General features: G+C 40.6%; 3 protein-coding genes and 1 long non-coding RNA gene across 32 annotated transcripts in view; 3 read left to right on the top strand and 1 right to left on the bottom strand.

The window, feature by feature from the left end:
• ptprf (protein tyrosine phosphatase receptor type F) overlaps positions 1-132800 on the top strand; it is a 654269-nt gene extending 521469 nt beyond the window's left edge. For 2 of the 17 annotated variants that reach the window (XM_062979663.1, XM_062979662.1), the window contains exons 6-36: positions 3236-3424; positions 9853-9870; positions 16944-17054; positions 33767-34036; positions 35525-36106; positions 36493-36626; positions 38232-38376; positions 47753-48058; positions 50828-51021; positions 62417-62443; positions 64074-64191; positions 67981-68559; positions 69162-69259; positions 73307-73560; positions 78400-78490; positions 79933-80145; positions 82037-82188; positions 86675-86790; positions 88996-89028; positions 90526-90623; positions 103103-103226; positions 106131-106306; positions 119817-119936; positions 120640-120794; positions 122099-122384; positions 124480-124658; positions 127353-127479; positions 128043-128168; positions 128641-128795; positions 129117-129252; positions 131253-132800. In XM_062979663.1, coding sequence (XP_062835733.1) covers positions 3236-3424; positions 9853-9870; positions 16944-17054; positions 33767-34036; positions 35525-36106; positions 36493-36626; positions 38232-38376; positions 47753-48058; positions 50828-51021; positions 62417-62443; positions 64074-64191; positions 67981-68559; positions 69162-69259; positions 73307-73560; positions 78400-78490; positions 79933-80145; positions 82037-82188; positions 86675-86790; positions 88996-89028; positions 90526-90623; positions 103103-103226; positions 106131-106306; positions 119817-119936; positions 120640-120794; positions 122099-122384; positions 124480-124658; positions 127353-127479; positions 128043-128168; positions 128641-128795; positions 129117-129252; positions 131253-131321 — 5381 coding nt within the window. In that variant the 3' untranslated portion in view covers positions 131322-132800. The remainder of the gene's footprint in view (positions 1-3235; positions 3425-9852; positions 9871-16943; positions 17055-33766; positions 34037-35524; positions 36107-36492; positions 36627-38231; positions 38377-47752; positions 48059-50827; positions 51022-62416; positions 62444-64073; positions 64192-67980; positions 68560-69161; positions 69260-73306; positions 73561-78399; positions 78491-79932; positions 80146-82036; positions 82189-86674; positions 86791-88995; positions 89029-90525; positions 90624-103102; positions 103227-106130; positions 106307-119816; positions 119937-120639; positions 120795-122098; positions 122385-124479; positions 124659-127352; positions 127480-128042; positions 128169-128640; positions 128796-129116; positions 129253-131252) is intronic. The other 15 variants (XM_062979673.1, XM_062979664.1, XM_062979666.1 and 12 more) reach the window with 15 other exon arrangements.
• Positions 132801-178172: 45372 nt separating this feature from the next.
• On the top strand, positions 178173-216256 carry kdm4a (lysine demethylase 4A). Of its 3 annotated transcripts, none has more exons than XM_008109485.3 (22): positions 178173-178330; positions 181843-182032; positions 184406-184581; positions 185623-185737; positions 186699-186892; positions 187167-187216; positions 188390-188493; positions 189966-190103; positions 191590-191837; positions 192744-192934; positions 194654-195003; positions 196009-196129; positions 197679-197857; positions 198609-198804; positions 200324-200400; positions 201873-201928; positions 202419-202527; positions 205823-206011; positions 206754-206915; positions 209918-210037; positions 210163-210255; positions 213132-216256. In XM_008109485.3, exons 2-22 carry the CDS (start codon positions 181895-181897, stop codon positions 213270-213272), a joined length of 3147 nt encoding a protein of 1048 aa, XP_008107692.2. In that variant the 5' UTR covers positions 178173-178330; positions 181843-181894; the 3' UTR covers positions 213273-216256. The 3 variants fall into 3 exon arrangements, with proteins under 3 accessions (XP_008107692.2, XP_008107693.2, XP_008107694.2); XM_008109486.3 differs by lacking the exon at positions 178173-178330 and adding an exon at positions 178346-178483; XM_008109487.3 differs by lacking the exon at positions 178173-178330 and adding an exon at positions 178522-178814.
• A 38557-nt stretch (positions 216257-254813) lies between these two features.
• Positions 254814-558450, top strand: st3gal3 (ST3 beta-galactoside alpha-2,3-sialyltransferase 3). 11 transcript variants are annotated; one of them, XM_008109490.3, is made up of 14 exons: positions 254830-254988; positions 271401-271546; positions 338961-339008; positions 341542-341661; positions 341897-341965; positions 352113-352155; positions 377180-377272; positions 454019-454113; positions 467761-467824; positions 473771-473866; positions 477981-478167; positions 514475-514621; positions 531735-531881; positions 551833-558450. In XM_008109490.3, exons 2-14 carry the CDS (start codon positions 271432-271434, stop codon positions 551920-551922), a joined length of 1314 nt encoding a protein of 437 aa, XP_008107697.1. In that variant the 5' UTR covers positions 254830-254988; positions 271401-271431; the 3' UTR covers positions 551923-558450. The 11 variants fall into 11 exon arrangements, with proteins under 11 accessions (XP_062835723.1, XP_062835724.1, XP_062835725.1 ...); XM_062979653.1 differs by lacking the exons at positions 341897-341965; positions 551833-558450 and adding an exon at positions 536976-538955 and having other exon boundaries at positions 254814-254988; XM_062979654.1 differs by lacking the exons at positions 341542-341661; positions 551833-558450 and adding an exon at positions 536976-538955 and having other exon boundaries at positions 254815-254988.
• Positions 539037-567357, bottom strand: LOC134298671 (uncharacterized). The gene is made up of 4 exons (XR_010005778.1): positions 566252-567357; positions 564920-565010; positions 563563-563707; positions 539037-539912 (listed from the first exon to the last, which is right to left on the bottom strand). It is a non-coding gene; the product is annotated as an uncharacterized LOC134298671 (long non-coding RNA).
• Positions 567358-576716: the final 9359 nt, after the last annotated feature.

The following is a 576716-nucleotide window of genomic DNA, read 5'->3' as shown; positions in this document are numbered from 1 at the left end:
TTTTGTTACTCAATGCTAGGCTCTGGTGTCTTTCCAGTTAAGCTCTGTGTACCTTTTGTCTTTGAAAATCAATAGAGACCAAACAAAATTTTAAGTAGTTTTTGGTTGTACCTTCTACACAAAAAGCCTTTTATGCTTCCTGGTGAAGAGGAGGTTTCTGGGGAGGCCAGATTGGGAGACACAAAATGGCTAAGGCTCTTATTAAAGCTCTAGTTGCTTTTTTGGGCTTCTTTAAAAATTTCTGTAGAAAATTGTTGATTTTCCACCATAGCCTCTTACTTTTTGAACGCAGAAAGCCAGATTCCAGCCCACTGTATTGTCCCATGCTGTTGAATTCTAAGGTAGAAATGAGGAGTCTGTGTTGCACATGATATCAGGGAAAGATGTTTAGCTCCAATATCTGTACAGTCCAGTTTTGTTTTGTACATGGGCTGGTCATTCATAGATAGGCAAATGAGAGGACAAGAGCGGTGCGAGAATCATGCAGGGTCCGATAGGATTATGCAAATCATGACCACATAAACTGAATATGGAAAATTAATATGGATTAAACATTTATTTTGATAGCTTGAAGGCAGTGATATTGTGTCATAACTTAAATTGCTAACATCAGCTTGAAAGAAATGGAGATATAAGAAATGGTGTGCTGGATGGGGAAAGGGGGAATTTGGATGGTGAATTATAGAACTGACATTATAAATAATGTTTGTTCCTGACACTGATGCTATGAGCTTATTATGCGTTAAAATCTACCGTTCTACTGTGACACCTTTCTATATGTGCTTTGTGCCATGATAGCTGCAAAGAATAAGCCTTCTCGAAAGCAACATTTCTGGTCTCAAATGCTTGAAGGAAAAGTTGGTTATTCAGTGGCATATGGCTCTACATATGCTTAGAGATGCTCTTTTTTGCTAGTTAAAAAGTCGTGTCTTATCTTTAGGGGAAAATATAAGGCAGCTTACAATAATACCAGTATATATGATAGTATAAGGTAAAGGTAAAGGTTTTCCCCTGACGTTAAGTCCAGTCGTGACTGACTCTGGGGGTTGGTGCTCAACTCTAAGTCAAAGAGCCGGTGTTGTCCGTAGACACCTCCAAGGTCATGTGGCTGGCATGACTGCATGGAGCGCCGTTACCTTCCCGCCAGAGCGGTACCTATTTATCTACTCACATTTGCATGTTTTCGAACTGCTAGGTTGGCAGGAGCTGGGGCTAACAGCGGGTGCTCATTCCGCTCCCGGGATTTGAACCTGGGACCTTTCGGTCTGCAAGGTCAGCAGCTCAGCGCTTTAACACACTGTGCCACCACCAGGGGCCCATATGATAGTATAGGTAACCTTTTTGTCTTTTGGTTCTCAGCTGGCCCGAAACAGTGAATAGTCCCGTACCTTCTAAAACACCCAACCTGGTCCCAACCCTTTTCTTGGATTGCAACTTCCATTTTTACAACCAAACTTACCATTGAGTAGACCAACAGATCTAGACGCTGCAGATTGGAAGGTTATTCATAAAGGATATTGGGTAGAGGGGATGAAAAGGTTTCTTCTACAAAAGAAGGAAATTGCATCCTAACTAGGTATTCCTGTTTTTTAAAATTGGTAAGGGCTGCATAGTGACTGAATTTTCAGAAGAATGGAGACAGACACAGATGAGTGTATATCAAGTTTCCTAAGATACAGAGGGCTGCTTATGCTTCTTCTGAGCTGCAACATCTCCTATCTTCCCTCCAGGATAAGACATACAGATTAACAAATTTTGTTAATTGTTGGAATGTAATAAAATTTCAATTTTTTTAAAAAAAGACGTACAGATGCTTTCTGAAGTGTATGCAGTCAGACCCCATTTTTAAGAATTCATGGCAAAGTTCATAAGTTGGATGAATGTAGCTGGTGGGGGTTTTTTTGTACTAGTTTCCATATTGACAAGGGTATTAATTTTCCTATGCTGAATAGTCAGATCTTCCTCACCCAACCTATGAACTTTATTGATGTACACTCAACTGTGTCTGTCTCCATTAGCTGAAGGGACATGTGAAAACTTTCTGTGCATTTCCTTTGTGTACCACATCTGTTGTTATCTGTGCATCATCACTGAGGCTGTACTTTTGTAGCATCAATTGCTTCGTTTTATTTCATCAAATCCCCCAATCTCGTTTAGTTGGGAGCTGAGTAGGTGAGGCCACTCAACATATTACAGGCTTTCTGAAGACTCCCATTTTGGTGCTGTGAACTATGTTGCCTAACTATATACTTTAAAAGCACAAGTTTACCTTGCTCATCTGGAATAATGTTCTCCATCACATAAATATCCAGGTTAAAAGGCCAATTAAAGCTGGACTATTTGGCAAGGAGATATCCATAGTTTTTTATTTTGTTTAAACATCTGCAAACCAAGACTATGTGAGAACAAATTAAGTCCTGAATGTTGTAAGAAACCTTTAAATTGTGTTCTGGTTCTTTTGCTATATATTTGTCTGTTTGATTTCTGTTCACATTTAAAAATAGTAGATCTTCCTTTAGATTTTGAGAAAATGAGTTCAGCTTGGTTTTGATTTGCTGAAAGACTGTTGGAGAGCATTCCGGGTTTTTCTACAATGCAAACTTCTTAGGCATACTTGTCTGTGAGAGTAATACAGCTATTGTAGATAAAATTACTCTCTCTCTCTCTATTGCAGAATACATTTTGTTTTCTTTTTTCTTTCTTTTTTTAAAAACTCCTGTTCATCACAGTGACACTTCCATCTCATAATAGCACAATAAGCCATGGCAGGATGTACATTGATCATTTTCTGCATGCCTCAGGTACCTTCAACTGCCTGGGAACATTTCTGGCAGCTTTCTAATGTGCACCCTGGCATGGATTGGTGTAATTACTCTGGCTTGTTAATTTTATATTCATTTGTTCCTTGTAGTCTTTTAATAATCATATCTGCTGTTGGAAGAGCAGAACAACATGGGGACATGTGCAACTAAAATACTTGCCAAATATTTGAACTGTCTTCATTGTTAAAGGGCACATGCAGAAATACACTGGATAACTGTTGCATTATATACAGATATACAGCTCCCTGTCCAGGATCGAGATGGGGAAGCTAGCTTTGGCAAATCACCAGATGAAAAATCTGTGCTTTGTGCTGAATGGCTGGAGTTTTCACCATGGCAAACTGGCTTTCTGTTGCTGGAATGTTTCAGAATTATCTCTCAATAACATGATTCTTTGTTGTACTTTCTTGCAGAGAATCAGATCCCCTCTGGCTTTCCAACCATAGACATGGGCCCGCAACTCAAGGTGGTAGAAAAGGCCCGCACCGCTACAATGCTCTGTGCTGCCAGTGGCAACCCTGACCCTGAGATTTCCTGGTTCAAAGACTTCCTTCCCGTGGACACAGCTGCTAGCAATGGGAGAATTAAACAGCTCCGTTCAGGTAAAAGGCTTCTCATTTTCTGACCGCTCAGTCTTTCTCAACTATATAAGATATCACTTCAACTCCGCTATGGGTTTTCTGGCTCTTTGAAACTGGAATGCAGGGGGCCTAAGGCAGCCAAACCTCCTTCTCTGTCCCAAACACTTTGCTAGTTGCGCTACTTAGAAAAACAGGTTAAAGAAAATCAAGGTTGCAATTCATGAATACTCAGTTGGTTCATGGACAACAATAACATATAACTGTTTCAGAGACATTCTCAATTTCTTTTTAGCCAGAATCAAATACCAGAAACCTTTCAAATGAACTGCCAGGGTACATTGATACCAACTTTCCATTCTGAAGCTGAAGTTTCATGTGCTGCCCCCCCCCCCCCCCCCGCCATCCTGCCACCTCAATGATGTGATGGTACAAGGAATTTGATAACCTGTTGGACACGAATAATGGGAAATGAAGATGAAATTCCATTGAAATCCCATACCCGCCATGGACCAAAGTTATTTCAAGGATGAGTAATGTTAGGATTCTACAGCACTTAGCCAGTTAAAATACAGAGTCTATAAATCATTAATAATTTAAATATATTAGTCTGGCTTCTTATTACTCGAAGGGGAATTAAACATTTCAAGGATTCCATTATGTTCAACTCAAGTGCATCCCCTTAGTAATAAAAGCTTCTTGATGTAAAACTGCTGTTTCTACAGGGTTATGGAGTCCTGCTGTGAATGATTGATATTTTGACTGGAGTATATGCCTCATTCAAAAGAGCATATATACCTATAAACCAGCTTGCAATCACGACTAGCATCCAAAACCACTGCTTCATATGCTTTGCAAGCAATGTAAAATGTGTGTAGTTAGTGTTCTGGCTCCTAGGTTAGTCTGTAGCAGGCTTTGCTTGAGTTTATAACTAGCCCCATACTGACATCTGTTAGACCTCAATCTTGCACTTGGCTCTCCCCATATAAAGCAGTGAAGGCTAATTGCATGGATACATTTACAGTGCATGTAATTTCACAGTAACCTTTAGCTTAATCTCGAGATGCTTACACTGAAAGAAAATATCGCCCTTGATAATTTGACATGAAAGGCACTAAGCATGCAGCAGTAACAAAGTAACAAAGTGCATTTGTGGATGCTTGCTCTCCATACTTATTAAATCAGCATCTGCATCTAGCAGGATTGCAGGTGAGCAGGGAAAGCCTTAAGCAAATGCTCAACAACATTCACATCATGTGCACTTGGCTGCCGTTGAGCAAGCTTTGGGGTGAAATCTAAGATTAAAAACAAAATGTGTTCAGCACTACCTTTACGGCCAATGTTTACATTTCTCTCTGTTTTTTTTCATCATTGCAAACAGTATCTCAAACCTCTGTTGTAGAGCTCCTTACTTGTAGAATATATGTGAGTTTTCAAGGTTAGAAATCAATGTGTAACAAATCTTCTGCAGTCCTGAGAGATAACTGATTAGACTATGCAGTAAATGAGGTTTATAGACTTCCATATATACTATGCTCAGAGCTGCAGGGTTATTATTTGTAGAGGTGGTGGTGAAGTCATTTTAATGATGAACTAAGTCTCATTAATTTTGAGGAAAGTAACTTTCAGACAGATGTGAATAGGAGCACAGACAAAGAATCTAACATTGTTTTCTTATCCAAAGTGGAGTCTGAATTACAGCTGTTGATCTCTGCATGAAATAGGCAATATTACTACTGCTGAGCTGTGTTAGACTTCAATTTTTTCAGACCCCTTTTATTTGTTTGTTTCTATAAATAGTCCCAGAGGAAAGGTGGGATAAGAAAGAAAGCAAGAAAGTTTGCTTCCTCAAAACTCAAGCCATCTCTAGAATAGATGGAATTCCTATATAGCTTGTTGAATGAATAATATTTGCAATGCTGTATAAAATGGAAATGCCAAGAGCACTTGGTAGATAGCGCCTGTGATGCAACTGGAAAATACTTTGCCTGGCCTGGTTGCTTTTATGTGGCATCTTATAAAACCAGCTGTTTATTCTATTAAAATATAATATAATGTAAAATTATTTAGAAGCTAAGCAACTATGCACCATATTACTCAAGGTCTAGAACAGTGATTCTCAACCTGTGGGTCTCCAGATGTTTTGTCCTACAACTCCCAGAAATCCTAGCCAGTTTACCAGCTGTTAGGATTTCTGGGAATTGATGGCCAAAACATCTGGTGACCCACAGGTTGAGAACCACTGGTCTAAAACAATCATGTTGATCTTTAACATGGAAAGGATCCTTGGCCATCCTCAAAATTTTGTACACTTTCATGAAAATAGGAAGGGAAATCAAAGTTATGTACTCTTCCTGTCTAGTGTTAACAACAAACCCAACTCATTGCAGACTCTATATTGTTATAAAGAAAAGTAACAAATACATTACTTTATAATAATAACAAATCTGTCCATTTCCTAATCTCACATGTGAACAGAATAACAAATAGCTACTACTATACTGTGTTCAGGGGCAAATCCAGGTTTTAAATATTTTATTTAATTATATGTCTTGCTTTAATGAAATGTCTTGCACTCACTTTAATAAAAAAAATACTTAAAAGAGCTATTGTGGCTCCCATCTCTTCCTCTGTAGTCCTGTATTGATTTTATGAGGCGGGACAGGACAATTTGTAGACAATTCCAGCTGCTTTCCAGAATAAAATTGTTATAAACGCTTTATCATAAAATACCAAACTGCCTTCAGACAAGCCAAGATGAGTGAGATTAAATACTTGGGACCTTTGAAAGCATGTATGTATGACACTGTGTTAAGTTTTCTAAATGGTGTTAGGCATTCATTTTAAAATATAACACAGTTGTGGTAGGATTATGTTAGGTTCATGGTATTCCACTCCATAATATACTTTATTGCCTGTTCTTCAAGACAAGGCAAAAAATAACTAGCAATAGAGAATTGTAAGAGTTTTGGCAATATTGTCCCTCTGTTTCCATTTTATTGGTGTCGTAAAGCTTTAGGGTTGTTAATTGTTTTTATTTCTGTGATGCCAGTACCCTGCTTGATGTGCAAGCTACTGTTCATAAAACAATGCTGTCAAATACAATAAAAGCTTATCAAAGTTTAACTGATGAAACTGTTTGTGGAGGAAGATGTGGCAGTGCCTACATCAATATAACAATGTTAGTCAACTTCCAAGATATGGAGGAGGCAGTTACGCAGAGTTGAAAAGTTAATATCAAATCAGAGTACATACACACACCGACGTTGAAAGAGTGTACAATGAGACCATTTATTTCATTAAAACCAGAAAAGTGGGGTTGAGACTATTTTTTAAAATTAGTAGTTAGGCTTTTGATCATTATAAACTGAGATACAAATTATTTTTTCCAGTATCTTCAGTTCTCTTTTTTTTCAAGTTAAAAAACTTATAAGCAAGGACTCGTATAAGCAAGTCAGAATATTAAATCAAGGTTAGGACAAAGCAGGAAATCATGGTTAATTACTGGTTGTATATTCATTCATTTTCTGGATTGCCACAGCAGAGACGACCCTCTTACATATCTTCTCACTGTCTATTGCCCCACTGGGTAGACATAAAGGAGGATCCATAAAACAGAGCTCAATCCTTAAGGGAAAGGGACTCCTCTAACCTATCGAGGTCCCAAGCCATGTAGTGTCTTCAGTGTTATCGGGAGCACCTTCAACATAAGCTAGAAATACTGTATATTGATACCCAGCATAGTTCCTTTAAAAGTGACATTATGTGGGTTCTATGCAATGTTGCTGTCAGCAGGCTAGCTACTGTGTTTTGCACTAGCTGCAGCTTCCAGGTTGTCTTTCAGGGTAGCCCCATGCAAAGCATATTGAAATAATCCAGTTGAGAGGTTATCAATACATGAATCACAGTAGCTAGGGTATTGCTATGCAGGAAGGGTTGTAGTCTTGTGGACCAGTTGATCCAATTGTGTCCTGTGTGCTGCAAACAAAAGAATCAATTTCATCCTCCAGTTACAGAGATGGGTCTAGGAGTCCTCCTAGGTTACTTGCTTTCTTAGGGATCATTTTCTTAGCCCTCACTAGAGATGCTGGAGTTTAAACTGGAGAACTTCTGAATGCAAAGCATATTCTCCTCTTAATAAGTCTGTTGCTAAATAGAACGCCAAATGAACTTGTCTCTAAATCAAGACAAAGTTTGGTCTTCTGAACTCTGGTCTATATTGCAAGTATAATCCTTTAGAATTATGACCTGGGGAAATGTCATAAACTTTGCTTTAGTGACATATAGCAAACAGGGATTCTGATCACCATCGTGGCAGTCTTCTGGAAAATTCCATTTTAATTATCTTAGTGCCACATTCTCTGCAAATGTCTGTGTATGCCAGCTTTTCTAAGTAAACCTTATTTCCTTACTTCAGCGCTCTGACTGTGGCAAGAGTTATCTTAATACTGTCAGATCTAAAGATTGAGTTTTAATGCAAAAGAAAATGAGTCAGCTATACTTTAGGGAATCCATTCTTTGTGTGTGCTGTATTTTTAGCTTTATGTAGACATTTTCATATAGAGTTTTCAGTTGCTCCATGGATACACTTAGGATTCGCTTCAGATCTGCTTGGGAATAGTAAAAAAAAAAAGTGCTGTTTTCCCTAGCCAAGAAGCTAGCAGGATTCCTGGGCTCTATGGTAGAGTTTATTGTCAATTAGCTAAAAGGATGGGAGTGAGCATGTTAGTCAGGATTGCAAATTTTTAATTATAGTAATAATTGGGAGACTGGGTAGAAAAGTGAGCACTCAGCAAATTTTTCTATTGGGCATGAAGCAATAACCTTCTTGTGAGTATAGCCTGCAAGCCATGCAGGCCTCTGTGATGAGAATTGTTCTATCAAGGGGAAGGGAATGGGTCGTTAGAAAAACAGATAAATAGGAAACAGATTTATTGTGGCAGAGATTACCCACAACTGTAGCAATGGCGTGAGCCTTCCTGAAGCTTCAGTCATCTGTGGAGCAAAGCATCAGCAAATATAAACCAACCATAAAGCAAAAATGGAGTAATATCATCTTGGCTGTGAAGAATGTTAAATGAAGCAGCTGGAACGGCTTCTTCTGATTAAAAGCTAGGGCTACTGCCTGAAGGAACGGCAGGAGGAGAGAGTGGAAGAGATAACAAGTGTAAATATTTTAATTACTCTTTAAGAGGCAAGTTAAACATGCTTAAAATCTGCCTTCTTTGTATTTACAGAAACTCTTTGAGTGTCTTTCTTTGTTTCCCATTGGGTGATCAGTGCTGTGGATAATGGAATGTGGGGAGCAGTTAATCTCAGATACACAGCACTCGTATGCTTACTGGTATTTATTGATCAATACACGGAACATGATTTGACGCTCTGTGTCCTGTTTAACCCTCTCTTTCTGTCTGTTTAAACTCCCCAGTTTTCTTTGGTAAGTGCTTGGTGTTCAGATGTGCAAAATCTGCATCAAACCAACACATACCATGAAATGCCTACAAATTAGGTCTGCATGAATATCCCTGCCCTTACTAACAGCCTTCATTTGCACAAAATAAGACCAAGGGGACCAAACTGGGGATCAAAACGGTTTGCTGTCAGATTACATTTGCAGGTCTCATTCTGTATATCTGGACAATGCTAACAATAATCTCCAGACTGAGCAAACCTTTGTGTGTAACAGTGATTCCACTTGATGCTTTGGAGCCATTAGCTTCATTATCGAGCCCTCCTTATAAGATGCTCTCATAGCATGTGAAAATATTTCCAGCTCCCTTATAAAGAGGGTAAAAATTGCTTCCTCTTGACCATTACGCAAATTATGCAGAGCATGCCTGGTTCTCCATTGTACAAAATGAAAGCTAGAAGAAAGTTCTTTACATTTTTATTTGAAAATTCAATGCTGCAGGACAACAGTTTCTGGCCAAGGGGAAACCTGATCTAGGATATATCCAAGTTACCCCTCCATTTTTCTCTCTATTTTGAGGTTTATGCCCCAAAAGGTCCATGTAATCTGAAACTAAGAATGTGTCTCTCACCTACCACTGTATGCTAAGGGTTTTATTTTCTTCCCTACACACACACACACACACTTTACTCTCAGTGTGATACTCCCATGGCGCCCATCTCCCAGTGGCTCCTCCATCTCAGCTGTGGCAGTGAATGCCAGTGGTTTTGTCCAGGAGCCAGCTTGAGCAGGACAAGTAACATCTTGGGGAAAAATGGGGCCAGACTCTTGTGTTCTTGGTAGCAAAGAGCTTTACTAACCACCTGAGGACATCACTCTGACTTATTACTGCACATCCTTTTCTTTTTTAAATTATTATTCCTGTTTGCTAATACAGATTCTAGCTTTGAAAAACTTTCTACTTTTTGTTACAATTTTCTTCCTTTCCTGTTTGTACTAACGCTTCTCTCTAATCTTATTTGCATTCAAATTACCTCACCAGGTGGTACACCAATCAGAGGTAAGAATGCTGAACTGTGCCTCCAGTTATCATCTCACTCCATTTCCGTTCTGCCATGTTGCCTCTCCAGCAGTATGTCATCTCCAGCTATTCTTTCACACCAGACTCAATCAGCACACTCACTCACCTTTCTGTCCCTTCCCATGTGTCCTTGTTCGTGGTTTATTTTTTAGTGTGGCACCTTGTAGAATCATCCATTGCAGGCGTGCACAGGTTAAAGGGGGTTATTCAACGGGAGGTCTGCAGAGTGGAAAATGATGTCTTTGTCAGTGCCGCAGACTGTTCTGAGGTCTTCCATCTTCAGATTCAGTCACCTTCTGGGACACCGAGTCCAGGCAGGATTGAGACAGCCACAGTTTTGAAGAATGTCCCAAGAGAAAAGACATGTTTTTTTTTAACTCTACCATCTTTAACAAGAACTAAAATAATAAAAAGGGGGGAAATTGGAAATTCAAGCAATGAAAAGTGATGATGTGAGAGCTGAAAGTATACTGTTCCCATTTATTGGCTCTTCTATTTTGAAGGTTGAGGGAGGAGATGTAAGAAGCCAGCTCCACCCCTTTCAAAGCCTTATGTGGACTCATGGTGCACCTTGGCATAAAGATTTGTTGTGAGTAAATGAATCAGACACACATCTGGCTGCCTTAAATCTTCACTTGTTCAACCCATCTCCAGTCTGACAGCTCTGCGTTCCCAGGCCTGCTAGTTTCAATGCTGTAGATATGCTAGCCGTTTTTCGACTCTAAACACTCAAAGTGGCCCTGGGAATTAATTTTAAAGGTTGTAATGAGTACTATGTAGTGTGACTCTGATCTCTTGTGATTTCAGTTACTGCTGTTGACTGACCCCTGAATTTCCTGATGAAGTTATTATCACCACTAAATTACACTCTCTCATTTGTCCAATACTCCCCCTTCTTTCCTTCTCTCTCCCTCTTCACTGAATCACTGCTGGAAGTTAATAATCCAACTCTTTGGAACTGGTTCTGTTGCTGGGGGTTAATGTTTTCAGTTCCGATTAAGTGACTTTGGAGCAAATGTGAGCTGCTGTTTCTAGTATATTTGCATCAGTTGCTTGGGTGGAAAATCTGGGTCAGGGAAAAATTGTAGACCTCTTTCTGATACAAATGGTTTTCTTAACTGTCTTTTCTCTTTGGAGTACTAAAAGACTGACACCTGTGATGTTACTAGTTTTTTAAAATTATTTTCCACTTCTGTCACAGTTTTCATAGCAAGATTATGAACTGAATTATAAATAGTTAAGCATGTCAGGAGCAGATTGGACATATTCCCTGCATATAAACTGTCATGTGTTTCCTCCTGTCAACAAGTGAGGACATTAATGGCTCAGCATCAGAACCACCAACATGTTCTACACATCTTTTCTGGGAAGTGGACACATCTGTGTAATGAGAATCTTCCATCTCATAAAACATAAATCTCTTTTTTCCAGTCCTAATGAGGTATTTTAAAATGTGCTTGACATTATTTAAAATATGTGTCCCATTTGAATGTCAAAGATGACATCTCTGCACGGGCCGATGTTCACCTCTTGACCCCTAGTACAGGATTTCTGTCAGAAAGATGCCTTTTGTTAAATACACTAGCTATTGAATCTCTTAACAGTAACAACCATGGTAGATAAAGACAGTTTTATGAAAAGGGAATGTATGCTCACATAGTGGCCTGCAATGTCTTCAATAAGGTAAGTTTGTTCCATTTCTGGGATGTATTTATTTAATCTGGAAATATATGAAGCTAACAATATTTTGAGGTTTTGAACAGTTAGTTGGATGTTTGTGTTTATTAATTCTTGATTGATGATCTACATGGATGTAAAATCTACATGAATATTTTGAAAACTAAATAGACTGCCTATAGAACAAATGAACATGTAATGGGATGTCAGAACATGGGAGGTCTCCTGGAGAAGCAGGAGTGAGATGTCTTTCTTCTGAGGCTAACTTTTCCTTTGAGCCTTGCAGCCATACGCAGGAATGCTGTCCAGAGATGCTGTCATTTTTCTGAGAGCTTGTGTTCTCAAGGCATGTTATCACTTTTAACGTTCCCCCTTTGCCTTTCAGGTGAGACCCAGGCTGAAAGGTCAGGGTGAGTTTTGATAGACTGTTCAGAGATGCATGGGTCTCGCTGGTGACTGGCAGGTTAGAGAAGAGGATGAATGAATTGATTTTATCTTTTGAAGGATGAGTTAGTAGGCTACAGTGAATTATTCTTTAGGGGAAGTGACACACATTCCCCTTAGCAAAGTTAATATCAAATTTTTCTGTGTCACCATGGAATAAACAGGAATAAATATAATGGAAAATAACCTGCCTCGAGGTGCTCTTCTCATGGAACTAGGAATGCTAGTATGTCGTTGAAACTCTGACACTATAGATTTGCCATAGCAGGTAACACAGGAAGCAACAGAGATATTAAGGGAGAAACGGCACTTTAAAATAACCATTTTCTTGGAACTAGCTCCTCTGTGCCTAAGAAATTCACAAAAGAAATTGGAAGCTAAAGAAAATAATTACATTTGCCTGGATTTCACACTCACCCTTCCATATGAATTTCAGACAGCAAAACAGAAAGAAAATTATTTTTAAAAAGGAAAGCCTAAAAATCAGCAGAATGGTGCTGAAAAATCTTTTATCAAATATATTTTGAAGCTGCCCATTTCCAACTGGGTTTTTCCCCAAAGCATCCTTATAGGAGATTGCTACTCTAGGAGTCTTGCAATGCTACCTCTGAAGAGACTTGCAAATCTCCATCTCTTCTTTTCATTTCTGGAGCAGAATAGAGTAGTATGTAGAAACAAGATGCATGAGGTACGAAAAGGGAGGCAAATCTGTGGGGAGATGGATTCCTGCATTTTGTCTTTGTAGAATGTTCAGTTCCATAGCTTTGTTAGCAACTGCCTTGTATATATCACAGAAGCTCTGCCTTTTTGCAGGTTCCAGCCATGGCAGTCACTAAGTCCAGGGAGGAGACATCACAAGAAAAATTGTTATGGTGGTTTGCATAGTTGGTAATAGAGGTGATTAGACTGGTCTGTTGCCATTCTGTGCACCAACTAAATAATTAGAAAACTTGGTTGGTACACTGCATATTTACTCAAAAATTGTTCTCACTTTTGTTCAGTGAAATTTACATCCATATATCTATGAGTAGATTGAACTTTTAACATGCATGGGCTTTTTTGAGAATTTTACCAGAAATGAAAGGTTAAAATCTATTTGTGGTGTCATATGCTCTTATAGGAAACACAGTTCAGAAAAATTTCTGAAACACAATTTATATGCCAACACCTTGCTCCTTTTGTCTGGTAGACTTCTCCACTGTCCTTACATGGCAGGTCACAACTTGCCAAACCAGGACATGTTATGTTGTGTAGACAGGTCCTACACAATAGTAATGCAGATCAAGAAGGAGACTGAAGAATATTTTTCATCCAATCTTTCCACCTTCATGTCTTCCCAAACAGTTTTTAGTTCTACTTTATGCATTGTCATGGAACATATACACATGTAGGAGTAGTGTAGATGTTTGAGAGTATACACATGAACAAAGTGTTCTGAAATGCCTTGGGCCAAGGAAAAAGAGGTCCCTGAGGGTTTTTCTTCATCTCACACCAGCCCCAGGTCATGTCTTTGCTACTTACTGTACTTATTATTTTATATGTAAGCATTTACATTCCATCGTAGTTGAAAATGGCAAGGTCTATATAATTTTTTTAAACCCTACTGTTGCATCTTGTTTGAACAGCTAAACAGGCATGATTCCTGCCAGAACATATGAAAGTATCATAGGTAGAGACAGGGAGCAGCCTTCTCTGTCTGAAATCTCTTTTACCCTCCTCCAACCTGCCTACTAATGTAACAACAGGGAGGGCTCTCTACATCATTTTTATTACATAGCCGAACTCAGTGAAGTTCATTTTTTCCTCCCTGACATGTAGACTTAGGCTACAGTCTCAATTTATCCTTTAAATAATGTAGGTGGCGTCAGTTGATTCACATTAGTTTTCCTTCTGTTTCAATGATATGAAAACTGAATTTGACCTCCGTGACTTGAAGTGGGAAGAGCAGAGACAGCAATTTCAGTTTCTGTTCTCATAGTGCTGTTTTCTCTGGCAAACGGAAATGGGTTCAGACTCTGACAAGCAGGCAGGTTAATTCTTTTCTCTCTTGGTTCAGGGGTGGGTGTGTGCTTCTGTGTGTTTGATTTGTGACCAAACTCCTCTTCTACCACTTCTGGAATCTCAACTTCTGGAAGCAACAAAGAAGACTTTTTACCTTTAAAGTATGGAGTTCTGCTTCAGGCAAAGAAGTATCAAGTCTACTTTAAATTGATCCTAGATATTTATTTTTTTTGTATTTTGCCTTCATCACTGCTGTGCTTATATTCTCCATACCTTGGATGCCTCCCATATCAATGAAACTAGGAGGAAGAGAAGTGAATGATCATAGGAATCATTCATATTCGTCAAGATAAGGAAGAAGAATCTGATAATGCCATTTTGGGCATAAATGCCCTTAATGTGGGCTGGACTGGACATAACATTTAATTTGGTTGCATAGATTTAACACAAGTTGTGACATTATAGTGGTACTTGCTTATATTGCCCCCTCTTTAAATCAGGATTAGGCAACTAGTGGTTCTATAAGAGCTAGGGGTCCTGGGATTTGTAGCTAGACAGTATTTGGAAAGCTGCTCCTCTGTATTAGAGCCACAGGCATCTCTCAACCTAAAATTCAGTCTCAATTGAGTCAATAGCAATTTTTCCTTCTCCTGGAAGACACTAGGCAGAAAGAAAAACAGTGTGGTAAAGGATTGCTAGATCAGGATTGTTCTAGGCTCTGAAGTTCTAGTCCAAACCTGAGCCCTAGGGAAGACACATTGTGAAATCACCGGGTGCATTTGTAATATACAAAGGTGATATTACAAGAGGTAGCACCCATTATCTTTTTAAGCATGATAAATTCATCAGACACAGTTACACAGAATATGTCATTCAAATAAGAATACCAGGTACAGCAAAATGAGGATAATACCATATATGGGCACATTTTTCACTGCTCTTGCCATGAGATTTCATCACCTTGCCCAAAGCACTGGAGAAGAACAACCAGATCCTGAGATATGGAAACTCTAGTATGGTGGAGAGACAATAAAGGGGGGAAATGAGAAGAAAGAAAACATGGTAGAAAAAGAGTGATAAAGGGGGAATGCTATCTTCTCCTTTTCTCCCACACATACTCGCTTCAGCCACATGCAACATTGATAAGTAGTCGCTGACAAATTTCTCCAGATGGAATGCAACCCTCAGTAGAAGAAGGTGCCCATTGGGGTACTTATATTGTCAATCATCACCTTCAGTGATGCACCTAGCACTTTACCCCACTCGGGTTCGATTATTCATGTTGCATAAGTCTGCCCCTCCCATGTAATCCTAAACATCCCCACTCCCTTGCCTAACTACTTTGATATGTGGTTATTTGAGTTTTTAAAATTGTTTGGCTTTTGCTATGTATTTTAATGTTGTAACTTGTACTATTTTATGTATATGTCAATTGTTGTTTTTAGGGCTTTGTCCCCATGTGAGCCACCCCGATTCCCCTCGGGGAGATGGAGGTGGCATATAAAAAATATATTATTATTATTATTATTATTATTATTATTATTATTATTATCATCTCATCTCAGCATCTCCGCACTCTTCTTAAAAGTATGCTGCCAACAGGCTCTTCATTGGATCCAGTTCCTCTCAGGCTTGTATATGGCGGTTCCTTTTATAATGAGTACTCTTTCAACATTTAAGCTCTAAACTCTACATTCAGGCTCTTTTGGTTTCCCAAGCACTTTTTGATTCTAACAGTAAGCATCATTATGTTCAATAGATAATATGAATTTACTACACATAGTTTTGTTAGTTTACACATAGTTGGTTTTGTTAGAAACTCTATATCTATATTATATCATATAATCTTAAAGTATTACACGATCACATTTTCAGCATCCATCACTCGTCCTCTTTTGGTCTTTATTCAAACACTAATATATCTATCAAACTTACCTCATCTTAACAGCATTTCACCCTCGCACTCTTCCATAAATCACCATCATATGTAGGGTCATTCAGTGTTCACTTCCTCTCTTTTAATCTTCCTCATAAACATATTACTATGAAACATAATGCAGCACAAAATTTAAAAAATGCCTCAAAGTAACTTTAGTAATATAATGACTTCCCTCAATTTACATGTATGGGAAAGTTGATTTTTACTCTGGTGTCTAAATTATGTTTAATTATATTATGGTCACTATTTTAATTTATTATATTAATGTGTTTAATTTTGTACTTTTATTTTGATGTGTTTTTATCCTCTGTTTATTGTAATTACCCGGGCTTGGCCCCATGTAAGCTGCCTCGAGTCCCTTCGGGGAGATGGAGGCGGGATACCAAAATAAAGTTATTATTATTATTATTATTATTATTATTATTATTATTATTATTAAGTTTGTTTTTAGAGAGAAAGTGATTTCTTTGGCTCTGAAACAGTGTAAATTTGGTGATCGTTTCAGTTTTTAAGTTTGATTACTTATGAATTGTTGGGGAGTGTAAGTGTAATTCTCACAGTGGAACTGATAATTGAAGGAAGGGGAATCATGGTCAGAGAAGAGAATTGGCAATATTGTTTAATTGTTGCTTAAAATGTTTAGATGTTACAGTGTAATTTTACCTTAAAAGACCTATTCAGTATTCTTTTGAAAGTTTCTGTCCTTAGCAGAAATTATTGTTTAACATAGGTAGTGATTAGAGGTATAAGTAACTAATTTTCCTATGCAGCTATACAGACTGGAAACTTCAGTTGACTTTTAGCAGAAAGACATGGATACCTTGTTGTAAGTGATGTTTGGTGGACTCTGTGAGAAGTGTTGTGCTACATATTAGTTGAAAACATTTTATTTTTGTGGTCTTGATAGAGAAGAAGCACTCAGCCAACAACTTACATGTTATTTTAAAGATTTTATCATAACCCCTATTGTCTGTGTCTTGTTTCTGTATAGGGGCCCTGCAAATTGAGAACAGTGAGGAGTCGGACCAAGGCAAATATGAATGTGTCGCCACGAACAGTGCAGGGACCCGCTACTCCGCTCCAGCCAATCTTTATGTGCGAGGTAAAGTTTGAGAAGGCAAGCCTCTATCCCTTTCTCCCTTCTTTTCCATGGCTCTTGCCTCTCAAATGACCCATGGGGCATTGTAGCAAGAGGGTATCTTAACAATACTTTCTGAATGATTTATCCTGAATCCCATTTTGGTCCATGAGATCAATTCCTGAAGCATTCTCTTTTGCAGGGGTGGGATCTCTGTGATCAAGCCAAGAGGACCAGTATACAGCTCTGTAATGAGCATGGAAGAGGAGGGGCTGTCATATTTAGCCCTTTATTTGTGTTTTGTTTTGTTTTAAATACATAAAAGCTTCTATATGGGTTTGTGTGAAATTAGTGGGTCTTTTCTTCTAAGCCTGATATGTTCTCTTGCAGGTGAGCAAATACATCATCTTGGCTTTGGAATAGAGTCTTTGTTTTCATGGGTTGTCTCAGTCAACTCCTCCTCAGCAACAAGGATAATTGCTGCTGCTATTACAATGTCTATTCCTGCTGAGAATCAACTGCAGTTTGTCGCACAAAAAGCCACTTTGTCAGACTATTTTTTATCTCTCTGTTATTCCTATATCTTAAAATATTTCTACATTAAATCTGATATTGAATTGGATGTTTGGAGGGCAAAACATACAGTACTTCATTGAAAGCTGGCAAATTTTCTGTTGTGTTTTGAAAGGGACAATATGTATTCCCATTGGTGAGACCTTGCATACACACAGGGCAGTGAGGTGAGGCATCCCTGGGAATTGTGGCTTGGGGCTTGCATCAAAGTACAGAAGCATTTAAGTGTGGTCCCTTTGACTGGTTGGCAGTTAAACTCATCTTTTATTTCTTCTTAGGACCTGGATCCCAACAACTGCCAGTTTAGAAATAATGTTTTCATCATTATCCTCTCCCCCTCTCTTTTTCCATCTAATTCTCCTCCTCTTCCTCCTCCTCTTCTCCCCCATGTCTTCCCAGCCCTGCTTCCAAACAATTCTATGAAAGAAAGCTGCCTTAACCAAACTGAGGAATAGTTTTTCTTGAAAAGGCCAAGATGACTTGCTGTGTGATTGTTTCTCAGTCTCTCGGTTGCTGTCATTGTATTCAGCGCTCATTTTCTGCAGGTGCCTTTTCATTTTGCTGAACAATTTTGACATATAAGTCTGTAAGAAGCTGAAGTTTCAAATATTCTCAGAACTCTTTATCTGTGCAGTAGAAACACCAATTTCACACTCTGAATGTGATTATGATTGACCTCACATTTCCTGTATTCTTACAAATAATATTCAAGCTACTTCTGGTAAAACTAATATAATTTACTCTCAAAGTAAGGGAGATGTATATTTGAATATACCTTATATTCAATTGTTGTGTAGACTTTTGTACACGCACTGCTTCCATTCTGTTTCAAGTAGCATTCCCTATGTCTAGCCTTTGCAAACAGGCTTGGGAAGACTAATGTTTCACCTGAATGAACAACTTGCTAAGGCAAAGAAACTTCACCTTTAAGCCTGTCTGATTCCCTGTTTGCTGAGTCTTTCTGTATTTAGTTATAGAACTCCCCTTGGACTCTAAGAAGTACAGTAAGCTGTAACCCCAGTCTTGATGGAAAGAGAAGGCTGTTCAGCAAGTGGCTGGTTGGCTGGCTCTGGAGATAAGGTGACATTAGCCAAGTTTCTGATAGGGAGATGATTCTAGCCCTATGTGTATGGTTCAGTTTCTATTAACCATCGTATTTCTAAGGCATACATTTCACAACAAGCTTCCTTTTTATTGCATATCATCTTTACAAGGTTGGACTTCAAGCTGCAGGATTGAGATAAAGACCCCTAGTATATAAAAGACAGGTTACTGCATAAATTGTCTTCTGTTGAGTTTTGCGATATGTAACATTTCCCAAGCAATATTTATGCGGGTGGCATTGCTTTACAAAACAAAATAAGTACCTTAACCAGCCCAGTGAAGGACTTTCTCAATCCCTTAAACTAGAAATGTGTTTTCCTGAGAAAACAACAGGCAACATATGTGATTATTAGCAATGTAGACATACATGCTGCATGCTAGTACATGGGCGCAAAATTGTACTACACACACAACACAGGAAGGATTGCTTTGCATTGGAGAAAGGAATCTTAAACCTTCTGACAGCTACTTTCCTGCTCCAAATACCCCAGCTCATCTCTCTCAAAATACCCCCCTGCCTTTATCCATATTGCATTGCATCAGGAAAGAGGTGGGAAGGAAATGCTTTAGTCTTTTCCTGATGATCGCTTTTCTACTACAACTCCCAGCCTTTCTCACATGCATATGCCTTCACCCCTTAAGATTTGCTCCTCCATATAAGGATTTTACATAGTAAATTTCATCAAAGTCCAGTTTGAATAACTTTGAGAGATTTTTGTGTGTTTTCTGAGCTGTATGGCCATGTTTGAAGTGTTCTCTCCTGATGTTTCGCCCACATCTATGGCAAGCATCCTCAGAGGTTGTGAAATATATTATACCTCTGCGGATGCCTGCCATAGATGTGGGCGAAACGTCAGGAGAGAATACTTCTGGAACATGGCCATACAGCCCGGAAAACACACAACAACCCTGTGATTCCAGCCATGAAACCTTCAACAACACTTTGAGAGATTATTTGGTCTACATCCAAAGTAGAGAGGTTTCTTCTGGTGCTATAACCCTAGTTAGTGACTGCAAGAAACCTTTGAATCTTCCCAGACCTAAATAAAGAGAAATCAAAAAACCCAAGAAAGCAACATAAGAAATTATACTAGTTGAGATAAAATTTTATTTATATCTTCTAGTTAAATACTACCTGCCTTGACTGGCTGCAGCTTTCCAGGGACTCAGTCTGTTGATGTCTTCTGCTTTACCTGCAGTCATAATCTTCCAATTGGAGATGCCAGGAACCTTGGACCGTTTCCACTCAAAGCAGTGGTTTCCAAACTTTTTTTAACCAGGGGCCACTCTCCAACATTAGTACCAAAAGGGTTACAAATCAGCTTTTGGTCAACATTAAATTTGGTTTGGTTATTTGGGGTGCCAATTCAGAAAAATTGCATTGGATAGACCACGTCAGCTCTAGTTTCTAATACAGAACATATGCCATCCAGTAGCTACCATCTGCTTACCCACAGAAAACCATATTTAATAATATAGAGCAGATGTGGTCTAGCCAATGCAATGGTCAGCTCTGCAGAAAGGAGCAGAAATAAAATAAATACAATGAATAAATAAAGAGAAAGGAGATTTGCAAACCAGATTTTCATTCTTGCAGCCCACTGCTGGGCCGTAGCCCACAGGTTGAGAACCACTGACTTAAAGCAATGTTACTGATTCACATTATTTCCCCCTACAATTATTCTTTATGTAAACCTATGATACAACCTATGGGTAAGTTAAAATAGCATCGCTAGTGAAGCTTAAGAATGACCCTCTGCTTGCTAGTATTTAACATTGTTTGGAAATTTCTGACTCAAAAGTAAAACTACTCTATGGAAGCATGCATTCCCTTAAGGAAGTTTGTGCAGGACAAATGTCTCCTTTCTGAGTTGGTTGTTTTCCAGAAGCATCACTGAACACATTTGCACATCAGCCAGGAAGCTCCTTCAGGGACACATAATTAAGAATTGACATAATAAGCTTAAAAAGGTTGTTTAGTAATACCACAAATACATTATTAGGTCACGAACCTGCCGTGGTCAATACCAGATCTACTCTCCAAAGTGAGCAACTAAGCTGCAATAGAAAATAATAGGATTCATGTACCATTGAAAAGAAGACCAGTGTGGAGCCATTTCAGTTTTCACTTTCTTTATGTGGGTATTAAGCTTTCAGGGTCCATCTTGGAGGCCGTTTTTGCTGATATCAAGTGTTTGGAAATTCAGTCAAGCCAATCATGCCTCCTTTCCTTTTCCTGTTACTAACCATCCCTTAATTTATTTATTTTACTCCTGCTTTATTTATTTTCTCCCAATATGGGGCCCATATGTGATTAAGTGCATAAATTCTGAAAAATGTACAGTGAGGGTGCATTCAGTCATAGTATCTTACCTTTGGAACTCCTTCTTTAGAGAGACTTGCCCACATTTTTCATCCTTCACAATATAATTTTTATAAGTGGTTCAGGGCAGTCATTTATTATGTAGAATAAGCTCAACCTCTTTGATTACCATATATGCTCATGTATAAGGTAATATCAGGTATATGTCGAAGGCAGTTTTTTGGGCTATAATTATGGATTGGGATACAACCTGTGGATGATTCAAGGGCAATTCTATGGAGAGGTGAAAGCACCAGTGTCATCCAGCTGCCCCTAGCTGCGCTGCCGCCTTTTTCTCACAATTTTTGGGATGATGTTTTGACTAAAACTTCTAGACTTATACGTGAGCACATATAGTATTTCTGTTTCCAACTGAAAGCATCACAATACCTTGTGATTGCTTCTTCCGTGTTACCTTTGCCGCTGTGATTCTATCAGCCCTCATTAAGCAAGGTAGACTAGAAGTTTCTGTCAGGCAGATGGTGTCCCTGAAACATGGAACACTCACAGCCTGCCCCAACTCCTGTAGGCGATGGCAGGACTTGTGTTTATAGGTATCAGGACATGTTTTGCATCTTAAGATTGTTCTTCCCATGGTAGACAAAAGCCATTGCGCTGCTCGCTGTCAAACTTTTAAGTCTTCGTGTTCTGAAAAGAGCAGGAAGAGTTGCCTCCTCCTGTGCCAGAGATAAGGGATGAAGCGAAGGGCTTCGGGGAATACATGAGCATTCCAATTCAGTCAGTGTCAGCATATTGCTGATAAAGAAGGAGCAGTTTCAGCCTTAGATATGAGGGAATGCAGCTTTTCCTATCCAGGGTCTTTCCTTTCCAGAATGGAATCGGCTGCAAATGTTTATTTCGTATAATCCATTAGTGTAAGAAGAGATTAACAGATAATCCAGCAATTAGCAACAAATTACAGGCACCAAGCTCATTTTGACTGATAGGCTAGAAAGTTATCTGTTTGTATTACTGTGTTTAGTAAGTGCACCTTGCTTACTCTAATCTAAAGTACAAACACATGTGGGTAAATCACTGCAGTATGCCTATCTTACCATTTGCAAGCAGCCCATGTACTGAAGAGCTGTATTATAACATTTCTGTGGACATAGGGACAGCATAGTCTTTTTTTCCTAATTCACATTTCACTGTTAGTGCACCTTTAAGGAGCGTTGGTCATTCTGTAAAGAATATTCTCTTAAGATTGAATGGAATACCTAATCTTTACTGAGTGTTAAAAACACTTCTGAGCTATGCCAAATAAGTGGATAGTGCTCACATGATTGAATGTTCCTCCATATAAAATACTGCTTTTGCACAGAAAACTCCTGTCAACAAAAGGGTGCTATCCTAGCTTTAAATACAGCAGTGATAGTTTACTATTCACAGGGTATTTTGTTTTCTTATAATATGGGAGAACATTCAACCAAGAAAACTCCACCTGTGCTCTTAAGTGGTATTGCCCAGACACTGAACAGACTAAAATTCAAGTCCCATCCAGATGTTTGAATCTTTCCTTAGCAATAATTTCCAACACAATCACTTCCTGTGATTCTGTTAAAACGATAGAATCTTATCCTCAATTCTTTGAGTACATCCCTCAAGAATAAACTTTTAACTCGTTATGATAATACACTGAAAGCACCTAAGGAATTACAGAAGTAGTATCAACCTCCAATCTGGTAGCCTTGTCTGTCTGTCTGTCACACGCCCCCTCGCTTTCACACTCACTCTCTCTCTCTCACACACACACAACAGAAAAGCAAATTATTTCCATCTAGTACATGATGAAAGCCAAGCCAAAGCTATATTTCCACTATCTGTCCTTAATTGCTGTATTGATTATAGCTTTTATAGAAGTGAACTCAACAAAGAGGGAAATGCACACCTGTCCTTTCACCCCAGTTCCAGAGTATATAAAAGCTGACAAGTGTCTTCTGTATGCTATTGGTTAGGTTCTTTGCTTCTTTTTGATGTATGATCTTGAAAGACCAAATTGGATCTGTGCATCAGAAAAACTAGTTAAAATTTTATCTTCTGTTACCCTTGGAAATAATTTACGGATGGTACAGTTCACAGTATATAGCACACCATTAAAGGTTTTAATTGATGGTGTGTTTTGCTATCAGACTAGCTTTCTCTCCCCTTCTCCCTCTCCTTTAAAATGTGACTCATAAGCAGTTTCTAACCACCAAAGTTCGGTTCTCTTATCAAGGGTTCAGTTTCAGGCAATGAAACACAGAAATCTAACTACTATAAAGTCATTTGTGCAAAAGAAACAAGATCTTCTCTACCCTTCAGGAAAACATAACTAACCTCTTACTGTCTCTCCTGCAGGAACAAAACCAGAGAATGTGCTGGATTGCCCTACCAATATTGGGTGACTCACTTTTTTTCCTTTCCCAACTTTCTTTTGCAGTTGAGTGCATCAAGGGTCCTGACGCAGCAAATAAGTTCATGCTACAGTTTCTCTGCTGCCTTTAGCCCTTTTTGGAAAAAGGGAGGAAGAGCCTCTCTGTGCTAGAAGACTTTCTTTCCACTAGGACTATTTCCTCTGTTTTGTGCAGTGATGGGGCATGTGTGCTCACAATGAGCCTTCAACTCATTGATAGATGGGCTTAAAGTCTCTTGTACTATCAGAACAGAGCTTGGCCCTTGATTTGGAACTCCTGTGGTGCCTACAATGCAGTGGGCATGTAAGTGCGTTGAATATGTGTGTTTCTGTTCTTGTCTATGTATTGCCAGAGTGGAGCTGCCTACTAACATCTCCTAAGCCTTGGTGTGTTTGGTACTTATGCTCCTACATACTGAAGGTTGGGTCACATGAATCTGGATAAGGAAAGAGAAGCTGAATCCACTGTTCAGTGACAAAAATGAGAGTTTTGTGTACGTGTGTGTGCGTGCGTATGTGTGTATGCATACGTGTGCATTTGCACAATGGGTAGCCCTGGCCGGTCTCAGCCATCATGTCTTGTTGTTTCAGTGCTGTGCAGACACATGCAGCTTGGCCTGTTTTTACTCTCTGTGTTTTTCCTTGTCTTTTTTTATTCCCTTTTCATCTTCATCGCACAATGTCATCAAACAAAACAAACTTTCATCTCTCAGATCAGCGAGAAGGTTGGTCCTTTTCACTTCTTATCCATCTACAGTATGCCACCTCTGATGGGACTTTTCCAGTAGGGGATGGAAAGCCAGCCTGAGAAAGGGAGGGTCTGATGGCCCCTGGCTCCCTGTCAGGCTCTGCCCAACAAGCCTAGTGGAATCTGCTTCCTGTTTGCTATGTCCTTGCTGATAGCATTGACCACACTGCTTGCATGCCTTTGCCGCTTGATGTTTAAAATGCACAGACCCTTATCTGCATGCAGCCCACCAGAAAAATATCCTTATTTGAGTTGGGCCCGGGGAGCATGTATTTAAAAACCAGGTAGCTTAGAGAGCGTGTTTTGCCTTACTCTGTCCCTTCAGTGCATCTTCTTTTTCTTTTGTGGGATGCAAAGCACTGATTTGAAGCTATATAAAGTTGGAGGACATGGGAGTTAAACAAAGTATGTGGGACAACAGAATGGAATGACCCCAATAAGAGTAGTCTTTTCCAATCCCTGAATTCTTTTCTGAATGAAACAAAGTACTTCCATTTGACCTCCTCCCTTTATAACAGGGGTATCAAACTCATTCTCACAGAGGGCTAGATCAGCTTTATGGTTGCCTTCCAAGGGCCAGTTGTAATTGTAAGACTGTGCAAGTGTAACTATGTTGTCCTGGCATTGAAAACCTCACAGGCCACATAAAATCATGTGGCAGGCCAAATTCTGCCCACGGGCCTTACATTTGACATGTGTACTTTAGAACAAAGGTTGACAAACTCAACCTCCTAATGATGTTTCATGGCAATTCATGTGTTCCCTAATCAGGAAAGCAAATTATGGGAAATGCTGGAAGTTACAATTCAGCAAGATCTAGAGCAATCTGTGGGTGCCCAGGTGTTTTGGCCTACAATTCCCCAAAATCCCAGCCAGTTTACCAGCTGATAGGATTTCTGGGAGTTGAAGGCCAAAACATCTGAGGATCCACAGGTTGAGAACCACTGATCTAGAGGATTGAATTGTAATAATAATAACAACAACAACAACAACAACAACAATTTTATTTATAGCCCACCCTCTCTCCCCAATGGGACTCAGAGCAACTTACATACAAAAAGGCAAACATTCTATGCCGTAATCAACAGAGACTACTTGTCCTTACCTTAGATGCTATACTTACATACACATAAAGTACAGGGTGTTTGAAAAAGAACTCCCTAGTTTTTATGTGTTTATACTTAAAACTAGGGAGTTCTTTTTCAAACACCCGGTACAGCTGATATTATTAGAGTAACAGAACTTCCATATGTTAGGTCGTTTTCTTTAGAGGAGTATAGTCTGCAAGCCTGAATCTCACAATGACTCTCTGCTCTAGACAAAACCTTAGCAAGAGTAAGCACTGTACTAGAGAAAGTGAGGTTTGCCACTGTCTTGCCTCTTTCTCTTATTACAAGTGCTGTTGTGTCAAATGGAATGTGATTAGTTGACCATAGTTTTGGTGGTAAACAAGAGTAGTTCCAATATTTTTCCTCAAAGGGAACTCCAGTCCTCAACTAACAAATTGTAAAAGCCATTTGGCATTGGGATTAAGAAAAAAAATGCTTGGTGGAGTTCATCAGTTCCACAGCCTGAACAGATTCCCACATATAACCACTTTTTAAAATTCCTGATAACATTCCTTTTGTGAGAGAAAAATCACTCATGGCATTATCTACACAATAAAAACAAAATACGATAAGAGCTAATAATACTGGGAGTTATGTGTATATCTACACAGCAGTTTTTGAAAAAAGGCTTAGGGCTTGTTTATACTTGCAAATAAACCCAAATGGAAGGCTGGCTGTCCCCATAACATACAGTGACGTTTGGTGATGATCATAGGATTTTTTGGTGTGTGCTTTAAATTGACTTTACCCTGCTTTGGACAAAGCCCAGGAATACTCTGGAGTTTGCTAGAAATCCAGGAGTATCCCATAGCTTCAGATAAGTTTGGACAGTAGGACTGGGTATGAAATGCTGTCCAGACTAGACACTATCACCTTTCCCTGCTTTCATCAGCAGGTGCAATGTTCTGACATCAGCAGGGGCATCCGTGCAACCAGGAAGAAGGAGAGAAGTGCTTCCCTCCTTCTTGCTGGTCATACAGGCGCTCTGTTTTGATGTCAGTAGAGGAATCCATGATGGCCAGGAACTTGGATGGAGCTCTGTGTCCAGCTAGAAGTAGCAACAGCAGCAACAGAGGATGTGAAATGCTGGCCATACTTGAGGAGCAAATGAGGTCCTGGACCACCAAAGAGCAACCCCAAAACATTTAGACCAGACTAAACTGCAGTTGTACCTTTCTATTGGTAGTGATTGCAGGGCTAATGGATAGAGCTTTCTGCATGCCAGGACTTGTGGTTGGTGTCTGCATTAAAAAGCACTTGCTTTTATAAAGTGTTTGCACTCTTGTGCTTCTGGTTTAATACAGTAGTACTAAAATGCTGTTCAGAAGCATCTGTTTGGCCTTGCCCTTAAACAGAGACCTCCCTTCATCCTACTGACAACTATACTTCATTAGGATTGTAATTAGAGCATGTTTAATGAGCTGCTATTGCAGTTGTCCCAGAGCAGTAGCTTTTGTTCTCATTATCCATCTCTAAATATGTTCCCCTTAGAGAGCAGTGGGGTGAGAAAGTTTTCTTGTGTCCAGTCTAAACTGAATAAGGGCTTGTTGAGGACAAAATCACATGCAGTTGAGCAGAGAAGGAAGCTGGAAAATTGTGAAAATAACCTAAAGCTGCATAGATTCTCCATGCCTGGTGCTTTTACAAGGTCAATAATGCAAAGAAATTAAATTCCTTATTTCAGTGGGATTCTCAGGCATGTATCAGCATTATCAGGCTTGGCTGACAGACGGTCACTTAGGGCTACTTCACTTTTTAACAAAATTCCAGATTTAGGATAAAAGTTTATGCCTTCACACATGGAAATCATGCAACTGTCTTTTCTTTTACTTTGAAACCACAGCAGCTTCTAGATTTGCAAACATTTTGCAAAAAAAAAAACCCAAGCTGATTTGTTTTTCAAAGAGACTCCCAAATATACATGTTGTCCAACAGCCTTGTACAAAATTGCCATATGTGAAATAGTCTTGGCCAGACAAAAATAGGTGTCATTTAGCACCATATATGCCCCCAGGCAGAAGGCATAATGAAAAGAAATACATAAGGTATTAACCATTCCAGTAGGATATTTAAGGAATTATCATTTGTTTGGCACTTATAATTATATCTTAGATTTTTTTCCACCCTAGCTTTACTTACAACTATGTACTGTTCATCTGTGCATTTAATTATTACTCTATAATTGCTACTAGGTTATTTATTAAAGAATCTTGATACAGCATTTTTTTCCTTCCCCCTCCCCTAACTGCTGTGTTTTTCAGAAGTAAATGAATGCAAATTTCAGAGTGGCACAGTGCCTCTCCCTTGCTTTGCTATTAGTGTGTCACCATGTCGAACTGTGATGGCTCGTTGGCACTCTGCTGATGCAATGATAGATCCTTTTTTGTATAGGGTTGTCAGTACAAATAATTAGTCCTAAAAGTTATAGCTGAAATATAATCCAAAGTGGCTAAACCCTGTTTTGGAAATTGTCTATAAAATGTCAGCATTCAGGAATGCACTGAGAACATAAATAGTGCAGCATTGTTTGAGGAGGAGATTAGACTCCAAATGCATTTTCCTTCTTCCAGTCATTTCCCTCCTGCTGGTGATTCTGTCAATAGATTATGAAGCTCCATGAGCAATCTTTCCATCAAGAGATTTAGTTCAAGAGGATAGTGATAAGCAGGAAAAAAGGGGTGGAGGAGTTATCCAAATATGCCTGATTCTATTTTCAATTTGTGTCACCTCCACCCTCCAAAAGTATGTGATGTTGGCAGGATAAACTAAGAACACTGGACATTGGACAATATAAGGGAAATGACCAATCACCAGTGCTTTAGCCCAGCTTTCCTGCAAATCCAAAACCATGGATGCAAGCTGGCCCAGATGGCAAAGTTATATAGTTGTGCAGCATGTCAGAGCCTGATTCATGCCATTTATAAAACGGCTGGGGAAAAAGGTAAGTATTTTTGGCATGGAGAGCAAAGGAGACAGCTGTTGCTAAACAAAGAAGTGGTTATGTTTCCATGGATTGTCCCTCAAAATCAAAATTAGAGTAATAATTCAGTAAAATCATACTTTGGCCTAAAATATGATTTGTGCCAAACACATGAGATTTCCGTTTGGATAATAATTATTATTTCACAAAACCATGGAATAATAGTGTTGGAAGAAACCACATCTAGTCCAACTCCCTGTCATGCGGGGAAAGCACAATCAAAGTACCTCTGCCAGATGACTATCCAGCCTCTGTTTAAAAGCCTCCAAGGAAGGAGCTTCCACCACACTCCGAGGCAGAGAGTCCCACTGCTTAATAGCTCTTACAGTCAGAAAGTTCTTCCTAGTGTTCAGGTGGAATCTCCTTTCCTGTAATATGAACCCATTGCTCCTAGTCCTAGTTTCCAGGGCAGCAGAAAACAAGCCTGCACCCTCATCCTTATGGCATCCTTTTACATATTTATACATGGCTATCATGTCTCCTCTCAACCTTCTCTTCTGCAAGCTAAACATACTCAGTTCTTTAAGACGTTTCTCATATGGCATGGTCTCCAGAACTTCGATCATTTTAGTTGACCTCCTCTGGACACCTTCCAGCTTGTCAATATCTGTTTTGAACTGTGGTGCCCAGATTTGGACACAGCAGAATAGAGAGGAACCATGACTTCTCTCGATCTAGACACTATATTTCTTTTGATGCAGCTCAAAATCCCATTGGCTTTTTAAAGTGCTGCATCACACCTAACTCATGTTCAACTTTTTGATGACTCATGTTCAACTTTTTGTCCACAAAGACACCAAGATTTCAGAACTGTTGAAGGGAACTGAACTTTAATCAACCATGAAGATCCCTAAAATAGCATATGACTGGAAGATGTAGCAAAATAAGGCAAATGTAATGCCTGTAGGAGATGAAGTGGGATTTGTATGTGGGATCTTGCCGTCAAACTATGTGAAGAGCTCAAAGTCTGAGAGCTAAAATTTATCCAAGAAGTATGCCACAATGTCACCAGTTGGTTTTTAAAGCTGTTTAACATGATCTAACATCAATCCTAATGTTGAGTAAGGAGCGAAAACAGCAACAACTACAATAGCACTCCATGTAACATGAAAATTGGTTGTCTGAATTCACACTTCACTTCAAGAAATGTTGACTGACTGATGGCCTTCACTTTCAATTTGAATCTGTGCCTCTCTGTTCATCTTTTCCAGTAACACTGCTTCTTTCTAACCTCACTGCAATAATTTAATAGATAGTATAACTCTCTGGCTTTAAGCAATGGCTTAGTGCCCATATCCCAAAATGGAAGCAGAAATGCAGCAGCAGGAGGACTTTTAATGAGATGACCTCAGTGTTTGATGAAATTCAAGAAGCAGCTGCTCAAATATGAGAGGAGTAGGGTGATTGATCTGTGCCCATTTGCTCTGGATGCAGGGAGGGTGCACACTAATGCATGCTAAATTATTAACACTTTTCTACGCAGTATTGCCTACTTCTCTCCTCCCCACCTCCTAAAATGTAGATCTGGTCTCTGTTGGTGTGCTCTTCCCATGTCCACTGCTGTGTGATGATTCAGGATATGCTTTATCACTTACTTTCCACTTTAAGTGCCAAATGATTGCCCAAACTGCATGCTTTCTTCTCAGTGGGAAGGTTTCTTGGATTGTTCATTTTTTGCAAGCCATGCGTTGTTTCATTCCTAAGGATAAATGGCAGTGAACTGGATGCTATGTAATCTGCTAAAAGAAACCTTGGACATCATTGGCCATAGACATTCATGATTCAAGTTGCCTGCTTCTGTTTTTACTCAAGAAGAATGAATCTCCTGACCCCCAAACATGTGTGGCATGATTTGTGAAAATATTGATAAAATTAGGGTGCATCTCAGTCAATTTGGCCTTCTATTTTACTTTGTAAATCAGGAAAGGATTCCAGCAGGTTCCTGAAACAGGCAAATGTATAGCTCCTAATGTGATAAGATCCTCATGGAAGCCAGATCCACATGCTTGCCTGTGGATACAATGTGCTCTACCCTCGCCAAATTGGAGCAATCTAACATTGACTGAAAGACCCATTCCATATCCCATGGAGTTCAGCATACAAAGAAAGTGCCAGTTACCATAGAGTGATATGGTGATGTTGGGCTGGAATCTACCTCATTTATCAGTTTTCCAGGCAGTCATTTTAGATTATAATCTAGCCTGGATTGACAGTAGTATCTCTGTGCTCACCCTTCCAACTATTATTTATGTATTACAAGTGTTTGGTTTAATGGAAGAAGAAAGAACAGAAGAGAACTGCTTTACTTCTGAGCCTCCAGTTCCTGGACCCTGTTCCACCCACTTCCACCTCATCCCCGCCTACTGCAGTTTTATTTAAGTATTTGCAATAACATTGGAAGACAACAAGGAGGTGCCAGGGAGAGAGGAAAAGCTTCAGATTAGCAGTTGTTGAAACCTGTACCCATCATTCCTCTGCCTGTCAGTGAGAAAGGAGATCCTTTCCACCTTCTGGGCAACAGAATCAGCTTCTTTTGGCTGTACTACACAATTTTTATCTTATTTAGAGTGATTGGACATCAGTCTGTCGAGTCACAGTTATTTGCCTAAACTATTAGTGGAGCAATGCCATGACGGAGAACATTTATAGAGAATGCAGAGCTCAAAAATTAACGAGGTATGACAACCTCATCCGGCCACCTTTTTTTCTGTCACCAATCTAGAAATGTTGCTACAATACGAGGGTGCTGGTAGAAAAAAGGGGACATCAGCTTAGTGTCAGTGCTGGCTATTGGGAGATGTCTGTCAGTGCTTAGTCGTAAGATTGGCATTTGGCTGAATTGTCTGATCGAATGTTATTTTCCCCCTCCATCCCCAGATCCTATCTCTGGGTAACCAAACCTTGGAGACAGGGCTCGCCTGCAGCCTGTCTTCAAATGTGCTTAGTTTTGTACAGGAATTGGGGCAGGAAGACAGATTTTCATTGCCATTCATCCCATGGCTGGGCTAGAAAGGACCCATATCTGATACATTGTCAAAATAACCTTTTCTCTTCCCTTGCCGCTAGAATAATAAACAGGAGCTTTCAAAAAGGGCAAGAGGTTTTCTCGATAGCACTTTGCTGAATGAACTAAAAAGCTTATCGGCAGATTCACAAGCTGTGTTCTTTCTTTCCAAGCATGGTCCTGACAGGTTCTTTTACTCCCACAGAGGAGACAGCTGGGGACTAATGTCTGAGAGATATGTCAGGCAGTGTTGTTTGGGTGGGGACTAATTCTAATTCTAACTTCTGTTTTTGCATGCCTTTAAGGGTGGCTTCGGTAAACACAGGTGTTTGTAGGAACTAATTTGCCTGATTCTCACTGGAGTGGATGACAAACACAGCCCTTGCATGCCACAGACTCCTTTGGGTCCTTCTGCATGGATTCCTGTCAGTCTCATTCCTCTGTCCAGTGCCTGCATATCTGTGCATTTTCACCTGCCCCCACTCAGTTCTTTTTTTAAATAGCTGCTTTTTCCCATACCTGGCCTCTTGCCTGACTGGTGCATGTCAAATCAATGAATGTTTTCCACACACAGGTCGGTAGCATTATTCCTGAACTTGCGCTTTTTTGAGACCAGTTTTGTTAGCGGGTGGGAAGTTGATTGGTTTCTCCGGATTGAGATCCAACATGCGAACAGTCTCTTCCTGTGCTGGCTTAGTACCATGTCCATTATGTTAGCAGAAGAGTCTCTTGCCAGTCATAACCAGGCTTCGTTGGACAACCACCTCATCATGTTGACCCATTGTCATGTCCATCTAGTACCTGGGTATCCTCATAACTGTGTCAGATCACTGGTTTGCTTTAATTTGTCTTTTTGGGGAGGGCGTTTCTGCCAGCCAGATATCAAACCTCTCACTGGTAACTATTGATCTGAGATTAAATAATTGCTTAATAGAAACAAATGGCAAAACTATAAATGGAGACAATTGAAAACATGCACATTGTCATCTCCCCCTCTCAAAAAAAAAAAGCTGGTAAGGCAGCTAATGAGCCCCATTTTGTCTCAGCAGCAGTGTGTAGTAGGCACACACTGTTGATAGTACTGTAGAAATGGTCCCCAAACCCCTCACTCTGTTGTACATGTTACTGCAGGGGTTTCTGTGTTCAGTCTGTTTTGTGAGTCTGCTGGTTTGGGAATGAATCATCAAAGAGAGCTCATGCAAAATTTGATTAAGGGAAGTGTCAGCTTGTCAGCCTGAGCTGAGTCTTGTCAGCACGTCTGTCAGCAGCTGCCCTGTTTCTAACAAGTTTTTGTTGTGCTCGAGATGGCACAGGAGGAAGCCCAACATGATGTGCTCCCAGTGGGCTCTGGCCCCTGAGCAAGTATCTCCCATCTCTCTAACAAAATTGTCTGCCTCACTAACTCTCAATAGACCCCACCCTCGTCATCCAGCTTTGATTGTGTGAAATGGAGACGCTGTGTGGTATTAGAGAGGAGCAGAAGGCTTTCTACAGATGCTCTCTGATGTATCTATTGGAGAGAAACAGGCTTCTCCGAAGATACACATTACAGTGTTTCCCCCCTTTTAAATAAAACCTGAAATGAGTTTGCTCAGAGAAGTCAAAGATTTATAGTCCTCTGTTGTGTTTCTCTATTCCACCTTAAATTGGCCCACAACACTAGCCGTAGATAAGAAGTCTCATTTCTCAATGTCAATTCCTTGACTGAAGTACATGCAGCAGCTACAGCCAGGGAGCTTTAGTGGATCTGAAGGTTTGCCTACAACCAAGCTGAATGCAATACAAGGAAGTGTTGCATGGTGAAATGAGGAGTGATTTGTCTCCTGGAGTACGGTCCCCAAAGATGGGGAGGTGGCCCATCAGCCAGGCACTCTGCTGCCAGCTTGGATCTGCTCTTCTATCTGTTAAGACAAAGTCCTACTTAGTAAAATGGTATTATCTGGCTGTGAGGGTGCCCACGTTTACTGCTGCATCACCATAGGAAAGCTGTTTTGGCAAGTGGGAACGCATGCAGTAATTTAAAAAGGAAAGCCTCTGCGAAATAGGTTTGGCTTGCTGATTGCTTTGCTGTGAAAACTAAGCAATTGAGCAGGTGGCTCCATCTAGAAGAGATTCACTGCACTGTGTTCACAAGAAGTGAACCTGTTTTCTAATTAGTAGGATGTCACTGAAAGAGAGATATCTTTAAGGGTCAGATATCAGGCTTGGTGAAAGAAAGGTGGAAACATTGCCAGCTCTACTGTTGGATACCTCATAGAACTGCCAGTGGCTCAAAGAGGAGAATCATGAGCATCAAGTCTGGCAGAAAAGTAAACAGCTTTCACAGGATTATGTTTTTCTTGATTTCTTTGCTACCTCTTAAGAAAAATGTTGATCCTCCCCCCCCCCTTCCCCCCAGATGTGAAGCTAATGAATGCCAACAACCTAGGCTGTGACCCTACTAGTTGTCTGTTCCTTGTTTCAGTGCGACGTGTGCCACCTCGATTTTCAATCCCTCCAAGCAACCATGAGGTGATGCCTGGAGGGAGCGTGAATCTCACATGTGTAGCAGTGGGGTCCCCAATGCCCTATGTGAAGTGGATTGCTGGGGATGTGGAGCTGACAAAAGAAGATGACATGCCATTGGGCAGGAATGTTCTAGAGCTGACCAATATCACTCAATCAGCCAACTATACCTGCGAAGCAATGTCTTCACTGGGTGTAATTCATGCAACAGCTCAGATCACTGTAAAAGGTAAGAAGCTCTGTGCTTAAACATCCCTCAGTGCCACATGGTAGCTTGAAATGTGGCTGTGACTAAATTTTTGGTTGTGATATAGCTACAGAGTTCCATCAATCTGTTCTTACCCTTACCTAAATTATATTCACTTGTTTATTGTTGACAGTCACCAAACAATACAGTAGCTAAACTACTGTAGAATTTTCTTTTATTTTCAGATTAAGAATGAATACTGACTCAGACACTGGTCATGAGACTTTTAGAAAGCATGCCCACATTTGTTCTTTGTTTATATGACCTAACATTTGTCTCCTATCCTTCTCATGTTGTTTCTTGTAAAATACAGACACCTTTCATTCTGTGCTAGGTAAAATACCCATATGTCAAAGTAATAAAGGAAGTCTCATGGAGACATACCTGGCAGTGATCTCTCCATTAGCATCTCCATGGAGAGAGATGGTAATTAATCGCGTCTGTTATTTGGTTTTCAGCTTTGTATGGGTGGTATATCAGTGTTGGCTCACTTAATAGACCCTGAACGGGTGCCATTTTTTCATTTCTGTTGGCCAGGCTAGCATCTACATAACTAATGTGATTCAATATTTACGCTAATTCAACTCCAAGGGATAATCAGTATGGAAGATAGAGAGACTCCGTCAGATGCTGGGAGAAAGAATTTAGTTTCGTAATCATAAGTGTTTGTCTGGCACTTAGCTGTGACCCAGTTAAACAGCCAACACACAGAAATACCTTAGTGTATGTCTGTATGTGATTGTGAAATCTGACAGTGAAGAAAACCGATAGGAAGACAATCAACTCATTTGAAATGTGGTGCTGGAGAAGAGTTCTACAGATAATGTGGTCAGGATGATTAAATAGTCATATTTTGGCCATATCATGAAAAGTCATGATCCACTAGAAAATAAAATAATTATTGGCAAGATAGAAGACAGTAGGAGAAGCGGAAGACCACATTACATGTGGATGCACTCTTATTCTCTGGCTATATAGCAGTTGTGCTGGAGTAGTTATGCCTTTCTCTCAATACTTGAAGTTGACATTGCCTGGGATTCTTTAAAATATTAGCAGCCAGATGCTCCTGCAGCTCAAACTCCTGTTGCTTTTATAACAGGATTACAGATGGAGCTACAATTGTCCTTGATGTTGATCCTGAACATGGTTTCCTCAAATGTGCCCCAACTAAAGAACCCCTTTCCCCTTGGAGAACCTGAACAGATCTTCCTTAAATTACCTTTATTTAACCAGCTGCTAGCAAGTGCTTTGAGCACATCTAATGACATGATTGCTATGTTTACTCTTCCATTAAGAAGCACTTCAAGCAATATATGTTAATATGTAATATAAAAATGTACGTTGCTGACTATGAAATGATTTCTGCTTTTAAATAAAAATATTAGTAAGAGTTTGAACCTACTTTATAGCTCTGCATATTGTAGCACATACATCAATCAAATAACTAACAGCTTCCCCTTTTATTTCCAGCCCTGCCAAAGCCACCAATAGACACATTAGTGACTGAGACTACTGCCACTAGTGTGACTCTCACCTGGGACTCAGGAAATGCTGATCCTATCTCCTACTATGTCATTCAGTATAAGCCCAAGTCTTTGGAAGGGACTTTCCAAGAAGTGGATAGTGTGGCAACCACCCGTTACAGCATTGGTGGACTAAGCCCCTTCTCAGAGTATGAGTTTCGTATTATTTCTGTAAACAACATTGGCAGAAGTCCTCCAAGTGAACTGGTTGAGGCAAGAACAGGAGAGCAGGCTCCGTCAAGTGCACCCCTGAAAGTGCAGGCACGGATGCTGAGTGCCAGCACCATGCTGGTGCAGTGGGAACAGCCTGAAGAACCCAATGGTCTGATTCGTGGCTATCGAGTGTATTACACCATTGACTCACACCTGCCACTCAGTATGTGGCAAAAGCATAACACCGATGACAGTCATCTCACCACTGTGGGCAGCTTAATAACTGGGACTACGTATAGTATCCGTGTCTTGGCTTTCACCTCCGTTGGTGATGGGCCTCCATCTGAAATCATCCAAGTCAAAACCCAGCAAGGTGGTGAGTATATATGCATGCATGTTGGTTTGAATAGTATGCCCTCTGAGCTCTATTCTACTCTGATATCTCCAGGATCCAATGTTATGAACTCAAAATCATGAATGTGGTGTTATTCAGAGACAGACTGAGCGCCCAATGGGGAGATTGATGGACAGCTTTTGATCACTTAGTTTACTAATTCTGTCATTAGCATTGTGAATTCATAAACATGTTATTTATAAGAAAGGGATGTCTGCATAGCTCACAAGTGATATAGGCATAAATCATTAGTCTAAAAAGAACATAGCTGTCTTTTCTTGAACTTGGAGCTGAGGAGAAATAAAATTTCCCAAATCTTTCAGAGAATCCCTTCCTCTCCCCTTCACTCTTGCTTTATTGATCTCCAGTTCCAGCCCAACCAGCTGACTTCCAAGCTGAGGCAGAGTCTGACACACGAATTATGCTGACTTGGCTGCCAGCCTCTCAGGAGCGCATCAGCAAGTATGAGCTGGTATACTGGGAAGCAGCTGATGGGGTACAGGTGAGAGCCATCTTCATACATAGTTAATTAAAGACCCATGTCAAAGTTGATTCTGGGTACAGGACACATCTTATAACATCACCTTGTGTTGTACATGGGTCTAATTTCATGGAGAAATGTTATGTTCATGCAGAAGTAATTTTCATTCGAACTCAATTCAACTTAACACCAGTATAGTCTTCCAATGTGAGAAGACAGAGGCCAAATGAATCCCTGACCATGTCAAAATAGCAAAACCATATTTCTGTATGAATATTTCAGACATCAAAGGTTATCAATCAGATGGCTGGTCCTTATGCCTCTTACATTGTATCTCCAAAATTAAGACCAGTCACAGTTTAATTTCAATGCTGTCTCAATAGAATTTGTTTTAATCCACCTCATTCATCCAATGGTTTTTTTTTTAATTGATTGAAAGAACCAATTTATATCCTCTCACTGGGCAGGGGTTGTTGATCTGCATTTTATTTTCGCTTCCAGAAGTGGCCACTGGATAGAAGTGGATTCTGTGGTCAGTGTTGCTTGTTTCTAAGTGTTTGTTGAAATTGGTTGAAAGTTGAAACGTACGTATACCATTCTGTCCAGGACCACTTGCCCTGAGGAATCTATATTAGATCCTGGAATAAGCCAGATGCAGTAACTTAATACAAGGCAAATCCCACTGACTGCTATTACAATCATAGATTTACGTCTGTGTTTTAACTTTATCCGTTTTGTATTATGGCTATATAGAGTCCCCTTCTGAGTGAGAAAAGCTCTGCATAAATACAGTAAATAAACTACAGTAGAGTCTCACTTATCCAACATAAATGGGCCGGCAGAACGTTGGATAAGCGAATATGTTGGATAATAAGGAGGGATTAAGGAAAAGCCTATTAAACATCAAATTACATTATGATTTTACAAATTAAGCACCAAAACATCATGTTTAACGACAAATTTGAAAGAAAAAGCAGTTCAATACACAGCAATGTTATGTAGTAATTACTGTATTTACGAATTTAGCACCAAAACATCACAATGTATTGAAAAATTTGACTACAAAAACATTGACTACTAAAAGGCAGACTGCGTTGGATAATCCAGAATGTTGGATAAGCGGGTGTTGGATAAGTGAGACTTTACTGTACATAGAATTGCAGATTACAGCATGTTGTAGTGGGAGGAACAGTATTTTAGCTTGAGGGAAGAGGAATAATAATAATAATAATAATAATAATAATTAATAATAATAATAATAATAATAGTAATAATAATAATAATAATTGCCATATTACGTCTTTATGTCAATAATAATACTTTATTTATATCCCGCTCCATGTCCCTGTAGGGACTTAGGGTGGTTGGGAAGAACTTTTTTTACCATTTCCTTATTGCCTATTGAACATACTCTAGCATTGAATAGGTGTAAAAGTGGACGTTTTCCCACAGAAATGCAGTGCCCTGGGCGTTTGTTCAGTACACACATGTTTAGAATTGTATAATCTCATGACTACAACACTGGTCCAGGGCTGTAATGGGAGTGAGATGAAATAACACCAAAGGCCATACTCTTTCTTAATTTCAACTCATATAAAAAGAAAACATGTCTCTTGCCTTTTCTAGCATAAAGTGGAGTTTGATCAGACTTCATCATATGCAGTTGAAGGACTCAAGCCAGACACACTCTACAAGTTCCAACTGGGAGCCCGTTCTGAGCTGGGCCTGGGAGTGTATACCCCAGTTTTGGAAGCCCGGACAGCACAGTCCAGTAAGTGTCTCTGATTGCATATAAACAAAAGTGCCATATGGCTCTCACTTCAGTATGAGAGGGAGAATTGGGAGATTCAAACAAATAGCTAGAGACACGTGGAATGAAAGGACAACTGTGGCTCTATAGCAGGGGCCGCTAGACCAGGGTAAGTCTCACATTTGTATCTTTTAGGCCATATTTCACCATTTCAACAGGTGCAGTCACAAATATGCTGGGGAAAGGAGTAGGTTTGATATATTCCCTGCCTCTCTAAGTTTATCGGCACACCCTTTTTCCCTGCCGTTCATTCGTGAGCAGGTGTAGGCCGTCTGATGTTGGCACCTTGTGCATGCACACCCTTGCTCTGCATGTGCTCATATCCTAGTTGGACATGGTTGTTCACCTCTTTCCAAGCATATCCAGCCATCTCTGTATAAAAGGAGTGCTGCACCCACCGCATTATACTCACTATATTGCAGACATTGCAAACCTAAAAGGATTTGGGAGTGCGGGGAATGATGTTCATAAGTCGATGAAACTTCTTTGGGGAATTTATGCTGAGAAATGTGATGTAGTGTGGATCATGTGGTTGCCTGACTTTTGTGGAGTGAAAAATGTAAGGAGACTGCTTGTGTGGCTTTTGCCTCTAGGTTTTGAAGGCTCGAAGAAAACAGCATTAGTCTACTGTGGGGTTAGTCAGAAGGCCAGATAAAGAAGTGACCCAAACTAGATTGCTTCCATTTTCTTCACAGCCTATGTGGAGGTGAAAACCAGTGCACCCTTATTGACAGCACAAAGTGTTGCACATAAACAGATTAAAGCTCCGAGATAAGCTTGTTTTCACTAACGATTTTGGGGAGTTGATTTTATGCAAAAAGCATTCAAGGGAGGAAGAGAGACATTCCTGTTTGTGCCATCTGTCAAGGATCTCATTGACTGTGGGGCAAGCAGCTATGGAGGCAACAGCAGTTCCTCTCTGTGTGGAGCCAGAGGGTAGCAGGGCTGAAACAGGGAGGGAGAACTGCTCCACTCATGATTGGAATGACCTTTCTTCCTTTCATTAGCATATCAATCACAAGTACTCCAACAGCCCTGTTTAACTTGCACTTCAGCTAATGGGATCTTAGTGCCAGCAGGATGGATAGGACGAAAGATATGCAACAATGCTCAGATAGAGGCATTATAAATATTTGACATTGGATTCTCCACTGAATGTGGAGGCTGGTAATTGTTCTGTTAGCCACTGTTTAATTCCATGTGTATTGATAGGCAGCAAGTAAGTACTTCCCTAAAACATAAGGCTAACAAAATGCAGTAGAATCTCGCTTATCCATCATAAACTGGCAGGCAGAATGACAGATAAGCGAAACTGACAGATAACAGGGTGGGTGCTCACTCGCCCACTCTCCCTCGCTCACTTACCAGGCCGGGTCCCAGCAGTGCCGACGGCAGCACCAGGACCTGGCGGGGTGAGTGAGCAAGTGAGCAAGGAAGGAAGGGCCTTTGCTGCCCTTCTTCACTCGCCCACCCTCCGTCCCTCAGCTCCTTTACCAGGCTGTGTCCCGGAAGCACCAGGACCCAGCCTGGTGAAGGAGTGAGTGAGTGAGGGAGGGCCTTTGCTGCCCTCCTTCGCTCGCCTGCCCTCCGTCCCTCATTCACTCACCCGGCTGGGTTTCGGCAGCACCAGGACCCAGTGGGGTGAGTGAGTGAGAGAGAGCAAGCAAGGGAGGACATTCGCCGTCGGATAATACGGAGTGTCGGATAAGCAGAAGTCAGATAAGCGGAGCTCTACTGTAGCACAAATATCTATGGCAAAGCAGAGATCTCCAAGCTTTGGCTTAGGCATGATAGCTCTTTGTAACTTGATAATATTAGGAGCTTGTACAAGCAGAAAATTACCTAGGAATAAGGTTAGTTAATCCTAACATAAGTTGTTTTCACCATTCCTGAATCAAATCTACTACTACCACTGGGGCGTACAACCTATGGACACCCCTGTTCCTCACCATTTTGTAGCCTCCAAACGTCCTTCCAGTAATTCCCATCACATTGTAAACAAATTTTCTCTTTCCCTCAGCAAACTCAAAGTAACTGGCATTACTGCTTCAGGACCACTAAAGGTCAAGCTTAGCGGCAGAGGCAAAGTGGCCTTCTACACACATGCACACAGTTATCTTTGGGAATTGGAACACTTACACCCTAGTATCAGATTGTAGCACTTTAGACTGTAAAGGTATTAACACCTCTTTGTTAAAGGAAAGACTTTACATCTCAGGAGATGGAAATGTGAATGGAGTTAAACAATTTATTTTCCCTTTCTTTGACATCTGCTCTATAAGAAGAAGCTTTCATAGCAGATATTAATCTAACACAAACATTAAGTCAGAAGCCAAGTCTCAGAACTATTCTGTTTTAGCAAATCTGGTTTAAAGTGAGAATCCTAAGAAATTTTGGAATGTCAAAGGAATTATATCCCTCAAGGTGAATTCTTTAAAAGCATTTCTTCCTATTCTTGTTTGATTTTCTTGCCTTCCCAGATTGGTTTAAAGAGAATGAAATACCTAAGGTTATCATATGTCCATATGCTGATTTAGTACACTGTCAAGTCATCATAGTGGCATGCTGTCATGGCATCTCAGGGCAGAAGCAGAGCATTCTCTGAGAACCACCCTGATTCCATTTTTTGATGTAGTGCTTCATGTCAGAGAGATGCCATGGCTTCATCCTGTCTAGAATCCTAACCATGAGTGGAGGTAAAATTCCAATTTGAATAGCATCTTGGAGACTGAATTCTAGGAGTGAGCAGGGTTGGGGCCAATACAAAGTGAATAGGACCATATACAATTCTTATCAATTTGGAGACTTCCCCCACAAAACAGAGTGCTTAGCATGACTACTCAGATGTAAGCCTATGTGCAACAGCATTCCTGCCTACATATCACACCTTAGGTCCACAGAACAGTTTCCCAGTGCATGCACGTCAACTCAGTGCCATCCAACAACTGCCCTGCTTTCAAACCACACCTTAAATCTGTGCCTGCTAATCTTAGTTCAGTTCTATTCAGGGTATGTATCATATATCTGATCACTGATTGGAAATAACAGCAGAATCTACTTCCAGGGTTTAGCCCTGTCCCTCCATAGTGTGTATGGTGTGTAGTAATAGAGAAGGTGACTGCAAGTATTGGGCTATGCTACATATTACATTGCAGCCATGAGAAACATTAACTAAATGGCCTTTCCTATATGATATATCTCCCTAAAGGAGGTATGCTTTGCCATGGAAAAAAAAACCAGGAGATGAGAATGCTTTACTATTCCCCTACTAGCTGCTTCACCCATCCCATGGAGCCCCAAGGTCAAAATATTCAGTGTAAACACATGGTGGCAGGATAAAAGTAGAGGGTGGAAGATGTTTCAAAACCAAAATAGCTTAAAAAGCAAGGATTCAGCACCTCCAGTTAAGGTACAATTTTAGAGAAAGGGTTTCAAGACAAAAATAGCTAAAGAAGAAAGAATTCAGCATCTCCAGTTAAGGCACAATTTTAGAAAAGTGGGATTTCAAGCTCAGATGAAAGACGAAAGCTGGGTTTTTCTGTTTAAGAAGACTGTCTCTAGAAATATTTGTAAAGACAGGTGTGGGATCTCTTGATCTTACTACTAAATATTCTGACTAATGAATCAAACTTGCTATAGTGCTGCCATTCCTACCAAATATCAGAATCAGGTTATGGGAGCCAAGGTGCTCATCATGCAATCAGCTTTTCATGTGGGCATGAACTACAGGCCCTTTCACATCCATCTGAGCCATTACCTAAACATATCAAATTTATTCATGCTGCCTCTCAGAATATTTGTGCTATAGTGTCCATATTCAAAATATGTGGATTGTGTGTGTGCACATGCATGTTGGTGTTTACTCCTGATTCCTGTACTTTCCTTATGTATTGTGCTTGTTTTGCTAGATTTTATTTTGAACCCTTCTGATGTTAAACAGAAGCTAGTATGTTGGAATTGTGCAAGTGTGACTCTTACCTAGCCATCAGCAAGCATGAGAAAGGCCCACCTATCACTTGTTGCTCCATTAATTACATATTCTAATAATTCTTCTTCCACTTCATAGGAGGTTTGTCAAACAATGATTAAGTAACAAATCTGTCTTAATGAGGCCTTGTTTCCAAAAATTATGTTAAAGAGTAACTGAAGGAAGGGATTACTTTAAATTCCCTTCTTATTAAACTTTAATGCAAATTCATTATCAATTTGTAGCAGTCCATGTCTCTTTCATGGTCTAGAGTGACCTCTTTTACCTCTGGCTTCCTCTTCCACTCCTTTCTTTACTGTCTAACTCTCTTATCTTCCTTAGCAATGTTGTTTGTTAGTCTTTCTCATTATTTTAAAACTATTTCATGTAGAGCAAAAGAACTGAAGGATATCGCAACAAATAGAAAACCTCACAAGTCAAAACCACCTTACATCAGCACCATACAAAAATTATCTGAGCAGAGGACAAGATCTATGGATGTAGCATTTAACAATGTAAAGATGCACATCAAAACCTTCAAATAGTACAGGTTGCGTACCTCTAATCTGAAATGCTTGGGCCCAGAAATGTTTTGGATATCAGATATTTTTGGATTTTGGAATAATACATTTGCATATACATACATAATGAGTTATCTTGAAAATGGGACCCAAATGAAGCAAAATTCGTTTACAGTATATTTCATATACATGTATAAATCTGGCCTGAACATAATTTTATACAATATTTTAAATACTTTTGTGAATGAAACAGTGTACCTTGAGGCATCAGACACAAAGGTTTCATTATCTCAGCCATCCATATAGAGAATTCAGATTTTGAGGTATTTCATATTTCAGAATTGACTGTGTGGCTATAAAGAGCTCTCTCTGGTTTTTTATTTACACAAAAATAAAGCGTTTTCTAGACAGCATTGCAGATATCTGCATTTAAAATTTCTCTAGCAAAGTGGACATGGTGCATTTGATCTAATGACAGCACCTCATGCTGTTTCCACCCCTTCATATTGTTTCTCCAGCAGCCATACCCACATAGATCCTTAAATCTTGGAACAAAAGTTTCCTGTTAAGAACATTCAGCAGTCTAAGCAACCCAAGGCACTGTGGGCTCTAATATTTTGGTTGTTAGTGATTTCTATATATTTACTCTTCATTGGTGTCTAGTGCCAGTTTGTGTGTGTTCCAAAAGGTTTCCACTTCTGGTGGCTTGATGCATGATAGCTCAACAACAGTCAGGTACTACTGATGGATTACTTAGATGACATTGCCTCTACTCTTAGCAGTCACTAGTCACAGAGGCTTCTTTCACCGTATTACCTCCCATTCTCCCTCTTTTTTCTGCACTTTATCCTTTGCCAGGATATCTTAGAGAAGCACTTAGAGAAGTCTCAGTCAGTATTTGATAGATATCTGATATGAAAACTTCTAAGTGTTACCTGTAATTCAAGAAAAGTGAATTTATCTCCAGCCATCTCATCCGTTCAGCAAATTAGAAGCAAAGTGTGAAATTTGCGGGATCTGCATTACTTTAAACTGAGTGTTACACTATTTGTCTTTTAGTTGTATATTTATTGTTGGTCTCTCTCTTTTAGACAAAAGGATAGAAATATCCATATTCTCAAGAAGCTCTTGACATGAAAAAAATCCAAAAAGTATTTATTAAAAAAGAACTACCCTATTCTTTCGGTTTACTCAGAGATTAAAAATTGTCAAACTCTCAATATAACAGTAATTTCAGAATCCCAGTATTTTGACCAACACCTAAGTCTTGCACTTTTTTTTTTGCTTTTTAAAAATGTTTTCCCAAGTTATCTATAATAATGTTCCAGTTTAACAAAAGCAGGACAATCAAAACACAAAATGAGGAAAAATAGTTTTCTATGAAAGCTGATGAAATATTCAAATGTTTGTCCATTTGTCAATTTATCTTTATCATTCTGTCAGATGTTGCCAGGATTATTAGCTCTTCTATCTTACAATCAACATAACAAGTAGAGAAAAGTCGTATTTCCAGTAAAGAAATATAAATAATTTAGCTATCAAAAGGTTGTGAAAATATTTGCTTCCATTTACCATTTCTAAAGTTTTCAAGAAACTTTCCAAAATTAAATTTACTTGTGTAATTCTTCCCAAAATGTATCTAATGTGGGACAACTCCAAAATATATGGGTTATTTATAGGCCAAAACATGTTGGGCTTAAAAAATAAAAATAAAGGCCATCTGCTGAATGGTTGAAAAGGTATATTCCCCACCTTTCCAGTGGATTTGTTGGCTGCTCCCTAGGATCTGCCTCTTCTTTCTGGAAGATTTATTTATTTATTTATTTATTTATTTATTTATTTATTTATTTATTTGCAACATTTCTACCCTGCCTTTCTCTACCCCTAAGGGGATTCAAGGTGGCTTTACACATAGCCAACTGTTTGATGCCTTAAAAACAATTTACAATTAAAATGAACATTTAAATAGAATAATAAAATAAATTAAAACAATTATAAACATTTAAAACAATACAATCACAATTAATCACATAATCCACGAGTGTTTCTATGGCGTAATTAAGTATGGCGTAATTCCAAGAGAATGTCCCCATGTAACACATATTCAAAAGGGAGAATAAACATAATGTTAACTGTGTGGTAAATGTTTTATAACGATCCCTATAGATCCTGCCCTGTACCAAATGAGTTTCAGTTTTTCAGTTTATAGTTTATCATTTTGGTTTGTTTTTCTGAAATAACTTGATGCAGGAACTCTTTATGGCAATTATCAATTGGACCAATTCAGGCATTTCAGCAGTGAGTATCTATAATGTATAGTGGAAGATTACTGGAGATACTTGGTTCTAAATAATAAATAAAAAGGCATAGACTTGCACCTTCTATTTTATGTCTTTTTCTCTTTTGTTATTTTTGATAGCGACTATAATTTTTCTCACTTTTCCTAATTCCAATGAGCAGTATAGCAGTTGCATTTTGCATTAGCTACAGTTTCTAAATAATATTTAAAGGCAACCTCACATTGCATGAGTGTATCACAGTAGTCTAATTGGGGAGTTATCAATGCATTGACTACTGGTACTAAATTATCCCTGCCCACTGTAACTGGCAGAATAATTGAAGCTGGCCTTAAGCACTCTAAACCACCAACTCTATTTGGGTGGCAAAGATTGATTTAGGAGTCCTCCCAGACTGCACATCTGTTCCTTCAGGTAAGTGCAATGTCATCCAAAACAGGCAACCCACTTTTTTTAAAAAACTGTTTTCTAAACCTTTTAATGACTGCCTCTCCAGGGAACTGTGTTTCCCCATCCCAGGGTGTTTGTGTCCATCTCTGTGCTAGTCATGGACTGTAATAAAGTCTTGTTCATGTTCAAAACAGGCAGCTCACCTAATTCCTGAAGTTGAGAACCACCAATCCACAGAATCTCTGTCTTATTGGGATTCTGCTTCAGTTTATTCACCTTCATCCAGCCTATGCAAATCCAGGCACTATCCCAACACCTCCACAGCCCCAGCCAACTCTAATGACAAGGAGTAGAGCTGATAGTACCCCCCCCCAAACTCTTAATTGTCTTTCCCAATGGTATCATATAGGTGTTGAACAGCATGGGAGACAAGATTGTATCCTGTGGCATCCTCACAACAGAAGGGTCATTAAGTTGAACAGGAAACTCTCAATGCCATTTAGCATTGTAAAACTGTATAAAAAGAGCCTCCTACACACATCTGCCACAGCCAGTCCAGTAATCTGTATCTGTTGATAGATCCAGGAGGATTGACAGGGTAGTATTCCCCCTGCCTTTCACCCAGAATATATTGTTAGAGCAACCAAGACTGTACACCTGCCTGAAATGAAATTAACGCTGGTCTAATCTTGTTCCTCCAAGAATATCTGATAGGGCAGTAGTTATCACATACCTCTGGGTGCTGCAGTCTCTTTTAAGGTAGGGGGCACCTCTTCCTGATGTAGTGAGGCAATTACCACCCTTTGAACTCATCCAGTCAGTCCATATCTGCTGGATCTTAAGAGCCGATATGGCAGTGGTTCTCAACCTGAGGTCCCCAGAAGTTTTTGGCCTTCAACTCCCAGAAAGCCTAACAGTTGGTAAACTGGCTGGGATTTCTGGGAATTGTAGGCCAGAAACATCTGGGGACCCCAGGTTGAGAACCACTATGATATGGGCTCTTCGCATCACCAGGTCACAGCCACTGAAACTGACCAGACACTGGACATTCCTCTAGGCTGCAAAATTGCAATGCACACTTACTGAACAGATATGAACCACTATCTGATAAATGTATCATAGCAGTCTTAGAATAACAAACATTTATAGACACAAATGCACATACACATTCCTTTTTACATGCACATATTTCCCTTCTATCATCTCTAATGTTTTCTTCTGCTGTGAAGGTAAATAAGGTTAAAATAATGCAGTCCCATGTGTCTTAAATGAGCACTGTGGAAGAAAACCCCAACTTAGTATGAACCCGCAACCTTATCCTGCCTTCCAATTTGGATTTTCTATATGAAGGCTATGCCTGGCTTTCCCTTCCTAATAAAAAAAGAAAGACCTCCATCAGTTAATTGAGTTGCCCAGGCCCCTCATTTTGAGAAATGTACTTTCAGATCTCCCACAATTCCTAAAAGTGCTGTGCATTTGCCATTTACTGCCTGTGTGTCAATTACTCCTTATAGCAGGAGATCTCTTCTTCTTCTAGTATAAAATTCAGACTTGCCTCCCCACATCCCCATCCATGTTGGTGGGCTGGAGGACTATCTTTATGAGTTCTCATCATCATTTGATGGCATCAGCATCCTGGTAAATCTTGTCCTACCTCTGTATACATTCTCTTTGTTGCCTCAGGAGTCTGTTTCTTTTATACAGTACTCAGTAGTGTCACAGGTGCTGAGCTGGTTGTTTGTGCCCTTACTGTACTCTGAAGCCTTCCTCCAATAGGGCATCACTGAATTATTCAAGAAGCAAAGAACGGTATTTGTACTAATGTCTTTGTTTCCATTATTTTCAGCTCTCTTGTCCCTTTTTGACACTATTTTCTTTACTTATCCTATTGCTATCCCATCTCTTTTGGTCTTGGGCTTTCCAGTTCTCTCTTCTCTTGGGGACACTCTATGCTAAGCTAAATGCTACTGTCGTTGTAGATTCTTTGAGTAAATTAACTCCTTCTCAGAGGCTTAATTCCACATCTCCCCAAATGGAAGACAAGTAGATTTGGTCAGTGCCAGGAGCAATTCTGTTGGCTGGGTAAGATCTCCATGTAGATTGTGCTTTTCATCCAACCATTTCCCTTCATCTCCCCACTTCCTTCATTTATTTATCCCTAGCCCCTTCTGCCCCACCCCAAGAGGTCGTATGTGTAAGCACCAGCTCCACTGCTATCCGGGTAAGTTGGGTACCACCACCGGCTCAGAGCCGCAATGGAGTCATCACACAGTATTCCATCGCATACCAGGCCGTGGAAGGAGAGGACAACACCAAGCATGTGGTTGAGGGCATTGGACATGAACATTCCAGCTGGGAGATCAGCGACCTGGAGAAATGGACCGAGTATAAAGTGTGGGTGAGGGCTCACACAGATGTGGGTCCTGGGCCAGAGAGCATCCCTGTCTGGGTTCGCACTGATGAAGATGGTAGGTTCCTTTATCATGACTGAAGGTAACACGGACTCTATTTTGGTTCTGTTCCTGATATAGCATTTGCAGTTCTGATACATTTCTTCTTCCTGCTCTCAGAACAGCTCACCTGGGATATTCCTCCAAATCACTCACATATAAACACACAACTTTAACAAACATGTACGGCAGCTTTTTGTTTATATACTTTAGAATTTATTTGGGCTCTTTAATACAATCAAAAAGAAAGACAAGGTCTCTTGCATATGAGGCTCATAGGTAGGAAATTATAATTCCCGTTCCTGGTGAGTAGAACATCTGCTGCTTCTGCATATCTGTTTTCCTTCTGTTTCATGTGGGCAAAATGCCTTTCTTATCATGGGCATTCTGAAGGAAAATATGCTATTAAATTAACTAGCCTGTCAATTATGTCATCTCATTTTAAGCCTCTTCTTCAAAAAAGTGCCAGTACTCCTGGTACAGAAGGTACTTTCTGGGCAGTGTCCTAGCCTCAGAAGTCAAAGAGAACATAGCACTTGAGGAGGGAACGGCTCTCAAAGTGATAGGCAGACTACAGCATGGGTGATAAAGCTGAAGAATGCACCATTGCAGTCCTTGGAAGTGGTGTATCACAATTTTCATTGACTACTTGCTGAGGTCGCTGGCACATCTGTATGTCCTGCTGCCTGAATTGTTTGCATCAGTTCTAATTTAGCAAGGCCTTAACCGGAGGGAATCTGCTAGCCCAGAAATGTCGCAGCAAGCTCTCTGCATTAGTTTGAAGGCCGCACTATTGGTCTTCCCAGCTAAGCTCTCTGTCATGAGTGGTTTTGGAACCTTTTGATGCATTGGTTATTTTTTTCATAAATAGAAGCATAAGAGGGGGGAATCATTTTTTGCAACTTGGAATATTATCCCTATATTTCCCTATAATGGGGATGACCTCTCATGACTCAAGAGAACCCGTTCCCTAGGCAGCTGCTCCTAGCACAAGGCTCTGCCTTCTAATACTAGCTATAGGTAAGCCTCATCATAACACTATCATGACAGAAATGTCACAAGCATTGTCGCAGCCACATCTAAGGCTGGGGAGAAGGGAGGATGATAACTGGTTACCTCATTGCTGTCAACTCTGCTTTTGATTTATTCTTGAGAAAGAATGAAAAACCAGCCAATCAGCAAAGACACCCTATCTCCAAGAGTGTGCAACAAATGAGATTAAGGCCCACAAACCTTTTCTAATTACCCATTTGCCCTATCTCTTCCTCCGACTAATGTATGTATCTTTCCCCTCTGCACTCTTCTTCAAGCAATTATCCACAATTAAGAGTGAGATCTGTGGAAAATAACCAGTTGCCTGAGGCTGAGCAAATGCCTGCCTGCCCGCCTGCCGTGTGTCTGTGTAAAACAATCCTTGCAGGTTCCACCCGGTTCTCTGTCCCTAATTAACCTCACACTGCAATAGCAACTCAGGCACAGTGTGCTGTTTGTGCACCATAGATATATCCTGCAGTACCAGGTTGCTGCTCAGTGCTTTGAAGCTAATACTGAATAACTGAATGGAAAAGGTATTTTCTGTAGAGAAAACATTTTTTGCCCCTCACATGCATAAGCCATGTCACAGTCGGTATAAGAACACAAAATAATACATGTGTAACTTTTCCAAATGTTTGACAAGGTATAAACTGATTTGTGGGGATGTTTCCTCTTGCAAAGAAACTGAAAGTTTTCAGAAAACTGTCTTTAAAAAACCTTTACTATAAAAAAGAACACTTCAAACTGAATGCACAGTCAAGAACCATGTTCTCCAAAGATGTTGCCTCCCTACAAGCCTCTTGTGTTAGTCAAAGGAGCATCCAAACATACAGCAATCAGATTATAAACTAATTCCCATTCTGAGAGAAAAGCAGGATATAAATCTAATTGACAGATATTTTTGATGTGGCTGTATTGTAGTGATTTAAAGTATTTAAAGTAAGTTTCTTACTTTGCATCTTCTTATATGAGTTCAGTACAGTGTATACAGTAATAAAGGTAAAGGTTTCCCCTGACGTTAAGTCCAGTCATGTCTGACTCTGGGGGTTGGTGCTCATCCCCATTTCTAAGCCGAAGAGCCAGCGTTATCCGTAGACACCTCCAAGGTCATGTGGCCGGCATGACTGCATGGAGTGCTGTTACCTTCCTGCCGGAGCAGTACCTATTGATCTACTCACATTGGCATGTTTTCGAACTGCTAGGTTGGCAGAAGCTGGAGCTAATAGCGGATGCTCACTCCGCTCCCGGGATTTGAACGTGCGACCTTTTGGTCTGCAAGTTCAGCAGCTCAACACTTTAACACACTTTGCCACCGGGGCTCCCCCATACAGTAATAGCAAACCCTATTTAACACAAAACTTTCAGCAGAAGCATACAGTAGAGTCATTCTGGGGGACCTAGAAAATGCCTAGAGAGGATCGCTCTCTAACATCACTAGGTTCTTCAGTATGACTGTTGTCAACATCTGTTGGAAGCTTATCTTATAATTGTTTAGAAAACCCTGCTAATGCCTAGAGGAGGTGTATTTTGTCAGTAAATGAAACTGTGAGAACTGGTCCCAGGGATATAAGTGTCACACCTGTTTTATGCACCCATGTGTACACATGTACTTCCTCCTTTTATACAAATAATGTTATCTTTCTATGAAAATTAGTTTGAGAATAAGAATTAAGATGAAGAATCAGTTTGTGACACAGGGTTCTGTTTAATAGGATGCTTGTCCTTGACTGGATTTCTCCGCCTGCATTTCAGTGCCTGGTGCTCCCCCACGGAAAGTGGAGGTTGAATCAGCAAACTCAACAGCCATTCGTGTCTCCTGGAAATCACCCATCTCCAACAAGCAACATGGTCAAATCCGAGGCTACCAAGTCACATATGTGAAGATGGAGAACAATGAGCCAGTTGGACCACATCTCATTAAAGATGTTGTGGTAGCAGAATCCCAGGTAAAGCCTGTTGTGGATGAAGATATAAATGCATATATTTGCAGGCTCATACTGAGGATTGTCTGTTATGCTCTTTCTCATTTTATAAAGCTAATTAAAAGTCTAAATTAGAGGTTCCTTCCAGAGGATATTGGAGTCCTGTTCCTATAAGCTACTGGTTGGGGATGATGACAGTTGTAGTTTAGCAACATTGGGAAGGAACAATTTCTTCAGCCTTCATTTAAACAAAGAAGTTGAGGAACCATGAGCAAATAGAATAATGCACAGAACACTTTGTAACTGGGGGCTACATGTATATTCTTAGGTACCAACGAATGAATTACCAGATGAGATTACTTGAAAGAGAAGGTTGCTGGAGGATTTTTCTGCTGAAAATATAGCAATTTGGATCATTGCTGTCACCCATTATCTAGAAGACTTTGACAAAGACAAATGTGCACTTGTAGCAATTGTTGCTGTTTCTGCCAAAACACACTAGAGATGGACTAAATGATCTTTTTACTGTTGCCTTCTAATAATCAAAGTGATCATGCCCTAAGGAATTTATGATGTTACCCAGAAAGTGTTGACAAGATTGTGTATTGTGCAACATGATGGGTGATTTGCCAAATTAGAGGGCTTGAAAAACACTTTCTATGAGAGAAGGCAGTATGGAAGCGGCTGGGTTGGAGTGAACTGATCAACTGAGCTTATGTTATCCAGCATATCAAGGAGAAGCATTACATAATATCTTACTGGGAGTCATGGGTACTCTTGACTTATCATAGTTTTCCCTGTACCTGTAACTGTCACAGGAACGAAGAGGAAAGCAACAGGCCAGGAATTACTTTCAGGCTGTCTGCTGCCATTTTTCCATTTGCTAAGACAGAAGACATCTTTGCAAGAAGGCTTATGCTCAAAAGACGTGCAGTTCCTAGGGCTTCTATAGTTGCAGTATAGGGGTGATCAGTGGTGAAAGAAAGCACTTGAATGGCACCCAATAGGATTACTGGAGAGCTGCATCGATTAATCGATCTACTTCTTGAATGCAACACTTGAATTATTTATCACTTTCTCAGCAGGGAGCAAAGCACAGCAAAAAAATAAAACACCCCCTTCATACTTTGGAAAATAAAGACTAATCGTAAAGAAATCAAGGGAAGAAATTTTTGAGACAAAGGCTAGAAATATACTAGACTAGAAATATACTGCCTGAATCACATCATCATTGTTGCTATGAACTTGATGATGATAAAGCATTTTCTCACTTCCGGTGTTGCTTCTATATTTCCTTCCAATAACCAAAAACTTAGAAATGTTGCTTTTTAAAAAAGCACTGCAGATCTCAAAATCATTCATCCAGCATGGCCGGTTCTGGGAGATGTAATCCAAAAATTTCAAAACTCTGCTATAGCTACAGTGCTAAATACTTTTATAATGGACATTTTGATCCTGAAGTGCTGTGTGGGAAGTATAGGTCCAGATATCATTTAAAGCCATTTGATCATATTATGTTTCTGAGATTAACAAGTTTGTCTGGTTCCTTATTCCACACTACCAGCCACTTCAACTTTTGTAACTTCAACATTTGCACCTTACTTTTAGTAGTCAACTTTAACATTTGGTTGAAGTAGACTACTTAAAGTAAGGTGCATTTTTGTGATGATCCTCAGACTACAACTTCCCTTCCTTTTAGGTTAGAAATGTAGAGGCCAACCTTGTAATCCCTATGTCTGCATGGGGCATCAGATTCTGAGCTGCATTCACACAGACAAATTGTGTCTGTGTGAATGCATAACCTGTATAAATCTCGCTTCTCTGCCCACTGAGACTACAGTTTGCCCACTAGAATTGCAAGCAAGAAAACAGCACCCTTGGCTACATGAGCAGGATATGTGTGCATTAATGTTTCCCCAACCACCACAGGAATCATGATCACGATTCTTGTTTCCCACCTACTACTAGTAGCAGGGAAACAGAAACCTTAAGTGCATCAAGATCAAAGCTAAAGTTTGTGATATTAAAGCCTCTTCCACCCCAACTGGTCTCAATCAGTACTGTGTGTCAGTACTGCTAGTGCAACGCCAGCAGTAACTGGTACCCAGTTAATGGCTGATTGGAAACAAGTGAGGCTTTGTAAGCTGTTCAAAGAGCAGCTACAGGCCACAAGCAAAGAGTAGGTGCCTACCTGTGAATTAAACTGGTACAAGTGTCTAAGTTCCTTATAATTGACTGATGGTCCATCAGTCAATCCCTTATTGCCTAAAGGGGTGTTTGTTGTCTGTTGCCTGGTCTTATTGCAACTGTTCTTCAAGCCAGTAAAGCAGAATCGTTTGACCTTTTGCAATACGTTTTTCCACTTCACTGGTGTATATTACTGTTTGTTTTCTTTGTCTTTCTGTTCCACTTCTCTCCATCATCACAGTACCCATTGCTCAAGAATATTTGTTGTGAGCTGCCCCGAGTCCTTTCGGGGAGATGGGGCAGGATATAAATAAATATGATTATTATAGTATTATTAGGCAGGTAAGAAGGACCATCTTACTGTATATGTAACCTCATGCTTCCTGGGTTTAGATGAGTACAACGAAGAATTAAAAACTGTATCATGTAACCCTCCTATTGCTTCCAGCTAACGATAGATCACTTTACACTAAAGTACATTTCCCCCCTGTACCATTGCCTCTAGCTGACAAATGGACAGCAAGATGGTGTCAACCCATGTCTGTATAAAAGCATGCAAATATAACGTTGTTCAAGGGATTGCTTGGTTGTATTACCTTAAAAGGAATCAGAAACAGGCACTGATGACCTATGCTGGGGCTTCCAACTCCAAGTATCCTATTCTTAGTTTGTTTTTGTTTTTTAGCAGCTAGCAGAGGGCAGAGAGATTACCAGTGCCTGTCTAGTCCTTGAGTATAGTAATCATTCATGCAGTGACTTTAAGGTTCCTAAAGAAATGCCATAGAAATCCAAAGGCATTGATCTACATAGGCTACACATCCTGTTGAGATGTTGTTCAAGTTTTGAACCTTGGCCTTTTCTAGTAAGCATGGTCTCTCTTCTTCAGCATTACATGGATATTTTTTACGGAGCTGTAATGTTTGAGGACTCAATCTGAGTAGTGGGATGTGTGGCCAGCTTCCAGAAAGTTAAACAATATGCACATTTTAATCTTCAAATACCTATGAAGAACATAAAGGATTCGCTAGAGTTATCCACAAAGCTGATACTCGCTGGCACATGATAATGGGTTCACCTTTCACACAAGGGTGCTTAATTAGCTGGCCCCATAAATCGCTCCTTTTCTTTTTATATTTATTTGCTTCCCAATTCCTTTTTCAGTGCCAACAATTTCAATAAGTCATTTAATGGTCTCTCCAGCATTACTCAATTTCATAACTTTTGGGTATAGGCTGCCAGGGATTTCAAACCCAATATTTAGGAGACTCTCTGTGCCACTATAGCAAATTAAGGATGAGGAAGTTACTGACTTTCCCTCTGCTGTGTGGTAGCAGCATTACTGCAGATGGATACATGGCATAGCAATTAACAACTCAGTAGGCTTTACATAATAATAAGCTATCAATAGTGCTCCACCTTGTCCTGTAAATTTTCCAACTCTTGCCTGATTCCTCAGTCTGACTAATGCATTATTCAGGTGCAGACCAACTTGACTATTCTTGCTCCCCTGCTTGCCTTCAAACTCCTCGTCCAGACATTGTTTCCGTCTGATTTACTTCCTAGTGCTGTGCTTCAGTCGTTTCCTATTTGATCATCCAGTTCCCGTTTCTCTCCTGAGATACTTTGCAGAACTCATGCCTTAGGCCAGGTCAGTTCAGTTCATCCTAGGGTTATATCTGGTCTTTGTCCACCACATATTGTTAGAAAAGTTGTCTAAGAAAATATTTTCTTACTGTTTAAGCTTTCTCAAACTGTCTCATTTGCAACCACAGCCTTTTATCCTTATTGAAATGATAACATTCAGATAGGCATAGAAACAGTTTACAGCACAGATCATACAAATAAACTTTCTCAGTTTATTCTGAATTGCCCTAAATCCAGGTACTAGTTCCCATGAGACAATAAAATCAATGGGATTTTTATTGGTGGCTCTACTGTGGTTGGTACTAGTAAGTAGATTTAGGCTATATATCTCATCTTTCAAATCACATGTTAAACTTACACATGTGAGTTTGATGGAAACAATGTTCAATTAAGAGAATCATTATGAATAAATATTCTTAATTGGTTATCTTACGGTTCAGAAAGAAGTATATATGTCTTGTATAAATCATTTTTTTCAGTAAACCAGAATTCCTGAATTGGGAGAAGCTTCTTCCTAAACAGTTTTGATAAAGCCTTTCAGTATCAAGTTCAATTTAGCAAAAAAGAACAGTAATTTTGTTTTTCCTTCAGAGTATCCATGTCAAGTGATAACTAAATTTTTATATATAATATAATATGAATACTTGGCAAATACAAAATGAAAAATTAATGCGCAACTGGTTTTTAATTAAATGCCCTTGTTTATATTCAGTTTGTGATCTGCAAAATAATCAATTGTTATTAGATCCTAGTTTATTAACTGTTATACGGCTTGTATATATCCATGCATGAGCTGACAAATTGCAAAATCTGGAATGGAACTTCGAAACCTAAGTGTCCCAACCTTCTTTTTATTGAAAAAGGAATTTCTAGCCATCATAAATTTGAAAAAAGCACAGTTGTTTATGGAAAATATCTACAAATAATCAGAATCCAGAAGAAAGCTTCATTTGGCTTCTAGTGCACATAATTTGAGTTTTAAATCCATATGCACTTCCTAGCCTATGGTGCTTTTGACTCACAGTTGATGTAAACTGCAATCTCTCATAGCCCATATTCAACAATCATAAAAAATGCATTTGTGTACCAGTAAACTGGATTCTGAATTTGAATTCCTGTGACATAGAATTGTGATACTTTTTAGTGTAGAGCAGTGGTTCTCAACCTGAGGTCTCCTGATGTTTTTAGCTTACAACTCCCAGAAATCCCAGCCAGTTTACCAGCTGTTAGGATTTCTGGGAGTTGAAGACCAAAAACATCTGGGGACCCCAGGTTGAGAAGCACTGATGTAGAACATATTTGAACACATACCTTTATCCAACTCTGTACTTGGAGAAGGGACCTGTTCAACTAGGTAAGATAGCAGTGTAGGAAACGTTCTGAGATTCAAATAATTGATGATCTATTTCAGAATCCTGAGTGGCAGCAATTTGTGATAAGGCAAGATACCATCCCACATTACAAACTTATAGTGCTATGATTCCCCTTTTAACTATCCTGTGGAGTCCTAGTATTTGCAGTTTAGGAATATTTTGAATTCTCAGCCAGAGAACTCTATTTTCTCACCAAGCTACAAACACCAGGATAACATACCAGAAGATGTTGTCATGGCAGTTAAAGTAGGATCATAGAGCTATAATTATAGTCAATGTGAAAGAGACTATGGTCAGAAATGCTACTTGGGAACTAGTCTTCGTTACCCCTAAGAATAGGAAGGAATCCTACATGGCAATTTATCCTCTTGCAAGAAGATTTTGTAACCACTGGATGGGGTTTCATTAGTGAGATTCACATGAAAAACTGCAGCCTGGCAGCCATAGTGAAGAATGATTGTGTTTTCATCAGGCATATATGGGCTTCTAGCCGCAACCATTTGGATGGGGGGGGGGGGACTGTCAGAGCAAAGGCAGTCCCACTAAACCTTCTCACAGCACTCTCACCCGAACTGCAAACATGATCAGAGAGGCAGTGGCTACAGAGAGCTATGATGAAACCTAAAATGAAATGTTACAAAGCCGTAGCAGCCAACATAAATACAAGCCGCCAGCACAAGTTCTGTCTACATCGGTTCTACTGCTCCAAAGCAGAGGCCTCGACTGAATCTTTTTTATTAAGGCCAGTGGCTTCCTGAAATCCATTCATCTTGCTCAGCCACACTAAATACTTAAAAAGCAATTGGGCTGGTTTAGCAGAGGAATATTTTTTTATCTGCAGGTGATGGTTTCATAAATTTAAACACTTAACTGGAACAGATTTCAGAACGATCTAAGTACAGTAGAGGTTTTTCTGATCTGAGAAGAGGCTTTAGTGTGCTGAGTTCTTCAATTACAGCCCCTTTTTAAAAATACCTATTCAAGATTAAATTGGCTCACTGTATATGCTGACCTTCACATAATTCGGCCTCATTTCTTCAATAAATAATTTTGTTATTGTGTTATTTTTTTAATTGTGGAACACAGTGTACTCATTCACACAATAGGCTTATTTCTACATTTGTGTGTATGTGCCAGTAACTTTGCTGCAGATTTTTTTTTAAATAGTTCTCTGGATTTCTGTCTTTTCATTTCGTTCAGACACAGGTCAAAAGATGAAAGACTCAAGTGTTGACTTAATTGTATGGGTGCATGTACACTGTAGAATGAATACAGTTTGACACCACTGGAACTGTCATGGCTCAATGTTACGGAATCATGGGAGTTATATGGGATGTTTCAAAATGATAGACCCAATTTCAAAGCAGCATATTTCATGATCCCAACATATTACAATTACACAAAAAGTTACAAATGGTTTAATGACTTATCAAGTTATATTAATCATTTTATAAATGCCTTCCACCTGTTGTACGGACAGATTGAGAGAGTCTTGCTGAATCACAGAACATAAACACCTTCTGTTACAACGTTGCCATCTTGCAAATGACTGAGTCTAGGGCCTGTTTGTGTGCTGGGAAAGATATCTAGTGATAATCATTTGAAACTCTATGCTCCACCTTTTCAAGTGGTAAGAGTTTCTTTCATGGGCGATTCATGGTTGCAGAGATATAGTGATTTCAAATCAGATCCATTGTTTTGAAACACCAAGGTCTTTAGACTTCTCTGTCAAAGTGTTTTGGTGCCTCAGCAAACTTCAGTTCCCAGGATTCCATAGCATTGAGCTATGGCAGTTAAAGTGGTGTCAAACTACATTACTGTCACAATGTAGATATACCCTAAATCTCTAGCTTGGGCTATGTTTTTCTTTCATAACATTTTAAGGGGAATACTTAAGATGTTCAGATTTCCACCACAGAGTCCCAGTGGGGTAGATAAATAGTACTGGTGAAGAAATGGCATCAATTCTCATGTGTTATGTAGCCCCATTTTCAAATGAGAGAGAATGCATCTGAGTTAGTGGGAGGTGGTTACATAAAATTTGTCCTGAGAGCACCACTACTCTGGTGCAAAATATTAGTCAGAAACATTATTATGAAATCATTGCTTCCATCCCAACTAAGAGACACAGCTAAAATACTATCTTACTTAGTCAAGATTACTGAGATAATCTATCGAGGGGATTGTCACCTTGCCGTGGTGAGGGGGCTTGCGTGTTCTGATGAACATGTGGTCACAACCACTGAAGTCATGCATTCCCAGAAGTGGCCACAGGGGAGGATCCGAAGAACAATCTGAAGACCCAAAGACCTCAATGGCGGAGCAGGCGGAGGATAACATGATACATGTTACAATGGCTGTGAAGGCAGAAGAAGGCTGCAACAGACTGAGAAGCCATTCTCGTTGTGTTAACCACACTACTGCTGGGACCTCATTCTGTGAAGACTGTGTGTTGACTGGCCGTGCACCGATCTCCACACATTAAAAAAAAAAAATCACGCACAGGTGTCTTCTAAGTCTTCAGCCATCTACGGATCTATCCCCAAGATAGCAAAGACGGAGGACCATCATCCTCGAACTACGAGGGATCCCCTAAGTAAGTAACTGAGATAATATGTGCAAAGTTGTTTGAGCACTTAAAAATATATCACATAAATATTTATGACTAATATTAATAACATATTCTACCACCTTATCCATTCATGAGAATCTCCAAACTTACCAATCAACGGTAAGTGACACAATTCTGCTTCCCTGGCATATTAGTCACATCTAAGGGATTGAGACAAAACTAGTCAAGACCAAGGTGAGACTTTAGACTAAGAGAAGAAAATCAACAAGATGTACCACCCAGTTCTTGTGCAAAGGGCCATGTTTATATGCTATCATAACTCTGAATGCTGGTGTTATAGGATGTGAGGCTACCCTGGCCTCTCTTGAAATTGCTCTTGACATAGTTTATAAGAACAATTCCAGGTAGTTGTTTCAGATGGGTAATAGAATGAAATGCTTGGTGGAATTGTTTTGTCCCTCTGTCTGTAAAACACATATCACAAAGTGGGATACATCAGAGTTGATGATCGTCTGCATCAGGTTCAGGAGGTAGAACCATGGTCTGTGCTATAGATAATAAGTTGAAACACAGGGCAAATGGATGTGGACACCCTATATGTCTTTCTGTCTCATGGGTACTGCTATCATGGTGGCTTGCATAAAAATGCAGATAGCAGTTTTAAATTAAATTAGGTAGCCAGAATGGTGGGAAGTTTGTTTTTTGTATTCCTTCTGAGATGTTTCAGGCAGAGACAGTCTGGGCATGGAGCAAAATAGGGCTTCTGTTGACATCTCTGAATTGCATCTGCAGTCCCACTTCTCTTACCATTGCCTTCCCTGAGAACTAGAGATGCCATTGTGTGGAGTGTAATGAATAGCCTCCTATATTGAGCTAAGCAAAATATTTCTCTCCAGATACCATTGAATTGCAACTCTTAGCATTCCTCAGTCCAGACTTAAGCCTGAAGGGAGTTGTGGTCTAACAAAACACCCAGCAGGGCTGTGATTAGTCTGTTCCATTCTATAATACAACTCGCGCACCCCCCCCCCAAAAAAAAAAACAATTTGAGGAGAAATAGTTATATTGGCATGAGCACACTTCCATTCACGAATCTTCATGAATAAAGCAACTCCTCATATATAAATTTACTGCAATTTTGAGCATGTCAGTATAAATCATATTCTAGGAGAAGTTTTGTAGTTCCATGATTAAAGTAACCACAATCAGGTGTAGAGCAATTTCATAAAAAAATGTTGCCACATGGGACGGGGTCCTGTGCTATTCAATTTCACAGCAGCTACCAGCATGCAAGCATAACTTTAAAAATGTTGTCCCCAATCTCAATTTTGCAAAGTTAAAGCTAGATGCTGTAACTTTTATTTCTTGGACAAATCAAACAAAGATCACACTGCTGTGCATGAATCTGTTTTTGTTAAGAACATCAAAATCCTTTTTAGGCTGAGTGTCCTGACCCCTGAAATCTGAATCACCCTTCCTTTCTGTTTTCTGTACTTTGCCATCATATTTCAAGTCTGTCTTCTAAGTCATAGGAACAAAAAATTGTTTTTATAGAACAAAACAAAAAAGAATAAAAGCTTGAGATGTTTAGAAGTTCCTAGTGCCTCATTCTGCATGACTTCTGTACTGATCTAATACCCAAAACTGTGGTTTGAAATAAAATACATGCCCTAATTCCCCCTTGGTTTATTAAATTCCCATGCTCTCTTCTCCTTTTCCCATAGTTATTGGGTAGAATTTTTTGTCAATTTTGTAATTAAAAAAAAAAGTTAACTAAATCCATTGCAGTGCACATTTTAAACAATAACTACTGTTAGGAATTAAGATGGATAACAAGAAGCATGTTTTGCTGAGATGGGCATAGCAGAAGGAATCAATGACTTACAAAGCAGGTCTGCATCCAAGGGATGCTTTCAGAATACAGAATCTTAATGCTACCATTCAGAAGGCATTGCACAACAATGGTTCCTTTTTGAAATTAAAAAAGACAGATTCGGGAAACACATGATAACTAAAAGTTGAAGGCAGTGGCATGTGTTCTTTTGGTAGTCCTACATATAATAGGCCCAATACTGTGAATCAATACTTATAGAAGCCCAATCGCTTCAATAGAATTACTCTAGTTGGGACTACCAATAAAATGCAGGGCAATATCATTTGGACAAACACATATTATATATTCCCTAAATGACACAGGATGAGATTGCATGATAAAAGTCTTTTCTGAAATATAAGATGTTCAGAAACCAGCTTAATGCCATATGTGGGTAAACATACTCTCTTGTCAGCTTTGTTTCTTTCCCCCTAACACACCCACACGAATGCAGTCTACATTAGTCCTTCCTACTGGCAGATAGTCCTGTATCCCTGGTCCTCACATGATTTTGAGAGCTTGGCCTTGAGTTTTGCTAGTTGGAAAACCATCTGTATCATTGGCAGATCTTCATTTACTACTGAGCAAGTAACACCAAAACAAGAGTCAGATAGTTCAGCTACATGAGTCCATTAGTTTGCTAGGGTGGGATCAATGTGAATACTGTTCTCCTTCTGTTCGAATGTCGGCATGTTTCTTTGGAAAGCTAAGAGATGAGTAAATGTTGAGTGCCAGAAATCTGCTTGCTTTATAGCATTATTTTAGGTGAATGCACTCTTAGCAGAAATTTCTGAAACTCAGCTGATGCGACAGACGTGGAAATTTATTACAGTGATGAGCAAGCTGTTTCTCTGGCTGGTTCCCAAGGAAGTTTATCTTGTCATAATTGAAGCTCTTACATGTATTAACCAGAGAATTCAGTCTGGGAATTCTGCTTGGGAATTCAACAACAGGGGTGGACAATATGATCATCCTGAAGTTTACGCCAGCCATTTCTTCTGCTTCATTTTGTGCCCAGCTACAGAATATAATGGTCCTAAGTTTTCTTTCCACTAAGATCATATTGGTTTTCTAAAACAGCAGTGTAGATTATTATGCTCAAATAAGAATCTTCTGGTTTGTGTTCATCTATGTGTGGCACCACGAGATGCAGAACCAACCTTAAGAAATGGGGCTACAAAGTAGAGTCCATAACATGTGAGTGTGGAGAAGAGCAAACCACAGACCACCTATTACAATGCAGCCCGGGCCCTGTCACATGCACAATGGAGGATCTTCTTACAGCAACACCAGAAGCACTCCCAAGTGGCCAGCTACTGGTCAAAGGGCATTTAGCATAATGCCAAGTTTTTTTAACTTCATGTTCTCAAATACTTTACAACTTGTACCCTTGGTTTGCTTCTGACACGATAAATAAATCCATGTATTGCCAACAACAGCAATACACCCTTTCTGAAGCTGGCCTCCAGAACCAGCCTAGGGAATTCATTGAGTATAGCCGATACCCTGAGCAATGTTTACTCCTATGTTTGCATAACTTCATAGCCTTCAATGCTCTGCAGAGTTTTGGGAAAACCAAAGAAGAAAGAAAGCTTGGTAACTAGGTGTGGTATTTTGTGTGACTTTTCTAGAGCTGCTTACAGAAGAAAGCCATACATACACTTGGATCGAGCTAGAGACAAATTTTGTGTGTGTATGATAATCCAAGCTTTGTTGTCGTCATTCCCTTATTCTGTCTCCATTTTCTCTCCTCCTTCCTTTCCCCATCAGCTGAGGTTTAAGGACTCTGCTGACCACGTAAGTACAATTTGTGAGTGTGTTCGCTTGGATCAGAAGGGTCTGAGAATCATCTTTTGAAATCTGTGCGCATAGTGCTGTCAAAACATTCCTGTCAATCCTCAGATTGTTCTGGGAGTTGCTCTGTGGAGCTTCCACCAGCCGCAAATCCTGAGCAAATTGGCATTTAGATTGCTGCTAAATGCAGAAAAGCAATTGACATTTTCCATAATCTTTATTTCCAGCTTGTTGCGATGCAATTTCAGGCAGATGTGGAGAGATCAGTCTGCTCTCTACAGCCGTTGGCCCAGCTTGTTACATGGCAAAGTCAGATCTATAATCTTTAAACCTCATTGATCCCAGTCATGAAAAATACCCTGCTCTCTCATCTGTGACCTTTAGTTGAAACAGAGGCTCAAATAATACAACAATCACATTTAAACAGTTAAGATTCAATTTTGAAGCAATTTGGAAATATAAATTTGGAAAAAACAAGCTTGAAAATTACCTTTAGAGAGAAAAAGATTCAATTATATACCTTGTTGTGGCCTCCAGTCCTTAACAGACAGATGGACTTTGTTAAAAGGTATTTGCAGCGACAGCCCTATGTCTGTTATATCATCTCCCCTTTTCCCAGGTTTTCTTTCTTTCTTTCTGTCCTTCCTTCTTTTTTCTTTCTTCCTTCTTCCTTGCTTCATTCCGATGGCATGCTCTTTTCCTAGCTGTGAATTTCTCTTGTGTGGACTGTGGTGATGAGTATCTCTTTTACAGGTGTTTGTAACCTAGTGAGTTGTATGTTTGGGTATCTTGCTTCATATCAATTCATTGCCATTGATTGATTTTACTCACTCTCGCAAACTCTGGGGGGAAAGGAGGTCTAATTTATACTCTGATTTTGGTGTTATTTTCATTTGTGTTTGATCACCTACTTTGTTAATTTGGGATTGCAAATGAAAACAATGAAAAAATGTTCAGAATTCTATGACAACTAAGGAAAACTCCAACAACTCAAGGAAGAAAACGTTATCAATTACTGTACCTATTTCTTCACAGTTCTGGTTTATATCATAGTTTCGCTTCTGTGAATGGGTAATCAGTTGTACCAGTTTGACAATCAAATGTTGACGTTTTTATCCTTCATAGTCAGGAGGATCACACCATTAAGGAGGAAAAACTAGTATTTGCTGTCCATTATTTTTTGCTTGCGTAGAATATTTTGCTAGATCTCTGTTGCTCTTTCAGAATGTTGGCTGATGTCTAGATGGTTTGTTAATTTACCTCCAAGAAATAAGACCTTATGGAATACTTTGGCTAATAACAATGTTATGACAAGTTTCAAACCGATAGCAGTGTTAGCCTGTTTCAGGAGCATCTTACAATACTTTTAAGATTAACATGTTTTAGCATGGGCTTTTGTGGACAAAAATCATGCTAAAATGCACAAATAAAACATGTTAAAATTCATAAATAAATTGGTTACTATTACTGCAAAAGGAATGTGTTAAAGTGGACATCAAATTAATTTCTTGGATATTTTGAAGCTACATAAATAAGTCATAAATATCTGAAAGACTTAAGTATTTGGATACTTCACCCTTCTTTGTGCTTATAAATACATAAAAACCTAAAAGGGTATGTAATTTTCTCACAGGAAACTGTCATAGGAGGCCTTTCACCTGAAACAACCTATTCTGTCAGCATTGCCGCCTATACTACGAAAGGGGATGGGGCCCGCAGCAAGGCCAAGGTGATTACCACAACCGGAGCAGGTGAGCCATTTCTGCTCTATTTGGTGGACAAGTCTGTTTTGACATTTTGAGCCCTAGAATGGTTAACACAACTGTGCAGTTATTGACTCTGCAGAAATGTTGATTTTCAGAGGGGTCAGGAAATCTACAACCTTTACCTTGTTTCATAACTTGCAGAAATGTCTCCATGCAATGGAGAAAGCAACTAGGCTACTCTGTAGAAGAGCAAAGCAGAAACTCACCCTTTTTTTGAAAGCCGCAAATAACAGTTTTATGGCATGGAGATAATCTCCCATGTCATCTAGCATTCTGCATCTACTTGCTGCCCTCAAGGTTCCTCTCTAGACTGAACAATCAGAAGGAGCATAAGCGCTAGAAACTGTACCTAAGAGTTTCATACAATTATTATGCTGTTAATTTTTGGGATATATATTTTTCATGAACTGGTAAAATACTTTTTTAAACCACTTCCATAAAAGGAGTGGTCAACAAACCAGTTACAGGCTGTATTTAGCCTACTGGCCATTTTTGTAGTGCACCTCTCCTTCTCACTTCAAGGTCTTGCTGCTGCCATTGCTACAAAATTTGGCCAAAATGTGGCAAGACACTAACTTTTTATAGTTGCCATTTCACCATATTGCATCAGCAGCAAAGCTGCTTTGAAATGTACCTTGTTTTGAAGTCAAATAGTGCTCCTGAGAGCATGTTTTAAGGCATATATGCATGTGTATCTGTGTGTAAATGTATAGATACCACTTAACAACAGACATTGCCTACCAAAATCTTACGGTAATAAATGCCATGAATAAAATTTGGGTTCTGTAATTGTCTTTGTATGTCTGGATCACATCTCCAGTCAATTTCATTGCATTGCTCCAAATTCTAATATTAAGAATGAGGAAAGGAAAAATATCTCTATCCATTTACAATCCATATAATTGTGATAAATATGTTTTTTTCCTAGATAGAGAGGTTCTGCATGTACAAAACTTGTCAATGATAAACTGTTTCATAACAGCTTCCTGGTGCTGCAGTCACCCTATAAACTGTTGTGGATGTAAAATTGTGAGTGTGTGTATTTTTGGAATATGAAAATATTGCAATCCTGGATGTAGACGTCTGTGCCTTGAACAGAAACATTGTTTGTTTACTTCTTCTACTTCATGCTTGTTTAAACAAACAGTAGCAGGCAAATAGAGAAAATGGCATCAGGGTGGCACATTGTTCAGTATAAGAGGCAGAGCCCTGCCCATTTTAATCAGGATTTGGAGCTGAAGCCTTTTCTTATTCCATGGTCCTAATAGGATAATTGAGAGATTTTGTAGGAAGGCTTTCAATAGTGTCCCCTTTTGCTTTGGAGTGTTGCCTGGATTTTTACAGTATGTTGGCGAAGTATCATCCTGCTGGCTCTAGACAGTGTGCAGGTTTGGACCGTGTGTATGTGCATATAAACCCGGGAAACCAAATGTCTTTGGCTGAAACAACTGGCCTCCCCTGCCCTTAATTTGCCAAATTCCACTTTGGTAGGTTCTGAGTCTGCACTCACAATAGATAAGGTATAGTGACTCCAGAAATTTAAATATCTTAGTATTTAAACATTGGGGGTGTTAGTTTGAGGGATTTCGAGGGGTTGTTCTCAACTGGAATTTGCTAGCGTCTGATCCTTTTTCATATTTTATAGCTGAGTCCTGGATGAATTTTACATTAGTCCCTGTGGACTAATCTTTCTGAAGGAATATTAGTGGTGTTAACTGTCCACTGATACCTGTACTGCAGTTGCCAAAAAACCACTTCAAGGCTGCTACTCTTGTTGGCTTCTCCTTTTCATCGTCTTCACTCTTTATTGTCTCCACCTCTTCTGTTCATCCCGACATTAAAATTTCCACCTAACCAAATGAAAACTATTAGATCTTTCAAAACTATATAAAACTCACGCCACAATTTCATTACAAATTAGCCAAATTCATACCTAAAATAATAGTTTACTATTGGAAATTGACTCTTAGTGCAACATTCAGTTCAGAGTAATGGTAATCTTGGTACTTGACTGACAAGGAATAGTTTTGCCATTGATGGATTTGCATGCCAATCTTATGTGATTTCGGGAAAGGATGTGTGTCTGTTGTGGGTGGAACTGGGATATGAAACTATCCATTTTATACAGCAGGTGTTATGTTTTGAAGGGAGCAGCCATTAATTTGTACAACACATAGACAATTTGGAATCCTTCTGCTGCTCAGCCATCACATCAGCATTCCTAGCAGGAGTCAGTTCATCAGCTCAAACACAGCACATTTTGATTGCAAACAGCATGCCACGCTCTCTCAACAGCTCACACAGGTGGTGAAATTATTACGATTGCTATGAAAATTGCCTGCATCAAGGTAGCAGGGATCCCAGATATAAGCTTGGGCATATCCTTATCACTTTCTGCTAGCACCCAGATTACTTTCACTTATGGCAGTATCTTTTACCTTCTTCCTCATTGGGTCCAAATTTTCTCTTTGTGTACCTTCTTCTGCAAACACTAGAGCTGAAGGAGTGTTTGGGCAAATGCATTAAAATTTGTGAGACAACTCAAAGGAGGTTTTGAAGGCAATATCCAATAGGATATTGATTTTAGTTATCATGTCAGGAAGTGCTGTCTCTAGATTAATTAACAGGTTATTTGTAGCTGCTAATATAAAAAAGAGAAGGAGTCTTGTGGCTCCTTTAGGACTAATTTATTTTAGCCCATGTTTTATGGACTCCAGTCCATTTCTTCAGATGCATAGGATGAAGCTTCAGTTGACAGACATGTGTGCAAGCACAGGACAAGGAAGGAGTAGGAAATGTAACAAAAAAGAAAATATATATTGGTATGGTGGTTGGGTGACAATTTCAGAGTAGCTAAAAGAAGAAAGGCATTTATAGACACGTCTGTGTGCTGAGGCTCCATTCCAAATATCTGAAAAAGTGGACTTACACTGAAACAAATTGGTCTGTCTTAATGGTGCCACAAAATGCCTTTCTTTTTATACTGAGACTAACTAATATAGTTGTCTTTCTGAAAAGAGTTACTAATAATGTTCCAATAATCTTTCCTATTTCATTTTTAATTTCAACACATCAGCTGTTGACATGCTGCATTAGCAGTCTCTGTGAATTCAATAATTTTGCTATCACGAAAGTTTTTACAAAGTATAGCATTTCAAAGAATTCAAAAGCAAGATATAAACTCAGTCATCACTAACTAGAACTGTGGGGTTTGTTTTCTGACCGTTTCCAATCCTAGAGCTGCCACCACAAAAAATTTAAATTGCATGACCAAATGGGCCAAGTTGTGTGACCAAAATTATATTAATTAAGCGTATTTTGTTTAATTGGACCATAAAATTGTCCATAAAATTTATATTTTTGTTCACTTGTTTTGTTTTAATTATGAAATGTAAAAGCCTATAAAGGTAAAGGCTAAGCTAAGGTAATCAGAACCTTCCTGGACTGAACCACTTCAAACTGTAGGCAATGACTTGCATTTTTTGAATGTTACTCATATCAGAAATACTCCTCATGTTTTAACCTAGTGTGTAATGGAAAAGCCTTTTAGCTTAGCCTTCTGTTGCATGTACCACCTTTATGTATGTAATAATGTTTTTAATGTGACTTAACGTTCAAGAATGGAATTGTTCATCTGTGGTCTGATGTGTTGCAGTCCAGGAATGATCATACCATTTGTAATTAAGCTGTAAACCTGCTTGGGTGAGAGACGCCAAATAGTCAGTTTGCTGTCCTACCCTCCTACAGCATGTCACCCCTGTTTTTGTCCCACAGTCCCAGGCAAACCTGCCATGATGATCAGCACCACATCCATGAATACAGCCCTAATCAATTGGCACCCACCCAAAGAGATGATTGGGGAGCTCCTGGGCTACAGGCTACAGTACAAACGTGCTGATGAGGAGACGATGACAGTAATTCAGTTGGGGAAGAATGATGATCACCACACTGTGACCGGCCTTTACAAGGGTGCCACCTACATCTTCAAGTTGGCTGCCAAGAATAGGGCTGGTCCTGGGGAGGAGTTTGAGAAGGAAATCACTACTGCAGAGGAGGTGCCAAGTGGCTTCCCCCAGAACCTGCGTGTGGTGGGCCTTACCACTTCTACCACTAAAGTGACCTGGAATCCACCACTCCTGTCTGAGAGGAATGGGAAAATTACCAACTATACGCTTGTATACAGAGACATTAACAGCCAGCAGAACCTGACTAATGTTACTAAGGAAACGAGCATCACTCTTGCCAACCTCAAACCTGACACAACTTATGACATCAAAGTTAGAGCCCATACTAGCAAGGGAGCTGGCCCTCTCAGCCCCAGCATTCAGTCTAGGACGATGCCAATGGAACAAGGTAGGCACCTCCTGCTGTATTCAGATACTAACACCCGCTTCCCATGCAATAGGTCAGAGATGGCCTGGGCATAGGTCAGAGATTACCTGATCAGTCTGACTTACCTGGGCTTATAACCAAGGATGGGATGGGTTGTCATGAGCATGAAGGTTGTAGAACTGCTTTAAAATAATAATAATAATAATAATAATAATAATAATAATAATAATAATAATAATAATAATATCAGACACACATATCACTTTCTCTTTGCACGTAAGAACTGTGGCACAATTGCATTGGTATGCTTTAAAATAGCTTTTTTGACAAACCAGGACCTAATAACATCTACCTTTTGATCATGATGAAGAAACAAAGGGGAGAATGAAAGGTCACAACTCAGGATTAACCTCCCATCTGTGTGTTTAGAAAAGTACACAGTATTTGCACTGGGAGACTGATTGAGAAACCCAGGTGTTCTTCTGTAATGTGAAAGAGCTTTATTGTAACTATCACTAACTTTTGTTGCTTATTAGGAAGGTGGAAGGGCAGGGATTGGGATTGGTGTGTAGCCCACTGTTGCCTCAACAGGATGTGCTTAAAAGGATTCTTTCTAATTGCAGTGTTTGCAAAGAACTTCCGTGTCAGTGCTGTGATGAAAACATCAGTGCTGCTGAGCTGGGAGGTGCCAGAGACTTACAACTCTGTAGTACCTTTCAAGGTAAGTTAATATCAGCCATGGAAGACTGCCTGATCTAAGCATAATATTAATAATCCCCTTGTGGGCAGATTCAAATCTGTCTGTGCCTTGATAAAAGTTAATAGGAAAAGATGAGAGGAGCTCTCCCTCAAGGATTCTTAAGGCAGGCAGTTTACTGCCATTAGCCTAGTATTTGTCTGAACATGCTGTATAAGCAAACAATCTCAGTGTTTGGTGTCAGGATACAAGTGCAACTCCAACAAGTGCTTGGAGTCCAAGGTTGCACTTTTTCCCTTAGACCTCTTTTACTTTGGCTCACTGAAGGAGCCCTTAATGAGCCATTAACTTTTGCATTCCTAGGCAAAAAATGTCTTGGTTCTCTTGTTGATCTTGAGGGATCCCTTTCAATTTGACTTCGCTGCTTGAGAACCCTCCCATCTATGCCCAAATTTTAATTTGTACCAAAATGCTTCATAATCAGCAAGAGGACCAAGAGTTCTGCTCCTCAAATGTAAACTCTTGTAAGGAGCCCAAAACTTGAGTGAGAGCTGTGTTTTCTGAAGTATCAATTGATTGAGGAGATATTTTTTCAATATAACCATATGGGCAGGAGCCATTCATGCTGTCCATGAAATCCTAACTCAGTCATTTGAGAGTACCAGTTGAAAAGGCAGCTCTGTCCATGTCTGCTTTTTCTTACTGGTGACATAATAAACAGAAGTAACCATTCTTCTTAGCAATGGTATTCTATAAGGCAAGTTTTATCTTAAAAGGTCCTTCCCACTGCTGTATGACCAAACTACTCTTTATCCAGGGGATGAATAATCAATTCTGTTAACTGGTGTGGGTTTTATAAGGTCTAGTGTGGCTGCCTTAGTTGAGGTTGCTAAAATGATTGGAGTACTGACAGTAATTCCTACGGTAGGTTAGTCTTGATGAAGCACCAGATGGTGTGGGTGGCCTGCTAGCTGAGAAGCAGCCATGCAAACACAAGGCATGTCAAGGAGCTTACTTCTCATTGACAATCCTAGATGTACAGGTCATGCCCAAGTACCAACAGAGTAGTTAGCCCAGTAGCAGCTGTGATCTCTGGAAACTGGAACTTTGCAAACAGGACTCCCCTCTGTGTTTGGCTGTTTAATTCGGGCATGCAGAATGCCAGGCCAAAGCTTCATAATCTAACAAGCAACACTGATAAATCTCCATGGGAACAATTAGCATTATCTACACTTGATAAACAGTCTCACACTATATCTACATCCCAAAGGGTGTCATCTTTCTCTTTAACAGATTTAATTAAAGCAGATATTGTTCTGATTTATGAATACTGAGGTGCAGGCTAACCCTCATGGTATTTTTATTGGGGATGAACCTCTGAATCTTTTTGCACTAAAAATCAATAATGAGATTTTTCAGTTCTCCTTAGGGAAGAATCATTGCTTCATCTGGTCTAGGAGATAAAACTCCCTGCAAAGGGATGGTTGGTCTTTTGCAGTGAGTGTGAGAGGATGTTATGCCAAGATTGTTATTACAATTTGAAACTAACACTTTACCTTATCTAAAAGTGAAGCTGTTCTATTTGTTTGATGCTGAAATGCATTTGGGGTTTATATCTTGTTTGGTAATAAGAATAGGGTTTTTGGACCTTTTCATGGAAATATACATGAAATATTCTGTTTCCATCCCATAATCCCAAACCAACCTTTCCCCTAGAAAGTGGGCAGAGACAACCAACACTATGCTAGATCACCCACATCTCCTAGTCCTGTTAAATTGGTGGCACAAGAGTAAAAGGCCATGAAAGGAAAGAGTATTCCATAGCCTCTCCCTGTGTTTGCAGAGGAAATTCCCATTGCCCAGCTCAATGTAACTTTGCCACAGTAATAGTTGTTTCTGCATGAGGCTTGGGATAAGGCACACATGTGCTCAGAATTGACCAATCTTCATACAGGTGTTGCAAACTTTGATCAAATTTATTTCTTTGCTTGGGTAATTATTCTTTAGATTGGGCTTCAGATTGGACAAAGGGCATTATTTTTTCTAATAAGTGTTGTCACTTAATTTATTTATTTATTGTAATAAATAAACAAAATAATTTTTTAAATAACTGATTTAATGACATATGTGATTTAAAAAAATTCTAAGTACAAAAAATGAACGTTTGCAGAAATTCCCTTCATATGAGGGTTCTCATATAGAACTGAAGCTGCACAGCAGATATGGATAGAGTACCTTTGGGACACATGCCCCTCACATTCAGAGCTCCTTCAAAATAAATTCCAATGTAATCATCCATGCTTGCAATTTAAAAAATACTCAAAAGGACCACTGAAAATTGTAGAGCCAGGAAGCCAATTTGCTACATACCTCTAGCTGTTTTAAGTTTGAGAAGACAATAAAAAAATAGGAAGGGATGCTAGAGGGCCTCAAGGGGTGGCTGTGGCCCTCCGTCGGGAAGCATGAACAATCTCCAAAACTTAAGAGATCATCTAGCCTTTCAATACCTACAAGTAGTCAATACTTGGTGAACTGGTAACAAACTTGTAAAACATATCTGGCAATCTTTTTGTCCCCTGAAAAATCTACAGATGCAGGATTTGAAAGTATTTGAAAGAGCCGGTTTATTACTTTTTTGCAGCAAATATGAGGGCACAGGAACAAAATCTCTTTCTGATGCTAGACTGAAATCCCACAAATCCATTATGAATTATTTTTCAACTACCACCACTGCAATAATACCATAGGGAGCACATCTTCAAAGCTTTTAGTTTTCCCTTCTTGAGAGCTATACCTGTAAAAAAATAGAGGGAGAAGAAGCACAATATTGTAACCCCAAGACTTCCAGGAATAAAATAAAGTTGTTGAAGCAGCTGGCACCTTGGCAACTTGAATAAATTTATGATCTAAAATGTACAAGTAGGAGCTGGAGCAAAGTCTATAAAGAATGCATGGAGGGAGCAGGAACATGACAGCGTTCTGATTGACAAGGCTGCATTATTCAACCTACATATTAGTGGCAGTGTTGGACTCAAGCAAAACCCCAAACTAAACACCTGTTTTTTTTAGAAGGGGAGCACCCTTTTCAAACCAAATTAAGTACTACTAAACTAGGCAGATAATCATACATCAGCATTACCACCATCATATTGGGATAAAATTTCAGTTCATTGACCTCCATCCAGTGTGTTTTCTCACAGGAGTTCAGAACTAGAACTCATATGGACCAGCTGATAATGAGAAATAGACCAGAATGTCACCACTGGTCACATCTTATTCCATATGCCCAAAGAGTTTCTCCTAATAGTGTAACAGCAGCAAAGATAAAATACAACCCCATAACAAAACTGTGTATGGAGCAATAGCAATCACGATCTTCTGAAATAGGAAGATATCCAAATAGGAATTGAATCACTGTGTTGTAGGATTTCCAAGGCCCTACCCAAACAGTATACCTAGAAGGAAACTTCTGTTCAGGGTCAAGGTACCTGAGCCTTCACTTGAATTCCCAGAATTCCTCACAATTGGCTATAGTTGCTGTGAGTTGCCATCCATTAACTCTTCTGGAAGATCACACAATTCTTATCCCTGTTTATGTCAACATTTGCCAACCTTGTACCCTTCTAAATTGTTGGAATTGAATTTCCTTCAGCCCCCAACCAGCATAATCAACAGTCAAGTATGTTTGGAGTTGTTGCCAAGAGCATGTGGAGGGGCACCAAGTGGAGAAAAAGTCAGATTATGGCAGTAAGCAGCTCAGCAAAGTCTCAGCATATCCCCCCCCCCCACGCTCTCTCACCACAGCGAAGGCAGGTTCTGTTCAAAATTAACCTTGACTGAAATGGATCTTGTATCTAAGTGGGCCAGGAGTGTTTGGCAATCATGATTATGCGGTTGTGATCATTCAGGTTAGTTATATTCACAGGTAAAAACAATTCATCTTATGCAGTGAGAAGATTGTGAGGAATGCCCAGTTAAGCCAGAACTGAAAAACAGGAAGGGACTTCATCAATCTTTTTCTTGGGGAGGCTTATTAACTTGGAGTGTGTGACTTTTTTCCTACATTTACAGATTCTGTACAATGGTCAGACTGTGGAGGTGGATGGCCACTCCATGAAGAAGTTGATCAATGACCTGCAGCCCGACACAAATTACTCTTTTGCACTCACAAATCGAGGGAGCAGTGCAGGAGCATTGCAGCATCGGGTCTTCATCCGGACAGCACCTGATGTCCTCCAGAACAAGCCTGTCTCGACATACAAATATATCCATAATGGACAGTTCACTCTCACGCTCCCAGGAGTGAAGACCTCTGTGCCAGTCAGGTATATTTCTTTCTATTTCTTTCTTTATTATTTGAAATTTTAACAACAGCAAAAAAAAAAAGCAAGAAAACAATTCCTATACATACATAAACATATTTGAATAACATTTATATAATTAATTAATTAGTTTTTCTCACTAACTTACACCTCTAACTAAACATAAATTTGAAATACAAACATATGTACATAAAGTAGTTTTTTAAAATAATTTCCTGTTTCCCTTCGTCAATTTCTCTATAGTTTAATACTTTTTCTACTACTTTATATCCAGCAATTTACTTCTGCTTGTTTTCACATTAACAAATGAATATCCCAACAGTTTCTATCTTTCTACTTCTGTGCTTCTCCTCAGTGCACACTTGTTTCTTGCTTTCTTCTTCCAAAATCAAAACAGTAAAAAAAGTCAATGGTGTATGTTCTTGTTTGGGAGATTTCTCCTGAGTCCCTAAAGAAACATGTTGTTTTTGTCTCTGGCCATGCAGACTAGTGACTTCCAGCTTTTGTAATCCAAAAAAAGTAATTTCTTAAATCCCTAGCCATAATCTATATAGAGAAAAAGATACAGAAAGAATGTGGCATAGAGCTGCACAGTTTTTTTTAATCGGCTGTGAAAAACATTGTTGGATTACATCTCCAATCATTCCTTACCATTGGCCATGCTTCCAAAGACTGGTGAGAGTAAGAATCAAATTGCACATATAGAACCATAGGTTCCTCACCCCTGCTTTGAAAAATGTACAGAAACCTCTAGAGGTTTCTCTTAATTTTATTGTGTTATTGACAAGGTGACATAGTGGTGTAACAACCATATTTTACAGAATAAGCATGAAATAATGGAGGCTTTACACATGAAAATCTCGTGTTGAAAATTGAAATAGATATATAGCAACTGGCTCAGTCTTCCAAAATTGGCCCTGCAACTTCATTGAAATAATAATAATAATAATAATAATAATAATAATAATAATAATAATAATAATAATAACAACAACAACAACAATAATAACAACAACAACAACAATAAGTATTATTATTATTATTGACACAACGACGTTGTATGACACAGCAAACAAGATAGGTATGCTGGATTTCGTTTCACAAAATCACAAGTCGAACACTTCCCAAGTGTCTAGGACTGTGTGATGTATTTTCGGATGATGCGTGCAGATCCCAGTAAGGTGACCTTTTGCAGTTGGCAGATCGTAATTTTGTCAATGTCTATTGTTTCCAAATGCCGGCTGAGATCTTTTGGCATGGCACCCAGTGTGCCCATCACCACCGGGACCACCTGCACTGGTTTCTGCCAGAGTCTTTGAAGTTCAATCTTGAGGTCCTGATAGCGGCTGATTTTTTCCTGTTGTTTTTCGTCAATGCGACTGTCACCTGGGATGGCAACATCAATGATCCAAACCTTGTTCTTTTCCACAACTGTGATGTCTGCTGTGTTGTGTTCCAGAACTTTGTCAGTCTGGATTCGGAAGTCCCACAGTATCTTTGCGTGTTCATTTTCCACAACCTTTGCAGGTTTGTGATCCCACCAGTTCTTTACTGCAGGGAGGTGGTACTTGAGGCATAAGTTCCAATGAATCATTTGGGCCACATAGTTGTGCCTCTGTTTGTAGTCTGTCTGTGCAATTTTCTTACAGCAGCTGAGGATATGATCAATGGTTTCATCGGTTTCCTTGCACAGTCTGCATTTTGGGTCATCAGCTGATTTTTCGATCTTGGCCTTGATTGCATTTGTTCTGATGGCTTGCTCCTGGGCTGCAAGGATCAGGCCTTCTGTCTCCTTCTTCAGGGTCCCATTCGTGAGCCAGAGCCAGGTCTTCTCCTTGTCAGCTTTTCCTTCAATTTTGTCAAGGAACTTTCCATGCAGTGTTTTGTTGTGCCAGCTGTCAGCTCTAGTTTGTAGTGCGGTTTTCTTGTACTGGTTTTTTGTCTGCTGCGCTTTGAGGAGTTTCTGATTTTTGACTTCAATTAAAGCAGGTTCTTCACTTTGCTTTACATATTCTGCCAGGGCATGTTCTTCTTCTTTGACTGCTTGTTTTACTTGTAGGAGTCCTCTGCCCCCTGATCTTCTAGGCAGATATAGCCGGTCAACATCACTGCGAGGGTGCAGTGAATGATGAATGGTCATGAGTTTTCTTGTTTTTCTGTCCAAATTGTCCAGTTCCGCCTGTGTCCAATTTATAATGCCAGCAGTATATCTTATGACAGGTATGGCCCAGGTGTTTATGGCCTTGATGGTGTTGCCTCCATTGAGCTTGCTTTTGAGAATTTTTCTGACCCTTTGTGTGTATTCTTTGCTGACCACAGTTTTCACATGTTCATGCTTGATGTTGTCCAGCTGTAATATGCCCAGATATTTGTAGGCCTCTGGCTGGTGACACCTTATTGTTTGGCCATTGGGCATATTGATGCCCTCACTTTCAATGATTTTTCCCTTCTTCAATGCCACTGTCGAACATTTGTCCAAACCAAACTCCATGTCCAATCCAAACTCCACAAGGTGCCACCTTGACGTGGTGGGCGGGCTTAACTGCTCCAATGATGACTGAGGGCTGTGCTGGCGGTAGTGTAACTACCGGCAGGTCCAACCAAGCCAGAGAGGCCTCAGCTGAGGAGCAGAACCAAGAGCACCTAACCCATTAGCATTATGGAGAATCAAACCCAAACGAAGTCTATACTGGCTCGGTCGTCGCCCAGGATAAAAAGGACCGCGGTGGATGCTGCTGATTCTGGACATCCATCGACAAGTGGGCTACGGAATCATCAAAACCCAAATGAACAGTCACAGAAGCGGCAGAAATACACAATGCCAGAAAACCGCACAATTATGAAATGCTACTACAAATCTGAACCTCAAAGGCGTGGCTACCAAAAAAGGATGCATCAACTGTGGAAACAAGAGTACCCTGACTCACAGATAACAGAACCCCGACTGGCTGACCAACGAAGATTCATAATCAGAAACAAAGTGTTCAGTGAAGTTGAACTCGAAGAAATCCAGAAAATTTGCAAAGTAAATTACCATCAGACCACAGCACACACAGCAGCAGAGACTCCAGCAACACTTGGAATGGTGGAACAGATTGAACCAGAAGAAAGTGTGGAGCTTTTGCAAGAATTTGAAAAACCAGCACTTGAAACATCTGCTGAACCACCAGGAACCTTGACAGCAAGACAACATGAGATCAAGGATAAGATCATGGCTCATGCTGCAGCAAATGCAATAAGAAAGCGGCTCCCAACTCTAAAAACAGTGCCCAAGAGACACCTGGCGCCTCTCATGAAAGATGTGAATGCAGTACTCTCCACTGTCCAAATAACATCAATTGAACAAACAAACCAGTATGCCTACAGTGCAGCAGTGATAGTAACAGAAGAGCTTGGGCTCCTACAACCAAGGCAGCCCCAAAGAAAATCAACAGAATAAGTATTATTATTATTATTATTATTATTATTATTATTATTATTTTCTAACCCGCCTCTCTTGGTTACAGAATAATTAAAACACACAAACATTCTAAGAATACCACAAATATACATAGGTAAAGGTAAAGGTTTCCCCTGATGGTAAGTCTAGTTGTATCCGACTCCGGGGATTGGTGCTCATCTTACATATTTGTAATATGTATACAAATATACATATTAAAATGTATTTCTATAAAAAACTGTACGTATTAAAATACCCAAAATGGAGATTAAACAAAGGACACATGTTTAAAATTCATGCTTAAAAACTGGCTGGGTAGGCCTGCCAAAAATGATAGGTCTTTAGGTGGTTTTAAAATTCCTACAGCCAATTTAGCTGTCGGAGCTCTTCCGGCAGGCCATTCCACAGTCTTGGGGCAACCGACGAAAAGGTCCTCTGGGTGGTGGTTGCCAATCAAGTTTTGGCTGGTTGGAGTAACCGCCCCCCAGAGGACCTAAGTGTTTGGGGCGGATTGTACGAAAGAAAGCAAACCTGTAGGTAACCTGGACCCAAACCATGCAGGGCTTTAAAGGTCAAAACCAATACCTTGTACTTTGCCTGGAAACTAATTGGTAGTCAGTGGAGTGACTTTAGGATAAGTGTAATATGCTCACTCTTAGATGTTCCTATAACCAATCTGGCTGCCGTATTTTGAGCCAACTGAAGTTTCCGAACTTGGTACAAAGATAGCCCAATGTAAAACGCAGTGCAGAAGTCCAACTTTGAGGTTACGAGTGCGTGCGTGCACTACCATGTTCAGGTCCTCCAAATCTAGGAAGTGGCGCAGCTGGCGAATCAGCCAAAGCTGGTAGTAAGCACTCCTGACTGTTGCATCTACCTGGGCTAACATTTTGGAGAGACAGATCCAGGAGCACTCCCAAGCTGTGAACAGTCTTTCAGGGGCAGTGTAACTACATCCAGAACTGGTTGACACACCTCCAGATTAGGACCCTTGATGGCTAACACCTTTGTTTTGTCTGGATTCAGTTTCAGTTGGTTTTTCCTCATCCAGCCCATTACCTCCTCCAGGCATTCATTCAGAGGAGACACACTATTCTTGGTTGAAGCTGTTTTTGAAGGCATGGAGAAATATATTTGGGTGTCATCAGCATACTCAAAACACCCTGCTCCATGCCTATGGATGATCTCTCCCAGTGGCTTCATGTAAATATTAAATAGCATTGGGAATAGAATGGCACCTTTTAGGATACCACGTAACAGCTCCTTTATAAACATTGTCAAGCTGCAGCTCTCAGTTTCTGGGAAGTGCTAATAAAATGGGAGTAGCAAGTAGGAGTTGCAGGGATTTCATTGCAGGGATTTCATGTTGCAAGGCTCACTCTTTCCTTGTTCTTATTTTCTAGATGGTATTACATTGTAGTTGTGCCAATGGACCCTACAAGTAACATACTTTCCTCCAGATGGCAGACCCCAGATGAAGTAGAACTGGACCAGGTAGGAAACAGGACATACTTGCTAGTGTCAAACTTGCTTCCACTGACTGTTTGGAGAGTATAAGAAAGATGGTCCAGGAAGTTAGCCTACTGCACATTTGAATGGATCTGAGAAAGTTACAATGTGTTTTTAGCCTTTTGGTGCTCAGGATAGCTGAAATTGGTTATCATTTTCTATAGGACAGCAGGATTAGATGCCTTCGCCTGTCATCCTGAAAGCAAAGTTCCTCAAATACCCATGCACATTTCTAGTCAACTGATAAAATTGCTTCCATGACTTTCAGCTACTTAACCTGAAAGAGACCACTAAAGTGTACCTTCCTGAACACTTGTTGCATTTATGTATTTCTTTTTCTTTCTTTCCTTTGTCCTTTTGCACTGTATTTTTGCAAAGCATGTATGGGAAATAAAGATTGAGATATGGTTGTGTGTATGTACACTGATATTCATACACAGACAAGTATACATATTTGTGCCATTTCCCCAGTTAGAAATCATCTCATGGATGGTGGGCAAGCCAGCAACCTCTTTCTCTGACATATGGCACAGTTGTTCTCTTTTGCCTCTTTTTTTCAGGCTTCACACTCTCTCTGATGCTCTGTGCTTGCCCTTGCACATTTTTGTGTGAAATGTATTTCATGCCTTTTCCTTCATTTTAAATTAGAATTTCTGTTCAGAGCCGAGCATTCATTTTTATTCATTAGACAAAACATCTTTAAACATCTGAAAGCTTTCTGGGGAATGTAATTGAATTTGTGTGTGTTTATATCCTTTTTCTAAAATTTGTGGATGACTATGAAATTTGTCATTTTTTCTCTCAATGTCCCATGAAATCTGTTAGCAGCATGTGTGATTTACACAAAGACTGACTGCAGCCCAGCAGGATATGGAGTGAGGAAAAAAAAAGAGAAACGCCTATAAATGCTTAGATACCTAGAAATTTCAGTGCACAATACAGACTATTTTTCTGTTTTAAAGCCTGCTGGACTCTTCCCTATTTCTGAAAATTGAATTCCTGAACACATGAATGGGTTGTGATGCACAGAACTTTGTTGCCTTCATTGGACTACTCTGAAAAATTGCAAAGTCATCACTATTCCTGATTCGCTAACTAAGATCAATGCATACTTTAGAATTAATTATCCTGTAGTGTTGAGTGCTGGAAAGTTTTATAATATTCTCTTTTGCAAGAACTTTGTCTGAAGAAAATTATGAAAAAAAAGATGTCTAAAAATATCAGACATTCAAACGTTCCAACCCAGATAGCCTATGCTGACAAATGAACAAATACACTGTACGTTTGTGGAATTCTGTGAAAGTTGTAAGTAATTGACATGGAATATCAGTTTGCAAAGTTTTCCTCATGGAAATGTTGTGGTCAATGAAACTCCAGTAGTACATGGCACAGCCCTTCCTCACACTTGGTTTTCTTCTGCCACCCAGCTGCTTGAAGCCATAAATGAAGGGGCAACCGAGAGGCGTCAGCGCCGGCAGGCAGAACACCTCAAGCCTTACATTGCTGCCCAAGTGGAGGATCTGCCAGAGACATTTGTCTTGGGCGATGAGAAGATGTATAATGGCTTTCACAATAAGCCACTTCGAGAGGACTTGACCTACCGGTGCTTTGTGCTGGCTTCACTGGAGGATGGTGATACGGTAAGGGCCACAAAAGTAAAAGGACCTTGGCATTGCCTGAAAGGGCCAGTCTAGGGGTGGCATGAGGGCAGCACTGAGACAGTAAAGCCTATGGAGGTTTGCAGTGCAAAGTTAAGCTGTAATATCTGATTTATAAAATAGATAATATATTCTTATTTCTTTTTCTGTCTCTGTCTTTTTTGTGTATGCATATAAAGGCCTGCCAGACCAGAAAGAGATTATTTGTCTCATTCGTTGTGCCTTTCTATTCACTTTCCCCACTAATGTAATGTTTGAAGTTAGGCATTGCTAGTGTGGTGATGGGGAGGAGGAGGACATGAGTAACACTTACATTAGCTGGGAATATGTAAGTAATGTCCAGCCATAATGAAGATGCTCAGACCTTTCTGCTCTGCCCTGTGCTGGGACTTTCAGCCTCATTTACTTGTAATGGTTCATCAGAGCTAGTCAAATGCTTCATTAGTCATCCAGTCCGAGCTCTTGGGTGGCAGACACAACAAACGTGCAGCCAAAAGACAGGAAGAGTAGAGGCCTCTGATCCACCAGCAAGGAAAACCACCCTTGTGCCACAGGATTGGGTCCTTTGTGTACTAGAAGGGAAGTATACAAGAACACCATGACCAGCAAAGCAACTTTTTTAGGCATCTCCTTTTGTTTTATTTTTTCCCTGCAGCTAAAGCTGTTCTTGTTGGTCTGTTATTGTCTCTTCATCAGAGTTACCCCAATAATTTTTCTTTATACTAAGGCTTCCACTTTTCAATGCTGTTCTGAATAGGAATGAAGTTACATTATGAAGTAGATGGGAGCTTCTGAAATAACTATTGCAGAGACACAGATATATGTGCTATTGAGCTTGCTAAAGAAAGCTCTGGGGACTTAAGGGTCTCTAGAATCACTTCCCATTCATTCTAAAACTTCAGGACTATGTTTTCATTCCTCACTAGTGTGCAAAAGGACTGCAGTTTCTTATTTATTACTGTTGAACATTTCAAGACTGAACGCTGACAGTGAATCAGGTTCCAGAGTCGAGCCGTGGCTCATATTAAACTTTTGGTGAACTTTATGATTGACATTGATAAGAAAATACTGGCTTTATATGTCTTCTGCAAAACAAAACAAAAACAAAACACCCAGTGCTTGACATTAAGGGGGTGTTTAAAATTTCTGCCTCCACTGGTAGACTTCACGACAAGAGTCTGCAAAAGGTGCCCTACAAAAGAATAGCGGACATGTGTCTTTCCTGACCTGCAAGACAAATCAGAAGCAGAAATGGGTACAAATACTTCCTCCTTTGACATCAGCATAGTGTAACTAAGGACTGTTTTCCAAGTTAAATGCCAAGCAAGAACCATTCCTTCTCTGTGAGTTGCAACTTGAATCAGAAGCCTTTGTGTGTAAGGAGCCCCATACGAGGATTTAGGCTGTTGCCTCAAGGACAGCCATGAGTTGGTCTGCTGCGTAATGTGCAGCCTTTTGCCCAGCGGGTGTTCCCTGACATAACAGCCCCATGGTGATGGGTTTATATCTGTATAATAGGTATTATAAACCACTTACTCCCTCCTGCCAACCCCAGTGCTCAATTGGCTGCAACACCAAAGCCTGTAATTTGGCTCTTCATGCATCTGAGACTGGCAACTTGCTCTCAGCTGGACCATTCCACTCTGACATCAAGGGAGGCCACTTTCTGGCAGCTGTCATTTAGACTATCCCATTAACACATAGACGAGGTTGGTTTTCATACTTCTTGTTTAATGCATTGTTATTCTTTGTGAAAGACTGCCATTGGGAAGCTTGAGGCTATAGTGTTGTGTGGGGGCGTGGGGGGACACAGGGTGTAAAAAGAGGTGGATTCAGGAGTCACCCATTGTTCCATTTCTCTACTGCTTATTAGAAGAAGTATGCAGCCAGTCCCTATTCAGATGAGATTGTGATGGAAGTATCAGCAAGACAGCAGGATGAACCAGAGATGCTGTGGGTGATGGGACCTGTCCTTGCTGTCATCTTAATCATCATCATTGTCATCGCGATTCTACTCTTCAAAAGGTGAGTGCTAGCCAAGGTCACTGCATTGCGATTGGTTGGGTCCATAGTAGAATACTGTGCCAGTTTCAACAAAAAAGATTTCCTATACAGTTAAGCTCATAAGCAGAAAAACTCCTTGCCCAAAGCTTTGGGGCAAGTAATTTGACCTTACTACCCAAAGGCCTTGCTCTCATGGAGCTGCAGACAGGGCTTATAAAGGCACCAGGATAGACCCTGATGGATGGGTAGGTACAAAGTCATTGATTGGTGGGTGGAGAGTGTGAGATTGCATTTATTAGACATGTTAGGGCTGATAAATAATCACCCTCCCTTGTTATATAAAATTATAGGCTCTCGGTTAATCAGAAATCTCAAGCAACCAGCAATAAATCAAAAGAAATAGTACTTTAAAATTAAAATACATGTGTGATACAGTAAAACTGTGATACATTAAGTTTGTCTTTATTTGCTTTTAATTACTGTATTTCAGTATTAATATCAAATCAATACAGAGTTTATTGTATAGTATAGTATGGGGTATAATATTAGTTAGTAATATTTTAATAGTAACTCTCAAGCTAACAGAAACTACCTTTATCTGTCATCAATCAATCCCCATGGGTCTTGTGCCACAGGGTGAGAAACTACCTTATATCTTTCTGTAAATGAGTAGTATATGGTGAATTTCAGCATCAGAGGAACCATTTGGAGTGCCAAAGAAGAAAGACTTCCTTTTAACCATAACAGTTTGATTACCTCGGTTTCTATGGCTTATATTCTATAGTAGATATTGGACAGGAAATACCTACTTCTCCCACTGTATTCAAAATGTTTGCTGAGTGGGTGCTTCATGCAGGTACTTTTGGTGTAAGGATCTGTCCCCAAACATAGTCAAGAGTGTTCTGTTTCTAGTTGTAAGGCAAGGATATAAAATATGAACTAGTCATGTTTTTAAAAAGGAGCTGGTTGTTAAGTGGAAGAGAATGTGCCATCTCCCACTTCAGCTCCAGGCAAGCTGCCATCATTCTTCTGCAGCAAAGTGTGCATCGTCCCAGGAGGGGAAGAGAATTGGGGTTTTTTGCATCAATGATTAGTATGTTTATATAACCCTGGTTTCTGCTTCTGTTTTGCTGTCCCTGGATCTAGCAAACAAGAAAGGTAGACATCCTTTTTCTCTCTCTTTGTTTTGTCTGTTTCAGATGCATTGTTTTATCTGGTTAAGAGCAGTAAACATGGGGCTTGTGGCTGAGACCAAACTATCTCCTGGATGGGTTGTTGTATGTTTTCCGGGCTGTATAACCATGTTCCAGAAGTATTCTCGCCTGACGTTTCGCCCACATCTATGGCAGGCATCCTCTGAGGTTGTGAGGTAATTACCTCACAACCTCTGAGGATGCCTGCCATAGATGTGGGTGAAACATCAGGAGAGAATACTTCTGGAACATGGCCATACAGCCCGGAAAACATACAACAACCCTGTGATCCCAGCCATGAAAGCCTTCGAGAACATATCTCCTGGATGTCACTTTCCCTGTCTAACAGTTTAGCATGTTGAACTCTTTCAACCTTTTCACTGTTGCCTTTAAATAAAGAACAACACTATAGAAATGTGAGCAGGTTTCTGGGTGCTTGGTGACTTTCACAGCATTCGATGTCCTGGAGTTGGTAGGGTTATTTTCCACTAATGGCGCCCCTGCATTTGCCAAGGATATGACATTGCCAGAAGCAATCTTGAGTTCCTTGGCATAATGAGTGTGTTCTATAAATCATGTCAGTAAGGCCTTGCTCTGAGCTGTTCTCTTTTCATTGTCACCATGTGCCCTATAAAGGTCCCCCACTGTTTGCTGACTTTGGTGCTTAGCTGATCATTAATAGATCTGATAGTAATGTAATTATAAGAGAGTGCTGCTAACTTTCAGCAGAAGCTAGCACTCAAAGCTGCTGACTATTTTGTGCATCAGTCTCCTTAAATGGGTGATGCAGGGCTCCTACCACCAATTCCTATAATGATATAATCACTTTATAAGCTGTCACCATACTCCATGGATATATATGCACACAGCTAAATTGATGTGTTAGCAGACCTTGTTCATACACAGACTCTGGACCCCATGTACTGTATTTGCACTAAACAGGTTATCTGGTAGAATGCCCTCAAGGGACATAAGTTATTGTAGGGTTTAATCCATTTTGAGTGATGAGTTTCATTGTCTTCAGCTTGGTGATTAAGACATGTTCCTTAGAGGGCTGCGGCCACCCTCTTTTTCCTGGCACTTACATCCATTCTGGTTGATTAGAGCTGCCAGAGGAGGGTTAGACAATGACAGTTGTAAGGACTTCTCTGAAAGAGGATTGTGTGACAGTCCCTCTAAAGTAGAAATGGGAACACGCAAGCTAAGCTGCATGTGGTCCACTGCCTAGTGTTATTTTTTTATTCTCTTATTTTATTTTTTAAGAAAGAGAGAAAACTGAGGGAGTGAGATGAGTTATTGTTTCTAGAAGCCTTCAAGAGCCTCAACTCTCTTTTTAAAGGGGAACTAGAAATTCCTGCTCCAAAAAGCTTTCTGCAGATTAAAAATAGACTTCTAAAAACTTCCATTTTTAGGCTTGGATCAAGAAAACAATATTGTCCCCATGACCTACCAAATTTGCTAGCCCCTCTGCTGTATATGGGGCTGCCCTTGAAAAATGCCATTACTCTAGTAATGTTGCATGGCTTACACTTTGAGGGCCATATGCCACTGGTCTTGATTGAGTTGCACTGCCTTCCCTCTGTCTCTGAGTTCAATACAAGGTACTAATTTTGATTTTTAAGTTCAGAAATCCTTGTGGCCAGGATAGCCTCCTGTGCGAGTCTGCCCATAATTTAAGACCTTTAGTGGGGGCCCAATACACTGAGAGGCAAGATTACTGTGATTTCAACCTTTATTGTTGAACTTCTTCCCGAAGGAAGTAAGGTAGCTTCATTCTTACTAAATTTTGACAGATATTCAAAAATGTATTATTTTGTCAGAACTTTGACTTTAAAATCATTTTAAATCTGTTTTTAAAAAGTTGTTTTTCCCTCTTTTTTCTATATGATGATTTTATTGTATAGAGCTTTGCAGGTCTTGATGGGCAGAAAAATGATGTATAAATAGTTTCCCTATAGAAGAATTAACTGTATAGCTTTTTTGGCACTGTCTTCCGGTTGACAAATAGATGTGTGTAGAATCAGACAAATTGCCATCTTTTTGAGATCCCTCGGCCATTCTCCGGTACTTCTCAGTGCTGTGGGCTTTTGAATTGTTTCAAAGTTCACCAGAATGCCTTCACTTGTTTACATTTATGCAGATCCATGCATGCATGTAAGCACGCACAAACAATACACACAGAGTGCAGTTGCATGACGCAAAATGCCAGGATCTTTGGGAACCCTGGTTACTCATGAATGAGCAGCATACTGGAGTTTTTTCACTCCTTAACCCCATAGCTTTCCTCTACAGTTGCTTTATTGTCTCATCTGGCAGCAAGCAGCTTCTCTTCTCTACTTTGTCCTCTCCTAACAGACAAGAGGAAGAGTCCAAGGTTTTTTCTTGCTTCTTTCTCTCCTTTGTTGAGAGGCCACAAGTTAAAGAAAGGAGGTTGCCTACAGCTGGGTAACAATGTAAACCAATAGCAAAGCCTACCTCCAAGCTTGAGGCACTCTTGAAGCAGGCAGGACCCATTGAGCAGTGTGCATTCGTAAGTTTCTATTTCTCAACCCAGGTTGCCCTGAGATCCCGAACCTGTCAGGTTATGGGAACACAGAGACACAGGCCTACACTGAATTGCCTGTAGACTACTACACAATGCTGCCAAGTACCAGGTTGAGTCATTGTAGTTTTTGTTGAAATTCTTGCTAAAACATCAGCATCCGACCTCTTTATAGATTCCAGAAACACCTGGCATTAGGCACTGGGGTGAGCAAGAAGGGCACTGTATGAAGTAAAGAAACTATGGGTTTAAACTAATTGGTTTAAGTATTGCCTGTGATCATCACTAATAACTCTTCTTGCCATCTCAAAATTTCCTGTAAGGGTCTTCCATTTAATTATTGGACGGTTTCATCTCTGCTTAGTTTGTGAGATCTACCAGGAGAAGAGCCTAGGGTGGTGGAACTGTAGGCATAAATATAGCACTAAGAGACAACAGTGTGTTTTATTGTTCTATTAACACTCGCCTGGGGGGTCTTCAGCCATTCAAGACAAGTATTAATGGACCAATAAAACTCACCCAGAAGAGCTCTTACCCTGTTATATTACAACTCTTCACATTTTAAATATTTTTTAATACTTGAAAAAATCTTAAGTGTATTCTTCCACCATATCAAGTAGTCCCAAATACATAATTTTGGGGCGGGAGGTAAGCGGGATGGAAGTTTTTCTTATTCCGTGACCAACTTCTTGGCAGGGCATCCTGATGATGTCCTCTGCCGTCTGAAAAATGCCCAGATTCTCTTTATCAGCTGTGCCTTTTCTGCCATTAGGAAAAGGGCCAATTCACCTTCCTCCAAGGATGATCATTCCATTGGCCTGAAGGACTCTTTGCTGGCCCATTCTTCAGACCCAGTTGAAATGAGACGACTCAACTACCAAACACCAGGTAGAGTATAGCTGAAGTGCTTCACATCCCTGTAGAGCTCTGTGCCCTTTCTTGTTGACAGATGTTTATGACAAGAAACTCTTGCTTCCTCTTCCCCTTCTGATTTCGTGAACCCCATCTGGCTATGCTCAGTGGCTCAATATGCTTTGAAAGTAGGAATTCCAGACATCCTGCTTACATCGATGGTTAAACAAGCAAGTGCCATAAGAGAGCAGTAGGCGCAGCATGACAAAGAACTTCATTCTGTTAGATCTTGGCAGGATTTGCAGTATGTTCCAAAGATCTCATTTAGTCTTGGCTAGATTCCACTCTAGATTCCACCTAAAATTGGGCAGCAAAGATCCAACATGCTGATAAGGCCAAATAGCACGGCAGGCAGATGCTATCTCAATAGGTTACTTGTGATTCAGACCCTGAAGTGCCTCCTATCAGCCAACACATATGGCATCTTACAGTTATGGTAGATGCAGCTGGCTGTGTCAACGGAACAGCAGTTTTTCAGCAGGGATCATTTCCCTGGTCGACGTCTTTCTGGAAGCTTGGCTTTGCATGCTTTCTAGCTAGAGCCAAAGCCAGATTGTCACCCTGCCTTCTTAGCTTGTAGGAGTTATAAAGATGCTAGAGCAACCTTAGTCATAAATCAAGACACCCTTAATTTCCAGATTTTCTAGCAAGATGTGGCCTGTATTTCTGTCCATCTGTTGCTTCTTAGAGATTTTGGAAAGTGAGTCTGTGGCTAGCTAGCTACCCTCTTTTTCTCGAAGCCAAATTTGGCTTCTCCATATCCATACCATATAAACAGGGCAATGCACCAAGATGTACAAGTTTTTGTTGTTGTTTTTCGTGTCAGGAGCAACCAGAGTTGCTTCTGGAGTGAGAGAATTGGCCGTCTGCAAGGACGTTGCCCAGGCGACACCTGGATGTTTTGATGTTTTACCATCCTTGTGGGAGGCTTCTCTCATGTCCCCGCATGGAGATGGAGCTGATAGAGGGAGCTCATCCGCGCTCTCCCCGGGTGGGATTCGAACCTGGCAGCCTTCAGGTCAGCAACCCAACCTTCAAGTCACAAGACTTTTATCCCCTAGGCCACCGGAGGCTCTGATGTACAAGTTACACGTATGTAGGTTATGGAGTTGCAGAATGGGGAACAGCCATCATTTGACCAGATAATTTGCATAGCCTAGCATTATGAAAAAGTTGGAAGTGCAATCCAGCATGTACACAAAAATGAGGCCTAGATATAGCACCACGTTATATGCAGGTACAAATTATTCTGCACAAAGAAGGAAGCTTGACAGGCACAACTTGATCAAGATAAGCCAACTTTATAAGTCATATATGAGTCTATTCTCAGTCTTGACCAGAACTGCTGCCCTTTTTATTGTGGACTTTGTATCCTTTTATCTTCTTGGGTGGTTAGCAGAGAACAATCTGCTTGGAGAAGAAAGCTCCAGCACTACATTTGCAGCCTGAGACACTTGCCTCCACCTGGCTTCACCTACATGCTGAGATGGATGGGTGCCTTCTGTGAGCAGACAGCAGCAACTAAAGCCTGAGCAGGCTGGCAGTTGATATCTGTGCTGGAAAATGTAAAGGCAGAAAGGGGCTTGAGCTGTACATAATTAATCAGGCTGTTGTTATTAAATATTAAGCTTATCGCTTTAATACTTTCTACTTGAGACCCAGGTTTCTTGCATGAATTGTCAGCTCCTTTGTACTCATGTTCCATTTTGCTGAGTTGTGGCAGGTCAGGCAGGGAGAAGTTGCTCTTAAGTGATTGGGTGAATTACGAAATGGGAACTGGGTTTCCAGGCAAATGGGCCAAACAGTTATAATTTCTGTTGTGGGAGAACTTTTAACTACTTTTTCTGGGAGTGAAAGACTCCCGTTTATAAGAAGCGCTTGTGTTAGTACATCACTCACCATGCTGCCACATATGAGAAAATCTCATTTTGCAATGTCTTCTCCCAAACAAAAGTTTCTGAAGGCTTCCTTCTACAGACCATAGAAAAAAGGCTGGTTTTGGGGGTTTTTTGGACTGCAAATCCCCAGATCTCCCTAGTCAGCATGGTCCAGTAGCCATGCTATTCGGGAATTCTAGTAATCCAAAAAGGTAGCTTTTTCAAGCTCTGGCCCTTTGACCCTCCTATGCCGCACCCTTGACTTTGCCCTTGGCAATATCTAATGGGATTTCTGTTCTTGCAGGTGCCAGTGGCCCCAGTTGCCCGAATATCTCAAGTTAGTTTTCTCTCCTTTCACTTCTTCCTCGCTCTCTCTTCCCCACCTTTTCTTTCTCATACTTTTTGTTCAATGTCATGACAGTCAGCCTCACACTTCATAGACTTAGTGTTAATGCCTTCACTTGTCAGTGAACCGGACTGCTTCTTGTAGACTAGGTTCTGCATAAGATGATCCAACCTACATGGGAGGAAAGGAAAAAGGGTTACCCATGCAATGCCATTGAAAACTCAGCCTACAAAGTTATAATTTGGCTTGAGCACACAGCCCCAATATGAGGAGAGATAAGCATTGCAATTGCAAAGGTGCATTTGTTGTCCAATTATATGGAGATTATATAGCATACCTCCCAAATGAAATGTAAATTATTACTATCCAGACCTAGTCCAATAAGCTCATATTTGTTCATCTTCTAGCTGTGCTTCTCAAATGCTGCTTTGTTGCCAGTATCTAATTGAAATGCCTTTAGCCGAAGTGAAGTGGCTTGTCTTCTTTCTCTCCCCAATTTTAATACATATAAAATTAGATGTGCCACCTGCATGTATTTTTTTTAAAAAAAATACAGTTCTCATGTTTGGTGGGCAAGGGAGGAAACAGGGCTTGATTGTCCCACAGGCTTACTCAAGCCTCTGTGGAAGAGAGGAAAATGACAAGTGGGAGCTCTTTCATACATTTAGCTTTATGTTGATGCTTTGAGAATGGCAGAGGATCAAAAACAAGGCTTGGTTGCCAGGAGGAAACCCACTCTGGTAGTTTATCACTTTGTGAAACTGTATATCAGGCATGGGCAAACTTCCGCCCTCCATGTAATTTGGGCTTCAGTTTCCACATTGCCTACCAGCTGGTAAGCAGGGATTTCTGGGAGTTGAAGTCCAGAACACCTGTATATTATTGCACAGTCAGCATACCCAAAAAAGTCTCGACCTTCCACTTTTCCCACCCATGGATAGGCAAAATATTATAGCAGGTATTAGAATGACTTTTCAGTGTCTTTCAAGTGTAAGTGCTATTAATGCCTACGGCCTTTCTGCTGTCTTGGTCATTGAGGTATGAGTGGGCTTTCAAGAGATGCAGAACTGGCCCCAAGGCCAAGCAAGCAAAGTAGCCTTTCATTCAAAATTTGCTTCTGTACCATCATGTGCTCTGTCAATGTGAAAGTGGAGGCCTGTTGTGCAAGAGCTTTTGATTATATTGGCACCTCAAACTCAAAACTGATCTCAGCCTCTGCAGCAGCATCTTTCCAAGCCCCTTCACCCTTCCCAGCCTGGAATTATATGTGAAAGCCACCTGGTTGGTCACTGTTTCATCTAAGCATGCACACATACATTGTGCCATTGCGTGGGCACTGCATGCCATGTTATCTCACTCATGTACCATCCATCCTGCCAGTGTTACACATCACCACCTGCTATGCAACTGTGGAAAAACAACTCTCTTTGTAGCTAAATGATAATTTTGCCCTTGCTACTTCCCCCTCCTTTCTATTTGGTCTGGCAGGCATGCGTGACCACCCTCCCATTCCAGTGACAGATCTCTCTGACAATATTGATCGACTGAAGGCGAACGATGGGCTGAAGTTCTCCCAGGAATATGAGGTAAGCAAGCTTACGGGTAATTTGGGTCAGTTGTGTCATAAATCCAGGCAGTCTCCAAGTTATAAACAAGATAGGTTCTGTAGGTTTGTTCTTGAGTTGAATTTGTATGTAAGTCAGAACAGGTATATTGTTTAAGTGTAACTTCAGCCAAAAAGAGATTGTCTTTAGCTTTGGATAGCATAGGGAAGGGGTAACACCCCTGTGGCATTTGTTTTGATATCTGTGCCCCTGTTCAGAAGATTTCACCTCTTTTTCTATCCCTGTGATTTTGAAAAAAAAATTGGCTTGTTGTGGAAACAAGGATTGGTGAGAAACTTCATTGGAGACACCTTTTCCCCATGATCATTCTTTCAGGAGTGAATGTTTCTTCCTAGGGGTAGATTTCTCTTGCTTCCTGTTCTCTCACTCCCATTCTTAACTATGAGTCATTTGTAAGTTGGATATTTGTAACAGAGGGACTGCCTGTATAGTCACTTCTTCTGCAGTGTTTCAGCTCTACCTTGTTAAACTAACCAGAAATCCGAGCCTGGACTGCACTGTGCATTCATGAAATTCACTGCCCCCATTGGGTTTAGTTGTTACCTTCAATTAAGACGATGTCATTGTTACGCTTTCTGGCACTATCATAACTTGCTATAGCCTAAAAGTACAAAATTTAATATGGGGATAGCTTCGTTCCTAATGTATACATGGATTTCACAACGTATATGTTGTAGTGGGTGTAATTTAGATACAAATATGGACATTTTCACATTACATTTTACACAATTTATTATAGTTATTAACTGTGTTGGGGAAATGTAACATGCAGTAGCCATCAGAGTGCCGTTTGTGCTGAGATGGAGGCTGAAATAGTGATATTGAGAGCCCAAGAATTGCCACAGCGCTTGCTTTCAAGCTCCTTCTTCCCACTTTGAACTATTTGCTAGGCAGATGATTAATTTGAAAAATTGTTACGTTGGAAAAAGTTCCCTTGTAGCTATTAGAGTCACAGTGGCAGGATAAATGTTTTTCTGTGCTTGCAGCAAGCCCTGCAGGGCCCACTCTGGCTCTGAGGGGTTTAAATCATAAATACAACTATTGCATATGGGGTGAGAGGGAGAGCATGAATTGAGGTAGTGTCCTTTACACACACGTTATTGGCCTTGCTTGAATTGTTCTTTTCCTTTGCCCCTCGCCTCCCTTTGCTGCACCATATCTTTCTTGATTCAGGAGATATGCTTAAATCACAAGGTGAAATTATACGGGCTGGAAGGCAAGAACAATTGTTGCCTCATTAAAGAGAATGTGAGTTCAATGCTTAGGAAGGGTTGGAGTAATTGTCAAATCCATTGGAGATATCGGACACAGATAGTCCCCAAGTTACGAATATCCAACTTACGAACAACTCGTAGATACAAATGGGGCAGCCATCTGGGGAGTGGTGGTGCTAGTTTGCCCTTCCTCCCCAACCAAGCTTCCTGGCAAAGGAGGCTGGCAATAAGCTCTTCCGCCTCTTACCTCCAGCCATGCCTGGGGAGCCTTAGCTGGGGAGGAATGACCAGGAAGCTTGTGGCCAGTTTCCCTCACCCTTCCTCTGCAGTGAAGGCTGGAGGCCAGAGGCAAAGGATACTCCTGCCAGCCTCCCTCGCCCTTCACCTTGATTGAGGCGAGGGAGATTATCTTCTCAACAGGGGCACAGACAGCAAAACAAACATTATGCTATCCAAAACCTTTTTTAAAAAGTTGACTTGAGTTACTTTAAAATGTACCTGCTCCAACTTACAAACAAATTCAACTTAAGAACTACTTAAGAACAAACTACAGAACCTATTTTATATAGAATTTGGGGACTGGCTGTAGTCCAGTATGATTCTGACTTCCGAGCAGGGCTTCGAAGTAGGTGAGCGCACGTGGCATGATCTGCTTAGGGATCTGGTGGCCTGGACATCCTACTTGCAAATCCATTTGTCCCTGGACACTTAGTTTTACAGGCCATTTGGACAACATCTCTTTCTTCTGAAATGTGACATGCCAAAAAAATGACCAGCAACCTCAGATGGAGGAGCATCACAAGGGAAGGCGGGTAGAGAACAGTATAGATTGCATAGTAGCACTTGAAGAATCCATTAGATATGTTTATCACCCACATATACATTTTGCAAATCTGTCTAGTTTTCTCATTCTAGTTTCAGAAAAACCCTTATATATATTTCCCAGCCTAAGTACTTTCTAAGGGGGGGGGGGTGATTGGTATTGATATTTTATTTCAGAAACTGTGTTGCTTTGTAACCCAGTTTAAGCCATTTGTCTATTTTTCCAAACCAGGGTGAGCTGAGTACCAGCAGGGGATTTTTTCATTTGCACAAAACAGTCCTTAGCAATAGGGACCCTCCCTGAAATTGAACAAAATGCAAACAAAATATTCTTATCTTTTTCCTTGGTGCCATTGGAGAAAATTGAAATTTCTAGGCCTAGCAAGCATACTGATACCACTGACACACTATTAAGGGAAATAGCAGATGCTGCAGAGCAAAAATATAGCAGCATGATGTAAGAGGAGAAGTCTAGAAAAATAGGTGGATGATTCAAGAGCAATCTTGTATATCAAATCTGAGTAATGTAGAGTAATCCAGCAGTGGGAGATGGAGGTGTATTTCCAAACAGGGTTGGGGAGTGTGCACTCCTTTACAAAGATATTTATCACAGCCCACATCCACTCCCCAAAAGCTCAGATTCCACTCAGTCTGTGAGCCGTAGCATCTAGCATACAATCATTCCTTGCACTGGATTTACATCTTGTGCCACTAACTTGGTCCAAGCAGCAAAAAGGGAAGGGAGACCAATCATGCTGTCATTAATTTTGGGAAGAATTATATTTCAGTGTGCTCATCCAAACCTAGGAGCAAAACATTCCCCAAACAAGTCTACAAATGATGCACTTGGATTCACAGGCCATTCAGAGACCTAAATGCTTACCTACATTTAGCCACAGAACAGGCGTGAGCAAACTTTTTTGCCTTGGGGCCACCTTGCAGGCCCAACCAGGAGGGTCCTGGCCAGGAGGGAGGGGGTCCAGGCACACTCTGGACGAGGAGGGTCCTGGCCAGGAGAGAGAGCGGGCAGGGTGGGGTCTGGGTCATCCTCAGGTTGTCCTCCCAGCATACCGTGTTTCCCCGAAAATAAGACAGTGTCTTATATTAATTTTTGCTCCCAAAGATGCGCTAGGTCTTATTTTCAGGGGATGTCTTATTTTTCCATGAAGAAAAATGCACATTTATTGTTGAACAAAAAAATGAACATTTATTATATACTGTACAGTAGTTGTCATCACAAATCAGCATAACCAGACAAACTGACTCCTATCAAGAATTTCTTGTTACTATCAATATTTCCATGTACAACACTATGGTACGTACACTTACCGATCCTGCATGCTCTGGTTTTCTGTTTGGCAGGCATGCTTCCAAACAAAAACTTTGTTAGGTCTTACTTTTGGGGGAGGCCTTATATTTAGCAATTCAGCAAAACCTCTACTAGGTCTTATATTCTGGGGATGTCTTATTTTAGGGGAAACAGGGTAGGACTGGGCTACTTGCTCCATCCTTATGCCAGGAGGAAGGCGGAACATGCAGTGACTATCCCGATCCTCCTCCCCTGATCCTTGGACTATCCTCTTGGCATTATGCCAGGAATAGGGCAAGACAGGTAGTTACTGAGAGTGCTCTGGAGGGCTGTATGTCAGCACGTGCCTTCCTCAAGCCATCCTCCTGGCATAAGGATGGGGCCACTTGCACCCTCCTTATGCCAAGAGGAGGGCGAGACACATGGTGGCTGAGAGTGCTCCAGAGGGCTCTCAGCTACTATGTGCCTTCCTCCCCCATCTTTTTGGCATAAGGACACGGCAGGGCGCTGTGTCCTCCTACAAGAGGACAGGGAAAATGAAGAGATCCTGAGGTAAGCACCCAGAGAGCCACATCCGAGCCATAGTTTGCCCATGCCTGATTTAGAAGCATCTATAAATTAAGCCAAACTATCTTATTACTGGAAAAAAGCACAGAACTGGCAAAAGTTACTTTTTTGGACAACAGTTCCCATGAGTCCCTTAAACAATGTCTCCACAATGGATTGGGTGGACTGTGATGTAAAAACTTCTCCAAGCTCTGGAGGAGAGACACTACGTTTTGCACCGCAGGGACAATAGCAGAGAAAATGGGTCAAGCTTTGTGTCAAGATCTTACATTTGTGATGCAGAGGCATGGACAAAAGGCTACCTGATGGCGGTCGTGAACCATTACTAACCTAGAGTCAAAGTGTCATTCTCCATTCTTGGGCACATGATGGGGGCTAGGAGTGGCTCTTGATTGGACTTGATGGGGTGGGCAAGCCAGGGCACAAGGTGATTCTCTCCAGATACAGTAAACCTCAAGAGAGAATTTACAGCCAGGGATTAGTAGAATTAGCGCAATCACACAAGCATATTAATCATTTATCTACACTTGTAATGCTAGAAAAATGGTTGTACTTGAGCTCCCCCTGTTGGATGACTCTCTGTATTGCAGGCAGGCTTTGCCTGCAGGATGCCCAAAGCAGGTGGTCTGCCAGACTGTTGGCAAACATTAGCCATTTTGGAGGTGGGACGCTTCCTCTTCTTCTTCCTCTTCTTGTTGAATAAGCAAGTAAAACTGGCTTCTGTCACTGACTAGAGAGAGAGAGAGACTATTTTACCTGTGCTGATAGAAAATAGATGCTGCTTGCTCGCTTGACTCAGGTTCTGTTCTTGTATCTCTCATTCAGGCAGAAAGAGTAGTGGTGCTATTGATCACAGCCAGGACCAGCCCCAGACATTTCACTGCCTGAGGCAGAGCAGAAAATGTTATGCTTGTGCACCTTCCCCTGCCCCTCAGTCAAGGCACGTTGTATCATAACTTGGACAAATTATTCCACCGCCAGAGGCAAAACAATTTTTACTGCGAGTAGCAGTAAAAATACAATAATGGTTAACTATTTGCTGCCTTTTTGTTTCAACCAAAAAGTAGCTCACTAAATCAGTAATTTCACTTTGTGTTATGGTATGATAGAGTCAACCCTGGACATAGGCCTTTATAGGTGTCTGTTGTTCTTCCACCTGAGCACACATTTTTCCATATGTGAATGGGGTACTTTTGAGCTCCCCTCCCTTTCCATTGAGATGCAGAGCTAGTACCACCTAGACCAGGCATGCACATCCTGCGGCTTTCCAGGTGTTTTAGGCTTCAGCCCCAAGAGTTCCTGACCATTGGACAAGCTGGCTGGGGCTTCTAGGAGTTGGAGTCCCAAATACCTGGAGGGCCACACATTGTGCAGGCCTGACCTAGACGTATGAGGCCTTTCCGATCCAAACCCAGGTTGCATCAAGCATACCAAGATCATAAGTGCAAAGTTGTGTTAAATCTTCTAATGCCCTTTCCCTGAGACCTTTTTGTCTTTGGAGGAACATCACTCAACTGCCCACTGACTACCTGATGGCTATTCAGCTGGGCTGTGAATGTGATTTCCTGCTTCTTGGCAGGGGGTTGGAATGGATGTCCCATAAGGTCTGTTCCAATTCTGTGATTCTCTGTGAGTAAAAGTTATATAAAGGTTCAGCTGTACAGGCAACATCAACAGTGGACAAATTCCATCCATCCCCTTTGACAAATTATTCTGAAACCAGTAGTTGAAGAAGCTCTGCAGAATCTGCTTAGCATCACCTGCTGAGACAATATGTTTGTAGATGCTCCTTGAGTGATCACAAAATGTTATCAGAATGCTCCCATGCATTTGAGCTGTATTTTTCCCCCAGCAATTTGCTTTTAGCCACCTGCTACATAGTTAAAACTCACCAGGAGCAGAATTAAGGTGTAGATATGTAGTTGCGAGATGACAGGTACAGCTTAAAAAGAGTCATGGGGCTTATATGGCATTACACCTTTCTACCAGTCCCAAAATAGCTTGCCAGGCCTCCTGCTTCCAGAGTTGCCATAGTCCGTATTCACACTTGACAGCAGAAGAACTCCACTGGGGATCCCTCGTGCCACTCCAGAGACACTGCTTGTCACTTCAAGAATGTGAAACAAGTCCAGCATAAATTTCGCAGTAACAGTTCCTACCCTGCTACTCCCAACAATCCTTTTGCTCATTCTTTGCTTCTGTCAGATGCAAGGGGCAGCCCACAGCAGAAGGGGGAAAGATCTTTGGTGAAGAAGGAGAAGGAGGTATACCACTGCATATTTCTCAGTACTACCTTATTCCTATGGCAAGGCAGTATTGGGTTCTAGTAACTCAACTAGCCACTTTTGCCTCTCGGCTTGTAAATGTCATTGTTTGTTTTCTTCAGTGCCTTTGTTTTAGTATTTGTTAGGCCCACATCAACGAGGTAGAAGTTCGCTGATCCCTAGCTGCTCAGCCTACTATAATTTATCATAGGTACTGTGTGTTTTCATCCCCAGTGGTAGACATGATGCTTCCAATTCAACACATTGCTAATGACTAATTCAAGACTTATTGCTTGCTCATTTGAGAAACTTTGTGGCTGGCTGTGAACCAAGGCAGTCTTGTGGTCCACAGATTATGTCAGGGGCAGGTAACCTAATGATCACCAGATATTTTGGACTATGATTTTCTTCAGCCTCATCTGGCATGGAAATTGGGTAGGAACCATGAGAATCAGTCAAAAAGACCCAGAAAGATACAGCATTCCCATGCTTTTGGTTAGCATAAGTTGTTTAGGCTTAACTGTGTTTTCATGTTTGTTTGATTGTATTGAAACACTTTCTCAGTCTCTGGGCTCAGGAGAGATAACTGCTTGACATCACATCCCTGCCCCCAAACTGTATAGCTAATGATGTATGATCCCAGACTTTACAAAAAGCTGTACGTTAGAAATAAAATCAGGTGAATTTCCACAGTCATTGAACCTGTATGCTAAAAAAACATAATTCATTAAATTTCTGCTATGCATAGAGATATAAATGCACAGAAACCCAGCTGGGAAAAAGCTGACAACCATAGATTGGATATCCCACCCACCAAAAAAATCACACATACTGCTGATGCTGGCTAAAGTAATATGGATAGGGTGATATGCTGATAGGGCTCAAAACACGAGACTAAACTTGCATGTTCCAGCGAGAGAGACAGGAGAGACAGAGGAGATAGGTGATGGAAAAGATAAACTTCACGATCTGACCCATCTGAAGAAATGTGTGTAATGGGCTTCAGGTACCTTGTGACCTCCCTTCCTTCACTGCCTTATTTACTCATTTGCTCAACATTAAGGAAGAAACAGGTGCACATTAATTCATCACTGAAGTTTAAATTAAATCATTTTGCTTCTAAACGAGTCACTCATTTACAGGCATATTTAATTGGCAGCTTTTCACACAGCCAGGTGGATTCCTTTTTCTGCCTTTCTCACCTGTTTGCCCTCTTAGGGGGTTATTAGTGATACACCAGTGGACAAGTTTGCACCTCCTCATTGTGAAGTGAGGCAACTGCCTTAATGGGAATGCTAAGGCCATACTGTGGGGGAGAAAAGGGACGGTACAGCACCGCTGCCCTTCCAAGACCTTCAGGTGTTTCACTGAATCTCTAGGCAGAAGTGTGCATTGTGCAGAAATATGGGTTGTGCCTCCCTTCTGCCTTTCAACAAGACCCATGGGAGGGTCCGAGAGTGTCTGCATAGTTGAAAATATTGAATACTGCACCACTGAAGTTCTTGCTACGTATTAGCTGCTCTACTTTTGTATGAGAGAGAGAAATTCCTAATGCTGTAGTTTGCAAAGTGACTTTTCTGATCTCAGGCAACATGATTGTTCAGTCTAGTATATTATCACTTTTCATGCTGTTATCAAATCCCATGAAATGTGATCTGCAGTATTTTTATTTTAATATATCTATGTGATCCTTCATAATGTCAGATCTTGAATGGACTCTACTGTCCATGGTTATTTTGATATGTGAATAACTGCCCAGGGCAAGACTTTCTATCACAAATCTGTTGGAAAGAGCAGTAGATATAGTTCATTAAAAATCCAGGTCTCATAGAGCATCCAAAGTCTCTCAGGACCTTGAAGAAGACACTGACAGGTTGTTGAGTTACAGAGACAGGGTTTTGGATATGAAGTAGAATGGAGAACTACCTGTGATATTAGGAGAACCTATAGCAGAAATAATCTGTGCTTATTTTCTTTTACTATTTTGTCAATGAATATATTGTTGTCGTCTTAAACCTATCTCTGGCTGCCTGCTGAACTTGAAGTAGAGTCAGGTCATGCATACCAAAACTAAAGAACATATCAACACAGCCACAAGCCCACATTTATAGGACTCAATCTGACCCAGTGACATAACCCAGCAAGGAACTAAATGAGGAAACAAGGGTAAAATGAGTAGCAGCTAGAGTTTGAGGACCAGCCTGGGTAAAGCAATATGTCACATATACTTGGGTTGTGGTTCTTAGCACTGTCAAACATTGCTCTTTGGTATGATTCCTTTTATAATAATAGAATCTTAGAGTTGGAAGAAACCGCATGGGCCATCCAGTCCAACCCCTTGCCATACCTGCCAAGATAGCCTCACATTCTTTCGCCTGACAATGTGAAGTTGGTGCTCCTCAGCCCTAACTATGCCGTTTGTATGCAGGTGGGAATAATTTTAACAGAACTTGAAGCACAAGACAAATGTATTGGACACTGATATCTAAGTATATGTAGTAGTGTTCTAGACTTTTTATAAAAGTAACCAGAAAAAGTAAATTAAATCCTAGCAAAAATCAGTTATCAATCCTTCCCTGTTCCCTCTCCCATTTCCTGTACATTTGAATAGGCTTTTTTGCTTTGTCCAAGTTCTGCTTTTTCATTCATAGGGACAATGAGATGTAGAAAATGACATGATATTGTGTCATGTTCACTACAGTCTGTTTTTAAAATACACAAACAGACAGAAAGAAGCAACTCACATACATTTTCAGAGTGCCTCTTTGCCGGCATAATGACATTTTATTTTTTAAGGCAGTCAATTGACATTAAGAGGATTACAGACTTACAGCCAGATCTTACAGATGTTTAGTCCAAAATAAGGACCACTATGTTCAGTAGTATCTCTTCCTGCTTTGTAAATTTTAAGAAGCTTTGAAAGGAAAGTTTATGCTTTGCAGGGCACAAGCTGGTTCAGCATCTGGAAAGGCACAGTACAGAAAAGAAGCGCTTCCCAAGCAGGTCGTTCACTCTCCCCAGGAACAACTTTTCCTCTCCCTGCCCCATTGCAAATTTTCTTGTCCAAAAGTACTGAAAATTGTTATTCTCCGTGTTAGATTGTAGCAGTTGGGTGGGAGAAATTGAAACCAGGAGCACCTGGAGATAAACACAGGCGTTTTACAAATGTATTAGTGCCTTATAGTCTCTCTGCAAAATTCCAGAAAGGAGGAATAAAATCACGGTCACATCTGGAAGCATCTTGAGTTGGCCTATTTGTAACATTTGCGATGTATGTTTCTTTCAAGTGATGGGAAAGTCAGTCATGAGCTGCAGAAAGCTGGGTTGCTTCTGCTCCTGCTACTTTGCACTGCGCTGCCTGCTTATTACTCTGATAATAGAAGATTATAGGGTTCCTGTTGGAAATGTCTATTTACATCCTGCATTTCCCAAACCACCTATTAACAGCACTGTGATGTCATATCCTCCCCATGGAGGCTGTGAAAATCCTTTTTATGATCTGCTTTGCTCTTCTTTGAATCAGAGATTGTCTGCTATTGAACCTAACATGAAGATTCCCTGTTTTGCCAATGAACTTGGGTGTCACGTTTCCTTCAAATACTGGTTTCACGGATGGATAGCAGGTTTAGTACATCGCTCAAAGAAATGCAGAGAGATAGTTGTTGTTCACAGTTTGGGCAAAGTACAGTATATTTTCAGGAATGGCAGGGAGGAGGCAAAGCAAAGAAAACGTCATTGTTAACTATATTGAGCTATCTTTGCTTTTCTACACATATTGCATCCTGTTTTGGTGCAATTATAAAGGTTTGCTGAAAGATGGCAATCTTCCTTTGATGTGCCTGTTGACCACTGGAAAAATCAGGCTTTGCTCTGGTTTCCATTATGAAACTTGAGGCCTTTGGAAAAAAGGACTATAGTCTAGGATGTTGGCTCTTTTTTGGGAGAAATACAAAGACTGGATCTGTTAGGAAACAGCCTTCAGCAGAAATTAGCAAAAGTAATATGCCTCAATTTTCAGTATCTCAATGTCTGGATTAATGTGAGTAAATACAAAGAGGAAGCAACAGTTGCAAACTAACAAAATTTGCTAATCACTCTTGGAATATACATCACTTGAAATCCTACATCTTAACTAATACAAGGACTTGGTAAACGTGAGAGCTTAAAACCTTAACACAACATTTCAGCACTAAAAATCCAGGAAGAGAAAAAAGAGAAAGTGGGTAAAGAAGAGGGAGCTGTTATATGACCACCACCCCTTGAAGTTTCTCAAGTCACCTGCTCTGGTTGCTTAGAAACACAAAGTATTTTTGACCATGCATAACAATAGGTAAGTGAGCAAATGAAACCAGAGCTAAAGAACGCAGAATAAGTATAGACATGAGGTGAGCCATATAGTATTTAAACTCCCAATTTGCTCTAACAGTTATGAAGAAGGACACAGTGCTTGATTTTCCAACAGCATCCAACAAGTATCAGGTGTTAATAGATGAAGGTATCAAGTATTAGATATCAGGTGTTAATTAGTCATATCAAGACTACAGACAACAAAATTGTAGATAAAACAGGCACACTGTTTGGTCAATTAGATAGAGAATCCTTACCGCCTCTTTATTGAAGATGCCAGTGGAAGTTCATTGTGCAATATTATCTAGCTGAGTATGTGGTGAAGGAACATGCTGCTAGATGTAACGCTCTGGCTAATATTGCTTCTGCTATATATTACTCAATTTGATGAGAATGAAGCATTATCTGCGTGCTTCCACTTGGGTGCTTCATCTTAACCTTGGCATGTCTCCCCAGCTCACTCCTTGCCATCATTTGCTTTTTTGCTTCATAGTTCCTGGCATAAGCGTATTTGACTTTCTAGATAAATGACTCACGGACCTCTTTTGACAGTAGTTCTAGCAAATCTGGTAAGCAGAGCAACCTTAAGTGATGAGGGATTTTGATGGGGTGTAAGTGTTGAGAAGCAAATATTGGTCTGAGTATCTGGTTGCCTGCCAAACTGGGGAAGCAGGAATTTGCAGGGAAGAAGGAGCGATTGAGAGAGAGTATTAAGCTTTAACCCTAGGTGTTTTTTCCCCAGGCGACTATTTGCTGCATTAAGTGGAGGGAAGCGGTGGAGAGAGATAAAAGATTCATTGTATTTTTACATATGCACATACCCACACCCACATACAAATCACTTTTCCCTTGAAAATCATACCTGAGGTTGTGCAGTAGAAAAAAGTACCTATGTTCTCAAAATAGCCCTCTACACAAGAGCCAATGTGGTCAGGTGGTGGAGTAATGGTCAAAAAGCCTAGGAGGGCAGGGTTCAACCCCATTCAGCCTTGGAAATCCACCAAGTGATCACAAGCAAGGTACACTTCAGAGGACGACAGTGGCAAACATCCTCTGCATAAGTATTGTCAAGAAACCCCTAGGATGGGGTCACCATAAGTCGGAGTTGACCTAAAAGCACCTGACAACACTAATACAGTAGAGTCTCACTTATCCAAGCCAAACGGGCCAGCAGAAGCTTGGATAAGGGAATATCTTGGATAATAAGGAGGGATTAAGGAAAAACCTATTAAACATCAAATTAGGTTATGATTTTACAAATTAAGCACCAAAAAATCATGTTATACAACAAATTGGACAGAAAAAGTAGTTCAATATGCAGTAATGTTATGTTGTAATTACTATATTTACGAATTTACCACCAAAATATCATGATATATTGAAACATTGACTACAAAAATGGCTTGGATAATCCAGAAGCTTGGATAAGCGAGGCTTGCATAAGTGAGACTCTACTGTAGCTACACAAATATCAAGGTTGCTTTGGGAGTTGGTTGTTGCTTTCAAACTTCAACTAGAAATACTGTTTTTTTCTATGTGAGAATGGATTTTCCAATATGCTGCATATCAGAAAATGTAGTAATATATGAAAACTCCATTCAACACATTATGAATCATTATTTTTGGAGAGTTTCCACAGCATGAAAACTAATTACTGCATTGATTGCAAAGGGTGAATTCATAAGGTTACTTTGGAGAGTTTAGGCATCAATATAGACAGAGCCTTTTTATTTGTCCGTATTGAACATGTTCATGTCAAATACATTTTGTGAATCAGCCTTCAGATTACCAATATGAAACTTGGACTTTGCATTCTGTTTCATTTCACATTCTGCTAATGGGTTTCTCTTTATGTCAGAATTAAGAAGGGATATGATAACTTGAACAGTTATATATACTGTCTCTTCTTCCTTGCAGTCCATTGATCCTGGGCAGCAGTTCACATGGGAGAATTCCAACCTGGAAGTGAACAAACCAAAGAACCGCTATGCAAATGTGATAGCCTACGATCATTCTCGTGTCATCCTGACCTCCATTGATGGTGAGTCTATTAGCAACCCCAACGCTAACAAAATGTCCTATACCAGACAGTAGGGCCAGAAGCACCATAACATACCAGTTTCAATTAATTAGAATCATAGTGTTGGAAGACTACAAGGGCCATCCAGTCCAATCCCCTGCCATGCAGGAAAACACAATCAGAACACTGCCAACAGCTATTTAGCCTCTATTTCAAAACATCCAAAGAAGGAGACTTGACCACACTGAGGCAGATATTCAAGTGTTGAACAGTTCTTACTGTCAGGAAGTTCTTCCTAATATTCAGATGAAATTTCTTTTTTTTCTGCAATTTGAAACCAGTGCTTTAATCCTAGTCTCTAAAGCAGCAGAAAACAAGCTTGCCGTCTCCTCAATATGACATCCTTTCAAATATTTAAACATGGCTATCATGTCACCTCTTAGCCTTTTCTTCTCCAAGCTAAATATACCCAGCTTCCTAAGCCACTTCTCATATGGCTTGGCTTCCAGACCTTTTACCATTTTGGGTGGCTTTTCTAGATACATTCTAACTTGTCAATATCCCTCTTGAATTGTGGTGTCCAGAACTGGACACAGTATTCCAGCTGAGGTCTGCTCAAACCAGAAAACAGTGGGACTATAACTCCCTTGATCTACAGCAGTTATGGGCAAACTTCGGCCCTCCAGATGTTTTTGACTTCAACTCCCAGAAATCCAAGCTAGCCTACCAGCTGTCGGGAATTGTGAGAGTTGAAGTCCAAAACACCTGGAGGGCCGAAGCTTACTCATGCCTGATCTACACATTATACTCTTATGATGCAACCTAAAATCACATTGGCTTTTTAAACTGCCACATCACACTGTTAAGTTTAGCTTCTGATCTACTGACCTCATCACATTGAGATGGGAAAGCATGGGTGACCGTCCTTTTAGCATAGAGAATCGCCACTCTTACATCCTCAGCAGTGCTCCATATTAAAACAATTTCTTTCCATGGGATAATATTGTTCTGCCCCAAACCTCATATGATACAAGAGACTACTGATGTTTGGGCAGTGAAACAGAATGGGAAAATTTGATGGTTCCCATCCCACCTGTTTTTCAGTTGAAACCATGATAAGAGATAGGAGCTCTGAATACAACTACTGGCTCATGTTCAGAGTTAACTCCTTTCACAGCATTTCTGCCTCTTTTCAGCTCAAGGACATATGATAAGCTTTGTGCCTCTCCATGCTTGAAAAAAGGCTGAAGTTTCCTATGAGGGCGAAATGTCTCAATGTTGATTGCAAGAGTTCCCTCCTTTCAGGACACTTCTGCCTCTTTTCAACCAAGGAAGGCTATGCATGATGGCCGGAAGTAGTTTAACTCACGTGATGAGCTCAGTGTCTCTCCATGTTTGAAAATAGGCTGAAGTTTCCTATGATGGGGACATTTCTCAATGTGATAAGGTGGTAAGACTCTAGATCCCTTTCACATGTTTTCAGGCCAGGTGTCAACTATATTATATCTGTGCATTTCATTTTTTCTGCCTAAATGTATTACAGTAGAGTCTCACTTATCCAAACCTCGCTTATCCAAGCCTCTGGATAATCCAAGCCATTTTTGTAGTCAATGTTTTCAATATATTGTGATATTTTGGTGCTAAATTCGTAAATACAGTAATTACAACATAACATTACTGCGTATTGAACTAGGTTTTCTGTCAAATTTGTTGTATAACATGATGTTTTGGTGCTTGATTTGTGAAATCATAACCTAATTTGATGTTTTATAGATTTTTCCTTAATCCCTCCTTATTATCCAAGATATTCGCTTATCCAAGCTTCTGCTGGCCCATTTAGCTTGGATAAGTGAGACTCTACTGTACTTTACTTTTTTCCCTGTTGAAATTAATTTTGTTAGTTCTTATAAGTGAACAGAGCTGTGATAAAGTGCTAAGAGATGGGAGAAGAAGACACCAAAGGACCCAAGCAGTAATTTGTAGTTTTCTTACTAAGCCATTCATGCACATTCTGGGAAATCTCGCAATCAGCCTTTTAGCCCATTTCTTGAGTCTCATGATTCTTAATTTGATTATTGCTTGTACACTAAGGTTGGGCATTTTGGGCATGCCATGTGGGTTGCCTTCTGTAGTTATGATGGAGTATCAAACCTTCCTCTAATCAAGGCTGCAATCTTTTACTAACTGCGTATTTGTCTTTGTGTTGCTGTCTCTTGTGCACCATGCCTTAGCCTTGTATCTTCTCTGACATGAGTCAAAAATATGGAGTTTAAATTTCTCTAGGGTGTCTACTTAATCACAGAATAAGTTTTGGCCTGAGTGTTTGGGCATGTGGTTTTATGTGGAGCCCATCCTGTTGTTTTGCCCTGGGGAACTATTGTTCGAGTAAAACAACCATTAGTGACAGCAAATGTGTGGCTCATTGGGGCAGCCAATATCTTATTAGTTGTATACCCTGCAGTGTGACTAACAGCCCTTATATTCTAACCCAGTGTGTGACAGTGATTCCAAAATGCATGTCAGGTTATTGGACTAGCTAGCAGGCTTTCAGCTGCTCTCTTCAAGGAGTGTGTGCCCCACAAGCAACTGTGCCTTCTTCCCATGAGGGGAAATTGGTGGTAAATCACTGCCGAAGAGTAAAGGCTGCAGGATTGTCTTTCCTGGGACCCCAAACTTTGGAGAGACATCATGTTGCTGCAGTAGCAAGGGGGGAAAAGATTCACTAGTAAAGGGCAATCTCCTGCAAAGTAATTCTGGTTTTACTGAGCTGTGATTAGATTGATTGGGGACTGTTTGAGTAGTGTGAAATAATACAATTTCTGCTAGTTTAAATTCTCTCTTTCTCTCTCTCACTTATTTCCATCCTGCCAGAGATCTGCATGGCAACAGTGTCACTAGATGTTGTTCTTTTTCTCTGTCACTCAGGGGTGCCTGGAAGTGACTACATCAATGCCAACTATATTGATGGCTACCGCAAGCAGAATGCCTACATTGCTACACAGGGGCCTCTGCCAGAAACACTCAGCGACTTCTGGAGGATGGTGTGGGAACAACGCACGGCAACCATTGTCATGATGACCCGGTTGGAAGAGAAGTCTCGGGTATGTACAGGCATTTCCTCTGCACAAGAATACACTAAGAAAGTTACAGTCCATTGTTGAATCTATGTGTCCAGTGCAGCAGTAATTACTAGACACTTTATAAAGTAACAGGACATGAACAAGTCCTAACAGCAGTCCTTGGGGGAAATTAGTGCTGCACAGCATTGCAGACACTGATAGGAAAATGTACTGATGCTAGCCTACACGCAGGCCTACACATTCAATTTCTTTTTCATGTGGTATTTTGTTTGTTTTAAATTTGTACATTCATCAAAAGAACTCTCTCTCTCTCTCTCTCTATATATATATATATATATATATAGAGAGAGAGAGAGAGAGAGAGAGAGAGAGAGAGATTATTTTGATGAATGTGCAAATTTAAAATAAACATGAATAAACTAGTGAAATAGTTCATAACATTAATACAATGATTGTATTTGACTGCACCATTCCCTTGTCCCACCCCTCCTGTTGTAGTGACATCCCACCCTTTGGGTTAGAGACAGTCATGTACATTCTGGTCTTCCTTCCTGTTACAATATTTTTCCATTTTTCCTTCTAGCATGATAGTTATTATAAATTCCATACAAAGATCCTGACAGATTAAATTATGAAGCCTTTTATAACAACTTTTCTCTCTTTCTTTTCTTTTTTTTTTTTTTTACAAAATTTAACTTGCTTTTTACTGCTGTTGGTCTTGTGTGTATTTTGTTATATGCATTTTAATAGTGTTGTGTTTTACTTGTCTGTTTTAACCATGTTGTACCCAACTTCAAGCCACAAAGAGACAGGTAACAAATATATTATTATCATTATCATTAACAGCAGCAGTAGAAACAGCACCAGCAGCATATCTTTGCCACCAAAGCATTTTTAAAAATCCTTAATACATACATGAATGAGAATAATACCATCTTTTAAGCCTGTTTTATATCCCAATAGTATTCTTGTTTTATCAGTGAGTTATCATGAGGATACTGTCCAATAGGTCAGAATGTTTCTCTGTGGGAAATAGCTAGACATTCATGCCCATCTCACACCTTGTGAAAATGTTCAAAAGCATTCAAAGTGGGAGGGAGTATAATCAAGGTGGTAAGACCAACTACTTTCGCCTGTCCAAACTCCATGCATTTGGTGATGATTTTCGAGCTCTGGGAACAAAGCTAAAACTGTATAATGTACATGTGATCTTTTCATCCCTCCTCCCCGTTGTAGGACACGGCTCTACAAGGGCCGGAAAAATAGTACAGGTCAATAACTGGCTCAGAAAATGGTGTCAAGAGGAGCATTTTGGCTTCCTTGACCATGGTATACTCTTCCAAGAGGATGGACTACTGGCAAGCGATGGGGTGCATCTCACACAAGTAGGAAAACATCTTTTTGCACACAGACTCACAAACCTCATCAGGCGCACTTTAAACTAGATCCACTGGGGGAGGGGAACAACAGCCTGGCGAACACTATATTACCCACAACCACAGGGAACCGCCAAAAGGCTAAACGGAGGGCTGCACAAACACAGCAAGGACCAAGTACAGAGAGCACAATAATCCCAAATAAACAGCTCAAGGGGAGGTCACAGGGGCTTACATGTCTTTACACTAATGCTCAGAGCATGGGAAATAAGCAAGACGAACTCCAACTCCTAGCACAGCACCACACATACGATGTCATAGGCATCACTGAAACCTGGTGGGATGACTCCCATCACTGGAATTTAACCATTGAAGGCTATAACCTCTTTCACAGAAATAGAACAAAGGGGAGAGGAGGGGGAGTAGCTTTATATGTCAAAAACAGTTACGTTGCAGAAGAAATGCAAGACTGTAATCCGGGAAACCAGCTTGAAAGCATCTGGATAAGAATCAAGGGAACCAGGACTCAAAAAGATCTTGTCGTGGGTGTCTACTACAGACCTCCGAGTCAGGATGAAGGACTTGATGAAGCCTTCTGTCAACAGCTGACCAAACAGGCACAAAGAAGAGATATAGTAGTCATGGGCGATTTCAATTATCCCGATATCTGCTGGAAAACAAACTCAGCCAAGAGTACAAAGTCCAACAAATTCCTCACTTGCCTTGCAGATAATTTTATGGTCCAGAAGGTAGAAGAGGCAACAAGGGGATCAGCAACTCTTGATCTAATCTTAACAAATGTGGAAGACCTGATCAATACAGTTGAAGTGGTTGGATCCTTAGGGGCAAGTGACCATGTGCTCCTGCAGTTTGCAATACAAAGGAATGCTGAAACTAAGACAAGTCAAACATGCATTCTGGACTTTAAGAGAGCTGACTTCCAAAAAATGAAGGAATTACTGAGCGGCATTCCATGGACGCCGATATTAAAAAACAAGGGAGTTAAGGATGGATGGGAGTTTTTCAAAAGTGAAATACTCAAGGCGCAAATGCAAACAGTGCCAACAAAGAAGAAAAATAAGACAAGTGCAAAGAAGCCAGAATGGATGTCCAAAGAACTTCTAACTGAGCTAAAGCTCAAAAGTGACATGCACAAGAAGTGGAAAAGGGGAGAAATCACCAAAGAAGAATTCAAACGTATAGCCAACACCTGTAGGGAAAAGGTTCGCAAGGCTAAAGCGCAAAATGAGCTCAGGCTTGCCAGGGACATAAAAAACAACAAAAAAGGCTTTTTTGCTTACGTTGGTAGAAAAAGGAAGAAAAAGGAGGCGATAGGGCCATTGCAAGGAGAAGATGGGGTGATGGCGACAGGGGACAGGGAAAAGGCAGAACTACTTAATGCCTTCTTTGCCTAGGTCTTCTCACAAAAAGAAAGCCATCTTCAACCTCAGCAACACGGAATGGACGAAGGATTGGGGGAAATCCAACCCCAAATAGGGAAACAAGTTGTCCAGGAACACCTGGCCGCTCTAAACGAATTCAAGTCCCCAGGGCCAGATCAGCTACATCCAAGAGTACTGAAGGAACTAGCGGAAGTTATTTCAGAACCACTGGCAATTATCTTCGAGAGTTCTTGGAGAACGGGAGAAGTCCCAGCAGATTGGAGGAGGGCGAATGTGGTCCCTATCTTCAAGAAGGGAAAAAAGGACGACCCAAACAATTACCGTCCGGTCAGCCTCACATCAATGCCAGGCAAAATTCTGGAAAAGATCATTAAGGAAGTGGTCTGTGAACACTTAGAAACAAATGCGGTCATTGCTAATAGTCAACACGGATTTACCAAAAACAAGTCATGCCAGACTAATCTGATCTCTTTTTTCGATAGAGTTACGAGTTGGGTCGATACAGGGAATGCTGTGGATGTAGCCTACCTGGATTTCAGTAAGGCCTTCGACAAAGTCCCCCACGACCTTCTGGCAAACAAACTAGTAAAATGTGGGCTAGACAAAACTACGGTTAGGTGGATCTGTAATTGGCTAAGCGAACGAACCCAAAGGGTGCTCACCAATGCGTCGTCTTCATCATGGAAAGAAGTGACAAGTGGAGTGCCGCAGGGCTCCGTCCTGGGCCCGGTTCTGTTCAACATCTTTATTAACGACTTAGACGAAGGGTTAGAAGGCACGATCATCAAGTTTGCAGACAAAACTGGGAGGGATAGCTAACACTCCAGAAGACAGGAGCAGAATTCAAAACGATCTTGACAGACTAGAGAGATGGGCCAAAACTAACAAAATGAAGTTCAACAGGGACAAATGCAAGATACTTCACTTCGGCAGAAAAAATGGAAATCAAAGATACAGAATGGGGGACGCCTGGCTTGACAGCAGTGTGTGCGAAAAAGACCTTGGAGTCCTTGTGGACAACAAGTTAAACATGAGCCAACAATGTGATGCGGCTGCTAAAAAAGCCAATGGGATTCTGGCCTGCATCAATAGGGGAATAGTGTCTAGATCCAGGGAAGTCCTGCTCCCCCTCTATTCTGCCTTGGTCAGACCACACCTGGAATACTGTGTCCAATTTTGGGCACCACAGTTGAAGGGAGATGTGGACAAGCTGGAAAGCGTCCAGAGGAGGGCGACTAAAATGATTAAGGGTCTGGAGAACAAGCCCTATGAGGAGCGGCTTAAAGAGCTGGGCATGTTTAGCCTGCAGAAGAGAAGGCTGAGAGGAGACATGATAGCCATGTACAAATACGTGAAGGGAAGTCATAGGGAGGAGGGAGCAAGCTTGTTTTCTGCTGCCCTGCAGACTAGAACACGGAACAATGGCTTCAAACTACAGGAAAGGAGATTCCACCTGAACATCAGGAAGAACTTCCTCACTGTGAGAGCTGTTCGACAGTGGAACTCTCTCCCCGGGGCCGTGGTGGAGGCTCCTTCTTTGGAGGCTTTTAAGCAGAGGCTGGATGGCCATCTGTCGGGGGTGCTTTGAATGCGATTTCCTGCTTCTTAGCAGGGGGTTGGACTGGATGGCCCATGTGGTCTCTTCCAACTCTACTATTCTATGATTCTATGATTCTATGATGTAGCTTCATAGGGCACACATACCAGCTGTTTTCTGTAACTAGAAAAGGATGGAGCTCTCATCATGCATTTCTGGAGTAACAGCTTGTGGTCTGTGTAAAGTGGAGTGTGTGTCATTTCAGGTAAGGTACACCCCCCTCCCCCTCAGTAGGACCCTAGACCATCCTATATTTGCTACTGTTTAGTTCTGACCTTCATTAGCATAGTAAATGCAGCCATAGGCAGTCCCTGTTCCCTTGTATACATTTTCAACGTGTGAAAATGGCTTTTAGGGGGATCCTATCTATGAACTCCCATGTAGCCAAACCCTCCCTCCTTGCCAGGGGTGACTCCGCTGAACATGCCTGTATCTACATTTCAGAGACTTGGAGCACAGTTTGAAAGAGTCTTGGGCAGAGGATTCTCCAGAAAGCAGCATCCTCTGTAGTGAGATTTCTGCTCAAAGAATATTTTATGTTTCCATGACAACCACAGGGCAGGGAGATGTTCATTTGGACTGTGCTGATTTTTAAAGAAGTAGCTGTGTTAGTCTCTGGCAGCATAAAAAGAAGGAAGGAAAACTGTTTTTGTTTTGGATAAGCTTTTGGGGATATAAACCCACTTCTTTGGATGCAGCACAGAATAAATGCTGAGATAGAAAGCATATTTAGACAGCCAAACTGGTGTAAAGGATTTGAGCATTGGACTGTGACTCTGGAGACGAGGGTTTGAATCCCCACTCAGCCGTGAAGCTCACTGGGTGACCTTGGGCAAGTCATACTCTCTCAGCTTCAGAGGAAGACAATGGCAAACATATTCTGACTAATTGTTGCCAAGAAAACCCTGTGATGGGTTCACCCAAGTGTCACCAGAAGTCAGATATTACTTGAAAGCACATATCAATGGCAGCATAAGACATCTCTACACAATCATGGGAATGAGACGCGGTTTAATAGGATTTAGAAACATGCAAATCATGACCCAGAGGCTAGCCTGTATTTCCACCCCAAGTAAAAGGAAATTGCCCCAATATGCTCACACAAATAGCTTTTTAGTATTTTTGGGTAGGAAAAAAAATACAAACAGGAAAATCTATCTGCTCCTGCCAGTCATTCATGCAAGTCTCTCATCATCTGAATGTCCACATCTGTCACTGAGCCCAAGCCAAAGCCCAGAAAGAACTGCAATGTTAGATTAATCCAATGGTCTCTAACTTTGACTTTCTGACACCAAACAGCCAGATATCATAGAAGAGTTTTCAGACCAGCAAAAAGACTGCTAAGCAAGTTTTCCCTAGCATCTAAGACTATAGCCTTTTCTCTTTCTTTTGTTTTACCTTTTTACAAAGTTGTGCCAGTGGCATCTCAATGTCGCATAGCAAAGTGTTTCTTTCAGATAAATGCATACATAGTATGTGGGGTTTTGTTTAACTTCTTCTGCATGTTTTTTTTTTATTTAGTGGTTGACCTCCAAGTTTTTGACAGTTTTCCTAGTTGTTCTTCCTGTACCATCTCATACACCTTTATTAAGTAATCTTTTGTTCAAAAACACCAATTTATTGTTAAAACTATTCCTGAAGGATGATTGAATTGTATTGCTGTTTTGTGTTGTAATTTTGATCCATTCTTTTCTGCAATTGCTCCTAAGAAATGTGCTTTTATTTATTTCGTGTCAAAAGCATTGTACAACAAATACATTTCAAATAATGGAAATAAAAAAAAAGAAATCACAAGCAACTAAGTAGTTTTGGACCAAAAGCGGGCAACAGCAACCGCATTGTCTGTAGCTTTAAACAACTCCTCCTCCGTACATGAGGCAGGGCATTGTGGGCAAGCATACATGTGCTGAGTTGTTTGTTCTGCTCCACAGTCACACAAGGTGGAGGATTCCTCCAGGTAGTGCCACCTTGCCAAGTTGTCTTTTGATCTGCCCACTCCACTTCTGAGTCTGTTCAGGGACTTGCAAGTTGCCCATTCTTGGTTTGCCCCTGGAGGAAGACCCTCTTGGGGGGCCATCCAGTTAGAATTACCAGGTTTAGCTGCCCAGAGGGACACCCTTGCTGTTGCTGGGGGGACATCAAGAGGAGTGGTGGTTCTCAGGAAGCCCTTCCTTGATTTGAGTCTGGTGGGAGGAGGGTGATAGCCATGCAGTGGGTGGCTTTCACAATGTTCGACCTCTTTTCTCTCACCGTTAGCAGCAACTTCCCGTCGCACGTCAGGAGGGGCAATGCCAGCTAACTTGTAGAGTTTATCAACAGGTGTAGGTTTAAGGCATCCCGTGATGATTCTGCATGTTTCATTCAGTGCTATGTCCACCTGCTTTGCATGGGCAGACTTGTGCCAAACAGGACAGGCGTACTCTGCAGTTGAGAAAGACAAGGCCAGGGCTGATGTTCTTATTACTTGTGGGTCTGCTCCCCATGCACTGCCAGTCAGTTTCCGCAGGATGGTATTGCGTGCAGCTACTTTGTGCTTGGTGTTCATGCAGTGTTTCCTATATGTTAGTGTTCGGTCTAAGGTGACACCAAGGTATTTAGGATGGAAACAGTGTTCGAGCTCTTGGCCTTCCCAAGTAACTTTCAGTTTCCTGTTGGCTTCGCGGTTACGTAGGTGGAAAGCACACACTTGTGTCTTGGCAGGGTTAGGCTTCAGGTGGTTCTCTTTGTAGTAGCTGGAGAGATCTTTCAAGGCATTGGTGAGTTGCTTTTCAACTGTTTCAAAATCTTTTGCTTGTGTTGTAAGGCCAAGGTCATCAGCATATATAAAGCTCTTTGTGAGTGGTGGTTGTGGCTGATCGTTCGTGAAGATATTAAATAAGGTCGGTGCAAGAACGCTGCCTTGGGGTAAACCATTCTTTTGCCTCCTCCATCTGCTTTTCTGGCCCTGAAACTCCACATAGAGGCTGCGGTTTTCTAAGAGGGTCTGGACAGTTTTTGTAAAGTCAAAGTCCCGGGTGATATGGTAGACTTTATGCAGCATTTTTCTATGTTGCACCGTGTCATAGGCTGCCGTAAGGTCCACAAAAACTGTTCCCGTAATGCAGCCTTTCTCGTAGCCTTCCTCGATATGCTCAGTCAGATGAAGAATTTGACCTGTACAGTTTTTCCCTGGTCTGAAACCTGCTTGTTGTGCAATAAGCTTGGGTTCGATAACAGGTCCTAGTCGATTTAATAGCATCTCTCATAGACTTTATATAGATGACATAAGAGGGAGATTGGTCGATAGTTCCTGGCATTGGAGGCATCTTTACCAGGTTTTAAGATGGCAATTATCTTAGTTTTCCTCCATGCTCTGGGAATCTGTTTGTGTGCCAGGCATTGATTGTAGAGTTCAAAAGCCAGTTTTCAGCTTTGGGGCCCAAGTGTTTGATATGCTCCATCATCAGGTCATCTAGGCCAGGTGCTTTACCAGTCTTACATCGCTTTATGGCTTCTCTGAGTTCTTTCATGTTTAGAGGAGAAGACAACTGGTGGGTTTCAAGTTCTGGCACCCTGTTGATTTTCATCTTTATTCTGCTGCAGTTGGTTTTCCCATTCTGAATTAGCTGGTGAGCTATCTGATCTGGTGTCACGTTCGCGTGTCCAGGGTTGACCAGAGGGTCACTATCCAGGCATCTCAACAATTGCCAGGCTTTTCCGCTACTCTTGGACATGTCAAGGTTCTCAGGCAGCTCTATCCAACGGTCTTTCTTAGCATTAGCTAAGGCTGTAGATAGTTTTTGGCCTGCTGCTATAGTCCCATCACTGTATGGGTTCTCTTGAAATAATCTGAGATATTCTTGTAGCTGATTTAGTGATTCTTCATTTAGGCCTGGTAGGTAGCTTGTGCGACAGCCTCTAGGGATTGAGAGCCTTGAGGATCTTTTCACAGCTTCTACGAACAGGTCATAATTTACTATAGAAGGTTCTATATCAGAAATAGCAGCTTCCAAGGTCTCTGTAAACTTTGTCCAGTTAGCTTTATTGAAGTTATATCTTCTGCGGAATGGGACACTTTTTGGTCTTACAGCTGCATATGCTACGCAGCATATTGGTCTGTGTTGTGTGTTAGGTATTGGGTTTAATACCCTTTTGACGCATTGGTGGCTTATGCTTTCCTTTACAAAAATCAGATCAGGGTTATAACCACGCTTCCATCGGCCGCTATTAAATGATGGTGGTAATTTACTGTCATGAAGGAGGCTCATTCTACTATTGTCGGCCCACGTTAGAACTGCTTCGCCATTTCTATCATCTTCGTCATAGCCCCAGACACAGCTGTGGCTATTGAAATCTCCCACAACAAAATGGGCTTCATGATTGTGGCAACTGGTTGGGGGTGTAAAATAGAAATCAGCCCCAGGCGGTTTATAGAGTGATGATACGGTGCAACTATCAAGTTCCACAGATAAGATTTCAATGTTGTTCACTTCTGTGAGGGAAGTTGCAGAGATTGCTACACCAGATCGTACAAAAATGGCACTGCCATATTGTCTGTGAGGTCGTTCCACTGCCAGCTGCATTCCAAGAATTTTTGGTCTTCTCATTGTAATGTCTCAGTGTGTTTCCTGTATACATAGGATGTCACACGAGATGTCCTCAGACATTTTGGCTAATAGTTCTTCCTTAGCAAGTGACAAACCTTCTATATTAATAGACATAATCGTTAGCAATGGTCTTGATAAAGACCTTTGGTATTCATCCATTCATCCAATGCTTTTTGGGTGGAAAGATCGGCCGCTTACAAGAAACGTTGCTCAGGGGACGCCCGACTGAATTCACTCAATCTTCGGGGAGGCTCTTTCCGTGTCCCCCAAGAAATGTGCTAAGGACGTTGGAGCCCTATAGCTATATTAGCAAAGGAAGGACAGAGGATGGTTGGTTCTCAAATTACTTAGAAGTTTAAACCTAAGGTCCAGTTTACTTAATTAAGTAGAGCTGGAACTCGTGCTTCTAACATCAAAGTGCAGAGAGTGTAATGTTGCATGCAATTCTGAGTGAAGTAATTGTTGAAACAGCTCCAACAATTTTAGCAATCCAGTGGAACCCCTCTCTTTCACAAGTTGTAATGAGAAGACATGATCACCATGTTTAAATATTTGAAAAGATGCCATAAGGAAGAGGGAGCAAGCTTGTTTTTTGCTGCCATGGAGTTTAGGGCTCAGGTTACAGGAAAAGAGATTTCACCTGAACATTAGGAAGAACTTTCAGACTGTAAGAGCTGTTCAGCAGTGGAACTCTCTGCCCTGGAGTGTGGTGGAAGCTTCTTCCTTGGAGGCTTTTAAACAGAGGCAGGATGGCCATCTGACAGGGGTATTCTGTACTTTTCCTGCATGGCAATGGATTGGACTGGATGGTCAATGTGGTTACTTCCAGCTTTATGATTCTGTGATGCTAGGAGTACAGTTGCATAAATAGCTAGATATGGAGCTACTTTGCACTAGCAGTCTTCCACGTGGACCTGTCTCCACATCATTGCATTTCATTCATATCCATATATTTTGTTTGCACTTACTAACTGGACCTTGAGTTAACAGAACACCGGAACAGGCACTTTTAGCATTGTGTTTGTAGTGAAGTAAGAGAGAAATGACCTCCTTTAGTGTCAGAAGAAATGAATATCTGAAGTCCAGTTTATTTTTGCTTTGGGGCCATCCAGCTATCAGAAGATGCTCCACGGAGTGTGTTTCTCCAAGATAACATGTTTGCTTAGGCCCTTTGGGCACCTACTTCTGTCTCCTGCCTTGCTGCTGTTGAATTGCACATTATCTCCTGGTAGCACACTTCCCATTCTTCCATCTACTAATTACATCCTAGGAAAAGAGGAAACAGTATCATTCTTGAGGTGCCATACTTCAGTGAAACAGTCTGCTATCCAGCCAGGTCAGGGATGACGGGCAGATGCACTTACCCACTTGTTCCTCTACAGGGAGCTGCATTCATACTTGCTGCTTTAAGAGACTAACCTGCCTCTGTTAATAGATATAATACAGTAACATTCCCAGAGAAGCAGGCACAGGCACCAAGTAAACCCATTCACTTAAGGAATCAAAAGTTGCTTCATAATAAAGATAGGAAACGGGCTACTAAAGAAGGCAGGAGTCAAAGTCTGGTCCAAAGATAGATTCTGCATTTGAGTACACTCCCAAATGCAAGGGAGCCCTGTAAAACTTTGCTGTCAGCACCATACTCACTCCAGCTTGCCTCTTTTCAAGCACAGGGATTGTCTCCCAGCTCAGGAGCTTCAAAGGCATAGTAGCAGGTGGCAGTCACTTTCTCAGCTCCAGCAATGCTTTGTGTAGATATCATGGCCTTAGACTTTAGCTTCTGGGACCAGGGAGGTTCAGTGCTTCAAAAGCTTTCTCAATTGTGTTAAGGGGGAGCAGTCTGCAGGAAAAAATCTGCTAGGTACTTTGGTGTTTGTAGCCTATAGATTCTGCCAGCTTGATGGCTCAAATAATCCTCACCTTTCATTTTTGTGCACTACCTAAAAGCTACATGTAGCAGCTTCGTTCATTGCCTTCAGAGTGTTTGCAATTGGCAACCAAACCAGCAATCTGCACTGAACCTCTGGAGTCCTGCTCATGCGGAGGACTTGTCCAAATTTCCTGGCTTGTATCCTTTTTCAAAAGAAACTTCGTTTGCCCTCTCCCTACTTTCTGCATTGCTGAATAGAAAGTACCTCTAGGCCTAGGTATAACAAAGACTTCCATTTCTAGTCTTGCAGGCTTTAGGTCTGGCATAACTATTTTCTAAAACAGCTTTTCTCCCTTTGTAGTACCTGTATGAAGGGAAAGCCTCCTCATTCTCCCAGCAGTTGAGGCAGCCACTGGGCACTGCCAGCAGTAAATGAATTTCCAGGTTGTGAGCGTGTTACTGACATTAATGAGAAGCGAGCAATGCCAGAAGAAAGACTCTCTTATCTGGTTTAGTGCCATCGTGCATCAGCTTCAGCATAAAATTTACAGAGCTTGAAAATGGGGCATAAACATTATGGGTAAATTTGGCAGAAAATGTGAGTGACTCTTATCTGGTCATGAATAAATAATTTTCAATTACCAGCTAGGACTCTGCTATTAAACCTGGGAATAGGTTACTTTTAAGTTTGTTCTGTGTTTGCACATATAGAGCTATGCAGTTCTCACAATTTGGCAGAAAATAGGAGACTCTTGTAGAGAAGACCACTGGATTGATGTAGGCCTCCACTCTGGTCCTCCTGATGTTATATGATTGTAAACAGAACTCAATACCTAGGCATTCAATTAATGCACCAATTGAGTACATAACTTTGTGGCTCCAGGAAACTATAGTTCCAGGTAGCCATGGGTTCTCCCAGTTTTATATCACATTATATCCAACTAAATTCAAGCACTGGGGGAAAGCTAAGTTTTGGAATTAACTCTTAGAAAGCAAAGGAAATTGCATCGTAGTGTAATGATTCTAAGCTCTTAAGATTATCCTTCCATTTCTTATCCAGAAGTAGCTAAAAGCCCACCCATTAGAATATCCCCAATTAAAAGACAGAATGCAATTGATTTCTAATTAGAGTGTTCTCTATGTTCTTTGCACTCCCTGTAAGTCCACACTACTAATAATTAAGTGTACTATATCTCGGGAGGCCCAAATGATCCCCATTCATTCTTCCTTGTAGAGGGCAAAAAAACATCCCCCTCCTTTAGCCAAGCAGTCACAGGCTTCACTGGGCATAAATTGAGCCGCATATACAAAAAGGAGCAGAGGGCATGGTGAAAAGTTGTTAATAGGGTGGGAGTAGCAGCAAAGAGAAATGAAATTTTGTTTTGAAAACATTGAGAGATTATTATGGAAGACAAATAACCTTCAGTTGAAGGAACTGCATTCGTACAGTACAAGACTAGAAATTCAAAACATGTTTGTGTGTGCTACTTCTCTGTAGAAGGCAAGTAGAAGTTTTTAGTCCCACCTGAGTGGACTGTGCATAGCAGAATCAAAGACAGGAAGCATATTCTCAGTTGCAGGGCCTGCTGTTTGACCCAACTCAGAGTTATCTCAAGGCTGGGGGAGTTGAGAGAGAAACTGGAGCAAGGACATGGGCATCCTAGCCTTACATACCTTCTGCTTTGTTAGTAGCTTTCCAACCATAATTAAACATGGAGCAGCAACTCAGTTACCCCCCTGAGGAGGCTTCTCCCAGTGGATTTGTGTATTTCCTAGCTTGGGGAAAGATGCAGGATATAAATAAAGATGATGGTAAGGGTGGAAGTGCTAGCAGTGATTATGATGATGTGTGCTCTATCTTCCACACATTTATATCCCAGTCATGTGTACAAAAATGCACATCTGCCAAGGCATGGAGACCTGAATTTCTTCAGGCTCCTTTTGCTCCTCTGGAAGCTTTCTGAATATTCCCAGGATAGAAAAGACTCCTGAGCGTATAGCTGTGACTCAGCCAGGGTTTCTGTATTTTCCCAGGCTTCCTTTGACTCAGACTGCTTGTCAATCTCTCTTGAGGAACCTACTGTTTCATGCCCATATATAGCACACACATGCACACACCCGTTAGCTGATTTGAGGGGATGGCAAAGCAAGTGACCCGCATGGCAGGGGCCCTAGCAGATATACAAGCGGAGGATTATAGGCTGCAGACAGTCTTCCCACATTCACCACTGAAGGGGAGGGGAGGAGAAGGGAGATGTGTATGCTCATACACAGACACCAATCTTCCCAAAGAGCAGGGAAAGGACAGAAAATTACAGGGAAAGAAATTGCTTTTGAATTGACCATTTCTCTCAGTTTCTTTGCCTCTTACCCATTAGCATCCTTGCTTCTTATTCCTCTCTTTGAGCACCAAGAATCTTATCTTTCTTTGTTTCCTCCCTGGAATTATTTTTGTTGGTGCTTTTGTTTTGCGGATTTGTTTTTGTTGCCATTTTTGTTTTGTGAAATGAGTTAAAAGAGGAAACAAAAAATCTGCTTATTCTGTAAATTGTCAACAAATTCAATATGAGCATTAGGAATTTAAACCCGGGATCAATGAAGAATAGCCTCTAAAGGTCAGGGTCTGAACAGGGATATATGCAGAGTAGCAAAAGCTGCATCCCACGTACTGACCCATTCTCTCCTGTGTTTCATTGCAGGTGAAGTGTGACCAGTATTGGCCAGGCCGTGGTACAGAAACCTATGGCTTGATCCAGGTGACACTGCTGGACACTGTCGAACTTGCAACGTACACAGTTCGGACATTTGCCCTATATAAGGTATGAGAGGAAAGGGAAAAGGAAGCAGTTGAAATGTTGTGAAAACACCTAAGGGTCTATTAGCTAGACTGATGCTGGAGTTGAAGGCATCTTTAGGAGGAGTACAGTGAGCCATATTGGCTCTTTCAGAGATGCTCGGAACAAGAGAACATATCATTCATAGCGTAGTAAAGTAGAAATTTCAGCTGCATTCACTCACTGATAGCACAGTCCTCTTTTCTCTGCCAGGGAAGGCCAAATATCTTGTGTTCCATCATAGTTTCATGCACAAGACATTCAGCTTTGAGATTTGGGACTATAGCCCAGTTCCACAAGCATCCTGTATAATGAAGCTGTTCCATTTTCTCACATACCTGACATATATAACTGTTAGATATGATCATTTGTGAGATCTTTCTGCCTCCCAGCTTCACAGTGAAGGTCAAACCTAATATCACTGTGCAGGTATACTTAGGTAAAGCTTAAAGACTGAGGAATTGTTGTTTGAACATATGTTTATTCTTCTCCAGCCACAACTCTCAAGAGCCACCATACAAAATAAAAATACAACAAAACTTAGCACATACAACAAATAGCAGCTAGTTATGATATATACAAAAGAAAGCAAAAGTAGAATTAAGAATATGTGTGTACTTGAGTACTAATGTAGATAATTAAGCCATGACCCACCACAACATGTAGCTATTGTATTTTTCCCCCACAGAATGGGTCCAGTGAAAAGAGAGAGCTGCGGCAGTTCCAATTTATGGCTTGGCCTGACCATGGTGTGCCAGAGTATCCTACCCCTATTTTGGCTTTCCTGAGACGAGTAAAAGCCTGCAACCCTCCTGATGCTGGCCCAGTGGTTGTACACTGCAGGTAAGATTGGCTCCTGACACTGGAGAACGTGAGTATTTGGGGGTTTCAGAAGCAAAGAGATGGGGAGACTCTGCCAGACTGTATTTTGGCACAGTGGTTCACCTATTGGAATTTGAACATTGCTTGCAACTGCTGAATCAATGGATTCAGCATTATAGTCCCTGAGTTCCCATAAGCAGCACTTTGTAGTAAATGCCAATCACGACAACTCTTAATTCAGTGTTTTCCCTGAGAAAGAGCATATATATATATATATATATATATATATATATATATATATATAATGTAAGAAGCAAATTTTCAAAGAAAATCTTCACATAAGCATCTAGTGACAAGAATATTCATGACTCAATATTCCTCACAGAACATATGCACACTTTGGCACCCACAGATATGCGATTACTGCTCTGTTATTGACTTTTTCTGTTTCCCACCTGAACCTGAAAACTTAAGTCTTGTTGCAACATATTAAAATGAAATGTGAGAGCAAAATCTGAGCCTATCGGTTTTCAAGATTGAAAATCCGAACCACATTAAAGGAATACCTCAGGCAAATGTATATGCAATTCAGAACACTGTCATGCATAATCTAAACATAGCGCTGAAACCAATACCTGCACAGACAGAATAAATATATAAGTGCATTACTCTGCACACATAAGAAGTGCCAGTCTGCACATACCATCTACCTCCACAGCAAAACTGTTTGCAGTCTCTTGGTGCAGTTTGAAATGAAAGAAAAAACTGCTTAACCACAAACATTAGTTCACTAGGAATCAGCATCTTATCTGGCCAGTGATTTATCTCTCATAGCTGAGTGGGAACTATTACTGAACAAACCACTTCATCACTGCAGTTCTCACAAATTTCTTAGAAACGGTATTTAATGCTCTCCTTTCATGCTCTGGTACAGATGGGAGTGGTGTATAATTAACACACTCTTCCCATTAAAACCCTGTTAAGAATTTGATTTGAGCAGCAGCACAGCAATGTCCTACTGCAGAGCCCGTAGCTGTCCGATATCACATCTGTTTCTTTTTGGTGCATGGTTGGTTGTGCTGGTTTTTGCACTGGGAATAAGAATAAATTGTTCATATCCCAGTCATGCCTCTACTAAGATCAGTGACTGCATAAGAGAAGGCATGGTAAAGGAAGCTGTGTCATTGGGAGTCGTATAAAGTCATTTCACGAACAGGATAACTATGAGGATTATTTCTCCCTGTAAAACATGGCAGAAAATGGTAAAGCTTTAGATTTGTCTTAGAAGATAGCCTAATTTCCTGTTTTGGGCTCTGTATTTACAGTGCTGGTGTGGGCAGGACAGGCTGCTTCATTGTAATTGATGCCATGCTGGAGAGGATGAAGCATGAGAAGACAGTGGACATCTATGGGCATGTGACATGCATGCGCTCACAGAGGAACTACATGGTGCAGACTGAGGACCAGTACATCTTCATCCATGAGGCCTTGCTTGAAGCAGCCACCTGCGGGAACACAGAGGTGCCTGCGCGGAACCTCTTTGCCCACATCCAGAAACTGAATCAGGTACCTCCAGGCGAGAGTGTCACAGCAATGGAGCTAGAGTTTAAGGTGAGTGGAAGCTCCTCTGCAGTACATCTGCATGCACGTTTTCTAAGGATAATGATTCTTTTGTAAATTTCTTGTCAGGTAGGAAGTGAGTAAAATGTATTTGAATTGCAGAGTGGGTGTGTCCACTACATTCCCCTCCTGGATTAGCAGTTTCTGGGAAAGGATATAAAAAAGCAAATTGATGTGAAGTTCTCAGCAGCATTCTTTGCAGAACAACTGGAGCAGCATCCAAAATCAAATGTAGATTGCGCATTAGTGATAATTGATGTCAGTATGACCAACTTCTGTAGAAAAGCTGCCAATTTAAATACTTGAAATGTCAACAGCTTGCTGCCCCCTGCCTTGTGCCACTCTAACTTGTCCCTAATACAGAGGAGGAAAAGGAGGGCCAGTGTCAGATTTTGTTCATATTTTGATTGTTGAGGTTTAAGGAAGTGAAGGCTGCTGGTTTTTCGCAAGTGTATGTATTTGCCAGCACTACCACATAGCATTTGTGACAGCTCTACACCAATATTTCTTAAAGCAAGTTGCAAATTTTGCTAATGTCTACATACTTCAATATTGTGCATTTGTAGAGTAAAGGCATGTGGGGGAAGAGAATTCCCTTGAGGAAGGAGTAGCAGACATACACTGAAACAGACTGCAAAAGGCCCACTACACCCTGGGAATAGCCTCTAGAAACACACCCGCCAGAGACTTAAAATATTTACTTGTTTAACAGACAACAGAAGGCAAAACGGAACTGCCTCTGAGTTCTGAACAATGGCAAATTTTGACATCCCTTTTGGGAATAACACCTTTCATCAGGTCCTATTCCTCTTCACTGTGGTTGCTTCCATTCACTTACACCCTACTCACACTCTCTATCTGGGTCCAGCCCCCCACCCCCTTTCCAGTGTTTTAATCTCTATATGGCTTTTAAATTTATGTTTTAATGTATATGTTTATTTTATATTTGATGTTGATATGCCATCAAATTGTTGCCTTTTGTAAGTCCGCTTTGAGTTCCCTTCAGGGTGAGAAGGGTGGGTTATAAATGCTGTAAATAAATAAATAGTAGCTAGCTCCTCCTCCCTTCCTCCTCATACCTCATGGATGACAGCCTGATAAGAGTTGCAAGGAATTAGAGGGGTTGCCACTATTTCTTGAATAGTGATCCTACAGCTGCTCTTCTTGGTAACTTACTTGCCTGATCTTCTCTGTTTGATAGTGCAAATTGACCCCAGCCTGGTTTCAGTTCTCTCTGCCAAACATAGAGGACAGGTAAACAAGTCAGCAGCTGGTAGCCTTTGCTTCTTCTCACTGCTTTGACTGTTGGAGTTTGGAATAGAATAGGCAAGTAGAGTGATAACAGCCAGAAAGAACAACAGGACTAGGCAGACAGCAATAAACCTTAGCACATGCTAGGCAGTTTGAACACAGCCTGAGATCCAAGAGGGAGATGGTGGAAGGTAGAGCCACACCCAGAATAGGTGTCCTGACAAGAGAAAGTTGAGCCACAAGTTTTGAGTCCTCATGGGCAGGATATTTTCTAGGAAAATTGTCTCTAGTTATGCTTCACAGAACATATAGTGTCCATAGGATCTTGCCCCCCTTTCTTCTCTTCAGGGTGTGCGTGTGCGTCTTGTTAGTGGTGAGTTTGAATGCGGAGATGAGCCCTGATTGAGATACCTACATCTCCTTTCTCATACACATTTACATTGAGTGCAGTCTCCTGGCCTGAACAGGTGTCTAAGCACATCATAGCTCAAGACTGTCTCGCTAACAAATAATCTGGGGTAAATAAGTAATTTAAGTATCTGGATGTCCATGTGCATCTCTCTCTCTAAAGAAACAGACCACAAAAGGTCAATTGTCACAGCCTTCTTTCTGATAGTGAACTTATCTTGATTTTTACCTCTGCAAGGTCTACCTTCAGGGCCAATTTTCTACACAAAGCCTTATCAGCCTGAAGGAATCTAACACAGCTTACATGATAAAGTGGTAGAATAGAAATCTCTGATAAAAATATGTGGTTGCAGTTTATAATTTCATGCCACGTGGATCCAGCATACCTCTGTCCTTCTCTGATTTATTGCTTATCTTCCTCTCACAGCTCCTCGCCAACTCTAAAGCACATACCTCACGATTCATCAGTGCCAATCTCCCGTGCAACAAATTTAAAAATCGTTTGGTGAATATCATGCCGTATGAGTTGACACGGGTTTGTCTGCAGCCAATCCGGGGTGTCGAGGGCTCAGATTACATCAATGCCAGCTTCGTAGATGGCTACAGGTAAAACAATCATTCCAAACAAAGTCTAAACTGTTCTACTGTGACATTGCATTCTGTCCTCTCTTGATAGTTGAATTGGATGTTTCTGTCAAGTAGTGTATAATCAGTAAGTGAGAATTAGTTGCTCTTGATTTGGGCTCACTAGGATTATTTGCTTTTCCTGCAGCAGTAGAAGGCTAATGTGCAGGCCACATACACCCCTTCCCAGCCTTTCTTGTGCATTCTCCCTCGCAGGTCCCTGCCGGTGATAGATTTGCCATTGCAACAAGGGCAAGACTATGAAAATGGCATTAAAACAAATGTATGGACCTTCTCTATAAAGCGTATCACAATCCAGAAATGTAATTTGCCTTGTGAAAAAGCTGTGTACATTGTTATAAAACGGAAAAATAATTTAAAGAGGAAACAAGGAATCCCAGGAGTATTTCTCTTGATTTTCTTTTTTCTATTGCTGCCAAACAGATTCTGTAGCAGCAGGTGATGTGCCCTCTGGTGGCTGAGAGGAATGCAGCTCCTCAGCCACCCAAATGTGCATCTTGAATCTTGTGGTTTTCCCTCTCTCATGGTCTTTATTAGCAGTAAATTGTAGGTTGCAGATAGTGGCTACAGCATCCTTCATTTTTTCCAAGTAAGCCACTGTTGGCAATCCACTCTGTAATTCACCTCTCTGATCTTTGCACTTACAATAGGGCTGTCATACAAGGCTGATTCCAAATCCACAATCAGTAATAACTTTATGGAGCCAACTGAAATGCACAGAGTATGTCATGTAAGCTTTGAAAGCTTCACCACCTGAAGTCCTGGGAACTTTGAAAGCCTGCATGATGTATTTTGAGCATTTTAGTTGATCCTATAAAAGTATAACTCTTTTGTAGATATGAGATTGTGTTATATTTTGCTGCATGGGCAACAAACCTATCCATGAATAGTTTCCAAGACTGATTTTAGTATTAGCAGGAGAGATTCGTCTTCCCCATGAAACCACAAATACAGATCAAACTTGCACAAGAAAGGAACCAGTTAGTCTCTAGTGTGGCTTGCATAATGGATTTGGGGATCATTGAGGAGAATGTCACTCTGTATGGGGTGAAGCATTGCTCTATGTCAGTGGTTCTCAACCAGTGGGTCCCCCAGATGTTTTGGCATTCAGCTGCCAAAATCCTAGCAGCTGGTAAACTGGCTGGGATTTCTGGAAGTTGTAGGCCAAAACACCTGGGGACCCACAGGTTGAGAACCACTGCTCTGCATCTTCCTAATTCCCAAAACATCTCATGGGTTTGCAAAAGCAGCAGTGAGTTGGCAGTGTGAAAGATGGCATGTCAATGGCAGGGATCCAGCAAGACCGGGAGGTCTTTTACTAGAAAGGTCTTGGCCCAGTGCCAGAACAGATTGGCAGCTGACCATTTTCTTGCTTCAGATCTCAACTACCTAAGGTGTTTTAGATCTGCCACCTTCATGTTTCTGGTGCTGTGACAGAGCTACTGTTGTTGGGAAAAGATGATGGTGAAAATGTTTGCCAAGCAGCAGGTGGTAGCATTTCATGTCCTACCTAAACCATCCCTATAGGCCACTGTTTATCTCTTTCCATCCTTCCCTTTGAAGTCAGTAATCATTCTCTACTTTATCTAAAGAGATCAATTGGCCCAAGGTACTATAGATAGCTCTGAAGCTGCATTTTTATTGGTGCCTCTGATTCTCCCCCCTTCACCCCTACTTTTTATGATGTCTTATAAATCCACCTTAGAGCAGCTTCCATCTCTGTCCTGCACATTACCGCTGTCCTACAACAGATTCATTAATTTTTAGTACCAGGGGAGAGATTTAATGAGAATGGATCATGCTAAGAGCCTAGAACTATATTCAAGTCTATAGTGCCTCACAGTGGTAACATTAAGATTTCACAGCTATTTTGACATCTGTGAGATGGATTTTATATGCCTTAATATCACTGTGAAAACTGGGTATCTACCACTTGCCTACTATTAGGGGATACAGATTTGACTGAGGAGAGCATTTTGCTTTTATTTATTTGATGCTTTCTGAACCTTGTGAAATCAGTAGTGCAAGTAGATTTTGTGATGATACTGATGCCTCGCTTTGGGGTGATATGCAGTCATCTAGGGGGAAAGGCATTCTTCAAAATGCAAGCCAGTACTTCTAACAAGCTTGTAACTGCTGCTAATATTAGCCTGGCAAGACATCCCAGCCCATTTTAGAAAACACGATTAGCATTTCTTATAGTATTAGTCATTCCCATTTTTTCACACACCTTTTATCAATTAAGTAGCATTGGCATTAGATTATTAACCTGCTTCTTGGGAAACTCAACTTCTTTGCCTGGCATCAGGTGATTGTGGAACAAACACTGCAGAGGTAAGGGATTGCATCTGTCCCTATGAGCACAACTAATCATATTTTCCCCTAACCCTTGGTCTAAATCAGTGCTGGCCAAAAATATACACGTACCAAATAGGGGAGCCGGGTGGCATTTTGCCATGCTTTTGGACCTTTAAGAGGCATTTTTGAAAGCAGGAAATTTGCAGAAATGACTGTCTGTTATTTTAAAAAAAATCCTCTTCTGGGCACAAGATAACCTAAAAACATGGTGAGGCCTGGTCCATTTAGCCTTTCACAGTTGCCCATCCCAAAGTGCCAAAATAAATCACTACCCTGATTTTTTTTTATTTATTGCAGGCAGCAAAAGGCCTACGTTGCTACACAAGGTCCTCTGGCTGAGACCACAGAAGACTTCTGGCGGATGCTGTGGGAGCACAACTCCACAATTGTGGTGATGCTGACCAAGCTGCGAGAGATGGGGAGGGTAAGCAGGCACTTTAGGATAAGTGTCCAATCTAATCTGGGACTTTTGCCTCAATCGGATTCCAGACGTGTAGCCAACCTTTGCTTCCCTTCCCACAAAGCTTGGTCAGTGAAGAAGGTGAAGTTCATTGTAACAAATCCTGGTCTGAGAAGCCTAATGAGCAAACCAAGCTTCTTCTAGAACCATCAGAGTGTGTTTTCCTACAAGCTTTAAGATGTGGCATCAGTTTATCTCCCCAAATCCAGCAAAAAAGAAAGAAAGAAATAGGCCATCTGGTTAGAACTGAACCTTCCTATTAACTTGGTATGGAAGAGCAGGCTGATTGTTCATCACAAAAAAGGGGTGTGAAAAGGAGTGTGGTAGACCCAATCAATCACATCATGCTGGGAGGGAGGGACAAACCAGTGATTTGCTGTTTCAATTAGAGCTTGGCACTGCAGGGGCTGAGAGTAGCCTTGCACTGCCACTCTAGAATGTCCCAGCTTTAGTCATTTCATAATCTTCACATTCAGAATGCCACTCATTTTGACTATCGCGATCCTGGCTCTTTCTTTCCTTTCCAGGAGAAATGCCATCAGTACTGGCCAGCAGAGCGTTCTGCCCGGTACCAGTACTTTGTGGTGGATCCCATGGCTGAATACAACATGCCTCAGTACATTTTGCGAGAGTTCAAAGTCACAGATGCCAGGGTGAGTTACCAGCATTGTTTTTTCAATGTTGAACAAAGAGAAAGCTTTATTTAGGAAAAAAAAACTATATAAAATGGCACATCTCAACGCTGTTTCCGTAGCTACTCAAAAAGGCATCTTGTCTCCGAGGATATGGTCACCAACCCTTTATTATCCTTAATGTACTTTGTCACAGAGCTGAGCCATTTAGAATACAGTAGTATCCATTATATATGTGCTCCCCAATACCACTGCAATTTCTCAAGTCGCTCCTGACACACACACAAAAACCACACTGAGATAAAACCATGTCACTCGTGAGAGGCGACTTGCCCTATGTTCTCAATTCGCTTCTGACACAGTTAAAAAAAATTATGAATGGTGGCCATGGCCTCCTTTCCTCCAGTCACACATAGTCAGAATCTGAGTATGAAAGTTGTCATATACCTGGGAGGCAGGATACAGTTACCTTACCTCTTCTTCCCACCCACAGGATGGACAGTCAAGAACCATCCGGCAGTTCCAGTTCACTGACTGGCCTGAGCAGGGAGTACCAAAAACGGGTGAGGGCTTCATTGACTTCATTGGCCAAGTCCATAAAACCAAGGAACAGTTTGGCCAGGATGGGCCCATCACTGTGCACTGCAGGTGAGTTGAGAATACTGGGCTGTCCATAGAAGTCAGCATCTTAATACCAAGTATACATGGTGAGGCATTTGCCGCTGCCAAAGTAAGCTAGTGTACAGGTAGCCTTACCAAACCTGTGCATGGAAAGTGTACTTTAGGGTGGGGGAGATAAGAGGGATTTCTCTGTGTTGTGATTTTAAGCATACAGGAGCTTGATGGGACTTGCACATGCAGGACTTCAGCATATGGGCAATGCACTGGTTTGTGATGTTTTGGGTCTTCAGCTCCTTGCTGAACTCAAGCTAGGCCTGCCATTTATCTTTCTGTGTTTTTTGTTTGTAGTGCGGGGGTTGGACGCACTGGAGTGTTCATCACATTAAGCATTGTACTGGAGCGTATGCGCTACGAAGGTGTAGTTGACATGTTCCAGACTGTGAAGACCCTGAGGACACAGCGACCAGCCATGGTGCAAACAGAGGTACATTCATACAATATGCTGCTTGCTTCATGGATGACTGGGATAGGGCTTTGTATTTGAGCACTAGTATTATTAGTCACTAGACTGGATCCAAGATCTGCCTTCACTTGCTTTCAATTTCCCCATAACTAGGGCAATATAACAAATGTTTGGACCTGTTAGTCTTGTCCCCATTTTTATGCTGACTTGGAGTACCATGTGAGACATAAGAGTACATCATTTTAAAAGCATGTAAAATTTAATGATCAAAAATAGATGCATTGGTTAAAATTGATGAAGCTATGTTATCCCACCTAAGAAAGGCTTTCCTCCTTTTTCAGTATGGCCCCAAAGAGTAGCCATTTTGTGTGTAGGAATATATTGTGCAGCTGCTGCACTCTTTCTTTCCTGCAGGGCCATTTCAAGGACTTCAGATGTTAGTTTAAAGCATTGCCTGGAGGTTTGCATGTTTCCTGGACAAAATCTCCCTGGGAGAATGGTAGGGAATGTAAGCAAATAGCCCTGGGATAAAGAACTGTTTTTAACCCTACCAAGTTTAACTAATAGTGAGAGACTATGGGAGTTGCGGTTTAACAACATCTGTTCCCTGTCCAAACAGTAGGCCTTCAAACCCCTCCCCATTTGTGGAAGTATTAGGAGAATCATAGAATCATAGTGTTGGAAGAGACACCGTGGGCCCCCAGCCAAGAAGCAGGAAAGAAAAATTTAGCATTTCCAAAAAAAAAAGTGGAGCAGCAACCATTTTAAAAGATACATAGGTATGGCCCATCCTTGTTTGGGCTTTGCAGTTGCCTGATCTAACTGAATACAGCTTGGGTGCTATCAGTAATAATATAATGATTTAGAAACTTCCTTTCTAGCCAGCTGGCATCTAGTTGGAGAGACATGGCAGCACAATGCTACTGTGTGACTTTTTTAGTGCAATCCATAACCCTTCCAATACAATGCAGAATTTGCCTGTCTCATGTCCCCCTCCTTTATTATAACAATGTATTGCCTGCTGCAGGGTGGAATGGATAGCAGAGGGGCACCTGACAAAGTTCCTACAGCTGGATGCACAAGGTCACCCTCCAGGACCATCCTGATGCCCCTCCCAAGCCCCAGGGGATGCCTTCATCATCATGCATCTGGCTATGGGGCATAGCAGGACACTTACCACCATTCTCTGTTTTCCATTACTCACTATATGGCCATGTTGGGGAAGGGAGGAGCAAAAGATAGGTTACTCCTGCAAGAGGGAAAATGGCATTGTGCAGCCAACCAGATGTTGGACTGCAGGGCCCAGCAGTCTAAGGTAGCATAGCCAGTAAGGAAGAATGTTGTGAGCTGAAACCAAACAGTCACTGACAGACCTCATCATTACAACTTTCTCTACAGTAGGGATCAGGAAAATACAGCACTCCAAGTCCCAAATCCTCCCTCACCAAAAGATTTGATTTTCAAGGAAAGGCTCCAAACAATTTAAAGCAATTTGGTTCCCAGAACCCCCACGTCACTTTTAAAACCCCAGAGCTCTCCACAAAAACCAATCTGGAAGTGACATTATATCACTCCCTGATAAATTGGGAGCACTGGCGTGGCCTTTGGGGTTGTGGGCTGAAAAAACGCTTCTCCCCTCTGCAGTTGTCCACTTCTTTTGCCTAGCAAATGCTTTACTCCCATGGTGTTTTGTAATATAGAAATAAGATACAGTCAAGAAACATAACTATTTTTTCTCTTAACTGTTAGCCCTGCTTAGAATTGACTGCTGACTTGGCCATCTTGCTTGGCAGTTTGGAAGTCGGTAGCATAAACAAATCCTCTTTATTATTGGGATGCAGGGTCTGGTGCCTGGTCCCATACAGCCTAACAGCCTCATTTCAGGGTGAAAAAAGAAGTACAAAGGACAGCCTCCTTGCCCCAGTTGTGGAGTGTGTCCCTTTTAATCTTTGCACACTAAGTTGGAAGTGGCAGCCTCCTTGACAGCTTTCTGATGATGCCTTCTGTATTTCATTCTCTAGGACCAGTACCAGTTGTGCTACCGAGCTGCGCTGGAGTACCTTGGCAGCTTTGATCACTATGCAACGTAACTAGTGCTTTCAGCCAGTTGCAGCGGGAATGTCGAAGAGCAGAGACGGGTTCTTCCCAGCCAGCCGCCCACTTGTTAGTACTTCTGTGCAGATGCTGCTGCTGTTGCGACGCGGCAACAGCCTCCCCATGACCAACCAGTTTTGACCACAGTATTTAGGTACATTGCCACAGCGCCAAATGTGGGACCATTTCTAGCATTTCCAAACTCCAGATGATTTTCTGTTAATCCCCCCACTCCTCCTCCTGCCCTTGATAGCATTTCATGGTGAGAGTCACTGGGTGGATGGAATGGGATCTTTTATATATGTAAAATAGTTAACTAGCCTTTTATATCTTTTTTTTCTTTTAAATTCTTTTGCAAGTCTTAATGTTTTGCTCAGGCAAAACAAGAGAATGAAGGTGGTGGGGCCTGAATTTCCTTTTGCTTTCCCCCCCTTACTCTTTTGTTGTCTCAACCTTAGTGGTGCTGCCCATTTTCGGGCAGCCCCAGGTTATAATATTCATGGCTGGCTCACAGCTCTGGGGCCCTTTCACCCCCTCTTCGTTCCTTTGTAGAATATTCAATTTCACAGAGCTGGAGCCAACCTAACGATTATTTCTAAAGCCTTTTTTTCCCGTAGGCCTGTCTGTCAGTTGGGACTCCAGCAACTATCCAATGCTCGGTCCTATTGACATGTGTCCAGTGACCTCATGTTTGTCAGTAGATCCCATACGGACTTTGCATTATAGAGAGGCCTTCTCCTGTTAAGATAGGGAGGGAAATCCGGCGTTGCTGCGTGCACACAACCGATTTCCCAAAAGGGACCTGACCTGATACGCATTTATTGAGTCCTCTCTGTGCCAGTAGCATCCTGAAGTGCTGTTGCCTAGGCAACTGTGGCCAACCAAATGCATTAGAGCATCTTCCAAGATGAAAGAGCACAACTCTGGGAAGTCCAGCCTTCCTGCACAAAACCACCCCAGGCTGGGGGTGCCTTGGGTTTTGGGGAGGGAGGGGGGATTGGGGTTCTTCAGGTAAGGGCATCAGTTCTCAGATTCTGGGAGTGGCTATGATTTCTTCTATCCTATAAACATTTAAAAGTCATTAGAATGCTGTATTTTTCACTATGACAGGATGGTCTAATTAACCAATGTGGCAAGACTACTGGACTTAATTTAATGGTACTATATATTAATACTCCTTATTATCTCAAAATTGCACTAAAGGCAGGGAGATTACAGCCTTCTCCCAGGTGCATAGCTCTATAAATAAGGTGGTGGAAAGGACTCTAACTGTATTATCCAATGTATCCAAACTGCATTGAAATCAACAATCCTGGGTGGTGCCGTTGGAGAGAACATTCATTTTTAACTTGTGAAAGCATAGTGCTGTAGGGGTCACTGTTGTATACAGTCTGTTTTCTATTTGTTAATAAAAATCTACAGCATCATTGCATAATTCTTGATGTTAATAAATTTGAATAATCGGGTTTCCTACATACTTGTTTCGCTGTCTTGTTTTATTTGATCGTCAGTAAATAAACCTGTTGCCCTCAGGTGAAGCTGTAAAAGACCACAATTGAGAAGGAATGAATTCTGCATCTCCTGGAAATGGAAAGCAGAACTGAAACAAATCATAGGGTGCTGGGAAAGAAAAACACTCTTATCAAGCTTCACTGAAACACAAGAAGAGGGAAATGGGTGCAACTGATTATCCTTTAGTGGAACAGGGATATGCTTTGGATCATACTTCAATGGCCAGTTCTTTTGAAACAGTTTTCACTATATTAGAATTATGAATGCTGCACTGCTACGTAGGACTGTATGGAAACCTTACTATTTGTTATAAAAATGGCTAGGAACCTCAAGGCTAGAATCCTCTTGAGCAGTGGTTCCCAATCTTTTTTTGACCAGGGACCACTCTTCAACAGTAGTGCCAAAAGGGCTACAAATCAGTTTTTGGTCAACTTTAGATCTAGTTTGGTTATCTGGGGTGCCGATTCAGACTGCTCACCCACAGAAAACTATATTTAATAATCTAGAGCTGATGTGGTCTATCCAATGCAATTTTCTGAATCAGCACTCCAAATAACTCCAGGAATAGGCCTAAAAACAAAGACATCAAGGCGCCCCCGCTTCCAGGTGCCATATGGAACGGCTCCACTCCAGAGCGGGGGGGGGGGGGGGGGGAGAGAAGCAGCAGTCAGGAGGCTTGTTGCCACACCTTTCGTGGGTAGTTAGCCTCTCCCCTCCTAACATCCCCATTACCTTGGCACTATAGAGGGCTTTGTGAAACCACTCTCGTTGCAACGGTGAGGCCGCAGACCATATTTTAGTGCTTGAGGGACCACTGGCAGTCCATGGACCACAAGTTGGGAACCACTGCTCTTGAGGGTTATGCCAGTATAAATACTCCAGCTCTCCATGCTGGGACATGAGAGAAGCCTCTCATAATGTTAGTAAAACATCAAAATATCCAGGTGTCCCCTGGGTAACATCCTTGCAGACGGCCAATTCTCTCCCACCAGAAGCAACATGCAGTTTCTCAAGTCACTCCTGACACAAAAAAGTTGTTAAACTACAAGATATCCTGAAACATCGTGTGCAATGTCTTTTCCTAAAACAGGTCCAGGAAAGTCACATCTTTTTCTTCTTCACTACAACACAACAGCAACTGGGTGGTCTTGGACTGCATCTCCAGACACCCCAGACAGTGATTGACTGAGGAGGGTGTACCATTTGGCTGCCATTGCACATCTGGGATGAAAGAGAGCAGTTGTCATCCTTTGCACCATCACAATATATCTTATACAGGCAGTTCCCGAGTTACAAACATCTCACTTAAACTACTCATAGTTACAAACAGGGATGAGACAACAGGAAGTGAGAGAAACTTCCCTAGGAATGGAAATTCAGTTATTGGGGGGGGGGGGTATCTCTACTGAAGCTTTATCACAATTCCTTTTTCCCACAACAAGCCAAATTTTTCAAGATCCAATCACAGAGACAAAGCACAGAGAAATCTTCTGAGCAGGAGTACAGATAGGTGGAGTTACAGTCTAAAGATGTATTTGTTCCGACTTTTAAAGAAATTCAACTTAAGAACAAACCTATAGAACCTATCTTGTTTATAACTTTGAGACTGCCTGTATACTCATGTATAAATTAAACATTTTAGTAAAAAAAATCAGGCCGAAAACCAAGGAATCAATGTGAATTTTGAACCTTGACTCTTATCAAAATGAGTACAATTTCCTCCTCTGAGTAGAATGGGGAAAGGTAAGAGCTTAGCCCAGTAGTTCTCAACCTGGGGTCCTCAGATGTTTTTGGCCTTCAACTCCCAAAAAATCCTAACAGCTGGTAAACTGGCTGGGATTTCTGGGAGTTGTAGGCCAAAACACCTGGAGGACCCACAGGTTGAGAACCACTGAATTAGTCCATTCCTGGAGAACCTAAAATGAACACAATTCTCTGCCACAGCCCAGCTTCTAACCTTTTTGAATACCTGCATGGGGAAATCCCAGAAGGGGTCCCCCGAGGTACTATTGGTGCTTTTCCCTCTCTGTGGAATGATCCTTGACTTGTCCATGGGTCATATCAAAATCCATGTTTTTGGCCTCAAAACCTTCCCTCAACTTATACATGAGGTTGAACTATACATGAGTACATATGGTATATGTTGATGAAGCTTTATACACCAGTAGCATCAAATAAGATTTTGAGCCTAACATGCATTTCTGTCATTGGGATGGAAGAGATTCAGTACTTGCATCCTTTACCTTTGATTGGCTGGTGCCTGGATCAAACCACGTGGCCTTCCAAAAACCGTTGGATTGCAACTCCCAACACTTCTAGAGCTGCAGCCCAACATTCCTTTGTGAGGCATAGGATTCCCACCCCTGGTAACACTGGATATTCACTTAAAATAATACAAAGTAAGTTCAGGCAGGAGCCTCCGGTGGCTCAGCGGATTAAACCACTAAGCGGCTGAACTTGCTGACCGAAAAGTTGGCGGTTCGAATCTGGAGAACACAGTGAGCTCCCACTGTTTACCCTTGCTTCTGCCAACCTAGCAGTTCGAAAACATGCAAATGTGAGTAGATCAATAGGTACCGCTTCTGCGGGAAGGTTACGGCGCTCCATGCAGTCATGCTGGCTACATGATCTAGGAGGTGTCTATGGACAACGCCGGCTCTGCAGCTTAGAAATGGAGATGAGCACCAGCTTCCAGAGTCAGACACGACTAGACTTAACTTTACCTTTACTTTACCTTAAGTTTAGGCATCTGGAGATCACCAGGTCTCAGATATCCTAGGGCAGTATATTTCATATACGTATGTATCAGTGTACAGTCTGGAAGATTCATGTGTACAAGTGCCCTGTTAAATTGATAGCTGTGTCTTTTCTTGCACTCATATTATAAAATTACATTCTTTTGGAAACTTCCCCCCCCCCCTCTCTCTCTCTCTCCCCCCCCCCCCTTTTACATATATATAAGTGTGTGTGTGTGTATCATATATACATGAATGCTTCAAGTGAAATAATGAGGAGGAAAGGCCAGCTTCCTCCTTACGGTAGAACCTTCCAGGTTACAATTAAGCAGTGCTTTTCAGCCTATTTTTTAGTCAGCCAGCTGAACAGATCAGGCTCCTTCAGCAACTCACGTAAAAGAGTTTGCATTCCTTTAGAGCTTCCACTTGTTTGCAGTTTTGCTGCATTGAAATTCATCATTGCTGAACAAAATAGGTGCAATATTTTAAGAGTGACTTCACTTACATTATATATGAATGGTTATTTTTCTCCTTTCTTGATGCATCACATTGAAGGCTGTAAGCAACCAATCAATTCATATCCCATAGCAAGAGTATTTCTCATTAACCCCTGTTAAGATTTGCAACTTAACTCCTGCTAAAACAATCTAACATGCATGTGCTTTAAGAAATGGTGTTATACTGGTGTAGTGACGTGAAAACATCATCCATTTTTATTTCCATTGAAGCAAATATTTTACTGCAATTAAACCTTCCTTTCCTTTCCTTTCCTTACCAAAAACAAGTCATGCCAGACTAATCTGATCTCTTTTTTAGATAGAGTTACGAGTTGGGTCGATACAGGGAATGCCGTGGATGTAGCGTACCTGGATTTCAGTAAGGCCTTCGATAAAGTCCCTCATGACCATCTGGCAAACAAACTAGTAAAATGTGGGCTAGACAAAACTACGGTTAGGTGGATCTATAATTGGCTAAGCGAACGAACCCAAAGGGTGCTCACCAATGCGTCGTCTTCATCTTGGAAAGAAGTCACGAGTGGAGTGCCGCAGGGTTCCGTCCTGGGCCCAGTTCTCTTTAACATATTTATTAACGACTTAGACGAAGGGTTAGAAGGCACGATCATCAAGTTTGCAGATGACACCAAACTGGGAGGGATAGCCAACACTCCAGAAGAAAGGAGCAGAATTCAAAACAATCTTGACAGACTAGAGAGATGGGCCGAAACTAACAAAATGAAGTTCAACAGGGATAAATGTAAGATACTCCACTTCGGCAGAAAAAATGGAATGCAAAGATACAGAATGGGGGACGATGCCTGGCTCGACAGCAGTATGTGTGAAAAAGACCTTGGAGTCCTTGTGGACAAGTTAAACATGAGCCAGCAATGTGATGCGGCTGCCAAGAAAGCCAATGGGATTCTGACCTGCATCAATAGAGGAATAGCATCTAGATCCAGGGAAGTCCTGCTCCCCCTCTATTCTGCCTTGGTCAGACCACACCTGGAATACTGTGTCCAATTCTGGGCACCACAGTTGAAGGGAGATGTTGACAAGCTGGAAAGCGTCCAGAGGAGGGCGACTAGAATGATCAAAGGTCTGGAGAACAAGCCCTATGAGGAGAGGTTTAAAGAACTGGGCATGTTTAGCCTGCAGAAGAGAAGGCTGAGAGGAGACATGATAGCCATGTACAAATATGTGAGGGGAAGTCATAGGGAGGAGGGAGCAAGCTTGTTTTCTGCTGCCCTGCAGACTAGGACGCGGAACAATGCCTTCAAACTACAGGAAAGGAGATTCCACCTGAACACTAGGAAGAACTTTCTGACTGTAAGAGCTATTAAGCAGTGGGACTCTCTGCCTCGGAGTGTGGTGGAAGCTCCTTCCTTGGAGGCTTTTAAACAGAGGCTGGATAGTCATCTGGCAGAGGTACTTTGATTGTGCTTTCCCCGCATGACAGGGAGTTGGACTAGATGTGGTTTCTTCCAACTCTATTATTCCATGGTTTTGTGAAATAATAATTATTATCCAAACGGAAATCTCATGTGTTTGGCACAAATCATGTTTTAGGCCAAAGTATGATTTTACTGAATTATTACTCTAATTTTGATTTTGAGGGACAATCCATGGAAACATAACCACTTCTTTGTTTAGCAACAGCTGTCTCCTTTGCTCTCCATGCCAAAAATACTTACCTTTTCCCCCAGCTGTTTTATAAATGTGGACTGTGGTGGAGGCTCCTTCTTTGTAAGCTATTAAACAGAGGCTGGATGGCCATCTGTCGGGGGTGCTTTGAATGCAATTTCCTGCTTCTCGGCAGGGGGTTGGACTGGATGGCCCATGAGGTCTCTTCCAACTCTACTATTCTATGATTCTATGATTTTCAAGAGGTCACTAAATATAGAACTCAGGCTCTTACTCTAACCAGTGACTTTTATGGTTTAGAAATTGAAAACCAAATGTTTTTTATTTGAACAGCTTAAAGAAAAATATGTTCCACATCTTGTGGTTTTAGAACTACAACATCAACTGTTTTTATCACCGATGTCCTTGGATGTCACTGCACACACCACAGAAGGAACTTGTCGCAGGAGGTTTATAACCTAAAGATCACAGAATCAAGTCAGAGAAAAGGGAAGTGGAGAATTAATTTGTAGTAACAGGATAGCTGCTCTTGTGACTCTGCACATCCCCATTCAGAATCAAATATCAAGCATTGGTGATGAAGAAAAGCTGAAGAATCTCTCGTGAGGCCTCAATGAAAACCATCAGTGCATGTCATAATTTGTGTGTGCTTATTTTGCATGATGTCCTGTAGAGTTTAACTTATGTGAATATATGACATATCTAATCGTTGGCTTTAAACTCAAAATTCTTTGACCCTTTTGGCCACAGTGGACTTTCCTGTCAAACAGACCTCCGAATCTTGTTGGGCTTCAGCCCTAGCCAAGTGAATAATGTTGGGAGCTACAGTCCAGCACCATCTTCACCATTCAAAATCTACCAAAGAATCTCACACAACAACACCAACATGATAGCTACAAGTGAAACCAATATTTAGCAAGCAGAAGTGCAAAGGTTTATTAACTGACCAAGCAGAGGAATGAGGAAAGTGTTGTTGAAGGCTTTCATGGCCACTAAGTTGCTGTGAGTTTTCCGGGCTGTATGGCCATGTGGGAAGTGTTTAGCAATAGAGATAGCAGAACCACAATGACATAGCCTTGTAGTCTGTGTAAATGTTGGGTTTTTTATTCTTTATTATTAGTTGCCTCTTGCCTTCCTACCTGAACATGGAGATGGTCCAGAGTGTTCAATGCCTCAAAACAGCCACAGCATATTCATACATTTGCCACTGAGAGTTGCTCTTTTCTGTCTTCTTCAGCTCCCGGAAGTCCCAGGAAGCATGGCCAGTGATAAAGGCAAAAACATCTGGAGGAGTAAAGGTTATTCACTCCTGCTTTACTCTAAACAGCTTACTTCATATCATTGATGCTTGAGACTCAGAGGTTGTCTAAAGGCAGTTTTGTGTTTCATATCATTATAAAGCAACCTCGCATGTTCTTAACAATCTTTGAAGGTAGGACTTCGTTGTACATCGTGTTCCTCACCTCAGCCTTGCCATATAAAAATAATGTTCTTGCAGTTTGAGGAGCACCACAGTGCCTTGAATAGTGAAGAGTGGACCCACACTGTGCTGCCTGACAAACAGCATAGCACTGTGGTAATGCTAGGGAAAAAATGGCCTCCTTTGTACATTTTTCAGCTGGCCTAGCTTTGGGGTTGAAATGATGTAGCCCTCCAGATGTTGTTCAACTGCAGCTCTAAGCATTCATCATCACCGACTAGGACTGTTGGGACTTTTAGTCCAAAAATGGCTGTAAAAGGTAACGGTTAAGGTTTCCCCTTGACATTAAGTCTAGTTGTGTCTGACTCTAGGGGTTGGTGCTCATCTCCATTTCTAAACCAAAGAGCCAGTGTTGTCCATAGACTTCTCCAAGGTCATGCGACCAGCATGATTGCATGGAGCGCCATTACCTTCCTGCTGGAGCAGTACCTATTGATCTACTCACATTTGCATGTTTTCAAATTGCTAGGTTGTCAGATGCTGGGGCTAATAGCAGGAGCTCACCCCACTCCCCAGATTTGATCCACCAACCTTTTGGTAAGCAAGTTCAGCAGCTCAAAGGTTTAACCCACTGCGCCTCTGGGGGCTCCTTTTAATGTTAAAAAGAAGATCTTCAAATATAACCAACATGAGTTTAAAATGTTCTTTCCCCCTGAACAGTCAACCCACAAAGGTCTGTCAAAACAAACTTGGCTATGATAGCAAAGAAGGCAACACATTTTCTTACAAGGAAAGGAATCACAGTTCCTGGGATCAGCCCCCAAGAAGCCGTTCTCCCGTATTCCCGCATATTTCCCCCACATACACTTGTGCGAAGGGCCTCATGAGGAGATTTCAGTACATAGGCTTGCTCACATACAGACACACAGACCTTCAGATAAACTGGTCCTGAGCTACTGCAATTCAACATCAGAAGTCTGTTTCTACAACTCTCCTTCACCATCCTCTCAATGCTGATATTGTTGAAAAAATACAAAATTGAAAAGAACAAAGAGGAAAGGGCTAGACTTGGTGTAAAACATATTTGACAATTTCACACTGCACAGTTGTAGCAGTATGATTCCACATTGAGCTGCCATAATTTCATTCTATGGAATTCTGAGATTTAAAGTTGTTTAGTGAGGGATTCCCAGAGAGCTCTAGTGCCTCAGTATACAAGTCTCAGGATTACATAGGATGCAGCTAAAATAATTAAAGCAAAGCCAATGTGCTGTAATTCTGTGGTGAGAAAGCACTTTTTAATAAAAGGAGCTTCTTGGTCAAATGCTTTGTTAACTGAGTGTGCCTGTATTAGTACATTCTTGGTTAAACAATTACATTATCACAATTGCTAAAACACTTGCTAGGCTGGTGGCTGTAAACTGCATATGTCTGCTAATATAATGTAACACATTTTCAAAGGACAATGTATTCACATATGCCCCTTGTCCCTATAGGACCATTTACCCATGTTAAAATTCAAAGACCAATATATGCATACAGAAAATCACTATGAACAAAAGATCCAAGAAGCATAGAACATAGATCTTTTTATTTTTGTTGCTTCTTTTATGATAGACTACAGCAACTGAACAGAAATACAACTGTTATGAGTACACTCTACCCTCATATTAATTCTATACCAGTTGTATTGTAAATAGGCTCCCCACAAGAGATCCTCAAAACTGTAGTATTGTGTTCTCTGTAAATCACCCTTATCATAAAACTGTAATATACAGTACATACAACACATACATACACCGAAATATGCCCAATCAACCTGTCAACTTGCCTCCTGGAAAAATAACAGGTGCCCGGCCTGGAACAAATGAAGAAAGAATACTTTATTTTGGACACTATTGGATTCCGCAATATCATTTTAAGGACATTCTGAGAAAATAGTTCTTCTTGGAAGAGGTCAGGAAGTAAGGGTCAGTGAATGGGCAGTAGAGTACGATTCTGATGCTGCAGTTCATATCTAATAATATCTACGATGTGAGACTAGCCAATGTTTTGTGAGTCACAGAGAAAAGCAGCAATACACAAGGTGCTGCTGTTGGTTCAGTATCCTTCAGTAAACTCCACTTAATAAGGTGAACTGAGCTCAAGAGATTCACCAGGAACGGAGAACACTAGCATCCTTCATTAACTAGGAGGCATGGACTTGATTGCCTTTAGTTGCCAGAGCAACCAAAAAGAACAGAAAAAGTAAAGCTCTCCAATTAAATGCAATTTAATGTCCTTACTTAGTGCACTTATTGTGTAATCATCTATGCAGTCAAGACACCTCCTCAACAAACCTCAGCAAAGAAGAACTCAGGACAATAATAACCACCACAACCAGAAACAAAGCTCCAGTGAGACCTGGAGAGAGAAAGCCTCTGCTGCTAGCTGTAAGGTGATAGCAATTTCTCCGCTACTGTGGCAAAACAGTATAACTGTTTCCTGTTTCTTCTAGCTGTTATTTCTGAGATCCAGTTTTATCAAAAAGTGGGGCTGGTGGAAATAATAAGGCAGTACATAAGAATGAGTCTCACATTGTTTCATGGAAATTAGCCCAAGAATCCATTAATCTAGTGCAGTGGTTCTCAACCTGGGGTCCCCAGATGTTTTAGACCTACAACTCCCAGAAATCCCAGCCACATTTACCAGCTGTTAGGATTTCTGGGAGTTGAAGGCCAAAAACATCTGGGGACCCCAGGTTGAGAACCACTGATCTGGTGCCTGGTTTTCAACACTGGCCAACCAACACAACAAACACAACAAACACAGCAGACACTAGGCCAGCTCTGTAGTTGATCCCCAACGACTTGTAGGAGGTGCTGTCTTTGAACACAGAGATTCAATTTATCTGTCACAGGTAATACCAGAACCTTTAAAGCCATATATTCCAGACTCTGAAAGGGGTATTTTTTGGAGCAACAACTCCCAGAATCCCACACAAAGGACTTTTCCATAGCTCTGTCTTTACAACCGGTACCCATTTTCTACTACATCTCCTACTTCTGTAAACTTCAGGCCTCTCTATCCTTCAATTCTTGTTGAATGTAGATTCAAAAAGTGCTGTACTCTAACTATGCTACTTTGTGATCTGCACTATACTACTTGTACTGTCCCCCTGCAAAAGACTAATGATGGCATAATGTTTTGAGGGGGGGGGCAGGATCTACTGGTCAACCACAGCATAGGGAAGCTCCACATCCTAATGTAGGGTGATCTATGTCTGTGATATTCTAAAACAAAACCAGGATGAAAGACGGTTGCCACTTGCTGTTCAACTACCAAAATGACAGAGGCAGGCAAAGGGCCAGCACAGACCTTGCAGCCTACACAGTAAACTGTCAAAGTGCTGTGTGGCTGTGAAGCTAGAATGTAAACATGACAGATCTTTTTACAACCAGATTAGAAAACAGTTCATTTTCAAATAAACACATCCATTGTCACATAATAATCATTACATGCCAGTGTGGGCAAACTCAAAACCCTGTGCCTCAACTAGATTTAAGTATTCATACTCAAATTCTTCCTCTCCCCCAAACCGCCCAGGTGGCTTGTACAGTAAGAGCTAGCATTGTGTTGTACTCTTGAGTCCTGGACAGAGACTCAGGGAGACCAGGGTTTAAACCCCCACTGAGCCAAGGTAACTCCTGGGTGACTTCAGGCAAGTCTCAGCTTTAAAAGAAGACAATGACAAACTTCTCCTGCATAAATTTTGCCAAGACAATTCTAAAACAAAGTCACAATCGGTCAGAATTGAGATGAAGGCCCCTAAAAAGACTAACAACCTTTGGTGCACTATGTCCTAGCATCTCCCTAAATGCTTAGTACTGGCAATTACATAGTATGTTTTGCTCCACGACGTTTATTATGGGTGACTAAATTCAAAAGCAAAAGAAAGAAGCAGCAAGATTCACCTGCAAACCTCAGCTCCAGAACAACTCCTGCTCTATCAGCTGCTGTGGTGCCATAGCCAATTTATACCAATTAGATACATCTGTTGGGGCCAGGAGTGTAACAAGACGCAATGTCAGCACAGCAGCTGGAGGAGGAGGTGCTCTGGTCCCAGTCAAATTTTAGAAGACATTGTATTTAGGTTGTTGTGAGTTTTCCAGGCTGTATGGCCATGTTCCAGAAGCATTCTCTCTTGATGTTTTGCCCACATCTATGGCAGGCATCCTCAGAGATTGTGAGGTATATTGGAAACTAAGCAAAGGAGGTTTACTGTATACAGTGTTCCCTCACTACTTCACGGTTCACTTTTTGTGGATTCACTGTTTCACGGTTTTTCAATAAACTCTAAAAGACAATTATAAATCATAAAAAATACAATTTACAGCCTAAGAAAGGGAGGAAGGAGAAGTCGAACGGAGAGAAAAGGAGCCCAAGCGGCAAGGGGAGGAGAAGGAGGTGATTTATCAACACACAATTGGTTGATAAAGACTTAAAATAGTGTATAACTACTAAAATAATGTATAAATATTTAAATAAATATAGTATCCCTACTTTGCAGATTTTCACTTATTGCGGGTGGTCCTGGAACCTAACTCCAGCGATAAGTGAGGGAACACTGTATATCTGTGGAAGGTCCAGGGTGGGAGAATGAACTCTTGTCTGTTGGAGGCCAGTGTGAATGTTGCAGTTAATCACCTTGATTAGCATTAATGGCCTCGCCAGCTTCAAGGCCTGGCTTCTTCCTGCCTAGGGAATCCTTGTTTGGAGGAGTTAGCTGGCCCTGATTGATGCATGTCTAGAATTCCTCTGTTTTCAAAGTGTTGTTCTTTTTTTTTTTTACTGTCCTGATTTTAGAGTTTTTAAATACTGTTAACCAGATTTTGTTCATTTTCATGGTTTCCTCCTTTCTGTTGAAATTGTCCACATGCTTTTGGATTTCAGTGGCTTCTCTGTGTAGTCTGACATGATAGTTGTTAGCTTTTCTGTGTTCTCAAATAATATACAGTGTCCAGGTTGGTTCATCAAGGGCTCTGCTATGGCTGACTTCTCTGGCTGAGTTAGTCTGCAATGCCTTTCATGTTCCTTGATTTGTGTTTGGGCAAGGCTGCGTTTGAGAATGCCTGCCATAGATATGGATGAAACGTCAGGAGAGAATGCTTCTGGAACATGGCCATACAGCCTGGAAAACTCACAACAACCCTGTGATTCCGGCCATGAAAGCCTTCGACAACAAAGTTGTGTTTATTGTTTGAGTCTTCAAACCTCACCACTAGGCTATCGGATAAACCCTGGTCATTCTCTGTTCCTGCTTGGCTCACTTGGCTTTTGCCCTGACAAATGAGCTTTAAACTAAGCTAGGTTTAACACATGTAAACTGATACTGCTCTGAAGCTTTTCCAAGCTATTTCATTTCAAAGCAAAATAGGAAACAAATAGGAAAACAATGTGTGGTATTTGTTGTTCTGCTGTTATGCACTTTACACATTAACATCCTATGCATATGTATGTAGAAGTAAAGCCCACTACTCGAAGCAGGTCTGACCTCTATGTAAATGTGTATAAGGTTACAGTCTTCAGGTGAAGTGTAAGTAGAATCATAGAGTTATTGTTCTGGACATTGAATTTTTGCCAATTTATGTAAGCCACCTTGGGTCCCCTCGGGTGAGAAAGGCGGGGTAAAAATGCTGTAAATAAATAGAGTTGGAAGAGACCTCATGGGCCATCCAGTCCAACCCCCCAGCTAAGAAGCAGGAAAATCTCATTCAAAGCACTTCCAACAGATGGCCATCCAACCTCTGTTTAAAAGCCTCCAAAGGAGTACTTACCTGTCTGTCTCCACTACCACACCCACAAGGAGAAACTAAGTATTCAGGGAGCGATAGTGATCTGCTGCAGCTTTTGTAATGCTAATGGTGTTAAGTCCCCATTCAAGAGCAAGCCTTTCAAAGATACTTTGCGTAACAACAAGCATTGTTGTTGTGTGCCTTCAAGTCATTTCCAACTGCCCTCCTCTGAAGCTGAGAAAGTGCAATTTGGCCAGGGTCACCAGGTAGGTTTCTATGTCTGAGGTGGAGATTTAAACCCTATTTCCAAGAGTACTTGACCCATCTGTATTGACCATTTAATTTAGTTTTTAGCTGGTATTGCAGAAAGTGGTTTCTTTGTGCAGATGATTAGATCAGAAATCCTGAAACCAGTTTGAGTCTCAGATGGTGATTATACAAACCACAGAGTGCATTAAGGGCTTTCTTTCTCAAGCTTTAGTGGGAGTTTGTTGTCTGGCGGCCATTGCAGTTTGAAGCAAGCTTTTAACTGCATGGTCACTGTATATGGAGCCCTTATCTAACACTAAAATCATTACATCACATTGTCTTCAGAACAGGCATGTTTCACAACAGTGTTGATACTAGAAACATCCATGTTGTTTCCAACTACTCTGAGAATAACACCTAATTTCAAAAGAAAGAGGGGAGCTTGGATGAATGGTAGTTGGCATCATCTTGGCTAATCCCAAACTCTCAGGATATGAAGCTAATAAAGCCACAGTAATGAATTCAGTGGCCATATGGGCCAAGATGCATTTTCAACTTTTCTCATTTTTTCTCTCCTCTCCACTGCTTCAAACACCAACCATTATTCTTTCCTACCTCACCACACTTTGGCTGACACTTCTGTTTGATTATGACCTGCGCATGAGCAGAATGGAGCCCTGGTGGCGAAGTGTGTTAAAGCACTGAGCTGCTGAACTTGCAGACCGAAAGGTCCCAGGTTCAAATCCCGGGAGCGGGGTGAGCGCCTGCTGTTGCTCCAGCTTCTGCCAACCTAGCAGTTCGAAAACATGCCAATGTGAGTAGATCAATATGTACCGCTCTGGCAGGAAGGTAATGGCGCTCCATGCAGTCATGCCAGCCACATGACCTTGGAGGTGTCTACGGACAACGCCAGCTCTTCGACTTACAAATGGAAATGAGCACCAACCCCCAGAGTCAGACATGACTGGACTTAACATCAAGAGAAACCTTTACCTTTACCTTATGAGCAGAATACCCTTCCACTGTGTTCAGACCTATGGTTCTGAAAGATACTCAGACCCTGTTGGCTCTGAGCCATCAGATTATTTGACAGATCTTGAGCCATGAAAGCAAAGGAAGCTAGTTCTACTCCCCTCTTTAAAAAGAGCACGAAGCTTAGAGTGAAAATCTACACCAGCCTTTCTCCACCGAGCTTCTGCTAGTTGCAGAATACCACTCTGAATGTGCCTGGACACAACCACACAGCAATCTGTGGCCAGAGAAAAAAACTAGAGATATCCAGCAAAAGTGTTTTATTCTTCCCACAAGGAGGTACTAGACACCTCCTCCCATAACAACTGAAGAAAGGACATACGAACAGGATTCTAGGATTTAAATGAAGGCATCAGATCCCATCTGATCTTGCAAACCACACAGGCCAGCCCTGGCTAGTACTTTGATGGGATACCAGGTTTCTGCAAACTATTTCAGAGAAAGATAATAGCAAACCACCTCTGAGTATTTCTTCCCTAGGAAAGCCCTATAAAATTAATGAAATCACAATAAATTCATAGTGTTGCCCTTTCTTTTGGAAAGCACACTACATTTCAGACGCAGCCATGCAGAATGGCATGTACCCCTGCATTACAGAAATGTGGATTTACCGAAAGAGAGCAAATCTTTTAAGCTTTAATATTGTTTGTGATGTTTGCTCACATTCAAAAGGGATGACAGGAGGAAGAAAACTGAGCTGCTCACTCTGCGCTAATCAGTCCAAGCAAGCAGGGATTCCAGCATAAAAGCCGACTGGAGGAGCGCAATGGAAGTCTGGCCTACTCTTTTGGTCTCTCTCTTTCTTTGTCAGGGTTCTTATTTCATGCTGACAGTTTAAATGGTAAAGCGTTTTTTAAAAATTGAACTGCATATCTAATTCTAAGATAAAGAATGTATTTTAGCGAGTTATAGAAAAATATTTCTTAAAAATGCTTAATGACTTTTACAAGCCAAAATGTGGTTCATTTTTATGGAACCTGTATATTCTCAAATAGGTACACAGTGAATTTATGTAGCTGGGAACGTCTGAATGACATGACAGTATTTGCAATACTGAACCAGTATTTTGGAAATAGAGGCACAAGCGACCATTGAGTCATGAAATTCAGTGGGTGAGCTTCAGTTAATCATATTCATTATCACCTACCTCATACAACTGTTGTGAGGAGGAAGTTAGTGGCCACTCATAATTTGTGGCTTTTATCTTCCATATGCCAAATATATACCAAATACACATACATTTGGTTTTTATGGAATAAATGTAGAAATCTTGATTTTCTCTGTTGAACTTTGATGTATCAATTTCAGTCCAGTTTTCTAGATTTCTTAATTCTGTTCCAATCTTCTAATGTGGTAGCTATTCTTTTCAGGTTTATGTCCTCTGCAAACTTCCATCCACCTCATTATTTAAGTCATTTATAAAAATGTTGAAGAAGTAATGCTCCTAGGACAGACTATTAAGATACTCCACTCAAGGTCTCCTTCCAGTTTGCAGCACAGCCAGATAAATATAAATGACATCCACAGCATTCGCAACATTTATTAGTGATATGATAAAAAGAGATATAAAATTAATTTGGCAGGATTTGTTCTTGGTAAACTCTGTCTGGTGAAGACTGTTACATCAGAAGCTATCTACACCATCTAGTTAGCTAGTGATTAACTTTTAGTACCTTCTTGTTTCTGTGCAGTCCTCTATATTTCACTGACAGAACTGATGACAATACCACCTGTGCCTCAAACCCCTTCAGCTTTCTTCCCAAAACTTCATGGTCAAAGGTAATCTGCTCAAATGTGTTCTTGCCTATGCTTTGGCCCCCACGTGAATCTGTACTCTTGGTAAGTTTTGGTAAATTGCTAGTAACATCCTAGATATGTACACCAGGAAGACTGTACACTTCCCAATTCATTTTGCCAAGCTCGCAGAAAGGTGTTTCTGTACCCGAGCAATGATTCCACAACCAGCAACACCTTCATTTTCTTCCTGTTGTGAGCAGCATTACTTTGACTCCTTCCATGGCATGCAGTATCTCCTTTTTGACTTTTTTTTTTTAGCAAGGGCAGCTTCCAATCAAAACCATTTTACAACTCTGAAGTAAAAAAAAGCAAAAAAAAAACAGGCTGGCTGAACAGATACTCCCTTCACACTCTGCATTTTAGATGTTCACTTTCCATTTCCCAAGAGATCTCCTTTCACTACACTTACTCATATATAACTCACATGTCCCCCTCACACCTAACTTGGTGTTTGCTCAGGTGAGGCAGAGCCGATGTAAGAGGAAGAATTTTGTCTCAACTGCAAATTGGTCCCAGTGGGGCTCAGCAGGTGCTGGACTCCGTTCTATCCAGATACAGGGAAGTGTTATTACAACAAGCTCATTATGCTTGACTGAATCAACTGCTTTTCATTGTCATGTTTAGCGTATGCCTACAAAGCTGGCAAATAGGTATAGAGGAAGTGATGGTTTCATTGCCTCAGGGCTCATCTGCACAATATTTGTTTTTAGTCTTGAAAGCACTCTAGGTCTCTTCACCTATTGCTTGGACAAGCCCATTAACACTTTCAGAAACAGGCTGTACGTATGTTCTTCTTCTGCCTTCATTATTGCTCAGCCTAGCATATAGTTCTAGACAAACTAGCTACTCTTGGCAGGCAGAAACTGCTTGGGGCAAGCCATCACTCATGCATGAAATCCACACTATTCTACCTTTTGCAAAGCTCATCTATGAGTGGGGAGAACTCTCTTCAGCCAAACAGCAATTTCTTCCTCAAAGCATGAAGCAGCCACCTGAAAGGAGGAGAGGTAGATCATGAAGAGCTCGTCAAGATGAGAGGCCCATGGTCATTAAGAAGGAGATAATTTTCTACAGTAGCTTTCTGTAGCTCATAGTGACAGAATTCATGTCCTTGCCTAAAATAATACTGAAAGGAAGGAGTACAGTGCATACATTGTCGTAATGAAAAATAAATGTCTTCAGCTCAAAATTGGTAGTGTGAACTACAAGGAAATCTAATGAAACTGTCAAGCTTCAACTTCCATTTGGGATATGGAGTGACCTAAAAGAGTTAAGGAAAAAAATCAACATTTTCAGAATTCAGGATAGATCTCTGCTTGGTTTAAAGTATTTAGCAGCTACTACCACTGAATACCATTTCAATGATGAATACGCATGCCACCAACATGCAGTTCTACTCTTGACAGGAACAATTATTGACCCTTACAAGTGCATTAAATAATAAAGAACTATCTTTTTCTTTCCCTGAAAGGATTGCCTCTCCCTGATCTGTTGGAGTCATGGCTAGAGCAGAGGCTCCATCTTCTCTGGCGTTGTCAGCAACACCAGCGGCACTCCAAGTGGCCAGCTACTGGGCAAAAGACATTTAGTATTAATGCCAAGTTTTTCTTTCTTTCTTTAAAAAATCTCTATGTTTGTAAATTCATTGCAACTTGTACCCTCGGTTTGCTTCTGACACAAGAAATAAATCTTAATCTAATCTAATCTAATCTATATTTAATCTAATCTATCTAATCTAAATCTAATCTATCTAATCTAATCTAAATACATAATAAAAGCAAAAACCCATATGTGTGTATGTGGCATGGATGTCTGCCTCCACAAACAGGTTATAGTTCTCAGGGTTAAGAATCTAGCAAGACACTCTTTTCCACTGACATTGCGGTTACAGCGAGCACCATGAACATGCAGCCCAGCCCCTGCCAATGTCCTTCCCAAACACTACAGCCCACCACCCAAGGAATGCTTTCATTTTAAATGGCATCATATATTGCTTTTATGGGGTTTTATATTGTTTTAAAATTGTTTGTTTATGTTTATATTCTTGTGCTAAAAGGTAAAGGTTTCCCCCTGATATTAAGTCTAGTCATGTCTGATTCTAGGGGTTGGTGCTCATCTCCATTTCTAAGCCGAAGAGCCGGCGTTGTCCGTAGACACCTCCAAGGTCATGTGGCTGGCATGACTGCATGGAGCGCCATTACCTCACCGTGGGAGTGGTACCTATTGATCTACTCACATTTTTGAACTGCTAAGTTGGCAGAAGCTGGGGCTAACAGCAGGAGATCACCCCCGCTCCTTGGATTCAAACTGTCAACCTTTCATTCATCAAGTTCAGCAGCTCAGCGGTTTAACCCACTTTTATAGTGTTTTAAAATTGTTTGTTTATTTGTGTTTATACTGTTGTGCTATTTTGCTTTTATGTGATCACTTTCTGTGTATATCATTTATTGTATCTGTTTGGTTGTAAACTGCCCCGAGTCCCTCTGGGGACAGGGGGCGGGTTATAAAAAAAGTTTATTATTTTATTATTATCATAAGCTTTGCTATTATTTTATACTATTGGAGGCACCCAACCAGATACAATCTTTAAGCCAAAAATAGGTATGCAAACATCACACCCCTGCAGCATGTGCTCCTCCAGTAGGGTTTCCAAGTTTCCCCTTCTACAAGGGATGCTCTTTGTTTGAGGGACAGTATACATGTCCCTTATAGGCAGGGCCGGCCCCACTATTGAGGCACCTGATGCCGCCGCCTCGGGCGCAGGCCCGGGGGGGCGCCGTCAGGCTGGGCGGGAGGCGGGGCACCGCCCTGACGGTGCCCCGCCTCCCGCCCAGTGCGCCCTGGCCCGTCTGGTCTTTTCTAGCAGGCCAGACTTCAGCGGAGGTCCCTGCAGGCCGCAATCGTGGCCTGGAGGGACCTCCGCTGAAGTCTGGCCTGCTAGAAAAGGCCAGACGGGCGAGCGGGAGTAGCGTGGGAGGCGGAGCCAGCTCTGACGCCGCCCCCCCCCCTGCCCAGCGTGCCTTGGCCCTGCCTCCCACGCAGCGTGGGAGGCGGGGCCAGGGCACGCTGGGTGGGGGGGGGGGAGCGGCGTCAGAGCTGGCTCCGCCTCCCACGCTACTCCCGCTCGCCCGTCTGGCCTTTTCTAGCAGGCCAGACTTCAGCGGAGGTCCCTCCAGGCCACGATTGCGGCCTGCAGGGACCTCCGCTGAAGTCTGGCCTGCTAGAAAAGGCCAGACGGGCGAGCGGGAGTAGCGTGGGAGGCGGGGCCAGCTCTGGCCCCGCCCCCCCGCCCAGCGTGCCCTGGCCCCACCTCCCACGCTGCGTGGGAGGCGGGGCCAGGGCACGCTGGGCGGGGGCGGGGCCAACTCTGGCCCCGCCCCCTCACTATTCGCCCTGGCCCCGCCTCCCACGCAGCGTGGGAGGCGGGGCCAGGGAACGATGGGCGGGGACAGGGCACGGGAGGCGAGGAGGCGAGGAGGCGCTTCACATCAAAAAATATCTCCGGCCGGCCCTGCTTATAGGGCTGGTAGGTAAGGTATTCCTTCTTAAAGAAATGTCTCCTATTTGGGGTTTGAAAGGTTTTCCTTTTAAATAGACCAACTTGCCCAAAAAGTATGTGTTTTAGCATTTGGGTCTGCTATAAAGACAGAAATGTGTGTATCACATAATATATAAGTATGGACTCAATGGCTCAGTGGGTTAAACCGCTGAGCTGCTGAACTTGCTGATCGAAAGGTCAGCGGTTCAAATCCAGGGAGTGCAGTGAGGGCCTCTGTTGGCCCCAGCTTCTGCCAACCTAGCAGTTCGAAAACATGCAAATGTGAGTAGATCAATAGGTAGCGCTTCAGTGGGAAGGTTACAGTGCTCCATGCAGTCATGCCAGCCACATGACCTTGGAGGTGTCTACAGACAACGCCTGCTCTTTGGCTTAGAAATAGAGATGAGCACCAACTCCCAGAATCGGACACAAATAGACTTAATGTCAGGGGAAAACCTTTACCTTTACCTGTGGGCAATATGTTAATTTTACCAAGTAACACATAGTTGCTGTACTATACAGTTTAGAAATTTCAGTTAAAAATGACATAAAAACTGGACTGACTTGTCCATCTGTCAATGTACTGTTCCTTAACTTATTTTTAAAAGCAGGCCCTTCTCTTGCTCTGAGTCAGGTGGCAAAAGGCAATATCTTAACCTTTCCCAGGAGAACATAAAAAATAGCACCAACCCCATCTATTCTCTCTGCTGCAATACCACTTCTTGCCTTTTAAAACGCCTAGACAGGAAAATGGCATACAGTTGAGGCACTATTGGCATTTCCTTTGCTCTGCAGAAAGACTCTCAATGTATCCACAGGTGATATGAAAATTCATAATTTTGATCCCAAACCTGCCTTCAACTTATATATAGTTGACTAATGCATGAGTGTATCTGGTAAGTTAATTAAAGTCAATACTTTCATTTGGTAATTAGGCAGAACATTAATGTGTTAATAGTTACTTCTTAATTGTCATGAATTGTGACTATCCCTATTTTGGAAACCTGTCCATTATACTCTCCAGATGTTGAATTGCAGGTCCCAGCATTCCTTGCCATTGATTCTGCAGGCTAGGGCTCCTAGGAGTTGCAATCCAGCAATATCTACAAACTACAATACAGTCTCACTTATCCAACATAAACGGGCCAGCAGAACGTTGGATAAGCAAAAATGTTGGATAATAAGGAGGGATTAAGGAAAAGCCTATTACATTATGATTTTACAGATTAAGCACCAAAACATCATGTTTTATAACAAATCGACAGAAAAAGCAGTTGAATACATAGTAACGTTATGTAGTAATTACTGTATTTATGAATTTATCACCAAAACATCGCAATGTATTGAAAACACTGACTCTAAAAACATTGGCTACTAACAAATTGACTACAAATAAAGATAGAATTGCGTAAAATGAACTTGCGGTAACAACATTGTTGGAAGTTAAACCCATAAAAAGTTCAGTCCTTGCTGCCTAGAGAAACAACTGTGGATCCGGGCGGGAGGCAGACTGCGTTGGATAATCCAGAACGTTGGATAAGCAAGACTCTACTGTACTACACAATTCCCAGCTCTGCTTTAAGCAAAGACACAACTGTTTCCTTACATGCAGCCTCAATGGAGATTGTGTTTTCCAATGTAATGTTGGCAGGGAAGGACTGCAAATAGAGGTGACATACAGCTATAAAGTTGCAACAGAGGGGCTATCTACACTGACCAATTAATGCGGTTTCAAACCAGTATTGAAAAAGTGGTATCATTCTTCAGACAATTACATAGGAAATCCTGGAGCAAGTTGGAGGGATGGGGATTACTGAAACCACAGATGACTGATGTGAATTAAGACCTTGGTTAATGTGCTTTTGTAGGAGTTTGTTGCCTGGCCATAGCAGTTTGAAGCTCGCTTCGAACTGCCTGAAATGGTCAGTGTATGCATCTTTATGCATGCATGCATCTTTATGAAAAATGCCACCACCTAGCTCATTCGAACTTCATTTCAAATCTGTGCATGCCTTAGCCTCATGTACTCTCCCTCTATTCAATCATTTTAACAACCTCATCCTGAATTAGACAGAGGGAAATACCATCAAATAATTCATTCCACTAATTTAACACTTTCTTGAATAAATTACTTAGCTCAGTTGCATGTTTTCCATTATTCACATCCCACTAAATCACCACCCAATCTCTCTTCCTCTCCCCCAGTATTTCACTCCCATTCTACCATGCTTCCTTGAGCTGAATATGTGCAGCCTCCTCTTCAGTGCCCAATTTAGTCTTGCTTCTCTCAGACTATTTTTCTAAAATGTTTTCAGTTTTTACTTCTTTCATATTTGACCTTTTTCACTTACTCTTGATTCACTTAATGTCTTCTGAATTTATCTATAGCTTCTCTTGTGCATTCATATCTAATACAATTGCACTCTTATAATTCTCTCTAGCAGGCATCTCTAAGACACTCTGAAAGTAAATTACATCTATAAAGGTAAGGCCCTAGGGACTTGGAAGGCCTCTTGCATTAAGCTAAATAGAAATAATAATGAGCAAGGAAAATAAGCATTTTTCTTTCCAAATAATTCAGCATTCTACTATTTGTGGGAAAAACAGAAACAGATGTTGCACAATAATTTAATCTCTAATCATGTCAGAAGAGTATTTAGGCGTTTTTTTAAGTGGGTGTTTGTGAAAGTTAACATTACCTAGTTTTGATTTTGTTTTGTTTCTGGCAGAATGAGTAACCAATATCATGTGGATCACATACAATACAAAATACACTTCTAGGGAGCCTTTGGTTCCTATTATAATCCTTAGAATTTCATACTCCTTTTTAAAATCTAGTTCGCATGACTGCAGACATATGGTCAAATACATGCTGGAAATAAAAATTAAAGGATCCAAAACATTAAACAAAAAGTCTGAAAACCGGTCTGTTCTTCAATTCTAATTATATTTGAATTCCCTCATTGAAGTCAGATTTTATTAAACTACCTTGCTGAAGTCTTTCTTTGCAATGAAGCTCAACCACATCAACCAGTTGGTTCTTGATTTTGTCACTACATCTGCCATAATTTGCAGATGCACATGCTGCAGCATTGTTTGTTGTTGTTATATGCCTTCAAGTCACATCTGACTTATAGCACCTCTACGCCAAACCTATCTTGGAAACATTTGTTTAGAGGGGATTTACCTTTGCTTTCCTCTAAGACTGAGAACCTATGACTTGCCCAAGGTGAATCAATAGGATATCATGATCAAGTGGGTCTTTGATCCTTAGTTTCCAGGGTCATAGTCCAATGTTTAAACCACTATACTACATATATGTGCATTATTACTACTAGTAGCCACAGTGGCTCAATGGGTTAAACCCTTGTGCTCACTGAACTGCTGACCTGAAGATTGGGTAGCTGACCTGAAGGTTGCCGATTTGAATCCACAAGATGGAGTGAGCTCCCGTCTGTTAACTCTAGCTTGTGAACATGAGAGAAGCCTCCCAGCAGGATGGTGACACATCTGGGCGTCCCCTGGGCACCGTCTCTGTAGACGGCCAATTCTCTCACACCAGAAGCGACTTGCAGTATGTTCTTAAGTCACTTCTGACAAGATAAAAAAGACTACTATTTGAACGAATATATGCTGAAATAACTTTCCTCTTTTATCCAGTGGAAGTTGACAGCTCTGATATGCGCACGGGGGGGGGGGGGGGGTGGAAAATGTGCTCCCAATTTTATTCTAAAATGTAAATAAATTCTCAAAGGTGCTGAATCCTATTCTCAAATAAGATACTTCCAAGCAAGAGGTTTTGCCTACATAATCCAAGAAGTAACCAACGAGGGCTCAACTACACACATTATATTAATTTTGCTTTTCAAACTACCAATACTAATGATGATGGTGGCAATAATACAATTTTTATTTGAAAGGTAAAATGGACAACAGTGTCCTCATCTAGTGTTTTAGAACTTTTTTCCCACTGAAACCCATAAAACTCTGCCATTTTCACTTTAAGATCCAGCTTGTTTAACAGCTACATTGCTGTGAGTTTTTCAGGCTGTATGTTCCAGTAGCATTCTCTCCTGAAGTTTCGCCTATCTCTGTGGCCGGCATCTTCAGAGGTCTCTTCGACAACTGGTTTTTTCCTTGAAAATAAAAGTAACTGAGAGACCAACTCTCTTTAGTTTTCTTTCAACTATAGCCAAAGAAACTATTCAAGCAGGCCATCTACTTGAATTGCTTCCTTCCTATATCATCAATATAAGGATTTTAATTTTTAGTTGCTTTTTTCTCTTCCTTCTCAATCCCGTACTCCTTGTGTATCATTTCTTAAATAAATGTAGATTGCAAAACTTTAACAACATGTAAAAGGATTGTCATGCTACTTATGTTTTTTATGCTGTGCTAGAAGTCTTTTGTGGCAGAAGCAGGGGTTTAAATGTTTGAAATAAATTCCCCAATTCTAAATTTTAAATAGCACTCTCCTCAGAACTCAAAGGATATAAAATATAACTACAGAACCTTGCAAACAGATTTCCATAGTCCTACACCAAATCTAGGTCTAAGGCTATAGACCTAGGTTTGGCCATGGTTGTACAATGGGTTAAACTCTTGTTCTGCTAAACTGCTGGCCTGAAGGTTGGTACAGTAGAGTCTCACTTATCCAACATAAATGGGCCGGCAGAATGTTGGATAAGCGAATATGTTGGATAATAAGGAGAGATTAAGGAGAAGCCTATTAAACATCAAATTTGGTTATGATTTTACAAATTAAGCACCAAAACATCATGTTATACAACAAATTTGACAGAAAAAGTAGTTCAATACGCAGTAATGCTATGTAGTAATTACTGTATTTACGAATTTAGCACCAAAATATCACAATATATTGAAAACATTGACTACAAAAATGCGTTGGATAATCCAGAATGTTGGATAAGCGAGTGTTGGATAAGTGAGACTCTACTGTAGTTCGAATCCACGAGGTGAATTCTGCTCTATCAGCCTTAGTTTCTGCCAACCTAGCAGTTCAAAAACATGCAAATGTGAGTAGATAAATAGGTACCCCTTTGGCGGGAAAAGACAAATAGACGCTCCAAGCAATCTTGCCGGCCACGTGACCAGGAGGTGACAACGCAGGCTCCTCAACTTGAAAATGGAGAAAAGCACCTCCCAGAGCCAGAGATGAGCACCACCTCCATTAGCCGGAAACAAAAGGAAAAGCCTTGCCTTTGTTTGTGTGTCTCATGTGAATGTAAAGGCATTGAATGTTTTCCTATGTATGTGAATGCTGTAATCTGCTCTGAGTCCCCTATGGGAGAAGGGTGGAATATAAATAAAGTGAATTATTATTATTATTATTCCAGGAACAATCTCCACAGGTCTTCTACTCTTCCATCCATTCTCTATGTACAGTATATCAACACTTTCATAGCTTGGCTCCCATTCCCAAGAACCTTGCCTCTATCTGTACAGTGATGGCATTTTTATCCACCCAACCCCATTGGTAAATGGCATTTAAGAAGCTACAACATCTTTTATCCCAATAAACCTTGAGTTTATGTCAACCTATGCCCCAGATTACATTTTAGACACTCCTGTGCAACTATAAGCATTTTCTTCTATCAAAGGTCTGTCGACTCCTAGATATGTCTTCTTGCTTCAGATTTCTACCCTAAATTTATGCAGTAATTCAAGTGGGGAGGGGAATAGGCATCAAGGCATCACACCTCTGCACTTAGCTGCTCTTGAGGTCTTCATGAGCAATATTCAAAGATAAGTGTGAGCATATATGTGGGTAATATGCACAGTTATCCACTATTCCCAATCTGAGGGTTACTTTTGTTGCAGGTGAATATCTGCATAGACCAGTGGTTCCCAACCTGTGGGTCCCCAGATGTTTTGGCCTTCAACTCCTAGAAATCCTAACAGCTTGGGATTTCTGGGAGTTGTAGGCCAAAACACAGGGGGACCCACAGGTTGAGAACCACTGGCACAGATTGTCAAAATACATGTTCCTCTGTTTTCTCTACTAAAGTCCCACAATATAACAATATGTATAACTGGGTAGAGAGTAATGCTTTTTAAAGGATACACGGTACCTTTGGCATTTATTAGACCACAATACCGATCTGTTGAACTGAAAATAACAAAGCCAAACTGATACTTAGGAATAAGCTACTGCAAGACAGATTCATTAGAAAGTGTGATAGGAAAACACTAGCAGTCACATATAACTCTGCATTACAACTACTCCAATATATCATCCATGAACTAAGCTAATTTGGACAATTTAGGACTTCTATATGTTTTAATCTTCATTCTGTATTTAATATATGCATTTGATGGTCCTTTATTTTATTTCTGTATTTGAACTATGTTATACCTTGCCTCAAACCACGAGGAGAGGCAAGTAACAAATGAAATTATGTATTTATTATTCTGATATTATTATTATTATTATTATTATTATTATTATTATTATTATTATTATTAATAATAATAATAATAATAATGCAGGCCTAGTGCTGACCACAGGCAATATGCTGTGTATCAACTACCTTCAGTTTCTGGTATATCATTGATATCACAAAGGTCAATATTTATAAAACAACAACAGTTGCTGAACATTTCGTCCTCTTAAGAGGCAATTCTTGAACAAAGGAATTTCCAACCTGAAACCATTAGATTATGATTTACCAAGTTCAGTTCTATTACATTTCTCCTGAATTAAGATAACAAGTATTTATTTAATTATTAGTGTTAATTAATTTACTAGTGTCAGTACATGCGGGTCATAATCAACAACTGTTTTGCATAATCTAATTAAGATTGTCATCTCCATTTATATTCCATTTTAATGCAGACTTTGTGGTAACAACATCAGGACAGCTTTTGGTTTTTTTCCCCTTTGTATCTCAGTAATATTCAGCTTAAATATAAGGAAAGGTTCTCAGGAATCTGGAAGTTCATTATCTATTTAAAGCATTTATACTCTGCCCTTCAGCCAGAAAGGTTATGTGAACTTGCAACAATCCATGCCCTCAGTCTCACAATTTAAATTTAAGGCATGACATATCAAGGCTAAGCATTTGAAACGAAATAGTTCAGGAAACCAGTTGGAAAAACTTCACATAGGGGGTCAATTTCCCAACTGAAACAACTCCCATCAGAGGAGCTACTTCCAATCAAGTTTCCAGAAGAACAAGGTACAGAATAGACGGGAAAGCTCCACCCTGCATGTTGACAAGCCAATTCCCACCTATCTGTTTTCATATATTTCTTCTTTTGCTATGCATCTTGGCGAGAAATAAATTTAGTCATTCAAAACCAGAATTTTAAACCCAAGCATTATAGCTTTCTTCACCTAATAAGAGGCATATTTTTTGAGGATCGTGTTCATCATCTATTGCTACCTAATTTGTGTTCCACGTTGTTAGCTAACATATGACCTAAGATTAATCTCTGAACTTTCCAATATAAACATTACTCCGGAATGCTGTATCTAACCATGAACTTATGTGTTTTGCTTAACGAAGGAGATCGGAGTCATGTAATTTCTGGATACACTGTGCATGTGTGTGTGGGACATCGCCCATAGTGCTTCTTTCTTCTCAGCAATCTTAGTAAAAACTGAAATGCATACAGCATCTGCTAGAAAAGATGAATACATAGCTTTTAATATATTGTCTGTGTTGTGTTGCCTTCACGTCATACTTTCATCGTGTTTTCTTAGGTTAGGAATACTCAAGAGATAGTTTAACCAATTCCCTATAGATCAGTAGTTTTCAACCTGTGGGTCCCCAGATGTTTTGGCCTTCAACTCCCAGAAATTCTAACAGCTGGTAAACTGGCTGGGATTTCTGGGAGTTGTAGGTCAAAGTACCTGGGACCTATAGGCTGAGAATCACTGCTATAGAACATTATATTGGCTATACTGGAGAGAGATGGGATTTGTAGTCCAATAACACCTGGAGGGCCACTCCTGCAAGCCAGAAAAAATTATTCTCTAGACTCTATTGGACTCAGTTGAGATCCCATTAACCTTAAACAGTACAGTTAATGATAAGAGAAAATGTAATTCAGCAACATGTGGAAGATCACACACTACCCACTCCTGATCGAATCCAATTAAGTCTGCAGTCTTCATCTTGAAAAGGTGAATAAATTAAGACTTCAGCAGCTTTCCTCCACCCTGTCTATTTTGCTTACCATCCAGTCTGATAAAGATTTCTGAAAAACATTCAGTATTGCTTTCTATGTTTCTATGCTGTCTGTTTTTGCAGTCAATGTAATGATTTTACATACTTAAGCTTTAACATAATTGGCATAGTAATTTTATTTTGTTCTGATTTCCCTATTAAATTTTCTACTCTACAATTCTCTGTCTGTGCATAAACTCAGGCTTGTAGCCAAGGGGAGGGGGTGTTAGGGTTTCAACCCCCCCCTAAAAAAATCAGTTTTTTTTTTAAAAACTGCTTTATTCATGAATTTTATTTTATTGGTTAACCAAATCTCCATGCTAGGTCTATGAGAAGCAAAAATTAAATGTATTGCATGCATTATCTCAACCAAATTTTGACAATTTATTCACACTGTCATTATCTACCTTTACACTGCAATAGCAACAATAGCTGATATAGTGAAAGCAACCAAGTTGGCCCACTCACAACTAGCAGGCAAAGCCTAAGGCAAAGGGGGAATTTGAAGGCCTTCAAATTCTTGGTGGGGGTGGTTAATGGGATGGAGCTGCAGGCTGCTCCCCCCCCCCCCGCTCTTTGCTTCAGCTTGAGATAGGAGGCAGGTTCCTAATGGGGAATTAGGGCTTTCCTGCCTTGCTCCCTCCCCTCCCCTTTTCCAGGGGATAATAGGGTTCCCATTGCTATGCGTTTGCCCCAGGGATTTACTCTACAATTTGGGATGTTTCTGCCCCTGGCATTTGTTGGCATAAGAGCTAGAGGTTTGTGTGGCTGTACTAAGCAGAGTTCCCCTCCTCATCCAGCAGCATCTAGACCTCCTAGGTTGCCTCAAGCAAGGCACATTCTGTAGCAGAGGAGGCAGTGTCTTTCAGAGCTGTGGTTTTGTCTTATGCCAAGGGCAAGGCATATCCATTTGGGGGATTGTAATCCCAAAAATCTCCATAAGAAAAATGTAGTTTCATTTGTTTTTACCCATGTAATTATCTTTAATATTTTTTGAAATATTATTTAAAAACACCTGAAAATAGTCCCCAGAACATGTACACCAGGAATGCAGGTGAAAACTGAGGAAACTGGAAACTGAGGTGTATACTACTGGTTCATCTAATTCAAACCCTGCCAAAGAAACAATGGAACAGGAACAAAGACAAAAAGCTGTGTCATTGTTAGATCGTGAACTTTATATGAACAAGACTGTTTCTGATGACCAAGTAAAAGCACAATTAATGCAAAATCCACAGACTCCATTACCAGGGTATATAGTTCCTGTGGATAAGAAGAAGTATCAAAGTTTTCAACCCAAATGATTCATCATATCTTCTTTTCATTTTGTTTTTTTTAGCACTGATCCCCCCCTTTCCAATGTATAGCTAAAAACTATAATAAACAGATGTACATCTAGTTTGGCCATGACACCAGTTTTCAAAGGTTCCAATACCCATTATTCTCTCACATCTCCTCTTCAGAATGTATTGCTTCTGTGTGTCACAACTTTCTTTAGATATCATCTCTTGTTTCCTTGCTTGTTCAGCACTCCTTCTAACAGCACACAAACTCTTGCCCAACCAGTTCATCCCCTTCCATCATCCTCTACTTTTCTGGCAGCAGTATCTTTGCTGCTCTCCTCCTTGTGCCTAGATTGCAAGCTACCTTTCCCTAGGCTTCCTATTTCTGTGCCTCCTTCCTTCGTGTGTCCTTGAATTCACATTTAAATTTGTTGTTGCTTGCCATCAAGTCAACTTGACTTTGTAAACTCTGGCCTCCAAGAAATCTGGCCATCATGGCTGCTTTCACATCACACATGGACATAATATGGCATGGTTGATTATAACTGTGGCATCTAACAACATATCTTTACACTTGAGGATTTTATCTAGTTCCTTCACAACTGTCCTTGCAGTCTTAGCCTTGTTCTAATTTTGTAACTTTGTGTGTATATGCCTTCAAGTCATCCGTAGACTAATGTGACAACATACATTTTATAAGATTTTCTTAGGCAAGAAATACTCAGGTGGTTTTGCCCATTGCATTCTCTGAAATATGAGCTACAGCACCCAGTATTCAATGGTAGTTTCTTAAGTATGAAGTGCTACCCAAATCTGATTCTGCTTAGCCTCCAAAATCAGATTGGATCTGGTGTCTATAGGGTATTTCAGTCCTACGGTTTCTTAACCACAGTCTTCAATTTGATTAATGATTGAGTCAAAGTACACAAAATCTTTAGCTATTTCAAGGTCTTATTACATATTTTAGAGCTATGTAAATAATCTGTGGTAATTAATTTTTTTAAAATATCTAAATGGTTAAATTAGCTTCTTTTCTGGACTTCCGGTTGAGCTTTCATGGCGGCAGGACGGACTTGCTAAGGGCTCTTGGCAAGCCTCCATTACCAATGCGATCGGGTAGAGTCTTGGACTCCCCTCTTCTCACGGATCGAAGTGAGAAGGGACGCAAGGCCCGGAGAGCACCGTAGATCCGACCCGCGGGTGTAGATCCGTGGGGAACGGGTCCGGTTGCCGAGGGAGCGCGGATCGCGGTATCGGCAGTGGACGCAAAGTCCACACTAACTGCCAGCCTTGCTCTTTTTAAAGGGAAAACGCTGCAAAAGAGGCAATTTAGGAACTGGAAAGGGAACTGTGAGTAGTACTTCTTACAATAGCACATGTTGCCTAGAGATTTAAAATGAAGAATATGCAACTTTAAAGAAACCAGAGAACTATATTATAATATTAAAGCTCCAAAGACGAACTGGACTATTTGATAAATTACAATAGTGTGCACCGTAGATCCGACCCTCAGGGGAACCGAGGGGAACGGCTCCGGTAGCAAAAGAAGAGTGAAAAATTCTTTCTTTTGGATGGGAAGAAGGAAGCAGTAAGAAAGAAATGAGAACGGAAGATTAACCGAGATTATTTTAACGATCTCGCTGGGCTTTCTCTGTAAAACTTAAGCCAACCGAATATCACCAGCAGCACTAAGATTATATCAGACTGGGAAAGAGGAACGAAGCGGGAGACATAAATAAAGCTAAAAGCTAGATTGGAAAATTGAACGGACATCTGAGCCATTTTACTAACCTTGAGTGGTATCTTGTTATGTCTGGAGCGCCTTCGTGTAAACATCTTGTAGTCTGGAAAGCTACGGAGTGCGAGTAGGGCAGAAAGCTACACAGAGCGAAGGAGTTTGCAACGGAAGTTCTAAATGGTGCACCAGCTCTTAGAGTCCGTGGGTTAACTGTAACCGGCTGACCGAGATTGCGATCCTGGGAGGTAGCCTTGCGTGTCAATGTGGAGGACATAGCGAAGGACTGAAGATAGGTAAATAAAGTAAAAGAAAGAAGAGAACATTTTCTTTTATCAGGAGATCGCCGAGTATAATTGCTACCAGGCTTTTTGGCAATTGGCAAAGTTACTAAATAATTAATTCAAAAGAACGAAAGTCGATTGTGTCTACGGGAGAAAGACACAGGTCCAACTACAGAAGAAAACACATAAAGGAGGATTCTCACATTATAGAAGACAGTCACACGGATGTATGAATGGAAAGACTAGTGTACTCTCGAATAAGTGTAATTTAAAGAAATAAGAGTAATAGGGAATCTGAAAAAATTTGTAAAAAGCTTGTTGGATCATTCCTAAGGTGATTAAGTGGACCAATTAGAGAAGTAGCCAGTGCTTTGGCTATCAATTATTTTTAAATTAATCTTAATATTGAGGAGCTTCTGCTATTTTTGAGCTGTTCATGTAATTTTTTTTTTTAACATCTTAAACCTCTTTTGGTTCTGTAAAGACCTTAATATTGAGGAAAAAGACTTCCCTAGGGGGAAAAAAAAAAAATATGGCGGGAGCAAAACAAAAATTTGATAAAGATATTAGAGACTACAAGGGTCTTGGTAGAAGAGCCTCCCAAACAGAGGAAGTAAATCTTAAAGATATCATGCGGGAGATTCAGAAACTAGCAGAACAACAAATAGAATTTCAGAAAGAATCTCAATTGAAGTTAGACAAGCAAGCTTTACAACAAAGAGAAATGTGTCAAGAGATGTTGGAAATGAAGAGAGAGATTAAGGAGGAGATTGGACTGTTGAAAATGGAAATGACAAAAACTAATAAGGAATTAAATGTGTTGAAATCTGATAACCTAAAAATGTCTAAATTACACTCCAAACTCCAAAAAAGAGTAGAGGGGTTAGAGGACAAAAACACCAAAATTGAAAAATTACAGGAGAAATTAGAGTTAAATGAGAAGGACTTTCAATTGAGATTTCGTAATATACAGGAGGAAGCAGGAGAAAACATAAGGAAAATTGTAATAAAAATGCTAGCTGAATTACTCCAGAGAGAAGAGGACTATGTAGAAAACGAAGTTGATAGAGTATTTAGAATTCAAACAAACTTTTCAAGAAGAAATCGAGCAACACGTGACACTATCATAAATTTTGTAAAAAAAAGGGTCCGCGATGAGGTCCTGATGAACACTAATAGGAATCCTATAAGTTACAAAGGCAAGAAAATAATTGTACTAAAAGAATTCCCCCAGTCCACTTTGGACAAAAGGAAAAAGTATTTTTTTTCTTACGGATGAACTCAAAAGACAGAAAGTAAGATTTAGGTGGGAAAGGAATGAGGGAGTGATGGTAACGTGGTATGGAGAGAAATTTTGGCTTACTAATGTAGAAAAGGCCAAAGACTTCTATCAGAAACTAATAAAAGAGAAAAAAAATAATCCTCCCGAATCCTCGCCGCCCTCGTCCACTAAAAGGAAAGAACCCAAAAGAGCTAGGCTCCTCTCGCCAAAACAGATAGAAGGGAATAAAGATGACACACATAGGGTGACACCAGAACAATCAGATAGAGAAGATGCAGAAGAGGAAGAGGAAGAGGCAGAAAGTGAGGTGGAAAGGGAACCGGTGACTGCGTCGGAGAATGAAGAGATAATGGAAGAAGAAAGAGGTATACAGGAATTAGACGACGGAGAAGAAGCTTGCCATGGATAGAGGTAATATTTCTAGACAATTAACGTTTTACTCTAACAATGTGAATGGCTTAAATTCACCGAGTAAGAGGAAAGAAATAATGCTACAACTAAGAAAGGGAAAATTTGATGTTGTAGCATTACAAGAAACACACATTTCGCAAAAGCAATGCTCTCATTTGATAAATAGATCTCTTGGTAAAGAATTCTTCTCTTCAGATATTAAAAAAAAAGAGGGGTTGTATTATATATAAAGGACAATATCCCTGCGACTTTACAATTTAAAGATCAAGAAGGAAGAATGCTTGCGGTGCAAATCATTATTGAACAACAAAAGATACTTGTCTGTAATATTTATGCCCCTAATGGCCCACAAACTAAATTTGTGAAGGAACTTAGAGCAAAAATTACAGGGTCAGAATTTGACCATTTAATTATTCTAGGGGACTTCAATGGTATAATGGATATGAAAAAAGACACAAGTAAGGTTACTAAAAACAAAAAAGCGGAAAAGTCAAGATTAATCCCACAAAATTTTAGGAAGTTGAAAGAAGAGTTTGATCTAAAAGATGTTTGGCGGATGAACAATTTGGAAACAAAAGATTTCACTTTTTATTCCCATAGGCATAGAACATGGTCGAGAATAGATATGATCTGGCTTTCTAACTCTTTGTGTACAAAAGTAGAGGAAATCAATATTTTACCCCGTGACAGATCAGACCACAGTCCTTTACTTCTGAGAATTAATCAAAAAACAGGGAGGCATAGATGGAGATTAGATAACAATTTGCTTAAAAAAGAGGAAGACATCATTAGAAATAAAAAATTGACAAGGGAATATTTTGAGTTAAACACATTAGGGGAGACTACAGACCAAGTGGTTTGGGATGCCTATAAGGCGGTAATCAGAGGCCACCTTATCCAGCAAAAAATTGTGAAAAACAAAGTGAAAATGCAAAAATTAAATAAGATTAATGAAGACCTAAATAACGCTGAAAGAAAATTAAAAGAAAATCCAACAAATACCAAACTAGCTAATCAAATCAGAGGCTTGCAAAACAATAAAAGAAGCTTGGAAATAGAACAAACAGCCAATCAACTGAAATTTATAAAACAATATAACTTCGAGAACGCTAACAAACCGGGAGTGTGGCTAGCACGGAAGATAAGAAAAAAAAAAGCAACAACAATTAATTACAAAAATTAAGAAAGAAAAGACGATTTTGACGAAAGACAAGGACATCATGCAGGAATTTGAAGAATTTTATTCTAATTTGTATAAAGAAGAAGATATTAACCCCGAAAAAATTGTGGAATACTTAGGTAACCAAAAGCTCCAAAAAATCTCGGACTACCAGCGAGAGGGATTAAATAAGGAAATAACACAAGAAGAAATTAGGAAGGTGCTGAAAACAATGAAACCGAATAAAGCACCAGGGCCAGATGGCTTCCCTATATATTTCTATAGAATCATGGAAGATGAACTTTTACCTTGGCTAGTGAAGATAATGAATGATGCTCTGAAGGAGAGGAAAATCCCAGAGTCATGGACTAAGGCGGATATAATAACAATACCCAAAGATAAAGGAGATGAACTAGAAGTGCGTAACTACAGACCTATCTCGCTCTTGAACACAGATTATAAAATTTTTACAGCTATATTGGCAAATAGATTTAAAATTTTTTTGAATGAGTGGATTGGAATAGAACAAAATGGCTTTCTACCAGATAGAAATTTAAAGGATAACATGAGGTGCATAATCAATGCGATTGAATATTATGAGCTTCACCACCAAAAAGAAGTTGTGATGTTATCTTTAGATGCCGAAAAAGCCTTTGATAAATTAAATTGGAATTTCTTTAAGTTATTGGGTAGAGAATTGGATTTAGGTTATTATTTCATAAACGCGCTAGAGTCAATTTACAACGAACAATCGGCTAGAATACTAATAAATGGACTTGAATCGAAGGAAATAAAAATTAGTAAAGGAACGAGACAAGGGTGTCCACTTTCACCCTTAATCTTTATTTTTGCAATTGAAATTCTAATCAGAAATGTCAGGCAAGATGACAGTTTGAAAGGATTGAAAATTAGGAATCAAAACTTTAAAATAAGGGCTTTTGCGGATGATATTATGTGTATAATTGAAGAACCCAGAAGTCAAATACTACAATGGTTACAAAAAATTGAGAATTTTGGTCAACTAGCGGGTTTTTATATAAACAAAGAAAAAACAAAGATGCTTAGCAAGAATATGAGCAAGATCAATCAGCTGAAACTACAAGAGATGACAGATATAAAAATTGTACCAAAATTGAAATACTTGGGTGTTTGGATAACAACAAAAAATGCTAAACTACTGGAGAACAATTATTTGACGAAATGGAATGAAATCAAAAAAGATTTGAACCAGTGGCAATTCTTAAACATTTCTCTATTAGGTCGCATCGCGATCATAAAAATGAATGTGCTACCCAAATTACTTTATCTATTTCAAAATCTATATATATAAAAGAGTGATGGCATCACGGCGATGGACAAAACAACAAATCTACAGCTCCCCCAAACTCTAAAATTGGCAACGCAATCCATCATCCCCGCCTCCAGTAAGATACAACATAATCAAACAAAAAACACAATCACAACACCAAAAAAACACAACAGGCAATCTGCGCACGCGCAGAAACACAGTCCTCCCAACTCTTTCCGCGCGCGTGCACACACACAGAACCGTTCCCCTCCCTCCCTCTCTTGCACCTCCTCCACCGCCGAAGCCAGGGACTCTGCAGGAGAAGGCACATCTCCGCCTCACGAGGCTGAGCTCCCCATCCTCGAATCGGGAGTTCTACTCCAAAACACCCGGAGGGCCTAAGCCGACCCTTCCCTGCCCTCACCTCTCGCCTGGAAAACAAAAAGGTCCCTCCCTCGGGACCTTCCTGGTTTTTGGCGCCAACACTGTCATTGCCGCGCCAGGCACTTCTGGGAAAGCGAGTCCTGCCTCTCTCCCTCTGTGTGGAGGGGCAGCCTTTCCCACCCCTTTCTCTTCCTCTCGGGCCTGCAGCGGCGGACGAGCACCACGTTGCCCGCCTTCCTGGCCCGGTTCCCCTCCTCCTCCTCGCCGCTGCTCAGGCCTCCTCCTGTCCTCCGCGGGAAGAACATGGAGGCCGGCATCGGGAAGCGCGGAGGCGGGGAGGAAGCCGCGACGCCCCAGGCCTGCGCCTCCACTGGAGCCCGCTCTTGCCTGGCCTACAACCCACCACCACACCGGCGCCACCTCCGGTAGGAGGGGAAGGGCCGGGATTGAGGGGCAAAGGGGAAGGGCAGACCTCACCCCGCCACGCCTCCCGCCTGGCCCCTGAGCGCCTTCTCCTCTTCTCTTATTTACCCTTTTCCAGGGCCCGGGGGATGGCGCAAACGCCTTCCTTGCAAAATTATAAATATACAGTAGAATCTCACTTATCCAACATAAACATCCCAGCACAACATTGCATAACTGAATATGTTGGATAATAAGAACGGATTCAGGAAATCCCAATTAAACATCAAATTAGGGAATCATTATACAAATTAACCACCAAAACATCATGTTATACAACAAATTTAACAGAAAAAGTATCACAATTTAAAACACTGAATACACAAAAATTGACTACTAAAACGCAGACTACATTGGATAATCCAGAACATTGCATTACCAAATGTTGGATAACTGAGATTCTACTGTAAGATGAAATAATTACTGTGGTGCAGTAATACACAACAATATAATCTCTACAATCACAACACTAAATAAACAACACCACTCTGAAAACGGGAATTCCAGACAGGAAACAATCAGGGCCAGCTAACACCTCCCAACAAAGTATTCCCATCGCCAAAGTCTGGGAAATCCTCTGTTTTCTGAGGGTCACAGACAGTAGAAGCACATAAAATATCACACACAACACCACTCTGAAAACAAGGAAATTCCAGAGAGGAAACAATCACGGCCAGCTAACACCTCCCAACAAAAAATTCACTCAGGGAGGAAACAGCCAGGCTTTAAAGCTACAAGGTCATTACATGCTAATCATTTTTCCTAATTGCAGCATTCATACTTCCCTCCAACAGACAAAAACAATCAAAAATATTGTATATTCACAACCTTACGAAAATAATACCCCTGATGGTGCAGCGTGTTAAAGCGCTGAGCTGCTAAACTTCTGGACCGAAAGGTTGCAGGTTTGAATTCGAGGAACAGACAGAGCCCCCACTGTTAGCCCCAACTTCTCCCAACCCTAAAGTTCAAAAACATTCAAATGAGAGTAGATGAATAGGTACCACTCCAGCGGAAAGGTTACGGTACTCCATGCAGTCATACCACATGACCTTGGAGGAGTCTACGGACAACGCCAGCTCTTCAAGCTTACAAATAGAGATAACCACTAACCCCCAAAGTCGGACACGACTGGACTTAATGTCAGGGGAAAACGTTTACTCTTTACCTTAACTACCACCAATTCCTCAATACTTTATTTCCCATACCACCAGACTTCGCCACAGCAACGCGTGGCCGGGCACAGCTAGTCTACCAATAATTAGAAACATTAAGATTTTCAAGGATTGGAATAAAATGCTAGCTAAATTTATCTGGAAAAATAAAAAGCCAAGAATCAAGTATACTATTTTGACAGATCTGGTGAAAAGAGGAGGTTTCGGTCTACCAAATTTGCAATTGTACTTTGAAGCTAGTGCACTACAATGGATAAAAGATTGGGCAACTTTAGAAAATGTAAATATACTGACCTTAGAGGGTATGGATCTAAGACGTGGATGGCACGCATATATTGGATATGATAAAAGGAAAATTGAAAAAAATTTTGGCAACCACTTTATTAGATCGGCTTTAATAAAAATCTGGGAAAAATATAAATTACGGTTTTATAGCAATAAAATTCCATTATGGATCTCGCCTTTGGAAGCTGAACATAGAAATATATTAGGCTGGACAAAGTGGCCAAAATATAAGGATATACTGAATAAAAATAAAGAGGGTTATAAATTGAAATCCCAAGAAGAAATAAAGGAGAAATTTCCAGGTATATCATGGTTTCAATATGCCCAAATAAAGGAACAATTTAACAAGGATAATAAATTAGGTTTCAGTGTGGCAGACAGTGTATGGGACAAAATTATGACAAACAGGAAGAAAATAGTTTCTAGAATTTATAATATATTATTAGAGTGGGCAACAGAAACGGAAGAAATAAAAAACTGTATGATAAAATGGGCTATAAATATTGGACGACCAATCAAATTAATAGAATGGGAAGAGATTTGGAACAAAAAGTTAAGATATACATATGCTTCTGATTTAAAAGAAAATTGGCTGAAAGTATTTCATAGGTGGTACATGACACCAAAAAAATTAGGCCTAATGTATAAAAACTATGATAATAGGTGTTGGAAATGTAAAACCCAGGAAGGCTCGTATTATCATTTATGGTGGCTATGTGAAAAATCAAAAAAATATTGGAAAATGATCCATCAAATGACACAGTCAATATTACAAATGAAATTTCCATTAAAGCCAGAATATTATCTATTAGGGATTATAGATAATGAATTTAAATTAGATAAGAATGATGATATTTTATTTACATATTGTGCTACAGCTGCTAGGATGACCTTTGCGAGAATGTGGAAAGCGGAAGAGACTCCAAAAAAAGATCTCTGGTTATCTAAACTAGAAGAAATTCAAAATATGGACAAACTTACGTATCTCTTGAAAGACTTGAATGGGAAGCTAACTAGAAGAACTAACTGGAGCAAACTGGAAGAATTTATTAAGAAATCGGATTTGTAATAGTTTAGTTAAGGATGTGAATTAAGAGTAAGATAACTTTGAATACAGTGCTATATATTAAGGTAATTGTGGAAGCATGTAGTTCCCTGTAATTATACGTTGGAAATACCTTCGGTATTGTATTGTGTGTCCCCTTTTTCCTTGTCCCTTGTCCCCTTCTTTATACTCCGATTTATTTCTTCTTTTTTTTTTCTTTTTCTTTCTTTTCTCTTCCCCCCTTCTTTTCTCCCTGTCCTTCATGTTTCCTGCACTTGTCCCCGTTTTTAATTGTGCACTGTATTTGAAAATCAAAAATAAATTTTTTTAAAAAAAAAATTAGCTTCTTTTCTCTGGCACTTTCACTTAACTTTCTAGCCTTCAATCTTCTTGCAAGAGAAAATAGTGTGCAGAAAGGATATGTTCACAACTATTGGAAAACACATCAGCACAGTCAACAAAAGCCCAGACGCTTCACTGATAATCCCAATTGTCAAAAAAATGCTGCATGTGCCACAGTATTGATTACTCACAGCCAAAACAGAGATTAAGGCAAACTAGCCAACTGTCCCAATTTAGCCCTAATGGAAAAGGCATACTCCAGTAGTTTCAATGACCTAAAATAATAAATACAGCCCATATTTTAAAATACAAACTCAAAGTATCAATGTATTAAATTTATTTGGTTTAATATACGCATTGCTCAAACATAGGAATTACTTCAAGCAAGAAAATGTTCGTGTAAATTTAAACTGCGATCTATTAAATTTGTTCCACATGGGAGGGTTTATATCTGATTCAAACTGAGGGGACTCTTTTAACACTTTGCTATTTAAAGTAATATTTTCATTTGAGTTTCCCTAAGGCAGAGCGTTGCTTTAGCTCATTGCAGCTATAATTGTGTTGGAGAGGAGGAATAATTCTGGTCCTTTCCAACAGCTGTCTACTGCTGCCCTCTTGCTGTTTTTTTAATAAGTAATCTCCAGCCAGGAGCAGCCATAGCAACAATAAAAGTGTCACCAGCCTTACATGCTTCCTTTGGTGGTAATTCTAGGACATTTATCATCATAAAAAATAGCTCATGTCATCCTGCATGATATTAAAAGTTGCTCCAGGACTTTAGTAATGAAACAACGTGCCTGCCAGACCTATGGAGAAGCAGAGCACATGCAGTGTTTCCCCTACGGCTAGTCGTCAGTCATCTGCTTGCTCTTTTAACATAACCAAGATTTTTCAGGCCATGTCTATGGAAGTCTGTGGAGACCAGCCAACAATATTTTCTTGCTTTATTTTTAATCCTTTCTTCCCCATACGTACAGTTGCCACTCTTTTGAACAAAAGAAATTCTTGAGAATAACTGATCCTAAAACAGTGGCCAGGGTATTTTTCTGAAATGGCATCATATTTGAAGAGTTGCATAGGGCAGTCCTGCATGAAAGGAGAATTTCACTTACATGATACTCAGCACACAGCTTGACCTATTTAAAAGCAAGTTGATATATATTCCCCAAATGGTAAAAGATAGCTAAGTCATATCATCGAGGTCTTCAACAAAAGTATTAGTGATGACAACATTGTTCTGGGTGGTTAATTCTTCTATAAATCTGTAATATATTGAAGGTAGTAAAAGCTTCCTATAAATGTGATGAGATAGGAACCATGGTTGCTTTATCCTCAGAATTTGATAAGCTCAAACTGGTATTCCTTCAGATGATTTAATGTCATACTAGAGTCAAATCTTTATACTGAATACATTTTCTGCCCTCTTTCAACAAGTCCTTAAAATATACTGATGCTATCTTTGAACAAAGACCATGTCTCAACAACTCTGCAGCTGGACTACATTAACATTACATTGTCATTGTAAAAAGATTGGAGATGTGTTCTAATATAGATGCCATAGAATGACATATGTATCTATTATTATTTATTATTAGTTATGTTATTTATACTCCACCTTTCTACCCATGGAGACTTAAGGCGGCTAACAATCCCACACTTTGATCATACTCTGCACTATGTAACATGATTTTTATTCCTGGGTTATAAATGTAATTTCCTAATTGGTTATATCATAAAAAATGGAAGAAGTGTATTAAACTGCAAAAACTTTGTTTTTGTGGGACATTGTGCAGCACATCTTGCTCTTGTTTTTCAATGAATATCTCATAGAATCTCAATCAATTCAACATAGTTTGTGGAAGTATACTTTCAAAGTAAGTACCACACAATTAAACAGGAAATAACACTTTCAAACCAGAAATATTTTTTTTCAATTTTTGTTACATAGTGTTATGGATGGTTAAATAAAAAGTAGTTAATTTTACAAATTTTACATCTAATTAACTGGTGTCTCTTCCTTATGCTACTGATTTTTATGAAACAATGTATTATTAGAAATGGAAGATCTTCACAAACAAAAATTAGCAATGGAAAAATTTCCATTACATATGTATGGTCATCAGTGAGGCATTGTCTTTATACCAAGTCAGGTTTTAGAAGGTTTATTTTACCCTTAATTAAATTAGCATAATTTTAATTCTGTTCCAGAAATTAACTCATTTTGTCTTTCAGGCTACAGCTTTTAAGATACTGGGATCCCCTAATTTTACAACATTTTGGTACCAAAACACTATAGTTCCCAAGTTATGAACAAGATAGATTCTATAGGTTTATTCTTAACTTGATTTTTTTAAAAGTCAGAACAGGTATATTGTTAAGTGTATATATATGTTTTGGATAGCATAGGGAAGGGTTGGCAGCCATGTAATGTTTGTTTTGTTGTCTGTGCACCTGTTCAGAAGATTTCGCCTATCTGTGAGAATTGGATTTTGAAAAAATTGGCTTATTGCCTCTGAGGATGCCTGCCATAGATGTGGGCGAAACGCCAGGAGAGAATACTTCTGGAACATGGCTACACAGCCCAAAAGACATATAACAACCCTGTGATCCAGGCCAGGAAAGCCTTCGACAACACAATTGGCTTATTGTGGAAACAAGGACTGGTGAAAAAGCTTCATTTGAGATACCTTTTCCCATAATAACTCTTTCAGGAGTGAAATTTATTTCCTAGCAGTAGATTTTTCTTACTTCCTATTATGTCACCCCTTGTTCTTAATTATGAGTAGTTTGTAAGTCCGATATTTGTAACTCGGGGACTGCCAGTGCACAGGCCCGTCTGAGCCTAATAGAGCCTACCGAATATAAACCTATAAGGAATGTTCCTGCATGGCTCCAATCAAGTACAGATTTATATTGGAGGTTCCAGATGATAATGAGTCCTTTATGACCATATAGCCACACAAAAGAAGGTTAGCCCAATTCAGGGTCCAGTCATCTTTCGTACTGCCAGTTCAAACTGAATCAATAGAGATGGATTGATTCCGAAGATGATGGGTGCTTGAGTCCTTTGTTAAGGTGAAGACCAGGAAGACACAAGGAGAACTCCAGGTCAGACAGTGCCAGCGAAAAGGTCACCAAGGTTGTGGCGGTGGCTTCATGGCTCCAAAGATACTTCATATAATCATAAAACATAAAGTATTAAAATAAGGGATCCCGGAGTCGTCTGATCCGCAGATACCAGGGGCACCTGGTTTCAGATGCCGGGGTTTTTGGGGTATGGGGGTTGACTCAGGGTTTGGGGGGGGGCATGCTAGGGGGCAGCGGTAATGGGGAAAAGAAGGGAGAGAAGCCCTGTCCAGGACTGAGGAGCCGCAAGGTAACCAAAGAGTGCTGTTAAAGTAAAGAGAAAGGCAAAATAAGACAATAAAGTCTATAATGAAGCAAGTATGAGGGCAAATTTATTAAGGAGTTACTTTGTAATTCATAAAAAGGAAGTTTGGAGACAATGTATCTTCTGGACCTGGCAGCTGCTACAAGTCTTCCCCGGTCCTCCTCCGGCAAGCCATCAGGACTTTGGGCTCCCAGTCAGCAAGTTTGGAATCTCCCGCTACAGTCCAAATAAAGCACCCTGTCATCGTTCATAAATTTTGCTGAGGGGGGTGAATCTTGGCTTGACATCACAATGTTTAATGTTGCCTCACCTTGTGAATAATAGAAGATCTCTTTCTATTTGCAAATTAGGATTTATCCTGTGACATTCCTCACATGCCCTCTGAATTTGTCCAATGGACAATACACTGGACAAACAATAGATGACATCTTTCCATTTGCAAATTAGGATTTATCCTATGTATTCCTCACATCCCCCCAAGTTTATCCAATGGGTAAAACAATAACAGAAGAGACAAAGAAGCCTTTATGTAAATAAAATGATCTTGATAAAAACTAGTAAGCCTGATCTCACATATGGTTTAGGTCCAGGATAACTGACAGACCATATTTCCCAATACAAGATTGTCCAGCCTCCAAGATCCACATGGAAACATCCTCTTTCCTGTCCCACCATTCACAGGTACTGCTGGTGAGAACATGAGAAAGGATCTTCTCAGGGTGCATGTACACTTTAGAATAAATCCAAGACACCACTTTGACTGCTATGGCTCATTGCTATGTAATTATTTTATTTATTTATTTATTATTCAAACTTATATGCCGCCACTCCCCTAGGGCTCGGGGCAGCTTACAAGAACAGGCTAAAATCTAACAATTTAAAAACATCTTAAAAACATTTTAAAAACATCCTAAAAGCATCTTTTAAAAATATCAATAACATAATTATGGGAGTTGTAGTTTGGTGGTGCACTATTTGGTTGACGAGGTTAAAATCTATACAAAGCTACAATTCCCAAGACTTCATAACATCGAGCAATTGCAGCCAAAGTGGTATCAAATTAAACTCTTGTTGCTGCTCCTTTACTTTAAAACTGCCTCTTTAGGAAAGCTAGCCATCCTGTAGTGAGCAAAACCTTTTTTCTTCCAAATATGTTTGTAAGCACAGGGCTGAAAGTGTTGTATTATTCTAAGCTATACTGTATAACTCTAAAATCTTTTGATTTTTTGTTATGTTTTTAATTGCAAAAATGTGTAAGCCACTTTAGATCCCAGTCCTTGGGAAAAGGTAGGAAATAAAGTTCATGTTGAAGATGGGGAAGATTTAAATTACCAAGTCCACACCCATTGTGTTTTACAAAAAGGAGTTAATCAGGAAAGACATGTTTGCAACTAATTTATTGTAAGTCTGTTCAGCATAATACTACTGTAGCTACCATACATGCAACTTTTAAAAAAACAGGAAAACTCAGCATGCCTGTCAATCAATCTGTGCCACAATTTTAACATGACTTAAGATAGTCTACATAGCCAATATAATCAAATAAGTACATCAATTAAATAAAAAGGGGAAAAACCCAGAAAAGATCTAGCAAGATAAAAATAGCAGTTCAAACAAACTCCAGAGAGCTTAATCTCAGTAAAAAGCTAGAGAGAAGAAGAAATCACTTGTCACCTAAAGCATAAGCAATATGTCAATTCCTGAAGAAAGTCCTCAGGCCCGTAGCCAGGATTTTGTTTCAGGAGGAGCTGGGATTTTGGTTCGGGGGGGGGGGGGGGGTGCTGAATCTGAGCGGGAGAGGGTCTAACCTAGCAGACCTTTTGTATGGTTATCCCAATACCCCCATGCATATGGGATATATTGAGCATGGTGATCAGATCATGATATGAATAAACATAACAGTTTAAATAATAAATGTAAGGCTTTCTCGCAGTCCATCCTGAGAATTTCAAGGGGGGGGGCTGAAGCCCCTCAAGGTCCCCCCCCCCCCCCCTACATGCCTGATAGTCCTGGAGTCTGACCACAAAAACAGAAAAGGCCTTTTCCTCCTTTTGAGGGCCGTGCCAAATTTCCAAAGGATAGTATCACTACCATGTCCATCACAATACGGAAAGTCTGCAAGTTATGAAAAAGATTTCACTTTACTGTCTGTGTGATTACTGGACTTTGAAAAACAGAAACAAGGATTTGCGATAAAACTTCAGTTGAGACACTTTTTTCCCATGAGAACTTTTTCAGAAAAAAACATTTTTGTTCCTTGCGGGAGATTTCTCTCACTTCCTGTTATCTAAGCCCAATCTTAACTATGAGTTGTTTGTAACTTCTAAATAGGCACAGACAGAAAAACAAACACCACAGGGGTGTTAACCCTTCCCTTAAAAATGTACCTGTTCTGACTTACAGATTCAAGTTAAGAACAAACCTACAAAACTTATCTTGTTTGTAACTTGGGTGGGAACACAAGAAAGGATCTTCTCGTGTTCTATAAATATGTGTATTTATAGAAATATGTTTTAATATGTGCTTTTACTGAATGTTTAAAGGCGAAATGAGTTAAACCCTTCTGCTGGCTAAACTGCTGACCTGAAGGTTGGGTTGCTGACCTGAAGGTTGCGGGTTCGAATAAAGACAAATGCAAAACTAGCAACAGGGAAGTGATCATCTACATATATGCCAGCCATATAATATAGTTGTTGTCAAAGGCTTTAATGGCCGGAATCACTGGGTTGCTGTGAGTTTTCCGGGCTGCATGGCCATGTTCCTGCTGGAAACTAGTCAAGTGGGGTTTATGTATCTGTGCAATGTCCAGGGTGAGAGAAAAAAAAATTCTTGTCTGTTGGAGGCAAGTATGAATGTTGCAATTGGCCACCTTGATTAGCATTGAATATCCTTGCAGCTTCAAAGTCTGGCTGCTTCCTGCCTGGGGGAATCCTTTGTTGGGAGCTATTAGCTGGCCCTGATTACTTCCTGTCTAGAATTTCCCTGTTTTCTGAGTATTGTTTTTTTTATTTTCCTAATTTTAGAGTTTTTTGATCTACAAAAAAATCCACAAGCATATGGACAATTTCAACAGAAAGGAGGAAACCGTGAAAATGAACAAAATCTGGTTACCAGTATTAAAAACTCTAAAATCAGGACAGTTAAATAAAGAACAATACTTTGTTTCTTGCCTGGAATTCCTCTGTTTTCAATCAGGGCCAGCTAACACCTCCCTACAAAGGATTCCCCCCAGGAAGGAATCAGCTAGGGTTTGAAGCTGCAAGGCCATTCAAGGTGGCCAATTGCAACATTCACACTTGCTTCCAACAGACAAGAGTTCTTTCTCCCACCCTCGACATTATTCCACAGATATATAAACCCACTTGCCTAGTTTCCAGCAGACCTCATAACCTCTGAGGATGCCTGCCATAGATGTGGGCGAAACATCAGGAGAGAATGCTTCTGGAACATGGTCATACAGCCTGGAAAACTCACCGCAACCCAATATAGTTGTTGTATCTTTCCTACCCCAAACTCAAGAATATTGCCAACACAAACACAGATGCATCGCCAACTGAGACCCATTTGATGTCTCGTTCCCTCATCAGTTCCTTTCCCCGTAAAATCTGCTTAGCAACTAGCTTTCCCTCTTCGCTGATTGGCTGAGCTGATCTTTAAGCTTCCTAGAAGTGACTGGTTCGGAGCTATCATTACGTGAAAGCCGTCGCGTGAAGAGACACGGAGAAAATGGAGTAAAGAGCATAAAAAGGGACCAGATGTAGGAGTGGAAAACGGTCTATTTTACAACTTCCCGCGGAGGGATTCCAAGGAAAAAATACGCGTGTCGTCACCGCGTCTGCGCCGCCACGGAACTACTTTCGCGGCGGGGGGCGTAGACGCCGCTTGCTGCCGCGACGGTGACGAAACGAGGGGGCACGTGAGTGATTGGCAGCGCGCGTAGCCTATGGTGCAGGAGGACGGGCGCGAGCGCTGGCGGGGATTGGACCGCGGCCGGGAAAAAGCCACGCCCATGTCTGAGGGGACGGTAGTGGGCCCCAGGCAACCACTCTACCTTGGGCCCTGTCAGAGGCGGAGGCGCCTGAGAGGGTTTCGGTGAGTGGAAGGAGGAACCAAGGGGGGCGCGGAGGGGGAGGCCTGGGATCGCGGTAATATCGGAAATGGAGGCAGGAAAGGCCGGACCGGGCGGGGCCTGAATCCGTCGTTGTTTGAAGAAGGGAAACCTCCGAGAGCGGCCGGGCTTCTCCGGTGAGGGTGAGGTGAGGGTGGGCCTGCGGGGGGGCAGGCACTGTCCCCGCGGCCTTTCTCTGCGACAGAAGCGGGCCAGGCGCCTCGGTCGCTCTGCCCCACCGCCCCCAGGCGCAAGGCCCAGCCAGCCATCCTTCTATTTCCGCCCCCGCCCCATATAAACGGAGGGGAACAGCAGGCACCCAGGGGCAAAATCAGAGGCCTTTGTGCCGCGAAAGAGAGGTGCTGGAAATCCACAGCGATAGTAACGATGATGTCTCTGCTTGTGGAAGTCAGAAGGCCATGGTGGGAGCCTGGCAGGGAACGCCTTCGCCTGGGAGTATCTGCCCAGGTGGGCCCTTACGTTCCGTTCCCATTATTATTATTATTATTATTACAGTAGAGTCTCACTTATCCAACATAAACGGGCCGGCAGAACGTTGGATAAGCAAATATGTTGGATAATAAGGAGAGATTAAGAAAAAGCCTATTAAACATCAAAATAGGTTATGATTTTACAAATTAAGCACCAAAACATCATGTTATACAACAAATTCGACAGAAAAAGTAGTTCAATACGCAGTAATGTTATGTTGTAATTATTGTATTTACAAAATTAGCACCAAAATATCACGTTATATGGAAAACATTGACTACAAAAATGCGTTGGATAATCCAGAATGTTGGATAAGCGAGTGTTGGATAAGTGAGACTCTACTGTATTATTATTAGCCCACTTTTACCTCTATGCCCCTCATGTTCCCTTCCAATTATTATTATTATTAGCCCACTTTTACCTCTATGCTCCACATGTTCCCTTACTATTAATACTACTATTATTAGCCCACTTTAACCTCTATGCCCCTCATGTTCCCTTCCAATTCTTCTTCTTCTTTTTCTTCCTCCTCCTCCTCCTCTTCTTCTTATTAGCCCACTTTTACTTCTACCGTGTTTCCCCAAAAATAAGACAGTGTCTTATATTAATTTTTGCTCCCAAAGATGCTCTAGGTCTTATTTTCAGGGGATGTCTTATTTTTCTATGAAGAAGAATTTACATTTATTGTTGAACAAAAAATGAACATTATATACTGTACAGTAGTTGTCATCACAAACCAGCATAATCAGACAAACTGTGAATCCTATCAAGAATTTCTTGTTACTACCATTATTTCCATGTGCAACGCTCTATGGTACGTACATTTACCAATCCCGCATGCTCTGTTGTTCTGTTCGGCGAGCATGCTTCCAAACAAAAACTTTGCTAGGTCTTACTTTTGGGGGACGCCTTATATTTAGCAATTCAGCAAAACCTCTACTAGGTCTTATTTTCTGGGGATGTCTTATTTTAGGGGAAACAGGGTATGCCCCTCATGTTCCTTTCAATTGTTGTTATTATTTTTATTAGCCCACTTTTACCTCTATTCCCCTAATGTTCCTTACCTATTATTATTATTAACCCACTTTTACCTCTATGCCCCTCATGGTCCCTTCCAATTATTATTGTTAGCCCACTTTTACCTCTAGGCACCTCATGTTCCCTTCATACTAGTGTTGTTGTTGTTGTTGTTGTTGTTGTTGTTATCATTGTTTTTATTAATATCTCACTCTTACCTCTAGGCACCTAATGTTTCCTTCAAAGTATTATTACTGTTATTATATGTATTTATATGCCACTTTTTTGTCTAGGCCCCTCATGTTGCCTTCATATGATGGTGATGACAATGACAATTATTTATTTACCGCATTTATACCCCATCCTTCTCACCCCCCAAGAGACTCAGAGTGGCTTACATATTTAGGCAACAATTCAATTCCAAAAATGTACAACCAATAAAATAAACATGTACATTAAAATAAACAATAAAGCATATCCACATTAAAACCATTAATTTAATATCATGCAGTCCAATACCATAGTACGAAGTCATTCCAGTTGTCACTGCACTATTCCGAGTTTACATATTGCACTAGTAAATTGCTAGCCAAAAGCTTGGTCCCACAGCCATGTTTTTAGCTTTTTTCTGAAAGTCAGGGGGGAAGGGCTGATCTAATTTCACTAGGGAAGGAGTTCCACAGCCAAGGGGCCTCCACTGAGAAGGTCCTGTCTCTCGTCCTCACCAACTGTGCCTGTAAAGGAGGTGGGACAAAGAACAGGGCAGTATTTAAAAAATTTTTTGAAAGTATAATTTCTTTGGAGTTTTTTACTGATTGCTTGAGAGTTCCTGATGCTGGAGTTTGGGTTACCTGAGAGTCTACTGTGTTGTTGTTGTTGTTGTTTTTGTTGTTTATATCACACTTTTATCTCTTAATTGTGATGGAGAGCGGCTCACAAGATTTTTAAAAATGCTATTTTAATTTAATCTTAAAATGCAGTTTAAAATCCACAACATACAAATATGAGATGAGCTTTCACATTACCTCCAGAATAGATAAATATAACTCCCCCCCACCCTGAATATCTTTACCATATATAGAAATATACAGAAGGTTTGTGAAAATAGTATGTACAGAAGGATGTCCTCATTTTTCCTCTCTTCTTTTCAAGTTAATGGCCTGCTAGAAAGTAATCTCTCGCTCACCTGTTTCTCCATGACATTCACCAGTTATTTTCTTTTTTGTTGTTGCTGTGTGCCTTTAAGTCATTTCCAATTTATGGCCACACTAAGTGGTTTCTTGACAAGATTTGTTCAGAGGGGGCTTGCCTTTGCCTTCCTTTGAGGTCAAGACAGTGTGATTTGCCCAAGGTCACTCAATGGGTTCCCCTGGCTGAAAAAGCATTTGAACCCTGGTCTCCAAAATCATAGTCTCAAACAACTACAGCACATTGAGTCTCATTATTTTATTATTTTGTAAAGCAGCCTCCTTGCTTAAGTACTAAGGCACTTAATCTTGGAAGCAGAACAGGATCAACTCTGGTTTGTTCTTGGATGAGAAACTGCCAATGAATACCAGGTATTGTATTCTATATTTAAAAGAAAGTAACTAGCAAAACCACCTCTTAAGTATTCATTGCCCAAGAAAACTCTATGAAGTTTATGTGGTCACCATAGGTCAACAGGCCACTTGAAGGCACATACACATACAGAGTAACTTCTACTAATTAAGAGTGGGGGGGTGTTTCTAGCAAATAGCAGTGTTTACACTACACCATGTTATTCTTGTTTTGGTTGAGCATGTTTGCAAAATGACAATTAATGAAAAAGAGCTGAATACAACAGGTGACAATTAAGGCTGGAGTGGGCTTTTACCTATTCTGAAGCCAGTAATGGTGAATGTAACAGAACATATCACTTTGACTGATGTTCATTTTTTAATATTTTCTTTATTCTGTATTGTTCTTATATTATAACTTGTGTTATTTCTATGGCTGTTTGTTTTAGTGTGCTATTTCTCCTGGTTCGTATGTGACAAAGGGATCTGTTAACAACAACCATGGCATCTGAATTAGAGAACCTAAATCCTAGTGCCAGAATAATGACATTTCATCCCACTATGGAAGAATTCAAAAACTTCAGCCGATACATTGCATACATAGAGTCTCAAGGAGCCCATAGAGCTGGATTGGCAAAGGTAAGAATGTCTAACAAAAGGTTTTTATAATACCCATCAGAATTATAATTCAGGAAAATAGAACACACTTGAGAACTGTAAGTGAGGAATATCTTGAAACTAAAGGTCATGGAAAAATTCACAAGGGCCATCCAGTCCAACCCCATGCTATGTAGGAACCCATAATAAAAGTACTCCTAACAGATAGCCATCCAGCCTCTGTTTAAAACCCCTCAGAGAAGGAGACATAACCACACTCTGAGGCAGTATATTCTTCTGTTGAACAGCTTTTACTGTTAGAAAGTTCTTACTAATCTTCAGGTGCTCTGTGTTCTAGTCTCTATAGCAGGGGTCCCCAAACTAAGGTCCAAGGGCCGTATGCGGCCCTCCAAGGTCATTTACCTGGCCCCCACCCTCAGTTTTATAATATAATATTTTTATATCATTTTTAATAATATATTGAATTTACATATAATATTGATAATATTATAATGTTATACAATATAATACTAATACCAGATAATAATATTAATTATATGTTATATATTACATATAATATTACAGTATAGTGCAGGGGTCCCCAAACTAGGGCCTGGGGGCCGGATGCAGCCCTCCAAGGTCATTTACCTGGCCCCGCCCTCAGTTTTATAATATAATATTTTAATATCATTTTTAATAATATAATATATGGTATATACATATAATATTGATAATAACATTATAATGTTATACAATATAATATTAATAATACCATATAATAATATTAATTATATGTTATATATTACATATAATGTTACGGTATAGTGGTATAGTTCAATATAATAATATATAATGCTAATATTGTGCTATGCTAATAATATAATATATTGTATGTACATACAGCTGCTCTGAGTCCCCTTCAGGGTGAGAAGGGCGAGATATTAATGTAATTAATAAATGTAGTAAATGAATAAATAAATAAATTTAGACTTAGGCTCACCCAAAGTCTGAAATGACTTGAAGGCACACAACAACAACAACAACAACAATCCTAATTAACTTGACTATCTCAGAATTGGCCCACACTTCCCATTGAAATCCTGATAAGTTTATGCTGGTTACAATTGTTTTCATTTTTAAATATTGTATTGTTCTTTCATTGTTGTTGTTGTTTTGCACTACAAATAAGACATGTGCAGTGTACATAGGAATTTGTTCGTTTTTTTCTTTTTCTTTTTCTGAATGATTATTTGGCCCCTCCACAGTCTGAAGGATTGTGGACCGGCCCTCTGCTTTAAAAGTTTGAGGACCCCTGCTCTATAGAGTAGTAGCCCCCTCCTCAGTGTGACATCCTTCCAGATATTTAAACATGGCTAGCATTTCCCCTCTTAACCTTCTCTTCTCCAAGGCTAAACATAACCAGCTCCCTTAGCCACTCCTCACAGAACTTGACTTTCAAACCTTTGATCATTTCCCTGAACATATCCCACCTTGTCACTATATATATACAGTAGAGTCTCACTTATCCAACATAAACGGGCCAGCAGAACGTTGGATAAGCAAATATGTTGGATAATAAGGAGAGATTAAGGAGAAGCCTATTAAACCTCAAAATAGGTTATGATTTTACAAATTAAGCACCAAAACATCATGTTATACAACAAATTTGACAGAAAAAGCAGTACAATACGGAGTAATGCTATGTAGTAATTACTGTATTTACGAATTTAGCACCAAAATATCATGATATATTGAAAACATTGACTACAAAAATGCGTTGGATAATCCAGAACGTTGGATAAGCGAGGCTTGGATAAGTGAGACTCTACTGTATATATATATCTCTCTCAAATAGAGTTTAACGATGAAAAATCTGGAATTCTAGACTTTCACTAACCCTATCCTCAGATGGGAGATGACCACTGAATAACAGAGTAAACAGTGGGCAAAACCAGCTCTTTAGTATTACTCAGAAAGCTCTTTGAAATTCATGAGGTTATTATAATCCAACAGGCAGCTCACACATACATATGAAAGTTCAAGATCATGAGCTTGTCATTACTGAAAACACAACCACTTCAGTGGTTTTCTGTTCATGTCAGATATGTCTTGTGTAAACATTTCTATTACCAATAATGTGGTGAATTAAAATTAACATTTTTGATGTGGTGTAATTCCCTTAAATAGCTATCTTGTGCTTTCACATTTATAGTTTAACCATGCAATTGTAATGTGTTGAGCTTTGCAAATTATTCCATTAATATAAAATGGTCACTAAAATTATTGGAATTATGATGCAAACTGTAACCACTGAGCACTGTATTACATCTGAAAAAAAGTGATGGCACCAAGGCTGCTGCCTATAGTTTTTGTTTACTTGTCAGACTCTAAGCTTTTGCCTTTTGAATTTTCTAGGTTGTCCCTCCTAAGGAATGGAAACCGCGCAGATGGTATGATGATATTGATGATGTGATAATCCCTGCTCCCATTCAGCAAGTTGTCACTGGCCAGTCAGGCCTCTTCACACAGTATAACATCCAGAAGAAAGCTATGACAGTCCGGGAGTTTAGGAGGATAGCAAATAGTGATAAGTAAGAATTAAATTATCTAATGAATTCTAATGGATAATAGTGTATTATTTTTATTTGTATTGTTAAATTGATTTTTTAAAATGAGTCAAGAATAAATTACTTATAGTCTAACTTCCAGAAATGATACAATTTGGATTGCTATGTATGAAAAATGCTGAGAATAAAGAAAGTTGCCTTTATAGGCAGTCCCCAAGTTTACGACCAAAATAGGTTCTGTAGAGTTGTTTTTAAGTTGAATTTGTATGTTAGTCACAACAGGTACATTTTTGAGTTTTAACTCCAGCCAAAGATAGATAGATAGATAGATAGATAGATCGATCTTTGGCCAGCATAGGGAAGGGTTAACATACCTGTGGTGTTTGTTTTGTTTTCTGTGCCTCTGTTCAGAAGATTTCACCTCACTTTCTGTTCCTGTGATAATTGATTTTTTTTAAAAAAATGGCTTGTTGTAGAGATAAGTATTGGGGAGGAATCTTCAGTGGAGACACCTTTTCCCCATGATAGCTGTTTCAGGAGTGAATTTCCCTTCTGAGGGGTAGATTTCTCTCACTTCCTGTTGTCTCGCCCTCATTCTTAACTATGAGTCATGTGTAAATCGTATGTTTGTAACTCAGGGATTGCTGTATTCCTTAAATTATATAGATAAATTCATTTAAGTCTAGAAGATAATCTTACTATCTCTTATGCCACTAAAACAAGGTAAAATATAGATCAAAGCATAGAAAAAGTTGTATGATAGATTTCTAAAAGTGATACAGTCTGTTTTAAGGTAACTTTCATACTTTGCAAAATCTAGTGCCCAATTTTGAAATTAGCTTCAGTTTGTAGTCATCATGATTGCAGAGACGTCTCTCTGTGTATGGGCTACGTAGAGTCTGTGTAGGGTCTCCTGGGGGGCCAATGTTGCCCCCTAACAGTTGACACCCCCATTTTCAAACTGTGGTGGTTATTATTTAAAAACCAACGTATTGTGTCAATTCTGTGGAACTATCCTATAGACATGGGTGTGTTGTTCGTTAAAAACCCTCTTTTTTACTTTAGGTATTGTACACCTCGGTATACTGACTTTGAAGACCTTGAACGCAAGTACTGGAAGAATCTCACATTTAATGCTCCAATCTATGGTGCAGATGTTAATGGCACACTCTATGACAAGGTAAAGGAAGAAGGATGCATGAATAGTAGTTTTTCTGACTGGTATATAGTTCAACCAGCTTTCAGCATCAGTTTCAGATGCTTTTCTGGGTACATTCTGCCAAACATCAAATGATTTTGCTAAAACTCCTAGCTTGGTAATTGTCAATTCAGTGCTATCACTGTGGGCCATACAGGACTTCTGGTGACAGAGATATTGTTACAGCCTGTTTTTGTTTCTCTTTTTTATCTCCAGAATCATTAGCAATAGAAATTACTATGTATACAAAAATCAGTTCGAGTGATATTAATAAAATACAGCTATTTAAATTGTCAGTAGAAGATAGATAACAAAGTGTCACTTGGTATATTTGGGGTTTTTTTGTATGTGTAGATTTGGAAATACCTATGTTTTGGGATATCATAATATTCTTTACAATTAGGAGGTGTGGCTAAACCTCCTGACTAGTTAAGATACCTTCATCTTGCCATTTGCAGGCAATGACGTCGTTCAGAAATATTCCCTTTATTGTCATTTGCTGGACTATTTCAGTCCAATCTGGTCTTCAACCCAATTCAGAATAAATTGTTTGGTTTGAGAATCATGGGTTCAACTGTGCTGAATTGACTAATTTTGCCACACTTAGGTGGATTGAGTATGGAAAGCAGTCTGTTTTAGTAAGTATCTGGTTGCTTCCTTCTTTTGTATTTAAAAGACAGGTTTTTAGCAGATTGATTCTTGATGTGAATTGAAATGTAGAACACACAGTATGTCTGTAACACAGTGGTTCCCAACCTTTGGGCCTCCAGGTGTTTTGGACTTCAGCTCCCACAGTTCCTAACAGCTGGTAAACTGGCTGGGATTACTGGGATTTGAAGTCCAAAGGTTGGGAACCACTGCTGTAACAAATCACAAGCCACAAAGAAGATTAATATTAGCCGGTTTTTGCTTTTGTTTGACTGTCTTCATCTGATATCTTTAGCATGTAGATGACTGGAATATTGGTCATCTGAATACAATTTTGGATGTAGTGGAGAATGAAAGCGGCATTACCATTGAAGGTGTTAATACACCTTATCTCTATTTTGGAATGTGGAAAACTTCCTTTGCCTGGCACACTGAAGACATGGACCTTTATAGCATCAACTACCTGCATTTTGGGGAACCCAAGTCATGGTGAGTTACTCTGCCATGGAGTATACTGCAGATGATTATTTTACCTAACATTTCTCAGGAAAATTAAACATTTTGCTTCTTTTTCCTTTGGTATTTCATGACTTACGTTGTAATACAGTCTTGTTATAGAATACACTTTATGATTTCTTCAGTTTAACAAAAACAAAAGAAAAACTGACATGCCTTAAATTTTTACTGTGGCAATTTACATTATTCTGAAATTCTTATTAGTTTCAAACTCTTCAGTGTTTTCCCTCCTTAATTTGATTTGCAGGTACTGTGTTCCTCCAGAACATGGGAAGCGACTGGAACGTCTTGCTAAAGGTAGACAACCTTCTTTATTTCAATGGAAATATACAGTTGACAGTTTTTGATGAGAAGTTAGGATAATCACAGTAGTTGTAATCCAGCATTGTGATAGAGAACATTTCCTTTAAAAATAAAAAGAACCATATGAACAAACACTAATTCTTTCTAAAATAATTTTTTAAAAGCTTAGCAAATCCCCAGAATTAGTTGTTTAGTTTCTTTCCTTTAGGGTTGGAAGAGGGATGGGAGTCAGCATAAGTATTTAATATATCCCTATAACAATCATTTCAAAATGTGTATATTTCATTTCCAATTAAATAATTTTACTGCTGTGAGCTCATTTTGGCTTTTCTTTGTAAAGCTTGATTTTTAGAGCTGGAAAATCAGCTTGAATAGAAGTCATGGGGAGAATAAATATTATAACTGTGGGGCTGAGCACATAAAATAATCCAGGTTCAAATCCAGTATCAGTTGAAGAATGCCAAAAGAGTAACACTAGGAGAAATCTCTGCGGAGGTCTTAGGAAGCTACTGTATGCCGATTTATGCTGCATCTGAAAGTGGGGCTCCTACACTACCTCTGTGTACTGTAAACTTTCTTAAAATTCAGGGAGGGGATACCAGTTTTTATGAATGCATCCATATCATATTTGTGGAAAATCTCATTTAGATTGTGGTTGATTAGTTATATTTTAAATTCTGCTTGTGGTGTCAAAATCTAACTCAGTTGAGACAGACTTTTTCAAGACTTCTAAAAATAGACATTCAAACTACATATTCAAAAATGTATAACATTTTATTCTAAAATATCTAAAATATATAAGATAAATGCTCCTAGACTGTAGATGCTTCCTCATTGCTGTTTGAAAAAATACATTACATTGTTCTTATGGGAAACCTTTACATTAATTGGACATGGGTTGTGGTAAAATGTGGCATAAAAAAGATGTGTACCTTACTGTTATACATTAAAAACTGTGTTAATTCCTCTTTCCTTTTCAGCTATTTTAAGTCTTTGAAATCCTATCTTTTTCTCCTCAATGGTATTTTAAGTACAGTGGGGGGTGGGGGAAGCAATCATGTTAGCTGTAGATTTTTTTTACATGAGAAATCATTTTCGTTCAACTGTCCAGTATATATCTCAATGGGAAATACAACAGTTTTTGAACATTTCCCCTTACTGAAACAGGGTTCTTTCCTGGAAGTGCCCAGAACTGTGAAGCTTTCCTCCGTCACAAGATGACTTTGATTTCTCCGTCAATACTGAAGAAATATGGCATTCCATTTGACAAGGTAAAGGGGGAGCTGTCATTGCTATAAGCACCCACAAAGCCTTGCAAGATTTAGAGAGTAGATTTCTGGCAAACAGTTCATAAAAAGCCAAACATGTATTTTAATCACAGTTCAGCTCTTCACGTGCATAGTTAAAACAGTACTTAATGCAGGGTTGCCTTCTTCTGTACAATCTGCCCCGAACACATTACGTCCTGATACTGTGAGGGAAAGACCTGTGAAGAGGTGACTCCTTCAAAACCCATTTGAAACTGTACATTCAGTGCTCGCAGATTACAGATTGACTGACTGAAAGGTGGAAAACCCAAAAATTAAGGAGCAGAGCAGGGGGAATGGAATAGACTGGGCGAAGAAAGAGGATTAAGAAAAACACAGAGAAAGAAGTCATTATTGTCTGGGAAGGTCATTTACCGGCTTGGACAGTATAGCCTAGAGATAGTAATAAGAGCTACCCATAGAAGCCAGTGGAGAAATCCAAGCTGACAACATTGCTGTAGGTGGGCCCCAATATACTCTCACCACTCCCATCTCCAAAATAACCAGTGAGGTTTGACTGCTTTTTCTCTGCCCACTACTTACTGACTTTAGTATGTGAGGGGGTGAATAGAAAACCAGGAGTGAGGGCATAAAATAGACTCACTGTGAATCTCTCATGTTAAGTACTAAACTGCAGCATGTTATGCTGGTACACATTATAACCTTGACATACCTCTGGGTTTTAATTTTCCATAAAGGTACAAACTGCCAAAACAAAGCAGTTCTCTTTAAAGATGAATCCTATGGGATAGTGCATGTAATAGAATTATTTTATTTTTACTTACCGTAGTTTGATATGTTTTTTTCTGATGTCAAATGCAGTTTCCAGTTCAAATGAAAAAGGTGATTTTGCAGTATTTTGGGATTATTATATATAATTTGTATAAATGTTTATTGACTAATTTATTTGCTATCAAACCAGATATAATAGATGTGTGCATCATATCTCATTTTAGAAAAAAATATGCCAGAGAAGGTTCCAGTCAGATTTGCAGAAGTTTCTGAATAGTGTAGATCAGGCACGGGCAAACTTTGGCCCTCCAGGTGTTTTGAACTTCAACTCCCACAATTCCTAACAGCCTACTGGCTGTTAGCAATTGTGGGACTTGAAGTCCAAAACATCTGGAGGGCCGAAGATTTCCTATACCTGATGTAGGTGAATTAATTCACTTGCTAAAACTGATCAGTAAAGGGCAGTCTTCATTGGACTAGCATACTCCACTGTTCAATTTGGAACTGCTTTTGTTAAATGCTTTTGATAGTTTATATAGAGTTCCACTGTTGGGGGATAGACCAAGTTTGTTGGCATATTTCATTTGTCATATTTTTAAAATTATTGTTCTGCAAAAGTAAAGATAAGTTTTATGGTTTCCACTACTACAAACTGTACAGAGATTATAAGAATTTAAAAAACCAATAGTCCATATCTCTTTCAGGTGACCCAAGAAGCTGGAGAATTTATGATAACCTTTCCTTATGGATATCATGCTGGCTTTAATCATGGGTTCAACTGTGCTGAATCGACTAATTTTGCCACACTCAGGTGGATTGAGTATGGAAAGCAGTCTGTTTTAGTAAGTATCTGGTTGCTTCCTTCCTTTGTATTTAAAAAGCAGGGGTTTTTTTCTATGTTTAGCAGATTGATGCTTGATGTGAATTGAAATGTAGAAAACATCAAATGTCTGTAATAAATCACAAGCCACAAAGATGAATTTGTCATTTTGATTGAGATTGAGGTAGCCATAATCATTCGTAGGTTTGGGGCACATAAAGTGTCAGCTTTCGAATTATTATTTTTTTAAGTAAAGGGAGGACTTAGTGTCTTGGAGCCCTATAAGATGATCATTAACTTTGCCTTGAAGTCTAAGGGTGCATCTTCTTTAACTGCTATAAATCAATGCTATAGAATAATGGGAGTTGTAGTTGTACAAGGTCTTTAGCCTTTTCTGTCAAATAGTGCTGTTGCCTCACCTAACTACAAATCTTAGAATTCAGTAACATTGAGCCATAAAGTGGTATCAAACTGCATTAATTCTGTAGTGTAAATGTATCCTACTTGAAACAGGTTCAAAACTTTACATAGGAATTAAGGTCCCACTCTTGCCTATCTACATTATCCTTTAGGTGCAAACACATTTTGCTTTATAAATATGAATGTTATGAAAAAGGAATATATTAAGTCTGTTGTTTTTTCTCCAGTACTCTTTAAGTTTGTTTGCTTTTTAAGTCATACCTAATTATTGGTTTTCTATGTTGTGAAATTCCCAGTGTTCTCCAAAACTCTAATCAGGCCCGTGCCTTCTTAGCTTCAATAATACTGAAGCCTTGGATAATTGTTGGCCATTCATTGTCTTCCCAGTTAGGCATCAATATGAAATGCAGTATATTTGTTGTTGTTACTATTATTATTATGTTTATTTATATCCTGCTTATTATCTTAGTAGCTGATGGTCTTAAAAACCTTCTTTAAAAGCCTGCCTTATAAAAAGGCCGTAACTTGCCATTTGAAAGACAGCAGGGAGTGGGCCATTCTGGCTTCCCTGGCCAGGAAGTTCCAGAGTCGAGGGGCAGCCACCAAGAAGGCCCTCTCTCTTGTTACCACCAGTTGAGCTTGATATGGAAGTGAGAGTGAGAGAAGAATCTCTCCTGAAGATCTCAGGGCCTGGGCAGGTTCGTACAAGGGGATGCAGCCAGCCAAATAGCATGGACCTGAACCATCTAGAGCTTTAAATAACCAGTATTTTGAATTGTGCCCAATTGAGTTGTCCTCAGAATATAAGCCTACAAGTCTTGAACTGGCTATCTGAAAGATATAGCTGGTTCATTTGGTGCACTTCCGCCACTCCTTTTCCAAATAAATTTGCATTCCATAGTAAAGACCATCTCCAAAAGTGTACCCCCAGTCTGAAATAATTTTATCTAGAACTAGTTTTGTTGGAAATGGACTGAAATTCTTGGAAGGTTGAAAGAATGGAAAAACATGACAGTACTGTAATATGAAGTAGTGTCCGATTGGAATAGAAGAATAGTCTGTTTCAACTAGTTTATGGTTCCTTGCAGTGTTCGTGCCGAAAGGATATGGTCAAAATCTCTATGGATGTCTTTGTAAGGAAATACCAGCCAGATCGCTACAAACTCTGGAAAGCAGGAAAGGATGTGACTGTCATTGATCACGCTCTCCCAACACCAGAAGCAGCTGAGTTCTTCAAGGGAGAGCTCCTCCAGAAAGTTAAAAATGAGAAGCACTGTCCTGATGACACTGAACTAGAGGAGGAATGCAGTGCAGATGGAGATATTGAGAAGAAGAGGTAAAGTTGAATATTTGTTTGTACACAGAAACAGTGGTCTGCCCAATACAGGAACTGGATTGCATCATTTCTTCTCTTCCTTGAGATCCCTTGTTTTCTGGGAAATATTTTAAAAAATAAAAATAATACCTCTTCCATCCCTCTGGTTTTGTGTAACACACAACCTGAAGTGAAGTTTTGAAAGCTAGTTTGACATTTTGATCTTCTGATAAAGACAATAATTAAAGCAAAGATTTTTCCTAAGAAAATAATTATTGGATGGAGAGTAATACCAGGTGCTTTAGACTATATTTTGAGAAGAAGGAACTAGCAAAAACCACTTTTTGAGTATCTCTTGCCTGAGAAAACCGTATGAAACACATAGGGCTTCCATAAGTCAGTAAGCAACATGAAGGCACACAAAACACAAGAGTTAATGGATGTTGTATTGTTTGAAGATTTCCAGTTCCAGTAGCTGCACAGAAGAATTATAAGTTTGAGGTGACAAGACTAATTTAATCAGCTTGTTCTTCAAAAATATTAGTATTGTAGAGTAGTTATGGAGTACTTGAGAAAAAAATCTGAGTAGCTTATATCTGTTATTAGATGAGTCTGTAAATGATAATATCCCTACCTGATCCACATTTACATTTAAGATGGCTATTCCAGTTTTATATGATAATCAAAATTTTTAAATGGAGGCTATTTACAGTTGAGAAAGAAATACTGCCACTAGTAGACAGGAAATGCTGAAAACCCTATTTCAAGAATTCATATCAGAAAAAGGCCATCATCTTTTCCCCTAAAGTATATTATGTTTTTGGGGGCTGTACCTTTGACTGCTAGTTTATAAAGTGGCAAATGTTTGCATCCAGTGGCTTGACATAATGGCATGTGGTGTTAACTTTTAAAGCCGGTTTCTTTCAGTATGCCCAAGCACCGCATTGGAACCAAACGGCATCGTGTCTGCTTGGAGGTTCCTCACGAGGTGAGCCAGAGTGAGGCCTTTCCCAAGGAGGAGCTTGGTCCAGTGCAGTTTGAAATGGATGTGGCAGAATCCCCAGTAGGACCTGCTAGAGAACCTGTGCAGCAAGGGGAACAAGGAATTGCACTTCCAGGTAATTTCCCCTGCAAAGTCCTGCTTTGTTTTACCATCTAACTTTGAGCAATTTTTTTTCACATCGTGATAGAGGTGCCTTAACTCACACTAAGTCAACAAAGGTACTACAGTAGAGTCTCACTTATCCAACATAAACAGGCCGGCAGAACGTTGGATAAGCGAATATGTTGGATAATAAGGAGAGATTAAGGAAAAGCCTAATAAACATCAAAATATGTTATGATTTTACAAATTAAGCACCAAAACATCATGTTATACAACAAATTTGACAGAAAAAGTAGTTCATGACACATTAATGCTATGTAGTAATTACTGTATTTACTGTATTTACGAATTTAGCACCAAAATACCACAATGCATTGAAAACATTGACTACAAAAATGCGTTGGATAATCCAGAACGTTGGATAAGTGAGACTCTACTGTACTTGCAAAAATCCAAGTAGTAAACTTGTATAGTACCTACATTGTAGTACAAAAGATTAAGGACACTGTGGCTATGGGAAAGAAGCTACATGATTTCTTCTAACATTCATCTTAACTGTTTGGCGCTGTCATTTGATAGTAACACTCTGGTAGGAATCTGTTAGTAAATTTTTTAAAGAAAAATCAATGGAGCGAATAGCAGCTATCTCCCAAGGATTAGGAGGCATCACCATAATTGTGAAAGAACTGAAATGAGATTGTGGAATTTTCATCCATGACAAAAAGTAGTTTAGTTCATAGTGTATTAAAAGATTAGCAACACTTTTAAGAATGTGTTTTCAGACATACTAGAGAAGAGCTTTTCAAACATTTCATGTTGGTGACATACTTCTAAGACATGCATAATTTCGCAACACTGTAATTCAGTTTTACTAGGCAACTGGAAATTAAACTAACACCTTATAAGAGATACAGAATTGTAATAACAAAATGAATGGGGACATGAGACACAACCTATTTCATGAAAACCTTTCATTTATATTTTTAAAAATATGTGATTTACTGCTTATTTCACATAAACTCAGAGGTTTCTCATTACATTGTTGTGGCACACCGACACACAAACGTATCGTGACACACAGTTTGGAAAGCTCTGTGCTAGAGCGTGAGTGGGTTTAGAGGATTAGCACCAAACCAGTCATCTAAAAATGGTATTGTCCAATTAAGGTAGGCAGCTAAAAGTATGGTAGAGAAGACTGAATTAGAATCTTCTTCTATATATATAAAAGAGTGATGGCATCATGACAGCGGACAAAACAACAAAAGTAAACACCCCACAACCTCGAAAATTGACAGCACAACCCCTCATCCATGCCTCTAAATTGATACAACAAAAAGAAAAGAAAAATAAAGTCCTAATCAGAGGGAGAGGAATAATTGTTTTTATCCAATTGCTGCCAGTTAGAAGGCTAAGCTCTGTTCACTTGGTCCCCTAGCAACCCACTCAGCCCAGGGGACCCTTTACCTTAACTACCACCAATTCCTCAATACTTTATTTCCCATACCACCAGACTTCGCCACAGCAACGCGTGGCCGGGCACAGCTAGTGTTTTATAAGGGGTTAAAGTCAGAGGAAGAAAACCAGGTTATTGAAATTGCACTTGTGTAACTGATCTCATCACTAGAATTCACAATGAGAATTTACGTAATTCCCAGGACTTAATGAACATTCTGCACATTTAACTCAACAGTCTATTGCTAATGAATGCTGTATATGTTTGATTTTGATCCAGAATATGGAGATTCCTCAGAAGTAAAGTTTGAAGAACTAAAAAATGTCAAACTGGATGATGAAGAGGAAGAGCCCGAAGCAGCTGTTTTGGATCTTTCTATTTCCCATTCTGTGACTTCAACTGGCATAAAGCTGCAGAGCTCTGTTTCCAGCCTTCAGTCTGATTCTCCAATGGGTTCTGGTTCATCAGATTCTGAACCTTCCGATCTTTCCAGACAGGATCTGGAGCAACCTGAGGTGCTCATGGTGCACAGTTATGCTAAAGAAGAAGTCAATGACATGAGCAGTGAGCGGCCATCGGGGAAAAAAGCTAGTGCTACAACCAGAGTGAATGAACAGGATCTTGCAAAAGTAATGAAAGGATTATCATGGGGGCAAAGGGGTTGAGTTATTGTATTTTGCATATTCTGTAGGCTGATCTTAATGGATGGATGGATGACCTGTCACATCAATATGTTGGTCTTGAGATGTATCCTCTAAAAAAATATGAATATGTCTCAGATGTTGTTAGATTGTAACGCCCTTTATTCATCCCTGATACTGACTAGGGCTGATAAAAGCTGAAATTCAGTAATCCCATTGTGTCCATTCCTGCTTTGTAGTGTGAGATACAGTCATCCTGATCCTCAGAGCTTGTTGCTGGTGCAAACACCATGAGTTAGATATTAAACTAATAGCCGTTAGCAGTCCCTTTTAAGTCTTGATAATAAGTAACTCCAGTGCTCAGTAATGAAATACAGTAGTCTCACTTATCCAAGCCTCGGTTATCCAAGCCTCTGGATTATCCAAGCCATTTTTGTAGTCAATGTTTTCAATATATCGTGATATTTTGGTGCTATATTCATAAATACAGTACAGTAGAGTCTCGCTTATCCAACATAAATGGGCCGGCAGAATGTTGTATAAGCAAATATGTTGGATAATAAGGAGAGATTAAGAAAAAGTCTATTAAACATCAAAATAGGTTATGATTTTACAAATTAAGCATCAAAACATCATGTTATACAACAAATTTGACAGAAAAAGTAGTTCATTACACATTAATGCTATGTAGTAATTACATGATGTTTTGATGCTTAATTTGTAAAATCATAACCTAATTTGATGTTTAATAGGTTTTTCCTTAATCCCTCCTTATTATCCAAGATATTTGCTTATCCAGGCTTATGCTGGCCCATTTAGCTTGGATAAGTGAGACTCTACTGTATGTCTGGAAGTTTGAGATAGCAAGAACATGCAAGTTACACATATGAGCTCTTCTCCTCTCTCTTGTTAATTTAACTTTTAATCATTTTTGCTGTACTGAATCCATTCTTAGTAATGTCATGGCTGCTGACCTCTTTCTGTACTACTCAGATGGCGAAGGAGTACATAAGATCAGTAAAGGATCACAAGAAGTCAAAAGGGCGTCGGCAGCCTTTGAGCAAACTTCCTCGGCATCATCCACTTCTGGTTAAAGATGGTCTCAGTGATGATGGTAAGGATTATTTCTCTTTACTTAGTACAGTCAAGGTCTGTCATAACTAATCAATATGCTGTGATAAAATTAATCATTTCCTCACTAGTGCACTCCTTTGAAAAGTACTGAAAAATATCCATATACACATATATCTCCCGTAATAAAATAGATATGTTCCTTGGCACCACTTCTATAACAGAACATTTCATAGTAAAGCAATTAATAACGTGGAATAGGGGTGGGTTCCTACATAATGAAAAATAGCAGGTTAACATGCTTCAGAAACCTTTGTATGCAAAAATAATAATGTGCATATTTGACATTAACCAAAGTAAATTAAGTCAAGTTTGCATGATTTTATATATATATATATAAAACTTTCTAGAGACCACTTGAAAACTTCTGAAATGGGTTCAGGGATTACACTCTTTCACCAATCTGCACTATTCTTATCATTTCTATTGCAGTGCCCAGACTTCTAGATTTGTGGGGTTGTTTCGAGAGTAATTGCTTTCTGTTTTGCTAATCACACCTTGTGTGTTTTTGGAAGGCACGCACAGCTATAGTGGAATCAGTAAGAGTATGGTCCCACTCTTTCCCACCTCAAGATTTATTTATTGTGCTGTTCATGGCAAACATATTGGTTGAAACTTAAAATCTGTGTTTGTCCAGCCCCCCTTCACCATCTTTCAGCTCTGTATACAATGAATAGAAAAAGGGGAACTGGGCAGGTATAAAAGCCTTTGAAAAAAAGAGAGAGCTTCACTGTCAGAATTTTTTTAATTGAGAGGTAGCTGTACACTCTTTTCAGAAATCTTACATTGTTTTTCACTTATCTGAAGGTTTTTCTGCACAGCTCCCTTTGCTAGCTTTACTTAGTTTGTGGTTGAATTTATGAGCAAACAGATTTGGATGCAATAGAAATGTTTGACCCCTGATGTGAAGAAGAGAACACATGTTGTGCATCACTTCCACATTACTGGCCCAGAAATTGAAAACTGTTGTTTTAGGTCTTCCACAACATGCTATTGTTGCTAGTAAATAAAAGAGATTATAGTAGACCTATACTTAAATACTTTTTGGAGCAGAGGGAAGTATTGCCAGCCAGTATTAGCTGTGAAAGTGGCTCAAAGGTTAAGTATTTCCAGTCACCCTAAACATATTACTGTATTTGCTTGAGTCTAATGCTCTCCTTTTTGGGCTAAATAATTACATTACCAAAATTGATGTGCACATTTGATTAGATGGTGCATTAGAATTGCACACATAAACCACCTGTGTGAAAAGACCTGGGGGAATCTGGAACCCGGACAGAGAAGCAGAAGGACGTGGCTTCCCAAATGGCCTTGTTCATGCTACCTGCTTCCCTGACATGTTGTGCCTACACTGTTGGGCATATTATATTCAAGGGCGAGTCTTTTTTTGTACTGTGCATCTTCAGAATTTTGATGCACATTATATTTGATCGTGCATTATACTCAAGTAAATACAGGTTTCCTCTTCATTGGCTTGGGAGGAAGTCAAAATATGTGCATTTTGATTCAGCTTTGAGTATTCATTACTGCAGAAATGTCAGAACAACTGAACCCTGAAGAAGAAGCTGAGGAGACAGAAGCGTGGGCAAAGCCACTAGGCCAACTGTGGCAGAATCGCCCTCCAAACTTTGAAGCAGAAAAGGAGTATAATGCAGCCATGGCGCAGCAGGCTCCCTACTGTGCGGTCTGCATGCTGTTTCAAACCTACCAGGTAAGCAATCTAAATTCACTTTACAGGCCTTTGTAGTACAAGAGCCCTAGAGAATATGGTTGCAATACAATTATATTATTATGTCAGTGGTATATTCCTTAAGAGTTGGCTATTGCTAGCAGCCGTACTATCTTAGCTGCCAAAGTTAAGAGCAGTATGGTTAAAATGTTTTGGACTCTTGTGTTGCTGTGTTTGTATACTGGGGTCAAATTACATAACTAATGTGGGTATTTTTTTTAAATGTGCAGACTTATTGTAATGGGGTTGCTATTATAGTAAGAGATTTTAGGTATCTTTGTTAAAGTATAAATTAACATGTTGTACAAGTTCAGCTTGCACTTAATAGCAGCAGTGAGGATCTTTTTCGTCCCAAGGTTAAAATTCCAGTTTAGAAAGGTTCAGGGAGGTTGATTTGAAGGTAAAGTCTCAGGATAGGATCAAGGACAGTAAACCTGGAGTTGGATGTAATCCTTCAAAGAGGCAGGTAAGAAAATGTATTATTATTATTATTATTAGTAATAGTAGTAGTTGTTGTTGTAGTAGTAGTAGCACTACTGCTACTACTACTTCAACCACCAGTTTTGGCATATTGCTTTTTCTCCTCAAGACTAACGATAATTAAAAAAGGTTTTTGCAGTTTTTAGATAATATCAAAAGGATAGTGTACATGCAAGCAGGTAGTCTTTTAAATAGTTTCATTTTAACTTGTAAAGCTATTGTGCTGTAAAAGGCATTTTTCTCTCCCTGGCAGGCAGATTGTGGAGGCCAGAGTTCACAGGTAGTTCTAGATGCTGGTGGCAAGATGAGAACAAAACCCCTGATTCCCGAAATGTGTTTTACTACCACTGGTTGCAGCACAGATGTCAGTCTTTCTACTCCTTATTTGGAAGAAGATGGCACCAGTCTTTTGGTTACCTGCAAGCGCTGTCGGGTTCGTGTACATGCCAGTGAGTACTGTGCATCCTGGGTTTGACTATTCATTGGCAGTATAGTTTGTCTGTTTAACCTTGGGAATATACTGAGCAGGACTGAGGAAATGTTGAAGGAGCTGCATTCTTAGACGAAGGCTTCTTAAATTTTTTCACTCATAATAATTTTTTGTGACCCCAGATATATAGATATAAAATAGATATAAAAATCAAACATTTACTGATAACAAATCAGCATTTGTAAGGCTTGCTGAACAAGCTGATTTTCCCTTTTTATGAAGTACAGCTGCAGAGTCCACTGTAAAAACTACACAGCAAATTTGTGTAAATGTCCAAAACAACCACTAATTGATGTTCAGAAACTTCTTAATACTGCCACATTTATGCAGGACCCCCAAAATAGAGCAGAGGGGGACCCTATTTAGGGTTGGGACCCATAGTTTAAACAGTAACTGTGAGAGCAGTTCAGCAATGGAACTCTCTGTCCCAGAGTGTGGTGGAGGCTCCTTCTTTGGAGGCTTTTAATCAGAGGCTGGATGGCCATCTGTCGGGGGTACTTTGAATGCGATTTTCCTGCTTCTTGCAGGGGGTTGGACTGGATGGCCCGTGAGGTCTCTTCCAACCCTATAATTCTATGATTCAGTGCTTTAGATTGCCATGACTTCTGTGAATAACAGAATGATCAAATCTTGTTTTGGCATGAATTAACTTCAAAATGACCAGGCTTTCTCTAATTTGTGTACTAAGAACTTCCAGTATATCAAAGAAATCAAGATAAGTCAGATACAAAACATATTTTCCTCCCTATAGTTGCTCCTACTGCATGAGTGCAGGGAAAGTAACAACTGCTGCTAGGATGACCACAATAAATTTCATAACTCATACTTGGAATGTGTTGGAATGTGTTTGGAATACAGTGCCTTAAACCACTAGAGATTGGGATTTGGAACAATACTAAACAGTTTTGTTTATAGGTCCCCTGCCATCTAAATGTAGTCAGTTATTTTGTGAAATAGAGATGCTGGACTGTGGCTCCTGGAATTCTTCATCATTGGCTATGCTAGTTAGTACTTCTGGGACTTGAAGCACAGTAAAATATGAGGACCCCATGAACGCCATCCTTGTATTGCATGTTAATCTGATAATGACCAGTGTTAGCTCTGACCCACTGTTTGTCAAATATTCAATGAAAAAAATGAGACCTTATATTCTCATGTTTAAATTGGGGATAAAAGTATGGCTTTTTGACCAGTATGGTTTGAATGGATGATAAAATGGCAATTTGATGCTATCTCTGCTCCTATTCTATACTGTTGACTGTTTTGTTCTCCTCCTCTGAATGTTAGTTGAATGAGGACCATACTGTCAGAATCAGTGACCTGATTGTATTAGTAATAAAATCTGAAGAAATAATATAAAATATTTTGAGGGAAAAGATGCAAACTCTGTATGCATGGCAGGTCTTAATTAGAGCTAATAAACAAACAAGCAAGCAACATGTGCATAATTTGCTGAAGTTTGTTCATTTTTCTGGTAGGCTGTTATGGTGTAGCCCCTGAGAAGGCAACTGGAGACTGGAAGTGCTCTAGATGCAGAGCTAATGCTTTGGAAGAGGTAAGAATGTATTGCTTAGAAAGATTAAATTGTTTGCAGCTATGAGAAAGTTTTTGTAACATGCATATATATTAAAATGCTTCATTAACATTAACTGAAATCTCTGTATAATCCTGTGAATTAATTCCTGTCATGACCTTTATTGTAGGTTATTGTAGGAATTATGTCTGGGCAAAGTGCAATTGATTTATTTTCACCCATGTACACTAACTATCCCTTGGGTGCAAAAGTTCATACAGGAACTTTCCTAAATAGCACTACTGACCACTTTTTGTTATCAGTATCTTAGACTGAGGGTGAATCCACACTTTAGAATTAATGCAATTTGACACCACTTTAATTGCCATGGCTCAATTGCTGTGGAACCGCGGGAGTGTGGTGCGGCACCAGCACTCTTTGTTAGAGAAAACTAAAGATGACATGAAACTATGGTTCCCATGATTTTGTGGCCTGGAACTATCTATGGCAGTTAAAGTGATATCAAACTGCATTCATTCTATAGTATAGATCAGTGATTCCCAAAGTGGGCACTACCATCCCGCTGCAGCGATCCAGTGGGCGGTGATGGCCACAGATGCATTTGAATGTTTAACTTTTTTTGTATTACCTTTCTATTCTGAGTTCAAAAAATGGTTGCATATTTTCAAACTTCAATGTTTCTAATTTACACCTTTCTTTACTATATTTTACAAAAAAGGTAGAAATATTAATACAGTAGCCTCGCTTATCCAAGCTTCTGGATTATCCAAGCCATTTTTGTAATCAATGTTTGCAATATATTGTGATATTTTGGTTCTAAATTCGTAAATACAGTAATTCCAACATAACATTACTGCGTATTGAACTACTTTTTCTGTCAAATTTGTTGTATAACATGATGTTTTGCTGCTTAATTTGTAAAATCATAACCTAATTTGATGTTTAATTGGCTTTTCCTTAATCCCTCCTTATTATCCAAGATATTTGCTTATCCGAGCTTCTGCCGGCCGATTTAGCTTGGATAAGTGAGACTCTACTGTACATATATATTTCTGTTTAATTGCTATTAAAAAATTTAAAAAAATAATTTCCAGGGGGTGCTGAGTAATATTTTTTCTGGAAAGGGGGTGGTAGGCCAAATAAGTTTGGAAACCACTGGTATAGATGCACCCAGAGTCTTGGTTCACAGATAAAATACATGACACACTAGACAACATTTAGCTCAGTCTATAGCAGGCCTGCACAACCTGTGGCCCTCCAGATGCTCTGGATTTCAGCTCCCAGAATTCTTGACCATTAGACAAACTGGCTAGGGCTTCTAGGAGTTGGAGTTCTAAACACCTGGAGGAATACAGATTGTGCTAAAGCATCATCACTCTTGTGTATTTAGAGAGAATGGGAACATTATTTCACAAAGGGTGAAGGCAAAATTTTGAGATTTTTGTTTTTATTGAATTTTTGCCCTGGTAAAGTTGTTCTTCTTTCTCTTTCAGGATTGTTGTTTATGTTCACTTCGAGGAGGTGCACTTCAAAGAGCTAATGGCAACAAGTGAGTCCACAACAATAATCAAACATAATAATAATCAAAGGGTTGAAGAGGCACATCAGTCCTTCATGGGTCTTTGGAGGGTCACACTCCTGCCCATTCATTATGTTGTACACTGATCCCTGAAAACTAATTTTTGGGGATTGGATTTTCTTTGATTCAGAATGCCCCCCCCCTCCCCAGGGAAGGCATGGGGATAATAATTTCATGACATGCCCACTCCAAGGTCAAACAAATACTTTTTCTGAAACAGGAGATTGAACCTGAGTTTATTTGGGAAAGAGTGTAGAAAGTGCAAGGACCTCAAAAACAGGCTTGTGGTGTAGAATATGCCATCTATAGCTCACAGTTCTTGCTGAAGAACTAGTTTGGAAGAAGTTCATACAGGCTAAACAGTTGCGTGCATTTTGTACTTCATTGGTATTACAATTGGTTTCTTCTGCACTTCCTTTTTATGAGCAGGTGCTAACTAATGCTTGGGTTTTTTTGTCAGGTGGGTCCATGTTATGTGTGCGGTGGCAGTTTTGGAGGCCAAATTTGTGAATATTGCAGAACGCAGTCCAGTAGATGTCAGCAAAATACCACTGCAGCGCTTCCGACTGGTAAGGAAGTAAATTAATCTGTTTCTGTAAATTGACATGTTTTTATTGGATTTGCACATTGGGATCCATCGGATCATGCAAGATGATAGAATGGAGAGATCATCCAATATTTTAATTGTATTGTATTGGTTTTATTGTGAATCACTTTGAGTCTCATTTTTAGAGAGAAAAGGGGGGAAATAAATTATTATTATTATTATTATTATTATTATTATTACTATTATTTACTTTATTTATACCCTACCTTTCTCCCCACGGGGACTCAAAACAGCTAACAATCCCACACTTTGGTCATAGTTTAAAAAAAGGTTCAGAGCTGAACCCAGTCGTACCTTCACAGTTCAAATTTGCTTTTTCAGGGAGAGTGTGATCCTATCTAACACAGGCTGACGTGTTATTCTCAGGTCTGTTTTACAACTGACCAGGAGTACCTCTGTCTTGTCTGAATTAAGCTGCATTTTGTTTTCCCTAATCCAGTCCATTACAGCTGCCAGGCACCGGTTTAGCACAGGAACTGCTCCCTTGGAATTAGAAAAGGAACGGAAAAGAGTAATAGAGTTGGGTGTCATATAGATGGCACTGGATGACCTCTTCCAGCTGTTTCATGTATATGTTAAACTGCATGGAGTACAACACAAAACCCTAAGGGACCCCACAGGTCAATAGCCAAGGAGTCCAACAGGAGTCCCAGCACCACATTCTGAGACAGTCCCTCCAGGAAGAATAGTCACTCCAAGTCCCATCACAGAAAAGTGATTCAGAAGGATACCATGATCAATGGTATTGAAAGTCGCTGAAAGGTCCAGGGGAACCATTAGGGACACACTCTTCCTGTCCAGTTCTCTGCATAGGTCAACTACCAAGGCAACCAAAGCAGTCTGTGTCCCATAACCAAGTCTGAAACCAGACTGAAATGAGTCTAGATAACCCACTTCATCTAGGAACCCCTGGAGTTGGGAAACCATCATACTCTTCAGTACCTTGCTCAAAAATGGAAGATTGGAGACTGATCTAGGGAAGATTTTTATGAAAGTGGTCTTACCACAGCCTCCTTGAGGCTTGTGGGGACTCTGCCCTGATACAAGGAGGTATAAATCACTACCCCGACCCACTCCACCAATCTCCCTCTGATCTGTTTTCTGTGCCAGGAAGGGTAAGGGTCTAGAGCACATGTGGTTGCTCTCATCTCTCCAAGGATCCTGTCTACATCCTTAGGCTGCACAAATTGAAAAGTATCTATCAACACTGGACAAACAGGAGCCAAGATTACATTCGCCAGAGCTGCATAAAACTCTGAAATACTTCATCTGATATATCAGCCACACCTGCTTCACTTAAATGAAGTTAATGTGTTGTATGCTTTATGATAATTTGGTAATTCTAGTCCAAATGTATTCCGTTGAGGAACTTTCAAAAGTCTAATTCAATTATAAATCCAACTTCTATTAACTTCGAATCCACACTTTAATCTTTCTTCTATGTATAAAAGTTACAGATTGTAGGACCCCCCCCCCCCATTTTTTTCTTGGTGTCTTGGTTTTTAGGCGTGTTCCTGGGGTTATTTGAGGCACTGATTCAGAAAATTGCACTGGATAGACCACATCAGCTTTAGTTTCTTAGATATGTTTATCATGGTTTTCTATGTGTGAGCAAGTGATTCCTGGTATAATGCCTATGTTATATATCACAAAAACTAGAGTGGATAGGCACCATTTTTGGAATCAGCAGGTCAAATAATACCCAGAAACAGGGCTAACATTTGAGGTAGCAAATGTGTTTTGAGCTGTGTAATTAAAATGTTTCTGTGTTGCAGTTGCCAGAAAATCTTCCTAAACAAGAGTAATTGGGATGCATTGAGATGTAGGAAGTATCTTCCTTACCTGACTGATGACAAGAGTTATGTTTCAGCATGTTGCGCATTTATCCTTTTTCACTGTGTCTGTGTTTTGGTAGGATAAGGCAGAGAAGCATAGGTTTCCTTCAATAGCTCCTGTTTCCAGCAAACATGACAACAGTTGTTCTGGCTTGTCCCCATTGTGAACAACCCAGGGAAATAACCCCTAGTTTGTTTCTCTTGCCTATAGAGCTATAGTCTCTGTGTCTGGAAGACATGACCTTTGTGCTGTTTTTAGCCTCTTCCATTGCAAGTAAAAACAATAAGATGCAATGGAATACTGCACAGCACACAGATAATATTCAGTAACTTAGAACTCCATGACTTAGTGCTATGTATGAAGATAACCTGAGCTAACAACAGTGTGAATAAAGAACAGGAATTTATGTGCTGTCATTAGCAAAGAATGATAAAATGCAAATATCTGAAGATTTCTCTGTAGAGAAAAAGGCCATAGGCTAGTAGAACATTTTAAACACGAGGCAAACTAAATGCCATTAATGATCTGATTTTTCACAGGTTTTTTAGAGGACGATTACAATATCCTATTGAAATAAAGTTTGGTGCATAAGTCCTACAATAAAATACAAGTCATGACACATAAATAAGCATACTTGAAAGCTCTCTCTCTCTGTGTATATATTTTATGCAGTCCTTTCACACTTCTCTCAATTGAAAATATACTGAGAATTTTTACAGTATGGAGATGCAAAGAATTCAGAGAAAAAAATGCTAATTCTTACAGTAATTTGGGGGAAATTAGCTCTTACTGACTCCTCAGCCAACTTTGTATCCAGTGAAATTGATATCTAAAGAAAGAAGTGTTTCTGGTTTTAGTATTAAGAAGAAAGAGATAGAGGTAGTTCTTATCTAGAAATTTGATCAAAACTTTACACTTACATGGAGAGTTCATTTCTTATATAAGGGTCTATGTGACCTTTCTACTTTTGATACCTCGCTTTTAAATCAGAAAACTAATTGTAGCATTTTGTATCCATCTTCAATGTAAAAAAGTGATAAACTAGTCAAGGATTTTTCCTTGATCAACATCGTCAATTTGTCCATTTTTACATATAACTACAAGAATTGGGCTGGCACTTTCCTGCACTTTAGTATTACATCCATCCTGCACTTTTGGACTAGGCAAGCCACAGCAGAATGGTACAGTGATGAGCCCTTTAATCACACTTGTGATGAAAAAAATTGCCTGGGGTTTTCTAAGCCTGTTTGCAAGCCTCTTGTGATATAGATTCAGAAATACATCATGACCTCAACTTCAGAAATGTAATATGTAGACGGATTAGCATTCATTATAACTTCCTGCTTATCCAGTTACTTAGACCAGCTGGTCCTGTAGCGTGGTGATACCATGATCACAATACTGAACTTATCTATTCACAGAAATGCGTATTCTGCAAGAAGCGACGAAAGAGAACTGCTGGCTGTTGCATGCAGTGCTCTCATGGCCGTTGTCCTACATCCTTCCATGTCAGTTGTGCACAGGCAGCTGGAGTCATGATGCAACCCGATGACTGGCCATTTGTGGTCTTTACAACTTGCTTCAGGCACAAAATCCCATCCCAAGCAGAGGCAAGTCAGTTTAGATTTGCATGTATGTTGTGCATGTATGATCTGTTACTTGTAGACTTCTTAATCGGCTTGGTTAGCATTAAAAATCAGAACATCACATTAATAAAAGCAATGTTATTTCGGTATTCCTGTTTATGAATGAAAGTAAAAAAGCCACCCACGATAATTCTGTAATGTTTATATTATTATACAGTAGAATTTCACTTATCCAAGCCTCGATTATCCAAGCCATTTTTGTAGTCAATGTTTTCAATATATCATGATATTTTGGTGCTAAATTTGTAAATACAGTAATTACAACATAACATTACTGCGTATTGAACTACTTTTTCTGCCAAATTTGTTGTAAAACATGATGTTTTGGTGCTTAATTTGTAAAATCATAACCTAATTTGATGTTTAATAGGTTTTTCCTTAATCCCTCCTTATTATCTAAGATATTCGCTTATCCAAGGTTCTGCTGTTGTGTTTAGCTTGGATAAGTGAAACTCTACTGTATTAATAAGTAAGGTTTTAAAATTACATTCTAGCTATGATCTTGTAGGAAGTGGCCAAACATGCAGTACTGTACTGGAAAGGCATTGAACTTTTTGGGATGGAATGCTTGGCTTTAGAATTCTGAAAAAAGTTTGTAGAAATGCTCAGTTGACAATTTTGAGGAGATTGGTGTGTAGAAAATGCACTGAAGCATGTTTTCCCCATGTGATCTTTTCCACCTAATGGTAGCTTTTTCTTTCTTCAGCGAGCTCTACAGGATCTTGTTGTGGGGCAGGCAGTTATCAGCAAGCATAAGAATGGGCGTTTCTATCAGTGTGAAGTGATCAATCTGACCAAGGAAACCTTTTATGAGGTCAACTTTGATGATGGCTCCTTCAGTGACAACCTATACCCAGAAGACATTGTGGTATGCTATGATATAGTAATGGATTTGTTCCCTAGGGCAGAGCTTTCCAAACTGTGTATCATGACACGTTAGTGTGTCATCTGCAATATGTAGGTGTGTTGCACAAATAAGATCCACCACTATCCACAAATAATCTATGCAACCAAGAAAGCAGGTCCTGCTATTTAATGCCAGGAAAAACAATGGCCATCCAGGATCTAATCTTGGATGAGCACATTGATCTGGCTTGCATTATTGAGACCTGGTTGCACGAAGGGGAGGGTCAATCTCTCCCAACTTTGTCCACCAGGTTTCAGTGTGCAGCAGCAGGCAAGACCCGGGGGGTGGGAAGGAGTCGTCGCAGTGGTCATCGAGATTCCATCCATCTTGCCAGGTGTCCCATCCCACAGTTAACCACATTTGAGAGTGTCTATTTAAGGGTGAGTGGCTGGGACAGAACAGGGATTCTGTTGGTGTATCATCCACCCTGCTGCTCAACAGTTTCCCTGCCTGAGCTAGCCAGGGTGGTCTCGAGCCTGGCGTTGGAGTCCCAATGGCTAGTTGTGCTGGGAGACTTCCACACCAAGACCTCCCTGTCGGGAGCGGCTCAGTATTTCATGGCCACCATGACAACCATGTGTCTGTCCCAAATGGTGTCTGGCCCCACTCATAGCACTGGACACACTTTAGACCTGGTCTTCTGTTCAGAGGGGATGACAGTGACAGTATTGTGGAGGAATTATCCACAGTTCCTTTGTCATGAGCTGATCACTACCTGGTCAGGTTTAGACTCACTGGGACTCTAAACCTTTGCAGGGGTGGAGGACCAATTAAGATGGTCTGCCCCGGGAGGTTTATGGATCCTGAGGAATTCCTGATGGCTCTTGAGGGTTTTCCTGTCTCTTCAGATTCTGTCAAAGCTCTGGCAGACCTTTGGAATACAGAGGTGGTCAGGGCCGTTGACACGATCGCTCCCGAACGTCTCCTTTCACAATGTAGAGCTGAATCGGCTCCCTGGTATTCCAGGCAAGAGCATCATTGACGCAGATCTCGCAGTGAATCTGACCGAGCACAGTCTAGAGCTCATTTAGAAGCCTATTCTGCAGCAATGAAGGCGGCAAAAAAAGGTTCATTGCCACCAACATTGCATTTGCACAGAACCGCCCAAGAAAGCTGTTTTGAGTGGTCAGAGGACTTTTAAACCCTGCCCAGCCAGAGATCCCCCACCAATTTGGCAGCTGGTTGTGAAGAGTTTGCTAGGTTATTTGCAGATAAAGTCACTCAGATCCGTTCCGACATTGACACCATTGTTAATGCAGCCTCTGTGGATGTAACTGATGCACCTGTTTGTCATTGTTCTATGGATTCTTTTCAACTTATTCAGCCCGAGGATGTGAACAAGATCTTGGGAGGACTGAAGGCAACCACCTGTTCTCTGGACCCTTGCCCATCCTGGCTAATCAAATCGGCCTGGGGGGGAGGACTGGGAGAGTGGGTGAAGATGCTGGTGAATGCCTCCCTAATTCAAGGCATACTGCCAATTAATCTTAGAGAGAGGCAGTATTGAGACCTCTATTAAAGAAACTGGCACTGGATCCCACTTAATTGAAGAACTATAGTCCAGTATCAAATCTCCCCTTCCTGGGCAAGGTTCTAGAAAAGGTGGTGGTCTCACAACACCAAAGTTTCTTGGATGAAACTAATTATCTGGATCCATTTTAGTCTGGTTAAGTCCTAGCTATGGGACAGAGACGGCATTGGTCACCTTGGTGGATTATCTACAGAGAGAGCTAGACATGGGGAAGTGTTCTACTGGTTCTCTTGGACCTCTCGGCAGTATTCGATATCATCGACCATGATATCCTTCTGGGCCACTTCTCCAGGATGGGATTGGGCGGCACTGTTTTACAGTGGCTCCGATCCTTCCTGGAGGGGTGGACCCAGATGGTGGAGCTGGGGGACTCCTGTTCGACCCCCTGGCCTGTGGCTTGTGGGGTCCCTCAGGGTTCCGTCTTGTCCCCCCATGCTGTGTAATATCTACATGAAACCGCTGGGAGAGATAATCCAGAGTTTTGGAGTTCAAATTTATGCCGATGACACCCAACTCTATTACTCCTTTCCACCAAAAGCCAAGGATGCCGTCCTGCCCTAAACCCTATCATCTTACATAGGGTTTGCTGTATTCTTGAAGTATTGCTCTTCTACTGAACACTCTATAAATCAGAGGTGAAGAAAATGCAGTTCATTGGTGATATGTAGACCCTCAGCACCTTTCTGTAAACCACATTCTCTTATTTTTAAACAATGGATTGAAATATTGTCCACAAAATGCTATCAAATGCTATTTTGAGTGCTTTTATGTCTTCAGAAAACTCAGTCCGTAAAATTGTTTTACAGTAGATAAAAAACAGTTGATAAAATGTGATACAGAGTTTGTTCTTTCTGCTCTGTCTTCAGTAGATCATCCTTACAACGTTTAGAAGTATTGTGACAAGTGTCTAATGTTAACTGGGGATTACTGTTATCCCTTATCTTAGACTCTATCGTCTCCCTCTTTCTTTCCCAAACCACATACATTCACTCAGATGGTACTTTCTACAAGGGCCGCTTCACAGTCCTTCAGACTGTTGGGGGGCTGGAGTATAGTTTGGAAAAAACATGAGCAATTCCTATGCACACTGCACATATCTTATTTAAAACAGGAAAGAACAAGACAATATTTAAAATGAATAGCAATTTTAACCAGCATAAACTTACCAGTCTTTCAGTGAGGGCCTGCTTTTGGCTAATGAGATAGTCAATTTAATTAGCATTGTTGATGTTATGTGCCTTCAAGTCATTTCAGACTTAGGGTGCTCCTAAGTCTAAAGTTTAGGACGGGGACCAAGTAAATGATCTTAGAGGGCCCCATCTGGTCTTCAGGCCTTAGTTTGGGGACCCCTGTTCTACAGGGTAAAATACTCCAGGTAATACTTTTTAAATAATTTTTCAGCAGCTAATTTTTATTTTTCCCATGTGGACAGAGTCGAGACTGTGCCCAACTGGGCCCTCCAGCTGCAGGAGAAGTTGTTCAAGTGAGATGGACAGATGGACAGATCTATGGAGCTACATTTGTAGCCTCACATGTCATCCAGATGTACCAGGTACGTGAGCAGAAACTAAGAGTTTTAACTTGTATCTAGTCTCTCCCTAGATCCCAAGAAAGAATGGGCCACAGAGTTGTTGTCTTTTATCACTTAATAGCTTTCTTCTTTTTGTGGGAGTTTAGGTTGAGTTTGAAGATGGATCTCAACTGATGGCAAAGAGGGATGATGTCTACACACTTAATGAAGAGCTTCCCAAAAGAGTGAAATCCAGACTGGTAAGTAAAAGGAGCAGGGGAGTCTAATCTATGTAGTACTTTCACACTGAGAAAACAAATATCTTCACGTGCTCTTTTTCTATGTAATTCACAGTATTTGTTTATTTATTTACTATATTTATACCCCGCCCATCTCACCCTGAAGGGGACTCAGAGCAGCTTATAATTACTGCTAGTCATTTAAAAGGATGAGGAATTGATAGCCCAAGACTATTGATCCCTTTCCTCTACCTCAGTGGTGTCAAACTTGTGGCCCTCCTGGTGCTTTGTACTTCAGCTCCCAGAATTCCTGGCCATGGGACAAGCTGTCTATTGCTTCTGGGAGTTGGAGGTCCAAACATCTGAAGGGCCACAAGTTTGACACATTTGCCCTACACTCATCTATATATATAAAAGAGTGATGGAATCGCGGCACCGAGCAAAACAACTAAACTACGGGCCCCCCAACCCTGAAATTGGACAACACAACCCATCATCCACGCCTCTAGGTTGATACAATAAAAAATCCCGTCAAAAACCTCCACGGGACCTTAAAACCCCAGCCGTCAGCCTGGCTGGAAGGCCCCATGGTGGTCGGAGGAGGAGGGGCCTCCACGCGGTTGGGCCACGGAGTAAACATTGTCAGGCTGTGGCGGGGCCCCAGCAGGCGTGGAACAACCCCCCCCCCCCCAAGCGCCACCTCCGCCATGCGCCACAGGCCGGAGGGAGCCCCCCCCAGACCCACCTCAGCCTCCCGAGGCCGCGAGGCCCCAAGGTTTCTTTCTTTTTTTTTTTTTTTGGGATGTGGAGGCCTGCAGAGCCGAAGGCGGGGGGGGGCTTCCAGAAAGGCCCCCCCTCCCCATGAAGACCATCGCAGCCTCCTCCATGCCCCACAGGCCTCAGGGCGGCCCCGGCCACGAGAGAGCTGGAGCCCGAACCTTCCCCCCCAAGATCCACCTCCGCCTCCCACCAGGACTAAGGTTTCCTTTTTTTTAAACTATTTTCTTTTGGAGATAAACGCCTCAAGGCCGGGAAGCGCCCTGGCCCCAAGGAGGGAGGCCCCCAGGCTGCAATGTTTGGGTTTAGTTTTTTTTTAGATGGAGGCCTCTAAATTCCAGAAAGGAAACCAACAGGGCCAGCTAACACCTCCCAACAAAGGATTCCCCAAGGCAGGAAGCAACAATATAATCTCTAAAATCAGGACATTAAATAAAGAACAACACTCGGAAAATGGGCATTCCAGAAAGGAAACCAACAGGGCCAGCTAACACCTCCCAACAAAGGATTCCCCCAGGCAGGAAACAACCAGGCTTCCAAACAGCAAGGCTATTCAGTGCTGTTCAGCCTAACTAAGCAAGATTTCCCCATCATAGTACACCCTCAGGGTTTCAAGCCATGAGGCTACTTTGTCTCATTCAGCCTGCCCAAGAAAGGATGCCCCTATGTAGAAAGCAGTCAGTCTTTGAAACAGCGAGGCTATTCAGTGCCATCCAAATTGGCTAAAAAACCATTTCCCTACAACGCAACTACCCAGCCTTCCAAGCAGCAAACCTATTCCATTGTATTCCAGCTCACCAAACAAGGATTCACGTAAGGAGAAAACACCCAGACTTTAAGACTGCAAGGCTATTCACTGCTATTCCAACTGGTCAACAAATGATTCCCATCAGCCACAGCAACGCGTGGCCGGGCACAGCTAGTGGCTTATGAAATGCCATGTGGCTTCCTGCTCTGGGAGGGAATACTCATCACTGTCACGCTCACTTCAAACGATCAGCATGAACGCAGATCAAAGGCAACTGCTATCAAAACCAATCTTTATTGAAGAATACACGACTTGGGAAAAGTCGAGAATGACATAATGTTTACATACAATCAATTTTATTACCTTTGCTACTACGTCACATCACACGTAAATATCATCACCAAAACCCCACCCCCTGTATCACATTTCTACCATTTTCACACAAACTACTCATTATAATTGTTTACATTTTCACTCCCCAAGTTCCCATGCTGTGCTGCCAGGTGTTTTCGTGAGCCGTCAAGGAGTGCTCTTTGTTATGGCTCCAATTTCCAGAGCTTGCAGACTCAGCTCTGGGAATTGGCCCCATGACACATCACTGTAAACATTATGAACGATTTTTAAGCTGCTGTAACTTGCACTTAGTTCTGAACTCTCTATTTGTGAATGGAATGTACAATGGGCCACATTCTGGGGTCAGGGGCACAGGACCTTCTCTCAGTATTCTCCGTTCAAGCCCCTGTCCTTCCAGAGAGGTCAGCCAGATTTTAAACCCCTTGTAGCTCATCAGTGTCTTAGACCCACCCCTCTTTCTCCCAGCCCTCCCCTCTCACGTTCTTCCCTTTCCAAAAGAGGCAATCGGATTTTTAAACAGCTTTTCAGCCCTTCAGTGCTTTTAGCCACCCCTCGCCCTCCCATTCCTCTCCAGTACGCAACCCTGATTGGAAGAAGCTTTACTGGACATGTGATTCTTCTTCTTCTTTTGTCTCAGGATTCACTGTCTAAATTGAAGCATACTCTTATTGTTCCTATAAGATACAGTGTTTTAATACTATTTTCCAATATACAGTAAAAGTATTACATACGGTTTTTTGATATTGCTTTTAGATTGTGGATATTGCTATATGTAGCATTTGATCATTATGTAATAGACATATTATTAAAAGATTAAATTTTTCCTAATTTTAAAATTCCTTTCCTAACTAGCCCATATATTTCAGGGACAATGAAACCTAACTGACATACTTTAAAAATCATGGCATTACTATTTATGTAAAACTTACTCAAATCTCATTCTGTCACGACTGTCCTTTGTGGGAAGAATTGGGTGCCATTCTTATCAATGACAATTTTGTTTTTATTTCTTTTCCAGTCTGTTGCCTCCGACATGCGCTTCACAGAAATCTTCACAGAGAAAGAGGTGAAACAAGAGAGAAAAAGACAGAGGGTGATCAACTCACGTTACCGGGAGGATTACATTGAACCTGCATTGTACCGGGCCATTATGGAGTAGAATCAAGAGTGGTTACCCTCAAATGGATCCCAGCACTCCAACACAGCAGAGGCCAAACAGACTGTCTTCACATCCAGGGTTTTTGTTTTTTGAGATAAACTTGCCTGATTTCTGCAGCACCTTGATGGTAGTTGTCAAGTAATAGAATGGATTTGGCTGTCCTGATAGACTCCCAAGTGCAGGACATGGGAGAATTTCTTTGATTTCCCGAACCAGTTGGTTCGCACCAGCTTGATGGCTGCACCTTTGATACTGAGATTTTGCGCATGAACTCTTCTCAGCCAGAGGCCTCTTTTCAGCACCATCCTAGGAAGCAAGCCAGACAGCAGCAGCACTACATGTACACCCAGGAAATATCATTGGATCGAATGTCTGGCTCTGGAGCGTTTCCTAACTCACCTTGCCTACAGAAAGTTGGCAGTGGCCCTGGTGTTTGACAATGAATCCCTTTTTATATTTATAACTGTTTTTGTCATGAGCACGTGTTTTTTTAATTGTCGCCTTCCTGAGGATACAGTTGAAGAAGAGGGAGGGGCACAGATTAGCTTTCTTTAGTTCCAACTTCCCAAACCTTTTATTAATGCTTTTTGTCCCTATTTTGTATTCAAAGACTTATTTACTCATTGCTTAATTGTAATAGTATGTGCCTATGTAATAGGAAACTGTTTGGAGCCATTTTAGCATTGTGCATTCTTCAGGCAAGGGAATTCTGGGAAGTGCCCTTCCTTATAATAACAGCAGGAATTCCATACCATGCTCCTCTTAAGAATGCCACAAATTAGGCCCAGGTATGCAGCAAAGATGTTTTGGAAAATTATCTTCATTTTATCTCACAGGCAGTGGCTCCAGTTTATGCGACAATTGGTATTTCCGTTCAGAAGCTTTGCAGTGCTTTTGTCCACAGCCACACTGTTAAGAGTAGCAGTAGGACGTAAATGAATTTACTCCTATCCTATTTGAGGAAGAGCTGGAGGAAGGCCAAGAGGTCTAATTTCAGGGTTCAGTGGGCTTCCATGCTATATAGCTATGGAGAAATATTCTATTCATATGTGTTACAGAAAAAGTGCAAAGTTTGTTTTGTAACTGTAAATGTGCCCTTGGAGCCATTGTGAAAATACTGAGTAGCTCATATGATTGTCAACATATACCTTTTTTAGTAAAGGTGTAGGGCTCTATCTTCCCAACCAAGTATATTTCTTACTGAATAATGATATTATGTAGCATATTTCTAGGGGTGGTGACCATGTTAGGCAGCGGAATATAGAAGTCTGTTTTCTTAGGCAGGGGAGGTGGGTAAGACCAATGTTTATGGTTAGCTATGCTGCAGTCTAAATTATAATTTCTAAAAAAGAAATTAGTCCTAAATTTGAAAGTTTGTCAATCTACATCTGTAATGAAGACCTTTTTGCTGGCTCTTCTTTCCCTTTAATAAGTTGGAATTCTGGATGCAAGAGGGGAAATGCAAATATTAATAATCAGTATTTACCTATTCTGTGTATTACTGTACAGTTTGAACTGGTAACATTCTCTGGGATTTGAATTGTTTTTAGAAGCACAGTGTATGTGAGATCCTTTTTTGAAATATTGTCTGTTGCAAAACAGATAGAATAACAAACACATCCTGTAAACCATAAAATCATAGCAAGTGAGAGTTCACATTTCACTTCTCTCTGTGCCTGCCTGAGTGGCACATTCTCAGATGAGTGAATTTTACTGTGAATATCTATTTGCTCCCTTCCTACCTTTTATCAAGTGTTTTGTCCCATCTGGTGGGGCTAGAGGGCATACTCTGGGGACACTTTGGTGTTGGGCAAAAGCCATGTCAAGTAATATATATCCTCTGACAGTATTGCTCTGATTCCCTCAGGTATGTTCTTACTTATTAGCAGAGGCACATTGTCTGAGTCTGGAAGTTACTGCTATCCAATCTGGAGGCTATTGCATTTCCAACATCCTGAGTCATGACGGATTGTGTTTTCTGAACATCTTGCTCAGCAACATTTAACTGTGCAACATGATATACATTGAAATCCTTCTGTTGGCTTATGTCTAAATGTGCTTCATTTGTCATTTTGCCTCAGCTTTAGGAATGGACTTTTCTGTATTTATTCTGAAACTGAATCACGACTTTAAACAGCAAGGCACTAAATATAGGAGACTTTTCCTGTTCCAAATTAGGTTTTAATTGAAAATGAAAATGGGCATATTTCACCACAATAATATATATGCTTTGATTATAACTGTACAGTGGGCCTTTGTATAGGTTTTTATGAATCCATATCAGGTTGAATACATCAGTCCGTCTCTAAAATTGTATTTATCTTCTAGGGGAAAAACAAAATAGTAGTTGGATATGGATTAAGTGTAAACCTAAGATTTTAAATATAGTGTGCAAAAAATATGTAAATGCTTATACATACTGGGTGATCCAACACACTTTGTGAGAAAAGTCTAAAAATCTTGTCAGGATTTTACCAAAAACCCTTTATCTCCCAAATGCTCTTTTCTCTCTGGAGAGTGCATTTGTTGCTTTCATTCAGATCAATGAGCTACATTTATTTCTCTCAACTCAGACTACATCAGTGTAATAGCAAACTGAGAGTCTGTTTTTCACTGATTGTCGATTAATTTTATATCTGATGCAATAACGGGGAAATTCCTCCTTGATATTTTAATAGGCTTTTAAGGAGTCAAACTCCACTTTCGTACCATATCTCCCCCCTTCACCCACCCCCTACACACATTCAGTAAAGAGCTCTGAATTAAGATACAACAGACTCAGTATGAATTGTAAGAGCAGGATGAACTGATGCCCCTTTTCCAAATTGAACTCCAATAATTTTTGACCTGTTTGAAATAGTACTGGTTTTGGAATGGCGATGTGAGATGGATAAAAGATAGGCAGCTTTTATGTATTGTTTTCATCCTGATCTAGTAATATAATTTTGAACTAGATTCAACTGATTAAATCTGAAACACTTTAACTTTGAAAGCATTGTGTCTTTAATTGCACTTGTAAATTGCACACCTGTCCAGGATTTCCCTTTTTTGTGATATTGTCTTTGTGACATGGTTTATTGGTCGCAGTTCATGCTTAATAAGTGTTTATCTCCCCTCCCATCCAGCCAAACTATATTATACAACCATCAATTCAATGTGAATGGGTCATGTTCACACTTCAACATACCTTTGGAAAGCCCTACAACTCCTGAATAGGCAGATCATCATCATCATCATCATTTAACTACTTATTAATCGCCCTCCATCCACGATGCTCTAGGCGATTTACAAGATAAAATTGTAAAGGATAAAAATACATACATAAAAATATTAATAAAATTAACATAGATTAAAAGCTCTAGTAAAGTGCCAGGTCTTGAGTGCTAGGGTAAAAGGCCCTAACTCACGCATGGCTCTCATATAGGGCGGCAAGGCATTCCATAAGGCAGGGGCAGAAATAGAAAAATCAGTTATTGTCTCCCCACATGGACCTCCTTAGGAAATAGTAATGGGGAACAAGAAAGACATTGTAAAGACAGAAAATTTCTTCCATTTTCCCAGCTTATCACCTTGGAAATGAGGTGCAACAAACAAAACAGTGGAATTGTAATGCAGAACTACAAACGTATAATCTTTTGAACTAATATATAGTTTGGTAACACTTAAGAGGTGCAATGTAAGGTAATTGGACTAAGAAGACTTGATTATTTCAAGAATTCTGAATTTTCCGATGTGTAACACACTGTGCCCCCAGTGGCACAGTGTGTTAAAGTGCTGAGCTTCTGAACTTGTGGACAGAAAGGCCACAGGTTCGAATCCGGGGAGAGAGTGAGCACCCGCAGTTAGCCCCAGCTTCTGCCAACCTAGTAGTTCGAAAACATGCAAATGTGAGTAAATCAATAGGTACCGCTCCGATGGGAAGGTAATGGCGCTCCATGCAGTCATGCCAGCCACATGACCTTGGAGGTGTCTACGGACAACGCCGGCTCTTTGGAGATGAGCACAAACCCCCAGAGTCGGTCACGACTGGACATAATGTCAGAGGAAAACCTTTACCTTTTACCTTAAGACAAAAGTTATATTTATATTCAACATTCAGATGTCTCAGCCCTTCTGTGTACCTAAGTCTAGAGCATTTCTGATGTGTTTTAATTGATCTGAATTTTCCACAGAATGCTCCTGTCTTTCATTACTCTCTCAAGATAAATTAAGCCAAAAAGTGGGTGAGCACTTTACTTGCCTGTTACTCTAGCCCAAGAAAACAAGCCTATATTTCTGAAGGAGAGGAAAAAAACAGCAAGAGGAAATGTGTGCTAGAGATATAAGAGGCACTGCAATTATTTTCCTTAACGGCAAGCTAAAAACAGGAAAATATACATTACATGTTTCATCAAAAGTTTTTTTTACGCTCATGAGAATATGTCAGCACACAATGTCATCAGGAGAGGCAGGAAGAGTATCACTAAAGTGTTGACTACACAATTGTTAAAGGTATGTATATTTCTGTTATAATTTGGCAAAAATATCAAAAAAATTCCACATGTTCCATCTTAACCAGTAATGCATAGGTACTATCAGCATCAGGCCATCTGTAATGCGGCAAGGTGGAAAGAGATTATCCACATTTATAAGACGTTATAAAATAGACAAGTCTAAGATGGTGCAAGCAACTTTTGGGTGAACTATACTTCATTCAGGAATGCAAATTCTGGGCAGCCACATCTACCCAATAAATGGAGGCCTTGGATACATTCCAACATATTGTGGATTACTCCTCCATACACATGCAGATAAATAATTGAGGTGATGCATACAGAGTCACAATATAGGATAAACTAAAAACTTTGTTTTTGTGGGACATCCTGCAGCATGTTTTGCTATAGTTTTTCCATGAATGCCAAGTCTCAACCAGTTCAACATAGTTGGTGACAGCCACAAAAAATGAAGTTTCTGGAGTATAACAACTACTTTCAAAGTAAGTACTGCACAATTAAACTGGAATAACACTTCTGAACCAGGAACAGAAAAACTTTCAAATTTTCTTACATAGTGTAATAGAGCATCTGCTGGCATGTGGGGAATAACCAATAGCTTGTAGATAGCTCTTCCAGATAAGTACTAATTCTCATTTCCTCTTCTATTTTTTAATTTATAGATTTATCAATCAAAATGTATAAGTATACATCCTTTCCTCTTTTTACAATATCTTAGTCAAAAGCGTATACCCTATTTTATTCAAATCAACAGTATAAAAAGAATCAAACACACCTTAAGTATACTTCTTATCTTGTTCTTAACTCCCCAGCTATAACTTATGCTACATATTTCCATACTACACTTCTTTTATCTACTTATACATGTTTTATTTTTATATAATTATTATATTATACTATCCCCCCTTGCCCTTATTTTGTGCCACCTTTACCAGGATCAACCACTTCATCTTGTTTCACAAGTCCAAAATGTCATTGCTTCTGTTGCCTCATTTCCTCTTCTAACAAAGAACTGTGCTCTTCATTTTTTTCCTCTTGGTTCTGCTGTTTTGTTAATCATTCCTTCATTGTCTAGTGAGTTTTATTCTTATACTAAGCACTTATTTATACCAAGTCCCCACAAATGCAACTTGTAGCATTTAATTAAAAATTACAGAGAGCTGCAAATTTGGATGGCTTGGCAACCTGCCTAGGGATTAGGCCAGCTCTGAAGCTGCCTGTTCCACTTCTTGCAGAATATATAAAGAACTACATAAAACAGCATCTTCCTGCCATTTGCCCAGGGGATGAACATAAACTCAGGTTTGTCTTCTCAGCTCATGTGTGAGGCCCAGGCAGAGCTGAAGGGAGACTAGCACAATAGACTTCTATGCTTGTAGTAGAGAAGTGGGAGGAAGGCCAACAGGAGCTGCTTTAGAGGTATAAGGGGAGCTCTGGGTTAGAAAGGAATAGAGTACTTATCACAGCTGAGATCTTTTAAACTTTTTAAAAGGAAAATTGATAAAGAGTTTATTATTCCTACACGTTGCAATAATTTTATTACATAGGCTATTTATCATAACTTCTCAAATCATAAGCCCAAAGGAGAAGTATGAACTCCAAGGTCTTTTTCACACATATTGCTGTTGAGCCAGGCATCCTCCATTCTGTATCTTTGCTAAAGTGGAGTATCTTGCATTTGTCCCTGTTAGTTTCAGCCCATCTCTCTGGTCTGTTGATCGTTTTGAATTCTGCTTCTGTCTTCTGGAGTGTTAGCTATCCCTCCCAGTTTGGTGTCGTCTGCAAACTTGATGATCGTGCCTTCTAACCCTTCGTCTAAGTGGTTAATAAAGATGTTGAACAGAACCGGACCCAGGACAGAACCTTGCCACACTCCACTCGTCACTTCTTTCCAAGATGAAGAAGATGCATTGGTGAGCACCATTTGGATTCGTTCGCCTAGCCAATTGCAGATCCACCTAAGCATAGTTTTGCCTAGCCCACATTTTACTAGTTTGTTTGCCAGAAGGTCATGGGGGACCTTGTCAAAGGCCTTACTGAAATCCAGGTATGCTACATCCACGGCGTTTCCTGGTTCGGCCAGCTTGTAACTCTATTGAAAAAAGAGATCAGATTAGTCTGCCATGACTTGTTTTTTATAAATCCGTGTTGACTATTAGCAATGAAAGAGGGAACTCATCCGTGCTCTCCTCGGGTTAGATTTGAACCAGCAACCTTCAGATCAGCAACTCAGCCTTTAAGTCAGCAGTCTGCCGGCACAAAGGTTTAATCCACTGCGCCACCGGGGGCTCCAGTGAATCAACGTTAACTTGTTAAAGCAACACTTATGTAGGTTCAATCTATTCAATGGATCTACTCTACTTGATTATAAAATAAGAGTCAGGTCCACATTTGTTGATTTAACCTCTCCAGTATTGTTTTTGGCCCGTTTCATGAAATTGATATCTAATCTGCAGCTCTCAAAGATATGTAACATATTTAACATGCGTGGTATTTGCTTCAGCAGATACAATTTACTTGTAATAAAACTCTGCCTCTCTATCTGGTTAAGTGATGCAAGAGGCTCTGTAGCCATGGTGAAAGCATCACGATGTTCAAAAAGGTCCCTTAGCAGCAGGCAATTTAAAAACATTATTATCTTTCATTTGCCTCCTAATCTATGATGTGAATTCTCTGCAGTTTGCAGATACCCTTGGGTTACCTATCCAGCTTGGCACAGGGAGCTGGGAGACCACCTGAACCCAGACTGACTTGCACACCGCTCCCTCTGGTTTATGATTATAATTACTCCCACCTCAAAGAAGTCTACAAATTAGCAATTAGTGCTGTGAAGACTCCAAAAGTATCATTCCACTGTGATGCTCTCTGTACAAGGGCTCTTGCATGGCATACAACTGGGAGGAATGCCAGAGTGTGGACAAGCACTGGGGAATATAGAGCAATTTAATTAGCCAGGAGTCTCCCTGGATATCTAAGAGGGAAGAGTGCATGGCTTGGCAAGCTGAATTCTCTTTCCTATCACCCTGTTGGGAGCCATTCCACAGCAATAGGTCTCTCATGCTGAGGGGGCGGAAGCTAACAACTGATGGAAAGGAAAGAGTTTTGCCACCTTTCTAGCTTATCTTCCTGCACCAGCATAGCAGGATGTCTGTTAATTAAAATATCCTTAACAGGTGTTCTCTCCTCTTGGACAAAGCACAGAGTATGGTCATGCTGGGTACTTTGTACCATGCAATCTTGCACCAGAATTATTGCAATGGTGAACAAATTAAAGGGAAGCTCTGTAGCAGAGATAGGCCCATTTTGGCCCTGCATATGTGGAGGAACATCAGCTCTTACTATCCATTTTAATTGGCTGTGCTATGACTGATGGGAGTTGCAGTCCAATGTCATTTAAAAACAAACAAGCTGCCTACCACTTCTGTATTACAAGCAAAACAGAGTGAAGAAAAAGTCAAAATCTATCTCCAACCAGATGACAATGCCAAGGGCCCTCATGACTTGAATCAATGAATATATCACAGACCAATTCCAAGGGTATGTCTTTATTTATGTACATGGCAATTGAAGACTCAGAAAGTTGTGTCTCATCCTCTATAAAGTGCTACCATCCTGTGCCATGTCAATCAGGCATTGCACTGTCCAATGCGCAAAAGTGTTCTGGTTCTAGATAACCTCCCATCTTTGTTCTGCTCTTATTCCTGCACATATCTACACAGCTAGAGCTGAAGTGCAATGGCAGTGATGGACTTAAAGCTGGACTCCAGACCTGACTTCAGACAAAAAATGTGATATGAAGGGTATGTGTGAAAATGCTTTAATTGTGCACGGGCTGCCAGGTATATAGCAACAGGCTATGCTATACAGACTTTATATTTCTAGGTGCGAAGATCACTGCAGATGCAGACTGCAGCCAGGAAATCAGAAGACGTTTACTTCTTGGGAAGAGAGCAATGGTCAACCTCGATAAAATAGTGAAAAGCAGAGATATCGCACTGGCAATGAAGGTCCGCATAATCAAAGCAATGGTATTCCCCATAGTAACCTATGGATGCGAGAGCTGGACCATAAGGAAGGCTGAGCGAAGGAAGATAGATGCTTTTGAACTTTGGTGCTGGAGGAAAATCCTGAGAGTGCCTTGGACCGCAAGAAGATCCAACCAGTCCATCCTCCAGGAAATAATGCCTGGCTGCTCACTGGAGGGAAGGATATTAGAGGCAAAGCTGAAGTATTTTGGCCACATCATGAGAAGACAGGAAAGCTTGAAAAAGATCATGATGCTGGGGAAAATGGAAGGAAAAAGGAAGAGAGGTCGACCAAGGGCAAGATGGATTGATTGTATCCTTCAAGTGACTGGCTTGACCTTGAGGGAACTGGGGGCACCGACGGCCGACAGGGAGCTCTGGCATGGACTGGTCCATGAGGTCACGAAGAGTCGGAAACAACTGCATGAATGAAGAAGAAAGTTGCTATACAGACTGTATGGAAACACCTACTAAAAAAGATTCTTCACTGCACAATAACAAGACTAAATCAATATAGATCAATATAGATCAATAAGCACTTGAGAGCCTATGCATGTTTTGCTGTTGATAAACTACGTTATGTGTTTAAATAGGAGACATTTTGGGATAAAAATACCTTACTCTTTTCAAGATTACAGATTTGTTCTGCGATTCTCTTTCTCTCCCTCCTTCACTGAGGTACTCTATTTCCATGAGGGCTTGGTTGGTTTTTTTCTTATTGAAAGTGCAATTATTCTGCTATAGAAGTCACAGTTCACCTTCTAGTCTCTGAAAAGCAGGCAGTTTAACATATGCTGTTGCATGAGTTAAGTTATTTTGTTTTGGGGATATTTTCAAATCAGCCTCCTCTGGTGAATAAGGAAAATTCAAATTTGAGCCATTGGCTGTCTTTCCTAGTTAATAATAATAACAATAACAACAACAACAATAACAACAACTTTATATTTGTACCCTGCCTCCATATCCCCGCAGGGACTCTGGGCAGCTAACATGGGGCCAAGCCCAAATTTCCACAATAAACAAGATAAAATTCAGTAAAACAATCATCATTGACATTTAAAATTACACAAATTAAACCACCATTTAAAACAATAGTATAGTGATACGTATTACCAATCTCAAGACGCTGAGAACAGTACAGCAGTAAAATAGTAAAAGCCTGGGTAATGATGCGAGGAGTGCATAATTAAAGTCTGATGAGGTAGATAAAATACTGTAGTGTAATAGGAGCTTAGGGCAAGGCAAGTCTGTTGTTAAGGAAGATACTTTGAAGTGCAGAAGGGAACACAGAAAAACCAAGGTAGGGGAATCATGATGGGAAAAGAACAGAACGAGTTATGCAATATTTTTTTAAAAAAAAATAAGCATTTAGATCTCAAAAAAGAGAGATGGTACTGCAAGAATAGCAAATCCAGTAATATTTGTATATATAAAAATGCTGTTCCTAATTATGTTTGTGTTCTAAAAAATAACAACAGCCTGATGGTATGTGTGTATTGTATATCTGGCAGTATATGAAAAGCCAAGTATCAAGGAGTCCCTTTGAAGGTGACACACTCCCAAAAACATTAAGCTGCAATCAGTCTCGGCTAAATGAAGTAGCATGCAATCTATACCACAGCTTTCATAATTGCAGTCAGGGGAATGTTTTTTGGGATTTTTTTTTTTGGGGGGGGGAACACTAGTCCTTGTGATTTCAAAGATTATTTTCTTTCTTCCATGGTGAGAATGATATCTGTCCCAAAAACCCAAGGAGAGAGAGAGCTGAAGACGTGAGAGAAGGCCAGGCTGTCACTGCCTACCTTCATGGCTGTTTCATTGTCATGCAGGGACAAAAAAAGAAGCAAGGTCATTTCCATTTTCCATTATAGTTGTGAGTCAGGCCTAGAAAGGGCAAAACAAATGCAGGATTTTATGCTGGTCTATGACCGTAACAAAGATTTTTGATTTGATTTGAAATGCAGGGTTTTTATTCAAGTAATGGTGTAAGGCTTCATTGCTTCAGATCACCTGCCCTGCATTCATGGAACATAGTGTTCTCTTAATGGGAGTGCTACATGAAAAATATACTCTTAATGACTGTACTGCATTGACACCCACCAGCAGCCAAGTGGAGCAGAGGGTGCACCCCTCGAGCAAAGATGGACTGAATAGTGCATCTCCTTCAAAAGTAGCATGCTTGACCATTGTTTCTTTTCTTTATTTTTGTTAATTATAATGATAATGAATTTCAATATTATCTTCAACTTCCATTCTACTGGCCATTGTGTAGGATGGAGGCAGCCAGCAATATACAGCTATATGGTGTTTCTTCCAGCAGCTGTAGGAAGCCTCTCCCACTACTCTTTCATGGCTCATTAAGGGGGGAAGGTAGCCAGCAAGGTGCAGCTACATTGTGTCTTATATATTACATTTTATTTATCTTAAGCCTGAGGACAAATTAACATTTTGTAAGCCATTCTGGTACCTTTTTGGCTGAAGAATGAGGTAAACATTCTCTAAATAATAAATAAATATCAATAATTAATTAGTCACAACCATAACCAATATTCCTACTGTTTTGAGATTCCTGTATGTCTTTTATAAGTTCACACAATAATCTGATGTTCAATGCAGGTGGTAAGCCTGTCTTGATTTCTCCTTGCATACTGTCCCACACATGCATGTAGTTAAGACATATTTTCTTTCCCTCTCCAAATTCCCTCTCCATGTTCCCACATCTGAACTGTGACAAACACGATCAACATTCCTCTTTCTCTTTCATGCGCACTTTCTTTTTCTTGTGTTTGGCCAGGTGGAGTGCTGGAGAAAGCATGGCTTTGAGATTGGGGGTGCCAGCATCTGCCAGAGTCAACAATGTGGAGTGATATGGGGTGGCATATGGGGAGGGAAAGCGCCGGGTTCTTGGAAATGGGAGGATGAGGACTAGAAGAGAATTCCCTGCCCAAACAATTCCCTGCTTGACCATGCGCCCCAAATAATAATAATAATAATAATAATTTATTTTTCTATCCCGCCTCCATTTCCCCACAGGGACTCAGGGCGGCTAACACTGGGCCAAGCCCAAAGAACAAATTATAAACACAATTGAATACATATAAAAACAAAATTTTCAAGCAGATAAAATAAACACATTAAAACCATAGTAATGTAATATAATGCTATAATAAACAGTGAAATAATAGAATGATAAAATGCAAAGATCACAATTTATTGACAAAGTGAATAAAATGGGAGGGTGGTCTAGACAAAAGTGCAAAGATATGTATTGTAATGCCATTTGGGAGCAGAAATGGACAAAGTGCTTGTGATGGAGGTGGAAGCAAGAGAACGCCCTCCCCAGACGATCGAAGAGATCGTGCAGGTTCATAGGGGGAAACGCGGTCACAAAGGTAGGCTTTGTAGGTGATAACCTGCACCTTGAGTTGGGCCCAGAAAATGATCGGCAGTCATTGGAACTCCTTAAATAAGGGGGTTGACTGCTCCCTGTAATTCGCTCCAGTTAGCAGTCTGGCTGCCGGTTGTTGGACCAGTTGTAATTTCTGGGCCGTCTTCAGGGGCAGCCCCACATAGAGTGCATTGCAATAGTCCAATCTAGAGATAACTAGTAAGATGTCCAGGGCAATTGACACGATCGCCCCCGAACGTCCCCTCTCTTTGCGAAGAGTCACTTTGGCTCCCTGGTTCACGGAGGAGCTGACAGTGATGAAGCGCTCGAGGAGGGGACTAGAGTGCAGCTGGCGGAAAACTCATAGTGTTGCTGACCGAGCACGGGCTAGAGCCGTTTATTAGGGCCTACTCCGCGGCTTTGCGGGCAGCCAGGAAGACCTTCACAACTGCCCGCATAGCGTCTGCAACTAACAGACCATCGGAGTTGTTTCGGGTCGTCGGGGAGCTCCTTCATCCTCCTGAGGGGGGAGGGGTACCCAAAGACTCGGCAACTCGGTGCAGCGAGTTCGCACACCACTTTGCAGACAAAGTCGCTCAGACTCACTTCGACTTGGACGCTAGTTTTGTTGCAATGTCAAAAGAGGTAACCGAGGCACCTGTCTGTCCGAACTTGTAGGATTCGTTTCAGCTTGTTTGCCCGGAGACGTGGACAGGATCCTTGGGGCGGTGAAAGCGACCACTTGCTCCGCAGATCCTTGCCCCTCGTGGCTAATTAAATCGGCCAGAGGAGGGTTGGTAGAGTGGTTTGTGATGATAATGAATGCCTCTTTGGATCAAGGCAAATTTCCATCTGTCCTCAAACAGGCCATAGTGAGGCCCATATTGAAGAAGCTTCAGCTTGTTCGCCCTCATCCAGGCGAACAAAACTATATTGGGTAGTATAGCATAAAATATTCTGAAATTGTCATTGTAGGGACATAGATACAGTGAACGCACACAGAGATTTGCATATCCCACCATTCTGCCAATGTTGCAGGCCAGTAGGTGAAGGGGACAAGATGCTTTGCCAATTCCCAAGATGTGTGTTGAGTTAAGGATCAAAGCAAGCAGAAATATTTTAATGAAAGATAATGTCATGCACATATGGAGAAGGCTATCATTTTTGAATGTGCAACGAACTGCATATTATCTCAATTCAAAACTCAACATGGGATGTCTATAGGCATATGAAGATCTGCATTTTCTAACACTGCAAATAATATTTTGTTTTATATTTTTCTGCATATTTTGTCAGCCAGAGAAGTATGCCACAGATATTCAACAGATAACGGAATATCTACATATTCTGTCATTACAACAAACTACCTGGTCATTTTGTTCTGAATGTCCCCTCAATCTCACTCTGAAAGCCAGATGCTGGATACTTCTCATCAGTGGGCTAGAGAAGCAATATCTGATGGATGGTTACACTTGATGATGAATGTGTTATGTAGGTCTTGGCACTCAGATAGTTCAACATTTTCTCCAGATTAAAAACACAAAGTAAGTACTTATCTTGGTGTTAAAAACTTTAATAGCAATATTTATGTGTTTTGACTGTGCTGTGACCCACCTGAAGGAGAGGCGGGTAAGAAATAAATATTATTAAAAATTATTATTGTTATTATTATTATTACTCTGAGCAGCCTCTTAAAAAGTGTGGCCATGATCTAGAGAAAATTGTGCTCATATCAGTTTCACTAAGATTAATGATATATGTAAATCTCTCCCACTTAAACCTTTGGCTCTGATTACAGTAATTTTTTCTTGAATTACACTTACATAAGGATAAAACTAGACAAGATGCTGGAAAAATCAATTATTATATCTTCTGCAAGTATGCATTTCAGTTGAAAACAGCTGCAGAGAAAGAATATAGTGTGGGTCAGGTCAAATAAATGTTTCTGATGGAGTATTTATTATTTATTTATTTATTTTATTTACAGTATTTATATTCCGCCCTTCTCACCCCGAAGGGGACTCAGGGCGGATCACATTATAACACACATAGGGCAAACATTCAATGCCCATAAACACATCAAACAGAGACAGAGAGAGACACGCAGAGGCAAGTTAACCTTCTTCTGAGGGGATGTTCGATTCTGGCCACAGGGGGGAGCAGCTGCTTCATCATCCACACTGACGGCACTTCCTCATTCCAGGTCGTAAATTAGTTAATCTTGCCTCCCCACTTTATAAGTGGTACCTTATCTCCTACTTGATAGATGCAACTATCTTTCGGGTTGCTAGGTCAGCAACGAGCAGGGGCTATTTTTTATTTTTAATTGACGGGTGCTCACCCCGCCACGGGCTGGCCTCGAACTCATGACCTCATGGTCAGAGTGATTTAAGGCAGTTGCTCAACAGCTGCGCCACAGCCCGGCCCCATTTAACATTTCCTCCATGTAATATATATATATATATATATATATATATATATATATATATATATATATATAAAAGGATAAAGTTGCGGGCGCAGTGACTATAACAACAAAACTAAACATCCCAGAAATACGAAACTTGGCAACACAATGCAAAAGGCTTGCCTCCAGGTTACAACAACACAACCACACCACAAAACCACAATCCAGACCCACAAAACTCACAACAACGCATCATGCGATAACAACACAACTAAACGCCCCAGAAATACAAAATTTGGCAACACAATGCAAAAGCCTTGCCTCCCAGTTGTAACAACACAACCACACCACAAAACCACACAGGACCCACAAAACTCACAACAACGCATCGTGACTATAACAACACAACTAAACGCCCCAGAAATACGAAACTTCGCAACACAATGCAAAAGCCTTCCCTCCAGGTTGTAACAACACAACCACACCACAAAACCACAATCCAGACCCATAAAACTCACAACAATGCATCGTGACTATAACAATACAACTAAACGCCCCAGAAATACGAAACTTGGCACACAACTAAACGCCCCAGAAATATAAAACTTGACAACACAACGCAAAAGCCTTGCCTCCCGGTTGTAACAACACACCCACACCACAAAACCACAATCCAGACCCACAAAACTCACAACAATGCATCGTGACTATAACAACACAACTAAACGCCCCAGAAATACGAAACTTGGCACACAACTAAATGCCCCAGAAATACAAAACTTGACTACACAACACAAAAGCCTTTTCTCCTGGTTGTAACAACACAACTACACCACAAAACCACAATCCGGACCCACAAAACTCACAACAACGCATCGTGACTATAACACAACTAAACGCCCCAGAAATACAAAACTTGGCAAAACAATGCAAAAGCCTTGCCTCCCAGTTGTAACAACACAACCACACCACAAAACCACACTGGACCGACAAAACTCACAACAGTGCATCATGACTATAACAACACAACTAAACGCCCCAGAAATACAAAACTTGGCAACACAACACAAAAGCCTTGCCTCTCAGTTGTAACAACACAACCACACCACAAAACCACAATCCGGACCCACAAAACTCACAACAACGCATTGTGACTATAACAAATACAAAATTTGACAACACAACTCATCCACCTCCCCAATCCCTACATTCACACTTGGCTTCCAAAAAAACAATTACAATAATAACAATGACAACAACAACAATAAGAATCAACACCATCACAGCCAGGCACTGAGGCTGAGAGGCCAGTCAGTGCTACACTGGGCCTCCAAAAAACAATACAGTAGCATCTAACTTATCCAACCTTCATGACCACAACAACAACAACAATAATAAACACCTACACAGGCAAAACAAAAAAAGACTATTGTACCACAATAAAAATATAAACCGCACTCAGCAGAATCAGACATTACAACTAACAACAAACCAAAGACAACAGGGATCTCAAGCAATTATCAATCAACACAAAAATTGAAGAAGGTAACAGACTTCAAATACTACTACTAATGTGAGTATAAAGAAGGGTGGAGGTCACAGCATAAATACAACCTAATGTAGACTGAACAACACCACCAGACTAAGCCACAGCAACGCGTGGCCGGGCACAGCTAGTATATATATAAAAGGGTAATGAAATTTCGGCCTAGGACAAAACAACAAAACTACACATCCCAGAAACACTAAACTTGGCAGCACAACCCCTCATCCATGCCTCTATGTTCATACAACAAAAAGAAAAGAAAAATAAAGTCCTAATTAGAGGGAGAGGAATAATTGTTTTTATCCAAGTGCTGCCAGTTAGAAGGCACTTGGTCTCCTAGCAACCCACTCAGCTCAGGGAACAGGCAGAGTTAGGCCTCACTTAGGCCTCTTCAACACTGCCAATAAAATACAGATTATCTGATTTTAACTGGATTATATGGCAGTGTAGACTCAAGGCCCTTCCACACAGCTATATTACCCATTTATAATGGACTTAATGTCAAGGGAAAACCTTTACTCTTTACCTTAACTACCACCAATTCCTCAATACTTTATTTCCCATACCCCCATACTTCGCCACAGCAACGCGTGGCCAGGCACAGCTAGTATATATATAAAAGAGTGATGGCATCACGGCAATTCACAAAACAACAAAAGTACAGGCCCCCCAACCTCAAAATTTGACAACACAACCCATCATCCACGCCTCAAGGTTGATACAACAAAAAGAAAAGAAAAATAAAGTCCTAATTAGAGAGAGAGGAATAATTTTTTTATCCAATTGCTGCCAGTTTAGAGGGCTAATCTCTGCCCACTTGGTTGCCTAGCAACCAAGGGACAGCCAGATTTCAGTTAGGGGACAGGCAGATTTAGGCCTCACTTAGACTTCTTCCACAGATTATCTAATTTGCACTGGATTATATGGCAGTGTAGACTCAAGGCCCTTCCACACAGCTATATAACCCATTTATAATCTTATATTATCTGCTTTGCACTGGATTATTTTGACTCCGCACTACCATATAATCCACTTCAGTGTACATTTTATACAGCTGTGAAGAAGGGGCCTCAGATAATCCAGTTCTGAGCAGATAATATAAGATTAGAAATATACAGTAGAGTCTCACTTATCCAACGTAAACAGGCCGGCAGGATAAGTGAATATGTTGGATAATAAGAAGGGATTCAGGAAAAGCCAATTAAACATCAAATTAGGTAATCGTTATACAAATTAAGCACCAAAACATCATATTATACAACAAATTTGACAGAAAAAGTAGTTCCATGCGCAGTAATGCTATGTAGTATTTACAGTAGAGTCTCACTTATCCAACACTCGCTTATCCAACGTTCTGGATTATCCAACGCATTTTTGTAGTCAATGCTTTCAATATATCGTGATATTTTGGTGCTAAATTCATAAATACAGTAATTACTATATAGCATTACTGTGTACTGAACTACTTTTTCTGACAAATTTGTTGTCTAACATGATGTTTTGGTGCTTAATTTGTAAAACCATAACTTAATTTGATGTTTAATAGGGTTATCCTTAATTCCTCATTATCCAACATATTCGCTTATCCAACATTCTGCCGGCCCGTTTATGTTGGATAAGTGAGACTCTACTGCACTGTATTTACAAATTTACCACTAAAATATCACAATGAATTTAAAACACTGACTACAAAAACATTGATTATGAAAAGGCAGACTGCGTTGGATAATCCAGAACATTGTAAAAGCGAATGTTGGATAAGTGAGATTCTTCTTTAATATGAAATAATTACTGGGATAGAATAATGCAGAACAATATAATCTCTAAAACCAGGACAGTATATAAACAGGGGAATTCCACACAGGAAACAATCAGGGCCAGCTAACACCTCCCAACAAAGTATTCCCATCATCAAAGTCTGGCAAATCCTGTTTTCTCAGGGCCACAGCCAGTAGAAGCACATAAAATATCGCAAACAACATCACTCTGAAAACAAGGGTATTCCAGACAGGAAACAATCAGGGCCAGCTAACACCTCCCAACAAAAAATTCACTCAGGGAGGAAACAGCCAGGCTTTAAAGCTGCAAGGCCATTACATCCTAATCATTTTTCCTAATTGCAGCATTCATACTTGCCTCCAACAAACAAAAAAAACCAATCAGAAATATTGTATATTCACAATCTTTAGGAAATAATATCCCCTGATGGCGCAGCGTGTTAAAGCGCTGAGCTGCTGAACTTCTGGACTGAAAGGCCACAGGTTTGAATTGGGGGAGCGGAGAGAGCCCCCACTGTTAGCTCCAGCTTCTGCCAACCCAGAAGTTCGAAAACATGCAAATGTGAGTGCATCAATAGGTACTGCTCCGGCGGGAAGGTAACGCCGCTCCATGTAGTCATCCCACATGACCTTGGAGGAGTCTACGGACAACGCCGGCTCTTCGGCTTAGAAATGGAGATGAGCACCAACCTCCAGAGTAAGACACGACTGGACTTAATGTCTGGGGAAAACCTTTACCCTTGACCTTAACTACCACCAATTCCTCAATACTTTATTTCCCATACCACCATACTTCGCCACAGCAACGCGTGGCCGGGCACAGCTAGTATGTATGTATGTATGTGTGTATGTGTGTATATATATAATTTTTATTAAGCAAGAAAAAATATTTTCAATACATAAAAAGTGGGGGAACAATATAAAATATAGAAAAGTAGGAAAAAGGGAAGAAAGAGAAAGAGACAAAAGAAAACAAAAAATAGAAGATTTTCTATATACATGAAAGTGGGGGAACAATAAATGTATAGGAAATTATGAAATACAATTAAAAAGAAAAAACAAACCATACACACAGTCTGGAAGGGGGTATTTGATTACTTCCTCTCTTACTACTCCTGTAAAACAGCAACTTATTAAAGTCAATATAGAAACTAAATGTAACTTCTTTCCCCCTTACATCTTTAATATTTCTTGAGATAGTTTTCTAAAAATGACCAATCTGTCTTTTTCAATCCACTGCCACTATTTTCTTTTAGTAAAAATGTTAACTTATCCATGTCTTTTATATCCATAATTTTGATAATCCAGTCTTTCATTTCAGGAGTAGTGTCCAGCTTCCACCTTTTGGCAAAGACTATTCTCGCTGCTGTTGTTAAAAAAGTAAATAATTTGTCCAAGTTTCGATCTGCGAATAATCCCAAATCAAACATACCCAATAGGTAGTATTCCGGTTTCATTGGGAAAGATTTTTTGAGAATTTTTTGACATTCAGCATGGATATTTTCCCAAAAATCTGCTGTTTTTTTACATGTCCACCATAAATGGAAGAATGTACCTTCATTTGTCTTACATTTCCAACATTTATTGTCCATGTTCTGGTACATTCTTCCCAATTTTGCTGGGGTCATATACCAGCGGTGCAACATTTTCAGATAATTTTCTTCTATGTCTGATGCATATGTATACTTTAATTTCCTCATCCAAATTTCTTCCCATTCATGAATTCGTATTGATCTTCCAATATTTCTTGACCACTTTGTCATTGAATTTGTGATTTGTTCTGTTTCGGTAGACCATTCAAGAAGTTTATTGCATATTACTGTAAGTAATTTTTTCTCAGATTTAATCAATTTTTCCCAAATATCCTCCTTGGAGAAACCTAATTTGCTGTCCATATTGAAATGCTCTTTAATTTGTAGGTATTGCAGCCAAGTTACTTCTTTATAGTTTTCCTGTATTTTTACTTGTGACTTTACTTGAAAAGTAGGCACTTTCCCTTTCAGCAAGTCTCAATATGGAGGCCAATCAGTCCATCCAAGTAACCTCCTTTGATTGGCTTCCAACGGTAATACCCATTTTGGTGTTTTTGTATAAAAGTTTCATTTATATCTTTCCCAAACCCTCATTAAAGCTGACCTAATGAAGTGGTTGCCAAAGTTTTTCTCTATTTTTGTTTTCCCATACCAAATATACGAATGCCAGCCTCTTCTTAAGTCAAATCCTTCTATTGTAAGTACCATTCTATTGTAAGCAATCCCCCATTTAATTTTGTCCTGATATAAATCATACTTAGGTTCTACCAGCTATTTTTCCTGCAGGGGAAAATAAAGGCATAATATTGGTAACTGTGTACCCCTGTCTCCCCAGTACATCAAATAGCAACCTTAGAGATTAAGATTTAGATTAGGGAAACAATATTTGAGAATGCGTAAATGTTCTCTTCCCTAGCAATGACTGAGATCCGGTTTGACTTTCTTCCTCTGAATATACAGTATGTTTGTATAAGGGCTGGTTTGTTATAATTGCTATATATATATATGAATTGCAAATACTGTGAAGTGCTAAAGCATATTTGAAAATGTGAAGGTTTATATAAGCAAGGCTTTGTTAGAGAGTTGTATCAGCTGCAACTGGCTGGGTCAACTGCGTTTTTATTAAACATGTTATTCTGTGGCAGTTAATTTCTGCATCTAGTGATGTTTGTGATGTGACAGAGGAATGAGTCTGAACACAGAATGACTCATGCAGGGGCTGGCTCAGGTGCTTGTACAACTCCTAGCCGTTCTTGGTACACCAGTATTTATAGCACTGTCAATGAAAATGTGCATTATCTAAAGAGAGTCTCTTGGAATGTCATGGTAGATGCACTAAGGTCATCTCTCAGCACCTTTGACTGCATAAATCTCTCTTCATCCTGTTGCCCTCAGGCAGAGGATTATTTGAGACAGGTTTGCATTGTTAAGTATTGTAATATATACTTTTGAACTCAAAATGTGATATAATTTTGTTTTAATATTTTATCTCCATGTAAATAGAATTACATAATACTTTATTCCCAAAATATATTAAAATCAGAATATAAAGGCATATAAATACAGTTAATTGCACATATGTCAATTACATGTATTTCATTCAGAACTAGAATGACAATGGCATAGTGAAAATGACGGTGGAAGCAGATGAAAAAGTGGAGGAGGAGTGGAGGAGGAGAACCATCTGAGAAGAATTAGAATGTGAGTAATAGAGGACAACTTTTCAAAAGCAACCAATGCTAAATAAAGTGACAGAATATGTGATAGAGATCAGATGTGAGAGCAGTCAAAAGAGCTTGAGGAAAAGGAGTCCAAATGATAAATAATGCCTGAAACTATACAATTAATTGCCTAGACCAGTGGTTCTCAACCTGGGGTCCCCAGATGTTTTTGGATTACAACTCTCAGAAATCCCAGCCAGTTTACCAGCTGTTAGGATTTCTGGGAGTTGAAGGCCAAAAACATCTGGGGACCCCAGACTGAGAACCACTTGCTTAGAGAGGCACAAGGAAGAATAAAATGAGGGAAATGAGATGAGGCATTACTGTATGAATACTATTTATTCCAAGACAAGTTTTTTTTTCCTCCACAGGTCTGCTAGGAATTTGCAAAGGGTTGCCTTTGTAGTATGAATGCTGGCATTCCATGGATAATTCCAACATTGGGGGACAACTTAATATATCTACCTGCAACTTGCAGACACCAAACTTTGAGACAAAGGGCTGTTGAGAGGGAAATAGGTGCATAGAACTCTACCAGGAGACAGGCATTATGAAGGAAATCCACAGGTTTTGCTGGAGGCAATGTTTGTACAAAAGTAGAAGGCAGGGAGAGTGAGCCATCAAATCTAATCGAAGATACTTATTTAGGGCAAGAGTCCTCTAACTTTTTAATCTGAGGGCCAGTTTATGGCTCCTCAGATTGTTTGGGAACCACACTATAATTTTAAAAAATGAACGAATTGTGTTGTCGAAGGCTTTCATGGCCGGAATCACAGGGTTGTTGTGTGTTTTCCGGGCTGTATGGCCATGTTCCAGAAGTATTATCTCCTGACGTTTCGCCCACATCTATGGCAGGCATCCTCACAGGTCTTATACCTCACAACCTCAGAGGATGCCTGCCATAGATGTGGGCAAAACGCCAGGAGATAATAATTCTGGAACATGGCCATACAGCCTGGAAAACACACAACTACCCAATGAACGAATTCCTATGCACACTGCACACATCTTATTTGTAGTGCAAAAAAATAAAATAAAATATAAGAACAAGGCAATATTTAAAAGGACAAGCAATTTTAACCAACATAAACTTACCAGTATTTCAATGGGAAGTGTGGGCCTGTTTTGTTGGCTGATGAGATAGTCAAGTTAATGAGGGTTGTTGTTGTTGTTGTTGTGTGCCTTCAAGTCATTTCAGACTTAGGGTGACCCTAAGTCTAATGTTTGGGGTGGTGGCTGGGCAAATGACCTTGGAGGGCCGCATATGGCCTGTAGGCCTTAGTTTGGGGACCTCTTATTTCAAAAATGGTTATTTCAAGAGATTAAAATAATGTCTGGTGTTTGGTAGATTTGAAAGGAATGAAGTGGACATGTTTCAGGTGTAGATCCTTGATTTTAACTAGAGGTTTTTTCTAAAGTCATTTTCCTTAGCCTCTAATACACAATGCCATTTATGTCTGTTCTGAATACCCTGTTGATGAATGTGGTGTGATTAGAGTGAAGCTGAGCAGACAGAAGGGGTATTAGCCCCCATATGGAGGTCTCCTTCCTCCTTGAATAGGTAATGGGAGTGATTTCTTTTTTCCATGCCAATAGAACAAAAGGTTACCTATATGCACCACTCTAAAAATAGAATTTATTCTAAAAATAGCCAGATTTTTAGTGACTCACTCTTTCTAGCTAAGATTGCACTTTCTGGAGTAATTATTTTAGGCAATTTCCTCTTTTTTATACAACAACAGGATGTGTTGGCAATGAATTTATATTGCCATGATGTATATGTATGTGCGTGCAAGTCATTTGTTGACTTATGGTAATACCATAAATGGTTTTCCCAATTCCTTCCCCTGAAGTGTAGCCTGAATCACCTGGCATTTATTGGCCAACCAGAGCTGGCCCTAATTATCTTCCAAGGACAGATGATATATGACACCTTAATAATTCTATAGGAAGATTCAATAAACTGAGCAGTTTGATTAGGCAATGCCTTTTCCCAGTACAGTCTTCCCTCACTACTTCTCGGTTCACTTTTCGCGGATTCGCTGTTTTGCGGTTTTTCAATAAACTCTAAAAGTTTATAAATCATGAAAAATTACAATTTCCAGCCCAAGGAAGGGAGGAAGGAGAAGCCAAAGGGAGAGAAAAGGAGCTCAAGCAGCAACAGGAGGAGAAGGAGGCGATTTATCAACACACGATTGGTTGATAAAGACTTAAATTAGTGTATAACTACTAAATAATGCATAAATATTAAAATTAATCTAGTGTCCCTACTTCGTGGATTTTCACTTATTGCGAGTGGTCCTGGAACCTAATCCCCGCGATAAGTGAGGTATCTGGGAAAGGTATTAGACTTACTAGGTTCCCTATAAGAATCCCCTGGGATTTATATATTCATGGAGAATTCAAAATTCGCTGCTAGAAACTTCTAATACAGAACTGCAGGTTTGCACCCTTCTCTTCACTAAACTACAAATGCCATGATTCCATTTGTTGGAATTACTATAATTTGGCATTGTGAATCTACTCAAGGACAATTTTACTGCATCATTAGGCCCAAGGTGAGCTATCTGGATTTTGTCGAAACCCAACCCCTATCAGCTAGCATGAAATCTAATGCCCAATTAAGAAGGACCACAAGCTAGTTACTTCTGCACTAAGATGTAAAATTTTGGTACTGGAATTAGCTGAGATATGAAACACAGCATGTCTGCATAGCAAAATAAATTTCTGAAGATGGTGCATGAAAAGATATCAGTGCTGCAACCCCAGAGCTAGATCAGCATGGTGCCAAAGTGTAAGTCTATAGTACATGGATCATGTATATATATGTCCTGCTCATATTTTCTTGGCCTTTCTGTAAACCTACCCACAGCGAGAGCTGTATCATCAGAACTTTTTCAGTCACTGTGAACTTTGCAGAGCTCAGCTAGGAATAAGGACATCTTTTCCCTGAGGTGCCATTTGATCTCTTTTGACATTTTGCTAACAGTTCAACCTGCAGGGCTCAGCTTATCACCTGCAGAGCAGCCTTGACTTTCTTGCCTTAAGTTAAAAGGTCCCTGCTGGGATGCTTTTCTTAGAAACACATCTGGAACAGACTAAGTGGGCAATGAGATGATATGAGAAAATTGATGAGACCTATTTGCACATTGATTTGTCTTCTTGCCCTTAACCATACCGTTTATTTCCTTTGATCATCATCGCTCCCTGCTTTTAAGAAGCACAGGAAATTATCTTTGCCGGGAAGGGGGGGTGCTGCTGACTAGAACATGTAGTCTTATCCGTCCTTTCAAGGGGTATTAATGTGGGGAAAAGGAAAGTAATTGAAATGACACTTTCTGATAGATGTAGTTGACAAGTATCAACATCCCAAACAATATTGCTTCCCATTACGAGGGAAAATACAGTGTTCCCTCACTACTTCACGGTTCACTTTTTGCGGATTCGAGGTTTCGCGGTTTTTCAATAAACTCTAAAGGACTATTATGAATCATAAAAAATTATAATTTACAGCCTAAGGAAGGGAGGAAGGAGAAGCCAAAGGGAGAGAAAAGGAGCCCAAGCGGCAACGGGAGAAGGAAGGCGATTTATCAACACACGATTGGTTGATAAAGACTTAAAATAGTGTATAACTACTAAAATAATGTATAAATATTAAAATAAATATAGCGTCCCTACTTCACAGATTTTCACTTATTGTGGGTGGTCCTGGAACCTAACCCCAGCGATAAGTGAGGGAACACTGTACTCATATTTCAAGGCTGTGGAATATTTGGCCATCCAGATGTTGATGGGCTGCTACCTACATAAACCTTTACCACTGGATCATCAATCGTTGCATAAAAGCCAGTTTACCAGAATTTCTGTGAGTTGAAGGCCAAAACATCTGGGGACCCACAGGTTGAGAACCACTGACCTAGAAGATCTCCCCAGTGTTGTCCATAGTTGCTCTCATGTCACTGGAGGAGCAAATCCACTTTGGATTTTAGTCTGTTTTTTCAAAAGAGCTATCCAAAGCCTAGATACTGTTGCCCAAATAGTTCCAGCAACCTTGTATAGCTAATTTGAAGTCTGGATTAAACCAGGAATAGCTTCACTTTTCCATCAGCATGGAAGCCAGCACTCCGTTCTGTTCGCTGAACCACCACAGCATATGCCTCATAGTATCAAAGAACAGCAGACAGAAATAGTCACAGAGATTTGCTATTTGTAGTAAAGGACAACATATCGTCCTCATTCTCAAATCATAGCCTGATTGAAACTTGAATCTTACCTTAATACAGGCAATAATACATTGTCCTTTACTACAAATAGGCTTCTCTAGCAATATGTCGATGATCTTATTGTTTACTGTTTCTAGTATGTATGTTCTGGGGTGCAGCTACCTCTATAGTTTCAGAGAAGTTATAAATGGGGCTGCAGACCCTCCCCCCTCTCTCTCCTTTTGACAATGTAACCTGTTGATAACTGTTTTGTTACAAGAGGGATGCCTTGACCAGCTGGTACAGGGAACCATCTCAAAGATATCTGAAACTGGATTAATACATTTTTTCTACCTGTGTATGCTGAACACATGAAAGTTGTGTGTAAGCCAAATATGTTATTTCCATCAACGTCTACTTCATTTTGTCTCTTGAGTGCATGATATCAAACAAGTTATTTTATGGGAGAGTATTTTTTTGGGCATTGAAATAAAAACACTTCTAAAGCTCTGCTGTTTTTATGCACTGTCAAATTTGTTTTCCTGACAGATCGGAGATTGTAGGTTATTCAGTCTAACAACTGAAATCATTTCCTAGAATAGTCCTATATTTGGTTATATAATACAAGAGGAAAATCTGTTCTAAAGAATTTTTTGGCTCTTCTCTAAAAGGTTATGTTTTCTAATAGTCCTTCTACAACTTAAGGGTAATGTAGAAGTCACAAGATATTCCATGTGTCATACCTACAGCTATACAATATAGCAGGCTCAAAGGAAACTGATAAGTTAAATAATGCTAGGGCTTTATAAATATACTGCCAGATACTTCCCTTCTTCATCTTTTGCTGATTAATTGCTTGCAGCAATATTCTTTATTATCCTGAGCAGATCTCTTATGATAGAGCCTTCAGGAGGCCAAATAGATGCTCTTACAGGGAAGCCTAGCTTCCTATCGGGTCGCCTGTTATTTTTGTTGTGAGGACCCAAGAGGAGAGTTGAAAATTAAGGTAGAATTTATGACAGAACTGAGAGTTATTGGGATAGTGGCTGGCAAAGGATTTGGGAGGTTGAGTTGTTCAGTCTGCTTTCCATGTCTTGCAGGCTTTCCTGAAGGATCCTTACATTGTCCAATATTATAAATGGCCCTACACGTGTGAAGTTTTGAACAAGAATGATCTCTGGTTACTTACAAGGAAACAACATTTTATTTCATGGGTTAATTAGTCAACTGCTGTGCCCTAGTGCTTGGCATAGTCCCAATCAAGTAAATATATAATTTTGGCCAGAATCCCAGAAAACAGTTATCTTTCCCAATGTAAGTATGCTACTTGGTGCATTCAGGCATTTTATAAACACTCTGCCTTCTCTCACATTTGGCTTGACGTGCAGGAAACTAATTCATGTATGAGTAAGATCAGGGTTTAGGTTAGGGTGTACAGTCATTTGTGGGAACCAACTGACATATATTTATGCCATGTTCTCCACATATAGGATCTTGGGCCATACTGCAATTGCAGAACAATTTTTATTCAAGTATGTTATAGGATGTTAAATCTTAGTACATTATATTCATCTGAATTGTTTATAAGAAAAGTGATGAGCTTTTAGACAAGAACTTGCATCTCACCTTTTAACTCCTTTGTTTATGTCCAAGTATGGTGTTTTGTTTACTCTAATCTTTTCCTGTTATATTAAGATTTCAATCTTACTGGCCAAGTTATAGATCTGTTTTAACCTGCTGGGGATATCTGGTGGGGCTAGATTTTCTACTTGCCCCTTTTCTCTCTGTTATAGAATCATAGAATCATAGAGTTGGAAGAGACCTCACGGGCCATCCAGTCCAACCCCCTGCAAGAAGCAGGAAAATCTCATTCAAAGCACCCCAACAGATGGCCATCCAGCCTCTGCTTAAAAGCTTCCAGAGAAGGAGCCTCCACCACACTCTGGGGCAGAGAGTTCCATGCCGGACAGCTCTCACAGTCAGGAAGTTCTTCTTAATGTTCAGGTGGAATCTCCTTTCCTGTTATGCTGGCCATGTCTGTTCAGCAAGAGGTTCTGGAGACAGCTGCTGCTTACTTTCCCTGGAGCAGGCAGGCATGTATGGCTATGGTAGATTCAGCAAAAGCAGAAGCTTCCCCCCCCCCCCCCCAGCTGAAGTGTTATTGCATTATTTAATTTAGAAATACAACTGCAAAACAACACTGAAACCCAGTTTTCTCAGCCTTCATAATCCTTTCAATTGTGATTCTGCTAAAAACCATAGCTGGAAGGAGGACAATGAAGAAAAGGATGGGGCTAGGTCAGGCATGGGCAAAATTGGGCCCTCCAGGTGTTTTGGACTTCAACTCCCACAATTCCTAACAGACTGTAAAAATGAGTTTCTGTGTTGCTCCGAGTGACTATATTGGAAGAAAGGCAGGATAAAAACAAAGTAAAACCAGTAAGTAAACTAATAGTCAGATGTTTCATCAATTGAGGTATGTCTGCACAGGAAACAATGACATGAAAGACCACAACCCTGTTTTCCCCATGTAATCTCTTTCCTATGCAGGTGCTCATTTTCTTGAAGGTTTTGACTGTTTCATGATTTCATGTAGCCTGCTCAAGATTCAAGTATGTGATATCCCCCCCACACACACACACACCTTTCCTTGATTTTGGGTATTCCTACTAAGAGCTGTTAGCAATGGGGCAAGGGGAGATGAGAAAAGCAGGAGCTGCATATTTCTAGCTTATAGTCAGCTTTATCCTTGTCCTCTCTCCATCTAATCTTTGGAGTACCAGCATTTCCTAAAATAACAGCAAGATGTTATAATGGTATTAAATCAAACTTAATTACTTCCTAGTTGTTACGTTCTCTTCATGTCATTCAGCTTGACATCTGTTTGAAAATACAGTGTTGTGTCGAACAGGAACACATTAAAGCCCTAAACATCAGCCAGTAATCAGGTCCCTAATCTACTCTATGGCTTTTAGATGGCTGATTGCACAGGCTGCACTGGCTCTTAGATTCTTCTTTTAGGGAATCGGGTTGTGGAGTCTTTCAGCAAGTGGACATTTGAGAGCATGGAGTAGTGTTTCCAGAAACACAAAGCGCGGTCTGAATTACAAATTGGAACCTTGTTGTTTTCTGTCTTTAACTATCTGGATAATTGCACCTTTTACCTTTTATCAAAAGCAGGTCATCACTTCCATCAGGGGTCATGTGACTTGTAATCTCCAGGAGATAAGGTATCTGGCTGGAGGAGGTGTCGAGCAACTGAGTCGCCCAGCCTCTAACTATTCCGTCAGGCCTTGATTGAGGAAAAATTGCTGACATGAACTATGATGGATGGGTTATCTAGCTGAATTCTAGTTGCTTTGCTGAGCATATCCTATTTTTAAAAGTCTTCTGATTGAAGTGCAAATGATATTACCCTCTCTTACACTGTCTCTTTGTAAGGGATAAGACCCTTCTAAAGAACGCTGCTTCCTGAGGGATTTGTCTCTGTTAAGGGGGTTAAGCTCTTTTAAGCTACCCCAGAAGCTGTTAGTATCTTCTTTCATGAGTAATTAGACTCCACTAAACCCTTTTTTAGTCAATTGAACCCATCGTTTTTGTTTCCTAATGTCAGTTTTTAGCATCTATTAATGCTGGCCAGTATCCATACAGAATGTGGGCCTCTGTGACTTGATGGGATAAAATTTGTTTAACCCACTGCTTTAGACAGTCTTATAGTAGCAGTGGTAGCACAGATATTTATCATAATTGTAATATAAATCTTAAGCTAAAACAACCCATGTGTTTGTGATCCTCACATTACTGCAACGACCTACGTTAGCAATATCTCCATAGTTAATAGCAAAGCACAATCTATCTAATGACGTGCAGTTATCTGTAGATGTAACAGAATGGATAACAAGGCCATATCCCAGGAAAATAAAATACTGAGACATCTTGAAAAAATACAAAAGATATACAGTATTTTAATCAAATAATGTCCTTTGTATCAGATACATTAAATGTTATAAGGACAATGTGGGTATGAATAAGATAATTTTTAAGTTGTATTGAAATGGAAGTACTATAGTGTTGACAATATAAATTAGTATAATACTCATTACTCATAAGGATTCAGAGAATTGATAATGACTAATAAATACTGAAAATATGGATTTTCCGAAGTGCCTTTGAGTGAATAAGGCCACCAGATATGAAACATTGTATTGCACTTTCTTATTGCTCCTCACTCTATATGTCCTAGCACTTTAATGGAACCTTAGTTTGTCCCTTTCTGGTTTTACTTACGGACCCTTTTAGAGTCCTTGCATTAGTCACCTTCTGTTATATGTGCAATTGATGTTAAGTTTTTAAGGAATTTTATTTAATGTGCATATTTTATGGCTGTATTGTGTTAACTACTGTTTTAAACCATTGTTTTTATGAAGTTATGTTGTTATGCTGGGCTTGTCCCTGTTGTGAGCCACCCCGAATCCCTTCGGGGAGGCGGGATACAAGAATAAAGTTATTAAATACCAATCAAATTGAATCACTGTAAGTCAATTCAATCTCCCTTTAAAGATATTTTGTTGACAAATGGCCACTTCTGGATCAGGACTCTTAAGACATTTAAATGGTTTAGTAACTCCTGAATGTTTTAGTTGTTAAATATCAAATCTGGCTATGCTCATAATTCAGCACACGGGCTGAATTTTTCATCCCATGTAGAAAGCAGAGAGTGAATTAGTCTTTGTTGTAACTGGTTTTATCAGGGTCCTGCACTTGTTGTTGCTGGTGAGTAAATTGGAGAATACTGGTTAGCAAGAAGAGATTTATCAATCCAAATGCCCGTGAAAGAGAAATATAAATTCGAGAACAGTCTAGAGATTAATGAGTTATTTTGGAATTAGGTGGACCAGTTGAATCCTACTTACTGTATCATATTTTATTCTGTGAACTACAATAAGAAAAAAATAGTTGTGAAACATTTTAGAATGTTTCATTTGCTTCAAATAAAATTAGATCCCCTACCTCCTTGTTGCCACATACAACTTTTTTGACACATGCTATTTTGAAAACATTTTTTCTTTGTATTGTCAAACGCTTTCATGACCGGAATCACTGGGTTGCTGTGTATTTTCCGGGCTGTACGGTCATATTCCAGAAGCATTCTCTTCTGACGTTTCACCCACATTTATGGCAGGCATCCGCAGAAGTTGTGAGGTCTGCTGGAAACTAGGCAAATAGGGTTTATATATCTGTGGAATTTCCAGGGTGGGAAAAAGAACTCTTGTCTGTTTGAGGCAAGTGTGAATGTTGTAATTGATTGGCATTGATTAGCATTGAATGGTCTTGCAGCTTCAAAGCCTGGCTGCTTCCTGCCTGAGGGGAAACTATGCTGGGAGGTGTTAGTTGGCCTTGATTTTTCATGCCAGGATTTCCTGTTTTCTGAGTGTGCTTTATTTAGAGTTTTTTAAATACTGGTAGCCAGATTTTGTTCATTTTCATGGTTTCTTCCTTTCTGTTGAAATTTTCCACATGCTTGTGGATTTCAATTTTCTCTTTGGTTTAATCAGCTTTGAGGACTGTCATATATTCTGTTTATAGTATCCCATGTTCAGCTCAATCATTTCAGGAAAGTTTGGGAAGTGTATGGTAATACATGTGCTATAAATGACAAACAAAGATGGTGACTGTAGGGAACCTGATTCACCGTCTCTCACATATTCCATACATCAAATCAGGAGTGACGGACGGGGGGGGGGGGGGGGGGGGAGGAGAACTCTCTTTATTGCCTCTATTTTTTAGTTTCTTGTGGGGTACAGGTGGGAAATGTGGCAGATCTAGGGGTTATGTTTTTGCCTTAGGAGGGCCTCACAGATTGTAAACAAACTAATGCAAAAGTAGGGCCATTGAATCAATTCTGTACTGTTAACACATAGGTAACCCCTCTGAAACACCCCTCAGGACCCCCAAGGAACACGACCCCCAGCTTGAGAAATGCTATATATAGTCTCTGATTATGTAAATCATGAAAAATTATGGATTGTTCTTTAAAAAACAGGCATGGCACAACAATAATCTTGTGTTTAGGATAAGAGGCCACTCCTCAGGAGAAAGTATGGACAAATTGATCTTTTTCACAAGGCAAGGAAATCAGGCAGGACTATATTTTATTACTCCATCTGTTTAGCTTTTATGTTGAGCATATATGTAAAACAGGATTAGACTTGGAGGAAGGAGGCATGAAAATTGGAAAATGGTTGAATATATGTAGAAGATACCATACAGAGTATTTATATTGTCTTAAAGTTAATGATTAAGACAATGAGATAGCTCAAGATTTTCCTTACCTTCGTTCAATTTTTAATTAGAATAGAGGCTACAGTTGAGAAATTAGAAAAAGGCTAGGATTTGGAAAGACAGCTAGGAAGAAACTAGATAAGATCCTGAAGTGTGAAGACATATATATCATTAATAAAGTTAGGGTGGCACATATCTCTCATTTCTATGTAAGAGCAGCTAGGAAGAAAGCAAGCTAATTAAAAAAATCTTTGTCAACCATCAGAGGCCTCACACACTGAAAAGGAAACAAACAGCTATGGAATTGAAAATTTGGATAACTCTGAAAATTGCCAGGAGATAAAAGTACCACTCTAGATAATAGCCCTGAGAAAGCTGTTTTCCTTCAAATGTTTTGCAATAGAAAATACCACAGATACAGGGTTCTCTTTTAGGTTAAGATGGAAACAATTATGACAACAAAACTTATGAATACTTACCATGATTTATGACTCAACAATGGCCAACAATAACTCAACTCCACTCCAATGGAAGGAAGTGTAAAAATAAACAAACAAACCAGAATATATTTTAAAAATGCAGGAAAAACCTCTGCTTCAGTAACAACAGCATTAAAACAGACAAGAACAAGTCTGCCCTGTTCCATGAAGAAATATTGCAACTAAGGAACTGAGGAAAATTGTCTAGGTAGAAACTAAAGAACCCCAGTTAAAGAGGAGAAATCAGCAAAGAAGAATTCAAATGAACAGCCAACTCCTGTAGGGAAAAGGTTTGCAAGGCTAAAGCACAAAATGAGCTCAGACTTGCCAGGGACATTAAAAACAACAAAAAAGGCTTTTTTGCTTACTTCGGTAGAAAAAGGAAGAACAAGGAGGCGATAGGGCCTCTGTGAGGAGAAGATGGGGTGACTGTGACAGGGGATAGGGAAAAGGCAGAACTATTTATTGTCTTCTTTGCCTTGGCCTTCTCACAAAAAGAAAGCCATCCTCTACCTTAGTAACATGGAGTGGACGAAGGATTAGGGGAAATCCAACCCCAAATAGGGAAACAAGTAGTTCAGCAATACCTGGCCGCTCTAAACGAAATTAAGTCCTCAGGACCAGATCAACTACAGTAGAGTCTCACATATCCTACATAAACGGGCCGGCAAAATGTTGGATAAGTGAAAATGTTGGATAAGAAGGAGGGATTAAGGAAAGGCCTATTAAATGTCAAATTAAGTTATGATTTTGCAAATTAAGCACCAACACATCACGTTTTACAACAAATCAACAGGAAAAGCAGTTCAATACATGGTAACGTTATGTATTAATTACTGTATTTATGAATTTAGCACCTAAGCATTGCAATGTATTGATAACATTGACTACAAAAACATTGACTATTAAAAGGCAGACTACATTGGATAATACAGAAATTTGGATAAGCGAAGGTTGAATAAGCGAGACTCTACTGTACATCCAAGAGTATTGAAGGAACTAGTGGAAGTTATTTCAGAACCACTGGCAATCAGCTTTGAGAGTTCTTGGAGAACGGGAGAAGTCCCAGCAGATTGGAGGAGGGCAAATGTGGTCCCTATATTCAAGAAGGGAAAAAAGGACGACCCAAATGATTACCGTCCGTTCAGCTTCATGTCGATACTAGGCAAGATTCTGGAAAAGATCGTTAAGGAAGTGGTCTGCAAACACTTAGAAACAAATGCGGTCATTGCTAATAGTCAACACGGATTTATCAAAAACAAGTCATGCCAGACTAATTTAATCTCTTTTTTTGATAGAGTTACAAGATGGATTGATAAGAGGGAACACCGTGGATGTAGCATATCTGGATTTCAATGTCCCCCATGACCTTCTGGCAAACAGGCTAGTAAAATATGGGCTAGACAAAACTATGGTTAGTGGATCTGTAATTGGTTAAGCAAACGAACCCAAAAAGTGCTCACCAATGCATCTTCTTCATCCTGGAAAGAAGTCACGAGTGGAGTGCCGCAGGGTTCCGTCCTGGGTCCGGTTCTGTTCAACATCTTTATTAATGACTTAGACGAAGGGTTAGAAGGCACGATCATCAAGTTTGCAGACGACACCAAACTGGGAGGGATAGGTAATACTCCAGAAGACAGGAGCAGAATTCAAAATCATCTTAACAGATGAGAGAGATGGGCTGAAACTAACAAAATGAAGTTCAACAGGGACAAATGCAAGATAGTCCACTTTGGCAGAAAAAATGAAATGCAAAGATACAATATGGGGGACACTGCCATATAAAATTCAGATTATCTGTTTGAACTGGATTACATGGCAGTGTAGACTGTGGATTATCTGCTTTGATAATATGGATTATATGGCAGTGTAAAAGGGGCCTCAGTGTCTGTAGACAGGAAATCCACTGGGTGACCTTGGGCCAGTCACATTCTCTCAGCCAGTGTGTAGTGGTTTGAATGCTGGATAAAAGAGTTTAAATCCCCCACTCAGTCACGGAAACCAGTGAGCAAGTCGGATTTTCTCAGGTCCCTTCTACACTGCCATTTAATCCAGATTATCAAAGCAGAGTATAGAATACCTCAAGAGAGCAGTCTATATGCAATTATCAAGGATCCATCCTAGTTGAAATGGATCATCCTCTTAATCGTGAAGTCCTGCTCAATTCAACAGCTGAGAAAGAACCCAGACTGAACACATTGAGAACAGCATAAAATTCAAGTCAACATTTTGCTTGTTAAAAAAACTACTTGAGGAAGTGGCAAGCTTTTTTTTGGTGACAAAGGGAACTGAAAACTTGAGACATACAAAAGTATAACAGCGTAAAACTGAAAACAGTGGGAACCATAATGGAACTGAAATGAATCTAGATCATGCCTTCTTCACATTTTCTGTTAAAACTTTGTCTTTCAATAGTTCAAATTATTTTGTGCCCACTTAGCCATTCTTTTCTTTTTCCTTTCATTCACTTTGTTTTTTCCTCTGGGATCTCTGTGTTCCATAATCTCAAAATTATGGATTCCATTTCCCAGCAACCCACTTTCTTCCTTATCCTTGCAATATTAACCTCTGGATACCTGTTGGAGTCATGTACTGCTATCTTTCAATCTATACACATAATAAAAGTGAAAAATGTTTATATGTGTATGTGGCAGAGGTATCCACTTACACAGACAACCTCCCTTTTGCCTCCAGAAACAGCTCTAGTTCCCAATGAGCAGGAGACACGAATGGCCCTCCCTCCACTGACATGCAGGTTATAGTGAGCGCCATGAACATGCAGCCCAAACCCTGCCCATGTCCTCCACAAACACCATCCCGTCCCCTGTCCCCTCAAGCGAAGGCTTTCATGCGGGGACAACTTTATCCTAGATGTTGTTTTTCCTACAGAATAGACATCCCAGGGTTCCTTAATTTGCATGACTCCCGCCCACTGTCTCTCCCTTAACCCTTTCCTACTCTTTCTTATGGCACACAGTTAACAGAGGAATTGATCAGCAACTGAACAAGAGGTTTGGGAAGAACTCACCATGATTTACAGGAGTTGTACTAGACCTACATCAAGAGAGCACTGTTCACCCAACCAACGATGGATCTGAGACTTGCAGTACCTTAACTAATACTGTGACCCCCACCAACAATGGACTGGGGCCAAACTTAGCACAGAGAAGCCCCATTACCAACTGAACATACTGCAGGGGTGGACCTTGATTTTGGGAGTTATAGTTCACCTGCATCCAGAGAAACTGTGACCCCCCAGCAGCAATAGATTGGAACCAAACTTGGCACAGAGAAGCCCCATTACCAACTAAACATACTGCAAGGGTTTAGAGGAATGGACCTTAATTTTGGGAGTTGTAGTTCACCTGCATCCAGAAAGCACTGAACCCAGCTGACGTCAGATCTGGAACAAACGTGGCACACACACCCAACATGGCCAACTGGGAATACTGGCAAGGTTTGGGGGTGATTGCTCTGGGAATTGTAGTTCACTCTTATCCAGGGAGCCCTGAACCCAACCAATGACGGATCTGGAACAAACTTCAATGACATTATCTAACACAAAACAAACAATGCCTTCTTCTAATAACTTGGGCACCACTGGGTCCCCAAGCTAGTGTCTAATAAAAAACATTTTACTATAATTCCCCTAACATTACTGTTAAACAAGTAACAGGTGTGAATGGTAAGTTACATCAGCTTGCAACAAGCATAAAAGGAAGAGATGTCTTGATAATAAAACAACAACGGATCTTGCAAAACCTTAAAGATCCATTTATAATACTGTAGATAACAGACATATTTGAAGAAAACTACACAAATAAATACAGGAGAAGCAAATTAAAAAGTATAAGGAAGAAAACTAATCACATCTCAAGGCCAGGAATGTTCCTGGCAACACAGAGATAAATTAGGGGTAAGATTGGTGTGACCTTCTGGTAACTGCTAGCATTGCTCATAATCTGTTGTGTTGTTTACAGCTTATGGGAACTGCAGACCAGCAACATCTGGAAGATCTTACATTTCTCAGTCCCTGGCTGAAATTGACAGGAGTCCTGCTTAAAGTAGATAATTAAAATGATGTGGACTTTTAAATCATAACTATCTTCAGTGTCATTCACTTCAGAGGGTTTCCCCTAGATAGGACTTACAATGGGTTGTAGCCCATTAAAAACTAGATTAAAACGGAAATGGAAGAAATTGATCAGTTAAAAGCAAATTTTATAAGCGCCATTTCCTTACGTTAAATAAATTAATTTTCTAAAGGATATTGCTTCAGCAGTTCTATGCTATTTTAGGATTTTAATGGAAACTGTGGATTCTCCAGGAAGAGATGGAAGAGTGTCTATGTGTGGATATGCTATTTTTTATGAGAGAAAGCCTCTTGAGATCTTCTAGATCTCTAGGCGTTTTATACCGTTCACTATGGCATTCTTCTGGCTCATGTTGAAAGAATTAAGTAAAGTTACAGAACATGTTATTTCATGGGAAGTCAATCCAAGAATATTGTATTAGTTGGCCTTTATGCAACCCGGCTGTTGGTTTTAAATTACTGGATATTTGACAGTGATAGGTGAGGTCATCCAGATGTCTGAGCTGTCACAGGTATCCTGACACTTTATTCTATCTTTCATTTCCACATTTTAATCCCAGCGGGAAATTCATGTCCTAAATCAGTGCCTGATAGCAGATGATTTATGGACAGCATTACAATTCCCATCCCTCTGCATGTCATTGTGCTCTGAACCCATGCCTACAACTGTGCCATGTGCTTGAATACCTGTGGCCTAGAGCCTGCATTCAGTATCTGCATTTGAAAAAGTGAACTGACTTTTTCAGGTCAAGCTACAATAAATTAGTCTTGAAGTATCACTAGTTTCTTTCCTTTTTATATTGATGTCACTTCAGGAGAGGGTGGAGGTGAACAAATATGTAGCTGTTTTGGGTCAGAATACTTGCAGGAATGTGCTGTGGAAAAGAAACAATCATCCTGCATTATACATTGCAGTAAATAATGAGACAAAGGGGACTAATATAATCTTTCCATACCTTGTCAGAGAACGGTGGAATCCATATTCACTACTGAAAAATTTTCTTCCTAAGTCTCCCTTCTAATTCACTCACAGCTATTCACTTTCAAATGTAATCTAGTAAACTTTCTTCACATTTTCTGTTAAAACTTTGTCTTTCAATAGTTCAAATTATTTTGTGCCCACTTAGCCACTCTTTTCTTTTTCCTTTCATTCACTTTGTTTTTTTCCTCTGGGATCTCAAAATTATGGATTCCATTTCTCAGCAACCCACTTTCTTCCCTATCTATGCAATATTAACCTCTGGATACCTGTTGGAGTCATGTACTGCCATCTTTCAATGTCTAATAATAAAACAATTTACTATAATTCCCCTAACATTACTGTCACCAACTATTACTCCTCTTTCTACTTATCTCACTTAGATTCTAAGCCTGAAAGCAGAGACTCCAACTGTATCTGAAATCTCTTATTTTATACAGGCACTACAAATAAGCGTATTTCAGCTGAGATGCATTTGACAATTAACTGGAATATAGGACATAAACATTTCTCTAGAAAGTGTTATTCTTTTGGGCTGCTGCTGTCTTATTATAGTTGGCTGCAGTTACCGGAATTAAATAAAAGTGCAGCTGCGAAATGAGAAACCCCACTAGGAAATAAACGTTGTGACATGACCAGGCTTAGCAACATCTAGACATTTATAGGTGGTATTAATCTGACTAAATATGCAATACTGGAAAATCACTAACAGTGCAGTCAGTCAGGGCAAGAAGGTAATTTTAGTCTTAATGCATTGATCTCACAAGTGTCCTATTCCTTAGATGATAACAGTACAATTGGATCTCTACACTTACTATGATTACGGCCGCAGGGCCCCATGAAAATAAAAAACACAAATACACTGCTATTTTTTTAAATCTGAGAGAATACCTCTCTTAAGTATTTCTAGGGCTGGGTCTACACTGCCATATAAAATCCAAATTATCTGCTTTGAAGTGGATTAAAGTATATGGCATTGTAGACTCATATAATCCAGTACAAAGCAGATAATGTGAATTATTTGCTTTGATGATCTGGATTATATGGCAGTGTTAAAGGGGCCCAGGTCCTCTGGCATGACGGAAAGAAAAACACTGGAGGAACGAGATTCTTAGACAGAACATTTCCAAAGCCAAATCTATGAATAATCAAATTCACAAAAGTCAAAAAGTACATCATTTACTTCAATATATGGAAAGCTCTGTGATATTTGAGAATCTTTCAAGTGGAGTCATGGATCCTACTCCATCAGGAACAATAAAGACAGTTGATAGAATCTAATTGGTGTCGTATTTAGGCACTGTATCTCTTGGTAGGAAGACAGGAACACGACACCCTATCTGCACAATAATCTACATGCAGTTTACATGCCCAGGAACCCCTTCATGAACATTTAGCGTCTGAGGGGTAATTAGGCTGTAGCTGCCTGTGTTACTGCAGCCAGGCAGACAACAAAATTGGCACTTTCTTAGAACCCCTGGAGCGTTTCTAAATGCCTAGGAGAAAAATGTTTCATTTGAGCTGGCTAATGCTTGGCTAACTCCACAATCTGGCTATGGAGTAAGCTTCCTGGCATCTGCCAAGTCGCAGAGGCTAACCGAATATGGATATGTTAAATTATTGTTAATGAGTAAGATCTTTGATCCATTCAATCTCAGAAAGTTGGGGACTTTCCCAAATCTCATGCAAGAGTCCCCTCTAGATTTTGTTGTTCATTCATTCAGTCGCTTTTCGGCTTTTTGTGACCTCATGGACCAGCCCACGCCAGAGCTTCCTGTCGGTTGTTGCCATCCCCAAGCTCCTTCAAATTCAAGTCAGTCACTTCATCTTGTTCCTGTTTGGCCCCTCTTCCAATTTCTTTCCATTTTCCCCAGAATTATTTCTCCAAGGTATCATGTCTTCTCCAGATACACTGCCTGAAAGTTGTCAAGTTAGAGTTGCTATGGATTGAATCTAGATCACAAATACTCTCTGCTATTGAATTATGCCCTGCACCAAATAAGACTCCCTAGGCATATATGATTTTTCCTACACTCAAAACATTTGAAGTAATATTTCAGACCTTGGAATCCCTACCATCTGCTTTCCCACATTTACATGCATTATTCTACATTTCTCCTCCATTTTTGTTGTTTCTTCTTCTATTTATAGTTTACCTTTCTTCCAGTATTGGGACTCAGGGCAGGACTCTTCCAAAACAGAGATGTCTAATCTTTCTCTGAGGGCATTGTCTTCCATTGTATATAATGGGACCGAAGCATCTGTGGATTTTGGTATCCGGGTGGGACTGAGCTCTGGTGGATACCAAGAGTCAACTGTATTATTATCTGAAAAACTCAAAACTGACTCTGGAAACTGACAACTTCACAATTTGCACAAAAACCCATGTGCCAGTTACTGGAAAGAGTTGGCTTCCCTTTTCTCCACAAGGACTGTTAGCTTCAATAAATTAAATCAGGGGGAGCTGTGTTCGCCACACAACAAAATACAGCAAAAAAAATATATCCACAAAACAGCAATACCTTTAGTGGGCCAATCCAAAATGCATGACTGATTCTTTTGAAGCTCCGCAATTGACTTCATCACCAGACATCAAAGGTAAAACCTTTTTATTGGGATTACAGGCTTCAACCCACAATGAAGCAAATTGTTGGTTTTCCCTTAAGCTTTGCCTCACTCAGTTTTTCTACCCCCATCACACATAATCATTTTCTCCACTTTCTTTAATCCCACTGTCTCCTCCCCAGTTGTTTTCCCTCAAAATACTTCAACTACAGTAGCATTAAGGCATCAGTCTTAAGAAACCATTTTTTTTCTGGGGTCATTTGCCCTCACACCCCTCAACTAGGTAGGTAATTGTAAAGGTTTTTCCCTGACATTAAGTTCAGTCGTGTTCTACTCTGGGGGTTGGTGCTCATCTCCATTTCTAAGCCAAAGAGCCAGCATTGTCCGTAGATGCCTCCAAGGTCATGTGGCCGGCATAACTGCATGGAGCAACGTTACCATCCCGCTGAAGTGGTACCTATTGATCTACTCAAATGTGCATGTTTTCAAACTGCTAGGTTGGCAGAAGCTGGGGCTAACAGTGGGAGCTCACCCAACTACCCAGATTCGAACCGCTGACCTTTCGGTCACCAAGTTCAGCAGCTCAGTGGTTTAACCTGATGTGCCATCAGGGGCTCCTACCCCTCAACTAAGGCATCTGTCTTAAGAAACCTCTTTTTCCGGGGTTGTTTGCCATGTTAAATTGGGCGTTTTTACATGTCTCTATGCAGGGAATTGAAAAATAAGCCAATTACCAATCGACTTAGGAATTGTGGGAAAAAGACCGTTGAGAAATGGTGAAATACCTGGAACCCACAGTTGAGGCTTGCGTCATTTGATGGGCTCCGTGGGTTGCCGATTCTTAAATGTATGGAAACAATGATTTTATTGTGTCCTATATTTGTTTAATTTTATCTCTACAGCACCAAGAGTTTTTTTCAGATGAAACAGCCGGTAGACTGTTAGGAATTGTGGGAGTTGAAGTCCAAAACACCTGGAGGGCTGAAGTTTGCCCATGCCTAGTGTAGAGGCACCCTAAATGCAGGCCTGACTCCCACATTGTAATTTTCCCCTTCTGTAAGATGCCAGTGAAGCAACAGGCGCTTGCATCATACACATATCTTAGACATTGTGTTGTCAAAGGCTTTCATGGCCGGAATCACTGGGTTGCTGTGAGTTTTCTGGGCTATATGGCCATGTTCCAGAAGAATTCTCTCCTGATGGTTAGCCCACATCTATAGCAGGCATCCTCATAAGTTGTGAGGTCTATTGGAAACCAGGCAAGTAGGATTTATATATCTGTAGTAGGAGAAAGAACAATTGACTGTTTGAGGGAGGTGTGAATGTTGCAATTAATCACCTTGATCAGCATTGAAAAGCCTTGCTGCTTCAAGGACTGGCTGATTCCTGCCCGAGGGAATCCTTTGTTAGGATGCCTGCCATAGATGCGGGCGAAACATCAGGAGAGAATGCTTCTGGGACATGTTCCATACAGCCCGGAAAACTCACAGTAACGCAGTACCTTAGACATTTTTGGTTGTTGTAGCCATGTCCCAGAAGCATCCCCTCCTGACGTTTCGCCCACATCTATGGCAGGCATCCTCAGAGGTTGTTAGATATATTGGGAAACTAACCAAGGAAGGTTTGCATATCTGTGGAAGGTCCAGGGTGGGAGAAAGAACTCTTGTCTGTTGGAGGCCTTCGACAGCACATTTTGGTTGTCCCAATTGCTACCCTGGAGACTCTTCAGACCTTCGCTTCTTTCCTTCCGCTTTGGGAGACTCGTGGCGCCCCGCTGACCCTTCGCCATCTCTGCAGCAGACCCTTTCCTTCTATTGGCTAAGCCTTGAAGTGATATCAGAGGAAAGGTACAGCCGCGCTGATTGGTCCTCGACGACTCTCCTTTCAATTCCGATTGGATGGTGGCGCGCCTTCTCTTTCGGGTGGGCATCCTCGCTCCTGATTGGGCGGCGGGAAGCCCCCCGCGCGCCCTCTCCGACGCTTTTTGTGCGTGTGTGTGGGTGGGGGGGGAAAGACCTCGCATCCCCCTCCCTCTCATTGGTTAGGAGAAGTCCCGCCTCCTCTTCTGATTGGTAGTCAGGCGCCCGTCTCTCTCCCGCTACCCTGGAGGCCGGCGGCCGCTGGCTTCTTTGCCACCGCCGCTGCCCGGCCCGGCATGGCGGGTGGCAGGGCAGCCGGAACCGGAGGAGGAGGAGGAAGGGCGGCTGGGAGCCCCCTGGTGCTCTGGTGAGGAGGAGGAGGAGGGGGAAGGTGAGGGAGGGAAATGGCGCTCGAGTCGTCGTCAGGGCAACGGGGGTGTGTGTGGGGGGGTTCATCCTGCGCCTCTCCTTCGCCTGAGGCAAGGCTGCCCCGTTGTGCCCGCAGGCCTGTTGCTCTGCCCGCTCCTTTCTCCGCCTTCAGGTGTCTTCAGGGCACCTCACCCCCTCTCTCTTCGCACCCTCATCTCCTTCCCCATCCCAGTCCTCTCGGGGCGCATCCACACTGTGGAATTAATGCAGTCTGACACCGCTTTAGCCGCCATGGCTCCATGCTACGGGACCCATGGAGCTAGGGGAACCAGAATTCTAAAGACCGTGTAAAACTACAACTCCACAGTATCGAACCCTAGAAGTTAAAGGAATGTCCAACTACATTAACCCCACAATATAAATCAGGCACAGGCAAACTTGGGCCTTCCCTCCAGGTGTTTTGGACCTCAATTCCCACCATTCCTAACAGCCTCAGGCCCCTTCCTTTCCCCCCTCAGCCGCTTTAGCAGCTGAAGGGGCAAAGGAAGGGACCTGAGGCTGTTAGGAATGGTGCGAGTTGAAGTCCAAAATACCCGGAGGGCCCAAGTTTGCCTATCCCTGATCTACATGGTAGAATTAATGCCTCTTAACACCACTTTAACTGCCATGGCTCAATGCCGTGACATCCAGGGACTTGTAGCTTTGCAAGATGTTTTGTCAGTTAATGTGGTGTCAAACTGCATTCATTCTACAGTGCCAGGCACACCCTTGGAGATGATTCATATATGGCAGTGGTTTTTCATCCTCTGGTCCCCCTGGGGTAGTCAGTAATTCTGGGAGTTGAAGTGCCAAATGCCTGGAGGACCAGAGGTGGGAAAACACAGCTGTATTGGAAGGTCTTTCTGGCTTGCTTTATAGAATTGATTGTGTGTGAAGAAGATCTTGGAGTCCTTGTGGACAACAAGTTAAACATGAGCCAACAATGTGATGCGGCAGCTAAAAAAGCCAATGGGATTTTGGTCTGCATAAATAGGAGTATAGTGTCTAGATCAGGCATGGGCAAACTTCGGCCCTTCAGGTATTTTGGACTTCAACTCCCACAATTCCTAAAAGCTGGTAGGCTCTTAGTAATTGTGGGAGTTGAAGTCCAAAACACCTAGAGGGCCGAACTTTGCCCATGCCTGATCTAGATCCAGGTAAGTCATGCTACCCCTCCAGTCTGCCTTGGTCAGACAGCACCTGGAATGCTATGACCAATACTGGGCACCGCTATTGAAGAGAGATGTTGACAAGCTGGAATGTGTCCAGAGGAGGGTGACCAAAATGATCAAGAGTCTGGATAACAAACCCTATGAGGAGCATCTTAAATTGCTGGGCATGTTTAGCCTGCAAAAGAGAAGGCTGAGAGGAGACATGATGAGGGCCATGTATCAAGATGTGAGGGGAAGTCATAGGCAGGAGGAAGCAAGCTTGTTTTCTGCTGCCCTGGAGACTAGGACACAGAACGGCTTCAAATTACAGGAAAGAAGATTCCACCTGATCATTAGGAAGAACTTCCTAACTGTGAGAGCTGTTCAGCAGCGGAACTCTCTGCCCCGGAGTGTGGTGGAGGCTCCATCTTTGGAGGCTTTTAATCAGAGGCTAGATAGCCATCTGTCGGGGGGTGCTTTGAATGTGATTTTCCTGCTTCTTGGCAGGGGGTTGGACTAGATGGCCCATGAGGTCTCTTCCAACTCTTCTATGATTTAGCAGTGGGATGGAAAGAGGAAATTGCAGTAGTAATGGCTGGGCAGTCAATTTTGTGAGGGGCTTGATTTTCCTTTCCAGAGCCCATTACATTATTAAGAGGAGTGCTATTTTTTTAATCTCTGAAAGATCATTGCTTGTTTGGAAATTATCAGGTGTTATGCAATTCCCTTTTGCTGTGGAGGAATACCTGTCTCCCTGAAGATTTAACTGGGGCTCCTGTCTTTGTTTCTGGATGCATCTATGCTGTAGAATTAATGCAGTTTGATACCACTTTAGCAGCCAGCGCTCAATGCTGTGAAATCGTAGGAGCTGTAGTTTCACACAGTCTTTAGTCTTCTTTGCCAAGCTACAGCTTCCATGAGTCTATAACATGGAGCCATGGTAGTTACAGTGGTGTCCAACTGCAGAAATTCTACACTGTAGATGGACCCTCTTGATGATGGTTGCTCTCAAGAGCTGAAGGCCAACTGTAGTGGGAGTGAGTCCAGTTGATGACCTTTTGTGTCAACATTTCTTGTGTAGCAATAGAAGGAAAGACAAATAAGAATATTGATTGAGCCTGGGATAGTTAATGGTGCATCCAAGTGTAATTGTACCACTAGATGTATTTTACATAAATTCTCCAACTGTGTCAATTCTGCCTTACCTAGCATTGAGTGTGAGCAGAATCCTTGATCCAAATTGTAACCAACCAGTTTCTGTTCTAGAGGAAAGAAGAAAGTGCTAAATATATCTGTAGCTGCACCAAACTATTGTAGTCTTGTAACTTTGCAGAGTTAACAGTTAAGTTGCTGAAAAAAGAATCCCTTCATTTGCCACACATTTTTATAGGAAGCTCAGCATAATTTATGTAGAAGGTAACATGAGAATTGCAGCTAAAAGGAATCACTAATGCCTGACCAGAGTACTTGCTGATCAAAGAGAAGATATGATCAATTTCTGAAAGGGAAAGCGTAGCCAACCATTCTTTCATTCTCCTGATGGATTCTTCTGACAGGCACATTTTACCATAGAACAGTCCCCATTGAAAACAGACTACCTGAAATGGATTTGACCATGCTGTTATCCCTGTTGTATTAGCTTTGAATGTTCCTGCATTATCTTATATTTTTGGGGTGGTGAGTTGATGAGATATTTACCACCCACTTGCATGCAGAAAGTAATATATGCCATCGTTATGCAGTAATAACATATGAAGCACTGATTATGAAAGTCCCCACAGCCAAAGTTCCAGAGAGTATCTAGAAAGACATCGAATTGGAAAAAGACGACATGCAAGTCCTCACAGCTGTATTTCCAAGCAGAACCCAATAATGCGGGTAGCTCTGTTAATCCCACTTCCTCAAAGCAGCAGTACATAGCATGATAACCAGTTTATTAGGAATAAATGATAACTTATAATAGAAAAATGCTTGAAGTGACTGGCTTGACCTTGAAGGAGCTGGGGGTGGTGACGGGCGACAGGGAGCTCTGGCATGGACTGGTCCATGAGGTCACGAAGAGTCAGAAACGACTGCTATTGAAGAAGAAGAGAATAGAAAAATGGTAAGGGACAGTGAATTGATGGTAGGAGAGAACTGAGGCTGCATTAGAAAGGGCAGGAAAAAGATACTAAATGTCCATAAACGGAGTACAAACACTGTTCATATTTTCCAGAAAATGAATACTCCAGCAATCATTGGTTTGGAAGAGAAGAGCTGCAGTGTGCTATAACCAGTCACCTATTTGTTCCTGATTTTAAAAGTGACTCTTACGCTGCTCCTAGGAAATGTGATTTGATCCTTAATCAGACAAAAATAGAGCTTGCTTTTGATCAGAAGTTTTCTTAACCAGAGGCTGCCCAAGACATTTCTAACAGAAAACCCAAATGGAGCATCGCCAAATTAAAGTACTAGTAATAAATATTGCTATTTAGTGGTGTTCATATTGACCATCTGAAGCAGTCTTCTTCTCTGCCTAATGAGAACATAGTGGGCCCTAAAAGCAGTCATACCTCTGAATTAGTTATTGTGAAAGGAATTCGGTATCAAAGACAATGGCTGCTTTGCTCACTTCCATATACATTCTTTGAGTCTGACAGTTCTTGGAGGTAGTATGATGACATTAGTGACCTCCTATCAGTTAGACTGGAAGGACTGGTGCTTAGCTGACTACAAGCCTCCATGTTTGAGGAATCTCAGCAAAATCCCCTTTTCAAGTCTGACCACATTCTGAAGTTAAGGGAGTTAGTGACTAGTGAGATAGCTTTTTCTATTGTGATGCTCTGCATGTGGAAATTGTGTGGCTTGTGTGATGGTATCGTTTAATCCCAAATGAAGAATGCTTTATTTGACCAGCAGCCCAGGCCTTCTAGCCTGTCATTTGATCTAGTTTTAAGCATTTCTGACAAACCTTACTGGCTGCATTGCTTTTATGTCTTGTTTTGTTTCTTCCTTTTTATTTTCTTGTTTTTTTTTTATTAAAATCTCATGACTGTTTCCATCAGTATGCTTCTGCTGATATATTACAGAATCATCATCATCTACAAAATAATATAAGAACACATGTCATCTCAATAAACAGTCATTATTAGTTCGTGTTTCCCCCCCCAGGGTCAATGATCCAATGAAGGTGCACGGAAGAGATAAATCTCTGAAGCCAGGCAGAAAGATAAATAGACAGATAAATAAATAAATAAATAAATAAGTACATATATTGTATATTATAAAGGGGTTTATACCTAGGTTATGCACTTCTATCATCATTGAGGATGTACAGTATGTGTAAGGAAGGCAAAGTATCTACCTCCTTTATACCTTCTTCCAGCCTCAGACATCAGAGCAATTGACTTCCCTTTTTAATGCCTTTCCCACTCAGTTTTTCCAAATATTCTGACATTGCTACAGCAGTCATACGCCCCTTAGCAACCACGGGGCAGTTTCTCTGGAGAGAGTGAAGAGAGAAGGCAGGTGTGTGTGCAAGAGTTCAGTGTTAAGATGGAGGGTGCCTGTTGCACAAGGGGCCTGTGTAAGAGAGGTGTACAATAGGATGAGCTATCTGTCAGGCATTGTCAACATCCTTGTACCTCGTCCTCCTCTCCTGCACATCTGGTTACCTGTTCAGTGAGGCCAGGTCTTGCTCTGGGATTCTTTTGGTCTCAATCCTCATTTTCCACTGGATGGCTTGCCCCTTGATCCAGGACACATGCCATAAAATGTTTGATACTTGCCATCCCACTGGTTTTGATGTCTCTTGATTTCACCTTACCTTGTTTTGAAAATGTTTTTTAATCAATGCAAAAAGAAGACAAAAATTATCATTCCTCTAACAGTGAAAAAACAGGTACAATGAAAATTACTTGTCTATAAGTTTCACTAAAAATCACTAATGAAGAATGTCCGCAGTGTGTAATATGTTTAAGTGGTTTTACCATCAGTTAGTCTGAAGCCTCATATATCGATACCTTGACTTAAGAATTTAATTTGTTCCATGAGCATGTTCTTAAGTCAAAACATTATCTCAAAATGTATTTTCCCTTTGAAATGCATCAAAGTGCTATTAATCCCTTCTGGCCCCCCAATCTCCCATCCCATTTTTTTGCTACGTGTTTTTAAATAAAATAACAACATGCTGCCACCTCATCAGCCGCTGCCATTCTCCTCCTGTGGCCATGAGGGGTGCTGCGGAGGAGCTAGAGGGCTTCAATGGTGAGGCCTCGATGTCAGGATCCTGGCTGCAGAGCACCAATAACCTTACACAGAGGCCAGTCTCTATCTAATATCTTTATTAAAGAAATATATAAAATCAATAAAAACAAGTGAAGAATATAGTTCAGAAGCAGACCTTTCAGATAAGGTCAAATATAGTCCAGAAATGTATTGTCCAATATAAGATATTAGAGTTCAAAGTTTTAATCCACTTGACCGAAACACACACCTTGCCAAGCAATAGTGTGGGGAAACAACAGAGTCTTTAAAGTCCAATGAAGCTTGACAACAAGGCTGGAAAATAACTTGATTCTCGACTAGATCCTTGACTGAAGGCAAGATGAACATGAAGCATGAAACAGAGTCCGTGGTAAAACGTGAGACAAGGCTAGACTTGAAGCTTGATCCGGGAAGCAAGGAACTGGGATTACGAAGTCCACACACGATCTCTCTCCTCAAGCTGATCAATTGACTCCACAAAGAAATCCTCGCGCCAAACACCTATATTGGGTCTCGTTTTCCCACCAACAGAACTCTTTCCCTAGAGAACGAGAAGCGAAACCCAACTCTGTCCAGATGCATGACTCCTTAGAATTTCCCAAGGGAAGCAGACCTAATCAGCCATTTGTTTGGCAGCGATTCTCAGGCTTCTGCGATTAGCCTCCCTGGCTCCCCTATCTTTAGAATAATTTTCCCTCCTGGAAAATGGGGGGGAGTTCTGCCCAAGGCCTGTTTGGCTGAATTCTTGTGGACAAACATCAACATCCTGCAGGTGAAGAGGCTCCGGCTCTTGCTGAACCGGCGAAAATCCCATGTTTTCCTCTTCATCTGCCACAATAGTACTAGGAACAGGACTACAAGGCCCATGAGTCATCACACTATCCCCGCCCTCAAGGCCCCCCTCAAACTGGGCCCCTCTCCTCGAGTCGCGGGGCCGTGGCTTGGTAGGGTAGGCCTGATGGAAGCGGCGGACTAAGTCGGGGGCATGGACTGTGGAAGCATCTTCCCAGGAGCGTTCTTTGGGGCCAAAACCCACCCAGTCAATGAGATACTGAAGGCGGCGGCGATGGAAGCGAGAATCCAAAATGTCCTGTACCTCGAATTCCTCCTCCCCGTCCACCAAAACAGGGGCGGGGGCCGGCCGGCTCGCATCGGGGCGTACACCATCTGCCGGAAGGAGCAGGGAACGATGAAACACCGGATGAATGCGCATGGAGCGCGGAAGTTGGAGTTTGAAAGTCACGGGGTTAAGTTGCGCCACCACTGGGTAGGGACCAATGAAACGGGCATCTAACTTCCGGCAGGGACGGTGGGAGGGCAAAAAGCGAGTGGACAACAGAACCCGATCTCCTACCTTGATCTCAGGGCCCGGCTGGCGGCGACCGTCAGCGTGGCGTTTATAGTCCTCCTTGGCTTGATCCAATTGCTGGTGCAAGAGTTGTTGCACCGCCGTGAGTTCCTGCAGCCAGTCCTCCGCTGCAGGGACTTCTGAGGTTTCAATGACAGAAGGAAAGAAACGTGGATGGAAACCATAGTTTGCAAAGAACGGGGTTTCTTTAGTTGAAGCCTGAACACCATTGTTATAAGCAAATTCTGACAGAGGTAATAGGGAAGCCCAATTGTCCTGTTGGTAGTTTACATAACAGCGAAGGTATTGTTCCAAAGTGGCATTGGTGCGCTCAGTTTGCCCATCTGTTTGGGGATGGTGAGCTGAAGATAAACGAGAGTCTATGCCCAATAGTTTTTGTAGTGCTTTCCAGAAACGAGAGGTGAATTGAGATCCACGGTCAGTGACTAAACTCTTGGGCAATCCATGTAGTCGGAAAACATGTTGAAGGAATAAATCTGCAGTCTCTTTGGCCGTGGGGAGACCATCGCAGGGGATGAAATGGGCCAACTTGGTAAAAAGGTCCACCACGACTAGAATCGTGGTGAATCCAAGGGAGGGTGGTAAGTCAGTGATAAAATCCGCGGAAATTATCTCCCATGGGCGAGAAGGAGTGGGAAGGGGATGCAGTAGCCCTGACGGCTTCTCCCTTCGTGTCTTGGAACGCTGACATACAGGACAGGTATTGACATATTTCTCCACATCCTTGCGGATCTTGGGCCACCAGAAATCTCGTAGGATCAAGTGCATGGTCTTAAATAGCCCAAAGTGTCCTGCTGGCTTGCTGTCATGACACAGATGAAGTGCTTTTTCTCTGCCGGGACCTGGAGGGATGTAAACATGATTCCTGTAGCATAGTAGCCCATCCTTAAGTGAGAATGGGAAACGTAGTCCTTGGCGAATCTGTTCTTGAGCCCAGGCATCTGCCTGTTGACTGGCTCTAATTTCTTGAGTGCAAAGGGATTCTGGGTTAGAGGGAGTTGGTTCAATTGGAATGGATTTGGTGTTTCCCACTGTGAGCGTGGCAAAGTTTTCGGGTTGCAGCAATCGAGATTCTGAGGTCTCTCTGCGTCCTGCAGCATACTCTGGTTTCCGTGATAGAGCATCTGCTTGCTTGGTCTGAGCCGGGGTTACATAATGGATCTGGAAGTCAAAACGTTCAAAGAACAAAGCCCAGCGCTGCTGCCTTTGATTTAACTTTCGTGCGGTCCTTAGGTGTTCTAAATTTAGATGATCAGTATGAACTTCAATGGGAAATTTGGCCCCTTCCAACCAATGTCTCCAATTTTCAAAAGCTGCCTTTATGGCCAAAAGTTCTTTCTCCCAAATAGTGTAATTTCTCTCTGGGGCTGTTAGTTGACGGGAGTAAAAAGCACAAGGGTGAAGATGATCTCCCACTGGTTGCATGAGTACAGCCCCAATTGCCACATCAGAGGCGTCAGCCTGCACAACAAAAGGGGTTTTAGGATCAGGGTGCTGTAGAATTGGCTGGGTCGTGAATAGCTGCTTTAGCTGGTGGAACCCTCTCTCTGCTTGCTCCGTCCAGCGGAAAGGCTGTTTCCCTCAGATGCAGCTGGTGATTGGGTCAGACCAGCGAGCGAAGTCTGGGATGAATTTGCGGTAGTAGTTTGGAAACCCCAAGAAGCGCTGTACTTCCTTCTTGTTGGTTGGCGCCCGCCATTCCAATACTGCTGAAACCTTTGCCGGGTCCATGGAGAGCCCTAGTGGTGAGACGCGGTATCCCAAGTCTACCTCTTGCAGATCAAAGGCGCATTTCTCTAACTTGGCATATAGTCCATGATCCCGCAATCGTTGTAGCACCATTCTGACGTGTTGCTCGTGTTCCGATTGTGATCTAGAATACACCAAAAAATCGTCCAAATATATGATCAAGAACCGATCTAGATAATCCTGGAAGATTAATCCTGGAAGATAATCCTGGAAAATGCTGGAATGTTGCGGGAGCTCCAGATAATCCGTAATTCATGACTAGGGACTCAAATAATCCGAATTTGGTCTGGAAGGCGGTTTTCCATTCGTCCCCTTCTCTTATGCGAACTAGATCGTAAGCCCCGCGGAGATCCAGCTTGGTGTAAACCTTGGCCCCTCGGAGTCGGTCTAATAGGTCCGAGATCAGAGGCAGGGGGTAGCGGTTCCGCTTCGTGATGTTGTTCAATGCTCTATAGTCCACAACCAAGCGTAGGTCCCCTGACTTCTTTTTCACAAACATCACTGGGGAAGCAGCTGGGGATTGAGAGGGTCTGATGAACCCCTTGCGGAGGTTTGTCTCTATAAACTCCCTGAGAGCTTCTTGTTCTGGTTCAGTCAGGGAGTAGAGGTGTCCTCGCGGAATTGGGGCCCCCTCCACCAGGTCAATGGCACAGTCGTAGGGTCTATGTGGGGGTAGTTTCTCGGCTTCCTTTTCATTGAAAACTTCCCAAAAGTCCGAATATTTCTTGGGCAAGGTGATGATGGGCTCTGCGTCTGTGGCATGGCAGACCTTGGCTACTAGACAATGGTTTTGGCAATATCTTGAGGCGAACTGCAGTTCTCTGTTGGACCAGGAGATGTTTGGGTCGTGGAGTGTTAGCCATGGAATACCCAAAATCACAGGGAAGTGGGGAACCTCGGTAACGAAGAAGGAAATTTCTTCCATGTGTTCCCTTATCCACATTCTGGTGGGTTCAGTCCATTGGCTTACTGGACCCGTCTTCAGGGGTCGGCCGTCTATGGCCTGCACCACCCGGGCATTCTTGAAATCATGATATTGTAATCCCAGAGAGTCGGCATACTCTCTATCGATGAAATTGTTTGTTGTCCCTGAGTCTATCATGGCATGGATCATGACGGGTCCTTTTTTCGCTGACCACAGCGTGACCACCAGGAGGAATAGGACCCCGGTTTGCGGCTCTTGAGTGGGGTTTTTGACCGGGTTGGCGAGCCTCTCTACGCCCGGTCGCTGGCTTCCCCCGCCGGCTTTGCTCCAGCCGCCTCAGCCGTCTCCACCCCCGCGGAGGACGCCGCCGCAAGGCGGACGGCGGGCTTCCTTTTGGCTGGACATTCTCTGGCGAAGTGGCCCCCAATCCCGCAGTACCAACACAGATTCAAACGTTGGCGGCGGGCCTTTTCGGCAACATCTAGTCGGGGGTGCACATTGCCCAACTGCATCGGCTCCTCCTCGCTCCCCATGGGGTTTGGGGCTGGCGGTGGGGATCTCCATACTGGACGTGGCTGAACACTGGCAGAAGCGGGAGGTTTCACTCCGGCTCTTCCACTTTGGCCTCGGAGCCACTGTTTTTTGTTGGCAAGCAGGACTTCAGCTCGTAAACACTGGTTGATGAGTCTCTCAAGAGTCCCTGGGGGATCCACCTTAGAGATTTCTTCCTGCATCTCGATGTTGAGGCCCTCGCGAAACTGTCCTCTAAGGGCTATATCGTTCCAGCCGGTGCTCTGAGCCAGCACCCGGAACTCGGCTATGTACTGGGACAACGGCCTGTCCCCTTGGAAGAGACGCCGGAGTTTATGGCCGGCCGCCTCCTCGTCGTCCTCGATTCCCCAGGTCTTTCTAAGGTGGTTCAAGAAATTTTGCGCGGTGCTTAAATGCGTGGAACCCGCATCAAACAGCGCCGTCGCCCAAGTGACCGCAGGCCCATCTAGGAGACTGTAGATCCACGCCACCTTGACATCTTCTTGGGAAAACTCGGCTTGGCGGGCTTCTAAGTACGCCTGGCACTGGCGACGGAAAACATGGACCTTGGAGGCTTCTCCAGAAAACTTGGTTGGTAGCGCTAGGGCAGGGAGACGGGCTCCGCGTTCCTTCAAGCCCCGTATTTCTCCCTCCTGCGTACGGAGTGTGTCTCGGATCCTATTGAATTCTTCCTGGGAAATGGTGTAACTGGGTGGTTGAGCTTCCGCTCCGGTTCCTGTAGACATTCTGGCCTTAGGTTAATTGGTGCTTAGGGTGGTGGAGTCAAACTGTCAGGATCCTGGCTGCAGAGCACCAATAACCTTACACAGAGGCCAGTCTCTTTTTAATATCTTTATTAAAGAAATATATAAAATCAATAAAAACAAGTGAAGAATATAGTTCAGAAGCAGACCTTTCAGATAAGGTCAAATATAGTCCAGAAATGTATTGTCCAATATAAGATATTAGAGTTCAAAGTTTTAATCCACTTGACCGAAACACACACCTTGCCAAGCAATAGTGTGGGGAAACAACAGAGTCTTTAAAGTCCAATGAAGCTTGACAACAAGGCTGGAAAATAACTTGATTCTCGACTAGATCCTTGACTGAAGGCAAGATGAACATGAAGCATGAAACAGAGTCCGTGGTAAAACGTGAGACAAGGCTAGACTTGAAGCTTGATCCGGGAAGCAAGGAACTGGGATTACGAAGTCCACACACGATCTCTCTCCTCAAGCTGATCAATTGACTCCACAAAGAAATCCTCGCGCCAAACACCTATATTGGGTCTCGTTTTCCCGCCAACAGAACTCTTTCCCTAGAGAACGAGAAGCGAAACCCAACTCTGTCCAGATGCATGACTCCTTAGAATTTCCCAAGGGAAGCAGACCTAATCAGCCATTTGTTTGACAGCGATTCTCAGGCTTCTGCGATTAGCCTCCCTGGCTCCCCTATCTTTAGAATAATTTTTCCTCCTGGAAAACGGGGGGGGGGGGGGGGGGGAGTTCTGCCCAAGGCCTGTTTGGCTGAATTCTTGTGGACAAACATCAACATCCTGCAGGTGAAGAGGCTCCGGCTCTTGCTGAACCGGCGAAAATCCCATGTTTTCCTCTTCATCTGCCACAATAGTACTAGGAACAGGACTACAAGGCCCATGAGTCATCACACTCGAGCAGCTCCATGATCTTGGGCACCAGCAGCCTCTACCATCCCACCTCGAAGCTCGATGGGGCCTCGCTCAGTACTTGTGAGGGGTGTCTGGGAGGCTCAAGGTGGCGCAGGCACCTGAGATCATGAAGCTGCCTGTAGTGCGGCAATTAACAATGTCTTATTTTCTAATGACACAGTATCCTGGTGAATATTAGAAATCACAGAGGACTTAAATCAGCAACTTAGAGATGTTGAGATACAATGACTATGTATAGTTGATGAAGCAACTGATGTACGTTGAGATGGCCATCTAATTCCATATGTCTGATTCATTCATGGTGATAATGTGAGAGAAGTTCTCTTTTTGTGAGCCTTTTATTTACAAATATGTTTGATACTTTAAAAAAAGAAAATGGTATATTATGGCAGATGTGATAGCATAGATGCAGATGTACTGATGAGCTTGTGTAATGTCTGAGATGCACACTGGAGTTTTTTAATATAAAATTTTATGTACATACATTAACAGCTTACAGTGTAAACAAAACACTAAACAATTAACATTTTACAAACACATAACCCCACCCTGGAGTTAAAGCAAAGATTATAGCAATAGCTCCTGAAGCCAAGTGGACACACTGCATGGTAAATAGAAAGCCATTGGCATCTAAGAGCTAAGCTCTCCTGAATGAAGTGCTACAGGCAGTTTTCACAACTAAGTGTCATCAAAGCAGAGCCACTAAACTCTCAAATGTTTAAGGTGTTGTGTGAAGATATGGGCTCAGAGCATATCGTCTTACTTCTTCACTCTGAAGTCTGATAGTTGTCCAGAGGCAAAATGTTGAACAGAATTTTTGAGCTGAGACATGACATATTCTGCTTGAGCAAAATCATCCAGTGTCAGAGCTTTACTAAAACAGATTTCCTTTAGAAAATAGCATATATTGAAGATATGTTTGAAAAATTAAATGTCAGGTCAGGCTGGTGTTTTTTTTGTTTTGTTTTTAAACTGCAGCTTTGGTCAAATGGTTTGTAAAGTAACAATTTGGAAATATTTCCTATTCTTGTCAACATGATTGAAGAAACAAACATTCAAGCAATTCTCCTACAGCTGGAAAGGTATTTGACTAGCCATCTAGTCACATTACAAAAACATTTTCAATTTTTTTTTGAAAACTTTGAAGCATTGGACTGGGTAAAACTTCCATTTGGAAATGCACCACAGCCAAGAACACATAAACATAAGCATTTTATTACTTTATAGACTGATGCTTTTTTAAAAATAAAATTTAAAGAGAGGTCTTTGCCAGACATCTGGATTCTTCTTAAATAAGAATATCCAACAGGAATATCCAAGTGAAAAGGCCACGGAAGTGCTCATACTGTTTGCAGTGGCCTACTTTTGTGAAACTGGATTCTGAGCTCTAGCAGCTTATCGAAAGTAAATATCATGCAACACTTGATGTCACCAAAGAACTGAGGGTTCTAATATTACTCCATGGTTTAGCAACTTTAATCTTAGAAGCAAGCACATCCATCACATTGTCAATATTATTTGAGAAAATTTACATCAAAAAACATTAAGCGGTTATGTAGAGTTAGATACTGAATTTATTTCATAAAAAACATTATTTGAAAGATGTTACTTCCTTCTAGAATGTTGAAATCTGAATATACTTAAATGTGCAAACAAATATATGCACACAAAACAAACAAATTATTCTTATTCATGTACTACATTAAACGGGGCATCAGCATTTGCATGGATATGTAAAAAGGGTCACAGGAGAGAAAATCTGAGAGCTACTGCTTTACTAGATTTCAAAGTTCTTGCACGCAGTCATTACCTAAATTGTGCTTTTTTTCTTTAGTTACTGAAAGAGATAAGGAACTCTGCTTTTAAAATCCCAAAGTGCTTGTTGATTCTTGCTCCCTTTCATTTTTTGTAATCTTTAAATATAGATTGCAAGTAAGTCTGTCACTCGGAATCAAGCAAGGCTCTGAACATCCTTTTTCAATTTAAGTCATTTAACCACCTCTTCTCCTAGGGGCTCTTTACCCACAGGAGATGTTAGCATAACTCTGACTTCCATCTAGTTGCTATTTGCTAATGTGTGTGCAGATTGCTTGGTACACAAAAGGAGATTACAGTTTGATGCTCCTATTTTGCACTCCATTAGAAAAGTCATGCAGATGATAATAACTTTGCTTAATGCAATTTATTCTGTTTGCCTGGATTTACCATGGAATTCAGAATGCCTTGACAAATGTTTGTTTTTAAACAGTTCAATGCCATATAACCCAGATTATGAAATCAGATCATCCACATCTACTTCAAACTGGATTATCAGAGTCTACACTGTCATAGAATCCAGTTCAAAACAGATAATGTGGATTTTATATGCCAGTGTAGAAGGGGCCTTAATATCTATTCTGCCTTGGGGAGGCTCATGTAGTAAAGTCCTGTTTCATCTGCTACCCTGTTTCCCCTAAAATAAGACATCCCCAGAAAATAAGACCTAGTAGAGGTTTTGCTGAATTGCTAAATATAAGGCCTCCCCCAAAAGTAAGACCTAGCAAAGTTTTTGTTTGGAACCATGCCCGCCTAACAGAACACCAGAGCATGCACACCATAGAGTATTGTACATGGAAATAATGGTAGTAACAAGAAATTCTTGACAGGATTCACAGTTTGTCTGGTTATGCTGGTTTGTGATGACAACTACTGTACAGTATATAATAAACATTCAATTTTTTGTTCGACAATAAATGTGAATACTTCTTCATGGAAAAATAAGACATCCCCTGAAAATAAGCCCTAGCACATCTTTGGGAGCAAAAATTAATATAAGACACTGTCTTATTTTCGGGAAAACACGGTAGGGCTTCATGATATAGGGTTTAAATAATTGTCTTTCATTCTTCCGCTGTATGTAGCTGACTCAGCTGCCAAGAACCGTTATTTCTAAATATCCCTCCCTAGCTAGAGTCTTTTCTGGGACAATAAAGGGAGCAGGGAAATCTTCCCAAATTGATGTGTGATTTGTACCGGCTTCTGTACTGGCATTGGAGGGCTCCTCAAATTATTAACAGACCAAATGTGTACCCATAGATTCAACTATATGTAATGTGGTTTGAGTGTTGGATTAGGAATCTAAGACCCCTTTTACACTGCCATATAAAATCTATATTATCTGCTTTGAAGTGGATTATATGGCAGTGTAGACTCAGGCCCCTTCCACACTTCCATATAATCCAGATTATCAAAGTAGATAATCTAGATTATCTTCTTTGAACTGGATTATAAGAGTTTACACTGCCATATAATCCAGTTCAGAGCAGATAATCCGGATTTTATATGACAGTGTAGATGGGGTCTATGGGTCACCATAAATTGAAAACTACTAAAAGCATACAACAACAACAACAACAACAACAACAACAACAACAAAATATTATGCAAAGAAAATCAGCAGGATATTTCACAGATGGTAAATGGTTTGAATAAAGTTTAATGTAAAAGAAATATGTACTTCTGGCATAGAAATCTGAGGTGTCTTCAATTTATATTAATTAAAGCTATCCAGTTTAGAGTTTACAATGAATTAAGGTGCTCTGTTTATATTGAGTTTATTTAGTGTCATTTATAAGTCTTGGAAAACATTTCATAGTCTGAAAGCTGGCTGATTTCAAACTGTTAATGTTTCTAAAGCAGAGCAGCCATATAACCTGGATTATCAAGGCAGAATAACCCACAATATCTACTTTGAACTGGGTTATCTGAATCCTCACTGCCATATATAACATGTTTTTAAGATGTTTTTAAATTGTTGATTTTAGCCGGTTCTTGTAAGCCGCCCCAAGCCCTAGGGGAGTGGCGGCATATAAGTTTGAAAAATAAATAAATAAATAAATAAATAAATAAAAATATATTCAAAACAGATAATGTGAGATTTTATTCAGCTGTGTGGAAGGGGCCTGAGTTGTCTTTAGTAATGTATTGCATCCTATAATTCAGCACTCTAATAGCATCTAGGAACAACATTTATTTGTTACAGTAGAGTCTCACTTATCCAACATAAACGGGCTGGCAGAATGTTGGATAAGTGAATATGTTGGATAATAAGGAGGGATTAAGTAAAAGCCTATTAAACATCAAATTAGATTATGATTTTACAAATTAAGCACCCAAACATCATGTTATACAACAAATTTGACAGAAAAAGTAGTTCAATACGCAGTAATGCTATGTAGTAATTACTGTATTTACAAATTTAGCACCAAAATATAAATATAATGATGTATTGAAAACATTGACTACAAAAATGCGTTAGATAATCCAGAATGTTGGATAAGCGAATGTTGGATAAGTGAGATTTTACTGTATTAGGTTTTTTGAGCATGATTCTCAAAGGCTTGAAGGAGTTTTACTTTCCTTTTAAAACTCATAGTTTCTCTGATATGTGTCCTATTCATTTTGATGGAACTTACTTCTACATAAAAGGTGTAGAATTGGATTGTGAGTGCCACTGGTAGAAGTACCTGAATAATATGTATGATGGGAAGGGAACATATGTATAATTGATACATCATCATCATCATCATCATCATCATCATCACTCTTTATTTATTCCCTGCTTTTTCTCTCCACAAGGAGACTCATATGTCAACTACTTTATGTATGCATAATTTAATCTACAGATAGAAACCATCTACAAAAGGCAAGGCTCAATTTGTTTTTTTCTCCCCAGGTTTTATAGATGATCCAAAACCCATAAGAAAATGGGACTGCTGGTGTTCATGCGTAATGTGCTACTAGCCCTCTGTCTCTTTCTGGTGTTGGGATTTCTCTATTATTCAGCTTGGAAACTGCATCTTCTCCAATGGGAGGATTCAAGTAAGTATACTTGATGTGCAGGTTATCTCAGTGTCTCCATGGACAAGACTGAATTTTTAAAATATTTTTCAGTTCTGCATAAGGTTGAACAGCTTGGAATGAACTGCTTCACATGTTGAGTCCTTTAATGAGCTTTGGAGATAGATTCACCTTTCTTTTAATATTCTTGTTATATAGATTAATTAAATGGGACATTAGAAAATAAAGTGTAGGTTTCCTACCTTTGCTTAAATATGTGTATTTTCATTCGCAGGGTGGTCATTTGCATCTACCTGTTGAATGAGACTTCATGTCATGTGGATCTACTTTCCTTCATATGAGGGAGAGAGTGCTTTTGCCATCCTACTCTTTTGCCTTTCATTAGTTTTTAGCATGTATCTGTATAGGCACTTATCTGAAGGATGGCTTTACATTAGCTGTATAATTGACCTGAGTTATATTGATTATGTGGTAGTCACTGAGTGCATTGCATTCAAATGCAAATTGAGCTGGAGGAATCCAACTTACAGACGGATGCAGATGTTGTTTCAATATTTGCACAGAGTCTTCAGTGCCAAGTCTGTATTTCCTATTCAGTTAAGGTTATGTCTACAGAGGGACAAGTTCAAAGGGAGTTTATCTAGGTTTTTAAATGAGGGAAAACAATTTGCTTTTCCAGAGTTCTATTACGTTTGGAGAAATGTTGTTTTAATTCTTTAAAAAATGATTAAATTCAGGATGTGAGTGACAGAAGTATACAGTTTGTGCAGAATAATGTATTATTGTGCAGAATAATAATCCCTTAACTTTCTGAATTTTTCCTTTTTCTCCTTGCCTTGGAATGTTTATTCTCTTGTTTCCATGTGGGGAATTGGTAAAATTGATAGCTCAAAGTCTCTCTCCTATGAATGTTTCTGCTGTTTGAATGAGATTTATTTTACAATTTGGTTGTTATTTGTGCAAATTGCTTTAATTTTAGTAGTAATTCATCTGGCAGGAGGGAACAAGCTAACGTATAAATTTCACATACATTTGTCGAGATAGGCTTTCTACTTCCTATTGTATCATCTTTCATCATTTCTTTTCCTGGCAAACAGCAAAATAATTACAGGCTTTTTACAGTTTGCCCCAGACTTTTATATATTGATCTCTAGACTTGATTCACTTACATATATAACAAAAATGTCTTTTGTGGCAGTATAGGAAGGAGGTCTGACATTGCCTTGATATCGACTCTGATTTAGCCTATTTGTTTTCGTTGGTGGTATGTTTACCAGGTCTTACAAATTCCCGTACATCATCTTTTTAATGACTGGAGATGTCAAACATGTTTATTTATTTATTTATTTATTTTCCTTTGATTTAATTTATACCCCAGCTTTCTCCCTAAGTGTGACCAAAAACAACTTACAATATATGTTGAAAAAGTTAAAACAACACATGTTAAAGCAGTAAACAACAAGTCCAATTAAAATGCTACTTTAACATTAATTTTAAAATAATTAAAAACTCCTGCAACACATTATATATATATTAAAATAGTACAATTATTGCACATACTTCTTCTCCAGTCTGATTAAAGACTGAAGCTTTGTTTAAAAGGCCATAGCCTAGAAGTAGCATGTGAGATAGCTATGTGTGCACAGGAAAGGAAACAGGCTTTGTTTCCTTTGAATAGCTTATTTGCAAGTTCTTGACTTCTTCTTCCTCCTCCTTTGAGGTGGCCCAGAGAAACCAATCACTTGCCCCATGGATTTCAGTGCCTACTTTTTCATAGACTTTAGTTTGACATTAGGCATGGAATCTGTGTCTTGTCTCTGTGTCCCCCCTCTCTCCCAAACTGGTGGCCAGATTACTCTCTAGTCAAATCACTGAGCAGAACTGAAGGTCTCTAGAAGTAGGGAGTAAAAGTAAGGAGGTACCTGCATGTGTATTAATTTCCTTTAGGGTACTTGAACTTTTCACTTTGCAGAGGAAGAGGGGGAGGAGTGGTGATGGTGATGTGAGGAGGGGACCTCGGGACAACCCACTGAGTCCCATGAGCAAAAGGTGCCCTATTCTGGAAGTTATCTGGCCTCTTCACACATCAGAGCCACTTGATCATTGGAGAAAAGGAGGGATAATTGGAAAAAGGGGCAGAGAAAAACTTGTTGCAAAACTGCCAGATAACAACAACTTTGGCTATAAAGTCATTGTAAGAGAGGTGCCAGGAGGAGGGAGGGAGGGCAGATGAAGGAAAGCATAATTCAGTCTGGCTCTTTTTCATTGCCTATGCTTTGTCAAAACTGTTGACCGAGGGGAGTGGGAGGCTCAGACCTAGAGGGCCACATACATTGTTGTAATGGGCAGAATTTGGGCTGCGGGCCTTGTGTTTGACACATGTGTTCTAAGCACACCCTCCAGGAAGGACTGGCATCATAAGGTAGTATTTCTGAATCCAAACTCAGAAAGATGGCTCAGAGGGATAGCATCAACAATAGTGTAAGAAGAATACCATTAACCATGGTCTCAAAAACTGCTGAGATGTCCATTAAAACCAGCAGAGAGAGACTCCTCTTGTCCAGTTCCTGACATACAGTAGGTCATCTACCATGGCAACCTTAGCCCTCACCATCCTGTAATGAGGCCAGACTGAAATGGATCTAGATCAGCAGTTCTCAGATTTTTAAAACCACTGAGCCCTTTTTGAAGGAAAAGTTTGTCATGAAGCCTCAAGAAACTTTTGGACATGGGCCACATTGCATTTCAAAATTTGACAGATGAGCCAGGCCAGTGGCAGATGGATGGAGAATGTTTGAACAAATTGAAAAAAAATGAAGAAATTCCTGTGCACACTGCACATATCTTGTTTGTAGTGTAAAAGAAAGAAAGAAAGAAAGAAAGAAAGATACAATATTTAAAATGAAGAACTATTTTAACCAACATAAACTTAACAGTGGAAGACTCCAGGGGCCATCCAACCTGTCAAAAGTCAGACGCCAATAAGAGAGCAAAACAGAGTTTATTAAAGCAAATGTCCAAAAATAACTCAACAAACACAAAAAAGGCTTAAAACACTTAACTTTCAGTGTTATTAAGCAGATTGAGCGAGAAAAAACCCCAAAAACAAAGACTGGCAAATAATCTGGATTAACCAGAGATATAATCCGGATTAAATTTAGAGTCCTAGAACTTGACTCAAGAGTTGACAATGGGCCGAAAAACGAGGGCAAAAACTAAGACAAGCAGTATTGAAGCCCACAAACCCTTCCCAAAACTTAAATGTTCAAAAGGAGTTCAAAACCAAACAAACGCCCAAACTGGGTTAAAGGACTCTCAGTTAGGAGCAAACAAGCCAGCGGAACAGCGAGACGCTGGCAAGCCCGCAGCAACCACTGCTGGAACACACGCCAAACCAGGAGTTAAAGGAAAGCGTCGTGGAGCCGGTCCGGAGTCGGGATAAGCCAGCAGCACCAAACCGTTGTAGAAGCAAATGCCAAGCCAGGAGTTAAAGGAGCAGAGCTAGAAAGCGTCGTCAAGCTGGTCCGGAGTCGGGATGAGCAGTCAGGCAGTCACCGAGTAGAGAATGATGCCAAACCACAATTTGATAGCGAAGAGCAAAGCCGAGTCAAGTTCCAGTCCAAGGTCCGAGAGGTTGAAGTCATCCAAGAAGGTCACAACATGGAATGGCACAGAGAGCCAAAACAATGAGGGCAAAAAGCAGATCCGTTGCAAAGTCCCAGTCCAGTCTTCAGTAACACACACAGGAAACCCAATGGTGCCCAGCAACACCTTGCCACACTCAAGGTATAATGGCCAAACAACCCCAATATATCCAGGTCTCCTTGGGCTTCCAAACTATCAACGCCCAAAGAGCAGGTGTCTCAACTTCTTAATCTGAATCAGAACTCCACACAGCCAATGCTCTTGGGTCAGGTGTTCCGAATTCCTCATCAGAGTCCCAATCATCCTGCCCATGCCCAACTCTATCCACACCTGTGGACCCCCTCTCACTCCTCCAAGCAGACCAAATGGGATCTGCTTCTGAAGACACTCAAGCTTCCCCAGCATCAACAGCATCCATGGGCCCCGATTCTCCCCAAGCATCTCCGGTGCCCGTGCCCAGTCTGTGCCCGGTTCCTCCGTTAATACCTGTTCCCCAGCATCCATTTCCTCTTCCAGATCCCCATCTGAATCCTCCTCAGAAGACTCCCCATCAGTCTCCCTGACCCTCTTCCTAAACAAATCCTCCAACGAGCCTTCCTCGCGAGGGTTTTTCCTTCCTCTCCTGATCCCACCACTATCATCCACAGTCTCCGAAGGCGCATTCACAACACATCCTTTGCAATACTACTACCACCACCACCACCACCACCAATAATAATAATAATAATAATAATAATAATAATAATAATAATAATAATAGTAGTAGTAGTAGAAGCAACCCAGGGATTACCCAGTGCAATCTCCTTCTGCCCCCAGTGTAAAACAAACAAGAACAAACCTAAAAGTCTGTATATTGTTTTAGTTTTTGCATTTAATGTAGTCTGCAGAAGGATTCATTGGCAAAAATTGGCTCCCATACTTTCTGATCGAAAACATCAAAGAGTAAGGATATTTGTATGTCTGAAATTTTAGTATGTTTCTTAACAATGGTTGTAATTGAATGTAACAGTCAATGATATAAAGCAGGGCCCCCCAAACTAAGGCTCCAGGCCAGATGCGGCCCTCCAAGGTCATTTACCAGGCTCCCGCCCTCAGTTTTAGACTTAGGCTCACCCAAAGTCTGAAATAATAATAATAACAACCTGCAAAGGTCGTGGAAAATGAACATGCAAAGATACTGTGGGACTTTTGAATCCAGACTGACAAAGTTCTGGAACACAACACACCAGACATCACAGTTGTGGAAAAGTAAAATGTTTGGATCATTGATGTTGCCATCCCAGGTGACAGTCGCATTGATGAAAAACAACAGGAAAAACTCAGCCGCTATCAGGACCTCAAGATTGAACTTCAAAGACTCTGGCAGAAACCAGTGCAGGTGGTCCCGGTGGTGATCGACACACTGGGTGCTGTGCCAAGAGATCTCAGCCAGCATTTGGAAACAATAAACATTGACAAAATTACGATCTGCCAACTGCAAAAGGCCACCCTACTGGGATCTGCGCGCATCATAAATATCATCAGACAAGGACATCTGCTCATTCCTAGTATCTGTCATAGAATATCCTTACTAGATTCCTTTTGCCTTCGACTTTCAAGCACAGATAAGTCTTCCAACAAACTGCTTCTGTGAAAATGTGAGTAGCTTCGGAAACTGTTCAGCTGTCAGATTTAGACCTGTACTTGCTTCCTGCTGCTGAAACAGGCACATTCTTACTCGTTTCTTCCTGCTGCTGGCAGTGTCTTTCCTCCGACAATTGTATTGTAAAAATAGTCTGAGGCAGAAAACTGCAACATTATAATTTTTTTCCAGAATGCCTGTTTCTATGGAAACAAAAATGAGATGCATGAGCAAATAGTTTGACTTTCACTGCTATTGGTGGTAGATTCTGGTTTTGCTTCCACTTTTGTGATACAAAGCCTTATTCTTATACGAAGGGAGCCTAAACTGAAGTTATTGAAAAAAATACCTTTCTAGCTTAGTCTAAATTCCTCAGGGATTGTTACACTTATTGTTACACTATTCTGGGAGGACCATCTTACTTTTAGCATTTTCCTGCTTCTTTTCCTTTAGTTTTTTCTAAGATTGCATCATTTTTTATCACATAGGTTACCAGTGAAGTTTCTTGGACCTATCAGAAAATGTTAAGCTCTTTTTTTTCTATTGCAATCTATGGAAGTAAAAATACTTACAAAAAATTAGCAGAAGATTAAATACCTCTACTATGATCAGAAGGTCAAGCTTAGTTGATAACACATTTATTTATTTATTGGGTGAATATGCCATTCTGGATTTGGGGACAAATAGTACACATTAGATTAAGGAACTTTGGAAGGGAGAGGCTTACCAGCAACTGTGATGCCTCCCGTGCCAATATTTGCAGTTCTAAAGAGACAGGTGGAATATGTTTGCCAAGCTATTTTTGGGTTTGGTTTGATTGAACCCATGTTTTCATAGTCTGCACTAGTGTTTTTAGTTTTTTGGTTGATTTTATAGTATTAGGTGTGACTTTGCTCACTAGCATATGGAGTGTTGTAATCCCTAATAATTTGACTAGATCAGGGGTCCTCAAACTTTTTAAGTGGAGGGCCGATTCATGGTCCCTCAGATTGTTGAGGGGCCGAATGATCATTTGAAAAAAAAAAAACGAACAAATTCCTATGCTCACTGCACATACAGTAGAGTCTCACTTATCCAACATAAACGGGTCGTCAGAACATTGGATAAGCAAATATGTTGGATAATAAGGAAAGATTAGGAAAAAGCCTATTAAACATCAACATAGGTTATGATTTTACAAATTAAGCAGCAAAACATCACGTTATACAACACATTTGACAGAAAAAGTAGTCCATTACACATTAATGCCATGTAGTAATTACTGTATTTACGAATTTAGCACCAAAATATCACAATGCATTGAAAACATTAACTACAAAATTGCTTTGGATAATCCAGAATGTTGGATAAGTGAGTGTTGGATAAGTGAGACTCTACTGTGTCTTATTTGTAGTGCAAAAAAAACCAAAACCCAACAACAATCATTTATGAAGGGGACTCAGAGCGGCTTACAAGTTGTATGTACATACAATATATTTGTGAAGAAGTGTATAATTATATTTTGTTTATAGATGATATGTGTATTTGATTTTGTGTAAAGAGTCAGGTTTGGCTAAGTTTAAAATGGTGAGTATTTCAGTTGACCATATGTATGGGGGAAGGTAGCCATCTTAGAATGCTAGAACAGGTTACCATAGCAACAGGGGCGGAGCCAACCGCCTCTTGGAAAGGAAAAGGGGAATGTTTTAAAACCCAGCAGTTGGTGATTCTCTAGACACAGAGAAGGATCTGATTCTTGTGTGGAGAATCAGACTGGCTTAAATAGAAAGATTTGAGTCAGATTTAGGTTGGACCAGACTAGGCAAGTTAGGTGATTTGTCTAGGGTCTTTTATAGAGCCTGTGGATTAGGGAGAATTAATCCCAGGGGATCCAGTAGGATCAGGGTTTAGTGTAATCCAGAGAAAGAAGTATTTTGAAAGTTTAACCACCTTATAACCGTTGTAACCATTAAGCGAAGTGCCTTTACCAAGTTATCTGAAACCATCAAGCTCTGTACCTGCAATACACTTGTTTTGATTTTATTCAAATCAAGCCTCTGTCATACTCTCATATTAAGTTAAGTAACATCAACACCTGAAGTGGAACAAATAGAGAAAGCTTATAAGAACCAGTACCATCTGCCTGACGTCTCTTCAATGGTGGCAGCGAAGAAGAAGATAATCAAACAAAACATTAATTAACATTATCTCTCACAAAACATCTTTATTAAGTGGTGGTATCTGTGTGTGTGCGTGTGTGGGACACAAAGGGTTCCATCCCGGCCTCACATTCCTGTCAGACACCTCACCTCTGTGTAATATTGGTGGCAAAGCTGAGGGATTCAAAGGGGATTCCACCCTCTGCCACATAAGTTCCTTACATAAATTGGCGGCAAGCGGTGGGATACGTATAACATCCCTAATTTGGTGCCTGAGATTGCTCAATAAAATTTCTGAGGTAAAAGTTGTAGACAATGGCCACCAGAAAGCAGAAAAGAGGAGCAGGAGAGGTAGAAGTGTACCAAGAGGGAGAGAGTTCAGATTCGGAACAACAGACCACCATGTCAGAAGCAATGATGAAATACCAATTAGAGATGAGGAAATTAGAATTAGAGGCACAGGAGAAAGAGAGACAGAGACAGGCAGAAGCACAGGAGAAACAGAGACAGAGACAGGCAGAAGCACAGGAGAAAGAGAGACAGAGACAGGAAGAAGCACAGGAGAAAGAAAGAGAGAGACAGGCACAGATAGAGCTGAGAAAGATGGAGTTTGAATGGGAAAAACAGAAGCTGACACTGTCTCAGCCTTCTGTGGAGGCACAACCAGGAACTCCCATCATTAATCCTGTTGATTCAGCCTTAAAGAGGTTTCCTAAATACAACAAAGAGGATGATGTGGAGCAGTTTTTAATTTCGTTTGAATGGTGTTGTAAAGATCTGGAAATAGCTGAGGAAAATTGGATGATTTACTTCAGGCCACAGATTTGTGGAAAGCTATTAGAGATCTACAGCGAAATGGTGGAAGAAGAACGCAGAAATTACACTATATTTAAACAGCTGGTACAACAAAGGTTACAACTGACTCCTGAATTTTACAGAACAAAATTCAGAACTCTGAGGAGAGAGAAAAACGAAAGTTTCCTACAACTGGCTGCCAAACAGGCAAAATATTTTGAGAGTTGGTTGAGGAATTCTGAGGTAAAAGACTTCCAGCAGCTGAAGGATTTAATAAAATTAGAGCAGCTATACCAGCAAGTTCCATCAGATTATCGATGGCTGGTACAAGATAGGAAGCCTCAGACTGCTAATCAAGCAGCTGGGATGGTGGACCAACTAATTACATTGAAGGAAGGGTTTAAAAGGGAAGATGGAGGATTTAAGGAAAGACAGTTTAAACAGCCATCTTTTTCCCTCACGCGCGCACAGCAAGGGAGAGGAGCTTCCATAGAAAACACCACCTGGAGGATGGCTAGTGTAATGAACCCTGCCAAAATGGAGGGAAATATTCGATGCTTTCACTGTGGTAAAACAGGACATTATAAATCACAATGTGGTCTTTTAAAGAAAGAAAAACCCTCTTTCTATGTTAAGAAAGTCCCAACCAAGGAGGCAACTAAAGAACCAGCCAAGGTTCAAAAAGTTTACCTCAGGAAATTCAAAAGGAAGTTCCCCAGGAAAACACTGGCTATAGCCCTTTTGAATTGTTGTACGGGAGGCGAGTGCGAGGACCGCTTGATTTAATCCGGGAATTCTGGGAAGCAAGTCCAAGACCGGAACCTGTTTCAGTAACTAAATACATCAAAGATCTACAGTCAACAATGGAAATGGCCAGGAACACCGCCCAAGAACATCTAGCGACAGCCCAGCAGAGACAGAAAGCTCATTACGATTCAACTGCCAGATGCAAGAGCTTCGAGATAGGGGATGAGGTCCTGTATCTCACACCAACCAAGACCAACAAGCTCCAAGTAGATTGGACTGGACCGTGGAAAGTCATCAAAAGACACAGTGGTGTGAACTATTCTATATATGATGAACAGTCTAATGTAGAAAAGCTGGTGCATGTAAATATGTTAAAGCCATATGTAAATAGATCTGTAAATGTATGTATGATAATTTCGGGGGAGGAAACAGGTACTTTTCCCTTTTGGGAAGGAAATAGGAAAGCCTATAGGAGCAGTGAGCAAGTAAAGGTTGACGAGGGATTGTCCCAGAGTCAACAGAAACAAGTTAAGAAGTTATTAAATAAGTATGACCATTTATACCCCTTTGAAATAAAACATGTAAAAGGTAAAAACAACATTGTAGCGGATTCACTTTCCAGGACATATTAGAGGTTGCAACAGTGAAGGTTTGTATTTATGGTTTATATGTTGCATGATAATGTGTTGATATTATATGTTAATAGTGTATTAATATGTATTGTTGTATATTTTTAATTACAATCCACATTATTATTTTTGACTATTCTAGGATGTAGAAAAGTCAAAAATAATCTTTATGGGTTGGGAGGTGTGTGAAGAAGTGTATAATTATATTTTGTTTATAGATGATATGTGTATTTGATTTTGTGTAAAGAGTCAGGTTTGGCTAAGTTTAAAATGGTGAGTATTTCAGTTGACCATATGTATGGGGGAAGGTAGCCATCTTAGAATGCTAGAACAGGTTACCATAGCAACAGGGGTGGAGCCAACCGCCTCTTGGAAAGGAAAAGGGGAATGTTTTAAAACCCAGCAGTTGGTGATTCTCTAGACACAGAGAAGGATCTGATTCTTGTGTGGAGAATCAGACTGGCTTAAATAGAAAGATTTGAGTCAGATTTAGGTTGGACCAGACTAGGCAAGTTAGGTGATTTGTCTAGGGTCTTTTATAGAGCCTGTGGATTAGGGAGAATTAATCCCAGGGGATCCAGTAGGATCAGGGTTTAGTGTAATCCAGAGAAAGAAGTATTTTGAAAGTTTAACCACCTTATAACCGTTGTAACCATTAAGCGAAGTGCCTTTACCAAGTTATCTGAAACCATCAAGCTCTGTACCTGCAATACACTTGTTTTGATTTTATTCAAATCAAGCCTCTGTCATACTCTCATATTAAGTTAAGTAACATCAACACCTGAAGTGGAACAAATAGAGAAAGCTTATAAGAACCAGTACCATCTGCCTGACGTCTCTTCAATGGTGGCAGCGAAGAAGAAGATAATCAAACAAAACATTAATTAACATCATCTCTCACAAAACATCTTTATTAAGTGGTGGTATCTGTGTGTGTGCGTGTGTGGGACACAAAGGGTTCCATCCCGGCCTCACATTCCTGTCAGACACCTCACCTCTGTGTAATATTGGTGGCAAAGCTGAGGGATTCAAAGGGGATTCCATTCCCTGTCACCTCAGCATCTCTACAATATTATATTAGCATAGCACAATATCTATATATATAAAAGGGTAATGAAATTTCGGCCTAGGACAAAACAACAAAACTACACATCCCAGAAACACTAAACTTGGCAGCACAACCCCTCATCCATGCCTCTACGTTCATACAACAAAAAGAAAAGAAAAATAAAGTCCTAATTAGAGGGAGGGGAATAATTGTTTTTATCCAATTGCTGCCAGTTAGAAGGCTAAGCTCCATCAGGGGAAAACCTTTCCCCTTTACCTTAACTACCATCAATACCTCAATACTTTATTTCCTATACCACCATACTTCGCCACAGCAATGCGTGGCTGGGCACAGCTAGTTAGCATTATATATTACTATATTGTACTATACCATTATACCGTAATATTATTAGTAATATTGCATTTAATATATAATATATAATTAATATTATATTATACAATATTATATTGTATTATTATTATTAGCCACCCTGAGTCCCCCATTGGGTGAGAAGGGCAGGGTAGAAATACAGTACTGTAATAAATAAATAAATATTATATTGTATTACATTATAATATTTATTACCAATATTATATGTATACACAATATATTATATGATTACCATATCATTCATTTACAATATTTCATTTACAATATTGGTAAATGAAAAAACAATACAATATTTAAAAATAAAAATAATTTTAACCAACATACTGTAAACTTATCAGGATTTCAGTGGGAAGTGTGGGCCTGCTTCTGACCAATGAGATCATCAAGTAGGATTGTTGTTGTGCAACTTCAAGTCATTTCAGACTTTGGGCCGAGTCTAAAACTGAGGGCGGGGGCCAGGTCAATGGCCTTGGAGGGCCGCATCCGGCCCCCGGGCCTTAGTTTGGGGACCCCTGGACTAGATATTGAAATGACGTATCTTCCAGATTATGTGTAACAAAGTATGTAAATTTGACATTTTTTCAAAGCTGCTTAACATTTTTGCTGTTACAAAGCATGTTACATTAATATTGTTTGGGTCAGGTACAATCTCTTTTGTAGGCATTCACTCTACAAAACCAAAACAATTACCATACACAGTTGCATACAATGTATATAGATACAAGAAAAGATGTAATAGAAGTATTAGAAAAGGATAATTGATCTAATAACTTGTGATCAGCTCACAGGTTGTTAAAGGAAAGATAGGGTATTTACTAGTGACTTTATGGCTTGATAGCAGTTTTTTTCGTGTTGGGAGCGACTTGAGAAACTGCAGGTTGCTTCTGGTGTCAGAGAATTGGCTGTCTCCAAGGACGTTGCCCAGGTTTAGCAGTGTTACTTGTCTTCATTTTGCCTGAAGTACTGTATTTTTGAAATTGGTTGGGTTTAGGATTAACATTATTATTATTTCTACCACTGTCAGGACTATATTTATTTATTGCTGATGTGAAAGTAGAATTTCTTAATGGAGCTCCCTGCTAAGATAGACAAGGTCTTTCTTGTTAGTTTTTCACTATCATGGAAAAATCTTTGTATTTATGCAGGCCTTTGACAGCTTTGTAACTGGATAGGTGCTATATTTCCCCTTTTTAACTAGCGTATTTAGAATTGGATTTTAATATGCTTGGATTTTATTTTATTTGAGTTTGTTGTTGTTAGTAGCCTTATGTACCATTTTAGGGAAGGAAAGTGGGATATATATCAATTGGTCAATACATAAATAAAATAATTGTTGACCTAAATTACTGGTAAATGCTTTTGCTCTTATTAAGTCATAACTAGTACAGATGGCAATACCTATCTGTAGTTTGGAACCTTTGGCTGAAGAATACTTAGGGTCCCTAGTTTGCAAAAAGCTAATATTATGTTGCCTCATATGATACTTTAAAGGTCTTAAATGTAGTCTTTTGGCCTAGTGAAGGTTCAAGATACAAGTAGGTTCACAAAACAAATGAAGATATCAGGGAATAGGGCATATAAAGAGAATACACTGATCAGAGGAAAGGTTAAATTAGCCCTGATGTGAAAGGAGAGAAAATTTACCCAGAAACATAAATTGTAGGGTATGAATAGTAGGGTATGAATAGTAGGGTATGAACACCAGGGGGCCCCTGGTGGCACATTGCGTTAAAGCGCTGAGCTGCTGAACTTGCGCTCCGGCGGGAAGGTAACGGCGCTCCATGCAGTCATGCTGGCCACATGACCTTGGAGGTGTCTATAGACAATGCCGGCTCTTCGGCTTAGAAATGGAGATGAGCACCAACCCCCAGAGTCGGTCACAACTGGACTTAACGTCAGGGGAAAACCTTTACCTATGAACTTAAAGGAAAGAAAGAGCAGAAGGGATGAGAGCAAGCAACTATTTTTTCTCTATATTATTTATACTATTATTTGTATTATTAACCAAAACAGATAATATTATCTTCAGCAGGAGTCTGCTGGAGGAGAGGGAGCTTTATTATTTTCTCTCACTCCTAAACTTTTCATTGACTTGTGAGAATAAACATATCAGCAATTTGGTGTAAATAACTTTGGAAGTATAAATTTGGATGAGGAAATGGCCCCAGGGAAGAGGCTAAATCTACTTTCCTTGACTGCATAGTTTTGCCACATTTTATTATTACAACTTTTTTAAAGGAAAGAAAACCGTCATACTACTGAAGTAACAGTGGAATGAAAGTAATATTGTAATGACACTTCTGAATATAATGGCTCAGGAAATAGCAATAATGCAATTTGGATTCTGTATTTTAGCTCAAGATATCTCTCTACAGTGATCTGTGGAATATTTGTCTCAACAAAGCCTGATTTCTGTGGACATACTCATGTTACACATTTTAAAAAAACCTATCTTCTAATTTTCCGGTAGCAAAATATATTTACCTAGGCAGAAAAGGAGTACAGCAGGGCTATATACCCTACCTATTCAACTTGTATGCAGAACACATCATGCAACGTGCGGGGCTTGACGAATCCAAGTTAAAATTGCTGGAAGAAACATTAACAACCTTAGATATGCAGATGATACTACTCTGATGCCTGAAAGTGAGGAGAAGCAGAGAAGCCTTATCACCAAGGTGAATGAAGAAAGTGCAAAAGCTGGGTTGCACTTAAACATCAAGAAAACCAATATTATGGCAACCAGACTGATTGATAACTGGCAAATAGAGGGAGAAAACGTGGAGGCAGTGACAGACTTTATATTTCTAGGTGTGAAGATCATGGCAGATGCAGACTGCAGCAGACATCACACTGGCAACGAAGGTCCACATAGTTAAAGCAATGGTATTCCCCATAGTAATCTGGATGCGAGAGCTGGATCATAAGGAAGGCTGATCGAAGGAAGATAGATGCTTTTGAACTGTGGTGTTGGAGGAAAATTCTGAGAGTGCCTTGGACCGCAAGAAGATCCAACTAGTCCATCCTCCAGGAAATCATGTCCAACTGCTCACTGGAGGGAAGGATATTAGAGGTAAAGTTGAAGTACTTTGGCCACATCATGAGAAGACAGGAAAGCTTGGAAAAGATCATGATGCTGGGGAAAATGGAAGGAAAAAGGAAGAGAGGCCGACCAAGGACAAGATGGTTGGACGGTATCCTTGAAGTGACTGGCTTGACTTTAGAAACTAAGACAAAGGGCAGTGGCTTCAAACTGCAAGAAAAGAGATTCCATCTGAGTATTAGGAAGAATGTTCTAGTGATAAGGGCTTCTTTGGCAGTGGAAGATGCTGCCTCGAAGTCTGGTGGAGCCTCCTCTTCTGAAGGTTTTAAAAAGAGGCTGGATGGCCATTGATTGTGTTTTCCTGTTTCACAGGGGATTGGACTTGTGGTTTTTTCCAACTCCATTAGTCTATGTAGGAAAAGGACTTGCAGAAGGATAGGTCAGAGATGAAAAATTACTTCCCAGGCATCCTAATGCTGGTACTTGGTTTGATGAAAAGAGCCTTGAAAAAGCATTTCTTTCTGGTTTCTACTTTCGCAGAAGCAGTAACTCAAATAGTAAGAATAGAGTGCTTTGAGTTAATAAGAGTCTCTAGTAAAATCCAGTTTCAATGGCCAGGTGATTTAAAAATTTTTTTTTACAAAGCAGTTTTAAAATGCTTTTGGGAGTGTTTTCAATGGACAGTGGTCTAGAATGATGAGAGTTAGGGACCAACTAGAACAAGGTGTTGACCAAAGCAGAAACTAAATCCCTTACCCAGGGAGTAAAATAAACCTGTTGAATATATCCAGCTGGCAAAGATGGCTCAATAATTGCATGTTATCTTTTGTCACCAGACTGGGGTTTCTTGATTTGTACTTTAGTAATGGTTCTGTTGAAGTTTTTTTTTTCATATTTAAAACAATCTGGAAATTTGGGCTATAAAGGTAGAAAGTATCTTCTAGAGGTCCAATGAGGAGAAGACAGTGGATGTCAGTACAGCCTGATCCATACAATGAGAGTGAGTTGTTTCCAGTGTAAAAAGAAGGGATTTTTTCCACATGTGGTGGACCTGCCGTAAAGAAGCATCTGTTAAAGAAACAATCCAAATAATTTTACAACAGAATATACCACTGTAAGGAATTTATAACGACTGCCACCAATTTGTAAAGGACTAAGAATGACCAAGGTTCTTTCAGGCAGGGGGAATCTTTTTATCCACCCGCTGCCACCAATTTGCGAAGATGCAACCACCAAAGACTCAGAGAGGAGACCTTTAAAAATTTTTTTTCATTTCTTCTTCTTATTCACTTTAGATGGTAACACAACTTGATTTATAATATATGCGACAGAGGCTTAGATGTTGGAGGAACAATAACAAGTTTATTCAGGCACAGAGCTTAGTGGTTACAATGTTGTTTCTCACTTAGAGGCACTTTTATTAATAGTTACAATACTAGAATGAGGTGAGTCAAACTCCCTAAAGTGTCATTTCTTTTACTTAAAGTAGTTAGTACTTCTTCCTCTGCTACTTTTAAACCGCAATCACCCTGTGATATACGATCACAGATTCTCTGTTCCTTACAGGACACAGACTACATTAAATAAGTCACCAAACTTATTTTAAACCGACTCAAAAATGAACAATTGAGTCTCCTTGATCCCCTCAACCTAGGATCAATCTTCCCTGTGCCTCATCAGAGCACAGACTGAATCCCCCTTTTTAAAACTCTGCACTTCTTCAACAAAACAGCAATTGGCTCCGCTTACTTATCCATGGCAACCAGCCTCTGAGTGCTGAGATGCAATAACTGTAATACTTACCCTTTTAAAACACAAACACACAATTAAACATAACATCTGTAAACCAAAAATTCATACTTCATTACAACCACTTTCACCAGAAATATTTTTGTTGGGACTGGTAAATGATACTATCAACAAGAAAAATATTGTTTTCTTTCAAAATGCTGTAACAGCTGCTCTAATAGTTTATGCCAGACACTCAAAAGAAAGTATTATTCCATCTGTAAATGAATGGATGTCCAAACTGCTAAATTTTGCAGAATTTCATAAACTAACTTGCCTTCATAGCAAAACAATACAATGTTTTTAAAATAATTGGAAATCTTTCACACAATATATAGGTAGAACATTTAAAGATTGGTCTATAGTAGTGTTGAGTGATTTAAAATTATAAATGTTGTACAAGTGTGTCACCTTTGAATACTTTATGTAAAATTTACACACACACATACACACACATACATATATAGATATAGATATATATAATGATACATTGTGTAATAGGACAAATGATTTAAGATGCTATCGCAGTGTAGGATTGGGAAGCTTTTGATCAAATGGGGCACATGTGTTTTACTGTTATTTGAATGGAAAGTGTAAAATTACCACTGCTGATTTGTGGCTTCATACATAAATAGTTCTGTTATAATGTGTACACTTTGGAAATAATAATAATAATAAAAATCATTTTTTTAAAAGATGAAATGCCCCTGTAAAAAGATAAGAGACTGGGTTGTTGTATGTCTTTCGGGCTGTGTGGCCATGTTCCAGAAGTATTCTCTCCTGATGTTTTGCCCACATCTATGACAGGCATCCTCAGAGGTTGTAATGTATGGATAAACTAGGCAAGAAAAGGAAAAAATATATATCTGTGGGGAGTCCAGGGTGTGGCAAGAGTCCTTTGTCACTGGGAAGCCAGCATTAATGTTTCAGTTAATCACCCTAATTAGCATTGGAAAGGTTTTGTCTCTTGCCTGGGGGGCATCCTTTGTTCAATCAATAGCCGTCCTTGGGGCTCCTCTACCCTCAGAGTGTTGGTTCCCATCTATTGTTTTGATTTTAGAGTTTTTTAATACTGGTAGCCAGATTTTGTTCATTTTCTTGGTTTCCTCCTTTCTGTTGAAGTTGTCCACATGCTTGTGGATTTCAATGGCGTCTCTGTGTAGTCTGACATGATAGTTGTTGGAATGGTCCAGCATTTCTGTGTTCTCAAATAATATACTGTGTCCAGGCTGGTTCATCAAGTGCTCTGCTATGGCTGATTTCTCTGGTTGAAATAGTCTGCAGTGCCTTTCATGTTCTTTGACTCTTGTTTGGGTGCTACATTTGGTGGTCCCTATGTATACTTGTCCACAGCTGCATGGTATCCGGTAGATTCCTGCAGAGGACAGAGGATCCCTCTTGTCTTTCGCTGACCGTAGCATTTGTTGGATTTTCTTTGTGGGTCTGTAGATAGTTTGTAGGTTGTGCTTCTTCATCAGTGTGCCTATTTTATCCATACCTCACAACCTCTGAGGATGCCTGCCATAGATGTGGGCGAAACGTCAGGAGAGAATACTTCTGGAACATGGCCACACAGCCCGAAAGACATACAACAACCCTGTGATCCCGGCCATGAAAGCCTTCGACAACAGATAAGAGACTATTAAAAACATTTTTCAGGTTACCTTGGCCACATTCCGAAAAGACCTGAAAACCTGGTTATTTCAATGTGCTTTTGACTAATTGGCACCATTTAACAGAGTCCTTTTACCTCTACCTATACCCAGCCACTGCACTTTATTACTGACCCATCTTATTAGTGACCTTGTACTATATTGCACATGTATAATTTCTTACCTTGCTTCCAATTTTTGAACATGCCCATTGAGCATGGCTATTGGTTATTGGTTATCGATTGTTGTTGAGTTTATGCTTTTATGATTTTTATATGTTTTTATGTATTCATTGCAATTATATGTATCTTATGTTGTTGTATTTTATTGTTGCATTACTGTGCTTGGTCCCCATGTAAATTACCCCAAGTCCCTTTGGGGATTTGGGGCAGGATATAAGAATAAAGTTGTTGTTGTTGTTGTTATTATTATCATTATTATTATTATTATTATTATTATTATTATTATTATTATTATTAGAAACACAACAAGATGAGTCCACAGCATACACTCTGCTGGCTGATGTATTGGATCACATGTCGGACACTTCCCAAGTATTTAGGACTGTGTGATGTATCGGCGAATAATGCGTGCAGATCCCAGTAAGGTGGCCTTCTGCAGCTGGCAGATGGTAATTTTGTCAGCGCCAATTGTGTTTAAGTGCAGGCCAAGGTCTTTGGGCACTGCACCCAGTGTGCCGATCACCACTGGGACCACCTTGACTGCCTTTTTCTTTGCAATTTTCTTTGCAATTCGATCTTTAAATCCTCATATCGTGTCAGCTTTTCCAGTTGTTTCTCTTCAATCCTGCCATCTCCTGGGATTGCAACATCGACAATCCATACTTTGTTTTTTAACACGATCTTGAGGTCAGGAGTATTGTGCTCCAAAACTCTGTCTGTCTGGATTCGGAAGTCCCAGAGTAGAATGACATGTTCATTCTCTGTAACTTTTTCTGGCTTGTGATCCCACCAGTTATTTGTCGCAGGCAGATGGTATTTGTGGCACAAGTTCCAATGAATCATCTGAGCAACGATGTTATGTCTCTGCTTGTAGTCTGTATGTGCGATCTTCTTTCAGCAGCTGAGGATGTGATCTATTGTTTCATCTGCTTCCTTGCAGAGTCTACATTTGGGATCTGTCGTTGACTTTTCAATTATGGCTTTGATGGCATTGGTTCGAATGGCTTGTTCTTCGGCTGCCAGAATCAGGCCCTCCGTCTCCTTTTTCAAAGTTCCATTTGTGAGCCACAGCCATGTTTTTTCTTTGTCAATTTGGCTCTCAATTTTTCCCAGGAACTGTCCATGGAGAGCCTTCTTTTGCCAGTTTTCTCTTCTGCTCTGGATTGTGTTTTTACGGTATTCACTCTTTGTCTTTTGCACTTGATGCAGTTTACTACTGTTGACTTCCCTCAATGTTGGTTCTTGACTGCCTTTCACATAATCTGCCAGGGTACGTTTCTCTTCTTCTATCGTTTGTTTCACTTGCAGAAGCCCTCTGCCTCCTGATTTTCTGGGCAGGTAAAGTCTGTTGACATCACTACGCAGGTGTAATGAGTAGTGGATTATCATCAGTTTTCTTGTTTTTCTGTCTAGATCATCCAGCTCTGCTTGTGTCCAGTTCACAATTCCAGCAGTGTATCTAATGACGGGTATGGCCCAGGTGTTGATAGCCCTGATCGTGTTTCCGCCATTTAATTTGCTCTTCAAAACCTTTCTGACTCTTTGGATATATTCTTTATTGACCACATTTTTCACATGTCCATGCTTGATATTGTCTAACTGTAGTATGCCCAGATATTTGTCGGCTTCAGGCTGATTGTATTTTATGATTTGTCCATTTGGCATCTCTATGCCCTCACTGTGCGTAATTTTCCCTTTCTTTAATGCCACTGTGGCACATTTGTCTAGGCCAAACTCCATACTGATGTCAATTCTGAAGATTCTGACTGTGTTGGTCAGTGATTGGATTTCTGTTTCTGATTTTCCGTAAGCTTTAGATCATCCATGTACAGCAAGTGGGAAAGTTTTGGTGAATTTCTTGCTGTTTGGTAGGCCAGGTTTGTTTTCTGAAGAATTACTGACCAGAGGGACCATTGCAATGATGAACAGCAGTTGTGACAGTGAGTCGCCCTGGAAAATTCCTCTCTTGATATTAACAGTTCCATAGCTTTCATTGCCCACAAACAACTCGGTATTCCATTGTTTCATTGCATTTTGAGTGAACTTTCTAATATTTTCACAAACTCCAATGACATCTTGACATTTGATAATCCAGCAATGTGGCTGTGAGTCAAATGCTTTTTTGTAATCAATCCAAGTTGTATAGAGGTTTGTTTTTTGGCTTTTGCAATTCTCCAGTATCATTTTGTCAATCAGAAGCTGATCTTTCGTGCCCCTACTTCTTTTATTGCCTTTTTGTTCTACTGGCAAGATGTTATTTTCCTCCAAGTAGTCATCATCATCATCATCATCATCATTAGAATCATAGAATCATAGAATCATAGAATAGTAGAGTTGGAAGAGACCTCAAGGGCCATCTAGTCCAACCCCCCGCTAAGAAGCAGGAAATCGCATTCAAAGCACCCCCGACAGATGGCCATCCAGCCTCTGCTTAAAAGCCTCCAAAGAAGGAGCCTCCACCACAGTCCGGGGGAGAGAGTTCCACTGCCGAACAGCCCTCACAGTGAGGAAGTTCTTCCTGATGTTCAGGTGGAATCTCCTTTCCTGTAGTTTGAAGCCATTGTTCCGTGTCCTAGTCTGCAGGGCAGCAGAAAATAAGCTTGCTCCCTCCTCCCTATGACTTCCCCTCACATATTTGTACATGGCTATCATGTCTCCTCTCAGCCTTCTCTTCTGCAGGCTAAACATGCCCAGCTCTTTAAGCCTCTCCTCATAGGGCTTGTTCTCCAGACCCTTAATCATTTTAGTCGCCCTCCTCTGGACGCTTTCCAGCTTGTCAGCATCTCCCTTCATCTGCGGTGCCCAAAACTGGACACAGTATTCCAGGTGTGGTCTGACCAAGGCAGAATAGAGGGGGAGCATGACTTCCCTGGATCTAGACGTTATTCCCCTATTGATGCAGGCCAAAATCCCATTGGCTTTTTTAGCTGCCGCATCACATTGTAGGCTCATGTTTAACTTGTTGTCCACGAGGACTCCAAGATCTTTTTCGCACACACTGCTGTCAAGCCAGGCGTCCCCCATTCTGTATCTTTGATTTCCATTTTTTCTGCCGAAGTGAAGTATCTTGCATTTGTCCCTGTTGAACTTCATTTTGTTAGTTTCGGCCCATCTCTCTAGTCTGTCAAGATCGTTTTGAATTCTGCTCCTGTCTTCTGGAGTGTTAGCTATCCCTCCGAGTTTGGTGTCATCTGCAAACTTGATGATCGTGCCTTCTAACCCTTCGTCTAAGTCGTTAATAAAGATGTTGAACAGAACCGGGCCCAGGACGGAGCCCTGCGGCACTCCACTTGTCACTTCTTTCCATGATGAAGACGACGCATTGGTGAGCACCCTTTGGGTTCGTTCGCTTAGCCAATTACAGATCCACCTAACCGTAGTTTTGTCTAGCCCACATTTTACTAGTTTGTTTGCCAGAAGGTCGTGGGGGACTTTGTCGAAGGCCTTACTGAAATCTAGATATGCTACATCCACGGCATTCCCTGTATCGACCCAACTCGTAACTCTATCGAAAAAAGAGATCAGATTAGTCTGGCATGACTTGTTTTTGGTAAATCCGTGTTGACTATTAGCAATGACCGCATTTGTTTCTAAGTGTTCGCAGACCACTTCCTTAATGATCTTTTCCAGAATCTTGCCTGGTATTGATGTGAGGCTGACCGGACGGTAATTGTTTGGGTCGTTCTTTTTTCCCTTCTTGAAGATAGGGACCACATTCGCCCTCCTCCAATCTGCTGGGACTTCTCCTGTTCTCCAAGAACTCTCGAAGATGATTGCCAGTGGTTCTGAAATAACTTCCGCTAGTTCCTTCAATACTCTTGGATGTAGCTGATCTGGCCCTGGGGACTTGAATTCGTTTAGAGTGGCCAGGTGTTCCTGGACAACTTGTTTCCCTATTTGGGGTTGGATTTCCCCCAATCCTTCGTCCATTCCATGTTGCTGAGGTTGAAGATGGCTTTCTTTTTGTGAGAAGACCGAGGCAAAGAAGGCATTAAGCAGTTCTGCCTTTTCCCTATCCCCTGTCACCATCACCCCATCTACTCCTTGCAGTGGCCCTATCGCCTCCTTTTTCTTCCTTTTTCTACCAACATAAGCAAAAAAACCTTTTTTGTTGTTTTTTATGTCCCTGGCAAGCCTGAGCTCATTTTGCGCTTTAGCCTTGCGAACCTTTTCCCTACAGGAGTTGGCTATACGTTTGAATTCTTCTTTGGTGATTTCTCCCCTTTTCCACTTCTTGTGCATGTCCCTTTTGAGCTTTAGCTCAGTTAGAAGTTCTTTGGACATCCATTCTGGCTTCTTTGCACTTGTCTTATTTTTCTTCTTTGTTGGCACTGTTTGCATTTGCGCCTTGAGTATTTCACTTTTGAAAAACTCCCATCCATCCTTAACTCCCTTGTTTTTTAATATCGGCGTCCATGGAATGCCGCTCAGTAATTCCTTCATTTTTTGGAAGTCAGCTCTCTTAAAGTCCAGAATGCGTGTTTGACTTGTCTTAGTTTCAGCATTCCTTTGTATTGCAAACTGCAGGAGCACATGGTCACTTGCCCCTAAGGATCCAACCACTTCAACTGTATTGATCAGGTCTTCCACATTTGTTAAGATTAGATCAAGAGTTGCTGATCCCCTTGTTGCCTCTTCTACCTTCTGGACCATAAAATTATCTGCAAGGCAAGTGAGGAATTTGTTGGACTTTGTACTCTTGGCTGAGTTTGTTTTCCAGCAGATATCGGGATAATTGAAATCGCCCATGACTACTATATCTCTTCTTTGTGCCTGTTTGGTCAGCTGTTGACAGAAGGCTTCATCAAGTCCTTCATCCTGACTCGGAGGTCTGTAGTAGACACCCACGACAAGATCTTTTTGAGTCCCGGTTCCCTTGATTCTTATCCAGATGCTTTCAAGCTGGTTTCCCGGATTACAGTCTTGCATTTCTTCTGCAACGTAACTGTTTTTGACATATAAAGCTACTCCCCCTCCTCTCCCCTTTGTTCTATTTATGTGAAAGAGGTTATAGCCCTCAATGGTTAAATTCCAGTGATGGGAGTCATCCCACCAGGTTTCAGTGATGCCTATGACATCGTATGTGTGGTGCTGTGCTAGGAGTTGGAGTTCGTCTTGCTTATTTCCCATGCTCTGAGCATTAGTGTAAAGACATGTAAGCCCCTGTGACCTCCCCTCGAACTGTTTATTTGGGATTATTGTGCTCTCTGTACTTGGTCCTTGCTGTGTTTGTGCAGCCCTCCGTTTAGCCTTACGGCGGTTCCCTGTGGTCGTGGGTAATATAGTGTTCGCCAGGCTGTTGTTCCCCTCCCCCAGTGGATTTAGTTTAAAGTGCGCCTGATGAGGTTTGTGAGTCTGTGTGCAAAAAGATGTTTTCCTACTTGTGTGAGATGCACCCCATCGCTTGCCAGTAGTCCATCCTCTTGGAAGAGTAGACCATGGTCAAGGAAGCCAAAATGCTCCTCTTGACACCATTTTCTGAGCCAGTTATTGACCTGTACTATTTTTCCGGCCCTTGTAGAGCCATGTCCTACAACGGGGAGGAGGGATGAAAAGATCACATGTACATTATACAGTTTTAGCTTTGTTCCCAGAGCTCGAAAATCATTTGTGATCTTTTGAAAAGTATGCCTAGCGGTGTCATTGGTACCTACATGAATCAACATAAGGTGGGGAGGGTGATGGGGCTTTAGGAGCCTGCTGAGCCTCTGAGTGATATGGTGTATTTTTGCCCCCGGGAGGCAGCATGTTTCTCGAGCCATCCCATCCGGTCTGGAAATGATGGCTTCCGTTCCTCTAAGGAGGGAGTCACCTACTACCAAGACCTGTTTCCTTTGAGGATTGACAGGGTCCCTTTTGTGCAAGACAGTGTGTATGTCCCCTGAAGAGTGTTCCTGTTGAAGTGAAACCATAGTGGCTCACATTAAACAGGCTTGAAACAAACTATATGGGAAGTATGATGATTATTCTCAAAAAGCTATAAAATTGTCCTATTAAAAACAGCGCTAAAGAAACCTTATATGCTAGGACCCCTGTCAGGACCCAGGCTGCAGAGCACCAATAACCATACACAGAGGCCAGAATCTATCTAATATCTTTATTGTGGAAATATATAAAGTTAATAAAAACAAGTGTAGAAAATGGTCCAGAAGTAGACCTTTCAGGAAAGGTCAAAATTAGTCCAAAGAAACAATGTCCAATATGAAATATTAAGGTCCAAAGTTGTAATCCAGTAACCGAAACACTCACTTTGCCAAGCAAAGTGAGGGGAGATGACAAGGTCCTTTAGTCCATGAAACTTAAGCAAGGCTAGGAAGTAAACTTGATTCTTGGAACACTAGGCTTAATTCAAGGCAACAAGAAACGAGGAGCAAGAACAGGATCCGTGGTAAATTCATGGCGAGGTCCGGGAAGCAAGGCAAGGTCCGTGGAGCAAGGCAAGGTCCTGGGAAGCAAGGCAAGGCTGGAAACGGGAGCAAAGGACTTGGACGCGGGAGTAGCGTAGTCCACACACAACCTACTCCCGAAGCTGACGAATTGACTCCGCAAGATTCCTACGTGGGCAAAACACCTAAATAGGGTCTCGTTTTCCCGCCAAAGAACATTTCTCTGGGGAACCAGAACCGAAAGCCATTCTCTGTGTCCAGATGCATGACTCCCTAAAGTTTCCCATGGGAAGCAGGCTTAATCAGCTGAATGCCTGGCAGCAATCCTAGCGCTCCTGCGAGACGCCTCCTGAGCGCCTTTCTGTTGTTTATAATAATCACGGCGAGAAAATGGGGGAGATTTCTGCTCAAGGCTTGTTTGGCAGACTTCTGGAAGGCAAATCTCCTGCAGGTGCAAGGGCTCCAATTCTGGCTGAAACGGTGGGAAACCTACGTTTTCCTCTTCATCTGTCACAACAGTGCTAGGAACGGGACTAAATGGCCCATGAGTCATCACAACCCCCTAAATACTTTTGAATATAAGGCAATGAGAGCTCCCGTTTGGCAGAAGGGGAAAGGCTACAAAAAGGCAGCACAGTGACTGATGATGACTTCACAGTGTTGAAATAGTTGCAGATAAAGCTCAAGTAATAGTGCTGAGGCCTATTGGGCTGCAAATCTATTAGAAGCTACAATTGGTAAAATGCTTCATAAGTTGTTTGACATTGTAGATGTCACTTATGCTGCCAGAGCTGGGACTGAACATCCAAAAAAAGATAAAAGGTGACTCAGGATCTCCTTACAACTAAACAGACATGTGATTAGGATCAAAGAAAACAAAGGATTGGCATGTTGAATTCACTGGCGTAATGAGGCTTTGTTAGACAACTTTGGATGAGTTTCTAGAGCATTGATTCAAAAGAAGCAAAATGTAGCAGATTCCATAGAGATAAAATAATTTGCACGGAACTCAGGAAAAGAGAAAAATCTTTCAATCCACATACAATTTAAAAGAATTAAATGCAGAAATGGTAGAATACAAGCCTTCCAGAATAACTCTAGAGAGACCTTATAGGGACAAGTGTTAAAAGCCTTCCAAAGATAAATTCATGAAAGATGGATGGGGAACTAGTCTTCTGAACTACACCAGACTACCAGACAATGGTAATTTCTATTTAACAACACCTGGACTGAATTCTTCATAACTGAAGAATTATAATTCAACAATATCTGAAGGACTATGTGATTTAAGTAGAAAATTCCTTTCTACTTATTGAATCAAAGCTAGAAAATATCTTGTCATAGGGAGGTGATCATGTCCCTGGATCAGACTTTCAGTTCACAGAAGAAAAAGACATGGAAGAAACTTTTAAAATTCTTTAAAAAGGAAACCTTATCTTCATTCTGAACTATGTTGGTGTTATGTGACTTCAGGTCACTTCTGACTTATGGCAACCTTATAACTGGGTTTTGTTTACGATATTTGATCATAGGAAGTTTACATTTGCCTTTCTTTGAGGCTGAGAAAATGTAATTTGCCCAAGGTCACCATGTGGACTTCCGTGAGGATTCAAACATTGTTATCTAGAATTATACTCCAATGCTCAAACCACTACACCATGTTGCCACTCATCATCAGCATATAGAGAAAGAAAATACAGTAGAGTCTCACTTATCCAAGCTAAATGGGCTGGCAGAACCTTGGATAAGCAAATATCTTGGATAATAAGGAGGGATTAAGGAAAAGCCTATTAAACATCAAATTAGGTTATGATTTTACAAATTAAGCACCAAAACATCATGTTATACAACAAATTTGACAGAAAAAATAGTTCAATACGCAGTAATGTTATGTTGTAATTACTGTATTTACAAATTTAGCACCAAAACATCATGCTATATTGGAAACATTGACTGCAAAAATGGCTTGGATAATCCAGAAACTTGGATAAGCGAGGCTTGGATAAGTAATTGTGTCAGTCGCCATTGACAATATTTTAAAGGTAATGTGTGCTTTATTTTTGCTATGATAAAGATTAACTTTCAGATGTATTAATACTTAATTTTTTTGCTAGTTCACATAGTGCTGCTTTAACATTTGTCTAGTTCTCTGAGTACAGTATTAAATTGCATTTTTACTTGCTGATAGGAGCCCTCTTGTGGATAATTTCATAATAAACTTGGGTCTAATGCGTAAAATAATACTACTGCTGCCACATTTTCTGCTCAGGGTTAACAAGCAATGGGAACCTTGATGTGAAAACCTTTTTGCCATGTGGGTTTTATTCTGAGAGAGGTTGATTCTTTCATTTTGTTATTTTATCTCTCAAGCACTACATAGGGAAGCACTTTACTTCTATCCTTTTCTGTGAGTGAAACTGGAAATAAATATCCCTAATGTAATGGAATAGCACCATCCCAAAAACAGAATTGAATTGAGGTTGCAGATATGGAGAATACATTTTTTTTCAACAGGAAATGTCCCAAGAGTCATTTTTATACATGCTATTTTGACTCCTCAGAGGAAGCAAACAGATGGAACAAAATCAGGCAATGGCATTGCGATCTCTAAGGAATACACACAAGATAAACACGTAAAAGACACCTGTGTAAAGATATCTGTTTGTCCAAAGAAAAATAACACACTGCAGTCACTGGCACCATTTCATAACTCAGGTTGGTAATAAAGATCCCATTTAAATTAAATGAATTTTATTTTATACAATTTATACATTATGAGCCACCTAACTATTAATTCTCTGGAATTTTCTGTAATAATTCTCCTTTGGAGCATTTTCTACACACTTGTAGCTTCATAGATATCTGGGGGAATTGAATAAAAGAAGTAAGGAGTACTCCTTTTTGTTTTCAACACACAATTTATTCTAGAATAAATGAGGGGCTAAAGATATTATTATTATTATTATTATTATTATTATTATTATTATTATTATTATTATTATTATTATTATTATTATTATTTCTACCCCACCACCATCTCCCCGAAGGGACTCGGGGCAGCATATAGACAATACAGAAAACTAAAATGATAAAACCATAAAATTACATGTTAATCTAATGTTAATTCCTACTTAGAATTGACATATTGAAATAAATTGGTGTTAAATAGGTGATCACTATGTCCCATTCATTTGAATAGATTTAATCAAGGTAGGACAAATGCAAGGTGTGTACATGCACATGTGTGTGTGTGTGTGTGTGTGTGTGTGTGTGTGTGTTAGTCCAGTGGTTTAAGTGTTGAACTCCAGAGACTGGATTCCATATCTGGAGACCAGGGGCCTTTCCACACAACCCAGAATATCAAGGCACGAAATCCTACAATATCTGCTTTGAAGTGGAATATATGGTAGTGTGGACTCATATAACCCAGTTCAAAGCAGATATTGTGGGATTTCCTGTCTTGATATTCTGGGTTATATGGCTGTGCGGAAGGGCCTCAGGGTCTGAATCCCTGCTGGGCCATGGAAACCTACTGTAGGACTTCTCTCCCTCTGTTTCAGAGGAAGAGAAATGCAAACCCCTTCTTAACAAATATCAAGAAAACCCAGTGATGGATTGCCTTATTGCCACCATAGGTCAAAAATGACTTGAAGGAATACTACACACACACACACCATATTTCACTGTTTGTAAGATGCCATAGATTCTAAGGCCCTTTCTACGCTGCCGTATAGAATCCAAATTATCTTCTTTGACCTTGATTATATGACAGTATATAAGACATGACTGGACTTAACGTCAGGGGAAACCTTTACCTTTACTTAATCCAGTGCAAAGTAGATAATGTGGAATATTTGTTTTGATAAAATGGATTTTATAGCAGTGTAGAAGGGGCCAAAATGCATCTGTTTTTTTAGCCTTATTTTTTTGGGGGAAATTATTTAGTGCTCATCCCAATTTTATTTCTTTGTCTTGTTTCCTAGCTGTCCTGGCCAGCCCCTGGAAAGTCTCCTTAACTCCACACATGGCTTCTTCCTGTCTCCTTGTCTTTTTCCACTGCCTCTTCCACTCTTGATGGCTGCCCTCTTCGGGGCCTTTTACACTGCTATATAATCCAGAATATATAGGCAAATAATCCATATTATTTGCTTTGAACTGGATTATCTGAGTCCACACTGCCATATAATCTTGTTGAAAGCAGATAATCTGAATTTTATACAGATGTGTAGAAGGGGCCCCGGTCTCTGCGAGCTTCCCTCCTGCTCTCTCAGCTGCCCTATCATTCTTGATCATCTTTATATTTAAAAAAACCCAATGATACTAAAGTGAAGGCAGTGACAATGCGCAACAGCCTGGAGAAGAGAAACCTCATGTATTGGCTGCGTTGAGCCAGCAGCGGGTGGTGGTGGTTGTATGAAAGACAGCAGGGCAGCTGCAGCAGATGTGGGGTTAGAAAATTTTCTGGGGCCTGACCAGAACACCTGGGCAGCGAGAATCTAGGATGGCATTGATTCTGAGATGAATACTTTTTTTGAGTCTCTGTTTTGAGGGAAAGTGTGCATCTTAGAATCTATGAGATAGGGTGTGTGCATGTGTCTGTCTATCTACCTACCTATCTATCTTAATTTAAGTATTATCTTTACAAATATGAGACAGTCAAATAGGAGATATGTTATATTCTGATTATATTCCTTTCCCTCCAGCTATACCTTTAGATCCTTGTACGACAATTAAATGCCTGTTTGCTAGGTTCTTGTACAGAGATTTGAGGGGGAGAAGGAATGTTTGGACATATGCACAGCAATATTTTGGAATATTATGAGGTGATATTTGTAGGATTTTCTATAGAATAGATAAACTTTCATAAAATGAGTAGGGAAAAATAATGGGCAATCCCAAAACCTATAAAAATAGTTAGGAAAAATTAAAAGGATTGGAGACCTATAAACTGGACAAAATCCATTATCTCATTGATGTGCATAAAAAGATCATACTATAAATTCTGCAATTTTAAAAATCAAAATTATTTGAATTAGCATTGCAAACTCAGTGACTAAGAAATCAATTCATATATGAGAAGAGATGGTGGGTAGCACTGCAGCAGCATGGAAAGAGAACATGAAGGAAGATTTCAGCTATGGGCAGTGTAGTTTATCTGATGTTTGAAACCATGGATTCATCTTATTTCATGAAGGAGCTGGTCCTGTTATTCTTAATTCTCATTACTTCTGTTTTTTGCTTATTGTTCTGTTATATTCAACAGATATGCAGAGTTATCCCCCTTAATCTCTTGCACAGAGCTCTGTGGCTGCATCTATACTATAGTATTAATGTTTGATACCATGGCGTAATTCTGTGGAATCATGGAAATTATAGTTTTACAAGGTCTTTAGCCTTCTCTACCAAAGAGTTCTGGTGCCTCATCAAACTACAACACCCATGACTCCAAAGCATTGAGCTATGGTGTCAAATGGAATTTATCAACAGTGTAGGTGTACCTTCTGAAGTTCAAAAGTAGGTATAGATGTATGAACTTGAATGAACATGATATCCATTAAATTATAGTTTTGAAACCTATTGGAAATTTATTTAAGTATAATAATCCAATTCCAATAAGTGCCATGATCAATGCCTGCAAATATTGAATGCTTCAGACTCTGAACGTTTCATCTCCGGTTGCTTCTCAAGAATTTAATGGTTATCTCTTTTCAAGTTTGTGCCATTTTTGGGGAAAATGCATGGCCTGTGTGGGCTCCATGTGGCTGTGGATTAGATCGTTGTGAGCTTCAGTGCCAAGAAATTAGATCATCCTGGTGCACTGGCAAGTCATGAAGCACCCTGACTTCACCACAGCTGTGGCCCATTAACTCAGGCAAGATTGGAAAGGAAGCAAAAAGGCAAACAAAGTAACACAAATGGAGGCTAGAAGATAAAGGAAAGGAAGAAAAATAAAAAAGTTGGAAAGGGGAAACATGGACAGTGGTACACAGAGCTCTGAAGGGCAGATAAGAACAGAGAATTAGTTGGAAAGCAGGGATAGTTAGGGACAGGAGGGAAAGGCAGCAGCAGAAGAAACAGGCTTAGGAGAAATGGCCTTTAAGTGATCTGATGAATTCTTTGTAGCGCATGGAAAAAACTTTGTACATTACTACCCCCATAACCTACAGACTTAGTACTCACTTTTGACAAAATATATCACCTCAAGGAATTTTCAAGGTCTTCCAGGTGATTTTATGGCATACTTCTGTCAGAATTTATCATAAAGTCACCCTTGAGAACATAGCAAATTTCTCAAGATGATACCTCTAGGAATTTTGTTAGGTCCTCCAGGATGACTCTATAGTAACTTTTGGCAGAAGTATTTTTGTGAAAAAAAATCTTCCAAGAAAATCCCACTTTACAGGTATGAAATAACTTGAAGGCACATGTGCTGTGACCTCACTAAAATGTTAAATTGTATTGTTTTTTAACTGTTGTGAGCTGCTTTGCATCTCAATCACAGAGATAAAAATGGGATATAAATAGATATATCCTAAAACTGAAGCAACTGTGTAATGTAAGGGTTGGAATTGTGGGTTTTCTAATGTTACTTGGTTGTACTTTCTGACATTATTCATTCTTAGTTATACTGGCTAGAACTACTCGGACATGCAGAACAGCATCATCTGGAGGTCTGCATGAGCATCCACCTAATATATTGTAATTGAAGATGTGGACATACTTATTGAAGAGGCATTATGTGGGGGTTAGACCCTTGCCCTTCCTATCATTTAGAAAAGACAATAGGGAACAGAGTTCCATCATGCGTAAGGGAAGCAGTTATAAGATCATAGTTGTAAAAGCCCTCTTTGGATCCCACCATATTTAATAGTTGCCAGCTAGTTCCATTTCTGGGCAAGGTACAGGAGTGTTTGGTGGCACTTCTGGATAAGGTAGATGATCTAGCTTTATTTCAGTTGCACTTCAGGCTGGCTATGGGGCAGAGACAATCTTCGTTGCTTTGGTTGACAACCCATGCAAGTAGCTGGAAAGTGTGAATTCCTCTCTGTTGATAGCATCAAACATTTCTATGGTTTTAGATATACTCAATCGTGGAATCCACAGTGGAAATCGTAGGCAGTCTTTTTACTGTGGTTCTGTTTTTGAGGGAAATGGATGTAGCAGTGGTCTTCAACCAGGGGTCCCCATATGTTTTTGGCCTCCAACTCCCAGAAATCCTAACAGTTGGTAAACTGGCTGGGATTTCTGGGAGTTGTAGGCCAAAAAAATCTGGGGATCCCAGGTTGAAAACCACTGATGTAGAAGATAATGTTGGGGAGCTCATGTTTGTCCCCTTGGGCTCTGTTCTGTCCCCTGTATTATTTAACAAATAATTGAAACTGCTGGGATTGGTTATTTGGAGTTTGAGGGTGCCTTTGGTATGCAGACCCAGATCTATTACACCATTCACACTCAATCCAAGGAGGTCACTAGGCCTGTGATGAATAATGGGTTGGTTAGAGGCAAACACATTCAAAATCCAGACAAAAGATAACATTTTTGTCAGTTGAAAGTCAGATCAAGGAGTAAAGGTCAGCCTGTGATAACGAAGTTACAGTTGTTTTGAAGATAGCTCTGCTTCGTGGATGTATTCCTTGACGATCAGGTTTCTGTGGCAGTTAGAAGTGCATTTGCAAATTTAGGTGTGTGAGTTAGCTGCTCCTACCTGAAAATTTATATCTGGCTGCAATGACATGAATGGAGTTTCTTTTATGCAGCAAGACCTTTCATTGTATCTCCTTCCACCTCCCAGTTGCCCCTTCTGGAATGATGTGGAATGTGAGAGAGTGAGAGAAAGCCTGTAAGAGAGAATCTGGAGTACAGAAAATTGGTAAAAATCAAGGACACCTCCTTGTATGAATAACTTCAAGAAATTCAAGAATCTTAATAATGATAGTTTACCTTTTCAAAGGCAAACTATTAATCTTACCTGGAAGAGCCATTTGGGAATCAAAGTCCTTGAAGTCCCAAAGCAGTATGTTAAGCAGATTTCATATGTCTCCATAATAGTCTCTTGTTACTTGACGTTGAACATGTACATTCTTTTTAATATTGTCTTATTACTAGTACGATGCTAATGATTGAAAATGACAATGCATTCCCACATGGCTAACTAAACCTCACTTATGCTAAGATCGTTCTAATTCCATTATAGCTTTTGTAGAAAATGTGAATAGTGGCAGATTAATTCTCCCTTGAGTATAACTGATTAATTCTTTCAGATTCTTTATTAGTAACTCTGCTTTCGTTCAAAGAGTTGCATTATTGCAAATTATTTTTGCTTTGCTCTTCACATTTGAAAGGTTCTTCAAATCTAGTCTTTCTTTCTCATCTTATAATGACTCAATACAAATAAAGTAGAATTTGAATAAATTGTCACTTCGACTGTATAGCTCTTGGTTACCTTGTGGCTAGAATTTTGAAATTCCCTATATTCAAAGACACAGAAAGGGCTTGTGGGCCAAATAGTATCTTTTGTGTTATTTTATCCACTAACTAAAGGGACTAGGTATAATATAGAGCACTGAAGCAACAGCTTTGCCACTAGAGATCTTTCTTTAGTTTTGCCATTAGAAAACTTTCTTTAGTGACTCTAAAGGCACCCATTCCTATTTGATTTTGGAAGCTAAACAGAGTCAATCCTGGTTTAGTACTTGGATGAGAGACTGCCAATGAATAATACGTGCTGTAAGTTATATTTCAGAAAAAAGAACCGGTAAACCTGTGAGCACTCCTTGCCTAGGAAAATCTTATTAAATTTAAAGGCTCACCTTAGGTCAACAGGTAATTTGAAGGCATCTGTGCATGCACACACAAGCAATTATTCCTGACATTTTATTTGATGTTTCTCGTAGACTTTCAAATATGTTCTTAGATGTAAGGGTTATATGTGTGTTTCCTCAAATAACAATTGGGATTCTTACAAAGCTGCTTTTTGCAGTTGATATCTACTCTATATTTTTTTCTTGTTGAGACAGAATCATGACATATATTCTGTCTAAATCTCACTGTAGAATAGCAATTATGATTTATGTTAAGAACTCTTTTAAGCCGACAAGATTATAAATGAAGCTAAAATTTTGAAATGTACACATGTGGCATAACGGACATACTTGTTAGCCACTTGAGGGCAGTAGATTCCTTTATTTGCATATTCTCAATCTCTAGCAATTTGTTTCTTCCCTGTTTCAGTCAGTTGTCCTGTCTTTGGCATAACAATTCCTGGAATTCTCCTGTAATATGCTATTGGTCTGCCAGTGTGTTCCAGGATTTCTTTTTAAATATTCTCAACACAAAACATAGAAAAGATGAGATAGCATATACTACATCTATATGCCACACTACCTTTAAGACTCCTCTGCCTTCTCTAAAGGAACAGCTGCTTATCTGTTGATTACTCTAGACCAGAGCTTTCCAAACTGTGTTGCAACACGTTAGTGTGTGGCTGCAACACATAGGTGTGTTGCACAAATGTAACAAAACGATATTTTGGGGAGGAAACATATGTTATTATCTTAAAAACCATGTCTTGTTAGAAATATAAATGGAAGATTTTAATGAGATATGTGTCCCCATACATTTAGTTATTATTATTGATTTATTTATGTATGTGTCTATATCTCTTACTAATCTCCAGTTTGCTAGTAAAACTGAATTACTGTATCGTGAAACAATGTACAAAGTGTCACCATCAGGAAATCTTGGGAAAGCTTTGCTCTAAACCAGTTTATCAATCTCGGCTCCTCCAGATGTTTTGGACTTCAGCTCCCACAATTCCTAACAGCGGATAAGCTGGCTGGGATTTCTTGAAGCCGAAGTCCAAAACACCTGGATGAGCACAGTTTGAGAAACACTTCTCTAAATTCACTTCACTACACTTCACTTCACTTTATTTCTTAATTAGTCGCTCTCCACCAGAGTGCTCCAAGCGACTTACAATTTAAAATATCATTCCACAATATAAAAACATTCAACATAAAAACATTCAACAGTGACTATTTGGCAAATTAGATCTGATTACTTAAATGCACAACCAAACAGCCAAGTCTTAAGTGCTTTGACAAAAGATTGCAACTCCGACATTGCTCTAATATATGGAGGCAATGAGTTCCACAGAATTGGAGCATAGGTCGAAAAGGCTCTACGCCTTGTAGCTTCCAGGTGTACCTCCCTAGGGCCCAGTACGTATAGGAGATTTTCCTGGGAGGATCAAGGTGACCAATGATGAAAAAAAGGAATGAGGCGGTCCCTAAGATATAATGGTCCTTGGCCATTTCGAGCTTTAAATGTCAGGATCAGTATCTTGTAAGAGATCCGATGTTCTATTGGTAGCCAATGCAGTTGTTTCAGAATCGGTGTAATATGGAATCTTATAGATGATCCTGCTACCATTTGGATCTTCTGGGTTTTTGTCTTCGGAAGGCCGACATATAAGGCATTACAATAATCCAACCTAGTGGTGACTGTTGCATGGATTACCATTGCCAATGCTTCTGTCGAAAGGTAGGATGCCAATTTCCTTGCCTGGCGAAGATGAAAAAAGGCCTGCTTACTTATGGCAGTGATCTGGGCCTCCATCATCAGCGATGAGTCCAACACAACCCCAAGGCTTTTAACAGTAGCAGACGGAACCAGAATTTCCCCATCAAAATCAGGCAGTGACTGGGTTAACTCTGGTGGCTGGCCAGGCCAGAGTATCTCAGTTTTCGCGGGATTAACTTTTAGTCTACTTACTCGCAGCCAACTCATCACTGCTTCCAAACACAGCTTAAAGTTCTCAGGAATCGTGGTTGTCCCAGGTTCGAGACGCAAGAGTAGCTAGGTATCATCTGCATACTGGTAGCACTCTATGCCAAAGCTCCGCACTAGTCCAGCAAGTGCTCGGACGTAGATGTTAAATAACAGGGCCGAAAGGATAGCACCCTGGGGAACTCCACAGCAAAGACAGGAGCTAAATGCTTCCCTTGAGCCAATGGTTCTCAACCTGTGGGTCTCCAAATGTTTTGGCCTACAACTCCCAGAAATCTCAGCCAGTTGAAGGCCAAAACATCTGGGGACCCACAGGTTGAGAACCATTAATCTACACATCTTTGAATTTTCTTCTCACCAATTCCTAGTCAGTTTTTCACTTCACACCTTGCTTGTGGCAAATTTCATTGGTCTCCAATCAGTGCCAGCCATTTGCTGCCAGCTGCTTGTTTTCATTAATACTTGACCTTTTTATTACAGTACAGTTGTTAGATATGATGATTCTGGAACTATTCTGTACCGCGAGGAGTCAAGATTGATCAAGCATCTATCCTAAACAATTTCTGAAAATGTGTATGACTTGATAGTCTTGCTCTTATTGAAATATATTTTAAAGAATGAATAATAAAGTGTTTCTTAGTTGAAGAATTTGCAGAAGAATGCTTAAAGCAAGCCATGTCAAATGGTCAATTCAGGGTTGGGGATAAAGCAGTCTGATTGTTCATTAACTGTGTCAATGTAATTGTATAGTCAAGGATTCCAGTTACTTTTTTTCATTTATAGTGGAACCCTGCTTATCTGACTTCCGCTAATCTGACACACTGTATTTTCCGACGCCCTGATGCCCAGGGCCATCCCCCTTTCCTCGTTCGCTCGCTCGCTCACTCACTCACCAGGCCGGGTCCTGGTGCAGCCGGGACCCAGCCTGGTGAAGGAGCGAAGGACGGAGGGTGGGCGAATGAAGGAGGGCAGCAAAGGCCCTCTCTTACTCGCTCGCTCACTCACTAGGCCGGATCCTGGTGCTACCATCGCCACTGCCAGGACCTAGCCTAGTGAGTGAGCGAGAGAGGGAGTGTGGGCGAGCAAGTACCCACTCTGTTATCCGGCAGTTTCGCTTATTCGACATTCTGCTCGCCAGTTTATGTTGGATAAGCGAGACTCTACTTTATTGTGGAACAGCAAATGTTTAGCTAATATTATGAAGTTAATATGATTCTGTTCTAGTTGTTCAGAATTTGATTATGTTAATCTTGTTTAGTTAGACCAGGGGTCCTCAAACTTTTTAATCCAAGGGCCGGTCCACAATCCTTCAGACTGTTGAGGGGCCGGATTATCATTTGAAAAAAAAATACAAACAAATTCCGATGCACACTGCACATGTCTTATTTGTAGTGCAAAAACAACAACAAGAACAATGAAAGAACAATACAATATATAGAAATAAAAACAATTTTAACCCAACATACATTTATCAGGATTTCAATGGGAAGTGTGCTCCTGCTTCTGGCCAATGAGATAGTCAAGTTAATTAGGATTGTTGTTGTTGTTGTTGTTGTTGTTGTTGTTGTTGTTGTTGTTGTTGTTGTGTGCCTTCAAGTCATTTCAGACTTTGGGCGAGCCTAAAATGTATTTATTTATTATTTATTTATTTGCTGCATTTATTTACTACATTTGTATCACACCCTTCTCACCCCAAAGGGGACTCAGAGTGGCTTAGAAATTATATGTACATACAACATATTATATTATTATCATAGCACAATATTAGCATTATATATTACTATATTGAACTATACCACTATACTGTAATATTATTAGTAATATTATATGTAATATAGAATATATAATAAATATTATTATATGGTATTATTATTAGTGTTATATTGTATTACATTATAATATTATTATTATTATCAATATTATATGTATAAACAATATATTATATTATAAAACTGAGGGCGGGGGCCGGGTAAATGAACTCGGAGGGCCGCATCCGGCCCCCGGGCCTTAGTTTGGGGACCCCTGAGTTAGACCTTTTGCTACCTCTCTGGATTATCAATATACACATATCCAGCCACATGTTCAGCCAGTTCCCTGATGGCATGTTACCCATTATTCTGTAATGAACGTTTCTTTTGGATGGACTAAATACTGTACTTATTCACATATTGTACAAGGAAATTGGGGCTGCAGAGGGTTTTGTGCTTTCTACTAATTTAAATATCTTGTTTCCGCAAACATAAACTCATGCAGGCTGGGTTTCTCACCCTTGTAATCTATATTTATATATTCTAAAAGAATTTATTGAAATAAGACCAGAAAAGAGAGAAAAGAGTCCAATTATTTCTGTCTTTCTCCATCTGTGTTGCTTTATTCTGATCATCTCTCTTCCAATCAGTGTTGTAAGTATTTCATAAACTAACAATTTGGTTCAATTTTTCTCCTCCTGGGGCAACTGCAAATGCAGGTTTTGTCTCATGCTAGCTTAACTAAACAAATATTTGTCATATGGATTCATTCAGTATTAAACAATTATTGGCATGATTTTTGAGCTGCTATCCCAAGTGAATCACTTCAAATTCTACATTTATCAAAGAGTTTAATTACTCCACCTTAGGCAGAAATGGCTTACTGCTAATGAAAATGAAGAAGAGAGAGCTTGGCAACCGACGACTGGAAAATTTGCTTCAGCAGAAACAGTAATTTCAAGTCCTGATTTTAAAGCTCCATTCTGCACAAGGAGAATTACTTCTGGGTAAATGTGGATACAATTGCATTGGTAGACTGTCACCCTTCATCCTGTATTTTTAAATATTTCCACTACATTTTAATAAATTATTCTAATGTCTTCTATACAGCCAAAGATGGCAAACAGGAATACATAAATTCAAATATGGGGAAGATGGGAGTTATTTATCACTATATTATTGTAAATCTGGTTATGTTTATTTTTGTATGTTAGAAGATGTTAACAATCAGAAGACAGCTATCGTATGTTGCACAAACAATTCAAATCGGTTCAGTCTGAAGCTCTTGATCTCTTGGCATGTTATGCAAACTTCAAAGCTTGTCTTTCACCTAAGGGATTCTGGAGGCATCAGCTGCGTTCCTGGGAAGTCTGTATGCTTGATGATCTTACCCCACTGCTAGCAGTTTTTTTCTGTGGTATTTTTGCCTCTTCTCAGGAATGTCCCTACCTTTGCAAGGTTGTTATAGCTATAGAGAAGAAATCCAGATTAATCATTTAAAAAATGAATTCATCCTTTCATGAACTGTGAGAGAATTAATTGAAAGCATACATATATCTTTTCAGTTTCCTGTCCTTAGTGGGAACCTGCAGATGTCAGATTCATGTTCCTTTTCCTTTCAAATTGTACACAAATAAAGTGCAGATGGGATTGAGAGAGCCGCTATGAAATTGAGAGTGATACATTTTCACTTTTATAGGTGATTATAAGTTTAGCTACTGACACAAAGGACAGCATCAAATCTGAGAAGTCTTTGTATGTATACAAAATATTTTATACCGTGGTGCTTTGTGATGAAGAAGCATCTTCATTTGAGATGCTTTTGAAGCACGAGGATATTGGATGAACGGATTTTAACCATATGTTTTGTATTTTATATTGTATTAATTGTTTGTAATGGATTTTATATGCTGTTATGATTTTAATTATGTGTCGGCATCGAATTGTTGCCAATTGTACGCCGCCCTGAGTTCCTTCGGGTGAGAAGGGCGGGATAGAAATATTGGAAATAAATAAATAAATAAATAAATAAAAATAATACTTGCTTAAAGTCACCCGGGGGGTTTCCATAGTTGAACAAGGTTTTGAAACCTGGTCTCCAGAATTATAATGTGCTAAACTGCTGCCTACTTGGCACAATTAACTTTTGAAACTGACATTTTTAAAAAAGTGCTGCTGTTGCTTTCATAATTACTGGTTTAATTTCATAACTGTAGGCTAGTTTGGTATTTTAGAATGAGATTTTTTTCCCATTGAATCATCCACATTTATGGAAATGTTGCTTAATGTTGCAAAGCTAAAGAAATTAATTACAATTTAATGTCTTAATTTAAAAAAAAAACAATTGCAGTTTTTATGTTTAGGAAACCTGTTAAACTCTCTGAAGAAAAGTATTTTCTGTTTTGTCCTAATGAAAAGTGATGTGTTGTATGTATGTCTATGTGTTAAATGTTTTGATACGGCCGATGGACTAATCAATAAAACGTGATTTGATTTGAGAAGTGATGCTTCTGCTGCAATTCAGACTTCTGCTTTCTTTGCTTATTTCTTTCCAAAGATCTTTTCAGAATCAAGTACTTCAGTCAGAATAAATTACCTTTTTATTTATTAGATTTATACCGTGATTTTCTTCATTAATAAATATTAAAAATTGTGTGTATTAAATACAATTATCTAAGATTGTCTTTGTATGCTATAGGCAATCACTCGTGGTGGAGTATAATTGTCTTCCAAGGGTAGAACCCTGGCGGTGGTTCCGTAAATGATTGTAGAGACCTAGTCTGGATCCATATGGTCTGTCACAATAAGGACATGGGTTTCTTCTTTTCACCCTCTATTCATGCTTCTTCAAAATCCATAGCATTGTTGATAATAGCTGGCCTCCAGTTAGAACACTTGTTCCCGTTAGGGTTTCCCAGTTCTCAGTGTTTATGCCATATTTTTAAAGGTTAGGTTTAAGCCCATCTTGAAATCTCTTTTGTTGTCCACTGACATTATGTTTTCCATTTTTGAGCAGAGAGTAAAGTAACTGCTTTGGGAAACAGTGATTGGATATTTGGACAATGTGGCTGCTCCAGCAAAGTCGATGGCAGAGGATCGTTGCTTCAATGCTTGTGATCTTTGCATTTTCCAGAACCCTGACATTTGTCCACCTGTCTTCCCTTAGATATTTGAAGGGAGGCAATGCCGATGGAATCTTTCCAGAAGTCAAGAGCGACATTTGTAGACGGTCTATGTTTGCAGGCGTAAAACAGAGTTAGAAGGACAATAGCTTTATAAACAAGCATCTTGGTTTCCGTATGAATGTCCTGATCCTCAAACACTTTCTGCTCAATTCAAGAAATGCTGCACTTGCAGAGCTCAAATAATGTTGTATTTTGGTGTCTATGTCAGCTTTTTTGGAAAGCTGACTGCCTAGGTAGGAGCAGAAATAGTCAATATTTTCTAGATTTACATCATTAAGCTTTGTTTCTGGCATTGCAGAGGGACTGATTGACGTCTACTGGTAGAACACTTTGGTTTTCTCAACGTTAAGTGAGAGATTAAGCTTTTCATATGCTTCTGCACAGGTGTTTAAAGTGGCTTGTAGGTCTTCCTCTGAATGAGCACAGACTACATTATTATCAGTATATTGGAGATCTATAACAGAAATTCTTGCCATCTTACATTTAAATTTCATCCTGCTGAGGTTAAAGAGCTTGCCATCTGTCCGATACGTTACTTGTGATTCTACACCGTCAAGGTGTAGAATCATAGCTATGAAGATGGAAGATAAGGTTGGGGCAATAATGCATCCTTGTTTGGCACCTGATGCCACCTTAAATTAATCACTTTGGCAGCCATTGCTGTCCAAGACTGTTGCCATCATGTCATCATGGAGAAGCTGCAGGATTTTCACAAATTTATCAGGGCATCCAGTTTTTAGAGGATGGTCCAGAGAGCATTATGATTTGCACTATCAAAGGTCTTTGCAAGGTTGACAAATGCCATGTAAAGGGGTTGATTTTGTTCACTGCATTTTTTCTTGTAGCTGTTGTCCAGTGAAAATCATATCCACTGTTGTGGAGGGATGGAAGCCATTCTGAGATTCAGGAAAGATACCTTCTGAAATGGGTAGAAGGCAGTTTGCAAAGATTCTTGTAAGGATTTCTAAGACTGTCTTTGTATGAGTGTAGTTGGGTATAATATTAGGTAGTTGTGAAGAGATTACTCAGAATTTATGCCAGTTTTTATGCTCTTCATATTTTATAGGACTATAAAATCAATGGGATTTTGCAGAGCTATCGCTCATCATAGTTTTGTGGTTTTTGTGATGGGGCAAGATTGTTTCCATAATGGATTTTTGGTAGAAACAAGCGTTTCAGAAATAGACATCCTTTGGGGCCAAAATATGAAGTGTTTTTTGTTTTGTTTTGTATTTTGCTTTTACTTATCTCCATGTGTGAAGAGTATAAGAGTGCAGGGAAGATGTTAAATAATATGATGCATTTTAAGCATACTCTAATACTGTCTACTTAGTTATGGAAGTAGAATACAATTTTCTTATGAATTAGGGGAGTCTTTGAGGAATTTAATTAAACACAAGATGTTGATTAGATACCAGACTTAATAAAAATTATTTTATATTTTATAGAATGTATAATCTGAAACACTGTTAATGGACTTCAGTCTCAAAATTAGTTTGCACAGTTAAGTTTTGAATATGTACCCTGAAAATGCTTTACATGCATGTATAAAAGTGTAACACAGGGAACAAATACTTGTTTGCTATTATATGAACTACCGTATTTCACTGCATTATAGTTGCACCCCCCCCCCCCCCCCATTTCCACCTTCAAAAAAGGAGGATGAGACTATTATGTGAAATATAGGGCACATTCTTTCTCCCACCAGCACCCATGGGTAAGTGAAGTCTATGAGGCCTTCTGCTGCCGGCAGCCAAAGGAGGCTCAGTAGGCCTCAACTGCCCAGACGCAGTGACAGGAGAGAGGAGGAGGCCCCATAGTGGGCGGGAGAGAGTTATGGGGCTTCTCTCAGCTGTTAGCAGCTGAAGGAGGCTCTATAGATCTCACCAGCAGGCGCGTGTGGTGGTAAGCATCCCTTGTCTTCCCTCGCTGCTGCCAGTTGATCAACCAGTTGATCAGCCTCCCAGCTTTTGCGCCTTCACCCTTCTGCCTGCCTGCCCCTCAAAGCTACATGGGTTGCTACAAGGGCAGGCACACAGGTGGGGATGCAACTACTATGCGGAGAATACAAAAATCCTCAAACTTGAACCTCAAAGACAACTATTATTCAATGGCGACTATTGTGCAATTAAATACAGTATATAAGTCACAGTACCATGGTGCTACAGAATTTGTCACATTGCCTTGTACATTTTCATGTGATGATAACACTTGTTATCACTATGTAGTACATGATATGACACTAACAATTCAATTCAATAGAAAAGTTTCTGGGAAGCAGAGAAAGAAAATTGCTTGGTTCATAAAATCTTAAAGCCCTTTTTGTAAAAGAAAATCTGCTGTAATTGAAATATTCAAGGATCTCTTTACTGCATATTTTTCCTGCTGTTAAGATGTGTGCGTGCGTATGTACATGTGCATATGTGCTCCCTATGACGACGATTCACTGGGGGAAAATATAATTGATTCTAAAGTTGGTTAGTTTTGGCAGAAGCAAGCAATTTCACACCTTCAGTGTAGGACTAAAACCAAAATTGTACCAAATGAAGTGTAAAACCAGCTCTTTATAGACAGGTACTTTTTACAGACTTTCATTCTTCAAAGTGCCTCCACAGCATGGCTCTTTTCACTTATTGTTGTACTACAGTTCTCATTAGACCCTGCCATTATGGTCAAGGTGATGGGACCTGTAATCCAAAACATCTGCTGAGATTCAGATTGCTGAGTTTTAAAATTTTACTTGTACTTTTCTGCACCTGCACAACAAAATTGTTAAAAAGGATGTCTAGATTTGTACTTAAATAAAAATTAAGTGGAGGCCAGGATACGATATTAAGTGGAAAAAAACAGCTTGTAAAGAATTATAACCTGTTTGACTTCTTAAGTCTTGGATCCAAAGAATGGAACTTTGCTCAAAGGATATTTCTGCTGGAAAATGTTTTGGTGGATCATGGTACTTTGTTGATTATTTCCCTTTATAGTAAGTCTGTCCTATACAAGGGCAATGCTACTTAAAGTAGTGGTCTGTGAACCAGGACTAAACCACAGACTGCTGCTGGTCTATGAGACATCTTCTGCCTGTCTTTGGAGAGTTTTCAAAAAGAAAGAAGCCAATGGGCACACACATGGAACTGGTCCCTGGTATATTAATTTTTTTCCATATTCTTCTATTTAGCTACTTTAAGAAACAATGTTCTAAGGAATCCTGGGAGTAGTATGGGTGTGGATATGAATCTCTAAGGGAAAGAAGCTCCATGAAAATTGCTTCTCCCTTCATACTGTGACAAGACATTTTCATACCACAGTCCCTTTGTATGGAAGAAACACGTTTGTCTATGGAAGGATAATTCAGGATCCAACCCTTCAATTTTTGTCAATTTTCTGAGTTCAGATACATACAGGCAGATGGCTTAGGAATGGCATCTGAGTAGGCATCCCATAGTTTATGTTTACTGTGATGATGTTGGCTCACTTCCAAGAAAGTAATGCCTGCTGATGTTATCTTCAGGATATCTGTGTGGGAGGAAGTGCTCTGATCAAAATTGATGTTTCATAACTTTAGGAGCAAGCAAACATTTAGCTGTTTGTCACTTAAGCCAGTAGAGGACACTGTTGCTATGATGACTTATCTTGTATTTGAAATCAGTGATGATGACAAGTTGAAACTTGTGAAAAAATTGCATAGAGTGTTGGGGAGTGGGGCTTGAAGGAATTTGAGCAATGGACTGTTGTGGTTCCTGTTAAAGTTGCTAGAACCTTTCCATTCCTTTCCACTAGCTTGGAAATGATTCTCATAAAGATCTTGCATATAGCACAGGGCAACTTTGTGGTTTTCTAAGGGAGATATCCTTTGAAGAAATACCTTGATTTTGGGAGGGGAAAATGAACTTGCTACTGTTTAAAAGGAAGCAATGGAGCCTGATAATGATTTAATGTGTAGGAATATTACCTCCTCCTTCCTCCCAGGCTTCTGCACATGTTCTGTTTTACATTTAGAACCATATCTTTCCTGTATGTGTTTTACCCACCACTTAATTGTCTTCACTGTGGTGTGAACTTAATAACTTTTCCCTCTCTATTGATTGCTTTGAGGCTCAGGTGTACAATTGTTGTACAACTGGTTTTTAGGTCTCCTTAGCTAATTCCAAACTTTTCTAGTTTTACCTTAGAAATATACAAGGATTACTTGAAATGAGATTGTTTGATATCATACATCCGTATTACAATGCAGTGAAACAAGAATTATGGCTATATTTTATTTGCCACATAGTATAACTCCCCCCACTCATCCCATTCAAGAATGCTGGGGACAAAGGGATGATCCAGTTCTCATTAACCTGGTCTCACAGCATCCTAGGCTGATACTCATACCAATACACCATACTCATATTGTGCGAAATATCTTGTGTACTCTTGACATAAGCTGTGAAATGAATCTGTGGCACACTATTAAGTGTGAAATTCTTGCTATCACACACAGCTCAGTAATGTTGGTGTATATGCAGGCAGCTATTTTTTGTTACTAGTTGTGTTTTTGCCAAAATACCGTAAAGGTACCGCATCCTGTCAGGTTTTGGAATCTGAGCAGGGTTGGCCCTAGTAAGTTTTTAGATTTTTTTTTTCGTGTCAGGAGCAACTTGAGTCGCTTCTGGAGTGAGAGAATTGGCCGTCTGCAAGGACGTTGCCCAGGGGACGGCCGGATGTTTTTGATGTTTTTACCATCCTTGTGGGAGGCTTCTCTCATGTCCCCGCATGGAGCTGGAGCTGATAGAGGGAGCTCAACCGCACTCTCCCCAGGTGGGATTCGAACCTGGCAGCTTTCAGGTCAGCAACCCAACCTTCAAGTCACTTAGTCCACTACGCCATCTGGGGGCTCCAGTTTTTAGATGAGAGACTGCCAATGAATATCAGATGTGGACTATATTTCATAGGAAACTAGCAAAATCACTCTTAAGTATTCCTTGCCCAAGAAAACCCTGTGAACTTCATGAGGTTGTCACAAGTCAACAAAGGACTTGCAGGCACATGCACATATACACTTGTATTCCTAGCTGTATTTTGTGAAACATAATTTGAGAACCTAATTTGTTGCATTTTATGCTGTCTTGCATAGGGATATGCAGTACGGGTTGATTTCATCTCTCCATATTGGTTAGTTGCCAGTATCATCGAGTTTTTCTTAATGTAAACTCACACCTGGAATACTGTGTCACACCTGGAATACTGTGTCCAATTTTGGGCACCACAGTTGAAGGGAGATGTTGACAAGCTGGAAAGTGTCCAGAGGAGGGCGACTAAAATGATTAAGGGTCTGGAGAACAAGCCCTATGAGGAGCGGCTTAAAGAGCTGGGCATGTTTAGCCTGCAGAAGAGAAGGCTGAGAGGAGACATGATAGCCATGTACAAATATGTGAAGGGAAGTCATAGGGAAGAGGGAGCAAGCTTGTTTTCTGCTGCCCTGCAGACTAGGACACGGAACAATGGCTTCAAACTACAGGAAAGGAGATTCCACCTGAACATCAGGAAGAACTTCCTCACTGTGAGAGCTGTTCGACAGTGGAACTCTCTCCCCGGGGCCGTGGTGGAGGCTCCTTCCTTGGAGGCTTTTAAGCAGAGGCTGGATGGCCATCTGTCGGGGGTGCTTTGAATGCGATTTCCTGCTTCTTAGCAGGGGTTGGACTAGATGGCCCATGTGGTCTCTTCCAACTCTACTATTCTATGATTCTATGATTCTATGATTCTATAAAAGGATGGAGCTTAGAGTCATCCATTTCATAGGTTTGTGGTGGAAACATAGAACTGAATATTTCTGTGTTTGAAGTCAGAAGCCATGCATATTTTTCATCTTTAATTCTTATGTCACAAATTACTCTTAGTCAGTTCGTGTTTAAATCTTGGGTATCACTAGGAACAAACATGATTTCTTTTGTTACATTTCAATTTCTATTTCAAATGCTACACGAAAACTGTATGGGTGGCCATACTTAACCTCTGGCTTAGAATATCCCATGCACCCCTTGGTCTTGCCCCACTAACCATGGAGGATGACTTTCAATCCACATGGAAGCAGGCGGTAGCCCCAGATCTACTACTCACTATGGATTACAATCAAGCCAAAGCACTTATTAAACAACGTATCACAGACACAGAGTGCCTCCGTTCCATCCTTCCTTATCAACAAAGATAGCAGATACCTTGCTGCCCCTATGGCCTATTTAACAAATTTAGAGGTTCTCATTCATCGAAAGGCTTTCACCCTAGCTCGTTGCCACGCTCTCCCATCCTCTGTACTCGAAGGCCGCTATTGAAAGATCCCTTTCCTAGAGAGGCTCTGCTCGTGTGACTCGGGTCACATCGAAACAATAGAACATGTGCTCCTCCAGTGCCTGTTCTACAGGGATATCCGCACCAGACTTATCTTACCCTTGATACACAAGCACTCTGGCCATTCAGGACAATTTTATACTTTCCTGATACTTTTAGATACTAATTCAGCTACAGCCTACAATGTTGCAAAGTTTTGTGCAGCAGCATACAAAATCCGTCAGGGGATGACTGGTCCCAAAAGTTAACTATATATCCAGTAATAACCTCCCTTGATTCTATAATTTGCTGATAGACCTGTGCATTGTATGTTTTTACTGTTTCCTCTTCTGCTCCTTCCTCCCTACTGTGCTTTACTATCTTCACATTTTAAATATACTAAATGTACTAAGTTCATATGTAACCGAAATAAATGATTTGATTTGAACTGTACAGCGAAGAAACCTGACAAGGGAAGAATAAGCTCCTTTGAAATGTGGCGCTAGGAGAGAGCTCTATGAATATCATGGACTGCCAGAATAACACATAAATTGTCCCAAGAGCAAACCAAGACTAAACTTTGCCTAGAAGCCAGAATGACCAAACTAAGGCTAACATACTTTGTACATATGAAGAGATGGCATTATTAATTAGAAAAGAACATAATAATCACTAAAGTTTAAGCGGTAAGAAAAATGAAAGAGCACTTTACAAGTGGATTAACTCAATCAAGAAAGTGATGGTTCTAAGCTTAGTAGGTTTGACCCTCTATGCTAATGGTTCTCGATCTGGGGTCCACAGATGTTTTTTGCCTTCAACTCCCAGAAATCCTAACAGCTGGTAAACTGGCTGGGATTTTCTGGGAGTTGTAGGCCAAATACATCTGGGGACTCCAGATTGAGAACCACTGCTCTATGCAATTACAGGATCTCTTGGGAGTCTCTCATTCATAGCATTGCCAGAAGACAAAGCTGATTTCATGGCACTGATAACAACAGCAGGATTTCCTCCATTCATTTCTAAAGACCTCCCTTCCTCCCTCCCTTCCTCTTTCTCTCAATGACATTCTCTTATATTTATTCCGTATACCTGCAGAAAAGAATGTATTATATATGTTTTGTGTATGTGTGTGTGTGTATTAGCCTTCAGTAATGTGAGACATCTCTAGCTTCAGAGACAGTTCCAGGAAGACTTAATCATAGAGGGAAGGGAACTGCTTCACAATAAAAAAATCAATAAAATAGCAATTGCCATTTATGAGTGAGGTTTGGCACTAGAAATATCCCAGCAAACTGACATAGCTGCAGAGCCAGTCAATGCATGATGTATTTGTTTCTGGTTTGCTTGATATAGTAGGTTGGTGAAATTGTTCTAATAAACAGTTGAGAGAAAAGAACTGAGGTATTTGCTTAAGTCCACTTCTTATAGTGTTGAGCCAAAAACTTGTGGATAAACCATGTGTGCAGTTCCTCTTTGTGAAGGGTTATTCATGAAAGATGTAATGGCAGGTTTGGCTAGAGGAACGGAAGATTTATGCAGACTGACAAGAGATGTTTTGTGAAGATGTTTGGTCAAATATGAAGTACAGAACTTGCAGTTCTTCAAGGTTTATGTAATGATATACTTCAACATTTCCCATGACTTCATGACTATTTGTGATTAAAAAAAGATAAAGCTGAGAAAGATACTTTATGGATTACGATGCAGAGAATCCCTCAGACTTCCATTGCAGGGTTTGCTGCATTTTTTTAAAAAAGTTTCTGATGGGATAGCCTGCTCCATTTGTGCACAGGTCTCATGTTGCTGTAAAACTCTCTGTAATAGAACATCCTGTTAGTACTACTTATAGTTGTCTTGTTAGTAGTTGCTAAGAAGTGAGACAACTGCACAAAGTTAATTAAGAAGAAGGTTTATGATAAATCTTTCAAATGTTTGGAGTTAATTCTTCTGTTCTGTGATCAGATAAATAATTCTTTGAATCTACACTTCTGGACAACATAAAATACTTTTCTCACTCAAGGTTATCTTTCTCAAGCACTAATTTGAAAAGCCTTGCTGTGCTTTGATTTGGATGTGGTGTATGGTACAGGGTTTTCCATTTCAAAAATATTCTAGTTCTATTTGTGTAGAGTTGGAGTAGTCCGTTTCCTTGTCATTTATTCTTGTTTTGATAGTTTTCATGACCCTGAAGCTTTTTATGTATGGAGTTGGTTGACAATATGTAAAGGTCTGATTTCTGGCTTGTTTAAGATGTTCAAGCTTTTCCCATGAAGCACATCCTTTTCTGCTTCAAGATCACATTCCTGTTTGTGGGAATATTCTCTAATTTGAATTTCTTGGCCCCTTTTCAAATATACTGGGGGCTCCCTCGTTTTTCCCCCAGTTTGATGAGTTTCAAATTTGGAATCTTTGTCAAATGACCCCTGAGTGGAGGAGTGCAGCTTTTCGTCTGTTGGCCCTGAACTTTTCCTACTTTATTCCTAAAAACTGAAGGGGTTTATTTGTGGGACTGCTTTACTTTGCTACAGTACCCTTTAGGTCACTAGATATATAGAAGTGTAATCTAACCTTTTTAAAGTTTAGAAATGAAATATGCTGCTTTTGGTCTAGGTACTTAATGTCATGTTTCTTTTTCTGTTTCTAACTCCAATCAGTAATGTATAGGGCAGCGAGGGGCCAGAAATGCCTTTGGACTTACAGAGCAAATTGCAGCCATTGTGAATCTGCCAGCCAAGGCCTGCAGCCATTCAAGGCAGGAGTGGAAAACCAGAAGCATTGACTGTGTCTGTTCAGCGTCAGCTTTCATTGAATAAATGTCTTGTTTGAGTCGTTGTAATGAAGAGGGAAGTGGGGCATTGCCACTTCATACAGAAAAGCTGTCTGGAAGAGCTCTTAGTTGCAAAATAGTTTAGTTTATCTCTGCTGTTTCTTCTTTCTTGAGCTTCAATCCTGGCTGCTGCTTGTTCATGCTGTCAGTAGATTGAGACAAACAAGTCTTATCTGTGTAAAGCTGTCACTGAAATTGCTGACAACTCTCTTAAGCATCTGAACCAGAAGTTTATAATATGCTTTATGTTTTGAAAGAGAGTTTTTTTTGGCCACAAACCTTCTATGTGAAAAACTGTTCAATGATTTGGCTGTCATAAGAAGAATTTTTATTTCTCATATGCTGAGCTTTGAATTGATTTAATAACCCTTACTGATTCATAAGTCAATTTAAATGAAAATAAATATCACTTTTGTAAGGGATTGTTTGGTCTGCTTTCATACATGATCATTTAAACCCTCTCTTTTGTATGCATGCAGCTATTTAGCAGAGATTTGCGTCATGTAAATTGATATGCTCATCTATTTACCTGTAACTGCAGGCGCCTCCTTTTAAAAAGGTAATTGTTCACAGAATTGTAATCTTAATCTAAAATTACTTACCTTTAAAAATCTACTCAGAAATTATTTGTGCCTTTGAATTAACACTGCGTAAACGTGACTTGGAATAATTAACATAGGTACTGGAAAATCTTCTTTGAATTACAAAGCACTATTTCTATAATCCTTTGCTTTCTTCATAAACAACCTTGGAGGCACACTCCTTCACATTATTTTTTCAAGAGCTCTGGGCACACATCAACCAAGAGTGAAAAAAAGTAAATCCTTTCTACTTGCACGTGTACATGTGCCTTCAGGCTACCTCTTGATTTTTAGTGACCCCATGATTTTCATGGTTTTTTAAAAAATAGACAAGGAGCACTCTTATATCAGTATTTTTTTCCCTTAAGGATGAAGGAGATTACTCAAAATCTGAAGAGATTTTGAAAAGAACAGGCTGCTGGGGTCCCCACCATCACAGCAAGAGAGCTTGCATTTATGTATGTATTCAGGCTTTTCCCCCAGATGTAGGTACAACCTATGCATCTGGATATGTTAGAATGATCATGATATGGGCAATTTAAAAGCTGGATCACACAGTTTTGATAAATCAAATTTAAAATCTTAAACATGATCTCCTGTTTGGCTGACCACACCTCATGAAGCCACTTGAAATAGCTTTTGGGATCTGCTTGTGGATCCCTTTCATCTTTTGTTGCTGAAGAAGTATGCTAGCTTGGGACTTGGTCCTCTGAACCGAGAAAGAGGGCTTTCTGTTCCCTGGAAAGGGCATACTGGCCTTAGCCATCAGATGTTGCCTCTCTGTGTTTTAGTGGATGCAGTAAATTTAATGTGGAACTTGAAGGAACCAGTCTTGTTATCGATCACTTTGCTTCTGTGCTGGTTTCTTTCTTTTTCTTTTTCTCATGGAGTTAAGACACTTTTGAACATATATTTATGATTTAATGGTTTAATTAGGCAAGGCTTATCATTCACAGAACTTATAGTTCTGGATCTGTCATTCTCCATGTGTTTTAAAAATGAAACAATCACTTAGGGATTTATGAAGATCCATATGTTTCTTGGCTAGGCCTCACACATGCACCTCCAGCTCTTGTGGTCCATGGAGGTAATTGTGTAATATATTGAAACACACACAGACTAAGACTGTAAAGCAAGCTCATTTTAAGGGGGTAGTTTATTAAAGTAGAAAATCCAGAATTTATTGGAAATGGTTTTTACAATCAGATGTTTCCTGTTGCTGGATCCTGTTTCTACTTTCCTTCTGTAAAAGGAATGAAAGTAAACCATGGGCCCCTTTCTCTTACCAACTAGACATACAGCTTGACTGAGACTCCATTCATGTGCTCACTTGCCAATAGCTGCCAGTGCCTCTGTTTGAATTATGCCATTAGCACTTTATAGATGACACTAGCTGTGCCCGGCCACGCGTTGCTGTGGCGAAGTCCAGTGGTATGGGAAATAAAGTATTGAGGAATTGGTGGTAGTTAAGGTCAAGGGTAAAGGTTTTCCCCAGACATTAAGTCCAGTCGTGTCTTACTCTGGAGGTTGGTGCTCATCTCCATTTCTAAGCCGAAGAGCCGGCGTTGTCCGTAGACTCCTCCAAGGTCATGTGGGATGACTGCATGGAGCTGCGTTACCTTCCCGCCGGAGCAGTACCTATTGATGCACTCACATTTGCATGTTTTCGAACTTCTGGGTTGGCAGAAGCTGGAGCTAACAGTGGGGGCTCTCTCCGCTCCCCCAATTCAAACCTGTGGCCTTTCGGTCCAGAAGTTCAGCAGCTCAGCGCTTTAACACGCTGTGCCATCAGGGGATATTATTTCCTAAAGGTTGTGAATATACAATATTTCTGATTGGTTTTTTGTTTGTTTGTTGGAGGCAAGTATGAATGCTACAATTAGGAAAAATGATTAGGATATAATGGCCTTGCAGCTTTAAAGCCTGGCTGTTTCCTCCCTGAGTGAATTTTTTGTTGGGAGGTGTTAGCTGGCCCTGATTGTTTCCTGTCTGGAATTCCCTTGTTTTCAGAGTGGTGTTGTTTGCGATATTTTATGTGCTTCTACTGTCTGTGGCCCTGAGAAAACAGAGGATTTTCCAGACTTTGATGTTGGGAATACTTTGTTGGGAGGTGTTAGCTGGCCCTGATTGTTTCCTGTCTGGAATACCCTTGTTTTCAGAGTGATGTTGTTTGCGATATTTTATGTGCTTCTACTGTCTGTGGCCCTGAGAAAACAGGATTTGCCAGACTTTGATGATGGGAATACTTTGTTGGTAGGTGTTAGCTGGCCCTGATTGTTTCCTGTGTGGAATTCCCCTGTTTATTTACTGTCCTGGTTTTAGAGATTATATTGTTCTGCATTATTCTATCCCAGTAATTATTTCATATTAAAGAAGAATCTCACTTATCCAACATACGCTTATACAATGTTCTGGATTATCCAACGCAGTCTGCCTTTTCATAATCAATGTTTTTGTAGTCAGTGTTTTAAATTCATTGTGATATTTTAGTGGTAAATTTGTAAATACAGTGCAGTAGAGTCTCACTTATCCAACATAAACGGGCCGGCAGAACGTTGGATAAGCGAATATGTTGGATAATGAGGAATTAAGGATAACCCTATTAAACATCAAATTAAGTTATGATTTTACAAATTAAGCACCAAAACATCATGTTAGACAACAAATTTGTCAGAAAAAGTAGTTCATTCATGGAACTACTTTTTCTGTCAAATTTGTTGTATAATATGATGTTTTGGTGCTTAATTTGTATAACGATTACCTAATTTGATGTTTAATTGTCTTTTCCTGAATCCCTTCTTATTATCCAACATATTCACTTATCCTGCCGGCCTGTTTACGTTGAATAAGTGAGACTCTACTGTATATTTCTAATCTTATATTATCTGCTCAGAACTGGATTATATGAGGCCCCTTCTTCACAGCTGTATAAAATGCACACTGAAGTGGATTATATGGCAGTGTGGAGTCAAGATAATCCAGTGCAAAGCAGATAATGTAAGATTATAAATGGGTTATATAGCTGTGTGGAAGGGCCTTGAGTCTACACTGCCATATAATCCAGTGCAAATTAGATAATCTGTGGAAGAAGCCTAAGTGAGGCCTAAATCTGCCTGTCCCCTAACTGAAACCTGGCTGTCCCTTGGTTGCTAGGCAACCAAGTGGGCAGAGATTAGCCCTCTAAACTGGCAGCAATTGGATAAAAAAAATTATTGCTCTCCCTCTAATTAGGACTTTATTTTTCTTTTCTTTTTGTTGTATCAACCTTGAGGCGTGGATGATGGATTGTGTTGTTAAATTTTGAGGTTGGGGGGCCTGTACTTTTGTTGTTTTGTGAATTGCCGTGATGCCATCACTCTTTTATATATATAGACTAGCTGTGCCCAGCCACGCGTTGCTGTGGCAAAGAATGGTGGTATGGGAAATAAAGTATTGAGGAATTGGTGGTAGTTAAGGTAAAGGGTAAACGTTTTCCTATGACATTAAGCCCAGTCATGTATGATTCTGGGGGTTGGTGCTCATCTCCATTTCTAAGCCAAAGAGCCGGCGTTGTCTGTAGACTCCTCCAAGGTCATGTGGGATGACTGCATGGAGTGGCGTTACCTTCCCACCGGAGCAGTACCTATTGATGCACTCACATTTACATGTTTTTGAACTTCTGGGTTGGCAGAAGCTGGGGCTAACAGTGGGGGCTCTGTCAGTTCCCCCAATTCAAACCTGCGGCTTTTCGGTCCAGAAGTTCAGCAGCTCAGCGCTTTAACATGCTGTGCCATCAGGGGACATTATTTCCTAAAGGTTGTGAATATGCAATATTTCTGATTGTTTTTTTTTTGTCTGTTGGAGGCAAGTATGAATGCTGCAATTAGGAAAAATGATTAGGATGTAATGGCCTTGCAGATTTAAAGCCTAGCTGTTTCCTCCCTGAGTGATTTGTTTGTTGGGAGGTGTTAGCTGGCCCTGATTGTTTCCTGTCTGGAATTACCTTGTTTTCAGAGTGGTGTTGTTTGCGATATTTTATGTGCTTCTACTGTCTGTGGCCCTGAGAAAACAGAGGATTGGCCAGACTTTGATGATGGGAATCCTTTGTTGGGAGGTGTTAGCTGGCCCTGATTGTTTTCTGTGTGGAATTCCCCTATTTTCAGAGTGTTGTTCTTTATTTAGTGTTCTGATTTTAGAGATTGTATTGTTCTGTTTTATTAAACCACATTAATTTTTTTATATTCTGATTTTAGTGTTTTTGAATACTTGGAGCCAGATTGTATTCATTTTCACGGTTGACCGCAACACAATAATAATAATAATAATAATAATAATAATAATAATAATAATAATAGTAAGGATAGTAATGATAGTAATAATAATGACTTTGGTAATACATAGTGCTTCACTGCCTTCTCAGCTTCCTTTCTGGAAGAATCCTTTCTTGGGAGGTGTTAGCTGGCCCTGATTGTTTCCTTTGTGGAATTTCCAATTTCCTTGCTTTATTTGCTTTCTTTATTTCTTTATTACTGTCCTGGTTTTAGAGATTATATTGTTCTGCATTATTCTATCCTAGAAATTATTTCATATCAAAGTAGAATCTCACTTATCCAACATTCGCTTATACAATGTTCTGGATTATCCAACACAGTCTGCCTTTTCATAATCAATGTTTTTGTAGTCAGTGTTTCAAATTCATTGTGATATTTTACTGGTAAATTTGTAAATACAGTACAGTAGAGTCTCACTTATCCAACATAAGTGGGCTGGCAAAATGTTGGATAACCGAATATGTTGGATAATAAGGAGGCGTTAAGGAAAAGCCTATTAAATATCAAATTAGGTTATGATTTTACAAATGAAACACCAAAACATCATGTTAGACAACAAATTTGGCAGAAAAAGTAGTTCAATATGCAGTAATGCTATGTAGTAATTACTGTATTTATGAATTTAGCACCAAAATATCACAATATATTGAAAACATTGACTACAAAAATGTGTTGGATAATCCAGAACGTTGGATAAGCGAGTGTTGGATAAGTGAGACTCTACTGTAATTACTACATAGCATTACTGCGCATGGAACTACCTTTTCTGTCAAATTTGTTGTATAATATGATGTTTTGGTGCTTAATTTGTATAACGATTACCTAATTTGATGTTTAATCAGCTTTTCCTGAATCCCTTCTTATTATCCAATATATTTACTTATCCTGCCGGCCTGTTTATGTTGGATAAGTGAGAGTCTACTGTATATTTCTAATCTTATATTATCTGCTCAGAACTGGATTATATGAGGCCCTTTCTTCACAGTTGTATAAAATGCCCACTGAAGTGGATTATCTGGCAGTGTGGAGTCAAGATAATCCAGTGCAAAGCAGATAATATAAGATTATAAATGGGTTATATAGCTGTGTGGAAGGGCCTTGAGTCTACACTGCCATATATTCCAGTGCAAATTAGATAATCTGTGGAAGAAGCCTAAGTGAGGCCTAAATTTGCCTGTCCCCTAACTGAAACCTGGCTGTCCCTTGGTTGCTAGGCAACGAAGTGGGCAGAGATTAGCCCTCTAAACTGGCAGCAATTGGATAAAAACAATTATTGCTCTCCCTCTAATTAGGACTTTATTTTTCTTTTCTTTTTGTTGTATCAACCTAGAGGCGTGGATGATGGGTTGTGTTGTCAAATTTCGAGGTTGGGGGGCCTGTAGTTTTGTTGTTTTGTCCACTGCCCTGATGCCATCACTCTTTTATATATATAGATTACAAGGTTTTCTGCAGAGTTCTTTCTGTGTGTGTGAGAGAGAAAGTGTGTGAGCAGATGGATGTTGGGTAGATCCTGCTTTCATGAAGTCTTCAGATTCTATATATGTACACTTTGGTTCTTGTAGGATCTGTTAAGATAGTTTACTAGACCCTAATTAGGATATTTGATAAGGGAAATTATCTCTGAGGTTCTGTTGGGAAAGGCTACATTTCAATTGCAATAACATGGCTTAGCTGCAATTTTATTTTTTTCTGCCCATAGTTTCATGTTTTTTTGTTATATGTACCTTGAATTGTGATTAATAGTATAATTCACTTCCTGTGTAAATTGATGCATTCCACGTATTTCAAAGAAGTTGGCAATGTATCTGCAAAAGTCAAAAAATGTATCGTGATCTATAGAATTTTAAATAACTTTCTTCTTTTAAATAACTTTCTAAGCAAGATTTATGAACTGATGGGAGCAATCTCCCAAAGACCTGAACAACACTGGTGGACAGGAACAGAGGTCAGTTGGTGCTGTTTCACTCAACAAACTAACTCTAGGTGGAGGACCATGGTGTCTAAGTTTCCTTGTTAATTGATAGCAGCTAGATACATTCTTTACATGGGCAGGAAAAGGAAAAACATAAGATATGTTGTTAAAGGTGGGTTATGTTTTCTGGCATTGTCACTGGAAATTATTATATAAAACCAAAGAGCCCAGTAGAGTGAACAAAGCTATTTTTTTGCAGATTACAGCACATATTTTCTTGACTATCCACTAACACATATAGTAGTTACCTGCTAGCTCTTAAAGGGGTCTTGGTTTCAATGCAATCTTAAACCAGTGGCATAGATGAAACCGAGGGAGTTCGTTAGATCAAGACATTTACATTCTAAAGCCTTCAAGAAAAGTTAAGCAGCTGTCAAGAGCTAGAGACATTGTGCCTGCTCCATGTGATTGATTCAATAGGTCGTGACACACCTGTCCTTTGGTACACTGTGGCCCCATGAAGAAGGTGCCTGCTAACTCTCTGCCCATGAATAGGGGTTATTGCAGTAGGGGAGGAGAGCAACTCTGTAACTCAGAGCTTTCCAAACATTTAATGTTGGTGACAAACTTGCATCATATTGCGATACAGTAATTCAGTTTTACTAGCAAACTGGCAGTTCAACAAATCCCTTACGAGAGATATGGACATATACATAAATTGTAATAATGAAATGTATGAGGACACAATGTATCTCATGAAAACCTTTCATTTATATTTTTAAAATATATGATCTATAAGAAAATATACATTTCTAATTTTTTTTTTCATTTCTCCTTACGTTCACATGGCATCCCAACACTGCAGCAGACACACTAATGTATTGTGACAAGCAGTTTGGAAACATCTGCAGAAACTGGCCTATTCCCTCTCCATGGTTTCAAATTGTAGTGGCTGGAAACCTGTACAGTTTTATGAAAACATTAAATAGAATTAATGCATTTTAGGTTGCAATAGTCTCAGTTCATAGAATCATAGAATAGTAGAGTTGGAAGAGACCTCATGGGCCATCCAGTCCAACCCCCTGCCAAGTAGCAGGAAATCGCATTCAAAGCACCCCCGACAGATGGCCATCCAGCCTCTGCTTAAAAGCCTCCAAAGAAGGAGCGTCCACCACCGGGGGAGAGAGTTCCACTGCCGAACAGCTCTCACAGTGAGGAAGTTCTTCCTGATGTTCAGGTGGAATCTCCTTTCCTGTAGTTTGAAGCCATTGTTCCACATCCTAGTCTGCAGGGCAGCAGCAAACAAAGTTGCACATTCAATGACAATAATTTAGCAAATCAGGAAGCTAGTTCTAAGCACAATGGAAGAGCTGCCACTTCTCCTTCTTTGACCGCTATAATGGCATTTCGTTGTTCATGGAGGAGCTTTCAGCCTGACCCGTGTTCAGGTGCCAAGAAAGGTATCTGACACACAATTTTTACAATTATGAATTAAAGCCTTATATTGTAATTTTGCTACTGATGCTTGGTTTGATGTAGTACAGTTTAAAAGGTTTATGTGCACTTGTATTTACTGTATTTGCCTTAGTATTTCTGTGAGCAGAATCTAACTTGGAGAGGAGATCTAAAGGGTTCTGGCAGTATACTCAGAATTGGCTGCATAAATTAGCAGGGCACTGCTCCAAGAAGTATCACATCATGTGTTAACCATGCCTTTTAAAGGACTTATTCACAGATTATGGTGTGTATGATTTTAGGAATTGCTAGAGCCTAATTCTATTTTTGTATCAAGTAGGCTCTGTGGCTAGAACGGAGATTGATGCTGCAAAAATATTTGGATTTGTGTATGCTTTTCAGAAGTTTCTGAGTTTGGTAATTGCCTTTATTAGGGTAGATTTTTAGCTGGCATTTTATACCAAAATTGCAACTTGAATAAATATTGAATTTCCATGTTTCTTTTCTTAGGATATCTGCTTTCTATGAACATTAAAGCTGCACGCATATCTTCACAGGAGTTCCTGCACTCCAGGTCACTTCAGTTATAAACTCCTATGCAGAACCTTGGGATCAAATATGCACATTGGTATTTTGGTTTTGCATGTAGTCATTGCCTTTATTTTTTGTATACTGCATAATCTGTATTCATCCTGTAATCACTATCATGCACTGAAATATGTTAGGAAGAACTTTGAAATGTTGGCCAAACTAATTATGAACTGGTGAAATGGCCTGGGCAATTATCATGGTTACTTCTAAACATTCTTTCCTACTCTCAAAAGCCCATTTCTGAAGAATTTGAGCAATGAAATAAGCATAGTAGCTAAGACAGGTATAGGCAAAGGCAGACCTCCCAAGATTTCTGGTTCCCAGGTTTTTGAAACAATGACAACAACAAAACAGCTTGACCAACAAAACAGCTTGACCTCCGACATTGCTGAAATAAAGTATATGTCAGGAGAAGGACCAGGAGCAGATTTTTGTATGAAAGGAATTTAGTCTTAGTTTAGGTCTAGCAGTCAAAAGCTAAAAAAAAATGTTGCAGATCAGGGTGCTGAGCTTGTGGTTCTCCAGGTGTTGATAAACCACTTCACCCAAAACACTGCCATTGGTCAAGCTGATTAGAGATGATAAGGAAACTGTCCAACAATATTTGGATGATTGCATGATTTCCAACCATGTTCTAAATGCTGTATTTCATCGCATAATACTCGCCATTGCATAATAGTTGCATCCCCATTTTTTGGGTCCCTGTTTTGATATTTTCAAATTTCTTGCATCCGTGATTTGTTGATAGATAGCCTCCCTCCTTGTAAACACTCATCTGTTTGCCCTTCCACCTGCCTGTCCAAAGACCCACCTGTTCATTTCACTCACTCATGTATCCACTGCCCACACACCCACCCACTCTATCCACCCACCCACCCACTCAGTTAGCTTAAAGTAACTGGCATTTCTAATGCATTGTATAGATCGGAAGATGATACACTGTTTAATGTCTCCTCCTCTTTATAGCTTTAAAAAGTTTTTTAAATTAGTGGCATTAATGTTTGGGGAATGGTGAAGGGGACTGGAGAAATACCTATGTTTAGGATGCAGAAACAAGCCTCCATTAAACAATTCAGAATTCAGAACAGCTCAAGCTAGGAAAGATTGAGATCTTACTATAGCTATGTGTGCCTGCCTGCAACAAGCAATAAAGTAGCAAGTATGTCCAGAATCCCTTACTGAGCATACATAAAAGAGGGAAAGCAGATTAAGTCTTATCAGCATAAAGGTAATATTTATAAGTAAAGGTAAAGGTTTCCCCTGATGTTAAGTCCATTGTGACCGACTCTGGGGGTTGGTGCTCATCTCCATTTCTAAGCCGAAGAGCCGGCGTTGTCCAAAGACACCTCCAAGGTCATGTGGCCGGCATGACTGCAAGGAGCACCGTTACCTTCCCGCCAGAGCGGTACCTATTGATCTACTCGCATTTGCATGTTTTCGAACTGCTAGGTTGGCAGGAGCTGGGGTTAACAGCGGGAGCTCATTCCACTCCTGAGATTTGAACCTGGGACCTTTTGGTCCGCAAGATCAGTAGCTCAGCGTTTTAACACACTCTGCCATCAGGGGCCCCCTAATATTTATAAGAGTGATCATTAAAATGTGAATCATAAGAAAAGTGGAGGCTAATGAAAAAAGTAATCTCTGGAGGCAGTTTGGAAGAAGACTTCAGATAGTCTTAAGAAGATTCAAAAGGTTTTCTCATTTCATGTGTGAACATTCTGAATTTTAAATTTAAAAAGTTTGTTGAAACATGTTGAATTGCTCTTCCTTTTTGTGGTGTAGGAATATTCCATGTTATTTCTGCTTGTGCTACCAGATAAAAGTGGATCCTATATTCTTAAAGTCTGATGACTGTTGAGGTTGAACAGTGATGGAGGAATATCTGTAACAAAAAGAACACATTCTAGCAGTTATTTCAGAGCCTATTCTTACATTGCAGTAGGGAACTTATTCTTCTATCACCATAGGATCTGTGCAGTGCTGGAGAGTGGAGGGCTTTTTACAATTTGGCATTTTGTGCCCCTTTAGATTGGTTTGGAAAACAATTTTTAGATAACAACGCTCATTTCTATTCCAACCAATTCCACATTCACTGTAGATTTGGGCTTGAACAGTACTTGTCACCTCTTTGGATGATTACCTGGGTTACCTTTGATAACCTGGGTTACCTTCAATCTTTTTTCAGGCTGGTATTTTACAAGACTTACTAATTTGGGATATATAACAAATTGTGTTCCCTATGGGATCAGCAGTGACACTTTCTTATCACTCTTTGTATAGCCCCTTATCTGTCCTGGAAATTAATGTTTCAGTAATGTGTGCGCCAGTGTAACAAAACAGTGGGGCTTCTTATAGCCAATTACTCTGTTGTGTTCTGCACATCTAAGCTGTAGTGATCAATGATAAGTATCATGGTTACACTGAGCTGTAATCTTAGCAAATATTTTAGAGGTAAGTAGTATACCATATTTGTACATACATCCATGGCAGAAGCCTATGAGAAATGTCTAGTGTTGGCCAAAGAAAATCTCAAAAACAGCGAGTGATATATTTTGAGTACAAGCCAGCATCCACTTTGGAATAGCCTATATCTAAAGGTTAAAAAAACCTTCCAGTTTGTAGTGAATGTGCCTGTTTTGAAAAGACTGATCTCCACAGTGGCGTCCAAGAGCTGAATTTATTTAAAAGTGCTTCCATATTAGTGTTAGTGACTTAGTATATTTGGCTTGGATTCCAAAGAATGGCATTTCTATGGCATGTTATATGAAAACTCTAGCAATCTTTTATTAAATTTATATTACCCCTGTGAGACTAGTTGGTTTGTTTTGTGATTTTTCAGGACTCCAATACACTGTATAATCCGTATATACAGACCTAAACCTTGAAAATAAATATAGTTTATTGCTATCAACGCTTTATTTCTTTGACAATGCAAAGGAAAAGAAAGTGGGAAATGAAAGTGTCCTGAAATCCAAGATAAATAGAATTAAGGTTCAATTATCCAAGGCCCCTTCTACACTGCCATATAAAATCCAGATTATATGCTTTGAACTGGATTATATGGAAGTGTAGACTGAGGGCCCTATATCCCAGGATCTGATCCCAGGTTTTCTGCTTTAAACTGTATTATATGCATCTGCACTGCCAGATAATCTGAGATAAACAGAAAACCTGGGATCACATCCTTGGATATAGGGCCTGTCTGGAAGGGCCCTTAGATAATCCAGTTCAAAGCAGATAATATGGATGATGAAGTAGGAGAGAACCATGTAATAAATCTTAGTTTTTTTTGAAGAAAAAGTAGGTTATCAATATAATTCTTAAAAGCAGGGTTTGTGAATCAAAGAGATCGATTGAATGTGTATATATTTTGAATAAGAACTGTCAAACAGCAAACCTATTGGCATATTTTGTTGAAGGCACATTGGAAAAGCTATGATCCTGCTTTGGAAAAATAATAGATTTCTTCTCTAAAGGTTATCAACCTCTTTTGCTTCATTTTTATGTGCTATTCATTTCAGTTTAGTAATCTCTGTGATTTGCACAAATGGGGTTTCTGTGCCTCTGCAGTGCATCATTTGGAGCCTCTTAAAGCTATTATGTATGTGCCCCCCTCCTCTCCTGGTTCATATGACCAGCTTGATTCCAGCTCAAAGCATCAGTTCGTTTTCATCTGCCATGGCATCATGATCAAAGGAATTGTTGGTGAGCTCTTTACTTATCTCGCTTAGCCAACATTCTGGATTATCCAATGCATTTTTGTAGTCAATGTTTTCAAAACATCGTGATATTTTGGTGCTAAATTCGTAAATACAGTAATTATTACATAGCATTACTGCGTACTGAACTACTTTTTCTGTCAAATTTGTTGTATAACATGATGTTTTGGTGCTTGTCACAGACAGAACGCCACCAGATAAGATTCAACACAGTTTATTAAGGATACAGAACCAAAAATGCCCGTAAAAGACAAAGGGCTAGGCAAAGACTCGCCTTCAATATGAAAAGACACTAAAAAACAGTTCAAAAGATAAACCGGATTAAACGGGAGTTTAATCCGGGTTAAACCAAAAATGCTTACTTCAGCCTGGCTCTTAAAACAAACAAAAACTGGTAAACTAAGATTCAATGAAACGTAAATAACTGGCAGCAGATTACTCTCTGCTACTCAACAGCTGTGGTTGATTAACTAAGTTGTTACTCCTCCGTGCAGCAAGCGAACTCCGGGTCCAAACACATCAATCAGGGCAGAAGCAGTCAGCGGGGTCCCAATCCGGTCCAAGGTCGAAGGCCAGGTACAGACGTCTTTAGTTCACCAGTTCCACCGATAATCACAGAAGGGATAGTCCGAGGTCGTAGTCAGTCAGTCAGTCAGTCAGTCAGTCCAGCGTCAATCCAGAGTAGGCAATTAATGTCCGTCAAAAAGACGACGGAGGTCCAAGCTATTAAGATTAAACACAAGTTGCACAGGAAAAGCCCACACAGTTCCTCCCGCCGTCTATGCCCAGTGTCCTTGGTAACTTACGTATTCAGCAAACGAATCACACCCGTCTTCAGGAAATTCCCAACAAGAGCCCAAGCGTTCGTCCAGATTACCTTGCCCAACGCAATTAGCCCTGGATTCTAAACCCCATTTTATGCCAGTTTACAACTCCTCATCGCTGTCAGCTGTTACCCTAATTCCAGGTGCCTCATCATCATCCTCCTCATCAGAGCTAAAACAACTTTGACTACGCCCCATAGCATCCCCAGCTGTGGATCCCGTCCCATCCCTCCAGCTCGTCCACGGGTCTAATCCTGCAACTCCCCAGTCGCCTCCCATACTATCATTGCCGGTGGCACCCAAATCCTCCCTCACACGAGTCCATTCCATGTCATCCTCCTCTGAGCTAACCATCTCTTCCTCCATTCCCTCGGTAAAACCCTCAAAGGAGTCTTCGTCAGTTGGTTCTGCAAATAAGTCCCGCAGCCGTTTCCTTTCTCGCTCCTCAAGAGAGTCTGACTCCCGAGGAGTCTTACGACCACGTCTCCCAGTATCGGAGCCATAAGGCTCAACCATAACAGTGCTTAATTTGTAAAATCATAACCTAATTTGATGTTTAATAGGCTTTTCCTTAATCCCTCCTTATTATCCAACATATTCACTTATCCAACGTTCTGCCGGCCCGTTTATGTTGGATAAGTGAGACTCTACTGTATTTGGTTATATTTCTATTTTTTATACTCTTTTTGAACTATGCCTTGGCTTTGTTCTGGATTTTATCTTTTGGCTACATTGGGACTGCTCAACTGATTTTGACTTGTCTTAGAAGTTTGGTTCTGGTGGCCTACCACGTCTTTTTCCAGTTCTGTTAAGAAATAAATCTCCTGCAGGGCAAAAAAAATTTCCAATACTTCCTTGTTATTGGTTTGCAAAACTGAGATGGAGTACTGTTCCTGTGTTTCTCCAATATCAATTCGGTCTCTTGATCTGGAAGCTCTTGCCTCTCTCCCTCAAAGCATACTTCCAAGGCAAAGAATATGGATTAATCCTGAGACTTAATCCTGACAAGACAGAGGTCCTCCAAGTCAGTCGTATGTCTGATCGGGGTATTGGGTGGCAACCTGTGCTTGACGGGGTTGCACTCCCCCTGAAGGCGCAGGTCCGCAGCTTGGGGGTCCTCCTGGATTCGGGGCTGACGCTTGAGGCCCAGGTGTCGGCTGTGGCCGGGAGGGCCTTTGCACAATTAAAACTTGTGCGCCAGCTGCGACCATACCTCGAGAAGTCTGATCTGACTACGGTGGTCCACGCCTTAGTTACCTCTAGACTGGATTATTGCAATGCGCTCTACATGGGGCTGCCTTTGAAGTCGGCCCGGAAATTGCAATTAGTTCAGCGCTCGGTAGCCAGGCTTTTAACAGGAGCAAACTACAGGGCGCGTTCTGTTTAAGGAGCTCCATTGGCTGCCGTTTGTTTTCCGGGCCCAATTCAAGGTGCAGGTTATCACCTACAAAGCCCTAAATGGTTTGGGACCCACCTACCTTAGAGACCGCATCTCCCCCTATAAACCTGCACGATCTCTTCGCTCTTCGGGGGAGGCCCTCCTCTCACTCCCACCACCTTCGCAGTTGCGGCTGGTGGGGACGAGACAGAGGGCCTTCTCCGCTGTGGCCCCCCGCCTCTGGAACTCACTCCCGAGGGAGATTAGACAGGCCCCCACCCTCCTTGCCTTTCGAAAAAGCCTTAAAACCTGGCTTTTCCAGAGGGCCTTCGACGACTAATTTTTGGGGGTTGATTTGTCTGCCCATTTAATTTAATTAGAGAGTGTTCTGCCATGATTATTGATACCTTGCTGAGTACTTCTGCCACAAAGCTACAGAAGCCCTCTATTTCGGCCTAGAACTGTTTTATCTCCTTGTTTTTAACATGTGATGTATGTATTGATTGTATGACTGCTTTTCATGTTTGATTTTACAATGTGTAATTTGTCACTGTTTTTATTATTGCTGTGAGCCGCCCCGAGTCCCCTCGGGGAGATGGGGCAGGATATAAGAATAAATTTATTATTATTATTATTATTATTATTATTATTATTATTATTATTATTATCCTTATCTATATCACTGTCTCCTTTGCCATATGATTTGGATCAGGGAGTGGAAGACATGGCCTGACCATTGATGTTCAATGGGCACTAGCTTTTGAACAGCCATTAACAGGACTGAAAATCTCAGAGATTCTTTTTCTGTTACTCTACTCATATGAAGAGTCTACATGTTTCATCCCAGTATTTTTTGAAGTGGATTGCTTTCACCATTCAACTGGTATCCTCAGTTATTCTTGGTCCACGTCTAGGAGTGTTTGAAACTAATTGTAGGCAAAATGTCTCATGGCCAGAATGACAAGTACATATGTGAACAATTTACAATAACATAAATAAAGATATATCATTGTACTAAGGTTTAACAATAATAGGCAAAAACTCCCAATTGATGAAAAATAATTATGAACAAAAATGGAAGGGAATGAAAAATGACTTGGACAATTGGAAAAATTTGAAGCTATCTCTTTTTGGCAGAATTTCAATTATCAAAATGAACGTGTTATCCAAACTGTTCTACTCATTCCAGTCTCTCCCAATTATAAGGAATCTAAGCATTTTCAATATTTGGCATAAAGACATTTCCAAATTCATATGGCAAAATAATAGATGATAAAAAGAGGTGGATTTGGCCTACCGGACTTATGACTCTACAATGAAGCTGCGGGCCTAAGTTGGATTAGAGAATGGACGACTCTAAAAAGGCGAAGCATTCTGACCTTGGAGGCATTTGACTTACAGAGGGGGTGGCATGCCTATACATGGTATGATAAGTCAAAGATAGAAAGAAACTTCTCTAACCATTTTATTCTAGCTGGCCTGATAAAAATTTGGGATAGATACAAATTTAACTTTATACGCAAACCCCTTTATGGGCATCTCCTTTGGAAGCCTTCCAAAGGAGAGAACTGGGATGGCGAACCTGGCCTACCTATGATGATCTGCTAATAAAACAAAAAGGGAAATTTGAATTAAAAGAGGAAAGAGATATTAAACTTACGTTTCCGAAGTGCTCCTGGTTCCACTATAGACAGGTGTATGACCTATTCAGGAAAGAAAAAGAGACAGGTTTCGCAGACAGAAATGTCTTCTGGGACAATGTAATGAAGAGCGATCAAAAATTAATTACAAAATTATATAAAAACCTATTAGAGTGGGCTACAGTGCATGGTGAAATGGGCCCAGAATGTGGGACACCAGATCCAATTAAAAAGTTGGGAGAAGGTTTGGAACCAGGGCCTTAGATATACCTATGCATATGACATGCGAGAGAATTGGTTAAAAATGCAATACAGGTGGTATATTAACCCCTACCAAAATTTCTAAATGTTATAAGAACACATCTGACAAATGTTGGAAGTGCGAGCAACAAACGGACACTTTTTTTCACTTATGGTGGACTTGTCCAAAAGCCCAACTCTATTGGAAAGACATAAACGAAGCCATACAAACAATTTTAAAGATAAAAATTAAAAGAGAACCTGAGTATTTCTTACTTGGAATGTTAGACATTGAACATGATAAAAATAAAGAGATCCTGTTCAACTACCTGGTCACTGCTGCGAGAATAACATATGCCAGGTTTTAGAGGTGAAAGGAGACTCCAAATAAGGAGGAATGGTTAAATAAAGTCATGGAGGTGATGAACATGGATATACTTACATATTGGTTATCTCCAAGCCAAGGTTTACCAAAGAAAGAAACCAACTGGGACCTGGTAAAGGACTATTTAAAACAAATGAAATTTAATCCTATCTGCTGAACAGATACAGTCTTAGAAACTGATGAGGACGAAGGGGATGTGATGATTTACCGATTTCTATGAACACCTAAAAAAAAACTATGATGAACCAGTTAAAGTCAGATGGAAGTCAACTATTTTTTTCCCTTTTTACCATATATTTATAATTTTTTTCCTTTTTTCTCTTTTTTCTTCTTCTTTTATCTCATTTCCTACTTTCTATTAATAATAAGTGTTCTCCCACTTTCGATGTGAAAATTTTATTACTTGCTAACATATACTTCTTCTCTTTTTTAAATCTTCAAATATAAAATTTCCAATAAAAATATTTCAAAAAAATGTACTAATTTTTCAAGCCCTCCCTTCTTTTTTTGAGTAAAACTGAGCTGAAAAATTAGGTGAAGCTCCCAGTTATTCTCCTCATTTTCAAAGGCACTTTATATATGTTTGCATTTGTTTTTGTTACCAGGGGAAAATGCTAAAGCCAAAGAGAATCTCTGGGAAGTTGAATCCTCCTTGAGGGTGTAGTGGGCTATTTCTATTTTTGGACTTACTGGGTTTTTTTTTCATCTTAGTGGTGTTATTTTGAAGATGAAAAAGTTTGTAAACAGTGGCTTTTTATCACTTGTATTCTGTAGCTCTGAGCACATGGATTGTCCTATATGTAATGTGTATACATCATAAAAAAGATATCTTGTCATGTCAGAAGGCCTCCCATGATCTTTTCCCCCCAGTTTTCTGTTACATTGGGAAGTTGTCCTATAGGCATCATTTCTGACAGATTTTAGGAGACGTATTCAACAGATTTTAGTATTCCAAAAGACATTCCTGAACAACTTCACTTGAGGTAGAACCTACTATTATGTAGATGTATATCAAACATCAATCTTGTTTATACTTCATATGTTTATCATCTCTGCACACCTGATATGAAGAAGCATTAACTTGTTTTGACTAGTTTAATCCATCCTTTCTGTCATAAAAGAGTAAGTTATACAGTGAAATATCTACAGTACCTCTGTACTCTCCCTGAAATGTTTGTACTTTTTTAAAAGGCAGGAGATAGTTTTCCCACACTGATCTTTCACCATGTGCTGCCTTTCAGATCCAGACAGGACTGCTTCTTCCTGGAAGGGACATAATTCTGGGCCAGAGATATTTAAAGCCTACTTCAGTGTGGATTGATCAGCTACATGTGCAGCACACAAAAATGTCATGGTTAGAATTTCCCTACTGCATGTGTAGCCAGCACACAACTTTTATTGAGGAAGAGGAAATAGGAGCCTCTTGTAAACAAGCAATGGATTTATATGACAAAGGAAAAATGAACTTGTACTCTTGTGTTACAGATTCAGTGGTTCTTTCCTCTGACTCCGCTGGACGTTCAATAGGCTCAGGTACAACATCCTCTCCCCTTCCCCTCTCACATAAAAAAAGATTGCCATTTAATTTATATTTGACAGCCATGTTGGGAGGCAGATTAAGAGGCTGCCCGGTCTTGTTCAGGATTACTCTTTAAGACAGCTGTTGAGAGAAATGTGATGGATTCTTATCTTGAACATGAAGTTTTAAAACATTACTTAGTGTGACATGGAAATTCAAAGCCATTTTGGGTGGAACTGCTTGTTCCATCCTGTTGCAATGTTATTGCTTCATTTCATGTATTTGACAAAACACTTATTCTAGGAGGTAGACGCTGTGGGCACATTTACATGCATTGAGAAGGCAAACATTCTGGCCTTTTTAATAATGGTATAAATGAGTAGTATATTTGTGTATTGCTCCTATCTCATTCTTAACATTATGTAAGCACATATAAAGTGAACTGAGAAAGCTTAATATGATAATGGCAGTTAATTGCACCTAAATAAGCAAAAACTCATTCAACAAGAAACCTCAAATACTTTTCTTTCCTGGTTTATCTGCTGATAAGAAGGGAGAGGCAAACCAAAAGTGAATAAACTGCATACATTTGTAATGCTAATACCTCTCAGTGTGGTTAAATAATCTTGGCCCCATGGTTTAGTAATACATATCAACCTGGCTGTTAGAAACATGGCTCTATCTTCCATACAATAACTAGATGCAAAGCAGACTCTCGATTAACTGGCACCTGTGGGGATTGGTAGATGCCAGATAAATGGAGTTTCTAGTTTCTTGTGAGATGCTATTAAAATAGGCCTAATACTATACCATGCCATAAACCTTTTATTGATAATAATATTAGTAAAGGTAAAGGTTTCCCCCGACATGAAGTCTAGTCGTGTCTGACTGGAGGATGGTGTTCATCTCCATTTCTAAGCCAAAGAGCTGGCGTTGTCCATAGATGCCTCCAAGGTCATGTGGCTGGCAAGACTGCATGGAGCGCTGTGACCTTCCTGCTGGAAGGTACCTATTGATCTACTCACATTTGCATGTTTTTGAACTGCTAGGTTGGCAGAAGCTGGGCTAACAGGGAGAGCTCACCCCACTCTCCAGATTCATTTTGGTCGGCAAGTTCAACAGCTCAGCGGTTTAACCCACTACGCCATCGGGGGCTCCGATATTGATATTAAAGTGCGGTAATTAAAAGCAAATAAAGACAAAACTTAACATAATTTAACATAGTTGTACTGTATTATAAAACAACTTTGTGAATGCAATATGCAATTTTAGTAATTTTTTGATGGTTGTTTGAGAGTCCCAGTTGCTTGAGTTCCAGTTAACTGAGAGTCTACTGTAGTATGTTGATTTCTTGAATGAAACTCGCTCAATACCCACATAGTGGTTTGCTTTGAGTACCCATTTTGGGAAGGTGGAATAACAACAATAACAGAGGAGTGATAATGACAGCCTCTTAATGATCACAAGCTTCTACTGCTTGGATTTTGCCTAGAGTCGAGGCTGTGAGCTGAGATATAACTAACACATGTAAACACATGCACACTTACTTACCCCAATAACCATGGAAAAATGCCCTTCCACAACCCATGACAAACCCCTGATGATCTTATATTAAGGGCAAAGAAATATGTAGTGTAGCTGTGATGCCCATAATGAAAGATAATGTAATTACAACTTTATAACCAGTCCTCTTACACTTGTAATAAGCTTCTTTTCTGATTTCACACAAGTAAAAATGTTTGCTGCCTTCCAACATGGCCTCAGGCTTCTGCCTGCACAATAATCCAGCATAGCTTGCAGCTGCCTAGCACTAACAATGAAACCTTGCTGCTGAGTTACTAATCTCTATTTTGAGTCTTTTGAAAATCACTGGCTGCTATCTGCTCCTCTTGCTGCATTCTTGAGAATCTTTTCCTAAAGGCTGATTGGAGAAAGGTGCATGATCTTGATCACCAATTGGCTAGCTTTGCCTAATGAAGAGAAATTTCCTTTCTTGTCAATAAAAAGCAGGGAGTACATCTACCAATTTTCTCCAAACCTCTTGAAAGACCCATGCAGGATACCATTGTGACCATAGTTTAGTAGGCAAACACTAGGGGTACATCTACTCTTTGGAATTTGTGCAGTTTACATCCCTTTTACCGCCATTGCTCAATGCTATATGGAATGCTGGGATTTGTAGTTTAGTGAGGCACCAGGATTCTTTGGCAAAAGGCCAAAGGCCTTATAAAACTATAACTCCTAGGATTCTATCACATTGAGCCATGGCAGTTAAGGTGGTGCCAAAGTATATTAATTCTACAGTGTAGATGTACCCAATGAGGAACTAGTGGACAGTTCATAAGAAAATAATCCTTTCTCTGCTTGCCTCAGTTTTGTTAAAGCGTAGTCAGCTTGGAAATAACCACAGTGTATAAAAATGCATGCCAGATTAATTAAGAATTGTGCTTCAAGCTCTAGCTGCTAGTGAAAAATAAAGTTATGTTATAAGGCTAAGTCTGTGTGGTCTGCTGTTGGACTGAGGGATAGTTTTCCTTGTTAAAACAGGAAGGAGAAAATCCACACCTCTTGTGCCTCTGTCATCTCTCCCATCACATCTTGCTGCAGACCTGGGAACAGGCAAAGTTAAGAAAGAACCTGTCGTTATTCCACGCCCAGTTATTCCTAGTAGGTACTGCTTCAGATTGGAGAGAAACAGAAGACAAAATTGAACTGACAAAGATTGGAAAAATTATGGTTTCAGATATGTTTCATAAGTTGTCATAAGTTGTTTGGGAATGGATAGCGGGACTGGCCTTTCGTGGTTTTTAAGTTAATATTAAGTTCTGTACTGGACCAACTGTGTGGACATGTAAGTAACGTATACCTTTGCTAATTTTGAATTTTTACATCTTTTTGTCAGCTCCAGCTGTTAAAGCAATAGCAACCCCACCTGAACAGAGACAGCTTGGACACGGTCATTCATTATCTGGTAACCTTAGGTTAATGTAGTGTGTTTTATATGGCTTTGTCTAGAGACAACAGCCTAGAAACTTCCATTTGGACCAGTATTAAGCTGTAAGGTTATTAACTGGTGCTGTCTGATTCTGTGTGTTGGATGTGTTGACTTTAAATCTCTAAATGGCCTGGAAACAAATATGGACTGCATTACCCCATACTTTAAGGTCACTTTCAGAGGCTTTTCTCCAAGTACCCCCACCAAATGAGATCTTCAGACTGCTTTTAGGCAAAAAAAGCCTCTTAGTGATAGCACTGAGATTTTGGAATATTCTTCCAAGAATTTTGTATTTTTTTCAACACCAAATGAATATTTTTGGAATTTTGCATGACTTTTTAACAGCCCTTTTAGTGAACTTCAACTGCTTGTGACATGTTCAGGCTTTTAAAATTTGAAATCCTCATTTTACGTCTGCGACATTAAAATGTTTAAATGGAATATCACTATTGCCATGAACTTATATATATCCTCTCTCTTCCAAAAGATAACTCAAATAGTTGACTTGATAATGAACATTAACTAAGAAAAAACAACTTGCTACCTAAAGACCCACCTGGATCAACTTCAATGAGTCTATGTATTACTTAGGATTGCATCAGTTGTCCTTCCTTGCCCTGCAATCAGATGTTAGGCTGGTGGCAATGAGAGAGTGGGCCTTTTTCAGCAGTGGGATCCAGCTCTAAATGCTCTTCCCAGAGCTACCTTTGTGGTGCCTAATTTTATTTGTTATTTACACAGGCATATAATTATTTTTGGCTGCTATTTCCATTCCCCTTTCCTCCTGTGATGTGTCTTACATAGATTGTGAGCTTGAGGGCAGAGAATGACCATAATAGTAATTGGTAAGGCAATCTAGAAGTCTTTTTTGGCCAAATATTCTAAATAACCTATCCCAACAAGTATTTGATGAATGACTATATAAGCCTCATATTCAACAATGTGATGGATATTGCCAGTTGCTGTGCTAGTGTTATGGTTGAGCCTTCGGGCTCCGGTAATAGAAGAAGGGGTCATAAGACTCCTCGAGAGTCAGACTCTTTCGAGGAGCGTGAAAGAAAACGGCTCCGGGATTTGTTTACAGACCCGACAGATGAGGACTCATTTGAGGGTTTTTCTGAGGGTTTGGAGGAAGAGATGGTCAGCTCGGAGGAGGACGACATGGAATGGACTCGTGTGAGGGAGGATTTGGGTGTTGGGGAAACAGGCAATGAAAGCATGGGAGGTGATTGGCGGGTTGCAGGATCAGACCCATGGACTGGCTGGAGGGATGGAGTGGGATCCACAGCTGGGGATGCTGTGGGGCGTAGTCAAAGGTGCTTAAGCTCTGATGAGGATGATGATGTTGGGGCACCTGGAATTGGGATGGCAGCTGATAGCGATGATGAGCTTGAACTGGGATAAATTGGGGTTTGGGACCAATGTCTAATTGCGTTGGGCAAGGTAATCTGGACGGACGCTTGGGCTTTTGTTGGGGAACTTCCTGAAGACGGGTGTGATTCGTTACTGGATACGTAAGTTACCAAGGACACTGGGCATCGACGGCGGGAGGAACTGTGCGGGGTTTTTCTCTGTGCAACTTGTGTTTAATCTCGATAGCTTGGACCTCCGTCGTCTTTTTGACGGGCAATATCTACTCGCACTGGATTGACGCTGGACTGACTGACTTCGATTCCGGATTATCCCTTCTGCTGGCTATCGGTGAGACCTTTGGATTTCTAGACGACTATGCTTGGCTATTGACCTCTGGACCGGATTGGGACCCTGCTGACTGCCGTTACCCTGACTGCTGTGCCTGGACCTGGATATCGTTGGCCGCTGAACCTTAAACTGAATCCTGACTACGACCACGCTTCTTGTTCGCTGCAGGAAGGAATAAACAAGCCTGGTTTATTCTCCTGCTGTTTCTGAGTAGCAGAGAGGAATCTGCTACCAGTCTGTTGTTTACATTCTGACTCCTGTTGATCCTCTTTTGTTTGCATTGTTTGCCAGGCTGAAGTAAGCACTTTTGATTTAATCCGGATTATACTTCTGTTTAACCCGGTTTATCCCTTTGAATCGTTTAAGCTCAAATTGAGTTGTTTTTTTGTTACTTATCACACTGAAGTCAAGTGTTTGCCCTGTTCTTTGTCTCCTATGGGCGTTTTTAGTTCTGTAACCTCAATAAACTGAGTTTTGTTTTACTCGCTGGCGTTCTGTCTTTGACAGCTACTGTGTTTATTTTTAATGATCTGTGTTTTAATCTGGTTTTATATTTTTAATTGCTTAATCATGTTCTAACTTATTTATCTTATAAATTTTTAACGATATCTTTTTTAATTATTATATACAGTTTTGGATCTCAATATGGAGGGAAAATGGGAAAGAAATAATAACAATAACAACAGCAACAATCACCATCACTTTAAGGCTTTGTGACTCTATATACTCAAAAATATTTTAATGTTTAGTGCTATTCTCTGCAATTGCTGCAGAATCTACATCTGAGTCCATGAAGAAAGAGATCCCTGGCAGTCCAGGGCTTCAGTTGTTGTGAAAAGGAAGTTCAAACATGTCTCTTTCCAGATATGCATCTCTGTATGAACTTGGGAGTTCAAGATTTTACCACCATTTTCATTTTAAGCTTGATTTTATTCCTCTGGTTGTGTTCTTCTCCAAGATATCCTGTACCTGAGATCATCAAGCTATTTAACTGCATGAGGTTATTCTGTATCCGCTTTTTCCTTTTAACAAGCAGTTTCGGTGATTAGCAGTGATTCTCCTTTTATTTCCTTGATGACTTTTTGTCTCTCTACAGTTTGATTTAGAGCAGTGGTTCTCAACCTGTGGGTCCCCAGGTGTTTTGGCCTACAACTCCCAGAAATCCCAGCCAGTTTACCAGCTGTTAGGATTTCTGGGAGTTGAAGGTCCCCAACCTATGGGGACCCATAGGTTGAGAACCACTGATTTAGAGCTTATGTAGATATTTTAGGATTGGGTTTTGTTTTTGTTTTTTTAAAAAATAATGCTAATCTCAGTATAGTGAGACGGGTAATCTGTCTACATATGATTGATCGGGGGGGGGATTCTTGTTGCATAGAGGCTAGTCTGTTTACTTTCTTAAATGAAATAAATTTCAGGAGTGTAAATTAGGAGCTTGTTGTTGTTGTGTGACTTCAAGTTGCTGAAAATTTGTGATTTTCCACAACCAAGCAAGGATTCCAACCCTGGCTTCCAGAGTTGTCATCAAACACTCAAACTACTGCCCTAGAGTACATATCCTTTAAAAACAGTTTACAAAACAATTGTTTCTTCCCTGCACTGATACTTCCACTTAATACAAAATTACATAATTGCATTCTGTTCTCTGACTTCTCAGTAATTCATTTTATTTAAACAATTTATACCACACTTACATTATCTCAAAATACTGATTGTTGTTGTGTGCCTTCTAATCATTTCTGCTAGAAGTCCTAAGGTGAACCTATCATTGGGAGAGTGGGACAGACTTTGTTCAGAGAGAGTTTGCTCTTGCAAACTTGTAGGTTGATAGAGTGTGATTTTTGCTTGAGATCACACAGAGGGTTTTCATGCTGAGTGGGGATTTGAACCTTGGTCCCCAAACGTCCTGACTGAACATTCAAAACAACTCACCACTGAAGAGTAATCTGCAGTGCAGTGATACAACAAAGAGATACAGCCTCAGATGATGAAAAAATGTAATATCCATATTTACTCAAGTGTAATGCACCATCATTTGTAATATGCCCCTAAATTTAGAAGGTGTGCATTGCAAAAAAAAAAAGCCTTCAAACATAATGTGTGGCTTCCCCTTTTCTGTTGGCCATTCTGTTGCCTGCCTTGGAATATAATAACATTTTTTATTTCTTGGCGCCTCTCCAATTATTCAGGGTGAGATTTAGGATAGTTTTTAAAAAGTACTTCACATCACCTATAGTTAAATTGTGTCATTTACTACTTCAGAGTATAATGATGACCATCAGTGTGGCAAACTTTTAAAGGGGCCTAGATATATTCATGAAAGATACATTTAATTGCAACAACGTACTTTTTCAGTAACGAGGGCATAACAAAGGGATACAATAAAATATACAAAAAATAATAATGTAACATTTAAAAAAGTTCAGAAAAAAGAAACATATAACATTACATAAATGAGCAAAATAAAGATTATGATTTCCCCCATTGTTCTAACTTAGTTATTCCCCAAGTTTTGTGTTCACTTTATCATACAATCCTTAACTTGTTGTTCTTCCATCCCAATTTTTCCATTTTAAACAGAGTTTATACATTTTACCAATCAAGTGCTTACAATCTACACAAAACTATGTCTTAAATTCTAATTTGTTTAATTCAAAACCAACATTTTAATCCATTTTAAACCTTTCAAATATCTGTCTATAGGAATAACATTTTAGATAATATCCCTCTGCCAATAATTCTTCATTTGATTTTATTTGGTGTTGATCTTGATCTAATTTTAAAAGGTCTTGCTCAGGCCCCTTCTACACAACTGATTAAAACCCCACATTATCTGCTTTGAACTGGGTTATATGGCAGTGTGGACTCAAATCACCCAGTTCTAAGCAGATATTGTGGGATTTTTTGCTTCAATATTCTGGGATATAGGGCTGTGTGGAAGAGCCCTCAGTCAGCCATGTTTCATCTAGAATCATTCCTTTCCTAGTGCCTTTCAACATACAACCATATAAATCAGAATATCAAAGCGGATAATCCCACAATATCTGCTTTGAATTGGGTTATCTGAGTCCACACTGCCATATAATCCAGTTCAAAGCAGATAATGTGGGAATTTATTCAGCTGTGTGGAAGGGGCCCTAGTAAATGCTTCCTGTCTGAAACCCATAATGGCTTTTTAGGGCATAATCCTGATTTGTATATATTCTAGATTCTTAATAAAGCATGTCTAGGAAACCAATTGTTAAACTCAGTGAGCATTTTTACTTTAATGTACCATAAATATCTCTGCCATTCAAACCACAGATCATGCTCTTCTAACAAATGTTAACCCCATGGTTGCAATGGTAAACTAGAATTTACAGAAATCTGAGTGATTCAGGAGACCTAGTTCAATTTGGATTGACATTTGGTTTTGAGAATTTGTCAGTCCAAATTTTTCTTTTTTAATACTATTATAAGAAGCTATCTTATAGATTCCACCTGAACATCAGGAAGAACTTCCTCACTGTGAGGGCTGTTCGGCAGTGGAACTCTCTCCCCCGGACTGTGGTGGAGGCTCCTTCTTTGGAGGCTTTTAAGCAGAGGCTGGATGGCCATCTGTCGGGGGTGCTTTGAATGTGATTTCCTGCTTCTTGGCAGGGGGTTGGACTGGATGGCCCATGAGGTCTCTTCCAACTCTACTATCCTATGATCCTATGATTCTATCTGCTATGAGTAAGGCAGCTTTTACTGGATAAGGTAAACAATTGCCACAAAGCCTATAATGTTTTGTTAAACTTGGTGGGCCGAGGAGTTTGATCTGCTCTCCAGTACTTCCCTTGTTTTCCTAAGATTCATCTCTGGATAATAGTACCTACTCAGTGTTGTATATCACTGACAATTTAACTGAAGCCCCTTTTACACTGCAATATAATCCAGATTATCAAATCAGATAATCCACATTATCTGCTTTGAATTGGATTATCTGAGTCTACACTTCCATATAGTCAAGTTCAAAGCAGATAATCTTGATTGTATACAGTTTTGTAGAAGGGCCCTGAAAGTTGGCTACTTTGCAAATACTTGCTATACCTTGGTTGTCAAGAATACTGGCCTTTTGATATTATTGGCCTTCCTTTCCACTTTGTGTCTCCTCTGTATAAATGCTTCCGGGTGGGAATCTTTCTAGAACAATAATTTAGTCTATGTGTTCTTGCAGTAAAATTTCTTTATTATTGTCTTGTTTTACAGATCAGGTTGACTTTCCCCAGAGGTCACCAAGAACTTGTGCACATTACTTTTTTTGTTAATATTATCTTTGACTTTTACTAGGGAATGTGATACAGCTTCTGAAGCAGAGCAAAAACCTTTTTTGTGAAACAATCAACTTAGGAATGTTTAACTACATTTACGCAATACAGCACTGAATGAACTCACAGTTTATGTTGCAGAGACTTTTGTGAGAAGAAGAAGATAACTTTTAAGAAATGTGTCAGATATAGTGTCTTTTACTTAAATACTTTTTTCTGAATTCTAGTATAATCTTGTCTAATGAATTTCTTAGAATTTCGTCTACTTTAGGGAAGACTTTAGCTTTCTAGACTTAGAATTTGTTGTCTTCAAAATGTTTATTTTAACATTGTGTCACCTTTGATTAAAAAAAAGATTCTTGCAAGCAATAATAACCATAACTAAGCAATAATGTATCATTAAAAGCCATTGTTTATTCCTGTGAACTTTGCTGCTCTGCCTATAGAGCAGTGGTTCCCAACCATTTTTTTGACCAGGGACCACTTTGACCAGGGACTACTCTCCAACATTAGTACCAAAAAGGGTTATTAATCAGTTTTTGGTCAACTTTAGATTTGGTTTAGTTATCTGGGGTGTTGATTCAAAAAATTGTATTGGCTCTACATCACATCAGTTCTAGTTTCTGATACAGAACATATGCCATCCAGTAGTCGCCATATGCTCGCCCACAGAAAATTATATTTAATAATCTAGAGCTGATGTGGTCTATCCAATGCAATTTTCTGAATCAGCACCCTAAATAACCCCAGGAACAGGCCTAAAAACAAAGACACCAAGGCGCCCCTGCTTCTAGGCACCACATAGAATGACTCCGCTCAAGGGGAGGGAGAAGGAGGAGAAGCAGCAGTCAGGAAACTTGTTGTCGTGCCTTTTGTGCGTAGTCAGCCTCTCCCCTTCCGACATCCCTGTTGCCTCAGCACTATAAGAGGGTTTTGTGAGACCAGTCATTCATTGCAATGGTGAGACACGGACCATATTTTAGTTCTTGGGGACCATTGGTGGTCCATGGATCACAGGTTGGGAACCACTGCTATAGAGCATAGACCTTTGATGTCAATTATGTGCTATCGGCACATAAAATATCCTTTTTGGATATCAATTCATAATGAGTTAAAACTATAAATTTCAAGGGCTGCCTGATCTCTTCTCTATACTATATATTCTTGTAGCCTTCATCAAAATATCTACCCTGTTTCCCCGAAAATAAGACATCCCCAAAAAATAAGACCTAGCAGAGGTTTTGCTGAATTGCTAAATATAAGGCCTCCCCTGAAAGTTAGACCTAGCAAAGTTTTTGTTTGGAAGCATGTCCGGCACCTGCCAAACAAAACACCAAAGCAGGCAAGATTGGTAAATGTACATACCAGTTGTACATGGAAATAATGGTAGTAACAAGACATTCTTGACAGGAGTCACAGTTTGTCTGGTTTGGTTATGTTGGTTTGTGATGACAACTACTGTACAGTATATATTGTATTAAATGTTCCTTTTTTTTTTTTGGTTCAACAATAAATGTGAATTCTTCTTCATGGAAAAATAAGACATCCCCTGAAAATAAGACCTAGCACATCTTTGGGAGCAAAAAATAATATAAGACACTGTCTTATTTTCGGGGAAACAGGGTAGTTATATAGAGATTCCATATTCCCCTCAGTGAGTTGCCATCATCCTCTAGTGAATTTGGTTACCCAACTATATTCCACAGGTCTTAATGCTTTTCCAACTTGAATATTTAATAAATCTGCTGGCAAGCACAAAGGAGATGGATTGATCTTTATAGACAGAACATGGATCAAGCGGGCACATTTCTAGCAGTATGTTAATGTGTCTCCTACAATATGTATATGGAAAATAGGCATTAAAGAAGGCCTCAGCTCCACTTCCTTTACATGAGGGTACAAATAATTGGCTCACTTAGAATGAATTTTGTCAGGCAGAATCTGTCCTTAGTTTAACTTACATAGAGTCTTTTTGTACTTAATCTGGAAGAGTACATTTATTTTTGTGATTCAGTCCTAGGAGATGTATATGAAAAGAGTTTCGGTGCCTTTTTTGTGTAAACAGGCAGATACAGCTGGAAAATGTGAAGGTGGACAGATTGTACACGAATTTGCATTTTCTGTCCTTTTGTCTGTTTGGGTGGTCTGCTGGGATTTTGGCAATTAAACTAAGCATTTCTCACTTAACTGTCCAGAAGCTAGCCTGATCCTGCTTGTGCAGAAGAAAGTACCATATTTGTGCCAGTGTTTAACTTGGCACAAAAACTGTATAGTTTATTGAGCTTGCTGTGTTTGGCCAAAAGTCTGTTTGTATGATTGCTGTTGTACTTTTATTATTAAATTGTTGGCAGTGACCAAGTTCTCATTTGAATCCAGGCTTCCCTACAACTTGGAATAATATATTTTTATCTCTCTTGACCTGAGGCCCAATGTGGCTTGGGGACAAGGAGAAATTCTTTCCTTGCACTGGTCAAGTGCTGGGGTTATCTGGGATGTATTGCCTTGTTGTTTGGTACAAGTCAGTAAAATCACCTTCTTGTCTGTTTTGTTCTGATATTTTCATTTTTCTGCTAGTTGGATAAGGTGACCTTGCTTATATAATTTATATTGGGCTAATTCTTCTTCATGTCTCTTGATATAGAAGAATTCACTTGAGTAAAACATTCTCTTTACTGGTCTGTATTATTGGGCAGGTTTTGCACTCTTTAGACTTCTTTTACACTTTGTTTAGTGTATGACTTTATGATGTCTAGAATGGCAATGGTTCTCAATTGTGTTAAGGTTAATCCACTTATCAATATGTCTTGTTTCCTTTATTTGAAATTACCTTTCTAAATGCTTTATTAGAGTTTTTTTTAAAGTTGGATGTGTAAAATATCTCAGTTTGAGATATACAGAATGAAACCTGTGTAACCCCATTGTTGAAACAGCATTTTGAGAAAAAGTTAGAAATATTTGCAATATTTGCTTTACAATCACTGCTAAATCTGGGTGTCCTTTTATGCTCTAAAATAGATTATATAAATTGACATTCAATGATATAATTAAACTGCTGTAAAATTGTTTTCTTTTTATCTATATGCTTTAAGAAAATTTGTCACTTCCATAAGCCAGTTGGGGCAGTTATTGTAGCTTTGACAATGCACATATTACTTGTGTGGTGAAAATATGTTTCTTTTGCATGAGAAAAGACCTCTCTAAGAATCCCTAGATCACAAACTTTTTTGTCATTTGGTTCCTTCAGAAGACCTCCCCCCCCCAGAACCCCAACTTTGTCCCTAAGCATTGTAAACCCACAAAGATTTCCTTTCATCTACTCCTTTTGCCAGTATGTCTTGTTTGATTTAAATTTGGAAATGAAGAGATTCAAAATTAATTTTTAAAGCAGAGGTACATTGAATTTCAATAAGATCTTCATACTCTGGCACAGATTTTTTTAAAAAGTTTTTTCACGGAACCCTTACGATGCTTTTGTGGAACCCTAGGGTTCTGTGGAACACAGTTTGGGAACCGCTGCTCTAGATCATCCAGCAGGACTATGTTTAACTTCTGTTGGAAGTTGACCATAGAGTCATTCTTGAGGACCTAGGGATTCCTAGAGAGAATATATTAATCAAATCCGTGAATAATCAATGCTGCAAACAAGAAACCTGCAAATATGAAATGCCTACTATAATTGTATGGATCAGCTATCCTTGCTTTCTAAGTCTACCCTACCTCTTTTCTAGCCAATCTAAAGTAATTTGTTTAGAATGTCTTACGTTGTTTTTCCAAGGAAACAAATTTTGTATTTTTAAAAAATTACATGAAGGTTTTGCATTTAATTTTGGTGAGAGATTTTAAATGTAACATAATTTGCATCATGTTCCACATTCTAGTCACATTGAGAGAAGTGTGCTGAAAGGGGCTGAATTAATTTTTAAAAAGGATGCATCTTTTGTATTTGTGGACTCTGAATGAAATAGTTCAACTAAGTATGACTTTAGAAATGAAGGAACTGGGAAATCATTAACATGGAAGTACAATTAATACTATAGTTTTGATTATGTATACTTTACAACTGTTTAGGCCTTTCTGATAAGAAAGTGCCCTGTTGTCTGAATTGCCTGATGATACTTGCTTTTGTTTTTCAGAATATGACAAACTGGGATTTCTCCTGCAGCTGGATTCAAAACTGTGAGTATACTATAGGTGGTCTTTGTTATGATCTGTTGTTATTGGTTTTCCTAGGAGAAACAATCTGTTTTGTAACAGATAGCATAACTAATAGAGATAGATCTCAGTGATGTCACGACAGAGATAGATAACAGAGATAATTACTGGCTCATGACATTATCCTCAATCACCAAAATAGATCTAAAATCATATCATTTTGTTCTTGACAACTAGTTTGCAATATAGTATTATGCATTTGTGTTGTTGTGATATATTTTGAAGTGCAGACTATGCCCACAAAGTTATCTGAGGTCTTCTTTAAAATGTATAGGCCTTAACTGCCTATTTGAGACCAAGCTCGCAACATTATTGTTGCAAAGAAAATTCATTCCCCATCCCCAGCTATTTGTGAAAATTGCTATAAAACTCAGAGGAAAGAGGGAATCCTGAAGAAAACAACAAGGGATAGAACTATCCATACTAATGAAAAGCTCCTGGTGCTCCAAGATTTTGTGTTCTGGTGTCTTTTTACTACTGATCACATGCAGATCTACCTGATGAGTTCAATGGGACTATCATTTCGTTTTGGGCTACTTGCATTCACTGAATTTAACACAGAATCAAAGCACCCCTGACAGATAGCCATCCAGCCTCTGCTTAATACCTTCAGATATGGACACTCTGCCACATTACTCCAACTAGAGTAGATCAATTCAATCGCTTGCTAAATCGTAAACCAAAAATTAGTAAGAGTCATTTAATTAGTGCGTTTTTTGTAGCTGGGATTGGCAATTCTTTGCATAGTTGTGCATATGTGCCTTCAAGTTACCTATTAATTTATGGTGATCACATTCATTGCATAATGTTTTATCAGGCAATAAGTATTCAGTAGTGGTTTACCTCTGCGTTCCTTTGAAATATAGCCCTGAGTACAGTGGGCTTATGGTATCTGCTGGGGTTTGGTTCAAGGACCCCCGTGAATATTAAAATTTATGGATACTCAAGTCCCATTATATATAGTGGAGTAGTAAAATGATGAAGTAGTAAAATGTTTGTTTTTTGGATGTTTTATTAAAATATTTTCAAGCTGTGGATGGCAGAATCAGTGGATACAGAATACATGAATATGGAAAGGCAACAGTATTAATCACCATAAGTCAGAAATGATTTGAAGGCACACAGCACCACTAACAAATCCATTGGTAGTCTGCCATCTAAGTACTAACCAGGGCTGACCCTGCTTAGTATCGAAGAACAGTATCTGCAGGATATTTAAGAACTCTGTTTATATTTACATGGGAATAATCTTAGAAAAGAACTGCAGTGAGAATTTTTCAAAGTAAATTTGAATGCCAGAAAATTAGAAAATAAGGAATTAAATAAGGAAATGACAGCCAGCATCACTTGGAAAGGTTTGATGGTAACAGGGTTTATGATTATTTTATATTGGTCTGATCTGATCAGTAGTGTCAGGTACTATAGGCCAGGAATGCAGTAATTTAGTCAGTAAATGGTGCTATTTATTGTGTTGCAATTTAAATTCTTGGAATTGTTAGGTTTTCCAATAATGACTAGTCAATATGGTAATAGATTTAGTGATATTTTAGCCAATATAAGGTCAATGTTACTTCTACATAATAAGGAGCTTTTATTTATTTATTTAATTACTTACTTTATTTATATCCCGCTTTTCTCCCCGTGTGGACTCAAAGCGGCTAACAACCACACAATTTGGTCGCAATTTAAAACAAAGCAAATACAAAAATTAAAAAACAAATAGTACTGTATGGATTTAGGTTAAAATACAGTTAAAATATACTTGATACAATTAAAATTGCATGTAAAACTCACAATCCCCCCCCCCCCCCGAATCCCACCCATAAGCCCCCCAGCAGCATGCCCCTAATCTTTCTCCAAATGCTTGCTGGCAGATAAAAGTCTTGACCTCCTTGCAGAAGTCAAGCAGGGATGGGGCAGCCTACGAAAAGGCACCCTCCCATGTCCCCACCAAACTTGCTTTTTTAACCCCTATACCCCAGAAAAAACAGTTTGATGTGGACTCATACCTACCATGAGTGTGTATATAGATGTATATACGGTGACTCAAAAATCTCCATACACCAGAAAAAATAAAGTCATTTTATATTTTATATTTAAATATGTTTTTACATTTTATAAAATTTTGTAATTAATATTTTGTACAGAAAGATACATTTATCTACAATTTCCCATTTACCTATGTATGGAGACTTTTGAGATACCCTTTATATTTTACTATAAATACACAGGTTGAGTATCCCTTATTTGGACACCCGAAATGTTCCCAGATCAAAAATTGTTCACTTGGGTGGCTGAGAAAGAGACATCAATGCTTCCTGTACACATATCGTTTCATGCACAAAATTATTAACAATATAACATTTGGCATAACATTACCTTCAGACTATGTGTTTTAGGTACATATAGAACATACATTAATTTCATGTTTAGATTTATGTCTAATCTCCAACATATTTACTATGTGTGTATAAATATTCCTTTTTTAAAAAAAAATCCAAAATACTTCTCATGCCAAGCAATTTGGATAAGGGATGCTCAACTTATTTATTATGCATAAGCCTGCAGTATAAGCAGAGTATTCTTAAATATATTAACTATGGATAGCATTCAACATTCTTATTCTATCAGTCGAAATGATTTATGGACACCTACTTCCAGACAATGTTCAGGGAATGTCCATATTTCTGAGAAGAGTAAAAGTATGAAGAATCTAATGAACAATCTAAAAAATACAGTGATGGGCTCAGAGGATATGATACTTAAAGCTGACTGGGAAATTTCAGATGTTCAAACTTTCTCATTTGTGAATACAGTACTTGCCTCATACATTGGGCAAGTGGCTATTCAGTAACTATGAGCAATTTGATACAATATCCTTTTTGTTGCTTCATTTCAGGTACTATAAGTAGCCAGCGCAGAAAGATAAAGCAGTTCAGCAATGAAGACTAAAGTAAGCCATAACTAGTTATAAGTTCCAGAAGTGTAGCCATGTTAGTAACAGCAAAAAAGTGTAGTTCGTATTCATTTATAATAAGTTATCTTCTCAGTGTGGCCTACAAGATAAAAACAACATAAAACAAATGCAATTTAAAAGTACTAAATAAATATTCAATAAAGATAAAATTAAACCAAAACTAAAGAACTATAAGCTTTGATGCCTAGTTTGTGATAAAATAAATTCCCCACAAGCAAAGCTAGTTGCCATCAGCTTTATCCATTTGAGGAAGGGGAAGCACATGTTTGTGAAAAATATATAGAGAGTGGGCCAAAAGTCATGTACATGTATGCTAAGCACACACACATGGATCGAGTAATGTTAGGATTGACAACCTGTATTTTGGTTTTTATTATGTTGTTCATTGTGGTTGTTTCTGATGTCTAGTTTTCATATTCATGTTTATTTTGGTCTGCGTAAACCTTCTGCTCTTCCTTGGTTTGTTTGGGTTAATAATAATAATAATAATAATAATAATTTATTTTTGTATCCTGCCACCATCTCCCTGAAGGGACTCAGGGCGGCTAACATGGGGCAATGCCCAAAAGAAACAGAATAAAACAATTACAATGAATATCAAAACAAAACAATAATAACATCAATCAAATAAAATAAACAATTTAAACATTTTAAAAACACAGTAAAACACATAAAATCAGAACAAATGAGTAATAATACAACATCAACCACTAGAAATAAAAGGGGTCGGGCATATAAAAGCACAATATCTAAAGCTTTTAATAAGGTGCATAAACAAGTGTCAGAGAGTCAACTGGGATAATATGGGATAAGGTAAGGTAGGAAGGAATTAAAGTACTAAGAAGTAATGTCTCAGAAAAAGGGTCTATCAAGTTGGTGAATTATTCAAATGCACACTGAAATAGCCATGTCTTCAGCTGTTTAATAAAGGCAGACAGGGTTGGAGCCAATCTAATCTCCCTAGGGAGGGAATTCCAAAGCTGGGGGGCCACCACAGAGAAGGCCTTCTCCCTCGTTCCAGCAAGCTGAGCCTGCAATAGTGAAGGGAACGAAAGGAGGGCCTCCCCTGATGATCGAAGAGATCGTGCAGGCTCATAGGGGCAAAAGCGGTCGCAAAGGTAGACGGGTCCCAAGCTGTTCAGGGCTTTGTAGGTAAGTACCTGCACCTTGAATTGGGACCGGAAAGTGAACAGCAGCCAATGGAGCTCCTTAACCAGGGAGGTTAACCGCTCCTTGTAATTTGCTCCAGTTAGCAGTCTGGCTGCCGATCGTTGGACTAGTAGCAGTTTCCGGGCCGTCTTCAAGGGCAGCCCCACGTAGAGTGCACTGCAATAATCCATCATGGAGGTAACTAAGGCGTGGACCACCATGGCCAAGTCAGACTTCACGAAGTACAGTTGCAGCTGGCGCACAAGTTTTAATTGTGCAAAGGCCCTCGCAGCCACCGCCAACACCTGAGCATCAAGTGTCAGCGATGAGTCCAGGAAGACCCCCAAACTGCGGACCTGCATCTTCAGGGGGAGTGCGACCTCATCGAGCACAGGTTGCCACCCTATGCCCCGATCGGCCAAGCGACTGACCTGGAGGACCTCTGTCTTGTCAGGATTAAGCTTCAGCTTGTTCGTCCTCATCCAGCCCAGCACAATGGCCAGGCACTCGTCCAGAATCCGAGGGGCTTCCTTGGATTTCGGTGGGAAAGAGTAGTAGAGTTGAGTGTCATCTGCATAGAGATGGCACCGAACTCCAAGACTCCGGATGACCTCACCCAGACGTTTCATGTAGATGTTAAAAAGCATGGGGGACAGAATAGAACCTTGGGGGACCCCACAGAACAATGGCCAGGGGTCCGAGCAGGTGTCCCCTAGCTTCACCATCTGGGAACGGCCCTCCAGGAAGGACTGGAGCCACTGCAGAGCAGTACCCCCAAGGCCCATCCCAGAGAGCCGTCCCAGAAGGATACCATGGCCGATTGTATCGAAAGCTGTTGAGATGTCCAAGAGAACCAGCAGGGTCACACTCCCCTTGTCCAGTTCCCTGCGGAGGTCATCCACCAAGGTGGCCAAAGCCGTCTCAGTACTATGCCCAGGCCTGCAGCCAGACTGTGACTGGTCAAGGAAGTTTGTGTCTTTTAGAAATCCTTGGAGCTGGGAGGCGATTACCCGCTCTAGCACCTTGCCCAAAAACAGGTTAGAAATTGGTCTGTAGTTACCCAAAACTGAAGAGTCAAGAGAGGTCCTTTTCAGTATCGGTCTTACTATAGCCAGTTTAAGGCTTATTGGGAATATTCCTTGGACCAGTGAGGTGTTTATGATAGCTACAAACCAATCAACCAACCCATCCAGGAAGGGCAAGAGTCCAGAACACAAGTGGTCACCCTCACAGCCCCAAGGATCCCTTCCATGTCTTCAAGGCGAACAAGCTGGAACGAATCCCACATAATCTGACATACAGGTGCCTAAGTTACCTCCCCTAGCATTGCATTTAAACTGGAATCCAAGTCGGCACGTATCCGAGCGACTTTGTCTGCAAAATGGTGTGCGAACTCACTGCACCGAGTTGCCGAGTTCTCGGAGAGCTCCCCCAACACCGGGTGATGAAGGAGCTCCCGACAACCCAGAACAACTCTGATGATCTGTTAGTTGCAGACGCTATGCAGGCAGTCGTGAAGGTCTTCCTGGCAAAGCCGCGGAGTAGGCCTTAATTGCGGCTCTAGCCCATGTTCGGTCGAAGACGCAGTGAGTTGTCCTCCAGTGGCACTCTGATCCTCTTCTCTTGCGTTTCATCACAGCCAGCTCCTCAGAGAACCAAGGAGCTGAAGTAACTCTACGCGACGAGAGAGGACGCTCAGGGGCGATCGTGTCTAATGCCCTGAGCATTTCGCTATTATAACGATCCACCAGGGCATCGACAGGAATGTCAGCCTCCATGACAGGAAGATCTCCAAGAGACCTCAGGAAACCATCTGGATCTATTAGTCTCCTGGGGCAGACCATCTTAATCAGTCCACCACCCCTGCGGAGGTTGGAAGTTGTGGTTAGTCTTAAACTGATCAGATGATGATCGGACCATGACAATGGAATAATGTTCTGGACTTCCACTCCAACCAATCCACCATCCGCCACAAAGACTAGATCAAGTGTATGCCCCACCTGATGAATGGGCCCCGATATTATTTGGGACAGCCCCATGGTCGTCATGGCAACCATGAAATCTTGAGCTGCACCTATTTGGGTGGCCTCCGCGTGGATGTTGAAATCTCCCAGCACCACCAAGCGCTAGGAGGCCAACATCACGCTTGAGACCACCTCTGCTAGCTCCGCCAGGGAGACTACTGTGTCGCGGGGTGAGCGGTACACCAGCAGAATCCCCAAGCTGTCCTGGGTATCCAATTTCAAGTGGAGACACTCAAATCCAGAAGATTGTGAAACAGCGCATCTGACCAGGGAGATGGACTGCCGAAAGACCACCGCACGCCTCCTCCCCGCCCCCCTGGCCTGGCCTGCTGGTGCACCCCGAAACCCGGAGGACACAGCTGGGAGAGGTTTATCCCCCCCCCCCCCCCCGCTCATCCAGCCAGGTCTCGGTGATGCAGGCCAGATCCGCCCCCATGATTTGATCAGGGATGATGGATGTTTTGCCATTGACGAATCTGGCATTAAGCAGCAAGACCTTCAGCCTGGGGGTCCGTCATGAAGGCTACCATGTCTATCCTTCTCCAGGGTCGCAATAACTTTGTTGCTCTTCTCCCTGGGATAAGTGCGACCACCCTTCCTCCTGCCTCACAGAACCTTAATGGGCTTTCCCTGGCTCTGGTCTCCTCTGGTCGGGGAGATAAGCTGGATGGAGCTTCCATTTGGGGGCACTAGTCAGCTCTCTAACAAGAGAGAGCCTTCCAAAGTCCTGTTCTGCATAGAATGTACAGATGACTCCTGGGAGAAAAGGAGGAGGGAAACCTCTGGGGTGGGAGGTGGGCTGAATTGGGGTAAAGTTTGAGGGTGAGGGCGAGATTGTGGGCTGGATTGAGAAGGGGTCGATGGAATTTGGGGTGTCCTTAAATCAAATCCTGGCAATGGGGAAGAAGGACTAATTACAAGATTGGAAGACCTATTTTTATTTGCAATTGTAATGTTAAAAGGGCGTAAACTCAGTCCAGTTATGAGGGGGCGAATCAGGAGGTCCACATAAACCCTCCTGACACCTATGCCCCATATTTTAAGCCGAGATCTGAGAACTAATATTTCTGTAATTAATGAATTGTCTTCGGTGGTAATGAGAAGACATGTGGAACGGTCCTTAGACTGAAAGTCTCTATGAAGCCAATTTAAGTTGACAATTTTGACTTGCATTTGAGATCTAAATAATATTTGGGCTAGAGATTTCTGGACCATTTTCCTTGAGCCCCATCTGCCTCTATTCAACAGCGAGTCAGTGATTTCGAGTACCAGTTTGTTTGAATATAACTGGTGTCAAGGTGTAATAGCTGATGTCTGGGCAATTGACTCGAGTGATGTATTTTTGGGTTCTGGTAGTACATTTAGAACCCTCCCCTAGTTCATCTCCCGCCCGCAAAAACTCACTTTCTACTCCACAGTAATGTAGCCAATATCCAGGTTTTCTGTTTGTGCAAGATTGGAATCAGACAGTTCAAGAGAGCAGAGAGAAAGGAACAGAAACTGTCTCAGGTGCCTGTCTCCCATTGTTGTATCTTGTCTTTTCCCTTTGTTGCTCAGTGTGGCTGTGTGTCTCTGCTTTGGATGTCTGTAGTTTCCTTTTTTCTGGTTGTGTAACCAACTTTTCTGATAGTGGACCACTGTTTATTAAAGCTTTACCGATGCCAGAAAAGGCACCCAGTGACAGGGTCAAGTGAGAGGAGGTATGGGACTGATCCATCTCTTTTTGCATGTACTGCAGATTGCAGGGAAAGGGGATGGCAGAGCTGGTCCATGTGGATAGCACACTATTGCTCATTAAAGTTGGCCATGCTGTCCTCAGTCACCTCAAAGTGCAGGGCTGCTCTGGAGTTTTACGTGTGGTAAAAACAGGTTAATAGAGTCAAGCCATCTAGTCCACAGCTTCTTAAACTTTTTCCTCTCACAACCCCTATCTTCCTGAGAAATTATAACATGACCTTGGGTATATAAGCATATAAAATTGGTATAAAATCAAACATTTACTGATAATAAAGCAGCATTTGCAAGGCTTGCTAAACAGGCTGATTTTCCTTTTTGTGGAGTATAGCTGAAGCATTTTCTGTTGAGTGCACTATAAATATTTCACATTCTTGCTAACAGATTTGCATTTAGAAGCTTTTCACTCTTGCCACATTTTTCGTAACCCCACCACTGAGTTAGGGAATCCCATTTAGGCTCAGGACACATAGTTTTAGTCATCCGGGAGTGACTGCTAGCCCTGCCTTCTGTTTAGGAGTACATTTTTTCTTAAGCCCCACCCCCCCTCCAAGAATTTAGTACTGAGAAATTATTCTTGCTTATTTTTTATAAAAGCTTCTTCTAAATCAAAGACAATCTGGAAATACATGCACACACACACAGAGTAGCTCTTCAGTTAACTAAAACTCAAGCTACTGGAACTAATAATAATAATAATAATAATAATAATAATAATAATAATAATAATAATAATAATAATAACCCTAACCCTAACTGAAATCCAGTCTCTGACAAACACTGTCCGAATTTTTAGCACTGATATCAGCATGGAGTTTGGTTTGGACAAATGTTCGACAGTGGCATTGAAGAAGGGAAGAATAATTGAAAGTGAGGACATAAATATGCCTAATGGCCAAACGATCAAGTGTCACCAGCCAGAGGCCTATAAATATCTGGGTATATTACAGCTGGACATCAAGCATGAACATATGAAAATTGTGGTCAGCAAAGAATACACACAAAGGGTCAGAAAAATTCTCAAAAGCAAGCTCAATGGAGGCAACACTATCAAGGCTATAAACACCTGGGTCATACCTGTCATAAGATATACTGCTGGCATTATAAACTGGACGCAGGCGGAATTGGACAATTTGGACAGAAAAACAAGAAAACTCATGACCATTCATCATTCACTGCACCCTCGCAGTGATGTTGGCCGGCTATGTCTGCCTAGAAGATCAGGTGGCAGAGTACTCTTACAAGTAAAACAAGCAGTCAAAGAAGAACATGCCCTGGCAGAATATGTAAAGCAAAGTGAAGAACCTGCTTTGATTGAACTCAAAAATCAGAAACTCCTCAAAGCACAGCAGACAAAAAAACAGTACAAGAAAACCACACTACAAAGTAGAGCTGACAGCTGGCACAACAAAACATTGCATGGAAAGTTCCTTGACAAAATTGAAGGAAAAGCTGATAAGGAGAAGACCTGGCTATGGCTCACGAATGGGACACTGAAGAAGGAGACAGAAGGCCTGATCCTTGCAGCCCAGGAGCAAGCCATCAGAACAAATGCAGTTAAGGCCAAGATCGAAAAATCAGCTGATGACCCAAAATGCAGACTGTGCAAGGAAGCTGACGAGACCATTGATCATATCCTCAGCTGCTGTAAGAAAATCGCACAGACGGACTACAAACAGAGGCACAACTATGTGGCCCAAATGATTCATTGGAACTTATGCCTCAAGTACCACCTGCCAGCAGCAAAGAACTGGTGGGATCACAAACCTGCAAAAGTATTGGAAAATGAACACACAAAGATACTGCAAAGAATCCAGACTGCGTAGTGATTCTAGAAGGTTCCAAACAGTGCTCTGTGCATGCACGCAAATACCTAATTGTTTGATTCACAGAGATCACGAAGAAGAAACATAGTTTCTGGTTGCTTTAAATTTACTATTAAAAATATTCCTCATACTATATCTCATACTATATCCTGCCATAAACTCTGTACTAACTTGATATTAATATTGAAATACAGTAATAATAAAGATAAAGCAAATAAAGATAAACACAAACCTAACTAAATGAAATACAGTTTTGCTGTATCATACAGTTCTCAATATGGGCTGCAGCTGCGGCCTAAGAAGTGTGGGGTTTGGTGGCAACCAGACCTTATATAACCTCGGGATGGTGTGCAGGGTTACTGACTAAACTTTTCTGCCTAGTGATTCTAGAAAGATCTGAACAGTACTCTGTGCCTGCACAGATTACTAAGTTGTGTGAATTCCCAGATGACCACAGTTACATAGAAGCAACCTGTCCTTATCCAGCGTCTTTCAGTCCCCATGGGTGCCAGTGAAATCAGGGTCTGCTATATAAACATACTTTTCGACTGTACAGCAGCATCTGTATAGGATAGTTATCAATCTTCTAACAGCACACCAGTACCCCCAAATCAATTATACTCATACTTAATTTTTAAAATAAATGATTGCTGGTTATTTCCAGCAAGGGCAACAGTTCCTGATTACAAAAATGGCATGTTGGCAAGACAGAGGAATGGGTTAAAAATTAAGTTTCCTGCAAAGCTTAATAAAGAAAATAATTCCACAGCGGGAAGAGATTCAGAATGAACGACATCTGAGCATAATGTTTTGTGGATATTATGTCCAGACTGATGACCCTGTTGACAGAAATGGTTTCATTATATGGCTGTTTTATAGATGCAATTATCCCTGTGGAGTTCTGTTGCTGATATCGAACTCTGCAACAGTACCTTAATTGGCGGTTGTGTATCCGTCTTTGTGTGACTCGGTGGAATGCCAAGAGAATTCAACTAATTCTTGCTGAGTTCTGGCTGCAAATTATCATTTTACCAACAATGATAAAATAAAAAAAAAACAAACTTTCTTGTTTAAACTAGCTTTTGAATGATTATGTTTACTAACAATGGTGTAATAAAGAAACAAACTTACTTGTTTAAACTTGCCTTTGAATAATGCATATTCCTTGGCTTATAGCCAATATGGCATCTGCCTGTTGTAATTCTAAAGAGGCAATTCGCCTTTGGTTATTTATGATTTCTCTCTTTTTGTGCCCTCTTCCTTATCCCAAGTACATAGGAGGGAAGCCACACAAAAGGAAAAATAACATATACAGTGTACATGCTACTTAGCCTTTACTATTCAATTGATGTTAGTCCACTTGCTACACTCACAACTTAGATGATGATTATTTGGAATTGTTCTCTAAGATTCATGGGAATTGAAGGGAAATGAAAGAAGGAGGCCTTCACTGTGTCAAAAGGAAAGAAAAATATTCAGCTTGAACCTTGTGTGAAACTGCATAAGGCTATTATTGTCAGGCTGATGAAAGGTCAATAATACCATGGTCCCATCCACAAAGAGGTGGCATGCAAAAAATAGACAGCTCATTTTTAAAAGTGGTAAAACTTTGCACATAAAGCTTTAGTCAAATCAATTGCTTCTATGTATGCTGACAGGCAGACCATAAACTGAACTTCTATGAATATTTAAGGCATTATGTGTAAATTATGCCAGGCTATAGATTGTAGACCTGTGTCTTGACCCACATAAATAATAATATAATAATAATAATAATAATAATAATAATAATAATAATAATAATAATAATAAAAACTTTATTTATACCCGCCACCATCTCCCCAATGGGGACTCGGGGCGGCTTACATGGGGCCACGCCCAAAACAATACAATGTAAACAGCATATAAAAGAACAGCACAACACAATACAATAAACAATACAGTAAATAATATCCATTACAAAATAAAACAAGGAGACAATAAAAACAAGGGCAGACCACATGAACATTAAGTTAAAACTCGGGGTGAGAAAGACATAAAAATAAAAACCACAGCGAACAGGGTCATAAGGGAGTGGGGTATTCTGGAGGATAGATATTAGGGGGAGCAACAGAAAAGAAATATAAAATGGTTACTCTCCAAAAGCGCAGCAAAAGAGCCATGTTTTCAAGTCTTTCTTGAAGGCTGCTAGTGTGGGGGCTTGCCTAATCTCCGCGGGCAGAGAAATCCACAATCGGGGGGCCACAGCAGAAAAGGCCCTCTCCCTTGTTCCCACAAGGCGGGTCTGGGATATCGGGAGTGGGGACAGGAGAGCTTCCCCTGATGAGCGAAGGGATCGTGTAGGCTTGTGGTAGGAGATACGGTCACGAAGGTAGGTGGGTCCCAAACCGTTTAGGGCTTTATATGTGATGGTATACACCTTGAATTGGGACCGGAAAATAAAAGGCAGCCAGTGGAGCTCCTTGAACAGGGGAGTAGATCTCTCCCTGTAACTCGCCCCCGTAATTAACCTGGCAGCCGAGCGCTGGACCAATTGTAGTTTCCGGGCCGTCTTCAAGGGAAGCCCCACGTAGAGCGCATTACAGTAGTCCAGTCTAGAGGTAACTAAGGCATGCACCACCGTGGTCAAGTCAGACTTCACGAGGTATGGTCGCAGTTGGCGCACAAGCTTGAGTTGTGCGAAAGCCCTCCCGGCCACCGCCGACACCTGCGCCTCAAGCTTCAGCGCTGAGTCCAGGAGGACCCCCAAACTGCGGAACTGTGATTTCAGGGGGAGTGCGACCCCGTCCAGCACAGGTTGCCACCCAATACCCCGATCCGACGCGCGACTGACCAGGAGGGCCTCTGTCTTGTCAGGATTGATCCTCAGCTTGTTCCTCCTCATCCAGTCCGCCACAGCGGCCAGGCACTGGTTCATCATCCGAGGGGCTTCCTTGGAGTCAGATGGGAACGAGTAGTGGATTTGCGTGTCATCTGCGTAGAGATGGCAACACCCTCCAAAACTCCGGATGACCTCTCCCAGCGGTTTCATGTAGATGTTAAATAGCATGGGGGATAGAATAGACCCTTGCGGTACCCCACAGGTCAATGGCCAGGGGTCCGAGCAGGTGTCCCCCAGCTTCACCATCTGGGAACGACCCTCCAGGAAGGACTGGAGCCACAGCAGAACCGTGCCACCGAGCCCCATCCCAGAGAGCCTCCCCAGAAGGATACCATGGTCGATGGTATCGAAAGCCGCTGAGATGTCCAAGAGAACCAGCAGGGTCACACTCCCCCTGTCCAGTTCCCTGCGGAGGTCATCCACCAAGGCGACCAAAGCCATCTCGGTACTGGACCCAGGCCTGAAGCCAGACTGCGAGCGGTCCAGAAAATCAGTGTCATCGAGGAACTCCTGGAGCTGCGTGGCAACCACCCGCTCCAGAACCTTGCCCAAAAATGGGAGGTTGGAAATTGGTCTGTAGTTGTTACATACAGATGGGTCTAAAGAGGTCTTTTTTAGTAATGGTTTTACTACTGCCTGCTTAAAGCAGGATGGAACTGACCCCTGACCCAAGGAGGCATTTATAATAGCCACAAACCAATCCAACAACCCATCTTTGGCCAGCTTAACCAGCCAAGAAGGACAAGGATCCAGAGCGCAAGTGGTCGCCCTCACAGACCCAATAATCCTCTCCACGTCATCAGGAAGAACAAGCCGGAAAGAATCCCACAAGATCGGACAGACAGGTACCTCGGTTACCTCAGCTGGAACTACAGTTAAGCTGGAGTCCAACTCACGGCGTATCTGAGCAACTTTGCCTGCAAAATGGTGCGCGAAATCGCTGCACCGAGTTGCCAAGTCATCAGGAAGCCCCTGGGTCTCGGGAGGCCGCAGGAGCTCCCCAACAACTCGGAACAACTCCGATGGCCTGTTGGCTGCAGACGCTATGCGGGCAGTCGTGTAAGCTTGCGGGCAGTCGTGAAATGTGTCTGGCCATCATTCCTTTATATAGTATGTCCCTGGAAGAGTAGTTTAACATCAGTAGTTTGTGATTAATCAATACCAGAAATAATTGCATTATTTCAGCACAGAAAGATAGAATCATAGAATTATACAATAATAGAGTTGGAAGAGATCTCATGGACCATCCAGTCCAACCCCCTGCCAAGAAGCAGGAAATCGCATTCAAAGCACCCCCGACAGATGGCCATCCAGCCTCTTCTTAAAAGCCTCCAAAGAATGAGCCTCCACCACAGTCCGGGGGAGAGAGTTCCACTGCCGAACAGCTCTCACAGTGAGAAAGTTCTTCCTGATGTTTAGGTGAAATCTCTTTTCCTTTAGTTTAAAGCCATTGTTCCGCATCCTAGTTTCCAGGAGAGCAGAAAACAAGCTTGCTCCCTCCACCCTATGACTTCCCTTCACGTATTTGTACATGTCTATCATGTTCTCCTAAAGATTGGCTAAAATACTAGTTGTGTCTAAATGAGGCTTAGGCAAACTGGGGCCCTCCAGATGTTTTGGACTTCAACTCCCACAATTCCTAACAGCCTACCAGCTAGAGTCCAAAACACCTGGAGGGCCCAAGTTTGGCAATGCCTGGTCTAAACAGAAGGAGGGAAAACAATAATATTATTCGGCTGCTATATTAGTAACTTGCCGTGTTACAGTCAGGTGCTGTGTATAATATGCATATATACACATACATACATCAATTTTTGCTCCAGGGAGATTCAAATGAAGTACTCATTGTGCAGGGACTTTACCTCTTAGCTGACTATTTTTCAGACATTCTGTAGACTCTGAGGATTTGACATTCTTTTATTACATACATTATATCTCCCATATCTTTACTAGAAAGAACACATTACACTGTAATTGCAAACTTCCTTGTAAGAAATGAAATGTGCAGAAATTGAGATCTTTGTTCAAAATAAAAGGAGAGCCAAAAATAACAACTTTCATCCTTTCAAATCCAAGCGAAACTCAATCCAGGCCGTACAGAGACCCTAAAAACGGAGGCAATCTAACATAGAAATACATACATCTTGAGCTACTTATGTTCATGTAAATGTTCTCATGCAATATATGAAAAGTGTTCAGATGCTTCAGTTAATACAAAATCAGGTAGCCTTTTCAGCTAGGATGTTAGATGAGTTTGCCTGGCTTCCTGTTTGTTTCCAAGCACAATCTGAGATCTGGTTATAACCTATAGAGCAGTTACGTTTCTTTTGGAAATTCTTTTTATTAATTATATCTTACTTGCTTAGGTTTTATTGATTTTGTTAGCTGTTTAAACTATTTTAGAATATTATGACTGATAAATGGAAAAAGTTAAAAACTATTGCATTCTGCCCATGCATTCTTATTTCGGTTAGCTCAAAATGTTAACATATTTTCACATACATTGTTCATTGCATTCCACTATAAATATTTTTACCAGTGACTTGAAGTAGATGTGAGTTTCTGAACTGCAAAGTATTTATGTTTGGCATTAGGAATTAATTCAACAGAATACCTCTGGGATAAAGTTGATAAATTATCTCAGCTTCTTTACGCACATCATCAGAAATATTAGAAATGGTTTTTATACCAGAAGTGTTTCTCTCTAACACTAGCATGAAATTTGGTAGAAATGTATGCTGCAACATTTATTAGATGTACCCACCAGTGAATAGTTCTGAATATTCAAATGGGTGCTAGGAGAATAATGTGATGGATCATCATCCTGCACAAAAGGCATGAAAATATCATTCTGAATATACACCAACATTGTCATAATTGGCAGAATAGTGCACGTATACATTCAAGACCACTCTTTGTAAGAAAATAGCCCATTTTGTATAAAATATGCCCTGAAATCCATGTGTCTGCCTCTGATTACATAGACACTGCCACAAAAAATGGTGCTTGAAGTGATCAAAGATTTATTCCTATATGTCTGCTCGACACCTACCTTTTACTTGTAAGTTTTGATAAGAAATGCAATAAATCTGTTTTGTTTTCCTCAGCACATAGGAATTTCTTGCAGTTACCTGTATATTTCATCTGTGAACCTCTTTACCTCTTTTGATCGTCATCTTACTTTTAAACTGTCTGTCTTGGATAAATGCCATGCAGCTCCAATCCCACCAACATTTTTTTTGGTAATATAACCGTAACACATAAATGAATGCAAAACATTTTGGCCAGTTTGACAGTGAAGGAAAATACCTTTGGAGAGGCTTTTCATGTGCAATGTGAAAGGTTTCTGTCATAGTTTTGCTAACAACCCTAGGGTCCCAAATTTAAATGAGGTTCCCAAATTTGAACAAAACATATTTCTATGCTTTTGTCTTTGTCTTCTATCACTTGTGTGTAATTACAGAGTTCTGTGAATGGATACATCTTCAGTACATGCAGTAAAATAAGCTTAAACTGTGTATTATTGCTTTATATATTTGGCTTCTGTGTCATTGAAGATAATATAATCTGGTCCATATAAGAGCTACTGTTTGGCAGTTATCTTCAATCATGTTTTAATCATGTTAAGTTTGTGTAAAACCCTCCAAAGAGAACCACATGTGTCACCATGGTCTATGGACATGTCCAAAGAATGTATTTTTATAATACTGGTATTTGTAAGGATTCAATATCTTAAATGAGATTTGTGGTATTACAGATTATTTCACAATTTGTTGACTTGCTATTGATGTCAATGGCTATGTGTTTACGCCATTTCTTATCTTTCTGCATTGCAGGCCTGTACTCAGTCAAGCATATATTGTAAAATAAACATATATCAGGACTTCAATAAATAATATACATGTTCAGATAGTAGAAAATTTCTTTTCATTGCTTTTTACACCAAAATGACTCTAATATGCTATAGGGATGAACATCTGCTTCAAATGAAGCCAAAAGAGACAACTTCAGAGCACTTCAGGCTTTGTCCAAGGAAAAGCAGCTTCTCTGAAAGAAATCAGACTGCTTGAGTTGTCTTGGTTCAAGAGCTGGAGGGGCTTAGATGTCTCAGACAAGTCAATTCTAAATTGATCTCCTGAAGCTCCTCACAAAGGACATTTTCAAGAAGGGAGACGATATCTTGCCCCCAACCAGGGAATAATTGCCAGTGTTCTCTCTCTCGCTCTCTTTTTTGTTTCCAGTCACAGTAGTTTGGGGAGAAATACAAAAAGATTTTTTTAAAATATATATATTATTTTTATTAAGGGTTTCAAAAGTGTTACATAATTAAAATTGGGGAAGGGGAAAATTAAGGATAAAAGTGAGGAAAAAGGATAGGGGAAGTGGGGTAGAACTTTTAAGTATCAGCTGAGGAGAAAATAAATACATAAGAACTTCACAGTGTAAGCTGCTCCGAGTCCTTCAGGAGATGGAGTGGGGTATGAATAAAGTTTTATTATTATATTATTATTATTACTTACATTCATTGTCATTAGGGGCCCACGTGGGCTTTAAAGGTCATGTGGCTGGCATGACTGCATGGAGTGCTGTGACCTTCCCACCGGAGCGGTACCTATTCATCTACTCACATTTGCATGTTTTCGAACTGCTAGGTAGGCAGAACCTGGGGCTAACAGGGGGAACTCACCCTGCTCCCAGGATTCAAAGTGCCGACCTTTCAGTTAGCAAGTTCAGCAGCTCAGATGCGCCACCAGGTTTGTAAAATATTAGTTTTCCTTGCAGTGTAGATATGAAAAACAATTTCAGATGTTTCTTCATCAGAAGAGGGATTATTTATATACTATGCACTAGATCTAGTTGTTGTGCATGCCCTTTTCTAAAAAGTACGTACTCGTGTATAAGTCAAGAAATTAAGAAATCAGTCCCATCAAACTGGGTTGCCTTTCCACAGGTCAAAGTAAGTACTGTACCTTAACTCTGACCAAAAAAGGAGCCACTCCCTTCTCTGAATAGAGAGGCAAAATACGAGAGCTTAGTCCAGTGGTTCTCAACCTGGGGTCCCTAGATGTTTTTGGCCTTCAACTCCCAGAAATCTTAACAGCTGGTAAACTGGCTGGGATTTCTGGGAGTTGTAGGCCAAAAACATCTGGGGACCCCAGGTTGAGAACCACTGGCTTAGTCCATCCCAGGAAAACCTACTACCGGTATCTTCACTACAGCTTCTGGCCTGGGTAGGAAAATAATGGCAATGGCAGCTCTTTGGGACTACCCCTCAAAGGAAAATTAATACTGTAACTTCTATATAAAAAACAGAATGGCAAAAGGCCTTTTTGAATGCTTGAATGGGAAAATGGTGGCAGGGGCTTCTGACCCTTTGAAGCAGTGTTGTGTATTCCATGGAAGACTTACCAACAGTCATATCAAAATCCATCACTTTGGCCCCAAAACCTGTCCTCGACTTACACGTGAGGTCAACCTAACATGAGTATATATGGTACTTTCTATTTATGCACAAAATTGACATTTTCTTTGGGGGGGGTGTGATACTTTGGGGGAAAATTGATTCCTGGGGACCACAAAATAGCTCTATAGACTTTTAATATGCTTTCTTCCCTTTAAAAATGTATTAGGAGCACACATCGAATATATTTTATGAATTCCAAATGTTCTTAGAAGAATACATTTAGATGATCACTGATTTTCTTATAGAATACATAAAAAGTTACACCCTTCCTATTTTAGAATCATTAAGGAATATTGAGGGTAAGACATTTGTTTTCTTCAGTATATTAGTAGAATAGGTAGAATTAGTAAAACAAAACTGAGTGAACTAAGGGAAAATTATAATTTGAAAACACATGTAACTCATGTAAATGCCAATCAGAGCCTGTAAAAGAAAGCGAAGATTGGGCATTCAGTAAGCTTGTACAAGGAAAGAAAGTGTTAGCCAGATGGGCAACACATTATTAAAATAAAATGTCAATGATGTTAGGGTACAATATTTTAGAAAAGTTGTAGATGCTCGTCACATTAATAATCTGAAATTAAATCAAGCAAAAGCTCAGTGAATATGCATTGTCATGCAGTTCTAAATTGAAGAAAGTTGCATTGGGAGTACTTATAAAATTTCATTCTTTAAGAATCTTCTCAGCCACAGGCAAATAGGCAATTGCTTTAACTGTTCACCCATATATCGATGAGCAATTTTGCCATACCGCATAATTTTGTTTATAAGTCTTTTTAATTCAGCTAAAAGAAATTTCTTGCTTTATGCAGCATGGAGCTCATGTGCAATTAACCCATGAGAAAAACATGAAATTACTAAAGTTTTAATATTTTGGGCTTCTGTGTTCCCTTCATTTTCACTGTGGACCTAGGTCTTGTGTAAGCTCACCACATGCACAAATAACAAAAATAAACTGTTTTTGTCATAAGAGTTTAAATCAATTATCCTTGTCCTCTTTCTAGGTTACTGGAGCGAATATGAACATGGCTATATTATTTTGCACAGCATCTTAAATTGAAGGCATCATGTGACATAAAAATGAACAAAAGTGAAGTAAAATTGTTTTCTGCAGTGATAACAGAACCCCTAAATACCATTAAAATGGATTTAACCAAGTGTATATTGGTCCAGTTGTACAGTTTATGAATGGAAGCCAGTGTGTTTGCCAGAGGACAAGGAAACTGCCCAGATTCCCATTGGAGAGATAGGGCAGGATATAAATAAAGTATTATTATTATAGCTTCAGAAAACTTGGTGCTGCTAAATCACTTGTTTCAATGTTAGTAAGAAAAAGGAGTGTTATTATTGGGCCAGTTTAGTTCTCCATTTATGCTCAAAGCCAACAAGTCAAGGATAAGAGGGATTCTATTATTTTATATATTACCTATATTATTTATTGATATATATGTGATATTATTTTTATATATATTATTTAACAGACTAACATACTAATCTAAACAACTAGGAAGGTGTACCTGACAAAAACTGTTCAATATGCTATGTGACATTCCTAGATTCTCTGGGGTGGGTGGAAGGGCCAATCTTTGACTTCCGTCAAGTTGCTCTACCCCCAAAGCAGTAACAGATTAGCCAACAATCAAAACTGATGTTTGGCAGTCTATTTCTTGTTTTAGTTGGGAATGGAATAGTGTTTGGAGGTGTTCCTTCTTAACCGTGACATACTTCAGTTGACCATTTTGGTGGTGATTTTTGCCCCAAAACAAATTGTATTTGAGGGGAGGCTGGAGGCTTCAGAACATACTGATGGTCACAAAAGCTGCTTAAGCCTTGGGCTTTACCAAATCCTATCATGGCACAGTGGTAAATACTGTGATAAAACTGATTTAATGCTGTAAGATGCTAGAATGACTTGTATTTATTTGCCTTGTGTATGGGATTTAAAAAATAAACAATGATTGGTAACCACAAGAGTTTCTTTATCTTTGTGGCATTTTATTACCTTTACTGCTTTTCTTATCAGCAGTGATTCCGCCTGTTTAACAGTGTCTGTTTCTGCTAAACTACTTATTTCTAATTATAGATTACACTCTTTTGTATTATAGCTACCTAGAAGCTATGGAACGATATTGCTGCATTGAAATTTCTGCTTAATGACACTCATTTGTACCCCTTCTCTGTTGAGTAAAGTATTAATGTATTCTACTAGGCTAAAACAAGAATAAAAAATGCTCAGGTCTGGTAACTACAATAAGCGGGCCACTATTTTCCTCACAATAATAGAGTGAACTGCAGTTACATTGATTTAAAGCAGACTTCTCCATCCTGATGACCTCCAGATGTTGAGGTTAGAAAGAACTGTGGCCCAATATATCTGGAGGGTTGAACAAAATTGTTTTAAAGTCATAGGAATAAACAAGGATAAGCAACTATAGTAGAGAAGTGTTAGTCAATTTTTGCACATCCATTGCAGATTTCACCAGTCCATTCGTTCTTGCACATCTACACAGATGTCATGGTATGATGGCAAGAGTTGATCTTGGGGGCGTTTTGAGTATACCTTCTACTCCTGGGGCAATGATTGGAATGTTCTGGACATTTTGGGATTAAAAAAAAATGCTAACAAGAGTTTGGATATTAGGAGTCTTGGAAAGGGAGCTTTGATGGATCTGGGGCCTTGGAGCAATAAAAAGATGGTTCAGGCTTTCTGAAAGTTCACAGGGCAAACTTTCCCCATTCTGGTACAAACCATAACAGTCATTGCTGTGTTTATGGAGGAATATTCTGTCAGATGATAAAAAGGAGATTTTATCTAAACATTGAACTCAGTGAGGAAAGATGGGATACAAATGCAATAAACAAATAGAGAGAACATTCTAAAAATATGTGTTCTTCAACGGTGGAATGGGCTATTTTAGAAAGTTGTGGGTCCCTCCTTCATTAAATGTTTAAGTAGAGAATGACAGTGTGACACTGTGGTGAATCTTTCATTTCAATATGGTTCGTTGTAATTCACGATTTCCTGTTTCCACAGTAAGTTCAGAAATGTATCCCGTGTGGATATGGGAGCTGTAATGTCGTTCTTTGGAACCCAGAGGAATCCACAAAACAGTGGTATCTTTATAGGTCCGACCAAAAAGGCTTTTACCCCTCTAAACCTCTCCGTAGATGTTGGTCTTGACTGCATTATTGCTGTACATGGGTTGAAATGCATGGCCAGATTGTCAGTGTGAAAGGATCTGACTGAAATACAGTGTTTTTAATATACTCTTTGGCATCCAAATATATTACCATATTGGTTACATAATACTTTTAACCTACTTTGGGAGAGCAATCTTTTCTTCTGCTAAGGTATTTTCTTTGATGTGGTCTGGAGTTATTAGCTGTAGGCTTGTATTCAAGCTGGCTGGGAATGTCTTTGTGGCAGTTTAATAAAGACTGAGATCCCTAGTGATTAATAGGCCCAGACAAATAAATATCCCTAGATTGTTAAAGGGTAAAATGGCTTGAGAACTATAAATGCCTACCCAAATGTATGGCTAGAATAGGGATGATGTAGCTGTACTGAACAGCTGGAGCTGGCTTCTGTGGATGTGTTGCAAGCTTAATTTTGCCCATGGCACTTTGGAATATTAACTTTTATCCCATTTGGAAACGTTTAACAAGCATGTTGGTGACTCCAGTGACTTTGGACATAATTGTGCCTTTTATGATGGACAACTTTTATATCCCTGTTATGGCACCAGTGAAAAGAGCTATAGTTACTCAAAGGTGTAATTATTTCTAGGATTGGTACGGAAGATCTTTGGTATTCTGAATTTGAAAAGAGAATGTGACTTTCAAAGTGACCTAGGGAAAGACTGATTTGTTTGTAGAGGTGAATGTTTTGCATGTGTGTATACACTCTGAATGGACAAGATATATTTTTGTGGCTTCTTAGCATTGTGGGATTTAGTTCCTAAAGAGAAGGACATCCTAGTACTTGCTGTTGGTTTTTTTTTTTTTTTTTTTGCTAGTGCCTTCACATTGTTTCCCAAACATTCCCCGGCAGTCTTTTAACAATATCTTTATAATATAAGGACCAGAAGCCTTGGAGCCATATACATGCTGGTCTCTGTATGGCTAATTTGGGGCTGTAGTTTTTGCTTTTAGAGTTACTCCTCATAATGGAGTGACCCCACTCATTTCCTTGCAGCTCATCTTAGCTTAGCTCCCTAAATATCTGCTATTAGAAGTGGTTGGAAAAGAATAATCTCAATGTCGATCACACCCATTCACCAATAATTCCTAGTCCTGAGCAGCCAAGGAGTGAGATTTAAATCTCCTCATCTCTTTCCACTGAGTTATGTACAGGCAGTCCCCAAGTTATGAACAAGATAGGTTCTGTAGGTTTATTCTTAAGTTGAATTCATTTGTAAGTCAGAACAGGTACACACAAGCTTTGGAAATCATCAGGAAGGTTTAATGCCCCTGTAGTGTTTATTTTGCTGTCTGTGTCCCTGTTCAGAAGATTTCACCTCACTTTCTGTCCCTGTGATAATTGGATTTTGAAAAATTTGGCTTGTGGAAACAAGGATTGGGGATAAAGCTTCAGTGGAGACACCTTTTCCACATGATATCTCTTCCAGGAGTGAATTTCCCTTCCAAGGGGTAAATTTCTCTCACATCCTGTTTGTAAGTTGGATGTTTGTAACTCAGGGACTGCCTGTATTGAAGATCTTCCTGGACTCACATTGACACACCATAGCAGTATATCTCTATGGCAGAATTGGTGCTAGTGGGAAAAGGAAGAGGATCATGGGTGCTGTGACTGCAAAGGAAGTAAGACATTGAAGAAAAAGCTTCTTGGAACTGGCAGATTTTATTTTACATTCACCACCACTGTGTTCCTAAGAAAGGGTGGTAGCTAGCATAGTGCACCACCAGAATTTGAGTCTGTGGGTGCATTTACATCATTGCTTCTCAACCTGTGGGTTTCCAGGTGTTTTGACCACAACTCTCAGCCAGTTTACCAGCTGTTAGGATTTCTGGGAATTGTAGGCCAAAACATCTGGGGACCCAAAGGTTGGGAACCACTGATCTACACTGTAGAATTAATACAGTTTGACACCATTTTAACTGCCGTGACTCAATGCTGTGAAATGCTAGGAATAGTAGTTTGATGCGGCACTAGCACTCTTTGGCAGAGAAGGCTAAAGACCTTGTAAAACTACAACTCATTGCTCCATGGTAGTCAAAATGGTGTCAAACTCCATTTATTCTATCGTTTAGATGCACCCTGTGTGCCATACCACAGAGCTAAGGAATGGTATCCACTTGAATTGATGCCAGATGAGCACTTAAGAATGAAAGATTTGTTCACCCCTGATGTGTTGTTGTTTATTCGTTCATTTGCTTCTGACTCTTCATAACATCATGAACCAGTCCACACCAGAGCTCCCTGTTGGCCATCGCCACCCCTAGCTTCTTCAAGGTCAAGCCAGTCAACTTGAAGGATACCATCCATCCATCTTGCCCTGGGTCGGCCCCTCTTCTTTTTTCCTTCCATTTCCCCCAGCATGTGAAATCCCATTGTCTATAACAGTGGGCCCTTTTACTAGATGAATTCAGTGTTGAGTGAGAGGTTTGTAGAGATTTTTTGGGACTGCTCCCGGTTCCAGTTTTGAATAATTTAGCTTCCTGTATCTAAGACTTTGTGGTTCATTTCAAATAAGTTACTCTATGATTGCTCTGTTTAGCATCAGCTATATTAAAGATGGTGCTTTTTAAATGTTAGTAGAAGTAGAAATGGGGAACCACAAAAAGAGATTCCAGTTGCCATGGCAACTGTGCACCTGAGAAATTACTCTGCTTCCTTACTACTGTGAAGCTAGGAGAAAAAATTATTTCATGACTTGTTAATGTGACAGTTGTGATAGAGACTACAAAGGATCCGTTTATTCTAAATGTATAGAATGGTTGCTTCTCTTTTGCTACAAGAATAGCAACCTTACAAATGATAAATATGTGACGTTAATATAAATACTATGCTGTCAGGCCTTCCAATCACTATAAGTCATTTATGTAAAGCTGCATTAATAAAACCTACCCATAAAAATTATGAGGCTTGTCCCCTTGATAATTGTTAAATGTGAGAAATCAGGGTTCTCTTAGTGATAGAATGAAACAAAAAATCCCAAACAGTTTGATTGACTCATGCAGCAATTAGCTGCTTAAAAGTACTTCATTCACTTCAGGTCTAGCAGAAATGTTAGCCATCTAACCACAATGCCTTTCTTTAGAATGGAAGTTCTTGTATATTCATCCCTTCACATAACATTATAAATGAGGGTGAATTTTACAAAGTGGTTGAAGGAAACAATGTTGGCCCTGTGATGCAGAAATGTCAAATGCCTTCATTACCACACTGGCTGGTAGAGGTTTGTGGTCATCTGGTTAATTTTGCTCTGGAAATAGTAGCTCTGTCACGCAACAGAAGAGTCGCTGGACAAGCAATTCCTTGTTGCCGCTTACCTCCACCTCTGTTGGAAAATTAAAGTCCAAAATACTATCCCATAATTATTGTTCTATTAATTTCTAAGGTCTTACAATAGTAAAGAAAAATGCTAGAGACCACCAGATGTCTTTTCAAACAATGAGATGTTCTCCCATTCTGATTTAAGTGGCTCTTTTTCTCTTGTTATTATTCATCATAATCATTTGAGAAAAAGAAATGATAAATGGATTGAGCAGACACATCTTGGAACTATCTTGTCCCCTTCTATACTGCCATATAAAATCCAGATTATCTGCTTTGAACTGAATTATATGGCAGTGTAGATTCATATAACCCAGTTCAAAGTAGATAATGTAGATTATCTGCTTTGATAATATGGGTTATATGACAGTGTAGGAGGGCCCCTTGACAATTAACTGTGTTTCTTTTCTTCACAGGCCTCCAGAGCTAGCATCAAAGTACGCGAACATCTCAGAAGGGGTTTGCAAGCCTGGGTATGCATCTGCACTTATGACTTCCATTTTCCCAAAGTAAGTACTTGTTCTGTCAGATTTTGCTTTATAATCTTTCTTTTATACTTCAATATTTATCTAGGTTGTGCCACATCTTTGACGATAAGTCATAATTTACTGTCATCACTTAAATAGATTCTAGCGTGTGTGGTTTTTTTAGTGAATAGGAAAGGATATGGGTGTGATGAACACGGTTCAATGAGGAAATAAACTCTTTAGATCGGGAAATGAACATAAAAAGTAAGTATAATATTATTTTCTTTCTCAAAGCAACTTTCAATGAAACCACAATTCAGCCAGCATGTTTTGAGACACTTCAAGCGTCACTATTTAATTTCTGAGAGAAATTGGCTTATTTAATATCTAAAACTGTGCCTTAGAACTGGAATGACTAGCATCAATCTCTGTAAAATGAATGCAAACTATGCTCGTTCCTATATTCATGTATCATGCTTGTTTTGTTTATAAAAATATGTTTACCATCTTCTACAGTCTTTAATAAAAGCATCTGTGCCTGAATATTCATGTAGTGTTACTCCTCTTCCTGTTTCCTTTTCTTATATTCCTCATCCTTTTAGATTACAAATTGCAGTTGCAGAATTAAACTGCCTAGTACATTATAGCTTCTTAAAAAGCATATTGACTTGATTATTTAGATAATGATGATGGTATTTATTTATATTCCATTTCCCCCCAAAATTGGGACCCAAGCGGCCACTTGGGACTCAAAGCAGCTTAAAAGTATCAGCAGCTCAATGTGTGAATTGATTTGGTTGAAAAGTGTTGGAAGTGACAGAAAAAATATTTCTGTGGCATTTTATATGATTTCGTATCTACAAATCACTCTTTGATGTAGCCATCATTGAAATTTATGTGTCTAATTCAGGGAGGGAGGGAAAGGGAAGGAATCAAGGATTCACCTGCTTATAAAGAAAGCCAAGCTTCAAATTGGCACACACATGTGTTTTATGCTGAAGTATCTTTAAATACATAAATAGCAGCACATGAGGGAATTCGAAACAAAACACAAGGAAATATTGAATGAGTTATGTCTGAAATAAGATAGATGCTTAATGACCTTGCTGCGTTCTTGTTGTTCACTAAAATATTTTTGACTTGGAAGCCTTGAGTTGTCTATGAGCTTCATTCCCCAATAGCTTTTGGCTTTTCTGTGAGAGAATGGTCTGTTTTTTGTGTTTTAACCAAGAGCTTTAGTCCTTTAGTAAAAGTAACCTGGGATGTTAGGTAGTGCTTTTTGGGCTACCCGATGTGGCGGACCAGCAATTTCCCCCTAATGTACCAGGGACACATTTGTGCATTGGTTACATTTGTTTGTTTCTTCCCCAGAAGCTTGCTAGGGAACAGCCAATGGCTCAGGGACCAGCAGTGATCTAGGGACCACCATTTTGAGTAGCGCTAGTGTAAACCCTTTTTTCAGAAGTAGAAGGATTTTCTGCTTAGAAACAGGTTGTGGTTACCTGAAGTATTCCAGTGCAAGGATTGCAAAGGATTTGAGGGTGAAATTTCATGAGACTTAAGGGCTATACTGTGTGAAAAGTCCCAGTCCACTGTAAGTGATCAAGAAACAATGTTCATATCTAAGAATCAGAAGAAGGTGTTTTCTTTCTAATTTTGACTGCGATATTAACATTTGATTGGGATAGATTTAACTTTCTGTTTCTCTCACCTCATTTCTCTCCTTGACTTGGGGTAGCAACTCTGCTTCATAAAATAGGTTTTTTTCTCCTTTATTAAAAAAAGACTTAAGCAGAGGAATAAGCTCACACTGGCTATAATGAATGTCATGCCCATTTGGCAGGCTGCCGCATATTCAAATATGGCAAATTTTTAATTTCTTCATGTAAGTTGTTTCTGTGATATGTACTGTAAGAGTGCTCCAGTGTGGGTGTGACGTCTCTTCTTGATGATAGACGGATGTGTGGTAGACAAAATGCACAAGACTGAGATCTCTAGTAGGGCCCCAGTACATATGGAGCTATTGTGTGCTGTGCCAATTTCAATTATTTAATTTTCAAATCTATTATATGTATGATCGGATCAACTTAGTATTAAACAGCAAAGTATTACAAAATGATGTTTTTTCCCTTATCCTTAGGCTTGTAATCATGTGCTTCTGGCACTTGAACCCCCACCCTCACGCCAGCTCATCTTCAACAAGTATTTTTTTAAAAAACATGAGATGACAGGTCTGTTGCTGTAAAGCCCTTGTTAAGTTCAAAGGCTCCAGTTGTCCTTGCAGATTAATTCAACAATTCTCCACTGAGCAAGCACTATCTGTTTTTACTAGTAATTCTTTTGGCTGAAGTGAAAACTTCAACTTAGTATTTTTGATTTTCTTCCCAAAGCCTTACAAGGGGATGATGCACCCATTTAGGAGCCACTCTGATTTAGTAATTAACTGGATGACATGCTGCATGATCTTTTTTTGTTCTACTCTCTTCTATGATTGTTTTGTATCCTGTGCCTTTCTGGCTTTTGCAGAGTAGCTTGGGAAGGATTGAATTAACACTTAACGCTACCCTTAGTCCTTATTGAACCATGCTCTGATTTAAGTGCTAGCAAGAGAGCCAGAATGTGAAATCCTATCTTCCCTTGGTTCAATGCATTTCTTGAGAGTTATCTATATATATAAAAGGATAAAAAAAATTCAGCCTAGGACAAAACAACAAACTACACATCCCAGAAACACTAAACTTGGAACACAACCCCTCATCCATGCCTCAACAAAAAGCAAAGAAAAATAAAGTCCTAATTAGAGGGAGATTAATAATTGTTTTGCCAGTTACAATTGCTGCCAATTACAAGGCTAAACTCTGCCCATTTCATCTCTTAGCAACCTACTCAGCCCAGGGGACAGGCACAGTTAGGCCTCAGGCCTCTTCCCCACTGCCTATAAAATACAGATTGTCTAATTTGCACTGGATTATATGGCAGTGTAGACTCAAGGCCCTTCCACACAGCTATATTACCGATTTATAATCTTATATTATCTGCTTTGAACTGGATTATCTTGAGTCCACACTGCCAGATAATTCACTTCAGTGTGCATTTTATACAGCTGTGTAGAAGGGGCCTCATATAATCCAGTTCTAAGCAGATAATATAAGATTATAAATATACAGTAGAGTCTCACTTATCCAACATAAACAGGCCAGCAGAACATTGGATAAGTGAATATGTTGGATAATAAGAAGGGATTCAGGAAAAGCCGATTAAACATCAAATTAGGTAATGATTATACAAATTAAGCACCAAAAATCATGTTATACAACAAATTGGACAGAAAAAGTAGTTCAATGCTCAGTAATGCTATGTTGTAATTACTGTATTTACAAATTTAGCACCAAAATATCACAATGAATTTAAAACATTGACTACAAAAACATTGACTACCAAAAGGCAGACTGCATTGGATAATCCAGAACACTGGATAAGCGAATGTTGGATAAGTGAGATTCTACTGTAATATGAAATAATTACTGTGGTAATCCAGTCCAACCCAATTCTGCCATGGAGGACACAATCCAAGCTTGCCCAACAGATGGCCACCCAGCCTCTCAATAATAATAATAATAATAATAATAATAATAATAATAATAATAATAATAATAATAAAAGGCCACCCTGCTGGGATCTTCACGCATCATCCAAAAATACATCACACAGTCCTAGACACTTGGGAAGTGTTCGACTTGTGATTTTGTGATACGAAATCTGGCATGTCTATCTTGTTTGCTGTGTCATACTTACAACAACAATAATAATAATAATCATCATCATCATCATCATCATCATCATCATCATCATCATCATCATCCGAAAATACATCACACAGTCCTAGACACTTGGGAAGTGTTCGACTTGTGATTTTGTGATACGAAATCCAGCATGTCTATCTTGTTTGCTGTGTCATACTTACAATAATATCATACAATCATAAGGTTAGGAGACACCCCTAAGGATCATCCAGTTTAACTTCCTTCTACCATGCAGGACGACACAAACCAAGCACTCCTGACAGATGGCCATCCAAGATCTGCACAGTAATAATACAAATCGAACCGTAGAATCAGACAGTTAGGAGAGACCCCTAAAGGCCATCCAGTCCAACCCAACTCTGCCATTGGATGATACAATCCAAGCACTCCCAACAGATGGCCAGCCAGCCTCTCAATAATAATAATAATAATAATAATAATAATAATTCAATGAGATGCTGCAGAAAGGAAGTATCAGTGAATGGCTAACAACTGGAAGAACATACCTGATACAAAAGGATCCAGCAAAAGGAGCAGCACCAGGAAACTACAGGCCAATAACGTGTCTGCCCACTATGTTTAAACTACTGACTGGCATCATAGCTGACAGAATTCAAGACTATCTTGAAGAAAAAAACATCTTGCCAGATGAACAGAAAGGCAACAAACGGAAAAGCAGGGGCACAAAAGACCAGTTATTGATTGACAAAATGATTCTGGAGAACTGTAAGAGCCGAAAAGCTAATCTTCACATGATGTGGATTGACTACAAAAAGGCCTTTGACTCACTCCCACACAGCTGGATCATCAAGTGCCTGGACGCCATCGGGATTAGTAAAAACGTTGGCACCTTCATTGAAAACATGATGCAGCACTGGAAAACTGAACTGTTTGTTGGAAATGAAAGCTATGGACTTGTCAACATCAGAAGAGGAATTTTCCAGGGAGATTCATTGTCCCCTCTGCTTTTCATTATTGCCATGATCCCTCTGTCAACAATCTTACAAAAAACAAATCTCGGCTACCAAACATCTAAGAATTCTCACAAAATTTCACATTTGATGTACATGGATGACCTGAAGCTATATGGGAAAACGCAAACTGAAATCCAGTCTCTGACCAACACTGTCCGAATTTTTAGCACTGATATCAACATGGAGTTTGGTTTGGACAAATGTTCGACAGTGGCATTGAAGAAGGGAAAAATCATTGAAAGTGAGGGCATAAATATGCCCAATGGCCAAACAATAAAGTGTCACCAGCCAGAGGCCTATAAATATCTGGGCATATTACAGCTGGACAACATCAAGCATGAACATGTGAAGACTGTGGTCAGCAAAGAATACACACAAAGGGTCAGAAAAATTCTCAAAAGCAAGCTCAATGGAGGCAACACCATCAAGGCCATAAACACCTGGGCCATACCTGTCATAAGATATACTGCTGGCATTATAAATTGGACACAGGTGGAACTGGACAATTTGGACAGAAAAACAAGAAAACTCATGACCATTCATCATTCACTGCACCCTCGCAGTAATGTTGACCGGCTATATCTGCCTAGAAGATCAGGTGGCAGAGGACTCTTACAAGTAAAACAAGCAGTCAAAGAAGAAGAACATGCCCTGGCAGAATATGTAAAGCAAAGTGAAGAACCTGCTTTGATTGAAGTCAAAAATCAGAAACTCCTCAAAACACAACAGACAGAAAACCAGTACAAGAAAACTGCACTACAAACTAGAGCTGACAGCTGGCACAACAAAACACTGTATGGAAAGTTCCTTGAAAAAATTGAAGGAAAAGCTGATAAGGAGAAGACCTGGCTCTGGCTCACGAATGGGACCCTGAAGAAGGAGACAGAAGGCCTAATCCTTGCAGCCCAGGAGCAAGCCATCAGAACAAATGCAATTAAGGCCAAGATCGAAAAATCAGCTGATGACCCAAAATGCAGACTGTGCAAGGAAGCTGACGAAACCATTGATCATATCCTCAGCTGCTGTAAGAAAATTGCACAGACAGACTACAAACAGAGGCACAACTGTGTGGCCCAAATGATCCAGGGAACTTATGCCTCAAGTGCCACCTCCCAGCAGCAAAGAACTGGTGGGATCACAAACCAGCAAAGGTCGTGGAAAATGAACACGCAAAGATACTGTGGGACTTCCGAATCCAGACTGACAAAGTTCTGGAACACAACACACCAGACATCACAGTTGTGGAAAAGAACAAGGTTTGGATCATTGATGTTGCCATCCCAGGTGACAGTCGCATTATTGACGAAAAACAACAGGAAAAACTCAGCTGCTATCAGGACCTCAAGATTGAACTTCAAAGACTCTGGCAGAAACCAGTGCAGGTGGTCCCGGTGGTGATGGGCACACTGGGTGCCGTGCCAAAAGATCTCAGCCGGCATTTGGAAACAATAGACATTGACAAAATTACAATCTGCCAACTGCAAAAGGCCACCCTGCTGGGATCTGCACGCATCATCCGAAAATACATCACACAGTCCTAGACACTTGGGAAGTGTTCGACTTGTGGTTTTGTGAAACGAAATCCAGCATGTCTATCTTGTTTACTGTGTCATACAACGTCGCTGTGTCAATAATAATAATAATAATAATAATAATAATAATAATATCATACAATCCTAAGGTTAGCAGATACCCCTAAGGATCATCCAGTTCAACTTCCTTATATCATGCAGGAGAACACAATCCAACCACTCCTGACAGATGGCCATCCAATATCTGCACAATAATAATACACATCGAATCATAGCATCAGACAGTTAGGAGACACCTCTAAAGACCATCCAGTCCAACCCAATTCTGCCATGCAGGACACAATCCAAGCACTCCCAACAGATGCCAGCCTACCCAGCCTCTCAATACTACTACTAATAATAATAATAATAATAATAATAATAATAATAATAATAATAATAATAACAACAACAACAACATACAATCCTAAGGTTTGGAGTGACCCCTAAGGATCATCCAGATCAACTTCCTTCTACCATGCAGGAGGACACAATCCAAGCACCCCTGACAGATGGCCATCCAGCCTCTACATAATAATAATGATGATGAAGATGATAGTAATAATAATAATAATAATAATAATAATAGCATAGAATCCAAGAGTTTGGAGAGACCCCTAAGGGCCATCCAGCCCAACCGTTTCTACTATGCAGCAGGACACAATCCAAGCATTCACAACACATGGACAACGTATAAATACTATACAATACTACACAGGGACATAGACCCCCTCTACCCTCACCACTTTCACAGTACACAAACAACCAAATGCATACTAAACATAAAGACAACCATATAACAGACATTGAATATCACCACTACCTCAACAAGTTCTCACCAACACCACCAGACAACGCCACAGCAATGCGTGGCCGGGCACAGCTAGTAGTTTTATAAGCGCTTTCAGTCCATAGAAGTAGAAAACGAGAAAAAACCTTTTAATGGGCCAATTAATTGTTAAAATTCCAGATATAGACTTATAAGTCAGGTACAATTCTCCATTTAGAATGATTAAAGCTAAACAAATTGATATTGCTGTTCATTGCTCTATCATTTATCTTCATTTTCTATTTTAGTCATTATTAAGCAGTGTTAGCCAGTTCTTTAATATCAAGATGGAAGAAATCCAACTGCATGGTTAAGTACAGTAGTTTACACAGCCATCACTGTTAAGGCTTCACATTGTGTAAATATTATTCATGAAAAAGGTAGTAAATGAAGAGGGAAAATTAGTTTCCTTAGAAATGAAGAAGTCAGATATGTCTTTATTTCAAACAGCATTTAAACCCCACAAAACCCTTTAGAAGCAAAGTCTGCAAAAAGCAAAGCAGAAAATGTTATTGTAAAGTTGGATGTTCATTTTGAAAGACTACTAGAGTGATCTAAAATCAGCCATTTGTGGCACATGCAGATGGCCCTTTAGATTAACATACTCCAACAGTTTATGTTATGACCTTTATTATACCCATGTGCAAGAAGGGTTCTAAATATAATCCTTTCAATGATCATCACTGCATGAGCTTATTATCTATACTTAAGAAAGTTTCTGCCTGCTTTCTGAGTTGACCATGATGTTCAATGGGAAGAATACATTGGTGATCCAAGCTTGGTATTGGCTTACATTTATTTGTTTATTTATTTATTTCAATCATTTATACCCCGCCCTTCTTACCCGAGGGGACTCAGGGCGGCTTACAATTGGCAATTGATGCCGTTACACTGATATACAATGAACTAAGACGTTAAAACAGTTAAAACAGTCATAAAATACAATATACAAAGTTTAAAACAATGCAAAGTGCCCATGCCATTCCTTATGTACCAGACCTTATGCGAGAGCCGTAATTCAGACCGCGTCGAAGCCAACACATGCTTATTCTTCGAATGCCTGTGTACATAGCCAGGTCTTCAGTTTTTTTCTGAACCCCAAAAGGGATGGGGCCTGCCGAATGTCACTGGGGAGGGAGTTCCACAGCTGGGGAGCCACCACCGAGAAGGCCCTGTCTCTCGTCCCCACCAGCCGTGCCTGTGAGGCAGGTGGGAACGAGAACAGGGCCTCTCAAGATGATCTTAAGGTTCTCATGGGCTCATAGGGGAAGATACATTCGGACAGGTAAATTGGACCAGAACCGTTTAGGGCTATGTAGGCCAAGACCAGCACTTTGAATTGGGCTCGGTAGCATATCGGCAACCAGTGGAGCTGGCTTAACAAGGGAGTAGTACGCTCCCTGTATGTCGCCCCAGTTAACAATCTGCCTGCCACCCGTTGTACTAGTTGGAGCTTCCGGGCCATCTTCAAAGGCAGCCCCATGTAGAGCGCGTTGCAGTAATCCAACCGGGATGTGACCAGAGCGTGGACCACTGTGGCCAAGTCAGACTTCCCAAGGTACGGGCGCAGCTGGCGCAAAAGTCTGAGTTGTGTGAAGGCTCCCCTGGCCACCGCTGAGACCTGGGGTTCCAGACTCAGCGATGAATCCAGGAGAACCCCCAGACTACGAACCTGTGTCTTCAGGGGGAGTGTGACCCCGTCCAACACAGGCTGTAACCCTATACCCTGTTCAGCCTTACGACTGACCAGGAGGACCTCTGTCTTGTCTGGATTCAATTTCAATTTGTTAGCCCTCATCCAGTCCGACACAGCAGCCAGACACCGGTTCAGGACCTGAACAGCCTCCTTAGTGACAGGTGGAAAGGAGTGACAGAGCTGGACATCATCTGCGTACAGATGACACCGGACCCCGAAACTCCGGATGATCTCTCCCAGCGGCTTCATGTATATGTTGAACAACATGGTAGAAGAAAGAGCAATCTTTTCTAAAATAATCTTTACTGATCTTAAATTTGCATTTTACTTAATGCCTCATGACAGAGCAAATTAGATCTGTACTTTAGTAATAATGATGTAATTTTTGTAACGTAAAACCAAATAATATCACTCAAGAACACTATAACAACACTTTTTCTAAGGAAATATCATCCACCATCAAGGTTGTTTTCTAGCACCTTTACCTTTTAATCTATATTTTACAGACATACACTTTGATAGTCTGCCCAAATAGTTTAAGGACTCCAGATCTTGGCTGACCTTGGAAGCTAATCATAGTCAGCCCTTGTTGGTATTTGGATGAGAGGCCACTAATGAACCGTTAGGCTGTATTTCAGAGGAAGGAACTGGCAAAATCACATATAAATATCCCTCATCTAAGAAAATCCTATAAAATTGTTGTGGTCGTTGTAAGTCGACAGACGACTTGAAGTCATACACACAAAGTTTTGCAGTGGGGGCATTGCGCTTCCATTTTCTAACGAGTTCCTCTAAGGTAGTGTTTCTTAAACTGTGCTCCTCCAGGTGTTTTGGACTTCAGCTCCCAGAAATTCCAGACAGCTTACCTGCTGTTAGGAACTGTGGGAGCTGAAGTTCAAAACATCTGGAGGAGAACAGTTTGAAAAACTCTGTTCTAAAGTTTTTATGTAGATAATGTAAAAACCTCTTGAATTTAACTAGTTACTAGTATGGTTTGCAAAGTATTTTTAAATTGTAATTTATATGAAAACCAAGGCTATGGTATTCTCTAAGAATATGCTCTATTAATGATCAGGAAATGGAACAACCTGATCCATATAAATATCTTGCAAATTTATTGTGAATTCAACATACAGAAATCCCATCTTGAAAGAACAAGGCAGATCAAAATTCTAGTCCAGTAATCCAGTTTCTTTTCTTAAAGGCTGAAAACTTTGTCCTTACAGTCATCAAAATCTTTAAAGTAAAATCTGCACTCCTAATTTCATATGGAGCTCCCATATGGTTCTCTAATTCAAACACTTCTTTAGAAAGCATGCAATTCCTTTTTGCTTAAATCAGTTTGGAGCCTAACTAGGTATGTCACTGAAACAACCCTTACGTTAAACGTTGGCCTCATTTCTTTAAGTAGCTCCTGTTTATTTTTTGCTTCATTACCATTCATTGCTTAATAACAAGCCTTTAGTCTCCCTGGCAACAAGGGGCATGAGTTTATTTGGAGGAAGAATTTGCTGGGAAGAAATACATGCCATAGTTTTTCCTTTGTTTACTATTCTAGAAGCTGGAAAAGGCAAAATTAATAGCTAGTCAGGGATGTGAGGGATCTAGATGTGTAAGATTTATTCAAGTAGCCTAGGAGCATTTCTGCCTGATCTTTGACAATGGCATATCCTACTTGGATATTCTTTGAGCATTGTCTAGGACGTATCATAGTCATAAAGTAAAGGGAAAGGTTTCACCTGACATTAAGTCTAGTCGTCTCCAACTCTGGAGGTTGGTGTTGCTAGATTGACAGAAGCTGGACTTAACAGTGGGAGCTCATCCCGCTCCTTAAGATTCGAACCACTGACCTTTTGGTCAGCAAGTTCAGCAGTTCAGCGGTGTAACCTGCTGCGCCACAAGGGGGGCCAGTATCATTGTCATACCTAGATAGATTCTTGATGTACAACAGCTTTGAGGTTAGTGGTGGTGTTACTATGCTTTGAAGAGTTGTATGTTATGGTTGAAAAGTGCTCTGTGTCACAAATATCCTACTTATGACTTTTACCATGTTTTTTGCCTTTTCTACCAGCATATTTTCATGTGAAGTGCATCTCCATCAGCAGGGTACTAGTCTGGAATCTCTGAGGTGTTCTGCTACCCTGTTTTTCATGACTTACTGTATCTTATGTTTTGCATTCACTCCATGATACATCATTACTCCAATAGCCATTAAAGTGGTGTGTTTAAACAAACCATACTATGGAAATTGATGACATTTGAAATCTCTCCCCCCCCCCCCAAGTATTGGGATGTAAAGATTCTGAGTACAAAAAATACAAATAAACTCAATTATTAGATGCAGGACATCTAATTTATGTGGGGAATTAGTTGGTGATTGCATTTTGCGGTTTTGTTATGCAAAACTGAAAATTTGTAATGTGTTTCACCATTGCATGTTGCTGCATTCATAGATGGATGTTCACAGAAGTCTGCCTTGGTTTTGTTTAGTCTATGGAGTGTATGCTGAAGCAAAATCTATTAAGAGAGTCTGCAGTTTTATGGGCCTTTCCAGTGATTGCTGTGAGTATAGTCAAGAAATGTGCAAATGACAGTGAGAGAAAGCTGATGGCTACCTTGAGTTATAACTTGGTATGGATTCTTTTTCAGCTCTAGGGTCATTGCCTTCCTTGATTGATATTTGATATGGGATCATGTCCTCTTTTTCAGTTCTTAATGCTAGTGGCTTCCATTTTTAATCTCTGTGTACAGCCAAATAGATCACATTTATAGCTGGACACATTTAAAAATATGTCTTTATGGCAAATGGAAATTCAGATCTTCACAAAACTCCTGGTGCTATGCTAAGACGCTGTGAACTGCCTAAAATAATTTTATCTCATCCAGTGTACGTCTTGTTCCTAGCCTTTTTATGGATCTGTGTGACTTCAAGCTGTTCCACAAAAGACGGGCCTTTTAAAACTTTCTGGGTGGTTTGAGAGTTCATATATTCTCTGTATAGTTCACAAGCATGTTTAAAGTTGTTTTTTTCCACACTCATTAAAAAAAAAACGACTTCTAGATGTCACAAGTATGAAAACAAAAAGCTTGGATATATCACAGAAATATACACAAAAAATCAAGATAAAAACCAATATTACATCTAGATTGATGATGATGCTGTGTGCCTTCAAGTTGTTTCCAATTTCTGGTGACCCCAAGGCAACTATATCATGAGAGTTTCTTAGAAATATTTGATCAGAAATGGTTTGCCTTTGCCTTCCTCAGAACCTGAGCAAATGTGACTTGGCCAAAGTTACCCAGTGGGTTTCTACAACTGAGTGGGGATTTTACACTGGACTCCAGTGCCATAGTCCAATAATCATGAAATTACAATGTGCTGGCTCATGTCATATTGGTACACAGATCACTGATTGCACAGTTCAGCACAACCACTTTGCTACTGAAAATAAAACACTATCAATGTAAAAAGAATGGCTTATTCTACAGAAAAAGTAGAATGCATACATCAACCACATTCATTGTTATATTCGTTGTGCACATACAATGGTCATAATAAAACCATGGTGGTATTGATATTCTTGGAAGGAGGTTCTTTGTGTTAATGAGCTCTTGGAGCATCCCTAAATGTTCTGGAATATGGAAAATAACATGGTGCACTATGCTGATTTTAGTAGTGACTGCATATTCAGAAGGGGTGTTTTGGTACTCCTTATGCAAGAAGTTCTTTTTTCCCAACCATCCAATGTGAGCTTAAAGGTCCTTTGCTACACAAGTACAGACTCTCATCCTACCAATGCTGGACAGGATCTAACTGAGACTAACTGCTTTAACATATTGATGATATATATATATTCCACACACACATATTTCCTCCAGATACTAAATACTAATAGCTCTTCGTGTAAATTATCCCAGGAATGTTGCTTAACCTATGTATTGTAGATAGAATGCAAAGGCTTGGGACAGTTATTTTCTCAGAGGCTCTAAGAATGTGTGGTTCAGGTGAAATTTGAAGCTGGGATTTCCTGGCTCATAGCTGCTATGTTTAACAGCTTTAATCCAAGGCAATATTCATTACCTGAAGAATGGAAGCAGTTTGTTTCAGTTTGCAGTACACAAAGCAAGAATGGGGAGAAATGACATAACCAGAGACAGGACTAGGATCAACAGAGCTGATAAAAACAGTACAAAATGTTTGCAGAGTGGAATCTGTCTGTTTATTTCTGGAGTTTGGACATTTTCCCAGAGGTGAAAGTATCTAAACACATAAAATAGCTATGCTTATTTGGAATGCATCTGCTTCCATTGGGGAAATGAAAACATTTGGGGAAATTTTCAATTGTGCTCCTGGATTTTGGTGTATTCTAATAATCTTAAATTGTATTTAAAATAGAGGCAAAATATGGCTATTATCTATATAAAGATGGTGATGGTGATGGTAATTTGAATTTATATCCTGCCTTTCTCCCAAAATGAGATTCATTTGACTACCAAAAATGTACACTTATAACTGAAAATGTTGCCCTGTACATAGCTAAAATATAACTAAGTTCTCTGAAAAAGAGGATTCCGGTCTTTTGAGTGATTTCTGCTTTGATTGTAATTTATAGAATCACGCTGGATCTTACAGCAGTAATTTCTATAATTTGGTTTTCTGTTACACAAACTTTAAACAATATGTTTATTTTATTTATTTATTGCCTTGTCAATAAAAACAAAATATCCTGTATTTGAAAGTTAAGATAAGAAAATTGTCATAATACAGCATCTCAATATTAGAAGAATAGACCCATTCATATGACTACAGGAAGAGCATTCAGCAATTAGGGCACCACCATAAAAAGCCATCTTCTCTGGATGCTATCAACTTCTGAAGGCAGAAGTAAAAGAAATAAGAATTTTGAAGGCAGTCTTGAAAATTACACCTCTAGCATGCTGTCACAATTTTTAAAGTGATGTGCATCCATTTCATCTAGTAGAGTATCCTAAACTGTATAATTCTGTTGTAGTAAGCTGATCTCATCATGAAACCAAGGTTTGTACTATATATATATAAGAATGTAATCTTGAGATTTGCATAACTTGTTTACTCAGAGACAAGATTTTAAGCAACTGAAGCTTTTTTCTGATATGGCAGTATATTACGTAAGTGAGAAGAAAAGCCTCTAGAAAGGGTGAATTAATGCCAGAATTGCTACACCAGGAGCATTTTTCCAGACAGGAAAATCAAATAACCTAATATTGCAGTAGACAGCAAAGAAACAAATCTGAAATTTGAATTCTTTCTATGTTTGTGATTACTGAAAAAATGTGAGCACCAGGTAAGGAATGTATTAGCAGTATACCGATGAATCAATTAAAGAAGTTGAAATAATTAGTTTAGATACTGTTTTGCACAATCTGGTAAGTGCATGTGTAAATACTTCACTATAAAATTAATCAGGACTATTTTCTACTTAGTGTAAGATAATGCCACATAACCTAGTGTATGACAAGAACTGGCTTGAATCAGTTTGCTTTGGTGCTCTTTTACCGCTGTTCTTTCCAAACAGTATCTTGGCTCTTCTCTGGAGGAAGAACTTAACATACTCTGAAGATGAAATACTCTGGGAAGCTTGGCAGTTAGATAAGTTCATTAAAAAAAACCCACACACACACACACACACACACACACACAAACAACAACATTGTTTGTTACAAACCCTAATGGAAGATTTTTGTTGTCCAGTGGTAAGCTCAGACTGTCCTGTTCTAGAACTCTGTATAAAAAGAAGATGCCATTTACTCTGGATGCATAATTAGAAATGCATCTGGTTACTGATGAAAGGGATTTAAGTCATCATTGGAATCATTCTGTCTTTTGGGACAATAAGAGCAAAACTTGGATTTCCATTTTTCCATGGCCCTCAATAAATCAAAACATATTATTTATACTTTAGAAAGCACCTGGGTTAAAGTGAACATATTTTGGATAAATATGAGGATAAGCCCACAAATGGTATCTGAATTGGCAGGTAACCATTGCTAGCCATAGTATTTAGTAGAGAAATGGAATCTTACCCTAATTTTTGCCAAAGAACATTTCAAAAAGAGATGCACAAAGTCAGGCTGTTTTAAATGGTAACTTGTCTCAATTAGAGATGAGGTGGAAATGATACAGAACCTCAGGAGAGATATTGTCCTCAGTTACTACTTTATGTCTAGCAAATACTATTACCAATCTTTAATTCACTTACCCACAGGATACATCTACCAACTCTCTTTTTACAAAAAAATTTCCCCAACTCTGCAGAAAAGCTTTCTGAAGTTCTCCGATATGTCTGAAAGATCCACTTCTGATAGCTTTCATAAGACTGAAGTCTGCCATGTGCTATTTGAAGGAGACCTACTTGGACAAAGAAAGAGAAGAGGAGAACCAGGATGACACGTCCCAGTTCAAGAAGGCTGACATCCTGTCAAGGCACCAGCAAGGGCAGAACCCAATCCAGCAGCTGCTGCAGATCAGGATGAGGAGGCAGAAGTACTCTATCCTTTCAGGCAGCTCAAATTAAATCTCAAGGAGCAAAAGATCAGGCAATGCCCTGATCAACTTTAAATATAAGACACAGAGCTAATGTAACTAGCTGGGCTGATTAACTATTGGTTTAAAGTATCTCAGCCCAGTTAATTCCATGGCTGCAAAAAACAGCCTCCAGACCTCTGTGCAATCTTGTCTGGCATCTCTGGCTTTCTGATCTTAGGTAGGTACAGTAAGTTCTGCTATAATGGATTTTGATTTACAGAACACAAACTTGTAATTGGCCCTAGTGTGAGTCTAATCTCACGCAATCCAAACTGCTGAATTGATGCCTTTCCATATTACAGTTGTTAAGTGGCAGGAGGGGAGATGGGATTGCCACTTAACAACCTATGGAAGGGCCGGTTTGGATTGAGTCAGTTAGGCAATTGAACAATCCAATTCCACTGGCAGGAGAGAGGAAGGAAGGAAAAGGAAGAAAGAGTGAAATAAGGAAATCTCAACTTTGACCAAGCACAATCTCTTGCAATGTGAGGAATGTAACTTAACTGCTGCTGTTACTGTTCCTAAGAGCCTACATTTACCCAAGTATTTTGTGTGTGTGCAGTGATGGCAACAGTGGAATTTGCAGACAGGCAAAAAAAAACTTCATAGACATATCAAATTTTATTTTATTTTCAGCAGAATAACAATTGTGGTAAATTAAATACATTAGATATGAGTAATGTTTTTAGAGCTGCACCTAACCCTGTTTTCCCTAAAAGTCCCATTATTTTTAGAATGCAATTTACTGTAATACAGACTATAATGCAACCATAAGGCTAAATGGAGGGTTGCACAAACACAACAAGGACCAAATACCAAGAACACATCAATCCCAAATGAACAGCTCAGGGAAAGGTCCCAGGGACTTACATGTCTTTGCACTAATGCACAGAGCATGGGGAATAAACAAGACAAACTCCAACTTTTAGCACAACACTACACTTACAATGTCATAGGCATCACTGAAACGTGATGGGATGACTCCCATCACAGGAATGTAGCCATTGAAGGCTATAACCTCTTTCACAGAAACAGAGCAAAAGGGAGAGGAGGGGGAGTAGCCATATATGTCAAAAACATTTACGTTGCAGAAGAGATGCAAGATGGCAATCCGGGAAACCAGCTTGAAAGCATCTGGATAAGAATCAAGGGAAACGGGACTCAAAAAGATCTCGTCGTGGGTGTCTACTACAGACCTCCAAACCAGGATGAAGCCTTCTGTCAGCAGTTGACCAATCAGGCACAAAGAAGAGATATAGTAGTTATGGGCGATTTCAACTATCTTGATATCTGCTGGAAAACAAACTCGGCCAAGAGTACAAAGTTCAGCAAATTCCTCACTTGCCTTGCAGACAATTTTATGGTCCAGAAGGTAGAAGAGGCAATGAGGGGATTGGCTACTCTTGATCTTATCCTAACAAACGCGGAGGACCTGTTCAATGCAGTCGAAGTGGTCAGAATCTTAGGGGTAAGTGACCATGGGCTCCTGCAGTTTGCGGTACAAAGGAAGGCCGAAACTAAGACAAGTCAAACCCGCATTCTGGACTTTAGGAGAGCTGACTTCCAAAAAATGAAGGAAATACTGAGCGGCATTCCATGGACACCAGTACTAAAAGACAAGGAAGTTAAGGATGGATGGGAGTTTTTCAAAAGTGAAATACTCAAGGCATAAATGCAAACAGTCCCAACAAAGAATAAAAATAAGACAAGTGTGAAGAAACCAGAATGGATGTCCAAAGAACTTCTAACTGGTCAAAGACTCAAAAAAGACATGCACAAGAAATGGAAAAAGGGAGAAAACACCAAAGAAGAATTCAAACGAATAGCCAAGTCCTGTAGGGAGCGGCTTAAAGAGCTGGGCATGTTTAGCCTGCAGAAGAGAAGGCTGAGAGGAGACATGATAGCCATGTACAAATACGTGAAGGGAAGTCATAGGGAGGAGGGAGCAAGCTTGTTTTCTGCTGCCCTGCAGACTAGGACACGGAACAATGGCTTCAAACTACAGGAAAGGAGATTCCACCTAAACATCAGGAAGAACTTCCTCACTGTGAGAGCTGTTCGACAGTGGAACTCTCTCCCCGGGGCCGTGGTGGAGGCTCCTTCTTTGGAGGCTTTTAAGCAGAGGCTGGATGGCCATCTGTCGGGGGTGCTTTGAATGCGATTTCCTGCTTCTTAGCAGGGGGTTGGACTGGATGGCCCATGTGGTCTCTTCCAACTCTACTATTCTATGATTCTATGATTCTAGGGAAAAGGTTTGCAAGGCTAAAGCGCAAAATGAGCTCAGGCTTGCCAGTGACATTAAAAACAATAAAAAGGGCTTCTTTGCTTATGTCGGTAGGTGTCACGCCCAAGGCAACGGAGCACTAAGAACCGAACACGGAGGCTAATAACTATCTAATATCTTTATTAAGGAAATATATAAGAATAATAAAAACAAGTAGAACATATGGTCCAGAAGCAGACCTATCAGATGAGGTCAAATATAGTCCAGAAATGTTCTGTCCAATAAATGATACTAGAGTTCAAAGTAGAATCCAACAAACCGAAACACACACTATTGCCAAGCAATAGTGTGGGGAAATGTCCAGGGTCTTTCAAGATCCAAGGTAAATCCACAACAAGGCTGGAAACAAAACTTGATTCTAGGAACAAGGTCCGTGACTAGGAACAAGGCAAGGCAATTCTTGAATACTTGGATAGGCAAAGCAAGGAAACTGGAATTGCGGACTTTGTGAAGTCCACACTAGGCTAGAAACACGAAATCACTCCTGAAGCTGCTTTGTTGACTCCGCACGGAACCTACCGTGCCAGGCACATTTAACTAGGTCTCGTTTTCCTGCAAAGCAGGTGTCCAGCGCTCCCTTTCCCTAGGGAACAGGAAACGAAACACAGCTCTCACCAGATGTGAGACTCCCTAGATTTTCCCAGGGGAACATGGCTAATCAGTGTCTTGTTTAGCTGCAAGTCTCAAACTCCTGCGAACCTGCTCCTTCTCTCCCCTGCCCGCAGCATAGGACTGTCTCCTAGCAAAAGGGGGTGAGAACTGCTCAAGGTCTGTTTTAATGGGTTCTTGGGCAAAAACATCAACATCAGGCATCTGGAAAAATTCCGGCTCTTGATGAGCCGGCGAAAACCCCATGTTTTCATCTTCATCAGCCACGGTGGCACTGGGAGCAGGATTACAAGGCCCATGAGGCATTACAGTAGGAAAAGGAAGAACAAGGAGGCAATAGGGCCTCTGAGGAGAAGATGAGGATATTCTGACAGGGGATAGGGAAAAGGCAAGACTATTTAATGCCTTCTTTGCTTCAGTCTTCTCACAAAAAGAAACCAGCCTCAACCTCAGCAAGAGTGGATGAAGGATTGGGGGAAATCCAACCCCAAATAGGGAAACAAGTCATCCAGGAACATCTGGCCACTGTAAATGAATTCAAGTCTCCAGGGCCAGATCAACTAAACCCAAAAGTATTGAAGGAACTAGCAGAAGTTATTTTGGAACCACTAGCAATAATTTTTGAGAGTTCTTGGAGAACGGGAGAAGTCCCAGCAGATTGGAGGAGGGTGAATGTGGTCCCTATCTTCAAGAAGGGAAAAAAGGACGACCCAAACAATTACCATCCGGTCAGCCTCACATCGATACCAGGCAAGATTCTGGAAAAGATAGTTAAGGAAGTGGTCTACAAACACTTAGAAACAAATGTGGTCGTTGCTAATAGTCAACACGGATTTACCAAAAACAAATCATGCCAGACTAATCTGATCTCTTTTTTCGATAGAGTTACAAGCTGGGTAGATGCGGGGAATGCTGCGGATGTAGCCTATCTGGATTTCAGTAAGGCCTTCGACAAGGTCCCCCATGACCTTCTGGCAAACAAGCTAGTCAAATGTGGGCTAGGCAAAACTACAGTTAGGTGGATCGGTAATTGGTTAAGCGAACGAACCCAAAGGGTGCTCACCAATGCATCGTCTTCATCCTGGAAAGAAGTCATGAGTGGAGTGCCGCAGGGTTCCGTCCTGGGCCCGGTTCTGTTCAACATCTTTATTAACGACTTAGATAAAGGGTTAGAAGGCACGATCATCAAATTTGCAGATTACACCAAATTGGGGGGGGATGGCCAACACTCCAGAAGACAGAAGCAGAATTCAATACGATCCAAACAGATTAGAGAGATGGGCCAAAGCTAACAAAATGAAGTTCAACAGGGACAAATGCAAGATACTTCACTTAGGCAGAAAAAATGAAATGCAAAGATACAGAATGGGGGACGCCTGGCTTGACAGCAGTACGTGTGAAAAAGATCTTAGAGTCCTTGTGGACAACAAGTTAAACATGAGCCTACAATGTGATGCGGCGGTGAAAAAAGCCAATGGGATTTTGGCCTGCATAAATAGGGGTATAGCGTCATGCTTCCCCTCTGCCTTGGTCAGGCCACACCTGGAAGGAATACTGTGTCTAATTCTGGGCACCGCAGTTGAAGGGAGACGTTGACAAGCTGGAAAGCGTCCAGTGAGAGTGTCCACTGTGAGAGCTGTTTGGCAGTGGAACTTTCTCCCGCAAAATGTGGTGGAAGGTCCTTCTTTGGAGGCTTTTAAGCAGAGGCTGGATGGCCATCTGTCGGGGGTGCTTTAAATGAGATTTTCCTGCTTCTTGCAGGGGGTTGGACTGGATGGCCTGTGAGGTCTCTTCCAACTCTACGATTCTATGATTCTATTGCATTAGAGCAAAATAGTACATCTGGATGAATATTTCTGTCAATTCCCCTCTTGGCTTTAGACTCTGCTCAGGACTGCTTTTTCCTTTTAAGCCTTGGACTGTCCCTAGACCATGTTTCTGTTAGTCATCCTGTTTAAGCTTTGAGATTGGACTGGCTTTCCCCTGCCAGTCCTTGTGGACTATGGGTGTGCTTACCAGGGTGCTTTTCAGTATTAAAAATAAGAAAATCCTCACCTCAAGTAACTCATTGGTTCTGTGCCTTTATTTAATATATTCATGTCCAAGTTGCACTGAAGGCCACTCCAGGTCTCTCTTCCATAATTTCAAATGTTTGATTGCAAGTAGTAGGAATCTTGATTGTTATGATGATTATTTCACACCCTGATAGTCTTTCTCACCACTACTTTTTGGAGAAGCCAGGCTCTTGGCTGTAGAAGTTCCCTGGCTTTACTCTGTTTCTATTCTGGGGTTTCTAGGAGGGGCAGGGTTGAGGCTTCCAGTGTTTTGGCTGGAGAGTCTATGGCACTAGGATTTGTAGTTGTGCCACCTCTAATGCCTTCCAACTTGTAGGGATACAGTTTAGTGAGAAATCGGGCTACTATGAGTTGATTCCCTGTCTTTAAGAAATCCAAACCTTCACAACTGAGCCTTCTGTAACTTAATAGAATTTTTAACTTTCATGCACACAATTTAGTCTTTCTCTGGAATCAATTCTTTATAGCCAGAGGTTACTCTGATCTCATGCTTTTTGACAGTATTCTCTAGTGGTTTGTTCAATTTTTACATACACTACAGCCACATACAAGAATATATAATCCTGGTGTCGGAGCGTTTCTCCTCTCAAAGAGTTTGATGAAGACGCTTCAGATCAATACCCTCAAGTGCTAGCCAAAAATGGTCTTTCTGCATTGTAAGATAGAGGTACAGAAGCTGTACCCTTCTAGATAATAAACTCAAACTTCCATCAAATTTGAACAGCATGTCTAGTGATTGAACAACATCTGGAAGATCACGTGTTTCTTACTCTTGATGTAAAGGGGATGCCAAGAGTTACTGTAAGTCATTGGTTTTCCGCCAGGAGTTAAGTCATTGAGATTTTTTTGGCCAGCAGTTAAGTCATTTCTTATTTGAATAAGTTTTTACTTTCATTGTCAGATTTTCTACTTTTATTGCTACAGAGTGGTTAAGGATGCAACTACTATGTTCTGTTGGTGAAATGGATTTTTTAAAGTTATTTTTGAATGTCCTGTTCTTGAAATATCTGCTTTTATTCTAAAGAGAAATGGATAGATACAACAGCTTTGCCTGTCCTTCTCCAAATTTAACTTATTTACATAATCTTCCATTTAGTTGATTCCCCTAAAATATAGTCATTGTCTAGGTTCTAGACATTGTCATGGTTCTAGGAAAAGACTGGAAGTTATTCCTTTCATAAACCCTAATATAATTGACTTAGATTAGGGTTTTCCTGATAGAACAAACTTTTGTACTTTGCCCAGAAGCTACTGGGCCACCAGTGGAATGACTTTAGTATAATTGTAATATGCTCACCTAGATATTCATGTAATCCTTCTGGCTGCCATATTTTGAACTAATTGGTGTTTCCAAACTTGGTACAGAGGTAGCCCAATGTAAAGCACATTGCAGAAGTCTAACCTTGAGGTTATCAGCATGTGCACTAACATCTTTAGGTCTTCGAAATCCAGTAAAGGGAGCAGCTGGCATATCAGCTAAAGCTGGTAATAAGCATTTCTGACCATTGCATCTACCGGAACTGGCATTTAGAAAGATGGATCCAAAAGCACTCCTATGCTGCAAACACAGGACCTCTTCACACGGTCCAAAATTTGTCAGCGGTGACACATTTTTTTGGCCTTTCACCACGTAGGCCACTGGCTCCCATCCCACTCGGTAAAAGTACTTCCAGGCAGCTTCATGGTGAAACTGGTGCAAAAGCCCTGCCGCTACTGCAAAATTGCCGCCAGCTATCAATGGGAGGCTCCCTGTCTTTCAATTGGGAATAATGGGTCGAGCCGGCATAAACAGGCTTCCCCCGTGTGATGAGGTAGGGGAGAAGCCAGGATGGTGCAGGATGCGGGGTGACAGGTTCCCATGCCCCCTGGGCGAGTGGGCGAGCATCGCCAAAATCATTGCAATCCACAATGATACTGGCCGATTCTGGCGGTGCCTGTGACAAGGTCCCTAGTCTTTCAAGTGGAGTGTAACCCCATCCAGAACTGGCTGACACATCTTCAACCCTCGGTTCAGAGCTTTGATTGCAAGCACCCTTGCCTTATCTGGATACTGGATAACAGGATAGAGTAACTTCATTGTCATTGTACATCGTACAACTCAATTAAATGCCCATCCCCAATATACATTATATATGTAGAATTACAAAACAAAACACCAATCCTTTCACATTCAAATCACTGTTGCACAAACCCTAATGCCACATCAGTGTGAAACCATAGAGTTCAATATAATCTCAGCTCTGGAATAAAAGCTATTTCTCAGCCTATTTGTCCTTGTTTTTATCATCCTATAGTGTATGTCAGATGGTAATAATTGAAAAAAAGAATATCCAGGGTGAGATGGACCCTTAAGGATATAGTGAGCTTTCTTAAGCCAGCAGGAATTATAGAATTCTTCCATAGAAGGGAGAGGGCAATCAATAATTATCTGAGCAGTAATGATAACCCTCTGGAGTGCCTTCCTATCTAACACTGTACAATTAGCAAACCATACACAGATGCAATAGGTTAGAGCATTCTCTATAGTACAGCGGTAGAAAGTCATAGCAGTTTTTAACTCTATCGTTGGTTCCTTAAAACTCTCAGATAATGCAATTTCTGCTGGGCCCTCTTAACTAACGCTGCAGTATGAATGCTCCATGTCAAGTCCTCCTTAACAATAGTACCCAGGAACTTAAAACCTAAGCTGTATCCAGCTTCAGTTTGTTTGTATTTATCCAGTCCATTATGTCCTCCAGGCATTCATTCAGAGGAGGCATACTATCCTTTGTAAACGTTTTTTTTTTTTTTTTGGAAAGCATGGAGAAATATATTTGGGTGTTATCAGCATACTGATAGTACCCTGACCCATGCCCCTGGATGATCTCTCCCAGCTGTTTAATGTAAATGTTAAAAAGCATGGAGGATAGAATGGCCCCTTGTGGGATGCCACATAGCAGCTCCCTTTTGGTGGAGCAGCTATCCCCAAACACCACCATCTGGAACCTGCCTGAGAGGTATGACTGGAACCACTACAGCACAGTGCATGTTGTGGTGCTCTTCATCAAGCCTTCCTTATGAAACTCGGTTTTACTTCTCTTCAGTACTGAATGCTGGGCTACATGGAACATTTGTTGGGTAGTCTGAGAGATATAATTTTGAATTAGTGAATGCACAAGGTGTTCAACAGTGCAAGATTGATTCCCTGATGCAGTGCTTATCTGTGTGTATTTTAATGGAGAGTGCATTGAAAGTTCATCTTATAATAAATACTTTAGTCTTTAAGGTGCCGATAACCTTGTGGCTATATGGTAGGAAATTATTTATTATAGTTCCTCTCCAGTTCAGTTTGCAAATATTACCGTTTAACCTCTGATCACAGATTTGGGCTTCATTGTGATTATTATAGCCTGTAATTTCTTCAGAGGCAGGGTTGGTATAATATGTACATTCTCAAAATAAATGTTTTTGGGGAAAGGGTTTAACTTTCAAAGTAGAACTTTCTTTTCCTTGTGTGTGTGTGTGTGTGTGTGTGTGTGTGTGTTTTGTTTTTGTTTTGTTTTTTTGTTTTTTTGCTTTGTGAGTGTGCCTCTTCCAGTTGAAGGTTCAGAAATTATAGAGAATATGGAGATGGATTGTATTTGGCTAAAAAATAATAAAAGCAGGCTACTTTCCTTTTAAAAAAAGCTGCTTTTACTTTTTCTGTTACTTTTCTAGCTCTCTAAAAAAAACTCTGGCTGTGAAGATTTTAAATCCAGAACTGGGGGAAGTTTTGGCTGGTGTTACTGTTGTAGCATTCCAGTTTAAGTGAGTGCATGTGTCTAGCTTTGATTCTCCTCCTAAATCATTATGGGCACCACTCTTGTGAACCTCTACTTGGTGTAGTGGAAATTTGATGCCTGGCCTGTCAACAGAAATGTAGTCAGTTAATAGTGTGGGATTTATTTGTTTTAATTAAATGGCTATTAAATCACGAAGGAGAGTTTCTCACATACTGTAAACACATGACAGATCCTTTGCAGTTGAAGTTGTAAAAATCTCATCTGTGTGCAAATCCATAAGAGATTTCAAAGTTGCTTTCTTCATATATGTGCTGGGAAATGTGCTCTACAGAATACTGCACAATGCAGTGTCCTGGACTGGGATATCATTGTAGCCTGAGTACTTTGGACAGCAACCTTTGTGTGTCACATAATTTTTGCTGAGAAAAAATGAAATATGTCTCTTAGATTTAGGTTTGTTGCTGTGGGTCCTCTCTAATAAAAATCCTGGAAAGAGTATGAAATATTTTACAGCTGTATTCTCTAGATGCAAAGTGTAGTACAACCTCTTTGCCATACTGCATAGTTTGTATTTAAATATTACAGCTAGATGTTTTTGGTTTATTATTCAAAGATTCTTGAAGCTATTCTTCCTGGTTCCTTAAAATGAACTGTCATACTGGCCTGTTCTTAGAGTAAACACTAGTAGACAATCTGCTCTTGATTTATGTTCAGCTTTCTTTGTATAGATTAGGTAGATGTATCAAATATTTTTTAAAAACATTTTAACAGCTGTCTTAACAATTTAGGGCAGTGGTTCTCAGGTGTTTTGACCTACAACTCCCAGAAATCCCTGCCAGTTTCCCCACTGGTTTAGAGATTATTGAACCCACCCAGCAATGAAACAAGTTGCCTAACTCCTGGGAAATCTGTAGAGACTGGGGTAAAGCATAGGAGACTTTTGCCAGGAACAGGAATATATGTTATCACTTAATAGATTAGTCATATATTGTTGATACAGAGCAGATAATTTAACTGGGGATTTCCACTTTTCAGAACCAAATTATGATTAAAAGATTTAAGCACAAGTTTAATACTGTACTATTGAGTGAATACCACATTGGGGGGGGGGGGGATTCTGTCCCCAATGTTTTTTAACATTTGCATGAAACTGCTGGGAGAGATCATCAGGATGGGGTAGGGTGCTCTCAGTATGTTGATAATACTCATACAGGTAATTGTCCTCACATTACATTATTCATTTGCAGTTTGCACCTGTGGAGTCCTTAGTAATTGCCTTGAAAATGCAGTGTTGAATGAATTTTGGGCCCTTTGGAGCTGTCAGCACAAAAATCGTAAATATGCATTGTTTTTGTTCAGAATAGATCTTTAGCTATAATATAAGCTCTGTAGTCTATTTCATGTATGTAGGTATATGGAAACACCAGAAAAAAGTACTGACGTAATGACATCCTTCATTCAGAAATATTGTTCATTTCCAAGTAATGCAATAAGCTGCTTTTAAGCAATTGTCATTATGGAGCAAAGGCATTTTCTATCTTGTTAACCTATTTGCCCTACTGAATTCAATTGTCCAGTTTTTCCCAGCAAAATTAATTGCTTTTGGTTTATTATGGGGATTGTTGCCCTCTTCCTAGAACTGCTTGTTCTCAACAGTATGTTTTAGTATATGTTTGTATGTTCTGGCAGTTTTTTCAGCTTTTTTTTTTTAAGGTCACCTTGAGTTCAAAAGAGTTTAGGGAGCAGCTGGAATAGACCAAATAGACCAATAATTTTAAAAAGACCCAGAAGGTGGTGAACAAGGTGAAAAAATCTCTCCCTTTCCCTTGAGATTTCATTGGCAAAATATTCTTGAATTTTTGAGTGACATAGCATCTCTGAAGATGCCTTACCAATGTTTTTGCTCATTATTATTATAATATTTATACCCCGCTTTATCTCTCCTGAAGGGGACTCAAAGTGGCTTAACCTAAAAGCATTAGTACACAATTCAAAATATACAAATATACAAACATTAAAACAAAAGTAAATATAAACATAATCAATGAATATTCAAGTTAAAACCATAGCACCTCCTGACTTGATCTTAAAAATCTTCTTCTCTAAAAGCCATTACGCTGCTCATTATGGTTCTTCTCTGATTCATGTTGCCATATGAACGGTTTTACAAAGCTTAGTAGCTAACATCAAAAGCTTCACAATCATCAGCACTTTAAATGTTTTATCCCCCTCCTAAATTATGTATTTATAGATATTTAGACAATCCATCTTATTAATCTGTTAGCCTCTTATATACTTTGTTGTCTGTCTATAAAGATGATCCTCAATTTACTGGGGAATGCTGGTTGTAGATTTCAGCAGTGAGTGAAACTAGGGAGAGTGGAATTTGGGAGGCACTATCTTCTCAAGTGTTTACAGTACAATATCCTCCACTGAACCCATACTCCAGGAAGGCACCCATATATACACCCCATCATCCATCTTGTTATTAAGATGTTAATTTATACACTGCTTTCTCTCTCTCGAAGGAGACTCAAAGTGGCTTACAATTAAAAGTATGACCACATAATTTAAATATATGTCAATATGCAAACATTAAAACAGAATTAAACATAACAGTTTTAAAATTCATGATTAAAATCCACTAAAACATATTCAAAGCTTAAAAAATCATAGCACCACCCTGACTTACTCTGAAAAACGCCTTATTTAAAAGCCTGTCTGAATAAGAAGGTTTTAACCTGCAACCAGAAGGACGGCAGGGAAGGGGCTATTCTGGCTTCTCTGGGCAGGAAGTTCCAGAGTCGAGGGGCAGAAATAAAAGCAGATTCAAACTTTAAGAATCACTTCAAAAAGAGACACTATTTCGATTATGGAATAAATACATACAAATATAGATTTCCCCCTGTCCTCAAAGATGTCACTATGATATTTTCTGCAGGAAACATTTGTTCAGAAGTGAAATTTCTTTGGAAGGGAACTTGTTGATTTACAAATATCTGTTATTATTATCAATCCAGACTAAAGACTACAGAGGTGTATCACCAATAAAGGACCTGGCTACTTTTATTTCACAATGAAGCTTTCACTCTTCAGAAGTCATTCTTCTCTTCATTGGTACAACTTTTTATTTACTCTCTAGATGCCAAGCTGAAGACCAAAATAGCTTTCTCCATCTATCAAAGTACTTTACTTTCATGGACCAGGTCTTTCATATGAAAAGGCACTGGAGTCCAGGCTCAAACAACGCAGCCAGGCCACTTTGGATCCAGTGTTCAAATTAGTACAGTCATAGTCAGTACCTCAGACTGCAATATCTGTGCTATATTCCCATATGCAAGATGCCAGGGAATACTGAAAATTACTATCTATATGAAGAAAGTCTTGTTATGTTGAGAACTTCTATGAAATTTAGAAAGATCAACACATTTGATTCTAAGATGCACACTAATTTCACAAACACCAACAGAATACACACATGCACACACGTTTCTAAAATGCACCCCATTTTTGGAGATGTTTATATGGGGAAAAATGCATCTTCGAATTGATGAAATCAAGTAATTAAAAAACAAAGGCCTAAGTAAAGCAAGTCTTTGCTTGCCAAGCTTTTAAAGATCATAAGCTTCTTCTTACGTGGTCACTATGAAATACACACCTGTGGTAGCTTCTGCATCTACGCAGCTGTTTCGGATTCTATTGAAAAGCTTTCATTCAGTTAGTCTCGCCCATCCCCACAAATAATAAAGCCTGGCAGTGGGGCTTGAGGCCTTAGTTCCTTTCATCCATGAAAGCAGCAACATCAGTATTCTCTATTGCAAATTTCTATTGGTGACAGGTTCAACCTCAGCCCTCTCCCAACCAGTAAGAGACATTTTGGATCTTGCCCTTAGGCCCCCTACCAAACATTCCTATATTGTAAGTGGCAGTAGTTTTGCACCTTTGTGCAAGGGCAGGGAGTTGAAACTTTGTCTGCACCCACTCCTGTGTTGCTTCAATTTTTACTTTCTCTGTCTGATTCGGGACTGTTGTTTATCATCTCTGAAAGTTTATCTTGCAGCTATAGCCCCTTTTAGGAGAGAACACTCTCTTCCTTCTTCTTTTTCTGATCCCCTTGTAAGGAGGTTTTTACAGGGGCAAGTACATCCCATGCCTCCCTCTTGGAGGTTGTCCTTTCAGCCCTGACAAAACCATCTTTTGAGCCTATGGCCACTTCAGATATATCCCACTTGTCCTGGAACACTGCCTTTTTGGTGGCTATCACTTCCGCTCGTCATGCTATCGAGCTGACGGCTCTCCGAGTCGACAACCCCTACTTCAAATTTCATAAGGATAAGGTCATGCTTCGGACAGACATTTCTTTTTTGTCTAAGGCAGCATCTCAGTTTCACATGTCTCAGGACATGGTTCTTCCAACTTTATTTCTGAAACCCTCTACACCTCTTGAGCATTCGCTACACCTCTTAGACGTCCGCAGAGTTCACACTTTTTATGTACACAGCACAGCTCCATTACAGAAGTCACCAGGACTTTTTGTAAAATATCGTAAGGATACCATAGGCCTTCCTGTATCCTCTCAACGATTGGTTGGCATACCAGATGGCGGGACTGGACTTACCTGTTCAGATCCATGCACACTCTACCCAAGCAGTAGTTAATGTTTACAGCATTCCTGCATGGGGTGCCATTGAATGACAATAGCTGGGCAGCCATGTAGTCCACACTGCACACTTTCATCACCCATTACAAGTTGGATCTGGCTGCCAAGAAGCATGCTGCTTTTGGTACAGCAGTTCTGTTTTCTGGACTGACATGATGCCCACCTTCTGTGGGACAGCTTGCTAGTCTACCACAGGTGTGTATTTCACAGTGACCACATAAGAAGAAAGTAAGGTTTCTTACCTGTAGCCATGTTTCTTCGATTGGTCAACTGTGAAATTCACACAACCCACCCATCCTCCCCGCATTCTGTCATGACTTTCCCAGTACAGAATTAAGGCCTCAAGCCCCGCTGCCTGGCTTTATTATTGGTGGGGATGGAGTCCCTAATTGAATGAAAGCTTTTCAATAGAATCTGAAACAGCTGCGTGGATGCAGAAGCTACCACAGGTGTGAATTTCACAGTTGACCACTCGAAGAAACATGGTTACAGGTAAGCAACCTTACATTTTCCATCAGGCATCAGTATTAAAAGTTGTTTTAGAAGGGCCATAGAGCTGCATCTTCAAACTTAGATTGAAATGACAATGGAAGGAAGTTTGATGTACACAGAGGTTATATCCATTGGTGGTCAGGAGACATTTGAACAACAAAAGCAAGGCAACTTAATAAACCTTTTTCTTTATTTTTAGAAAGCAGAATTTTTAGATTTAGCCCATAAGCTTTTGTAATGTATTTTATGCCACTTGGTTGACCTAAAAAATGTATCACTGCAGTTTTTTTTAAATTTTGCTATATAGTATTTTACTGCATGGCCATCTTAGATATGGAGCGTAGTGGACTAAAGCCTCGTGACTTGAAGGTTGGGTTGCTGACCTGAAAGCTGCCAGGTTCGAATCCCATCTCTATCAGCCCCAGCTCCATGCGGGGACATGAGAGAAGCCTCCCACAAGGATGGTAAAAACATCAAAACATCCGGGTGTCCCCTGGGCAACGTCTTTGCAGACGGCCAATTCTCTCCGGAAGCGACTCAAGTTGCTCCTGACACGAAAAAAAAAATCTTAGATATATATCCATTTAAAATGGTTTGACCATTTTAACACTATGTTCATTGTTTGTATAGTATGCTGTAAACCGCGGTATATAAATGATGTAAATCAATCAATCAATCAATATTTACTGCTTTGTGCATGAGTAAATGGCAAAATAGTTACATAATCTGAAATGATGTTTTAAAAGAGCTTCATTACTGAAATTGGGTATCACGGTGATAATTTGTGCTCCTAAAACCTCACTATTTAATGTTAAATATTAAATCTCTAGTGCGATTAAAACCTGAAGTTGTACTGATTTTTTGTTGCATTCTGGAATGGTATGATGCAAACAGAACCCACTGAAAAATGGTTATTATACTATAACCGTCAATGCCACAAAATAATAAATACATAGGAATTTAAAAATTCCTACACATCATTTGCGGATTGTAAAACATAATGATTTATTCCAAAGGGACTTGAAAACTAGTACTAATGGAGTCTTTTTTGCTGGAAAGTAATTTCAAACAGCATATCTGAAAAATGAAGGACATAAAGGTTTATTTGAATATAAACTGGGTTTTCATTATTTTGTATCCAGGTAACATTGTTTATCATCCTTTCAGATATTTTTTTTTATAAATGCTGTAACCCTGTCCCTTCCTCCCCCCCCCCCCCTTCCCTTGATAATGTAGCAGTGTCTTCAAGTTCTCAGTGAGACCTTTACTATATAACATCATTTACTTTGGACCCATAAATATTATATATCAGTTGGGTTGATAATGAACTCAGACCAACAGTTTGATGTCCTTCGCATCTTAAATTGTACTGGAACGTACCTTGGAAACACCAAAAATAAGTCTTGGCTTCACAAAGTCTGCATAATGCAATCAAACAGGCAATAAATGGCAAGTACTTGGCAAGGAACTCTAACCATTACACATTTTGAACTGTCTTGCAAGATTTGCAAGAAAGTTCAGTAAGGAAAAGAGCCTGATTGGTCATCTTTGCTTTGCAGGGGATATTTTGTCGCGATCTTAAAATGAGGCAGGTATTTTAGTACTGATTCAGAGGGTTTTTTTTTCATTCATGGAGAAATACATGTGAAGATTATTATGCTGGAATGCAAAGTACTCAAACGTAATATTTTTCACATGTACTCCTTTAGGGAAAAAAATGTTGCGTATATGCATCTTTGTAGTTGACATATGTGTGCAGATGAAACAGATATCAAATTTTCAAGAAAAATAAGCACATAAAAATTAACAAATTACCACAGGAATTTCTGGTTGTTAAAATGAGTTGCAATAAAGAATTAAACATGAATCAAGACTGACTAACATTGGTCTTAATACAGTAAGACCACCATATCTGTGGATCCCATATTTACGGTTTCACTTATTTGCTGGGAGAAACAATCCAAAAAACCCAATCATAATTTAATTTAAATAAAGTTGAAATAGAAGTAATAAAAGCAAATACCTTAGCTGCCTATCAGCAGAATGGAACTCCTGTGCTGTACAGACAAGTATTTAATAGAAAATGGTAGACAATGAAAAATTAGAATATGGGGTATAGTTCTCTTGTGTTCTTATGCTATCTCATGCTCTCACATTTTATCACTGTGTTAGGAGCTTACTGTGTCTTCTACAGTGTAGTATATTCTTCTTCTTCTCTTCTTTACTCGTTTAGTCATTTTCGACTTTTCGTGACCTCATGGACCAGTCCATGCCAGAGCTCCCTGTAGGCCGTCGCCGCACCCATTTCCTTCAAGGTCAAGCCAGTCACTTCAAGGATACCATCCATCCATCTTGCCCTTGGTCTGCCTCTCTTCCTTTTTCCTTCCATTTTCCCCAGCAACATGATCTTTTCTAAGTTTTCCTGTCTTCTCATGATGTGGCCACAATATTTCATCTTTGCCTCTAATATCCTTCCCTCCAGTTAGCACTTGGGCATTATTTCCTGGATGATGGACTGGTTGGATCTTCTTGCGGTCCAAGGCACTCTCAGGATTTTCCTCCAGCACCAAAGTTCAAAAGTGTCTATCTTCCTTCACTCAGCCTTCCTCATGGTCCAGCTCTCACAGCCATAGGTTACTATGGGGAATACCATTGCTTTCACTATGCAGACCTTTGTTGCCAGTGTGATGTCTCTGCTTTTCAGTATTTTATCGAGGTTGGCCATTGATCTCCTCCCAAGAAGTAAACGTCTTCTGATTTCCTGGCTGCAATCTGCATCTGCAGTGATCTTCGCGCCTTGAAATATAAAGTCTGTCACTGCCTCCACGTTTTCCATGTATATTATTATGTTTATTTATATCCCACTTTTTCTCTCTAGAAGGAGACTCAAAGCGGCTAACATTAAAAGCATTATATGCAATTTAAAATATACAAATATTAAAACAGTATTAAACATCATTACTATTACAAACAATTCAATTAAATCCATCAAAACAAGCTGAATTAAGCCACCCAAGCCTTGGCTCAGTTTATATTTCCTTTCTATGGGCTAAGAAGCATGTGTCTTGTGGTTGTGTGCCACTCCTGCCAAACTCCCCCGTGGACCCCAAAACTGCCATGTGCACATTCACATGACAGCCTTATACAGTAGAGTCTCACTTATCCAAGCCTCGCTTATCCAAGCCTCTGGATAATCCAAGCCATTTTTGTAGTCAATGTTTTCAATATATCATGATATTTTGGTGCTAACTTTGTAAATACAGTAATTACAACATAACATTACTGCGTATTGAACTACTTTTTCTGTCAAATTTGTTGTCTAACATGATGTTTGGTGCTTCATTTGTAAAATCATAACCTAATTTGATGTTTAATAGGCTTTTCCTTAATCCCTCCTTATTATCCAAGTTATTCACTTATCCAAGCTTCTGCTGGCCCGTTTAGCTTGGATAAGTGAGACTCTACTGTACTTCAAGGGGGGCAGGAAGAATCATTGCCACCAAGTCCTTCCCAAAGCCCATGGTCACTGCATGAACATTCATACAATAGTCTTGGGTTTTAGGAAGGGATATGCATGAAAATAACTGCTGTGAACTTCTTGAAGCCCAAGTTTGCCACATCAGTCTCCAATCTTTGGTTGAAGATGGGGAAGCACTACCACTAACTCTCTCCCAAAGCTAGACGTTACTACATGTACATTCACACAATATCTTGACCTTCAGGTGGGGGGTTGGTGGTTGCGGATAATTCTTTGCCAAACTCAAGGTTGCTGTGTGCACACTTTCAGGATGAAGTAAGTAAGGATTCCTCAAACCTTTTAATCTGAGGGATGGTTCACATTTCCTCGGACTGTTTTGGGGGTGGACTATAGTTTGAAAAAAAATCCCATGCACGCTGCACATATCTTAGTTATAGAGCAAAAAAAATAATGAAAGAACAAAGTATTTAAAATTAAGAACAATTTTAACCAACATAAACTTGCCAGTCTTTCAATGGAAAGTGTGGGCCAGTTTTTGGCTGATGAGATATGCAAGTTAATTAGAATGGTACTGTTTTAAATGTATTCATTGTATTTTGTTAAATTATCCAACCGTTTTAAATGCTTATGTGTTATCTTTTTGTATTGTATATTGGCATTTAATTTTTGACAGACTGTGAGCCGCCCTGAGTCCCCTTCGGGTGAGAAGGGCGGGATAGAAATAAGGGAAATAAATAAATAGGGTGGTTGTTGTTGTGTTCCTTCAAGTCATTTCAGATTTAGGGTGATCCTAAGTCTAAAGCTTAGGGCTGGGGCAGGGTAAATGACCTTGGAGAGTCACATCTGGCCCGTGGGCCTTAGTTTGAAAACTCATGGAGTAAGTGGTGGCAGCAGTTATTCGTGCTCTCACACACAGAGAAACCTGGGGCTATTATGTACACATTGATGTGACAGCCTTCTGCTGCTGGCCACTGAATTGACAATTTTTCCACTTCTACAGTGGTCCTAACTCTCTAACCTCTGCAAATGTGTCTGAATGTAAATGTTCTAGCAGATCCTTGTAATGAAATTCTTAAGTTCTGCCAAGTTTAAGAGCCTCCTCAAATCAGCTCAACTTTTATTTCTCATTCTCCTCTGAAGTATTTTGCTATTGCCTTCTTTTCTGCTCTGATTCAGTGCTGCTGTTGCCTTCTAAGCCCTGCTGGGGAAGATGCTTTTTCAGAAAGAGGTGCCCAGCAATGAGAATAACAATAAGGTGACTGATCGGGTTGCCTTCTCACCTTTGATTGCATGGCTGGGCATCTCATTCTGGGGTGAAAGCAAGCAACTTCCTCAGTGAGGCTCTAGCTGAGAAGGCAACAGCAAACCCAAGGAGAAAGGAAGGTTAATGGCTAATCAGTTTGGAGAAGGTGTTTGGTTGGGAAGGTGACAGTAGCAGCCCTGACAAAAAAGAAGATTCATGGATTTCTCCCCCCACCCAACTTCCCAATGCAAAAATCAAGTTATCATTTATACTAAAAAACAGTTTTTAATAAAAGGCACTGCTTGCCATATAGCAATCTATCCTCCCCTGAAGCCACCCCAATCTAGATATACTATATTTTACATAGTTTAACAGGTTTTAACTATGTATTTTAATATGTCCTGTGCTTAATTATAGGTTAATGTTTGTATACTTTGGGTTTGTATGCTTTGGATATGATTTACATATCATGATTTTTAGTGTTAACTGCTTTGAGTCTCCTTTGAAAGTGGAATATAAATGCTGCTGTTACTACTACTACTACTATTTATTATTTATTTATTTATTACATGCATTTATACCCTGCCCATCTCCCCGAGGGGACTCAGAGTGGCTTACATTCTGCCACGAGGGCCAGCAACAAATATAGTATAAAACAAAACAATTAAAACATGATAAAACATGATAAAAACATGATTAAAAGTATACATAAATTAAAACGCTGCAAGGCAGCGATATTGCACCATCCTCAGTCATTCAATACTGCTACAATTACAGATTTGCGACCCGATTACATCAGCCAATGAGCTTATTCGCTGAATGCCTGGGCGCAGAGCCAAGTTTTTAATTTTCTTCTAAATCCCAGGAGGGATGGGGTTTGCCGGATATCGCTGGGGAGGGAGTTCTACAGCCGAGGAGCCACCACCGAGAAGGCCCTGTCCCTCGTCCCCACCAGCCGCGCCTGCGAGGCAGGTGGGATCGAGAGCAGGGCCTCCCCAGAAGATCTTAAGGTTCTAACGGGCTCATAGGAGGAGATACGTTCGGATAGATAGACAGGACCAGAACCGTTTAGGGCTTTGTAGGTCAAAACCAGCACTTTGAATTGGGCTCGGTAGCATATCGGCAGCCAGTGGAGCTGGCTTAGCAGGGGGGTTGTACGCTCCCTGTAAGCCGCTCTAGTTATTAACCTGGCTGCCGCCCGCTGCACCAGCTGGAGCTTCCGGGCCGTCTTCAAAGGCAGCCCCACGTAGAGTGCGTTGCAGTAATCCAGCCGGGATGTGACCAGAGCGTGGACCACTGTGGCCAAGTTAGACCTCCCAAGGAACGGGCGCAGCTGGCGCACAAGGCAGAGTTGTGCGAAGGCTCTCCCGGCCACCGCTGAAACCTGAGGCTCCAGGCTCAGCAATGAGTCCAGGATCACCCCCAGACTGCGAACCTGCGTCTTTAGGGGGAGTGCGACCCTGTCCAACACAGGCTGTAACCCTATTCCCTGTTCAGCCTTGCGACTAACCAGGAGAACCTCCGTCTTGTCTGGATTCAATTTCAATTTATTGGCCCTCATCCAGTCCGACACAGCGGCCAGACACCGGTTCAGGACTTGGACAGCCTCCTTAGTGACAGGTGGGAAGGAGTGACAGAGCTGGACATCATCTGCGTACAGATGACATCTTACCCCGAAACTCCGGATGATCTCTCCCAGCGGCTTCATGTAGATGTTAAACAACATGGGGGACAATATCGACCCCTGCGGGACCCCACAGGATAATGGCTGTGGAGCCGAGCAGGTGACACCATCTGGGATCATCCCTCCAGGAAGGACCGGAGCCACTGCAGAACAGTGCCTCCAATGCCCAACCCGGCGAGTCGTCCCAGAAGGATACCGTGGTCAACGGTATCAAAGGCCGCTGAGAGGTCCAGCAGAACCAGCAAGGACACACTCCCCTTGTCCAGTTCCCGGCGAAGATCATCGACTAAGGCGACCAAGGCTGTCTCAGTACCATGCCCTGGCCTGAAGCCAGACTGTGCCGGATCTAGAATATCAGCATCTACCAAGAATGCCTGGAGTTACGCTGCCACCACCCATTCCACGACCTTGCCCAAAAAGGGGAGATTGGAAATCGGCCGATAGTTATCCAATTGAGTGGGGTCCAGTGATGGCTTTTTCAACAGCGGTTTTATCACAGCCAATTTGAAGCTCGCTGGAAAAATGCCGTCCCTAAGGGAGGCATTCACCATCACCTTCACCCACTCGGCCAATCCCCCTCTGGCTTCTCTCACCAGCCAGGATGGGCAGGGGTCTAGGATGCAGGTAGTGGCCCTCACCTCTCCAAGCACCTTGTCCGCATCCTCGAGCTCAATTAATTGAAAAGAATCCATCAAAATAGGACAAGAAGGTGCTCGTGTTACATCCCCGGAGACTGCCGTTAATATGGCGTCGAAGCCAGAGCGTATCAGAGCAACTTTATCCGCGAAGAACCGAACAAATGCTTCACAGCGAGCTGCCGAGCTGTCAGGGATCCCATCTTGAGTGGTGGGATTTAACAAACCTCTGACAACTCGAAACAGCTCCGCCAGACGGTTCTTCGCGGATGCAATATTAGTTGCAAAGAAGGCGTTCTTTGCAGCATCTATTGCTGCGGCATACGCCTTCAGAAAGAGGCGCAGCCGTGTTCGGTCTGATTCGTTCCACTTCAAACGCCACACTCACTCTAGACCCCTCTTCTTTCACTTCATCGCTGCCAACTCCTCAGTGAACCAAGGAGATGGTTGAGCTCTGCTACTCGAGAGGGGGCATTCTGGAGCAATCGTGTCAATTGCCCTGGTTAACTCCCTATTCCAGAGAGAAACCAGGGCATCGGCAGAATCGCCAGCCGAAGTGGCGGGAAACTCCCCAAGAGCCGTCAGGAATCCATCAGGATCCATAAGCCACCTGGGGCGGACCATTTTAATAGGTCCTCCACCCCTGCAGAGGTTGGGGGGCACAGCCAGTCTAAACCTGAGCAGGTAATGGTCGGTCCATGGCAAGGGAGCGATGGTCAGCTTCTCCACACCTCCATCATCTTCCCATCCCTGACAGAAAACCAAGTCCAAGGTATGTCCTGCACTGTGTGTGGGGCCAGATACCACTTGGGACAGCCCTATGGCTGCCATGGTGGCCATGAAGTCCTGAGCCGCTCCTGAAAGGGTGGCCTCTGCATGGACATTGAAGTCACCCAGCACCAAAAGGCACTGGGACTCCAACGCCAGGCCCGAGACCACCCCCGCTAGCTCAGGCAGGGAGACTGTAGTGCAGCGGGGTGGACAGTACACTAACAGAATCCCTAACCTGTCCCGGTCACCCACTCTCAGGTAGAGAAATTCGAATGAGGTTGACTGTGGGATAGGGCACCTGGTCAGGGGGATGGAATCCTTATAGACCACTGAGACCCCGCCTCCCCGTCCTCCAGATCTTGGCTGGTGCTGCACGGAGTACCCTATTAATAATAATAATAATAATAATAATAATAATAATAATAATAATAATAATAATAATGCACATAGCAAAACAGCAGGAAACTGTGGGATAAGAAGTGAATTTTGGAACATTACATTAAAGCCTAAAAGAAACCTTTTCCCTGAGAAAGGGATTGTATGTTGTATTTCAGGATCAAGGCAATTACAAGTTCTTAGAGTCACTTGGTATTATTATCCTTCCTCTTTACCTATTCTGTGCTCAATTTCCTATATTGCATCATCATCTCCTTATTCCCCAAGTTGAACACTGTTTTCCTTTTGGTAGAAGACTGAAACAATGAAGGTGTTGAGTAGTTCTGTCTTTTCTCTGTTCACTGTTAGTATTTTGCTATCTTCTCCACACGTGCCCTGATATTTCCTTGTTCTTCCTTTTTTTTTTTTTTTTTTTTACAAACATAACTAAAACCCTCTTTTTATTGCCTGAACTCATTCTACACTTTAGCTTTTCTGAATTTCTCCCTAAATGTGTTGCCTATTCATTTGAATTCCTCTTTGGTGATTTCCCTGATTTGTCCTTTTCTTCCTTTTCTTACTTTCTGTGAAATTATTTCCAAGTTTTGTGATGTTATTTTCCTTCTCATAATAACAAAGAATCCATCACTATTACCGTGCTTGGCATTATAGATATCATCATGAGCGGGAGAAAGAGGCATTGCCCAATCTTGTTTGTGAATTTTTTGTAACTGCATGACACAGTGCCTCAAAGTAACTGTGGAAAACCATCAAGCTAAGCTTATAATCAGTACTACTAGACAGTAAAATACTTGGGAAATACTAAAAAGGTTACATTTGAGTCACAGTTCAGTCTCTTGATTCCATTGTCATCACAGTGATAAGAGATAATCTCTCCCTGAAGGAACACAATAATCTAATGCTGTATCTTGGTTTATGCTGAGAAGGAATAAGAATAACCATTATATTTGTAAAGTCAGAACTGTGCCTTCTGGATAATCTTGGAATCCACATCAAAAGAAAGGAGATCAGTTACATCTTTCTCCCCAAATTAAAAATGAATGTTGCATGTTAAGATGCAGCTGCTATGTCTGCAGTACAGTATACTGCATTTTGGAGTTACTTGTAACAATTTTGAGCAGAACTGTATAGTAACTTGGTTGCTTGAGTATGTTGGAAATCATACAATATAATAAAATGCACGTATGCGTGTTATCTGTTAAAAAGTGTTAAGAAATGTTGTATGACCCAAATGCAAATGAATTAATAGATATTCTGCTTTGCTGACACCACCACTCAGCTTCAGTCTGAATGAGCAGCAAGGATTTATGCACTGACAGGAGGTTTTTCTCTTATTCTCACAGAATAATCTGTGGATAAGTTAGTTGACAACTTGTGGAGAGGAGAGTAGGATGGCAGGTTAGCACTGTGTCTGCAACATCCAACACATTTTACAAGCTTTGTGTCTGCAACATTCAACATGTTTTACAAGAGATTTGAATTCTTATGTTATGATGAATATTCTTTAAAAGTGTTTCCTAAAATCGGGTCTTTCAGATGTTTGGGAATTCAGCTCCTAGAATCCCTCATTATTGGCCAAGGTAACTGAGACTTCTGGAAGTTAAAGTCCAAAACACCTAGAGAACAAAAATCTTAGAATCTTTATTTTAATATAAGCAGATTTTATTAAAACCAGCCTTGTGCCTTAGCTCAAGAAATTGGGTGTTTGTGCTTTAAAATGCCCACTCCACCCCTAGTTGTATCTCTTGTTCCTCATCATATTATACTTTTAGAGAACCTTGAATTTCCTATGCTCTCTTTGATGTCCAATATCTCATATCTCTAAATAAAAAGGAAAACAAGTATCCAATGCTAAATTTGTGATTTAAAAATACAGCATGTGTATGATTTTGCAAAAGCAACTCAATTATCATGGGAAATATTTGCCTGTTTTAACATTGATTCCCTATTCAGTCAGCCCTATTCAGTCATGTAACTTTTTATGGTGCATAATTGCATTCGCATCACTACTTACAACCTAGAAGTTTTAGTTTCAAGTCTTCATCCACAATAGAATCAAAGTTTTTCTTGTATTTTATGGTTTTTATTTGGCAGTGATCTGTGTGAGAGTAACAGGAAAATTAGGAGAAGGAAGGGGATCCAAGAGGTTTAGAATGAGAGAAGTGCCTGGGCATGAAGCTTGGTAAACTGCTAATGGAGTGTCCCAAGTTATACCCTGATACCCAAACATAGCAACTGGCAGTTGCACTGTGGGATCATCAAAACAATATGTGCTATTTTGATTGTTCACCTGCTTCTCATCAAAACTTGGATCTTGTTCTCAGGCAATAATTTAATAAGCACTGTACCGCCTGTCAAATGTTTTGGCTTTGTGCTCCATTCACACAGATTTCCTGTTGCCTCTCAGTCCGAAATGTCCTCCTCCTGCTTCTTCCAACACCAAGCATCCAAGTATTGTTCTGCCACATCAAGACAATCTCTGTTGCCACATACTTGGTCTTAGTCTGGAGCACCCTAGACTATTTTAGACTGAATTTCTTCAGTAGAAATAGTCCTTCAATGTAAGATCAAATTCAGGTGTAATCTTGTTTGTTTGCTTCAAAAGTATCTTCTGTTAGAATTAGAAGATATTGAGTAGTGTAAAATTAAATCTAGTATATTCTGCAACAGTGGTAAAGCATAAAATTGAATCGGAAAGCAGATTTTAAAAGTGTTAGTTGCTATTCCTATCTCTATCAATGGGCATTGAATGTTTGCCCTATGTGTGTTATAATGTGATCCGCCCTGAGTCCCCTTCGGGGTGAGAAGGGCGGAATATAAATACTGTAAATAAATAAATAAATAAATAAATAAATGGAACTGAACAAATAGTTCAGCATCTACTTACAGGTCTGCTAAAAGTTGTTTCAGTGTTGTAGCTGTTTTTAATACTTTGGTTCTGAATTTGAAAAAGCACAATAAAAATGTCACACTACCTACAGTTCTTTTACAAATTTTATTACTATTTTCAATATTAATGTCATTTGGCTACATATTAGAGCATGAAGACATCAAAGTAAGTTGTGAAAATTACATATAATGGGGCAAATCTGAGATCATTTTTGGATTTAGAACATCAGATTCAATAAAACCAGCACCATTTTTTTTAAAAAAAAGTTTTATTACCCTCTATTTCACAGGCTTGTGTTATGGGACAGTTAACCAAATGTGTGAAGCATCCAGCAGTTTCTGTAGAGAAGAATGTTCTTTGTGGTTGGACTGCAGCCACTATTTTTAAGATCATGTTTGCCTCTAGATTGAGTATATGCATGCACAACTCCTATGCAAGTGCAAATAATATGAATGTCACAGACCAAATTGGTATACAAAGGCTTCCCACTCATTCTGTAGTCTCTGTAGGTGTACATTTTGTCTCCTAATTCACCTCTGAATCAGTCCTTTCAGGGTAGAAAAAAGAAAGAAAAGGAAGAAAAACCTTAATAGGACAAATGCTCATCATGGATCTTAGTGTTGTCCACTCCAGCACTAATCCATTCATTCAGAAGCTCTAGATCTCAATATACCCTGTCAATTAAGCTTTGAATTCATTGGGAAGATTCTAGGTGAATTATAGTCAAAGGTTTTTTTACTAGGAAATGAAGGTTAAGCATTTTGCTTACTGCCAGATTTTCAGTGAGCAAAGGACAAATGGAGTAATTGAACAAGACCATTGAAGGTGCTTCCTGGGACTAGGTGCTCTCTTGGTTTCTGGATATATTTGGCACCCTAAACTCTTACTGCCAAGCTGCCTTCTCACTTTTTTGTCTTCTTTCTGTTTTTGAGATTAGTTTGTCTTCTAGCCAGTTGACAGCTATGGGACATTATCTATTTTTTTCTTCGTGTACTCTGTGAATGCACACTAATGGAGAAACTGCGCCTGCGCAGGTTCCAACGGAAACTCTTCCAAGCTGAAGTTCAAATTTTGGCGGTAACCATGCCCCCCTTCCCAAGGGGCATATAAGGCAGCCCCAGGCGTCCGCTCTCCAGTTCCTTTTTTTCTGCCGCAAGGTTCACTTCGGACTCTTTCGCATGTCTACTATGCGCTTTAAACGCTGCACGCAGTGCGCTGCTAAAATTCCTGACTCTGACGGCCACGCCAAGTGCCTCTTCTGTCTTGGAGAGGCCCATGTTGTCGGTACCTGCCGCTTCTGCCTAGCTCTCACGGCTCAGGCCAGAAAAAACAGCCGCTAGGCTTAGAGCAGCGCTTTACGAGAAATCTCTCGCCCCAGAACCGACTCTATCGACGTCGGGAGCGTCGTCGACACCAGTCCCGAGAGCAATGTCGGCACTAAAGCCCCCTCGGTTCGTCCAGGGCATCTAGAACTTCCAAGGCCGCTAGGTCTGCTAAGCCACCGTGCACCATGACGACAGCCACCGTGTCGACCCGTTCCGGTAAGGTGGGGCTTTCCTCGACGTCGAGCTCTCTGGCCTCGATAACCTCGGTCCGCTCTCGCATCGGCTCCCCTCCATCGTCCTCTGCAATCAAAATCGCCTTTAAGAGGGCGCACGAAGAGTCTCGTTGAGCGCAATCCGACTCAGCTGTGGTTCCTCCAACACCAGGCAAATCCTTGAGGGTTGCCTCTAAGCAACCGCTGACAAAGAAGCGGCTGACTCAACTCTCCTCCTCTTCGGCTTCCTCAAAGAGAGACGCCCCTTCCTCCTCCGCAATCTCTTCGAGGAGATCCTCACTTATTGTGCCGGCCCAGCAACCTCGAGACGTTTCTCAATCTCCTCCGCAGCCCCTCTCTGACGGAGAGTTGCAAGACTCACCCCATCACTCCACCCAGACGGTGGTCAGGGTGCCGGTACCTGAACCTCTCGTACCACATCACTCATCGCGCCAACAGCTCTTCCCTCCGACCTCGACACCGGAGTGTGGCAGACAGACGGCTCACCTGGCCCGAGCGGCCCAGGCCTCGGCCTCCAAGGACTCTCGGCCTCCGACCATCTCCTCCCGTGAGGCTATGCCTCCTCCTGAGACTGTACTTTCCTCTCCCCCTCAGTCCCCTCAAGGTGCTGAGGAGGAAGATGCTGACATTGACCGCCCAGACTCTGTCCTCTCGGCCTCGGTGGTCTCTCTCGGCCTGGACCTTTCCCCCCCTCATGATGCATATGAGGCGGACCCTCCTTCACCAACCGACAATATACGTGCTTTCTCTGATCAAATGGTCAGAATGGCCGACGCCCTGGGTATGGAGATCAAGCAGACCTCCAAAGCAGTGTCTGATCCGGTCTTCAAAAGGGTTCAAGCCCAAGCTCCGTCGGCCACACTACTGCCCTTCTTGCCTTACCTCCTGGATGTCATTCAGGCCTCCTGGAAAACCCCATCTTCTATACCCCCGACCTCGAAGAGGATCGAGACTTGGTACCGTACCGACGACGATTCCTTGGAGTGGCTAAAGCACCATCCTGACCCTAATTCTTTGGTCGTCAAGGCCTCCCAATCCTCCAGCCGCCAATCAAATACTCCGGCCGATAGAGAAAGGAAGCGCTTCGAAAGCTTTACTCTGGGGCCCTTTTACTTTGTCGTATGGTGAACTATGGAGCCTGCATGGGTGCCTACCAGCAAATTATCTGGGAGAAAGCCCAACCCTTCTTTGCAAAACTGTCGGACGAGGATCGTTCTGTCCTTACCACCCTCCAGCAGGAGGCTGATTCGCTGGCCCACCACCAAATCCAGATGGCGAAGCATACTGGTGACACGGCGGGCAAGATGATTGCCCATGCAATTGCCATCCGTCGCCATGCCTGGCTGAGGTCGTCCGGTCTGTCCTCATCTTCCAGGCAGGTCATCGAGGATCTTCCCTTCGATGCGCTGGGACTATTTAACTCGGGTACCAACGACAAACTCAAATCAAATCATGACTTTAAAGTTCTTGCGTCAAAATGTGGCGACCAACCACAGGCGCAGCATACCCGCTGGTTCCCTCATCGTTTTCGGCGTTTTCCGCCGCAATCCTTCCGGCACCAATCTTTCAAACATCCCTCGGGCTCGAACAATCAAAGCCACCACCAACCTCGTCGAGGGGCTCATCCGCAGAAGCAACGGGGTCGAACCACCCCCGCTCCTCCTCAGGCTCACCGGCGTACCTGACGCCATCCTTTCTTGCCAAAGCTTCTCTTCCGCAACCGCTGTAGAGCCCATTCCACCTCCACACCTCTATGCCTTCGCCGACCGCTTAGCTCCCTTCTACAACCAATGGGAATCTATCACTTCAGATGCTTGGGTTCTTCGCATTGTCCAAGAAGGCTATGCCTTAGAGTTCAAAGAACTTCCACCTACGGGTCACATCCTTCTTTCAACTCCCTCGCCAGAAATCCTAGCCGAAATAGACTCCCTCCTCGCCAAAGGGGCCATTCGGCCTTCTCCATCCGCACAGGACCCTCAAAGCTTCTTTTCCAGATACTTCATGGTCCCGAAGAGGGGGGGCAGACTGCGCCCCATCCTGGACTTACGGGCTCTCAACATCTTCATTCACCCATCCAAATTCAGAATGGTCTCTATTGCCTCTATTCTCCCGATGCTGCAGCGGGGAGACTGTCTCCATCGACTTACAAGACGCTTACTTCCACGTAGCAATAAGGGAGGCTCACAGACGATTCCTATGCTTCAAGATTGTCGATCAAACTTATCAATTCACCGTTTTACCCTTCGGCCTGGTCACGGCACCGAGGGTTTTCACCAAGGTCGTTGCTGTCATGGCTGCTCACCTAAGGCTGTAAGGCATCACGGTCTTTCCTTATCTAGATGACTGGCTTCTGGTCAGGCCCGACTCGAACGCCACATCAACTTCACTCTACACCTACTGAACTCTCTCGGTCTCCAACTCAATGCCGAGAAGTCACATCTCACCCCGTCGAGGAAAATTCGCTTCATCGGCGCTCTCTTCGACTCTGTTATGCAGACCGTGTTGTTGCCGCTCGACAGATTCCTAGCCCTCCGTCACCAAATCATCCTATGTCGATCCGCCCGGAGGGTCCGAGCCCGATCCATTCAAGTTCTTCTGGGTCACATGGCCTCCACGGTCCTCACGACCCCCTTTGCCAGACTGCATCTTCGGGTCCTACAAAGGTGGTTTATAGACACTTTCAAGCCGCTCTACCACCACAACTCGAAGTTCCTAACGATACCGTCGAACGTTCGCCAATCCCTCTCCTGGTGGATGTCTCACCAAAATGTATGCAGGGGACTATCATTTCACCCGAAGTACCCCTCAATAACCATAAGCACGGACTCCTCCAACTACGCCTGGGGAGCCCACATGAATGGTCTGACAGTGCAGGACCTCTGGTCCCCCTCCGAAAGAACCAACCACATAAACTTTCTAGAACTTCTTGCCATCTTCAAAGCCCTAAAAGCCTTCTCCCGCCTGATCTGTCACAAGTCCATCCTCATCCAATCGGACAATTTAGTAGCAGTCTTCTACATCAACAAGCAGGGTGGTACGGGTTCGAGGAAACTGATGCACCTCTCCTCCCGCGTTTGGCTTTGGTGCATAGCCCACGAGGTCCAGATCTCCGCGGCTCACCTTCCGGGTGCCCAAAACGATTTGGCGGATGCCCTCAGCAGAATGACAACCTCCTCCCACGAGTGGAAGCTCGATCCCGAGGTTCTCCACAGCCTATTCCTCGATTGGGGACAGCCTACTCTGGATCTCTTTGCCTCTCCCCAGAATGCTCAGCTGTCCCATTACGGGGCGAGACTCCCTTCGGACTCCTTTCCCGGCTGCCTGGGAGACGCTTTCCTTCTGGACTGGTCAGCGGAACTGCTCTACCTCTTTCCTCCTATTCCCCTGATACCGAAGGTCCTCGAAAGGCTCCTCTCGATCTCGGTCACGGCGATCCTCATAGCTCCGGCCTGGCCCCGTCAACCTTGGTACCCGGCCCTCCTTCACCTCTCCAGAGGAACCTTTCCCCCTCTGCCGCCCCTGCCACATCTTCTCTCCAGGGAAAACGGTCAGATTCTTCACCCGGACCTTCCCTCTCTTCATCTCACTGCGTGGAGGATTCTCGCCTAACCTCCCTCCCACAAAACCTCCAAGATGTCCTTCAGGCAGCTCATAAACCGGCTACAACCAAAGCTTACACTTATAAACTTTCTCGCTTTCATGCCTTCCTTCAATCCCGAGGCATTGATACCTTTCCAACCTCAGTACCGGTGGTCCTCGACTTCCTCATGACCCTTATCGAGAGGAAGCTCTCTCTCGCCTCTATAAAGGCCTACCTGGCGGCTCTTTCCTGGTCTTTTCAACGCCACGGTCAGCCGGCTCTGTTCTCTGACCACCTGGTTAAAACCTTTCTTCGAGGCTATAATAACATTTGCCCGCCATCGCTTCCGCCTACGCCGGGCTGGAACCTCGAGCTCGTGCTCTCTCAACTCACATCTTCTCCCTTTGAACCCCTTGCCTCGACCGACCTCCGCCTGCTTTCCTGGAAGCTGGCCTTCCTAATAGCAATAACTTCGGCACGAAGTCCGTCTGAACTTGCTGCCCTCAGAGTTGATGAACCATATCTACGTTTTCATCACGACCGCGCTGTCCTTCGTCCGGATATTACTTTTCTTCCAAAGGTGGTATCAGCTTTCCACCTCAACCAGGACATTGTCCTACCGGCCGTTTTCTCTAACCCTTCCTCTCCTCTTGAGCGGAGACTTCACCTCCTTGACGTTCGCAGGGCGCTCCTCTTCTACAGAGACCGCACCAGAGGCATCCGTAAGACTCAGAGACTCTTTGTCGTCTATGCCCCGGATAAACTGGGTAATCCTATTTCCTCCCAAAGGTTGTCCCATTGGATTGCTCAGGCCATCGAGTTGGCTTATGAACTGGCTAAGCGTCCTCCTCCTCCATCCATCCGTCCCAGGTCAACGAGGGGTCTCTCGACATCGACCGCCTTCCTAAGAGGTATCCCGCTTGACTCTATTTGTAAAGCGGCAATCTGGTCGAACCCCCTTACGTTTGTTTCTCACTACAGGATAGACTACAAGGCCTTGAAGGACTCAGCCTTTGCAAGATTGATACTGTCATCTTGCTTATCCTGACATTCAAGGGCTCGCCCTTGTCTGTTCGGCTCTCATTCCCTCACCTAACAGGTGACCCTCTATACCTCTCCTTCAACGGTTTGGGAAAGTTTTTCCCCATGTTTAGGTCTCAGGGGTCTTTTTCCCTGATTGTTTTTCTGTTACATTGCTCTGTAACATTTACATTACCTCGATGTCCGCTCCGGGCGTTTTACATTGTATGGTCTTGTTCTATCTTATCTGACGTTATCCCTCTTCCCCCGGGAGAGTGTACACATGCACTATTGACAACCTTTTTCCTGTTGTAAAATGTTTATTCAGTGCCTTTTTTCCTGACGTCTTTTCTCGGTATGTTGTGTTCATACTGACATTGCATTGGTCCTGTCGGATTGTTGACATTGCATTGGTCCTTTGGGACTGTTATCTCAGTGTGTCCTAATAAACATGTGTTTGGACATTGACTTGCTGTCGAGTTTGCCTTTGTCCCACCATCCAGGACCTCAGCGTGTCAGTCTCCATTAGTGTGCATTCACAGAGTACACGAAGAAAAAGGACAGGTTGCTTACCTGTAACCGTGTTTCTTCGAGTGTACTCTGTGAATTCACATAAACCCGCCCTTCCTTCCCCTCTGGCAAACCTGTCCCTTTCTCGTTGCCTTGGCGGTGCAGGAACTGGAGAGCGGACGCCTGGGGCTGCCTATATGCCCCTTGGGAAGGGGGGCGTGGTTACTGCCAAAATTTGAACTTCAGCTTGGAAAAGTTTCCGTTGGAACCTGCGCAGGCGCAGTTTCTCCATTAGTGTGAATTCACAGAGTACACTCGAAGAAACACGGTTACAGGTAAGCAACCTGTCCGTATTCTCCTTACTGAGATCAGTTCTCATGGCAGCTGTAAATGGGCAGAATGCATCCATGTGTCATTCGGCCAGCAGAGAAGTGGGAGAAAGCTTCTCCAACTTGATACAGGGAAGAGATTGTGCAGTTTATCTGGTACGATGTTCTGAAGCCTGGGAGTTCTATGTGAAAGACACAAGGTAGCAAACCACTTGCTTTTATTTCCCCTCCAGAGTACACTGGTAGATTCCTTTATCAGAAGACACTCTGTTCTTCTCGCTCTGGCATGAAATAGTGTGTACTTGGGTCCTTGCTGGGCTGGAAGACCGGTTTAAATGTATTTCTTTCCAGATCTTTCTAAATACTTCATCAAGGGTTTGTTTTTAGTGTTGTTGGTTTGGGTCCAGTAGGGCTCAAAATGCAATGAACAGTAATGGGTATAGCATCTTTAATGAAAACGTACTGCCTTTTCTTAATCCAGAAATTGTGACTAAATTAGAACATTCACCTTTCTAATCTGGATTATATCCCTGAGATTATCCCCTGCTCTGCTAACCTGTCCTGGTGAACCTGGAAGTAGAATTAAGTGTTATTATTGTTTGTGGAATGATCTCTTCCTCTCGGTGTGTTAGTGAATATACTTTTCTAGGAAGAGGCAGTTCTCATGGAGAAGTCTCACTTGGAATCACAGGGTGATGTGACAAAGGATTTCAGCACAGTTAAGGCCTGTGTTTAGTTTTGAAAGAGAAGAAAAGTACCTATAGGGTCTCATCTCAACCTGTGGTGCCAGCACGAGATGGGAAATATAAGGGTTGCCAGGCCTAGAAAGCAAAAAGGTTGTGTAAGGTTGATAATGGAGCAAGTATTTTGATACTTCTCCTGGGTGATTAATTGTATAAGGCTTACTCTGAGTGCTTGAAATAGAACATTTCAGCTATCACAGTGGGAAATATGATTTAAGCAATTCCCACTGTTTGGCTTACTTTTAACTGCTGGAATGCAGCAAGGCTGGGAGATGGAACTGCTGGCACGCCATTTCTGTCCATTACATTTATTTGGTTTGTTGGTGTTAATGATAGTGCTGAAAGCATTCATGGTGCCGAGAATTGAGAGAGAGGTTTGAAACGTGGCTAGGAGCTGAAAAGTTTGGAATAAATATGCTAGGGGAGGTATATTTATAGGAGAAAACTCTAAAGCAATTGCTCAGTTCAGCAGGTATGTGAAAAACATGAAATATGTATTGAGCATCAATGGAAATGTTCTTACTCAAAATATATAATTCTTTAGTAATACTGAAATATAGGAATCAAGTGAGAGAGAGCAGAAAGGAATAGAGTTGCTGATCAGATGTAAGAATGTAATGAAAAACTGTTTGCTATTGGAAATGAAGCTCAGATGTGTACTCAGGCTACTAAAAACTTCAACTCAAATTGCCTCAGAGCCTTTGCTGCTGCTCAGTTGCATAGTCATTTCCGACTCTTCATGACCTCATGGATCAGTCCACACCAGAGCTCCCTGTCGGCCGTCGGTGCCCCCAGTATCTCCAAGGTCAAGCTAGTCACTTCAAGGATACCATCCATCCATCTCGCCCTTGGTCGGCCTCTCTTCCTTTTTCCTTCCATTTTCCCCAGCTTTCCTGTCTTCTCATGATGTGTCCAAAATACTTCAACTTTGCCTCTAATATCCTTCCCTCCAGTGAGCAGTTGGGCAATATTTCCTGGATGATGGACTGGTTGGATCTTCTTGCGGTCCAAGGCACTCTCAGGATTTTCCTCTAACTTCCTTCACTCAGCCTTCCTCATGGTCCAGCTCTCGCAACCATTGGTTACTATGGGGAATACCATAGCTTTGACTATGCGGACCTTCATTGCCAGTGTGATGTCTCTGCTCTTCACTATTTTATCAAGGTTGGCCATTGCTCTCCTCCCAAGAAGTAAACGTCTTCTGATTTCCTGGCTGCAGTCTGCATCTGCAGTGATCTTCGCACCTAGAAATATAAAGTCTGTCACTGCCTCCACGTTTTCTTCTTCTATTTGCCAGTTATCAATAGGTATAGTTGCCATGATCTTGGTTTTCTTGATGTTTAACTGCAACCCAGCTTTTGCACTTTCTTCTTTCACCCTGGTGATAAAGCTCCTCAGCTCTTCCTCACTTTCGGCCATCAGAGTGGTATCATCTGCATACCTAAGATTGTTAATGTTTCTTCCAGCAACTTTGAATTGTCAAGCCCCGCACGTCGCATGATGTGTTCTGTGTACAAGTCGAATAGGTAGGGTGAAAGTATGCAGCCCTGCCATACTCCTTTCCCAATCTTGAACTAGTCTGTGGTTCCGTGATCTGTTCTTACTGTGGCTGCTTGGTCTTTATACAGATTTCTCAGGAGACAGACAAGGTGACTTGGTATCCGCATATCACCAAGAACATGCCACAGTTTATTATGATCCACATAGTCGAAGGCTTTGAATAGTCAATAAAGCAGAAGTAGAAGTTTTTCTGGAACTCCCTGGCTTCCTCCATTATCCAGCGAATATTGGCAATTAGGTCTCTCATTCCTCTGCCTTTTCTGAACCCAGCTTGGACATCTTTGTTGCATTTCCTCTTCCTCATCTAGATTTCTTGTGTGTTTTGCTTTCAAAGCAGATATTTACACAATTATCTTTTTTGGTATACATACCCACATTTTTTCAATTGCTGCTAAATAATATGAGCAGAAAAAAACATTAATGAATTAAGCTCTCTGTTAAAATAAATGGATTTTACTCATTAGGGTTTTGTTTCTTGGCTGTAATGATTTAGCCACAAATCTTGATATCAGTTGTCAACAATTCTACACTTTAATCTTTATCAGCGGTAGGTGTGATGACCTGGTATGGAACAGCTTCTACATCAGATTCTACCATGCTTTGCTGTTTAGGATTTAAATAGTATTGTATGACTTCCCACTTCCTTGTGTATTTAGTTTTTTAAAAGAAGGGCACAGATACAGCCTGTTAAGTAAACCTAATATAACAGTGATCATTTTTCCTTTCTGTTTGCTACCACTATGTGTGAATGTGCTATCCCTCTCTCTACTAGAGATGGTATCTTCACAACATCCCATGGTGCTCCACCAAATGTGGTTGGTTTTCTACATTTTCCTGTTTTTCCTTTAATAGAAAAATGATAGAACTGAAAAGACAATTTGGATGGCAGCAACTATGGTGCACCAGCATCTTGTCAGTATGCTCTGACTCCTGAATCTTGCTCTGTGGTAGGATTGTACATCTGTGAGAGTAGGGATAATTCTTCTTTGCTGATAATAAACACAATACTATCCACTTTCAGGATGCTGTCTTTTTGTATGGAAGAACTGACTACAATAACATTTTCTTTTATATATATTTAGATTCATTAGAGACAACTTTGCATTAAATTTTGGAATCCGTTTTTGTTTGTATGCATATTGACCTTCTAAAATATCTTTGTTTCTTGTCTTTCTATATATATAAAAGAGTGATGGAATCACGGCACCAGACAAAACAACAAAACTACAGGCCCCCCAACCTCGAAATGTGACAACACAACCCATCATCCATGGCTCTAGGTTGATACAACAAAAAGAAAAGAAAAATAAAGTCCTAATTAGAGGGAGAGGAATAATTGCTTTTATCCAATTGCTGCCAGTTAGAAGGCTAAGCTCCTCCAACTTGGTCTCCTAGCAACCCAATAAAAATAATAAAAAACACAAAAAATAATTAAAAACACTAAAAAATTAATACAATAAAATACTATAATAACAGAAAATAACTAAAAATAATACAATAAAATAATAAAATATAATAAATAAAAAGATAACTTACAATAAAATTAATTAAAAAATACAAATAACATCAAATAAAAATTAGACAACAATTTTTAACCAATACCACCACCACTTTGCCACAGCAACGCGTGGCCGGGCACAGCTAGTTAATTTATAAAATGTTAGTATTGGAATTGTGAAACACTCCTGTTTATTTGGCATTTTTTTGCAGTTCATGGCACCTTTTGTGGATACTGTTGTTAAATGCATTTCATAGCAGTTGTTACAATAAAAAGATTTAAGAGGAAACTTAAAGTGAGTATCATAAACTTCCTAGTGTGTTGCTTGTTTGTTTTAGCAAAAAAGTGCCAATAAAAAAATATTGGAAGTTATTACAAGGGACAGTTTCTGTTTGAAAGACTCTTGGGAACCATATTGTTCAGTTCCAGTAAAAAAGATGGCCAATGTCATCAGATGTTCTCTCTCTCTGAGTGTCTGTTTGCTTTTAATGTATGGGAAATTTTGTTGTTGGACATAAATTCCTGGAAATGATTTCTAGTGACTTTCAAAGTGTGCCATGGGATACATTATATGTCCTCTCTCTTCTTCAAATAAACAAAGTATGTGGAATCTTTTTTCAGTACTGTTCCATTATCAAGCCAGACTCCAAAAGGGGAGACAGAGAAGGATAGTCCATTTTACCGGGAGGGGGGCGATTGAAGGAGGAAAACCATTCTCCCCATTTTCGCTGATTATTCACACCCCTCCTTCCCATTTCATAAATGAGGGTTGTTTCCACGATAGTGTGATGACTCATGGGCCTTGTAGTCCTGTTCCTAGTACTATTGTGACAGACGAAGAGGAAAACATGGGGTTTTCGCCGGTTCAGCAAGAGCCGGAGTCTCTTCACCTGCAGGATGTTGATGTTTGCCCTCAAGAATTCAGCCAAACAGGCCTTGGGCAGAACTCCCTCCGTTTCCCAGGAAGGAATCTTATGCTAGAGAAAGGGGAGTCAGGGAGGCCCAACGAAGGAGTTTACGCATCGCTGCCAAAAATCAAGCCGATTAGGCCTGCTTCCCTTGGGAAATTGTAAGGAGTCACACATCTGGACAGAGTTGGGTTTCGTTTCCCGTTCTCTAGGGAAAGAGTTCTGTTGGCGGGAAAACGAGACCCAATATAGGTGTTTGGTGCGAGGGATTCTTTGCGGAGTCAATTGATCAGCTTGAGGAGAGAGATCGTGTGTGGACTTCGTAATCCCAGTTCCTTGCTTCCCGGATCAAGCTTCAAGCCTTGCCCTGTCTCACGGTTTTACCACGGACTCTGCTTCATGCTTCATGTTTGCCTTGTCTCCAGTCACGGATCTAGCCAAGAATCAAGTTTATTTCCAGCCTTGTTGTCAAGCTTCATTGGACTCTAAGACTCTGTTATTTCCCCACACTATTGCTTGGCAAAGTGTGTGTTTCGGTCAAGTGGATTAAAACTTTGAACTCTAATATCATTTATTGGACAATATATTTTTGGACTATATTTGACCTCATTTGAAAGGTCTGCTTCTGAACTATATTCTTCACTTGTTTTTATTGATTTTATATATTTCTTTAATAAAGATATTAGATAGAGACTGGCCTCTGTGTAAGGTTATTGGTGCTCTGCTGCCAGGGTTCTGACAGATAGCGACATGGGTGGGGGGAATAACAGGAAAAACAGGGGAAAATTGTTTTACTGGTTCAACCCTGCTCCCCCCCCCCCAATCAAATGGACTATCCTTCTCTGTCTAGGCCCCCTTTTGGCCTCTGCCCGGATAATGTAACAGTATCCTTTTTTCAAGTGATCAACTGCTATAAGTTTGCTATCAGTTCAAAACTCCTAACTTCTTCTGCATTGTCTCTACTGGAAATCTTTTTGAAAGATTTGTCTGGGGCCACTAACAACAAGAAGTCAATATAGCCCGATTATTTCTATTTCTACTTCCACTGCCTGTTTCTATTACTGAGCTTTGAGAAGTGTCACCTATTGGCCTGAAATGTTATAGGACTGGTTTCTGTTTTAAAGTTAATTTAAATGGAAACATATGAAGAGAACAATTGAACAATTTTAGGGAATAAAAGCAAAGCTGTTGCATTTTTTATGTCCAACAAAAGAAGGAAATCCTGGGTTAGCTTGTAACAATATATTTTTATTAGCTGGTTAACACTAACAGGTTAATTCTGGGCTCTTCCACACAGCCATTAAACCCAGAATATCAAGGCAAAAATCCCACAATATCTGCTTTGAACTGGGTTATCTGAGTCCACACTGCTATATATTCAAGTTCAAAGCAGGAAATGTAGAATTTTATTCAGCTGCGTGGAAGGGGTCTGTGTTGATTAAGAGAAATCCCTGATCATTAATTGTTTTATTTCCAGGCTATTTTAAGGTGGAATGTGTTCAACCATTAATATCTGCTTTACCTCCTCTCTGTAATGCTCCACAATAAAAATATTTTGAAGCTTCACCATGTATTTTGTGTACATTAAGCGGTAGTAACATCAGTTGAATCCATTTTAGTTCCAGATGATGAAATCACAAAATGTAGAACAATCAAAGGGAAATTGACTATTTCTCTATTGCACTGTAAGATTAACAAAAGTGATCAATGGCAAACTTTCACTCTCTAAAACATGTCTGCTTTTCTGATAAAATTAAAATATATTCTTTAATTTTCAAAAAGAAACTCCACATGGATTTTATGGGATATCAGTTAATCTGACAAACCCGTAACTTGTAGGATCACCCAGGTCTTGTATTTAAATAATGGGATGACTATGCTGAGGGATATTATGTGATGGGCAAACAGACTAGCTGGTAGAGCATCAGTGTATGCTGTTCTTCAGACGTTTGGACAGCACAGCATCTTCTTCGGAATTTTATGATTCTTCAATGATTGTATTCCTGCATGGCAACATACTTCTTTTGGGGAAATAATTATTAAAGATTCTTCCTCTTCCTGGATTGTTTTTATCTTTTCCCCCAAACTGATGTGGGTATAGGTATTTCTGTATTACCTCTTGATTCTATTAGTCTGAGAATAGCTGCCAAAACACACATTAAATCTGCCCAGCATTTAGCAACATAAATAAGCTTCCTTAGCCATAGTTAATTTTTGTATTATTATCTAATATTTACTTTAAACATAAAAACTCTAGTCTGGGGCACAGTGTACTTCTCTCATTTATTTTTTCAGGCAGTTCTTGGGCTCCCTACATTCTGCATCAAATTATTGTCTCGAAACTTTCATTTGACTTGGATCTATAGAAGTCTAATTTGAAAAGAAATAGCTTTATCTCTATACAGGACATAGTCAATATTTGCCTCAGGAGAATAGACAATTATTTCAACAATGGAATTAAGATTTGTCATACCTCTTGCTGCCATCTTAGTCTTTTCTCTTACACTGTGTCTAAACTCTATATTGCCTGCTTATCCAGTTAAATCATTAATCTTAAATTAGGTCCTAGAACTAATTGTGTAGAAATTTGCTGATAATATGAAAAATCATCCAGAGAACAGGTGGACTTTTTGCTTGTTGTATTTAGGCAGATCAAGTTAATAACATTTACCCACATTGTAAGTAAAACATGGATTGGTATATATTAGTATACCGTAGGGGTGGCTGAAGCTATAAGCGAAGTAAGCAGGCAGAGAGGGAGGGAAGTGTACTTGTGTGTCTCGCGTCTCTGCAGCCAGCGCACGCATTCGGACGGGGAAGCAGCCTCAGCAAGCGCCCAGCCATGCCAAAGGAAGGAAGGAAGGAAGCAGAGGAAGCCCTTGGCTGGAGTGTGCTTTCTCTCACCTTGGACTTTCCACAGATATATAAACCTCACTTGCCTAGTCTCCAACAGATCTCACAACCTCTGAGGATGCCTGCCATACATGCAGGCGAAACGTCAGGAGAAAATGCTTCTGGAACATGGCCATACAGACTGGAAAACTCACAGCAGCCCAGTGATTCTGGCCATGAAAGCCTTTGACAACACAGCAGTATCACTATTTTTGAGTCTGGAAAAAATACACTGTGTTGTCAAAGGCTTTCATGGCCAGAATCACTGGGTTGTGGTTTGGGCTGTATGGCCATGTTCCAGAGGCATTCTCTCCTGACATTTTTCCCACATCTATGGCAGGCATCCTCAGAGGTTGAGGTCTGTTGGAGACTGGGAAAGAACCTACAACCCGAAAAACCTACAGCAGTCCAAAAAATACACTGCTTTCTCAAAATGTTAATTGCCCCCCTCATTAGTGTTTCTTTATATTGACTCTTTTATTTTTCAGTGATTGATTTGGGGGGGGGGGGCAAAATACTGTTTGCTTACACTTGAAAATTACCTAGAGCCAGCACTGGTATGTAGTCAGTTGAACTACAGTCCGTAACACAAATGAATAAAATAATCTTTGCAAATGTTGATTGGTTAAAGATGAGCCAGTGTCCATTGTCAAAAAGACTCACCATTCTGCCATTGGCAAGAAGCAGCTCTGGTGATTTTTTTTTGTCATGTCAGAAGCGACTTGAGAATATACTGCAAGTCGCTTCTGGTATGAAAGAATTGGCTGTCTACAGAGACGTTGCCCAGGGGATGCTGGGATGTGTTACCATCCTGACACACACACACACACACACAAACTCTGGTGATCACATGATGTTGCCAGCCAGGCTCTGCCAGGGCGTTGCTTTTGGCCAGTGAAACACCAGTAGTGGCATCAAAGTAGCTTTGGGGCACTCCAGTGTATCCAGAGCACTTTATTCAGAAGTATTTCAATAGATATACCATTGCAAGGGAGCAAAACCATTGCAAGGGAGTTTGTATCATAAAATAGAGCTCCCTTTGTAGGCATAAAGGTATACGAGAAACAGATGAAGTTGTACTTTGGGTCCCCTTTGGGGAAATAAAGTGGGGTATAAATAAATATTATAATAATAATACTTTGCAACGTTTTAAGCTGCTGGTGTTTTTTAAAAAAAGATTGTTGTTACAGTTGTTGTTGTTGGACTTGGGGCAGCTTACATGGGGCCAAGCCTGAACGACACAGTTTAAAATGTAATACATTAAAATGCATAACAACAATATAAGACAAAATAAAGCGACAACATTATAACAATATATAAAAAGGCGTCGAACCAACAACCAATAACATTTTCACTTTATCATCACATACATATTAAATCACATACATTTAATTTAGAAATAGTGCCCTGCTAGCAGGTTTTATTGTCACAGCTGTTGATACCTGCATACTCACAAACACAGATGCATTTAGCCCTGTAGCTTCTAATTGTGGATTGCTAGTTTACAATATGCATCCTTTGTCGACAGGAATTAGAATCTAGAAATTATTCAGTACCTGAAAAGCTGTTTCAAAACAGTATAAATGACTTATTTATGCAAAATAGAAATGTATTATTTCCAGTTCTAATCTTATATGCTTTTTAAAGCATATAAGCAGTTGTAAATGTTTTTGGTCGTTTTCTGATAGTGCTGAGTTTTAAAATATTGGTATTGAATGTTGCTTTTGCTGACAGCTGGCTGCAGTTCACTCTGATCAATTTTTGTCATAGCTTCTTTATAAAATTCTTGCATGTGCAAAACTTGTAAACATTGCCTGAAGATATAGTTTTACTATTTTATAGCAGCCTGGAGACTAGTACTTTTCATTTGTCAGCACCATGTTTTTAACTTAGCAGTTTTAGATGTTTGCTTCTAATAAACTTTTAGTAAACTGATACTTTCCCCAAAGCCCTCTAGGTTGAAAATCAAACCTTGTCAATTCTTAATAGAAGTATCTTCATGTTGTCAAAGGCTTTCATGACCAGAATCACTGGGTTGCTGTGAGTTTTTCGGACAGTATGGCCATGTTCCAGTAGCATTCTCTCCTGACATTTCACCTGCATCTGTGGCTGGCATCTTCAGAGGTCTGTGAAGATGCCAGCCACAGGGAGTTTAAAATGTCCTGAATTTAAAATGTCCCCAACCCCAGAGCCACAAGTGCTGTAGGGTTCCAATTCCCATTATCGCCAGTCTGCATGGTGGATAATAAAAATGATGGGAGTTGTCATTCAATAACATCTGGAGACCCAAACTGGGTAAAAATTAAAGAGCACCAACGACTATGTAAAAAAAATTATACAGTGTTTCCCCTAAACTAAGCCCTCCCCAAAGAATAAGACCTAGCAGGGGTTTGGGGGGATTGCCAAATATAAGGCCTCCCCTGAAAGTAAGACCTAGCAACTAAGGCTGCAGCAGAGTTCCATTGGGAAACATGGCTGCAGGGCAGAAGCAGCACTCATTCATACACACCGGAGGGAGGGAGGGAGGGAGGGAGAGAAAGTGCTTGCTGTCCTTGCCTTGCCTGTCCCCCAGCCTCCGTGGCTGCTGCTGCGCTGCCGTTTCTTCCTTCCGTCCTGGCCCTGCTCCCTTCGCCCCCAATGCTTCTGATTGGCTCCTGGAGCCAGGGCAAGGGAGGGTGGGAGGGAAGGAAGAGGGCTTTCCACTCGTCCTGCTCTTTTTGTTTCTTAAAGGTACAGGACGCATAGGGATTCTCCTCTCATCCTTATTCCTATCCTATGCCATGAAACTTATTATTTTATACTATTATTCTATTACCATATTATTATCATCATATCTGTTACTATTATTATATCCCATTATTATATTATCCTATTAATATATTTTATATCATTATATTATATTTTTCTATTATTATTATTATATCATTATATTATTATTCTATTATTCTATTATATTTTCATATTATTATATTATTCTGTTATTATTATATTCCATTTTATATTATCCTATTAATATATTTTATATCATTATATTCTATACTATTATTCTATTATATTATCATATTATTATTTTTTTATTATTAGCATATTCTGTTTTATTATTATATTCCATTTTATATTATCCTATTAATATATTTTATATCATTCTATTCCATTCTATTATTCTATTATATTATCCTATTATTATTATATTATTATTATGCTATTCTGTTATTATATCCCATTATTATATTATCCAATTAATACCATATTATTATCATATTCTGTTATTATTATATCCTATTATTATATTATCTCATTAATATATTGTATATCATTATATTATTATTATATTATCATATTATTATTATAGTATATTATATTAATCATCATTCATGACTACATTGAAACTAGAATAGAGAGAAATCAGCGTGGAAACCTTGTGAAACCTAAACTGCAAAAGAGGTACCATAGATTGTTGTACATGTAAATAATGGTAGTAACAAGAAATTCTTGATAGGATTCATAGTTTGTCTGGTTATGCTGGTTTGTGATGACAACTACTTTACAGTATATAATAAATGTTCATTTTGTTGTTATAAATGTGTGCTCTTCTTCATGGAAAAATAAGACATCCCCTGAAAATAAGACCTAGTGCATCTTTGGGAGCAAAAATTAATATAAGACCCTGTCTTATTTTCGGGGAAACAGGGTAGTTGGCCATCTATATCCATGTATTCTTCATCCACTGATTCAGTGACCCTTCGAAGGCAGCCATAAGATTGGCGTTGGTGTGTGCTGTTTAAATGCTTCTTTCTACTCTGCTAAGATAGCTGGGCATTTAATGGACAGTTTTAATTTCCTTCTTACAAACAGGTGTTAAAGTTTGCAGCACATGATCTAAGAGCTGTACTTCAATGACTCTTAGGTTTTGCAGTGTTACCTTGGAATGTTCTTCTCAATCAGAAAACTTTGTGAGCCAAGAAAATTATCCTGTGGTACTGCTGCTGCTGATGAGCCACAACTATAATTTGCATGCTGCAGTCACCTCTTTGCCACATTGTATTGGGGCTTGTCAGTCTACTTTTCATAGCATAGTTTGTTCTTCACAGAAGCTGGGCTTTATTGGGCAGAATGACTCCTACAACAGCTTTGTCCAAATGACATCCATGAAAAAAATTGTGCTCTCTTTCATACTTTATCAAGTTAACAGAGTAACCATCTTGTCCCATTGATCAAATGAGTAGGTCTGCTTTGTCTCCCAAAACAGTTGGATGTATCTGTTTGGTAAGAGATTGGGTTGAAATAGGGTAGAATTGTAGCTGTTACCAGTGACAGTTTTATGCTGTGCAACATAGTGCAGTTGCATGTTATCTAAACTTCAATTTTTTAGTCAATTAATTTTGTTGGATTTACAAATATTAGTTGGCTTACTTCTTTCAATACTTACTTCTTTTCACTTTGTACCTCAGGCTAATCTCTTAATTCATTTAGGGGAAACTAGTTTTTAAGGATTTCTTTCAGAGCCTTTTGCTTCTATTCCAACATGACAATATCTCGTGTATGTATCCCACATGTATTATCCCTAAAAACTGTTATCATAAATAGGTTTTACAAGCTTACCCTTGCTTTGGTAAAATATTTGTTTATATAAATTTTCTTTCAGAAATTGTTCCCTGAGAATCACAGGAGGGTTGTTTATCTTAAATAGCACAAAGCTAAATCAGTCCAATTATAAAACACGTTGGTTCGCCGATAATACTGGAGTCCGAAACTCACAGGACAAGGAGAGAGAAGTACAAAGATAGCCATATATGAAAAGGTTTTTGTCTTGCACTTCAGTCATGCTATCAATATGCAATGACATACTGCAATAGATTGGGACGACTATTTGGAAAAGTGTCTTTTTTTAGCTTGGAGTTTGTGGTTTTGAGCAGAATGTAGAACTCTTGTTTTTAGGAAATTCTGACATTAGGTTAGAAATGGGCTTGCATTGAAACAACATTGTGGACTTTGGTTAATGTAATGCAAATGGAATTCCTATTAAATGTAACAGAAGAGTTCTATCTGGAATAGTTTCCCACTCAGATTGCCACAGAAATAATTAATTTAGGCTTTGCTGTTCCCTAGTAATGGGTTTTCACTTATCTTGAAAAGGAAATCAAGTACACTGTGTACAAAATATACCGTACTTAAAGTAAGTGACAATATTGGCTTTGAAATATTTGAACTAAGATGAATGCTCCCCTTCACTTTATCAAGTTAACAGAATAACAATCTTGTCCCAATGAGTGAATCTGTTTTGCTTCCCAAAACAGTTGGATATGTCTGCTTGGTAAGAAATTGAGTTGAATAGGGGTAGATTCCTATCACTTAATAATTAGATGAATGCTTAAGATATAGAATATTACTCTAAATAAATGCTTGATCTCTAAAACATAAAAAATACCAAATATGATATAAAATCTTAAGAAATCATACATTCACGTATGGAAATGAATTGTTAGTTATCACGGTTTCTAAGAGAGCCAATATACATTAGGTATCTATGATTCTTTTGATGCATATTGCCAACAGGGTATATTTATTTATTTATGTAATTAGCAGATATATGCTTTCTTTGTGGTGTTCCCGATGGCACAGCGAGTTAAACCGCTGAGCTACTGAACTTGCTGACTGAAAGGTCAGTGGTTTGAATCTGGGGAGCAGAGTGAGCTCCCACTGTTAGCCCCAGCTTCTGCCAACCTAGCAGTTTGAAAACATGCAAATGTGAGTAGATCAATAGGTACCGCTCCGTCAGGAAGCTAACAGCGTTCCATGCAGTCATGCCAGCCATATGACCTTGGAAGTGCCTACAGACAATGTTGGCTCTTTGGCTTAGATGAGCACCAAGCCCCAGAGTCAGGCATGACCAGACTTAATGTCAGGGGAGACTTAATGTCACCTTTACTATGCTTTCTTTTTTCAACTTGGATCCTCAAACTAGGACCCTTACAGTGTATATAAGATATGATGGGTGCATCAAGAACCACTCAATGGAAGCAAAACAGCATGAACTAATACATAATGTTTCAGCCTATAGGACAATTGATCCTTGATAGATAGCAAAGGGATAATTTAGGCCCAGAAAGCTGTGATGTTTTGTTTTCCTGCTTGCCTTGCTCCCCTATTATTTCCTATGAGTCAGTGAAATGGCTCCAAGGGAAGGCAGTCTCTGACATGCTCTTTACAAAAAGGTGTTTCCCAAGGAATGGTGGAACTACAAGAAATTGTGTTATCTGCATAAACATGCTTTGAAACAATTCACTAACAAATTAATGCACATTTCTCATGCTAAACATAATCTAAGATGGCACTATATACACTGTACCAAATGTTTTTGGAATGTTTTCTATTTCATTGCAGTCATTTTCATAACACTGATTTCTCCATCTCAATTCCATGACTCATTTAATTATTGACTAAGAATTTTTTTCTACTTAATTCAGTTTTTAAAAAGAGTGTCATGAATTGTTTGTTGTCATTCATGTGTAATATGTAACACACAATTCTGGATTTTTGTATTCATTCAGAATCGAATCCCTAGTGTTGTAGTTTTCTTTTTGTCATATGTATAACAGAGTCATACTAATACAAGAAATTTTGCTGAAGTAAACTTTGCATCAATGGATTTGTTTTCTTATTGAGCAAAACACTTCACATTTGCTTCACCATTTAGTAAAATTCAAGTAAAATTTACCATATGACATCTAGTAGCTGTAAAAAAGCAGCACCTACTGACATCATTTTCTACATTCCAGGCAATGATGTTTAACCATTTACTTACATGAAACATTTGCTATCCTCTAATTTCTTGAATATTTCTTTATGCTTTAAAAAACAACAACAAATGTGCTACATAGGCCTTGTTGATATGTAGACTATAGTATAGCATCACTATATGAATGAGGATAATGCCAATTCCTTTCTCTCCATTATTATTATTATTGTTGTTGTTGTTGTTGTTGTTGTTGTTGTTGAAATTTCTATGCTGCCTTTCTCCAAGACGGACCCAAGGTGGCTCACATCATATTTTAAAATATACATACAAATAGTTAAAAACCGTAACTAAAAAGTATTAGAGGTTCAATAATCCATATTAATGAACATTAAAAGTTAAAATCAATTTAAAATTCTTCATTCTTCTGTATCCGTAAGTGCCTGGCTTCAGTTAAAAGCTGCCTCAAAGAGAAAAAGTCTTCATGCCTTTCCTAAATGTTATGAGGATGGGAACCGATCTAATTTCCTCCTGCAGCAGGTTCCACAACTTAGGATGTGCCTCTGAGAATATACCTTCCTTAGTGCATGTTGGCCAGGGACTGTGTCGAAATAAGGGTGTCCTTACTAGACCTTAGAGATCTACCCAGCCTATATAGGGGACACAATGTCTCATTTATTTATTTATGAAATTTGTACCCCGCCTTTCCTCAATCAAGGGCCCAAGGCGGCTTACAGCCAATAAAACATACAATATAAAAATTAAAAAGAAGCTAAAACCGTAAACATTAGCAAGTACTGTTACCTGGACTGAAGTTGTGCAGGGCTTTATAGGTTAAAACTGTCAGAAATATTAAAAATTAACTAGGTATTTTTAATTGCAAAAATGTGAGTCAATAAGCTAACATCGTCTCGAGGAGAGTGAGTAGGCTGAAGCCTGTTAGAGTTAGTGGGCCAAAGCTAAGAAAGGGTGAACAGGTAAGGAGTACATCTACATGAGGAATCTGTGAAGGCAAAGGTTTATTCTTCTACTTTTCACAATAAGAGTTGTATAAGCAACTTCAATTTCATATAATTCACCAGTTGCGTCTTACTTTGCAGAGCGGAGTTGGGGGGGGGGGGTACATTTAGACACTAGATTCTAGATCAGTGGTTCTCAACCTGTGCGCCCCCAGATGTTTTGGCCTTTAACTCCCAGAAATCCTAATAGCTGGTAAACTGTCTGGGATTTCTAGGAGTTGTAGGTCAAAACACCAGGGGAACCACAGGTTGAGAACCACTATTCTAGATGATGCCTAAGTGTTAGCATCTGGTGCCAATACCAGCCCAGTGCCAATTCACTGAGTGCTTCATATTACATTAATGTGTGAAAAAGGGAATTACAGATAGGTAGTGTTGCTTCATGTGGTTCTTAAAAAATCTACTTTTCTCTGAAGGAGACCTTATAACATTTTGACTTTATTTCTGGATCTGTCAACATTTAAATTGCTTTAAATAATAACAGTAGGGTTTACTTGTTTGATTCTACTTTTGTTCCTGTAATTATTGATTTAAGAGATGGGAATTGTCCTGTCTTCCCATCCTTCTGAATGTCATTTCCCGATCCTAGGTTTCTGTTCTTAATATAGTGATATTGATGATATAATAACAAAATGGATATCCGCAGAGCCCTTTTGATGTCTATTTATACTGCAAACAATGTACAGCAATGGCTTTTCTAGTTTCACCTTTCATGCTTGCGAAATGTTATCTACTTTGACTACCAGACTCCTCTCACTACTTGTGAAGAGGATGACACTATCTCATCACTAGGTGATTAAACAACCTATGCACACATATATAAATTAAATGTATCTTCGTTAATTTGTGCTTCTAGTATACCCCAAAGTATTGAAAATATAAAGCTATAAATTCCCCCATAATTCACTCATTTCTGGATTTTTACTCAAAATATCTTGAAATTACATCCTGAAATTGATTTTGAAAGTTTCAAGGATTCCTAGTAGCTCATAGAACAGGTCTGCCTTTGCTCTCTAGTAAAATAATGGTGGACATGGGCACTTTTCGAATAATAGATTAAGTATACTAAGGGGGGGGGGGGGGGGGAATCGTTTGCACTGTGCCTAAAATTCTGCTTCTCATTCAAAGGCAAAGCATCATATGTGAACAAATGTCATGCAAAAAGCTGTATCTATTTAAATTAATTTCCAAAATAATAAACTCAGTTAATTTCCAAAGAAATGAAAACTTCGTAAAATGTGAATGTATACATTAGGAAGACTAGGATAAGTGCTTATTTTATTCATTCCTCTCTTATTTCCAACTGTATTTGGGGAAAGGTTTATTATATTTTATTAATATTGCATAGTAGAACTTGCCACCTAGACATGCACACGACGAAGATACTGATGATTGTTACTCGTATTTCTTCTGTAAGCTGGGGTGTGTGCATGTGTATGCGTGCTATATACTGAACAGTCTAGAGCTGCTCTTATCCCTAGGCCTAGTGCAGCCTGTACAAGTCTGGCATTTGGCAAAGAGAGCTGGCTCTCACATGAAAGTTTAAACAGAAATAGCTTTTGAGTCAAATGAGGGTCTGAAGGACATTTCTTCTTTGTAGCCATAAATCTCTGAAAAACAAGCTTTGGATATAACCCAGTTGACATTATCCAAGCAGTTCACATTCTTCCTCCTCCCTCTCTCTCATACACGGCAAAATAAATAATATACTATTTGGAACTAATCAGGACAAATCTCTTTTTCCCTTCTCTCCCCCACCTACGGTAATTTGAAAACATACATAAAATTCAGTCAGTGTTGATGTTTCTTCTTGTGAATATCCTAAATCTAACACCTTTCCAGTCTGTCTATGAAGGAGAATCCTCTTTAAATAGAGATATGTTTCCATAGCAAAAAAAAACACTATGTTCATTTTGTTTTTAGCTTAAAACCTCCATGTGCTTTTTGGTGCTTGGAGCCAGGCATCTGTACGACAGCTGATTTTTCAAGGGATTTCTTTCCTTCATGTTTAGGGAAATTAAATAGATAGCTTTGATTATCTGCTCTGCTGAGATACAGTGTTCCCTCGCTAATTCGCAGTTCACTTTTCGCTCCCTCGCTGTTTCGCGGGTTTTCAATTAATATTAATGTACACATTTATCACAGTATTTTGCTGTTTCATGGGTTTTTGCAAAGGGTTTTGGAAGGAAGGAAAGGGAGAAATAAAGCGAGAGGGGGGAAAGAAGGGTTGGAAATAAAAAAGGTTTATTTAGCTTCCATTCTTCTCTGCCAGTGTACTCTATATTGTAACTGCTAAAATAAAGTACAGACTGCATTGTAGTAAGTGGTCTGTGGATTGCTCTCCTCCACACATAGAATAAATATAGTGTCCCTTCTTTGCTGATTTTCACTTATTGCGGGTGGTCCTGGAATGTAACCCCCGCGATAAGTGAGGGAACACTGTAGTGTGATCAAGATCTGAATATTTAAGTCTACATTAAAAGCAAAAGAAACCAATCTTCTATCTGAGACAGCAAATGACCTGTCTAGAAAGTAGCAATGGTACCTGGCACCAAATGTTATTGAATTGCTAATAGTGATCATGGGAGTAGGTCAAAAAAGGTTTTCAGCCAAAACTGCTCCGAAAAAAATCCAGATTTTTGGTGTGGTGAGATTTATATTAGATTAAAAAAATTAACAACACATTTAAGGATACTTTTCTCACTTCAAAAAACATGCCATAGCCCAAACTATGTGATCTCACAGCAAATCATAAAAGATTTGTCTTTTATCTTCTGCGTTCCAAATAAGTTGTATCCACTGAGGCGGAAATTAAAGTGCTGTTGAATGAGTATTTGACAGGCTTTATCTGTTTCTTCAAGGCGTTTTGTTGGTAAATCTCTTACACTTGTATCTTCTTTAGTGGGTGTCAGTTTAATCCTGAGTTTGGTAGCATTTGAAACAAGTAGAGTGGATTGTGTTGCCAAAACAAATACATTTTTGTGTATGTGTGTGTGTTTATTTTAGGAACCTGATTTTTGAAGCTACTGTATATACTCATATGCAAGTTGGAAAAATCATGGCAACCTCCCCCCCCCCCCCCAAAAAAAAAAACAGCCCTAGGTTGACTTATACACTGCTTAGTGCTGGAATAGGGATGCAATGTGAAGGCAGTGAGAAGAGGTAGAGGCCAGAGGCACCCCTGTCCCACTCTCCTTCTCTTGCCCAAACTGGAAAGAGAAAGCCCAACTAGTGTTCATCAGCACTAGGGGCGAGCCTGGAAAAAAATGGTATTCCTGCCATTTTGGGCACTTGAGATGGAGTGGGGAAACCATGGCCATTTAAAATAATGGCTTACTGCATAAGCCTCTCTACAGAAAGACTGCAGTGGCTATTTCTCATCAGGGAAGAGAAGCTTTTGCAGTAATTATCTATAATAATAATAATAATAATAATAATAATAATAATAATAATAATAAACTTTATTTATACCCCGCCACCATCTCCCCAACGGGGACTCGGGGCAGCTTACATGGGGCCATGCCCAGAACAATGCAATTTGACAGAATATAAAAAGAGCAACAAATCATAACACATTGAACAATACAATAAATGATAATATACATTACAACGCAAAATCAGAAGAACAATAAAAACAAGGGCGGGCCACATGAACACCAAGTTAAAACTCGGGGTGAGAAAAGGAATAAGAATAAAAACCACAAAGAACAGGGTCATAAAATAGTGGTGCAATCTGGAGGATAGATATTGGAGGAGAGCAACAGGGAAGATGTATATAGTAATTACTCTCCAAAAGCACAATGGAAGAGCCATGTTTTCAGGTCTTTCTTAAAGGCTACTAATGTGGGGGCTTGCCTAATCTCAACGGGCAGTGAATTCCACAATCGGGGGGCCACAGCAGAGAAGGCCCTCTCCCTTGTTCCCATAAGGCGGGCCTGAGATATCGGCAGTGGCGACAGGAGAGCCTCCCCTGACGATCGAAGGGATCGGGCAGGTTTATGATAGGAGATACGGTCACGAAGGTAGGTGGGTCCCAAACCATTTAGGGCTTTATAGGTGATGGTCTGCACCTTGAATTGGGACCAGAAAATAAACGGTAGCCAGTGGAGCTCCTTAAACAAGGGAGTGGATCTTTCCCTGTAACTCGCCCCCGTTATTAATCTGGCAGCCGAGTGCTGGACCAATTGTAATTTCCGGGCCGTCTTCAAGGGAAGCCCCACGTAGAGCGCATTACAGTAGTCCAGTCTAGAGGTAACTAAGGCATGGACCACTGTGGTCAAGTCAGACTTCACGAGGTATGGTCGCAGTTGGCGCACAAGTTTGAGTTGTGCGAAAGCCTTCCCGGCCACCACCGACACCTGCGCCTCAAGCGTCAACGCTGAGTCCAGGAGGACCCCCAAACTGCGGACCTGTGATTTCAGGGGGCGTGCAATCCCGTCCAGCACAGGTTGCCACCCAATACCCCGATCCGATGAGCGACTGACCAGGAGGGCCTCTGTCTTGTCAGGATTGATCCTCAGCTTGTTCCTCCTCATCCAGTCCGCCACAGTGGCCAGGCACTGGTTCAGCACCCGAGGGGCTTCCTTGGAGTCAGATGGAAACGAGTAGTGGATTTGCGTGTCATCTGCGTAGAGATGGCAGCGCCCTTCAAAACTCCGGATGACCTCTCCCAACGGTTTCATGTAGATGTTGAATAGCATAGGGGATAAGATAGACCCTTGCGGGATCCCACAGGTCAATGGCCAGGGGTCCGAGCAGGTATCACCATCTGGGAGCGGCCCTCCAGGAAGGACTGGAGCCACAGCAAAACCGTGCCACCGAGCCCCATCCCAGAGAGCCTCCCCAGAAGGATACCATGGTCGATGGTATCGAAAGCCACTGAGATGTCCAAGAGAACCAGCAGGGTCACACTCCCCCTGTCCAGCTCCCTGCGGAGGCGACCAAAGCCGTCTCGGTACTGTGCCCAGGCCTGAAGCCAGACTGCGAGCGGTCCAGAAAATCAATGTAATCGAGGAACTCCTGGAGCTGCGTGGCAACCACCCGCTCCAGAACCTTGCCCAACGGGAGGTTGGAAATTGGTCTGTAGTTGTTACATACAGATGTGTCTAGGGAGGTCTTTTTTAATAGCGGTTTTACTACCGCCTGCTTAAAGCAGGATGGAACTGTCCCCTGGCCCAAGGAGGCATTATAGCCACAAACCAATCCAACAACCCATCTTTGGCCAGCTTAACCAGCCAGGAAGGACAAGGATCCAGAGCGCAAGTGGTCCACCACAGTCTCTCTGCCTCTACCATTCTAGGTCCTTTGACCACTTTATGATAAAGATTGTTTTAGCATTCTAAACTATATTAATACAGTCTAATTAAGAAATAACATTTTTATAATAAGCATTATTAAACAGACTAAATATGTTTCTAAAAAGGAATAAATGTTGTGATTCTTTATTGAGTAGAGGTCTCGCCACTTTCCCAAGGACTAACTGTACTAAATCTATTTGAATTGTAGTCTTAAAAAGTTAAATCAGAGAATGCATCTGGGGTATGTTTTTAGTTTGTTTTTCCAGTTTGCTGAGAGAGAACACGATTTGAAAAAAAGCTCTTGTATTTGGGCAACCTGGTAAAAAAATAGAATAAAACTCATATGTTTTGTTTAGTTGCTTCTGCTGCCCTCATGACTGATTGGATAATATGCACTGACTGACACAGGGCTCATACTCTGTAAACCTGGACCTCTCTGTTTTTACTTTCTAAGAAACCCTCCTTGTCTCTTTGTATTTGCCATCACCCTATAAGCAAAACCAGTGAGAGGAACAATTGTTACAGTCTCTCCAGCCTATTTGATCTTTAATTGAAAGATGTGTACCGACAACAAAAATCTTAAGCATTATAAAGATTAACAGATGTGTCCTGCTCACTTCAAAGGATCAGTCTGAACGCAGATCAGAGATGGCTGCTCTCAAATCCAATCTTTATTGAAGAACACATGACTTTGGAAAAGTCAGGAATGACCCAATGTTTACACACAACTATTTTTATAACTTTTGATGCTACGTAACACCACACGTAAATATCATCATCAAGTCCCACCCCCAATATCACATTACTACCATTTTCACACACTAGACCAATTATAATTGTTTATACTTTCGGCCCCAAGTTCCCAGGCATATTCTATCTTCTTCTGCCAGGTGCTCCTGGGATTGTTTATGTTATGACTCCCAGTTACAGGGCTGAATTACCAAAGCCCTGTAACTGGGTTCCATGACATGGTGCCCTCCTTTTCTTCGTCCTCCTCTTCGGTTCTTCTTTCATCGCAAGCCTGAAACAAAACAATAATTCTATGTGTCCATTTTGTCCAAAGTACCCATATATTTTTTCAGTAAGCTACGATGGAATACAGGGTGTATTTTCCCTAAACTTTTTGGCAATGCCAACTGGAAAGTCACCTCGTTGATAACACCCTGTATTCTAAATGGTCCAATATATTTAGGGCCCAATTTTTTCGAAGGTAGCCCCAGTTTGATGTTTTGGGTACTTAGCCACACTAAATCTCCTTTCTCCAATTTATCACCTTCCACCCTCTTTCTGTCTGCGAATACTTTATACTTTTTATGTGCTTCTTTTAAGGATGCAGTCACTTGACTCCAGCATTCCATCATTTGCGCTTTCCATTTCCCTGCCTCTGTTCCCTCATTCTCTGTCCATCTCGGCAGCTGGGGCAGAGGCTGTATTTCATACCCGTAAACTACTTCAAAGGGGGTTTTATTTGTTGCTGAATGTATAGTCGAATTAAAAGCTAGTTCTGCAAAAGCCAACCACCGAGACCAGTCATTTTGTCTCATGTTAGAGTACATTCGAAGGAACTGCCCAAGTGTCTGCTGAGTACGTTCTACCGCCCCATTTGTCATGGGGTGAAAAGCAGAACTTAAACTCCTTTCTGCTCCTAGCATTTCCAGGAATTTTTCCCAAAATTTTGCTGTGAATTGTACTCCTCTGTCACTGACCACTCTACTGGGACATCCATGCAGTTTGTAAATGTGGTTTATGTACAATTCAGCTAGTTTCTCGGCTGATGGTAGTTTCGTCAGTGCTATAAAGTGGGCCTGTTTAGAAAACAGGTCCAATACTGTCCAAATATAACGATGTCCTTTGCTAACCGGTAGTTCCCCCACAAAGTCCATAGCTACACATTCCCAAGGTCTGGTAGGTTCTGTTACTGTTTGTAATAATCCCATTGGCTTCCCTCCTCTCGATTTATTTCTGGCACAATCATCACATTGAACAACATAATTTTTTATGTCCTTCCTCATCCCTAGCCACCAGCAATGTTTTGCTATTGCTTTTGTTGTTTTTGTAATTCCTGTATGACCAGCGCTCTGGTTGTTGTGAAAACGATGCAAAATCTTGATCCTTAATGTTGCTGGGATATACAGTTTCTTGTTCACAAACCAAAATCCCCCCTTCTGCTCCCCCTGTTCTGCATTGGATGCGATCCACTGGTCTCCTTCATAAGACTGTTTCAGCTCGTTTCCCCAATTATCTTTTCCGTCGAGTTCAACCATAGCAGTGTTCTCCTTTTGGGTTTGTGCTCTTGTTCTGACAGCTAAACCCCATTGTTTGTCAGAGAATATTGTTCCCTCTTTTGCTGTGGGTATTCCTTCGTGTTGAGGCATGCGTGAAAGAGCATCTGCCAAGACATTCTGCTTCCCCTGAAAAAACTTTAATTGGAAATCGAACCTGCTGAAGTATTGTGCCCATCTAATCTGTTTGGGGGACAATTTTCGAGGGGACTTTAAATACTGGAGGTTCTTATGGTCAGACCAAATTTCAAATGGGATTCCGCTTCCTTCGAGAAAGTGTCGCCAGCATTCTAAGGCTTTTAATATGGCTAGTGCCTCTTTTTCCCATATCGGCCAACATTTTTCAGTTTCGCTGAACTTCCGGGACAAATATCCACAGGGTTTTAAGTTCCCATTTTGATCCTTTTGCAATAGTACTGCCCCATACGCACAGTCTGAGGCATCGCAATGGATTATGAAAGGGCTCCTGATATCGGGGTGTTTTAGAATGGGTCCTTCTGTGAAGCATTCTTTTAGGGTTTCAAATGCCTTTTGGCATTCTGGCGTCCAACTTAGTTTGGCGCCAGGAGCTTTTACTTTTGCTGTCTCTCCTTTCCCTTTTGTTTTTAAAAGTTCAGTAAGGGGTGCAGTTATTTGCGCGAAGCCTTTTATGAAGGATCTATAAAAATTTGCAAACCCCAGAAACGATTGCAATTGCCTCCTTGTTTGAGGCACTCCCCATTCTTTTACATCTGATACTTTAGCTGGATCCATAGCTAACCCTTCTGGAGATATCCGATACCCCAGAAAGTCAATTTGAGTTTTATTAAATTCACATTTGGACAGTTTTGCGTACAGCTTTGCTTCTCTTAGTCTCTGCAAAACTTCCCGGACCAATTTCACGTGCTTTTCCTTATCTTCAGTCACAATCAAGATATCATCAAGAAATATGAATACCCCTCTGTACAACAATGGGTGCAGTATTTCATTTATAAGCTGCATAAAGCACCCGCCTCCATTTTTTAAACCGAAAGGTAAAATTTTATATTCAAAATGGCCGAATGCGCAGGAAAATGCAGTTTTCCAAGTATCTTCCGGTTTGATCCTTAATTTATGATATGCTTCAATTAAATCAAGTTTAGTAAATATGCTCCCTTTTTTCAATACGGTAATTAAATCCTTTACTAAGGGCATAGGGTATTTATTGTCCTTAGTAATTGCATTTAAATTTCGATAATCAATGCACAATCTTAGGGAGTTGTCTTTCTTTCTCCTGAATAACACTGGGGCCCCGAGAGGAGAATTGGATGGCTTAATGAAGCCCCGCGCCAGGTTTTTATCAATGTATTTCCTCAATTCCTCCTTCTCCTGCACAGACATGGGATACACTTTTGGTTTTGGTAAGTTTGCTCCGGGGGTTATTTCAATTTCTACTTCTATATTCCTTTTGGGAGGTAATTTACTTGCCTCTTTCTGATTGAACACATCCACAAAGTCTCTGTATTCAGGTGGCAATAGCAGTGGGTCTATTTCACCTTCTTCATCTCCCTCGTCCTCCTCTTCTGCAATCTTGCTTATCTCCCATTGCGTCTGCTGTTCTTTAAATGCTAGGCTCTTTCCTCTCCAATCTACTTCGGGATTAGCCTGTTCGAGCCATGGTATCCCTAATATTACGTGGTATGTGGCAATAGGGGCTATCACAAAGGATATTCTTCCTTCCCATTTGCCTATTTTACATGGGACCTCCCGTATTTCCTTTGTAGATACTTCCCCAGTAGCCACTGATCCGTCTAGCTGCGAAAACGCAATTGGGGAGTCAAGCGCCATCTGCTGGCATTTCAATGCTCCTGCTAACTCTGGAGTTATAATATTCCTGGAACAACCACAATCCACAAATGCCTTGCAGGTGGCCCGATTCTCTAGCCCCGATAGGCAGATTGGCACTACTATCATGCGTTTGTCCCGACTCACCAATTTTTCTGGAGATTCTGGGGTTTGCACCTCCTCCTCCGCACGCCTCCCGGTTGCTGGCTTGGGCTTTGAGGGTTTTGGCGGCTCCCCCTTCCGTGCCCAGCATTCTGCTGCTCGATGGCCCGTCTTCCCACATACAAAGCATCCCGGTTTAGGTTTGTTGTCGTCTCCTCTGGAGGGAATCCCCGGCCTCCCTCCGGGTCTTTCCTGCTTCCTCGTTTCTCCTCGACCTCTCGCCACCGGTCTTTGCTGGCCGCCGCTGCTCCTGAAGCGCTTTACTTGGGCCAGGGTGGATTCAACGCGCCCCGCTAGTTGAATCCATCCCTGGAGCGTTTCGGGGTCATCTCTGTGCGCTGCCCAGCTGAAAATTTCGGGGCGTAGTCCCTCTTTAAATAATTCCACTTTGGTCACTTCAGACCACTCTGGTACCCTTTCCGCGAGGTGGAGGAATTCTTCTGCGTACTCGGGCACCGTTTTGTCCCTCTGCTTTATTCCTCTAAGCTGGTCTCGAGCTCTCAATTGCTCTAGCCGGTCTCTGAACCGGTTTTCCAGTGCGGCGAGGAAGCGGGGCACTGACCTCAGGCATGGGTCCTGTCTGGCATGTAGTTGCACATACCAGCTGGCCGCTCCTCTCTTTAGTGTGTTGCCGATGGCCCGAACCCTGCTTGCTTCGGAGGGGAATGTGTGTGCATTGTCTTCCATGTATCCCCTGATGCTAATTAGAAAAAAGTTCAGTTCGGCTGATTCCCCTCCGTATTCTAGCTTGAGATCTTCCCTTCTTGGCATCCATTCAGCGGCCCGTTGATGCTGTCTGGGAGGCATGGGGAAGGGTTGCATCGGGTTTCCTTGGATCACGCCGCGCCCCACTCCGGTGGTCATTCTGCGCGGCTCCCGAAATTCTGCCGCCGCTGTCGGCCCTTCCCCCCATCCGCATACTGGCCTCGCTGTAGCCCCCGCATCTCGCCTTTCCCCGTCGTACGGCACATCCTCCTCCTCTTCCTGGATCTCCTGCTCCTCTCCGCCTTCGTCAGCTAATCCACTGGACCCGATCCCTGGCCCCAGTGGTCTTTCTACTCCGACGCCCATTCGGGGGGTTGGGAGCTCTGTTGGGGTTGGCGGCCTCAGAGTTCCCAGAGCTTGCTGGCGCTCCACTTCGCGCGCCATTCTGTCCCGGAACTCCAGCTCTTGCCAATACTCCTCGTCTCCCTCGTCCCTTGCCGCCGCGGGACTCTGCGTTGAAGCTCGCTGTCCCCTCTGGCTCCAATCGCCTCCTTTGCTTGGCTCTCTCTCGGCGCCATATCGGATGTGCTCTTTTTGGAGATTCTCTTCCAATATTGGCACTATTCTCCCCACGGTATCCGACAGCCTGGATAAATGAGTTTCCAGGATGGATAACCGCTGGGCCACGGTCTCCGGCATGCTTCCTCCAGATCCCCAACTGGTTTCTGCCGCCGCCGGAACGCCTCTTCCCCCTCTGGGAATCCTCTGGGTCACGCCGTCCGGCTTGGGGTACCCCGTAGAGGAAGCTATGGCTTGCAATGTCTCTTCTGCCAACGGCAGAGCTCCCAGCGGAGGCCCCTTTGCTCCGTCATGGCTTTGATCTCCTTCCCTGCTCATTATCACTTCACTGCAAATTTGCAGGAGGGTGAGAACTGGATTCCTGACTTAATTGTCCTGCTCACTTCAAAGGATCAGTCTGAACGCAGATCAGAGATGGCTGCTCTCAAATCCAATCTTTATTGAAGAACACATGACTTTGGAAAAGTCAGGAATGACCCAATGTTTACACACAACTATTTTTATAACTTTTGATGCTACGTAACACCACACGTAAATATCATCATCAAGTCCCACCCCCAATATCACATTACTACCATTTTCACACACTAGACCAATTATAATTGTTTATACTTTCGGCCCCAAGTTCCCAGGCATATTCTATCTTCTTCTGCCAGGTGCTCCTGGGATTGTTTATGTTATGACTCCCAGTTACAGGGCTGAATTACCAAAGCCCTGTAACTGGGTTCCATGACACAGATGTGTTGAGTATAGTTTTTGTGTGTTGAAGGTAAATCACTGCTCCTGGAAGCTTTCAGGAAAGTCAATTCACCCTTCCCTCCTAAAGAAGGGTTACAAAAATGATTTTGGAGTGATCCATATATGTAGTCCAAACATAGCATTTTGTCGGTCACAGGCCTGTAGGAAAATCCATTTGTTTGTTCACAAATGAAAACATGAATATGTTAATAGCCTAGGAGGGATAGGAGAGACATGTTGAAGCATAAGCACTACATAAATTTATCTGTACATGACTAGATAGATATCAGCAATCCTCTAACATGTGCCTGCACTTGGTCTGCCCTCTTACATATCATGTATAGTTTGTTTCCTTTCCATCTTTTTTGTGTTGTGCTTTTCTGTTCTAAAAGAGATTGTGGATATCTCTTTTTTCATCTTCCTTAAGATCATTAAAGAAGACTACTGTTGATTGAGATTAACAATAAAAACATGTGGTATTTGTATAGTATCCTCCCTGTCCAGAGCACGTCATATGCAAGTTCGTCTTGTAATCCTTGCAACAAACCAATATGTTGCCTGAGTATTGTAGGTTAAAAGATATTTTATTTCCCTGTGATAACTTGGTGAATCTATTACAGAAATAGAATTCAAATCAAAAACTTCTCAATGTATGACTTACTTTTCTTTGGCACTGCATTACAACAGTTCTCAGGTATCATCTGTTTTGGGTTTGAAAGCAGCAGTGGTTTAGTTTCTAACTTATATTGAGACAGCTCATTGGCAAGTTATTTACTTTTTTATTTTCAAAATTCATTAGAGAGATTGCCACACTAATACTTGTGCTGTATAGTAATATACAAGGAAATCGTATGTTCCAAAATGTGTGTATTTAAGGGTCATTTCTGTTCTCCGTGTTTTTAGTAATTGGGTAAACATGTGCAATCATCATGGGTTCTGAGGTTCATACCGTATTTCACAGCATAATAGTCACTGTTTCCCTCCCCCCCTTCAAAAAAAGGCGGGTGCGTCTATTATGCAGTGAAATATTTTGAGGCAACCGAGGCAGACCCTGTAGACCTCTCCCACTGGTATGTGGGGACGAGCAAAGCCTCCAGGGCCTCATTCAGGTGCTGGCAGATGAGGGGGATTTTGCACCCCTTTCCAGAGCAGACCTGATATCCTGAAACACAGATTTTCCTTGTTCTTTGTTTTCTCATTGCTTGACTCAGAGAAGGTATGGTCAATGTTAATAAACTAAAGCAAAGAACATTTGAACAAGTAATTTAGTTTTGAATTAGTATTTAAACATATTATATTAGCACACTAAATGCACTACCAGAATAAAGTTGAAAAATATCACCCATGCTTGTACTAATTCCCCCATGCCTTTTCTCTAAGCTTTAGAGAAAATATAACATCTGGCCATGAATATTCAAAAATATATTTTATCCACCCCACCAAAAACTTTATCCTTCCCTTTTAATATCATAATCTAATACCCCAGTTTTCTTTAGCTTGCTGACTCTCATGTGGATCCCAGCAGAAGTTCTGGAATTAAGAGTTTCAATATTCATTTATCAGGGACAGAAGAGGAGTTACTTTTTGATGTCTGTTATGTGGCATAGGAGAAACATCTGGATGCATAGAAAACAACTAACCCCACACAAAATATCCCCTTACTAAGTATAAGCTAAACCTTATACAGGCAGTCCCCAAGTTACGAATACAATAGGTTTTGTATGTTTGTTCTTAAGTTGAATTTGTCTGTAAGTCAGAACAGGTACATTTTTAAGTGTAACTCCAGCCAAAAATATACATTTTTTACCTGTGGGTAGCATAGGGGTGAACACCACTGTGCTATTTGTTTTGCTGTCTGTGCCCATGTTCAGAAGATTTCACTCACTTTCTGTCCCTGTGATAATTTGATTTTTTTTAAATGGTCTTGTTGAGGAAACAAGGGTTGGTGAGAAAGCTTCAGTGAAGACACTTTTCCCCCATGATAACGCTTTCAGGAGTGATTTTACGTTCCTAGGGATAGATTCTCTTATTTCCTGTTGTCTCATCCCCGTTCTTTACTTTGAGTCATTTGTAAGTGAGATGTTTGTGATTCAGGGACTGCCTGTAATTCCTCAACCCTGAGGGACTAAGAAAAAATTCAGATTTTAGAATTGTGGGATGTTTGTTTAATTATTAACTTAGCAAACAACTTAATTCTGTTGAACTACAGTGCAGAAATTCTGATCTTAAATCAATAATTTCATTAAAATGTAGTTAAAGTGTTTCTATTTTGTCAAATTTCCAACTTAATATATACCTTCATTGATTTTAATTTGTTTTCATTATCACTGGTTTGATTTGCTTCTTTTTATTGCTGGCTCATAGGCTATGTATTTTTCTAGCATTCAAACCTCCTTCCTCTCTCTTGTGTATTCCCCCTTTTGAAAAAAGGTTTTGCTTCATTATGTTTTCAGGTTCTCCAAGTCAGCACCGATGTTTCTGGATGATTCTTTCAAAAAGTGGGCAAGGATCCGGGACTTTGTACCTCCTTTTGGAATTAAAGGGCAAGGTAGGACGACAATGCAACTCCTTTTTCTATGGGATTACTGCTATTCTAGTTATACTGCATGAGTCCTGATTTTGTAATTTTGGTGTATAACATATTTCCCCATTGGCATTGCTGGGAAGACCACTGAAAGGGTTCCAGTTCACCTCTTTCCAGTGTATATTTTTTAATGAAAAGTAAACTGAAATTGCTTGTTGACTCATAATTAAGAAGCTAGATTGATAGATAGCAAAATGGCAATAACATAAAAGAAATGTCACAAATATTTTTATAAGTAATTTTGTAGTTAAAACTCTAGTAAACTAAAACATGTTTTATAAACAGTTCAAAGAATATCTGAAATTAGATCCCTGCACTTAAACCCAAGACAAATGTTTGGCAAATGTCTACAAAGTAAAATGTAGTTCAGTTAACTGATTGGATGCAGAAAAAAAAACACTGATATAAATATGAAAACATAGAGGAAAGTCATAGAACAGGACCAAAACACAGATGCCACAAAGACATAAGAAAGTGGGACTTTCAAAACATTTAGTCAGCAAAATGATAATGTAAAGCTAAACAGGCACCTTTCAGGCAGAACATAAAAACCAGGGCCCTGGAAACTCCAGTTCAAATAGATACCTGGTTTGTCTTCTTCTTCATTCACATAGTCGTTTCTGACTCTTTGTGACCTCATGGACCAGTCCACACCAGAGCTCCCTGTCGGCCGTCGCCACCCCCAGTTCCTTCAAGTTCATGCCAGTCACTTCAAGGATACCGTCCATCCATCTCGCCCTTGGTAGGCCTCTCTTCCTTTTTCCTTCCATTTTCCACAGCATCATGATCTTTTCCAAGCTTTCCTGTCTCCTCATAATGTGGCCAAAATACTTCAACTTTGCCTCTAATATCCTTCCGTCCAGTGAGCAGTTGGGCATTATTTCCTGGAGGATGGACTGGTTGGATCTTCTTGCGGTCCAAGGCACTCTCAGGATTTTCCTCCAGCACCAAAGTTCAAAAGCATCTATCTTCCTTCGCTCAGCCTTCCTTATGGTCCAGCTCTCGCATCCATAGGTTACTATGGGGAATACCATTGCTTTCACTATATGGACATTCATTGCCAGTGTGATGTCTCTGCTCTTCACTATTTTATCGAGGTTGGCCATTGCTCTCCTCCCAAGAAGTAAACCTCTTCTGATTTCCTGGCTGCAGTCTGCATCTGCTGTGATCTTCTCGCCTAGAAATATAAAGTCTTTCATTGCTTCCACGTTTTCTCCCTCTATTTGCCTGGTTTGTAGGTGTATAAAATTTACCTTGTATGATGCAAAGCAGCAGTTGATAACCTTATTTACTTTATTTAAGGATAGTGGGATTATTCAGCACACATTTTAAGACTTCAGTTTTGGGGGCTTGATACATAAAACAACGGTCTTAGAATGGAGTGCATTGAGGTCTGCCTACTCAAATGTGATTTCGTGGAGATGGTAGATGAAATAGTGGTGCAGGATTGCTATAACTCCTGTCTTCATACTACAGATAGGTGCAAGGATATAGTGGTTGTAGTTATCCTAATTAGACACAGACTGCAACCAGGAAATCAGAAGACGTTTACTTCTTGGGAGGAGAGCAATGACCAATCTCGATAAAATAGTGAAGAGTAGAGACATCATACTGGCAAGGTCCGCATAGTTAAAGCAATGGTATTCCCCGTAGTAAGCTATGGATGTGAGAACTGGACCATAAGGAAGGCTGAACGAAGGAAGATAGATGTTTTTGAACTGTGGTGTTGGAGGAAAATTCTGAGAGTGCCTTGGACTGCAAGAAGATCAAACGAGTCCATACTCCAGGAAACAATGCTCAACTGTTCACTGGAGGGAAGGATATTAGAGGCAAAGATTAAGTACTTTTGGCCACATAATGAGAAAATAGGAAAGCTTGGAGAAGATAATGATGCTGGGGAAAATTGAAGGAAAAAGGAAGAGAGGCCAACTAAGGGCAAGATGGATGGATGGTATCCTTGAAGTGACTGGCTTGACCTTGAAGGAGCTGGGGGTGGCTCTGGTGTAGGCTGGTCCATGAGGTCATGAAGAGTCAGAAGGGACTGAATAAATAAACAACAACAAACTCAGAACATGACTCTGCTGGTATCATATCCCCTGTACCTCATATAAGTAAGAATAGTCCAAACTAGTGTGGGCAAGTGGCTTCCATGTCCTTTGTATAGGTGTCTTGAGCGTGGATGTCACTTTTCCCTACCCAATAGAAATGCTTCATTCCTAGCAAAGCAGATAATTAAATACAGCTATACAGTGGATCCAAAAAGCTTAACCATAAAAGCTATTTAAAATGCTGGAGAAAATGAAAGATGCTGTATTGATTATGAGAAAGTTGTAGTATCAATTGTTTCCTAGCTCCCAAGATGTCTTGAAACAGAAAGACTGCCTCTGTGCTAGAATGTTTTAGATCTCCCAAACAACAGATCAGTTTTTCTGCCAAACAGAATCAAGATGGAGAACATGTACCTAGTACGACTGAATGGCAATGGCAGTTTTTGGTTTCTATTTCCAGGCTGTTGCCAGCTTGTGTCACAACCACCACAGTGTTATGTAAATTTAGAGTCTTATACTGGCTTTCCTTCAGTTAAAAACAGATACTGCTGTTATTGAAATGGCTAGGAGCTGAAGCAATGGAAGCTAAAGAGCTCAATGGATTGTTTAATGCTCCCATGGGACAGAATTTTGTGCCAGGATTCAGTCTAAAGCAGCTTGTACGAGTGGGAGAGAAGAATTATTACCCTGAATAACCCGGTGTGCCTAATGGCTGTACTGACAGGCCAGGAGCGTGAGAGAGGCAAATAGCACCCCTTTGCATCACACATCACTAGGAATTCTCGCATCAGCCTTTTCTCCTTATCCCATGAGATGCATTGAGGATGAGTAATTGTGACGTGATGATGGGATCAGCACCCCATTAAGATCTTTCGTCAGGGTTAGTCTAAAACTGGTTGAAATAGGACCACAAGAAGGAGGTGCTGATGGCTGCCAAAACCACAACAGCCTGTGAAAAGGAGCAACTCTCCAAAGACGAATATGCCAGTTTGACATCAAAGTTCACCTGTGATCCTTCATGAGGGCCCTTACAATTGGCAAGGGAGTTTGACGGCTCAGTACAAACTATGGGAGTGCTTGGTACAACTGTTCCAGACTTTCAACCTGTTTGCCAGCATAGGGATTAATTTGAATTGGCACAGGGATTAGGTTGCTTTGTTCCAACATATTGCTTGTGGTCTGGACAATCGCTTTTCCAAGTTTCAAACTGTTGTGCTAGACAGCTTTCAGTCTCTTCATTTTGTGAATAGATTGTAGAAATCACTATGTCAGAATAAAATTTCATCTCAGATCTTTGATGAGGAAGTTTGTTACATATGGGACTGGATATCATATTTTGGGTCATATATTTCAATTATTCTTACATAACTGAAACAAAACAATTTATAGTAACCAATATATGTGGCATTTCCCGGCTTCTGTACCCAACTATAACACACGAGAACAATTATTCAAAAGCAATAGAAATAAAGTGCCTCTTTTTCTGGGGTCTACTATTAATCAGTGCCATGATAGCATGTATTGCAAGGTTCCCAGGAAACAATAAGTGCTCTTAGTAATTGGACATAGGTTTGAATAAAGGCCTTTTATTTATGGTGTGCCGCAATCTAATTTTTCAAGGAAAAATGTTTTTTCAAAACTAAACCTTATGGGAAGGATTTTTACTTGCCAGATCATAATTGCAAATGATCAGTTTAAGTCAGAAATCAGTATTCTTAATTTGTAAAGTACTTTTCTTTTTAAACAAAACATTGATGAAAAATTGTTTCTGTGCATGTTGTAGAGTTTTTTTTAAGGTCATGAATACACATACTCAGCAAGCTTAGTTCACAGAAGTTTGAGGGAAAGTTGTGGAGGTCTCATTTGAAAGTATTTATTGTTAACTGAAAGTAAACTGTTGTATTTACTCAATTATAATTAAAAAAATAATGAAAAACGAATATTGAAAATCTGAGTGCAATTATCAATGCTTCTTCCATAGGAATTGAGGCCGACCTGCCCAGCTTGGAAGAGAAGAAAGGAGGAAGCTAAGGCTGCCAAAAAAGCTGTATTTATTTTTATCTCCTCTTTCTTCAAATATAGGAACTCCAGATATAGGGATCTCTGCTATCTATAGGTGAAGGATCATGAAGAACTTTTCCAAAAAGAGACTTATGCACAAGTGAGTCAATAAATCTGTTCCCCAGAAACTGGACGTGATGAAGTATTATCTTGAAAAGGGAGCAGGGTTATTAATTCAGGTACACAAATCTCTTTTTGTATAGTGCTTTGTGATTCCACCCTTGCAGGGAGCAGAAGCAGCCTTTTTGACAACCTCGACCTCTTTCTTCCTTCTCCCCTGAGCTGGACTTGGCACTTTTTTGTCCTTTTATCTCACTATGCAAGAAGTCTGTGTGTAAGTGAGCAGTCCAAAATAACCTTCCCACACCTTGTACAGCTATCATTTAAATCACTTATCAATCTAATGTTTATGGTGAACATGAAACACCAGTTGCAATTTTAAAATAATTTGGCATTGTTTTATTTTTCTTTACCCTTTCCATCCTTTGTAACATGCACCTATGTTTTACCCTCAATTTATCTATGGACCATAGCAAATTACATATTTTGGGCCCCAAACCTGCTCTCAACTTACGCATGAGATAGAGTTATAGTTGTATGTATAGTATACACAGTAAAATGAGAAAAAACTCAGCATGCATTTCATTCCATGAGATATAGTAAAGGTATAGGTTTCCCCTGACGTTAAGTCCAGTCGTGTCCGACTTTGGGGGTTGGTGCTCATCTCCATTTCTAAACCGAAGAGCCGGCATTGTCCGTAGACACCTCCAAGGTCATGTGGCCGGAATGATTGCATGGAGCGCCGTTACCTTCCCGCCGGAGCGTTACCTATTGATCTACTCAAATGTGCATGTTTTTGAACTGCTAGGTTGGCAGAAGCTGGAGCTAACAGCGGGCACTCACTCTGCTCCCCGGATTCGAATCTGCGACCTTTTGGTCTGCAAGTTCAGCAACTCAGTGCTTTAACACACTGTGCCACTGGGGGATATATTGTGGTCATATATCCTATTTCCTGTTGTATTCCCTCCTTTGGATAATTTTGGAATAATTTTCCTGTAATAGCATTTATTTTAAATACAGGCAGTCCCCAAGTTACAAACATCCAACTTACAAATGACTCATAATTACAAACAGGGATAAGACAACAGGAAGTGAAAGACATCTACCACTGGGAAAGGAAATTAACTCCTGAATGAATTATCATGGGGAAAAGGTGTCTCCACTGAAGCTTTATAACCAGTCTTTGTTTCCACAACAAGCCAAATTTATCAAAATCCAATCATTACAGGGACAGAATCATAGAATCATAGAATAGTAGAGTTGGAAGAGACCTCATGGGCCATCCAGTCCAACCCCCCCGCTAAGAAGCAGGAAATCGCATTCAAAGCACCCCTGACAGATAGCTATCCAGCCTCTGCTTAAAAGCCTCCAAAGAAGGAGCCTCCACCACAGCCCAGGGGAGAGATCTGGAAAGGATGCTTGCTTCTAAATAACATTTGGAGTACCGTTTGAATGATCTCTGTTGAGGAGTATGTGTGAAAAGTTCTTCACATGAATATAATTTTTCTGGGATGTAACCCTAAGGAAAATTGGGGGGGAAACTGTTGATGGGTCTTGTTTGTGATTATATTAGGAAAATCTGTGTGGATAGTCACTTTCAACTCTCTATACTTTACATATGTGCCTCTATGGAATCTTTCTAGTAGCATTCCTGTGGAGGCAAATATTACGTCAGAGTGAGGCTGAGTCAGTGTTGTCCCATTGCTTTTATGAGATCCACAGGATCAAAAGCTGTGTCTGAACGGTTAGACATATTGGCCTCTGGATCATAGTGGGATATGCACATCAGAGCACTACTAAACATGGTCTATGCCATTCCCTTCCCTTCCCTAAACATTCCTTTAGTTGCATAGCAGCCTACTTTGACATCTGACATATTGGAATAAATATTTCTTTATCTTTGCTGATAAAATACAGATACATGCTGACATCAACATTTAAATTTGCACAAACCGGTCTATTTGTCTTTACACCTCTTTCTTGGCGTCTTGCCCAGATTTGTGCCTGGAGGAGCTCAAGTTCTGTGAACAAGAGGTCTTGCCTGTTTCTACTGCCTCGCCAAGCTCCTGTGTTCGTTCTGCTTGACCTCCTATGTCTTGACAACTATGCTGTACCAACACAATGGGATTTTCTAGTCCCACTCTTTCATGAATGGATAACTTGCCACCTGAAATATGCCTAGTGTACATTTTCATCTGCTTTACAATGGAAATTGTAGTCAAGAAGCATCACCTATTTTAGCAAAACTGTCCTAAAACAATATCAAACCATTTACACATTAATGTATTCCATAAGACTAAAGACATTCAAAAGGTGCATTTTCCTCCAAAGGTTTCTACAGACAGGAACTATTTACTTTTAAAAATAGAAGCTATTAAGCTGTATTCTACATAACACAGAAAATTCTATCAATGTGTAGGCTTTGTTGTGCCTATTTAGGAAGATAACTACACCATGTTGCAGCAGGAGGAAATACTATATGTTCACATATTCTCAACCATGCCAGCACTGAGGATATTTGCCTAAGCACAGAATTGCTCAGTAGATTTTACAAGCTTTTGCTAAATCTGAGTTTTAGCCTGGATCATTTAAATACCAGTGGAATGGCAAATTTGTTGTCAAATTTGGTTTTGTGCAAAATTTAGAAACTACTCTGATAGACTGAAACTCTTACGTTAAATTCTTCTTTAGTCAATGTTCACACATTTATTCCTCCCTTTCTTCTTCATTACATTAACAGAGGAAAATAATATCTGTGATAGTTATATGGTATCCTGGCTGTTTCTCTGAATGCTTATGATATAACCATAAGCTTCAGTTTTTCTCTACAGTGGTGGCTGGCAATTTTTAAAGTTTAAACTTAGGAAGTGATGAGATCTGTCCTCCTCCAAATGTGTAGAATACAACATTCCTTATCAGCAATAACCATTCAGTTTGGAGATGGTGGGTGTTGCAGTCCAATGCATCTGGAGTATGCCTAGTTGGGAAAGACTTAGAATATGTTTTGTAAGAATATGTGGGTGTTATGGCATATTAAGCTTGGTTCTGCAACGGAAAATTGAAAAACGGAAAAGCAACAGCCATTCCAGTCGTTCATTGGACATGTACTTGGATCTTGACTTAGGCCTGACCTTTAAATTTATGAGCTTCTGGAAAGGAAAAAAGTAAATATTAGAAAATTAGTCAAACATTGACCACACAGAGGTCCTGCCTTTTTTGTGTCTTTCAAGTGGAGAACTGGAGAACTTTTCTACAACATGTAAACATTGGTTACTCTCTTTATATTTCAGCTCCTGCTGCTCTAAGGCTAATAAGAAATGAGGAATGTCCTTTCCTTTCTCATCCCTACCCCACCTAGTCCCTGATGTTTCTGGCAGGTTTCAGCTCCTTTGGGTTTCTGAAATGTTTTTTTCAGTCTTCTCTTGCTTCTTTTTCTAGAATCCTAGAGAGCATTTGCAATGTGCAGAGGAAATTCTCTTTCAGTATCATTTATGACCAGCGCATAAGTGCTAATATTGGACAGTTGTCCATTAAATAAACTGCCGAATTAAATAAAAAGAAGACTGGCTTACATGTTCATCTGGCCAAATCTTCCTTGTGTGATTACTCACTCACTATTTTGTTGCACTCTCTTTATGTGTTTTGTTTTGTTTTTAAATGAAAGAATTGTGCTGTTTGGCTCCTTATTTAGTGCAGCATTTTCATCTCATCTTATACTATTTGTGTGTGTTAAACAGCTGCTTTAGCTGGGAGAATGTATAAAGTGACCCAGTGTATTATGACATGTCAAATATTAGTTCTGGTGTTCATTATTGTTGCACTGATGTTTTGGAATCAGCATTTAATGATATTTGTAACTCTTTATAACAGAAATTCTAAAGCTACAATACAAACTTCCCAACAACAAAATATACACTATTCTAAAAATACCATTCAAGAAACAGAAGAAAAATAAATTAAGCTGTTTTATCTGAGAATCATCCATTTCTGAACCATGATTAATCTAAAAGTATGCATTCTGGACATCGCCTTAATTGGAGTTGACATGTCTCCCTTTGAAATTTTTTGAAGTTTCAAACGCCCCTAGTCCTAGAAATAGCCTGCTCACCCTTGGGAAAAAGTCCTAAAAGACTGAAGTTCAGGAGGACATCCCCTCAACCCCAGACTTAGGAAAGGAAGAGTATGTTCTATGTATAATTACATCTACATGTTGTTATATACCAAGATTTTATGCCCTTCCACTTGTGTTAGAATTCATGTTTAATTTCTCTTTTTTCTCAATGTTGTAGATTTTTGCAATATTTTTATTATAATTACACGATACAGAATAAACTGTACAAAGATTGGCATACTACATAAAATCAAAAAGGAAAAAAGACTAATAAAATAGAAAAATTGAAATAACAAGAAAGAAAAAAGGAAGAAAGAAAGAGAAAGACAAATCCTCTTCTGGTAAAATTTTAATGCCAGAAAGTGTTGAAAAGAGCCTAGAAGGGCTGGTATGTACCACCTTCCGGCAACATATGGCAGTTCATTGAGTTGTGGCAGCTTTATTGAGCAGAATCTAATGGGAATAGCTCCAGTACAGATTCCTGTGAACAGTAGATTATTATTTTTTTTACAAATGGTCTAGGATTTGCATTGTAGATTTCCTAGTATGTGTCAATCAAGAATTGTTAGGAGGAATGAAACATCTGTGTCTAACTTCTCCCCCCCCCCCCCCCAAAAAAAAAAATCTCCTCAATCAGATGCAAAATATTGTTACACTTAAAATGTATTCGTACTTTACTGTTATGGAAAAACATAGTGCTTATATCTTCAGAATTAGATTTTAATGTTTATAGGCTTATTTTTGACATACAGAAACAGTCAAAATATGCTGTTGATGAAATGAAGAGTAAGTGGATGTGCACTCCTGTTCTTGATTTTTCTGCTACATATTTGGTTAGTTCCCTACCACCTGATAATGTTGTTTGTGTTTTGCAAACGTATTTCTAAAGCCTCTCATGTAGCCTCAGTTTAAGATAGACACAGGTGTGTAGTAGTGCCAGGTGTTCAATACCACAGAATTTTAATGAATGTGGTTGTTATTTTAGCCCTAAGGAGTTCTTCAAATGCAGTTCTGAGATTCACTGTTTCTCTTTGCACACTGTTTTGGAACACTCTGTATGAAAGACACTATGTAAACTTAGAGCTGACTCATATCATAAGTTGACCAAACTTGCTTGGAACATCACATCCCATTAGTGGTTGTTGATATATAGAAATGGGTACTGAGTCATTAATCCCTGTTTATTCAACGTTAATACAAAACTAGAGTGAGAAGGACCCTACAAAGAATGAAAATGGAACATTTTCTGAAAGCCTGCTGTTATGTTATGGAACTCTGGCAGAAATCCTGCTCTGCCAGGTTAGACTTGATTTAAGTTATTTCAGTATATGATCTAAAAGTTCTGCTAGGACCATTTGGGTATACCAAGCTACCTCTATACCTATTACATAGTATGAATGCTGGATTCAGATCAGTCCAGTGACGAAATTACTTAGGAATGTCTCAAACTAAATAACAGCTGTGAGAGCATGAGATATAAATGTACTACATCATCCTTCCTCAACACAGCACACCTCACATTATTACATTTTTCATAATCTCCAATCACCATGTGTTGTAGTAGAGCCTGTGAGTAACGTTACAAACAGTAGTATGGGTGCCAGAAGGGAAAAAAGGGTTACTTGGGAGCAGGAATCTGATGAAGAGCAGCAGAGAAAGAGGACATACTTACAGCACCTACAGATGAGGAGTCTGGGGATTCTCTGGGGATGATGTGTCAATGAGTGAAGGAGAAGAAGGAGACACCATGGATTGGACTAAGATAAGAGAAGTGCAAACTATTTGTGAGGCACCAACAACTAGTGGTACCTTTATGGGGTTCTCTGGGAGTGAAGACTGGCAATCAGGGGATCCAACTGATTCTTGGGGGGATCTAAGTCTTGACAGGAGATGGAGGAATTGGAGGGAGAGTCAAAGGAATTCACATGAAGAGCTGGGAGCACCTGTGGGAGATGGTGATGGGACGGTGGTCAGTTCATCTTCTGATGATGGTTTGTAGATAAAAGTGGGTTCAGGGGTGAGGGGTCCTTGCAGAAGGCAATGTGTTGATGTGCGTTCGTGTACTGGGTATTGGGAAAGTTTCTTGTAGTCTTGCTGCTGCCTGTTTCATGTTCGGATCTGCAGTTTGGACCTGAACCAGTTTGGCTGGAGACGCTGCTTCTGCAGACATTGCAGCAACACTGCTTTGGATTCTTCGTGCTTCGACCTTGGACTTCAGCTGACGACACTTCTCTTCTTGCAACTCCCTCTGTTGACCATTTGTGTACTGTGCCTTTTTGTTTGGCCTTAGAGCACTTTGTTTTACTTGTTGCTTTTTGCATCCAGTTGATCTGGATTACATTTCTGTTTACCCTTTTGAACCAGGTCTGGTTTGAGTTTTTGAATTTTTGACCAGTGGAACTGCATTTAAGTATCCCTGTGTCCTTTTCCTTTTGTTTCAATAAACTCAGTTTTGAAGACACTTTTAAGTCTGGCCCTTTAAGGCGTCTGTGATTCCAACACCATGTTATATCACTGTCTGTATACTCTTGTTCTAATTTTTCACGACATTTCTATTTCCCTTCTCCAGCCTCCAGCCTAATTGGTTAATCAGTTCAAAGAACATCTCTCTGAGGCTGAACACTCATAGGTCAGATGTCAAAGGTGGTCAAACTAAACTAAACAGACACAGGCAAGGCCCAAGCTGGTAGTAAGATATCAGATTTTTTTTCTGCAAATGTTCCTACCTTTCTCCCTGCTTTTCCCTTTGTCTCCCCCATTTTTCTCACTTCTAGCTTCCCTTCCCACTCTCTCTCCCCACCCTGCATTGTTGTTGTTTTTGCAGTGCCCCTTCAAGCCATCTGACTTGTGGCAACCCTAAGGTGAATCTGTCATGGGGTTTTCTTGACAACATATATTTAGAGGGATTTGTTTTTGCCTTCCTCTAAGACTGAGAGAGTGTGACCTGTTCAAGACTTGTTCTGTGGCTGAATAAGAATTTGAACCGTTATCTTTAGAGTCATAGTCCAGAAACTCAAATAACACCATGATGGCTCTTCATTTTCCCACACACTTAGAAAAAAAATACTGCATTTGGTTGTGGAACACTGTCAGATTTCATTGCCAGGAACTAGGCAGTGGGCGTATGCTCCAATTAATTCTACTGTATCTCTCAATACCATCAACCATGCTACCCATCTGGGACTTGGACAAATGTTTTACAGTGATCCTGTTCTTATTTGGTGAAGTGAATTCAGAAGGTGGTTTTGGGAGATTTCTGTTCAACTCCTTGCCATTGGTCTCTGGAGTTCAGTTTTCATGTTGTTCAACTTCTACATGAAATCCCTCAAAGAGGTGTCTTAGTAGCCTACTCTGTTTATTCTTTGTATCAAACTCCAATGAAATTGTTTTGGTTTTAAACCAGTGTCTGGTATCAGTAACCCAATGGATAAAGATAAACAAAGATACTCCTGGTCAGTGGAAAGATAGATCTGAGAATAGGAATGTGCTGGCCTGGTTGGAGTTATACTCCCCTGAAAATGTAGCTTTGCAGCCTTGAACTTGAAAGCCCAGGCTTCTATGGTGGCCAGAAACACTTAGAGCTGGTGCACTAACTACACCTGTTCTTAGCAATAACAGATCGGGTCCATGCAACGTATGCCTTAGGGTCCCACTTGGATTACTGCAATATGTATGTGGGACTGCCTTTGAACAGTGTTTGGAAATTTCACAGTTGGTACAAAGAGCTGCAACCGGAATGTTAATTGGCACTGCTTACAGGGATCATACAATTATCTTGTTTCCAACAGCTTCCCTAGCTTTTTTTTAATATCACAATTCAATATTCTGGTTATGACCTATAAAGCACTATATGATGTATATTCAAGCTATTTGCTTTCCTTTTGCCAGGAGGTAAAGACTTTTTAAAATAGGCTTTTCATGGATAAGCAGGAAAGCTTAACTGGCATTTTTAATTATCTTTGTAAATTCTCATGTCTTTTAAATTACTTTGTACTGTTTTATATGGTGATTTTAATTTTTTTATTGTGTGTTTTAATTGAATTTCCTTGGGATCTGTTCTGGGGGAAAGTCAGCATACAAATGAAATAAATTTCTATTTATTTAAGAAAGGATGTTTGCTTCTGCATCTCAAGCAGACAAACATTTCGGCCTGTCCCTGATTCTCATTTAATGTAATGGCATACATCAGCCTTCATTTTATTGTAAGCTGCCCTGATATCCTGTATTACTATAGATTCTTCTAATATAAATCATTGTTTGGTTTGAAAGATCCAGTACTGGAATGTTCAAGCATGATAGGGATCTTGATTGGTAGAAACACAGGAAAGGGCTGATTCAGTGGCAGAACTAAGGCTTTGGAAATTCTTCCTTTAAAATTATTTGAATTACTCCATTTTTTGTTAACTTTATGTTCTGTTTAGTCTTTGGCTGATTGTATAATTTACATGTCCCAAAATAAGATGTGCTGAGGCTATGTCAGATTTAAGAATTCTCTTACAATTACACCTCAAATTATTCCCACAATTTAGCAATTTGTTTGCATTTAGAGGCCATCATGTTCTTAGGCCCCGAGTTATAGCTTACTTATCTTGTCCATAAATCTATGTCTATCTGATCTTGTTTGTTTAATATTTATTTAAATTTTTAATGTATGTATGGTATGATAAGAATTTTATTTGACTGGAAGGCAGTGCATAAATAATGGTATGTATATACTATATAAAATAACATCATGACTAGGCATACGCAGCTTACGTGTTTTGGAAAGCAAGATCTTCCACTGGTTTTGCTATACATCTTGCTTCCTCTTCTGTGTTATTATGCTCCTTGCTCAGTAGAGACAAGCTACACCAGTGTTCCTCAGACTCTGCATAAACTAGACTATGTGCTAGATTTGCATCTAATATTGTGAGGCTAACTTCATGCATATTTACAAGACAATGGAGATCACTTATGGCCTAATTGCTAAGATCTGTTACATATTTGTATATCGCAAGTACTTCTTTCCAGATTTACAAGCAAATTAAAGGAGACTTTTTGTAATGTTGCAGCAGTTCATACATCTTGAGTAAGTAATTTATTACTTAGAGAATCCTAGTGTTATATGTCTGAGGAAGGCAATACATTCTGAGATATAACTTGAAAAAATTGTGTATTTACTGTTGACTACCCCTTTTCTTACTTTTGTGCTGTGACCTGCTGATGCAAACTCATTCATGCTTCCTTTGTCAGATCCTTGATCCCTGAAATCACTGTTTATTCATCTTCCTTATTAAGGACTATGTGAGATGTGGAATGAACTTGCTAATGTATTGTTTCTTTTCTCTACAGATAATCTGATCAAAGCCATTCTGTCAGCAACCAAAGATTACCGCCTTACTCCAGCCCTTGACAGGTAGGTAGATAGTTGTGAAAGGCTAGAGAAGTTCATGCTGACCAGTACAGAACAGTCTGCTTATAGATTCTTCATTGATTGCTTTGAAAGAAAATGAGAAATTGGAGAAATTGTTCCTGTTCCAGTCCATAGTGTTGGGAATGGATGAGCTGTTAAGCTCTAATCACCCTCTTTTATGAGGTAAATTCCATTAAAATAGCAGAGTAAATAATTGCAGCAGTGTAAGACTTACGCGGGTGTGAGTTTGGATGGCCTCAGTGTATTCAGGAACATCAAAGAGTGGGCTGGCCTAAATAGGACGGGAAGCAGGAAACAATGGTGAATCCTATCTAGGCATGCTTTGGAAACGGGGAAAGGATTCCCTCAATCTAACTCTATCATCTACCTGACTACATTTAGACTTGAGTAGTCCAGGATGAATCCCAACAGCCTGGGCTTCTCATGCCAATCCCTTCTTTAGCCTGGGCTGCTCATGTCTATCATGTTCAACATTTTCTTCACCTTCTCATGAGCATGTCTAGGCAGGGGTTTTGTCAGAACGTCGGCAATCATGTCTTCTGACTTGCAATATTGCCATCTCATAAATTCTTCTTCTTGTGCATCCTTCACAATGTGGTACTCTGTATCGATGTGGTTCAGCAATGCGCTGGTCTTCTCTGTTTGAGAATATGTCATATGTCATATGACCTTGATTCTCTTCAAAGACTTGTATGGGTGTTGATTCTTTAATTCCAAGATCTTGCAGCAAAATGTGCAGCCATTTCAACCGCTTCGGCTACTAGCATTTGTTCCTGTGTTGTCCAGTCTATCAGGGCATTTCCATAGAAAAATGCATATCCACAAGTAGACTTCCCTTCAAAAGTATCATTAGTCCAATCTGCACCCACATATCCAGTTAGCATGTAATTACCAGTGGATTCCAGTTTGAGTTTGGAGTTCATTGTGCCCTTTAAGTATCTTCCAATTCTTTTGACTACAGTGAAATCATATGTGGTTGGCTTATTCATTTTTCTGTACAAAATTATAACAGCAGCTGAGATGTCAGGTCTGGAGCCTTGACTAATGAACAAAAGTTTGTTAATGCTCTCTCTGAACAAGCTCTTGTCTATCAAAAGTTCACTTTCTGAAGTATTTTTTCCAGTAGTTCACATCCATGGGTGTATTCACTGGATTTGCTTCTGAGAGCCCAAGATGTTTTAATAAGTCCAATATCAGAGGGTTGTTGTATGTCTTTCGGGCTGTGTGGCCATGTTCCAGAAGTATTCTCTCCTGACGTTTCGCCCACATCTATGGCAGGTATGGATAAACTAAGTAAGGAAAGGAAAGAATATATATCTGTGTAGAGTCCAGGGTGTGGCAAGAGTCCTTTGTCACTGGGAAGCCAGCATTAATGTTTCAGTTAATCACCCGAATTAGCATTGGAAAGGTTTTTGTCTCTTGCCTGGGGGCTTCTCTGTGTAGTCTGACATGATAGTTGTTGGAATGGTCAAGCATTTCTGTGTTCTCAAATAATATCCTGTGTCCAGGCTGGTTCATCAAGTGCTCTGCTATGGCTGATTTCTCTGGTTGAATTAGTCTGCAGTGCCTTTTATGTTCTTTGACTCTTGTTTGGGCGCTGCGTTTGGAGGTCCCTATGTATACTTGTCCACAGCTGCATGGTATCCGGTAGACTCCTGCAGAGTATACATAAGGGACCACCAAATGCCTTCTTTGTTCTCCTGGATGGGGAGCATCAAAGAACTTTCTCTGGAACTTTTGCCTTGTCTTTAAATGTGGGGGCATATCTGGGGATTCCCCTTCTCTCTCTTTCAAGAGCCAACAATTTCTTTTAATGTGGCCTCTCTTGTGACAAAGGTTACAGGTCACATTGTCTTTTAGCTTTATTGATTGAACCTTCAAAGCAAGCCCTTTGGTGCTGGAATGCAATTCATTTAGGGGCTGATTCCCATTGCTCTGAATGAATTCACATCTTAGCTCAGAAATCAAAATATCAAGGGTCAAAGAGGCTTTTTGTGTATTTTTCAAAATCATTACAGCATTCCTATAACTTGGATGTATTCCAACCCAACCGCTGCAGCTCCAATGCATAATTTTTCATTAATTAGCTCTTCATGAGATCTTAGCTGGTCAACCAGGGATTTGACCTCTTGCAGATAAGGAATTAGATCTGCCTCTGACTGCATTCTTAGAGTAAATAAATGTTGATATGCCAAAATTAAATCGGCACTCGATCTTCTTGCAAAATTAGAGTCTAGATTCGAAAGCATATGCTTTGTAGTCCTACTCCCTTTAATTAATTCAAAAATTTTATCTGGTAATGCATTGGCTATGAGCGACCTCACCGCTCTGTCGTCCTGAAGCCACTGGAGGCGCTGTTCCGGTTAATCTGGTGGCGATTCCTGCATGGAAACCTCTAATTGTCTTGGCGTCAAAGCCAGTTCGATTCTCATCCTCCATGCCGAGTAATTCTGCCCATCATCCTGAAGCCGAGGGACTGAAACAAAAGGATCTTGTTTCCTTTCCATCTTCAGCTTCCAAAAAATAGGATGCTCCAAACAAGAAATTCAAAGGATATTCTAAAATCCAGCAAATAAAATCCAAAAAATTACCTCCAAATAATCTTTGCTCCTTTTTCATGCCAATCCTTTTAAAAATAGGCTTTTCTTCCTTACTCAGCACTTCTGCGTCCTCCTGGGCATTAAAACCCTTTGTCTACTCACACGTGTTTTGGGCCCATAACCCTTTGTTGGGAATGGAGGAGCCATTAAGCGCTAATCACCCTCTTTTATGAGGTAAATTCCCATTAAAATAGCAGAGTAAAGAATTGCAGCAGCGTGAGTTTGGAAGGCCTCTGTGTATTCAGGAAGGCAAAGGAATGCAAAGTTAGCTTTAAAGTTTAAAAGCATTTATTGAGGTAAAAAGAAATCCATTGATGGATAGAAAAAGTTTGGACCTAACTATCTAATCTATCCTGTTCTAATACACATAGCTGGATTAAAATAACAAAGCTCTAGATAAGCTACATCTTGACTAATAGAGGACAGAGGTGTGTCCTCTCTGGAACAAAGCAGGAAGCTGGAATGGCGACCAGCCTCGGGGGTTGCTTCTTCTCTAGGGCCATAAACATTCCAAAGGACCAAATTGGGGAAGTTACGTCAAAGCCCTGGGAGAGATCACATTTCTAGGAACATCAAAGGGTGGGCTGACCTAAATAGGACGGGAAGCAGGAAACAATGGTGAATCCTATCTAGGCATGCTTTGGAAACGGGGAAAGGATTCCCTCAATCTAACTCTATCATCTACCCGACTACATTTAGACTTGAGTAGTCCAGGATGAATCCCAACACATAGTATATGTGAAATCCAGGCAGGGGGGTTGACACCGTCAGAATATTTATTTGATTTGATATTATAATCTGCTTGATTGTGTGGTTTTCAAAATAAATAGTCAGCTATCTTTCAATAAGTGCATTAACTTGTCACAATTTTCCATGAAGTGTGACGGTATAGCAAGATGATTGCACAATGTTCCATTCAAACAAAATTATAAGGCTCAACTTGTTCTCACTAATAGACCCTCTCCTAAGTTTATTTTTTAATAGCTGTGGTGCAGTAGATTTGGTGATAAGATTGACAATGGAAATTTTTATCAGTTTCTGGTAGGGTTGAGCTGATGATGCATGCCTGTTCATGGGCAAAATACCAGAGACACTTGGATATGCGTATGGGTGGATATTTAGTTGCATTGACTTTTCAAGCGCCTGGAAATTTTACTTTTTTGGACTATTTGGCATGTTGGCCATAGCATTCTGGCAACTGTAATCTGAGAAAGTAACATTCCTAAATCTACGCTCCCACTGTCCTTGACATTCTAGTTGTGTGACATGCACTGGTTTTGTGATTGTCAATAAACCAAACTCTACATGATGTAACTGAATATCACATTCTTGCTGTCAAAGTCTGGTTACTCTTGATGTTCTTGAACTCTGTCTATCTTTCTTTTTTTGTAGCTTATTTTAATGGTTTTAAGGTATCTATCTTAAGATAATCCATATTCTAAATTCAAGACTTTGACATAGTCAAAACATTAGTCCCAGCTACAGGTGACCCATTAGATCCATTAGAACTAGTAACATGATTTGGCCAAAATTTAAGTAATTAATTGCTTTTACTCTCAAAACAAAATATGTGGATTTATTTCCTAGAACTGGAATGTGTTTGGCAGTTTGAACTGAGGCACGTGAAAGTGACAGGAAAGACTAATGAAAGTGAGGAATTAATGGTTGCCGGAAAACAGATAGGAAGCTGTGGACAATAACATATTTTATTGTATAGATTAGAATAACTTCAACCTGGGTTTTGGAATCTGACAAGTTTTGACAAATGGATTTTCAAGCGTTTTCCAGATGTTTGGTTTAGGTAATGTGGTCCATAAAATGCGAAGAGTGATTATCCTATTTTTACAGAATTTGTGTGAGGATGAGCTAAATCAATACTGTAAATCACTCTGCATAGTGTAAGTGTCATTAAAATGATGCAAATGGACTGTAATTTTCCAGTGATTCAGGAAGCCTCTACTTTGCTCTTCAGCCAAAATTCCACTCAGCATCTTATTTGGCCAGGAGTATTTCCAAATGTCTGCCTTATTTCTGATGTGTTTGTCTTTTGCATTTCTAGCCTGGTCTACAGCCAATCTTATGTTTCATTATCCTTTCTAACACACTTTTGAGGCAAACTATAAAGTTTGTGGCATCCCACAGCATTCCCACTTCCCTTTTCTTAATGCCAGAGGGATTTCATGTAACCCCAAATTGCCTGCTGTATGCAACTTCTTCACACAATATGTATATCTTAAATAGCTTACAGAATGATGAGGAAGTGTAGATACCATATATCCCTTTTATCACAGTAACCTTGTGAAGTTAGTCAATTACGTTTCAACGGTTTGTGACTGGCCCAAGTTCGGCCAGTGAGTTTTCTAGCTATGTAGAGGTTTGAACCTGGGTCTCCTTCATATTCACCTAACATTAATTAAGACTGTGTTGTAGTGGTTCTCAAATACCATTGTTTTCAAATAAAACAGCGATTTGAGAAAAGAACAAAAGGAAGTGAGCATAAATACCAGAGGGGTGATCTAGGTAATAGTAATATGGAAGCCAAAAAAAACCCCTCAATCATCCATTTCATTAGAATGTTTAAAGCCCTTTTAAAGCAGGAATGTCTTTGGTTCATCAGTGTTTCTTTGAGGTTTATAGCTGGCTAATTCTCTTAAGATTTGCTGAAACCTAACCTCAGGTGGCCCTTTTGCTTGGAGGGTGGGTGGGGTATCTGTGTCGGAAGGAGACTCCTTTTGAGTCCTTAGAAGTACCAGCCAGCTGCAGCTTTGCTGAAATACAGCAGGCCAGCATCTCAGTAGTTTTGCAACTTACACTTATTGACCCATTCAACCTTCATTTACCCAATAAGGATTACCAGTCATATTTATCTTAAGCATGTAATTGGTTCTTGTCCCTGCATGTTTGGGAAAACTGCCATATAAAATCATGCCCTTCTGTGCATGATTAAATAGCATTTGATTAAGCAGTTGCTAATCTCTTGAGCAAAAGGGGAATGATCTGTGCTCAGTTTCACTGTATAATATGAAATGGGAAACTTTTCCCTTGCAATTGTTGGTTCATTAGGAATTGAAACATTTTGTTAGCTATTTAAATGCAAGGATTTTACTTTGAGCCAGTAAGCCTACGATGTGGTGAGAACAGTTCCTCCCTTGGCTGCTTTTGCTGCCACGCTCCCTGTACTATAAAGTGTCAGTCTGTTATTGTGAATTAATACAGTACAGTCTCTTGGTTATTCTTGCAGTGCCTGGATCACTTCTTAACCAGAGGCAGCTCTACGCTTGTGGTTTGTGCTGTTTAACAACTGCCCTTCTCTGTGTTTCCTCTTCAGTCTCAGTTGCCGACGATGCATTATTGTGGGAAACGGTGGCATTCTAGCAAACAAGTCACTGGGGGTGAAAATTGATGATTATGACATTGTTATCAGGTGAGTTGGCTGGGGTGTTATGTTATGTGCTTCTTTTACAGTTTAGAATGGCAACATTTAGACTAAGGAGTCAACTTCTATGGTTCATATTATGAGAAATAATATAGCATGAAGTTATTTTAAAGCTTTTGAATCTTTGAATGTCATACTCTTTCTTCAGTGTTAGGAATGCCTATCTGCTTGTGATCCATAATCCAGTCTTCTGTTTTCACAGAAATCTGTTTAGTTATATATTTATCATGTTAGTCTGTTTTGCCTAAAGTCACTGGGCAATTGCAGTCAAAATGGCACTGGGGAAAACATTCCTGTTGGCCATGTACTTATTATCTTTAGGAGCTACTGCAGAGTGTGAACTGTTTACTGGGAGTAGGGTTAAAGGAAATAATGAGCCATGTCCAACTGTGTTTTGGCCATACAAAAAAAAATGATTACAATATTAGAGTAAGGCCATATTTCTGTACATCTGTTGGTGGGAATAAGGACTGGATTAAAAGGCAATAGACGAAAAATCTTCATTCGGCCAGGCAAAATGTTAATTTTGCCATTGCATCCTTATCAAGGAGTTTTAACAAGGGGTCATACATCAGAGTGCACATCTTGTCATGCCATTTGTGTCCCATATGACATTGTTTTTAATGTTTTCACATCTAAAGTTACTTTTTTCTTAATGGGAGAGGGTCAGTAAGGATGGGACTCTTTATTGGTTGTAAGGAAAAGACCAAACAGAAATTTCTAAATGTTAAACTCATTCAGATATTTGGATGTATGAGTGGAGGGCAAGGATTGTCCCACTGGGACAAATGCTTCCATTTGCTCAGCTACATGGGAGTAGCAACGAGCAGGAACTTTCCACATATTATGTCTTGCCTAGAAACTAACCTGTATGTTGTAGCTTCTGTTAAGTCTCAAATATAAATATGTCAGAGAGGTAGAAAGGAACCTTTGATCTATTTTAATCTATTTTAAATATAAAAGCAGTCATGATCCATATCAAGGCCTCTGATTTTTCACTAAGCCAGCATAAAAGAATGAATAATGCTGCACACTATGGCTGTAAAGATATCTACAGCAAGCTTTACATAGTTTTTATTCCTGCTAAGTCATTTTGAAAGTATATATATATTTAACCTTTTTGAGAGGGAGTAGCTTATATCTCCTCTTTCAAGAACCATTTCACTATAGTTGTCTTTCCTTGTGTCTCAATATGCAATTGTCAGAAAAATTCCTTGAAATTGATCCCTGTTGATAAGAGCAGATTCTCTCTGTTCCTAAACCTCTCGCACTGTCACTTTATTATTGGTTGCCTCAGCACACTCAGAATTAATTTAGGTCATTACTTTCTTATTAAATTGCATTGTTATTTGCAGCTTGTAATTCTAGTACTGTATTACAGTGATCGGGAGACCACATGTACATAGAAACTAGGCCTAGGTAGCACTGTCCAAGGAAGTATGGAGAGTTTTGGTAGCACCTCTGGATGAGGCCGATTCCATTGCATTTGGTGTATACACTCTGTACTTCACTAGGTAAGAGTCGTGTTGACAGCGAAAAACAATAAGTTACGCAGGATCCAAGGCTGCTACTGAAAACATTTCTTCTTCAGTAAGATCTAATAATACAAAATCATCATATTCTGACATTCTCCATCCTACACTCAGCCAATGAAATGATAGGGTGGATTAACATGAAACACAATTTGCATGACAGTTTTCATATTAGTAAACAAGTTAAATGTGGAGTACAGTATTTTTCAGACTAACTGCACACCCACCATAAAGTCTGGTTACAGGCTATGAATAAGCAGAGATCCAGTTAGCTAGGGTTGCACACCATTAAAAGTGAAAGTGCTTCTTTGATGCTTTCTTTTAATTGAGTGTATGCAAGGCATTCAGAAATTTTGTTCTTTTCTGACAAGATTGAATGCTAAATGTTTTCCCAGCATATAGATACTTCAGCTTGTTAACATCTAGTTTAATCTTATACCACAGGTGGGAATCATACAATCCCTCCTGACGGCAATTCCCAGCATTTCTTACCTGTACTCTGACCAGGGTCACTGAAAATTTTAGTTCTACAACATCTGGAGGACTGCACAATTCCCAAACCAGCCTTACAGAATAGTCTAACACAATCTCTTAATTATAATTATAGCACAAATTGAACTGTAGGTGAAATGCACTGTAAAACTTATTAGAAGACTTATGCTTTATGACAAGCTGCAGTGGTATGCATGGGCTCAACTTTATGGTCTCTACAGAGACTACCTGGTTAACTGGTTATCGGCTGTTCCATATGTTATAAGAAGTAAACAAACTACTGCAGGAAGGATAAGAGTGAACTAGTATGATTTCCTTTGCATTTCTGTTGAGATTGTAACTATTATCTTAAAATGAGTTCTCAGCTTTCCTTGGGCCACTGAAAGAATTCTTTTGGTGATTTTTTTGTTGCTTCATAAGATCCTTTTTTTATCACTTTCGACAATCAGTGTGTACAGCTTGTGGACCAAGTAGGAGAAGCTCCTAACACAATTCATTTTGAAGTGCGATGTCCCCTGGCATTGTCCACAAACTATCTGTCAAGAGTCAGACGCCAATTAGCGAACAAAAATAGAGTTTATTCAGCAGATAAGTCAAAAAGTAATGTTAACACAGAAAAAACCTTGAAACACTTCACTATCAGTGCTTCAAGAGCAGTTCAAACAAAAATATAATTCAGCAACACAAGCAGGTAAAAACAAAGCTAAACAAACTTAGTGCAAACTGCACTTTCTGAGTCCAAGCCCTGCCAGCCGGCTCTGTAGTTTTCAAAGGAACAGTTCCCAAAAGAAAACACCAAATTGGTCAGGAAACAAACAAACAAACTAAGAATGCAGTAGACTGCTTCCACAATGTGGATAAAGCCGAAGGCTCCAAAAGGATGGTGAAAAGACGTCGTCCGGGATTCCAAGGTCAGGTCAGGAGATAACAGCGGTGTCCAAAGAGCAAGCCAGGAGTCAAAAGCCGATAGTAGTCATCAATCACAGGGCGAAGGCAGTAGCAAGGTCAAATTCCGATCCAAGGTCTGAAGAGGGTGCAGTCATCCAAAACAGGTCCACGATAAGACACAGCGAGAGCCAAGCTAGGTGATAACAGCAGATTCAAATCATAGTCCAAGTCCAGTCTTCATGGAAACACAGAGATCCCAATGGCGCCTCAGCAACACCTTGCCACACGCAAAGTGCAGTGGCCAAACATTCCCATTTTATTCCCCTTCCTCCTGGGTGACCAAACACTCACACCCAAACACCAGGTGTCCCAAATCTACTCAGAGTCTGAGCTCCACACAGCTAGAGCTCGTGGATCTGGAGTACCTAGCAATTCGTCGGAGTCCCAATCATCCTGCCCACACTTAGCCCCATGAACACTTAAAGAACCATCCTCCCTTCTCCAAGCATCCCAATTGGGATCAGCTCCTTCAGAAACCCCAGGTTCAGAAGTATCCATAGATCCCAAATCCCCAGACACCTCCGGTGGCTGTGCCCATTCAGTGCCCGCTTCCCCAGCCACCACCTGTTCCTCAGCATCCATCTCCCCATCTGAATCTTCCTCAGAAGATCCCCCATATAGCTCTCTAAGTCGCTTCCTGCGCAACTCCTCCAGTGAACCCTCATCACGAGGGTTTTTTCTTCCTCTTCGAATTCCATCCCCATCAACCATAATCCCCGAAGGCGCAGTCACAACACTATCACTTGGGTGTGTGTGTGTGTGTGTGTGTGTGTATACACATACACACACACACACACACACATACACATGCACATTAGTATATACTAATGGGTAGGTGCATCCAGTTCTAATTGTTTAGACCAGTGGTTCTCAACCTATGGTCTCCAGATGTTTTGGCCTTCAGCTACCAGAAATCCCAACAGCTGGTAAACTGGCTGGGATTTCTTGGAGTTGTAGGCCAAAACACCTGGGGACCCACAGGTTGAGAACAGTTATGACTTCCCAGATTGTAACAGTAGTGAGTTTACAGCCATTTGATTTAGCGGAATGCCTCCCCTTTATCCTGCCACCATTTTCATTTGAATTCTGAAATTAATGCAGCTGAAAAGTCTTCTCTGGTCTTCCTCCAGGTTGAACTCTGCTCCGGTGAAAGGCTTTGAAAAGGATGTTGGTGGCAAGACAACAATGAGGATAACATACCCGGAAGGGGCCATCCAGAAACCAGAGCAGTATGAGAAGGACTCTCTATTTGTGTTAGCAGGATTCAAGTGGCAGGATTTCAAGTGGCTGAAGTACATTGTTTACAAGGAAAAAGTGGTAAGTGAAGTCACTTTTCGAAGAGAAAATCTTGTAATTTCATGAGTGTTTGCCTGTTGTCAGAACAATGCAGGGTGCTCAAGTTTCTTGCACATCTCTGTTTCTATGAACTTTTCTATCTATCTCAGTTATATACACATGAGTGTTACTGTATTCCTCTAATTCAGAATAACATGGGCATGGATGGCTCCTTAGTATTTTATTTATTTATTTATTTATTTATTTGCGGCTCTTTTATACCGCCTTTCTCAACCTCGGAGGGGACTCAAGGCGGCTTCACAACATAGGCAATGCCTTTAAAAACATAGTACAATAAAAATAACCATACCATTAAAACAATTAAAGGATTTAATCCATACAACAAGTTAAAATCATGTGATCCATAGGCATAGTCTGGGGCTTTTTATAGATTGATTACACATCTTTTGTATCTAATTATTGCACTGGATTTTCGAAAGCTTGGTCAAAGAGCCACGTCTTCACTTTTTTGCGGAAAGCCAGGAAAAAGGAAGCTGATCTAAGCTCTCTGGGGAGGGAGTTCCATAGCCGAGGGGGCCCCACCGAGAAGGCTCTGTCTCTCGTCTCCGCCAATCACGCCTGCAAAGAAGGCGAAGCCGAGAGCAGGGCCTCTCCAGATGATCTGAAACTGGACAAGCAGGTGCATCCTCAGAGACTGCCAGAGCGGATCATTTGAAGCAGTTTGGAAATGTATGCAGACATTTTGGAGGCCACATAACAAATAATTTGATCCAATAGACAGAGCTTCTCTTTGAAACCCATGTGGTAGCAAGTTGTTACTAGTAGAAGTAATGCTGATCAGCTATAGCTAGTAAATTCAAACAAATTAGAAAAGCTGGCTAGCCCACCGAGAGGCTCAGTGTTTCTCAACAGAATACAGTCTGCACAGCCCATAGATGAGCAGGTTCCACAAAATATTTTAATTTGTGCTTTCCTTTAATGAGGAAATTCCAGACTTGGATTACTTGCATGTTTCTTTTCAGCCTTTCTTGGTTGTTTGAGGCATGCGCTGCACTGTGCACACATGGAGCGTATTTTATTGTAGGTTGACATCTAAATTAACAAATGTTTGGGAAAGCTGTGCTTTTACTTTGGAAGTGTCGGCATTTCCTGAACTGTGTTATTGGAAGAGGAGCCAGCAGAAAGATACTTTCTGCCAAGTTCAGTGTGAAAATAACTGGGCCAATGTGGGAACACAGCCCTGGTTTATGCAAACAAGGTATTTAGTGGGTGGTATTCGAAGGTAATTCTTTATACCAGAATAGTAATTTCATCTGTAGAGGGCTCTCCCTGAACATCTGGTTTATGTTGAGAGGGAAAAGCCAAGTGAGGGCAAAGGTTTCCTTGAAAATACGTAGCTCCTGGGCTTTTCCCTCTCTCAAGAGCACAGCTATGCCTGTTTTCACCAGTAGTCTGCCAAAAAGAGCAGCTCATGGAGCAAGTCCCTGAAGCTATCTTTGTTAGTGAAAGCCTGACAATGAATGAGCACCTGCTTGCAAGTGCAGCCACGTTCAAGAACTTTCTCATTCAAAGGTGTGTCTGATACACAATTCTCAGGAATGACATTGGAGATTGAATAGAGTGGAACTTTCTTGGCCATTTGCTGAAATAGATGGCTTCCTCACCCTGTACACCAGGAGTGGACATCCATGATTTCTCATATGTTCTTGGATTTCAATTCCAGTTCCTGGTCCACCTGCTGACTAGGGCTGCAGGGAATTGTATTCCAATAATACTAGGGTCCACAGTGGCACACTCCCCCCAAAAAAATCATCACCGGGGTGAAATCCACAAGCCTTACTGTGAATTGGGAATGTTTTTCTCCCAACCTATCTCAAGTGGCTTTTGTCAGCTCAAATGGAGAAATGGGTAGAATGAATTGCTCACCTCTTGTTCAGCACACTTTGGGAGTTGATTTTAATATGAAGATTAGTTTATTAAGTATGTACAGTGTTCTCTCACTACTTCGCAGTTCACCTTTCACGGATTCACTGTTTTGCGGTTTTTCAATAAACTGTAAAAGACTATTATAAATCATAAAAAATTACAATTTACAGCCTAAGGAAGGGAGGAAGGAGAAGCCAAAGGGAGAGAAAAGGAGCCCAAGTGGCAACGGGAGGAGAAGGAGGCGATTTATCAACACACGATTGGTTGATAAAGACTTAAAATAGTGTATAACTACTAGAATAATGTATAAATATTAAAATAAATATAGCGTCCCTACTTGCGGATTTTCACTTATTGCAGGTGGGCCTGGAACCTAACCCCAGTGATAAGCGAGGGAACACGGTATATGCATTATGTGAGTGAAGGAATATATAAATGGGACAATTTTATTACTCCTTTGCATTTAGCTGGTCCCCAATGATGGCAAGTCCTTTCGGTGGCTGTGAATATTATGTAAACAGGAGGTATTAATGGTGTGGTACAACCTAAGCAATAACTACAATATACATTTAAATATAAGTCATTCTCATGGATAAATAGAGAGAGAAAGGGGCAAATAACAAACAAATACTTTCCTGTGCATTGAGGGAACATGCTTAGGAAGAGCTCAAGAGAAGGAGTAGACCTGTTTTTTTGAAAAGTTACAATTGGATAGGGGTGGGTAAGTGACATTGCTGATCCTAAAATATCTGCATCAACATAAATACAGATAGGGAAAGGAATATAAGTTAAGAAAAGTAATAGGGAAGCAGACTGAAGAAGAAAAGGGAGGAAGTGAAAGAAAAGCAACCTGCCTGTATTAGGGACCCAGCACAAAGGCAGTGATAGGCAGAGACAAGAAGCATGCCCAGCAAGTAAGGTATAATTACTCACTACTGCTTTACCTCAAGTGCTCAAAATGACTCCCCCATGTGGCTGATGAACGCTGCTGGGGATGGAGGTGAGGAAGGAGAGAGGGCTGCCTTTCTTTGATTTGGGCAAGGGATTGCTAATGTGGTGGGAGTAAGTCTCATCTCTGCCTCCTGTCACTGCCTTCATGCTGGTTTCCCTTTCCAGCAGGGATCCATATATAAGTTGACTCAGGTGTTTGAGGGTGATTTTTTTTGTCAAAATCAGTTTATACACAATTATATCTGGTAATTCCTCTTAAAAGTGTAACATCACCACCTCTGGTTTTATTTTATTAATATTTAGTTGAATGTGTGAATTGTTGGATACCATCCAAAATCAGTGGGTGATCCAGATAAGTTAATATTCATCAACTTTGGCCTACATCAAAGAGGAAATGGGTGTTTAAGAATTAGTCACAGTCACAAGTTAAGCAAGAGGAGAGCAAAGGAAGAAACAGAAGGAAAGCTGTCAGGTTGACTCCCTGTAGGAGATGTTATATACACAAAGGAACTGGAACAAAAAATCCCCTTTCCTCCCCCTTTTCATCTTGTTTTAGTGCAGTGGTTTTTCAGGCCAATCTGAGAGGCATGTTCAGAGAAGAGCTATTATAAGTGTCATGAAAATTTGGAAATGGTTCCTAATCTTTTTACAAAATAATTGCCAAGCTGCTGTTCTGATAAATACTACCATTCCTGACACACAGGACATTAGTCTTCTTGAACATATTCATTCCACCTAAATAAGAATTAAAATTTCAACATATAAATATGGAAGGAAATGACTAAGAGGTACAGTACTATCCCTATATCCATGAGGATTATGTTCCTGAACATACTGTGGAAACTGGAAACCGTGAACCATACTGAAATAAACTATTAATGTGCTAAGTCCTCCAAGGCAATTAAATAGTAAATTCCAGCATAGAATCACCCAGAGGACCTAGAAAATACCTAGAAAGGAATATTTTGTCAGATGTGAGCAAATGGAACCATCCTACAGGAATGGGGGCTGGGGCGCAATTCTTACTGTTTGGCCTAGGTGTTTGGCTGATTTAGACTACTTCAAAATACTTAATGTGGAAGCCTCATTGTGCCACACATGCACTTTTGAGAGGTTGGTTCAGGCATTGTTTCTCAAAATTGCTCTTCATGATTAGTTAAGTCTTTTTTTGAAAATCAAAAAGTCTCCAAAAAAACAAATGTTTCTGCTGCTGCACCCCCACATCCATTGTTGAGGAAGGGGAGCTATTTACACATCCAGCCTCCACTGAGGTTTTCTCAAGGAGCTGTCACTCCACTGCAGCCTGAAATTTGATAGGGGAAAGGGAAGGGAGGAGGACTTTGGGGTCTTTTGCTCTGGCTGCCTGGCTAATCCATGTCAGATATTTCTTCCACTTGGCCAATGGTGGGGCAGGTGCCCTGTAAATGGGATGCACGCACAGCATGGATTGGCCAGCGCTTTACAACATTCTCCAAGTCTGCAACAATCAGATGCATTTGGACATTTCCCTCCCCTGACACCTGCTTTTTTACAGGAAATTTGTGTAAGTCCAGCAATAGAATCCAGACTCGTCTCTTCCCTTCCCTTTTCCCAGTCAAATTTCTGACTGTGGTGGAATGACAGCTTCTTGAGAAAATCTCAGCAGGGGCTGAATGTATAACTAGCCCTCTTTCCACCCAGAGGGTTATTTTTACCATGTGTGCACAAATATGATTATTTCAAAACACAAAAAAGTATATTCAAAATTGAAAAAAAAATCTCAGGTCTCCAGATAAGGGAGATTCAACCTGTATAATCTGCATGCTTCCTGTGAAATGCTAATTTTGTAGGTATTCAAAGTCTTCTTTACAATCTCTTTGTATTTTCTGGGAATGAGATGGTGCCAGTGCTTTGTAATCCATTCTGAATCTAAACCCCTGACAGAGTTCTACATAATAAAATATTAGTTTAACTCATGCTGGTGCCTGGTTTCTGAATTATACCAATCACTAAACATGTTATGTTTTCCTCTTTTTCTTGTTTTATTCTCATATCAGATTTATAACCAGGGTTGTAAATGTATTACATTGTGCTAAAACTCAATAATTTGTCTATAGCAAACTAACATCCATTGATTTTTTTAAAAATATAGCAAACTTAAAAAAATAAAAATATAATCCAGATGTCTGTGTTTTTCTACATGCCTGCATTATTTTGGAGCAAAATGAAGGCTTTGGTTTAATACCAACATTGGCAATTCACTTTCTTATAACATGATATATTCAAAAATAGAAGGGTAGTGTGGTACACATGTTGAGGGCACAGTTTTGTTTCATGTTCAAATGCAGTTCAAATCCAGCAAAGATTTTGAAACAAGATAGGTAAATGAAAAGTACAACAGCCTGCAACATCTCCCTTGAGCACAAAAACATCAGAAAAGTTGCATTCATGTTTACAACACCACTCAGTGTGACCTGACTTTTAGCCATTTCAAAGTGAATTAGGAAATATATAAAAGATAATCACCTCCTTTGATTATTGAGACACAGACCTTCAGAAGTATCACAAAACCATGATTTAGCCTGATTTCAGAGAGCTTCATATTTGTGCATTTTTCTCCCTCCATATAGCCATGAGTTTATAAAAAATGTTCACTGTAATTTTGCTTAACTATTTCATCCAAGCCTTGATGAATTATGGTTAGTCTTAAGTGATTTACAACTGATGAACTAAATGAATGCACTTTCAGATTGTGCAATATAACCTTAGTTCTGGGTAATATAAAATACATTAAAACATAAAGTACTAAAAGAGAAAAAAGAATGCATAAAACTGTAATCAAACCAAGACAAAACAAATAACAAAGAGGAAGAACAGCAATACATGAAAACAGATTAAGAAGCAAAACAGATAACAGTTAACCTCTTTTTAAAAAGCTACAAAGAGGTCTTTTCCTTGACATGTTCAGAACAGCATTCAGCATTTCAGTATGAACATCCACCAAAGGTCACTTTCATTTTTAAAGTAGCATGAGAGAGGAATTACAAAGCAGAATGTAATGCGACTACTGGAACAAAAGCTCTCAAACTCTCTGCATCATTGATGATTCATTGGGAGCATTATCTTTATATTCTTTCTTCCATGACTTTTGCTCTCAATTTGGTTCTTCAAGGCCACCAGAGGAACTTTACTAAATGAAACTTGCTGAATGTATAGGATAGGCATGGACCACATTGGCACTATTGATTCTCATTTTTCATATCTTAATTTCACCTTTTCCTAGATCTGTTTGGTGTTTGCTTTTAAACATTCATTCGAAACTACGTAAGAGCATGATTTCATGCATATTTCTCAAAAGGATTTTCCTCTAAAACAAGATTGAGGAAACTGGCCTTTGGGTGATATGTGGCCCACACAGCACGCTGCCAGTTGCTCCCACATTGTTTAACAAGATTTATGGCATGATGTTCAGGTGAAAAGTACCTGGAAATTGCTCCCAAAGTCCCTAATAATCTCCGCTACAACTGTGTCATCAGTGTACTTCTTTTCACTATTTCTATCCTCTTCTATTCTTGGTTTCATTGCTGGGGGTGTAGAAAACACTGATCTAAAAGTAGAGGAATTGGATTTAATAGTGTTACACTCATAACCACTATTACTGTTATATTAATGAGACTGTTGTTTTCGCCTGTGCATGGCTGAAGGCTGCCAAAATATTAAACTCAAATTGTCCCAGCAGTTTCGTGCAAAATGGCAAGGTATCTTTCTCTGTTTAGCATAGTAAAAGATTCTGTAAATTCAGACTGATTAACAAAAATGAAATTGAGACTGGAGAAATTATCATTTTGAATTGCAATTCCCAGAATCCCCCAGTACACAAAAAAGTTACCTTTTCTAAGTTCTAATTGCTTTGAAAGTTCACAACACGCAGTCATGTAAACATAAGGGAAGAATTTCCCAACATCAACCACAGGAATGCATAAGCAGTTGTGGGTGGTGTTTAAAAACACATACACAATGAAATTCTAGACTTTTTTTACATCATCAAGATCACCTTTCATCTTTCTCTTTATTGCAATGGCTGTTGTGACAGGAACAGTTTTGGGGGAAACTGTCCAGCAGGGTTGAAAAAATTCCTGAGGCCCCTGTGAAGATAAAAAAATAAACTAGCATGCACATGTTGCCTCCTGTACTACAAACATAACTATTCCATATACTCTTGTATGTGTTGAGAAAGAAATTGATGGAAAATTGCCTCCCAAAATCTGGATTAATTTATACATGGGTCAGTATTTGAATACAGAGCAAGTGTGAAGGCAGTGACAAGAGGTAGAGGCGAGAAACCCCTATTAAAAATGGTCACCACAGTCTCTGCAGAATTTATGCATAAAGCCTTTATTTAAAAATGACTACTTCCACTCTGTTCTACCTTAAGCACCCAATAGAGTTGCCCCCCATTTTGCTGATGAAGTCTGTTCAGGACAAACAAGGTGAGGAGGAGGGAGGCCTGCTTTTCTTTCTCTGGTTTGGACAAGGAAGGGGCAATGAGGTGGAATTTCTCGCCTCTGCCTCTTATCACTTACTTCATTCTGGGTTGGTAATAGAGGCAGATTGCTTTCCTTGCTCTTCTCTCCCCACCTTTTGTCAGACTGCATTCTCATTCTTTTTCCTTATTTATATTTCCTTCCCTTTCTGTATTTGCATTGATACAGACATTTTAAGATCAGCAATGCTGTAACCTCTCAAACAGATCCTTTCCTTCTCTTTAGCTCTATCTGTGTTTCCTCTATGCATTTTTAAAAGGGGAAAGAAAGATTGATTTGTTACATGCCCCTAACTTTTATCCTTGGGTCATAACAAAATCCCTATGTTTGGTTACAAAACCAGTCCTTGATTTATATGTGAAGTCAACTTATACACAGGTATATATGGTGCTGGTAATTGGTTGTCTATCTAAATGATGATACAGACTACAAATGGGACAGACAGTGTGCCATCTACAGAACAACAGCCATTCATAGATGCACAAGGATGTACAGGATTGTGCTACATATTATTTGCAATTGTGGGACTGCAGACAAATACTGAGGAGAAATGCATTTCTGCACTGAAGAATTCTCAAATACTATTTCCCTTTAATATCATCAGGGTGTTTGCTTCAGTTTCTACCTCTTTAGAAATATCCTTTCTTGTGAGTGGCTAGGAATAGGTTTTGTAATGCCATCCTCAAATTTTACTCTAGCCTTTTGTTTGTGTGATCGTCTTTAGGATAAGTAAAATTGAACTTTTCGGAGCCACTTTGCTTATTGGAATTAAGAACTACAGATCATCCCATCTGAAAGCTTCTGCCAATATGTTGCACTCTTGCCTATGGCTAACTAAAAATGGCTGTTTAGTTACGCAACTTTTCATTTTCATAACCCATTTTTCTTCCGCCCACCTCCCACAGGGGCAAATGTAACCTCATAGGTTTAACTTGCTTGGTGTGAATGCTTACCTGAAGCCTGATGAACTTAGATTTTGACTGAAACTCATCCCATTTGTCATTGTGATTCCTTGGGCAATAGTGTCAGGGACTGAATAAACTACATTCCTGAGTGGGCAGGGCCAGACAAATGAACACATAGTGAACTGGAGGACTGTAGGGTTTTTGTCTGCACTTAAGACTTATCTTACTCAAACCTCTATTTATGGAGACTCAAGGAAAGAGAAATAAATTTCAGATGAAAAGCTTTAGAAGAAATGACATGTGACAAGTGTACGGGGAATACACACACACACACACACACACACACACACACGTATTTCTAAAGAGAGAAACTGAAATGAACACCCAGATAACATTAAAGGGAAATAGCATTATTTGAGAATTCTTTGATGCAGAAATGTGTGTGTGTGTGTGTGTGTATGCAGGATGCCATACACACACACACACACACACACACACACACACACACACACACATATATACATATACACACACACACACACACACACACAGAGGCCTGTTTTACTAAACAATAAAATAAACAAGCAACATCATTACAAATTCTCCATTTAGACTCATTTTGTCTTTCTCCTAGTTTTTTTCTTGAATCTAGACCATGTGTGTACAAGGGTTTCTCATGCTCTTAGCTGAGCAGTGTCATACTTAACTGTAAGGGCATGAAATTAAAAAACAAAATAAAACACTTAACATGTAGACAATGTGAAACCTGCTCTATAAAGTGGTTGTGGCAGTTTTCCAGCAGTGTGCATCTGTAGTATGACTGGAAAGAAACACAATGCATGATCAAGAGCTGATGTTTGTGGCTGAAATAACTGAATACTGGTATCTGGTCTCTAAAATAAGTATGTGTAGACACATTCCAATTTATCTAGATTTCTAGTCTGTTTGAAAAACATCTAACATTTATTTCATTCATGATCTCTGCACCTTGGGTCTTTGAAGTCAGGTTGTGGGTAGCACTAAAAACAATAATACAACAGTTCTTATCAAGGATATTGTACCATAGACATTCTTTGCACTGTGTCTGAATATAGCCCAAGTTCATCCAGTGAGTTTCATGTTTGCTACTTGGACTTCCTCCTCTTCATAGTTTGTGGATGTCAGGCATGCTGAACCAGGTTACCTAACACTCTGAAAAATATCCCTAAATAACCCTTTGATGAAATTATATTATTTTACATTTGAAACTAGTTTTTGAGATAGTGGAAAGATAGGAGGGGTCACCATGGGTGCATCTATACTGTAGACTTAATTGACTCCACTTCAATTGTAGTTTGGTGTGAAACTAGCACTCTTTGGCAGAGAAGACTAAAATCCTTGTAAAACTACAGCTCCCATGATTCCATAGCATTGCGCCATGGCAGTTAAAATGGTGTCAAACTGCATTAATTCTATAGTGTAGATGCACCCTATGATGGAGAAAGCAGATACAAGCCAATTCAGACTGTCATCTGCTGTTTTTCAAAGCCAGGTGACGGTGACCCAGCTCAAGAACAAATTCTAAATATTATTGTTTCTTGCTGCAATAAGGGTAGGAGTGTCCAGGGGAATTTCCATTAGGTTTGCATTGCCCAGTTTCTACTTTCATAACATAGCCCTCCTCACTTGATGACAAATTCACCTCATTATGAGAGTTTATTGCTCGCTGAAGGAAATAATTACTTCCTGCAAATAATTATATAAAAACTAAGCCATGAGAACAGGCCAGCTTTCTGGAAGTGACTCAGTAAGTTGCATGTAAAACAAAATACTTGAAAAGATCTCAGTAGTAGTAGTACCAATAGTTCAGCCTCTTTCTGAGTCTACTTAATACATAACTGCAAAAGAGTGGGGGGAAATGGCAAAATCTTGAGATAACTTTGTTCTTTTAACACTCTTGGTAGAGCCCTTATTCAGTCCTGTTGTGTTCAACTATTCAGATAACAAGAGAGCAAAGATATCTGATGGTTTACATGTTTTTATGTAGTTATGCCTTTTATGTAACTGTATTTTATGATGTTGTATTTTAATTTTTGCTCCACTGGGTTTGGTCCCCATGTAAGCTGCCTCGAGTCCCTTTGCGGAGATGGGGCGGAATATAAGAATAATGTTGTTGTTGTTGTTGTTGTTATTACCTACAAATCTCTCAAATTGCTCTACTCTGTTCAACTACTCTTGGCACATGTACTTGCAAAGAAAACACACCACTTCAAGAATGGAAGCTCTCAATTTGATAATAAAAATAACTTCAGAACACTGCAGGGAGATGAGGTTGGATGTTGTCCAGCTTAGAGGAAAGAGGAATATAGTGAGCCACTTGAAAATCTTAAGGAATGATATCATGAAAATACTAACCAGGGATTCCCTTTTCTAGTTGCTTTCTGGCTTGTCATGCTCATGTTCTTTCATGAACAACTACAACAGCATGCCTTCATTGACACAAATGACTCCATGCCAACTTATCTCATACTGTGAGAAGCAATGTTAGATTTTGGGAATTGAATAAGGAAGTTAATATCATACATTTCCTGCTTTGAGATGAAGTAATTCCATCCTTTCAAATCCATCTTAGAAACAATAATTATCTTTTGCTATGTTAAGTAAAAACTGGGGATGTTATATATTTCTCTGCACTGGGACAGTGGCTGTGATTGTTCCAATATTCTTTCCAGTGCAATTGTTTATGCTTTGGGAAAGGCTAATGTTTTTAAAAAATCAAATAATAGTGTCTTTCTTCAATCTTCTTTCAAGTAATTATTGTGTAGATACTTCTTTTGTTTTGATGATCTTTCTTATGCAGTTATAGAGGCCTAGCTAAACCTCATTTTCTGTTCTTATAGCTTTCATAGATGACATTTTAGAGAAGGCTTGGGCAAGCGTTGGCCCCCCAGGTGTTTTGGTCTTCAACTCCCACAATTCCTAACAGCCTTTTGGCATGGCTGAAGTTTGTCCATGCCTATTTTAGAGCATTAGAATTGACCATGTAGATTTGCCCAAATGCCAAAGCTATACATACATATATCAGTACAGGAAAGGGAACGTTATGTCATCCCCAAAGATAACATGGAAGATTAAAAGGATAACAAAATATAAGAGGATATGTCTACATAATGAATGGTCAAATGGCTGTGATACTGCAAAAATGATTGCTCTACCTAGTTTGATTTTCATCTTCCTGGGCTATGGGATATTGTATTGAACCAACTTCCATCAGCATCTCCCAGAGAGACTGATCTGATTTTAGAGATGAGATATGAATATGCTTTTATATTTGTTTGATCATTTTATCTCTTTTTCCGATAAAGTTACAGACTTTGTAAATACAGGGAATGCTGTGAACGTAGCATATCTTGATTTCAGTAAGGCTTTTGACAAAGTCCCCGATGACCTTCTTGCAAACAAACTAGTCAAATATGGGCTAGGCAATGCTACTATTAAGTGGATCTCTAATTGGTTAAGTAACCAAACTCAAAGGGTGCTCTCTAATGGTTCCACTTCATCCTGGAAAGAAGTGACTAGTGGACTGACGTAGGATTCGGTCCTGGGCCTATACTGTTCAACACCTTTATTAATGACTTGGATGAAGGTTTAGAGGGCATGCTTATCACGTTTGCAGATGAAACTATATTAGGAGGGATAGCTAATACTCCAGAGGACAGGATCAGGATTCAAAATGACCTTAACAGATTAGAGAGCTGGGCCAAAATTAACAAAATGAATTTCAACAAGGACAAATGTAAGATATTACACTTAGAGGCAGAAATGCAAAGATACAGAATGGGTGATGCTGGGCTCGACAACAATTCATGTGAGAAAGATCTTGTGGTCTTCATGGACAACAAGTTGAACATGAGCCAACCATGTGATGCAGCAGCTAAAAAGCCAATGGGATTTTGGGCTGCATCAAAGGAGTATAGTGTCTAGATCAACGGAAGTCATGGTGCCCCTTTTATTTATTTATTTATTTATTACATCATTTCTACCCCGCCCTTCTCACCCATCAAGGGACTCAGGGCGGCTTACAATATACATCACAAACACAGTTTACATCAAATTAAAAGTCATCCAAGATTAAAAATTACAATAAAAATTAAAATATAAATTAAAAACAGCATAATTATACATCTAAATATACATTTCAGGCGCATTTTTCATGTCCAGGTGGGGGTCTGTCAATGAGTCATATATTCATTAGGCTTGAGCGATCCACGAAAAAATTGATTCTAAACTCGTTTCAAAAGTAGAGGGGGGTAGCGTTTCGTTTCTGAAGTCATTTCCGAATTTGGCCCTCCAAAAAATTCGAAATTAACGAAAATTCGTTATTTTCTAAATTAATTCGTTAATGGCGGACGCGCATGCGCAGTGGCCCAAAAACAGCCCAAGGGGGGGGGAGTTAGGGGGCTCTCCTGCACTCATTTTTTCAGCTATACTGATCAAATTTGGTACAGTGGGAGAACACAATCCACCCTGCTTGTTCGCTAAATTGCAGAGCGTTTGCCCTTTCCTAAGATTTATTGCGCAATTTTATAGTTCATATAAAAAAACTTTATTTACCAATTGCAAAAAATCTGTTCCTGCTTTTAAATGTTCAATAGGGGTTCCTTCACTGTGAAAGTCCTTCTTCTACTTGTGTAACATTGTTTCAGTGCCCGTAAATCTGTCAAAATGTTAGGGCATTGGGGGCCATTGGCCAAGAGACACATTGTGCTGCCTGCCACAATGCGCAATGACTTTCCCCAGGCATCCATATTGGAGGCCATTATACCACAGTGGTCAAGCCCCTCCCCCTCCCAAGAAATGTAAGATTTGTGCGACGTTGGTTTGATTTATCGCCTGATGGCAAAAAGGGGGCTTGGATCCCACTCCCCTGGGGAGCCGGCCACCGTGGGCCGTCTCCCACCCCCGCCCCTTTCCCCAAAGCAGCAGGGCGTGGGCTTAAACTGCGGAAATAGACATGGGGGCATGGATCCCACACCCCTGACCCTTTCCCTAAAGCAGTAGGGCGGGGGCTTAGCTGCAGAGATACACATGAGGGTTTGGATCCATTAAAAGCACTGGCAGGGGGAGTGGGAAAAATTGGAGCAAAAAGAAAGAAAAAATCAACGTGGTGGTCCGAACCGCAATGTCCAAGATGGAGAAAAAAGCAGAAAGAAAAAATCCCTGTGGGGATCCGAACCCCAATGTCTATCTCAGCATCAAAGTCCCCACCCTGCGCCGGCCACAGTTGGCCGGCATGCATCCCCTAGAGAGAGAGAGAGAGAAAAACAGAGGACCCCACCCCAAAGGAAGAATCTGGGAAAAATTGCCCAAATATGAACGGAAGGACAGCCGCGAGAGAAGAGAGATGCGGTGCATCGTGGGAAACTCGACCACGTAGGCCGAGAGGCAGCAAAAAGAAAAGAAAAGAAAGAAAAAAGCCGCAGGCAGCAAAGACCACAAGCTGAGCCGGGCCGGCCACAGTTGGCCGGCATGCATCCCCTAGAGAGAGAGAGAGAAAAAAACAGAGGACCCCGCCCCAAAGGAAGGATCTGGGAAAAATTGCCCAAAAGTGTGCGGAGGGACAGCCGCGAGAGAAGAGAGATGCGGTGCATCGTGGGAAACTCGACCACGTAGGCCGAGAGGCAGCAAAAAGAAAAGAAAGAAAAAAGCCGCAGGCAGCAAAGACCACACGCTGAGCCGGGCGGGCCACAGTTGGCCGGCATGCATCCCCTAGAGAGAGAGAGAGAGAAAAACAGAGGACCCCGCCCCAAAGGAAGGATCTGGGAAAAATAGCTCAAACGTGTGTGGAAGGACAGCCGCGAGAGAAGAGAGATGTGGTGCATCGTGGGAAACTCGACCACGTAGGCCGAGAGGCAGCAAAAAGAAAAGAAAAGAAAGAAAAAAGCCGCAGGCAGCAAAGACCCCACCCTGAGCCGGCCACAGTTGGCCGGCATGCATCCCCTAGAGAGAGAGAGAGAAGAAAACAGAGGACCCCGCCCCAAAGGAAGGATCTGGGAAAAATTGCCCAAATATGAACGGAAGGACAGCTGAGAGAGAAGAGAGATGCGGTGCATCGTGGGAAACTCGACCACGTAGGCCGAGAGGCAGCAAAAAGAAAAGAAAGAAAAAAGCCGCAGGCAGCAAAGACCCCACGCTGAGCCGGGCCAGCCACAGTTGGCCGGCATGCATCCCCTAGAGAGAGAGAGAGAGAAAAACAGAGGACCCCGCCCCAAAGGAAGGATCTGGGAAAAATTGCCCAAAAGTGTGCGGAGGGACAGCCACGAGAGAAGAGAGATGCGGTGCATCGTGGGAAACTTGACCACGTAGGCCGAGAGGCAGCAAAAAGAAAAGAAAGAAAAAAGCCGCAGGCAGCAAAGACCCCACCCTGAGCCGGCCACAGTTGGCCGGCATGCATCCCCTAGAGAGAGAGAGAGAGAAAAACAGAGGACCCCGCCCCAAAGGAAGGATCTGGGAAAAATTGCCCAAAAATGTGCGGATGGACAGCCGCGAGAGAAGAGAGATGCGGTGCATCGTGGGAAACTCGACCACGTAGGCCAAGAGGCAGCAAAAAGAAAAGAAAAAAAAAAGCCGCAGGCAGCAAAAACCCCACCCTGAGCCGGCCACAGTTGGCCGGCATGCATCCCTGAGAGATCGGCCCGGCCCTCCCACAAAGTTTTCTGCTTTAGCGACCTTATCTTACCCACGCCAACACCCCACCACCCAAGGGGAAGGGCGTGTTTTCTTCACGTCTGCTATTGAAATTTGGGCCCAAGCCCCTCTGACCAGGGGGGCCGGCCACCGTTGGCCGGCCCCACGCCAACACCCCACAACCCATGGGGAAGGGCGTGTTTTCTTTACGTCTGCTATTGAAATGTGGGCCCAAGCCCCTCAGACCAAGGGGGCCGGCCACCGTTGGCCGGCCCCACGCCAACACACCACAACCCATGGGGAAGGGCGTGTTTTCTTTACGTCTGCTATTGAAATGTGGGCCCAAGCCCCTCAGACCAGGGGGGCCGGCCACCGTTGGCCGGCCCCACGCCAACATCCCACAACCCATGGGGAAGGGCATGTTTTCTTTACGTCTGCTATTGAAATGTGGGCCCAAGCCCCTCAGACCAGGGGGGCCGGCCACCGTTGGCCGGCCCCACGCCAACACCCCACAACCCATGCCACAAAGGCACACTCCCTGACAGCAAACCGTCAGCGGCCCTGGCCGCACCCCTACCGGATGGACACAAGCAAGCTGGCAGTCCGCAGGGTAGTCATGGCCACCATCACATCAATAATGATTATAATAATAATTAACAACAGTAAGATCTTTATTTTTATTCCCCGCCCCATCTTCCCGGAGGGACTCTGAGCGGCTTCCATGGGGCATGCCTGTCAACAATACAATGGCAGAAATAAAACCAAATATATATATATATACAGTAGAGTCTCACTAATCCAAGCCTCGCTTATCCAAGCCTCTGGATAATCCAAGCCATTTTTGGAGTCAATGCTTCCAATATATCGTGATATTTTGGTGCTAAATTCATAAATACAGCAATTACAACATAACATTACTGCATATTGAACTACTTTTTCTGTCAAATTTGTTGTATAACATGAAGTTTTGGTGCTTAATTTGTAAAATCATAACCTAATTTGATGTTTAATAGGCTTTTCCTTGATCAGTCCTTATAATCCAAGATATTCGCTTATCCAAGCTTCTGCCGGCCCGTTTAGCTTGGATTAGTGAGACTCTTCTGTATTAAAGAAAATGTTGCATCAATAACACATAAAATAAAACTGCTGTCACAGTCAGCATACAGCATTACCTGCTTAAAAAACAGTGGTGTAAATACACGGCTCTGGTCCGAGGGCTGAATACTTCACAGAGATGAGGTAGTTTGACAGTTAAAAATCAATAAAGTGCGAAATACTCTTGGCCTGGCAACCAATTCTTCAATAGGCAACGATCCACCACACAGTCCTCGAAGGCTTTTTGGAAGAGGAAGGTTTTAAGGCTCTGATGTTAGGTTCATGTTTCTATGGAGTTGAAATAGAGGGAAGACTTGTGTGTGTCTGGTGTTATTAAAGTTCTCTAGCAGATGAGCTGGAAAGAGGGAAATGACTTCTGTTGGTATACAGTTTCAGTAAAGTTGAGGAAGTAAAATAATGAAAGATATTGTCTTTAATGGAGTAGAAATGAAACCAAAGAACTTAAACATAGCACAAATGTTGAGACAAAAGAAACCATGAAGACATAACTCATTGTTTTTAATAGCAATACAGAGTTTCTGAGTGGTTTGTTTCTCTACTTATGAGTCTGCGGAAGATTAGCATCACATACTGTCGACCACACCCGCTCAAGGCGATGGGACAGTGAAAGAAGACAATTTTGAGAAGTGGCGAAGGCCGAGGTGTCCCGCTTTCTGCGGTGTGATTCCACCCTCTTCTATCGTCCTGCCAACAAGCCAGCAAACTGAAGTTCCCACGCCACAGAACCTGCGCCCACACATCAATAGCAGCCGCAAAGGCACACGCCCTGACGGGCAAACGGCACCGTCCGCGTGCGCGGCCAGAGGGCGAGGGGACCATAAGGCGGCCGTCCCGCGGCGACAGCGTCGACCACAGCCTCTCAAGGCGATGGGACAGTGAAAGAAGACAATTTTGAGAAGTGGCGAAGGCCGAGGTGTCCCGCTTTCTGCGGTGTGATTCCACCCTCTTCTATCGTTCTACCAACAAACCAGCAAAAAACAGTTCCCACGCCACAGAACCTGCGCCCACACATCAATAGCAGCCGCAAAGGCACACGCCCTGACGGGCAAACGGCACCGTCCGCGTGCGCGGCCAGAGGGCTAGGGGACCCTAAGGCGGCCGTCCCGCGGCCACAGCGTCGAGTACACTGCCTTTCAAGGTGATGGGACACTAGACAACCATTTTGACAAATGGTGGCCAAGGCCGAGGTGTCCCACTTTCTGCGGTGATTCCACCCTCTTCTATCGTTCTACCAACAAACCAGCAAAAAGCAGTTCCCACGCCACAGAACCTGCGCCCACACATCAGTAGCAGCCGCAAAGGCACACGCCCTGACGGGCAAACGGCACCGTCCGCGTGCGCGGCCAGAGGGCGCGGGGACCATTATTCGGCCGTCCGGCGGCCACTGCGTCGACCACACCCGCTCAAGGCGATGGGACAGTGAAAGATGAAAATTTAGAGAAGTGGTGGCCAAGGCCGAGGTGTACTACTTAATGCGGCAAGACACAGCCACAAAGGTTCTGATGGACCGTTATCTCTGTAAAGTGAGACTCTGCCGTATTCCTTCACCAAATATGTCTTACCGAAGGATCCACATCAATTATAACAATGTTCTTTCTGTACAGGAACTGCGAGGATCTGGAGAAGACCTAACAGTCATGGCTCATTCCTGAAATATTTTTGGACAAAAAAAGGGTAGAGATTTGAATGTAATCCGTTCTGAACCCAAAGCGGATGCATTTCCTACCTTGGCTTTTATGGACTAAGTTCCCCCAGAATATCCTTCTTCCCATCCAGAATCATTATTACAGGAGACAAAACCTATAGGAACCTCAGGGAACGGCCCCTAGAGATTGATTTACCCAAAAACGAAAGTGGGCAACGGTGTGTGAGGGTAAAGACGAGAACGGAAGGGAAGAGAGGAAGGAAAGCATGGTAGGATAGAGGAGAGAGTTGTTGGACATAGGCCAAAGGGGCAACCCCCCCGCCCCCCAACAGAAATAGCCAAAGTTAATCAGAAGCAGAGCTGCTTAAAGGAGGAGAACTGTTGTTCTAGGAGGCGTCGGTGTCAAAATCCAAATCGGGGAAATTCAACACGGGAAGGTTGGCCTTCAGGAAGACCAGTTTCTCAACTGTTTGAGGGTCCAGCAAACTGCGGTGGGGCGTGACTACATCTCCCGCTAGGCTGAAGACCCTTTTGCTCTGCACGCTGGTGGGCGGACAGCTGAGAAACTGGCGGGCAACGTGCGACAGATCCGGCCACATGTGATCACATGAAGCCCAATAGGCCAATGGATCACAAGAAATTATCTCAGGAGGCTCCTCAAAGTACCTGTTGACCGAGCATTCGGCCGAGTCTACCTTTTGAGCAGAAGCCAGCAAAGAGGAATCTTCCGAGCAGGCTAGTATGGCCACCGTCTCTGCAAAGAAAGCGTTTCCTGGTCGCGGCTGGAGATCCGTAACCCTACGGCAACCCCCTGCCGGCTCCCCGGGACTATCACTCTCGCCACTAGCGCTAGTGCTGGGGGTGGCAGGCATTTCTGGTAGAGGGGCCGCTGTGCCCGTTTCCCCCACCCTGGCAGCAAAGACCTCCCTCACAAGGTTAACTAGTTGGGCCTTCCATACGGTAAAGTCTTTTGGGCAGACGTTGTACTTTAGCTGTGGATCACACAAGGCCGCCAGCATATGGACCTTGCTGGAAAGAAGTGGCTCTAGGCGTTTCCGTACAGCAAAGGACAACCTCCTCACCACCTCCTGGACCGGCGGTGTCAGCGGTCCAGCCAGGGAGTCCAGTGTTCGACTGGCCCCAAGCCTTTCTAGGTGCCTCCTTAGCCCCAAGACCATGGGCACTGCCTGGCTAAGAAGGGCTTTTGATTCCGAAAGGGTCTCTGTGGCATGTTTGAATGGCTTTAGGACGTCTACCAGCTGGGAGATGGTGTCCCACTCTTGCTTAGTTGGAACAAGCTTGCTAACAGGCGCAACCAATGTAAGGGAGATGCCGTGTACCGCCTTCTGCTGCTCGACCATGCGTTCGGGCATCTTATAGGTTGAATTCCACCGGGTAGAGACGTCCTGGAGCAGCTTGTGCTGCGGGAGGCCTTCAAGGCTCTGCCTGTCTCTCAGCTGCCGGGCTGCCTTGATGCTCCTGTGGAAGTAGCCCGCGATCTTTCTACAGCGCTCGATCAGCAGGGCGATGTTTGCGGTGCTGGCCAGCTGCTCTTCCGGGCTCTTTAAACCTTCCTTGACGGTATTGTGAAGCAAGTGGGCCATGCAGGTGACATTCAAAAACCCTGCACTTTCAACCGCTTTGATCATATTTTTACCAGCGTCAGTCACCATGAAGCCCCTCCTCATTTCTTCCGGCCTGCACCGCATCCACTCCCCCATCATGTTTCCCAGATAGCTGCAGATGGTCTCTGCCTTGTGATCACGATCAACTACCTCCAAAGCGAGGAGTGCCCAACGATGGGATGTATCCATACTGCCTTCCTTCTCCCACCAATGTGCCGTGAGAGAGAGGTAGGAATGGCCTCCTCCCAAGCTTGACCAAATATCAGAGGTAAAATGGATGTGTCCTCCCATGGCGCTCCGCAACATCTGGATAATGCGTTCCTTGCAGCCCTCGTACAATCCGGGAATAACTTTTCTGGAAAAGGTGTGACGGGAGAGGATTTTGTAGCGGCGGCACAGGCGTTTCATAAGGCGGACGAAGCCTTCTTGGTCAACCAGGCGGAAGGGATGGTGATCAAGGGCCATCATCTCTCCCACACTTTGGGTTATCTGCTGGGGTGTGGGTAATGTTTCCCCCGTTCTCTTCCTGGCTAAAGGCATGCCCCAATCCTCCAAGGTGGACTGTGTCTGCCTTCCACCATCTACACCAGGAGAACTTTGTGTGCTAATGCTGCCACTGCAAGGGCTTGCAGCTCCCCCTCCTACCGATATCGAGGGATGGTGTCGCTTCATGTGAGAGCTCAACCCCGAGGTCGCAAGATGTCTCAGGTCTCTGCCTCTGCTGATATTTGCCCCACAGTGTCTACAAACTGCCAAAGTGGCACGCTGAGTGTGGACATGGAAATGGTCCCAAATATATGACCTTGGCCTCCCCACAGCCACTGTGCCGATGCCCAGGGAGATAGGAGTCGTGGGCACCCTTTCAGCAGCATGAGAAAGACTATGATTTGATGGTACTACCTCCTCTACCTCCTCCTCACTGTCAGAAGCGGGTGGAGGGGTGGGGTTATCAAGATCCTCACTATCCACCACCTGTAGTTCCAGGACGGCAACACCTGCATGTTCCATTGATCGTCCACTTGTCTCAGCTCCAACCGACAAATGGCTCCGGGTGGAGGGCTGTGAACTTTCAGCAGTCGAACAGCCAGCTTCTTCATCAAGTCCACCCACTCCCATCGTTCCACGTTCCACCCTAACTTTTTTGGCCCCCCACAGTGTCCGGGGTGTTGCTTGACCACTAGCAGGACTTGCTCCACCAGACCCGCATTCAGCTGAACGCTTCATGATAACGGGAGTGTTTTCAGGTAACAGAAGGGAGGAAGGTATTGTGTTACTGGGGGGAAAGATGTGTTGTTTCTTGATTGGCAATGTGTTCTGGGTCTAACTGTCGCAAACCCTTCTATTGCAGTTGTTCTTATTGTTATACATTAAAAAGGGGATACCTGTATTTTCCAGACCTTGATAGGGTTAATATAGGAGAAAGAGATTTGCAGCAAGCCCTACTTGAGCAGCCGAGAAGGAAAGGAAGCAAAATCAGGCTCCCTTTTTTCCCAAAACAGGTGTTGTTCTACAAAGGACGATGGGACGTGCAACCCTTTTGCCAGACTTTGCTTTTGATTCACTGCGGTCCTGGCACAGACCAAAAGCCCTACTTGAGCAGCCGAGAAGGAAAGGAAAGAGGGGGAAGCAAAATCAGGCTCCCTTTTTTCCAAAAACAGGTGTTGTTCTACAAAGGACGATGGGACGTGAAACCCTTTTGCCAGACTTTGCTTTTGATTCACTGCGGCCCTGGCACAGACCAAAAGCCCTACTTGAGCAGCCGAGAAGGAAAGGAAAGAGGGGGAAGCAAAATCAGGCTCCCTTTTTCCCCAAAACAGGTATTGTTCTACAAAGGACGATGGGACGTGAAACCCTTTTGCCAGACTTTGCTTTTGATTCACTGCGGCCCTGGCACAGACCAAAAGCCCTACTTGAGCAGCCGAGAAGGAAAGGAAAGAGGGGGAAGCAAAATCAGGCTCCCCTTTTTCCCAAAACAGGTGTTGTTCTACAAAGGACGATGGGACGTGCAACCCTTTTGCCAGACTTTGCTTTTGATTCACTGCGGCCCTGGCACAGACCAAAAGCCCTACTTGAGCAGCCGAGAAGGAAAGGAAGCAAAATCAGGCTCCCTTTTTTCCAAAAACCCTTTTGCCAGACTTTGCTACTAGCGTTGAAAAAAGAAAAGTATCCTCATCAAAACGAAAGCCCACCCCGCCCGCAACAGGCAATGGCGCAGCAGAAAAATTGCAGGCTGGGTGGGAAAATGCAAACGCCAAGCTTGTGGGGAAAAAAGGCCACAGGCCCTTTGGAAAAAAAAAATTCAGAAACACCCAACAGTTTCCCACCCCACCTCACCCACCCAACCTTTTCTCCCAGTCTTCTGATATGTAGCTCTAGCTCAGCCAAGGAAGCTGTGACGCAGCAATCTTGCCTGCCTACGGAATCTCACTCCCAACCCACCCTCTCTCTGCTGATCCCGAGCCGAAATGAGCCACGAGGCGCCCGTGCACGGTCTTTTCATTCAGGACATACTACCAGCCCCTCCTATGGGTTAAACGTGCTCTCTGATTGGCCACAAGTTGGAAACAACACGCTAGGTTGCCCCAGTGCACTTACACAAGTTTGGGTGATTTGCAAAACCTTTTTTTCCCAATGAAAAAAAAATGACGAAATAAGAAAAACGGCCTGTCGCGGTTCGAAACCACGATATCCAGACGTGTGGACAATCAAGGTCGTATATTGCTTCACAAGTTACAAAAGTAACGAATTAGTAACGAGTAACGGGGAAATCGAATTATCTGAGCAAGCCTAATATTCATATTGCAATTCTGCTGTTACTCATGCTCAAATGCCTGCTCCCATAACCATGTTTTTGTTCTTTTTTGGAAGGACAGGAGGGAGGGAGCTTCCCTAATTTCGTTTGGGAGGGCGTTCCATAGGCGGGGGGCCACCACTGAAAAGGCCCTGTCCCTCGTCCCCGCCAGCCGCACCTGTGAGGCTGGCGGGACCGAGAGCAGGGCCTCCCCGGAGGATCTCAAATTCCGTGATGGGACATAGCGGGAGACACGTTCAGACAGGTAAGCTGGGCCGGAACCGTTTAGCGCTTTATAGGCTAAAGCCAGCACTTTGAATTGTGCTCGGTAGCAGATCGGCAGCCAGTGGAGCTGACGTAGCAGAGGAGTGGTGCGCTCCCTGTACGTTGCTCCAGTTAACAGCCTGGCAGCCTCTCGTTGGACTAGTTGAAGGTCCCGAACAGTCTTCTAAGGCAGCCCCACATAGAGTGCATTGTAGTAATCTAGTTGGGATGTAACAAGAGCGTGGACCACCGTGGCCAAGTCCGGCTTCCCAAGGTACGGTCGCAGCTGGCGCACAAGTTTTAATTGTGCAAAGGCTCCCCTAGCCTGGGCTCCAGGCTCAACTATGAGTCTAGGATCACCCCCAGACTGCGCACCTGCGCCTTCAGGGGGAGTGTGACCCCATCCAGCACAGGCTGCAACCCTATACCCTGTTCGGCCTTCCGACTGACCAGGAGGACCTCTGTCTTGTCTGGATTCAATTTCAATTTGTTGGCCCTCATCCAGTCCGACACAGTGGCTAGACACCGGTTCAGGACCTGAACAGCCTCCTTAGTGACAGGTGGGAAGGAGTGACAGAGCTGGACATCATCTGCATAGAGATGACACCGCACCCCGAAACTCCTGATGATCTCTCCCAGCGGCTTCATGTATATGTTGAACAACATGGGGGACAATATAGACCCCTGCGGGACCCCACAAAACAAAGGTTGTGGGGCCGAGCAAGTGTCCCCCAGTGACACCATCTGGGACCGACCCTCCAGGAATGAGTGGAGCCACTCCACGTCCCATTCCCGCGAGGCGTCCCAGAAGGATACCGTGATCGACGGTATCGAAGGCCGCTGTGAGGTCCAGCAGAACCAGCAGGGACACACTCCCCCTGTCCAGCTCCTGCCGTAGATCATCCACTAAGGTGACCAAGGCTGTCTCGGTACCATGCCCCGGCCTAAAACCAGACTGTGCCGGATCTAGAAAATCAGTGTCAACCAAGAATCCCTGGAGTTGCGAGGCAACCACACGTTCCATAACTTTGCCCAAGTAGGGGAGATTGGAGATAGGCCGAAAGTTTCCGAATTGAGTGGGGTCCAGTGATGGCTTTTTCAACAGCGGTTTGATCACAGCTGTCTTTAGGCTCGCTGGAAATATGCCTTCCCGAAGGGAGGCATTCACCACCACCTTCACCCACTCGGCCGAAGGGAGGCATTCACCACCACCTTCACCCACTCGGCCAATCCCCCTCTGGCTTCTCTCACCAGCCAGGATGGGCAGGGGTCTAGGATGCATGTGGTCGGTCTCACCTCTCCAAGGATCTTGTCCACATCCTCAAGCTCAACCAATTGAAATGAATCCATCAAAACGGGACAAGCAGGTGTTCTTGCTACATCCTCAGGGATTGCCGTTAATATGGCGTCAAAGTCAGAACGGATCAAAGCGACTTTGTCCGCAAAGAACCGTGCAAATGCTTCACAGCGGGCTGCCGAATTGTCAGGGATCTCGTCTTGAGGGACGGGATATAACAAACCTCTGAAAACTCGGAACAGCTCCGCCGGACGGTTCTTTGCAGACGCAATATTAGCTGCAAGGAAAACGTTCTTTGCAGCATCTATTGCTGGGGCATATGCCCTAAGATAGGAACATAGCCGTGTTCGGTTTGGCTCGCTCGGCTCCGAACGCCACACACACTCTAGTCCCCTCTTCTTTCGCTTCATCGCTGCCAGCTCCTCAGTGAACCAAGGAGATGGTTTAGCTCGGGTACTCGAGAGGGGACGCTCCGGAGTGATCATGTCTATTGCCCTAGTCATCTCTCCATTCCAGAGAGAGACCAGAGCATCAACAGGATCACCTGCCGAGGAGGCGGGAAATTCCCCAAGAGCCATCAGGAATCCATCTGGATCCATAAGCCTCCTGGGGCGGACCATCTTAGGTCCACCACCCCTGCAGAGGTTAGGGGGCGCAGTAAGTCTAAACCTGATCAGGTGATGGTCGGTCCATGGCAAAGGAGCGATGGTGAGCTCCTCCACACCGCCACCTTCCTCCCATCCCTGACAGAATACCAGGTCCAGTGTGTGCCCCGCACTGTGGGTGGGACCAGATACCAGTTGGGACAGCCCCATGGTTGCCATGGTGGCCATGAAGTCCTGAGCCGCACCTGAGAGGTTGGTCTCGGCATGGACATTGAAGTCCCCCAGCACTATGAGCCGCCGGGACTCCAATGCCAGGCCCGAGACCACCTCAGCTAGCTCAGGCAGGGAGACTGTAGTGCAGCGGGGTGGTCGGTACACTAGCAGAATCCCAAATCTGTCTCGGTCTCCCACCCTCAGGTGGACACACTCAAACATGGTCGACTGTGGGACGGGGCACCTGGTCAGGGGGATAGAATCCTTATAGACCACTGCGACCCCACCTCCCCTCCCTCCAGATCTTGGCTGGTGCTGTACGGAATATCCTGGCGGGCAGAGCTGTGTGAGATTAACCCCTCCCAACTCGTCCAGCCAGGTCTCCGTAATAAATGCCAGGTCTGCATGTTCCTCCAGGATTAGATCCTGGATGAATGATGTTTTCCCGTTTACAGACCTGGCTTTATTCTGCTTTAGTTAGGCTTCACCTGGAATACTGTGTCTAATTCTAGGCACCACAGTTTAAAAGAGATATTTACAAGCCGGAAGATGTCCATAGAAGTGTCTTAAAGAGCTGGGTATGTTTAGCCTGCAGAAGAGAAGGTTGAGAGGAGACATGATAGTCATGCATGTGAAAGGGTGTCATGAGGAAGAGGGAGCAAGCTTGTTTTTTGCTGCCCTGGAGACTAGGACTCGGAGCAATGGATTTAAATTACAGTAAAGGAGATTCCACCTGAACATTATGAAGAACTTCCCGACTGTAAGAGATGTTAAACAGTGGAACTCTCTGCCTCAGAGTGTGGTGGATGCTCCTTCCTTGGAAGTTTTTAAAATGAGGCTGGATGGCCATCTGTCAGGGGTACTTTGATTGTGTTTTTCCTGCATGGCAGGATGTTGGACGAGATGGTGCATGTATTCTCTTCCAACTCTATTATTCTATTCTATATTCTATGATGCAAATATGGAACCTACACCTCTAGCTTCTTCTGAATGGGCTCCTGGAACGGGCCTGGCATTTGTTAACTGCCTCATCTGTCTGCTCCTCACAGTCTAAAGATGAGCAGCCCCCCCTCCCCCAAAGGAATTAACAGTTTTAGAACTCTCTCTGAACAGCTGTCTCTAATCAGACTATTAGAAATTGTATTGGCTATCCTGTAGAAAGCAATAACTGAGAGATAAGCTTATCCTTAGCCACTAACTAAAGCCTCCAGGGGTTAGCAGTTATGTAGCTGCCTGCCTGTGGTTGCGTAGTGGCGGAACTGATATCTGTAGCTGAGAAACACTGAGCTGTAGAACAAAACCACAAAGCTTCCTTTTTGGAACCCATAAACAAGGAACAGGATGCATGTGTTCACAAGGCATCCACTGTGCCAGCATGTTTAGGTAATGTTGGTAGTTCCAGATTAATAGGAATAAGGTAGATGAGAACATTATCCATATCCACTCTCTTGTGGTAGGCTGATCCTTTTCAAACCCAAGTGAATTCCAAATATGTGGAAGACTAAACATTGTTCAACATAGGCAACATTCTCTGATAGGTAATAGCTATGTAAAACAGTCAAGCTGCTTCCCGTAGTCCCCAGTCTTTCAGAGTGGTGAGATAATCTGTTGTGAGTGAAGTTTTTTTTCCTGAAACCAAATATGACAATTTGAGTCAGGGAAAAAAAATCCCACCCGTTATCGCCATTAAGAAATAATGGATTAAATAAGGTTATTCCTTTCTAGAACTTAGCTTTTTGACCCAGAAGCGGAGAAATCCCAATGTGGGAGGACAGTGACTTCCACTGAATATATGAAAACGAAATTAAATTAAGCCCCCTAACTGTATTACACTTTCTTTTGGAACCAACACTGGCATAAATAGGCTGTTTCAGAATTTGACATTTCTAATGCTTTAAAATGTTATAATTTCCATTCCAGGATTTTGAATTGCCAATGTATACCCATTATCTTTTCTGCCTGCCATTTTTATGATTCCTAAATTATCCCACAGTACTGTTTTCATCCAGCTGTACAAGTATATTTGTATGGTGCACATTTCTGTGGGTATCAGAAGGTGAATGATTTTCAAATAGTGCACCAAATACTTCTGTTTCAAACCTAACCTTTCTAGGAGGACAGAACTGTTCTTGGGAGGAAATACTTAGATGGTATAAATACAGTATGACCCCATATCCATGGAACTGTCTTCACAAAATACTTTTGTTGTTCATCCCATTGAAAATAAACGTGTTTGCTATTATCTGCGGTTTCTAGTATCTACACAAAGTTCATGTTATGATTGAGCCTCATGGCTCTGTCACTGACAGACGTGGGCGTAAGACTCCTCGAGAGTCAGATACTCTCGAGGAGCGAGAAAGAAAAAGACTGCGAGACATTTTTGCAGCACCATCTGACGAAGAGTCTTTTGAGGGGTTTACGGAGAGAATGGAGGAGGGGCTGGTTAGCTCGGAGGAGGATGAGATGGATTGGACTCGGGTAAGGGAGGAATTGGGTGCCACTGGTCATGATGGGATAGAAGATGAATGGGGACTTTCAGGATTAGACCCATGGCTTAGCTGGAGGGATGGGACGGGATCCACAGCTGGAGATGCTGTGGGGCGTAGTCAGAGGTGTTCCAGCTCTGATGAGGAAAGTGATGAGGAAACGCCCGGGTTAAGGAGGACAGCTGACAGTGATGAGGATTTGTAACTGGCATAAAATGGGGCTTGGGAGCAATTGCAAATTGCGTTGGGCAAGGTAATCTGGACGAACGCTTGGGATCTGTGTGGGACGCTTTCCTGAAGACTGGTGTGTTTTCCTGTGCTGAGACGTAAGTTGTTTGGAATTCAGGGTCAGACGGCGGGAGGAATTGTGTGGGCATTTGTTTGTGCAAACCTGTGCTTACTCTTATTAGCTTGACCTTCCGTCGTCTTCTTGACGGACGCCATCTCCTGCTTTGAAAACTCGGATTGAACTGACCACGGCTTGCCTTCCCCCTTCTGGACTTGGAAACTACAAACGTCTACTTCTGGCTTTGAACCACGGAAAGGAACTGGGTCTACTCTTCTGCTACAATCCTTGGCTGATCTGTTCGTGTTGGAAATCCTGTCTGCTGTGTGTGTGTGGGAGCGACGCAAGTTCCTCTAAGCACAGTGTTGGCAGCAGAGAGGAATCTGCTGCCAATTAGTTGCATTCTTTTGTATCTCTTGTTCCTCGGCTTTTGTTTTGTTTACCCTCAGGCTGAAGCAAGCAGTTTGTTTTTACCCGGATTAAACTTCGGTTTAATCCGGTTTATCTTTTGTACGTTTTTTCCTTGTCCCTTTTTTGCTCCTAAAGGCTAAAATTGCCTGGCCCTTGTGTTTTACGGGCATTTTTGAGTTCTGTAATTAAATAAACTCTGTTATCTTGAACCTTGTGGCGTTCTGTCCTTGACAGATTGCCCAACGCCATAAAAAGTTTATTGCAGCAATAAACCCGTCAGGAAGACGATGGAAGAGTTAAGAGCCAAATTTGACCAATTACAAACGGCTTTTACCGTTAGCCAAGCTGCTCATGCTGTGAAAGGACATGTTTTGACTCCTGAACGCTTTGATGGGACCAGGTGCAAGTTGCTAACCTTTTTGGCACAAGTGGAGCTTTATTTTTCCCAGCTCAGTGCTCATGCTTTTCCTACAGACACTAGCAAGGTGGCATTTATTTTGAGTTTGTTGACCGGTCCCGCAGGACAATGGGCCACTAATTTAATTTTGGGAAATGACCCAGTCAAAGACAATTTGGATAATTTCAAAAAGTTATTAATTGACACTTTTGGGGATCCTCTCCGCACGGAGAATGCTGGGTGGGCTCTGTATCGGTTGAAACAGGGAAAGGGGACTGTTTTGGATTACTTAAATAAGTTTAACCTGTATCGCCACCAGCTGGATTGGGGGGAAAATGCATTCATGCTTTTATTTACTGCCGGGTTAAGTGATATGCTCCAGGATGAATTAGCACGCTTGGAGCCGGCTGAAAATTGGGATGCCTTAGTAGCTAAGGTGCTGCGTTTAGACGCAAGGTTCGAGGCTCGTAGACACTCGAAAGCAATGTGTGCGCCACCCATGCAAATTACCAGGGCACCTGTGGTGATGGGGGAAGAGCCTATGGAGCTTGGGGTCTTTAAAAAGCTGTCTACAGAGGAAAAGAGCCGTAGGAGGCAGCTGGGTTTGTGTTTGTACTGTGGGAATGCGGGGCATTTTGCCAAGACCTGTAATGTGAAACCTTCCCAGCTTTCGGGAAAAGGCCAGCCCTAGTGCGACGTGAGTCCAACGCACTAGGGCTCCTCAAGCAGTCAACTGAGGGGAGGAAGCATGTTTTCATACCCATTACATTATCTGTTGGGGGAAGGGAACTTGTTTCTACTTTGGCACTGCTGGACTCAGGGGCTACGGTCTCTTATGTAGATATTGAGTTTGCTAGGAAGCATGGCATTCCTAGAGTGCGCAAAGCATGCGACGTGTGGGTGGAAGGAGCAGATGGGAGACTGCTGGAGACTGGGGTGGTTAACCATGAAACCTCAGCAGTAATGTGGGAGGTGCAGGGAGTAACGGGAACGTTTGTGTGGGATATTACGAGCTTGCCTAGATATGACGTGATCCTGGGGATGGATTGGCTAGCTGTAGTAAATCCACACGTAGATTGGGCGACACGTAAAGTAACCTTAAAGAGGCAGGACGGTTGCATTCTGAATGTTACTCAATCTGATATGGAGGGAGTGCCTGCTGAGTATGGGGAGTTCTCTGATGTGTTTTGTAAAAGAGAAGCGGACAAATTACCACCGCACAGGCCATATGATTGCGCCATCAAGTTAGCAGAAGGTGCGAAATTGCCAGCAGGAAGGCTGTATGCCTTGACTGTACCGGAAAGGCAGGCTTTGCGGGAGTTTCTAGATGAAAATTTAGCCAAGGGGTTTATTCGCCCATCTAGTTCACCAACTGCGGCACCAGTATTTTTTGTAGCCAAAAAGACTGGGGAACTTAGGCTGGTCTGCGACTATCGGATCCTAAACAAATACACCATTCGGGACAGGTACCCGCTACCTTTAATCTCGGAACTATTATCAAGGGTGCAAGGGGCTAAGGTCTTTACCAAGCTTGACCTGCGGGGGGCATATAACTTAATCCGTATACGGGAAGGGGATGAATGGAAGACGGCATTTAACACGTGTTTCGGATGCCACGAGTTCCGAGTCATGCCTTTCGGACTTTGCAATGCTCCCGCGGTCTTCCAGAGGTTCATGAACGATGTGTTCAGGGACCTAATTGACCAATTTTTAGTGATTTATTTGGATGATATCTTGATTTTTTCTAAGGACGAGAAAGAACATCGTCAACATGTCAAGCAGGTTCTGCACCGTCTGCGGGCTAATGGGCTTTTCGCCAAGGCTTCCAAGTGCGTCTTTCATGTGCCTGAAGTGGAGTTCCTAGGTCATGTAGTGTCAGGTAGGGAACTTAAAATGGACCCACATAAGGTTGACACCGTCAACTCATGGCAGGAGCTTAAGACTAAGAAGGATGTACAAAGGTTCTTAGGTTTCGCTAACTACTACCGGGAGTTTATTCCGAACTTTGCAAAGCTCACGGTACCTTTGACGCAGCTCCTGCGTAAGAAACAGCCATTTGTGTGGGGGCGGGAAGCTCACGATGCGTTTCTACAACTTAAGTCTAGTTTTCAATCGGATAACATACTAACACATCCTGATGTTGACAAACCGTTCGTGGTAGAAGCGGACGCTTCTAGCTACGCGTTGGGGGCTGTATTGTCTCAGAAGGATTCCTCAGGGACCTTGCGTCCCTGTGGATTTTACTCGCGGCAACTAACACCCTTCGAGCAGAACTATACCATATGGGAGAAGGAGTTGTTGGCGATTAAGGTGGCGTTTGAGGTGTGGCGGCACTGGCTTGAAGGGGCACGGCACCAGATCGTGGTCAGATCTGATCACAAGAACTTAGAGCACTTGCAAACAGCAAAGAAGTTAAACCAGCGTCAAATCCGATGGGCTTTGTTTTTCTCCAGGTTTAACTTCAAGGTGCAGTTCGTGGAGGGGAAGGCAAACTTGCGGGCCGATGCTTTATCCCGCAAGCCGGAGTTTAAGACCAATGAGCAGGTAGTATGTCAGACCATCTTGCCTACTGCCTCTCTATGTGTTGTAGATAATGAGCTCGGGTTACATGACCAGATCCTTGAGGCTCAGAGGGATGATGTGTAGACTCAGGAACAACTGATGTTGCTATCAGCAGGTAACCGTACAATACTGCCGCATCTACAGGATCAAGACGGAGTATTGGTACGCAGGGGGCAGGTTTACGTACCAGTGGGGGCCCTCAGGTTGGAGGTGATTAGAGCCCACCATGACGAACCCATGGCTGGGCACTTTGGCAGGTTCAAGACCGTACAGCTTATCACCAGGAGCTACTGGTGGCCAAAGATGCGGCAAGACATTTTGCGCTTTTGTGACAGCTGCGCTGTTTGCCAGCAGAGTAAGACGCCTGGTGGGCGCCCTAGAGGGTTGTTGTCGTCTCTACCTGTTCCAGAGAGGCCATGGCAAATCATTTCCATGGATTTTATTTCGGATTTACCTAAGTCTGGGGGTTATACTTGTATTTGGGTGGTGGTGGATTTATTTAGCAAACTGGCTCATTTTATTCCTTGTTCAACCATTCCGGCGGCCCCTACGTTGGCCTTACTATTTACTAAGCACATCTATCGTTTGCACGGAGCACCCGAGGTGATTATTTCAGATAGGGCTCCGCAATTTGTGTCACGCTTTTGGAAACACTTCCATGAGTGCTTAGGGACTAAATTAAACGTTTCTTCAGCTTTTCATCCACAAACGGATGGACAGTCTGAACGGGTTAATGGGCTCTTAGAGCAGTACTTGCGTTGTTTTTGCTTGGATCAACCCACGGCTTGGGTGAAGTGGTTACCGGTGGCTGAGTTCGCTTACAACAATGCGGTGCACGCGTCTAGTCAGCATACGCCATTTGAGCTAACTTATGGTTTTCACCCACGGGGAGGTGTGGCGCCGTCGACCAATGTGGTCTCTTCGGACCCTGTGTACCGCTCTTCGGAAATGGCTGCATTGCATGATGTTGCCCGTCGCTTACTGTTGGAAGCTAAGGCAACGCAAAAGACTCAGGCTGACCGCCACAGGCAGGCAGGGGAGGAGTTGGAAGAAGGGGATTTGGTGTGGTTATCTTCCAAACATATTAAACAGGCTGGGGGGAAGTTTGCGCCTCGGTATTTGGGTCCCTTTCCTATCGTTAAAAAGATTTCTTCCGTTGCGTTTCGTTTGCGTTTACCGTCTAGTTTAAAGGTCCATCCAGTCTTTCATCGTTCGCTGTTGAAACTAGATACCTCTAGTCGTCGTGGTGCTATAGCGGAGGGTATTACTGCCACTTCTCCGCCATCGGGGGAGGAGGCCTTTGTGAGAGGGGATAGTGTTATGATTGAGCCTCATGGCTCTGTTACTGACAGACGTGGGCGTAAGACTCCTCGAGAGTCAGATACTCTCGAGGAGCGAGAAAGAAAAAGACTGCGAGACATTTTTGCAGCACCATCTGACGAAGAGTCTTTTGAGGGGTTTACGGAGAGAATGGAGGAGGGGCTGGTTAGCTCGGAGGAGGATGAGATGGATTGGACTCGGGTAAGGGAGGAATTGGGTGCCACTGGTCATGATGGGATAGAAGATGAATGGGGACTTTCAGGATTAGACCCATGGCTTAGCTGGAGGGATGGGACGGGATCCACAGCTGGAGATGCTGTGGGGCGTAGTCAGAGGTGTTCCAGCTCTGATGAGGAAAGTGATGAGGAAACGCCCGGGTTAAGGAGGACAGCTGACAGTGATGAGGATTTGTAACTGGCATAAAATGGGGCTTGGGAGCAATTGCAAATTGCGTTGGGCAAGGTAATCTGGACGAACGCTTGGGATCTGTGTGGGACGCTTTCCTGAAGACTGGTGTGTTTTCCTGTGCTGAGACGTAAGTTGTTTGGAATTCAGGGTCAGACGGCGGGAGGAATTGTGTGGGCATTTGTTTGTGCAAACCTGTGCTTACTCTTATTAGCTTGACCTTCCGTCGTCTTCTTGACGGACGCCATCTCCTGCTTTGAAAACTCGGATTGAACTGACCACGGCTTGCCTTCCCCCTTCTGGACTTGGAAACTACAAACGTCTACTTCTGGCTTTGAACCACGGAAAGGAACTGGGTCTACTCTTCTGCTACAATCCTTGGCTGATCTGTTCGTGTTGGAAATCCTGTCTGCTGTGTGTGTGTGGGAGCGACGCAAGTTCCTCTAAGCACAGTGTTGGCAGCAGAGAGGAATCTGCTGCCAATTAGTTGCATTCTTTTGTATCTCTTGTTCCTCGGCTTTTGTTTTGTTTACCCTCAGGCTGAAGCAAGCAGTTTGTTTTTACCCGGATTAAACTTCGGTTTAATCCGGTTTATCTTTTGTACGTTTTTTCCTTGTCCCTTTTTTGCTCCTAAAGGCTAAAATTGCCTGGCCTTTGTGTTTTACGGGCATTTTTGAGTTCTGTAATTAAATAAACTCTGTTATCTTGAACCTTGTGGCGTTCTGTCCTTGACAGTTCAGGAAGTACAGTATTCCTTTTGGAATGGGGGCCATACTGTATTCACCTTTTGGAGAATAGATTCTGGCTAGTACCAGTGTTTCAAGTGGTAGTGGCATGTTAGCTCTGCCCCAACTACTCCTCTCTTATTCCCCAAGCTGCTGCTTCTGACTTTTTGAGTCGGATAGGTTGTTGTTCACAAATAACACCGCATGACACTAGACACTAGACCTAATGTGATGGCATGTCTAGTATCTAAATGCTAGCAAATAAAATCACAGCTAGTTTGGCTTGTTTCTGTTATGGGAAGAGTGAAAAGCAAATAAACAGTTTTCCAAGGAGGCTATGAAATAGCTGAAAAAGACCAAAGTTGGTGGTGATAGCGGCAGCAATGTTTTTTACTTATATCTTTTGCACTGCTCAGTACCATTAACTGGTTTTCATTACCTTTTGGCTCAGTCTTAATGTAGGTGGATAGCTGCTAATCACCGGGGCTTTCTGCCCTGGAATGCAGAGGTCAGTATATGTTATCTTGCTCCCTTTCTCAGTTGATCTGGAGTGGAAACTAACCTGTGTTTATAGTAATAACTCACATAAGTCAGTATAATGTTAAGAAGTTTTTTTTCAGACACATTGCTGCCCTGTCACACACTGGCTCTCGTTTGCATGCAGATGTTGCTGGCAGCAAGACAAAGCAGTTGAGATAAACCTTGACAACTTGGTATTCTAAAAACTTTTCTTTGCTCCCAATGGAAATAATGCAGAATGTCTGGATTTCCCCCCCTTTTCTTTTGAGATTTTCAGGAAAAAGGCATAGACTTCTACACATAAAAATAAAGCTTTAGCAGTTCTTTCAGTTGGTTAAAGTTTTGTTGTATGTCTTTCGGGCTGTGTGGCCATGTTCCAGAAGTATTATCTCCTGACGTTTCGCCCACATCTATGGCAGGCATCCTCAGAGGCTGTGTGGCATGGATAAACTAGGCAAGGAAAGGAAAATATATATATCTGATATATCTGCACCATTGTGGAATTGGCCAGCATCATCCCATCAGGAAAGGTTGTGAAATACATTTTAAATAAGATTTAGTAGCTATACTTACTTATTCTTAAAAACTACAAAGTAATTAAAACATCATACACATATATGTGCACAAACCTTCATATTGAATATTTCTAGTTTTCCCACCTTCCTAAATTAATGCTTTGTCTTCAAACATACAAAACATTTTCTACTTAATATTTTCCTACAGGAAATTGCAGGGGTGTCTGTCTGTCCCTGTCCATCCGCCACATGTCTACTGCAACAAGACTTGCTACTGCAATAATGCCTTTCCTTCTCTACACAAGCGTACATGTAAACACAAGCATATACACTCACTGTGTGCATGTTAAAATATATAAAAACATGGACAAGGAGAGCAAAGAGAGAAAATAAATGCTTCAGGCATAATACGACTCTCCCATGCTTTTTCCATAGACATTTTCAACATTTGCGGCATAACTGTTCACTCTGGTAGCAGACAAGTGAGGGACTCGGAGGACAAAAGGGAAGAAGTAAAAGCCAAGCGGAGGAAAATGGGGAAAATGCATAGGGGTAGGATGGTTGGAGTGAGAATTCCTCTTCCATTAATATAAGCGACTTGGATTACTACACTACATTTCTACATATTATCAAACATTTTGATATAATTATTCACAGTTTTTTAGAGTAGCCTTTGCATAACATTGAGATATTAACATAGGCTTCTAGCACTATTATAGGCAGGTTTTGGTAATAATGAGTCATAATTGTTATCTTGCTCCCTGCAGATTATGTTTACCTGGAAGAGAAGGAGTTTTCTCTATAGATTTTTGTTATCACATCTCTGTAATTTCTTTCCATTCAGAATAGGAGTTTAGTACTTCTCAAAACAATACTTAAAGAATTGGGTTTGATATTGCAGGGAATCAGTGCCATAGCAGGCAGTCTGTAATTAAAACTGCTTGATTTGTCTCCCCTAATCGTTCTTCAGCTGTGGGTTTTACATCAAATAGCTGGTTTTCCCAAGGGTGCCATGAGAAGCAAGGACCAAGCTACAGTAAATAAAGATACTTAATCCATTTTAGACATGAGCCAAAAGCCCAGTTTCCTCATCTGTCAGGGCGCTCCCTTCCTTGAATTTATGAGGTGTTTCATTCTACAGACATTTCATTTTTCCTACAGTCCTTAGGTGCAAAGGGCAAGTTGTCTATGGCTTGCTTTGAGAACAAGTCAAATATATAACAAATCTGGTGGTCAGTCTAGAGAGCAGAAAGGCTGGAGCTGCTTTCTCCTTCCATGTGCAGTTTAAAGTTTAATTTCACTCATTGCTTTGAGAAAGCAAAAGTCAAATGGTGGAGTTTGAAATGACTCTGGGCATATTTCATTAGTTCTTCTACGCAATTCCCCTTTATACAGATCATCTCCCTATAGGGTTGTGTTCCTACTGTAGGGCATGCCCTAGCATTACTACCCAGACATATTTGAAGCTCGGATACTAGCTGTGGGAATAGTTAGTCAAACGTCCAATTTGGGGCATAGTGTGTTTAAATACTATTTCTTCTTTCTGATGTGCACTCTCTTTTATTTTCACACTGTGTCCCAGCTTTCCAAATATGAAGCGTTCCTCCAAAATTTTAACAGTGTGTGAATGTTCTCTCTCTCTCTTTCTTGTTATTTCCTTTTCACCGTGTATGCGCATTTTCTAGAACAAGAGTTATTTGTTTTGGATTGTAAATCAGATGTAACTTCACAAGGATGGCTGAAAATAAAGTATGGATGGAATGTGTTTCAATGACCCAGGCTAAAGAGCTGGGATCTCATAATTCAGGCCTGTTTTGTTACCTGCCCATACCTTGTTAGCACCTAGAGTCAGTTCCTAGTGTATAATTCCCTCAGAGTCAGAATGGTATTGTGGTTTGAGTGTTAGATTGGAACCCTGGGAGAGCACGTTTTGAATGATCGCTTGGCCATGAAAACCTATTCAATAAGTCACAGTCTCTTTGTAACAAAGGAAGTCAATTGCAAATCCCTTCTAAAGAAGTCTTGCCAGGAAGACCCCATGATAAGTTTGCCTTGGAGTTGCCATAAGCTAGATATAGCTACCTCAACACCAATTTCTTTTTTAATGCTGGTGGTTTCAGGAGTGAAATATTCTTGTAGCATTTGTGTAATCTAACCATCTTTCCATTTGTACAGAGTGCCTCTGATGGCTTTTGGAAGTCTGTGGCAACCCATGTTCCAAGAGAGCCCCATGAAATTCGTATCCTGAATCCATATTTCATCCAAGAGGCAGCTTTCAGCTTTATTGGCCTTCCTTTTAACAATGGTCTGATGGGTAGAGGGGTAAGTGTGCTGGACAGTTTACCTGTAATATGGCTCTTGCTTTCCTGTGTGTTGCTTGCTGATAAAGAATAAAACCTGAAGTTGCTCTGTTACCATCATTACTTTACCAAATGCCCAGCCACTCAATTCTCTTTGTAGTTTCCACTGGACGGAAACATCATTACTTCTATATTTTGGTTAATGCCTGACGTACGGGTGCAAAATGTTAGATGAGAATGCTGATAGAAATTAGCAGGACACTCAAAAATGAGAAAAATAGACATCACAAAGAGGGAATGAAAACAAATTGTGATGTTTCAGAGTCTTTAAATCAACAGGTCAGACCTGATAATGTGTTCTATATGTATTCAGATGTAATAACACATACATGGTAGTTAGAAATGTAAAGACAAAAAGAAAAAAAATAAGAGTAATAAAGATCTCCTTTACCTGATCTTTTCACCTGAAGTCTTTCTCCCTATAAAAAACTGCAAAAATGATTCTGTAATACTTTATTTTACAAAATGATGAATAAGCAGTTAAAGGCATATTCACATCTATCACACAATAAATTTGGAAAAACAGCATAGAAAGACCTTCATTTAAGACTATGTACTGTGTCATCCCAATTCCTGGTAATGGTTTCTTTTTCTAATATCTTATTGGAATTGAGGGAGTTTTATATACTATTTCACACTTTGAGGAACAACTGAAGGCAAATAATTTTATTTCTTTTTTTTTAAAAAAACAAGTGATTGTGATTCTACTGTTTTTAATTTAGTGTGTTGCCTGCTCATTACAATGCAAAACTAAAAAAGGTTCCTTATAGTTTAGGCATTATTTCCAGTTCAAGATCTTGTATCTCCATTTGTAACAGAAAAAATAATAATTAAAAATTAAGCTCAATTTGTAATTATATTTTGAATACTCTGTAACTTCATTATATCAAACACAATAATTTTATATGGTATAAGCTTGTGTATAAAAGGTAATATTTTGTGTTCATAAAGTAACAAAGTGACCTTCAGCCTATAAATGACAATAATATTACATTTCTCATTGTTCTTGAAAATTGCCCTTTTCTCTGAAAAAAATCCCCTTCCTCATGACTTCAAAACAGGCCCGTAGCCAGGATTTTGATTCGGGGGGTGCTGGGATTTTGCTTGGGGGGGGGGGGGGCTGAGTCTGGGTGGGAGAGGATCTACTCTAGCAAACCTTTTGTATCGTTATCCCAATACCCCCGTGCATATGGGATATATTGAGCAAGGTGATCAGATCATGATATGAATAAACATAACAGTTTAAATAATAAATGTAAGGCCTTCTCGCAGACCACTCTGAGAATTTCAGGGGGGGGGAGGGCTGAAGCCCCTCAAGCCCCCCCCCCCCCCCGGCTACATGCCTGCTTCAAAAAATCTAGAAATGTTATATCTCTGATGATACTACATCTTGTTGTTTGAAAGAAAATGGCTATTTGTTGGTAGTTGTTTTATTTGATTCCAGTTTAAAGAATAGCTCACTAATTTGTAGAATAAAATACTATATACTGGGTTTTTAAAAAAAATTCAGCAAAAGGCTGCCAACCTAAGTATCACTCTTATGTGGAACTGAGAGAGAAGAAAACTCTGAAGGGCAACGTAATATGGGAAACTGTGCTTAAATGTTTCTGGCTCTACTTTTTTGCTGTTACAATAGATCTCTTTCCTTATAAACAACAGCTTCCCTTCCATTTCACATTCCTGGATTTCTCTTTGTGGAGAGAGGAAGAACTCCCAGACCATATCAGCTTCATGGCCCAGAATCCTATCCCCAGGATTAGCTGGCATTGAATCCGTTCTTAACTCAAATGAATAGGCATAGATAAATAATTCTTCATCAGAGCCAAGACAAGTTGCCCCTTAACAAGATTTTTTTAATGTTTCTATGTTTTCTCACACAGAGTATATTGTTTCTTTCTTCAGCAAGATCAATTTGATTTTAAAATTCTTTCTTAGTATTTTATAGTTAAATTGTTAGATTGTATTTTTGCTGTCAGATACTATTTCAGTATTCTTTTTAATCCTGCAAAGTTTGTTGTTGTTATTATTCATTGTAAGCAACAACCAATCTAAAGGTGATATTGTTTGCAAAAAAAATCCTTATCTCAGTTTTCACCCTTTGCTTCATAAAACAGCTTTTTCTTTTATGCTAGAAGGCAGGGAGACTAGATAATGCCTGTCTGCATTCCTGTTGAGGTTTGTAATTTTAGGGATGTTTGTCATTTCTCTAAGGTAAACAATCTCAGCCGTTGCAATTTTCCTATACAGAAAAAAATCTGTCCAGATCTGTGAGAGTTTATTCTCTCTTTCTGGTGTCTTGCACTCTTCAACTCCTCACTGAAATATTTTGAAGGATTTTTTTCCTCCTGAAACAGGAAATTTGGCACGAGCATATTATGCTAGGCAGGAGTTTTTAAAATTGTGCTATGATCTGCTGAGAGCAACTTACTTGCCACCAAGGAGGAATAGGCAGTAAGCCTCTCAGAAAGTGAGTGGATCTGACCACCTGGATGCTTAAAGAACCACGTGGATCAGATTATTTTAGAAGGCAGACACAGGGAAAGAACATTTGATAATTAGATGCTGAAACCAAGAGCGTTCAATTTTCAAATTATAAAACACAGGTTCAGGAGAGAAGGATGACAATACATTGAATTGCTCCTGGGGTATATAGCAAGATATTATTGAGTTTGTTTATATTTCCTGAATGAATTGGTTTAATCCAATTGCTAAATTTCCACATGCAGAAAAATTAGGTAGGTGACCTTGGGCAAGTTGCACATTCTTAGCCTGAGAAAACCCTTTAATAGGGTTGCCATAAGTCGCAAATGACTTGAAAGAACACAATAACCATCATGATTTTCCATATGTAAACATGGTACACATATCAGTGTATTAGGCATCAAAGAATTTATATTGCAGGTGTTCCTTTTCCTATTCAGACTAGCTTAACTTTCTGGATTGTAACACAGATCTTTTGGGAGGGTGCAAAATATAGTGCTTTATTTTCTTTTGGTCATTTTTATATTTCTCTCCAGTATAGTTCAGTTCCAGTAGAGTACAGTTATCTATCCGTACAACTGCCCAAATGCAGAAAAAAGGGACAGAAATTGATGCTAGTTGAATCTTTTTTACATATGGAGTTCCCCTACCATCATTGTACACACACATCTATACAAATGGTGTTCAAAGTACAGTATTCAGAGTTGCATCATGGTGAGATGATTTTCTATCATAGCAAGGGTTCCTGTAGCCCCAAATATCATACATGTGTTTGCATATTTGGGAGTTGACTTCCCTCACCTAGTTGCATAGCAGCTCTTCTGGGGAATAGTATTTGATGTTTCTCTTTAAAAGCAAAAGGAGACACAAAAAATCCCACTGCCACTCACTTTTTCTTCAATTTGTTTTTATTTTGAAACACATTGTCTGAAATGCACAAGTGGTTACATTTATTTTGGAATGGAGAGGAGGGATTGTGGAAATGAACATACTGTGAATCTAACTTTGTGAGGGTTTGATAGGTTGTGCTAAACATATCAGATTGGTAAAATCAACCAAGGATGGCTTTAATTAGAACCTGATGTTTAACTTCATGAAAGTATGCTTGGGCTTTTTAAAAACTAGTTTATGAATCTTTAAAGCAGATTGTGCAAGTGGCCTTTGTCAATTGAAGTAAATAATAAATTGTTTGGTCAGGGCCTTTGAACAAAAACAATGAAATATCTGTGTCAGGTGTAGAGTCTGGAAAAGTTTGAATCTTCTACTTTCTACTTGGTGACACTAATCTCCCAAGGTGAGAGTATATGTTTGCATAAAATTGTGAACTTTGTCTGTACGTAGTCCAAATTTTACCATGTGTGAAGCTGTTCTAAATGACAGGAGGACGGACACCAGCCAATATAAACAACTCAGTTTATTGCAAAAACAACACAAAAGAACCTAAGAAACAACCAAAACACTTTCTCTTCAGTGTGAGGTAACAATATCCAAAAAGAACTCAAAAGACCCAAACTTGGGTTATAATCTGGATTATCCTGGGAAATAATCCAGACTAAAACAAACTTAGTTGAAAAGGCTGGAAACTCGCTCCACCTGCTGGTTTAAGCTAAACAAGCACATGAAAGCTACCAGCAGTAACCCACAGTGACCAACGGCCACACAATGTCCCAAAACGTTGGTAAAGCAAAGCCACGTTGTAAAGGAGAAGTCACAGCTGCCACGTCCAGTCCGCGTCGTTAGGGAGAAGTCACAGGCGTCGAGTTCCAGTCCAAGTCGTCAGGGAGAAGTCACAGTCACCGAATTCCAGACCAAGGTAAACACAAAGAGCCAAAGCGACGGAGGCAAGCCGGCAGCTAATGCATAAAACCAACACAAGACAATCCAGCGCAAACCCACACAATGCCAGCCCCCGTTGCCACTAAAAACCCGGGTTGACACTTACGTCCCAAAGCAGTCTTCCAAACACGCCTTCTGAAACAGAGATCCCGAAAAGCGTCCAACAAAACACCTTGCTGATTGCAAAGTTACATTAGCAACAAACTTACTTTTATCTATAAGTCCTCCTCTGAACTTGAGCCAGCCAACGCCCCATCCACAGCTGGTTGCTGCAAATCCTCATCAGAGCTGGAGTCACCCAACGCCCCACCTCCAGCTGCAGCCCTTCTACGATCTCTCCAGCCAGACCACCTTCTATCCAAACCCATAACTCCCCAGGATCCATCTGTATCTTCTCCGTGCCATCCCTCAAATGTACCACTGCTTGTGGGCTCCTCAAGAATCTCCTGGATCTCCTGAACCTTAGTCCAATCCATCACCTCACTCCCAGAGTCTGACATCCCATCCTCCTGACTCCCAGTCCCACAATCCCCTTCAAAACCCTCAAATGTATCATCATCAGAGGGCTCCATAAGTATTTCCCGGATTCTCTTCCTTTGTTGCTCCTCATCAAAGTCTTGCTCACGAGCAGTTTTCCTGCCTCTTCTAATACAAAAAGTAAGATCTCTACTTGAAGACTCCATCACAACAACGGATATGGCGCAGGATTTCTGAGCCAGCATTACACCTTTGCGTATGTGGACTACGATGACTGTGTAAAACCTGATGTTATTTTTATCTTCAGTGCAAATGGAGTAGGGATAAGAACAAAGTCATGAATAAAGTAATATGATCTGTAAGTGTCAGGCTGCATCTACACAACTCACTCCAGCCATATCCATATCCATATTCTGGATTGACTGATTATTTTTTATTTATATCTCTCTTGCCTTCCTACAGAAGAGCCATAGTGGTTTTCTGATATTTTTTTAAAAAAACAGAGTAGAATTTTAAAATATTCATTAAAAAGTTTAAAATTAAATGTCAGTTTAGTTAACACAAGGTTAAAACAATATGTAATTAAAGAATAGTAAAAAAGATATAAACAGAAAAACAGCATTCTGTAAAAGTAATTTTTATCATGCAGATTACAACCGAGGAAAGGTGAGAGGGGCCAACCAACTCTTCTGTAGGATGAAGTTCCATAATCTGGAAGCAGCCATAGAGAAGGTTGTCTCTCATGTCCTCACCAAACATGGGACCAAGGATTTCACAACTAAAAAAGGTATACAGGAGCACACAGTCTTTAAAATAGTGTGGGCCCAAGCCGTATAGTGCATTAAAGGTCATGACCAACACTTTGAATTCTGCCCAAAAATGGAATGGTAGCCAGGCAAGCTGTTTTAACAACAGAGTTTCCTGAACCAGCTCCGGTCAACAGTATTTTGGACCTGCAGAAGCTTCTGAACAGTTTCCAAAGGCAACTCCATGTGGAACACATTACAATACTCCAACCAGGATGTAATCAAGGCATGTCTTACCTTGGCCAGATCTGACACTGATAAAACACACACATTTCCCTCATTTTCCAGCGAGTGCTCACCATTTCATGGACACTGAGTACTGTCAATCCTCAGTGGAGTTTTTAAGAGTCGAGGTTATCAATTAATTTTTTTCCCCTTTTATCAGGAGTATTTGTACTTCTGAAGATATTCTGACAGACATGTGTACATTTTCACAAAGTGATTTACTAACACCCCCTTTTGATTTTCATTAGTCCTGTTTTGAATCAAATCCTGTAAGTGCTTGCAGCTTTTACAGGGTGTAAAATTCAGCACACTCCCACCAAATCAATGCTGAGTGTGAATCTCACTATCAAGACCTTTACAAGGTCCTCATTTATATAATATACAGTTTTCCATCTAATTTTCACAATGTCTTGAATGTGTATTAATCAAATTGGTTTGGCATCATGAACTGAACTTTCAGAAGGGCTGAGGAAATATACAATGAAATATATTGTATTATCAAAGCTCTCTCACAGAATGCCTTTCTAAAATATATCCAGAAGTGTACCGTAAGATACCGGCACAGTATTGGGTCAAGAGGAGGTTTGAGATAGATCAACCCCTTAATAATGAGACCCAATTTGCAATCTTTATAAAAGGTCGTAATATTCCATTCCTCTTTCCAAGCTTAAATAAACTTCAGGGTGAAGCTAGCACACCACATATGGTAACAATGTGTTGCCAATTAACTTTTGTAATTTTAGGGTTTTTCATCAGGGTTGAGAAGCTTGAATGAAATGGTTCAAGGTTGATACCAAATCGTTTCTTACAGCATTTAATAAACGGTTAAACGCAGGAACATCCTCCACTTTGAAACTATAATTTTTGCCAGATGAATGTGGAAAAGACTGAGTGGTACAACAGCACATAGGCAGCAAAATTGATGAAAGATTAATTCCTGAATGGCAGAATTACACCGAGAGCGAAGAACTTTCAGTGTGTTATAACTGATACCTGTCTCTGGAACGGGAAGAAGACAAACAGCCTATTTAAGTGAAACAGGGAAGAGCAATCAGAGAGATTTGCCTCCTCAGTGCTGTCTATACTTGGAACATAAAATAAACCTGTGGCTGCTGGATTTCAGTCATATCTACTATTAAGGTGGAGGATTGGGAGCACTGTCACCCCACTGCTGAAAAAGGTTCAATTCAAAGTGAGTATCACCTCTGAAGTCTAAGGGCCCTTCCAGACAGGCCCTATATCCCAAGACCTGATCCCAGGGTTTCTGCTTTAAACTGGATTTTATGAGTCTGCACTGTCAGATAATCTGGGATAAACAGAAAACCTGGGATCAGATCCTGGGTTATAGAGTCTGTCTGGAAGGACCCTCAGATGATAGCAGGCCCTCTAACAGACCAGTATCTCTTCTATGAACTGCTAATACGTATATTGACCCATTGTTCACAAAGGCCCTTTTGTTGGGTCTGAAACTAGGTTTTATTGGAGTGAGGGACAGGGCTTTTCCTGCTATTACACCCAGACTTTGGAAAGACCTGCCAATGGGAAGTTTGTTTTGCCTTCTCCTTTTTCACCTTCTGGCAGAGTATTAAGACTTTCCTGTTCAGAAAACTTTTTGGCCTTTTGGTTTCCCTTATATGGTATTCCTATAACTACTATGTAATCTTGCTATTATATTTTACTGCTGTTGGTTTTATTTACTTCGTTAGCAAACTTTTTATATATTTTCTAATACATTTATTTCTGTCAGCTTCCTTGAACTGTAAAAGGAAAGATGGAGTATTTATTTTTAAATAAATCAAGACCACTTATACTAATGAACATCAAGATACAGCATATCCTTATTAATCCTTTCTTTAACACACTAATTTAGACCCTTCATCTTTTTCTGTTCTTGCCACTATTGTGCCAGTTTTATATTGGAAACTAATGTTAGGAAAGATAGTATCTAGCTGACTGTGTGGTCTTGCATTATTCATGAGCTCAGCTTATGTTGTCATTTCAGTTGGTTTGTTGCTCTGCTGAGAAATACCATCCATAGCAGTGGCTGAACTCAGTTGACATGTATTGACACTGGTCTCATGATCAGACTTTACTTATTTGATCTAAATGTATGTAGAATGTGCGCTTTCAGCTAGAGCCCAATCTATGAAATGCATCTCATTGTGGGGGCATTGCATGGAAATACAGGTAATGAAATCCCATGCATGAATATTTTGAATGGATAATAGTCCTGAAGAGCAGTATCTTTGACTGGGAGAGCCAGGTCAGGCTACTCAGACTCTTTCTTTACTATGTTTTTCTGTTCAAATCATGCCTCCTCAAATGTGACCCCAGAGGCATATTTATTTTAGTAAATGTACACATTGAATTCCTGAGGAGGAAAAACAGAATGGAATTTTGAACAGAAGAATATTTGGTAGGAAAAGGGATAAGCACTCCCTCTTTCCCTTGTTTCCACTTCTCCAGTTAAGACTGCAGTTTCTCTGGACCGAGTTCCATTGAAGCACACACAAATCACATAAAGTGCTGCAGAAGGAGAAACCATGGGGCACAAAACCCATGTAACTCCCAGAAAGGGAAGCAATTAGAAACTAGAGTTCAGGACCCACCCAGAGGCAAAAAGACTCTTTCAAGGTAAGGCTCAGGCATGTAAGGAGGGCAGCCGAGAGATACACACACACAGCAATAGCATCCAGTGGTTTTTTCTGTAGACTGTGAAACTGGGAAACATGAAGAGAGTTCAATCCCCATTGGGGCTGTAAGCCTTCGTCTTTTTATGCCTGGGCAAACAACAGTCATGTCTGGCAGAATTCGGCAAGCATAATTTTCATGGGGCATGTGTTTTCCCTCAGCCCTAAGACTCAGTCATAGACATTGAGAAGCTGAGGGCTACAGTAGGATCTGTACCAGGTATTGAACCTTGTATAGTGTATTCTTAAGGCCTCTGGTTCAAATTCCAAGTAACTGCAAACTACACTAGGAACAGTGAGGTTGCTTCACTAAGGCACTCCTGAAACAATGAGCATGAATAAACCACCTGGTCCTGCATGGGCCAACAAACAGCCATTTTCTGTCACCTCTTTCTCTGATAACAGTGCAGCTACCTATTCTTATTGTTGCTCACCTTCCATGTTTTTACAATTCAGAAATGTTATTTTGCAAAAAAAAAAAAGTGTTGGGGAGAGTCACAAGAGAGAGAGACTTGCAGTATTTCTCCTTTACAATATGCCCCCTTCCCTTGCTTATCTGAGTGTATTGTACTCCCATTTGTTAAAATAGAGTGAGACTTGAGCCTTTGTATTTAAAATGTCAAATTTAGTTACCTGTTTAGGTGGAAGGCAGAAAAGTCAAAGAAATGTGTCTGGGGCCTGGGCTCCCATGGTGTTGCAACCGTGAGCTGTTTTGTTTGTCAAGATTCCATGTTTGAAGCTGCCCTATAGGATACCTTCTAAACTCGTATAAACAAATAAAAATACTTATGTGCCTTTCACATATGTTTTTTAATGTGAGCATTTTCTAGTGCAAGAAAAATGCCCTTTTTTTTTGTCTGATGTCATTTGGCCAAAGACCAATTTCTCTGAATTATGGGATTGTCTCATTGCCTGGGATAACTGCAACTTGTTACAAGTTGCTTGTCAAGTCTGCTCAATCTCTGACACTTACCACAGACCTCTTCTTTTTGTTTCTAATGTGTAAGTCACTGTGTGATGGCATCTGCTTTGCACCCGTGCCAAAAAAAGCGTTCTTCTCACCTCCATATCAAAGAACTTTGAGAGAGCTGCATGTAAGGAGGATTTCCCACCATGGCCTCTCAGACACTGAGAGCATGAAACTGATGTTATAAATCATGAGATTTAATTACACTTCATATTTTTCATTTTATTTGAATGTTTTTAGCCGTTCATGAACAGAAAAACATTTTCCCTGACTTTTTATTCTTTTCTGAGAACTCTTACATAGAAACAGATATTCTTACCATTTCATTAAGCCCTGAAGGCACCATGTGATCCATCCCTACCCCTTTAATAAATCTATTCTGTGATTGTTTTCCTCTTTCTATTGCCATGGCAATGACTGGGAGTTGTAGTTTGGGCCACTTATGAATAAGAATTAATATGTTTTCTTCAAGGCACCTCAAACTGGGCAAACTGCATACTCCAGTATTAGCATTGTGTTTCCAGTCACAGGTTTATACCTCTTCTCCTATCCCTACAACCCTTATGAAGTCTGTGAGAATCACAAAATCATAACTTTCCCTGCTGTTTTATAGCTTTTCCTAATGTTGCCCAGACTATGTGTTAGGTATTGGTATTGGTGGTAAGCATTGACTATAATTCTACCTGTTTTGCTACTCCATGATGGGCTGAGTTTGTTGGTGCCAGTTGAAGCACTGGATGAAGAAATGATTCCATGATGGTTTAATGGAATTGCTGTTGCTACAGATTTCCAGATTTTTCTCTTATGCAGAATTGCATTGTACTCCTTTACTATGGTTGCAATTCAGTTCACAATTAAGATTCTCTCTGTAGCCTAATTTCCTGCCTCTGGGACTTTTGCAGGGGCTGCACTGCCTTCTAAAAACATTCCAAGAGCCAGTTATTCTGTGTACTGCTGTGAATAAATAAAACTGATAAATTAAAAAGAATTCTGAAAAACAGAAATGGCCACAAGTCAACTTCCTTTTTCTGTAGCTGAAGTTCCAGGGAAGGTAGACTCTCCAAGTTATTAGCTTGAGAGTAGCCACATCCAGGTGGAATATTTTGCCAATGATATGTGGAGAGGAGATCCGGGCATCTTAAAAACAGTAAAAATTGTCACTGGGAAGCCTAAGTAAACTGGAAACCACAGTTGGCAGGGGCACCTATGTAATCAAATATGATGGATCTTATGAACAGTATCCTTTAAAAGGTAAAGGTTTTCCCCTGACATTAAGTCTAGTCGTGTCCGACTAGGGGTTGGTGCTCATCTCCATTTCTAAGCTGAAGAGCTGGCATTGTCCGTAGACACCTCCAAGGTCATGTGGCCGGCATGACTGCATGGAGTGCTATTACCTTCTCACTAGAGCGGTACCTATTGATCTACTCACATTTGCATGTTTTCGAATTGCTAGCTTGGCAGAAGCTAGCAGAGGGAGCTCCCCCCGCTCTCTGGATTTTAAGCGCTGACCTTTTAGTCAGCAAGTTCAGCAGCTCAATGGTTTAACTCATTGTGCCACTGGGGGCTCCTACAGTATCCTTTATCGTTATATTTAGAGAAGTAGGAAATTATCCTCTACATTGCTGTACTCACAAAAACAGGCAGTTTCAGTGGGTCCTGTCACAATTATGCCCATCCATAACCAATGCAGGTTGCATTCCATCTGAGTGCTGTTAGGATAAAATATGGGTGCAAATGGAGAAGAGTAATCAAACCAAGCAAATTTCCTTATTTGCTTTTGAATTAAAATTGAAATGCATGAAACTCCTCACAAACCAGCATTTCCTGTTTTCATTAATGGCTTTTAGTAGTTTGTCATTGAAATTGGCAGTATGCGTTATCGCTGAATATCAGTAGTTGCTGTAGGCTGCCTGTTGTATCTTATTCCCATGCACTAAAGGATGCATGCAGTTTAGTTTATATGATAGTTTTCAGAATAACCAAACATAAATCCAAACATACTGTTGGAGCACCGCATCCTATCTTTGCAGAAGAACCAGTTGCATCTTCATTTCTTATTAAGGCAATATTTCTATCCTTGTTTCGTGCAATTTGCTTCATTCTTTGTGCTCACTTGCCAGTGGTGGCTCATTCCATCTGCAAGGTCATTAGTACTTTAAACATTTCATGTGTGGATATTGCTAAGAAAATTACAGGTCTGTTATTCAATTTTGTTTTTCCAGATTCATCTTAATTATGCTTTATCTGATCTTCATGAACAAAATGTATGTCAATCTCTAATGTTTGTGTGACTTCCATTGTACCCAGACTTTGTGATGCTTTGTTGAACAAGAGGATTTTCCCCCAGGCACTGCAGTCACTTGTGTTCTCAATTAAAATATTGCCTATATAATGAGGAATAATCTATTCTTTTATTAGCCTGGCTTATTCTACTCGTCCATTCAAGTACATCAAGTGATGCTCTCATCTCATGACCTTATAGAAAGTAGTTCTGGGTCACCTTCATACTTGCAAAGATTTCAATCAGTTTTTTTCTCTCATGACTTGAAACTTTGCATTAGGTAGCTGTGGGAATTTCAGAACCCTTTTCTTTTATGACACCTTGAAACACAAATGATGGCTTCTAGCAATATTTTAGTTATTTTTTTACTTTATTCCCATTTTTCATTTCTCCACTTTCATGTAGAGTTGATGTATATAAAGTAACACGCCCATCATATACAACTGACAGTGAAAATATATTCATTCTGAAGCCTCAGATCTCAGACAAAGAATCATTCTGAAGTTAATGTACTATAATGTCCTGGTAAATATATAATATTTTTACAGAAATTATTGGATGTTAGATACAGTACATCTAAGAAAAAGCAATTAATTCCCCCTATTCCTTTTCATATTGTTTTGACTTCTGCAAAGTGTGGTCCTAATAATAGTACAGTGCTAGCAGATCATGTAGAAAGAAAATTTGGGAGAATGTTACAAAATATGGTAGTGGCTTGTAATGAATATATCTCTGATGAAGTTTATGCTTAAAGGTGGAAGGAGACAGATATCCCAACACAAGAAGAATGGCTGATGAAGATCAGTGAAACAGCAGAAATTGACAAATCAACAACTGTTATTAACGAGAAATCTTTGACCAACTTTAAGAAAGATTGAAATCTGCTCATTATCTTTTCACAGCAACAATTGAGACATTTATCAACTTTGGGATTCATAAATTAATAGTGTGGTTTTAAGTAGAAGTGTGATTACATTATTGTTTAAATCAGGGGTCCCCAAACTAAGGCCCGGGGGCCGGATGCGGCCCTCCAAGGTAATTTACCTGGCCCCCGCCCTCATTTATAATATAATATTTTTATATCAGTTTTAATAATATAATACAGTAGAGTCTCACTTATCCAACATAAACAGGCCGGCAGAATGTTGGATAAGTGAATATGTTGGATAATAAGGAGAGATTAAGAAAAAGCCTATTAAACATCAAAATAGGTTATGATTTTACAAATTAAGCACCAAAACATCATGTTATACAACAAATTTGACAGAAAAAGTAGTTTATTACACATTAATGCTATGTAGTAATTACTGTATTTACGAATTTAGCACCAAAATATCATGATATATTGAAAACATTGACTACAAAAATGTGTTGGATAATCCAGAATGTTGGATAAGTGAGACTCTACTGTATATTGTATATACATACAATATTGATAATAATATTATCATTTTATACAATACAAAACTAACAATAATATCATATAATAATATTAATTATATGTTATATAGTACATATAATATTACAGTATAGTGGTATAATTCAATATAGTATAATGCTAATATTGTGCTATGCTAATAATATAATATATTGTATGTACATACAGCTGCTCTGAGTTACCTTCGGGGTGAGAAGGGTAGGATATAAATGTAGTAAATAAATGTAGTAAACGATTTTGGACTTAAATAAATAATTTTGGACTTAGGCTCGCCCAAAGTTTGAAATGACTTGAAGACACACAACAACAACAACAACAACAAGAACAACAACAACCCTAATTAACCTGACTATCTCATTGGCCAGAAGCAGGCCCACACTTCCTATTGAAATCCTGATAGGTTTATGTTGGTTAAAATTATTTTCATTTTTAAATATTGTATTGTTCTTTCATTGTTGTTGTTGTTGTTGTTTTGCACTACAAATAAGATATGTGCAGTGTGCATAGGAATTTGTTTTTCGGTTTTTCCCCCAAATGATAATTCGGCCCCTCCACAGTCCAAAGGATTGTGGACCGGCCCTCGGCTTTAAAAGTTTGGGGACCCCTGGTTTAAATGGAGTAGACTAATAAGGAACAACAACCATCAGAGTGTGTGAAGCTCATAGTTTTTCATGGTAGTTTAGTTGTAGTATATAGTATGTAGCTGTGTAGTCTTGGTAGGTTTATATATCTAAAATTTGTATATTTTATTTTGAGGTTTTCTTGAATATTTTTAAAGTTTAATACAGTTACCCTTGCTAAACATCTGTCCTACAGGAACTTGCGGCATTTATGAGATTCTGGGCTGCTTACAGAAGAATGAACATTTTTAAAATCCAAGTTTGTAAAAACAACAAGAATATATATGTATTATTGTACCTTGGCTGACTTCAGTAGCGTGTTAACTTAGTGTTTCAGATTCCTCCAGGGGAAAACTGCTATTTATAGACATTTGGGAATAATTGCTATATTGTTGTTAAAATATTTTAGTGACCATTGTGCAAACTAGATCCCATAGTTAAAAATCTACAAGGCTGTTAGAAGAAGAAAAGAATATTGTAAAGCTATGTATCAAGTTACTCAAAATATACTATTTATTTTGTAGAAGTACCAATCCTTGAACCAGGAACTCAGAATACATATTGTTATAAATGGCAAGATGCATGCAAAAATCACCCTTGAAAAATGAGTGAAATATTTGGATTCAAAGCACAAGGATGGACTATAGTTTAAAACTCTGATGTTAATAATAATCAGATTAATAAAATTAAAATTTTCGCTAGTGTTTGTGGAGTGTTTTCTTACATTTATATTTTGTCCCAGTAGTTGTGTTATTTCTGGCATAGAAACTTTGAGGTGATGTGAGGTAGGAATTGGGACTATATTTTGGTCAAGAAAGTTGATGATAAGCCTGTGTTGTTAACTAGGTGGGATGGGTTTGGTTTAACGTCACAAGATGGGGTGCACTGTCTCGAAGCTTCAGAGAGAACTATTAAAACTAGCACATACCATGTTGCTGATATTCTCTTGAAGAACCACAGTTATAGACCAGGGAAGGCAACTGCAAACAAAAACTTCCTGCACCTGCCTGATGGACCACAGCATTTCAGTGTGTCCGAAGTGGCATGATTATATTCCTAGCTGCCATTTTGACCAAACAGAATTGTCAGCTTTGGAGATGGGAGAGGGTGTAGAGGTGGGAATTGCTGATTTTGAGCCAGTTTTGAAAAAATGTGTGGAGGTTTGGGAGCAAAAAGACCCCGAAAATAAGTTTTAAAAAGTCAAAATGTAGAGGGAGCTTTGAGGGACTTCCAGGGCAACAATTAGGATCCGAGGGCCTCATTTTACCCACCCCTGATATAGACAAAGCTCCCTCTCCCTGAATCAAATAACAACAAAGACCATAACGTGAATGTCAGATTTTTTCTCCCAAGAGATTTAGTACAACTATTTCCTCCCAGTCCAAAAGGCAGTGACACAGCTCATAAAGCTGGCAAGGCACTGAAGCAGCAACAGTTTTCTGATGCATATGACGTAGAAATGGTTGGTATTGTTTGTTCTTCAGAGAAATGCAATGCAAGAACATAGTTTGCTTGTAATGTTTTATCAAATTAGGAGCTATTGTAGTAGAAGCAAAAAAAGGGTTTTGACGTTAATGATTTTTTCTTACTGTATACTGCTCTGAGATTTTTCTGCATCTCTCTGGAAAATGACTTACGTATTTCTGTGACAGTCATATTACTCAAAGGAAATTAACTGTTGGTGGCTAACTGTGGGATCCAAGAACTAAATAAAGGCTGTATACCTGTGTTAAAAATTTTTTAGGTCAAAGCCTGTTTAATATAAAGTGTACAAGTCTGCTGCTATTTTTGTTGATAGTTTTCAGACTTCTAAACAATTATAGTATAAATTATTTGTGAGCCTTTACAAATTTATGCAGTGGTATCTCGGACAATATCTACTTGCCCATTAGATCAAGTGGTAATGAGAAAACACCAATGTAAGAAAAGACAGATGATTTAAACCAGAGATCCTTCCACTCCATCATTGTGATTCTATTTTGGCCAATTAGATGACTCAGAAAAGCCCACAAGCCTCATGCTCAGGTTTACCAGGAACTAGTATTAAGAGGCAGGTTTACCAGGAACTAGTTTTAAGGTTTACCAGGAACTAGTATTAAGATGAATAATAAATGGCCCTCAGGATAATTTGCGTTTTGCACCTCTGCAATACAGCAACACTCTATTGAACAAGATGATTCTATTTCTAGAAGAAGAACGTCACAAGGTTTAGCAAGCTACACAAAAAGAAAAGCTGGTAAATTAAAGTAAGAGTTCTCTTTCTGTGGTATTAAGACATTTGTATTGTCCTCTAAAACTTATGGTGCTCCTGAAATCCAATTATGAGGCTTAGAAAGAATCCTGGTAACTGAAACCATGCACAACTATTATCAGATAAATGTGAATGACATATTTTCTTGCTCTGATAACTATTACTTGTTAAATAATTAATTAGCAATAAACATTAACTTATTAAATAATAATTCCCACCACTTTGAACAAACCATGGGAAGTAAGTCAACATTTTATAAAATGATTAGTTAATAGGAAATGTCCTGATTTGAAAAGATTACACTTTTTCCAAAATAATCTCTCAGTTGCCCTGAAGATGCTTTATATCTTCATTGCCAGGGGTCTGATCTATATAAACGTTCACTTGGGAACAATGACAAATATCCTCTATATATACCTTCCTCCTGTTACTTGTAGGAGGAAGTGATATGTGTATAGAGGAGCAACATGATTAAATATTTAATGTTAACAACAATCTTAACAGGAAAAAATGTGCAATAAAATTACCTATTATTTCAAAATCATTGTTTTGGATCGTTTTTGAGTCATTTGGGTCATTTTAGCAAAATGTGAGGTTAGTAAAAACATTTGTAAAATAACATTAAAATTAAAGTACTATATTACTCTTGGAAAACTGAGTAACATGTTGAATTTGCGTGGGAATCACTTGCCACTTAATCTTTTACTCCTCGTCTTCTTATTTTCCTACCAATACCTTCTCCTTGTTTTTTTCTGCACTGCTGTCCTTCCCTTTAATTCATGGGTTTTTCCCTTAACTCCTCCCTTCTCTTTCAAATTGCTATGGAAACTTCCTTCCTGTTGCCTGTTATCACTTTGGCAACCTATTGCAACAGGACTTTATGCTAGTTCCACAAACAAAATTCTATTCTAACATTTTCTCTTTTGAGATACATTAAGAGAATGGTACTTTAAAAGATGAAACTTTGCTTAATGGCTTGTGTTTTTTCCCTTTCCCCGCACAGAACATTCCTACTCTGGGAAGTGTAGCAATAACCATGGTGCTTCACAATTGTGATGAGGTAGCTGTGGCTGGATTTGGTTATGACATGAATTCTCCAAATGCACCACTGCATTACTATGAGACTATCAAGATGTCTGCCATCAAAGAGGTAAGGAATTCTTTATTCAGTGAGCATTAGACGTGATAGGTGTATGCATGTTCAGGATAGATAATGGGCTATTGTTGTTATCTACATAGGTTTCCAAGAGACATTTACTAGCAGAAACAGAATGGGTGGAATGTGTATGTTCTTGGTCTGATCTTTCAAGGCTCCAATTATCAAACAAAATCTTACCTTACATATGTATTTCCTTACATGAAGAGAACAAGGAAAGCATATGAAAGACATGAGTCAACAATGTGCTTGTGGGAGCTCACAGAAATAACATAAGCTTCTGTTTTGTGGGACTCTTGGGCATATCTCTTTGCAGTAGATTTTTGGGTTTCACTTCCAGAAGGAAAATGAGGTTAGGTTAACTTGAGATTGCCAATTCTGCTACATCTGCAGTACATTCTTGAATTGGTTTTAAAACATTTTATAATCATCATGACGTTTCAATAACTAATACGTTTTGTGAAAGTGTGCAGAATATTTTAGTGGACATCCTTAAACAATGCTTCAGTTTCCAGTGATCTTATGCTATAAAGATCTTCAAAGTTAAGAGAGAAAAGAATAAGAGTTAGATAATAATTTTAAAGGATGATAATTAAAACTAGAAAAAGAGTTAGATAATAATTTTTAAAGGATAATTAAAACTAGAAAAAGAGTTAGATAGTAACTTTTAAAGCATGATAATTAAAACTACAATCAAACGAAGGATTACATTATGACCTACACATTCTTCCCATTATTAACCTGGTAATTTTCCCATAAGGCTTTCTAATTGTGTTCATGGCCATTAAAAAAAAATATGAAGAACAAATTGCTCATATCTTATCCCTGCATACATTTCCTTTTGGCATTTTCTGATCTGTGGATACTCATCTAATCCTCACCTCAGATACAAGTTCTCTTGGGTTTCACTTCTCCTAATACAAAAAGAACCATCTGTTCTAAAGTATCAATAATTTATTCTTCTCCAGCCTTCTCTTCTCCCTTGAACTAATTGTTTGTAATATTATGGAATCTGCCTAGATGAAAAAGGATTGTATTTCCGTTGTGCTGTTGCTTTTTAATATTAATGACACTTAATAATTGTTAGTCACTTGGGAACTAAGTTGAAAGGTAAAAGGGATAGTGTCTTGTCTTGTCATCTTCTGCTTACTCCAGGAAACAAGAATTACTTTGCAGTACTCCAAGATCAGTGTTCCATAACTTACGCAAATGCTAAAAAGTGGAAATTACTTTGCATACTCAGTGATCTGTGATTAAAGATGCAAATGCCATCCTTTTGATACTGAGTGAGCTGAGGGTGTGTCCTTAGTCTATCTTTTTATGCAGCTCCTAGATACTCATGTTACCTTACAGGTGCTCGTTGGCATGATATTCCTCCCAATGCCATAAAAGAGCCAATTTAGGCCATGGTACATTAAAGCTTTTGAATTTTCAGCATTAGTGCCAAGTAGGTTCACAATTTATAGATGATGCTATATTGAGAAAGAAAGGAAGAAATTAATCCTCGTAACTCTTGAGGCACAATTATATATAACAATGGGAGGGCAGGGTAATAAGGGTGTGTTGATTTACTGCTCCTATTTCTATTCTACAGTAATGTTTACATGTGCATTAAAACCTCGAGCAGTTTCACTTGAACTTAAAATCTGTGCCTTTTTGAAAAGAGTCTTTGGGATTCATCCAGAAAAGTAGGTGTGACACTTTGAGCCTAAAACAACTACTGGATTGAATTAATGAACTAGGTCTGTGTTGCTTTACCACATAATAGGTCGCTCAAAGTTTCTGTTGTGTTCTTTCAAGTCATTTATTACTTGTAGCAATCCTAAACTGAACCTATCACAGGGTTTTCTTTCCAAAATTTGTTCAGAGGGAGTTTACCATTGCCTTCTGCTATTACTGAGAGAGTGGGACTTGCCTCAGGTCACCCAGTGGGTTTCCATGGCTAAATTGAGAACTCAAACCCTAGTCTCCCAGAGTCCTAGTTCAACATTTAAACTACAACACCGTTCTGCTCTATACACAATACACACTTTTTTCTCCCTGTTAGTGCTACAAAGTAGTAGGTAATGTAATTTGCACAAGTAATCCTTCTCTCTGAAAGAGATTTCAAAATGATGGTCTGTGTCAGCAAGCACAAGGTGAATAAGCTCCTTCATGCGTATAACTGTCATTAATCACAAAACAAGTTCATACCAGGAGTTCTGATACTGGTTTATCAAATTAAATAAAAAAATTAAATCACACTGTTTGATTCAAACATATTAATCCTGGACTCCCATGCATGAGAAAAAAGAAAGGAACAGAAAAACTGAATTCCTACATTTCGCGGATTCATTCAGGATTGCCTGTTGCCCTATTTGGGCATTCAGGATCAGGTTGATACATCGACAAAGAGAGTATGCTAGCTTCATGCCCTCCATCTTTGTATCCATCTACACATGGATGCTCTCTGTACAGAACTTCGTAAAACCAGGCTTTCTCATCATGTGGCTGCATGCATAGAGGAGACTGTCCTCTTCAGAATATCACTCTCTATTTAAACAGAGTAACTGGAAGAGACAGAGCAAATCCTCTTCTCCCACATTCAAGTAACCCTACCTTGAAAGTCTAAGTAAGGCTTAGGTACACTAAAGTAAAGCATTATATGTAAATTAGTTCAGTGGGGGCCCTTGGGGTAGGAAGGGAAAACATATTTACATTTAATGTTGTACAAAATTCAACAAACATTGCATCTCACAGTCCCATTAGAGTTCCTGTTCTGATAATGGAGAAATAGATGGAATAGCCTGTGCTAAGGGAACGAGATTGCAAACACACTTTCTCTTTCTGCTAAGCCTAGTTACAAGTTTCAGGAAGGTAAAAGAACCCCTCCTCAATTCCCCATTGTTCGTACTCAGGGAGAATAAATAGAAACTGTTTCCCTGCTGCTAGTTCTGTGTGTGTGCGCGCACATTCATTCACAGGAGCCTCTCTGGGAATGTCCATCAACCAGCAATTCTATTGTGCTGTGTCTTAGAGGGAAAAGACCTGCAGGCTACAGCGTGTGTTCTCTAACACAAGGTGTGTCATTGATTTACACGCAATGTCTGCTTGACATCTCCCTGGACACCCTTTAAAGAACCTGTGACTCATCTCTAGGGAATTTCTTCTGAATATATACAAAGGCAGTGAATTGCATTTGTTTGCAGCTGGGTGGAGATGGCCCCTCCTGTGCCAAGATCAAGGGTGATAAAACCTCAGGTTAGAAACAAATGGGCTTTCTCCTGTTGGTAGACTATTGCACTGTGTGAGGTTTCAGGTTTTGTAATATATAAAAGCCCAAAAATAATGTAGAGCAGAGTATTATTGTGAAATGGGTCATTTGAGGCTACCAGATGTGTAAAGTTTCTGTATGTAGAAGTTCTCAGATCACCCAGAAGACACACTTCTCCAGTCCAACTATGATTCATTAAGCTAAACGATACTGTTCATGAGTAACTTTCATCATGTCATTTTTACAGGATAAAATCCCTCAAAATCTCTTTTCGAACAATCCTAATGGTGAAATCTGGCATGATCTTGCTTTATACAAGCGTTGCGTGTGACATGTAGACATCTGCCATCTGTTCAGAAATCTATCCTTGTGGGGCTGTAGAGTGCAAAATGAGTTCTTTCCAAATTGGCTGAGTTGTAGTGGAGCTCCTTTATTTCTGAGTTAGAGAGACACAACGATAAGTGAACCAATACTTGATTTTGGTCCCAGATGACATCCATTCTTCCTTTTTCTCTGGGTTCTTCAGAAAACTCTCTTTTTGGCCAAGAGGCTGTACTTAAATGAAAAAAGAAACTTTAATGCCATCTGCAATAGTAAAGCTATTGTTGAATTGTCAATAATTTTTTAGGGAATTATGTTTTTGATAGGTCCTTTTTTACTTAAAAAGAGAATAAAAAAGAAATGTGATGGACATCATTGCAGCATTTTGGGGTTCATAAATCTCATATTGTAAGATATTTCATTTGCTGTCATAGCCTCATTTATCTCCCTCTAACTCTGTATCTACAATATTTTTCTTATCAACCTCATTAGATTGAATGATCTTGCATTCCAGGAATATTAATTGGACCAGTCTGCTGCTTTAGCAAGTTCTTTTATGTTCAGCAGGTCTAGGAAATGTGTGAATTCAGTGTTGGTTTATGCTGGCACCTCAGGAAGTTAGCTTGCTGCCAAGGCATGCTAAGATCAAAGCTAAAGCATGTAAACCTTCTTCAGGCTGATATATTAGAAGAGCTGTCTCATGCTCTGAGTATCAGAAGGGCTGCTGCATCTTATTTCTCAGAAGTTTCTTACCTTGTCTTGGAAATGTGTTTTGAGTCTTTTCATTTCACACTGTTCAGTGATCTATCAATAGTATTGCTGTCATTTCTCTTAAACAAAATTAGTGATTATAATGTTAGAGTAGGATTGAGGTCATGCATCCTCTAGTCCCCATTGAATAATGAAACTCATTGGGTCAAACACAGCTAGATAGATGTAAAAGGATTACCTACAGTGACCTAGAGTAGTCTATGCAGCGGGTGAGAGAAGAATGGGGACTCTGGTATTAATTATAACAAATCTGGCTTACTTAGATCGACTTGGTTTCAGATCCAGTTTCTCTGTTTAGATGTGAATGCTTATCCCAGTCTTCCCCAGCTACTTGCCCTTCACATGGCCATGGTGGCCATCAATGAGGCTGGTTATAGTTAAACACATCTGGAGGACCTTAGGTTATGGAAGACTGGTATAGATTTTCGTAGTAGGAATAAGCCCCATTTTTACAGCAGGAAATGCCTCCTTTCAAGGCAGCTGCATATTCCAATGCCTCTTCTAAGGCAATTGTGAATAATAAAATATGCTTTGCTACATGTTTTTGTGATGGTGCTGTCACCCAACAAAACCAATAAAAGCATTAATAGCAGTTCAGCTACAGTTGCTTGAATAACTTCAGACCCTCTCTTCCTATGTAGAGTCAGGCCACAGGCAGACACATAGAACTGAAGCCATTATAATAGAGAGTTAGAACATCTAAATCCTGGATATGTTACATATTCATTGCATACTTCTTATAGGATTCTGCAGAGTATGCCTGTCCTGTTTGGCACAAGTCTGCCCATGCAAAGCAGGTGGACATAGCACTGAATGAAACATGCAGAATCATCACAGGATGCCTTAAACCTACACCTGTTGATAAACTCTACAAGTTAGCTGGCATTGCCCCTCCTGACGTGCGACGGGAAGTTGCTGCTAACGGTGAGAGAAATAAGGTTGAACATTGTGAAAGCCACCCACTGCATGGCTATCACCCTCCTCCCACCAGACTCAAATCAAGGAAGGGCTTCATGAGAACCACAACTCCTCTTGATGTTCCTCCAGCAGCAGCAAGGGTGTCTCTCTGGGCAGCTAAACCTGGCAATTCTAACTGGATGGCCCCCCAAGAGGGTCTTCCTCCAGGGGCAAACCAAGAATGGGCAACTTGGAAGTCCCTGAACAGACTCAGAAGTGGAGTGGGCAGATCAAAAGACAACTTGGCAAGGTGGCACTACCTGGAGGAATCCTCCACCCTGTGTGACTGTGGAGCTGAACAAACAACTCAGCTTGCCCACAATGCCCTGCCTCATGTACGGAGGAGGAGTTGTTTAAAGCTACAGACAATGCGGTTGCTGTTGCCCGCTTTTGGTCCAAAACTATTTAGTTGCTTGTGATTTCTTTTCTTTTTTTATTTCCATTATTTGAAATGTATTTGTTGTACAATGCTTTTGACACGAAATAAATAAATAGGATTCTCCCAGGTAAGACATGCTTTCCTCTTGCCCTTTCTTTAATCTCCCAAATGGTTGTTTGATTAAAGAGGTTGTAGCAGGAATTATGACTGGTTTGTATGCTGGTGAAAGCTTAAATAACCAAGGGCAAATCAAGAGATGCTTCAGCATGCCAAAGGAGGTATTTTTTCTAATGCTGCTGGAGGAGGTACAGAAGCCTGTTGCTTCTGGGAGGAAAGAGTGAACTGTAGATACTGATTGAGGCAGTAAGATGCTAAATGCATATTTGAATCTCTTTGGATGCCACGTTACAAAAGGATCTGCAACTGCCCATTTGGAAATTACTTTCTGTCTGAACTCCAATATTTCTCATGGCCATAAGAAATAAAAGTGAAGCTTTAAAAATATAATCAAGGATTAGAGGAGCCTCCATCTTGGTAATCAAACTGTAGTTTCCAGTATCTAATGCAGGCATCCTCAAACTGTGGCCCTCCAGCTGTTTTGGTATCCAACTCTCAGAGGTCCTAGCCAACTTGTTCAATGGTCAGGAATTCTGGGAGCTGGAAGCCCAATCAGCTGGAGGGCTGCAGTTTGAGGGTACATGATCTAATGGAACCTGCTATGTCAAGAGAATTTTGAAAATTTCAGTTTCTGTGGCATATATCAGAGGTGGAAAGTCTGTGGTCCTGTTGGCATTGTTTGAATTTAGTTCTGGACAACATGGCCAGCGGTCAGGAATATAGGGAGCTACTATTTAACAGCTGGAGGGACACGGCTTTAGTACTTCTTGTTCCAAATACATGGCCATGTCAAGAACAACTTGTAAATATGTTCTTTTTATTCTAAAATCTCTCCTCCTTCATGTGATTTCTATTTACTTCATGTATATACAGACCAATAGCCAAAATTGCAGGTGGTTTACAAAACCATGTGCCATTTCACCCCAGGGGATTTCCAAATCAAGTTTTCTTGCTTCACCCAAATTGTGTAGAGGAAGAATTGCCAAACCTTTGACATATAGGGGCACATTAGAGTGTCTAGTGCCTAAAGTGGGCTTCATCATGAATTAAAATGTGACTTAACATTATTAATTTGCTAATTAGGGCCTAAATTAGTCAAAGGTCAATAAAGAAGAATTATCCTAAACTCAAACATAGGGGCCCACTCACACTTTTCCTAGCACGGGTGCATCAGAAAATGCCTATGATGAGGGAAGAGAGAAAGAAGCATGCAAGCCCAGTCAGGGGAAGTTGGCTCAAATGCAGAAGGAAGAGTTACTTTCTCTGTTGGCAGCAACAACTTTCCCACCAATAACCTGGGCAGCCACTTGGAGGAGTCTTGTTAGACAGAGCCTATAGGTGCTCATAGTCATCTAAAAGAAATTGTTCCTTTTATTGCAAAATTTGCCACATCTCTTTTGTAAAATCATAGAAATAGAGTTGAAAGAGATCCCAAGGGCCATCCATTTTAGCCCTCTGACATGCAAATCAGATTATACATATATCAAATATTAAATAAAACAAAAGCAAATACCAATAATATTTTTCCCACTACATCCATAAGCATGTGCTTATGAGTACATTTGTACTCCCATCCCTCTTGCATGATAAGGCAGTACAATGCTTACAGCTATAAAACAGCAGCTATCACATAGGCTGAAGCATGAAACGGTATAAGCAGACTTTTAGGCCACCAGCATCAAATATAGAACTCTGCGTTTTGAAAGGGAAGTAAATTACATTCAAATTTTATGAGACATGCAAATGCATGCAAACATAGGACATTATTACTGGCATTCCTAACTAAAGTAAGCTCCTTGAATCTATTGACAAATAGTTAATTAAAACTTTTGTAAATACCATTGATTCAGTGAGTCTACTTTAGTAATTATAGTTATTCAAACCATGTACAATACTTTCATTCAAAGACCTGGTAGTGGATGGAGATGGTGTAGAATTCTAGATAAGATACAGTGTTCAGATGCTGATTTAATGGCATATGGAACGAGAGTACAGAATTTTTAGAAGATTATGTGCCTTGTTGTTTAACACTGCATTTTCCAGTATGGCTGGTAAGAATGAAGATCAAGTCTTCTTTCAAAACCTTACATACGACTAGCTGTGTGATTAATGGACTGACGACATGGTGCCCCTCGGGCATGAGGGACAAGCTGCCATGGGAATAGAAGAAGCAATACTGGTTGAAAGAAGGATCATCTTCTGGAGCAAGAGGTTAAAGCAGCAAGATCTGAAAAACAATAATACATGATCAAACCCTGCAGTGATGACTGATGGGGTTCTCCCTAGTCTCTTTTTAAAACTCCTTAGACTCTTAGTCATCATTTTCTACTTCTGATAAAAAGCAGGAGTAACATAAATGATGCTCTAGAGAGAGAGCTGGTATGCACAGAGCCAGGGGAGAAGGTATCTTAAGTTTAGTGTTGGCCTGTGGACATTTGAAGTTCAAACAGCTGAGGAGGTCAGTGAACAAAGAAGCTCTAGACATAACTATGAAGACATGTCAACAGGCAATGCATCATCTTCCTGACAACAAAGTTTGGGGTTAAATCATATTCAGAATTAGCCTCTTAATATCTTCAATACCTCTTGAAGAGGAGTTGCTACACATTATCATCATCATCATCATCATTTAATTACTTATTAATCGCCCTCCATCCACGATGCTCTAGGCGATTTACAAGATAAAATTGTAAAGGATAAAAATACATACATACAAATATTAATAAAATTAACATAGATTAAAAGCTCTAGTAAAGAGCCAGGTCTTGAGTACTAGGGTAAAAGGCCCTAACTCACGCATGGCTCTCATAAAGGGCGGCAAGGCATTCCATAAGGCAGGGGCAGAAATAGAAAAAGCTCTGCGTCTGGTCCTTTCCAAGTGCACTTCTCTAGGACCCGGTACATAAAGTAAGTCTCGTTGGGATGGTCGTTGCGACCTCCGATGATGGGAGAAGGAGAGACGGTCCCTAAGGTACGATGGGCCCTGGCCGTAAAGAGTTTTAAAGGTCAGAACTAGCATCTTATATAGACCACGGTAATCAGTTGGAAGCCAATGCAGATGCTGCAGCACTGGTGTTATGTGGCATTTCATGGGTGTTCTTGTGAGTAGCCTGGCTGCCGCATTCTGAACAATACGGAGCTTTCGGGTCGTGGACATCGGAAGGCCAACATACAGGGCGTTGCAATAGTCCAGCCTAGACGTGACCGTGGCATGGATGACTGTTACCAGAGCCTCATCAGATAGATAGGGTGCCAGTTGCCTTGCTTGTCGTAGGTAGAAAAAGGCCTGTTTGCTGGCAGCAGCGACTTGAGCTTCCATTTTCAGCTGCGAATCTAAAACGACACCCAGGCTCTTAACGGTAGGCGAAGGAGATAGGGCAGCACCATCTAAGGTGGGTAGCAAATGGATCAGACCAGTCGAGCGGCCATGCCAGAGAATCTCAGTCTTCGCCGGGTTCACCTTCAGTCTACTAGCACGTAGCCAGTTCGACAGAGCCTCCAGACATAAGGTGAAATTGTCTGGTATTGACGTTGCTTCAGGCTCCAAGCGCAGAAGGAGTTGGGTGTTGTCCGCATATTGATAGCAGTCTAGGCCGAAACTCCGAACCAAACTAGCAAGGGGTCTAACGTAGATGTTGAAGAGAAGAGGGGAGAGAATTGCACCTTGTGTCAGGACCCAGGCTGCAGAGCACCAATAACCATACACAGAGGCCAGAATCTATCTAATATCTTTATTGAGGAAATATATAAAGTTAATAAAAGCAAGTGTAGAAAATAGTTCAGAAGTAGACCTTTCAGGAAAGGTCAAAATTAGTCCAAAAAAACAATGTCCAATATGAAATATTAAGGTCCAAAGTTGTAATCCAATAACCGAAACACTCACTTTGCCAAGCAAAGTGAGGGGAGATGACAAGGTCCTTTAGTCCATGGAGCTTAATGCAAGGCTAGGAAGCAAACTAGATTCTTGGCAAACAAGGCTTGATTCAAGGCAACAAGAAGCGAGGAGCAAGAACAGGGTCCGTGGGAAATCCGTGGCGAGGTCCGGGGAACAAGGCAGGGCTGGAACGAGAACAAGGTCCTGGAAACTGGAGTAGCGTAGTCCACACACAATCTACTCCCGAAGCTGACGAATTGACTCCGCAAGGAATCCTTTGTGGCCAAGCATCTATATAGGATCTTGTTTTCCCGCCAAAGCAGACTTTCTCTGGGGAACAAGAACCGAAACCTAAACTGTCCAGATGCAGGACTCCTTAAACTTTCCCAAGGGAATTAGACTTAATCATCTAATTGTCTGGCAGCTATCCGGGCGCTTCGGCGAGTCGCCTCCCGCGCGTGTCTATCTTGATTATAATAAAGGCGGCGAGAAAATGGGGGAGATTTTTCCTCAAGGCTTGTTTGTCTGACTTCTTGTGGGCAAACATCCTGCAGCTGCAAGGGTTCCAAATCTGGCAGAAACGGTGGGAAACCCAAGTTTTCCTCTTCATCTGTCACAACAGTACTAGGAACGGGACTACATGGCCCATAAGTCATCACACCTTGGGGTACCCAAGGTGCAATATGGTGCAGAATGCAAGTTTCCAATATTTTTTATCACCCTGGATGCTTTGTTATATTTTAAAAATATAAGAGGTATGACAGGCTCTGAGAACAAGGTCCAGACAGTCTTAGAGTCTACATTAGCAGGGTCCAAACAGACAACAGAATAAACACAAGAGCCATTTAAAAACCAGGTCAAAAGACAATTCAGTTTCCAAGTGGTGAGAATTCAACCAGAGAGCAAAAGGTCAGTTAACAGCATGATTAAAGAGAGTCCAAAATCAAACACAAAGTGACTTCAAGGGAGGAAGGCACTAGCAGGAGCTGGACCCACTCTTTGTATATAGTTTCCAACAACTTTCCTTGCTTAAAACACGCCTAGAATGCTGAGCTTCCAAATCCCATTGAAGCTTCAGCTGCATGCACTTAGGCAGAAATCCACAACATGAGAACCTTGTACATCAAGAGTTTATTCTTGCAGGTGGCCACTCATAGTCATTCATCAGCCTTGCTTGTGTTTTCATGTACCAGTACTCTGGGGCTGAGTGGCCTTATCCTCAGATTCAAATTGTGCTCCCCTCTTGGTAAAGGAATTCTGCCACCCTCTGCTCAGAGGGCCCAGGATCTTACAAGGTTATCCTCTCCTTGGTGCCATCCCTCCAACATGGATGGGACACTATCTATGGCATCGCCATATTGGGTGGTGGGGAATTATGTGTATCAATGTATCTCTTTTGTTCCCAATGTTAGTCTCTGTGTTAATCCAAAAGAAAAAAAAGACAAATTTCTTCAAAACTGTTTTGTCTTTGGGCCCATTATTTGGGTCTTATAGGACTACTAGAATTGCCTCTTTCGTTAAGAAATAAAAACAACCACAGCCCAAGCTTAAATTTTGTTAAATGCCTGGAGTTTTCTGATGGGAAAAGGTGACATTTGAATATAATAAGTATATAATGTAATAAAATGCTCTATTTTACATAAATAAGCCATGGAAATTGAAGTTGATAGTGTGCATTGTTAAATTTTGAGCTGTGTTTTAAAAAATAAATTAAACTTACAGAGAAGAAGCATAAAAGTAGGAGCGCTTTCTGATAGCATTCTATAAACCAGAAAAGGTTTGGGTAGGGAAAATAATTATCAGGCAAAGTAATAACTTCACTATCTGTCCTAATCCTTATATGCTTTCTGCCTCTATATGTTTGTTTCTTTGCTGTGTTTTTGATAATCCCATTTATCTCTCGGGGGGAAACAGAATTTTTCAAATAATTTTGCTATGAAAATCCAGAAATGAATATAATATGCCCAGCTTCTTAGTTGAGTTCCAAACTAAGTGTATTGAATTTTAGCATTGTGGTATATCATAAATTCAGAATTCCAGATGTTAAGCATGCAGGAACACGATAACTTCTTGTAGTCCCAATATGCAATATTCCTAAATTCTTCTTGTGCGGTTTCCACAGTGTGGTCTCTCACATCTTAGGAACTGCCTACATACATTTTTAACCTGGAACTTCTGACTGTGACCAAAACATCAACATGGTTCTTCTCCCAATGATGCCATCTAGTGCTTCCTCTCCCTGAGTTATTAATTCAACCCCTGGTTTTCTCCCTTCCCCCCCCCCCTCTTCCTCTCCCTCTTTCTCTCTCTCTCTCCTTTAGATGAGATGCATAACCTTGTATAATTATGACAGCCTTGGAATACAAAAATCCATATTCTGTATTTAGAGCAGAGGTGGATAAAGAACGGCTCTCCAAATGTTCTTGGATTGCATCTCACAGCATTCCCTCAATATTGGCTCTGCTAGCTAGAGCTGATTAGAGTTGCTGATTAGAATACCAAAAATTGGACACTGAGTTTCAGTGACTTAAGGAAAATAGAAATTTGGGCATATCCTTGTTTGCAGACAATGCTGCTTTGAATTTCTGTTCAAGTTGGACCAGAGATTTTTTACAACATATGCATCATTGTTAGGTGATAACATGATAGCAGTAGGACATAATCCCTGGAACTGTTCCTTTTCCAATCCTAGAAGCAGCCTTTTAGACTTACATAATAGATCAGGGCAATAAATAAACACCATGAGCAAAACTGCATTTCATTTTTATATACTGTATTTACCAGAATCTAATGCGTCATCGAACGTAACGTGCATTTCAATTTTCAATACTTTGAAACTTAAAAAAGTAACATAATTCGCAGCAGCAAAAGGTTCACCCTTTGTAATTGGACCAAAAAGGTATATGTTACAGCTGCTGTACACTTAACCTCCTTCTTTAAAAACAAAAGTATTAGAATACCAAAGCCTTGCTTGTGTTTGGCCACAGTGTCTATGCATACAAGAAGTTGTACATGTGAAAGCCTCCTTTCCTCTTCCTTCCCTATTGGATAGTAGGAGTTGCTGCTTGTGGTGGTTTGTTGCCAGCCATGTGGAGGCACAGTCAAACTGAATTTGTTTCTGTTGGTTAGGTTAGAAAGAGTCCTCATTAGGAGGATTTATTCCTTTTACTAGATCCAGGTTAATCCTGGTAATGATTATTAGTTCACACCTATCTAACATTGTTTTAGCAATCTGAGATCAGGAGGAAGAAAACTGGAATCTAGATCCTCATTGCAGTAAAGCTAGGAGCTGATACACATTTTCTCTGGAAGTAAATTGAGCTAAATTGAACTGGTTTCTGAAGCCCCTTCTATACTGCCATATAATCCAGAATATCAAAGCAGGTAATCTGGATTTTATGTGGCAGTCTAGAAGGGGCCTTCGTAAGCATGTTTAGAACTGGGATATCAGAGGAAGAAAAAAGCGAAGAATGTCCATGATTATCTCATTGTCTTGCGTTTTTGCACATGCTTGCCTTCCCTGTAATTTCTTAATAGCCCCACTGTTTAGTCCTGATACTCGCTGATGTATTCTATGAATGTTATTTTACTGTTATTGTTTTAATTATATATGCTGTTGTCTTATTGTTTTATCTGTTGATTGGGCTTCGTCCCCATGTGAACTGCCCCGAGTCTCCTCGGGGAGATGGAAGCAGGTAATAAATGAAGTTTTTTTATTATTATTTTATTATCTGCAAATACACTCACTTGGAGACCCTCTGGATTTTTCTAAGTAGTGCTGTCATGTTCATTTTCCTTTCTGAATAGTAGAATAGTGGAAGAAAGTAGCATGTGACTGTCTGTCCATGGCATCATGCACACACTTATATAGAGATTCCTAAAGTAGGAATTTCAGCATTCTGCATGTCTTACTGCTGAATGACATTGTAACTGTATAAATGCAATTTGCCTTTCAGGGTTAAAAGTATAGAAGTCATATCTCTTGTTTTTACCCATTGTTCTCTACTTCTTTTCTCCCCAAGATACCATAACACTTGTACTTTAAAAACCTCTATGCAGGAGTCATCCAGAAAAGAAAAAAGACACTGAATACTAAAATCAGTGCAAAAGACGTCAGCAGGGGTGATAATACATGGTACTAGTTGGCCAGAGGAAAGCTTCAGTGGAATTAAATTGGTTATCCCCAGATGGTCAGGAGGGAGCTTTTGCTGTAGCCTTGCTGTAGTACAATTTTTATGACATATGGCTGGCTTTCAGTTAGGTGGCAAATGCATTAGTACTAGGACATTTCAGGAAATGTCCCTGGCCCTAGTCTGCCATTCTTAAGCTATGGGAGCCATCAACTTACTGGTTTCTCTGCTCTGATTTAATCTTTATAGAATTTTGGTGTACTAGCTATCAAGATAAGTATGTCTGATAATAGGGGTCTAGCAACTGTAATGAGGCTAATCGGTCGTGGCTGAGCAGCTTTTCCTCATGTAGGATTGGTTTATTATGTATCTGGATCAAACCCTTACATAGTTTTTAATGCATTACCTATATTAGGAGATAAAAGTAAGAAAATGTAGGCAAGAAAGTACATGGTCTCTGGTTAAGAATATTATTTTCAAGGTTGCATGCTTAATCAGGTAAAAATGCTAAGAGGGCTTTGTTTCAATCATATTATTTTTGCCATACCTACATGCTCCCCATCCACTTTCTCTCATAGTCACAGTGAATGCAGTTAAATCGCAAGGAGTACATTTTGTTTTTTGTTCTTCAGAGCAGCTTTTTTTCTTTTTCCCTTGTTTGACTGAATGCAACATCAGACAGTGCAATCAAGACTGTAAACAGAGGAAATCCTATCTAGATCCCTAGAGAGCAGGGACAGGAGGCTTTTTTTTATACCACATGAGGAATTCTGGCTTGAACACAGAGTAATCTGCTGTTTCTGCCATCCCTTTAGTTCATCAGTAGGTTTGCTTGCACAATGAAAAGGAGCTCAGAATCCTAGGCGAAAATAAGAGACTCGGAAAGGGGAAGCACAAAAGTAATGGTCCAAGACCTTTGACTAGTAGACTACAAGTGTATTTCTCCTGGATTCAGTGCCAGGCATAGGTTGCCTGGGGCTTATAATACCCTGGCAATATTGTTTCTCATCAGAAGCCCTGAGCTGGGACTTATTGAAGAAATAAATGCAAGCACTGAACCCAAGAACATCACATAACTAAACTGTTATTGGCAATTAAATGTTGTTTCCCATAATGATTCTGTCCACTGAAGCAGCAGTCCAATGAAAAGAAGACAGCAAAAAATAATAATAAAGGTAACAGAACAATAATGCAATTAGTCCATGGAACCAAACTTTCTCCTGAAGCTCCTGTTTATGTTTGCATATGCATTTAATTAGGAATAGTCCTCCTGTGCTACAAAGAGTAACACAAAGCCCACAATTAGCAAAACAAAAACATCTTTCCAATCAGGGAAGGTAGAAGGACAAATAGGAGAGCTAAAATAGACCATATACTCCTTCTGGCCCACCTGAACAGAATCGTAGTCCAGTATAAATCTTCCTTAAAAACTGCAGTAAAACAAAGGGAGAAATGGCTCAACATGTGTATGATCTGACACATACTAAGGTACAGTTAAAATAAGTTGCAGCAATTACAGAAATAGTTGGCATCCGATTATTCCTATGAATATGCAGAATTCCCATATCACTAGCTTGGTGCAAATCATCGGTGACTTTACAGTAAAAACCTGCCAGAAGCACATGGGCTGCTGGACCTAATAGTTAAATAGCCAAGATGTGTGTTAAAAGTACATTGGTTGCTTGGACTTCTTTTTGTTTTTCTTAGCAACTTCAGCACTTCCTTTTATGCACTCCACCCTCATCATCCTTACTCTTCGCATCATCGTTAAGCTCAGGAATGCAGTTTTATTTGCCTGATTAGCCCTGCTTGTCATTTGGAGTAAGATTTTCTTCTATAATAGGCAACTTGAAATGGTGCCGGAGATGAGCCTCCTGTCTTCTCTGTGAATTGCTAATGGCAACACCAGCTAAGTGTTTTCAGCAGAGCTTAGAAACGTTTCTTTTCTTGAATACAACTCTTTCTCTGCCAGCATGATCAGTGGGGAATTGGAAGGTATCAGCCAGAAAAAAATATGTTTTGAAGTATGAAAGGGATATTTAGCAGCTGTAATGCAACAACAGTAAAAGTGATTATGATGATATCATCAACAACAACAACATTTTCTGCTGCTTTCCCAAGCTATGTTGGTCTTTTCTGATGTTGTCATGTAGGAGTGTTCCCCAGGATGAAATGAGTCTTGGAAATTTGTTCTTAATGGGCTGTAGTAGCCTGTAATCCCACATACAGTTAGCCAGCAGTGTAGTGAAGGCAAATTGAATGATGCTGTCTATACCTATCTTTATATGAATGTACCATCAAGTCACCTATCGACGTATGGTGACCCCATAATTTCATAGGATGTTCTTAGGCAAGGAACACTTGAAAAGTGATTTATCAGATCCTTCCTCTGAAAAAAAGCCTACAGTAACTGGTATTTATTAATGTTTTCTGTCCAGTACTAACTAGGGCTCATCCTATTTAGCTTCCAAGACCAGACAGGATTTGCTGCCTTTAGGGTATTTAGGACTTTTGAGTCTGCCTTTACAAAGTGCCAAAAAACACAATTAGACTATATGAGACTGTGAAACATACTCCAGAAAGGAGGTGGCTTTTTTTTTTTACTTTATAATGGCAGTGAACAGAAATGTATTAATGAGAGACAGCTGTCAATGGATGACATTGGGGCTATGGATGTGACGTGGACACTCAAGGATGCATGGATAAAGATTGTTATCCATGGCTTTTCTAAACTTGGTCCTTATGTCAGTGAGAGACTACTTGGCATTCATTTTTCAGCTGTCAGTTTTTGTCAGTTAGACAAGATGCCTGCCTACCTAACTCTCTTTGGGAACTTCCTCTCTCTTTCCAACAGTGCATCTTAATTGCCCTTGCAAAACAGTGGGTATTTGTCTCCAGAGTCAGCAGTTTCACTTCAATAAAAATTGACTGATGTTCTGCCTGGGTATTAGAAGACTAGTTTGAAAGATTAAGCTGTCTTGAATTGTATGTGAAGAGGTCAGTGCTTGTGCAGAAATACTAGAGATAGATGCTGGTAGCTCTTCCAAACCTGTCCTGTGTAGAGAATGTGTACTTAAAGTCTAAAGAGATAGAAAGCATTTGGATGAACCTGTCTGCAGAGCTCAATAAAGTTTTTGAAAAGCCCGGAAGCCAACCCCAATAAGAGTGTCAAGGAACTATGGCACAGAACATAGCGCTTTGCAGAAAGTTGTGACTGCTCTGCAACAGCTGCCCAGGTTTTTCTCCACAAGAAGATGGGGATTTTATGTGTGTGTTTCCTTAGTCCTTTGGAGAACAGGGTATATATCCCAATGACCTCCATTCCGCCTTTGTTGCTCACTCTCTGCCAGCCGTGGCACGAGATAGCGATTAGCTGTCTTCATGGCCCCGTAATAACCATGTCTGAAATGTTCTGCATGATTAACCTATTAGATACAGTACAGCTCCCAGCATTCTCAGGCTCTGTTCCTGTGGGCTTTGTAGCATCCAGAAAAGAAGTCAATGAGAAGGAAAGAAAAGTACCAGTGCAGATCCTGGAAGACTATTCTTCCATCACTTCTGTTCTGTACTACTAGCTCCTGTATTTGTACCCATAATGTGGTGCATACAAAACAGAGTTGATGGAAGAAAGATCTTCCAGGATGAGTGGGGTGTACTTTCTTAGTTTGAACAGAAATTTTACATCCCTTGTTTTTGTGCTGTGAAGCAATGTGTGAGTCAGTTGTTTCAGCAAAATACAACTGAAAGTGTATCAAAAGAACTGAATAATGAAAGGCTGCAGAAGCTTTGGCCTTCATAATAATTCACTGTTGGCTATCCTGGCTGGGATTTCTGCTAATTGAAGTATCTGGAGAATCAAAGATTTCCTGTCCCTGAGTTAGAATAAAATCAGGAAGAAGGATCTGCGAGTCTAGATTTGGGATAACTAAGTCTATATTAATATTTGTCTGTCTGTATATCTATCTATCTATCTATCTATCTATCTAGATGAGTGTGCTGCATAAATATCTCTGTTTATTTCAGCTGAATTCACAATAAGGGATGATCCAGGAAACTAATTAGTGCAAACATCTTAATGCTTGGGCTCCTGGGGAGCAACAAGCCTCTAGATCAGCCTTCCTCAATCTTTTTATCCTTGAGGAGTCCTTGAAATAATGGTCTGGTTTCAAAGAACCTTTGCTTAAAAAATTATATCTACCACTCAAAAAGTGTTTCCCTCCAATCACAATCTCTCATGAAAGCCTTGGCGGCCCTAGGGCTTCGAAGAACCCAATTAAGAAACTCTGCTCTTAACTCCCCTATACCACTATTTTACTAAGATAAGTTTGAAACCTAACTTGTAGTAAAACATACATCTTTTAGCAAATGCTCATAGAAATAGAATGATATGATATAGGAATGGTATGATAAGAGGATTTTACATATATCCTTTCGATGTGAGGTTCCAGGTTAAGAGAAAAGCACTAAGAAAATAGGCAGCAGGGGATAGGATAAATTGAAGATCTCTCATAGACAGGGTCGCCATAAGGTGAAGTTAGCTTGAAAGCATTTAATAACAAAAAAACTTGATAAATCTTACAAGACTAGGTAAGAAAACTAGACTTCAATAACTTTAAAACTAGACTCTTGTTAAAAAATAGATTGGCAAATTCTAACATAAGCAACAACCGCATCCCTCAAAAAAAAAGTAAACATATCACCACCCACTTAGCAGAACGTGGGAGAAGCTATCTGTCCTGTCTGTCTTCCTAGTTCTCCATTTATAACGTTGTTGCCCTTTCTCATTTTACATGTATGCACAGCATTTTCCACTTCCTTGTTATCAACATTGTTAACTTTATTTAGATCCTGCCTTTTTTTCCCAAAAAAAGAGGGGACGGGGGCTCAAAGATGGTTATAAATTAAAACACAGTTAAAATTTTGAATATACATAGCTAAAACATACACAAGATTAATATTATTAAAATGTAATTCAACAATCAATATTGTTAAAAACAATTTGCAATTTATAATTAAGATTAATTAATTAAGTTTTTTAAAGAACGTTTTTTAAAAATGGTATCACATCTTTTAAATGGTTAAAGAAAACATTCAGTTCTCCAGAATTTGTCATGTTTGTCTGACAGAGAAAGGGTAATAAAAAGCAGAGGACATTGCGGCAGCCACCAAAAAAGGCTGTGCCTCCATTTCTAACAGACATGCCTGTGATGGTAGCGGGACTGAGTCAAAAACCATTCCTAAGGCTCTCATGGCCCACCCAGGCTCACCTAGTGAGATATGGTCTTTCAGATAGTTGACACCTAAAGCATGTAGAATGATATATAGATATCTGAATTGTAATTGTAAACTCAGTGTTAGATAGTAGAGCTATTGTAGCAAGGGAATCGTACTTCTCTTTCTTGTCCTCGTCCCTCTCTTGCAGATATAGCCATATTTTCCTCTCTTTGCATTCATCTGCCCCTCTCTCTCTTCTCTCATCTTTCTTTTCCTTCCTTCCTTCCTTCCTTCCTTCCTTCCTTCCTTCCTTCCTTCCTTCCTTCCTTCCTTCCTTCCTTCCTTTCATGCCAGTCTATGAATGACATGTTCTGTTAGTGTTAGATGCATATATTAGTACTCAAGAAGTCTGCCCTAATTTATCTGGATGATCCTTTTGTAAGGTCTAAGGAAGACCTGAGACTTGATGACATTTTTCTAAGAATGTGTGCATTGCATATAGAAGGAAAAAAAATCCCAAATAATGTACATGCAGATCTGCTGCACCAATTGAAAGGAATGGCATATAGGGGGATGTGGGACGTTGGATCTCCCTGTTTGAAACTGGCAGTTTGATCTGAATACTTCAAAGTAAGATTCAAATAAAAATTCAGGAAGATGTAGGTGCTCATACACATTCATGAACATATCTCCATGCTGCTTTGTGATAGTATAGAGTAGGGAGGAGACCTCTGTTCAGGCCTCCTCCAGAAACTTATTTTAAAAATACTTTTGCTTCCTTCTTTTGAGTTCGAATGTTATGTAATGTAAGATTCTGCCAACAAAAACCTGAAGACTATCAACAGAGAAATATGGACATGGTCGTAATTAATACTTTCATGATTCATCTTCTCTTTATCCTTTTCTTCTCCCACCCACCTCCTTTACAGTCATGGACCCACAACATCCAACGAGAAAAGGAGTTCCTACGGAAACTGGTGAAAGCCCGAGTAATCACAGACCTCACTAGTGGAATCTGAGGAGGCACAGCCACTTTGCTGAAGGGCACAGCCCCATGCAGACAGCTGAGGACAAGGGCAACAAGAGGTCTTTGGCAAGAGTCCCAGCTTCTTAGAGACACACAGAGTGCCCTTAGAAAGTCTCCCTGGCTTGCTCTATCTGCCTGTATCAAAGCTGGCAAGGGAGCAGTGGCTATTGGCCTGAGGGCCAGGTCCTTCATATGAAACTGTAGGTGGACATGATGTTTGAGATGGAACCTCATTGAGGAGAACAAAAAAAACATAAGGCCGGGGAAAACAAAACAAACATGTGCCAAATGGAACAAGAGCCACGCCAGAGCAGCAGCGTCTTGAATGTACGATGCATTATTTTGTATAAAGAGAGATTGAGAATCACAGAAAATATATCAATGTGCAAAATGGAGCCTAGCCTGTACACGGGCCTCATGGGACACCTGACACTTTGTTGCACTTAGCCTGTCTCTGTGCCAGCCGAGCCCCTTGGAGGGGTCTGGGTCCGTCCAAGACTTGTCCGTTGGTGCTGCTATAATTTAAAGGTATTGTGGCCTCTCTTTGCCCTAGAAGGAGCAACCAAGGAGGCTACCGGATCTTTCAGCTTCCTGTTTCTGGTGGAGCAGCTGTTGCTGCCAATGTTCACCTGACAGAATTTTTAGTCTTTGTTCATGAAGCTCACCTCATTTAGTTGGGGTATCTCTACCTGTTTGGCAGGTTTGCTGCAGTTCCTGCTGAAAGAGACCCCAATATTTGTTTTCTGTGGCATCCACATAATGGGTTTGAAGAGTCCAAGTGATTGTTTTTTTGTTAGGAAGGGAATAATTTATTTTTGGATCAGGTAAGAAACAAAGATTTGTCAGTGTTCGGCAGCTAATGGTGCCAGCAGTGTTTCAGTCATTCTGTTGTACTCTAGCTTAAGTTTCTACTATCTTGATAATGTTTAAGCTCCTTTTGGGGACAGTAATAGAAATCACAGAGTTGACATCTAATTTTGGTTTTTGATTTCTGTATATCAGGCGTTTTGTTTTGTTCACATTTTCAAATTCTTCTGTATCCCTTTTAAGGAGACAAGAGTGTCTGTGTCTATTACTCCTCTGTATTAATTCTCTGATGCAGGTTTTGCACAATTGTGTAACATTTGGAAAGTTTAGAAATAGGGCCATTCTACACTGCCATATAATCCAGAATATCAAGGCAGATAATCCACATTATCTGCTTTGAACTGGATTATCTGAGTCTACACTGCCATACAATCCAGTTCAAAGCAGATAATCTGGATTGTATATAGCTGTGTAGAAGGGGCCATATATTGTGCAAAGTGACCAAACAGTGGAGTGAATAGGATGAAATGACTTATCTATGGATCTGTGCACCTAAGAAGTATTTTTTGATTTTGTTATTAATTTATCCTGTTGTAAAATATGCATTTATAATTTTCATTGATATTAGCCTAAATGGTACATATAAATGAATTAACTAACATTTACTTATTTGAAGCGAGAATTTGAACAATTTCCTTCATGCAAAGCTAAAGAATACTCATCCTGTTTGTATCAAGGTTGCCAGCCTGCATTTTACCTGCTCCACTCCCCCCAATTGAATACTGTCCATGCAGACATGCTAGCCACATGACCTTGGAGGTGTCTCCGGACAATGCTGGCTCTTTGGCTTAGAAATGGAGATGAGCACCAACCCCCAGAGTCAGACACTACTAGACTTAATGTCAGGGGGAAATCTTTACCTTTACCTACTGTTTAAAAAGACTCCGGTTCTGACGTACAAGGAGTAGCTCATCAGTTGTTCCTTTCATTCTTTTTAGTGGTACCCAGAAATGTAAGACCATAGTGCCACTGGTTAATGGTATAACAATGCTTGGCTATTTTTCTGTTGACCCTCTGTAAGGTACCATCCCAATCTGTAAGGGAAAGGTCCAGAATGCTGGCATTTTCCCTTTCCCCTGAACCAAACGACATAATCTGACATATTCTGTATAAGAGGTGAGCTCAGCCTTGCAGTGCTTCACAAGTTTTCAGATTTCGTTGTGTGTATCAAAATCAATGGTGGATCCTTATGAGTGAGAATAGCCATTTTGCTCATGATCACGATAGACCACATATGCCCCTTCTACACTGCCATATAAAATCTGAATCATTGATTTGAACTGGATTATATGGCAGTGTAGACTCATATAACGCAGTTCAAAGCAAATAATGTGGATTACTGGCTTTGATAATTTGAATTATATGGCAGTGTGGAAGGGGCCTTAGTCTTTAAAGAGCCTATCCAATGAAGAATAATTAGGTATGGTGTACAGTACTGAGTTTATAACTGGCCTTTCTTTACATGTTGCATAAATAATTTATGGAATTTGCTGTCACAAGATGTGGCAATGCCTGCTAGAGAACAGATGGTTATATGGAGAAAGTGGACACATTTAGGGGGAATAAGACATTCAAATGCAACTTTTTGATCTCAGCATTTGGGAAGCAACACCAGGATTCGGCTATTTACTTTGCTACCAGGGAAAGCAGAGTGCCTCACTTGATGTACCTTTCATCGGATCCAGCAAGGGCTCTTCTTATGTGCTTCAGGTAACGAATTTGGCCTCATGGATTTATTCCTGTCCTATATCCATTCACTGTGTCAAAGATAGACTTTCTGACTTGGCCTCCAGGGGGCAAGCATGACAATAGCAAGTGGTTGGTTTCAAAAGTGTATATTGGAAGTGATGTACTGTTACTCCAGCTGTCTGTGTAGTCAATGGTATCACCTGGATAAGTATATGCATATATCTGCATTGCACATTTTATATGTTTATGCATTTATTAGAAGGGATATGTTGGGTGATAAGAGCACGGGTCTTATTAGTTCATCTGATCATCCACTAAAAATATTATATGGCTTCTGTATTACAGAAGAATCATATCTGTGGTTTAGCAACTCCCACTGAGTTACAGGTTGTTGCTGGACAGACAGGAGAGCTTATAAAGAAAGATAAGCCGATAAATCTCTAGATGGAAGTGAAGTGGCACAGAAGCCAGCTGCCTGCAGCAGGAACTGTCTTCACTGTGTGTGGAGGAATGCTGCGGAAGAGACACACTTCAATGTGATTGTCTAGCTCATCCAGTTTATTTAAGGCACCCTGTACTAAGTTAGCCAAATGCATAACAGGACTGGGTTGCTGCATTCTTAATAGCTGTGTAGAGGAGGGATTTCCACCTTGTGTGATCAAGCAAGATAGCCCTGCTGAAATTCCTTGTTCTATATAGCTGTTAATAAATACAGGAATCCTGTCCTCTAGACTTTGTTGTACATCCTAACTCCTTTCAAACCACGTTCTATGTGGAATAGACAGACAGTGTGACTTACAGGAAAGAAGCCCTTGACCAGGTCAAAAACAATGTACCTTTCCTTCTAAGACAATCCCCTTTGTGCATTGATGCTGCCTTTCCCCACATTGGTACAAAATAACATCCTGAATATGTTGGTACTAAATAATGTTTGTGGTCAAGGATGTTAGATTAACATTTAAATAAGAGAGTAATGGATGAGAGTTTAGATCAGCTGCCTAGTTAAGGACACGTAATTAAGTCTTCTGGTGGAACCCACCAAACCCCTGTCTTTCTGGCCAGCAGCTACTGCAAGGAACACCAGCCTGTTCTTTTGCTTATTGAGATGCTATAGACTGGTAGTTTTCAACCTGTGGGCTGCAGTCTATCAGTGGGCCACAAGAATAAAAGTCTGGTCCATGAACCTCCTTCCTTTTTATTTAATGTATTTTATTTATTTTGTTTCCTCTCCTTTCTGCAGAGCTAACCATTGCATTGGATAAACCACATCAGCTCTAGATGATTAAATATGGTTTTCTGTGGGGGAACAGATAGCGACTACTGGATGGCATATGTTCTGTATCAGAAACTAGAGCTGATGTGGTCTAAACAATGCAGTTTTCTGAATCAGAACCCCAATTAACCAAACCGAATATAAAGTTGACCAAAAACTGATTCATAACCCATTTGGTACTCATGTTGAAAAGTGGTCCCAGGTCAAGTGGTCCCTGGTCAAAGTGGACCCTGGTCAAAGTGGACCCTGGTCAAGTGGGCCCTGGTCAAAAAAAGGTTGGGAACCACTGCTATAAGCCGGTGCTTCTATTCTCCCTCCTGCCAGCAATCTCCAGTGTGACAATCAGAAGCAAGGTGTCAGTCATAATTTCTCTCTTTTCTGCCAATTTGTGTAACAGAAGCTCTGTGATCTTAATGTAGTTGGTATTCAGCTGTCTTTCAGTGCATACCTTTTCCAGTCCATTAGTCATGCACCTTACTAGGGCATTAGGAAAAGACAGGTATTTATTAAGAAAGGATGCTCTCCAGAGTATCCCTTCCTCTGCTAAGGTGCTTTCTCTAGCAGAGAAGAAAAACAATCATTGTTCATTTGCAAATGTTAATTCCATTGTCTGAGTGCAAAAGGTGAAACTGGGTGTGCTGCGGCTAGGACATAGTCACCATCTTTACCTTCCTAAAAGAGGCAGGACTTCCTGCTAGTACGCCAGTTAAACCTTTTGCCTCAGGGTTAGAGGGAAACCAATCAATTGTACTTAATTATGCATTACAAATTATGTGAAACTGACCCTTATTGTTCTAAATTGAGTAGTGCTATCACTCTGATAAAGAAATCTTGGTGATTGTAATCATATGACTATTAATTACTTGATCATATTTGCATATACAGTAGAGTCTCACTTATCCAACATAAACGGGCCGGCAGAATGTTGGATAAGCGAATATGTTGGATAATAAGGAGGGATTAAGGAAAAGCCTATTAAACATCAAATTAGGTTATGATATTACAAATTAAGCACCAAAACATCATGTTTTACAACAAATTTGACAGAAAAAGTAGTTCAGTACGCAGTAATGCTATGTAGTAATTACTGTATTTACGAATTTAGCACCAAAATATCACGGTGTATTGAAAACATTGACTACAAAAATGCGTTGGATAATCCAGAACGTTGGATAAGCAAGTGTTGGATAAGTGAGACTCTACTGTAAATAAGTTCTGATGCAAAAAAATATTTCTTTTGGTTTCTGGTGACCATCTGTGATTTTTAAAAAAGACATACTCTTTTATTTGATAAAATAGAGTATCTCTATCAAGATATTTGCAATTTCCAGTTTGTGTAAGTGCTAGTGTTAAAAGAAACACTTTTAAAAAATCTTTTGCATCACTTTCTTAGTTAATGAAACATCGCATTATTAGTCCCAAACTCTAGTCCTTCAGATGTACTGAACATCAAGCCCTAGAAGCCTCAGCTGCCAATGATCAGCAATTCTGAGGGCTGAAGTTCAAAATACCTGGAAGACCCGAATATGAAAATCACAATCTTATGTACAATCCTATACAGATGGGGATCTGGAATTTGGAAACAGGAGTTTGCCCAGGACAACCCAGTTATACATTGGGATCGTGAAGGTGCTGCAGAAGCAATAAACATTATGTGTTTATCCTGTTCCTGCTACTCCTTGCCTTCACCTTTCTTGGAAGACCTTTAGAGTTTGTGGCGGCTTCCTCTAGAGCAGTGGCTCCCGACCTTTGGTGCTCCAGGTGTTTTGGACTTCAGCTCCCAGAAATCATTTTACCAGCCGGTAGGAATTGTAAAAGCTGAAGTCCAAAACACCTGGAGGAATAAATGTTGGAAACCACTGCTCTAGAAATCACTGCTGTATATTGACTGGGATCTCAACACAGTTGCCTTCAAGCACTTTCTGCAGAAATTCTGTGAATCCAGACATTGGCCACAATTATGTTGGTGCCTTACTCTGGTGTAAATATCATTGCTTGAGCAATTGTGCTTTTAAGTATGCTGCGCAAGGGCAGTATCCTAATTGGGGTTGCCTAAGCACCGTTATTATGGTGTAACCATTGTACTATCAGTTGCATAACAATGCAATTCAATAACTTCAACATAGTGATACTGACGTAATTCTGTGATATATAACATTGAACAGGTTCTAAGCCTAAGCATGTGACAATTCCTACATTTAATGCCAGTACAATTCTGTGACTGTTTCATCAATATCAAATCTTCACTTTGCCGGTTATTTTGTATGCTTCATTGAGAATATGGCAATTTTTCCCCAGCATAACATTTTTTCTGCAGCTCTTAGACAGGATGAGATGTTTCTCTGAGCCCACTGATCCTCAGTAAGAGATGCTTGTTTGTGCTTACTTATTGTCTGTGAACACTGTCTTATATCATCGAAGGAGTGCAGAGTATTACAAGGAGTACTGGGCCTTTGCTGGCACAATTTGCAGAGGGACTGAACCAGATTGCGTTCAGTGGAGAAGGGCCCCATTCTGCTAATGTATTTGGGAAGAAGTAATAGGCCATGCAGACTTTATTCAATAATGTAGTTTCTGTTGTTTGGACTTTCCTTGTAGTTAGGGAAGAGAAAATGGGATGTCTAAACCTCCAAGTCACTTGTGACATTCATATCATGGAAGCAATAAAAATAAAAAAAACATTTAAAAATATTTCTGGATCTCAGTTTCTGTCTCTTTCCCCGTACTCCCCAAAATGAGAAAATAGATGGATGCATACAGAGTGCTGTGTTGGCTGCAGTCTCCTTTTGTAATCCAACTAGTGTTGTTGACATTGCTCAGAAACAAGTGGGCCCGAAGTTGTTTCTGGCAAGACAGGTCTTCCTTTATTTTCTCGGAAAAACACAAACAGTGAAAAAAAATCATTCTAAAAGATGGAAGCCTTAGGTGTATAATGTCTTTTTTCAAGTATATCCAACATTTACCCTGGCTAAACTGACCCTATTGGAGCTTCAAAGTCCTGGTGTGTGCTGCCATACCTTCAAGAGATGTGAATATAAATCTACATGCCCCCGTATGTACATGAACTTCAACATTCACCAAGGGCCACACTGTAGTATGGTCTTAAACAAGCCAATCGAGAAAACGAGGATGCTGCAGGGAATTGCCTGACTACAACCACCACCATTACTTACAAGTATCTCTTCTTCCTAAGACTGGCAGGAGTTTTAGGTCAAAATACCTGAAATACCATGGTTGCCCAGCTCTGATCTATTGAGTGGTGCTTTTGTTCAAGTCAATTAAGAATATTTTCTGTTACAAATTCTGTACAGTCCTATAAGGTTGCCATGTTTTTTTTTAAAAAAAATGTGATACTAGTCTTGAACCACTAGCACATTGAGCAAGTTATGCTTTTTCCAACTAGGTTACAAAAGGATTCACCTGCGTTTTGCAGGCATGAAAGTATTGCAAGATAATAGAGTAAAAAGCTTTCTCTGTCTCCTGAGATCAACTAAAATCATGTCTTAAAATCTGGCCCTGATTCCATACAGAGTTCCAAACATTCTACAGCAAAAATAATTCAGTTACCAGACCTGTTCCCCATAATGCTTTTACTGATTTTGCCCCCATGTTGGTCATACAGCTCCACAACAGTCACAAGCCTCTCAGTAGGTGTTGCCCATAACCCCACTACTGAGAAGAACCCCAGCACCACCACCACCGTGGAATTTTGGTATTGATTCAATGACAGGGAAATATTTCTACATTATTAAAATCTTAATACTTCTCTATTTTAACAGCCAAATTACAGATTGGGGTAGTGGTGTGCAGAGAGTAATTTCCACTCAAAAAAAGTTGTCATACTCAAAAGTAAAGCCTTGCACATAGAATTTTCTGATAATTATATGCATAGTATATGTGAACCAATTCTCTAAATACTCTAAAGGCACCAGAGATTGATCTTGGAGCTACACAAGGTCATCCCTAGTTACTACTTGGATGAGAGACTGCCAATGAATATCAGATGCTGTAAATTATATTTCAAAGAAAAAGACTGTCAAGCCCAACTCCAGAATCTTCTTTGCTCAAGAAAATCCTATGAAATTATTGGGGTCGTCATTAAGTCAAAAGGTGACTTGAAGAATATACATGCACTATATGAACAAAGAAGCTCTCCCTATAAATTAGTTCAGGATTGGGTAGAATTACATTGTCTTCAGGCCTCTTTTTGCTTCTCTGCTTTTATGGTGAGCCATATTGTGCCATTTTGTAGCCAAAAATGAAAACCAAAAGTTACTTCCAGGTCTGACTGCTATCTGGATTGGAATGTGTTGAAAAGTTTTGAATGTGATAAATTGATTTTGGAGTATAAAATGCTCTAAAAATAAAAATGGTAGGTTTGAGAATTTTGGAAGCTGCAAGACAGCGCTGTGGCCCATGAATCACATTATTCTCACCTTTATAGTAGTGTTATATAAGGAGGCAGGAGGGAACCAGTGCTCAACTCTTTTTTATTCCAGTTGACTGTTATGTGCAGCAACCTGTTGCTAATTTCTGGGAAATCTGCAAGACCATTTCAAACAGTCACACAAGAAACCAATTTCTGTGGCATAGTGGTTTGAGCACTGGACTATTGCAATGAAGACCACTCAGTCATGGATACCCACTGGGTGACCTTGAGCAAACCACACTCTCTCAGCCCCAGGAAACCTCAAGATTAGGTCACCTTTGGGTTGCCATAAGTTGGAAATGACTTTAAGGCAAAAAAAAAACTTAGTAGAGTTTCCCTTTTTATAACATTCTGTTCAATTGATAAATAGCTTTTCATTCCATCATTAAAGAAAAAAATCAAAATGCAAACAAATGAGAAAACAAAACAGAAAAAGAAATAGCAGGAGTTGTTAACATTATAGCTATAAACCATCTTGAATTCTTACTGCCCATTTTAGAGCCACAGCAGGGTTGTTTAGTAGTTATGATCTGAGTTTTAGTCCAACTTTTAAAGGAGCCATTTGATGTGTTGAACCTTGTCCCCCAAAGAGGTTCAACCCTTATTGCCTGCAATAAAATCTAAAGCAAGTTCACCTGACAAGGAAACCACTGGGCATCTCTGACACTGGAATAATGCTAGCTTAAATGGAGCAATAATCTGACCTGGTAACTTCTGATGTGCCTACATTATTTGATTTCTTGAAAGAAGTAGCAAGCTGACCAAATTCCTGGACAGCTGATAGTGCTTGATACAATGGACTCTTTCCTGCAAAAAGTGATGTCATGCTACCTTTTTATTCTTTCAAGATGCCACAAGATTTCTTTTTGTTTTCATCGCAACATGTGCCTATTTCTTTGAAAGGTATTACCCACCATCTCAAGGGAACACTGAGGCTTTGTAGAAGCAGGATACTTCTTGACACATTAATATTTGCATTGGAGTAGACAACAGATGTAAATCCAGTAGGCGTCAGATGTAAATTTGAAGGCAGGAAAATTTTAGGGAAAACCTCCTATGAATAACAGCAGCTGAGTAATAAAAGGGGAGAAGACAGACATGTGCAAGGTGTGCTGAATGTTGTGAAAGAGATAAGCTGGATTTGAATAATCATTGTAGATCCTTATTAAAAGCTATATGTTTATTCATATAAGGAGTCAAGGCATGGCACAACTGCATGCCATGAGCAGCACACAATTCATGCAAATCCTCCTTTATGCAATAGTCACCTTAGTAAGAAAGTACAGAGATGGCAGTGGGAGCTCTGTTACTGTTTGCTCCCTGCAGAATAACTTTGTCTACAAAGTTAATCTATAAAGAAGTCTACAGGCTACTGAACTTTGGAAAGATTAGCATTCACATAACTGCTTAGCAAAAGCAGAATACAATGGGAAGACATTTAAAAGTTTGTTGAAGGATTTTTAAAATGTTTTCAGGGTTTACTTAATGGAAGAATCTTCCTCTCCACCTTTATAACTTACAGAACCTGCAATACATTAGCCACAGAAATGGGCCTCCCATTTCCTATGGTGGTCAATTTTTCTTCTCCCCACCATCCTTCTCTTCCAATTACTTTATTTAATTTTGATAAATTCACATACTAAATAATTTTCAGTAGCATATCTTAATCTGTAGCATGCTCACATGGTTAAAAATTGAGAAAGGTGAAGGGATAAAAGAAACTAAGGATAGGAATACTACAGCAAAAATTAAACATGCTTTGAACGTGTAGCAGAGGAGCAAAATCCTCCTCCTTCTACTCTTCATTTAGTGTGTATTTTAAGATAATGAAATGACACAGAAACGTGATGAGGACTGGTTATCATTCACACACTACACGTTTTTCAATAGGGAATTTGACACTTGTGTTACCATGCTCTAAATGTCAGTGGCAACACCAATGAATACTGAGAGAAAAGTCAGTTTTTCTGCAGAACAACATATTGTGAACTAAAGGAAGCACAGTAAGCATATGCATAATGGCATAAGCTGTGGTGGACTAGAGCCCACTTTGTCAGATGCTTATTCCACCAATATGTGTTGGTCTTAAAGCTGCTAGTGAGCTTTACTATTTTTGCTGCAGCAGACTACCAAGACTTTAAACATTGTCACTTGGGTGCTGGGAAAACATTACACACTTCCAACATGAAAACTGAATGGAGGAAAAGGATCTCTCTCTTCTGTCTTGGCAAGAAAACCATTAATCTGTGTTTCTATTTTTTGAAACCATGTTGTGATTGAGGCAGAAGAAGAGAATATAAATGCATGCAATAGGCAATCATCACAAGAAACTTAATGGCTTTTAATTACTGCTATCCTATTAATATTCACTCACTATATTAGTCAACAATAAATATGATCATAACCCTCTTGAAAACAACAGATTTCACATGCTTACATGTTACTGAAATCCCACCTCATTCTCCCAATAGCTTCACATTTAATTGAAAAGAGGATCTAAGAAGTTACTCATCCCTATGTAATAAATTAGGATAGGAGAATTGCCCAGTTTTATAGGTTCATTCAATTTTCACTTCATCACACTTGAGTTTGGATCCACTTTAAATCCACTTTAGGGAGGGGCCTTTAAACAGCTCAACCAGACAGGCCCTGGGCCTCACCAAACTATAAACTCCAGAATTCTGCAGGAGGCAGAAACTGGATTTAAAGTGGATAAATGCTCAAGTGTGACAAAGCCCTTATAAACCATAGGAATTTCACACAGAATAGTAATTTCAAAAATTCCCCCAAATTCTTTTTTTAAAAAGCTCTAATAATGGTATGGTCAATTTATAAAGTACAAGAAAACTTTGGAGCCCAAAGCCTATATACTTTGAGCATAGCATAAATATACATTGCCATAGTAATGCTAGATGTCACATTGGAGCAACCAGTTGTGTAAAAGATATCGTGGCCTTGACCTCAACAGTTGTTCAATGCTCAATTAGCTCCCAGCTTCACATAAGAAGGGACAGCAGACTACATAATAATAATAATAATAATAATAATAATAAAACTTTATTTATACCCCGCCACCATCTCCCCAACGGGGACTTGGGGCGGCTAACATGGGGCCATGCCCAGAGCATACAATATAACAAAATATAAAACAACATATCATAGCACCATTAAAAATACAATAAATGATAATAGGCATTACATCAAGAAATCAAAAAACAGTAAAACAAGGGCAGGCCACGTGAACACAGAGATAAAACCTGGAGTGAGAGGGACATAGGGGTACTCCACTGCGGGCAGGGACATATGGAAGTGGGGTAATCTAGGGGATAGATGTTCGGGGTGGGAGTAACACAGAGATAACAGAAATTACTCACCAAAGGCACAGCGGAAGAGCCATGTTTTCAAGTCTTTCCTAAAAGCTAACAGCGTGGGAGCTTGCCTAATTTCAGTAGGTAGTGAATTCCACAATCGGGGGGCCACAGCAGAAAAGGCCCTCTCCCTTGTACTCACAAGGCGGGCCTGGGATAAAGACAGTGGTGATAAAAGGAGAATTGCCCATGAATTATTGGCTGCACTAGGGACAAAAAAAAATCACAATCTCTGAGAAAGTAGAACTCCTTGCATAACTATTCTTATGCTAAAATAACGCCACAAGATTCTAGCCCATGGATTGCCTGCCATACATTTTTATTATATACATATCTTTCTTTATAAGTAATAGAGATTTGGGAACCAAAGAGAGGACCTTATGATAGTTTTTTTTTTATGTGTTCAAATGTGATTTAACAAGCAGGCAGCAATGCTTGTGCATCCAGATGCCCGTTATATACAATGGCGTCCCTTATATAAAATGGTGAACAACTCAAATAAGTGTTGGAGGGCTTTATCCTATTATTTTCAAACCATGGTTGGTTGAATCTGTGGAAGGAATACAGAGGTCTGACTGTTCTTAATTCACTTATCATAGTACATTAAAAATAGCAATTTTCAGCATTTGTTATATAAATGCCCAGGTATTATAGTCATCACTTTTCTATAATAGAAACTGGCTATTTCACCTCAGTATATATGGGGATTACCTTAGAAGGAAGTATTTGCTTAAATATGGTGGTGGGACAGCATTCATATGGCCCTCTGTAGCCAAAATTCTCTTGAGGGTGTGAGGGGGCCCTGCTGGATCAGACCTAATACTTGTTAGCTAATTAGGCTCCTCAAAAAGCCCATAAATAGGACATCAGAGCAATAGCTCCTTCCATTCATGGCATCCAGCAATTGGATATTGAAAAACTTACTGAGGTAAAATATAGCCATCTAGATTAATAGACATTGACATCCTTATCCTCTATGAATTTGCCTTTTAATGTGCTAAGAAGTTTTATTCACTCTTTTAAATAATTTTATTTTTTTTCCCTATTCAGTAGAAACACGTTAATTATCAACTCTCATCCACCCAAACCTCTTTAAATCTGCCCTACCCCCTTCCCCTAGTAACCCAGCATACATAATCCTTTTATACTAGTTCCGGAAAGCTAGTCTAAGATCTACAGCTCACTCATCATTGTACACATACATACTGAGACGAGACAATCACATCACAGACATTGAGGAGGGCTGAGATAGGCAACAAGACTCCAAGATGCCAATTTAACAATACTTGGCGTGCTTAATCAATTTACATTAATGCAAAAACTGCACATTATAAGAAAGTTGACCACATAATGTTTGATTTACCTCCTTCCTGTTGAATGCAGTTTTCTCTTTCATGCCAATCTTGGTGAGATCCTCTGCCCACTATATTCTATGTGGGGTAGTTGTAGATTACCTGGTTTGCAAAATGTTTAATTTGCTTGTTAAGACTGCCTGTAGATCAACGTTTTATGCCCATTGCCAATGCCCCATTCTAATAATATGTATTCTTCCAGTTGTACAAAGAAAAGTCTAATGCTGTTTCTAACACCAAATCACCATATTTCATTACCTCCTGCTCAAACGGGAAATAATTAGAAATAATCACAGTATGTTTGTCAAAGTCTCTCTACATACATCTCTAGAATCTGCCATGTTCCAACATGTTTTGCTGACCAAATTCATCTTGCGTCTGGGTTGACATTTTCATTTAGCTGTCTACCACAAACCTTGGTCAATCTGCCAATTTTGACTCTGGTATCATATAGATGAAGACTGGAATTCACTTTACAAAGCCATAACCACCATAGTTGCATAGCTATGCAGTGACTCCCAGTCTGGACCTCTTCCAAACTGTATTTACTGGTCAGCAGCTACTGTGATTAATGGGGGTCTGTTTCCCTGTTAATCGAGAAGCAGCTAATTGGTGTTCCTTCTGCTTTCTGTGAGACATCTCCGACGAGACAAGAAGAAGAAAAGTCCTGTCACAATCCATACTCATGCCAAAACAAGGAGGGGTGGGAATGTCAATCAGCTGCTTCCCAATTGATGAAGGAACAGACCCTTGTCCATCACAGTGGAGATAGAGAAACTTTCACATTCCTATGCATCCCTTAACTAGAGAATATATAGGGTTCATGAAAACAAACCATTGATAAATATGTACCTCTAGGATATAAATTACTTTTTACTTTTCATTTCAACCACACTAAATAATTGAGTATCATCAGCAATCATTACTAATGTTGAACTTCAACTGACTTACAATCAAATAAAAAATACTGAACTCATTACCAATCCTTGGAAGACCCTACTGTTTATACTCCTCTTTTGTGAGAAGCCAGACATTTATTTATATTCTCTATTTTTTCTTTGACCTATTGCCTGATCACAGAAGTAACCACTAGTGATACCAGCTGATTGCTAAGGACCTTCAGAGGTCTTTAATAAACAAATCTGTCATTTAAAAAAACCCAAGTAAGCAGCGTTAGCCCAGTTCAAATCTCTACGGATGCTAGATAGGCTCAAATAGCTCTAGGTAAGACAAGACAAACGTCTGCAAATATCATATTGACTATTTAAAAGCAGGACCATATGCTTGATAAAATTACTTTTAAATAAAGTCTTCCATCAATTTACATGGAACATCAAACTAACCTAAAATTTGTTGTTGTTTATTCGTTCAGTCGCTTCTGACTCTTCATGACCTCATGAACCAGCCCACGCCAGAGCTCCCTGTTGGCCATCACCGCCCCCAGCTCCTTCAAGGTCAAGCCAGTCACTTCAAGGATACCATCCATCCATCTTGTCCTTGGTCGACCCCTCTTCCTTTTTCCTTCCATTTTCCCCAGCATCATTATCTTATCCAAGCTTTCCATTGTGTGGCCAAAGTACTTCATCTTTGCCTCTAATATCCTTCCCTCCAGTGAGCAGTCGGGCATTATTTCCTGGAGGATGGACTGGTTCAATCTTCTTGCGGTCCAAGACACTCTCGGAATTTTCCTCCATCACCACAGTTCAAAAACGTCTATCTTCCTTCACTCAGCCTTCCTTGTGGTCCAGCTCTCACATCTATAGGTTACTACAGGGAATACCGTTGTTTTAACTATGCGATTATTTTTTAAAAAAAGTAAGAAAGAAAGAGTGATACACAGGCATTCTGGTCATTTAGTGCAAAGAATAATCTTAGAGACATGTTACATATTTTTGTCAGAAGACAGATATTATACCATCAAGGTTTTTTAAAAAAAAATTATTAGTTGGATGTTGTCGAAGGCTTTCATGGCCAGGATCACAGGGTTGTTGTATGTCTTTCGGGCTGTGTGGCCATGTTCCAGAAGTATTCTCTCCTATAGGAGAGAATACTTCTGGAACATGGCCACACAGCCCGAAAGACATACAACAACCCTATTAGTTGGATGCTGGATGTGGTGATATGTTGATTGTCAATTTGAACATCTTTTGTTTATGGTATTTCCCTGTTCTCCAACACTCTTCCTGACAGTATCTGTTCAGGTATGGGTCCCTACTTCATATCTTCTGCTGTGAAAACAGATGTAACTATTTATTCATCTTCATAGCAAGCTCCTTTAGTGTTCTTTTAATTTAATTAACATAAAGTAATCCAGCTGCCTATCGCCAATTTCCTATTTTTGATTATGTTAGATTTAATATTATGAGACTACACCCTCAAAATACTTTCTTGCGCCCTTTATTATCTGCTTTTCTTTTTCACCATTCATATGTCTTCTCCTCCAGCCTTCATTTGGGCAGGTCTTCCAGCTTCTGAAGAAAGTTTCCATGACAGCGCTTGTTAACCATGCACACCATATATACTCCAGGACTGGAGAAGATTAGGCAAGCTAAAGTGCATTGCTGTTGCTGTTGCTGGTGTTGTTGGCTGGTGACAAAAACAATGATGATATTGGCAACGATGTAATGTTAGGGGAGATTTAATATGCACTGGATTTGTTCTTGCACAGCGGAGAAGACTGTAGTTGGAGTTTTGGCAATAATGTTATGGTGAAAAGTGCTAATGTCCTTCAAGAGTGAAAGGGGAATTGTTTACATCTGGAAAATATAGCATGTAGGAGGAAAGAAAAGAATGGTACTTGTCACCAGTGACATCAGTAGCACTAACCCAAAAGTGCCTCTGACATGCCAGAACCACATTCCACACTTTGCATGCTCCTGCAGTTGACATGCTGACTGGAAGAGGAAGTACTTTTTACCAGCAATAATAACAAAGAGCTATTTCTTGCTGAGAAAATGTTATTTTCCTATAAACAGAAGTAATAGTTTAAATGGTTGCCCAAAATGTGACCAGACCATAATAGATGAACTCCTGTTCCAAAGGATCTAGTATACATAACATTAAAAGACTGAAAAACCATTTAATTTAACGTTAATACTATGTCTTTCCAATTTCCAAATTGCTTAGGAAACAGTAATTTCCCTGAGTTTATTCTGCGAGCCTCTCAGAATTTGTATTCTGCTAAAGAGGACAAATGTTCCTCTTCCCTCATCCTCAGTATCATCTTGTTCCTGTCATAATGCTTTAAGAAGCTAGCTTGCTTTTGAAGCTGTTTGTGTAGGTCAGGTGTCATTTCTTGCAATAATCCTCATTCCTTGCAGCAATGCCTCAACCAACTCCAATCCTCTACTTCATCTGCAACTGAAAGATAATTTGGCTTCCGGAGAGGCATTGTTTGAAGTAGCAGCATTTCTGTCTTCAAGAGGTCAAGCTGGCTGATTGCACAGAATTGATTCTGTTATCTTTATTGCCCACTTCATTTGATGGATTTGGGGCAGGAAACAATTGTCCAAACAGCATGTAGTATAGGATGTTAATATAAATGTCTTAGAGTTGCTGGAGTGAATAGGAGAGAAAGAGAAAATACTGTAATTTGAACTTAGGACAAAAGGAGCATCCAAGAAGTCACTTAACCTGATTCAGTGAGGATGTCTGTGAAACTAAAAACAATGGAACAGAAGTTTCTAAAAAGAGTAAATGTAATGTTACAACTATGGTAGCTCAAGCAATTCCAGGGTGTTTGTGTTAAGAGCAACATCTATTTTATTAATGCTCAGCATTCCTAACTTAAATGTCATCAGCATTTCATTTTGCTCCAGACTGCCTCTTTATACCTCCCCCTCTCACACACACTTAACCATGTGTATATATATTGACAGCTCATGATTGAACTTCATGCATCTGAAGAAGTAGATTCCAGTCTTCATTGTGTTTTTTAAAAGGCCCCTTTGAGATACAGGTAGTATTTAGATCAGTTCTGTCCTGGAGTTTCAAAGCACTTTAAAAAGCTTTTAATGCACTGCAGACCTTGATCAGACATTCACACAGACCAAGCCTCATCATGATTCAATATGAAATGGTCTGCTTAGATGAGAACATTATATAGCAGGTGCCCTTGATATCTGCTTGTTCCAGGATCCCCCATGGATGCTCAAGTCCCATTATATACAATGCCATAGTAAAATGTCATTCATTTAAAATAAAATGACAAAATAAATTATATTGTGTTTTTGCTTATTTTCTTTTTAATATTACAAGATGTAAATGGTTGAATCCATGGATACAGAAACTATGGATATGAAGGGCTAACTGTATATGTTACTCAGATACTTTGTTTCAGATATAAACCACTTGTGCTTGCCATCACTGCTGCTACTTCATTGATTCCTTTTATGTATCACTGGCAGCCAGGAACACAGAAAGATATGGTTTAGGGTCCAGCTGTTTGTATAAAACCTAGAACATAGGGTATGTACCTTTTGAAGGGCTCTTCCAGGCACCTCCAGGGACCACTGCAGTCTTTACTTGGGACTATAATTCCTTCCTACTTTTTCATCTGTAGAATCCACAGGATAAATGACAGTAAAACTGAACTAAAATTGAGAATCAGTAGTTTAAAAACAAACTAAAAACATGGTAACAATTTTAAAAACTAATATAAACAGCTCAATTAAACAACATGGAAAGTTGGACAGCTTACGCATAACTGTCTCTGTGACTGATTCCCTTGACTTTTGCTATTTTCCACTAGAATTAGCAGTAGCAGTAGCTGTTATTATTTTAAATCATTAAAGTATTTAGTAGAGTGAAAACTAGTGTGCAGATAGTCCTGTGTACAAATTTATATTGTACAAAACATGACACAATAGAAAATATGATGCAAATGGAAAACGGAAACAAGGGAGGGGAAGAGACAAAATAATAGTAACAGTAGAAATTACTTTTAAATAACTATTCAGGAAATTAACCGTATCATGAGATATGAATAAAATAATAAACATTCTCCTAAATTAAGTTGCAGAGACAAGTCTGTGATGGTAACCAAAAGGTCATCAAATGAATTGTGCTTAAACAGTTTCTCTGCTATGAAAATATCAGAATAATGCCTTGGTACCTTTTCAGTTACACATTAATACAACTATGGTGCTGGAAAACCAATAATGTACCCAAAGCTAACATAGTTGGATGAAGACTCCAGATACTATCTGAGACTGAGATTCCTTTCAGCTACTGCATTTAACATGAAACCTTAATGCTGGTTCTTTACAGCACAGTCCCATGGGCCCAGCTATGAATTGGGATGTTTCAGTCAGTGGTTTACTTGAGAGCTCTAAGCCTTAAGATCTCTCATTGTAAGTGTAAGCAAGGGAGGAGTGGCTACACTTTTAAAGAAATGGACCTGTCATACAGGATAATCCTAATGGGTTTAAGCGAATGTGCTCAGGGGTAAGATCCTATGTGGCTAAGAGTAAATAATGCTTGCCCTATATATAGCTGGCCCAAGGCGGAGGGATGGGTGGGGAAGCATATCCCCAGGCCCATTTGCAGGAGTCCAGCACTGGAAACCACTAATGAGTGTCCAGTTCCTCTCCAACGCAAAGAATTATTATATAAACCCAAGGAGATTGAGTTGGCTATTTGTCAAGTGATGCCAGGTTAGATCCTGTGCCAAGAGCAGCACCCCATTTGGCTCATTCCATTGGAAGAGCTAATTAGAGGCAAGGGAGAGCAGCTGAGGGCAAGCACAGCCAGCAAGAAACAGAGCAAAGGGGCTTATGTGCAGCAGCAGGCCAAGAAGGGGAGGGGATATCAGAACTGGATGGACACTGGTGCCCTTGGGAGCTGCCTGGTGCTGGGGAAAACAGAAAGACTCAGGGGAGACCTTCCCCTGCGAGACCTCCTCTGGGGGGAAAGGCTGCCCCACTGTGGTCCCGGCGGCTTCTGCTGAGCCACAGCAGCCCCTCATCTGCATTTGGAAGAAGCATTGTGGAACGGAGGGCTGGAGGTAAGAAGTGGGCCAGGTGCCCACAAGAAGATTAGTGTGTTATACCCTCCGTGGCTATGTGGGCGTTAGCTAATCCATGATCCCCCGAGTGTGGGGAGGGGGGTTCACAAGGCATGTGGGGAAATCAGATGGCAATTGTTCTCTCAACCCTCATTCAGGATGAAAGGTGCTGTAGCTCAGTGACAGAGCACACATTTTACATTCAAAGAGTTTCAAGTTGAATCCCCAGCATCTGCAAGTAGCACTGAATGAAGAATGCTGCTGACAGTCTGTGCAGACTAGGGTTGGTACCAAGTGTTCTTCCTACCCCACCCCCCAACCACATTTTCAATGAGGGAGTGGCCTCTAGTAGATGAGTAAATTCTACGGAGGGGTGAAAGTTGATTCCCATAGTTGCTCATCCCTAGTATAGTTGATATCAAGCTACATATATTAGTGATCTGACTTTCTAACATTGCAAGAAGATGCTGTAGACAGCTAATGTAAATGGACATTACATTCTTGTGGCAATATGGAGTGTACCAGGGTTAGGGGGAAAGGAAAAACTGTGAATACAAATCTGCTTTTTGGTTTTTTTAACTTAACAGAACACCTATCTTGGTCCTCCAGCACAACTCTATGGTCAATATCCGACAGAGGTTGATCACTGGATTGCACTCAAGTATTCCTAGAAAGTACACTTCAGTCAAACTCACAAATAATCAAATCTGCAAAAGCCAAACCCACAAATGTAGAAAGCTGGCTGCACTTGCTCCACTGGCTCTGGTTGGTTGGGAGTCCTTAGGGAAATAATGACATCCTTTTTTTTACAATGCGCTCTGGTTTCTCTTCAGCTAACTACTGTGCTCTAATACCCACAATTCCTCAGTATCATTCCCATAATGACTTGGAACTAGGAACTGGAATTTCCTTTATCGGGCAAGAATGAAAGTGGGCACAGCCTATTGTACTACAGCCTACAGGGTTGGAACTTGAATCAGGGGTTGGGTCTGCTGTGCCAGCACCATAGCAAGATCCATCAGAGCTCCTTGTTGCCATGGTACAATAGCTTTTAGAGCAGTGGTTCTCAGCCTGTGAGTCCCCTGGTGTTTTGGCCTACAACTCTCAGAAATCCCAGACCATGGCCATAATCCCGACCTCAACATTTGTATGCTTTTCCCTATTATTGCTCTTCATCAATTTGCTCCTCTCCATCAAGTTCTACTCTTGTTATTGTGATGTGGAGTAACCCTGAGTTTTCAGGGGCTATGCCAACTGTCACTTCAACTGTGTATTACAACCTGGCAATTTCAACCAGGATGATTAGATGTTTTGTACAACTCAAGAAAGGAGCTGTATGATTGTTTTCAGAATACCAGCCTAGTTAAGTACTGGCCATCAGAAGAATGGCTACCAGGCATCCTTTAACACAAAGTGATTATAGCTTTATGACTCCACTTTAAGTGTCCTGGCAACATTCAATAGAATTCTGGGATTTGAAGTTTTGGGAGGGGCACTTAAAGTTCTCAGCCAGCAAACACTGGTGACTCAATGAAGTACAGGCCCAAGGAATACATCAGATGTGGACGTGACACTTAAATACTAGACCATAGTACCAAAATTGTGGTGTAAAAGAACCCTGATAGTTCATCAATTCTAAACATAGGATTGTTGCAATCAATATTGATGGTAAGAGAATATCAACATTGACATAATCTCAGATCTTCAAAGTATTCACAGTATCACTGTGGTTCAGCATTCTCCAAATTGGTATCCTCCAGATGTGCTGATCCACAACTTGTACTACTCCCAATGGCCATCCATGAAGAGAGTTGTGATCCTAACACATCTGGAGCACACTGACTTTGAAAGGATTCACTTCACTCTAATCCCATCTACACTCACCATTTAATGCAGTTTCAACCCAGTGTTGAAGAAGACGGTTTTGCTGTGCAGATGATTACACTGGAAATCCTGAAACCAGCTTGAGGCCTGGATGGTGATGAACACAAACCACAGAACACTGATGCGCACAAAAGGCTTTATTTCATGCAATTTTATGGGAGTTTGTTGTCTGACAGCCACAGTTTGAAGCTAGCTTCGGACTGTATTAAATGCTCACTGGAGATGAGACCTCAAGTTCCATTCCTCACTTTATTTGCAGCTTAACTGTTGCTTGAATTCAGTTTAAAGAGAGGCCAAACATGACAAGTGGCATTCCCGTAAGCCACATGCGTCAAACTCAAGGCCAAACCCGACCAGCCATGTCATTTTATGTGTCCCTCCAAATGCTGGGACTACAACTCTGATGTTCCTAATATTTAGACATCATTATTAGATCTGTGGTAGTTGTGATACAGTAACATCTGGAAGGCCACAGTTCTGTTTAGTCAGGACAATAAGGTTTGGATTTAGATACAAGGCTTGTGAATAGGATGTGTGACTTCAAAATGTCCTTCAATTTTTCCCCAATCTCAGAGTCACAAGTGCTCTTGGTTTGTAACTCCCATCATCCCCAGTCCACATGATGGATAATAAAAAGTGATGGGAGTTGTCATTCAAGAACATCTGGGGAGCCTAACTGGGTAAAAACAAAAGAGCACCAACCACTATGTAAAATAACTATACTTGGCTCTTTGTATCCAAGATTCTCCGACCCTTTAGAATCATAGATTCATAGACTTGGAAGAGATCTTGTGGGCCATCCAGTCCAACCCTCTGCCAAGAAGCAGGAAAATTGATTCAAAGCACCCCCAACAGATGGCCATCCAGCCTCTGCTAAAAAGCCTTCAAAGAAGAAGCCTCCACCACAGTCTGGGGCAGAGAGTTCCACTGCTGAACAGCTCTCACAGTGAGGAAGTTCTTCCTAATGTTCAGGTGGAATCTCTTTTCCTGTACTTTGAAGCCGTTGTGCCGAGTCCTAGTCTCCAGGGCAGCAGAAAACAAGCTCCCTCCCTCCTCCCTATGACTTCCCCTCACACATTTATACATGGCTATCATGTCTCCTCTTAGCTTTCTCTTCTGCAGGCTAAACATGCCCAGCTCTTTAGGCCGCTCCTCATAGGGCTTGTTCTCCAGACCCTTGATCATTTTAGTCGCTCTCCTCTGGACACATTCCAGCTTGTCAATATTTCCCTTCAATTGTGGTGCCCAGAATTGGACACAGTATTCCAGGTGTGATCTGACCAAGGCAGAATAGCGGGGTAGCATGACTTCCCTGGATCTAAACACTATACTGTACTCCTATTTATGCAGGTCAAAATCCCATTCGCTTTTTTGCCGCTGCATCGCATTGTTGGCTCATATTTACTTGCTGTCCACAAGAACTCCAAAATCTTTTTCACACATATTGCTGTCAGGCCAGGTGTCCCCCATTCTTTATTTGTGCATTTCATTTTTTTCTGCCTAAGTGGAGTATTTTGCATTTGCCCCTGCTGAACTTTATTTTGTTAGCTTTGGCTAATCTCTGATGTGGCTGTCAATGGAAATGAGTTTGACATCCCTGTTGTAGGCCTCCCAATGGCCTTTTTTGTTCCAAATGGTCCTTCTAGTCCAGGCATGGGAAAACTTAGTCCTTTTAGGTGTTTTGGACTTCAACTCCCACCAGCTATTAGGAATTGTGGGAGTTGAAATAGAAAATACTTGGAGGGACGAAATTTGCCCATTCTGTTCCATTCTGGATTGCTAGGCTGTCTATACAGAACACTGAATGCAATTTGAAGCTAACTTAGTATTGTGGCAGCACAAAAGCATGCAGAAGAAAGCCCTTTATGTGCCTTATCAAGCGTTCTGTGGTTTGTGCCAGGGCCTCAAACTGGTTCCAGAATTTCCCTATGGACCAGTGGTTCTCAACCTGTGGGCCGTGGCCTAGTGGTGGGCTGCGAGAACAAATATCTCATCTGCGGACCTCCTTCCTTTTTATTTATTTTATTTCATTCATTTTATTTCTGCTCCCTTCCACCAAGCTAACCATTGCATTGGATAGACCACATCGGCTCTAGATTATTAAATATGGTTTTCTGTGCGCGAGCAGATGGTGACTTCTAGGTGGAATATGTTCTGTATCAGAAACTAGAGCTGATGTGGTCTATCCAATGCAATTTTTTGAATCAGCACTCAAAATAATCAAACCAAATCTAAAGTTGACCAAAAACTGATTCATAAACCTTTTGATACCAATGTTGGAGAATGGTCTCTGGTCAAAGTGGTCCCTGGTTTTTTTTTTAAAAAAAAGGTTGGGAACACTGCTATAGACAGAGAAAGGAGGGCCGAAGTTTGCCCCTGCCTGCTGCAGACCCATGCGCATCGTGAAGACCGGGTTTGGAACTGGGCGAGAGGCTCAGCGCGGACCGGGCCGGGGTCCCACCTGGCGGGGCTCCTTCCTTGGGCCCAGGTGGGCGCCTCGCCTGCGAGGGAAGGGGGCGGGGGGCGCCGGTGTCTCAATCCCTCCCGCGGCCCCGCCCCGCCCCGCCGGGGATCAGGTGACCGCGGCGGCGGCTGGAACCCGACACCGCCAGAGTGCTCGCCAGGCGCGGCCATGGAGCCGGTTCTCGCCTCCCGTCCGAGGGCCTTGGGCTGCGCGCCCCCGGGGCTCCTGCCCGCCAGTGGATGGGCTTCCCTGCAGCGGCCCCGCCGCCGCCGCCGCTCTCACCGCTTCTCCGCCCGCAGGGGGAGTCCCGGCCCCGGGGGCGCCTGCCGGCCATGTGCGCGACGTGAGGAGCCGCCGCCGCCGCCGCGGGGAAGGGTCCATGGCCCCCGGGGGCGGCGGATGAGGCACCGAGGAGCTGCTGCTGCTGCTGCCGCTGCCCAGGAAGCGCCACCGCCGAGAGGTAAGTAAGGGCAGCGGCGGGTCTTCCTCCGGGAAAGGCGGAGGTGGGTGGAAGCGTGCTTCCTAGGTAGGAGACGAGACGATGGGGGGACGGCGCTTCTTCCCCGTGGGCCCTGGCTGACCGTGTCTTTCCGGCGCAGGGAACGGACCCGATGCCCAGGGCAGAGGGAGGCGCTTCCCGGCCCGTCTCCTCGGAGCATGGTCCCCGCAGAGGAGCCGCCAAGGCGCGCAGCGAGAGGCGCCCCATCGGCCCAGACGGCGCCCACGGTAAGAGAGAGAGCGAGAGACGGGGCTCGTTCAGGGCATTGCGGGGTCTTTGGGAGGCGGTGGTGCGGGCTGGGGCTTTGTGGGGGGAGCCGCGAGTGTCTTCACAGCCAGGCCTCCGTCAATACCGCTGGTCGCCCTGCGGCTCCAGCCCAAATGGTCCCGGCAGAGGCGAGAGGAACGGAGGGGGGACCGTGGTGCCAAGGATGGGGACTGTAAAGCCCTCTCTCAAGGCGGGCAAGTTCTTCTCTTTGGCTCGGTGGTCTAAGCTCCGCTCCGCTTTTTCTCGTTCACGCGTCCGGATTTGTTTAAGGGAAAGCGAGGGGTCTGTGGTGTCCAAAGGGTTCCAGAGAGCCCTGTCTCAAGGCGGGCTTCTTTTGTGTTGTGGAAGGCTTTCATGGCCGGAATCACTGGGTTGCTGTGAGTTTCCCGGGCTGCATGGCCATGTTCCAAAAGCATTCTCTCCTGATGTTTCGCTCACTTCTATGGCAGGCATCCTCAGAGGTTGTGAGGTATATTGGAAGTTTATATATCTGTGGAAGTTCCAGGGTGGGAGAAAGAACTCTTGTTTGTTGGAGGCAAGTGTGACTGTTGCAATTAATCACTTTTATTAGCATTGAAAAGCCTTGCATCTTCAATGCCTGGCTTATTCCTGCCTGGGGGAATCCCTTGTTGGGAGGTGTTAGCTGGCCTTGATTGATTCATGTCTGGAATTCCCCAGTTTTCAGAGTGT

Source organism: Anolis carolinensis, chromosome 4, assembly GCF_035594765.1.
Source record: "Anolis carolinensis isolate JA03-04 chromosome 4, rAnoCar3.1.pri, whole genome shotgun sequence".
NCBI lineage: Eukaryota > Metazoa > Chordata > Lepidosauria > Squamata > Dactyloidae > Anolis > Anolis carolinensis.
This window is presented reverse-complemented; position numbering and strand designations above follow the sequence as displayed.

Bases quoted from the DNA above. Each gene is read 5' to 3' on its own strand.
- kdm4a (XM_008109485.3), top strand. From the start codon at position 181,895: ATGGCATCTGAATTAGAGAACCTAAATCCTAGTGCCAGAATAATGACA. The intron at 185,738-186,698 runs GTAAAGGAAGAA...TGATATCTTTAG, and splicing joins ATGGCACACTCTATGACAAG to CATGTAGATGACTGGAATAT. The intron at 210,256-213,131 runs GTAAGTAAAAGG...TTTCTTTTCCAG, and splicing joins AAAGAGTGAAATCCAGACTG to TCTGTTGCCTCCGACATGCG.
- st3gal3 (XM_062979653.1), top strand. From the start codon at position 271,432: ATGGGACTGCTGGTGTTCATGCGTAATGTGCTACTAGCCCTCTGTCTC. The intron at 339,009-341,541 runs GTACAACATCCT...TTGTTAAAACAG, and splicing joins TGGACGTTCAATAGGCTCAG to GAAGGAGAAAATCCACACCT. The intron at 352,156-377,179 runs GTGAGTATACTA...TTTTCTTCACAG, and splicing joins CTGCAGCTGGATTCAAAACT to GCCTCCAGAGCTAGCATCAA.